The sequence below is a fragment of the Moschus berezovskii genome, chromosome 3 (assembly GCF_049115385.1).
Source record: "Moschus berezovskii isolate FMDL1 chromosome 3, NW_MosBer_1.0, whole genome shotgun sequence".
Taxonomy (NCBI): domain Eukaryota; kingdom Metazoa; phylum Chordata; class Mammalia; order Artiodactyla; family Moschidae; genus Moschus; species Moschus berezovskii.
In genome coordinates, this window is record NC_142462.1 from 59,284,705 (window position 1) to 59,834,217 (window position 549,513).

General features: G+C 39.9%; 4 protein-coding genes and 2 pseudogenes across 10 annotated transcripts; 3 read left to right on the forward strand and 3 right to left on the reverse strand.

Moving 5' to 3' along the window:
- Positions 1-16,242: 16,242 nt before the first annotated feature.
- On the forward strand, positions 16,243-61,369 carry WNT2 (Wnt family member 2). The gene is made up of 5 exons (XM_055420810.2): positions 16,243-16,592; positions 18,700-18,926; positions 25,425-25,702; positions 42,410-42,674; positions 60,480-61,369. The coding sequence occupies exons 1-5, from the start codon at positions 16,510-16,512 to the stop codon at positions 60,707-60,709; spliced, it is 1,083 nt and encodes a 360-aa protein (XP_055276785.1). The 5' UTR covers positions 16,243-16,509; the 3' UTR covers positions 60,710-61,369.
- Positions 61,370-101,321: 39,952 nt separating this feature from the next.
- ST7 (suppression of tumorigenicity 7) lies at positions 101,322-382,330 on the reverse strand. 7 transcript variants are annotated; one of them, XM_055420813.2, is made up of 16 exons: positions 382,029-382,330; positions 232,745-232,827; positions 220,495-220,654; positions 210,248-210,302; positions 209,516-209,631; positions 208,811-208,886; positions 206,634-206,702; positions 204,578-204,732; positions 202,049-202,146; positions 167,274-167,388; positions 144,951-145,023; positions 143,373-143,475; positions 127,058-127,208; positions 115,757-115,849; positions 113,088-113,227; positions 101,322-102,455 (listed from the first exon to the last, which is right to left on the reverse strand). In XM_055420813.2, exons 1-16 carry the CDS (start codon positions 382,177-382,179, stop codon positions 102,360-102,362), a joined length of 1,734 nt encoding a protein of 577 aa, XP_055276788.1. In that variant the 5' UTR covers positions 382,180-382,330; the 3' UTR covers positions 101,322-102,359. The 7 variants fall into 7 exon arrangements, with proteins under 7 accessions (XP_055276788.1, XP_055276790.1, XP_055276787.1 ...); XM_055420812.2 differs by lacking the exons at positions 101,322-102,455; positions 382,029-382,330 and adding exons at positions 110,343-112,014; positions 331,203-333,572; XM_055420816.2 differs by lacking the exons at positions 101,322-102,455; positions 382,029-382,330 and adding exons at positions 110,344-112,014; positions 323,871-325,881.
- Positions 339,671-339,770, forward strand: LOC129552880 (U6 spliceosomal RNA; annotated as a pseudogene).
- A 32,894-nt stretch (positions 382,331-415,224) lies between the features above and the next one.
- Positions 415,225-471,184, reverse strand: CAPZA2 (capping actin protein of muscle Z-line subunit alpha 2). The gene is made up of 10 exons (XM_055420817.2): positions 471,026-471,184; positions 445,921-445,984; positions 440,732-440,783; positions 433,350-433,413; positions 428,536-428,742; positions 426,069-426,148; positions 422,714-422,792; positions 420,098-420,169; positions 417,301-417,363; positions 415,225-416,591 (listed from the first exon to the last, which is right to left on the reverse strand). Exons 1-10 carry the CDS (start codon positions 471,062-471,064, stop codon positions 416,451-416,453), a joined length of 861 nt encoding a protein of 286 aa, XP_055276792.1. The 5' UTR covers positions 471,065-471,184; the 3' UTR covers positions 415,225-416,450.
- LOC129552422 (adenylate kinase 2, mitochondrial pseudogene) lies at positions 436,196-436,895 on the forward strand (annotated as a pseudogene).
- A 12,793-nt stretch (positions 471,185-483,977) lies between the features above and the next one.
- On the reverse strand, positions 483,978-484,262 carry LOC148778334 (large ribosomal subunit protein eL38). The gene has a single exon (XM_088832277.1). It carries the CDS (start codon positions 484,246-484,248, stop codon positions 484,036-484,038), a length of 213 nt encoding a protein of 70 aa, XP_088688403.1. The 5' UTR covers positions 484,249-484,262; the 3' UTR covers positions 483,978-484,035.
- Positions 484,263-549,513: the final 65,251 nt, after the last annotated feature.

Genomic DNA, 549,513 nt, shown 5'->3' on the forward strand with positions numbered 1-549,513 from the left:
CCATGCATCTATTTGCTGCCAATATCACACTGTTTTAAGTACCAAGACTTTATAATATATCTTAATATCTAGTAGCACAACAGTAATTTACTACTCCATTTTAATTTGTTTATTGCTGGCTGAGAAACATAATTACTTCTGTGCTTGATCTTAAATCCAAATCAAGATTCTGAACTGTCTTATTCATCTTAATAATTTTGTCCACTGATTGCTTCAGGTTTTCTATATATAGATTTGCAAATAATGAAATTTAGACCTCTTTCTATTTCTTATACTTATTTCTTTACCTTAGAACATTTTAGAACCTCAGTCCCAGGGATTCAGTTCAGTTCAGTCGGTCAAAATGGATGTTTTTTTTTAATTTGGGGACTATTTCTAATACTTCCTAGTATTTCTTCCCTGTATTTATCCCATTGCAATGGGACAGCATGTAGAGTCTCTTTCATAACCCTCAGTATCCACATTGGCCATTTGATTTTTTTAGCCAATGGGACATTAGCAAAAAGGATGGAAACAAAGGCTTCAGGGTTTGCTTTAGGTGTGCCTTAGGCTTTCCACTCATTACTTTTCTGATCTTCCATCACATCCACAAGTTCAGGATAGCTTAATATGAAATAACCATGGCCCCATTATCCTTCACTCTAGCAAACTCACCGACATGACAGTGAGGCCAGCAAACGTGTGGCCGCATTTGAGCTCAGTAGAAAAAGTGCCCAGCTCAAACCTGTTTACATTTCTGCCTCACAAAATAGCTAATACATGGCTATTATTTAAAGCATCAAAATTTTGGTTGTTTTAAATTATGTGTTGCTGCTGCTGCTGCTGCTAAGTCACTTCAGTCGTGTCCGACTCTGTGTGACCCCACAGATGGAAGCCCACCAGGCTCCCCCGTCCCTGGGATTCTCCAGGCAAGAACACTGGAGTGGGTTGCCATTTCCTTCTCCAATGTGTGAAAAGTGAAAGTGAAGTCTCTCAGTCGAGTCCGACCCTTAGCGACCCCACGGACTGCAGCCTACCAGGCTCCTCCATCCATGGGATTTTCTAGGCAAGAGTACTGGAGTGGCTTGCCATTGCCTTCTCAAATTATGTGTTACATGGCAAAAAAAAAAAAAAAAAAATGATATAGTCAGTTAATTACAGCAATGGGTTGAAAATCTCTCACTAAGATTTTAAATTTAACCTAGTATTTCTGATCACATTTGCTATGAAGATTTGAGACTGTAATGTTAGGTGAATTAAACTTAAAATTATTGTTGTCTTACAGGTGGATTTTATCTTTTATCATCATATGATCAACTTTTTTTATCCCTAACTAATGTTTCTGCCTTAAAATCTATTTTTTTCTGATACTAGTAAAGGTACACTTTTTAAGAAACTATTATTTTCCTGATATGTCCTTTACTATTATTTCATTTTTTCCTGTGTCCTAAAAGGAAATAAATTTGCCAATCCCATCCTTAAAAAGAAATGGAAAGTTCAGTTAATTTACATTTTTTGTGATTATTGGTGCATTTATATTTATTTCCACCATCCCTTTGGCTTTTATTAAGCTTTTCTCCTTTCCTACTTCTCACTGATTTATGAAATTAGTGTTTTTTGTTGTTGTTCGTTTTTTGTTTATTTTGGCTGCACTGCAGGGCTTGTGGGATCTTAGTTCCTTGACCAGGGATTGAACTCAGGCCCTTGGCAGTGAAAGCACAGACTCCTAACCACTGGACCACCAGGGAATTCCCTATGGAGTTTTTTAAGTCCTCCTCTTTTTTCAACCATATTGTAAATTATATATTCTTTTTAGTGATTATCCTTAAATTTTTAACATAACAGATGGAAAGTCTAAGGGGAACCAGTAACTCTGCCTTTCTCTTAAAATTATAACCCAGAAAACTTTAACTCTGATCATTCTCCTTTTGTTTTACTTGCTCTTGTTCTTATATTTGTTAGACATTTGAGTATGTTCTTTGTGAAATCCAAACCTATCCAAGGTTTTTGCCCATTTTATAATTGGATTGTCTACCTTTTTCTTTTTGACTGTCAGGAATTCTTACAATATTCAGGAGAAAAGTCCTTTATATACGTATTGCAAATATCTTCTCTTGGCCTGAGGTTTGCTTTTCAAACTTTCTTAATGGTGTATTTTGATGAACAGAAGTTCTTAATTAAGTTCAACATGTTTCTCTTTTCCCTCACACTGCTTTTAATGTTCTGTTTAAGAAATATCTGCTCATACAAAGGTCTTTAAGGTGTTGTCCTGTGTTTTATTCTTGAAGCTTGATTGTTTAGTAGTTTAGTTTTCATATCAATATTTATGATCCATGTCATAAATATGATCCATGTTAAAAAAATACTTATTTTTGGTATTATAGGAGGTAGGGTTAAAGATCAGTTTTGCTCATTCAGCTATCCATTTGCTCTAGTGCCGAATTTTGAAAGAAGCTTTCTTTCCCATTAAATTGCTTTGCACTTTTGCTGAAAAACAAGTTGACTCTGTATGTAGAACCCCATTTAGGGACTCTGTTATTTTTAATTTGTTTCTACTTGACTATTCTTGCAATTAGCACTTGACCCTAATTATTATAGATAGTTTTTATTAAGTAAGTTTGAGAGCCCACAGCCCAACTTGGTTCTTTTTCAAAATTATTAGACTGTTCTAAGCTTGCTGCATTTTCATATACATTTTTAGAATGACTACCTGAAGAGACTTATCTGTACTACAACTAATTTAGATAACAAGGTCTTAGACTTCAAACCAATACTGTATATCAATATGACAAGAATGGGAGAGAGTGAAGGTTTTGTGCATGCAAAATAATGTGAACTATTTCTGCCAGAGAGGAGTGTGGAAGTGTATTTTTCAGAGAGCCACAATGGTATCTCCTATGTTACATGTTCTGTTTTACCTTACTACACTGAAGATGGGCCCTCAAAACATCTAGCTTTGAAAGCCAACAGGCTTGCATCCATGAGATCTACAAGACTATAGTGAATGGAGAGACAGTTCTTAACAGGCTCACACAGACTCACTGGCTTCTTCTCAGAGCATAGAGCAGAGGCAGCAGACTGAAACACCCATTCCTTCATGAAAAGAGGCTTATTTGTTTATTTTAAAACCTTCAGCCTGAGGGACAGGCTTCTTATTCATCCAGTGAGAGGAACATAAAGGGAAAAAAAGAATGAAAGAGAGTGGAGACAGCTTAAAGGACTTGTGGGACAACATCAAGAGGACCAATGTTCACATTATAGGAAACCGAGAAGGAGAAATGAGAGAGAAAGGAGCAGGATGTTTTTTTGACGAAATATTTACTGAAAATTTGCCTAACCTAGGGAAGGAAACAGACACCAAGATCAAGGAAGCCTAAGAAAGTTTCAAATGAAAGGAATCCAAAAAGACACATCAAGACACATTATAACTAAACTGTCAAAAGTTAAAAGATGAGAGATTCTTACAAGCCCCAAAGAGGGACACAGTCAAGACAACAGAGTAGAAAGACCCTGAGGCTCACGTCTCACGGGCACACCAAAATCACAAGTCTGCGTAACTACCATCAGTGAGCAAGACCAGCACGCCCAGAAAAGACCTTATGCAACTAAAGAGAAAAAGAAAGAACCGCAAAGAAATGGGTAGGAGTCTCAGGACCACAGTGCAGTTAAGACCTATACTCCCAGGTGGGTGGCACATTATCTAGAGAATCATTACAGTTGCATAGGTTCTCCCCAAGGAGTGAGAGTAACCAGCCCATATTGGGATCCTCAGATTGGAGAGCCCATACTGGGAAGACAAGCCCCCAGAATGCCTGGCTTTGAAGGCCAGTGGGACTTACTTCCAGGAGACCCACGGGGGCTGTGGGAAATAGAGACTCCACTCTTAAACAGTGCACACAGTATCTAACATGCTCTGGGACCCAGGGCAGAAGCACTAATTTGAAAGGAGCTTGGTGAAACCTGATGACTGAGAGAGTTTTCCAAAGAGACAGTAGGCCACTGAAGCTCACCTTGGGGACACAGACAGTGGCAGCAGCCATTCTGGGGGCTCATTCCACTACATGGACACTGGTGCTGGCAAACTTGGAATCCTTCCTCTAACTTATTAACCCTAGGACCCAGTCCTGCCCCACATCACCAGCCTGTAGGCACCAGTGCTAGGGTATCTCAGGCCAAACAATTAACTGGGTGAGGACACAGGCTCATCTATCAGCAGATAGGCTGCCCTACCATAGCCTGAGCTCACAGCCGACTCTGGATATGGCCCTGGCCATCAGGGGCCCAGGACCTGGCCCCACTCACCCATGCACAGGCATCAGACCTTAGACCCCAGGACCCTACAGCTGGATGGCCAACAGACACATAGGAAGAAGCTTCACATCACTACATCATAAAAATACAAATAAAACCAAATGAGGTGTCCTCTAACACCTGTCAGAATGACTATAATCGAAATACAACAAGTAATAAATGTTGGTGAGTATGGGGAGGAAAAGGAGCCCTAGGTCCCTGTTGGTAGAAATGTAAATTGGTACAGCCATTGTGGAAAGGAAATATGGGTGTTTCTCAAAAAACTAAAAAATAGAACTACCATGTGATTCAGGAATTCTAGTCTTGCATACACATCTGAAGAAAACAAAAACACTAATTTGAAAAGATTCATGTAATTCATTCAATTGTAAAACATTCAATGTTCATAGCAGCATTAGTTACAATAGCCAAAATGTGGAAGCAACCTAGCTGTGTACATTTTGAGACAAATGAAAATGGAAATATATCAAAACTTATGGGATGCAACAAAAGCAGTTCTGAGAGGGAAATTCATGATGATGATAAATGGCTACATTAAGAAACAAGAAAGATCTCAAATAATATAATTTTATACCTCAAGAAACTAGAAATAGAACAAATTAAACCCAAAGTTAGCAGAAGGAAATAACAAAGATCAAAGTGGAAATGAATTAAAGATTTAAAAGATAATAGAAAAGATCACCAAGGCAATGGACATAAACTTTGGCAAACCTTGGGAGATGGTGAGACGCCTGGTGTGCTGCAGACCATGGGGTCACAAAGAGGTGGACATGACTGAGCGACTGAACAACAAGAAAAGATCAATGAATCTAAGAAATGGTTTTTTGAAAAGATAAACAAGATTGACAAGCCTTCAGCTGGACTCACCAAAAATAAAAGAGAGAACTCAAACAAAATCAGAAATGAAAGAGGAGACAACATAATTTATACCACAGAAATACAAAAAATCGTAAAAGACTACTATGAAGAATTATACACTAAAATGGCTCAGTGGTAAAGAATCCACCTATAATGCAGGAGCTGTAGGAGACACGGGTTCAATCCCTGGGTCAGGATCCCCTGGAGAAGGGAATGGCTACCCAATCCAGTATTCTTGCCTGGAGAATCCCCATGAACAGAGAAACCCAGCAGGCTACCATCCATGGGGTCATAAAGAGTTGGAGATGACTGAAGCAACTTAGCACACATATACCAAAACATTGAACAACTTAGAAGAAATGTATAAATTCCTAAAAGCATACAACATATCAAGGCTAAACCATGAAGAAACATAAAAGATCTATTACTAGGAAGGAAATGGAATTAGTAATAAAAAAAATTTCCCAACAAACAAAAGTCAGGAAAAGATGGCTTAACTGGTCAATTCTGTGAAACATTTTAAATAGAATTAATAACAATCCCTCTCAAACTTTTCACAAAAGATAGAAGAGAGGACACTTCGAAACTCATTTTATAAGACCAGTATTACTCTGATACCTAATGTCTAAAACTAGACAAGAACATGACAAGAAAAGAAATTATAGTCCAATATTCTTGATAAACACAGAGGCAAAAATCCTCAACAAAATACTAGCTAACCAAATTCAACAACACATGATTAACCATATTATTACCATAAACTTATACCATAATCAAGTAGGATTTATTCCAGGCATGCAGTGACGGGTCAATCAGTGCCTACAAACCAATGTGGGATATACCACATTAACAAAATGAAGGATAAAATCATATGATCATCTCAACAGACACAGGAAAAGCACTTGACAAAATTTGACATCCATCCCTCATAAAAATACTCAACCAAGTGGGTTTAGAAGCAATGTATAATACCTTAACACAAGAAAGGCCATATATTATAAGCATACAGCAAACACTTTACTCAATGACTTCTTTAAAAAAAAGAAACTTTTTCTTCCAAGATCAGGAAAAAGACAAAGATTCCCACTCTCACCACTTTTATTCAACAATGGAAGTGCTAGCCAGAGTAACAGTCAAGAAGAAAAGAAAAGAATGCCATCCAAATTGAAAAGGAAGATGAAATTTGCATTTATTTGCAGATGACATATATAAAAAAAAGCTTAAAAACTCTATCAAAAGAACTATTATAACTAATAAATGAATTCCATGCACTTGAAGGATATAAAATCAATATACAAAAGTTAGTTGCATTTCTATATACTAATAATGAACTATCAAAAAGGGAAAAATAAGAAAACAGTTACATTTTAAATTGCATGAGAATAAAATACCTAGGAATAAATTTAGCCAAGGAGATGAGATACACATACACTGAAAGCTGTAAAACACTGATGAATGAATTAGAAGAAGGCATAAATAAATAGGCATTATGACTACGTTACAGTGCCTATACTACCCAAAACAGACTTCCCTGGTGGCTCAGTGGTAAGGAATACACCTGCAACGCAGTAAACACATAGAGTGGCTTCAGTCCCTGGGTCAGGAAGATCCTCTAGAGAAGGAAATGGCAACCCACTCCAGTTTTCTTGCCTGAAGAAATTCATGGACAGAGGAGCCTGGAGGACTACAGTCCATGGAGTCACAAAGAATCCGATTTAGCTGAGCAACTGAACACAACACAAACCCAAAGCAATCAATAGATTCAATGCAATCCCTATCATAATTTCAATGAAACCACTATCACATGATGTTATTATTTTTGCCTTCAACCATCAAACATATTTTAAAGAACTAGAGAGAAGCAGAAGTTTATAATATATATCCATCTATTTACCATTTCTTTGCCTTTTTTTTCATACCAGATTTTCCAGATTTCCTTCTTGGATCATTTTCCCTTTAACTTAAAAATTTCCTTTGGCCATTTCTTTTAAAAACAAGTCTGCTGACAATTTTCTGTTTTCCTTCATCTGAGAGTATCTTTATTTCATTTTCATTCATGAATATATTTTCACTGGATATAGAATTCTGGACTGAGCTCTTTTCTCTCAGAGCTTTAAAGAAGACTGTTTATTCCCTTCTGCTTTCACAATTTTTCATGAGAAATCTACAGTCATTCATATCATCATTTTCCTTTGTTCCTCATAAGTAATGTATCACTTGTCTCTATTGTCATACAAGATTTTGTCTTCCTCTTTAGGTTTTGGTAGCTTTGTTATTATGTGTCATGGCATGGATTTCTTTGGGTTTGTCCTGTTTAGGGTTTTTGAATCTCAAGGTTTATGCCTTTGACCAAATTTATGAAATTTTTAGCCATTAGTTCTGCAAATATTTTTTGTTGCAATGGACTGTTTCTCATTTCTTTCTTGAACCCATGACACATTATACCTTTTGGAATTGTTTCAGAGATTCCTGAAGTTTTGTTCATTTCTTTTCACTCTTTTTTTTTTTTTCCTTCTGTTAGGACTAGATAATCTCTACTGATATGGCTTCAAGTTCACTCACATTTTTCTGCCATCCCAATATTGCTACTGCCCTTATTCAGTGAGACATTTCACTGTCTCACTGTGGAAGACAGTACATATTTTTTCAGTTTTAAAGCTTCTGTGTGGTTCCTTTTTCCATTTTCTGTTTCTTTCCTGATGTTTCCTATTGTCCCTTTGTTTCCAAAGTATTCATGTTTACTTCTTGGAGCATTTTCATCATAGCTCCTTCAAAAGTCTATGATATCTTCAACATCTGTGTCACCTATGAAACAGTGTCTGTCCATTGTCTTTTCTAGTCAAGTTGGAATGTTACAGATTCTTTGTATGTCAAGTAATTTTTTAGCATCCTGGACATTTTGAATATAATGTTGAGACTCTCGGTCTTATTTAAATCCTATGAAGAATGTTGATATTCCTGTTGTAGCACATAATCAAGCTAGTTGGGTTCAGGCCAAAAATTCTGACCACCTTACCTTTCTTTGGGTTCTTGCTCTGGTGTTATTAACATTTCAGTTTTCAAAGTTTTGTAGTGCTATTTTCATGCCTGTTCTCCCATGTGTAAAACCCAGTGGTTTATCTGGGACCTGACGGAGGTAGAACCCATTGTTCTTTTCTCAAAGTATGATTTTTAGAGTCAGATCCACATGTGCATACCCTGGGAGGTAAGCATAGGCGTTTACATATAACTTTGTGGGATTACTTTCCCAAGCTCTTCATTCTGTATGTGATTTTCTAGTTACTTTTGGGTCCTCTGTCCAGGAAGTGTGGTTTTACCTATTTCACTCTGTCATATACTTCCTCTGACTATACCCTTCTGGAGCCACACAGCAGGAGAGAAAGAAAAAGGGGAGAAAAGCCATGAAATTTTGTCCTACCTTCTGGTACCAAGTTCTTCTCAGTGTGGAGAGGAATTTTCCCATCTCTTAAGAGTTTTAGGCACATGTGGGTCCTTGCTGCTGCTAATGCCATTACTGCCAACATCAACTTGCTAGGGCATGAGGTATGAGAGATACTGGGGGCTGGGGGAAAATGGGATTTCCCCCACTCTCTCTGAGTATGTTAGGAGTTCCTTTTAGGCGCCTTGAATCAAAATTCCAGAGATTGTCCCTGTAGATCTCTCTGCCCTACTCCAGCTTTTGGATGCTTTGGGTCCAGGCTGCGTGATACCAGAGGAGATACAAAAAGATATCATCACTTAGTCAACTTAAAATGTCAGTGTTTCTTAATCCATTCACTTTTCAAAGTGAATGCTTCACTGCTACCATTCACTTTTCAGAGTCCTCAAATAGCTTCTCTCTGCATTCCTTCCACGTTGTCTAGCAGTACTCAGTCGGAGAAACAGAGCAGATTGTACTTATTCCATCTTACCTGGAATCAGAGTCCCTTCCTGTGTTTTGTGCTAATGTTATGTATTTTCCTTCTACATGGTTTAAACCTTGTAAGATATTGTAGTTGTTTCAACAGTCAATATTATTTTATATTTTCCCACAGACTTACCCTTCCCAGGTGTTCATTCTTTTCTGCAATTTCATAATACCATCTGGTATAATTTTCCTTCAGCCTAAAGAACAGACTTAATACTTATTTTCTTAGCTTTTGTTTGAAAACATCTTTGTCTTCATTTTTGAAGGATATTTACAATGATTATAGAAATCCGGTTTGGCAGTCCTTCATCTTTCCTTTTTACGATATCATTCTACCATCTTCTGATTTCTGTTGATTTCAGTAGGTTCTGTTGAAAAGCCAGTCATATCTTAGGATTTCTCTCATGAAGCTATTGTGTCTGTCTTTTGATGCAGCTTTAATATTTCCTCCGGTCTTTGTCAGTCATTTGTGTGATTTGCTTAAATATGGTTTTCCCTGTCTTTATTCTGCTTGAAGTTTATAGATTTCTTGAATATGTGGCCTGATTTCTTTCAGCAATTTGGACAATTCTTATTTGGAAATATTTTCTTAGTCCTATTCTCTCTCTCTTCTTCTTCTAGATCTCTAATTACAACTAGGTTAGACATTCTTATGCTATATCTTATGTTCTGTATTATTATACCCTTTTAACTCTCTCTCTCTCTGTGTGCATTAACCTGAATACTTTTTATTCATTTCTCTTCTTGTTTACCAGTCCACTGTTCTGCTGGTTCTAGATAGTTCTTCAACCCATCCATTCTCAATTTCAGTCTTAACTTCCCCCCTGCCCTCAGTTCTAGGATTTTCATTTAAGTCTTCTAATATGGGTTCCAGCTCTCTGTTAAAATTATCTGTTATTTTTTGAACTTTTAAATTTTAGTTATTTTGCAGTCCCCAGATAAAACTAAATTATTTGTGGGTCTATCTCTATTTTCTGTTGATTTGCTTATGGGGTTTTTATTTTGCTGTTTGTAACTTTTAGATTCGGAGAAGGCAATGGCAAGCCACTCCAGTACTATTGCCTAGAAAATCCCATGGATGGAGGAGCCTGGTAGGCTGCAGTCCGTGGGGTCGCTAAGGGTCGGACACGACTGAGCGACTTCACTTTCACTTTTCACTTTCCACTTTCACACATTGGAGAAGGAAATGGCAACCCACTCCAGTGTTCTTGCCTGGAGAATCCCAGGGACGGGGGAGCCTGGTGGGCTTCCGTCTATGGGGTCACACAGAATCGGACACGACTGAAGTGACGCAGCAGCAGCAGCAGCAGCAACTTTTAGATTAATATAATCGATAAAAATTTATAGAGACCCAGAATGAAATTATGTTCCTCCAAGGAGGGTTGCATTTTCTTTTGGCTTAGAAATAGAGAACCCATGACTCAGTTTGATCCTGTCAAAGCTGGTTTTAGACTTCATTGGGACTGCTCTGTTTCAGTTTTGCCCTTGCTCATGAACTGTAGTCTCTTCCCAAGGTAAGGGAAAGAACAAAAGAAGACCTCCTCTTTCAATTTTGAAGGATATTTTCACTGATTATAGAACTCAATGTGAACCATTTTTTGTTTTCAGCATTTTAAAGATGTTGCTGAACTGTCTTCTGGCTTCCATTATTGTTAGTAAAAAGTCAGTTTATGACACATATTCTCGTTCCTCTATATTTAAAGCATCTTTCCCCTCTGGCTGCTTTAGAGATTTTTGTCCTCCTTTTTTGAATTTAAATTATTTGATCATGATGTACAAAAGCGTGATCTGCTTTGAATACTTATGTTGCTTGGTGTTTTGGGGTCTGTAAATTGATGTGTTTTATGATACTAGACAAATCTGGTGTAACATATCTTCAAATATTTTTGTCACATATTTTTTCTCTCCTTTCTTTCTGTAACTCCACTTGCCCAAGTATTTAGACCGCTTGGTCTTATTCCACAGATGTTTGATGTTTTATTTCTTTAATTTCCAATGTCTTTTCTTTCTGTTTTTCAGATTAGGTAACTTCTAGCAGTATTCTTTTCACTTTCATGCATTGGAGAAGGAAATGGCAACCCACTCCAGTGTTCTTGCCTGGAGAATCCCAGGGACGGGGGAGCCTGGTGGGCTGCCGTCTATGGGGTCGCACAGAGTCGGACACGACTGAAGCGACTTAGCAGCAGCAGCAGCAGCAGTATTCTTAACTGGAAAAATCCCATGGATAGAAGAGCCTGGTGGGCTACAGTCCATGTGGTAGCATAGGAGTGGGACATGACTTAGCAACTGAACAACAACCTTTCGGTTTACTGTCCCTTTGTCCTGTCGGTTCCATTCCACTGTTATGTCCATTCGGTGAATTTTTCACTTCAAATACTGTACTTTTTTGTTCTAGATTTTCATTTACTTCTAATGGCTTCCATTCCTCTACTGAGATTCTCCATTTAGATATTCATTCTGACTTTCAATACTTGAACATAGCTTTAAGAGTTACTCTAAAATTTCTTTCCTCTCAGTTTGTACAACTGGGCTATCTCAAAGGGATTTTCTTTTGACTAGTTTTTCTTAAGTATGGATCACATTTTTTCTGGTTTTTCACTTGCCTATTATTTTTTTATTGTGTTGACATTGTAAGATCACTGTTGTCTTCCTTCAGTGGGTGTTGGTGCTATCCTTGTAAATTCCCCTTGGCCTGTCTGACTTATATTCTTTGTACTGTTTGTAATACAGGGAAACAAAATTTTGAATTTTGTTCTAAAACATACTTTTTAACTAAGGTACGACCCTTAAAGGATGGTCTTTCTAGCATCTCAAGGAAGTGTTTAGTAAGTCCTCTCTACCTCACTGAGCTGGAACCCAATACCTTTCAACACTGCATGACATGCAGCAAGCAATTTCTGCTAGGCCTTGCAGCATCTTGTCACAGCTATATTCAGCTCAGCTCTTGGCCAAGGATTCGGGGTTAATTTCCATATGGACTTCTTGGGCCCTCTTTTTCACAGCTACATATATTCAGATATCTCTAGATACCTATATTCAGATATTTCAGATATTCTACCCTGCCCATTTCAGGTACATCAACAGCCCAGACCTCTAAACCCTCCCTTCTTAACTAAGACTACTGCTTTACTTGCACCACCCCTCCTCCCCCAAAAGTGTCCTTCAGCAGAAAAATCAGGATAGTTATGGGATAGTAATGGAGCACACGTCATGTGTTTTCCTTCTGTCAAAGATCATAGCTGTGTGCTGCCTATTACCCAGTGCTTGAAAAGATCTGCCTTATCATTTTGTCCAGGTCTTATAGGTTTTTTTCAGTAGGAGAACAAGTCAGGTACCTATTACTAAGTAATAGGTAAGTAATAGCAAGTCTTTGGTGCCCATTAACTTAAATGCACATTGATATTTAAATGATTGATATTAGAAATTTTCATAAAAGCAATTTCGGACAAAGAATAGGTAAAAGTGAAAGAGTTAGTCGCTCTGTCCTGTCCAACTCTTTGTGACCCCATGGTCTGGAGCTCACCATGCTCCTCTGTCCATGGATTTCTCCAGGCAAGAATACTGGAGTGGGCAGCCATTCCTTTCTCCAGGGGATCTTCCTGACCAAGGGATCAAACCCAGATCTCCTGCACTGCAGGTGGATTCTTTACCATCTAAGCCACCAGGGAAGTCCTATGAATGCAGATAGTATATCAAATAAAAACATGGGATATATATCATTAAAACTTTTTTTTTCCTGTTAAGTGTATCCATCTAAGAGAATCATATACATAAAAACAAAGGTTAAGTTTGAAATCTGAAGTGTTTTCATTGCCCTTAAGGGCTTGCTCCCTTTCCCTTTTAGTCACTCCTAAATTCTTTACTAATAAAATTTATTAATAAATTTGTTATGCATATGATTCTCTTAGATGGACAGATTTAGCAAGCAAAAAAGTTTAATGACATATATTCTGTTTTTATTTGATATATTATCTGTATCATTATATATATAATAATAATACTAGATTTAGAAAGCAAAAAAGATACAGTTTTTCTTTCCCCTCCTTGATCTGTTCTGTTAATACACAATGTTCTTTTAAGATCATTGATTCTAAGTTGGAAATACTAGACTTTTGAATCACTGGTTAGTGAGTAGCTAAATCGGGGTCACTGCCTTAGGAAGAAGCCAGTTCAGACTGAAACACAAATGACTATTTGGTTAAAGAAGTAACTGTCCATTTTTAAAGGGTGGAGATGGCTTGCTAGTAAATTAGTTTTCTCTCTGCCCTGGGAGATTAGACAAACAATGGATCTAACTAAGAAAATAGACTGACTCATTTGGCTACAATGCTATACTAAAGTTACAAGCAAAGTAACATTAATATCCAGAAAGAGAATTGGGTTCTGTATACAGTAAATGAATTTTACAATCAATGAGAAATGAAAAATGAGATATTAAATGCACAGATCTAAAGGCACTCTGAACTCTGTCTTTCCTAACTCATCATCTGCTATAGCAAGGTGGAAATCATGTGCAATTTACTTAATTCCTCCTTAGAATGGTAGTTTTTATTGGAAGAGAGGTGAAGTTTGTAATAACTTTCTTTCCTCCTAATTTTCTTGAGCATTTCCCAGCTTCTAGTAGTGAGTACTCCATCTCAGTACAGATGAGGTAGGAGGAAAGTCAGACCTGCTGGGCAGGAAGAGAATTTGTACAGGGCTAGTTGCACCCCACTCCAGTACTCTTGCCTGGAAAATCCCATGGATGGAGGAGCCTGGTGGGCTACAGTCCATGGGGTCGCTAAGAGACACGACTGAGTGACTTCACTTTCACTTTTCACTTTCATGCATTGGAGGAGGAAATGGCAACCCACTCCAGTGTTCTTGCCTGGAGAATCCCAGGGACGGGGGAGCCTGGTGGGCTGCCGTCTATGGGGTCACACAGAATCGGATACGACTGAAGCAACTTAGCAGCAGCAGCAGCAGCAGTTGATTATAAGTGAATAGGGGTGGAGAATATTAGAGACAGAATCACAGACCTGGAAGGGACAAGTCACCTGGTCGAGACTGCTTCTAGATAGGACAGGAAGACGTGTCTACCTTTCTCACATCCGGATTTAGCTTTTCTTGAACTTTTTTAGCCTTCGCCATTCACCAAGGCTGATTTCTTCTCTGCAAGTCATGAGGTACTTCTCCTGCCCCAGGATAAAGTCCTTTGGAGTGGATTTCATTAGTTTTGGGGATGGTCCTGATCTCATTCCAGGAGGTGTTTCAGGTTTAGGTCATTCCATTGGCCTCATCTACAACTGAAGGGCAGATCTCCTGGCCATTCCATAACTCCCTGGGTGGGGAGGAAAGGCCTCTAAGCTGATAGTCACACTCCATGTATTTCTAACTCCCCTCTACTGGGAGATGCGCTGAGATGGGTGGAACTTGAGTGTTTTAGGTAGTTTCAGGTCTCACTGTCCAGGAGAAAAGCATATGACTGCCTGCCTTTCCCAGTTTACATACCCACACCTCTACAGTATTCACTAGTCGCTGATAGAAGTGCAGGGACTGTGGACAAAAGAGAATGGAAGTAAATTTTAGCTTACTCTTCTGCCTCACCCAGGAAAAAGGTTTATTAGTATAAGCACAGACGTAAATGAGATATTTCTTGCTGTTTGGTGCCTATCATATCACTCCTCTTCTCCCTTTAACCGCCACCCCGCACATAGACACACACGAGCACGCACTGTGAGCAGAAACACAACCCGCTCCTCCCCTGCCCCTCCCTCCCTCCAGGCACAGACCGATCAGAACTTCCCCTGGGTCGCGGCCCAGCGATATGGAGCGGCCCTGGCACGGAGCCCTGCTCTTCCCGAGTCGTGGGTGGCGCGGTGCTTGTTTCCCTCCCCTCCCTTTCCGGACCCAAACGGGGATGTATCTGGGTCAGCCTGGGAGGGGCTGGACCTGCCAGGGACCAGCGGTTGGGGGGCGGGGGGGGGAAGGGGTGGCGATGACAGCATCTTTCAGGTTTTTGGCTTTTCTGAGATTCGACCCGTCCAGCTTCTCACCTCGTTTGCGCCGAGCGAGAGCTGATGCTCCGGCCAGTCTCGGCTCTAGGAGTAGGGTGTGGGGAGAGCCTGTCCTTCCTATCTGGACCGCAACCCCTCCATTCTCTGTGAACAATACAGCGCCCACCCAACCCCCAACACACACACACATTCCCCAAGGCATGCTCCGCGGGCGGGCGGGCGGCGGGTCCCCCCCGCCCCAGGAAAAGAGCAATGGAACAGTTCACGGCCACCGCGAGTTCCTGGTCTTCCTTCCTTTCCGGTGATAAACGGCGGGGCTACAAGCCAGTTGCTGCTCAAGATGCTCCACCCGCGGGCTCAAGCCTCTTTCTCTTGGCCCTCCGGGGGCCCAGATCAGGACCGATGGCCCCTTTACCTCCGCAAGGCGCAAAAGCTGAGCGCCCAGGCTGCAAGAGGCGCGACCAGGGCCGGGGCGCGGACCCTCGGCCGGCTCCCGCTGCCTCGCTTCCTCCCTGCATGGTCTTTTGCGCCAGGGAGGAGCTGGGTGTGCGTAAAAGCCGCATCTTCCCCAGACGCTATGGCTGAGTACGCCTGGGTGAGGTCCGGAGGGTCAGGGACCTTCCTGGCTCCCCTCCCTGCGAGCTCTGTATATAAGCCCAGCACGGAGGAATCAAGGCCACAGGTCCTCCTTTTCTTGAGGCCTGGCCCCTCCCTCCCCAACCTTGCCCTGCTTAGCTACAAATTTACAAGTGTTTGCTCTTCCTTTCGGTGTTAGGGAGAGAAGCGGAGGAACGAGTTGAAAATCAGCTGTGATTTCTGCCTCCTGTACACAGCTATCTCCGCACCCTCTCCCTCGTTTCCCCACATGGCACGCTGCGGGACTTCTGTAGCCTCGCCTATCCAGAGCGCTTGGCCCCGCAGCTGGGGACCCACTGATGCTCTTTGACCCGGAGCTTCCCGAAAGGTGGCTGCCTCCGTGGGTGCTCGAGGCCACGCAGAGGTGTTTCTTCCTCCCCACCTCACTTCACCCACAGACCTCTCTGGCCATCATTTCATCCACCCTTATATAAAACACCGCTTCCCCCACCCCCCGCCGCCTCCGCCACCCTGCCCGGCGCAGCGCCCCCTCCCTCGGCTGCGCCTGGGCGGGCAGGGAGCCGAAGGGACCGGGACGCGCGGGAGGCGCGCAGAGCTCTCCAGCAGCCCGCGCTCGCCGCGCCTGGGGAATTGGCTGTGGGCGAGGCGGCCCGCGCTGGCCTTTATCGCTCGCCCCACTGGTCGCTTGAAACTTTATCAGCGAGTCTCGCCACTCGCCGCAGACGCGAACGGGGGGCGGGGGCGCGGCGAGGCGCCGGCGGCGGCCGTGACGAGGCGCTCCCAGCGCTGAGCGCTTCTGCTCCGGGCACGCATGGCGCCCGCACACGGAGTCTGACCTGATGCGGACGCAAGGGGTTTAATATGAACGCCTGTCTCGTCGGAATCTGGCTCTGGCTCCCTCTGCTCTTTACCTGGCTCAGCCCTGAGGTCAGCTCTTCATGGTGGTAAGTCTACGCGCACGGGCACCGAGGGATTTTGGAGATGGGAATGGAGACCTCACTGGTCACATAGATCCTTCCCGGTGGCGCTTCCTCGCGGCCGTGGCAGTCACGGATTCCGACCCGATCCCAGCTGCTGCCCTGTCCTATCACCCCTTCGCTTTTCCTCGGAAGGCCGTTCGGGCTTTGACAACTCCAATCCTTCCACCACTACCCCCACCCACTACACACACGTAGCCCCTCAAACAAGAGCTCGGACGTTTGGTTTATTTGGATCCAGCTGAGTGACAGCAAAATCGGGATCTTTTAGACAAGCGCTAGCCGGGTCTCTAGCTTCACTAGCACAGACGTCTGTGTATGCGTGCGCACGCGCGCGCGTGTAAACTCACCTCCAAAACTACAATCGTCTCCCTCTGCTCCCACCCCGCAAAACCCTCAAGGTAAACCGACGGGCTAATTCAGGCAGGCGCGAGCCGTAGAACCCAACGCGTGTGATTTTGCATTATTTCTCGTCCTTCCACATTCGTAGTGCTTCATCTCAGTGGGGCGGAAGAACATTTTGCTGCCCCCAGGTAGAGACCACCGCCTTAATAGAAAACTCCAGAGGTCGGGAACTCTAAGACGTTACCCTGTTCGAAACCAGTCACCTCAAAGGATAACTTAGCTGCTGTCCCTTTAAACAGTGATCTTCTATTTTGCAGAGTGAAGGAACTTTGAAACCTAACAGGTTATCACCCTTAAATGTTACAAGGGGAGAGGCTCTCCCCACCCACAGACTCTTCTCCATCTCCTTTTGATCTTGAGAAGAGAGAGTTGAGAACTCTCTAACGTTTTTGCACCTAAAAACGTCAGAACAGATACTTAAAACTCGATTTAGAAAGATCGGTTACCTGTTATGAAGTGATTTTTTTTTTTTTTTTAAAGAATCTGGCAAAAGTAAGGCATCTTGGCCAAATGAAAGACTAGAGCAGGAAACTTTAGGAAGACATGAGCTCTCCAAAGAAGCAAGGCAAAGGGTTGATAGGAAGAGGGGTTCAATTCCATCCTAAGCTGCTTTGAACAGAAAGGCGTTTAGCCTTGACATTGCTGACACAGGATCAAAGATTGATTTATCAGAGTGACCATTTTTCAATAAAATGACTATTTCTGTTTCCATGGGTGTATAAACATTATTTACTGCCCAGGCTTTTTGTCACATTGTCTCTCAGCTGTCACTTAAATATATTTTTGGGGAGTCACAGCTGTAACGATTTTATGATCATATAAAATAATGAAAATACAAGAAAAAGACATTCTCCTTGTTTGATCGCTTCAAAAGACACCTATGGCAGCTTGGGTTATATAAAAGGTACCTTTCTAAACATTTCACAACTAATAGAGAACATCTGGGTAGAGATGATGATGTAATTTTTTGTTAAAGTTTCTTTTCAAAAGTACTTTATGAAGCTATAACAGTGTTTGATTCTTCCAAACATTTAGTATCCTTAATAACAATAGAAAGATTTTTTTCCAAGGGTTCTCTATAAAAGCCAAAAAGAGCTGGAAAATGGAAATATTTAAAGGATTCTTTAGTAGGAAAAGAATGGCATGTCCGTGCAAAGAGTGTAGTATCAGATCCCAGTAGGTGCTGATTAGACAGACAGTTTCTTTAAGACACTTAAACATCAGATCAACAAAATGGCACTGAGGAGCTTCTAAAGGTCTACTTCCTCCAAAGCCAAATCTGGACACACTGTGTATTGAGATCAGAGCCTTCTTGAGAAAAATGTCTTCCAAAAACCTGTTGGCCCTTCCCCTCTCACCCCATTCCTGGACTGCAGACCTCGCCTCTCCCACTCTGCTCAGAGCCTCATCTGGTGGCCTTGGCTTCATGGCCAAGAAACAGTCAGCACTTAGTTTTGGGGTGGCTTCTACCAGATCACTCACCATACCTGCTGTGCCACTTCTCCAGTGAACTTAAGTTTAAAAAAAACAAAACAAATTTTTCTTTCTAATATCCCCTAAAGGATAAAGAATTCATATTTGAAATGCTGTTTTGAACTTTTCCCACTCCGGGGAAACACCCTGCCAGGCCTTGCTGTTCAGTACTCTCCCCAACGTTGGTCCTTCCTAGGTACATGAGAGCTACGAGTGGCTCCTCCAGGGTGATGTGTGACAATGTGCCAGGCCTGGTGAGCCACCAACGGCAGCTGTGCCACCGACACCCGGATGTGATGCGTGCCATTGGCCTGGGCGTGACTGAGTGGACGATGGAGTGCCAGCACCAGTTCCGCCAGCACCGCTGGAACTGCAACACCCTGGACAGGGATCACAGCCTCTTCGGCAGGGTCCTGCTCCGAAGTAAGTCTCTCGCCATCACACAGCTCATGGGCTCTGCCCTCACATACACACACCCTTATTTGGTCTTCACAGCCCCTGCCCGTCTTGTCTTGCATTCTGTTCAGTCAAAAAGCTGGTTCTATTGGGTGTCGTTGGCCCTATTTTACAGATGTGGGCTCGAGAAATCAAGAAGCCTGTCTAAAGTTTTGGAGGAGGCTAGTCACGGGTCAGGATGCAGTGTCCCTTGGCTCTGTCCATCCATGTCCCGTCATAACCCTGCCTATCCCTCCAGGTTCAGAATTTGTCTCTAGGAGAAAAGGAAGCAGCAGCCACAGAGCACTCTTGACTTTTAAACTCTTCTTTCTGGGACCTGACCCTTCCAGAAGGATTTAGCAGAAGATTGGGAAAGAATGCCCACATCTTTTATTGGCCATAAATGGTCATTGTTACAATAACAAATCAGTGTGATTGAGAAGCAGAGAGAAAACTCTGCTTGTCACCTTTGACCTCCCATTCAGCTACTCAGTCTTGGGTCACTCTGTTTCTAAACTTTTTTTTTTTTCCAGTAAACTGTAAATCCTGTAAGGCAGGAACTCATTCTGCCTTCTCTGCACCTTGCTTGTATCTCATATGTTGTAGGCAGCACTTATTCGTTGAATGGTTGAATGAATGAATGGATAAACTTACAGTGAGTACCTATTCTCCAAGTACGTTTCAGGCAGAAGGATATTTATGGAAGGTAGGGTGAGAACCATGAATACATCAAGGTAGACCTTCAAGATATTGAAGGTTTGGTTCCGGATCACTAGTCACTACAGTAAAGCAAGTCACATGAATTTTTTTGGTTTCCCAATGCATATAAAAGTTATGTTTAAATTATATATATGTATATTACATTATGTATACATGTCTATTAACTATTGTAAAAGCAACGTACCTACCTTAATTTTAAAATACTTTATTCAAAAAATGCTGTCATCTGACAATGCAGGGTTGCCATAAAGCTTCAGTTTGTAAGAAAAAAAAATCACAGTATCTGTGAAGTGCAATAAAGTGCAATAAAATGGGGTACGCCTGTGGTTTCTTTACTTTCTTTAGAAAGCACATTGAAAATTATCTAATTACATAATAAACTTAAATGTTCTAAACGTGGAAAGTAGCTCACTAGCTTGTATACAAGCAGAGAAAATTAACCGAAAATCAAATCCTATTTTTTAAAAAAACCCATCCCTTAACCTGGCCTTAGCAGCTTCTTCAAGCAGCAGCACATCCAGTTTGCTACTGGGAAATCTGACTGAATACACAACAGTCTATGTGTGAATCGCAGAAACAGGAAGGTTTCCTCTTGTTTTTGCCCACCGCCCTCCCCTACCCTCTTCCTAAGAAAATCGTTGGGGCTGTGCACTTGGTAATGCTTAACAGAGGGTGTTTCTATCATGTAATCATCATAGCCCTAGGGTTTTATGAGGCCAAACGCATAACTGAATGTCTCTCAAAATCCCCCAAGGGCGTAGTGCTCTCACTTAGTGTGTCCCTAAAGTTAATTTACTGCGTTATTCTGCAATTTTATTCTCTAGTTTGAGAACTATATTCTTCTGCATTCCTTTTGGAGTTTCGATATGACATCGCAAAATTTTTGAAAGGATGATAATAATAAATTTCAGCTACATGGAATTTTAAGACTTCACCTAGATTAGTTCTCCAGTGAATCAATCAAAGTGCTGGACCTTGTCAAAGAGAGTTTGCAAATATCTGGCACAAGAAATCTTTACATATATTATGTACAGGCTCTCGGTATTTAAGATGTATTAGGAGTGTTCCTTTTCAAAGTTCTCACAACCATTTCTAATGATTACAAATTAAGAGTACCTCTCATTTATAAAATGATCACCTACAGAGTCTGTCTATGAAAATCCATTAAGATGTCTCCATAATGAAAAAAAACCCTTTAGATCACAAATTAAAGGAAGCAAGTTTGACCACTGATCCTAAAGACAGTATATCTCCCAAAGCTGGAGATTCATTCATAAAATACTTTAACTTAATATCGGCAATATTTGTTTCTTCAGAGCTGTACCATGGCTGAGAGGGAAAAGGTAATAAGTAGAGAAAGTGTAACAAGTTTGACTCAATCTAAGGCTTCAGGTAAATTAGAGATTATAACTGTATTTCCTTCAGATTTCTTTCATATGAAGCTAAATGCTCTGCCAAAGCACTCAAAACTTAGAGCGCTCACGCTACACAATTTCTTTCCAATCTTCACAGAAGGCCAGATTTCTTCCTGGACATTTATGTAAACTCCTGTGACTGTCAGTGATGATTTTGTGTTGGTTATGGGAAGGCTGAATTTGGCCTAAGGTAGCTTATCCTGGAAATAATCACGAAATTCCAATGAAGCTATCCAAAGAGTTTTACAATTAATTGCTTGGAGGAAAACTCACATCTTAGAGTTGTAAAGAACTCTCCTTCAGAAACCTAAATATTCTCATAGATGAATAGGAAAGACAAAGGGCAGTACCATATATGAGGAGAACATAAAAGTTACTAACATACCCTGTGGGCACAGAGAAATGGAGAACATTTGCCTCTTTTGCTTCAGAGAACAAGAGTAAGACCAGAACAATTTTGAGGAACTTTTGTAACTTGCTCATTGAGCTGGCTGTCCCCAGACATGGGCAGAGAAATGTAAAGACAGAACTAGGAAATTTAAAAATAATCCTACAAGAATTTGCATATACCTCCAGAATTCTAGAGTAAGCCTTAAACAGAAAAAGGTCATTAGGTAGCATCCTTGCTTTAAAAGAAAAAAAAGCAAGCATTTTAAAAATGAGCTGCACAATCCATAGCCTTCCAGAAAGCCTAGCTTCTAATGTTTTGCCCTCCCAGTCACCTATACTAGCCTATACACTGAGTAAACACTGCTTGACTTATCTCAAACCAAAAATTAGAGCAACTCAATTGTAACATAATAGGAAGTCTAAATATCACCATTCAGATTTGGATTTTGTTTAATACTGCAATGGCTTTAAGCAGAATCAGTTTTTCTAAGAGGCCTAAGATCAAAATTTATTTTGCTACAAAGCCAACTCTTGAAATGTGCTACTATTTTGCACATAGCATTTAAGTGATTCATCTAAGACACTTAACTGAAAACATCTTAAGGCTGTATCTACATGATACCAAAACATCTGGAGGTAAAATGAAAAGTCATTCCATGTGCTATTTTTTAATTTAAATAAATATCTAACTATTTAGTAATGAGTTTGAATAATAAATGACATATTCAGAAAGGTGATGGTTTTGCTTTGGAAATTATTTCTGAAATGTAGCAAATTTTGAGTGATTTTTTTTCTTTCAGCCAATAAGTCAATGTACTTGTTTGCAAGTTAAGCCAGGATGCAGTCTATGAGTAAGCAATTCATTCCTCTACCAACTTGCAGAATACTGTCTGGTCACTGACATTCTATCATCTGCATCTTCCCTAGCTTTCCCCTAAAAGACTACCTCCTAAAGTTTCTCTTCTTTCTCCTTAAAAAGTAAGATTAGTGCATAATAGATTCAGTTCAGTTCAGTTCAGTCGCTCAGTCGTGTCCGCCTCTCCGCGACCCCATGAATCACAGCACGCCAGGCCTCCCTGTCCATCACCAACTCCCGGAGTACACTCAAGCTCATGTCCACAGAGTCGGTGATGCCATCCAGCCATCTCATTCTCTGTCGTCCCCTTCTCCTCCAGCCCCCAACCTTTCCCAGCATCAGAGTCTTTTCCAGTGAGTCAACTCGTCGCATGAGGTGGCCAAAGTATTGCAGTTTCAGCTTTAGCATCAGTCCCTCCAATGAACACCCAGGATTGATCTCCTCTAGAATGGACTGGTTGGATCTCCTTGCAGTATAAGGTACTCTCAAGAGTCTTCAACACCACAGTTCAAAAGCATCGATTCTTCGGCGATCAGCTTTCTTCACAGTCCAACTCTCACATCCATACATGACCACGGGAAAAACCATAGCCTTGACTAGACGGACCTTGGTTGGCAAAGTAATGTCTCTGCTTTTTAATATACTATCAAGGTTGGTCATAACTTTCCTCCCAAGGAGCAAGCGTCTTTTAATTTCATGGCTGCAATCAGCATCCGCAGTGATTTTGGAGCCCAAAAATATAAAGTCTGACACTGTTTCCACTGTTTTTCCATCTATTTCCCATGAAGTGATGGGACCAGATGCCATGATCTTTGTTTTCTGAATGTTGAGCTTCGAGCCAACCTTTTCACTCTCCTCTTTCACTTTCATCAAGAGGCTTTTGAGTTCCTCTTCACTTTCTGCCATAAGGGTGGTGTCATCTGCATATCTGAGGTTATTGATATTTCTCCCAGCAATCTTGATTCCAGCTTGTGCTTCTTCCAGCCCAGCGTTCCTCATGATGTACTCTGCATATAAGTTAAATAAGCAAGGTGACAATATACAACCTTGACGTACACCTTTTCCTATTTGGAACCAGTCTGTTGTTCCATGTCCAGTTCTAACTGTTGCTTCCTGACCTGCATACAGGTTTCTCAAGAGGCAGGTCAGGTGGTCTGGGATTCCCATCTCTTTCAGAATGTTCCACAGTTTATTGTGATCCACACAGTCAAAGGCTTTGGCATAGTCAATGAAGCAGAAATACATGTTTTTCTGAAACTCTCTTGCTTTCTCCATGATCCAGCGGATGTTGGCAATTTGATCTCTGGTGCCTCTGCCTTTTCTAAAACCTGCTTGAACATCTGGGAGTTCACGGTTTACATACTGCTGAAGCCTGGCATTTGAAAATTTCCCCCCATGTGATACCTCTATTTGTGGGCACTGAACTCCAAATTCAAAACCAGGTTTTAGCAGACCAATGGGATGACTATGGACAAGGTATTTTCTTAAACAGTAAAAATGGGTAAGATAAAAATTGTTTTGATAAATACAATTGAAAACTACTACCAGAGATTAAGCCACATCTCCATCTATTAGTCATCATTTTTTACAGAACATCTCAATTTCACTTAGAAAATCATCTGTGATCCTTATAATATAATCTGGAATTCTAAAACAGCTCCCACAACCATCACATTTCTCTCCGGAGAGCACTACTTGCTACCTATGGCAAATATTCATATAATTGATTCTACTCAACTTCAAGGCATGATTGATTCCTTTTCTTGGTTTGTTTGATGATTAGAGGTTTCAGGGGAGATTTTTTTTGAAGGCTGAGGTAAGTGCCATTTAATATGGTGTAGATACGTTTTCCTGATTTTTAATAATGAGACTAGCAGAGCAAATATTGCAAGGGATGAATAATAAATTTTAGCATTGAATGACAAACGGAAACAAGCAGGGCTTCGATGCGAAAAGGTGGTTTGTTCTCCCAGCTGTGTGGTTCAAAAAGTCACACTCGTTTTGACATATTGAATCACCAAATGGCTCTCCATTTGCTGCCTTGCATTGGCATTAGCTTGTTCAGCTTCTATTTTGATTGTTAATATATTTGCTGCAGCAACCATTAATAAAAAGGCATGCTAATAACAATGAAATACAGCTCCACTTGAAAAATGAGGTGCACACAGACCCTAAAGAGCCTTATATCTGTCACTACACCACAACACCGTGTTATGAGTTACTACAGATTATTAAAATAATTTAATGTAGTTATTGCACTGAAATATGTACCTTTCAGTCTGTAAGTGAAAGTAGCCTGTGCTCTAATAAAGAACAATTCTAAAAAAGCACCCCAAAGGGTTCTTGCCCAGGTCTAATTATAAGCGGTAAATTTGTTTCCTTCCAGAAAAACCAAAGAAAAGCTTTTCACTGTCTTTCACCCAATACCAGTGATTAGCGCAGGTGTTCCAGAAGAAAGTAAATTCACCTTAATAGTTAGACACAGCGTGTAACTCAAGGATATTGAATATTGCCTCCAAAGCTCTCTCTCTTACTTGTGCAAGTTGATACCAAGAGGGGATGGTTACTGCCATGAACCATCTTCCCACCTCAGCCCCTAGATTACTTTTAATTCAGCATTTCAGTAATAATCATTTACATGCATACCAGTGTCCTCAATAATGCCTGGAAGGTTTTTTTCCAGGAGAGCTGTAGTGGCATGAATACCAAAATATGTTATGGAATGACAGAATTGTAAAATTCAGACTGTATGGTGTAGAAGAGGAAACGAAGGCCTAGATACATTTGTCTCCTCTCTTCTGGGACACATGAGATTCTAGGTTAAAGAAAGCACATGTATAAGACTAACGTGTGCAGGGCAGGCTCCTGGTGCATTTTCTTTTATACTCTATTTACTTTAAGGATAGTTGTTACACAGTTATCCAAATTGACAAAGGCTTGTAGTAAGTGCAGTGATTCATATTCAAGAGCGAGCCTTGGCTCTAGGAAAGAATTCTTCAAGAATACTTCGTCAGAGGCAGAACAAGGATTAAACAGCCATCATGTGAAAGTTATTCACGACGAGCCATTCCAGACTACCTTCTAAGAACAGCATTTTTGTTACAGGTAGCCGGGAATCTGCGTTTGTTTACGCCATCTCTTCAGCTGGAGTTGTATTTGCCATCACCAGGGCCTGTAGCCAAGGAGAATTAAAATCCTGTTCCTGTGACCCGAAGAAGAAGGGAACCGCCAAGGACAACAAGGGCATTTTTGACTGGGGTGGCTGCAGTGATAACATTGACTATGGGATCAAGTTTGCCAGAGCATTTGTGGACGCCAAGGAAAGGAAAGGCAAGGATGCCAGAGCCCTGATGAATCTTCACAACAACCGAGCTGGCAGGAAGGTATGGACTGCGACAGTGCTCACTGTGTAGACTGCATGGTCTTATAAATCACTTAAGCCAAGCTTATCTTAAACTTTCCGAGAGTTACAAAAGTGCTTACCATCACAGCTTCCCATTGTCCCCCAGCCCAGAGTGTTTGCTCTAAAGAATACCACCGACTGGGCTGAAATATCCCCCCTGCACTCCACCTTCCCTACCACAGCAGAGGTGAAAGAGTCTACCCACTGCTTTTGGCAGTGTGTATAGTCAAGTGTCTGTGGTCTCTCTGGATACTGTACCATGTAGTCACAAGACACCATCTGTGGCTGAGGCCAGGGCTGATTCCCACATACTGATGGGACAGTGAATGCTTGTATCTAAGGGGTGTCAAGACCAAGAATATCTTCTCTCAAATTTATCATGAAAGCAGCTCACCAAGCATGGCTTGTTCGCTTCTTCTAGATTCAGGGAGAACCAGATCCCAGTTTCACTCTTGAAAGCCCCACCTTGGGTTTTCTGGTACTGGATGAGTAAATGAACCAGGGGAAGACATGCACCTAAGAGGCACTTTGGCCCCTTAACCTCTAGTCCTGCCTAACTTTTTGGGTATCTGGTCAGTATTCATTCCCTAACCCCTATTTGTTAGATGAGGAAACAGACCCTCCAGAGTTCAAGGTCACCTGCAGAATCAGAAGAAATGTCAGGACTAGAATTCAGGTTTTACCTCCCAGCCCCAGGGTGGTTTGGCCTAGGATTAAACCATTTTAATGTCAATGATCAATCCATTGATGAGCCATGTTTGGGGATATGGTGGCGTGCCCAGAATAACTAGAGAAGCTGAATGCTGCGTGGTAGGCCTTTGTGTAAAAAAAAGCATAAACCAGTTAGGCTAATCAAACAGTCAGAACCACTCTAAAATAACCTAATTGCCAATGAGAAGAGATAACCATAATTTGTCTTTTATCAACACAAAATAAAAATGTTCTTGATATTAATGTGTAAAGAAAGATCAGCATAAAATTGAAAAGTCCCCAGGGGGCTTTAATAGGAAAAAGAATAGAAAAGAATGCAGATCTGTTTGGATGAAAACCCTTTTACTAGGCTCACAGAGGGAACAGATCTCATTTAAAGGAAGTTGGAAGGAAAGAAGTCTTGCTTAGCACATGGAATAAGATGAGTGAGACCTGAACTGTTTACAAATAGTACCTTCTTGAACTTCGAAAATCAACATTCTTTATTTTCATGAGTTTATGAACATACAGTGACTACTGCCAAGAATATAGACTACGGTTGTGCAATCCTACAACTATTGGTAATTACTGTTTATGCAATGGCTCAGATAAGGAAAAATTTACATTGACCTTTGTTTTGACATTGATGCCACATGTATAGGTTATAAAGTGTGGTGTCTTTGATAGGAGAATGCTGCTCAATTATTCAAGCACAATATACAGATCTCTCAGACTATCTGTACAGATAAGAGCATACAGTTATACACTGCATCCAAAATAACTTTGACTCATCAAAATAAATGTTAATTTTGCTTAGTAGGTCATTAGATATTGAATGTTTCCATTCTTCAAGACAACAGATCTCAGCTCTTATACTGTAGGCTCTGAATCAATATGACTTTTAATGTAAATCACATGATTCCTCACTGGGTAGAGGTGAACAGCTGTCAGGCCTCAGATATTCTCCTGCCTACTCTGCAAAACTTAGGAGGCTACTTTTGATTGGAATAAAGTGCACACACTGACTTTTTAAAATGTGGCTTTAATTAATGGTGGGTGGGCAGACTTTTTCAAGGAGATGCATGATGTCAGTGAATATGAACTTTAATGAGAGTAAATGTATTGAGATAAACATGCGTCTCTAATTCTCTTCTTGCGGTCATTAGACCCCCAGCCTCTGCTCCCCCTTCTTACCAGCAGAAGGTCTGTGGAATCAAAATGAGAACAGGCTGGGCTGTGTTTGAAGGCAAACCTCCTGAGCTAAGCCTCCAACTGGCCTGGCTCTAGTAAACCCCAGCCTCCAAAGCTGACAACAACACTGATTCGTTTTATTCTTCTTTGCTTTTCAGTATTTCCCAAATTGTTCAATATGAACATTTTCTACTTTTTAAAATGGGGGTGGGGGAGGAGTAGGGCCAATACATTTTAAAAGAAAAGCCATCTATTCCAAGATTGTTCTGTTTAGCCGATGCTACACATGAGCATTCAACACTGCCATCACAACAGGCCTTAACTTTCCCCTAATATTTGAGCAGTTTAATTCCTTTATTATAGCAGCTGGTTAGAGCACCCTCATGTGTCTCCATACTGTAATATCATTTTAGATCTTCTGTGCTGTGATATCATTTTATTTTCATCACAGCTTCAACAGAATTTGTAATGATGTTTTCCTGAATCTCCTCTTGAGTCTAGTTTTTTACCTCCAAATAGGGCTATTAATAAGTCTTGAAAAGATAAATCTACCTTGTTCAAAACAAACATTTTATGGGAAAAGACATTCCATAGCTTCTCTCAGCAGTTCTTTTTAGATCTAAAGAAGCCATGCTATGAAAGCTTGTAAACTGCATTGGAAGACAGGTTAAGGTAGATGACAAGCAAAAGGTACTTGGTTGATATCCACCACTTGTTTCCTCTCAGGATCCAGAAAATGGCTTTTAAATTAATCCACTCTTTCTACATGAAGTAATCCCAACTTCTTTTATGTTTCCTGAGAGAATCTATCTCAAAATAGTCCATGTACCCAATCAAATACTGCCCTTCAATCACTGGACATTTCCATAATAAGAGAGGAATACCATAAAGATATTTTCCCACAAAAGTATTTCTTACCATAGTGAAGATGGAACATAGGATGTGAAGCAAGACCTACCTTCATTTTAACCCTGCAATACCAGTGCCTTAGATCACTGAATTCAGCTCTCACAGATGTAAAAGGGATTACAGAATGCTATGGGAAGACAAGGGAAGTGAACAGAAGAGAACTTGGCACATAGTAGGTGTTTAGTAAAAGTTAGCCCCCCTTCTTCCTCCCTTAGTGATGTGAAGGTTATCTGTAATTTGGGGTACAGAATCAGGCACAAATCCAGTTTGAGCTGGTATTTAGGATTTAATCTGATCTCTGCAAGTACCCAGAGACTCATCTTCAAATACAGTCTGACATACTAATAAAAAATAGGCATAAACAATAGTATTCCCTAGTGTACCAAAGACCATCAAAATCCTTTGTAATTTGATTTCTAAAAACCCCTATAGGAATAAAAAATAGTATTTTTAATACTATTTTTTAATACTATTTCAAATAAGGAAACTGGGTCTCAGAGGGATCAAGCGACTAACACACAGGGGCACACAATCGTGAAGTGCTGGGCTCAGGGGTTCAACCCTCTGCTTTCACCCTTTGTCTTTATCTACCTTTCCATGTAGTCCCTTGAGAAAGATAAACACACAGTATTTCTGTATTTAAAACAATTAAAAACAAAAAACAGCAGCAGCTGCTGCCCTTGGAAGGTAGTTTACTGATGATTGTTCCCCTTTGTGTGTTGTCTTTAATTTCACAAGTCTTCTAAAGTGAATATGTATTATTATTTTTAATAAAAGGGAAAACTTTGTTTTAAATGCCAAAAACATAACTTCTAGTCACCATGAGCATTCCTAAAGCAATTCAGCCTTATTTGGTGGGATTCCCAAAATTTCAACTCAAGGTACAGCAAGTATGTGCTGTTGGGTTAAATTTGGGGAAAGCACTGTTTCTGGTACTATGTCATATGGAGAAAAGAACAAAACAGAGTTCTGACTACAAGAAACCAAATCTGAGTCAGGGAGACAAGTGAAATACAATTGCAAGGAAGCCCTGTACTATATGGTATAGTAGAAAAATCACCCAACAGAGCCAGTCAATTGAGAGAAAGGCTATGTCATAAAAGAACTGGAAGTTGGTGATAAAGGTCTCCCATGACTGAGATAGGGCAAACGCTTTCCAGGATGAAGGGCCTCCAAGTCACAGAAAGATATGAAAGCGGATAAAAACATCAAAAGTGAGGAATGACAAGCGTCCCAGGGGAGCTCATGACTGAGAATTAATGCGCCCTGAGGCTTCAAATCCGAGTCTTGGCCAGCTGTGGAGAGCCTCAAATGCCATGCTGAGATATTCAGATGCCACTGTGAAGCAACAGGAAAGTACTGAACAAGATGGTACTGAACAGGAAGGTACTGAGCAAGGCACTGGGGGAGATGTTAAATACTTAAGTTCTATTTCTATGCATTGTTAATTTCTCTAGAGTCCACTTTAAAAGAATGATAGATTTCAAAATTCAAACCTTCTGGTTTGAATGAACAGCTTTAAAAAATGGACTCACTAGGAAATTTATGAGAAATTTTTACCTCCCTGAATTTTATTTTCAGCCTTACCTATACATATAAAGACTGATACAAATAGTAAGCTTCCTGATGAGTAGTAATTAAAAATTAGCACATGGCAACTGATGTTGCTATTGCTATTTATATTTTTAATATAATGTTTACATTGTTATTGGCATTTCTCTTATAGCTCAGGGAGTGAAGAATTTACCTGCAATCTGCCTGCAATGCAGGGGATACAGGAGACACGGGTTCAGTCCTTAGGTTGGGAAGATCCCCTGGAGAAGGAAATGGCAACCCACTAGAGTAGTCTTCCCTGAAGAATCCCATGGATTCTGCCAGAGGAGCCTGGCAGGCTACAATCCATGGTGTCACAGAGAGTGGGACACAACTGAGCACGCTCATGGACGGACTTACAGTTATTAGCTGATTAGGGGTTCTCAGCTATTGACATCATGTTGACTAAGGCAACATGGAGGCTGGGACTCTGAAATTAGAACACTGGTTCTAAAACTTGAGCACAATCTTGGACCTAACAAGGGTTGCTACATAAAATATATATACATGTGCACCAGGTTTTAAGCAAGCCTAGAAGATAGGTATCATTATTATCCATATTTCGCATATGAAGAGACTAATTTCAGTTAGGGAATAAGTTCAACTTGTTTCCTAATTCCTACCAGAATTGAATTTATTCCCTAGCTGAAATTCAAACTTAACCTGCTGCTGCTGCTGCTGCTAAGTCGCTTCAGTTGTGTCTGACTCTATGCGACCCCATAGCTGGCAGCCCCCAGGCTCCGCCGTCCCTGGGATTCTCCAGGCAAGAACAGTGGAGTGGGTTGCCATTTCCTTCTCCAATGCATGAAAGTGAAAAGTGAAAGTGAAGTCTCTCAGTTATATCCGACTCAGCGACTCCATGAACTACAGCCTACCAGGCTCCTCCATCCATGGGATTTTCCAGGAAAGAGTACTAGAGTGGGGTGCCACTGCCTTCTGTGCAAACTTAACCTAGCCTCCTGTAATTTTTATTTATATATTTTGATAGCCTGTATTTTATATGTTAGAAGTTTGGAGGGGGGAGATCCAAAGTTTTAGTTCTCTGCCCTGCCCAGGTCAGCACCAAGCAAGGTCAGTGCTGCGGAGCACTGGGCCTGCCCCTGAGCTTACCCCACTGGGGCGCGGCACAAAACAGATACTTCCCAGTTCTGACTACAGGAAATGCCTCCAAAGTCAACACAAATGGATACTGTACAAGATGTAAGCACAGCTTTACAGGCAAGTAAATCATGGACCTAATAAAGCCATCCAAGAATAGATCCTATGATGCCACCGAAGATAAAAAATGGTTCTGAACCAAGAGAACTGGGCATGATGAAAAAGAAATCCCTTTCTAAAATAAGTAATGTCAGTAGAAAGAAAGTGATAAAACTGAAGTGAATTAGAGCCAAACTGCTTCAACCTCCTATATATCCTCATCTTCCCTTCATGTTGAGCATCTTCATGAAGCCCAACTTTCACTTAGCACAGACTTATTTTCTGATTGGTTTTCTCCATTCATAAAATTAAAAAATTTTGAAAAATTAGATCAGTTCTCCCTGCCTCATCTCTGTCTTATTGGACCCCAAATAGTATGTTCTTGATATTGTTGATCTTTTATTGTGTATGAATCAAAAACTAACCAAAATTAAAGCCCTGAAGCAAAGAATAACTCTTAACAAAATTGTTACAGTTCCAGGTAAAGTTCTATTATTCATATAAAATATTCTTTTAGACTAGCTTCATTAATCAGTAAGGACTATTATATATATGGTTAGTCAACGATAATGTTCTTGAATTCCACAAATATAAATTCCACACCTTATATTTCCCAGTTAAGCCCACCCACAGGCACTGTTTTTAAAAAATGACAGTGCTCAAGAAATCACAATGTCTTATTTAATAAATGATTGCATAAGCAAATCAACTGCACAGTTTGCTAATAAATATTCCTAGTCTTCCTAGTTCCAGAGCATGTATGTTCGAAAGATATGTTGGTCTGGTTTTCACTCTCAGAGATGTGGACCTGTCAAAAGGATTTAATTGTTAATAAATGTACTTGGCTTTCAGCCAGTATCTGAAAATTAAATAATATGATTTTAATGTGTGTTTCCCTCAGGAAAATTGATATAGGACCAGAAATATGGTGGTTTTGTGGCAAACACCCAACTAAAAAGTGACGTGCTAACACTTCTTCAAATGCTCAAGTTAAACTAAATAATTCAGTTGAAACATACAGCATATATCAAACTAAAATAAATCCTAAGTAGGCTTTCTAAGGCAAGGTCAGTAGTTAAGTTTGCACAGATTTCACATGGTATGAGGTGGACTGCCCTTTATCTGATAGGGAGAGAATCAATACGGCATGACACAAGGGTCATAAACTTAGCAAAATTCAGGCACTTAGAAAAAAGACAACTCTCATGATCTACAAAGAAGTCTTATAAAGACACCCCAGAATTGCTTGAGTTCTGTCTTCAAAAAGGCTGAGTTAAGAGACTAAAATTTCACTCTCCTTGGGAGAAGTTTTTCTTTAAAACTGTCAAAACAATTCTTTGTGGACTAATTTAATGCGAAAACACTAAATGTAAAAACTTTTGCAGAACCCACCACTGAAACCAGAGTAAATGAACCCCTCAGGACTTCGAACGGCTGGCAGAGTGATTTCAGGTGTCAATCTGGTATCAGACAGGCTTGGGGTGCATCCTGCCTCAACCATATTGCCTGTAAGACCTATGACAAGGTCCTCAGCATCTAGATATCTCAATAGCCTCATCTGTAAAATGGGGATGAAAACAGTATATGCCTTATATGCTTATGTGGATTAAACAGAAGTGCTTAAATCAAGCACTTAGCATAGCTTAACATATGCCAAGAACCTAATGAATGTTATGCCTCGTTATTATGCTCTGACCTTTAATTGGGACAGATAAATATAAAATAGAATTATTCTATGTTGCACAATGCATGTAGTTCCTTCTTCTATACCTGTTTTTAAAGAACCATTCAGACTTCTGTTTCTGCGGTAGAGAATACTAATTTTTATAAATTTCTTAAATTCTAAGAGTAGAACATAACTTCTGTAGACCTGAAGGCTTAAAATGCGGAGAGTCAAAGATTTAAGGGCCATCCACAATCTACTACGTAGAATTTTAGCAATAATGGAATGATGAGCTTATTGAAGATTTTGTATTGGGAAAAGTTATATATTAAGCTAAAATGGTTTCTACAAGGCTAAATGCCAAGAGTAATGCTGTCCTCAGCAGTCATATTTATTCGTCTTTTTAAAAGTTGTCATGTCAAATGAGGTTCAGTGATGAGATGCCACAGAGCAAACAGTGATGGGACTAAACGAATGGCGACAGAGGGGGCTGATGGGCTGTGGGTATATAAAAAGCTGTAAGGGCCACGAGATTGCCAAAAGAGGAGCCTAAGGAGGCAGAAAATGGAACTTTGACAGTGGCCCATGTCAAGAATCAGAGAAAGAGGTGGTAGAAGAAACCCTTTAGAAAAGACTCAAGACCAAATAGGAAACGGGACCTGAATGTGCCATGGGGTGTGGCCTACGTTTCTGAGAGAAGTCTTCAGTATCACACACTGCAGACAGACAGCGAGTCCCTGTAATCGATTCTGTATCGTGTTCCTTCTGTTATAAAAGCAATACTCACACAAGCAAAAGTAACAAACTGAGAAGAGCAGGAGTGTGTATCATCAAGTGAGAACATTTCCTCCCCTCACAATCCTTGTCTCTTTCCAGAACATTTCAAAGTGCAATCAGACGCAAGGCTGTGGATAGAACATATACTTTTTCACTTCTTTCTCCCTCAGATCTCATTAAAATCATAGTAATAGAATAAACGTGGCTTAAACCAACAATAAAGAGAATGGTCAAAGAAATGAGAAAACTCAACAAATTTCTGGAAAGTGGAAAGGGAATGAAGAAATTGTAACTGATAAAGCAGGATGGAGAAGCCTCAGTCTAGCAGAATAAAAGTAGATGAGGATGGGGGGGAAAAAGCAGATGAGGAACATGGAAACCAAGATGCCCTGAGAAAATTTCAGATACAAACGAGCACTGGAGAGAAGCACAGGCCTGAAAATTGGGATTAACTGAAAAACCCACTGGTGGCATAAAGAACCCCATCTCCTCCCCTTTACACCTAGCAGAACTCCTGGAAGTCTAGCATCAAATCTTCTAGGCTTTTTGGAGTTACAGTCCCCCAAACAAACAGTGTCCTACCTAGTCACTAGAAACCAAGCCTCAGGTCCACAAGCCCTACCATATAACCAGATTCCTAAATATCATTTTATGACTTCACTCTTAAATACAAAGAGAATGTCCAAGAATTACTATATACTTGATTAAATTCAGAAGCATAAAAGAAAAAACAAAACAAAAAAGCTGTAAGTCAGGGATGAGAAGAGAAATTTTTAAAAACCAAGAAGATCCAAGAAGGTATTTATATCCATGAACAATAAGAATGGATGCTTTCAAAAAGTGACAATTAGAAAACAAGAGAGAACTTGGAAGAGAAAATCAAAGAAATCTCCCAGAAAGTAAAACAAAAAGCCCAAAGGACAAATAGAGTCATAACATCACCCTTCTTTCCCACTTGAGTTTGAAACCAGCTGAAAAGTGGACACGCGAGGTAGATGTTAGGAGTAACAGCAGCTGCTGCAGGATGGAAAAATAAAAAGAAAGGCAGCCCTGGAGAATGCAGCTTTGAAGCTTCGATTCCACTCCAGAGCTGGGCAGACTTACTCACCCTGTCCCAGGCTGCGTACCCAGGCTCTGCAGGGAACCCCTTGCTGGAGGGCAGGAGCTGATCATAACTCATCTTCTCCACATGCTGGCAGATGCCCAAAGAGAAGGAACCCAGACACACAAGCCTTGCTCCTTCCTCTAAACTCACCAGTTGGAAAAGTCTGTTGTCCTCCCCTGGGGAGAAATTAGTAAGGGGATAGAGAGAGCCAGGAGTATTACTCTAATGGAATTTCTTCCTCAAGAAGCCAGGAGGAAAGTATTAAAACTATAAAAGAGAAAATATAAGAGACATGGAGGATTGATTCAGAAGGTTCAGCAAGTTGACTAATTAGAAAGCCATAAAGAGACTGAAAAATTGTGGCATGTTGAGGGGGTGGAATATTAAGAGAACATCTTAGCGCTGAAGTTTTCAGATTGAAAGGGCCTGAACAGGACTAAATTTTTAAAAACTTCTAAATACATCCTTGTGATATTTCAGAACACCAAGGATAAGAGCAAGTTTCTAGAGCCTTTCATGTAGGGGGTGCGGTGGGGGGGGAAGTGAAATGAAAATAAGAATCAGTTTGCAGAGAATCAGCTGCACATCAGATTTCCCATCTGTAACACTAGAAGCCAAAAACCTTGGAGCAATACCTTCAATTTTGAGGGGAAATTATTTTCAACCCAGAATTTTATCACCAGCCAAGCTATTAGTCGAGTGTGAAGACTAAATAAAGACTTCATAGTACACAAGATTCAGAAAATGCATCCTCCAGGCACCTTGAAGGAGTTACTCAAAAAGGGGCTGCAGAAAAGAGAAGGAATGAACCAAAAGAAAGAGAGAAAACATGGCATCTGACAATGCAGTGTATTCCTCTAGGAGGGCATGATCCCAGCTGTGTCCAGGTGAGACTAAGAAGATTCAGGGCCACAACTCCCCCACCCCAGGAAAGGAGGGGAAGTGATGGAACAGGTGGAATGAGCGTGAGAGTGGAAGACGTTAGGTTACAGTAAGTACACTTAGTAACAAGTAAAGTAAGAAAATGCCAAACTTCACTCTAGCAACATACTTCAGCCCAGACATTGTGCAATTGGATCAGAGATTATAAAATGCAGTTCTGGCACCGTCCTTGGTTGTGCAGTTAACTAAGGAGATCAAACTAATCATTCCTAAAGGAAATCAACCCTGAATATTCATTGGAAGGACTGATGCTGAAGCTCCAAAACTTTGGTGAAGAAATGACTCATTGGAAAAGACCCTGATGCTGGGAAAGACTGAAGGCAGGAGGGGAAGGGGACGACAGAGGATGAGATGGTTGGATGGCATCATCCACTCAATGGACATGAGTTTGAGCAAATTGTGGGAGACAGTGAAGGACAGGGAAGCCTGGAGAGCTGTAGTCCATGGGGTTGCAAAGAGTCAGATAAAACTTAGCCAAATATTGTTGAAAACAAATATTGTTTTCAGTTTTTAGATTTGATGTTTAGACATACCATGAGAGACTTAACTATGGTCACAGAACATTAACGCTCTAATCTTCGTCACCACAAAAGGACAGACCATACTGATGGAGAGTGGGAAGTAGAAGGGGAGGAGAACGGAGGGAGCTGCAAATATCCTCATCTCATAAGAGAGCGCACTGGTGACTTCTGGAACTGGAAGAGGAGTAAGGATTCTCCTTGAAGTTGGAGAAATCATCAGAACCAACCATGACAGAACCATGTGGGGAGTGGGGGGCGGGTAAAAGTAGTGCGGTATGAATCAAGTTTTCACCCTCTCCCATAAGAGGAAGTCTATCAGCGACTAGCCAACATTGACTGGAAGGTAAAGTGACTGGCAGAAATGTCACTCAGTTGTGCCAGCTGTGCGTGGCACCCCTCTCCAGAGGGCTCCATTCACTGGCATTCAGGTTTGTTTGGTTATTAAGAGAATTTTCTGGTGGATGTCCATAAAATCCATTGAGGATGGGATTCTGTTTTTCACAAAGCTGGAGGAAAACTAGTACAGACCTTGTTCTACAGGCAGGTAATGAACCACCACAAGGGCACAATGTATTAAAAATGACCGCTCTGGGGCTGTGCCAAGCAGAGGGGAGGGGAGAGGTGGAGCGGGTACAGTAGAGTTACTGCTTTTTATTCTCTTTTCTGGACTCCAATTTTTTTTAAAATCATGTGTACATGCTGTTGCTGCTCCTGCTGTTTAGTCGCTCAGTTGTGTCCAACTCTTTGTAAGCCCATTGACTGCAGCCTGCCAGGCTCCTCTGTGCATGGGATTTCCCAGGACAACCATTGGGTTGCCATTTTCTTCTCCAGGGTATCTTCCCCAGCCAGGGGTTAAACCTGACTCTCCTGCTTGGCAGGTGGATTCTTTACCACCGAGCCACCTGGGAAACCCCATGTGCACTTACTTAACTTTAAAATTCAAAAGTAATATACAAAAACAAACACAAAAAGGCCCAGACTGTCTGGCAGTGCCTGGATGTCCCCAGGTCCCCTGCTTCGGTCACTCATTTCTTCACAGTGCAAATAAAAAGTCTGCTGCAGCTCCACAGCTGCCTGCGTGGGAAGCCCCCAGCCCCTCTGCTCGTGCCCCCGGAGACCCCGGAGAAGCATCCTTGTGGCAGGGCCCTGCGCCGCAGCCTGTCCCAAAGCGACGCTAACGCAAAGGGCTGTTGGCGGGAAATTTTCCCCGGAGGTCAGGACATTTTGGAGACATAGGATATGACACAACTTCTTATTCAGTCCTCAGATATCCCAGTTTCTAAAATTCACTGGCTCTGCACGTGAATGTCTTACCTGTTCTGGCCGTGGCGCGGACTTCCTTTCTACCCCGCCACCTTCCCAGGTTGGGACGTGGCTCTCGGCCTGGCTGTGTATTAGAAGCACCTGGACCGGAAGTGCCCTCAAGGTGGGCCCCACCCCCTGCCCAGGTTATGGTGTATTCCGCTCCAGGAGAGGTCGGGGTCTCTGTGATGGAGACAGTTTCCAGGTGGATTCTAATGTGTAACCGGGAAGAGACCACTGCTCTGCTCTGCTCTGCTCTGCTCTCTCTAGTTGCCAGAGAATAATCCCCAGATTCTTGGTTGGTTTGTTTTCTTTTAATTTGAGGAGCAGTTTGATTGTTTTTCCCTCTTTCGGATTATGCAGCCCCTCAGATAGCATCCAGATTATAAATGAACATTCTTCCCTTCCCTCTCTGTGTATGCACACATATTCAGGCCTTTTAAAAGTGCATCATACCACTTACATTGTTCTGCAGTTTGCTTTTCACTTGATTTCCTTTTATGCCTGTAAGAATGATATTATTAATCAAAAGCCACATCATATTCCTTTATTAAGCACATACCATTGTCTTGCTGACATCATCTTGGTTTTTCCTGATATTTTGCTATTGCTAATTATGCTGCAGTGAACATCCATATGGGTCTGTATCCTTCAAAACTTGTGCAAATATTTTCAGAGTATCACCAAAGTCAAAGGATACATTTAAAATTTTGACAAGTATTGCAAAATACTCTCTATTTTACATGACATATTGATTTAATCTATCACCAACAGTTTCTTAAAGCATCTCCTTTCCATGCTTTTACCAACACCAAATATTATAAAATCATTGATTTATTATTATTATTATTTGCTAACCTGCTAGGCAAAAGAAAAAAAAAAGTGTTACACTATTGGAGTTTGCTTTGTCTGACTCCTAGTGAAGTTGAACATCTTTTTATCTTGCTATTACTACTTTGTACTTCTCCTATGAATGAACTATTTCATAGATTTTTTTTTATGACAATTAGTTTGGAAGATGCAATGTAATTCCTATTTCCCTCCTTACATCTTTTTTGCTTTAATAGGTCTATAACATTATCCATTTAATTCTTGATTTAGTCAAAAGAATAGAGGGAAGCAGAGTATGCACAATTCAAAATTTGAGAAAAACACAATTTACAGGAATATTTAAAATGTGTTTGTAGAAAGAGCACGGATCTGTGGGTGAGACATATCTGATTCACATTTTTTTAATAGTCTGCCTCTGTCTCGCAGGGTGACTCTGGGGATTTGACTTTCCTTACTGAGCCCTGGTTTCCATAACTGTAGAATGGGAATAATAATCTACTTTGCCTAATCATGGTAATTACATAAGACAATGTGTGGAGCCTGGCACATAGTGCCGTATTTATTATTATAATGTTATACCATTTGAATATTGGAATTCTTCTAAACTAGGAAACATTATTGTGAGTTTCTTACTCTTACATCAGCTACTTTCTAAATCAGGCCACCTACGCTTAGATCCCCTGCCTTCTGCCTCTCTGATGGAGTGGGAGTTTCCCTCTTCAAGGTTAAAGATTTGAATGTCAAGTCTGCAAACTCAGTCTACAGAAGAGGCAGAGGTAGCCCCCAAGTGTGACTGAGCACTGCTTGGACTACATGTTAGGGATGGGACCTGGAGATGCCAGCAAACCCAGTACCAGAGAGGGTGTCTCACTTCCCCCTTGGTTAATTGTCAGAGTCTGTGATTAAACCGCAATCAAGGATTGATCATGGTTCCAGTGGAAATACTTTCACTTATAAGTAACAGACCCCAGGGACACTAAAAGATGAGGAAAACTTAGTATCTTGGATCACGAGAAGTCTGGAAGGAGGGCAGGGCCACAGTGGGTTCATTCAAGCAGTTCAGCAACACCCTCTGTAAGCGAGTTCCTCCTGTCTTTCCAGGCTGCTGTCTACAGCCTGTTGCTTGTTCTGCATTGGCTGCTTCATGTCCCAAGGAGGCAGCTGCAGAAAACTGCATCCAAAGACAGAGAAAAGGACATTCATCTCTTTTAAAGAGTGAAGGAACCTTTCCTACAAGCCTCCCAACAGATTATTTGTAACATCATATTGGCCCAAATTGTATCACTACATACTCTATGCAAAAAAAAATAAGTGGCAGAACAGTGCGATTAGTATTAATGATTTGGGTTGTTCTGGGTCAGAAAGAGTCCAGGCCAGTTCTGAAGCACGTGGCTACCCAACACCTGAACAGAAGTTAGAAGGAAGAGAGAAGTGGCCTCAGCCACTCAACAGTGAATGACAGTGATGATCAACAGGAAGTACCACTCCTGCATGTGCTTATAAGAACTCATAAAGTGTATTTTAAATTAATATGCAAACCCTTCAGTTAATCATATAAAAATACCAAGTTCTAACTTTGTAACCTGGAAACCTAGTATTAACATTACAAAGGAGAGTAATATATCCCATTATTTTCAAAGACAGAAGTATTACTTGTGAGTAAATAAGTCAGCTTTTAAAGGAAGAAGCTTTGACGAATAAGCATTCATAGTTACTTCCCAAACTCTTGGCAAGGAGTGAGCTCTGTGTGGCTAAATCAAGATCTTCGAACAGAAAGCTCCTGGACAGGTGACCCAAGTGGGGCAGAGGAGGTAGAGTCAAGATGGCCCTCCTAGCGGTGTTTCTCTGGCAGAGGCCTGCTGTCCAGGTCACCTAATGAGTCTCATACCAAACACCTGTCATATAAAGACAGGGGGCAGAGTGGGGGGCACAAGGGAAGTGTAGTTCCAGAATAGGGGTCCATTCTGAAACATCCTTTAACGAATGCCCAGCACCCTGTGACCTGGAGGACCAAACTCAGGACATTTCTCCTTCCTTCTGTGTCCTTCCCTCCAAAGCTGGCTTATGCTGAATAGGACAGACTTCAAATGGAACAGGGCACAGTCCTCAGGTGGGACAAAGCGGGAAAGGTGTGGTGCTACGGCCTGAGCCAAGAAGGGGGTGCATAACTGCGGAGCCCCCATGCTGTCTCGGCTCCTTCTAGATTGCTTTTGTGGGACTGATCTTCTGGAATGATGAACATTGCATGCTTGGTTCTACCATAGCTTTGGATGGAAACTGAGTCTACGGAAGAGGCAAAACCTGGGTAGAGTTACCTGGGGTGAGGCCCTGGGGAGGGACAGGCGGACTGGAACACTGGTTTCTGTGAGGCGGGGTGTGGGGGTAAGCTGGGGTGCTGTGGGGAGCTCTACCCCAGTTTTGTGCTGGAGCCAACCCCATATCCCCACTCACCCTAAATAAGAACCTCAGAGAGTGGGCAGAGTTCCAACCATCAGCTCCAAGTTCCTAGAAACAGGGCTATCAATGCATTCTGTTCTGTTCTGTCCTGTTCTGTCCTGTTCAGTCGCTCAGTCATGTCTGACTCTTTGCGACCCCGTGGACTGTAGCCTACGAGGCTTCTCCGTCCATGGGATTCTCCAGGCAAGAATACTTGAGTGGGTTACCATCTCCTTCTCCAGGGGATCTTCCCGACCCAGGGATCGAACCCAGGTCTCCCACATTGGATGCAGACACTTTAACCTCTGAGCCACCAAGGAAGCCCATCAATGCATTACCCTAAGAATTTTGTTCCTAGTACCACCTCAGATAATGTCACCAAGGGGTTTCACTCCCCTTCTGCCTATGCCTCCCATCCGCAACACCCCTTGTCTTAGACACGCAAATGGAGAGGATGGAGGCACCCTCAGAAGGCAGGTTTCTCGTCCTCTGCCCTGTGCCTGAGCTGTGGACCAAAGGCTCAGACTTGGTGAGGTCTCCAAGGTCGGTCTCTCCCATAGCCTCTCGCACTCAGAAATGAGTGTCACAGTGCTCTGGGGAGCTGATGAGGGAGACCCTACTCATCCCGCTTGCCTCTATTTCCTCTCTCCAAAAGAACAGAGCAAGCTCAGCTCTCGCTGAGTTATTCAGAATAACTCAGCGAGAGCTGAGTGATAATCCCCCAAATTTAATGTCACCCTCAGGGTCACCGACTGACTTTCCAGTGTACCCCGACTCTGTCCTTACCAGCTGTGTAACCTTGGACAAGTGCTCTTACAACTCTGTAAGTCTTGCTCCTCAGTCATCTGCAAGTGAATCCTGTGACCCAGGCTTGTGAAGATCAAGGTCGTCGAGACAGAGAGCAGAAGCATCGGCACAATGCCTGGACCACGGAAAACACCTCATAAATCGGAATAATCACTGTTATCGGCTTATCGACAGAAAACGGGCTTAGCAATTATGTGTTCATTTGCGTAATAGCATACATTTTCAACACAGTAAAACTTATTTATTTAGAAAATACTCTAATTCATTCCCTCATTCTTCCAATTGGCCCCACACCCCAGTAAATTCAAATTAGTGAGGCTTTTTTTCATGCCCATAGGGAAGCAGGTTCACAGTCAGGTGTTGCCCCTCCCTACCTGCCACAGTCAGGGTCGTGTGCCCAGAGTGACCAGCAAGTGACTGCAACATTTCCCAGTCCTGAGTCCCAGGATCCTGGGTCTGCAGTTACTTCTCTTTTCCTTTCCCCACTCCTGCCTTTAAAAAAAAAAAATTATTTCATTGCAGTGTAGTTAATTTACTATGTTGTGTTAATTTCCACTGCACAGCAAAGTGATGCAGTTATACATATATATATATACCTTCTTTTTCGTATTTTCTACCATGATGGTTTATGGTCACTTCCTGATTGCTTGGAGGTAAGAAAAGTGGCAGCGTGTGTATATATTTGAATCTGCCTCCACTGAACTCACCCGTCCTTTCCCACAGGCTGTAAAGAGGTTCTTGAAACAGGAGTGCAAGTGTCATGGCGTGAGCGGTTCCTGTACCCTGAGGACCTGCTGGCTGGCCATGGCTGACTTCAGGAAAACGGGCAATTATCTCTGGAGGAAGTACAATGGGGCCATCCAAGTTGTCATGAACCAGGATGGCACTGGTTTCACTGTGGCTAACAAGAGGTTTAAAAAGCCAACGAAAAATGACCTCGTGTATTTTGAGAATTCTCCAGACTACTGTATCAGGGACCGAGATGCAGGTAAGTTCAAAACACTTTATTCCAAGTACCTAATTCTTCCGAGAATCAGCACTCCTCAATTTCAGTACAGTACTGTCTTTTCCACCTGCCAGTCCTCTAAGTACAGCCTGCTGTCTTCAGGTTCAAAGCTCAGGTTCTTTAGCATTCATATTTTGAGTGCCCAGAAAGCTCTCCTAAGCAACTGGAGAAATTCACTGATAATGTTTCAGATTCTGGATAAATGGGAACCCAACAAGAATGTACGTGGCAAAAAGTCAAAATGTGCAGATTAGCAAAAGTCTTCAGCCTGGGCAGAACTCTAATTGGTGGGTTCATGTCCACTATGTATAGAAGCCCAGCATCTTCCCTGTGATTTGACGTTCAGGGGAGGACAGCTTTGCAGTGTTTCTGCCCCTTTAAGTCCCACCTTTGTGATTATGGAAGAGGGTCCCAAGGCTTTGGAGTTAGCCTGTTCTGAAATCCTCCATACTTCACACTCCCTCGCTCTTTCCAAAATGCTCTGAAGTTGCCAAATACTTGAAAGCAGGAATTCATCCCCACTGGCTCAGCTGTCAGAGAGCAGTAGACGAGGGCTGCGTAAAAGGCACTTCGTTTATTAAAGCCACACCCTTCCCTTGCTAACGGTACCTTCCCTGTCCTGAACTCACAGAGGGCAGCTCCATCAGCCTCAGTACAGCAGTTGCCACCTGTGGGCTTTACACATGTGCTTTTCTCCACCTCTTGCCCCTCCTGGTCAGCCCTGAACTCCGGGCTTAGCACGATCCATGCAAAGACTTTGATATAGACTAAGAATGAGCACTATGTCTCAGTGGAGAGGAGGTGATGGGGAGCCCACAGCCAACTTATCTCAAGCCAACTTCTCAGACTTAGTAGAAAGCAAGGGAATTCATTACTAGGAAAAACATCCTCGAATTCAAATTCTGAATTTGTTTTTCATTCCAAAGTAATTGCAAAGGAAACAGTAAAACAGAGCGGACGTCAGCAGCTCCTATCACAGGTCTGAGGAGGATTATCAGGGGATGTCACAAAAAGTCCAGCGCCTCTTCTTTGTCCCCGAGTGGTTGAATTGCCTTCATGGTTTGATGAGCTGGTTCTTTGTAGCCCCGGAGCACGTTTGGACATGCAGCCCCTGGATTAATAACTGCTGAGCGAAAGGGCCAGATGCTGTGCCCTGCTGCATTCCTCACGTGCTTTGCGACCTCTAACAAGTCATCCTACCTGTCAGGCCAAAGTTTCCACCCAATCCCCAAGAAACCTGTGTTTTGGTACAGGAGGGTCCCAGAGGTCTGGGTTCCTTTCTGCTGTTAACTAGCTGCTTAACTTCAGACTACTCAGACAAGCATGGGGCTGATGACATCAGGATCACTTTAGGAACGATGTACTGACTCCTGTGTGCCAGGTACTGCTCTAAGGCCATTGCACACATGGTCTTATTTAATCCTTAGAGCCGCCCTATGACATCAGTGCACTGGAACTGATTATTGAAGAAAAAAGGCAAAAATGATTAAGAAGAGGGCGGCTCCTGGTTGATCAACATCAACCAGGAACCAAATTCACCTCTTATATTTTTAAGATCAGTTAAGCACCCTGGATATCACTGTCCCTATTGTACAGATGAGAAAGTGAGTAACCAGCTCAAGATCTGGCTGGTTTTGGAGAGGATGAATGTCCAGTTGTCTGACCCCATGGCCTGCACTCCTAACCCAGACATTACAACTTGCTCCTGTCTTTCTCCCAGGGCATGTATGTGAAAGGACGGGTGAAGCATGAACCTCACTTCAAACATAAGAGGACCTGCTTCCCCTGGACATCTTTTCTGGTTTTTGAATTGAAGCAGTTTGCACAGTGAAGCAGTTATGCATGATGACCATTTAACTGCTACATATAGATAGAAAGACCTTACTTTCTCTTCACAATGGGGAGATTCTGAATTCAATCCCTGCTGCCTCTTCAGGATACTAAGTTATTCTTGCACACTTTGCTTTTTATACTCCCATATATTAGAACATGATTCTGTTTCTTGATCCTAAAACAGCAAACACATTTGCAGTACCCACCACATATTAGGGCTTGATCCATATTCTCTCATTGAGTAAGGTGGGATGCTATTATCCCACTTCATGGGAGAGCAAACTGAGGCTCAGGCAGGTTACGGATTTTTCCCAAGGACTCTAATGGGTAAGAGGCAGAGCAGGGACTTGAATCCAAGTCCTTCCATCCTTGTAACTATTTCACCCTGCCTCCAAATGCACCAGCCACATGGCCTACTGCTGCAGGTCCAGACTTTCTGAGGGAGGTTATATAATTTATTCACTCTCTTAATTTATTTCCCCTGTATTTTAGGCTTATTTTAGCTTCTCTGACTTAAAAAGATGTGAATTTAGTTCTGGGTTGGTATTGATTTACCAGGAACCACCTTGTTATTTTTTTAAGTAGCCAGTTCCATTGTTTTAGATCATATTTCCACTAAGATTCCTAGATTATTCATAAATTGAACTATACTTAAGGCCTTTTTATTTTAGCTAAGCCTAGAAAAATGCCAAAGTCATCTGTGAAAACTTGCACTATTTTTTTTAGTTCTGTTGACCGTCAGATGACTGTTTTAGTGAAGATATGATTTAGGGTGTTTGATATTATGTGGAGAAATTTTGGATTGCTAACGGTATTTTTTCATTGTTCATATCTGGACAAATAACACATATATGAGATGCAGATTTTCCCTGTGACAGCCTCCTTTAACGTGAACAACTGCTGAGGGCCTTGCCCTGGTCTGTGTAGAGATGAGACTTTCTCCAGGCTACTTTCTACTAGAGACTTCTGTGGTATGTGCTCTGAAAAGTCGGTCAAAGTGTGTAGTTCTGAATCTTCCTGGAGTGGCTCCCAACTTTTGATTGTGCAGGCAGTGAAATATGACAGAGTTTGAGAACTGTGAGAAGGGGAGATTCCTGAATCTAACTCAGTGGCATTCCTTCTCTGGGCTCTCCGCCTTCATTTGGGTCAATGCTAACATTCTCTGGTAAACATTTTAAGAAGCACTCACAGTTAACGAGTCAGGACATCACTGAGAGAGTCTCTCTGTATGATTGCATGACATCAGACCTGCTTTATGGTAAATGGAACATGTTCAAAATGAGTTGCTGTTATTCAATTGCTAAGTCGTGTCTGACTCTTTGAGACCCCATGGACTACACAAACCAGCTTCCCTGTCCTTAGAAATGGGTTACCATAAGAGTTATCCAGGCTCTAAAATAAGTCAGAAGTTTTCAGTAAAATTTAAATCAAATATATTTGTGTGTGTGTGTGTGTATATATATATATATATGTATTCACTTTCTCTATTAAAATTGACACTAACTTTTCCCTTGATTTCATCACAAACTACCCACTCTGCTGTGTTGTGGTCATTTTATCTTACTTTAAAAAAAAATATCATGTATATTTAATATTCAACTGATTGGGCAACTTCCCTTTGTCAGCACTTAGAAAAGCAATGGTGGTGAGAAGATTGAATATTGTCAAGTCGTAGATATTTGGAATTGGCAGACTTTACTTATGCTAGTTAGTGGCTTCTTCCCATTCAAATCCACTCATAATCTGACTGAAGTGAGCTGGCTTGTTTTGTAGTTTCAATTTGTCAAGTGGGTAAAGTCTGTAGGTCTCATCCACTATTTTCCAAAGTGAGGACTTCTTCAGAGACCTGTTGGATCAGAATCTCAGGGGTTTTTTCATGAGATTCTGTATGCTTTTCACACTCAAGCACATCAAAGTTTGAAAAATCCATAGGATTTCCCTGGTAGCCAAGATGGTAAAGAATGTGCCTGCAATGAGGGAGACCCAGGTTTGATCCCTTAGTCGGGAAGATCCCCTGGAGAAGGGTATGGTTACCCACTCTAGTATTTGGACCTGGAGAATTCCATGGACAGAGAAGCCTGGCTGGCTACAGTCCATAAAGTTGCAAAGAGTTGGACACAACTGAGTAACTAACATTGTCGCTTCACTTTTCAGGGAATCCACAATTCCCTTATTTTCTATAAGTATCAGGTACGAAGAAATCTTACCTGAGAGATTTTTGTTATTGTTAAATATCTGATCTCTTACAAAGGAAAAAGAAGTTTTTCTATTTGAAAAGCTCTAAATAAATGTCACTCAAAAATATCCCTGCCCTGACTTACACAGTATAAGAGGGTGTTCTTTCACATTAAGGCATTTTTTGGGACCCTCTTTTACTGGGAAGAGCACTCCGAAATGATCTCATCCATCAAAGCTTCCCTTGGAATTAGCTTGACGGAGATCATCAAGTCAGCCCTTTAGTGAAGGCCTGAAACAATGGTATCAGGACTAGTGGATTTTGGTGAGAATTACAGAAGGGTAAGTCAAGACCCTAGGGTATTCCTGGGTGAAGACAGACCCAAACCTTAGGTTGGAAAGGTAATGGGAACTTTGGGTGAACTGCTACTAAGAATCAGGCCTTAGGCTGCAAGCCTTGTGTGCATTTTCTCTAAATCTTCACAGCAGTTACCTCTATTTATAGAGAAGGAAACTGGCCTCTGAAAAGTTAACTTGTCCAAGATTTTGTGGCCTGTAAGTGGTAAACAAAACAAAATAAATAAAATCATAACAAAAGTCTATACTTTTCTTACCTTACTTCCTGAAACTTGACAGCAGCGAGTGGGGGGCTGTATAATAAAAAGACAGCATGAGGACACAGAACATAATGGAATGAGGTGCCCGCAAAGCAGGGGGTGGGAGGTGGGGAAACTTCAACCTCCCTCAGCTTAGGTTGCCTAGAAGCCCCATTCAATTACAAGCCCTTTCAGATTTGGAGGCTGTTAATGTCTTCTGTTGCTCCTAAGAAATGGTAAGCTCGAAAACCTGTAAAGGAAGATTTTATTATGGCAACAATAATGACAAAAGACATTTTCTACCCCTCAGTCTTCCATTGAAGAAGCTGAGTGCTCTGATGTTCAACTATAAATACTTTCTAGAGATTCGGAGAGTGGGTACAGCTGTGTGATGCTGTGCATGTGACATTTTGCAGGCCGAACTGGAGGCCAGATCTAGGAACTGGGCTTTTGGGGATGGGTGGTTGTGTGGTTATCTCCTCTGGTTATTGCCCCTGGCATCTGTAAATCAAAGAAGCCCTTAAGTTAGAGATAGGTGCATCTCTGGCTAAGGAATGCTGCTGTCTCTCCAGAGAAGGCCTGCACCTAATCACAGGCCACTTGCCCTGGTTATTCTGTAAAAACCCTGACCTGGGCCAGAGGTCACCACGAGGTCTCCTCTCCCGCTGTAGAAAACAAGCAATCCTCCTGTCAAGTTCAGAAAGCAAATGGAGTTCACCAGTTGTTTAACTTGCTACTGAAACCCTGAGATATGTTCCCCTTGCTGTCTAGAAGAAGAACCTTCCTATAAAAACTTTCATAAGCTGAAATGGCAAAAAGTGAAAAAGTGATTACCTTAGGACACACCTTGCTAACAGATGCACAGAATCCATGGAGATAAAGCATGGACATTCACAAACTCAGTTCCAGGTGATGGCGCCTTGACACTGAGATGCTGAGTGTAGGTCCCGGGGAAGGAGCTGAATAGGGCCACTCTTGTTGTTCTGGGTGGGTGCTGCCTCTGTACCCACTTGCTCCAAAAACAAAGGCTCAGTGCTACTTTCACTTTTCGCCTTTTTTGGTAAAGCAAAAATTCTCTTGGGATTTCTTCTGGTTAGTAAAAACAGGTACTGATGTAGGACTTTCTGCAAAGTGAAATGCATTCCCTCAGAAATCAGAGGACAGCTTTACCTGCCTGACAGCTGCAGGCTGTGAACGATGTGACCTCTTGGGTATTGTGGTTCTTCCCACATAAATCATATTAGCAAACAGCTCAATACCTATGGGAATACAACCCCAACCAAGGCTTACACAGACTGGTGTTCTAGACCTACCCTGTGGTGTGACTAGCTTGCAGAACCTCTGAATGCTGTGATTATGACCTGAGAAAAAAACAAGAGAACACCATGTCAGCCAATAGCAGTGGGTGGACCTTTTTTGATCCGAAATGTACAATTCCCACCAGGATATCTGAGGTTCCTCATCTCTTCATGGAACAAATATTTATTAAGCCCCTTCTATATGCCAGACACTACGATAAGCCCCAGGAATGCAAAAATGAGGTAGTCAGAATTGGTCTTTGCCCTCATGGCTTCATAGGCCTCCCAGTCCTTGTGGATGACCCAGGTGGGTGGCAGGCAGGGGACACAGGCTAGGGGCTAGGAAACCCTGCTGCTGCTGCTGCTTAAGTCACTTCAGTCGTGTTCGACTCTGTGTGACCCCATAGACAGAAGCCCACCAGGCTCCCCCGTCCCTGGGATTCTCCAGGCAAGAACACTGGAGTGGGTTGCCATTTCCTTCTCCAATGTGTGGAAGTGAAAAGTGAAAGTGAAGCCGCTCAGTCGTGTCCGACCCTTAGCGACCCCATGGACTGCAGCCTACCAGGCTCCTCCGTCCATGGGATTTTCTAGGCAAGAGTACTGGAGTGGCTTGCCATTGCCTTCTCCGTAGGAAACCCTACCTGGGCCAAAATGTGATTTTCTTAGGTTTCAGTTCTCACTCCATTGCTCTATTATGAGGTCTTACCTTACCTTTGTCACTTTGAAAATTAAAGAATAAGTTTTTTATCCCTTTCTATGTTAAGCTTTATTGTAGAAATTTCATGATATCTAAAAAAGTGCTAAGACAGCTAGAATAGGCAAGAATGATACGAAAATATATTGTGAGGTTTTTAAGTCACCATTTTCACGGTAATTATTGATTATCTTATATAATTTATATCAATACTATTTGGTGGACCCTCAGATTCTTGGTGGCATATAATGCAGATAGCCTATCCCTCCTTCTTATAACACTATTTCCTTGACCTCTGTAACACCAGTCTCCTGATTTTCCTCCTGACCTGAAATTGGTCTTTCTCAATTTCAGTTGTTAGTGTCTCCTTGTCTACTTCTAAACCTTGAGGATCTTCAGGGCCAGATCTAGTCTCTTCTCACTGGTTCTTCTGCATTTTCCCCCGGGTGGCCTCCTCCATTGATGTGGTTCTAACTGCTATCTCAGATCGTATCTGTGTCCTCTCCTCTCTCCTCGTTCTGAATTCAACCCCCTGCTTAACAGCTCCAGCATGCTCATGTTTTTATCAACCTACTTCTGTTAGAAATAGAGCTCTAGATTTGTCCCATTCCCCAAACATGTTTTCCCCAGGTTTCCCCTTCTCAGAAAATGGCATGACTGCCCGTTCCATCGGTCAAGCCATAAACCCACACATCATTTGTTACACTGCTTTCTCACTTCCACATCTGGTCCATCACCATGTCCTCTTAAAATGTACAAAGGATCTATCACAGAAAGCCTTCTTCTTTCATTCCTAGAATGTGCCAGAAGTTTTTATTTGTTTAAATATTTGTTCACTACCTTTCTGTCCCACTGGATTCTGACTCCATGATGGCATGAACTATTAATATATCTGTGTGTTCACCACTGAATCCCTGGCACCTAGTACATAAACATGTGTTCAACTGAACTGAATGGCAAGTTATAAACAACATAAAATATGTTCATCATATTAGCTGGATACTTTTGTTGGTGCTGTGTCCAGCTTAAAGATAATTTGGTTTCTTTTTTCAGCATGTCTTCATTCATCACTGATTGTTTTATAACACACAGCCTATGAAAATTCCCATTTAAGCAAAAGTTTTTAATGGAATTTTTCCTCATATTCAAGTGCGTTAGTGGGGTATTTACAGAGGCTAAAATGCTTCTGGCTACCCATTTCCTTGGATGAGATAAAAAGTCTTATATAAATGCAGCAACAGACTCTATATGTTACTTTTAGCTGCCACCAAATACTCAGTTCTTTTACTCTTTGAGGGGTCTTTTTCATTTACTGTTATCAGTGGGATTACAAGCTAGTTCATCAGATTTCATTGTTAACATACGAAAATACCTTTTACAGCCAATGCTATTTTATAGTATAGATATGATCTGTAAATCTGTATTTCCTTTTAGAATACAGGCTTGCTAGAATTACTATATGTTTAGGATACACTAAAAAGTACCCTGATTTGACGCTGACTATTAGATTGAATTTGTGAAGTTTTTTTAAAAAGATTTTCTTATTTTAAAAAAAAAGAAAATTTAATTTTCTTATTTCTAAGTCTTTGACATAACTTAACTACTAACAACAAAGAATTTATCAAATAGATATCCTTTACTTTTTTGGAAATAGAAAAAAATTATTTCAAATTACTATATTATTGTGTGATTATTTCTAATTACTATATTAATGTGTTACAAATAAAAGAATGTTAAAGTATTTTAAAATAATGTATTTGCATACTTCTTTTAAGCTTTCCCCATGAAACTTATTTTGTGCTACTGTGGTAAATCTCTTCTTAAAATTTGCAGATTTCATATGCCTATGAATTTGCAAATTTCATATAATAAAGAGCCCTGCATTATAGATTAGGAGATGGATGCTGCCTATGATTATTTCTACTGATGACTAATTGGGTAGTCTTGGACAAATTCATTTCTCTGAGTCTCTTAAGATATGTATCTCACTTAGAAATTCCTAATGTTCCTATGACCCGATGTACAAATGAATGGGTTATTAATTAATCTTACTTGAAGTTTGCAATAATAGAACCTGAATCTGATGCCACAGACTCTCCTGTCATTTTTAATTTCTATCATTTAAAAATGTGCCACATTTCTTGTATATGGTCTCTTTATATATCAAGTGAGATATTTCAAATAAAAACCAGGCTCTCAGCTCCTCTGTCCTCACCACAGTGCCCCTGGGTGAGCCCTTCCTGGAGAAGTATGCCCCTGTTTGGCAAGGGAAGGTTGATATTAATTTGTAAGAAATTGATTTTAGTACTTAGTAAATCAGGAAGTATGTGTTTACCACCTGAGTAATATGAGACCTAATGCTGTCCTTAGGGAACAAGATGTATGAGAAATCACCAAACATTTCAAAACAGTGCATGAGCCCTACAGCCTGATGTGCTAACATTACAGGACCTAGGAAGATGGTCCAGGTGGGCTTGGAGTGGACAGAGAGTGCTTGATGAAAGGTGCTGAAGTAGGCCCTGAATCTTGAAGGGTGGGAAGACTTTCAGTCTAAAGGAGTGAGGGGAATGTCTCATACAGCAGGTGAGGGTAACTCTAAAGTCTACATGACTGTGACATCAGAAAGTCACTTCAGTAGGACAGTGAGGAGTCAGCTTGATGAGGGTGCGGGTGGAGGGTGATGGGAAATAAACTTGGCTTAGGCTAGTTAGTGCCAGATAAAGAAAACCTTGAAGAGCCTGACTCAACAATTCCAGGATAGGATTCGCTAATTTAATGGGATGCTCTTTCCTGTGCAGTCAAACCTTTCTTAGTGATTATAAGAATGCTGAATAAAATGCCTTGAGATAAGTGGAGAGACATTGTCCCGGTTGTAGCTTTACGATCCTTGATGCAAGGAAGGGGGAAGCCTTCCAAGCAGATGAATGTGCAGCCTCTAACATGTGCTCTTTAACATTCTTTTCTTCCCTCAATAAATCTGTGTTGTGAATGACAACATGTAAGTCAGCCAGAGGAGAAACAGCCTATTGGATGACGGGCTTAAGTGAATCTTGCTTTATGCCCTAATGGTCAACATATGGGCTTCTGTCAGCCTGGAGGGCAGGAATTTCCAGAGATACAGACCCATCCAGAGAGAGAGATAGAGCGCCCTTCCTCCAGGTCCCTGAGGTGTGGGTCTGGGAACTATTAGCACAAGCCCCCCCATCCTCCTCTGCTGTCAGGAAGATGCATGTCAGTGGAGACAGAAGTGTTTCTGCGCTGGGAACCCTGACTCCATTATTAATTTTATAGCTCTGGGGATGGCATGCTTAATTCTGTAATGTTCCCTCAGCCTTGCTCCACCTAAGGTGTGTTATGTGGTCCCAAACTTAAGCAATTTGGAAGCTCCAATTCTTTATCCTTTTCCATCACGGGTTTTTGAGCTCTTGTGTGGGTCAGGATGAGGACAACACCTGTGGGAGGAGAAAGGTCGATCTGGCTGGAACCTGCACTTCCCATGGTTGCAGACAGCCTGGCTCTCCCGGGCACTGACTCCAGGCAGATGGTCTGACTTCGGCATAGTGGGTCTACCGGGCCTGAGTCTGCACCACTCTGGGCACTGGGGTCTGTACCCAGCAGGCCACACATCTGGGCATATTTCACAAACCTAAAGCAAAGGGAAGTCAGGGAAAAGAGTTTCCAACTTGGCACTTCTGTTCAGTGAACTGAGTAAATCAAAGTGTAGTAAGAAATAATGCTATAAAGCAATGTAAATAATATTTTAAATAAGCATATAAAATCTGAAGCATCTAAATATATGTTTATCCTTTTAGCATATCAATTTGGGAGGCTGATATTAGGGCCATTACTCAAAAATATTTCTAAAATTTCTCCTTTGAAGGATTTTTAGAGCCAGTCACACAGGCTGTTGTAGACATTGTATGATGCAAATATGTGACCAATTTGGCATTTGGCAATGGCACAGAGAATCTCAGAATGAAGTCTGAGAAGAGGTAGGTGAGTGATCAAGTGGTGCCGTTTCATTTTTAGTGAGAAGCAAGTTGATGCTCTGTGTGCTGTCTCGTGCGCAGTCACTTCAGTCATGTCTGACTCTTTGGAGTGTAGCCCGCCAGGCTCCTTTGTCTGTGGGACTCTCCAGGCAAGAATACTGGAGTGGGTTGTCATGCGCTCCCCCAGGGGATCTTCTGGACCCAGAGATCGAACCCGTGTCTCCTGCGTCTCCTGTATCGCAGGTGGATTCTTTGCCATTGACCCACCGGGGAAGCCCAATTGATGATACAGCCTTTTCTAAACCAGAGAATTCAGCGTAGAGACGCTCCTCCCAGAGTCTCAGTCACATCAGTGACAAACATTAGAACCACCTTGAGCGCACACATGTTTTAGAGATGTATACCCTGCTATTACAAAGTAATCAGTCTGTCTAATTCCTCAAAAAGGTGACAGGAATTCAACAGGAATATTATAAAGGAAGAATGCAGTATAAGCTATAAGTACCATGCTAACCAGCCTTGTTTACTTTCTTACATAACTTATATGTCTTAATTATCAATGACATATCATGTGCTGGAGGAAAAGTTCCCCTCCAAAAGAGCTACATGTCAGGACCTTTTCAAGTTCTTCAGTTGATAAAATAATGAAGGGAGAGAGCAGAAAATAGGTAGAAGCACTGATCACATACTATTACACATGCGCCAGCTTTCTGGGGCCTATTTCCTATTTTCCGATGGGACACGAGGCCCAGTCACAAGGTCAAGACCTCCATCTCTGGGCTCGGATATGCCTTCTCCAAATTCTGACCCCGCCACCTGCTTGCCGTGTGATCACTTAACCTGCCTGACCTTCTCTTTCCTCATTTCCAAAACAGTGATGATAATAGTACCTACTTTATAAGTGCTTATGAGTATTAAATGAGATAATGCAGGCAAAGGCTTATCACAGGTCCTGGCCTATATAAGCGCTCCATAAATATTGGCCCCAATTATGAACAAAAAGAAGAGAAAGAGGATAAGAAAAAAATGTAAAGGGGGGAAAAAAAAGAAAGAAGAAGGGTAAAAGAGAGGAGAAAAGAAAGGATGGATTTCAGCTCTACCTGGCTTTGAAAATATAAAAACTGGACCTTTTGGGCTTAAATCTGGTAGTGTAGCTGGTTTTATCTGTGGCCCAGGCGGGGGTCATCAGATCATGTAATGAGTGATTCATGATTTAATAAGTTGGCAAAAGTCACATAAAACTCAGGGACTCCTTTTCATACACATGAGTTCACTCTCTCCCCCTCCCACCCACACACACATGCACAAATGCATAGTCTTGATTCTTTTGAAGGATGGTGACGGTGATGTTTTCTGTCTCGAAAGGGTAATGGAAGGTCCCAAAGACAATAGAGGCCTACTGCTGTCAATAATACTAAGTCCTTATTCTAATTTTGATACAGGAAAACAATACCAATAAGTTTTATATAGCTTCTGCACTCTGGCAAATGCTGTCTTCAGGGTTTTCATGAAATAGCTCTGTTGCTATTCAGTCACTAAGTCATGTCTGACTTTGTGACCCCATGGACTGCAGCACTCCAGGTTTCCCTGTCCTTCACTGTCTCCAGAAGTTTGCTCAAACTTATGTCCATTGAGTTGGAGATGTCCTCCAATCATATCTTCTGCCCAAATTACAGCAAGTGTCAGAACTTCCCTTCCTCCCTACAGTCTGTCTTTAGATCTAATGAGATCCAAAGCCCAAAGCAGAACCGGCTGGCAGTCTATTGCTAGGCAGCCTCAGCGTTCCTCTCAGCCGGCCCGTCCTGGTGCTGCTCATCCCCCAGAAGGGCTGTGACCGCTCCAGGCTGCAACCTCACAGCACTCTCACATCAGTGACTCTCAACCTTCTGTTCAGAGTCACAGTGTTTTCCAGCGTTCTGTAGCTGAACACTGAACTGCTGAGACTACTCAGTGCCAGAGTCCCTGTCTCTCTTTCTGAAACCACTTCCGAGTTAAGCTCTGGCCAGTGGCCATCACTCTGTCTGCTCCTCTCAGAGTCTGGATGATGTGGAGATTCCTTCACTGAGTAGCTGTCTGTCCAGATGGAGTCTAGTCCAGTTGCTGCATTTGGGGGACAAAACCCACCAGGGCCATGACTCAAGGCTGAGCTAGACCACCAGTGTAGACCTCCTTATGCTCGCAAGCCACCAGGGGACAACCACCGCGTGTGATGTCAGTAAAAGGCCACAGCCTGATTCAGGAAGGGGACATTTTGTCTCCCTGTCCTGGCCTCTGTGCTCCACAACCCCAAAGTGGGTAAAGAATTAGAACTGCATTGTAATGGATTTATATTCTGATAACAGCATATCAGCAGAAGTGAGGAATGCTTATCACTGTTCAGGGCTTATGAACAAAACACAGAAAAGATAAAAATTCTGAGTCTCCTCTGAGATGGCAGGTGAGAACACTTTTCACACCTGCTAGGGGTCTCATCCACACCCCAGGCTTCAGTTGCCATTCCGCAAAAGATGTCCTAATCCGTGTCTCCATCCTGACCTCTCTCCTGAGTCCCAAAGAGGATTTTCAGTGACCATTCCTACCTGGATGGCCCACATTCACAGCCGACTCGACATGCTGCGAACTAAGCCCATTATCTTTCCTCAAGTCCTGCCCATCCCAGGTGTCCCCCACCTCCGAGAATGTCCCCATGTACCCAAGCACTCCCGTCAGAAGCCCGGAAGCACTTCTCAGTCTTGTCCTCTTACCCGTTGGTCCAGTCAGCCAGCACATCCTGAGATGCGCCTCCTCAGCGTCTCTAGAGTCTGTTAGCCTCTCCCAGTCCCACCACCACTGTCTCCATCCAAGCCATGTCGTGTCCTGCCCAGAGTTTCATTGGTTTCTAACTTGCCTGCTGGCCTTCACCCTGGCCCCCTGCAAACCATTCACCCCTAGTGGTTCTTCTGAAATGCAAATCAGATCACGTCACCCTTTTAGGGAGCACCCCACTGCCCTTGGCTAACATGAACCTGAGACACAAGGTCTTTCCCAGGCAGCTTCTGCCCACCTGACCGTCTCATCTCCTGCCACTGCCCCATTTGATCGCTACCTTCTCACCGAAGTGAACACTTTCCTGCTCCTCACACATTTCCAAGTCTCTGCACATGTGGCCTCAGCTGCTGCTCCCTCTGTCTCCTCTTCCCCCTTCTCTTCTTTTTCTCATACAGCAAAATGCCTGCATCCCACGTGTACAGCTCAGTGAATTCTCAAAGAAGCACCTCCGGGTATTAATAACATGTGCCCAGACCAGGAACTTGAAGAGAATAGTATTCTGGAAGTCTCCTTTGCGCCTCTTTTCACTTCATCCCACCAAAAGACATCACTACCCTGACTTCTAATAGCATACTTTTCCCCATTTTTGTACTTTATATAACGAACACCTACACACAGTGCATCAGATATATCCTGTTACGCAACAAACTACCAATCAACTTAATGGCCTGAAATCACTTTGAAGTTCCATCTTCAGCCTCATCACTTCTTTTTTTATTACTATTTTTCTTTTTTTAAATGTACTCTTTGGCTGCACTGGGGCTTAGTTGTGCCATGTGGAATCTTTAGTTGTGGCACACAAGCTCTTAGTTGCAGCATGTGGGATCTAGTTCCCAGGCCCCCTGCATTGGGAGCACAGAGTCTTAGCCACTGGTCCACCAGGGAAGTCCCGGCCACATCACTCCTTTCAGCTATGCTCTTTCATTCCCTTCATCATCAAGCTTCTCAACAACTGCCTGCTCTTAGTCACCACCTGGCCTTTCCTCCTGTTCACTCTTCAGACCACTGCATCCACCCATATTGTCCCACTGAGGCTGCTCTCATTAAAGGGCACTAGTTACCTCCCTTATTGTTGAACCAAATGAACAGTTTTCAGTCTTTTCCTACTTGACACATTATCACCCCCCTACAACTCATCCTTTAATCCAGTGAGTCACAGACCTAGTGATCCTTCCTCTTTAACACCTCATGCGTTTGTCTTCTGCCTCCACTCATTATCTCTTGCCTGGACTAATCCAAAGAGTCAAGATACCACCCTGCCCCAAGCCACTCTTCCAGATTTATCATTTTGACATATTTTTCTCTGAATAAAAATCTGGACTGGCTCACTGCCCACCATGGAATAAAGTCCTAATTGCAGCAAAGCAGGAAGACTCTCTGACCTGTTGCTCCAACCTCCCTTTCCGTGCTTGTTGCCTAACACGCAGCCTCTGCCTCGGTCACGTTGAATCTACACAGTCTCTTGTGCACTTGACCTCCAAGTTTCTACTGGGAGGTTCTCTCCTGCCAGAAAGGCCTGTCACCCCATTCTCCCTTCAGCCTTCTATTCATCCTTCGTGTCTTATATCTAATGCCACCTCCTCTATAAAACCATTAACAGCTCCTTTTCTGATCCTGTTTGCTACTATTAATATTAATAAATATCATTATGATAATATGTTTTGTGCACTCTCCCTAGAACATAAACTCCTCAAAGCAGGCCGGATCTTTGTTTTGTTCATTGACACAGCTCAAGCTCCCAGAACTAGGCCTAGCACATAGTAGGCACTTTTGTTAAACACTTGTTATGTGAATGAATGAAGTGAAGTGTTAGTCACTCAGCTGTGTCTTACTCTTTGTGACCCCGTGGACTGTAGCCTGCCAGGCTTCTCTGTCTATGGGATTCTCCAGGCAAGAATACTGGAATGAGTAGGCATTCCCTTCTCCAGGGGATCTTCCCAACCCAGGGATTGAACCCAAGTCTCCTGCATTGCAGGGAATTTCTTTACCATGTGAGCCCAAGTGAATGAAAGGTTAATATTTATTGAGCACTTACTATGCCAGGCACCTCCAGGCATAATCTCATTCCATCCTCACCACAGCCCCCAAGGAAGGAACTGTTTTTATCCCAATTTTGCATGGGAGGAAACTGGAGCTTAATGAGATTAAGTAATTTATCTTACTTAATTTACCCAAGGTCACACAGTCATACATGGTAAAGCTAGGATTTGAACCCTGATCTGTCAAAGCCCTAAATAACCTCACTCTATTGCCTTGAGCATTATGGTGCTATTTTCACAAAACCCTACTGTTGGCTATAGAAAGTCTTCAGCAAATGGAGCAGTTATCTTGAACTAGTGGAAATACCTTTTTACATATTTATCTCTTCCTTGTATTATGAGTTTCCTGAGAATCAGAACTGAACTAAAATCCTAATTATTTTATTTCCTCATCATCACCACCAAAACCCCAAGTAGCCACACAATGTCTTACACATTTGCATTCACTAAATATTTACTGAATTAAATAAATGGGTATGCTGTTAAGAGGCAGCATTTGGCAGTGAGTCCTTTCTGCACAGTAATTCTGAGTACTGTCCTGATGGTTGCCCCGAATCTGGGCCCCCTGCTGTCTCTTCTAACGCTTTGCTTCTTCAGCATGATGTAGGCTCCAAGCCATCCCTGGCTGACCTACCCGCCACCCTGACCCCAGCCCTTTGCCATCCTTCCTGTCCTTATGAAATTCCCCTGCCTGTCTTCCTGCGGTCAGTGGCCTGATCACGCAGAGCAAGTCCTGCCCCTCCTACTCTCCTTCTTGACCCCACGCCCTGCTTGAACCTGGCTGCTTCCCTGGTCATTCTTGACAGCAGGGCAACATGACATTTATATAGATAATTGGAACACAGGGCGGAATGTGATAAACAGAGTCACGAGGCACCGGAGGAGTTATAAAGAGGGAGAAATTCCTAGTTAAATAATGGAGGAACAGAAAATGAAGTCACTGTCTTTTTCATCCTGATAAAAGTTTTTTTTTTTTTTTTTTTTTTTTAGTTTTTCAGTAAAGAGTTTAGCTTCTCTAGGTTTGTAGATTATTTAGGCTTGTCAATCACAAGTAATGGAAACTTGAGTGGTTTAAGCTAAAAGGGGAAATTTATTGTAAGGATACAGGGTGTCTAGGAATCCAAAGGTTGGAATGCAGCCAGACCTCAGAGAGAAATGTCCAGAAAACAGTCCAGCATCTGGGCAGCATTCTCATTCCAGGTCTTGTCCTCGCTGTCTCTGGACGTCTATCTCGTTTATGTGACGTCTTCTCATCCACAGACCACATCATGGTACAAGCTGCCAACGGCTACTGAGTTTATACTTGGAGTTTGTACTGTCCCCATCAGAAGCACAGATCCTCAGGGAAATCTACCTGAGTGGCCCAGGTCAAGTCAGTGCCCACCCCTGGCCCAGTCACCTGCTGCTAACAGAGAAGACTTGTGTTCTTCTATTGCTGCCGGGCGCCCTGCTCTGTGCACAAAGGATCACTATAAGCTGAGCAGGCCCTAAAACCATCCACTACACGTGGTTCTGCTGTCTGATAACACTCTTGTAAAAGAATTCTGAGTGCTTCCCCAGGAAAAGAACAATTAAGAGGCTTCCTATCTTTGAGATTCTTGGAGAAACAAATACGTAAATATGAATTGCCATGTAGCAAGCATCATCCTAAATAACTAAGACAATGTCCACTAGTCATTTCTAACAGGCTTTTTATACCAGTTTTGTTTATCAAAGACCTAGAATCCTGTCTTCAATCAGGCATCTCACACACATCCAATGGCCCCCTAGACCAAAGCACACAAGATAAACCAGGCTGAGCATGGCTCCCTCCTCAAGGCCTTGAACAGATGGTGCCCACACATCCCCTTCAGCAAGCAGAGCTCTCTAATCTTTCTTATAAGAAAGTGTAATCAGGTCCAGGGAGGCAGAGTCTCCTCCCTTGCAAAGGTTCCATACCCTGACAGATTCCAAGACAGTTAACTTTGGCCACTGCTTCCTTAGTGCAGTTGAAGGTCAGGAGAAGGAGAATCAGGACAGGTTCTTCTTTCATTCTGATCTGGCCTTGGCCATTCAGTGACCCCTCAGTCCAAGGCTGGGTAAGGGTAAGAAGAAAAGTTCATCCAACTTACAGTGGGAATGCTGGAGTCAGGATGCCCAGGATAGCCCCAGGGCTTCATGTCCATCCTTCCTGGATGTGGCCCTCACTGCCATTGCCCCCAAGGCTGACACGTGCGTGCTGTGTGGTCCAGCCCTGGGCTGTGGTGAGGTGGCATCAGGGCCCAGTCCTAGAAGATGATCTCAGAACCCTTCCTTCAGAAGCATGCTGTATTCCACCCACCCCAATTCAGTAATACGCCCTGACTTGTCTTCCAGGCTCCCTGGGTACAGCAGGCCGTGTGTGCAACCTGACTTCCCGGGGCATGGACAGCTGCGAAGTCATGTGCTGTGGCAGAGGCTACGACACCTCCCACGTTACCCGGAAGACCAAGTGCGAGTGTAAGTTTCACTGGTGCTGTGCCGTGCGCTGCCAGGACTGCGTGGAGGCCCTGGATGTGCACACGTGCAAGGCCCCAAAGAGCCCCGCCTGGGCGGCTCCTACATGACCCCAGCGGAGGCTACCATCCACCTGCCCTCCCGCAAGGACTCCATCGGATCTGCAAGGACGCTGGGCCTTTGGGTTCTTTCTGGGAGATACTTCCTGAGGCACAGAAGCCCCTTCCCCCTCCCAGGGGCCCAGGACTGGGGCCACACACTGCACACTAAGTCTGCCCTATTTTCTCTGACTTCTGGCATCCTGGGACATTTCTCTTCCTGGTCACAGCAGGTTGTAAGAGGAGCAGAGGGGCCAGGTCACTGTTTCCACCCTCCTAGACATTTCTTCTTTCTAGAGCAGATGGCCAGAGAGAAAAAGTGTCTCAAATGAGCTTCCTCTGTGTTTTTCAACAAATGTTCACAGTTAAGAAATTCTATACTTCTCTCTGGAGGGTAAAGTAAAGAAAGCAGGATCAATCCCTACTGATTTAACTTTAATTCTTGAAAAGACCAAGCAAGGCTTTTGCCTGATGAAGTGATTTTCACAGCCTGCTACCTCTGGGGTAATTGGTAATTGGCTGGAGAAAAATGGCTTCCAATAAACTTCAGGTTTCAAATGCATGTATTTCCAATCATTTGTTGCCATATTAAAATCTGATGTGATAAGGTGGGTCTGTTGTCCGTTGGTACAGTTTGGAATCTGTGCAATATCAAAAGCCTCAGAAAGTGACTGCTTTGCATTATTGGCCGCTCAATATAAAGAACTTTTTAGGGAATGAGATTTGAAGAGAATTAAAAAGGAGACTGATGATCTGGCAGTATTCTGTAACTACTTGGTGAAGATGGAGGAAAGTAGCGTAGAGAGTGGAAGGTTAGAAAAAGTGTCTGTACAGATAAGAGGGAAAGTGGGGAGTAAAATTTCTACTTGGTGTGATGCCTGTGGCTTATGGAATTTTGTACCTGAAATGGCTTTGAGAATGAACACTTTTGAAATGACATGACCAGGGAACCAAAATGCTGACAGAAAGGTTTCCAAAGCAAAGTCATGCCCAGACAGCCTCTACCATAAGCAGATGCCTAATAGTTGGCCACATACACAAGGCAGCATCAGTTAGTACTCATCTCCCTTCAAGCACACAGTTAAAGACCTGTCATATTTAATTGTGTTATTTGATGCTTATACAACGACAAGATACCCTAACCTAAAGCAAATGACACATAACTTTGCTTATGAAGTTGGTAACTCTAGTGTATTATATTACAAACAAATTGTAACTTGGAGACTATAGTTTAGGGACCCAGCTGTAATTATGGAAACATCAATAAGCAAACTGTGGCCGGCTTCTGCCCTAAACCAAAAATTGACATCCAGGGGAAATGGAGAGGCTGCCTGCCCTACTTAATGTATCAGATGAAAGAAAGGTGAAATACATGAAGGTACTCCTTCTGCCCTGTCCAGTTAGGTTCTAGATCTAAATGTGATCTCTTCACATAGCTACACTAACTAACAGGATGATTCCCTTCAGGCATCTTGTGTCAAATCACCGATGCTGCTCATCCTTGGATATTTTGGCTTTCGTGTTCTCGATCCTTGCTTTAGAGCAGGACATTTAGACCAAGGCTTATAGATATCAACCTTATGGAGTGCTTTCTCATAGTGATATCTGCCCCTTCAGTTTCAGTTCAGTCGCTCAGTTGTGTCCGACTTTTTGTGACCCCATGAATCACAGCACGCCAGGCCTCCCTGTCCATCACCAGCTCCCAGAATCCACCCAAACTCATGTCCATTGAGTTGGTGATGCCATCCAACCATTTCATCCTCTGTCGTCCCCTTCTCCTCCTGCCTTCAATCTTTCCCAGCATCAGGGTCCTTTCAAATGAGTCAGCTCTGCGCATCAGGTGGCCAAAATGAGTCAGCTTCAACATCAGTCCTTCCAATGAATACCCAGGACTGATCTCCTTTAGGATGGTCTGATTGGATCTCCTTGAAGTCCAAGGGACTCTCAAGAGTCTTCTCCAACACCACAGTTCAAAAGCATCGATTCTTCGGCACTCAGATTTCTTTATAGTCCAACTCTCATATCCATACATGACCACTGAAAAAACCATAGCCTTGCCTAGACTAGACCTATGCTGTCTAGGTTGGTCATAACTTTCCTTCCAAGGAGTAAGCGTCTTTTAATTTCATGGCTGCAGTCACCCTTCTCAAAAATGACAGGATTCATCTCTTTGCCCTCACTGCCAAATCCTAAAAAAAGAGTGAAGTTGCTCAGTCATGTCTGACTCTTTGTGATCCCGTGAACTGTAGCCTACCTCTGTCCATGGGATTTTCCAGGCAAGAGTACTGGAGTGGGTTGCCATTTCCTTCTGCAGAGGATTTTCCCAACCCAGGGATTGAACCCAGGTCTACCACATTGTAGGCAGATGCTTTACTGTCTAATTTTTCCAAAGTGGCTATTCCTTCTTCTATTCTATGGATTCAGAGGGAAGGAGTGGAGTGTCATGGTGGCTGCTCGGGGTCCAATATGGGCCTGAGGGTCTCGTGGGAGGCCGGGCAGTGGGACTCAGTCTTGTTACACTGATGCTTATGTGGGAAGATACAGAGTCTTTCTCAGGGGCCCCCAAACCATCAGCACCTCTCTTCCTGCTGGATAAATTGTGAAGTCATAAATCTATGGATATAGTTATACATGGAAAGGATTTTGGAAGACATTTTAGTTCCCCTCAGCCTGTATCTGGAAAAACTGAGACCAAAAGATGTAAAGGGATCCACAGAAATACCAGTCATTACCCTGATGCTCCTACAAACAGAAACACACTCAAAGTCATCAAGAAAGTTAGGCACTTTATATCTTAAGTGAAATGAGTTTGTCTCCAAATTAACTTGGTAGATTCTAAGCAATTTTAACATCTTGAGGGGATATTTATTGCTTATTTTCCATGGCATGTTTAGATCTTTGTTTTTATGATGAAATGTGTCCTTCATGATAAGGAACAAGGGGACAAGACATGTCCATGTTCCCTTGCTCATAAATTGCCTCTTGCTGCATAAATTGTCCTAATTTGTAAGAGAGACTATGGCAACCTTCTCAAGCAGCAGCAGATTAAACCACTGTGGAGGGCAAAATAAGAGAGTGAAATATTTTTACCGGCTTTTACTTATGAAAGAGAAAATCTCCATTCTTTGGGGGAAATTCTCCAAATTTTTTAAAAGGTGAAGTTAATTTCAAACTGACTTTTTCTAGAACTTGGTAAAGGATCAATGTTTCATGACTCTAAAAGATACTAAACTCTTGATTATCCAGACTTTTAAGGGAATATATGGCACGGATTACCCAAAATAAAACAATGAGAGACTCCATTCAGGTCAAATCCCCTTATGAATTCCCCTTCAATAAAAAAATCTGATTAGAAATGGAAGTTTTCTAAGCCCAAGATCATGTCTTTTCATTTGCTTTGTGGTGCCAGTTGCTCTTTGTATTCTGTGAACACCCTTTGTCAAGGTGCATTCTAGTTACAGCGTCCTGGACAGTCACTCTGAAAGCATTAACACCTTGCCTTAAGAGACCAGTTAGGGACTTCCCTGTGGCCCAGGGGCTAAGACTCTGTGCTCCCAGTGTAGGGGGCCCAGGTTCGAACTCTGGTCACGGACCTGGATCCTACATGTCACAAGTGAAGAGTTCACAGGCCACAACTAAAGATCCCACGTGCCGAAACAAAGATCCCATGTGCCACGACCTAAGACCCAGAGTGGCTAAATAAATAAATATTAAAAAGAAAAGAAAAGGAGAGACAACTTTATCCCCTTAAATGGCTTAAATTCAAGCACAAGCACCCCTGGAGCCATGATCACACTTGGCTCTGGCTCTGTGCCCCTCGGGGATGGGGACCCTGACCTGTTACTGGACCACAGTTGCTTCAGGATGGGAGGAGAGATGTACAGGTGTAGAACACTGCCTATCTGCTCTGCCTTACAATGGGTGTCACTAGATTGGACACAGCATCCCAGAAGACCCACCAAAAATGGCAATTTAATCTGCACATGACCTGATCATGGGAGAAGAAGTGAGAGGGAAAGAGCCAGGTACCTATTGCCAAGAGACAGCTGAGTTTGGCAATGGTGGAGTGTGGCTTTTTCAGCTCTGGAGGGTAACCTCCAGCCTCCTGCTGCTGCTGCGTCCCTGTCCCCTCCCAGCACTGACTTCTAAGGCATCTGGAGGCCCTGAGCCTCAGGTCATCGCTCAGCCGTCCATACCTGGTGTCCAGCTCTGCTCCAAGCTGCCAGTGTTAATTTCAAGAGATGTTTTCAACTGTCACAACCACTTGCCTTTTTATAGGAGTCATTACAAAGCTTGAAAACATCCGATAGCATATTTCTTTTTCAAAGAAGGTAGCTTTAAAGTCAGAAAAATCTAACAGCATTTCTTGGTCTTATTAACTTATTAAAGAATCTTACATTGACTCTATAAGACCTACAGCAGGCCTCTCTCTTTCTGAGACAGGCAACATGACTATACACGTGCTTGGGCTTGATGGTATTTTCAGCCCAGGATATTGTTATTACTTCGCATTTATTAAAGGCTGGCCCAGGGCTGATGTCTTGCTCAGCTAAAGAACATTCATCTCCTCTCTTGCCCACTCTCAAAATAAAGGCTGAGAGAGGTATCCAATGGACCAGAACCATTCTTTTGTCTATTTACTGTACTTCAACCTGAGTTTCCTTATCTTAAGAGCAAGAGTTGCACTGTCAACAAATAGACCTCCCAGTTCCAAAGCCGGTAAATTGCTCTTGTCAGGTCAGGTCTGCGCTGACCTTCTGCAAAGCGGTCCGCTGGTGTAAGCTGACAACTAAGGCGTGCTGATTCTAACCTCCTCCTTACCTAGGCAGAGAAAACTTTCACTCATCCGTGAGAATATTCTTTACATTTTTCTGGGGATCAGCAAGGTGACAGGTGGCTTGCAAAGCCCAACATGATTATTATTTTTCTAAATCATCATTGTTCCAGATCTAGTTTTTTTTTCCCCTGATATTCACATAGATTCTTGTTTAACCAAACCTCCCACATCCAAAAGCTAATAAAAGTGTCAGGCAGACTGTTACAAAGAACTATTGTTATTTACAAGTCTACATTTTCTGTGAAATCAAAACATATTAAAGTGAATTTTCGGTGTTGACTTTGTTATTCTAAACTCGTGATAGTCTTGCCAAACCCTCTGGTGAAAAGAAGTTATGGAAATTATTGCCTTGTCTTTTCTTGGGATCACACTTAACAACTTGATTAACAGGTGTCTTTCAATCTGTAAAGATTTTCAGGGAAGGCATACCTTACTATGATAACTAGCTTGTGAGTTCACAGGTAAGACATATTCTAGATTAAGAAATTGTTCCAGATGTTCACCTGTGTTCTCCTGGGGCTGTCATCTAAGTGTTCCCCACCTCTCAATAGCAGCATGCTTTGGGAGCATTTATCAGGTCTCTCCACAGCAGCTAGACCCCACCCCATCAACTTCTCTCTGGTGTTGTTTTCTGTATCACTGCTTGCTCTTGGCTAACATGTTGTGTTTTTTTTCCCCTCAGCTTATTTAAAAACATATAAGATCTCTAACGACTTCACTGAAATCTGTGCATCCGGATTGTGTGTGCCACTTAACATACAAGCAGCAAAAGCTCAGAAAATGGAAATAAACTCTCCCACAGCAAGGGAAATCCACCCCTCCCCGCATTTTCTGTTCCCTGATGAACTATGTTTTGGGGTGACCTAAGCAAGGTACTGAGTGTACTTCAAGCACCCCAAGGTGAGCAGCCCCTTAGTTGGGCTTTGCCTGGTCCCTCTAGAGTTCCATCATTCCTTCTAGAAACTCCCACACTTGAATGATCTGAAGAAGATGTGGCAACACAAAACATGTGTCTGTGTGTGTTTTTCAAAGGGCATTTCCCCCAAATATTTTTTGCCCAGACACTGTCAATGAAATTCCCCTTTTATCTAAGCCTTTGTACAAGAGGACTGTCCTGTACATTGTAGGATCTTTAGAAGCAACCCCGGTTTCTAATCTCTGGATGCCAGGAGCAACTCCCCTGCTCCCCCCTGTGAAAACTGGCAGGGTCTCTAAACACTGTCGGATGCCCTCGGGGGTGGGGGGAGTGAGAGGTGACAGTGAAACAGTTCCCAGTTGAGAACCAAGGATCTAGCATTAAGTCCTCTTATTAAAATGAAGTCACACATATTCCTGCCTTTGTCATGTAGAACATCTCCTTGGGAGTCTTAGCTTAATGGGATTAATGCTCAGTATTAATACAACAGACCAGCTGGGAAGGGAGATAGTCACTCAGGAAGCAACAGTCAGAACTGTACATGGAACAAAAGACTGGTTCCAAATAGGAAAAGGAGTACGTCAAGGCTGTATGTTGTCACCTTGCTTATTTAACTTATATGCAGAGTACATCATGAGGAACGCTGGGCTGGAAGAAGCACAAGCTGGAATCAAGATTGCTGGGAGAAATATCAATAACCTCAGAGATGCAGATGACATTACCCTTATGGCAGGAAGTGAAGAGGAACTAAAAAACCTCTTGATGAAAGTGAAAGAGGAGAGTGAAAAGGTTGGCTTGAAGCTCAACATTCAGAAAACAAAGATCATGGCATCTGGTCCCATCACTTCATGGGAAATAGAATGGAAAAACAGTGGAGACAGTGTCAGACTTCATTTTTTTGGGCTCCAAAATCACTGCAGATGCTGATTGCAGCCAGGAAATTAAAAGACGCTTACTCCTTGGAAGGAAAGTTATGACCAGCCTTGATAGTGTATTAAAAAGCAGAGACATTACTTAGGCAACAAAGGTCTGTCTAGTCAAGGCTATGGTTTTTCCTGTGGTCATGTATGGATGTGAGAGTTGGACTGTGAAGAAAGCTGATCGCTGAAGAATTGATGTTTTTGAACTGTGGTGTTGGAGAAGACTCTTGAGAGTCCCTTGTACTGCAAGGAGATCCAACCAGTCCATTCTAGAGGAGATCAATCCTTAGTGTTCATTGGAAGGGCTGATGCTAAAGCTGAAACCTCATATGACGAGTTGACTCACTGGAAAAGACTCTGATGCTGGGAAAGGTTGGGGGCGGGAGGAGAAGGGGACGACAGAGAATCAGATGGCTGGATGGCATCACCGACTCTGTGGACATGAGTTTTAGTGAACTCCGGGAGTTGGTGATGGACAGGGAGGCCTGGTGTGCTGTGATTCATGGGGTCGCGGAGAGTCGGATGCGACTGAGCGACTTCACTTTCACTTTTCACTTTCATACGTTGGAGAAGGAAATGGCAACCCACTCCTATGTTCTTGCTTGGAGAGTCCCAGGGACGGGGGAGCCTGGTGGGCTGCCATCTATGGGGTCACACAGAGTCGAACACGACTGAAGCGACTTAGCAGCAGCAGTAGCATAGTCACAGCACTTCCCAACACAGAGACAGAATGAGCCAGGCTGGGACCTGTGGGTCACTTAGACCTATGTTGCTGTGTCCTGGGAGGGTGGGAAGCACAGGGCTCCTGGGTTTCTGTTGACAGGAATCAAAGGCTAGGATAAAAGGTCAGCAAGGGGAAACAATAATGTGGTTTTAGAAGCTGGAAGCAGAATTTTTCCTCAGTTTCACAACACAGGAATAAAAAGCCCCAAAATATGACCTGGAAGATGGAGGAGTGAGAATGTTCTAGCTCTTCCTAAAATAGCTGAGTAATTTTGAGCTTCTCAGGACAGAGGGGGGTAATGTCCAACAAGGGGCATGGCAAGATGAAGGAAGTCTGAATTTAAAGTCAAGAGATAGTGAAAAATTTCAGTGAAAGGCCAGGGTGGGTATCAGCTGCAGGTTGTTCACAAACACATAGAACCTATTATAAAACACACAGTTGTCCTTATTACAAGTACCCTAGCCTTGCGTGGATGATATTTTAGTGAAGTGAATGCATTCAGAAAGCTCTCCAACATTTGCCAACGAAGGTGGGAAAGGGCCAACACGTGCTGGACATGAGGTGGGGCAGAGTGGAAGAAGAAAGATACTGGTTATAGACAACATGAAGCATGATCCCAGCTGACTGGAGAACTTGGATAGGATGACAGTTGGCTACAGGAAGGACATGGAAAGCCTGTTTTCTTTTACTTGACAAGTTTTCATGGGTCAAACTGGATTTACATATAGGCTACACAAAGGAGTAAAGAGCAGATGAGAACCTCTCAGATGAACAAAAGAGCTCTTCGTCTGTTCCTTCACGCTATGATCCAGTTTCAGATAATACAACACGGGTAAAATCTGACCAACACTATCAATCTACCATTTAGACTATTTTTGGACTCAACTTGATTTTGTAATTTCCAAGTACTGACTAACCCTGTGAAAGCCCCTGTAATTGAATCACAGGCTCTGGATTTCCCCAGGCAGTTCACACGATCCTATCTTAATAGCATCATAGGCTTTCCTAAGTTCTATGCATGAGAGGAATCACATTACTGCCTATAAACTCAATTCAAATGCTTCAGTGATGAAGATGCATCCAGTATCCACTGGCTGGCTTGCTCATACTGGTTACTTGGGCAGAGGCTGGGGAGTTTGGCAAACCCATCTGTAAATGTTTAGGGGCTTCATGTTACAGGTGGAGGTTGCACACCAGCCAAACCAATATCAGGAAACACAAAAAACGAAATTTGAATTGTAGTCTCCAAAGTCTACCCACCCACATAAACTTTGGCATCTGCCCCTTGAACATTTTTCTCCAATGGTAATGAAGACATCATGAAAGGCCTTGAACTCTAAGTCGTATTGTTGAATTGTGCTTAATCAAGACAAATATTCCCAGCCTAAGAGGACAGCTAGAAGAAGAAAGGAGTAGAGATTTAATTTTCTTATATATTGCCGTAACTATAAACAATGCCTTATCTTCTCAACAACTCTCATGAAATAATAAGCACTCGTGTTTTTTAAAGTATTTACACCAGCCCTTAGAGATTTTATTAGACTCATGATTCACAGATGAGAAATTTTCCTCCTCTACAGTGTTTAGTAACTGGAGTAAGGATTACTCAGTAGACTGTCTATACAGACAAATGAATCTGAATATGTCGTCTAGCTATTAACCCATCATTCACTGGTGATTTTCATTTATCAAAGTTTTTCTGAGCTGACTGATTTTTCTGAGGGAATCAATGATCCCTCTGGTTTGAATACTGTAGATATAGAATTAACCAGTTTCTGAAAATTATGTTTCTCTGTCAAATGGATATAGGATTTCAGCAGAGCAGTACGGATCCTCCTAGATCCTCCTAAAATTCACGGAATCACAGAATGCCACAGTTGGAAGAAACGATGCACATAATTTATTCCCAACTCCTCACTTTATTCATGGGAAAACAAAAGAAATGTCACAGTTTTGAACTGTGATGTAAGCAGGACACTGAATCATCTTCAGGGAAGAACAGCTATTATTCATTCCATCAGTCTGTGCTGAGCATCTCCGGTGAGTCAACCACTATGCTGCATACTGGAAACACAGCAATGACTAAGAGACACGCATGTGCCCAGAGGCTTCTGGGGGCTACACGGACATGTATATTTCACTTCTTACTTTACAAGCTCTTTCACATGCGTGGTTGGATTTGGTTCTTTGAACCACCCTTAGATATAGATATGATTATCCTCTTTTTTATTTTAGGTAAATTTCAAAGAGACTTAGTAATCTGCTCAAGATCATAAAAAGGTTTATGAGAGAGAGAACCTGGACCCAAAATTCATTTGCAAGTCTCACTCCAGTGATCTCTCTAGTATGCCAGTTCCTTAATTAAAACTCAAGGAGCTAGTATATATATGTTAATGCTACTTTCTCACTTTATCCTACCTTCTCCTTCCCCTGCTGTGTCCACAAGTCTGTTCTCTATGTCTGCATCTCCAATTTTCCTTGTAAACAGTTGTTGTATGGCAGAAACCAACATAATATTGTGTAGCAATTATCCACCAATTAAAAAAAAAAAAACTCAAGAAGTATTCTGTCCAATGGGCTACTGAAAACTACTTAGTTGGTTCCATGACATATTTTTCAGTGGACATGTGGACTGCCAGAGGATTTCTGTTTCATTTATGTAGAGTTCAGTTCAGTTCAGCCACTCAGTCATGTCCGACTCTTCGCGACCCCATGGATCACAGCACACCAGGCCTCCCTGTCCATCACCAAATCCCGGAGTTCACTCAAACTCACCTCCATCGAGTCGGTGATGCCATCCAGCCATCTCATTCTCTGTCGTCCCCTTCTCCTCCTGCCCCCAATCCCTCCCAGATTCAGACTCTTTTCCAGTGAGTCAGCTCTTCGCATGAGGTGGCCAAAGTATTGGAGTTTCAGCTTTAGCATCAGTCCTTCCAATGAACACCCAGGACTGATCTCCTTTAGAATGGACTCGTTGGATCTCCTTGCAGTCCAAGGGACTCTCAAGAGTCTTCTCCAGCACCACAGTTCAAAAGCATCAATTCTTCGGCAATCAGCTTTCTTCACAGTCCAACTCTCACATCCATACATGACCACTGGAAAAACCATAGCCTTGACTAGATACCTTGGTTGGCAAAGTAATGTCTCTGCTTTTTAATATGCTATCTAGGTTGGTCATAACTTTCCTTCCAAGGAGTAAGTGTCTTTTAATTTCATGGCTGCAATCAGCATCTGCAGTGATTTTGGAGCCCCAAAAAATAGTCTGATACTGTTTCCACTGTTTCCCCATCTATTTCCCATGAAGTGATGGGACCAGATGCCATGATCTTAGTTTTCTGAACGCTGAGCTTCAAGCCAACCTTTTCACTCTCCTCTTTCACTTTCATCAAGAGGCTTTTGAATTCCTCTTCACTTTCTGCCATAAGGGTGGTGTCATCTGCATATCTGAGGTTATTGCTATTTCTCCTGGCAATCTTGATTCCAGCTTGTGCTTCATCCAGCCCAGTGTTTCTCATGATGTATTCTACATATAAGTTAAATAAGCAGGGTGACAATATACAGCCTTGATGTACTCCTTTCTCAATTTGAAACCAGTCTGTTGTTCCATGTCCAGTTCTAACTGTTGCTTCCTGACCTGCATACAGATTTCTCAAGAGGCAGGTCAGGTGGTCTGGTATTGCCATCTCTTTCAGAATTTACCACAGTTTGTTGTTACCCACACAGTCAAAGGCTTTGGCATAGTCAGTAAAGCAGAAATAGATGTTTTTCTGGAACTCTCTTGCTTTTTCCATGATCCAGTGGATGTTGGCAATTTGATCTCTGGTTCCTCTGCCTTTTCTAAAACCAGCTTGAACATCTGTACAGACCAGATGCAAATCATCTGTAGAGTCACATGTATAAAAGCTCTTCTAGAAAGTGACTATTAGTTATACATCTAACAAGGTATTTATATTTAAAATACAATGCTCTTGAGAGTCTTCTAGAAAATATAAGATTTCTGGTCATAAGAAGTCTATTTACTCTGTCAGGGGAAGATTGACTCCACAAATGAAGAGGGTTCAAAAATATTATGTATCAATTCAAACATGAAATGGATTATGATTTATTCAAGAGTTTTCATCAAATTCCTATCTAATGCTAATTCCTATCTAATCCAACTCAGGTTGGATTAACATGTCAATAATTTTAAAAATATTTTTCATAATAGTCTTGCCTTATCATCCTAAAATAGGGAGATGGTTAAAATTTTCTGAGCAACAGTACTCAAGAAAAAAATTTCAGAATTGTATTCTAATGTAAGACTGTATTTTAAAATATTTTAAAGATATAAAGTGTTTATAAATATAATATTAGCATCTAGTAGCAATAATGACATTTTTACCTTGTTTAACAAGAAGAATGGGTGGTCTTTCTCTCCATAAAGCAAACTGGGAAGATTTGTATAACCTAGAGTATTAGATAATGTTCTAGAAACAACAGATGATCTCTTCTCTACCTTCTGGTCTAGAAACAGTCCAGCAGTGCTGGGGTAATACACATTAATGGAACTGACATCTAATTCACTTCTAATCTACAATTTACTCAGTCTAGCCTTGTGGTTGGGATTACTTCCGATGGTGGCTAAATTAGCAAAAGAAGTTCTCTTCAGAATGTAAGGGAATCAAGAATAAGTCTTTACATGAATAACTGAGGAGTGTAGGGGAGTAAGAGAGAATCTTTGTCTAAATGGAATCTTAAACAATGGATTAGGGGAGAGGAGAGGGTGGAGAATTTTTATTACTTTAAAGTGTATGGAATAGATTTACACTCATGTTTATTCATGATGAAAAAAACTTGTCCCTAGATATGCATTTTAATTTGTGAGAAAACTGCTAAGAAATGTGAGATCATGGAGAAGGTGGTCCTTAAAATAAATAAGTAAATAAAATCTAGGGAAAGTAATCCTGCCTAGAATGTGATTCATTCTTTTGGAGCAATAAATAGAGTGAGATGATGTCCAAAAGCAATTTTCATATTTCTTGAACATGTAAGCATTTTTCCTTATACAACTATCGCAGAATAAGATCCCTAGGTAGATTATATAGACAATTGTGAGGGTAACAACTCACTCCTAAATGTCATTTCCTCTCATTGTCCTAGAATGGGGCCTAAATTCTCACCCTTACCAATGCTGCCTGGGGATGAAGAAACTATCTTAGGGACTTTTCCTTTAAAATGCATGAATACTATTGAGCTTTATTCCTTAATTCAACAATTATTTATTCAACAAATATCTGGCACAATTTACCATCTACCAAATGGTATTTTCCTCAGTGTTAGAGAAACAGCATTGAAAAGGTAGGTAAAATAAATCAGATTTATCTTTCAAATATTACTAATATGGCAGATGAAATAGCCCCCAAAGAAGCCTCTTGCTACAAAATGTCTAGAAATTCAGTGTAAGGTAAAATAAACATCCTCTGAAATGTGTGAGTGAATTCTCCCCACACCCACCCTCACATACAGGAAAGTTCCAAAGGCCTAAAGTAAAGAGGAAGCTGAAAACTCAAGTTTTGGTGCCTCAGTGGAAGTTCTCTGATCTCCCTCTTTATAATATTGGTCATGTCAAGTGCAGGAAACAGGTGTGGGGCCTTCTTGAAGTGAGGAATGAAAATTAGGGCACAATATCTAATCCTTCCCTACATAAAAGTCAGAACTTTCAAAGGGCTATACGGTCAATAAAGGACAATCTGACCGCTAGCACAGGGAATCAACTGGGAACCTGTTTGCTAAGTACTAAGATTTGTGAAGGGAAAGATAAATTAATCAATTAATTATGATTACCCACCTCTCCTCATCTTATTTTGAAGTTAGAATTTATACAACTTATTCTAGGAATTGCCTACCCAAGAAATTAACCTTAAAAAAATTCTAGATTGAGGTGCCTAGAGATGCAAGAACAAAACCTCTCAGCAGGTCACATTTTCCACCAGGCTTGCAGAGGATTCTCCCAGGTAAAACTTCCCCAAACTTGAGTTTAAAATCTAAATTACAAAACACTCCACAGAATAAGCCTCCAAGATTGAGAGTCACAGAAGAAATAAACCATGGACTCAGATACTAAAGAATGTCAGATAATAAAATTATCATACACAGACTATAAAACAAATCTGTGTAGAGATGATAAAAGAAAATTCAAAATGAATAATAGACATTAATAAGGCACATAATACTTAAAGGAAAAAGAAAAAGCTAAAAGAGAATTGAAAAGAATTTTAAAAACATCTAGAAACTAAAATATCACCACTGATATTAAAAACGAAGTGATTTTCTACCTGTGGCCACAGCTGAGAGGGCATTGTTACAGTCTTCCTTCTACTGCCATAATGTCTAATTGAGTCCCAAAGAGCCACATAAACTCTTGGTTAAAGGTATGAACTTCAAAAAAGAAAAAGAAAAAAAAGACAGTGAGAGACTCAGGAGCCATGGGGAACACCCACAGATTGGGTGGTAATGGAAGATCCAGACACCAAGCACTCCACAAGCTTTGAGTTCTGACATATGTCACTGTGGTGCAAGCAGATGCATCATGAATTCTAGGCCACACAGGTGGATGTAAGAGCTGTGAACCAAAGAAGGTTTTCAGAGAAGGTTTTCAAAGATTAGGTGCCCAGTTAGCTATGAAAAAGACCTTTGTCAGTAGCAACGAAGACAAGACTGAAGAACATCATGTAAGAGATTAATCTGAGCAGTATAGGGAGAATGAAATGATTGAAATCATTACTAGGGAAATGAGAAAAAAGACAGCCTTTGTGTCTGCAACCTTCAGTGACCACAACTCCATGGATAAGGCTATCATTCAGAAATGCAATCTTTTGAACAGCTGCAACAAAGGTCCGTCTAGTCAAGGCTATGGTTTTTCCAGTGGTCATGTATGGATGTGAGAATTGGACTGTGAAGAAAGCTGATCGCCGAAGAATTGATGCTTTTGAACTGTGGTGTTGAAGAAGACTCTTAAGAGTCCCTTGGACTGCAAGGAGATCCAACCAGTCCATTCTAAAGGAGATAGATCCTGGGTGTTCATTGGAAGGACAGATGTTAAAGCTGAAACTCCAATACTTTGGCCACCTCATGCGACGTGTTGACTCCCTGGAAAAGACTCTGATGCTGGGAAGGATTGGGGGCGAGAGGAGAAGGGGACGACAGAGAATGAGATGGCTGGATGGCATCACCAACTTGATGGACATGAGTTTGAGTGAACTCCGGGAGTTGGTGATGGACAGGGAGGCCTGGTGTGCTGTGATTCATGGGGTCGCAAAGAGTTGGTCACGACTGAGCAACTGAACTGAACTGAACTGAACTGAACTGTGAAATAAGGACAGCCTTGGGTAAGCAAGAGATGGACAGTTCATCATCCAATGCAAAATGGTTTGGAAGATTTTAGCAGTGGTTGAAGAGGTTGTTTTCAAGGGAATGGCAATTTTGGTCATGGAGGAAACTTCAGTGTTATGATAGCTTTGCCAGCAGCCATGTTGGTAACAGTGGATTTGGTAATAATGGAAGCAGTTTTGGTGCTGATGAAAGCTACAATGACTTTGACAGTTACACAATAGACCTTCAAATTCTAGAACCACAAAGGAAGGAAACCTGGGAGGTAGAAGCTCTGGTTCTTATAATAGTAGAGGCCAATATTCAGCCAAGCCACAAAACTAAGATGTTATGGGAGTTCCAACAACAGTTAGTTATTGTAAGAGATTTTTATTATTGTCAAGGAAAAAAAAAACTTAGCAGAAAAGGACAGCTATAGAAATGACAGAAAAGTTACAGGTTTCAATAGGTTTGTATACTCAGTTAATCACAGAGGCAGGCCCTAACTGTTAGGACCAGAAATGGAACAATGGACTGGTTCCAAACTGGGAAAGGAGTACATCAAGGCTGTATACTGATACCTTGCTTATTGAATTTATATGCAGAGTATATCATGTAAAATGCCAGACTGGATGAAGCACAAGCTCAAATCAAGATTCCAGGGAGATATATCAATATTCTCAGATATGCAAATGACACCACCATTATGGCAGAAAGTGAAGAGGAACTAAAGAGCCTCTCAATGAAAGTGAAAGAGGAGAGTGAAAAAGGTGGCTTGAAACTCAACATTCAGAAAACTAAGATCATGGCATCCAGTCCCATCACTTCATGGCAAATCGAAGGGGGGACAATGGAAACAGAGACAGACTTTATTTTCTTGGATTTCAAAATCACTGTGGATGGTAACTGCAGCCATGAAATTAAAAGACGCTTGTTCCTTGGAAGAAAAGCTATGATCAACCTAGACAGCATATTAAAAAGTAGAGACATTACTGACAAAGCAAAAGTGAAGTGCAAGTGAAAGAGTTGGACCATAAAGAAAGCTGAGTGCCAAAGAATTGATGCTTTTGAACTGTGGTGGAGAAAACTCTTGAGAGTCCATTGGACTGCAAGGAGATCAAATCAGTCAATCCTAGAGGAAATCAACCCCGAATATTCATTGGAAGGACTGATGCTGAAGCTGAAGCTCCATTTGGCCACCTGATCCAAAGAACTGACTCACTGGAAAAGACCCTGATGCTGGGAAAGATTAAAAGCAGGAGGAGAAGCAGACATCAGAGATGAGATGGTTGGATGGCATCACCGACTCAATGGACATGAGTTTGAGCATGGACAGGGAAGCCTGGCATGCTGCAGCCCCTGGGGTCACAAGAGTCAGACACAGCTGAGCAACTGGACTGAAGTATAGGAACAGAAAATCATTAAGTACCCATTAAATACTTTCTAAATGCTTCTTAAATTCAACAAAGCTCTGATTTTTATACAGTAATTTCTATAGTTTCCTATTCATTGTGTGGCTCAGGAGGTGTCTTCAAGTAAATCTTTAGGTTTATAAATACAATGATCTACTCATGAAAGCGGCAGAAATTCACACTCACATTCATTTCCGGTAGATGATCAAAAAGATCCCAAATGCCTAATGGTCCCTGAGAGCTGGTTGTCTTGAGACACAATATTAGCATGTAACTGAGAATCGTGTTCCCCCATACTCTTTATCCCTCTTCTCATCACAGATGAATAACTGGAGCTTGAAAGCTAGTGTTTCTCTTATAACCCTCCTACCTAGCTTTACATATTTCCCCCCAGTTTATCGCTTATTCATCTACGTATCCTAATTAGCAGAAATTCAGACTCTTTCTCTTGGAGTTCCCATTTCAAGTTGTCCACGAATTCTGCAGACTCACTAAGCCCATATGGGTCAGTACTTTTAAAGGAGCATAACTGGTAAGTCTCTTTGGCCTTGGCATCATTGTTTCTGCGACTTTTTCAGGTAAGGTGCTGTCACTTCACTAATCCTGGAAAGTTGAAAGGACTCTAGCTCAAGGATCAGGTAACACTCTTGCTGGACCAGATCCTGGTAGAACCCAAAGTTCACACTTGGGTTTCAAGGGATCACTCTCTTCACTTTCACCCACATGGTCCGTCATTGCCCTCAAAGACAATGGTGTATCGGTCCCGAGGTTCTTCAGGCTTGTCTACGTGTTTTGCTGGAACCCTTCTTTGAGCCTGCGTCACCTCATAAGGAATTCCCCTTTGGGCTCTTGAAGTTTTCTCATGCCAGCAGATGCCACACTCTTAGAAACAGATTTCTCTAATTTCAGCTCTCAGAAAGAAGAGCATGGGGTCCGGCATTCCTCACCTACCAGAAGCCTCTAGGGCTCTTTTTGCAAACTGATAAGCCACGGGAATTTTTAAAGGATTCTGTTACATCCTCCCTCTAGGGTGAGCAGAGTCTAGTACCTTTGCATTAGCTTAACTGAGAGTGGGTACACAAAAGCTTCCTCTCATAATGAAATTCTGCTCCACACTGATTCGCGTCTACAGTTCTATACACAGTAGTCAGAGTACTCAGATACACGAGCTTAAAAAGCCAATCTGGTAATCTCAAACTACTATTAATATACATAAAACAGACAATCAACAAGGACCTACTGTATAGCACAGGGAACACCACTCAATAATCTGTAATGACATATATGGGAAAAGAATCTGAAGAAGAATAGATATATGTACGTATATAACTAAATCACTTTGCTGTACTCCTAAAACTAACACAACATTGTAAATCAACTATACTCCAATGTAAAATAAAAATTAAAAATATAAATAACAGTGAAACAACAATAGCAACAAAAAGTAAATCTGTGCTCTCTGCTTTCAGGTAAGGTGCAGAAAGCCAGAACAGGCCAAGACTCCTACTGTGACAACTCACAGTTTTCAGGTACAAATGGCCCTTTTTAAAACACACAGCAACCACCCTTTAAGGGCTCAGGAAAGAGGCAGCAGTCTGTTTCCACACTAGAGAAGCTATGTTGAACCGTGTGAGCAGAGGTCTACCATCTTCATACACTTAGAAGGGAATTTCAAGGTTAGTTTAGATTACACTGCAGTCCAAACTGGAGCTCTACTCAGTTTGGATCACTTAAATGGACCATGCTGCCCTTCTAAGAATGGCATTAGTACATAATACCTATTCTCTCAGAGAGCCCCATTGTACCCACATAACATTAGAAAGAGTGACAGGTTCTTGCTCTCATCTAAGTCCAGTGGGAAATTTAAATAAGTTTTCATTGGTTGAGGCTATGAAAATCCAAAATGCCTACTGAGCTGTGTCTCTACTGGCAAGCAGAGATCTTTTCCTCTCTGGACTCTTCTTGCAAGGTGCGCACCACCCTCCTTACCAGTTCCAGGTGAGTTTTCTGGTGGGAAAACACTTGAGCCTGAGGTTTGCATTAGTAAACACTCTGGGGTCAACAAAGAAGGCACATGAGGGAGCACTCAGATAGTAGATAACCAAAGATGATGATACAAAAAAAAAGAAACACAGTACCAGGTCCTGGCCACGCCCTCCACCTCACCTCCTAAACCTCCGCCTCTTGGGGCCCCACCTCAAACAGGTTTTAGCCTCAGCAAAAAAATAATATCAGGTCCAAGATGAATAAAATCAGACACTCTGAAAATAAGTCTAGGTGTTGGTATTTCTTAAAAGCTCCTCAGGTGATTATGATGAATACTGAAGTCAGAGAACCAGGGCTATCCATTATCCCAATAAACGCTTCTAGTCACACTGTGAAATAACTCTGATAAAGTAAAATATGTAGCAAATAATAACAGATTGAGAGTAGAATCCAATTCTTCATCTCTAATCTCACATTTTCCCTGACTACATAGTACATAGTTACTGCTAATCTAAATTAGTAACTTTATTGATGATAACCAGGGTGAGACAGCAGAACACCAGACTCTTCTGCTCTCCATACTGTCATGGAGGTGTTGGAGGACTAGAAGGAGTGAGGCAGGCAAAGGTCATATTCTAAAAGAAAAAATTCCAGAATTCACAGAATTTCTATTTCTGAAAGCAGTGTCACTCTTGTTAGTTTTCTAGATCCCCCAACTTAAGAATTTTGAGTCCTACTTTTCATACAGTATCTATGTTCAGCCATTCTTGTTCACTCTTTCTTCCAAAAAATTTCTCCTTTCTCCTTCCTTTCTCATTGCTGCCACCCAAACCAAAATCAGCACAGTTAATTCATGATGAGGCTCCTGGCACCAGACTCCTCTCTCGCCAACCCATCTTGTAGACTCTGACCAAATAAAACATGTGGCCACCGTTTTACTGCCATTTTCCAAATTTTTCATTGGTTCCATTGCCTAAAAGGCCCAAATCCCCTACCCCTCCACAAATGAGCCTGAACTCACCTTTCCAAACGTATCCAGCAAGCATCTTTTCAGCAAACACTGGAGCCTGTGAAGGGAAGAGCTTTGCGATCACCCATGTCCAGATCCCCATTCTGCCCCTCACATGCAGGGGCGTTACTTAACCTCTCTGACTTCAATTCTTCCTTGGTCACAGGTGAATGACAGTGCTGATCGTGTCATAAGAGGCCTGAGAGGATTTATGACCGAGCAGGGTGAAACGATAGAAAGTGGATGCTTGGACACGGTAGACGTGATTACTACCTGTGTCAACTACATCCCTGGCTTGAGCTGCCCCTCTAGGACTGGTTACTAGACAGTCATTTCTCAGCTCCAAGCCAACCCTCCTGGCTGGGGCACAAGGCTGAGGCTGCAAACTACATTTCTGCTTTACAGGCTGCTCCCTGCTAGGCTCTTCCAGAAGGAGGCGCTGAGAGGGAGACTGCTCCTTTCCGTGGGATGTTCCCTTGGGTGTTACTCCAGCAGTTCTTCCTGAAGCAGCAGCTATTTCCAGTTTGCAGGTTTTCCCACACTCCAGAACCAGCCTCGCTGTGACCCTGAGCGACACTAGTCCCATCTGGGCAGGAGCCCTGCTTCAGCTCCAGGGCCTCTTCTCCAAGTTTCTAGTGATCCCAACCTTTTCCCTTTGTTCCTCTACCCCTAGCTGCTTCCTGCACTTCCTGTCTCTGTAATACCTCAGAATTTCCCTTATGTTCTCCAGAACCCACTTAGGAATTCTCTCTATTAAATTGCCTGTTAATACAACTGGGGTGGTGTGTGTTTCCTGACTGGTGTGGCTGATAGCCTTCCTGACACTTCCCCTCTTCCCAGTTGAATATACACACCTCACTGCCAGAAGCTGCATGGCCAGCCCATCCCATGAACTCTTACAGACCCCCAGACTCGCTACAGATGAGAACTGGGATGACCCTGGAAATAAATTTCTGGTATGACCTTCCTGTCTTGCAGTCAAAGAAGCTGGGGTTCAAAATGAAAGGCGCAGCCACCACCTGACTCTCTCATGTGCCTTCCACAAGGAGCCGCCCGCCTGGACTGTTCACTTCACACTCAATCACTGGAGGCCCTGCAGCATCTCATTACTTCTCAAGCACATCATTTAACAGAGACCATTTAACTTAGCTTTAGGCATCCTTATAAAACAACACTCCTGTGTGAGTCACTGGACAACAAATACTATTTGGCTCTGTATTTAGACACTGTGTGTGTGTGTGTGTATGTGGACACCTTAGGAGGACTTCAAATAAAGTTTGGTGAATAAATTATATAATTAAGCCAGGATTTTGAGCATATAGAAAGAATGTCCATACCTCTCATATTTTCTAGATAATAGCTAGCAGTGACCAACATCTGAACCTAATACCATCTGAGAAGAGTAGTGTTATGGCCTTTACATATGCTGAAAGGTCTTCTGAGTTGTCTGTTCCTTAGATGCAGCAAAACAGAAGCTTTAATAGAATTTTATAAGAATGCAGATCCCACTCATTAGAAAATTAATGTAAATTCACAGCACAGTTTTATCATGTGATGGTTCCTAACCGATGGAACTTAATACTAAAAGTTATAAATAGTCTTAAATGGTATAAACATTTTAAAGAGGTAGTCTAGTTTTCAAATTTTCTTCCATAAATTTGGCTATACTAAAATAACTTCAAGTACCCTCCTAGAGTTGGTATAGAATCTGCCTGCAATGGAGGAGACCCGGGTTTGATTCCTGGGTTGGGAAGATCCCTTGGAGAAGGAAATGGCAACCCATTCCAGTATTCTTGCCTGAAGAATCCCATGGACAGAGGAACCTGGCTGGCTACAGTCCATGGGGTCGCAAGAATCAGACATGACTTAGCAACTAAACCATCACCACCCTCCTACACTCTTGGTGGAAATGTAAATTGATACAGCCACTATGGAGGACAGTATGGAGGTTCCTTAAAAAAACTAAAAATAGAGTCACCATCTGACCCTGCAATACCACTCCTAGGCATATACCTGGAGAAAAACATAATCCTAAAGGATACATGTACCCCAATGTTCACTTTGTTTTTTACAATATTGTAATGTTGCTTACAATAGCCAAGTTATTGAAGCAACCTAAACGTCCATTGACAGACAAATGGATAAAGAAGATGTGGTATATGTATATAATGGAATATTACTCATCCATTAAAAAGAATGGAATAATGCCATTTTCAGCAACATGGATGGACCTAGAGACTGTCATACTGAGTGAAATAAGTCAGACAGAGAAGGGGAAATAATGTATGACACCTTTTATATGTGGAATCTAAAGAGAAATGATACAAATGAACTTACAAAACAGAAAGAGACCCACAGACTTGGAGAACAAACGTGGTTGCCAGGGTGAAGGATGGATGGAAGGGATAGTTAGGGACTTTGGGATGGACATGTACACACTACTGTGTTTAAAATTGATACCTGACAAGGACCTACTGTATAGCACAGGGAACTCTATTCAACTCAATGGCCATCTTTTCTGTGAAGCTTCTGGGCAGAATTGGCATTTGCTTCTCTTGTCTTCTTTCATGCATTACTGTTAGCACTTAGTTGACTCTGTCTTGAATAATGACTGGTTATTTTTATTTCTGCTACAAGTTCTTTACTGACAATCCTTTACTGTGTAACATATGTGCTTTATTCTTTCACCTCATTTGATATTTACCACAACTCTTCAAAGTGATGTGGGAATCTCTCTTTGCCAAGAAGGAAAACTGAGGTTCAGAGAGGTTCAGTTCAGTTCAGTCACTCAGTCGTGTCCGACTCTTTGCAACCCTATGGACTGCAGCATGCCAGGCCTCCCTGCCCATCACCAACTCCCGGAGGCCACCCAAACTCATGTCCATTGAGTCGGTGATGCCATCCAACCTCTGTCATCCCCTTCTCCTCCTGCCTTCAATCTTCCCAGCATCAGGGTCTTTTCAAATGAGTCAGCTCTTCGCATCAGGTGGCCAAAGTACTGGAGTTTCAGCTTCAGCATCAGTCCTTCCAATGAACATTCAGGACTGATTTCCTTTAGGATGGACTGGCTGGATTTCCTTGCAGTCCAAGGGACTCTCAAGAGTCTTCTCCAACACCACAATTTAAAAGCATCAACTCTTAGGTGCTCGGCTGTCTTTATAGTCCAATTCTCAAATACATATATGACTACTAGAAAAACCATAGCCTTGACTAGTTGGACCTTTGTTGGCAAAGTAATGTCTCTGCTTTTTAATATGCTGTCTAGGTTGGTCATACCTTTTCTTCAAAGGAGTAAGTGTCTTTTTATTTCATGACTGTGTTCATCATCTGCAATGATTTTGGAGCCCCCCAAAATAAAGACTGCCACTGTTTCTCCATCTATTTGCCATGAAGTGATGGGACTGGATGCCATGATCTTAGTTTTTTGAATGTTGAGCTTTAAGCCAACCTTTACACTCTGCTCTTTCACTTTCATCAAGAGGCTCTTCACTTCTTCTTCACTTTCTGCCATAAGGGTAGTGTTAACTGCATATCTGAGGTTATTGATATTTCTCCCAGCAATCTTGATTCCAGCTGGTGCTTCATCCAGCCCAGCGTTCCTCATGATGTACTCTGCATATAAGTTAAATAAGTAGGGTGACAATATACAGCCTTGATGTACTCCTTTACCTATTTGGAACCAGTCTGTTGTTCCATGTCCAGTTCTAACTGTTGCTTCCTGACCTGGATACAGATTTCTTAAGAGGCAGGACAGGTGAGATCTGGTATTCCCATCTCTTTCAGAATTTTCAGAGAGGTTACATTTATTTTTAAGGTCACACAGCTGGTGAGGGAAAGAACCAGAAAGTGAATGTGGGTCCGGTTTACTCCAAAGCTCAGTTTCTTTTCCCCAGACCAGTTGTTCCCAATCTTCACTGCACATGGAAATCACCTTGGAGAATCTTTAAAAATTACTGATCCACCCAGACATTCTATTGAATTGATGTGGAGTGTAACACAGGCTTTGGGATGTATTGATTTATTTGTTAAGTTGCCCAGTGATTCCAACGTGCAGCATTGTTTGGAAATGACTGTGCTAGGCCATTCGGTACTCCCCCCAGCATTAAGCACATAGTGTGTTTAATACATGTTTGCACTCAATCTTGTCTCCATGTGCTTTTCTGGTCCACTGACACTTCATCCCTAAGTTCTAAGGTTGGCACAAACTCAAAAGCAAAAACAAGCAGAAAAAGAAATTAATTATCTGGTCAATATGAGCTCCAAATTATTTTCCAGTGAAATTTCCCAAAATAATATGAAGAAGTTAGGAAGCACAGGCCAAAGTTAATTTTCCCAAATTGGTCCTCAGTTGCCTTTCTTTGGTGAGAGATGCCTGCCTCCATGCTACCCTCCCTCCTCTCCTCTTCCTCATCACTCTAGCAACTAGCCGCATGGTGACACGTTTTGCCTTTACAGACTGATGCCCAGGCAGAGCCTATCTTCATGGGAAGAGAAGCCGAGACTCTGCAGGGGAAGCATACATAGTAGGTGTGGACCATCGCAACAATCAGTCACATCCCCCCGAGTCCTTGAGGGTGTTCCCGTGGCAGGCTGTCACAGCTACACACTGTTATCAGAAATTGTCAAAAAAAAATCCTCACTGGGTCACTCATGCTGCATTCACTTTCCCCTTTTTATAATTTCAGTTTATTTTATTTATTATTTTTTTTAAAAATTTATTTTGTGCTGGAGAATAGCCTATTAGCAAACAATGTTGTGACAGGGATTGAGGGCACAGAGGGTGTGGGGAAAGCCTTGAACGCCCTTCCAGGGAGTCTGAACTTTTCTTTGCATACAAGGAGGAATCAGTGCTATCTCTGAGGTGGAAATGGTCTGATATAACCTACTATTCATTGGAAGAACTGATGCTGAAGCTCCCATACTCTGGCCACCTGATGCGAAAAGCAACTCACTGGAAAAGACCCAGATGTTGGGAAAGACTGAGGACAAAAGGAGAAGAGGTTGGCAGAGGATGAGATGGTTATATGGCATCACCAACTCAATGGACATGAATCTAAGAAAACTCTGGGAGACAGTCAAGGACAGGGAAGCCTGGCGTACTGCAGTCCATGAAGTCACAAAGAGTTGGACATGACTTAGTGACTGAATACACACACACACGCACAGATACAACCTGTGTTTCAAGCTTGAGAAGACAGAAGTTTGGAGGCAGCCAAATCAGGCAAGGGTAATAGCAACTGATTGAAGGCACAGGTATAGGCCCACCATTGCAGAACGGACCCAAAACTGTTTGGCCACCTGGCAGGATGAGCTATTGGTTAACTGTGGGAATTCACCTGCGAGGGTTTCCACATGTGTGAGTGGTTGGTGGTGTCATTTACACAAGATGGGGGATTTTTAGGGTAAAGATGGTAAGTACTGTTTGAGACATGCCAGGTTTGAAGTTAGAGGTCTTACTGGTATTTGGAAATGCAGGTCAGGAGCTCAGAAGAGATGGGGTGGAGCAGCGGTGGGTGGAGAGAGTGGGCAGCGCATGGGTGAAGCTATGCAAAGGAATAAGATGGCCCAGAAGTGAAGCAAGAAGGCCCTCCAGGACAAGAAGAGACCTTGGGGAGAGGCATGTATTTATAGAGTGGAAAGGAAAACAGATCAGAGAGCCTCAAGGAGAATCTGGAGAAGTGTCTTAAAGGTCAAAGGAGGAGAGTTCCTGGGGCTCTATGATCACATTGGAACTGGGAATTAGGCTGTCACTGTTTCCCTTTTGAAAGAGCAGATTCTGACAGAGCAAAGTTTTGAGGGTTGAAGATAGAAGATGTGAAGGGAAACCAGGGACAAAGCCCTGAGTATGAATCTCAAGAAGGGGTGGGAAGATACTGAATGACAGCTTCAGGGAGAAGCAAGATTGAAGAATGGTTGGTTTCTATAAAAATACTCGACTATTTGTTCAGATCAATGAAAAGGTGACCTGAAACAGAGACAGCAGAGGAAGAGAGAAAACCTGATGTGGGCTGTCCTGGGGGAGAGTCAGAGGCTGGGTGAGAAGGAGAATCTAGACTGGGGAAAAGAAAACAGAGGTCAGGAGTTCACGAAGAATTAATGCAATATTATTAAATGGTATTGGGGGCCCACCTGGGATGAGAGAGAAAATGAAAGAGACTGGGGAGGAGGGAGGGAGGAGGGAAAAGGGAGAGGGAGAGAGTATACGTTTGCATGAAGAGAGCTTGAGCCACAAGAGCAAGTGTTGTGATGAGCCAAGATGCACAAGGTGAGCGCAGTGGGGATGAGAGAATGAGGGAAGCTGTGGCTCGACATCCACACAGGTTGTCATGGCCAAGCGTGGGGCTGGCTGAACTGGGAAGGAAACCCCAAGGGAGCTGGGAGCCTATGAGATTAGGTAAGGAAAAAGACAGAGGGTCTTGATGAATCCTAAGGGCAGGCTTACTGGGAGAAACTAAAGGGAAAAAATAAGAGCCTAAGAAATTGTCTTCATGGAAGGAAAATCAAGACATCCAGGTTTTGGAAATGAGCCAGTTATAAAAGGATGAGTCGATGATTTGGCTTTGGGAGTGCAGTTCAAAAACCAAAACAAAGTGAGATTATGACTGGAAAAATATTTCCTAGCCTATAAAATACTAATCACTTTTTATGTATTGTTTTCATTATTTTTGGAATGGATAGGGCGAGGAATTGCAGAGCTGACCTGTTGCATGAATCGTCCATGTAGACATGGAAGTTGCCCAAGATGATGGCAAGGAAAGGAAGGGGAGGGGAAATTTCTATCTACATTTATTAGGGAACATGGAACAGTGTCCAGGGGCTTCCCTGGTGGCTCAGTTGATAGAGAATCTGCCTGCAATGCAGGAGACCCACATGATCCCTGGGTTGGGAAGATCCCCTGGAGAAGGAAATGGCAACCCACTCCAGTACTCTTACCTGGAGAATCCCATGGACAGAGGAGCCTGGTGAGCCATAGTTCATGGGGTCACGAGAGTCAGACATGACTTAGTGACTAAACCACCAAAGTGTCCAGATATCAGTGGATGACAGGAAAGAAGACAGTACATCCTTGTCTCGACATGGACCTAAAAGGAAGGATGACCAACGGCACTGTGAGGTAAGAGGGGTAGAATCCTTCTCTCAGGGTTGATATTATAGATACATCTCGACTTGACCCCTCTGTCTCCACTGGATAGATCTTGAAGGCAAAACCTTCACCAAGAATATTCAAGAAAGGCTCTTTTGGTGGCAACAAATAAAAATTCACTCAAAATGAGACACTTATTGTAAGATTATACAGATCTGAGAGAATTCCTGGACATGAAGCAAAGTGCAGTTGGGCTTTGAATGAAATAATGTTTGTTTCTAGAAAGATGTTGGGAACCAAAGTAGCTACTCTCCCCGTATCATTCATGCTAACAGCCTCTCTGAAACTCAGCTTTCTTTTCCTCTCTCTTAGCCTCTTCCTTCACTTGTTTAAATTTCACAGTCTAGCATGACAATCGACTCCAACTCTTCATCCCACATCATGCTTACCACAACTGTCTATCCTCTTCCCTAGTTCAGTGAAGGAAAGAAACTGAGCCCTCTCAGCAAGTATGTCAAGGCCCTCTTGCTCACCTCTGGGTTGGTGGCCCAGAGGTCAGTGTCCCCTCCTGGGAAGTTTGACAGGGTTTGAATCTACCTGCAATGCAGAAGACTCCAGTTCGATTCCTGGGTCAGGAAGATCTGGTGGAGAGGGATAAGCTACCCACTCCAGTATTCTTGGGCTTCCCTGGTGACTCAGATGGTAAAGAATCCTCTTGCAATGGAGGAGACTTGAGTTTGATTCCTGGGTTAGGAAGATCCCCTGGAGATGGGAATAGCAACCCACTCCAGTATTCTCGCCTGGAGAATTCCATGGACAGAGGAGCCTAGCAGGCTACAGTCCATGGGGTCACAGATTGGACACAACTGAGTGACTTTCACTTTCAAGAGAGGCTGGAGTGACGGATGGTAAATTTGGGGGAAAGCCGAGACTTCGCTGACTCCAGGGATGGAGAGGGTATGGGAAGACATGCTAGGGAGGGCTTCAGCGAAAAAGACCTAAGGGCAGGTCAGAGAGGACAGAGAGGCTGAGGAGAAGGATAAAGTATCCAGATGTTGGGGGCTACATCTTGGGTTGTCCTGGCCAATCCAGGAGGTAGGAGTTGGGACATAAGCTGGAAGGACCGGGTCAGCTGTGTGTGAGCACCGTGTGGACTGCTAGCCCATGGTAGCCCCCAGGCTCCGTTCACCATCTTGAGGAAACCAACTGGCCCCACCCCATGGCATAGTCTGGGTGAAAATTCTCTAGCTAAGCAGAAGCAAGGATGGTTGGGTTAGTTAGACCTTTCAGTTTTTCCTTCTCCAAGGATGCTAGCAAGGGAAGAACAGGCAACAACATTCAAACTTCAAAGAGTCAGGGGAATCAATCCCAGGAAAAGCTGAACTAAGATAAAATAAGAAACCAGTTGTTCTCACAGTGTAAAATGGCAGGTCAGCCCCTGGGCCTGATCCTCACTTGTGCCTGGGAACGCCTCACACGTATCAGGTATTGAAGCTCATTGAGCTACCTGCCATGAAGTCCTCAAGCCAAGTTTCTCCAACCAGGGCCAGTTGGTTGCCCAGCATGCCTGCCAACAACACACCAGCCTTTCCCAGGGTACAGGGTTGTTATCACATGGCTGCTGGTTTCACAGAGTTAGAGCTCCCAAGTATCAACAGAGAAACAGAATGGCCTATGTGGGGGCAGAGCTGGGGAGGAAGGGAGGGGAAGGCACACTGGTGGTAAAAACACGGCATGTGGAAGGAATGAAGAGAAAAGCAACAGAGAGAAACTGTCACAACAACAGTCTGGAAAACGCACAGAGCAAACACGTTTCTCGAAACGCTTTTTTTCCACTGAAAGGACCCAGAGCTCCTTTTAGGGCAAAGAAATTACAAACTAAGCTTAGAATATCTTATCTTGTGCCAGAAAGCAAGGAAGTGATCACAGAATGATGGGGACATGTCACAAAGACACAGAACCAGACTAAATGGCTCCTTCTAGCTAAACACAACACAATTTGAGGATCAAAATAAACAATAATTCTAACAGATTAAAACCTTTCAGATACAAATAAATACACTAATAAATTGAAAGTTGGGAATAGGAAATTTACACAAAGTAAAAAAATCCTTTTCACAAAATACTAATTATAAGGGGAGAGGCCTGGGAGATACACCTTAACCAAATGATCAAAATTTTCATTGCCAGTGATCATACAAATTGAAAACATAGGTAATCAGTAGGATGCAATGAGAAGAACACAGCATTACTTTGGGGGTGGTCCTGAGAAAGACATATCTCTCAATCTAATCATGAGGATATATCAGCCCAAATTGAAGAATATTCTACAAAGTAACTGACCTTCAATCTCCAGAACTGTTAAGGATTTGAAGCTCAAAAAAAGACAGGATCTGTTTCAGGTGAAGAGAAGTGAAGTGATGGGATAGCTAAATGCCACGTTTGGTTCTGAAGCAGGTCCTTTGGCTATGAAGCCAGTATTAGGACAACTGGAGGAACTTAGATGGGATGGTTGACGTGGAGAAGTGAAGTTGTTCTATGTCAGTGTCGCTTTCCTGGTTTTGACAGTCACACTGTGGTTACATAGAGGAACATCCTTGTTTATGGGAAATGCACACTGAAGTCTTTGGGGGTGATGGGGCAGCATATCAGCAACTAAATCTCAAAGGAAGGCCTTTGGACAACACTGCCAACTTTTCTGTTAATTTTTATTGGCTTCAAATTTTTTTTTTAAAATAAAGTATAAAATATATCAGTCTCTATGCTTAAAAAATTCACCTTTGTTTGAGTATGTAATGGAGTGGTAGGGCCCCCCAACAAAGGATACTCACATCCCAGAGAACCTGTAAATGTGACCTTATTTAGATGTGATTAAGGTAAGTGATCACAATAAACTGTGGAACATTCTGAAAGAGATGGGAATACCAGACCACCTGACCTGCCTCTTGAGAAACCTGTATGCAGGTCAGGAAGCAACAGTTAGAACTGGACATGGAACAACAGACTGGTTCCAAATAGGAAAAGGAGTACGTCAAGGTTGTATATTGTCACCCTGCTTATTTAACTTATATGCAGAGTACATCATGAGGAATGCTGGGCTGGAAGAAGCACAAGCTGGAATCAAGATTGCTGGGAGAAATATCAATAACCTCAGATATGCAGATGACACCACCCTTATGGCAGAAAATGAAGAGGAACTCAAAGGCCTCTTGATGAGGGTGAAAGAGGAGAGTGAAAAGTTTGGCTTGAAGCTCAACATTCAGAAAACGAAGATCATGGCATCTGGTCCCATCACTTCATGGGAAATAGATGGGGAAACAGTGGTAACAGTGTCAGACTTTATTTTTGGGGGCTCCAAAATCACTGCAGATGCTGATTGCAGCCAGGAAATTAAAAGACGCTTACTCCTTGGAAGGAAAGTGATGACCAACCTAGATAGCATGTTAAAAAGCAGAGACATTACTTTGCCAACAAAGGTCCACCTAGTCAAGGCTATGGTTTTTCCCGTGGTCATGTATGGATGTGAGATTTGGACTGTGAAGAAAGCTGATCGCCAAAGAACGGATGCTTTTGAACTGTGGTGCTGGAGAAGACTCTTGAGAGTCCCTTGGACTGCAAGGAGATCCAACCAGTCCATTCTAGAGGAGATCAATCCTGGATGTTCATTGGAGGGACTGATGCTAAAGCTGAAACTGCAATACTTTGGCCACCTCATGCGACGAGTTGACTCCCTGGAAAAGACTCTGATGCTGGGAAAGGTTGGGAGCGGGAGGAGAAGGGGACGACAGAGAATGAGATGGCTGGATGGCATACCGACTCTGTGGACATGAGTTTGAGTGTACTCCGGGAGTTGGTGATGGACAGGGAGGCCTGGCGTGCTGTGATTCATGGGGTCGCAGAGTCGGACACGACTGAGCAACTGAACTGAACTGAACTGAAGGTAAGTGACATGGGATAGGAGCATTCTGGATTAGCCTGGTGGGCCCTAAATCCAACAGCAAGTGTCCTTACAAGAGACACACAGGGAGAGATACACAGAGGGGACTACCATGAGAAGACAGAGGCCCAGGGTAGAGTGAAGCAGTCACAAGTCAAGGGAAGCCTGGAGGCTCCGGGAACAGGAAAAGACAAGGAAGGATTCTCCCCTGAAGTTTCTGGAGGGAGCACGGCTCTGCCAACACCTGAATTTCAAACTCCTGACCTCCAGAACCATGAGAGGATAAATTTTTGAGAAGGATGAGGAAGTATTCTACACACCCTTCTGGACTGGTTTTTTTCACTGTAGGAAGAACAGATAACATGAACTTTCCCCTCTTGAAAAAGTTTCTGGTATACAGTACAGTATTGTTATGAGATGGTTAGACAGCATCACAGACTTAATGGACATGAACTTGAGCAGACTCCAGCAGATAGTGGAGGACAGGGAGGCCTGGCGTCCATGGGGTTGCAAAGAGTCAGATACAACTTAGCGATTGAACAACAATAGTATTGTTAATTACAAGCACAATGCTGTTCAACAGATCTCTAGAATTTATCTATCTCGCATGACTAAACGCTATACCCACTGAACGGCAACTCCCCATTTCTCCCTCCACCATGCCCTGGCACTCACCATTCTACTTTCTGCTTCCATGAGTTTGAGTACTTTAGCTATTTCATATTAATACAATAGAATCAGGCTATGACCAGCTTATTTCACTTAGCATGATGTCCTCAAGGTTCATTCACTTTGTCACAAAGGACACAATTTCTTTCTTGTTTATGGCTGATGCCATTGTACATCTTACCACATTTTCTTTATTCATTTATTCATTGATGGACAATGTAGGTTATTTCCACCTCTTGGGTACAATGCTATGATGAACACGGGAGTGTGGCTATCTCTTCAAGCTCCTGATTTCAATTCTTTTGGATAAACATTCAGAAGTGGGATCACTGGATCATATAGTAGTACTTTAAAAGAATTATTTTGAGGAACCTCTGTGTATTGTCTTCTATAGCAGCTGTACCATTCTACATCCCCATCAACACTGTACATGGGTTTCAGTTTCTCTGTATTCTCTCCCACATTCAGTAACTTTTGTTTGTTTTTGGTAATAGCCATCCTAACAGGTTGATATAATGTTGTGGGATTTTTATGTTTTTATTTCATTGGTTTTAAATTACATTTACGTGATGATTAGTGATGCTGAACATCCTTCCATATACTTGTTGGCCAGTTGCATATCTTCTTTAAAGAAACGTCTGTCCGAGTCCTTGGTCCATTTTTAAGTCAAGTTATTAAGATTTTTTGCTGTTGACTGCATGAGTTTCTTATGTATTTCAGATATTAACCCCATTATTGGTTATGTGGTTTCCAGATATTTTCTCCTATTTCAGAGGTTGTATTTTCACTTTGTTGATTGTTTCCTTTGCAGAGCAGAAGCTTTTCCATTTGTATAGTCCTACTAGTCTATTTTTGTTTTTGTTGCTTATGCTTTTGGTATCGTATCCAAGAAATCATTGCTAAGACCAACATCATGAAATTTTACCCTGTGTTTTCTTCTAGGAATTTTGTGGTTTCAAGTTTTACTTTTAAGTCTTTAATCCACCTTGAGTTGACAATTGTGTACGGTGTAAGATAAGGGTTCAATCTAATTATTTTGCATTAGCTGTCCAGTTTTCCCAGCATCATTTGTTGAAGATACTCTCCTTTCCCCAGTGTCTATTCTTGGCACACTTGTAGATGGTCAGTGGAGTGTATATGCATGGGTTGATTTCTAGGCTCTTTATTCAGTTCAATTGGTCTATATGTCTGTCTTTATGACAGTATTTTAATTACTGTATATTTGTCATATGCTTTGATATTAGGATGTGTGATATCTCTAGCTCTATTCTCGCTCAAGAATATTTTGGCTAGTTGGGGTCCTTTGTAATTCCATATGAATTTTATTGTTTTTTCTCTTTTTGTAAAAATGTGATTGGGATTTTGTTAGGGATGCACGGAAACTGCAGATCACTTTGGGTAGTATGCACAGTTTAACAATATTAAATCTTTCAATTCATGAATATGGGTGTCTTTCTCTTTATTTGTATCTTCTTTAGCTTTTTTTATTAATGTTTTATAGTTGGCAGTCACAGCTTTATAATCTCCTTCATTAAGTTTATTCCTAAATATTTTATTGTAGTAAATGAGATTGCTTTCATAATTTCTAGTTTGAATAGTTCAGTTTAGCCTTCCAACTCCTTATATGTCTTCCAGCTCCAGAAGTCTATGGTTTATAGTAGACTGTGGATGAGCTGTGGGGATCAAGAAGAGGATCTGGGGTTTCTCAGGAGTCCCAGCCTCACACCTTTCTTTAGGCTGGTCTTGCCCTTTACTAACACGTGGAGAGAGTGATACTCTACAGATGACTCTTATAAATGGGTTCTGAACACACTTGACAGAATATTTCAATTCCAACTATCAATTTACATTGTACAAGGGGGTGCCAGTACCCCAGCCCTGAACCCTGAGATCTTAAGTTCTCACATGAGACAGCTTGGGAAGAAAACACAACTAGGATTCCAACCCCTGCCCCACTTCTGCCTCTTTTCTCTGCTCAGCATTTACTGTTCAGCAGCAATACACATACTGTGCTTAACACTGAGAATGCAAAGGTGAATAAGTTAATAATCTGACAGGAGGACAGACAGAGACATTAAATATGAAGTTCTGAGTGCAGTCATAAAAGGAAATTTTTTCAAAAAGGCTCCTATATCCGACAGGGAAAATCAAATCAGGATTCAGATATTTCATAAGAGAGATGAAGAAAGCATCCTGGAAAGTTAAAACTGAAACTAATATCTCAAAGCGTAGATCAGTCCTCACTGTGGTGGAAAGCTGACTGTGGGATATGAGAGCTCCTAATTTTGGAAAATCCAATGTGCTTTTCAAGTGTCTAGTGAGACCTTCTGAGCTAAAACACATCTAAAGATATTTTTGAAGGCAAATATACAGAAGTCCTGAAAGTCCACATATATAAAGATGTTTCCGAGAGCCAAATGGAGCTTGTTTGTGTTGCTGTAGATGCTTGGGTGGGAGGCTGTCAGTGGATATAATCACAGTGGAGCAAGACAGAGAAATGAGGCCCTGGGGCAGCTGTCATGACTCATATTCTCTGTTTTTATTTGGATCATGTTGGGAAAGCAGGTGGATTAACTGAATGATCCTTTAAGGCATTTCTGTGGCTGTGATGACCAGTGATCATTGGACAGTCTCATCTGACATTTTGATTAAAGTAGGCGATTAAAACACCTACTTACCTATAGCTTGGCTATTTTTACACTCTAACATTTTTCTGGAGTCCAAGGCCCTGTGCAAATATGGGCAAAAATGTTCAGAGGAGTTGAGGAGAGGGAAAGGGGCTTTCTGTAGGCCTTGTGTATGAGACTTCAGTAGCAATGCCATTGATACCCCTCCCGGTGACAGCTGCAGGCACATCAGAGCTGAGCCAGGGCCTGCTCAGCTAATTGAAGTGCCCCATAGGTTCTCTTTGCCCTCAAGAACCTTTCTGATAAACAGTTCTTGACCAGCTCCTTATATGGGTACAGACAGCCCCAAGAGGTTGAGATGTATTTTGGACACAATCTGATTCTCATTTCTCAAGGGTCTCAGGCCTTCGCCTTTGCAGCTGACGGAGATGGCAGTGGCCTCCAGAGGCTCTCATGCCCTGGACCCGAGGCAGTCACTCTGCCTGTAAAGATTCCTCTTATCTTGAAGAAGAGAGGTGCCTGGCGCTCATCACACTGTGCTAGGCAGTGGCTAAGATAGTTTGAAAGAAAGCATGTGGGGAAATCAGAGCTGGCAAAGTTCACAGGAGAAAAGTGGCTCTTGACTTGTTCACCTTTTGAGAGGCTTTGGGGCCCAGTGAGAGTAGTCTCCTAAGCCCCTTTGGATACGACATGCTGGCTGTTCCACCGTGTTTGTTTATTACTCAGAAAAGCTACACCCCAGAGAAAGCTTACAGGTGTCGCCTGGCATCAGGTGCCATGTGAGAACTTTCAGCCAGAGAGATGGATGGCCCAGAGGACTGTGGCCCTCATTGTGGTCACAAGCTCACCAGCATGAGCACAATGGATTTTTCTGTTGTTGTTCATTGGTGGAACTCAATGCATCACATATGCTGAAGAAAGGAGTGAATGGAGCAAAGAAAGAAGCTGGTGGCTCACTAGAACTTTGTGTTGTCATTGTGGATTTATTGACGTGATTAAAGATTCCGTCCGTCCGTTCCGTCGCTCAGTCGTGTCTGACTCTTTGCGACCCCGTGGACTGTAGCCTACCAGGCTTCTCCGTCCATGGGATTCTCCAGGCAAGAATACTGGAGTGGGTTACTGTTTTCTTCTCCAGGGGATCTTCCCAACCCAGGGATCGAACCCGGGTCTCCCGCATTGGAGGCAGACGCTTCAACCTCTGAGCCACCAGGGAAGCCCAATTAAACATTACATCCTATGAAATCCCCCAAAGTGTAAATGTCTATAAACGACACTACAATACAGACGCTTAAGAGCATGGTTGCGACAGAAGACAAAGCCTTGATGACTGTAGAGAACAAAAGCTCATTTTGATGTTATGTTGCAGAAGGAAAGATATTGTGGATTTTTGTCAATGGTCTTGATGGATTCTTCCACAACCATCTCCTGCCTCCCTTAATCAGTGCAACCACTCATGCTCCAAACTATCCAGAAGGCCACAAGCTCTCTGTCCCAAACAGCCACCACTTTCTAATCTCCTCTCTAGAAAACTCTAGATAAAAATACTTTCCACCTTCCCCAGGTATACTTTTCCTACTGGAAAGCACATCTTCCCTGAGGAGAAGAAAACTTCCAGGAAAAACAAGGAGCCAGGAATGAACAGACAACGCTCTCAGGCTCCACTACTGCAGACCATGTTTAATCCAGACCTGTAACTGTGGAGTGAGAGCTATTCAGAAGTGTATACCCAAGGGGCGTACTGAGCTGTAATATATGAACTGATTTTGGAGTCACATGTAATATGCTTAACATAACACTGTAACCAGGGGAGCCATTTTTTAGGAATAAAAAAAATGAGGGAGAATAAATACCATTAATTCAGAATGAGTGACATGGGAGTTCCCAGTGAGCAAGGGATTTTTCTCACTCTGACATCAGATTCTAATTGCAGAGGGACAATGTTAGTTGTCACTAACCAGCTTTTAAAACAAATAACGTAAAATATAATTTGTTAGATATAAGACCTATAGGCCGTGGGGTTGCTGAAAAATCGCACTTGGTGGGAACCACAAGAGTGACAGTTACTGACCGGTCACCATGGCCAAAAAACCAATTCTTAACAGGCCCTCTCACTGGGTTTTTCTCAGATAACTGGAGAGAAAACAGAACCCTTGAATTACGACACCTAACCCAGTCCTTAATCTCTCCCCTTTTTTCAGTTGTGTTGATATCCAGAGCCAGTTTAAAGGCTCCAGGACCCTCCTGGGGGCCTATGGCCAGCACCAAGGAGACTCAGGAGGGGACACGGAGCCCCTGATGCCAGTTAGGAAGCACAGCAGGGGCTCGAGGCTGCACACACCCTGAGTTCCCCTCAATTCTGTCAGGCAGGTCCCACCTGCTCAAGATGTATGACCACGTCCCACCTGAGGGGCACACGCCTTGTCGGTGGGATCCTCCTTCTGATTCAGCACTGGTCTTGTCCTGTGTTTTCCAAAATGAATATTGTGAGATGTTTATAAGTCTTCTTCATGAAAGAGGAGGGTGATCTATGATTTGATGAGCAGGAGAAGAAGTGCTGGGTTAAATGGATTTCTTCATCACGAGAATTCTCAGGGCTTATGACAGTGAATTTCCAAGAGAATGGTTAACTGTCCCATTATCACTGAGAGCATTTCACCCAACTAATGCTTCTCAAAATCCACTGTAGGTCTGTACTCATATCATCTACCTAGAAACTTTTGTTCGCTGCCTCCCATGACAACACACATGGCTGAAAAGTGAAGAATAACATGAAATCCACTTTGTCTTTAGAGACCTGTTCAGGCTCTGCCTCTTTCTGGGGTGTTTGACAGGCAGTGTCCCCCTAGCCTAAAGGCAGGGGATGAGTACTCTGCCTCTAGCTGGAAAGACCAGATGGGTGGGCAATTAGAGGCAGGAAAGCAAGTACCCTGTGGCCACATAGCATCAAGACCAGTGACCCCCAGTGCTGCGGCTCAAACCCAGCTCCTTGACTCAGCAGCTGCTCAGTGGCAGGACACCTGCATCCACTCCACACATGGTTTGGAGGACCCAAAGAGGACCTGCCTTGACATGGTATCTGACGCACCATAAAAACAAACAATGATTATTTGGGGAACACAGAGTAAGAAGTAATGTGTCCCAAAGATAATGATAAGTGGGCAAAGTTTTCACAAAAGCTCCTCATTAAGCTGCTATCCCAAGAACAGGATAAATGCATTTTAATAATCTTTTCCCTGGACTTCTATAAAAGGGTACTCACTTCTGATTTAGCATCATTCTCTCCTCTACCTTGTCTGTCCTACCTTCCTTCCAATATTTATTGAGCTTTTATATTCTAGAATACAGAATCGCCAGTTCCAGATCCCAAGTTTGTGTATAATGTAAAACTTAAGTTTCCTTTGCATGAGACAGGCAAGTAAATGTACAAATAATGCAGGGTGATCAAAGCTGCAGTTCAAAGTGCAGTGGGGAGAGCATGATTCTACCCCTGGTACACAGTAGGTCTTCATTACATTTCAGTATGGGCTTTCCTGGTAGTTCAGATGGTAGAGAATCTTCCTTCAGTGCAGGAGACCTGGGTTCAACCCCTGAGTTGGGAAGATCCCCTGGAGAAGGGAATGTCAACCCACTCTAGCATTCTTGCCTGGAGAATTCCATGGACAGAGGAGCCTGGCAGGCTATAGTCCATGGACTTGCAAGGGTCGGACATGACTGAGTGACTAACACTTTCACTTTTACTTCACATTTCAATACACTTACAGGAATGAGAGAGCAAATGAAACTAATTCATACTGGATGTGAAGGAGGTTATCTCTGATTTATGGGGAAGATTATTATTCCGATGCTAATTCATATTTTCTCCCAGCATCCTCCCTTCTGTTGTTTCAAGCAGGAGTCCAGATTTTGTAGTACTGTGCACCAGAAAACTATCAGAAAAGCAGCTGAAAGTGCCTTGACTTTGGAAGGACATGCTGCCACTGAAGAGAGTGTCTGGGTAACCTGAGGGAGAGAATGAGAGGCACCAAGGGGTGGCCGATGGGCCTGTGAACCGTACCCAGATTCAGAAAGGGGGCAGCAAAGCTCGAGTGGAGAGCTACTGGGGGGAGGCGCATCAGGTCCAACAGCCATATGCACAGAAGCTAAGAGCCACCAGACTTCAGGAACATATTACATATTCTCTAAAATCAAAACCTACTGCCCCTCCCCTGGACAAAAAGAGACCCACTTGAAGTTTGCTTGCCTAATGATGACTGTCAGTTGAGTTCAATTCCAGAGATTTTCTTCCTAAGATTGGTCACACACATGATTCAAGGCTGAGGATCCAAGGTACTATGAAATGGACTTGAACTGGTCAAAACAAGAGACAAGCTGGAGAAAGAGGGGAAGAAAACCTGCTTCCGTTCTGCCCTTTGCTCCTGCTGGAGACTCACAGTTGTTACTCTGAAGGAGACAGAAGTATGAAGATGAAGACCTGCAGGTCTTCATTCCCTGAGCACTCCAGGCATTCCTGATAGAGAGCTAATTCACCTCTGCCTGGATGTTCTCATTCCAGCCAATGCCCGTTTGATCTCAGCCATTCTTGACCCTCAAAAGCCAGAACTTCAAGACGAGTTCCTTCAAGCCCTTGTCTAGCCCCCACCACCTTCTTTTACATTTCAGTTCCTGATACAGCCTGAGTTATCATAACAGCAAAGCAGAAGACAAATATGTGATGGGAACCTGGTTTTGCTTGGTGAAGAGCATGGCCATGAGGCGGGGAGAATAAGAATAACAGAAACAGTGGAAGAGACATAAGCATCATTTAGACATTTTAATGCCACCCTGAAGGTTTACACTGAAGCAAGATGTAATTTTTAAAAGCATGTTGGAAACAGGGATCAAAGGTTTACTTAGAAGTAGTCCATGGATATGAGGTGTCAGGGTCTACTGTATTTGGGGGCAGTAGTTGAACATCTTTGATATTTTCATTAGATATTTCAAAGCAATATTAAAAATAAATCCCTTCAAGGCAGTAATAGAGAACTAATTACTAAAGAAAATGCCCCCAAAGTGACCCCTCTTGGATAAAAAAACCAAAACACAAAATTCTAGCAAAGAGTGAAGAATGCTTAATAGCAAAATCTATGGAACAAGAGAGCTACATTTAGAGGAAAAGTCATAGCCTTAAATACCTCCTTCCTAAAATAATATAAAAATGCACCAAGTACTCATCTAAGGGAATTAGGAAAATCAGGAAGAAATAATAAAGTACAAGATAAAAAGTAAGAATGCATCAACAGATCCAAAACTTTAAGATAAACTTTGAGAAGATGATTAAAGAGTGGAAAAAGAGAGAAAGAGAAAAAATACACAAAGTTAGGAATGAGAAAAGTGAAATGACCACAAATACAGGAGAGATTAAATATACAATAAAAGATATACCTGGGTAACTTCATGATAATACATCTGATGCCTAGAGAAAGCATTAATTTCCTAGCAAACATGAAATTAGGCAAACATAAAAAGTAGAATATTTGCATAGACCAATCACCATTACAGATAGTAAAAAGGTGATCAAAGATCTACCATTAACAAAGAACTAAAATTAGATGTTTCATGTCTGAGTTTTATCTAATCGGTAAAAACAGGCAATGTTGGTGTTTAATTATTCTGCGCTATATAAAAATATGGAAAGCTCCCCAATTCTTTTATAAAGACAGAATGATATTGATACTTAAATACTGATAAAAAAAAGTTCAACCTTTCCATTTGGTCACATTGTATCTTGTATATATTGCAAGATCCAATCTGCTAATATTTAGAGTGTGTGCACTTGTATTCCAAAAAACATATATAAGTTGAGTTCATGGGACACTTACTGTCCTGCTGGGAGGAAGTGTCTTATAGAGGAAAGGCCGTCGGGATGGATTTTGATGTCGCCTTAAACAGAAACAAAAGCAGAAGGCAAAAATGCAACCTGAATTCCAGTTGCCATCTTATGACGTCAGGAAAAGTGGAGCTTAGGCAAGAAATGTAAGAACTGTGTAAAATCAATCATCTTAAAAATTTCTCTGACATACTGGTTGCTCTGGTTTTGTCTCTCCACAGATTTGCATATAACCCTTAGAAAGGCCTGAATGCTTGTCCTCAGCGGCAGCAATGTAAGGCAGGTGCTGGGAATACAGCAGCCTTCCTGGTGTCCAGGCCCAGGGAGGTCAGAATGGTGAGGGTGAGTCATGGTTGCCCTGAGAGCTGAGCAGAGTACTGAAGAGAGAGGCAGAAGACAGGGATTAGCCCACAGGGTTAGCTCCTCTCCTGAGCCGTGGACTCATTCCTCCAACAATCCTCTTATCCCTCTGCAGTCTTCATTCTGTCACCATCTCTTCTCCACCTTCACCTCTCCCATTCACTCCCCTGACCCGTCGAAGTCTAACTTTGGCCTCCCCTCTCTATGGAACTGCTCTAGAGTCCTAATTATTAAATTCACAAGGTGCTTTTAAATCCTTGTGTGTTACATTTCTTTGCTGTATTTCCCTCAACTAACAACAACTCGTGTTGGGCCATTTCCACTTACCATCACCTACAGCCTCTTGAACCTTTCACTTAAGGCGTATCGCAATCTAGTCTCAACTTGAACAGGTTGAAATCTCTTTCAACCTTGGTTTCCTCATCTGCTAAATAACTGCATGAAATAATTACTACTTTTTCTTTCAGCGCCAAGTTATAATTCTAGGGCTTCCCTGGTCCTTCTCTGCTGGAACCAATCTCATTACTCTGAAAATGAATAAAAGTTTATCTGTACCTATCATATATTACATTGATTTGTCCAACAGATCATTTGAGCATCACTCCAGGTCAAGAGTTGTGCTGGGGGAAGAAGAGGCAAAGAGGCGAACCAAGCAGACACAACCCTGCCCCCAAGAGCAGTGCTATTGGTGTGGATATAGGGTTAAGTTTCTTCCAAGTAAGGGCAAGAGCCAACTACATATGCCTGCTGTGGCTTTGCACAAAGAAGGTAGAGAAAAAAGTTTGCCCGAAGCATGAAAAGGCCTGTGCACCTAAACATTACCTGCCTCTTGACTCTGCTCTTGGATGAAGACCAGGAGGTTGCAGGAAGTCCAAATACCAAGGGGGCTGTGTTGTGGTGCTTTCCCCAACTCTGCCTACTGTAACGCTCATGGGGAAAGATTTAGGATTCTAAACAAAAGGGAAAACAAACCATGTAAAGGACAGTCCTTTTTATAAAGCACTAGATCGAGATTCTGAATAGAGGTACTTATCACTTCAGAAGAGGAGTCAAGGTTATTTATTTTTCTTTTTTGCTTAAGTAAAGCCAGATGCATGCTCGGCAGGTGTGACTCATGGAGAAGGCTTTCAAAGATGGTGAAGACAAATAACCACTTTGGTTTAGATCACGAAAACACTCAAAGAACGCTCACATGCACACATCAAGAATGCAAAGATGATAAAAACAGGAATTACCCTTATGAGAAAACATTTTAAAAATGGCAATGTTGAAAAGTGGGCAGGTTCTACAATAGACTATTGGGTTAGCATCTTCTCATCAGAAGTTTTCTTCTCACAACAAATTTCAGAAAGCCAAACCAAAATGATTCCTGGAACCACAGTGCTGAGCTCTATTCTGTGAGTAGAGTCTCTGAACCAGAACAACCTGTGATGGCACATACTTTTCATTCATGCCTCCTGTCATTCATGCTGGAAGTTTCTTTTGTGTATTTGGCCTATGAGGGCACACAGTTTGGAGCTGAAAAGATGGCACTTTTTAGCCAAAGAGAGTCTATTTTCCAAGCCAAGGGGTGCCAATGGCCTGCTGAAATGAGTCCTCTCAGTTCAGAACACCATCGTGTGGTATTCAGCAGATTTGGGGACCTTAGTAAATTAAATGTAACCTATAGATTTATTTGGATACCAACAATTTTAGGGTTGGGACACACAACTGGTTGCTGCAATACACAAAAGTTTATTTTTGACTTTTTTTCTTTTCTGAAGGAAAAATATAATAGAACTGAACATCAGTGAATTTTGTACAACAAAAACAGCTTTTAATATGGAACAGACAGTTCATGAAGGTTTTAAAATCCTGGAATGGCTTCCCTTTTTCAAAGTCATGCTTTCTTGCGGTCCACGAGGAGTTGGCACAAAGAGACGGTGGCAGCCTGCTGGGCGAGGTGAGTGGAAGGACGGGTGGGCTCCCCTAGATCCGAGTCAGCTGGTGCCACAGACTGGATGGCAGGATGCTCTCCACTTTTTCCATGACAAAGTTTAAGGGGGCAAACAAAGTGCTGAGGAACTGTGAACAAACGAGAAGAGCACACAGGTCAGGAGAGATCTTTTTTTTTTTCTTTGACTACATCGGCTCTTAGTTGTGGCACGTGGGCTTAGTTGCTCCATGGCATATGGGATTTTCGTTCCATGACTAGGGACTGAACCCACATCCCCTGCATTGTAAGACAGATTCTTAACCACTGAACCACCAGGGAAGTCCCTCAGGAGAGATTTTGTTTAAGACTATAAAACAAACCTCTCCAATCCATGCTTGTGTATTAAGTCTCTGCATCAGAAAAAATCCCCAAACACTATGATTACACATTTATGTTTGTAGGAAATACTGATTGATGAACAAACCTGCATTCCAGTTTCCATCTCCCACCCCAACCCTGCCACCCCCAGCCCGAGTTCTGATGGACAAAGGGAAGAAATGTTGGCTGACAGGCCCCTCACTCCTTGGACAGCTGCCCCCAGTGCTGAGGCCTTCCAACTAGTCTTCAGGATATGAGGCTGCCCATGGAGATGACCAGTGTCATCAAAAGGGACAGAGGACAGGTGGTGAGTGAGCAGAAGAGCTAAAACATGGCGACAACTTCTCCGCATGCTTGTCTAGTTATAGAGCTTTAAGTGGAAAAAGGAAACAACAACAAAAAGTCCAATCTGCGGGATGGCTGTGAGCTGCTTTGGGATCCTATGATCTCCTGAACACCTGCAGCCCATGCTCCTTTCTGAAACAGCCGCTCAGCAGTGAGCATCATGGGGGCCTGGGTGAAGGTAGCAGGCCGGTCAGTCCATGGACCACACATCCTTGTGGAAAAGGTGCTCCTCTGAGGAGAACTTCAAAATCTCTTTCATCTGGTTACTGAATTCCTTTCTGCCTTTCATGTAGAGAATAATGTTCTTGAGAAGCGCCTTTTAAAAAGCCAGGTGCCTCATCTAAGACTCATTTAACATGATCTCAAGTCTGTTCTTATTATATTCTCATGAAGAATCAGCCTCTTTCCACAAGCCATCAGCAGCTGGCAGAGGAAGTGCCTAAACCCAGCCAGGTACAGAATGGGTATCTGGATGGATTCCTTGCTCTCTGTTCAGAACCAAGGTATCGTCTCACAAGGGTTCAATATCTGGCCCTCATACTGTGGAGTCCTTTGTCCCAGTCCCCTGTAAAGAGTATAGCACAGTCTACACCACCGAGAATTGCCCACAGAACTGCAATGTAGGACACAAGTCCACGCACAGAGCAGAAAGCACGGTTCTGAGGCCAAGCTGGTAGATATGCATTTACTCCAGTTAGAACAGGCTCCTCCACTGGTCACATGTTCTATGGATTGCAGGTCCTCAGAAAGAAGTATGGTAGGCAAGTTTCCCAAATTTACTTGACCTCAGAATCTTTTCTTCTTTTTTCAAAAAAGAACCAGTAGAATACAAACTGGGAAGGCTTGTACCACATTATGGCAGGATCACCAAGGGTGAGATTTGTGTACTGAAAACTTGAGAGTATAAGATTCAAAATCCTTCTCTGTTGCCTATTTTACAATAATTGAATATATTTACTCAGTAAGGCACTTAAGTACTGGGTGAGATATAGAAGTGTCTAGGACAAAAGTCCCACTGTCAGGAAGGTCAATGCCTAGGGGGAGGGGAAAGGGAGCTACTAAGAACTGCACTCAGCAAAGTAACAGTACCAGGTAGACCATAATGCAGCAGAAGACAGATGCACAAGCAAAGCACCAGGAAGGTCAAGAAAGGGAGAGAATCCATTCTGCTGAAAGGAACAGGATAAGCTGAAAATGAGGCGATTGAAATAGTCCCCAGTGGATGGCTGGGGTATGAAAAAAACAGAGATGGGGTAAGAATAGTAAGGACAGAAATGTGAGCAAGGCGGGGGTGGGGGTGGGGCAGTGGATCGGGTTGGGGGGCTCCAGGCTCAACAAACAGCTGGAACAGAAATGGGAAAGCAAAGCAGCTAGGAAGACCAGAAGATGATAAACAGTTCAGTTTTGCTGGAAGGAATAGAGGAAGAGCGCTCAGAAGCGAATGGAAGAGCTCTGGGGAGGGACTTCAGTGTCAGTTTGGACTTGCACTTAAGAATAAGGCGGCCTCTGGAGAGGGTGTGGAGAAAAGGGAACACTCTCACACTGCTGGTGGGAATGCAAACCAGTACAGCCACTATGGAGAACAGTGTGGAGATTCCTTCAAAAGCTGGAAACAGAACTGCCATATGACCCAGCAATCCCACTGCTGGGCACACACACCGAGGAAACCAGAATTGAAAGAGACACATGTACTCCAGTGTTCATCGCAGCACTGTTTATAATAGCTAGGACATGGAAGCAACCTAGATGTCCACCTGCAGACGAATGGATAAGAAAGCTGTGGTACATATACACAATGGAATATTACTCAGCTTTTTAAAAGAATGCATTTGAATAAGTTCTAAAGAGGTGGATGAAACTGGAGCCTATTATACAGAGTGAAGTAAGTCAGAAAGAAAAACATCAATACAGTATACTAACGCATATATATGGAATTTAGAAAGATGGTAACGATGACCCTGTATACGAGACAGCAAAAGAGACACAGATGTAAAGAACAGTCTTTTGGACTCTGTGGGAGAAGGCAAGGGTGGGATGATTTGAGAGAATAACACTGAAACATGTGCATTGACATATGTGAAATAGATCGCCGGTCCAGGTTCAATGCATGAGACAGGGCACTCAGGGCTGGTGCACTGGGACAATCCTGAGGGATGGGATGGGGAGGGAGGTGGGGGGGGGTTCAGGATGGGGAACACATGTACACCCATGGCTGATTCATGTCAATGTATGGCAAAAACCACTACAATATTGTAAAGCAATTAGCCACCAATTAAAACAAATAAATTTTTTTAAAAAAGAACATACAATGGAGAAAAGACAGTGTCTTCAATAAATGGTGCTGGGAAAACTGAACAATTACATGTAAATGAATGAAATTAGAACACGCTAACATCATACACAAAAAACAAACTCAAAATGGATTAAAGACCTAAATGTAAAAACAGATGCTATAAAAATCCTTGAGGAAAACAAAGGTGGAATACTCTTTGACATACATCCCATCAATATCCTTTTGGATCTGTCTCCTACAGTAATTAATGAAAATAAAAATAATAAAATGGGACCTGATCAAACTAAAAGCTTTTGCACAGCAAAGGAAACCATAAACAGAACAAAAATACAACCTACAGAATGGGAGAAAACATTGGCAAATGATGCAGCCAACAAGAATTAATCACCAAAATAAACAACAGTGCATAGAGCTCAAAAAAAAAGAGGGCAAAAGACCTAAATAGATGTTTCTCCAAAGAAGGCATAAAAATGGCCAAAAGGCACATGAAAAGATGCTCAACATCACTAATTATTAGAGAAATGCAAACCACAGCTCTTACGAGGTATCACTTTAAACCAGTCAGAATGGCTATCATCAAAAAGCCTACAAATAATAAATGCCAGAGAGGGTATGGAGAGATAGGACCCTTTTACACGGTTGCTGGGAAAGTCAATTGGTACAGCAGCTATGGAGAGGAATATGTGTGTGTGCGTGCTAAGTTGCTTGAGTTGTGCCCGACTCTGTGTGATTGCTGGACTGCACCCTGCCAGACTCCTCTGTCCATGGGATTCTCTAGGCAAGAATACTGGAGTTGGTAGCCATTCCCTTTTCCAGGGGATCTTCCTGACCCAGGGATCAAACCTGGGTCTCAGGCATTGCAGGCAGATTCTTTACCATCTAAGCCAGCAGGAATTATTATTATTATTATTATTATTACCTTTTCCAGAAGAGCAGTATAGAAATTTCTTAAAAATCTAAAAATAGAGGTACCATACGATCCTGCAATCCCGTTCCTAGGCATGTATTCAGAGAAAACCATAATTTGAAAAGCTATGTGCATCTCAATGTTCATTGTAACACTACTTCCAATAGCCAAGACCTGGAATCAACCTAAATTTTCATTGACAGATGAGTGGATAAAGAAGAACTGGAATAGTTACACAATGGAATATTGCTGCTGCTGCTGCTAAGTCGCTTCAGTCGTGTCCGACTCTGTGTGACCCCATAGACGGCAGCCCACCAGGCTTCCCCGTCCCTGGGATTCTCCAGGCAAGAACACTGGAGTGGGTTGCCATTTCCTTCTCCAAATGGAGCCACAAAAAGAATGAAATAATGTCATCTGCAACAACATGGATAGACCTAGCAATTATCATATTAAGTGAAGTAAGCCAGAGGAAGACAAATATCATATGATATCGCTTATATGCAGAATCTTAAAAACAAGTGCTATAAATGAACTTATATTCAAAGCAGAAGTAGCCCCACAGACATAGAAAACAAACTTATGGTTACCAAAGGGAAAGGGGGAGGATAAATTAGGAGTTTCAGATTACCACTACACACTGCTCTGTATAAAAGGGATAACCAATAAGGACTACTGCAGAGCACAGGGAACTATACTCACTATTTCATAATAACCTAGAAGGGAAAACAAACTGAAAAACTATATATATATATATGATTATCTATTTCTGCATTTTTCTCCTTCAAAAATAACTAATTTCCACCTATGCTTACGTGAACATAAATTAGTATACATCTCAAAAAAAAAAAAAACACAAGAATAAGGCAGCCTCAATAGTTCTTGAGTGAAGAAAGGATGGCTTTGTACTCCAGTAGGTGCTAACACACGGCAATGCCTGACTTTCTGAAACTATCCTTGGCTGGGCGCACAGTACCACGTGGGTTGCTCACCCTATTAACTGGATGGCCTGCACTTCTCAGTTCAGAGCTGGATGCAGTTGTGGAAGATTCTAGACCCTGGAACAAGCAATTACTGCCCACAATGCCTCTGAAAGAGACTGTAAAATCCCAGTTCTGAGGGTGTAATATGGAACAAGTCTCCTAATTCTATCAGTCCAACATAGTAACACTGCACAATTTAAAATATGCATACATAGCATTTCTTTGTAATCAGATATTGTCAAGGCTCCATAACATATATTTGCCTGTATGTGTCGGACATGACTGAGTGACTGAATTGAACTGAACTGAATAGTTCCATGAAGAGGAGCTAGGTGCTAAACTGGTCTGGATGACCCAGGCATCCTGACAAGTGATGGAAGATGGGGCCCGATGAACAAGGTGATTTTGCCGGTAAAGTTGTCATATCCTGAAAACCTGACCAAAAACAGATTTATAACCACCAAACTTGTAACTGAGGTGGGAAGGGATGACTGACGCATTAACACGAGCCAGAGTGGTGAGATGAACGGCACCACTCAAAGTCTGAGTTCTGGGTGACTTTCTACACTAACTGGGGGCGGAGGGGGACACAGGGAGCCATGGCATGGGCAGCAGAACAAATGAAGATGCCGTTACAAGGCTGGTTCAAAATAAAGGCCCGCCTGTTTATCTGCTTTGCTTTGGGCACTGACCTGACTTGGATTAAAGGGAGGCCTCTGGAAACTCAGTGGCAAGCCTTGCTCAGCTTGAGGTCTGCAAACACCCCTCCTTCCACACTGTGCCACAAGATGCAATGCACCCTGCCTGCGCTTCCCAACCAGGTTCCACAAGAGAAGCAAGTCCTGGTGCCTCCCATGTATGCGATCATTTACTGTTCTCCTTGTATCCAGGATGTTCTATCCTTGGGAGAATTGAGAAAAGAATCCTTTGAATTGTTTACTAGAGACCCTAGTTCTCTCGCATTCACCCAGTTGGGATGTGCACCCTTTGTTACTAGGTCACCTTCCTCCTTAGTCCTCTTCCCCATCCCTCACCCACAAGGAAGCAGCAGCAATGTAATAAGGTGCCTAAAACCAATAAGCTCTTTTCACTTAGTAGCTAGACAAAGGTCAGTGGCTTTCATCAGGAGGTATTACCAGAAAAAAAAAAAAGTTTGGTAGAACATGCCTTACTTCCTTGGGATGCTCATTTATATTTCTTTGCAAGTTTGAAAATCAGTCAACACTTTCTGATCCAAAACTCAACCAATGCACGTGGAGAAACAACAGTTTCACTGAGGGACTTGGGAAATGTTATTGCCTGAAAAGTTAAGTCTGAATGAGCAACACCAGGCAACCCTGCAACAGCTCATCTATCTCAATGTCCAAAACTCCTGTCCTGAGGGCAGAGATACATGGTCCAAAACCCACCATAATTTAATCAGTGTCTTGTGGTGAGAAAAAGCAACTGAACTAATAATAAAAGAGAGAGTGACACTTCAATCGCCTGATCCTCCTTTTCCCCAAACACCATTATTTAGAAGAAGGTCATGGCTCCCAACATGCTTCATTAACATTTGAAACGCCTCTGCTTATCTGAATAAGTTCCAGGTGCCCTATTGCAATCAGACAATTGACATTTCACTGTAATCAATATCAGACTTCAAAGAGGTCAAGGCCTATAAGTTGAAGATGAGAGTCAGAAGTCAGGGGGCTGGATCTCAGGGAAGGAGAGAGACCAGAGGAGTAAAGACAGAGCCCTTCAAACAGAAGAGGTCAGCACACTGACCTTCCCACATTCTGCGAGAGGCTGGGTTTGGAACGATCACTTATTTATATGAGCAACCTTATCTTGGTAACCAAACATTCTAGGAAGAGTTAGTTCTAAGTCATTGAGGTAGATTAGATTAGGCAGGGAGAGCCAGTTGAAGCCTCTCATTTTACTATTTTCCAGTGGCTCACACTTGGCTACGGGCTTCCTTACCGGCTACATATCAACATGTAAACACACTGGAGAGTTCCCAAGCTGCACGCAGCCTGGCGGGTGGCGGTGCAATCTCTCTCCATCTACTAAGAGTCATTATCCCAGGGACATTATCTCAGGCAAGGGCTGAGAAAATCATTTTCACAAGCTGCAAATGGTTGCAGGCAGCCTATAGGGCGGCTGTGATAACCTGTGGGGGGTCTTCACGAGGGGCCTGATGAAGTGACAAGAGTGAAAATGTGGCGAAGACTCGGTGGCGGGGGGCGGGGGGGAAGACGGGGCTTGTCTCCTTCAGGCTATCCATCTTGCTTCCCCACAAGGTCTCTCCAGACGTTTTGGAAACTGCTAAACCTTAATGAAGGGGGAGATGAATGTGATCCTCCAGGCAGAGGTTTAAAAGCAAATTTATCTGAACTACATTTGAAAACTGTGAGTAGCTGACCAAATTATGATACCTTGGTAGCATATAAAATAAGAGGACCATAAAGGCAAATTTATATTTTATTTAATCATTTGGTCTCTGGCTCAGAATAAAACTATGGAAACATTAGATGAGGAGAGTGGCCCTTGGTTTAGTCTGCAATGAACACATCTTCGCCTAACCTAGGGAACGCGCTGTTGTGGTCTGTGTAGTGTCCGCCATCCCCTCTAGCCCTCTCCCTGGTTAACTCAGCTTCTGGCAGTCACTGCATATAATATGGTGGTTCTCAGCCCAGGCTGCACACCCAAATCACCAAGGGGGAGCATCCGAAAACTCAGACACCCAGGCTGCACTCCAGGCCAATTAAGTCAGAGTCCCCTGGGTTGGAAGATCAGATATCAGTAAATTTTAAGCTTCCCAGACAATTTGAAGGTGCAGCCAGGGTAAAACCACTGGTTCCTAGAAAGCAGTCACCTCAATGGCTCTGACACTGCACCAGGCATCCACAGATGGCTTCTAGAAGGCTGGCTTTCGTGAGGCCAGCATTCTCTGAAGGAACAGTCCTCAACCCATCCATCTTCATAATGAGTGGTAGGCGGGGAGGGAGCTTGTTAAAAACACAGATTCCTGGGCACTAACACTCAACACTCTGAACTCCTAGTAGTGGGGCCAGGTGAATTCTGCGCGCACCAGAGGCTAAGAATCACTGTCCTGATTCCAAACTCCCACCAAGAGCTGTACATTAGTTTAAGGAAAAATACCGGGCCAATGACACTGTCTAATGTTGTAAATATACTCTTATTTTAAATTTTACTACATCATACTCTAATCTACCCAAACTTTTGGCAGCTATTTTAATTCAGGGGTTGGCTTGGGATAGAAGAAAATAATGAATAGCATAGGCTCATAAACTAGGGAGCATCCACAGTGGAAGCTTGGATGATACTGGGTTCAGGAATCATATCATGTTAAGGAACTTTAAGATATTCTTCCTGAAGAAAAGAGAAGGTATTAAGCTAGAAATAAGAGGTGGCCATGAATGTAGTAACTGCCTCAAGAATTTCAAAGAGGAAGCAGAGTTGTTCACTATAGTTTCGGAGAGTAGAATAGGAACATAAGTAGAAATTAAAGGAGGGAAGACTTGACCAATAAAAGGAAGAGTTCTGAGTGATCCAATAATGGAACGGGCTTCCATGTTGAAAAGGTGAGTGCCCATGGCTAAAAGTATTCAAGATGCATCTAGGTGATCTCCATCAAGCTACTGTGGAAAGCAATTTGTTTAAGGTCCCTTTCAACTCTTAGCATCTATGGTTATAATTATAAAAGAAGAAATGCTAAGCTGTATCTGAGTTTTTACACTGATTCTTTCTGCAGAAACCACTACCATTGATTCATTTAATAATCATTTATTGAAAACCTACTATGTGCAAGGCAAAGCTATGGGGATACAGAGATGAGGAAGACAGTTCTGCTCACAAGGAGCTCACATTCTAAAAGGGGGTCAGACAAGATTTTAACAATTATAATACAGTACAATAAATGTAATAATATAGGTATTCATGGGTGGGATCAGGGAGGAAAGGTGTCCAACTCAGCTTAGGAGGAACTTAGAAAGGAAGCCGAGTATGAAAGAATAAAGAGGCATTAGTAGACTGGACAAGTGCTGGTGGTAGTGGGGAAGGGCATTCCACACAGTGCAAACAGCACGTGCAAAAGCACTGGGGTGCACAAGAGCCTGTTGCATCTGGGAATGGTGAGAAATTCACTGTGGCCCAAGAGCAGGGCCTGGGCAAGAGTTGAGAGAGACTAGGCTGAAGAGGCAAGCAAGGGCCAGATCACAAAGGACCTTGTGTGCCATGCTAAAGATCTGTGACTTTATCCTGATGTTGGTGGGAAACCATTGGGGAAATTCAAGCACAGAAGTGACATGCTCAGATTTTCTAAAACAGATCATTCTTGGGTCAGTACAAAGGAAATACTGGCAGAGAAGACGCCTGGAAAAAAGGAGACCAGTTAAGACTCTTGCAAGAAGTCACAGAGACCTAAACTAAGAGAGAGTCATGGGGAAGAAGGAAGATACGAAGAGGTGGTTCCATCTACTGACCGCCGAGCGGCTCAGGAGGTTAGAGCCAACAGACTGTGGAAACAGAGACAGATGGGATGTAAAGGGTGAGAGAAGGAAGAGTCGGAGGGCTGCCGAGTCTCTGGCTTGAGTGACTGGGTGGATGTCAGAGCCACTGGCGGAGGTCAGGGATACGGGAGGAGGAGCAGTTTTGGTGGTGGGGGGAGGAGGGTGATGAGTTCAGTTTTGGAAATGCTGAGACTGAGGTGCCGGTGGGATTTCCAGTTCATCTTCAACACGCATGAAAATACTCCCACAATTCCAGTCCCTGAGCTCTGCCGAGCAGAAAATGTCAATCATCTGGAAAGGGATTAAATCAACCCAGCCAAGTTAGAAATCATCCTTTCTGACTCCACTTGCCTCGAAATCAGAATGGAGTTCCAGGGAAACAACTGGCATTCTTTTTCTGACTCCTTCTGTTTGAAACTCCTCTGTGGCAAAATTAGTAATCTTATCCTCACTGTGTGTGCAGGTGGAAATAGTCAGTTTTCTTCAAGGAAACAATGGTTCTTGGTTGTCAATGCAGATGACTTTTCCTACGAAAGCTCTTCTCCATAACCATCTTTTTTTTTTTTTTTAAGAAAAAAATTTTAAATAGTCATTTTATTTAACTCAATATATCTAAAAATTACCATTTTAACATAAATCCAGTATAATAACTAATGAGATATTGTATATTCTTTTCCAAGACTAGGTTTGAAATTTGGTGGATATATTACAGTCTCAGTGCATCTCTTTTTAAAAATTTTTATTGGAGTATAGTTGCTTTACAATGTTGGGTTAGTTTCTGTTGTAAGCAAAGTGAATCAGCTATATGTATACCATAACCTTCTTTAAAGAGTCTTAATGGATTCCGATACTTCTAAACATTATATTTCTATACTTACTAATACTATACACCCTTCACACCCTCTCAGTTCATTCCCCAAACAATTTAATTTGTCGACATTACAACTTTTAAAATTTAAATCAGCTTTGAAAATGTAAATTCTATCCTTCTTGAAGGAAAGACCTACAATATCTAAAGATTAGAAATAATGTCATTCAATTTATATAAAACTGAATAACCTCCCAAATATTTTTCATTTGTTAGGATTTCCTTAATTCTTCATGTAATTCTTTTAGAACTCACGCATTTTTGGGGGAACTGCTGAGAATTTTTTTGTATGTGAAATGAGGCAAGGCATGCAATAATAAACAAGCTACACTTTCTCATTTTGATTCCACTGATGATACTGAAAATTCAGTATCAGTGAGCAAAGGATCAGTACAAGCACATCCACTTTTACAGGACCCTCCCTCATTTCTCTTATGCTGCTTTTCATGACTTTTCCTGCCCCCTGCCTGAGGCCTCCCTCTTGGCAAATACTCACAGCTTTTGCAAAGACCCCCATGAGTTCCGGGAACTGATGTGTCAGGAGGGCCAGCATGGCTGTGAAGGAACACAATCCAGCAGTAAAGAGAATAAAGAAGGGAAGCTCCTTTTTGGGGTAAACTGAGACTTCATGGAAAGCTGTGGAGAAGAACAAAAGGGAAGTGTTAGGGCTGCAGTGAAATGCACGCTCAGGGAACTTCTCTAGGTGGGACGGCCTCTTCAGAGCTTTGGCTGAAGCCTTTTGGAAAGGAAAAACGTAGGGCCCTCGCAGGAATGAGCGCCAACATCTCCGCCAGCCTCTGGGGCCTAGTGCTTCTCCCAAGTCCATATTTACCCTTCAGGACTCTATCCAGGGCATGATGGGGCTAACATGGGGACGTCACACATTCATGGGCAGGGACAGTGACACTATCTACGCCTAATACACAGTATTCCTTTCTCAAAAGGAAACACAAACAAAACTTTATTCAAATTATAAAACACATGTTCACTGAACAAAACCTGTAAAATCCAAAGTCAAGTATCCTGAAATAAAAACTCTGCTCTCTAAGTTGTCATTGTCCTGTAATTTTTAAATCATTGTCATAGGGAGATACTAGTGTGTATGTGTGTATGCTAAGTCACTCAGTCATGTCTGACTCTTTGTGACCATGGACTGTAGCTTGCCAGGCTCCTCTGTCCATGAGATTCTCCAGGCAAGAATACGGGAGTGGGTAGCCGTTCCCTCCTCCAGGGGATCTTCCCAACCCAGGGATCAAACCTGCATCTCCTGTATTAGCAGGTAAGTTCTTACCTCTAGCACCAACTGGGAAGCCCAGATATTAATGTAGCTTGTATTTTTTCCTGGTACAATCTAACTATATCAGTGGAGGATACTACCCTGAGGGAGAAACATTTGGCAAGGACCATCCATCTATCAATGATGGGAGATTTTAGAGCTTTTCATAACTTTTAAATTTCAAGTGACCTGCACAGAGAGAAAAGTACCCAAGGCTGGCCCTGTGGAAGGAAGCTGTGTGGCTGTGTGTGAACAACACTGCCATTCCAACCAGAGGACCAAGGGTCTCCATCTCCCTCAGTAAGCCCAAGGCAGGTAACATGTTACGCAGCCAACATGTGAAACCACCCATCTGCCTCTCATCCTCACCCTCAGCACTCAATGATTGTGAAGGGAAATCAGACGAACCACTGCATTCAATTAAATCAACGTGAGTCATAATTTTCTACTCTAGGACCGCAAAGATTATTCCTAAACACTGTCTTTTAAGAACTACAATCTTGTGCTAATAGTGAATCGATCCCCCATGGAAACGTGTTTGAACTCAATTAAAACATTTTAAAACAATGTACTTTTTAGAAAACTGCCTTTCTTACCAGAAATCAGAAGTGCTAATAAGGATCTGAAAGGAAAGAGCTGAAGGAAAAAGCGTGGGCCCATCACAGAGCCTGCTTCTGAAACCAAATCTAAAGCAGAGTGAGGCACCCAAACCCCTTTCCACAATAAGTGCAGATGGTGAGGATCACCACACCACTAAGGCCTCCAGCGCCCGCGCGAACTCGCCGCACAGCGCAGACAGCAGACAGCTGCCCCTGCTCCTTCATCCTCAGACGGCAGCGCGTTTTGCACCCCGACCCCACCATTTTGAAGATTTACAACCATCTCAGAAAATGTGGCCACTGGACAGTTTGCAAGCACCCAGGGCTCCAAAGTTCAGCTGGTCCTCTGGGCAAAGCATCTAACTATGTTAGAGCTATGAGATGTGATAGAACTGGGGCTGGTGCAGGGTGGGAGTGGCAGGAGAGAGGACAGGAAAGAGAGAATAGTCAAAATTTGGAGCTTATTATCTGAGGGAGAAAAGTATGTCCTAAGGCAGGGCCACATGAAGGGCCTGGACACGATTCCTTATACGCAGTATAATTTGATAATAACTATTTAGCTGGAATTGTCAAAACAATGTTGGATTACAGTAAACCAAATCATACTTTTCACGTGTGGTACGGGCCCTCCGACTGCCAGCTGGTAAGGCCCTCAAGGGGAGGGTTTGCCCTCTGCCTGCTGTGGACAGAGCTGAGGCTGCACATGTGCCCTGCACACATCCCACCAGCTCACTGAATGCCATCCGAGAGACGCTCGCGGGAAATCGCGCCGCCACAGCACTGCCTCACTGCAGAGAGCATGCCCACCTGGCCCGTGGGTCTGCCTCCAGTGTCAATGCCAGCATCCTCATGCTGCCCTGCCCTCCCTGCCCAAACGCTTTTGCAGCTCCTCTGCTTCTCCTTTAGACTCCAGTGTGTGCAGACTGCCTCTGACCAGCGGGAGAGCCCAGGCCAAGCCCTGCACAGTGGATCAGCCCAGAGAGGGGCATCGGCCTCAAACTAGGGTCTCTGTGCTCAGACCAGCCAGGATATGATGCCTCTTCATCTAAACTTCAGTCACCAGGGGTCTTTCCCTTTGATGAATCTGGGAAGATGTGGAGGAGCAGGAAGCCAAGCCTACACACATAACTCACTTTAATGCTTATGCTATCAAATGAGGACAGGGTTTGGGAGAAGAGTAATAGAAGACAAGGAACATCATAAACATTCATCATTCCCACCTCTTTCTATCTCCATTGTCGGCACACCACCCTCACCAGCCCAGGAGAGGAATACGGAGGGGAAACTTACATGGAAGCAGCTCACGATCTGCTGTCTCTGTACAGATGGGGTAGGGATAAAACAGATGCCCCTTTTCCAAGGGATAAGGGATCATCCGAAAAGCTGAAAAGGAGAGACAATATGTTAGAGGCACAATACTTGTCTCATAACATCTCAGCTTCACGAAGAGCACTTTGAGCATTTTTATAATGGTGAACATTTCTACAAGTAACTTTCAGAAAGGATGCGAGACTTACCCAAATGCTGAGGCATGCGCCAGAGAAACTGTCAGAGATGCGGCGTGTTATGACAAATGACTCACACATTAACCTCACACTATATATCTGGACAAACCTCACAACACTGGGTGGGGATGGGGGTGCAGAGGAGTAGGCAAAGCCATCAATTCCAATGCCCAGGGTTTCCTCAGCTACAAAACATTATGAAAGTGTCGTGAGCACTAATTCAGTATAGCTCAACTGATAGTAATAACACAAACCTGGATTGAAATGCTTCCCCAAGAAGCAACATGGACTGACTTGTGGGAGCATGTCACAGATGCACAAATATGAAAGGCATTCTAGCATGTCTATTTTAAAAATATGTCTAGGTGGATTAGAATTCCAACCAAGATGGATAAAAACAAGAATCTAAAAGTGCATGACTTGGGAGGTATTTCTAAACTTTATGAAACTTTTAAATCTTCAACATCATGTGGGGGAAAAAATGGATCTGCAGAGATTGAGTATCTGTATTTTGAGGATGTCAGGCCACGTAAGCCCTGCTTTTGGGGCATCAGATGACATTAGGTCTCACACTGAATTATGAGTTTCCAGTCAATCCATCTCTTCCCGTTTTCACATGCATTTCTCTCACTGTTACAATGTCATCAGCACGTTAGTCTCACTGTTCCTATGAACAGTACTCGAGGAGGTAATTTTTCTTCCACAGATGTCCGGCAACTACAGCATGCCGTAGATATAAAATATTAAAAAACTAGACCCTACACTGGGAATGTCGAATTACAACCCTTGCCTTCATGTGTGTCAAAGAAGGATGGTGGCAACACAGCAAACTTTTCAGCCTTAAATGCTGCATTTCAAGGACTCCTAGCTATGTCCTCAGCTGTGTAATTACCAAAGTCTTCTCAAAATGCTGTCAATGTACATATTTGTCTTTTGCATACTTATTTCAAACAGAAATCAGAAACAAAGAATGTTCTCCCTCACGAGACATGACAAGGTTCCATTGTAACCAGCATCAGTGCACATATGGTATTTATTCTGGTGTCTGAATATTATTTAAAAGTAAAAACATTATGTATGTGATCCCAGCATTTGGAATGCAGTCAATCTGCACCACAGTGCTATCACTCTGAGGTTACAGCGCATTGCCACGGAGAATATAAATCACTGCAAACGTGGGATTAGAGCAGAGCCAGTTTGCTGGCAGTTGGCTGAGGTAAAAATGTTATCAATTTTTCTCTTGTAACAGAAACCTCTTAAACAGAGATTAAAACATTAAAAACACCCCAGTCTTTAACTCTTCTTAAAATGAAAGGCTCACCCTAGTTCAATCAGACCTTCTCTTTCATGCAAACCAATATGAATTTTGCCCATTACAACAAGCAAGAGAGGCGTTCCCTGCAAAATTTAGTTAACACACAAAGATTACTTGAAGGAACCATCTTTTCTCTCAGTAGAACTAGGCTTTCAAGAGAAGGAAAAAAATTACAAGACCGAAAAAAAGAAAAGCTCACTTAGTGCTTTATAGGATCCACTAAACTCTCTTCTGGGAAGCGGGGCATTTAAACTGCAATATGGCAGGATTTTAATACCATTTCCCATAAACGATGGCTGCTATGAAAGCATCCCAAAAATGTAGAAAAACCTATGTGGAAGGTTTTTTTTTTTTTTTTAAATCCAGATTTTCATGTGCACTAGGGCTCCAGTAATTAAGAATCTGTCTAGGTTCATATGATATAAATAAACCCTCAGTTTTCAAAGTGGCTATAAATTTGAATGCTAAATTTTATTCAAAACTGAAGTCAGTTTGCACTTCAGGGAGCAATTTTTTAAATGAAATATAGGAGTACGAGATCTTGAGAGTGTTCAACCATAGAAATCAAATGGTTGGTTGGTGTCTTTTCAATCAGATACCAAATGCTTTTTACTCCAGTATTTGGCACGCATACAAATTTGGGGCATCAAGTTACTCTTTTCCTTCTAATTAGTTCTGGTCTTTCCGGAGAGGGTGAAGACACTGACCATATATGATTCAACAAAGAATATACACACACTCTTCCTGTACCATCCTCTGCCCCCAAGCCCCGTGATAGTAAGGATGCTTATGTGCCCTTAAAACTTCTCTTTCTCATGTCAGTTGTCATTTACATCGAGTTCATAAAATAATGTTAAGACTTTTGGCTTCACTAAACAAAAGCAAACACAATTTCTGTTTGCAATTCTATCCTTTATCCACCCTGCTGGGTGGGGTCCAGAAAAGTGTGAGATAAGCACTGGAGGTCTAGAAAGAGCGGGAAGAGGCGCCACGTGAGTCGTGCCAGCCGCACCCCTGCCTCCTGGTCCTTTCACTGCAAATATGTGTAACTGGTCCACAAGGACCTTGTGGCTTTAGGTGAATAGCCAGAACGTTTGCAAGTGCAAGTAGTAACACACTGATTTAGCAGGGCAAGTCAGAATGAAAGAAAAGGTCATTGGAACTGTTTTATGAATTTGATCTACTTCATGAGTGACTAAAAACCTCCTAAAATATTTCCATCCAAAAAAAAACAAAACCATACATTTCAGAAGAAATATACGAAAATGTACATGCATTTGGTTCAGTTCAGTTCAGTCGCTCAGTCGTGTCCGACTCTCCGCAACCCCATGAATCACAGCACGCCAGGCCTCCCTCTCCATCACCAACTCCCGGAGTTCACTCAAACTCATGTCCATCGAGTCGGTGATGCCATCCAGCCATCTCATTCTCTGTCATCCCCTTCTCCTCCTGCCCCCAATCCCTCCCAGCATCAGTCTTTTCCAGTGAGTCAACTCGTCGCATGAGGTGGCCAAAGTATTGCAGTTTCAGCTTCAACATCAGTCCTTCCAATGAACACCCAGGATTGATCTCCTCTAGGATGGACTGGTTGGGTCTCCTTGCAGTCCAAGGGACTCTCAAGAGTCTTCTCCAGCACCACAGTTCAAAAGCATCAATTCTTCGGTGATCAGCTTTCTTCACAGTCCAACTCTCACATCCATACATGACCACTGGAAAAGCCACAGCCTTGACTAGACGAACCTTGTTGTCAAAGTAATGTCTCTGCTTTTTAATATGCTGTCTAGGTCGGTCAGAAAAAAAACAAACACTCTGGAATATTCAGTGTTAGCACATGGAACCAGTGGCACTTCTGCATTTTCCTTTTGTACCATCTCCTCCCCTACCTTGGTTTCTACTGTGCCTCTGTGGGAGAGGCAAAATGAAACCACTTAGTGAACACAGCAGGCCCTCCACAATAACGTGTGATACATTACACTACTGCCTTCTGGCCTCACCCAGACACATTTTCTAGACAGGTTTCAAGCCTATATCAGTGTTGTATCCATCAGAGACTTGACCAATTCTGGATAAAGAATCAAGAGAACCAAAGAATGGACACAAGGATGGATACATGAACAAGTTAACTCTTGATTTTCCCACCTGAATTCTAATGACTTTTCATCCTATCCACAATATAGGCAAGGATAGAAGGCAATGTTCGATACTTTGCCTATGTTGAATTTTCAAAGAGGATCTCAGAGAACTTTACACAGATTGTTTGCAATACTAAGAACTGAGTTTGAATCCCAGCTCTACATGGTCAAAATGTGTCTTCCTTGTATAGCAGAGACAGGAATGTGAGTTAAGCATGCACTGTTTCTGGACTGATGGAGCTGACTTCCCAGGGTGGAAAACAGATGAGACAATAATCATGAAAATAAGTGTGAAAGTTCCCCTATGACAGGGTACACTGGTGATGGACAGGGAGGCCCGGCATGCCGTGATTCATGGGGTCTCAAAGAGTCGGACACGACTGAGTGACTGAACTGAACTGAATGGGGTAGCAGTGGAGGTGACAGCTCACGACGAGCCAAACTGGACCAGGCTGACAACTGTATGACTTCAGATGGTCATTATTCTTTGTCCAGTGGGTCATTTTATGTGTCCATAAAAATGAGAACACCAAGGACCTCAAGAGGCTGTTAAAGGGACTATGCATGACGGCAGAGCTCAAGGTGTCTACACATAGTGCCTGACTGCTCAGTGAAAATTAGTTTTTGCTTTACCTTCCCTTTCCACCAACCCCAAGCTCCTACTTGCTCTATCAAGTCATACTCTAGCTTATAAGTACAAATGCTGTTTATTTGTGAACAATTAGAAGTACAAATGATAGAATAGAAAATTATCATCAAAACCCACATTTTACGTTCTACTGACTGTAACATAGGCAATGGCCATGAAGGCTCTCTGTCTTTTGTGAGGCTTTGGGGACAACAACAAAGAAAATTCAAAACTCTGGATTCTGATCTACATTTTTTCACTATCTAGTTATATGGCCTTGGAAAACCACTTTCCTTTTAGATTACAAGATGTTCTATTCCAATTTCAAAGAAAAATTCTAGAGTTTTGGAGCAGAGTCACTGACTCGTTAGTGACCTATAACACTCGAATACCCTGTTCCTGCTTCCTGATAGCTCTGCTCCTACCCACACTATATACACAAACATGTGCACGTGTGTGTGAGTGTACGTGTACACACACACACATTGTTTCTCCCAAAGCATTTCAGAGTCTCACTTATCTTGATGTCCCCAAAAGAATGCCTATAAATGTTCACTGAATAAAGGAATGAATAAATTAATGTACAGGGGGCGGGAGGAGAAGGGGACGACAGAGAATGAGATGGCTGGATGGCATCACCGACTCGATGGACATGAGTTTGAGTGAACTCCGGGAGTTGGTGATGGACAGGGAGGCCTGGCGTGCTGTGATTCACGGGGTCGCAAAGAGTCGGACACGACTGAGCGACTGAACTGAACTGATCTGAGGGAAGAGACAGAATTTTCCCTTTAAAAGCCCCAGTGGATCCAAATTATGGTCAGTTGCTCAAAACTGAATAAGTGAAAGGAGCAAGCTGGTTCTACTGGGCAGTAGGTGGGGAAGCATTGTACAATATCTGGATTCTGGCAACTAGTATAAGTTGGCTATGGCCAGGGACTTCAGCTGCCATTGTTTTCTCCCAAATTATAAAATTTAGCCTTGGATCCATGGGCTGAAGGGTGGGAGATTTCTCTTTAGGAGTCCCAAAGGTGCCAGGCTTTTGGAGGAAAGGTTTGATTAGAGGAAATGCCCCAAGGATCACATCTTACAGCCAGTAGCATTTACCATTGGGTTCAAAGAGAATAAATTAGAATCAGAATCTCATCCTTTGCTTCAACAATGGGCCATTTTCTCCTCTCAAAGGAAAGATTTGCCTTAATCCCCCTAAGAAACACCACCTTCAAATCTTATACATTATTTAGTGAATTTTTTTGGGGAAAAAAAATCTCCAAAAAGAAAATAAAGATCAAGTGAGGAAGAAAATGTAAACAAAGAAAAGCTAAGTGATTTACCCTATGGTATTCTAGTCTTCTGATACACGGAACCTGAAAATTAAATCTCCAGTTGTGGTCAGCAGACTACCTCACTTTATAAAATAAATATAGCCAAATCAGAGCCTTGAAAATATCAAGGTAGGAGGGAGATAAGGCCACATCCGAATTTAATACAGGTAAATTAGAAGATGTGCCATTTAAAACAGGGCACTATAAGATGCAATACCATTGTAACTAAAGACAGAGTTCAAACGAGCTTCCTCTTTCATGTACGTTTTTTATATTCAACATATACTTGCAATCATGTGTGTACATATTTGTGAAGATAACCAGAACCTACAGTGCTTAAAATAAATATAATTCAGATAATGTGGCAGTTGTGTAATGAACTTAGGAACATGTTTTTAAATCTTAAATAAATTAAAACTTTTCCCCTTTCTTGATTATCTTGACTTTGAGAAACACATTGTGTAATTTCAGGGGCTGGGACAGTGATGAATCAAACATTTTACAAACCTTTGAAATGCTGATGCATTTGTGGTTGAGGATTCAGGTTTTTTTTTTTTCAAACCACCATATGTTTCAAACCCAAACAATCTCTGCCATGCATCAGCTGGACTTTGGGGTTTTATCAAAAATGTTAGTAATTTCAGCCTGATTGGTGGGAGACTCACTTAATTTCACAAGATGACTAATGCTCCAACATAATAAACTCATTAAAAAGCAAAGAAAACTATACCTCATCCCTACCCCTAACCAACACTTTTGATATAAGTAAGGCTTTTAATTCTTTTTCTAAAAGATAAAGTGAATTTTTGAAAGAATAGTCACTTTTAACATGAAACATAGTGAAATTAGGTAGTTACCTTCTTCCCTGAATTCCCTTTCTAGTGAAAAAGAGGAACGGGAAGGGAGTTGGGGAACGGTCTTAAATTTCAGAATGAAGAAAAAAATGATTTAAAGGTGAAAACCTAGACTGAGACTGGAGATGTCAAAAGGCGCCACCCAGTGGTGAACTGGAGGAAGTGCAGCCTCCTGAGCTTGGGCACGGGCAGTCTAGGGGAGCCCCACTGACCTCCAGAAAGAGAAAAGGAGTGGTTCCCGTACTGTAGCAGCCCCCACAGCAACTGCCCTGAGCTCACCAAGCTCACCCAAGCTCACCTGGAATAGGGCGGTGGCATTCAATATCATCAGCACTTCACAGTTTTCAAAAAATGGGTACGTTAATATCAGTAAATGGGTAGCTGAGCCAGAATTCTAATCCAAGTCTTTTGATTTAAAATCCAGAGCTTTGATGCCTCCACTTAACTTAGAATGGACACAGATCTAGAAGTCTTGGCAAACAATCGCACACAACTGCCTGAAGTTGGAGTGGTAATTCTTTCTCCTAAATTTCAAGACAGATTTATAGCTTTGTATTTTTTAAACAAACAAAAAACTGCTTGTAATGAAAGATTATTTTATAAATACATGCATATACATATACATACATGTACAAATATACACATAAGTACTTATGCTTAAAGAAAATTTATATGGTTATTGTAGAAAGTTTGAAAAATACAAATATGAAGAAAAAAATCACTTAAAAATCTACTTAAAGGTATATTGGTATATATATATATATATATATAGTATAAAGGTATATATACTCTTGCACACCCTGAGCAAGAGTCTGCTGTCTTAACACATCCAAATACCAGGACCAGGACACTTGGAGTAGGTTATTACACTGAGTGTAGAGATATCCACCAAGTCACCACCCCTCAAGTTATAAACAGTAAATGATTTAACTAGACCCGCTACAATTCTCTGAAGAAGCATTTTCAAATCAAACAAACAAAAAAACTTTCAATCAACTGAGTACTATTTATCTCTAACCTCTTTTACCTTTTTTCATACATAGAATATACTTTTTATATAAAATTGGGCTCATTCTATATTTTAAATGTTTAAGTCAATATTTAATAACAAAATATAATTTTATATAGAATGATTAGCTTTCAAAACATTAGAAAGGGCATAGAAATACCCCAGCCTTAAGTAAGTAGTGGTATAAATTGAGGGCTTCTAAACAAATGTTTCAGAGATGGCTGCTCCTCTTCTCCTTAATCTACCCACGTAAGGCCTAAATAGCTGGTCTTACAGAAAAGAGCAGTGAAGACACAGTAAACCTGATTCTAACATCAGTGCCTGCAGGACGTTCAATAGGTTGCTTGCTTCAATGAACCTGCTTCTCTCTTGAACATCGAAGATGGCCACCTTTGTTCTGCCTGCCTCAGAACTTCATCAGGAGTCCATGAAATGATGGAAATGCAAACCCTCTGTGAATTACACGGTTACACAAACACTTTTCAAGGTTCTTGGGATCCTCTACTAAGGTCCTCAATTAACTACTAACTAAGGTAGTCAGCACCTGGCAAGCACTCTCATTGTTCTCTTTTCTAAAACTGAATGGTATGACTCTCTTTTTGAAAACTGACCAGCTGTGTAATTTCCTGGCTTGGTTCTCAATTATCTATAAGGATTAAACGCAGAGTTTGCCTTTCATATAGGTCCCTGACTACTCTGCCATACTGTTTTATGTCTAAAAACTCACCATTTCTTTTTATTCTAATAAAGTGTTCCACCCATCTAATTTGAGGTAATTACACCACCCCAATGGTACCTCACTGCTTGATGCAGGGATCACTGTGTCATTTCACATCTCTCACAATGTCACCGTCCTTCCCAGTGTTTCCAAAGCATCTCCCCATTTTTATCTGGTAATATGGGTAACTAACTTCCAAACAGAATTTTTTCATTATTTTTTATTTTTATAGTTACGCCATTCCTAACACTGTGTCTTTCTCACTTCTTGCTCCATGCCTCTTCTGACCTTTTCTATAGGACTAACTATCTTATCAATCAGATCCAATCAATCAATAAGCTTCTATTACTATATGCCCAAGATACCAATCTATACATTGAAGGTCAAGAAGCAACAGTGAGAACTGGACATGGAACAACAGACTGGTTCCAAATCGAGAAAGGAGTACGTCAAGGCTGTATGATGTCACCCTGCTTATTTAACTTATATGCAGCGTACATCATCAGAAATGCCAGGCTGGATGAAGCACAAGCTGGAATCAAGATTGCGGGGAGAAATATCAATAACGTCAGATATGCAGATACCACCACCCTTATGGCAGAAAGCAAAGAGGAACTAAGCCTCTTGATGAAAGTAAAAGAGGAGAGTGAAAAAGTTGGCTTGAAGCTCAACATTCAGAAAACTAAGATCATGGCATCTGGTCCCATCACTTCATGGGAAATAGATGGGGAAACAGTGGAAGCAGTGTCAGATTTTATTTTTGGGGGCTCCAAATTCACTGCAGATGGTGACTGCAGCCATGAATTAAAAGGCACTTGCTCCTTGGGAGAAAAATTATGACCAACCTAGACAGTATATTAAAAAGCAGAGACATTACTTTGCCAACAAAGGTCTGTCTAGTCAAAGCTTTGGTTTTTCCAGTAGTCATGTATGGATGTGAGAGTTGGACCATAAAAAAAGCTGAGAGCTGAAGAATTGATGCTTTTGAACTGGGTGTTGGAGGAGACTCTTGAGAGCACCTTGGACTGCAAGGTGATCCAACCAGTCCATCCTAAAGGAAATCAGTACTGAATAATCATTGGAAGGACTGATTTTGAAGCTGAAACTCCAATGCTCTGGCCACCTGAAGAACTGACTCATCTGAAAAGACCCTGATGCTGGGAAAGATTGAAGGTGGGAAGAGAAGTTGATGACAGAGGATGACATGGTTGGATGGTATTACCAACTCAAAGGACATGAGTTTGAGTAAGCTCCAGGAGTTGGTAATGGGCAGGGAGGCCTGGAATGCTGCAGTCCATGGGGTCGCAAAGAGGCAGACACAACTGAGCGACTGAACTGAACTGAATCTATACATATGTTCTTACTTGGTAAGCCAATTTGTCCATTTAATTTTACTATGACTAATACTAGGTAAGGCCTCTCATGTTCAATCTTGCTGGGCTTTATCTCTTTCTCATGTTTAAATAAAAATTTCTTTTGTCTCATCTGTATAGGACACCATAAATGCAACAATAAGCCCAAGCCAGAGAGAATTGTACACGTGTCCACACACACCCTGAGCAAGAGTCTGCCGTCTTAACACATCCAAATACCAGGACCAGGACACTTGGAGTAGGTTATTACACTAACAGTGAGTGTAGAGATATCCACCAAGTCACCACTCAAGTTATAAACAGTAAATGATTTAACTAGACCCACTACAATTCTCTGAAGAAGTATTTTCAAAACAACTAAACAAAAAACTTTCAATCAACTTGAGTCCTATCTCTGTCAAGTTACTTTTACTCCATCTCATTTGGCTGCTCCCCACCCCTTTCCTGTACCAGTTTAGATTCCTGCTGGGTTAGGGAAGGGCAGGAAAAGGGAAGAGTAGAAGATTGGCAAAATGAAAATGGAAGGAGCAAAAATAAACAGTGAAAGGGATTAAAAAGACATTTGCTTGTGAGGCTGATCAGAGTAGGATGAACTAAGGAAAAATTATCAGAAGACTCTAAAATTTCTTTTCCCCATGAGTGTGGGGGGAAACCCGTGCTACATGTTATGCTTGTTTTGCTTAAATTTATGATAACAGTGTCAATACACATGTTGTTCAATAATCCACAATCTTGAGTCCTTTTCATTCTCCCCAACAGCTTCCCCTCACACACTTAGCACTGTTCACAGTGTCCTTGCTTATAAAACTATCCTAGTTCTTCAAGGCTTGGTTCAAATCTCATATGACCCATAAGGTTACCCATGACTGCTCCACCTCATAGGTCTCTCCCATCTGAAAAATCACTGAGCAGCTGCTAATGCTGCTGGTTACTCCTTCCAATTGGATGAGATGCTTCTCTGGGGCTGGGAGCATGTCTCACCCACCATTATAGCCGCTTCTTCTCACACAGAATGATGGTGCCAGTAGCTGCTCAGATCAATGTATCGCCACATCCATCTAACAGGCATTTATTCCTCAACACACAAGGCTACCCCTGCCACCATACTAGGGTCCAATTGTCCTGAAGCATAACTCCTGCTCCTTTTTGTTTGGCCAACCGAGCTCTCCTGGAGGATAACTGTGGCTCTTCAGCCAATCCTCCCAGAAAGGCCACCTGGAAGTGGTCATCAGAGCCCAGCAAGGGCCCTGGCTCCATGCCAAAGACTCCCATGATGCCGAGGTGCTGTCTGGGTCTCCAAGGAGGGTTTCCAGGAGTAGAGTGCTCCTCTGATCTCTGGGTTGGGAAGATCCCCTGGAGGAGGGCATGGCAACCCAGTCCAGTATTCTTGCCTGGAGAAGTCCTATGGACAGAGGAGCCTGGCAGGTTGCAAAGAGTCGGACACGACTGAGCAACTAAGCACAGCACAACTGCTGGAACCGTCCAGATTCAACCCCCTCTGCTGTGTAAACTTGCCTTTTTGAGGTGCAGAGGCAGCATCACCAAAATAACACCCACCACCACTGGGAAACCAGAGAGCCCGAGTAATTAACCACATCTCTGTGATGGAATATCACAGAGCAGAGCTACAGATAGGTAAACTTTCATCATACGTCACAAATGCTCAGGGCAAAAACAGCTTTAGCATGTTTTCGTGCTTTTAAAAAAAAAGTTTCAAAGAAAGAAAATTACTTACTGCCTTCCCATGTACAATGGAGAAGATTCAGAGCTCCTTCTACCCTCTTCCAGTGCGCCAGATGGAAGAAGGCATATGCTATTGCTTCACTGTCCCCTCGCTTCAGGATGTGTTCTGGGGGCAGGATTAAGCTTTTCATTTCTAGTAGGTACTGAAATTTAACAAAAGGCAGGAGACAGATGCATTAATACACAGTAATTTGGAATTCAGTATTGAAAATGGAGAGGTTAATTTCCCCAAAGCCACTGTTCGTGTTTCCTCAAACCTGCAACCTCATTACCACATTTGAGGGCAATTATGGAAACATCCAGCAATCCAAAGTTTGCTGACAGTTAATTAGCCTTGTCCTAGTTTCCTACAGTAAAGATCAGAGACTTTCAGGGTAAGATATTTTAATCAAATAAATATATACATATAGATTCAAGCAGAAAAAGGAAAATTTAGAAGATACGATCATTTGGTATAATTTTGTAGCCAGAAGGAAAATACATGAAACAAACACATGAAGGTTAAGAAGTGATATGCCTAAACCAACTGCAGTAGAGAGACGGGGATGATGAGCACTGCCCATTAGTTTTTCTACACAGATCTATCAAGGAGAAGGCCAGGGTCCTGTGGAAAGGGTCACCTGTAGCTCCTCAGATGTTGGAGAACAGGTGGCAGCCTGGGCACAGGAAGGCCCAGAGGAAGGGAGCAGAAAGGACCCCAAAGCGTGCTTTTCCTTTGGCTCCTTTCAAACACTTCAGGGGCCTCAAGAGCACAGGGAGAGGATGGATATTTTTCCTGGGGGCTCACAGAAGACTGAGTTTCCGTCTGTATTCCTTTGTGTTTACTACAGAATAGAAAGGGAAGCAAATTCAGGCTGGTATTTTATATTTGCAAAAGCTCACTGGTCCTTGCTGGCTGGCCTTCCCCATGCTCCACTCCCTCACCACCTCCCCTTTGGCTCTGTCCCCAGCACACAGACACACACCCAACTGCCAACCACAGTCGCAACAACCCAGGTATCTCCTACCAAAAGGAGATTAGCAGACCATGGAGGTACGTGTCTCATGAAAACGGCACCACCAGAGCGAATGGAGGGGCTATGAGAAGAGATGTCCAACACAACTTTAATGTCAGAAACAACTGTCTGGATTCATGTGTTGGAGGAAATTTATGAGAGAGGGTGAAGAGTGGAAGAATCCAAAGACACAGAATGGAGGTTACGAGACACTCATCAACGTTTCCCTCTCATCTCGGTGTACACACTGGGCACGGGGGTGCAGTGGCCTTAAGCTTCCTTGCCTCTAGGCACGTTCAGAGTCAGGGCACACTGCCCAGCAGGAGCCGGGTGGACACATTCTGGCCTCTGGGTTCAGCAAATGAAACTTCCCTTGCTCTGGGTCTGATATCTGAAGAGAACTCTGAGCCTCAAAGCAGGAAGAGCAGGAAGTGAGAAGGCTCACCCCGAGGGCAGCAGAGAGCAGCCTGCACCTTCACCCTTGTGGAGCGAGTGGGTTTGAAGGCCCTCCTCCAGAGAAATACCTCTTCCCAGGCTGGTCCATGAAAGGTGGTCATTAGTTTGATGAGAGCTCCTTGGGCGTGAGTTCATATGCCTTTTTGAATTCTACATGTTATTGCTTTCTTCCTTCATCTTGCTTTAAAACACTGCACAACACAAATCTTTTGGGAAAGATAATGATTTTGAATTACCTACTAATCGTACTAGCACTATATCTATAATAAATATCAATCATAATATAAATACAAAGGTGAATTTTATATTCAGAGATATTTGGCTATCATCTTGTGATTTTACCTTAACAGAAGTTACACCATGTGCTGCCACTGCCCATCATGATCTTAGAAGGCCCCAAGAGTCATGACTTATAAAATGCTCTGACCTGTGTTGATTTTTTTCAGAGTTAGAGAAGGAAGACCTTTTGGTCACTCTCAATCATCATCAAGAGAGCAAAGGAAAGAGAAAATTTCTTGCTTAATGAGTGCCCTAGAATAAGATTTTGATTTCTGAGTTTCTAATAACCCTGATGCTGAGACGGATTGGGGGCAGGAGGAGAAGGGGATGACAGAGGATGAGATGGCTGGATGGCATCACTGACTTGATGCTCATGAGTTCGGTGAACTCCAGGAGTTGGTGATGGACAGAGAGGCCTGGCGTGCTGCGATTCATGGGGTCGCAAAAAGTCAGACATGACTGAGCAACTGAACTGAACTGAATAATTATTTACGGCCTACCAAATAGTCAACTTTTAAAGAAGGATAATGTTATATGACCTTTGAAACAAACTAAATATGAAAACCACTATCTCATGTATCCCAGGAAAATAGAAACCTCAAGTTCCTAAGGACTGGATGGTGGTTGAAAGAAAAGTGTAACTTACCATTCCTTTTCATTTCTATGATTAGGAAAGGCTTTCAAAATCATATCATTAAGCATCTGTGATAGAACCCTTCTCTTGGGCTAAAGAACCTTCAGGAATAGGAGCACCTAAGAAGAAGTGGGCCTGGTAGACACCCACAAGTGGGTAGAAGCCTAAACAAACCAGGAAGGGGTGTGGCAGAAGGAACTTGGGGAAGGAGGGAGGACTTTTAGAAAATTATCTACAAAGGGATACATTAGATCTGTGTTGTCCAACATGGTATCCTCTATTTAATGTGTATCTATTTATCAATTAAAATTAACTTAAATTAAAAATTCAGTTCCTCAGTTCCCACTAGCCATACTTCAAGTCCTCAAGTGCTGTATGGAGTTAATGACTACACTACTGGACAAGGCAGAGACATTTCCCTGATCACAGGAAGTCCTAGTGGACAGCATTGATTCAAAGAATGGAAGTTTCTAATCTTCAAGTAATTGAAACCATTTATAACATGAAAAAACTTCATTTTTCATCTGACACACAGATTTGTGTGTCAAATCTACTGATCAAAAATACACAATAAGGCAAAAAGTTACAATAAATAGTAATAATATAAGAATTCATTTAAAACTATTACTGGCCACCAGGGTGTCTTCATAATATCTGGAAAGCAGTAGTACACATGTGTATGAGATAGCTGGTTTACTCAGCCTGTTGACTGAATGTGGCGCATATGGCTTCAAGGACATTGTCCACAGCCCCCAGTATGGGCTGTGAGGTAATGCTCTGTTTCTCCTCTAAGCTCCCTCTGATCTCTGTGTATGTGCACTTTTCACATACCACCTTAGATTAGTTATATGTCTCAGCTCAGGCATAAGATCCCAAAGAACATGAATCTCATTTCCCAAGAAGTCTCTCAAAATGAGCATCCTTGGCCTTATCAGCCTCATGAGACAAAGCAGTGCAGCTCACCAAGAAAACTCAGCTGCCTTCCTATTGCATCCACTTTATGGCGTAAACAGGTTTTGTCTATAAAGGAGATTTATACTGCAGCATGGTTTCAAACAAAATGTTGGCTCTAACCAAATAACGAAGGCTAATAACAACAGTGTGTTATGTTTCTGGCCTGGTTTAAAATGGTTGGCAAGATTAGTTCTCAACATGTGCAACATTTAAATTAGAAAGGCATGGAACAACATTTCACATCTTACTTGTCGAGAGAAAAATAAATGGAAGAGGGCAGATCCCTATCCACAACTATGCAGAAATCAATTAGAATAACTGTAGCTTGCAAGTCAGAGAACACTCCCTGCCTGTCTGCAGCAGTTCCTTGGCTTCGATTAGCTAAGCCAGCATTCTGTGCTATCTTGCCTGCCATCCTGTCTCTGACTTCCTTCCCAGATTCTCAAATCACATTGCACTTGAAGCACATGCTTCTAAAGATTTCGGAAGCAACTTTTCAAAATCTATTTGTGTCAGAATCTGGTTCCTAAGCTCAAGATAGGAACATAACACATTAGCACAGATGAAGAGGAGCTGAGCGGTGTCTGCTTATGGAGGTCTGTGAGCAGAGGCTGGCTCACCTGTCGAGAAAGGTGTAGGAGGGAGGTGCCCTGTCATAGGCTACCCCAGGTGACTGCTCAGATCTCTTCTGTTAAGGTCTTAAAATTCTATAATAATTAGAGTGAACATGATTCCAAAGTTATCCTTTACACAGATATTAATGCCAAACAGTCCATACTCCCTTTTTGGATTTTCAACACCAGTAACAGCAGAAGTCCTATGAAAATAACCGGCAAAAACATGGGAATAAAGAAAATGAGAAAGAACAAATTAATTAGACTACAGTACATTTAGATGAAGCCTATCATGTTCCCCATCCAAAATCAGGTAGTGGAAGAGTATTTATTAGCATGAGGAAATGTTCATGATATATCACTAAATGAAGAAAGAACAGATCAAATGCACCATACAGATTGTGATTTTGGTAACACAAATGTACATGTAGTAATTAAAAGCACTGGAAGGTCACAGGTCGAATGTTAATGGCAGAAAATACTTGATCTTATGGAGATTTTTCCACTTTTTCTATGCTTTCCAAGTTTTCTGTAATAAGCATTATAATATTTTATCTCTTTCTACATACATATGTATACGTGTGTGTGTGTATATAAAAACAAAACTATTTTCTAGACTTGCATCAGAAACATAAAAAGCAAATCACACAAACAAGATAACTAGGGAGAACAATTTTTCATGTCTTCAAGGCTTTGGTGCAACTGGCTCTGAAAGAGGCTTTAAGCTTAGAAATGATGTGTTAGAAACATCAGGAAAGGGCTCAGAGAATAAACTAGTGCTACTGGGAAGCCATGCTGCTTATTCTGCGTTTCAGTGATGTCCACTCCCTGGAGTCAGTGAGACACATGCTGGGATAGAACAGAGACGCCTGAAGGGGACACGGCTTGCTCTGACCAGGCTGCAGTGGGGCCTCAGGCGCACAGTCCTCTGTCCAGTCCCACTGCTCATCTGCTCCCTGCTCCCTTAAACTGCTGCTTGAATCTTGTCTCCACTATTCTGCTAAGGGACCTCGGACAAGTTACGTAATTTTTTCAAACTCAGTTTGCTCATCTGTTAAAACAAAATAATAAAAATACCCTCTTGCTGCTTTAACTTCTGTATACTACATAGGATAATATTTGTAAAGCATTCACACAGTTCTGGGCACATGAGTATTCGCTAAATAGAAGCTATTTTTTGCTAACCAACAAACAAATGAAGTATTTAAATTACTGTGGATGGAAGTTGTTTCCTATGGATATATGTTCCACAGATAATCAAATCTGTTTCTCAGTAAAACATTTCAGCAATTTTATAGTAATAGCAGTTCAGCTAAAGAGAACTGGCTGCGAGGGGTCATCAACTGACCAGTATGAAGACAAGCACAAAGCAAAGCTGAAGTGCCAAATGCAGCCTGGTGAGCTGTGGTACCGCCCACGGGTCCGCTTCTCAAGCTCACGGCTTCCTGCTGGTTCACTTATCTATTCATTAGCAACTTTGCTTCATTCATAAAATACAGTATGTCCACAGTAGATCCCAAGAAGAATTATGGGAGTGCTGTCCCCCAAGGGCACAGATGCAGCAGTGGCCACATGTTATGCATACGTGCCCAGTCATATCTGACTCTTTGCGACCCTATGGACTGTAGCCCACCAGGTTCCTCTGTCCATGGGATTCTCCAGACCAGGAACACTGGAGTGGGTTGCCATTTCCTCCTCCAGTGGATCTTTCTGACCCAGGGATGGAACCTGGATCTCCTGCAGCTCTTGCACTGGCAAGCGGGCTCTCTGCCACCTTGGAAGCCCATAGCAGTGGCCACAGTGTTCTCCAATTACACATGTGGGAGGACCCATAGTTTACCCCAGGGGCACAGATATGGGCACATCCACAAGTCACCTCAAGTGCATGGACATGATCAGCAAGGTCCCTACCTTGGTGACCTTTAATCTTTTTAGGAGTGTGAGTGTGAGAGAGAGAGTATGTGTGTGTGTGTGTGTGTGTGTGTGTGTGTGAACATGCATGTGTGCGCACATGTACAGACAAAGAAACAATAAAATTCAACATGATGACTGTCTTAGTAAGAGGAATATACTTAGTACTAAGGAAGCAAATGAGGAACATTGTCTCTGGGACAGCTCCACAGAAAGAGGAAAATATGAGTCAGTCTTATTAAATAAACAAGAGTTTAACTGTAAAGATGAGGGGAAGTGGAAGCCACTGTAAGGCTGGGCCAAAGCATCACAGGGTATAATGGGTTTGCAGTCTTGAAGGGCGTGAGTACTAACCTGACGGGAATGGCCAACTCTGATGAAGCACTAACACATGTCAAGCATACTTATCTCAGGTACTCCTTACAACTATGTGAGGGAGCTGATATTATTATTCCTATTTTACAGATGAAAAAAAAAAGGACACTTTGGGAAGTTAAATAGCTTGTCCAGGGTTGCACAATTTGCATGTGATGGAACCTATCCTGGAACTCAGGTTTCATGCTACACTCCAGGGAATGAAGCAGGAAATGTGGATGTAAAAGGCCTTGCGTGATTTGCTCCAGAGTACAACCTTTCCTCTGAGTTATTCTGTGGTTTTCAAACTATGAGACCCTGAAAATTCTGTTTTGAAGAAAAAAAGAAATGTAACACAGAATGTGAAGTTGATGTAAAACAAAGCTGTGGAGGATCTTAAGGGAAGCACCCAAGAAGAACTGAAGACTCTAATAGCTCCTAGACAGAGTCTGAAAACCCCTGCAGTAGGCATTGGGAAGAGAGCTGGTATAGTTTGTACCAAAGTTTCTACATAAAGAAATGAGCAAGTCATGTGTAGCAGCACCAGATAGGGAACAGACTAAGGTTAGCAAAGTCTTAAAAAGCTCCTGTCCAAGTGAGGGCCAATGAGACTGAAGAGGGGGACTTCCCCTGGACTTGCCACCTGGTTGAATCTGAGGATAAGAGAAGGACTCAAGGTGATTGAGATATTTCTAGTTTAGGAAACTACCGTAATGGGAGATCATTAGTTAAGATAAAGACACCAAAGGAGGAAGAGGCTTAGTGGTGGGAAGATAACAAAAACAGTTGACATGCCTACAAAACACCTCTGGAGTGACGGCCTGAAGGGAGGAGTGAAGGCAAGCTGGTCTGGGTGTGCGGGGAGCAGAGAGGCAGAAGAAACGGGAGTACACGAGGTCTCCCAGGAGGGCTTCCAGAAGGAAAGGAGAGAACTGAGGACCAACCTGAGGGAGGGCAGGGAGGAAGTGCTGCAGGAGGAGAGCCCGGAGAGGCAGCAGTGGCACAGGGAGAAGGTGGCAGAGAGCCAAGATGACCTCGATATAGAAAGTGGTCAGCGGGACCAAAGGTTGAGGAAACATCAGACAGGATGACCTGGGGGAAGAGGGGGTTCTGGGTGGGAGTATCCTCTGTGGAAGCAGCCACACTGCTTTTTTGTAAAGAGAGAGACCTCTTAGAAACTTTCTGTTTTTGAGAAATGTGGCTAAAAACTGGTTTGTGTTCATTTTTCCCTGGGTCCTATTTCCACAATACATTCTCCTCTCTCTAATCCAAAAAAGCTTTGGAACAAAATATGACTCAAGTCATAGAAACTTATATTGAAATAATAATATTTCTGAAATGTACCATTGACATACAATATCATAGACAATCTGCCAGGGTATTCTGAGTTTCTGCTTTCACGCTTCAAGCACTTTTAAATGCTAAAACCCACAACACATTTTGTTTCCTAAATTTGATTAAAAAGCAATTTTATACTCTGTCAATCAGCTTTACTAAGATATAAAGGGAGAATTACATTAGTGTTTGCAAGAAACAGAATTTCCATCACTATAACAAGGTCCCATGGATACACCATTAGCATATACATTTACCAGGATGCTTTTCCCCACAAACCTCTAGAAATCCCCATGAAATTTTAGATTAACATGAGACCAACTTTTCTTTTAAAAAAAAATGCAAAATTTTTAATGGGAGTGCATTTCTGTCATAACATTCTTCATTCTTCCCTCTACATTTTCTTACGCCTTTCCTTCCATGCTCCTTTTATCATTTAAAAACTAGACCCTCACCTCAAAGTTCTGTGGCAGGCGCCCAGGTTGCCCTGTTGCTGACTGAGGGTCAGGAGTGTGGCGAGCCCCTTTCTGCCAGCACCCTCAGGATGCCTATGCACCCCCTGCAGGCCCCTTGGCTGTGGTGGGGGGCCAGGAAGATAAGCCTGAGATTTAGCAGTACTGGGATTTTGGGCAAGATGAAGAGGAAACAATTTTTCCCCCTTCGGTCCTGGTGATTTTTCTTGATTTTTCTCCCTCAACAGCTCCACCCACAGCACCCAAGTACTCCAACCCCCCAGGGCTCAGAATGGATGTGGGGTCTCCTGTTCTACGGGTGGGACCTCACGAGTTTGGGACTGTCTTGTGGTGATGGGGATGGCTCCCAGGCTTCTGTTATTTTTTTAAACTGTATGAAGAGGTGCCTTGGGGTTACAGGGCTACCAGCCTTCTCATCCCAGTTTCAACCAGAGTGATTCTACTTTTAATTACTTTGTTCACTGAGGTTTCACATAAGATTGCAATAGGAGGGAAAAAACTTTATTGCTTTAAAAATAATAAATCATTATTAATTAGTTTGTTGGTGTTTGGTTTGGGAATTTTTGGTGGTGGCAAGTAGGAATGACTGTGCTAGAATAAGGGTACAAGGCAGAGGTCGGAAATGGGTAACTCTTAATCAGTCACAAGTGAAGGACTTAGCCAGCAGTTACAAACTAGAAATTCATGAAGACAACAGCTGCAGCCGGAACCTGCTAGAGCCTCTTCCAGGTCTGGAGGCTGAGGAGAGCCTGCGGGCACTCCAGGTCAGGGCACTGTCGCGCCACTGTTACTCTCTCTGGCTATACTTCTTCAGACTAAGGCAGTCTGCTGCTGCTGCTAAGTCACTTCAGTCGTGTCTCATTAAAGTGCGTTTCTAAACAGCCTGGACTTGGCCAGCATGCAAGTGCAGAAACAGCTGAAGGTACAGGGAAGAGGCGATGAAAGGGCCAGCACGTACTGCACACCTACTATGTTCTGAACAAGTTACGCAGTGTAATTCCACTTACTTTTCATCAGCCTTATGAAGCCTTTATTCTTATCCCCATTTTATCAAAACAAGAAACCTGGCAGAAAGCCAATTAACTCTTCCCTCCCATACTTCCCTCTGGTCTTGTGGAGAGGAAGTGGGAGTTCTTGTTTCAAATACTTTTCAACTTCTTCAGTAATACTTGATGAGTCTGCCTACTTATGTTCATACCCCTTGCATCATAATTGTAATTAACGTTTTCCCAGTAATAACAGGAACTCCACATACTGGGCCTGACAATTCAAAGAAAAAACATACATGGCTGACAATGTTCCACGTTACTAGCAGTGGCAAAGAAATACAAACTAAAAGAACAGAATTACATCTGTCTGTACTTAATAAAAATCATAATTTCTATTTTCCTTCTGGTTTTTTTTTTTTTGGTTTTAGACAAACTGCTCCATGCTGGTGAGAGTGTGATAAAATGGAAAAGTAAGTCAACAGCTGATGCAAGTGTAAACTGCTATAGTTTTTTTGGTAAGCAATTCAGCAATAAATATTAAGAACCCTGAATGCTTCTATATGTTATTCAGTCATTCTTATTATGTAAATTTATCCTAAGATAAATTTAATAATCTTAAAGACCAAAAAAATTCTTTATGCCCAAAGACGTTTACTAGTTGAGATGACCTCAAACTGTTGCCTACAATTAGAGAACACAAAAAACAAATCATTCTCTTCAACAAATGGTGCTGGAAAACCTGGATATCCACATGCAAAATAATAAAATTGCACCTGTATTTTACACCATAGGCAAAAATCAACTCAAAATGCATTAGAACATAAACACACAGGAAAAACTTCCTAACACAGGGTCTTGGCAATGATGGGTTGGGTACGATACCAAAAGCACTGGCAACAAAAGTAAAGTAAACAAGTGGGACTACATTAAAATGAAAAGGTCTTGCATAGTCAAGGAAACAACAGAAGAGGCAACCTATGAAATGGGAGAAATATTTGTAAACCATATCTGAAAAGAAGTTAATATCCAAATAAATAATGGAACGTCAACTCAGTGAAAATGACCTGATTTAAGAGTCAGCAACAGAGAAGGCAATGGCAACCCACTCCAATACTCTTGCCTGGAGAATACCATGAACGGAGGAGCCTGGTAGGCTGCAGTCCGTGGGGTTGCCGAGAGTCAGACACGACTGAACGACTCCACTTTCACTTTTCACTTTCATGCACTGGAGAAGAAAATGGCAACCCACTCCAGTGTCCTTGCCTGGAGAATCCCAGGGATGGGGGAGCCTGGTGGGCTGCTGTGTATGGGGTCGCACAGAGTCAGACACGACTGAAGCGACTTAGCAGCAGCAGCAGCAGCAAATGACTTGAATATCCATTTCTTCAAAGAAGACATACAATGATCAACAGGTACATGAAAAGGTAACATCACAGACCATCAGGAAAATGCAAATCAAAACCACAATGAGATACCACCTCACACATATTAGATTGGCCAGTATCAAAAAATTGAATATGACAAGTGTTAGCATGGAAGTGAAGAAACTAGAATTCCTGTGCACAGTTGGGGGGCGGGATGTAAAATGAGACAGCCAATATGAAAACCTCTCAAAAAATTAAAAATATGATCCAACAATCACACTTCTGGGGATTCATCTAAAAGAACTGAAAACAGAAATGAAGAAATATTTGCACTCCCATATTCAATGCAGCATTATTCACAATAGTAATGAAGTAGAAACAATCTAATTTTCCATCAGTGAATGCATAAATAAAGAAAATGTGGTGTTTACATATAAATACACACACACACACACACCATACTGGGATATTGTTCAGTCTTAAAAAGGTAGGAAACTCTGCTTTATGCAACAAAATTCATGAACTTGGAGGACATCATGCAAAGTCAGATAAACTAGTCACAGAAGGACAAATAATGCATGATTCCACCTGTATGAGGCAGCTAACGTAGTAAAATGCATAGAAGCAGAAAGTAGAATGGTTGTTACCAGGACCTGGGAGGAAGGAAAAATGCTGAGTTGCTGTTCAGTTGGCATATAGTTCCAGTCACGAAGAAGAAAAGATTCTAGAGATATGCAGTACTACAATGGGCTTATAGTTAACAACACTATGCTTACACTTAAAAATTCGTTGAGGGTAAATTTTATGTTATATACTTTTTATAACAAAAAAGGAAGTAAAACATCCAGAAAATATTTAAAAAATTTTGAAAGCACATGGCTAAAGACTTGGACTTTACTGTGAAGCTAAAGGATAACCATTTTAAGGTCAAAGAACTCTGAAAATCTGATGATCCTCCCCAAGAAGGAGTAAACATACCTTGATTCCCAGCCATAAGATTATATTTAAGACTATTTTCTTCCTGCCTTTTTTCTATGCATTTTTTTAATACTTAGGAATCACAATCACACAGCATATTCATATTTTTAAAAATTAACATGGGACTGTTCAGTTGGAGTATATGGTTGGGAATTAGGGATATATTTACTCCTTCTAGATATGGGGGCTTCCCTGGTGGCTCAGCTGGTAAAGAATCTACCTACAATGCAGGAGACCCGGGTTCAATCCTTGGGTTGGGAAGATCCCCTGGAGAAAGAAATGTCAACCCACTTTAGTATTCTTGCCTGGAGAATCCCATGGACAGAGAAGAGCCTGGCGGGCTACAGGCCCATGGGGTCACAAGAATCAGACACGACTTAGTGACTAAACCACCACCACCATTAGATATGAAGGGATTATGAACGATTTCTTTACTCTTTTCTCAAATATATATAAAAACAATACCACTATGAAGGGAAAAACCATACCTAATGCAGCTTGTAACAAACCAATATTTAGTCATTTTTTGGACATTTGTCAAAGTGAAATTTATCTTTAGTACCCTGAAGGAGTGAATGCAACATCCTCCAAACCAAAATGTGTCTCTTCACAGGGAGAGCCTTGAGATGGAGGTGTGGCATACTAAGAGCACACAAGCACTCATTAACTTAGATCAGTATAAAGTAATGGATCACTGATAGAAATGTACCCCTTCTTGTCAGGCTGAGCAAGAGCAGGGCAGGTGGGAAAGCACATCTGTAGGGAAAGCAGAAGAAAAAAAACTGAAGCTAAAAATCCATTAAATAATAGATAGCAATACAATGTAACAATACAAGATATAGAACCGAGCTATCCCTTCATTGGTCCAGTATTACATGGTGAAGGACAGTGAAGCCTGGCATGCTGCAGTCCATGGGGTTGCAAAGTTGGACACGACTGAGCGACAGAACAACTACATGAGTGAAATTTTCTTTAAAAAATGGAGAAACTCTCTTTAAATTCAAAACTCCTATTTTAAGCACATTGAATGGGAAAGTCCTCTAATGATTTAAAGCTGTGTCTTTTTGAACTGTGTACCCAGGTCTTGAAAATCACCAGCATGATTAAGATCCTAAGACCCCTCATCAAACTCAAAAGGGGTGACCAGTAGGCACATAATCAGTGCGCTGCAGTGAGAGACCAGAGGGGAAGAATGATTCTGGGAGGGGGAGGGACATGCTTCACAGTGGTGACTTGTAATGGTGGGGGTGAAGGGTGAGGAGGATGGCCTGTTGGAAGGAACTAGGGAAAAATGAAAAGACAAGTTGGATTAGATCATAAGCTGCCTGAAGAACTATCCAAGGAGTTGATACCTTCTGCAGGGCTGGAGACACAGCTGCACTTCCTCGGGAAGGGAGTAACACAATTTGATGGCAGTTTGAGTCTATGGGGTGGCTCCTCCTTATACTCTGCTGCAATCTAAAGCTTTAGAAATCATGTTTGGAATCAAACAACTGTGAGGCTCTCCTTCAGGACAAAAATCCACAACTTTGCACTATTGTTATTTATTTCTCAGTCCTGTGGTGTGGTTAGGAACAGTACTCTCTATTCTTCACATTTGCAGGTGAAGAGAGTTCCTAGGAATAACCCTCCTGGGGTAAGTAACTAATATTTATCATTGGACGTTGAAATATTAACTATTCTTACTGAGGTTGGAACTAAACTATAAATTTATGGAAGGCAATTCACAGTTATCATAGTTGGTATTTTTTCTCCTTCCAAGCAGGCTATAATTGGGTAAAACAGCATGTATATACTGAAAATTCCAGCGGTAGGCCACTGAAAACTTCTTGTGAAAGAGGAAAAGAAACTATGGAAGTAAGTACAACACGAAACACCCTGAAGAAATCTGGATTGTCCACAGGAATCAAGTGCCTTGGGAAGGGATGTGGCTGCCATCATTTGAAGGTTTGTGCCTAAAGGCTGGTCTGCCACCTGGCGGGATCTGGGGGACAGTGGAGGGAAATGTTTAAGAGCTGGATAACCCAGAATCATTTCAGGCTCCGTCATTTACTTACGGTGTAACCAACAGCAGATTACTTAACCCCTCCAAACCTGTAGTGCTCTTTTCTATGTAGCAGGGATAACAGTATCACAGTGTTGTTATGAAAAATAAATAAGATGGCATATGTGGTTCAGTTCGCACTGTGCTTGCCACACAGTAAACATTAACAGACAATAATAATAAACATAACTTTCATAGTATCATTATGAGAGATTTAAGCTTAAAATCTTGGAGGTGTCCCATATGACATTTAAAGTCCCTTCTTACTAAAAGAATCTTGTGTTTATATCCTCCATTGATGTCTCATTAGAATTAAGGCTATTCTCTGCCTGAAAAGGCACCCATACACACACACACACACACACACACACGTGCATGCATGCATATTTGTGTGTGCATGTCTACTAAAGTATTAGGAAGCAGTCCCAATAAACAGAACATGTATAAAAGATATTACTAGCAGTCTGCATATGTACACATGTACCAGAGGTTTGTGATTAACTCTGCACATATAAGGTCAGTGATTCATGGGGCTTTTTCCCCATAGAAATGTCAATAATGAGGATCTGGAAACAAGTTTTCTCCTCAGCACAATCATCAATAAAGCAAAGTGGTGGAAAATCAGTTTATTCCCACGCCCTATTGGTTTAATGACTGGAAGCTAGAGTGAAATCAAATATTCTCAACTTGTTCTAATTATTTCCACTTTTATAAGACTTCTATTTTGCAACTAGAATACTAGTTGACTGAGTCAAATTCTTCCATGGCAGCTTTAAACTATTTCTTAGGGCTCTTACTACTCTTTTGGAGGCTCAACCATTTAAGACCATTATCTAGAATAAATGACAGCTTCAGTTAAAATGTCCAATCAACAAGCATTGTTCCAAGGATTGCTGCAGTTTTCTAGTCTGTGTCTCAGGATTACAAGGCTTAGGCTGGTATAACCGAAAAAGTTAAGACTCAGGTCCCATACTTGAAGAGTTGCCAACAAGCCAAATATCAATAATTTTAATGATTTACAAACATATGGTGCACTCAAGTATTTTCAAAGAACTTCAAATGTATTATCTCACTTGATCTTTATCACAGAACATAGGAGAGGCTTATATTTTTATCTTCACTTGGAAGACAAGGGAAAACTTTGAGTTCAGGGATGCTAAACTCAAGATCCCATGGCTAGTAAATGACAGAGCCAGAACTGGAACCCAAGTTTTTGTCTCAGAATCTAGGACTCAATTGCCCAATACTGTTTGTAAAAGAGACTTATTAAGTGTACTCATAAAATAGCTATGTAGTTAGAGAATGGCATTCAATAAATATTAATCGATGACCTAAGTTTACTGTAATTCAGGATAACATTTTCATGATTCATTTTACATTTTAATTAAATTTGATAATACATTTTTAACTTATCTGAAAAGATACTAAATAGATATATATTTTATACCACCCTATACATAATACCTAAGTCTACAAATACTACGCTGCTCATTATCCACTGCAACTACGGTGGATAAATATGTCCTTCTGCAAATGTGGCACTCTGCACCCCTCTTCAGTTTCCTGTTTGGTGAAAAGATGACCACGATCTGAGTAAAACCTTAGGTATGATAGAGATCACCTATCTCTGTCACTCTGGAGAGCAACAAAGTAAAGTAGGTGGCTCCCTAAGTCATCACACAGGCACACATACACACACCCCAAATCACCCTTTGGCTACAGTACTGCAACAAAACAAGAAAACAGCCTTATTTTGTCACTTTTCACCAACGGAAATTTTCATCAGACATTCTGCCAAGAAAATTGCCTTGTACCTGATGTGAACTACAGGAGGTTTCCTAGAGGTCAAAATGTTCTTTATAATATCCAGAAACAGAAATGGCCCTTAGCAATAAACCTATCATGGAGCGGGTACTCAAAGACAGGTAACTCATGAACACACACTCTCCTTCTGAATAAAAGATTTTAGAAATATCCTCTGCCATGATTTGACTCCCTTAAAATCAAATTGATAAAAAATACACAGGAAATACTGCATATTTATAAATTGATCAGTCTTGTGGTTAATAAGACAAATATTTCCTATTAAAATAGCACTCACAAGTCAAAAGAAAACTACTCCATACTGTGAGGTTTTCCTCATTATTTGCTGGCCAATACTGATTAATTATCATTTACTTATGGGCTTTCCTGATAGCTCAGTTGGTAAAGACTCTTCCTGTAATGCAAGAGACCCTGGTTCGATTCCTGGGTCGGGAAGATCTGCTTTGAGAAGGGTTAGGCTACCCACTCCAGTACTCTTGGGCTTCCCTTGTGGCTCAGCTGGTAGAGAATCTGCCTGCAATGCGGGAGAATTGGGTTTGACCCCTGGGTTGGGAAGATCCCCTGGAGAAGGGAAAAGCTATCACTCTAGTACTCTGACCTGGAGAATTCCATGGACCACATAGTCCATGGGGTCGCAAAGAGTCTGACACAACTGCATGACTTTTACTTCACTTCACTTCACTTATGGAGACACAGAATTTCATACTAGTAATTTTTTTTACCACTGCTATTCACAGAAAGGTTCATTTCTCAAGTTGGTTCTAAGTAAGACCATAACTGATGTACAGTTCCTATCAAATACATCAACATCCTTGGGGATCTCCATATTTAGCCAATTTCAGTCTTCCTGACCTGGCCTGCCTAAGCTAGATCTATCAATTTACCTTTATTATAAGAAGTCCAAGAATGTGCCCCAAAGCCTCTTGAATGTAGCTTTTGCTTAAAAATGAGGCTAATAAGCATAGCCTATGCAGGGCCTCAACCAAAATTCACTGGTTGCAATTCAGTCTTTTTAGAACTGGGTGTATTCGAGACATGACATTGTGGTCACCACATACTCTCTGCTCTCATAACAAGCTCCTACGGGGATTCCACAGACTCACTTTTGGCACGTGAGGATTGAATTCCACAGCTCTATGAATGGCCTCTACTGCATTCATCTCTGCTGTGCTCAGCCCCCGCCGAGAAGCAGCCTCAGGAGAGAATCTGAAAAGCAGAAAGACAAACACCATCCAGTTGGGACCACTGCTTGGGCATTAACCCGGAAAGGCATCCACACATCAAGGGCCCAGAAAAACCACAGCGAGCCAAAGGCATGAGCTCTCCAAACCTCCACTGCATCAGACCTCTGAGAGACCCTTCAGACAGAGGCCAACAAAAACCCCAGCAGAAGCAGAAAGCGTGCTTGTGTCTAATCGCGGAAGGAATTCAATTCAGCTGTCAATTCTCTCTGTCTAAATAGCTAATCTAAGTTTTCTAGGAGGTACCTGCTTAGGTCAGGGGAGGGGGGAGGACTGACAAGGGCAGACAGTGTAGGAAAAAGAGAAAACTAGGTTACAGAAGAGCGCACTTGGTTAAAAACAGAACTGGGGAGAATTTTAAAGGAGGCTCCCAACCCCATGTCAGTGCTGTGATGGAGGGTTAAGTCTTGCAGCTTCAGCAGCAGGCGAGCCTGCTGGAGGCCATTCCGGCAGGGGGCGTGTGCATGCCCAAACTGCGGGCAAGACACCTGCCCGAGTGAATGAAAAAAACCAGACCATGCAATCTCTTTCTCACCTCACACCCAGGGCTAACTCCAGAGCTGTGCTTGGCAGGCAGACACCACAGGGGAAGCTGTGACAACCCTGGCCCTGCCCTCCCAAGCTGGAGTCGCTGTGTAGGGAGAAAAGATGTTGCAGTAGGTACTGGCGATCTACAGGATAAAAAAGAATGAAAGAAAATTACTTCGGTCTTGAAGTGCACACACACTGAACAGCAAACCTGTCTGACACAGCAGAGGCTGTGTTCTTTTCCTGGTATCTGCTTTTCAATGCTCCAGAGGGAGTGGAGTGGGACATGTAAACGTTTATGAACTCAAAACCAGTTAAGCCATCTGTTCTCTTTCACCTGCCAGTCACCTGGTTTATGGAAATTCTCTATGCCATTGTCACCTGCCTGAATAAAAAGGGCCAAGGTCCCACTGAGATGGTGACTCAAGGTAAATGAACCCTGGGTGGGGAGTCAGTTTGGAATTGCTGAGATAAAGAATGGGGGATGACCATCCCCTTTTACTATATCACATCTATGTTATGACCACTACCCCATCCTAGACTGCTGGAGGAAGAGGAATACGCAAAAAAAAAAAAAAAAGTGAATCAAAGAAGGCATTTTTGCGTAAGTCTCAAGCAGACCTTTTGGTATCTGTGGTCTGGCAAAAAAAAGAAAAAAGGAAAAAAAGTCACCTCAGAGGCATGGAATTTCATACAAATCCCTCTTTAGGGACCTATTCACCATTACAACTCCTGGGGATATGCATTCCCTCCTTCTAGTAGTGAAAGGAAAGATCAGCAGGTTTTGGAAAATGCATGCTCATAAGCAGGGGTCTCATAGACTAAGGAAAACTTCCAGAGAAACCCTCAGACACAACGCGTCTCATTTAGTCCAGACCGACACCTAGTACCACCAGGTCACTATCCACTTACTTGTCAGAGACAGCTCTTGCTTTGAGCAAGGCAGCTGTGTAGCATATTGTTGCCGACTTTGGTAAGCTTATATCTGTCAGAGAGAAAAGAAAAGTAGGAGCTATTATACGTTTGTAGAAACAAAGAGCAATAAGTTTAAATACACTAGCATTTTAATCATATAAGCTTAATAAAGCATAAGTTAAGAATATGTCAGTGTATGCAGTACACAGCTGTTTCTTATGAATCTGGGTGGTATATGACAAACAAGGTAATTCATTTTTCTGTAAGTAATTCATGTTTAAAGCCACCACACTGTTTGGCAATCATCTTCTGTTTTAAAACATATTTTCATACGTTTAATTTAAGCAGAGAATAGCTATAAATACATAAAATAAATATTACATGAATAGCCTTGATATCAAGAAAGGCAAATAGGAACTCTTTGTTACTTATAAAATTTCTCAAGAGGTATATGAAATACTAAAGTGAAGAAAAAAATATTACCTGAATTTTTAAAAAATATAAGTATTTTAGTGATAAATCAATTTATTTTAAAAAATATTCTTTAAAAATTTAAATCTGGTTTAAATTTAAACCAGATTTCCTTTGCGTTAAGCTTCAAGAAATTTATATTCAGTTTTTTGTTAACTGTGAGAAGGAAAATCTTTATAAAGCTATATACATTTATATATACATATGAAATTTTTATAAAACTATACAATTTTTGTTCATTAAAAACCCATGACAAAGCCCCTTTCAAATTATGAAGCCTAATCTGTTGCCAGAAAAACAGGTCCTTTTGGTTTGTATAGATAATTTCAGATGGAGAGGTGAGGATGGGTACCAGATTCAATTTACCGGGAATAAAGCAGAGTGCAACTAAGAGTAGATAAACTCAAAGAGGGCAGTCCCTTGATGGGGGCAGATTTGTATTTAAATTATGATCTTATTTCGTACCAGAACTGTATTTCTTTAACACTCATAGTAATTTATACTACTATGACATAGAAATACTTTCTTAATTCAGACCAGGTAAGAATATGCCATTCTAAGGTGCTACAAAATTCACTCTAGGTTAGAAGAACTCTCAACACTTGGAATTCTCTTCAAGTTTCTTGTAGGGCTGTTTTCAACTTTAGAAGAATGACATTATAGTAGGAATGAAAAGGAAAGTCCAAAACTAGACAAAAGACAGCAGCAGGAGTAAATAATTTTATAAAAGAAAAACAATCTCTCATTCAATAACCAATATTTAACACCAACTTCTTCATGAGGAATTTCTCTTTGAAGGAAATTTCAATGACGTTGATAAAATACAAATAATCAGAGAAAATACCAATACAGAATTGAAAGGGTCAGATGTCTCTGCAATCCTGATCTCATAAGTTATATTTAAACAAAACTTCAGCACTGTAAGCACAGTATAAAATGTGCTTGTGACTAAGGAAAAAAAAAAAAAGGTCAGACACTCATGGATTTGTCTTGTTGTTTTCCCAATATCTAAACATATAACCACTTCCCAGTAGTGAAGGACAGAGGATCCTGGCATGCTCCAGTCCCTGGGGTCGCAAAAAGTCAGACAGGACTTAGCAACTGAATAACAACAGTACGGGAAATTAGTCCAGGCATCAATCGTCTTGTCTGCTAGGGTCCACTCATTGATTGCTATTAGAAGATAATAAAAAAAATTTCAGATAATACACATTCTACTTAAAAGTTTAAATCTTTTTTTCTTTTTTTAAGTTCAGACCTTTCATTTGAACATTATCCAAGCCCGGTTTTCAGGCTTCCCAGGTGGCACTAGTGGTAAAGAGTGAAGTGAAAGTTGCTCAGTCATGTCTGACTCTTTGTGACCCCATGGACTGTACAGTCCATGGAATTCTCCAGGCCAGAATACTGGAGTGGGTAGCCTTTCCCTTCTCCAGCGAATCTTCTCAACCCAGGGATCGAATCCAGGTCTCCCACATTGCAGGTGGATTCTTTACCAGCTGAGCCACAAGGGAAGCCCAAGAATACTGGAGTGGGTAGCCTATCCCTTCTCCAACGGATCTTCCAGACCCAGGAATCAAACCAGCGTCTCCTGCATTGCAGGTAGATTCTTTACCAACTAAGCTATGAGGGAAGCCCCATAGTTTCCCTCATGAAGAACACTCCTGCTAATGCACAAGACATAAGAGAAGTGGGTTCAATCCCTGGGTCAGTTGGGAAGATCCCCTAGAAGAGGGCATGGAAACTCACTCCAGTATTCTTGCCTGGAGAATCCCATGGACAGAGGAACCTACATTTCATAGGGTCACAAAGAGCTGGACATGACTGAGCGACTTAGCACACGCAAGCCCTGTTTTCACCCATCCTGGAGTGATCTGTGTTCCTTCTGTGTCAATCTAGCACCTTTCTATGAAACAGGAACAAAGGATTAGTCCTAGAAAGGAGCTGAAACTGAAAATAATGGTCAAAATTATTTGAAGGTGGCAGCACAAGAGGGAACCTCACTTGAAAAACTAAAGAAAACCTGTTGCTAAGGATTTAGCTTCGCAGGGAGAAGGATCAGGTTGTTCTGAAGCAAAAGAACACATTCACCTAGTTGGAAATGCAAAAGCATATATATGACTGAGGTGTTCCAGCACAATATTAGAGATACCTAATCAAAGGCAATCTTTAACCCTTTCACTCCTATAGCCAAGACATTCACAAGTCTGCAACATTACAACTACTATGGTATATTATCCCCATTTAAAAAATGTTTACCCTTATTCCTTCATTGTATGTGAAGATGTTGGTAGTATATGTGCATGATCATAATACTTAATAAAGAAAAATATATTTTAGTCAGTATCAAATGGGGGAAGAAAAAATATAAATACCACAATTCTCTACTAGTGGCAAGCGTATTTCATTTGTTATCTCTTTAGTAAACTATTTTGCTTTCACTGTTAAACAAAAATGAAAAACTAGCAAGCAACTCTTGCATAACTTACTTATATAGTTTCAATATTTTTCTTTAATTCTGTCAAAGCAAGACATCTACTTGGTAATGGCAATCTAAAGAGGGATGAATCATTATAAAGAAACTGATCCTAAATATCCCTTCAGGTAAAGCATCTTGTTCAAATAAGGCTTTCTTTTACAACATATTTTTGTAAATGACACTTATTTCTGACAATATAAATCAAATGCTTTAACATTTTGCCTACCCAGAAATTCTACATCTAAGACTTTATCTTAAGGGACGTCATCATGATTGTGCATGAAGATTTAACCTTAAGGATGTTGATCACAACATTGTTTCTAATGGTAGAAAACTGCAAACAGCCTAAATGTCCAATCATAGGAGAAAGGCTAAGGTGCTACACCATCCACAAGGTGCAATTCTGGGCAGTCATTAAGTTGTATGGTAGATAAATACTTAATGAGCTGGGAAAGTTTTGCATTATTGTGTACACATCAATAAGTAAAACAAGTTTACAAAAATTATGATTTCACATATTTTAAGAAAAGCATTTATATACAGAGAGATTAAAAAGGCTGGAATTATACATACGAAATATTAAGTTTTATTTCTGGGTGCTGGGATTATAGACAATTTTCTACTGTTTATCTGCATTTCCAAAGTTTCCTGTGATGTACATATAATAAGTGAATTTTTAAAAGATAATGATGATGCTAAATAGAAGGATTCCTTTTACTAACTGTTTGAAGCAAGTTCATGGGCAAATACATTGGTAGAGCCAGACACAGACAGCATAAACAGACAAAGGCAGAACTTACACAAAGTACTGCCAGCCCTGCAGATCTAGAAAATGTATTTACATGCCTTTAAAAAAGTTAGTGTATTCTTTTGCAGTGTGCAGCTGTTAACCATATTTTAATCTAATAACTGCCTAACATCTAAATCAGAGGCAGGAACTGCACGTTTTGGCACAGTTTTTAAGAAAAACCATATACACTATCTTTAGAAGGAAGCTAATTACTATGGGCTGCTTGCCCCATAAGCACTGCCTTTTTCATTTTGTAGGGAAAATAAAAGACTGAGACCTGCTGGTTGCTGCCTATTATGATTTTGAAAACTATTATTTTGAAATAATTATAGTGTCATAGGGAGTTGTGAATATAGTACACAGAGTTCTGTGAAGCTTCCCTCAGCTTCCCTTAAATGGTAACAACTCACAAAACTGTATAACGATATAAAAACCCAAGAGACTGACACTGGTACAGTACTATTAAGTCAATTACAGACCTTACAGTTTTCACCATTTTTAACATGCATTCCTATGAGTTTGTGGTCCTATGCAATTTCATCCCAAGGTTAGATTCATGTAACCACCACTACTATCAAAACATACAACGTTCCCAAAGGAATTTTCTTATGCTGGCTCTTTATTTGTACCCTTCTCACCCATACCTGTCCCCCAGTGACCACTAATCTGTTCTCTATCTCCATAAATTTGTCTGCCTACTATCATTTTATGCTTTTGCAATCAGGAAAATGAATATAATGATAAGGGGAACAGAGTGACTAACAGTAGTGATGAACATGGTAGTATCAGAAGTTTAAAGCAGGAAAAAACACCAAATAAGATACTTTCCTATACATCTTATAATTTATTCAGAAATTTTGAGGAAGAGACTCAAAATTATTCTAAGTCCAATTTGTATGAAGAGACTCTAACTATGCAGTGCTTTTCTGTCTTTTTAAGTGGTGTGTAGCTACCACTATTGCCAGAAAGTCTCTTTAAGGATTAGAATCCAAGGAGGAAATGAAAGGAAATAATGAGACATCACATATTTCCATTACTCATTATAGAAAGAAGGAATGCTGATGTTTCTCACTTAAGCAAAGCTGAACTGCTGGCGTTAATTTTCCTTCCACTTCTCTGCCATCTTGTGCTTCATACAGATCCTTTCATGAAAAGGGAAGAACTTTCTCTAAGCATCTTAGGCATGTAAAATCAAACAGAAATGAAAGACTTTAATTAAAAGCTACAGTCTTGAACTCCACAGAATTAGAATCATAGTGTATGCACTTTCGTGTCAGGCTTCTTTCATCCCAAATTATATCTCTGAGGTTCATCCACATTGTAGCGTACATCAGTATCTCATCCCTTTTTACTGCTGAGTAGTATTTCATTGTGTGAATACACCACAATATGTTTATTCTCTTGCTCATGGCTATTTGGATTGTTTTCCAGTTTTTCACTATTATATAGAAAGCTGTTGTTATCATTCTTGTGTATGTTTTTTCTTAATTAAAAAAAAAACTCATTTTTCTTGGATATATAACTGGAAATGGAATTTAGTCAGAAGACAGATAAATGATTGGTAGATAGTACTCCGAAGAGGTTGTATGAAGTTTTCAAAACTAATATATGGTGAGAGAAGTCAGAAAAATGGTTACAGCTGGGTTGGAGGGGCAACTTTCTGAGATGATGGAAAATTCTATGATCTTGGGTGGTGATCACAGAGATGTATACATAACTGGTGGCTCAGATGGTAAAGAGTCTGCCTGCAGAGTGGGAGACCCAGGTTTGATCCCTGAGTCAGGAAGATCCCCTGGAGAAGAAAATGGCTACCCACTCCAGTATTCTTGCCTGGAAAATCCCATGGATGGAGGAGCCTGGCAGGTTACAGTCCATGGGGTCACAGAGTCGGACACAACTGAGCAACTTCACTCACTCACTCATACATAACTGAAAAGTCATCCAGCTCTATGTTTAAGACTTGTGCATGTTATGGCACATAATTTATATCTCAATTTAAAAAACGTGAAAAAAAAAAAAAGCCAAACCTATGATCCTGAAGCTATCTTCGCTCCCTTGCCTTTCATCACTTTGGCCCCTCCATTGCCTGTATGCATCCTTATCTAAAAATTCCTTCTTAGTTTAATAAACAGAATCTGATTATTTCTCAAGTTGACCTTTCAGCTATTAAGATGGTTAAATTACCTACTCTAAACCTAATCTTTTCCAGAATAAATACTTCTAGCCCTTTAACTGAAGACACAGTATTCAGAACTTCTCACTTATTTTTATTACGGAGCCACAGGTGATTTCAAAATATGAGATTTACAACTGTAAATAATCCTCTGGATCCTGAAACCTGACCAGTACAGAGCCAGGGAAACATGCAGCCTGACAGCCCATGGCCACTGCCCCATCTGAGTACCAGCAAGGAAGGCCCTGAAGTTGAGCAGCTGAAGCACTTTGTTCCTAAGACTATGTGGTCAACAAACCTTCACTCCACATTCTATTCAAACCAGTTTCACCCAAAGCCAGGTCTTTTCTCTATTACTTCAGCCAGGAGAATTTCTGAATCTACAAGCAGGATTTCCGTATATGACTCCATTAAATTTTAAACCTTAAGATAAAATCTAAACTATTAAATAGTAATGGTTTAAGCATATCATTCCAGCCTATCACTCATAGTTGGAACTCAACCTATCACCTACAGCTTTGCTCCATATACATCATAAGTATACTTCCTTCCTATATGATCATAATCATCATCAAAATTACCGCTCCGTTCCGTTCTGTCGCTCAGTCGTGTCCGACTCTTTGCGACCCCGTGGACTGTAGCCTACCAGGCTTCTCCATCCATGGGATTCTCCAGGCAAGAATACTGGAGTGGGTTACTGTTTCCTTCTCCAGGGGATCTTCCCGACCCAGGGATCGAACCCAGGTCTCCCGCATTGGAGGCAGACGCTTTAACCTCTGAGCCAATTACCGCTAGCTAACATTTATTGAGGGCTTATTAAGTCCCAGACACTGATGTTAATCACGTACACACATTAATCCTCAGACCCGTAGGTCATATGACATAGGACCTACTGCTAGCCCTGATTTACAGATGGGGAAAGTGAGGCATAGAACAGTTAAGAAATATGACAACACGACACACCTAGAACAAATATGAGCTTCCCCCAGAGCACATGCTTGTTAACTGTGCTATGCTGTCAGCAAGGTCTGACGTAAAAACATACGGACCACAGCAATACCAAGGAGAGAGTCCAGAAATGATATTCTAGAGATCACCCTGTATTTGCAGTGGTCTACAATAATCTGTGTGCAACTATTTATTAATAGTTATGACAGGTAAAACTGTGCAACACTGAAGAGACTTTAAGGAGATACCCCATGTTCAAGGGCACAGGAGATGCCCCAGCAAGATGGTAGGAGGGGCAAAATCACATTTAGGATCAATCATACCTGCCAGAGACATTCAGAGGGCTCAAACAAACCTTGTGCACACCAGGACCCAAAGACCCCACAGAGACTGGGACGGAACTGTGTTTGAGTGTCTCCTGTGGAGGTACAGGTCAGCAGTGGACTGCCACAGGAGCAGGGGCTCAGGGTGCAGCAGACTTGGGTATGCCTGGGTGCAGCAGACTTGGCAATGGCATAAGCCCTCTTGGAGGAGGTCGCCATCAACCCCATCATATAGCTGTCAGAACTTACACAGGAATGGGGAAATAGATTCTTAGAGTGCACAAACAGAACCTTGTGTGCACCAGGACCCAGAAGAAAGGAGCAGTGACCCCACAAGAGACTGACCCAGACTTGCCTGTGAGTGTCCAGGAGTCACCAGCAGAGGCATGGGTCGGTGGTGGCTCCAGCTGCAGGTTGGGGGCACTGAGAGCAGCAGTGCCAGCATGGGACCTTTTGAAGGAGGTCACCATTATCTTCATTACCTCCACCATAGTTTAGCCCCAGGTGAATAACAGGGAGGGAATACAGGCCCACCATCAACAGAAAACTGGATGAAAGACTTACTGAGCATGGCCCCATCCATCAGAACAAGATCCAGTCTCCCCCTCAGTCAGTCTCTCCATTCAGGAAGTTTCCATAAGCCCCTTATCCTTCTCCATCAGAATACATACAGACTGAAAACCACAGTCACAGAAAACTAACCAATCTGATCACATGGACCTCAGCCTTGTCTAACTCAATGAAATTATGAGCCATGCCGTGTAGGGTCACCCAAGACTGACAGGTCATGGAGGAGAGTTCTTACAAAACGTGGTGAACTGGAGAAGGAAATGGCAAACCATTTCCGTATTCTTGCCTTGAGAACTCCATGAACAATATGAAAAGGCAAAAAGATAGGGCACAGAAAGATGAACTCCCCAGGTCGGTAGGTGCCCAATATGCTACTGGAGATCAGTGGAGAAATAACTCCAGAAAGAATGAAAAGATGGAGCCAAAGCAAAAACAACACCCAGTGTGGATGTGACTGGTGATAGAAGCAAGGTCCGATGCTGTAAACAGCAATACTGCATAGAAACCTGGAATGTCAGGTCCATGAATCAAGGCAAATTGGGAGTGGTCAAACAGGAGATGGCAAGAGTGAACATTGATATTTTAGGAATCAGTGAACTAAAATGGACTGGAATCGGTGAATTTAACTCAGATGACCATTATATCTACTACTGTGAGCAAGAATCCCTTAGAAGAAATGGAGTTGCTACCAGAGTCAACAAAAGAGTCTGAAATGCAGTACTTTAATGCAATCTCAAAAACAACAGCATGATCTCTGTTTGTTTCCAAGGCAAACTGTTCAATATCACAGAAATCCAAGTCTATGCCCTGACCAGTAATACTGAATAAGCTGAAGTTGAATGGTTCTATGAAGACCTACAAGACCTTCTAGAACTAACACCCCAAAAAGATGTCATTTTCATTATAGGGGACTGGAATGCAAAAGTTGGAAGTCAAGAGACACCTGGAGTAACAGGCAAATTTCGCCTTGGAGTACAGAATGAAGCAGGGAAAAGGCTAATAGAGTTTTGCCAAGAGAACTCAGTGGTCAGAGCAAACACCCTCTTTCAACACACAAGAGAAGAGTCTACACATGGACCTCACCAGATGATCAACACCAAAACCAGATTGATTATATTCTTTGCAGCCAAAGATGGAGAAGCTCTATACAGTCAGCTAAAACAAGACCGGGAGCTGACTGTGGCTCAGATTATGAACTCCTTATTGCCAAATTCAGACTTAAATTGAAGAAAGTAGGCAAAACCACTAGACAATTATAGTATGACCTAAATCAAATCCCTTATGATTATACAGTGGAAGTGACAAATAGATTCAAGGGATTAGATCTAATAGACAGAGTGCCTGATGAACTATGGATGGAGGTTTATGACATTGTACAGGAAGCAGGGATCAGGACCATCCCCAAGAAAAAGAAATGCAAAAAAGGCAAAATGGTTGTCTGAGGAGGCCTTACAAACAGCTGTGAATAGAATAGCCTCTTGATGAAAGTGAAAGAGGAGAGTGAAAAAGTTGGCTTAAGCTCAACATTTAGAAAACTAATATCATGGCATCCGGTCCCATCACTTCATGGGAAATAGATGGGGAAACAGTGGGAGGTGGTGATGGACAGGGAGGCCTGCCGTGCTGCAGTTCATGGGGTCGCAACCAGTCAGACACGACTGAGCAACTCAACTGAACTGAACTGAGAAGAGAAGTGAAAGGCAAAGAAGAAAAGGAAAGATACACCCATTTGAATGCAGGTTTCCAAAGAACAGCAAGAAGAGATAAGAAAGCCTTACTCAGAGATCAATGCAAAGAAATAGAGGAAAACAATAGAATGGGAAAGACCAGAGATCTCTTCAAGAAAATTAGAGGTACCAAGGGAACATTTCATGCAAAGATGGGCTCAATAAAGGACAGAAATGGTATGGACCTAACAGAAGCAGAAGATATTAAGAAGAGGTGGCAGGAATACAGAGACGAGCTATGCAAAAAAGATCTTCACGATCCAGATAATCACAATGGTATGATCACTCAACTAGAGCCAGACATCCTGGAATGCAAAGTCAAGTGGGCCTTAGGAAGCATCACTACAAACAAAGCTAGTGGAGGTGATGGAATTTCAGTTGAGCTATTTCAAATCCTAAAAGATGATGTTGTGAATGTGCTTCACTCAATATGCCAGCAAATTTGGAAAACTCAGCAGTGGCCACAGGACTGGAAAAGGTCAGTGTTCATTCAAATCCCTAGGAAAGGCAATGCCAAAGAATGCTCAAACTACCGCACAACTGCACTCATCTCACACACTAGCAAAGTAATGCTCAAAATTCTCCAAGTTAGGCTTCAATAGTACCTGAACCATGAAATTCCAGATGTTCAAGCTGGATTTAGAAATGGCAGAGGAACCAGAGATCAAATTGCCAACATCTGTTGGATCACAGAAAAAGCAAGAGTTCCAGAAAAACATCTTCTTTATTGACTATGCCAATGCCTTTGTGTGGATCACAACAAACTCTGGAAAATTCTTCAAGAGATGGGAATACCAGACCTTCTGATATACTTCTTGAGAAGTCTGTATGCAGTTCAGGAAGCAACAGTTAGAACTGGACATGGAACAACAGACTGGTTCCAAATAGGAAAGGGAGTACGAAAAGGTTGTATATTGTCACCCTGTTTATTTAACTTATATGCAGAGTACATCATGAGGAATGCTGGGCTGGAAGAAGCACAAGCTGGAATCAAGATTGCCAGGAGAAATATCAATAATCTCAGATATGCAGATGACACCACCCTTATGGCAGAAAGTGAAGAGGAACTCAAAGGCCTCTTGATGAAAGTGAAAGAGGAGAGTGAAAAGGTTGGCTTGAAGCTCAACATTCAGAAAACAAAGATCATAGCATCTGGTCCCATCACTTCATGGGAAATAGATGGGGAAACAGTGGAAACAGTGTCAGACTTTATTTTTTTGGGCTCCAAAATCACTGCAGATGCTGATTGCAGCCAGGAAATTAAAAGACGCTTACTCCTTGGAAGGAAAGTGATGACCAACCTAGATAGCATGTTAAAAAGCAGAGACATTACTTTGCCAACAAAGGTCCATCTAGTCAAGGCTATGGTTTTTCCCGTGGTCATGTATGGATGTGAGAGTTGGACTGTGATGAAAGCTGTTTGCCGAAGCATTGATGCTTTTGAACTGTTGTGCTGGAGAAGACTCTTGAGAGTCCCTTGGACTGCAAGGAGATCCAACCAGTCCATTCTAAAGGAGGTCAATCCTGGGTGTTCATTGGAAGGACTGATGCTGAAGCTGAAACTCCAATACTTTGGGCCACCTCATGCAACGAGTTGACTCACTGGAAAAGAGTCTGATGCTGGGAGGGATTGGGGGTGGGAGGAAACGGGGACAACAGAGAATGAGATGGCTGGATGATATCACCGACTTGATGGACATGAGTTTGAGTGAACTCTGGGGGTTGGTGATGGACAGGGAGGCCTGGCGTGCTGTGATTCATGGGGTCCCAAAGGGTCGGACACGACTGAGTGACTGAACTGAACTGACTGATGCTGGGAAAGATTGAAGGCAGAAGGAGAAGGGAACGGCAGAGGATGAGATGTCTGGATGGCATCATTGACTCAATGGACATGAGTTTGAGTAGGCTCCGGGAGTTGGTGATAAACAGGGAAGCCTGGCATGCTGCAGTCTATGGGGTTGCAAAAATGACTGAACGACTGAACTGAACTGAAAGTTCTTTCTTTTTGATAAGAATTAAATCCAAGGTATTAATTACTCTCAGACTTTGTCTACGTTAGTTGTAATTAAAGTGTCAGGAAGCAAGATCCACCTAAAGACCTTCCACCTCTTCCTCACATTTCACTTTTTTCCTCCTTGTGTCACTGCTCACTCAGCAGAAGTATGTAGGTATTGATGAAAGTAGGTAGGATACACGAATCCTGGCAGACTCTTAATGTGACATCTTAGTTACATTCCCCTCGAAAAACAGCTTATCTAAGGGTTTTTCTGGTCTATATAGGTCTTGACTTCTTGGAGTTAAGAAAGATCACCAGTGAGCAAATGAAATTAAGTGCTTATAGTTTAAAATAAAAGTTTTGATTATCCATGAAATAAAACTTTCTGCACTGGGATTTCCATTTGTAGTTTAAGGATGAAAAACCAAACTCTATTAATTAATAAACTCTTTCACACTTCTTGATTGGAGAACCTAGCAAATGTGTCCCTGAAGGATAGAATTCTGCTTCTTTGCAAAGTCTGAAAGTTCCACCACAGGAGTTTGGCATCCTACTCCTCCAGATCTCAGGGCTTTCACACTGTGTTCACCTCCCAACCCACCTCAAGTCAAAGCTAGGCCGAGTGTGAATTCACTGTGCCACTCTCTTCACTTTGCAGGCAGACTGAAGCCTTTCCTCTGCTGAAATTGCCTTCAAGGTCTCTCCATAGTCTTTAAAATAAAATCCAAACTAGAATCAAAGCACTTTGAGGTCTTGCTCCTGCTTAACTCACCAGTACATCTTCTGCTGCAGTCCCCCTCCAGCCCTCTGCTCTGTGGGAAACAACATTCTCCATACAAGCTGGGTCAGTCCTGCCCCAAATGTGTTTGGATGTGTTTTCTTTGCCTCCAGCACCTTCACTGTTTGGTTCACCACAGATCACACCTCCACAGGGGTGGTTTCTCTCATCACCTTGGGTGAGGTGTCCCTTCCATCTTGGGTTAAACTCTGTCAGTCTTTACACTTCACATCAACTGTCCATTCTCATTTCCCTCTCCTATTCACATGGTGTGCTTTAGGGGTTAAAGCTGTGTTTCTTCATCACTTCCTACCCACAATACAAAACAATGTTTGAAACATAGTTGGTGGTCAGTGTTTGTGGAATAAAATCCTAAATTAACATAGTAACATATTAAATCACTTTATATCACCTTCCTTCAACATACAAACATTTACTTCTAATTTAGCTTCCAGGAGCCAAAAGTCATCTGTATTGATGTGTGCTTTAAAGGGAGTCAGAAACGTGTTATTTCTCAACATGTATACTTCATTTATCTTTGTTTACAATTCCATGAACAGAGGAGCCTGGCTGGCTACAGTCCTTGGGGGTGGAAGAGTCAGATACAACAGAGCACACACGCACGCACAGCATTCCAGCAGAATGCATGACGTTGGATTGTGCTCTAAATCTAGATGTCTATTTGACAAAGCAGTATTGGGAAAGTGGGGCAGTAAGAAAGCAAGAGTAAAAGCTAAAGCAAGGTTAAACAAAAGTGAAATTTTTGTCCAGAAACAAAGAAAGCAAACCACACCTCTTCTGGCTCCCAAGCACCCTTTATGAGGATGGTGCTACTGATAAAAAAAAAAAAAAAGAGAAAGAAAGGTCATCTCAGGGAGGATGACTCTTAAGTTTTCAAAAGTCATGAATGGCTCATACTAACAAACTTGAAATTCAATGAAATAATCTTGGGACAAAGTTATGTGATTATGAGTAAAGTTGTCATTTTGATGTCTCAGAAAACCCATGGGGCAAAACCTTAGATAGGATAGAATTTTTCCAGTGATGATCTTTTTGCCTAATTCCCCTTTGTTCATGTATAATGTTAATAACAATCAAGATGTAATTTTATTTTTTTTTCCTTTAAAATTTTTTTTTATTGGAGGCTAATTATTTTACAATACTGTATTGGTTGGTTTTGCCATACATTGACATGAAAAAGTATCATTACTCTTCCTATGTATGAAATTGGTCAGTTGAGGGTCAATTTCACACTGAAACCTCTAAAACAATGTTTTCAAGGGTAGAAGCCAGTAGATAAGTAAGTTCCAAAGCACCTCACAAGTAAGCACTATTTCACAATGCAGCTCCATCTAACAAGTCAATCATTCACCACAGACACTCTGATCATCTACTGTAGTACATCAGTGTCCAAGAAGAGGACACAGGGCTTGCTCTCAAAGAGTTTCTTTCTCAGTACTTCCTCCAGCATGTTTCAAACTGATTCACTGAGCATAGATTCACCCTACCTTGATTCATTATGGGTTGCTTTTTTGTTTCTAACCTTTCTCCAAAAGACTGAAAGCTTCTTGGCAACACAGAATAAATCATATTCACCCTCAAATCTGGAAGCACCTAAAAGTATCTTCAGCATAAAGATTGCTGAATTAATTTGGAAAAATTAACCTAATTACTCCCTGTAACCAGCTAAGATTACAGAACATCAAGTATCACTTTTCTTAGTCAGACAACAAGTTGATATACTTGAAGTTTATGTAGCCTTGACAGATTCTTCTGGAGCCATGAACAGACCAACTGAACAAACAAAAGTGAAAAACAAACTAATGAAAATACAGGCCATTTCTCCTTCCTGTTCCGTTCAGTTCAGTCGCTTAGTCATGTCTGACTCTTTGCAACCCCATGAATCACAGCACGCCAGGCCTCCCTGTCCATCACCAACTCCTGGAGTTCACTCAAACTCATGTCCATCGAGTCGGTGATGCCATCCAGCCATCTCATTCTCTGTTGTCTCCTTCTCCTCCTGCCCCCATTCCCTCCCAGCATCAGGGTCTTTTCCAGTGAGTCAACTCTTTGCATGAGGTGGCCAAAGTATTGGAGTTTCAGCTTCAACATCAGTCCTTCCAATGAACAACCAGGACTGATCTCCTTTAGGATGGACTGATTGGATCTCCTTGCAGTCCAAGGGACTCTCAAGAGTCTTCTCCAGCACCACACTTCAAAAGCATCAATTCTTTGGTGATCAGCTTTCTTCACAGTCCAACTCTCACTCCTTCCTGTTAGTGGACCATAATGTATTATTACTGTACCATGATGTAATTCTATCTTCCATGTGACTGTCTTCAATAAGATTTCTCTGTTTACTCCTGTTCATGATATGATGCAAAGAAAACAACAACATATATGCATAATTGTGTTCTTAGATTTTACGGGGGATTCTAGACAGTATGAAGTTGTTTGGTCCCACCTTCAAAAAGTCAATCTAAGGTTGTCCCTTTCAACCAAAGGAGAAAGCTTCACTGAAGAAATAAAAAGGACTGATATAAACTAAAAAGAACCTCAAAAAGGTGTGCCACCTGGGAAGTCAATGATTCAATCAGGAAACACTACTGATCTTAGTAATTTAGAGTAAAGGGAGTGGCAGGCAACACGGATTCAACTACATGAAGAAATATTTATGCTACAAAGCAAACACCAGATGTTATTTGCAACTTCTGGACTGGATTATCCCAGAGGGTCTGTGTCAGAAGGCACTTCTATGGCTGGTGCCCTAGAACCAAATATGGAAGTTTATGTGATGGTGATGGCCAGCTAAAGAGAAATGTTACCTTGGTAAATTATGATAACTGGGCCATAAGGATTACTAAAGCCAGCATAAAGTTAAAGGGTTTGTTCCTATGCCAACTCTGTGAATTATAGATGTATGCATTCATAAAATGTCTTCCATCATCAGAAATCGTAGAAACTTTTCACAAATACAGTCTTTACTCTGAAATAGCATCTGTGAGAAGTCCTGTTAATTGCACATATAGCATGAAAGGCAACCACTTTGTAACTTCAAAGGCCCAGTCCTCATGACAGACCTACTTCTTGGTTTCCCAGTCAGCAGGGCACTCAGTGCAAAGCTATACAGAGCCATCACTTCTCAGTGACTTATGCTTACCAGCCTGAAGCCATAGTCCACGGTGTCAGGGCGGATAATTATTTTCTTTTTTGAAGCAGCAATGTGATTATTTGCCCATCTTTTACACAAAAATTCTCTTCAACATTTGCCTGGCATCCTTGATCTTTTCCATAAGAACCAGGCCAAGGAAGGGAGCTGGACTAGGCTTAAAGTCTGTCACTTGGGACTGACAGCACTTCAAATCCTCTTTCTTGAATGCAACCTAATTTTGCAGTGGATACATTTCTGGAGCTGCTTGTGCCTGTGGTATCAAAACTCACATCTATAGATACACTTGACTGAAAAGCACCATTTTGGAGGTCTGGACAGCCTAATCTGACAGTCTGATGATAATAGCCTCAATAAAAATTCTATTCAATGGTCCTTTTGGAATCTCAAATCCCACTTATTCCCCAAACATAAGTGAAAAACAGCCTAGCCAAAAGACAAGGTATCCAGTGACCACTTCAGAGGAACGGCGATGATCACTGAGTAACTTATTCTAGCTATAAGGCCCTGGGCAATGAACAAAGTGTACAAAATTTTTATCTATAACTACATGCTGACTCCGTAAAACAATGATCAGCAGAAAGTTTACTCTCTGAAGGGTCTCAGCATAGAGTGATTCCCTCATGTTTTCTTTAGAATTTCTTCTTTCAATCTACTGAGATGAAAGTATTCCCCCAATGTTACAAACATGTCCTATACTTAAAATTATTCCTTCAGCACATTGTGAAGTGAAGTTGCTCAGTTGTGTCTGACTCTTTGCAACACCATGGACTGCAGCCTACCAGGATCCACCATCCATGGGATTTTCCAGGCAAGAATACTGGAGTGGGTTGCCATTTCCTTCTCCAGGAGATCTTCCCGACCCAGGGATTGAACCCAGGTCTTCTGCATTGTAGGCAGACGCTTTACCGTCTGAACCACCAGGGAAACTCTTCTGCACATTACCAGATAGTAAATAAGAATGCAGATTTAAGATGGGCTTGATGGTACCAGTAAAAATGGTCTTGATATAGCTCTTGCATTTATATAACATTTGTTACTATATAAAAAGACCAGCTGTCCTTCACAGGGAAGCTTCTGACCCCAAATTTAGGGCAATCACTAGATGCCCTAATGCATTACTGCATCCAGAAGAGCTTGAATTTGTATTTCCACTGGTACAAATTGCCCCAAGACTGAAACAATCTGTCTTTATCTCATGAGTGAAAATCTTGAGCAATTTTTATTTTTCCGTTTTCCAAATGTTTAAGAATTGTTTTAGAGATAAAACTGTTTCCATTCTTATTAAATATCTACACACATGTCCTATTTTATTGTTCAGTCACTCAGTCATGTCCTACTCTTTGTGACTTCATAGACTGCAACACACCAGACTTCCCTGTCCATCACCAACTCCCAGAGTTCACTCAAATTCATGTCCATTGAGTCAGTGATGCCACCCAGCCATCTCATCCTCTATCGTCCCCTTCTCCTCCTGCCTTCAATCTTTCCCAGCAACAAGGTCTTTTCCAATGAGTCAGTTCAAATGTCCTATTAGATGTATAATTAATTTTAACAAGAGGCCATAACAGTTTTTAGAGGGACATAAGACAGGGCTATTTGCTCTCATTTTAATCGACATTTTACATATGGTTTTCCATTTGAACAAAATGGGTTGAGAACAGTGGTGAAGTTCAGGAGTGGTCATCTTGTCTCTTTATAATGGTTAATAGTTACTGAATTCTTATTGTGTGCCCCACAATTTTCTAAACACTGTTGTTTAGTTGCTAAGTCATGTTTGACTCTTGTGTGACTCCACGGACTGTAGCCCACCTGGCTCCTCTGTTCATGGGATTTCCCAAGTAAGAATACTGGAGTGGATTGCCATTTCCTTCTCCAGGGGTTCTTCCCAACCCAAGGATCGAACCAGCATCTCCTGCAGGTGGATTCTTTACTACTGAGCCACCACTGATTAACTGCTTTAATCCTCACAACAAATTACCAGCTGTGTGATCCTGGGCAAGTTGCTTAGGCTTTCTAAGTCTTGATTCCATTTCCAGAGAAAGAAATGGAAGTTTAGAAGGTTAAGTGATTTGCTTAAGTTCACTCTCACATCCATGAGATGTGAGAGTTGGACCATAAAGTAAGTTGAGTGCCTAAAAATTGATGCTTTTCAACTGTGAAGTTGGAGGAGACTTGAGAGTCCCTGGGACTACAGGGAGATCAAACCAGTCAATCCTAAAGGAGATCAACCTTGAACATTCATTGGAAGGACTGATGCTGAAGCTTAAGTTCCAATACTTTAGCCACCTGATACAAAGGGCAGACTCATTGGAAAAGACCCTGATGCTGGGAAAGATTGAAGGCAGGAGAAGGGGATAGCAGAGGACAAGATGATTGGATGGCATCACTGACTCAATGGACATGAGTTTGAGCAAGCTCCAGGAGTTGGTAATGGACAGGGAAGCCTGGCTTGCTGCAGTACATGGGGTCACAAAGAGTCAGACACAGCTGAGAGACTGAACTGAACTAAGTTCACTCAGCCAGTGGAAGGCAGAGTTGGGCTTGATCTCAGCAGGCTGGCACCAGGGCTAGTCCTCTGCCCTACCACCAGGACTGTCTTGGGTATCCTCAGGAGTTACTAACTAGAAACAGAGCTAGGTACTCCCAAAGGAAACGTTCACAAAGGAAGCACTCATATTCATATTCACTTGCTTTGTGAGATTCTTCTAAAATTCAAATGCGCAAATGATAATGAATAAGAAATGCATGAATTATTTTCCTCATTCCCACCCTAATCTTGAGACTTAAGCTTTCAAGCTAGGTGGCCTATAAACATCTTTGAAAGGCAATACAAAGCTTGTAACAACATTCTCAATGGCTTCGAATAGAAGGTTTTGATGACCTCATGATCTTAAAAACATTGTCTTTATAGCTAATGTATGACTGAAAAAAAAAAGATAAATCAAAAATTAAATGAACACCATACATCAAATACCTTTTGTGACTAATGAAATCAGGAACAAGGTGATTAGAGATGGTTTCAGAAAGATAGACAAATACAGATATGCCCAGTTCTTAAGGAATAATTTTTTAAAAATCTTAAAAGACAATTTGGCATCACTGAAATTCTGCACCATGGCTCCAGACTGCCTAATTCATTCTTTATAAGAGGAGAGAGAAAAAGAAAGTCACTTCAACGAGGCTTACGTTTATGAAAAACACATGGACTCTTAAAGCCAGCTAGACCTGAATTTGCATCTCAGTTCTGCAATTTTGCAGTTTTCAAGGAATGTGGTTTTGAAAGTTACTTAAATTCACAAGCCTCAGCTTTGCATCTGCTAAAACAGAATAACTACCTTCTTGCAAGGGCATTGTAAGGGTTATAGGTAATGTGTATAATACGCTTGACACGCGGTAGGTTCTCAATAAACTGGAACCAATGATAACAACAAGAAGAGTGTTAATAGAAACAATTAAAAATACTGCCAACAGCAGAGACAGTGGAAGTGGGATGATGATTACGAGCATGTGTTTGGGGTCAGATAATCTCAGTTTATTCTTGCTTTCCCTTCCTCGCAGAATTCACATCGTATCAAACAAAGGCTTTTCTAAGTTTCTGTCTTTGCCCTCACAACATAATATTTCCATGGCTTTGCTGTGACATCTTAGGCTGTTCACTTGAACACGTTACTTAACTCCTTTCTGTACCAGTTACCACAGCTGTAAAATGGACTAATAATAGTATTTACCTCATATGCTGTGGCGAGAATAAATGAGTCCATCCACGCCAAGCTTAGGATCATGTCTCACCGTGACACATCATAAGAACTCAGTGTTAGTTGCTGCTGTTTTTTCAGTCATTGTATGAAGGACCCTCCAAAACCAACACCAACCACCTGGATAAAAATTGCTCACCCATAATGTTGGTTAATAGATTGAAACTAGAAGACCATGAAAACTCCTGAGGATGGCAAGACAGCATTTCAGACTAATGGCTGGAATAACACAAGATCAAAGGCTATCTGAAGGGAAAAGTACAAATTAGATTGTAGTTTACAAGGAGGGGTGACCAGTTAACTGGTAATCCCTACTTGGAATCCAGGCTTGCCAAAGGGTTTCCCTATAAAGGAACTTTGTAAATGTCATTTTAAAAAGTCAAAGCAAAAAAAAATAGAAGTGAAGAAGAATAAGAATGAGGCAAAGGGAACATATGCCGTCTTCCTGCTTTCCTCAGAACATGCTGTGTTTTTTTCCCCTGTGCTTTGCCATATTTCTAAATCCTTTTTGCAAAGGTCAGAGAAGCAGCACCAATCCCATTGTGTCACTTCCCCTCATACTTCTTAAAAAAATTCAGCCACCTAGCAAATGTAATAAAGAAGGATTGCTGTACCCATAAAACATCCAAGAAACAGCTACCCAACCAGAGCATTCCGATTTGCAAAGATAACATCTAATCCTGCTGCTCTGGGTGTGGCTCAATGGTGAGGGATGGGGAGGCTTGGGTTCAAAGTGCTGTCTCCAGCATCTCACAGATTACAATGATGACATCAGAACCAGGGTGAAGAACAGGGCGCCCCAATTGCTGTCTGTACTCCAAGCCCTCTGAAGCTTCCACTTCCTCATACAGAGCAATAAAATTGGATAAGAACTGGGTCGAGGTCCTTTGGGTCTCCAGGAAAAGCTGCAGGGATGAGCCGGAAAGAGCCCATTTTCTGGTCCGGGGAGAAGAAGAAGAGGCATGTTTTTAATAGTCTGGTGTGGCTGCAGCTCATTCCTCGAGAACAGTAACTTCAGCAACCACTTCATTATATTTCTACTGTAAATGACACGGGCCTGAGACAAATCTGAGCCAAAACACCCTCCAGGATTCAGCTGGGGTTAGGTCATCTGCAGCCTATTGACCACTGCTGAACTCCAAACCCCTAACGAGGCATCTCAGCAACAGTATGTGTCCTGCCACTAATGAGGCTCTTTTTCCATGAATAATGAGAAAGAACATCATCTCTGTTGCCAGGTACAAACATAAACAAAGCTCAACACAGGGCTTTGGTATAGTGAGTTTGTCCATTTGCAACAAAGGAATTTAGCAAAGTGAGAGCCAAGTTTTAGTGGAGGGTGGGACAGGCTCTTGTAACAAATAATGTGAACATATGTTATCAGAATCTAATAAATCAGCTTTCGGTTGTTGTGGCATGGAGACTGCAATGGGATAGAGACAGACGACAGAAAGCTCCACATGAGTTCATTGCTTTATTTTACAATCAGTCTTGTAACACAAAGCTGATGATTTCTGTAATGAACTGAGATCTTCATGAAAGGAGCCTTAGGAGAGACCTGAGATCCCAAAGGCTCTATTGGCTAAACCTTTTCTCACGCCTTGATGTAGCAGGCTGAGTGCAGACTTACTCTAGGGATGAGAACACTGAAGCCTTGCCATGACACAGCTGGCTTTGAGGTAGTACGTGGAAGGCGCGTGGCCACCTGAACCCATGTGCTGGGTTTCTTAGGTACCAAAAGGCCCTCAGTGTATTCTGCCTCTAAGGTAGTCTCCTGGCTTAGACTCCCAAGGTCAGCCCAACAGTGGGATTCCAGCATACAAATAGAGAACAAAAGTGAGCTGACATGAAGGCCAAACAGTCTTTATTTTGTTTACTGTAAAGTGTGCCACATTTTGCTCTCTTTCTAAAATCAGTTCCATACTAGGTAGCATATATTTTCTTACACAGGGTGCTCATGTTTGCACAGGCCAAGCGGTGCCATCACTGGCTGAGGGCTTTTAGTTTCCATCAGTCTGAGCAAGAATTAACAATAAAACAAAATGAAAACAATCTCATGATGCCTCAGTTCCTCCAGCTGCAGGAGGTAACACCTCTAACCTATTTCAGAGATACCTTTTGAGGAACTATATATCAAAAATAAGACTCAAATAGTATAGTTTGCTCTATATGTTTGAATTGCTAGAAATTTTGATCTGAATAATTCTTTCTTTTTTCACAAAAGGGCATTTTATTTTAAATATAGCAGTGTGTACATATCAATAATTATTTAAATGCACTAAAAATGCTTACTTAATAAAGAACATTTTATAGAGTAAAAAAAAAAAATCATGTAACATACACAATCACTTCCTAACATCCATTTTATAAGCAAATATATTTCTTTTGGGGAGAAAATAAATGGAACATGGCAGAATGGTATGAAATTCTGCAGAGATTCTAGCAGCTAATTATGTAGAAAATTGTGTATAATCAAATAGTAAATTCAAAGACAATGGCAATTGAGAAGATTTTTCAAATATCTAGGTGGTATCAGCTTATTTTCCTGGTTGAGTAAGAAAAGGCAAAATAAAATAAGCTCATGGGTGAGTAAGTTAGAATGTCAAAGGGACTGCAAAGGCTCTCGTGTGAAGAAATGGGAGTTATTCTGCTAAAGAAGAGAAGACCTGGGGTGAAGGGCCATGATTTCATCTTCAAACATTACTGAACTGTCACAAGTTTTGCAGCAGAAGCTACCAGTTGTTTTTGGTGAAAGAAATGACAACTCACGTCAGTATTCCTGCCTGAGAAATACCATGAATAGAGGAGTCTGGCGGGCTACAGTCCATGAGGTTGCAAAGACTCAAACACGACTTAGCAGCTAAACAACAACAAAACCCAGCTGTTCTATTGCTTCACAGATCTACATGACGAACAGGTAGTGGTCACAGTCAACCAGTGAGGGGTCAGCGCTGTTCCTACAGGGCATGTGCTGCCTGCAGAGGTTCTGAGTGATTCCTGACCATGGAAATCAGGTGGAAATTCTCTAAGACAATAGTTATCAAAGTGCTGTGCTATTTGAAATGATCCTTCTCTTCTAATCATTGAAATACATCAAGAAAAGAGGGATACTCAAGTAGATAAAAGTTCCCAAGGACTTACCATCATACTTTGCTAAGACTGCCTGAACATCAGCATATGCTTGTAGTTCCAGGAGAGCCTCTAAAAGGTTTTCATGGATGTTGAACATGCTCAGGAGAGGGAACTCCTTCATTAACTAGGAAAGAAGAAACCAAGGGAAAATTAATATGTTTCTTATTTTATAAGGTATAACTAATACTGAGTTATTTATATACTATATATAAAAGTATAGTATAATTTTTAGAAGTACAATTAATACTAAATTACAAGCATTCACATCAATTATTATGTTCTAAACCATTAAACGCTTAAATTTTTTTGTGCTATTTTGGGAACAGCAACTTTGAATTTGTGAGAATCTGAGTCCCTTGGACTGCAAGGAGATCCAACCAGTCCATTCTAAAGGAGCTCAATCCTTTAGAATCCTGATGCTGAAGCTGAAACTCCAATATTTTGGCCACCTCATGTGAAGAGTTGACTCATTGGAAAAGACCCTGATGCTGGGAGGGATTGGGGGCAGGAGGAGAAGGGGATGACAGAGGATGAGATGGTTGGATGGCATCACCGACTCGATGGACATGAGTCTGGGTAAACTCCAGGAGCTGGTGATGGACAAGGAGGCCTGATGTGCTGCGATTCATGAGGTCGCAAAGAGTTGGACACGACTGAGCGACTGAACTGAACTGAAGGTGGGAGAAAATCCAAAAACGAGGAGTTTTATGAACACTGAGAAAGATGCTTAGAGGCAGTACTGAATGTTAAAATGTCTTTAAGGCCAAATAAGGTGAAGGTGGAAAACTATCTCCTAGGTGTTAACAGTTAGCTGTTCTGGATGGAAGCCAGAGGGTAGAAGGAGAAGCAAAAGGCATTGCTCTTTTGAGCAGCCTGATAGCCAAGTTAAAGACAAAAAGGAAAATAACTAGAAGGTGATATGTGTTGAGAAAATTTGCAGGTAGTGACAGAGAATGGTAGTAAAAGAAGATGTTAAGGAGTTTCTGCCTGTTGGTCTCAATAAAACAGGAGTCAAGATTATTTTTCGAGACTGAGGGAACAGGTGACAGGGAGGAAGTGGGAAGCTGGCGGTAAAAGTGTGGAACAATCAAGGATTACAGAGGCTGTCTTGGGACCCAAACAGACTGGAGACCACAGATTTAGAGAGTCTACAATTGGCACTGTTGTCAAGTTTCAGCTGACACGGCTCAGCAGCCCAGGGACAGTGGCAAAGATGTCAAATGATAAGGCTGAGCCTGGGAAAACTGAATTAGATTCAATGAAAAGTCAAGGAGCAAGAGAACAGGCTAGAATGGTGAAGGAATGATTAAAGGAAAGGCTCAGGTTCTAGACACCATCAGGAGGAAGAGAGGTCCAAAGGGAGTTAAAAGATATGATAATGAATTTCATTGAAAAACAAAGAGAAAGAAGAAAGGACATGACCAAGAATTTCAGAGTGAAATCTTATCCTCAGGAACAGTAAATCTCACCTTTAAGACAACCAGGTTCTTTACAAAGCAAAGTCACACACTCACACATATACATGTGTAAGTATGTAATGATGTATTCATATATGTGTGTGTGCTCAGTCTCTCAGTCATGTCCTACTCTTTGTGAGCCCATGGACTATAGCCCTCCAGGCTCCTCTGTCCATGGGGATTTTCCAGGCAAGAATACTGGAGTGGGTTGCCATACCTTCCTCCAGGGGATCTTCCCATCCCAGGGATCCAACCGAGGTCTCCTGCATTGCAGGCAGATTCTTTACTGCCTGAGCCACCAGGGAAGCCCGTATACATATATACCCTCTATTTAATTTACTAAATGGATAAGTATTTTCTATTTTAACACAGTGACCTCTAAAGAAGTAATACTTCTTTTTCTGATGTCAACACATTTAAAGCAATTGTGCTGAGAGAAATAATACCCCTCAAAATAGACAAATTTTTTATTAAACAAGAAACCAGTGGAGACACTGCATTGACTATTCACTTATCCCAAGTTAGAAATCTTTGCCATATTGTTTTGTTTTTAAAAAATCCAAGAACCATGTAGCATATCTCTAAAAACAAATAATTTACTGCAGCTTCAAGGCATCATATTACCAACAAATAACACCTATCAAAATGATTATGTCTTCAATAAGCCTGTCTAAACGCCCTAGAGACAGCCTGCAGTATTTCCACTGCTAGTAAAGGAAGTGAATGAGACTATATCACACATTGTTGATGTTCTGCAACCAATAAAAGTATTCCTTGTCTGGTTTATTCTGATTCTGGTTCACATCACTTTTTAATTTTTTTTCTCTTTCTAATTAGTGCTTGTTAGAATTAAATCTCTCTATCATTCAGCATTTGGCAATACAATAAAGACATTCTCTAAACTGCAACATTTAAACATTAACCATTTTCGATCAATTCTTTAGGTAGAGGTCAAACTTCAAGGACTCAAGCCATATTCTGTAATTTAAAAAGTGCAATTCCAAATACTAGTATGCTGAAGCTTAAAAACTGAAAGGGGAATCTAATTAAAATCTAACACATGCCTATGGCTGATTCATGCTGATGTATGGCAGAGGCGATCACAATATTGTAAAGTAACTATTCTTCAATTAATATAAATAAATACATTTAAAAGATCCAATGAAACTATGAGCAAACATGCAGGTCTGTGCTTGTTTAAATAAAACTCGAAGATGCTAGGAGTTTGGGCAGCAATGCTTTCACTGGATGCTTGGACAGAACATACCATGTCCAAAAAACAAATCACCAATAAAAGAATTTTAAACACAGCAAATAGCAAATAGCAAATAGAAATGTAGTTTTGCTTCCTGAATATAAACAAGAAGAAGCAATGAAACTTCCACTGCCCCATCTCACTCCAGTTATCACCTGACCTTCTCCAGCCTTTCACAACAGGCTTTCTTAAAGAAGAACCATGAGTATTCTACTCCCTCCATTCCCCTCACTCCTCACCGTAAGCTACAATCTGGCTTCCAGCCCCACAATTTCTCTGAATCTGCTCATCCCACATTTCCAGGTGACTTAAATTGCTCCTGTGGACACCCTCCAGTCCTTTTCTTGCTTGACCTCTGCAACATTTGACAGTTTGATGACTTCTTGAAACTCTTGTCTCTCTTGGCTTCCTCCATATCATTTTCTTCTGGTTTTCTTCATACTCATCTTATAGTTCCTTCTCTAGTTTCCCCCTTTTCTGCTACTTAGGAGCAAGCTGTCTGCCTGGGTATGTCCCAAGTATTCTTTGCATAAACACACTGATCTCTAGGACACTTTCATGTCCGGGGTCTCAACACCACCACTTTTGTGGGGATCGCTCCCACAGCCTCATATTCTGCTCTGACCTCTCTCCTAAGCCATTATATCAATTTATAAGCTCTCTCCCTGACAGTTTTACCCAATCCATCTAATACTAGGCTCATAAATTCCTCCTTCCAAAGCCAACCCTTCAAACCTGTCCGTCCCCTTGGTATTTCCTATTTTGGAAAAGAACCATTAAGCCCTGCATTAAGAATCTCTATGGCATGCCCGCTATAGCCACCTCCTTCAGTTCAGTTCAGTTCAGTTCAGTCGCTCAGTCGTGTCCGACTCTCTGTGACTCCATGAATTACAGCATGCCAGGCTTCCCTGTCCATCACCAACTCCCAGAGTTCACCCAAACTCATGTCCATAGAGTTGGTGATGCCATCCAGCCATCTCATTCTCTGTCGTCCCCTTCTCCTCCTGCCCCCAACCTTTCCCAGCATCAGAGTCTTTTCCAGTGAGTCAACTCGTCGCATAAGGTGGCCAAAGTATTGCAGTTTCAGCTTTAGCATCAGTCCCTCCAATGAACACCCAGGACTGATCTCTAGAATGGACCGGTTGGATCTCCTTGCAGTCCAAGGGACTCTCAACAGTCTTCTCCAACACCACAGTTCAAAAGCATAAATTCTTCGGCGATCAGCCTTCTTCACAGTCCAACTCTCACATCCATACATGACCACGGGAAAAACCATAGCCTTGACTAGACGGACCCTGGTTGACAAAGTAATGTCTCTGCTCTTTAATATACTATCAAGGTTGGTCATAACTTTCCTTCCAAGGAGTAAGCGTCTTTTAATTTCATGGCTGCAAATCAGCATCTGCAGTGATTTTGGAGCCCCAAATAATAAAGTCTGACACTGTTTCCACTGTTTCCCCATCTATTTCCCATGAAGTGATGGGATCAGAGGCCATGATCTTTGTTTTCTGAATGTTGAGCTTCAAGCCAACCTTTTCACTCTCCTCTTTCACTTTTATCAAGAGGCTTTTGAGTTCCTCTTCACTTTCTGCCATAAGGGTGGTGTCATCTGCATATCTGAGGTTATTGATATTTCTCCCAGCAATCTTGATTCCAGTTTGTGCTTCTTTCACCCCAGCGTTCCTCATGATGTACTCTGCATATAAGTTAAATAAGCAGGGTGACAATATACAGCCTTGACATACTCCTTTTCCTATTTGGAACCAGTCTGTTGTTCCATGTACAGTTCTGACTGTTGCTTCCTGACCTGCATACAGGTTTCTCAAGAGGCAGGTCAGGTGGTCTGGGATTCCCATCGGTCTTTAAATCCCTGAATTAAAATGTAAAAAAAATGCTGGCAGCTGTGGAACATTCTGAAAGAGATGGGAATCCCAGACCACCTGACCTGCCTCTTGAGAAACCTGTATGCAGGTCAGGAAGCAACAGTCAGAACTGTACATGGAACAACAGACTGGTTCCAAATAGGAAAAGGAGTGCGTCAAGGCTGTATATTGTCACCTTGCTTATTTAACTTATATGCAGAGTACATCATGAGGAACGCTGGGCTGGAAGAAGCACAAGCTGGAATCAAGATTGCTGGGAGAAATATCAATAACCTCAGATATGCAGATGACACCACCCTTATGGCAGAAAGTGAAGAGGAATTCAAAAGCCTCTTGATGAAAGTGAAAGAGGAGAGTGAAAAGGTTGGCTTGAAGCTCAACATTCAGAAAACTAAGATCATGGCCTCTGGTCCCATCACTTCATGGGAAATAGATGGGGAAACAGTGGAAACAGTGTCAGACTTTATTATTTGGGGCTCCAAAATCACTGCAGATGCTGACTGCAGCCATGAAATTAAAAGACGCTTACTCCTTGGAAGGAAAGTTATGACCAACCTTGATAGTATATTAAAAAGCAGAGACATTACTTTGCCAAACAAGGTCTGTCTAGTCAAGGCTATGGTTTTTCCCATGGTCATGTATGGATGTGAGAGTTGGACTGTGAAGAAAGCTGATCGCCGAAGAATTGATGCTTTTGAACTGTGGTGTTGAAGAAGACTCTTGAGAGTCCCTTGTACCGCAAGGAGATCCAACCAGTCCATTCTAAGGGAGATCGATCCTGGGTGTTCATTGGAAGGACTGATGCTAAAGCTGAAACTGCAATACTTTGGCCACCTCTTGCGATGAGTTGACTCACTGGAAAAGACTCTGATGCTGGGAAAGGTTGGGGGCGGGAGGAGAAGGGGACAACAGAGAATGAGATGCCTGGATGGCATCACTGACTCTGTGGGCATGAGTGTGAGTGAACTCTGGGAGTTGGTGATGGACAGGGAGGCCTGGCGTGCTGTGATTCATGGGGTCGCGGAGAGTCGGACACGACTGAGCGACTGAACTGAACTGAACTGAACTTCATCAAGTTCAAAGAAAATTCTGTCAAGCAAAAAAACAAACATAAAACAAACAAACACTTTAAGAAACATTACCACTTCCTCTTTTCTCTGACCTTGCTACCAATAATTTAGTTTATGCTCTTATAGTTGGCCTAAATTGCTCAAACAGCATCTTTCCTCTGCCTGCTTCTGGAATCATCTTTTTCCAACCCACTCTTCACATTACTTTCATAATAGTTTTTCAAATAAACACACTTGAGTTCATCACAACTCTACTTAAAAGGCAACCACTGGTGTGGAAACAGGCAGATGTGAATACAAATTTACAAATAAGACTGTTTTTTACATTATTTACAGTGATGAAAAATGCAAGCAACTTAAAAATATATCTATTGTGAGACATTTACATAAAATAAGATATAGTCATCTTTGGGACTATAATATATAGTCATTAGTAGTTAAATTATCAAATAATTATAAATGTCATGGCCTGGGAAATGTAGACATGTGACATTACATTAGAAAAAGCAAGATAGGAACAAAAGCTGACAATAATATCAAGCTTTTCTTTTGTATCTATGCACAGAGACATACTTAGTTAGAAATACACCAAAATGTTTTACTAGTAGTTATTTTCTGGTTAATGAGATTAAAGGTGATTTTTATTGCTTCCTTCATGTTTACCATAAGTTGTAATATTTTTCAAAGGAATATATGTACATTCTTTAGATGGGGGTGGAAAAACTCTTTTTGAGAATATTGACTTCTCTGAAAACTATAAAACATTGATAAAGGAAATTAAAGATGACTCAAAGAAATGGAAAAAAATCCCATGCTCTCAGATTAAAACATTTATATTATTAAAATGGGCATATTACCAAAGCAATCTACGGTTTTAATGCAATCCTTATCATTACCCATGAGATTCTTCAGAGAAAAAGAACAAAAATCCTAATATTTATATGGAACCACAAAAGACTCAGAACTGCTAAGGCAATCTGAGAAAGAACAAACCTGAAGGTCTAACCCTCCCAGACCTCAGACAATACTACAAGGCTACAATAACCAAAATAGCATGGTACTGGCACACAAGCAGATATATGGATCAGCAGAACACAAAAAAGAGCCCAGAAATAAATCTACCTACCTGTGATCAATTAATCTTTGACAAAGGAGGCAAAAATATACAATGGGGAAAAGACAATCTCTTTAGCAAGTGGTGTTGGGAAAGTTGGAGAGCCACATGTAAATTAATGAAGTAAGGACACTCCCTCACATCATATACAAAAATAAACTCAAAGTGGCTTAAAGATTTAAATATAGGACATGACGCAAAAAACTCCTAAAAGAAACTATGGACAGAATCTTCTCTGACATAAATTGTAGCAATGTCTTCTTAGGTCAGTATCCCAAGGCAATAGAAATAAAAGCAAAAATTTTAAAATGGGATCTTGAACATAGAAGCTTCTGAACAGCAAAGGAACTCATCAACAGAACAAAAAGACAACATATGGAATGGGAGAAAAAATATTTGCAAATGGCGCAACTGACAAGGTCGTAATTTCTAAGTTACACAATGAGCTCATACAGCTCATTATCAAAAAAATAAACAACCCAAACAAAATATGAGCAGAAGACCTAAATAGACATTTCTCCAAAGAAGACATACAGATGCCTAACAAGCACATGAAAAAATGCTCAACACTGTTATTATGAGAGAAATGCTAATCAAAACTACAATGAGATATCACCTCACACCAGTCAGAATGACCATCATCAAAACGTCTACAAATAATAAATGCTGGAGAAGGTATAGAGAAAAGGAAACCCTCCTACATCATTAGTGATAATGTAAATTGGCACAGCCACTATGGAGACTAGTATGGAGGTTCCTTCAAAAACTAAAAACAGGGTTACCAATAAGATCCAGCAATCTCATTCTTGGGCATTGATCTGGAAAAGATGAAAATGGTAATTTAAAAAAATGCATGCACCCCCATGTTCACATCCTGGTGACTCAGATGGTAAAGCATCTGCCTGAAATGTAGGAGACGTGGGTTTGATCCCTGGGTCAGGAAGATCTCCTGGAGAAGGGAACGGCAACCAGTATTCTTCCCTGCAGAATTCCATGGACCAAGGAGCCTGGTGGCTACAGTCCAGGGCGTTGCAAAGAGTCGGACATAATTGAGCAATCAACACTTTCACTTCACTTTCCATGTTCATAGCAGCACTATTTACAATGGCCAAGACATGGAAACAACTGAAGTGTCCGTCATAAGATGAGTGGATAAAGAAGATGTGGTACATATATACAATGGAACGTTACTCAGCCATAAAATAAAAATGAAATAATGTCCTTTGCAGAAACATGGACAGACCTAGAGATTAACATACTAAGAAAAACAAGTCAAATAGAGAAAGACAAATTTCATATGATATCAAGTGGAACATAAAAAATGGTACAAATGAACTTATTTACAAAACAGACTCATGTGGTTAACCAAAGGGGAAAGGAGGGAGGAGGGATAAATTAAGAGTTTGGGACCAACAGATACACACTGCTATACATGAAAGATATACAACAAGGACCTACTATAAAATAGATAATACAACAAGGACCTACTGGATAGTCTAGGGAACTATATTTAATATCTTATAATAACCTATAATGAAAGAGCCCAGAAAAGAATATGTATAAGCATATTTTCATATATATATATGTATGTATGTTCCTCTACCATTTAAAATCTTCCAATGACTGTGCATAAACTTCATCTTATAAAAGGTATAGCTAGAACTTGTATGCTTTGACTCGAGGTAAGGAAGAATTTTCTTAGAGTTGTCAGAAAATGAACAGATGGTCTATAGAAGTCTCCATCACTGAAATTTCATAGCGAGAGAGAGGCTGATCACTGGGCAGGGATGCTCAAGGTGGAGGACATTTTAAATCCTCTAATTCCAAGGGAAAATGTCCCAGCTCCAAAGCATAACTTTCAGGCTCTCCCTCAGCTCAGTGCCAGACTCTTGCCTCCCCTGTCTTCTCAGAATTAAACTCTAGCCTTGTCAGATCAGACCATTATAACCATCCCTAGAATTCTTTCTACAGTTACTAGCCACTGTGTTTTTATTCAGACTCTTCATACCACCTGGAATACCTTTTCTCTTCATTTACAAGGCAGCCTGTCAAAATCACCCCACCCTCTAAAGCCTAGATCAAATGCCACCTCCTAAAGTCACAGCATCATAGAAAGTGAGAGCCAGAAGAGCCCATGGAGATCATCCAAACACCCTCCTCAGTTTACAGACAGCTCCCGCCCGCCCTCACCCCTCCAAACAACAATGAAGGCTGAAAATTTAAGTGACTCAGCCAAGTCAGTGCGGGGACTACGATTCAAACCCAGTCATCAGTACTGATTCCAACTTTTAGTACATCAAAACCGTGTCTCTGGCCTGCCAAGTCTAGGAGAACTAAACAATTTTGCTGATGCTTCTTTGTTATAACACTTACCTATTTGCTTGGTATTGTGTTTGCATGAATATATGAAGATGGCTATATTACAGAGGAAAGAGCCCTCTATATTTGGAGTTATTCCTGAGCTTAAATCCAACTTATACCACTTACTACCTGTGTGACTTTGTACATATTACTCTCTCAGCCTCGGTTTTCTTATCTCCTGGGTCTCAGTTCAAATGGCATCTTCCCAGACTCTCTCTACCATCTATCTATTGTCACTAGCTCACTCAACTATTTTCCACTGCTGCTGTCATATTCTGAAATTATGATATTTATTTACGTAGCTGAATACTAGATAATTTAAAAAGCAAAACAACAAACAGAGTGACAGTAGGTAATACTACAATTTCAGGCGTCACCAAACCTTTTTCTGTAAAGAGCCAGACAGTAAATACTTTGGGCTTTGTGAGCCATATGGTCTCTGCTGTGACTGCTCACTCTGACATTACAGCATGAGAGCTGCCGTGGACAGTACATAAATGAACGAGTGAGGCTAGGTTTCAATAAAACAACTTACAGAAACAGGCAGATCAGATTTGGCCACAGGCCTTAAACTGCCAACCTCTGGTTAACAGGAATAAGTTTCAAAAAACAAAAGGTCTTCATAAAATGAGTATCATAGTGACATTACATATGAAAAATAGAACATCTCTTACACACAGATGGTTTGACAGACCTCAGTAAAATGGAAAAAGGCCTATTCTACAACCCAACACTTCCTCTTCCAGCTCGGTTTCCTAGAGACCATTCACACACATTTCTGAGGATTTACATACTGGGATATTCACACAGGAGAAGGAGCACTGTATAAACATGCTGAATGGATAGATCAAATGAGGCATACTCATGAGGAGATCAATCCTGGGTGTTCATTGGAGGGACTGATGCTAAAGCTGAAACTGCAATACTTTGGCCACCTCATGTGACGAGTTGACTCACTGGAAAAGATTCTGATGCTGGGAAAGGTTGGGGGCGGGAGGAGAAGGGGACGACAGAGAATGAGATGGCTGGATGGCATCACCGACTCTGTGGACATGAGTTTGGGTGAACTCCGGGAGTTGGTGATGGACAGGGAGGCCTGGCGTGCTGTGATTCATGGGGTCGCAGAGAGTCGGACACGACTGAGCAACTGAACTGAACTGAACTGAATATATCTTAATGTAGACAAACATCAAACAGTTTTGAGTTCTCTAGAAATACTCTAGGAAACAGCCTGTAGAGTAAAACAATTAAAACTTTTAATGCACACAAAATGATTCTCCATATTGTTTATGGGTATATTATATATAAACATATGAAAACTATCTGAAAAAACAAAGTTCCTGGTACCTAAGGAGAGATGGATGGTTGTGAACAGTAGTCACATGGGGGCCTATAGCTTTATATTGTTTTATGATAAAAGTTTTAATTTTTAACTTACTACTATTTATTATTAACTGTAATTCTGAGTAGTGAGGTTATTTTTCAATATATTAAACTTTTATATATAAAATTGCTTCTTCAAACATAGGAAGCTCATTAGATGTACTTTTCACTTGTAATTCCTCAAGAGTTTCATACTCCTCATTTAGACTTTAATTTGTTTTCCTATTTTCTAATTGCCTTTTGAAGCAAATTACTTCCCCCTGTTAGGGGTTTGACTATAGCTCCTTAAAACATTGCTAGCATCTAAGAAAAGGTCATTGTCTGATTAAACAACATTTAGAGAATTTCTTCAGAAAACAAACCAAAAAAATAATAATTTGAGCTAATAGATTTTAATGTACTGCACTTGACTCTGATAATAATGACAAGATAATGATAGCTAATCTCAGATGAACCACATCTTAGAGACCCAATTCTCCTCCATCTGAGTTCCAGAGAGTAGTGCCATGGACAGATGTGGTGTGAAGAACTATATGAATTATTGCTTTACCTTGAAGGACGCTTCAGAGTTAAGATGACTGTAAGTTCCTTCCCTCCCTATCCCCTTAGTCCTGGGACTGGGGTTGGAGTTGGGGTTAGACTTAGATGAGACCACCTAACAAGAAAACTCTTCTGTCATAAAATTCCTTCCTGCTTCTTCTCCAGAAACACAAAGATTCCTATGACACATTGTTTTCAAAGTAAAGGAGAAGGCACTGGACATGGTAGTGGGGCTGCTGAAAAGGACTCAAGGTAGGGGAGGTGGTACATTACAAAAGTCAAGATCACCACAGTCTTTGGAATCAGATAGACCTGGGTTCCTATACAGGGACAGTGGAGTTTCTTGGCACCAGGTGAGCTGATTTTTCTTATCTGCAAGATAAGGATAATATGTGTACTAGTTCACAGCGCACCCAGACAAAATCCAGGGCTTGAAAAGTGAGCTATTTGTTTTGCTGTGTATGACAGTTTCCTTTTGGAGTTTAACTGCACAATATAACGTATCTTGATTTATTTATTTATTTTAAAATAATGTGCAAAAAATAGCTTGGTGACATAATTAGCCTTCCTACTAAGAAACTCAAATGAAGGCATATGATAACTACAAAGGCCTGTTTTCTATAAGCTAAGTCATTCTAAATAAATGTTTAAACTCCTATCTAGTATAGTTTTGTTTATTTATTGTCAGCTATCTTCCCTGCATTGGTGATTGCTTTCTCCTGGCAGTAAGAAATTTATATGCCCTGTTTTGCCCAAATATTACAGTTCATGTACACTGAAAACATTAACCCTCCTATGACTCCTCTAATACCTAGGGGGAAGAACACGGGATGGGCCAAGGATAGAATTTCAGTTTCAATTTTACATCATCTGGCTATTGTCAGTTCAACTTTATTTCAATGAAAGAATTTGAGACACTTCTAAGGTTAACATTTATGAGCTCAAGTAGGAAAAAAAAAAGGAGAGTTAATTTACTGGATTTGAAATACTCTATGGACGTAATTTAGAACTACAATCTGTATGCTTTTTCTCAGCTGACTTACAGGATGAAAACAACAGTTTAAACTTTTCAAGTTTGATTTGTATCTATTTAAACATTTTATTAGTTTAGCTATCCACGTATTGTTCTTTGAGTGAGAAAAGCAATGTGAAAATTCTTACATATTTTAAGGCAGAGGTAATTAAAAGAGATTCTTAGCCAGATTCCTACTGAGGTCAATGCAAGCTTGGCCTAATTAAAGTTTATAGAGCTTGGCCTGTATTATATTCAAACAGCAGATACTATTTTCTTACGGTTGCAAGTTTGACATTGCTTAATTACAGTTTCAAGTAAGGACATAAACAGAAAATAGAAAATACACTCTGTGTTGCATGCCTATTATTTTGTCATTGATTTTTACTGACTCTGAGGGCCATGAAAGCAAAACAATTGTTTACTAGTGTCCTCAGAGGCCCCTGAGAATTCCAGTTACACAGACCTCTATAAAATGCAGTCCTGAGAGGTGTAAACATACATTAATAAGAAAATGTCATTTTCAGAGTGAATCTAAAAGAAAATACTAACTTGCATCTATTGCAAAGTTATATGACCAATTCATGATATTCACAGTTAGTTAAACCACTAGTTAACTAGTTCTTCACTGAACTGAGATGATGTAAAAACATTCATCACCAAGAACCAGAAAGGGAAGTGGAAGTTGTGGGGATGATGGTGAATCATCCAATGACAGCTTGGTATGACCACCCCCACCCTGTCCCTCACAAAAAATTCAGAGGGATGGAAGGTTATCTAACTACTTTTCTTGTCAGAATTATGCTCAGTTCATTACAGAGAAAGAAATTTTCCTTAAAAATTTCTAGTGAACGAGACAAGCTTTGGATTTATACAGATCCTAATAAAAATATTTTCAATATAAAACTTCCTCTTCCATTTGTTATTCAATTGGTTAAAGATAAAACAAAAGCAGCCCTGGTCATAATTTATGAATCTTCAATGAATCTCCTCCTCAACCTCTACCTTCCTTAGTGACATTCTTGTTTTTCACCTCGCTCTGGTGGCCCAGTAGGTAAAGAATCTGCCTGCCAATGGAGGAGACGCAAGAGACACAAGAGAGATGCAAGTGTGGTCCCTGGGTTGGGAAGATCCCCTGGAGGAGGAGATGGCAATCCACGCCAGTATTCTTGACTGGAAAATTCCATGGACAGAGGAGCCTGGCAGTCTACAGTCCATGGGATTGCAGAGTCGTACATGACTGAGCACACACATGCACACACACACACGCATGCACACACATGCAAGACATCTAACATTCCTTTCCAAAAGCAAGGATCTTGATAGTTCCACTGTTTCATATATGTTATAATATTTTGTCAATATACATCTAAAATGTCTCCTTACTTTAAACTCTAGGGTAAACTGCAGTTTCAGGAACCCTGAAGGTGAAGCTGCAGAAGAGGGCAGAGAAGTCAGTCTCATCCTGTCTTGGGGAAATAATAATTTATATTGATCTTCAAAACTGAGAGGGAACACATTGAGTAAAACATTTTCTTTATCATCTTCAGTTCAGTTCAGTTCAGTCTCTCAGTCGTGTCCGACTCTCCGCGACCCCATGAATCACAGCACACCAGGCCTCCCTGTCCATCACCAACTCCCGGAGTACACTCAAACTCATGTCCACAGAGTCGGCGATGCCATCCAGCCATCTCATTCTCTGTCGTCCCCTTCTCCTCCCGCCCCCAACCTTTCCCAGCATCAGAGTCTTTTCCAGTGAGTCAACTCGTCGCATGAGGTGGCCAAAGTATTGCAGTTTCAGCTTTAACATCAGTCCCTCCAATGAACATCCAGGATTGATCTCCTCTAGAATGGACTGGTTGGATCTCCTTGCAGTATAAGGGACTCTCAAGAGTCTTCTCCAACACCACAGTTCAAAAGCATCGATTCTTCGGCGATCAGCTTTCTTCACAGTCCAACTCTCACATCCATACATGACCACGGGAAAAACCATTGCCTTGACTAGACGGACCTTGGTTGGCAAAGTAACGTCTCTGCTTTTTAAAATACTATCAAGGTTGGTCATAACTTTCCTTCCAAGGAGCAAGCGTCTTTTAATTTCATGGCTGCAATCAGCATCTGCAGTGATTTTGGAGCCCAAAAAAATAAAGTCTGACACTGTTTCCACTGTTTTTCCATCTATTTCCCATGAAGTGATGGGACCAGATGCCATGATCTTTGTTTTCTGAATCATCTTAAACTGCTTCAAATAGGGCCGTGCCCTAGCCCTGAAATCATGAACAAACCTGAACAATTTGATGCCTATTTCAAATGGGTAGGACACAAGCCTGGTAACAGGAAGTAAGATGATAAACATCCTTCCATCTGTGATGACATGACGTGGCTCTCCTGTTCCAGGAGTGGCCTCAAGGAGCAGCTAAACATACTGGCCAACAGTTACTACCAGAAAGGACTTTTTATGTCAAAACCACAATAACTGTGTTTGGCAGACACCCTTCCACATCTACACAGGTAATGGTAAATAACTCTAGTCAGAAGATTAACTCATCTGCTTATCTCAGGCACAGTGAACAAATACTCATCCTGACAGGCATTTCACAACAGGGTCATGCTGAAAGTTTACAGTTATGAGAGATGCTTTTATAGCAACAGGCAGAAGATCAGTACTCCAACCTTGACAGTCATCCACACACCACTCTGTAATCCCTTGGCCTTCCAGTGTTCTTCTTCCTCCCCAAGTCTTTCCACTCTACCCTCCTGAAACCCAAGTCCATTACATACAAATTTTCCAACACATCCATTAGCCATTTACAGAACATGAGCCTTAGTTCACGGCTTCTGTCAATTTCCCAGACAAAGCTTGTGTCTACCAGCAGGATGCAGGGCTGGCTTCTTCTAGTTCCCCAAAGCACATCTATTGCTACTGCTCAGCCCTGGGGCCCATTTCCCACTCCTCTGAAGTGCACGCCATAAAGCACTAGCACCTGCCACCATCAGACTGGGTTTTCTGCCAGGTGATAGACCCTCATACACTGAAGATTCTGACACCTGTCTCCAACTCTTATTCTTAACCTCAATAGTCCTACCCTCCATATAGATGATTACAGTCCATGTAAACATCCCACCTAGTATTCAAGATCCTCAACTGTTTTACCATCTGTAAGGAAAAGACTGTCCCTCTCCTGTAGTTAAATAACCCAAGGTCATAGCCAAACTCCAGACTGACATCCAGTCCCATCTATGCAACTCTTCGACCAGAATCTACTGATCTCATTCATTTCCAAGTGCTCTTTCTCAGAAGCCACTGGATGCTTCTCCTCGACCCAACCTGTCAACGCTGGAGACCACAGAGCTCACTTCTTAACCTTCTTTCTTCTCTGTCTACATGATTTCATATAGAGATGAACCTTTGTTCATCTCTGCACACATGATTTCACACAATGCCAGGGTTTTAACTCCTACATATATGATGATAACTCCCAAATTCCTCACCCCCGAGTTCCAGACACATACCCAGTTGCCCTCCTGATATCCCTGCTGCTGCTGCTAAGTCACTTTAGTCGTGTCCGACTCTGTGTGACCCCATAGACGGAAGCCCACCAGGCTCCCCCGTCCCTGGGATTCTCCAGGCAAGAACACTGGAGTGGGTTGCCATTTCCTTCTCCAATGTGTGAAAGTTAAAAGTGAAAGTGAAGTCACTCAGTCGTGTCCGACCCTTAGCGACCCCACGGACTGCAGCCTACCAGGCTCCTCCATCCATGGGATTTTCTAGGCAATAGTACTGGAGTGGCTTGCATTGCCTTCTCCTGATATCCCTACCTGGTGGTAAAAAGACCATTTCAAATTTAATGCGGCCAAAACAGAATCCCTGCTTTCCCCTGAAACTCCGTTCCTCTCCTATTTGTCTTCCTTTCTATAAATGCTATGACCATCAAGAAGCCACTCATGCTGAAAACCTGAGGACTCCTAGATTTTCCTAATTATACAATTTCTTTCATTCCACATCCGTTCCATTCAGTGGCTCATTTTTCAACTGGTTATTGAGAGGCTCTACGTGCCAGACATTGCTCTCCTGGGGTATAGTAGTAAACATAAAAAAAAAAAACCTTCCTTCCTGAAAATGACATTTTGGTGAAGGGGGGATAGTAAATAGGCAGATAAATATATGGAGAGACTATCAGGTGGTGCACATTCTAAAGAGAATGAATGAAGCCAAGAAAGGTTTTAGGAAAGGCTGGCAAAGCAGGCAGTTCAGTTCAGTTCAGTCGCTCAGTGGTGTCCGACTCTCCGCGACCCCATGAATCACAGCACGCCAGGCCTCCCTGTCCATCACCAACTCCCGGAGTACACTCAAACTCATGTCCACAGAGTCGGTGATGCCATCCAGCCATCTCATTCTCTGTCATCCCCTTCTCCTCCCACCCCCAACCTTTCCCAGCATCAGAGTCTTTTCCAGTGAGTCAACTCGTCGCATGAGGTGGCCAAAGTATTGCAGTTTCAGCTTTAGCATCAGTCCCTCCAATGAACATCCAGGATTGATCTCCTTTAGAATGGACTGGTTGGATCTCCTTGCAGTATAAGGAACTCTCAAGAGTCTTCTCCAACACCACAGTTCAAAAGCATCGATTCTTCGGCGATCAGCTTTCTTCACAGTCCAACTCTCACATCCATACATGACCACGGGAAAAACCATTGCCTTGACTAGACGGACCTTGGTTGGCAAAGTAATGTCTCTGCTTTTTAATATACTATCAAGGTTGGTCATAACTTTCCTTCCAAGGAGCAAGCGTCTTTTAATTTCATGGCTGCAATCAGCATCCGCAGTGATTTTGGAGCCCAAAAATATAAAGTCTGACACTGTTTCCACTGTCTTTCCATCTATTTCCCATGAAGTGATGGGACCAGATGCCATGATCTTTGTTTTCTGAATGTTGAGCTTCAAGCCAACCTTTTCACTCTCCTCTTTCACTTTCATCAAGAGGCTTTTGAGCAGGCAGAGGCAGTTTAAAATACAGTAGTCAGAGAGGGAGGACAGAGAAGGTGGGATTGCGAAGGAAATGTTTAAGTAGAAGCTGAAGCAGCAAGGGAGCCAGTCATGAGACTGGAAGAGGAGAGTTCCAGGGAAGGCTTCCAGCAAGTGAAGATCCTGAAGAGGCAGTGAGTCTGGCGCATTCAGCAAACAGGAAGAAGGTTGGTGTGGCTGGAGCACAGTGAACACAGAGCAGAAAGGAGGGCTAGATAATGTTGAGTCTTCTAAGCCACTCACAGAGTTTAAGTTAAGAATAAGATGAGAGACCAGGAGAAGGTTTTAAGCCAAAGAATGACTATGTTTTAAATGGCTCATCCTAGCTTCTATATGGAGAGACTCATACCTCAGAAAGCAGCCTTGTGTACCAGTGAACTCCTGAGTCACAAAGGCAATGTCTCTAAGCCCATGGAGAGGCAGAAGGCTATGGGAGTATCTGCTCTTAGCAAGCAGGACAGACAACTGACCAGGAAGGCGATATATTCAATGCTTATGTATTGATTATTTAAAAAGGGAATACAAAAGACCCAAATCATTGGCCTCCCTGGTCATCACATGCTTTATGGTTTCTGTTCCTCCTGGCCCAGGTCAGCCAAAATGTCTTTTTTCAATAATCATCTCTCTGTTCACCCTAGAAGTCAACAGCTTCACTCATTCCTGGTGACAGAAGCAGCCTGGCCAAAAGAGCAGAGACTCAGACATCAGTTCTCCCTGTACATCTCACAGAAGGAAAAACTGTTTACAAAAGTCCCTGGTTGAGGTGTGAATGAGAGAAGGTACAAGTACAGGCTAAGATAATTATCATTTGGGAAAATGATATAGGCAATGATAAACTTAACAGCTGATCAAGAAACATAAATATAAGCATGGATCTTTAGTTAGTCGGGACCACAAGAATAATATAGTCAAAGCTATGGTTTTCCCTGTAGTCATATATGGATGTGAGAAATGGACCATAAGGAAGGCTGAGTGATGAAGAGTTGATGCTTTCAAACTGTGGTGCTGGAGAAGACTCTTGAAAGTCCCTTGGACTGCAAGGAGATCAAATCAGTCAATCCTAAAGGAAATCAATCTTGAATATTCATTGGAAAGACTGATGCTGAAATTGACGCTCCAATACTTTGGCCACCTGATGCAAAGAGTTGACATATTGGAAAAGACCCTGATTTTGGGAAAGCATGAGGTCAGGAGGAGAAAGGGCTGACAGAGGATGAGATGGTCGGATGGCATCATTGACTCAATGGACATGAGTTTGAGCAAACTTCGGGAGATAGTGAAGGACAGAGAAAGAAGCCTGGCGTGCTGCAGTCCATAGAATTGCAGAGTCGGACACGACTTAGCAACTGAACAACAAGAATAGAACAGAATTTTAAAATATTGAACCACTAGACCTATTCAATGGAAGAGAAGAAATAAACAGGCAAAGTATGATATACAGAATATGTCAGCAAAAATAACTCTAAACAGAATAATAATGATGATAAACACAAATGGGAAAAAACATACGAACAAAGATGATATTCAGCAAAACATTTTACAGCTACAAATTGTCTATCAAAAAGTTACAGAAAACTTGATTATAAAATATGTAAATACATGTATTCAGTCCAGTTCAGTCACTCAGCCGTGTCTGACTCCTTGCGACCCCATGAATCACAGCACGCCAGGCCTCCCTGTCCATCACCAACTCCCAGAGTTCACTCAAACTCATGTCCATCGAGTCAGTGATGCCATCCAGCCACCTCATTCTCTGTCGTCCCCTTCTGCTCCCTCCCCCAATCCTTCCCAGCATCAGAGTCTTTTCCAGTGAGTCAACTCGTCGCATGAGGTGGCCAAAGTATTGCAGTTTCAGCTTTAGCATCAGTCCTTCCAATGAACACCCAGGATTGATCTCCTTTAGAATGGACTGGTTGGATCTCCTTGCAGTCCAAGGGACTCTCAAGAGTCTTCTCCAGCACCACAGTTCAAAAGCATCCATTCTTCGGCAATCAGCTTTCTTCACAGTCCAACTCTCACATCCATACATGACCACGGGAAAAACCATAGCCTTGATAGACAGACCTTTGTTGGCAAAGTAATGTCTCTGCTTTTTAATATATTATCTAGGTTGGTCATAACTTTCCTTCCAAGGAGTAAGCGTCTTTTAATTTCATGGCTGCAATCAGCATCTGCAGTGATTTTGGAGCCCCCAAAAATAAAGTCTGACACTGTTTCCCCATCTATTTCCCATGAAGTGATGGGACCAGATGCCATGACCTTCGTTTTCTGAATGTTGAGCTTCAAGCCAACCTTTTCACTCTCCTCTTTCACTTTCATCAAGAGGCTTTTGACTTCCTCTTCGCTTTCTGCCATAAGGGTGGTGTCATCTGCATTTCTGAGGTTATTGATATTTCTCCCAGCAATCTTGATTCCAGCTTGTGCTTCTTCCAGCCCAGCGTTCCTCACAATGTACTATGCATACAAGTTAAATAAGCAGGGTGACCATATACAGCCCTGACGTACTCCTTTTCCTATCTGGAACCAGTCTGTTGTTCCATGGCCAGTTCTAACTGTTGCTTCCTGACCTGCATACAGGTTTCTCAAGAGGCAGGTCAGGTGGTCTGGGATTCTCATCTCTTTCAGAATTTTCCACAGTTTATTGTGATCCATACAGTCAAAGGCTTTGGCATAGTCAATGAAGCAGAAATAGATGTTTTTCTGGAACTCTCTTGCTTTCTCCATGATCCAGCAGATGTTGGCGATTTGATCTCTGGTGCCTCTGCCTTTTCTAAAACCTGCTTGAACATCCGGGAGTTCACAGTTCACATATTGCTGAAGCCTGGCTTGGAGAATTTTGAGCATGACTTTACTAGCGTGTGAGATGAGTGCAACTGTGCGGTAGTTTGAGCATTCTTTGGCATTGCCTTTCTTTGGGATTGGAATGAAGACTGACCTTTTCCAGTCCTGTGGCCACTGCTGAGTTTTCCAAATGTGCTGGCATATTGAGTGCAGCACTTTCACAGCATCATCTTTCAGGATTTGAAATAGCTCAACTGGAATTCCATCACCTCCACTAGCTTTGTTCATAGTGATGCTTTCTAAGGCCCACTGGACTTCACATTCAAAGATGTCTGGCTTAGGCAAATCCAAATCCAAATAAGCCAGAGCAGTCCATCTTAACCCAAGTTAAAAAGAAAATCAAGGCAGAAAAGTAAAAGGGACAAAGAGGGGCATCATACACTCAATAATCAGTAAGACAAGATAATTATCAACATAAATGTATTTAACAATATAGCCTCAATGTATATAGAGCAACAATTAATCAAACATGGAAAAAAGGAGGTACATAAAAAATTAGAAATGAATAATCAATTACATACCTCTCAGAAACTGATACAGCAAGCAAACAAAATACGCTCAGATACAGATTTGCAAAATCATATGATTTAAGTTCTCTAAAGACAATATAAAGAAGATTATGAATCAATGACAAGGGGCTAAAAAAAATACTATGCAGAAAAAGATGAAATTATAAAGAAATAAAGAGATACTTACGTAGAATCAAAAGGAGCTAAGTGTTTAACATAAACTAGTAAATAGCCAACAAACGGAATGGGGGAGGGGAGGAAGAGAAGCAGGAGAAACAGAAAAGTAACAAGTATGACCAGAAAAACTGGAATAAAGACAAAAAGTTGAGAAAATAAATAGAACCAAATCCTAGTTCTTTTGAAAACTTTTATAAAAAAGACACAACTCTGTCAAGACTAATAAGCAAAAATAAAAGTTAAAAAAGACAAAGAGAACACAAAATGAAAAGGGGGGAAAACTACAGACAAAATATTTTTTAATTATGAAATAACATTATAAAAAGTTATATGCAATGAATTTGAAATATATATAACATATATATAGTGCTTAAAACAGCCTAGTACTGAGATAAATGGGCGTAGTCATGTATTGCTGATGAGAATTTAAACAATCACAGGCAGCCATTCTGGGAAGTGTACTGGCAGGACATGCTAAAATCAATATTCATAAGGGTAACATCCAACAATCCACTCCTGGCTACACACCCAGTGAAGGCTTCTCACATGTCTATAAGGATGTTCACTGCAGCACTGCTGTGATAATGGGAAACTGGAGGCCATGTGGGGGCCTTCACTGGGGAAAGGATAAGTAAAATAGAGTAAGAGTTTAAGAGAGAACACAATGCAGAAGTTAGAACTTGCAAACATATACCAGAAGTATTAGAAGTAAAAATAGATAGGCCTGAAAAACAATGTTGAGTAAAACTGATTAGAAAATCTATAAAGATATAAATTAAACACATACTGCATTACATATTTTGCAAGACTGTAATGGTACTGGTCTCTCTAAATCAATTAGGTTTTACTTTCCTGGGATTTCTTAAATGAAAGGTATGACAATGGGAGTTACTCATCAGCTATATTTTAGAAGTGAAGTGAAAGTTGCTCAGTCATGTCTGATTCTTTGTGACTCCATGGACTATACAATCCATGGAATTCTCTAGGCCAGAATACTGGAGTGGGTAGCCTTTCCCTTCTCCAGGGGATCTTCCCAACCCAGGGATTGAACCCAGGTCTCCCGCATTGCAGGCAGATTCTTCCGTCAAACCCAGAGGTCCCATTATTTTTCCTCTATATTATGGTTTCCTCACCTCAGCAAAGAGAAGATTTGTTATGATTCACAAAAAGATCAAGATGCCATTATGATAAAAATGAGTAATGTGCTCTCTCAAATACAGCGTGTCCAAAACTGAACTCCTAACCTCCCCGCCACCCCCGCCACCAAACCTGCAGGTTCCCACATCTTAGCAAACAGGAACTCCTCTTCTTCCATGGGAAAATCCTTGGAAGCATCCTTGACTTCTCTCTTTTTCTCACACTGCATATTTACTGAAGGCTCAGCTAAACAGTGGATTCTACTCTCCACATGGAAAAATGTGGGTCACTTATATGAAAAACCCTGATACTGATAGATAGCTTATCAGTCATATATTTATTATGCTACAAGTAAAACTTTCATGTATATGACATGTGTAAATAAATATAACACTCTCATCTGCCTCAGGGATTATCTGCCACCAGCTCTTCACTGTGAATAGAGAGTGTAATACTGATGAAACTGCTTCATCACTACTGATGCAACAAGGTAATAACCAATAAATCTATTATTTGCTCTTATTAGTTAAATAACTTTCCTTCCTATATAATCACTAATTCTAATAATTTATTAAATAAGTTAACTCAATAAATCAGGCAAATCCAGAAAAACCAATATTGACAAAAAAGCAAAGGTCATATAAAGTTTTCAAAGTCATATAAACTCTGAAAATCATTGCGTTACTATGTTTAGCATTTGCTTTCAAAATTCACTTTTTGTTTATTTGCAAGTATAGCAAAGATAGAATCTAGAAAACATGACAACAAACACTTCAGGAACACTTACTATGAATTAACATATTTTGCTGCACACTTTGTCTTTAGTTCAATGATATATGTGGTTGTTGTAAAAGCTTGAATGGAACTGTGCTCAAGTGATACTTCGTTGCCTAAACTTATTAAAATGCTACTCCTATGCCTCCTGTCCACATAATGGTACTTGACTTCTCTCAACAATCAACATCTTCTAAATAAATTCATCAATCAAGTTATTCATAATAATCCAAGATAAATTTCAAGAAAAAAAGGTATACTCATAAGTGGAAATCATGTGACCTTAAATGCTATAGTTTTATTCCTTATAAAATTAGAGCATTTAAGAATAAGGAAAAAGAGATGAAAAAGGAATAGAGATTAACTGGTAAAACATTCATTTAAAATTTTTCTCCTGAAAAGATCTTTTTACCTGTGCAATAAAACAGAATTTCTGTTACAGAATATTCTCTAATTTTTTAAAACAATTTGAGAAGGGCATACCAGGTTTTTTTTTTTTAATCTTTAATTTCATGAAGATTTTTCTTCATGACCATAAGTAAACAAAAACACAAATCAAAAGTCTTTAATGTTCCAAAGAGTCTGGTTAGTCCCAGAGGTTTATATTTTCTAAAGTGTGCTTTCACCAGAAGTGCTTCTCTTCATAAATCATTTAAAAGGAACCCTCTTGCTATTAATACTATTAAATTAATCCCCAAAGGTCAATTGCTTACACCCTAGGATATCTCTAATGACCTAAAAGGGATTATATATAATGAACATCTTCAATAATTTTCTAAATAGAACATTAGTTTAAAAATAAACATTACCACTTCCAAGGAAGGTAGAATTAAACCATTAGCAAAGAGGTATCTTAATAAAGGATGGGAAAGAAAAGTCACAGGTGCAAAGTGCTAACTGGGAATTTGTATGCTACAGCTCCAATTCACAGACTCAAATATCTTCTTCACTGTCTGTCTACAAGACACTGTACAGTGTGCTGGGAGGGACACTTGAGAAAACGAAATACCACACCAGCACTCAAGAAGCTCAAAATCTAATGAACTTCACTTATTCCTTTTGTATGTTATTAAAATTTGGCTCCAAACACCTGTCTCTCTGTTCATTGGCCCTGATTTCTCCTTAATGAAGGGATCATCTCAATAAGTGATTTGAGATAAAAATTGAGAACAGTAAAGTACAGGGATAAAATACTTGTGAAAGAAGAGGTCAGGGGAAATGGTACTGTATTACCTCAAAACTTGCAGAGGAGACCCCTGAGGGAAGAAGCTCAGAAACTGAACACCCCCAAGAAGGCTTAATTCTTCTATGGAAACTTGGTTAAGATACAAATCAACTCTGTTCAAAATCCTTATATGATCAGATACGAATTTACAGGCACAAAGAAAAGGGGGTGAAAAGATGTACACTGACTCATGAGTGTGTTACCTCAGTGAGACAGCATAGCAGGAGTGGAGGAGAGAAAATAACATCCTTATTTCTGGACTTGTTACAGTGAGTAAAAATTATTCTTCCAATTTAATAGGACACCCATGGTATATGAATTAAATGAGATGGTATATGTAAACTTCTTAGCAAAGTGGCTGGTGCATAGTAATACTTAGTATGTGTCTTACATGAAAAAAACTGAAAACCTTCCAGTTCTCAGCTGGAAATTGTAGAAATGAGGCTGAAAATATAGGAAGGATACAACCCAGGGATGAGGTAACTGTAGCTTCCTCTCACTAATTTTTATAAAGAACCCTGACTAAGAACAAAAGAAGAATGTTTAGCAGTTATAACCCTATCGGCTAGACTGAGAAAAGGTTTAACATGGTCAAAAGCATAAAAAAACATGTCTTTAGCTAAAGGTGATATCAGTTCAGTTCAGTCACTCAGTCGTGTCCAACTCTCCGCGACCCCATGAATCACAGCATGCCAGGCCTCCCTGTCCATCACCAACTCCCGGAGTTCACTCAAACTCATGTCCACAGAGTTGGTGATGCCATCCAGCCATCTCATTCTCGGTCGTCCCCTTCTCCTCCCGCCCCCAACCTTTCCCAGCATCAGAGTCTTTTCCAGTGAGTCAACTCGTCGCATGAGGTGGCCAAAGTATTGCAGTTTCATCTTTAGCATCAGTCCCTCCAATGAACATTCAGGATTGATGTGATATAGGTGATATAGGTGGTGAAATTTTGAAAGAATGAAAGTATTGACAGAGAGCTTTGCTTTTGTATGTAACCTGGTGCTATGAATTGAATTGCATACTCTAAAAGCTATATTGAAGTCCTAACCCATGGTTCCTATGAAAGTGACCTTACTTGGAAACAGGCTCTTTGAGAACATAAATAAGTTTTAGCTTCAGAAACGATAAACATCAACAGATAAACCCACACAAATAAAAGTCTTGAGGTCCTTAGTAATTTTAAAAGGATTCTGAGACCAAAAAGCTTGAGAACTATGGGTTGATATTAGCATCTATTTTTAATTGGAAAAAAAAAAGGAATCAAACTATATCTATTATTACACCTTTCCTTATCACTTAACAGTATATCTTAGACAGTAATGGTAAGAATAGCAACACTAACTGAGTACTTATTCTTTGTGAAGTCCTGTGCCAAGTGCCTTGCAGGAATTATTCCATTTAATTCTTACACCAATCCTATGAAGTAGGTACTCAACTAGCACCCTGGCTATTACTGATGCAGGTGATTGGAAGATCACCTTCTCAGAACTATACATTAGCTATGCAACCTTGAACAAGCGACTACATCAAGGGCTGTTATGAGCATTAAGTGATTTATATTTGTAAAGCACTTAAAATAATACCTAGAACATAATAAACACTGCAGATATGTTCATCAGTATTCAAACCTCCGAGTCTAAATGTCATTTTCCAGAGTTGTAGATGGAAATCAAATAGAAGGCTTAGAACAGGCCAGGAAATACTTCAAATTTGGGAAGTTAGGAAGATGAGGAGAAACTAGCCAGGAAGACTGCAACTTCATGAGGACTGAGAAGCATGGTTTCCTAAAAGAAATAAAATGTTTTAATGAGCTTGTGATGACCTGTGTCAAATGAGAGGCCAGGATAGCGGAAGAGGTACAGCAGCAGAGACAGGACGAAACAAGAGCCAGGGATAAAACCGCAGCGGTCTGTAGAAAAGCACCGAGAGGAGGAGAAACAGGTGGTAAGTATGAGAGCCCGTGGTCAGCTTCCAAAGGAGCTATCCATTTTAGGGAAGAGGGGAAGCTGATGGCCTAGACCAAGGAAGGACCGAGGAAGACACTACCCCACATTAACCTTTATTTCGCTTCTCTCTTACCCCTCCAACTAGGTCCCCACCAAAATCTTTAAGTTCACTTACTCTTCACTCCCCAGATCCCTATTCAGTGAGTCCCATCTAAGACTCATCTCCCCAAATTAGCACAGTCCCAGGTCAGTCAAAGGTTAATTAATTAATTAACCTGATTAATCCCAGGGATGCTTTAGAGGCTTGTACCTACCACAGGGGAAACTCAGACTACAGATAAGCAGAGTAAATAAAAATTTGAGGTCTGCCCCAAAACACATCTACTCACTTCCGGATTCTCCACATCAGCGGTTCTTAATGGGGGACAAATGTCTAAAGATGGGGAAACAACAAGCGAGAGGGCAACTACTGCATCTAGTGGGCAGAGGCCAGGGATGCTGCTGACCATCCTATGGTGCACAGGATGCACACAACAAAGACAGGTGGCCCCGAATGTCGATCGTGCCAAGGCTGGGAAACCCTACCCTAGACTCAGTGGCCTGCGGCAAGATGAGCTTTAAGAAGGTACTCTTATCAGGGCACACAATCCCATCCATACTAGGGGCCAGATGGAGCATGGCTTAGGGGCCAGACCAGTCAGCCTCATGAATTCTATTTCCAGTCAACTCAAACAGGACCAGGGAAGGAGAGAGGAAAAACCTGAGGTTAGCTCATTGGTAAAAGCTAAAAAGAGAAAATAAATTGTGTTATATATCAGATGTTAACAAGAGACAAAATTCTTTTAAATGAAAACAAACAGACTTTTCTTTGATGGTGAAAATGATTCAAAATCTTGAAAGTAAAATGGAGTTACAGATAAATAACCTGGAGAAAAGGATTGAGAAGATGGAAGAAAGATTTAATAAGGACTTAGAGGAAATAAAAAAGAGTCAATATACAATGAATAATGCAATAGATGAGATCAGAAACACTCTGGAGGGAACAAACAGTAGAATAACAGAGGCAGAAGACAGGATAAGCGAACTAGAAGATAGAATTGTAGAAATAAATGAAACAGAGAGGAAAAAAGAAAAACGAATTAAAAGAAATGAGGACAATATTAGAGACCTCTGGGACAATGTTAAACGCTCCAACATTCGAATCATAGGAGTCCCAGAAGAAGAAGACAAAAAGAAAGACCATGAGAGAATACTTGAGGAGATAATAGTTGAAAACTTCCCTAAAATAGGGAAAGAAATAATCACCCAAGTCCAAGAAATCCAGAGAGTCCCCAACAGGATAAACCCAAGGCGAAATACTCCAAGACACATATTAATCAAATTAACAAAGATCAAACACAAAGAACAAATACGAAAAGCAGCAAGGGAAAAGCAGCAAATAACACTCAAGGGGATTCCCATAAGGATAACAGCTGATCTTTCAACAGAGACTCTTCAGGCCAGAAGGGAGTGGCAAGATATACTTAAAGTGATGAAAGAAAATAACCTACAGCCCAGATTACTATACCCAGCAAGGATCTCATTCAAATATGAAGGAGAAATCAAAAGCTTTACAGACAAGCAAAAGCTGAGGGAATTCAGCATCACCAAACCAGCTCTCCAACAAATGCTAAAGGATCTTCTATAGACAGGAATCACAGAAAGAGTGTATAAACTTGAACCCAAAGCAATAAAGAAAATGGCTACGGGATCATACTTATCAATAATTACCTTAAACGTAAATGGGTTGCCCCAACCAAAAGACAAAGGCTGGCTGAATGGATACAAAAACAAAACCCCCATATATGTTGTCTACAAGAGACCCACCTCAAAACGAGGGACGCATACAGACTGAAAGTGAAGGGTTGGAAAAAGATAGTCCATGCAAATAGACACCAAAAGAAAGCAGGAGTAGCAATACTCATATCAGATAAAATAGACTTTAAAACAAAGGCTGTGAAACGAGACAAAGAAGGAAACTACATAATGATCAAAGGATCAATCCAAGAAGAAGATATAACAATTATAAATATTTATGCACCTAACATAGGAGCACCGCAATATGTAAGACAATTACTAACAAGTATGAAAGGGGAAATTAACAATAACACAATAATAGTGGGAGATTTTAACACCCCACTTACATCTATGGATAGATCAACTAAACAGAAAATTAACAAGGAAACACAATCTTTAAATGATATAATAGAAGAGTTAGACCTAATAGATATCTATAGGATATTTCACCCCAAAACAATGAATTTCACCTTTTTCTCAAGCGCACAAGGAACCTTTTCCAGGATAGATCACATCCTGGGACATAAATCTAGCCTTGGTAAATTCAAAAAAATTGAAATCATTCCAAGCATCTTTTCTGACCACAATGCAGTAAGATTAGATCTCAATTACAGGAGAATAACTGTTAAAAGTGCCAACATATGGAGACTGAACAACACGCTGCTGAATAATGAACTAATCATAGAAGAAATCAAAAGAGACATCAAAATATGCATAGAAATGAATGAAAATGAAAACACAACAACCCAAAACTTCTGGGACACTGTAAAAGCAGTGCTAAGGGGGAAGTTCATAACAATACAGGCATACCTCAAGAAACAAGAAAAAAGTCAACTAAATAACCTAACTCTACATCTAAAGCAACTAGAAAAGGAAGAAATGAAGAACCCCAGGGTCAGTAGAAGGAAAGAAATCATAAAAATTAGGGCAGAGATAAATGCAAAAGAAACAAAAGAGAACATAGCAAAAATCAACAAAGCCAAAAGCTGGTTCTTTGAGAAGGTGAATAAAATTGACAAACCACTAGCCAGACTCATCAAGAAACAAAGGGAGAAGAACCAAATCAATAAAATTAGAAATGAAAATGGAGAGATCACAACTGACAACACAGAAATACAAAGGATTATTAGAGAATACTATCAGCAATTATATGGCAATAAAATGAATAACCTGGAAGAAATGGACAAATTCCTAGAAAAGTACAACTTTCCAAAACTGAACCAGGAAGAAATAGAAAATCTGAACAAACCCATCACAAGCACGGAAATTGAAACTGTAATCAAAAATCTCCCAGCAAACAAAAGCCCAGGTCCAGACGGCTTCACAGCTGAATTCTACCAAAAATTTAGAGAAGAGCTAACACCTATTCTACTCAAACTCTTCCAGAAAATTGCTGGGGAAGGGAAACTTCCAAACTCATTCTATGAGGCCACCATCACCCTAATCCCAAAACCTGGTAAAGACCCCACAAAAAAAGAAAACTATAGGCCAATATCACTGATGAACATAGATGCAAAAATCCTTAACAAAATTCTAGCAATCAGAATCCAACAACACATTAAGAAGATCATACATCATGACCAAGTGGGCTTTATCCCAGGAATGCAAGGATTCTTCAATATACGCAAATCAATCAACGTAATACACCACATTAACAAACTGAAAAATAAAAATCATATGATTATCTCAATAGATGCAGAGAAAGCCTTCGACAAAATTCAACATCCATTTTTGATAAAAACTCTCCAGAAAGTGGGAATTGAAGGGACATACCTCAACATAATAAAAGCTATATATGACAAACCCACAGCAAACATTATCCTCAATGGTGAAAAACTGAAAGCATTTCCCCTAAAGTCAGGAACAAGACAAGGGTGCCCACTCTCACCACTACTATTCAACATAGTTCTGGAAGTTTTGGCCACAGCAATCAGAGCAGAAAAACACATAAAAGGAATACAAATTGGAAAAGAAGAAGTAAAGCTTTCACTGTTCGCTGATGACATGATCCTCTACACAGAAAACCCTAAAGACTCTACCAGAAAACTACTAGAGCTAATCAATGATTACAGCAAAGTTGCAGGATATAAAATCAACACACAGAAATCCCTTGCATTCCTATACACTAATAATGAGAAAATAGAAAGAGAAATTAAGGAAACTATTCCATTCACTGTTGCAATGAAAACAATTAAATACTTAGGAATATATCTACCTAAGGAAACAAAAGACTTGTACATAGAAAACTATAAAACACTAGTGAAAGTAATCAAAGAGGACATGAATAGATGGAGAAATATACCGTGTTCATGGATTGGAAGAATAAATATTGTAAAAATGAGTATACTACCCAAAGTAATTTATACATTCAATGCAATCCCTATCAAGCTACCAACAATATTTTTCACAGAACTAGAACAAATAATCTCACAATTTGTATGGAAATACCAAAAACCTCGAATAGCCAAAGCAATCTTGAGGAAGAAGAATGGAACTGGGGGAATTAACCTGCCGGACTTCAGGCTCTATTACAAAGCCACAGTCATCAAGACAGTATGGTACTGGCATAAAGACAGAAATATAGATAAATGGAACAAAATAGAAAGCCCAGAGATAAACCCACGCTCCTATGGACACCTTATCTTCGACAAAGGAGGCAAGAATATAAAATGGAGAAAAGACAGTCTCTTTAACAAGTGGTGCTGGGAAAACTGGTCAGCCACTTGTAAAAGAATGAAACTAGAATACTTCCTAACACCATACACCAAAATAAACTCAAAATGGATTAAAGATCTAAATGTAAGACCAGAAACTATAAAACTCCTAGAGGAGAACGTAGGCAAAACACTCTCCGACATAAATCACAGCAGGATCCTCCAAGACCCACCTCCCAGAATATTGGAAATAAAAGCAAAAATAAACAAATGGGACCTAATTAAAATCAAAAGCTTCTGCACAGCAAAGGAAACTCTAAGCAAGGTGAGAAGACAGCCTTCAGAATGGGAGACAATAATAGCAAATGAAGCAACTGATAAAGGATTAATCTCCAAATTATACAAGCAGCTCCTGCAGCTTAATTCCAGAAAACTAAGTGACCCAATCAAAAAATGGGCCAAAGAACTAAACAGACATTTCTCCAAAGAAGACATAAAGATGGCTAACAAACACATGAAAAAATGCTCAACATCCCTCATCATCAGAGAAATGCAAATCAAAACCACAATGAGATACCATTTCACACCAGTCAGAATGGCTGCTATCCAAAAGTTTACATGCAATAAGTGCTGGAGAGGGTGTGGAGAGAAGGGAACCCTCTTACACTGTTGGTGGGAATGCAAACTAGTACAGCCACTATGGAGAACAGTGTGGAGATTCCTCAGAAAACTGGAAATAGAACTGCCATATGATCCAGCGATCGCACTCCTGGGCATACACACCGAGGAAACCAGAATTGAAAGAGACACATGTACTCCAATGTTCATTGCAGCACTGTTTATAATAGCCAGGACATGGAAGCAACCTAGATGTCCATCTGCAGATGAATGGATAAGAAAGCTTTGGTACATATACACAATGGAGTATTTCTCAGCCATCAAAAAGAATGCATTTGAATCAGTTTTAATGAGGTGGATGAAATTGGAGCCAATTATACAGAGTGAAGTAAGCCAGAAAGAAGAACATCAATACCGTATATTAACATCAATACCGCATATATATGGAATTTAGAAAAATGGTAACCTGAACCCTGTATAAGAGACTGCAAAAGAGACATAGGCATTTAGAACAGTCTTTAGGACTCTGTGGGAGAGGGTGAAGGTGGAATGATTGGAGAGAATGGAATTGTAGCATGTATATTATCATAAGTGACCAGTCCAGGTTCGACGCATGGATTTTCCTCTGTTCATTTCTTTGCATTTGTGCTTTTTTAATAAAATTCTTTTTTAGAAAAAAAATAAAAAAAATAAATAAATAAAAATCTGAATGGACAAAAAAAAAAAGAAAGAAAGCAGAAAATACAACTCTTTTCATTTTGAATATTAAATAAGACCTTATAGTGAAGTTCAAAAGCCACCAGGCTCTCTTAGCTCTGCTTGCTGCCAAAAACTCTTCAATAAGGAAGGTGCTCTTGTATTCTTAACTGCAAAAGGAAGCTAATTAAAGTGGGTTTTTTGAGAAAACATCCTGAGAGTTAAAAATAATTAATGTCTTCCTTTTAAAAAAGAAACCATGAATCTTGATATTAACAAGCCTATGTTTTCTTTTCTCATCAATAGTTCACTTGGAGATCAATATTTTGATCCACAACCATCGACAGTTAGCTTTCCCAGAAATACATTCACTCTCTTTCAGAGTAAATCACTAATTAACAGTTTTTAACAGTTTTCCCTTTCTTAAGAGATTTCCAGAGAAATGTTTTAAAGAGTCTGCTTTCTACATGGAAAGCATTTTCACTCTACCATTTCTGTTTCCACTTTAAAATCTGCTCTAGGAAAGTTTCAACTAATGCATATGGGGTAGGATGGCTGTGTCTTAATGAAAAATTAGGTCCTTCTGCCCTAAGGCTTTATCAGCAGGGTGCCTGGAATCCAGTGTGCTGTTTTATCAAAGGAAGCTTTCCAGCAAGATGGCTCCTGCACACGCTGTTAAAGGAGTACCCCCTCAGTGAAGTCCCTGTCTATGCATGACCCATGACCTGAGAAGAGTCAGGACCGACCAACTGTCTCCTGCAGGGCTGGGGCCAGCTGCAGCTTCAACAGAGAGGGGCCTCAATCTCCCCTCCTCTGCTGAGGGTTCCAGGAGCTTCTGAAGGAAAGAGCATTTTGGATATTTCTCTTCAAAACACATTTCTACCATGTCTGACAGAGTCCTTCACAGGACTGTTACAACACTGGGGCCAGTATCTACTGGATATTCCAGAAACCCAGTCAAAAGACAACATGCACTGGTGTTCTAATAATATGACAGATTTTTTTTAAGAAAAGTAACCCAAGAAACATATACATATAAACATAGATATACACATGTATGTGTGTGTATATATATTTATTTATACACATATGAAAAGATAAAGACTAATTGATTCATTCAAGGAAAGGAAATCAGAAATATCTCAAAATGCTCATCAGAGGAACAGTTCAGCAAATTTAAGACATAATTATTTAATGGAGAAAAAGGGCAAAAAAGGGAATCATATCTATTATACGTTAGGTGTTTTCACATTATGTCACTTCATCACTCCCTCGATGATGCTTTTAGATAAGAATCATTATCCCTGATTTACAGAAGACAAATGAAAAGCCCATGAAAGGGGAGAAAGCTGCCCTGAGTCACAAAGTTAATGAAGAGCGAAGCTGAGATTCACTTGCAGGTTTTCTTACTCTCTGCCCAGTATTTATTTTATTGGATCCCAGATTTACCCACCCCACCCCACACCCACCCAAGATCTATTTGTAGACTATGTCAATAAATGGAATTGCAAATATAAAATAATGTTAAGCAAAAATTAAACCACAGTATAGATGTATTGGTTTTAATCATGTGAAATTTTATATGTATATACTAAAAATTATAACAATCAGAATGAGGCTGATTGGAAAAAAACTGGAATTAAAATCATCTGAGTTTGTTTTTCCTATGAAGTTGCTTAAGCATATAATAAAGAAAATTACCAGAATCTATTCCTCCATGCATGCTTGTCCCAGGCTAATTAAGGTTAAGAAAAGGCAATAAATATAAAACACCTTGTTAAAGGCTAAATGTGCCAGGGCCAGTTTAATGTAGCTGGGCCACTTTCACACAGAGAAATACTCTATCCTTCATAAAATTCTCAGTTCTTTCAGGGACTGGCAGCGTTTCTTCACTCTATTAAAGGCTGGAATTTCTGCAAGTGAAAAAGCTTTGAGAGCAAGTCATGTCTCTACAGAAATCACCTTTTCTAAAATTTAGCACTTATACTATATAACAAACATTCTTTCAATTCTTCCTTCAACAAAAAGAATTTAATGCTGGGAGGTTCCCTTTGTAGTGGCTTTGCCTAAGAAACATCTATCACCTTCAGTCAAGTTGAGTTATTTTGGAATTTCCCTCCTCTGTTCCTCTGTTCAGGTCTGGTGGCTATACTGCTGTTTAGTAGAGTAGCCAGAACCCAAGCCAGAAGCATGGGTCTCACTTGTGTCATCCCATTATGCTGTAACTTGCAGAAACAACCAGGGGTGATCCTGAAGTGCAGACTCCCACTGCCAAAGAGTAACTGAGAATTTACGTGAATAATACTGGTCCAGAGACAAACTGAGAAAGAGCTCACTGGGTTTACACAGTGCTGTTCTCAACCCAAAAGCTGAGATCTGCACAAGACACCACTTTTATCTTACCCCGTGTTTCCTTTACTTTTATAATGGGCAGTTTACCTATGCCTCCTAATTAAGTAGGACAGTAAAGGAATGAAATGTTGACTAAGGCTTTCTGAGACTGTTTTTCAAAAGAAAATGGTTTATAAATACAATCCCCACTAGTGTCCGTTCCTTTATGAAAAGCATTTCAGACTATAAAAAAAGAAAAAGTGGAAGTAAAAGTTCCTCCACTGGTTTCCCTTAAAACTACTTTTTTTTATTTAAAGTTACATAATAATAACCTCCTTTGGTTTTCTTTTGTTTTAAACCTCTCACCTATTTCCTCTCTTGTTATGTTGACTACTATTAATAAAATGTCTTGATTCAAGAACCTAGGAAAATGCTTGAAATGACTCTAATAAGATTAGATCATAATGTTATTAAATTTGAGAGTAGCAATTTGAGCCATAGTTTATTCAAATCGTCCTAACAACTAAAAAAAATGTCAGTTAGCTAAAATGGCTGATCTCATTCTTGGCTTCCGGCTACAGCCCCAAAGGTCTAATAACAAGGATATTTCTTTAACAGACTAGTCATTCTATTAAAAGTTTTGCATGTATTATCTCATTTAATCTTCACCACAATCCTAAGTAGTAATCATTATTATTAGTGTGTTGCTATTGCTAAAGTTATTGTTATTCCCATTTTATGGATGAGGAAATAGGGCACAAATAAGTTGAGTAACTTGTCCAAGATCACTCACTGACTAAGTTGTGAGTTAGAAGAGAACCCCAGGCCCCATGGGAGCACCACACCATCAGTGGTACTATCTGCTATGGTCTCACTCGGTGAGCTCCTTCTTCTCTAGGTCAGGTGCATTGCTACTGCTCCCAAACGCTACTTCACACTCACATCTCTCATCATTTTCACTGCTTCTCTGGTCCTCCCGAGTCTTCTGGCACACATGGCTAGTCTTCTTTTGATGTAGACCAAGACATTGGTGTCTCGTCCTGAAGAGGGAGACATAAAACATGAAAACTTTTTTTTTTAAAAAAAAAAAAGAGCTTTCAGCTGAGCAGCAAGAAAAAATAAAAATACAGAAATACAGAGTCGTATTTTCCATGCCCTTGAAGGAAAACCTCAGAGAGAACAGTCTGCTCCTTTGACTTTTCCTTACTGGAGGAGCACTGACAACTTTGCTAATAGCAGAAGGTATACAGAGTGAAGTCAAAGTACTTAGCCTTCCAAGGTCAAAGCATGTGACTGATTATTAATCCATGCTTTTGAGTTAGGATGTTGAATATTCGATAAATAAAATCATCTGCCACAAAGTGCTGGAAAAATGGACATATCCACATTGCATGCGGTTTACAAGCAAAAATTCCACATTCTTCTAGTGTGCATGCCTTTGGCGAAGATGCAAAGAGGTGAATCTCAGGTTGCATCCTGATGAACTATTATTTCTTTCCTTCTTGACAATAAGTCTAGAGAAGCCTCATCTTGAACTTCTGTTTTATATTATTCTTTCCCTAACACTAGTGACATCATAATCATCTCCAGGTCCCCAAAGCAGTCAATTTCAGATGGCAACATAACACATTCCAGATATGACAACAGACTATGCAGCAAAATGAAAAACTACCCTGGTGTTAGAGAAAGTATTGACAAGCTAAATAGTTGTAATAATAGTCACCAAAATGGCTCTTAAAAAGCACATTAACAACTTTTCATCTTAATCTCTTTATTTAATTATGTGTCTTTTTGGATATGTTTCCAGACCAGTGAGAACATGCAAGTACTTAATCCTCAATAAAATTACCATGTTTTAGAAAAATATGACACACCTGTTATAGATTAAGTATATCTATAATACGCAGCTATTAAAAGATGTTAAGACCAAAGTCCTAACATTTCAAGTTTCAAACAATGAGAACAAGATGTGTGTTGAAAATTTGCCAGATACCTACCAATTATTTTAAAGATGTGATTATATTTTTGGATAGATTTGGGCAACAGGTTGAAAGGATTCATTTACAGAGGAAAAGAAATAAAGAAAATTTCTCAAGTTATATTACAGATGTAACTTCACGTATTAATCCTCATTTAGTTCACAAAACAGACATTTACTATATATGTCTATAAAATTCACTGTGTTATACATATTTTAAAAAAAAGCAAGAGAGACATGATGATTAGAGATTTGATTAACATATAAACTGTGCTTAGTTGCTCAGTCATGTCCAACTCTTTGCAACCCCATGGACTGTTGCCCACCAGGCTCCTGTGTCCGTGGGGATTCTCCAGGCAAGAATACTGAAGTGGGTTGCCATGCCCTCCTCCAGGGGATCTTCTCAACCCAGGAATTGAACCCAGGTCTCCCACGTTGCAGGCAGATTCTTTACCATCTGAGCCACAACATATACACTACTACAGAATAAAAATAAAAACCTGTGCATTGAGGGGTTACGTGGACACAATTATATGTACACGGGCCACAATGCAAAGATCTCACTGTACCTTAGTCATAGGGACTAATGCACTCAGTTTCTGCACCAAATTCAGGCTTAACAATAAAACTTAATTTTACAATCCCAAATATGAAGGAGATACACTCCTACTAAGATGCAGGAGGGAGAAATGAGTTAAGAGAAATATCATTTTAAAGAAACACTTCCAAGTTTGGTTAGACAATGAAAACATTCTCTCTCACAAGGATCACTAAATTTCTTCTTAAACAACCAACAAACTGACAAGTTAAGGAGCTCAAGGAATTCCAGAAATGACTTTGTTATATTGTTTTTACACCATTCCCCCCAAACATCACTGACTCTCAGTTTAGTGTACTAAAATGAAAGGTCTCATGTTAAAGAGTTGTGTTAAATATAGGAAGTCATCACTTTAAATATAAAAAAGATAAATAATTAGGAATTTAGGGTTTTTCCTCCCTAGAAACCAGCAACAGTGCTTCCTAAACAATAGCTAAATACTGACAATCACCAATCGCTGTTAAATTCTTAGCTGTCCTATTTCAATCCATGCTGTAGAAGACCCATGAGAGAAACCTCCGATAGCATCAACACTAATTTTAGTCCTGTTTGCCAACTAAGACTTAAAATTATGGGGCAGAGAAGCAACTGGTATATAGAATTGTGTAAGAATTATGAGGAGAAAAAAGGTTCACCATTAATGGTTATTATCATTTATTTCTAGAGTTAAAAATCTATGGGGCGGAAAGAAAACATGAACAATAATGAAGTTATAATTTAATTATGTACTGTGCTCTTATGGAGAAGAAAAATTAATAAAAACAAAGAAAGGCCAAAAAATACATTTATTCTAAACTCGGAGAATCATTGTATTTTGAACTGGCCTGAAAATTTGCTCTGATTAATCATGTTACAATTCTGATCCCCCAACACATCAACCTGGAGGAAATCTTACTGTGTTGGGCTTCATACTGAGATCCATGATGCTGCAGCTGCTGAGAACGCCGGTAACAGCCATCTCCAGCTTTCAGGGCCTGCTTAAACAGCTTCTCTGCTTCAGCAATGGTTGTTGCTTCTTCTTCAGCCAAGAGAATATAAGCAGTTGCACACCTGTCCATGCAGATAATAGCCGCCATCAATTACAAATCCAGGGACATTGTAATAGCTGTAGGAGTGCATGCAGAAGGGCAGGAGTTACGCCAAAACATGCAGAGTGGCCAACTGGTTCATGCACCCCTGTTTGCAGTTGTTGACATAAAATAATGGTACAAAAGAAATGTCTGTGTTTTAGCTTGAAAGGGAGGATGAGTAGTGTTAGGAGCATGGGCCTTACATATGGACTCTGCACCTTATTAGTGTGTCACTTTAGGCAAGTTATTACTCTGCCTCCCTGATGGAGAACAACATGGAATCTACTTGTTCACAGCATTGTTGTGAAGGTTAAGTAAGGTGATGCATGAAAAGTGCTCAGTACAGTAGTAGCCAGCATGTGGTACACGCTCAACAATGTCAACTAATGATGGCAATGGTAATAGCTGTTGTTAAACGTCTCCTTCTGACACTCAAAGTTAGAAATACCAGAAAGTCTACTTCTATTTACTACACCCAGATTCTCTTTAGTCTTAGGATTTATTCAGAATGAGAAATTCATTAAACCAAGTAAGTTGTTTCACAAACAGTGCTTCAGCATCTCATTACAGTTAGCACTGGCTTCCTATGTCAGAGAAGAAGCCAAGAAGAACCTACAGGTAGAGGTTATTTCAGAAGAGCTCAAAATTTGATTCAGCCTCAGTAGCAAGCAAGAGTTAAATTTCATACCTTTAACAATAATAGCTACCACCTGATGCTTAGTATATATTAAGGACTGTACCAGGCACTTAACATATATCATCTCATTTAATCCTTTCAACAACCTCTAACGTAGAAAGTCAGAAAGGATAAATAGTCAACTAATGAACAAGGGGAACTCTTGAAAATTTAAACCTTCCAAATCGTAGAAGAACAACTCAACTGCCAAAGAAAAGGAACGTGATAAGGAAATGGTGAGGCCAGAGCAGACCACACAGGTCCTGATCTGTAATATCACTTGGCTTTCTCCACTGCCTCTCGTGGTCATTTCCCTATTTACCAGAGCCTCCATCAGACCACAAGAGAGAAAAACAGAAAGGGAAACCAAATGTTACTTCTACTATTCATAAACTACAATAGCCAGCTAGGAAACGGAGGCTGAATTCATGACTAATATGAGATTTGGGGTTACTCATTAATCTCAGCCTTGAGGACGGGTCTCTTAATTCTTTAGCCAATCCCTCTAATTTCAGGCAGGATTGATCAATAGGGCTTTAAACTGAATGTGGTGAGGTAGGGAGGAAAAATGCCCAGGAAGAAAAAAGTTGTAAAACCAATTACTGTGGAAGGCAGCAGATATGACTTGGAGAGAACAATTATGATGCGGAAACTGCCCAATAATTCACTGGAGAAAATAAGTGGGTTGGGCAATCAGGAAGCAATACTTCACGCTTTAGGTGCTGACACATAAATATGGGTCCAGGGTTATAAAGTGAAAATTGAGATTATAATACTGAGTGGTAGACACAGTATCAGAGGAATTAGCTATAAGATTATAGTTGGTGGGCTGGGAACTCAAGACAGGTTGGGGCTAGCTTGCTTGTTTTGTTTATTTATATTGCGAATGGCACTCTAGGAGGAGAGGCAGAGTAGCACTACTGGCCAAGAAAACACACATCTATGTGGAGACTCATGAGTCTGGGGTAGAAACATGCTAAGAGTTCATGAGTGAAGGAGAAGGAAAGAGCAGAAGTGCTAATGGTTGGTGGGGACAGAACAGACTGCTCAGCTCAATGGAAGATAGAGATGGTGTGTCCTTGTCACAACACAATACACAAACAGAAGCAAGAAAGTATGGCGATGGGGGTGTCAACCATCCAGATGTCTGCTAGAAGACGTCTCATTTGGTTAGAAGGAGGGCACTTAACAGGTTCTTGACTTACTTTGGTAACAATTTTATCTCCCAGATGGTAGAGGAAGCAATTAGGGGAACTTCAACTCTGGACCTAATTCTGACCAAGAAGAAAAAAATAGTTGGTGAAATGAAAATTGATAGGAACATTCAGAGAGTTACTATGTCATTTCAGAGTTTAGGATAGTAAAAGAAGGTAAGGTGGACTTCAAAAAATTCAAAGGAAAGAGGCATGATTCAATGGCATGAGAAGCAGAAGGCAAATGGTTTAAGAAGGTTGGCAGCTTCCAAATGTCTAATCATAACTGCAATCCCAAATGATCCTCTCAGGAAGAAAAGAGGGGTGACAAGTAACCACTATGGCTGCACAGAGGTCGCTCACAAGATCATATTTTTAAAGGACATGTAAAAAAAGATGGAAAGAGGGGATGTGATGAAGGGCTATAAGAGAGTGAAATGAGCTTATAAGAACGTCAGGAGAGCTACAACTTCACATTAGCTGAAGCTCGCAAAACAAAATAAAGGCAAAACGAAAAATGCTAAAGACAACCATCTATTCCCTGTTTTCATATTACGTTTAAGGCCCTGTAACCACCCCAACTTCTCCAGAATCATGACAATATAAATAAGCAAAAAAGACAAACAACACAACAACGTCAAAAACAAGGAAAGTTTATAGTTAGTAGCAACAGATAATAAAGAGAAAACAAAACTCTCTAACTCCTGTTTTCTTCCTGGTTTCTCCATCAGGAAGAATGACTGTCAGTCTGACAAAGGGAGAAGAAATTAAATTCTAAAATGAATTAAAAAGATGTAAGATAGCACATAACTGATCTATGCTAAATAAATTACTATACTGGGATGGGCAAATCCCAGAAAGCCAACAGATCTTGTAGGCAGCCCATGGAATTGCTCTTTGCATATTAAAGGAATCACAAACAATGGAGAGGTACTAGAAGATGAAATGACAAATGTAGTAAAAATGTTCAAAAAGGGGAAGAAGGCAGACTTCCCAAACTACAGAATGATTTGGTTCTGATTTGGAAAGATATTCTAAAGGATTAATAAACGGATAGTTTCTAGGCATTTTAAAAAGAAAGTAGTGAATGCTGGAAGCCAGTTTAAATTCACTAAGAATAAATAAATCAGGCTGTGTTAACCTAATGTACTCTAATGGATTTACTGCACATTAAAGATCCATAGCTACAACTAGTATCTCAAAACGCAGAAATATAGGCTGAATCACGGTGTAAGTAGGTGGCTTAGTAATTGGTTGTACAATAAAACCCAAAGAATGATTCATGAAAACATGACTCTAGAGGGTGGTTTCTATATGTAGTATCACAGGGTTCTTTCCCTGGACTGCCACTTTTATCAGAAACATGGATGACACATAGAACGTAGGCATATCAAATTTGTAGATGACAAGAAACTGGAAAATAAATATGTTGCATGACAGAATCAGAAACCAAATAGATCAACAGGTTATACTGGCAGGATTTCCAACTCTCAAGTGAACCTTTTCACTAAGACCTCTGAAGATTCTGTAACCTTCTTCAGAAAAATCATAAAATAGTTTAACAATGACCACTTGGCAGGGAGAGTGCTGAGGTGATTCAAGCACCAGATGGGTGTTTGAGTTACATGACCTTTAAGGCCTCTGCCAACCCTGAGCTTTTATGACTCCAGTTTTAAGAATCTCTCATTTTCTGAGATCTCCAGACGAGAGTTTCCAGCCTTCCTTGGTGACCCACAGAATGTTTAACAACACTAAGGACATCATTTCCTCCTTGTCTTGATCTTGAAATATTTTTAAAGTGTAATTTCTTCACTCTGTGTTTTTACTATGTTTCCCCCCCCCCCCCAGCAGAAGTTCTACCGAGAAAATCTGATGGCATAAATGAGCATTGTATGTCTGGAAAAATGTCCCTGTCATAATGTGTTAGGTATGAAAGCACTGTATTTATTTTATGTCCACACAGTATTCCACGGCTAGCCCTTAAATGATTTAATTTAGGACCACAGCAAAGCCACTAAATTTTCCTCTAAAATGACTAAAACTACTTTCACATGGATGTCCTTTAAATTTTTTTTTAAATAAATTAATGCCCCCAGAATAATCCTCAAGTTCAAATATAGAGTTTAGTGTAAGTATCCCATGAATGGCAACTGAAAACATTCAGCAAAGCAAGATTTCCCCCCACTTACTCATTTATCTCTAAGGCTTCATGGGCAGCAGAAATCCTAGCTTGGGGGTTTCTCTCTCTCCAGGCTTTCTGCATTACTATTTTAGAAAAAGAGAGAAGAAGTCAATATATGATCAGGTAGATTCAGTACGAGAGCTAAATTAATAGTTTTTTTTTTTTAATTACAAAAGAAGAGTTCAGTTACCAAGTGGGTTAGCCCAAAACTCTAAAGTCACACAAATACATTCTAATTTGCTATTCCATTGTCCTTCAACAGCTGATATAAAATCTTTCTTAGGATCATAAAACTAGACCTAATATCTTATATACTAACCCATAGTCTATAAGTATAGAGACCTAATTAGGATTTCTTAATCTGGGAGACATGACCTTTCATTCTGTCTCAACCAAGGATTTAGTTAGCTTCATGTAAGATCTGTATTTCTTAATATAGAAAGTAAATTTAAAGTAAGTAAATCCAACTTTGGTATATGTTTTAAAAATAACATTTTCAATTATAATGAGGGGACTCATGTCTACAATAACACTTCATGGCAATAAAGCTTTATTTAAGTAGCAACTTTCTGGGCCTTACTGGTCAATCTCCAATTTAATATTTTATTCATCAGGGTTTTTGTAAAGCAGACATTCTAAAAGTAGTTACCTTGATCTCTAAAACAAACCAAAAGCCCTCCCACTCAGTAACTATCTAAAGGATTTTCCATACTTGCATCTGCAGGACGCAGATGGTCCGTGTCACAGGTAAAGAAGGTCTGGTGGTCCTGGGCAGAGAGATTCATGTCATAATAAGTCAGAGGCTCTCGTCCAGTCACCCAAGTGTACCTGTAAAAGAGAAGTAAGATGATCAGACACTTCTGAGAGAGGAAAGCAAGACCTACAAAATATTAAGCTGCATAGGTGTTGAACTATAACCTATTAACTAAGTATTACTGCCAATAAATTAAAAACAAAATAATCATGCTAGAAAAAGAGAAAAAAACAGAAAAAAAGTTTTAAAATTCTGCTATATTTTTGTCTTAAAATCTTAGTACAACTAGATAATGAAAACCTTCCCTAATTAGTATTATGCATAGAGATTTCCCCAAAGCTATGAAAATTCTGATTTGCCTACTTACTCTACAAAATTGAATTCTAACATTACTTCTGGGGCATCTTTATAACCATGTTCCAGGTAAGCTACAAAATATTTTGTCTTTAAAATATATAATGAAAAAATAACTGTAATAGAAAAATCTCTAAAAACAACAGGTTTGTATGTTATCCTAAGGTCAAAGCTAAAATATTTATAAAACAGAAAAATCAAAATATTTGAGCATCAAAAAATGGAAGCACTAAACAGACGGCTAAATGACCCCTAAATGAACCTGCAAAAACATCTACTGCTGTCTTTGCTCTCTGAACTAGATCCATTAATTTTCCAAGCTGTCAAAATGCTTACCGATTATATTCAGCACCCCTAAATAAATTAAGTGGATTTCGCCATACTTTGCATTCTGCAACAAAGAGAATGTGAAAATGTTACACATAAGTTCAGAGACACTACAAGCTAATTAATTCAGCAAAACACCCTTCCTGGCCATTTGATAAGATAATTTTATTCTCTATCTTCTACATGGGAAGCAATGTGGAAAAACTCTGGGTAGTTAATCAGGAAATGTAGCTCAGGAACCAGGACTTCGGAAAGTTTCACTTAATCTCTCTGGACTGAAGTTTCCTCATTTGTTAAATCAAGGCACATGCCAAAATCAGCTAGTTCATAACTTCCATAGTCACTTCAAGAGATCCAAATACATTCTATAAATTTATTTCTAAATGATAGGTAGAGGCAAAACTACTTTCTGTAACTCTAAAATATATCTTACAATGTCTACCTATGTAACAAGCTAAATTTAAGCTCCAGAGTACCATGTGCAAAGAACCTCAGGCTCTTAATTAGGGCCTATGCTAATACTGATTTTGTGATAATTCACCAGGTTGCTTTTATACTGCTGGAAAGGAGTGGCAAGAAAATTAATACTAAAGCTACCATCACTGTAGGGAGAAATGTTAGGAAAAAAATTGTTTTCAAATACTTTACCATGCTTTACTTATGCAAAAACAGGTAATTAATCATCATACTAATATCATAATAGATTATACATTTTTTTATACAAGAACCACAGGCAGAACCATAGGACTTTAATTTAGAAAAGTAAACCATTAGCTTTTTAAGACAGTTATAGTAAATGTGTGACTAACAAGGTGCAATTCTTTTAAAACAGTCTATGATTAAGACTTTCTACTGATTCAGAATGCTATTAATATTTCTTTGGATGAATAATTTTTTATTAGAAAATAAAATCAGTTAACAGTATTTAAAAATCCATGTGTGCTGTCAGCCAAAAAAACACACCCAGAGACAAAGACACACAAAAGTGAGCAATTATTGCATAAATTGAAAGAACATTAAAGGCCATGAATGATTCATTAAGACTCTACCCTCAGTCCTGTAACATTCACCATCCATCCATCCATCCATTCACCTATCCATCCGACCACTATATGAATACATTAACTGAGCACCCAGTGGGTGAAACAAATGCATAAGCCATGGGTTAAAACACAGCGTGAAAACGGAGGAAAACATAAAGCACTTCAGGAACACCATGTGGAACCTCAATACATTTTTTAAAAATAGTGAATGAAAGGTGTACACATAACAGGAAGTCATGTCCTTATTTAAAAAAAAATAAATTTATCTTTAAATTAGGGCAAGATCCCACCTGAAATTTACTTTATGTTTGGAAACAACGGTCATAAATTTTTTGTCACTTAGCTTAACTTGCCATTTAAGAAATGAACTTTGCTCAGTTAGTTTAGCATTATTGAATTTTATTCTTGAGAAACTGAAATTTGATGGCTGTCATTTCATATGACACTAATTAGAAAATTATACTCCTTTTAAGTAAATACTTTTTTTCCAGACATGAAGCTCCTTAGTGGGGTCACTAATGTACTTCAAATTATGGCTTGAAACAAATGGTGAGCCAAACAACCATGATCTCAGTACTTATGGTTTCTACAGCTCTGAGGTCCACACCCCTCCCAATCCCTCCTAAGATGATGTCTTTTAAGATTCCAAATGCTCTTCTTAAATCTTCTGAAAGTTTCATGAATGTTACAAGATTTGTATTTAACATATAATAAACAGACATACAAATCTGTATTCAATGATGGTCATTTCTAACATTATTTACAATAAATAGAGACATTTGTAGAAGCCTCTCCCCTAACAAATTTCATATGAAACATCAGTAAAATAGTTATGGCAAAAATTTTGTCTCCATCAAAGACATGATATTGCCTGGAAGGATAAGTGCTATTCAAATATCAGTTGACAAATTATAAAGAAAATTATCTTTCATTAAAATTTTAACTCTATTATACATTTGATGCAAATGAAATTATTTGTAAATAAAAATAACCCCAAAGAGAAAAGGTGTGTATGATTAAAGTTTTACTTAGCAGTATTTAAAGATGCCATCTTTATTTAGGAAGTGCCAAGATACAGCCAGCAGGGGGTGCTGCAAACATTTTGAAATATTGTTTTTATGACTTCAAGAGTACTGATCTTAAAAAAAAAATTGTTACTATTAGTGTCATACATATAGTCTGTACCCAGTTTCTTCAGCTACTTCTAAAACTTAGAAATGAGTATCTGAGCAACTGTAACAAATGTTAAATGTTCTGAATGAGGACAAACGTGATGAAGAAATACGTAAGAAATGTCTTCATGAGCTGTATCCTTCAAGTTGAGGGTGCAGAGACGGCACAATTTTCTTTGAAGAAATAAGCAATCTAGGGGTCTAATGTGAACACATGTAAAATTTCACTTCAAATTAGCTTATAGCTACATTCATTTCTTCTTTGCTGCTATGTTTCATGATTTTATCTTTACTACAAATACTCTGTCTGGAATCATTCTAGGGAATATACCCCATAAATTTCTGATGGTTTCATGATATAAACAAAGGGTGTAAATGCCAAAATTATCATAACATGAAGATTTAAGTCAAGAAGTTAAACTCAGGTCTTCAGCGGATAAAAGTTTTTCTTTACGAGACCTACTTTCTTATCTTACTTGTATCTTTGGGAAACAAATTTATTTACGTCTGAATTAAAATTTTACCTCCAAAAGGTATTTTTCATTATCCATCAATATCAACAATTTTAGTGCTCTTCAGAAGCACTAAAGGTTGACTGGGACTCATCAAGGCTTGCTAACATCATTAATAGTTAAAAATATGTCTCTGATATACTTAACCATGCCCTCTCTGGTTCCATCTGTACAAACTCACAGAGAAGTCTCCACCTACAACTGCTGACTGAAATGTTCAGACCTCACCAAGCAAGCTAGAATGCAATTCAAGAGAAAGAAAAGCACTAAATATTAGAAAAGCACTTGTTCAGTTCTCAAAATCTGGAGAAAAGATTCCATTCATCCACAGTACGATAATAAATTTCTGTGTGAGAGATAAAGAACATATAAAATAATGCCTACTACTTTCAAGGACAGGTAAAATCACGCTCAAATCTTTTTTTCAGTCTTTCCTCTCACCATTTCCTACCACAACTTTCCATCTCAGTGGGTACTTATTTCCTGTCTTTTCATATTCCCCCAGAATGAGCTCTCCGCCCCAGTTACTCACTGGACTAAGCACTGGTTTAAGCATGAATAGAAGGGCTATTATGCCTTAGTCCTTGTAGGAAGTCCTAGGTCCCCGCCCCACCCCCAACACCCCCCCACCCCCACCCCCTGCCACAAAAGATACATTTTATGACCTAGACACACTTATACATTGGTAGAAAAAGAAAAAGATATCGAACTACTACCTGGTATCCATATGAAGAAGTTCTTATAAAAGGAGTAAATATACTGAGAGGAATATAGACTTTGCCTTGATCAGTCCTCAAGTAAAAAGAGAACTTAATTCTTGGAAAAACCAAAAGACTCTAAAGTCATAGGGCTTTTAATCATCATATGGAAGAAAATATTTTTCTATATCCAATTTTTTTAACTCTGGGAACTTTTTTCTCCTAAAATCAAAAATATAGACATAGAATCCCCACTCCTAGGACTTCCAAATATATAACTAATTTATAGTCTAGGAAGATGTACTATTCTAAAATTTACCACTTCATCCCTGGATCCAAAATGTAATGATGACAGTAATACCATCATAGTACAAATAGCAGCAATAGCAACTTTGTCATAGCTACAAGCTTGATTTTCATTGAGCCTTTCTATAAAAAAGCTTAAAACTCAAGTCTTCTACATTCCTTACATAAGCTAGTGAGGGTCACAGAGTAGGCCCTTTTTATATAAGTAAAGGGTAAAGCATAGAAAAGCTACATAATTTCCCCAAGGAAAAGTAAGTGAGATTAAGGCCTGGTATCCAGCCTGCCTAACAATTACCTACAATATACAACAGACCTGTTACCCTGCAACATCATATTTTAAAAATCCTGTGACTTCATCAATTACATTTTCTACTAGAGAAACAGTTTTGGATCTCCTCTAGGGAAATATTATGCACTTGAAAATAATACTTTAAAATATTTTAGTTTCAAAGTACAACAAAGAAGGGCTCTAAATAATGTTCCATCAGATATATTATGACAATCAAGATTAACCTCAAGTTAGTCAATTTCTAACATGTGATTCTGCATTTATTTATTAGCTTTGCTATATCAGAAATGAATACTCAGTGAATACAAGTCCATCTTAAGCAATCATTGAGTAACAAAATATCCATTTTCTTAAATAATTAAGCTTTAACTGTTTTCAAAACTTTCTGAAACAATTATTTTGAAAAGATTACTAGAAGTAAAGGCAAAAAGTATTAATAATATATAGGTAGCTTTTTTTATTTAGTTTAATTGGAGGCTAATTACTTTACATTATTGTATTGGTTTTACCATACATTGACATGAATCAATTCAACAAATATATTACCCTTTCAAATTCTGTTACGGAATGAGAAAAGGTGCAAATAATTATGAGTTTTGAGATCATTTTTATTGACCTGCTTTATTCAAGACAGTGTACAACTTTCTTCAAGAATATTGCTAAAATGGCTAACCTCTGTGTCTCTCATACATTTCTCATTAGTTGGTCATTTCTGATCTAAGTCAATCAATTCTATCAAATAATATGAAGACCGTAAAATATTTATTAATTAAATATTCACCAGGGGCCAAACGTGTTTTTGAGGAATTTTCACCAGTCAACTGGAGAGCTAATCTATCCTAAAACACACATTTTTAATTGCAAAAAACTTTAAAAGATGTAATAAGCATCGCCTAAGAGAATAATTTTCAACCCTTAAATAGATTTTAGCAAGTATAAACTGAGTTTCCCCTGATTAAGGCTGCTGCTGCTGCTGCTAAGTCACTTCAGTCATGTCCGACTCTGTGCGACCCCATAGATAGAAGCCCACCAGGCTCCCCCGTCCCTGGGATTCTCCAGGCAAGAACACTGGAGTGGGTTGCCATTTCCTTCTTCAACTGATTAAGGCTATTAAATAGCAATTCTAAAGGCCCTGGACATATAGCAACTTGAAATTTTGCTAACAGATATATTTGAAATGCACTCTGAAAGGCCTGGTCTTAGGATATATATTCATAATCTATGAGTTTCTTCATCTCCATTGCTTTTCTTTAATTTGTTACCTGTATTAAACCAGTGCTTAAACTGCCTCTAGTGCTATAATGAACCTTAATTGAGAATTCCAGGTGAAATTCTTAGTAAAGTTTTATATAAAAATAGATATGATATGGGCTTCCCTAGTGGCTTAGTGGTAAAGAATCCACCTGTTAACACAAGAGGCACAGGTTCAATCCCTGGGTCGGGAAAACTCCCTGAAGAAGGAAATGGCAACCCAACCCAGTGTTCTTGTCTGGAGAATCCCATGGACAGAGGAGCCTGGCGGGTTACAGTCCATAGGGTCAAAAAAGATATGATATATATTTATCTCAAATAAAGTGAGATTAAAATGAGATGACTTACAACAGTATGCCAAATGACTATAACCAGAGTTTGTCTAAAGATCCAGTTCTATGCAAGAGGCTATTAACGTGTCTCAGAGAATTTAAACTTGACTTTGGCAAGGATAATTCTTATGTGATGGAGCACCCTGAACTTTTGCAAATATCTTGAAGAAGGTGAACACTGCAAACCTTTGTCTTTGTGGCATCTTATTTGAGAACAGGGCAAATTATCAAACAGATATTCCCATAAACCCAAATCAGAATGTTCTTAGATCCTGAGAATCCCTTCCCTTAAGATAGGGAGAAGGTGGACACATTTCAAATCCCTATGCATCATCAGTTCATAAGTTAAGCTGAATAAAGCAATGGCAGCAAGAGTAAGTGTAAATACACACTGGATGCCATTAATAATATTTATATTGATTGCATGATAAAATGAAAATATTTAGACATATCTGGTTAAAGAAAATACACATTTCACTTATATATTTTTATTATTTTCATATGATTATTAAAAATGCTAAAATTACACTCGTAGTTAGCATTATATTTCCATGAGACAGTGCTCACTTAGAGACTTAGTTGGGTAGTTTTGTGCAGCTAGGTTATTTGGAGAAAGGATGAAAGTAAACCATCTGAATTTATTCAAAAGAATAAAATCATGAAAGAGTAGGAATAAATATATTCAGCTTTCCTTTGTATAATTCTGATCACAGGTTATTAATTGTGTTATTAGATGTAATGAATTTAAAAAAAAAAAACGGCAACAGGAAACATGGTGATGTGGAAAATACATCAGCAGGGTTTATCAGAAATTGTGTATTTGTGACAAAAATAGCCATTTAGCGCCCAAATAAATTGAGACAAGTGACATGTTCACAAATGTTAACCTAAGCCAAAAATCAGAAATTTGGCTAGATTAAGAAGCTGTATTATTAATTATACATTTCTGCTCTGGTCCATAAACAAAGATCACTGCAAATTTTGAGAGGATTTGCACTTCAGCCAATTTACACAGATCCAAATGTTTAACAGCATAGCAACAGTCTGTCCTATAACAATCACTTCCCATTTCTCCACTGCAAATTATACTTAGGTAGGCCAGGTCTTTCAGCTTTTAATCAAACAAATGATTCTTTAAGGAAAGAGCTATACTATGAGTTTTCATATAGTCCAATGCTTATATAAATATCATTCTCTGTTTTAGCTTTTTCAATGATTTTTTCAAATAAGGAATACTATTTAACTGCCTTTGCCAATGTTCATGGGACTTGATTAGCCACGTTTATTTCATGTAATATTCAGCCAAGAAATGTCTTATGATGATTCTTTTATTAAAGCAATAGTAATTTTATTATTATTAAGGCACTATAAATTTTGAAACAAATTCCCCCATTTTAATAAAATATATTAATTACTCTCAGCTTTGGATCTTCTTTTTCCTTTATGCTTAGCTTAAACCAGACACTGAAGTAGACAATGATTAAGGGTAAAGATATAGAGAAACAACATACTTTCATATAATAGCATTTTTCTTATACAAAAATAAATATCATCACAAGAAAAGAGGAAGTGAGAACTGGTATTAGTCCCACGTTATCTGGCATTTCCATACCAATATACATGTGTGTTGAGCTGAGTTAGTGAAATAGTAGAAACCCAAATGTCTAGGAGAAGTGGGCTGAGGGAGCCCTAAACACACTAGGACAAAGTAATTTCTGTTTTCCTAAATGTAATTATTTGAATACTGTTATGAAATCAGATCGTAAATGCTATATCTGTCATAGGAGATGAATAGAAATATTGAATGCATTCAGTTCAGTTCAGTCGCTCAGTCGTGTCCGACTCTTTGCGACCCCATGAATCACAGCACGCCAGGCCTCCCTGTCCATCACCAACTCCCGGAGTTCACTCAAACTCATGTCCATCGAGTCGGTGATGCCATCCAGCCATCTCATTCTCTGTCGTCCCCGTCTCCTCACACCTCCAATCCCTCCCAGCATCAGACTCTTTTGTAGTAGGCATTCAGCCAATACTAGAGGAAGAGAATTAATAATAATACTCAAAAGCTCAATCTTAGTGAGGTAAAAACTCAGTACAATTAAAACTGGGAATTCCATGACCATTATTGTAGAATGTATTTTTATAAAGGACTGTAATTTTCCCTTAAAAAGCTGCTATACAAGCACTAAGAGTAGCATCAAGATGTATTAATGCATAAGGCTTGTTCAAGCCACCCACAGAGAGATAGAGCAAAGTAACAGTGACAATAAGGAGAGCATAAACTCTTCGTCACATTAAGGAATGATGTCAAGAGATTTAAATTGGGTAGAAAGAATTTTAATGAAAATAAAAACACATTCACAATAAAAACGTCCTTAAATGAGGCTGCTTTCTGTGTTCAATCTATTAATTTTCTACAATGTTCTGTGTCATCCGAAGACTACAGTAACTTGGGTCAGACACAGTACATTTAACCTGCAGGGTCTTCCAACAGATGCAAAGTGATGATGATTATCCACAAATGCTTATGTGACAATGCCTGCAGGATCAAGATTCCTCATTAGAATAATATACCACTCATGTAAGAATAGTTGGTCAACATGGTATTTTACTTTGCTCAGATCTCTTTCTGTTTTTTTCACAAAATGGATGAGTTTATAAAGTCCCAGACAATTTTGTTACCTCAGTGGTACCATCTCTCACACATGTGCCCTTTAGAATGAAATAAATGTGTACCCAAAGGTGCCCATTACCATGGCGGGCTGGCAAAGGGTATATTATTAATAAAAGAGCACTGAATCAACATCAGATATAATATATATATATATTATATATATACGTACGTGTGTGTGTGTGTGGGTGCGTGCATATGTGCTGTGTGCTCATTTGCTCATTCATGTCTGACTCTTTGTGATCTCATAAACTATAGGTCACTGGGCTCCTCTGTCCATGAGATTTCCCTGGCAAGAATAGTGGAGTGGGTTGCCATGCCCTCCTCCAGGGGATCTTCCCATCTCAGGGATCGAACTCGAGCCTCTTGCATTTCTAGCATTGGCAGGCAGGGTCTTTACCACAGAGCCACCTGGGAAGCCCACATACATATATACAAATAGTTGTTGTTTAGTTCCAACCCCCAGAACTGTAGCCCACCAGGTTCCTCTGTTCATGGGATTTTCCAGGCAAGAATATTGGAGTGGGTTGCCATCTCCTTCTCCACACACACACACACACACACACACATATACACAACGCTCATTGATGCCTATCACCTAACTAGACAGTTATGAAATACGGACTGAGTTATTTTAGGGAGGAAAGAAAAAAAGATCTAACTTAGTTCTTTTGTCTCTTCTTCACCCTTCAAGCCTCAGAACTGGTACCATCTCCTTCAAGAAGCAAACTTCTTCCCCAAGTTCGGATTGGGACCCCCTCCTTTGTACTCCATAGTGTTGCATGTTTCCCTCATATAATCATAGCACTGAACACTCTGTTTCCTTCAACAGACACAAGAGTTCGATGGAGGCAAGGACTCTCGTAATATTTTTAGACCTTAATATTCATACGAACCAGGCCAGGTTCACATTAGAGATTTGGGAAATGTTTACTGAATTGATAAAGAGACCAATCTAGGAAATTATATTCATCCCTCTTCTTTTATGAGGGGAGAAATTACAGGCCTTGTATGTCCTCATTCTTTCATCTACTGAGTTTCAATGATAAAGTAGAGACTATTCGAAATGCTAGAGATACTATGATTACGCAGTAAGGTTAAACATTTCATTATAATTTAGTAAACGTTGCTAAAAGTAAAAATATTATGAGTCAACAAAGGTGGAGAGATAGTGCACAGCCTCTAAGAGAGGGTTTCCCTGGAGGCAGCATTTGAGTTGGGTTGTGTGGCTCAGTGGTAAAGAATCTGCCTACCAATGCAGGAGACGTGGGTTCAATCCCTGGATCAGGAAGATCCCCTGGAGGAGGAAATGGCAACCCACCCCAGTATTCTTGCCTGGAGAATCCCATGGACAGAGGAGCCTGGTGGGCTACAGTCCACGGGGTCACAAAGAGTCGGAAGCGACCAAGTGCAGGCACATGTGAAAGACAGGCAAGCACAGAGAGAGGGCAAACAGACTTCCGGGCAGAGGGCTGTGAGAAAGCATGGCATGTTCAAAAAATGAAAAGGACGGGGAAAGGATGGTGACAGAATTTAAGACTGGCAATACAGAAGCAGCTTGAGTGCATGTGTGCTCAGTTGCTTTAGTTGTGTCTGACTCTAAAACCCCATGGACTGTAGCCCACCAGACTCCTCTGTTCATGGGATTCTCTCCAGGCAAGAATACAGCAGTGTGTTGCCATTTCCTTCTCCAGGGAAATCTGCCCAACCCAGGGATCGAACCCAGGTCCCCTGCATTGCAGCCAACTGAGCTACCAGGGAAGAAAAAGTCAAATTAAACAAGATACATATTTCCTTTACCTTGGATGCTTACACTCAACTTCTCTGCAAAAGCTGTCAACTCCTTGGGAAAATAAATTGTATTTTTCTTTGAAGTCTAATCCTTAAACAACAACATTCTTACTGTCTTATAGTCATAATAATGTAGTAAAATATTATATTAAAATGTAAGTAAATATTGCAAACTGAAAGACTTTCCATACCTGAGACACTTTGCCTGTTGGAATCTGAGTCCCCGTTACTGGAATTAGAATTGTTGGAGGAATTGTTGTCAACCCCTCCCAGAAGGGGGCGCAAGTGGCTTACTGAGACTTGTTCAATGAATGATGTTCCATACTTGCGAAAATACCACCATTCAAATATCTAGAATAGGAAAATAGTAAGCATGATTAAGGTCCTGTTACCAGCAATAATTTTGTACATACTCATAAAATACGTTGTATCTACTAATTACACCCACCTTAAATACTGGTTTAAACATATTCCGAAAAAATTGTTTAATTCTAAAAATTAAGAAATTTAACAAAAGTAAATTCCATTTACATTTTAACTTCTCAGTGTTGTTTTATCCACTTAATACTGGCTCTTAAGGAAAATTTATATACCCAGTCATGGTAAAAGAACATTGTTAAGAGCTGCTCATTATTACTTTCCTCCAAATTTATATAATATTGATAATAAAAATCACCACAGCTGAAAAGCAATTCCAGAAATAAAGACAAAGAAGTTAGTTTCAAAAGCATGGCTTATTAAATATTCCAATATTTTGCATTTTATATTCTGATAAAGCCATACCTGCATAAGATTTTTAAGACAGCAAAATTTCATTAAAAACAAAAAACCCAGCATCTCCTTAGAGAAATCCAGCTTTACAGGAAAAGTAATAGTTATCCCATTTCATGGTCCTCTGGCACCCAATTGCTGAAAGATTCAGTAATGTCTGCCAGCTGAGATGTGCTTTATAAACACTAGTATCTGTTGTACACCATTAACATTTCCTAGCTCACAAGCCTACCAATAATGTGCTGTTTGCAAAGAAGAAAAGAAACAACTTTCATTAAAAGAGGAAAGAGGCAATGATGCTCACATGACTAGACTGAAATCAGGAGTCTTGAGAAACCTGTATGCAGGTCAGGAAGCAACAGTTAGAACTGGACATGGAACAACAGACTGGTTCCAAATAGGAAAAGGTGTACGTCAAGGCTGTATATTGTCACCCTGCTTATTTAACTTATATGCAGAGTACATCATGAGGAACACTGGCTGGAAGAAGCACAAGCTGGAATCAAGATTGCCGGGAGAAATATCAATAACCTCAGATATGCAGATGACACCACCGTTATGGCAGAAAGTGAAGAGGAACTCAAAAGCCTCTTGATGAAAGTGAAAGAGGAGAGTGAAAAGGTTGGCTTGAAGCTCAACATTCAGAAAACAAAGATCATGGCATCTGGTCCCATCACTTCATGGGAAATAGATGGAAAAACAGTGGAAACAGTGTCAGACTTTATTTTTTGGGGCTCCAAAATCACTGCAGATACTGATTGCAGCCATGAAATTAAAAGACGCTTGCTCCTTGGAAGGAAAGTTATGACCAACCTTGATAGTATATTAAAAAGCAGAGACATTACTTTGCCAACCAAGGTCCGTCTAGTCAAGGCAATGGTTTTTCCCGTGGTCATGTATGGATGTGAGAGTTGGACTGTGAAGAAAGCTGATCGCCGAAGAATCGATGCTTTTGAACTGTGGTGTTGGAGAAGACTCTTGAGAGTCCCTTATACTGCAGGGAGATCCAACCAGTCCATTCTAAAGGAGATCAATCCTGGGTGTTCATTGGAGGGACTGATGCTGAAGCTGAAGCTGCAATACTTTGGCCACCTCATGCGGCGAGTTGACTCACTGGAAAAGACTCTGATGCTGGGAAAGGTTGGGGGCGGGAGGAGAAGGGGACGACGGAGATGAGATGGCTGGATGGCATCACCGACTCTGTGGACATGAGTTTGAGTGTACTCCAGGAGTTGGTGATGGACAGGGAGGCCTGGCGTGCTGTGATTCATGGGGTCGCAGAGAGTCGGACACGACTGAGCGACTGAACTGAACTGAACTGAACTGAAGCAAGGAGAAAGCAAGCGACCTCCCCGAATCCCTCCCACCTGCCCCACCTCCCCTGGAACACTTTCCACCACTGTCTGAAGCTGCTCTCCCCACATCTTTTCCTGGCCTCCCTGTCTGATTTTGAATCTGCTCTGTAAGCAGTCACAAATCATTACAGAGAAGAAATTTAAGAATCAACTATATCCCAGAGTCTCCTAAGAACTATACTTTTATAATATAGAATGTGGAACTATATAAAATTAATTACCTTTATCCTTACTTATTTCATAAAAACAAGATGATGCCTCTCATCCTTTCATTTCAGTCTAAATGTCACCTTCTCAGAGCTCTTTCCTAGTCACCAGATCTACAGTCAGCTTCTCTTGCCTCTCTCAAAGCACCCTGCTTTTCTTCTTGGCAGCATTTATGACATTTGTTTAATTTGTTTGTTTAAATGTCCCACTAGAGTAAGAGTTTTGAGAGAGTAGAAAACATGTTTTGTTCATGACTGTATATCGAGGATTTGATAAATAATGAATGAATGCAAAAAAACAAGTACTATATAATCAATGAAGCCAAAAGTTTGTTCTTTGAAAAGATCAACAAAAGTGACAAACCTTTAGCTAGACTGGCCTCCCAAAACAGAGGACTTAATGTTTTTAACGCATGAAAGAAGGGAAAAGTTAAGTTCTTTGTAATAAACTTTGGGCTATAATTTAAAAATTGGTATTTCTCTATTTTGTTCTACCAAAAATTCCTTTAAAAGACAGAAAGAACATCTACAAATGACCAGAAGGAACTATCAATCAAACCAAATGCTTGCAATCCTATAACAGGAGAACTTGATTTAATGCCAAGGAGTTACCCCTTCTGACTCTATGAATTTTCACATGTTAAGACATTTAAGTAATCTGACTGGGCAGACAGGGAGAATATGATGTAAAAGCTAAGAAGGGATAGGACTAGTCTATAATGTAGGAACAGGAGGAATAAGAGATGTTGTTTGAAGAAAGAACAGCATTCAAGAATGGTAAATTTATGAACCATAGATCCAGAATGGAGTTTGTAACCTCAAGTGAGTTATTTTATCTATTTTAATATCAGTTTCTTCAACTATAAAGTATAAATCACATTTGTTATTTATCCTTGAGTGTCCTTAATTTCACACTCATGTAAATCACCCAGATTCAAACCCCATGTAAAAAACTTAGTTCAGTGCTTGCTGTATAGCTGGTTCTCAAAAGTAACAGCAAAGCTGTCATTTATCACACTGATGCTGTGCATACCTCCCATAGGCAGCACAGCTCACATACTGCTATGACGCACTCCTCTTGTTACTCTACTGTTTAGGCTAATACAGCATATTGTCTGTTACTAAATGGTTGGCTGAAAGCCCTGGTAATCACTGTGAAAAAGGAGGCTGCTTACCATTTGGTCCTGACCACCCAAAAAAAAAAAAAGATTTTGGGTTTGCCTTTATTGAAGAGAAGGAAGGCTCCAAAGGACCCAGAACAATGGTCACAGAACTGGCAATGGCTCTCAATCACTTGTGGGAAAGAGCTTTCTTTGCCCTAAGACTCGGCTTTTTATATTATGCTGCTTGGGCACCTGCCAGGCCTTCATTCATTCAGTAGCACAGCACTAAACGCTCCATAACAAGCATAGGCTGTGCTCCAGGGTCACAGAGCACAGATAGGGCCCCTGACACTACCAATCCATGCCACAGGCCCACATTGCCTCTCACAGGTTGCTCCCATCACACACACACACAAAACCCCACTTTGGGACTCTTAAGGATTTCTCAGTTTATCCAGCCAAATCAGAGAACCCCAGCAATAAAAGGAGCCCTCAAGGCCCATGAACAGTTTCATTTAGAATGCATGAGGGCTACATGTTAAGGTAGTCCAGAGTCACAAAGCTAACTCAGTAGCTATTTAACCTGAAACCTCAGTTCTTGTGCCACTAATCTTACTAGCGCCCTAAAACAAGACATCTTTTTATAAATCTCTTGCTCATTTTAACAGATTTTACCTGTCATTTTCCTTTTCAAATCTTCACTTCCAAATGCCCTCCTATTCTACTGTCTCTTTGCTTTCTTAGCTATCAAACGTAATCCAGAAGTCTATCAAATGGGACTGGATAAAACATCCCAAGGTATAAATGCTTCATATTAATGGAGTATTTGCATTCTAATAGGAGACAGACCTTCCACCCAGTATTTCTAATGCAAAAATAACAGACTTTAGTGAAGTCTGGGTTATTCATGCAACTGTTTGGAAGGCAAAGGAGGATCTTCTCAAGTCTGTCCTATTAGAGCTGTAGATGTGGCTTCTTACCCAATACAGACCCTTATACTGGTATCTACAATATCATGGGACAGGACAAGTACTCCAACATGAATTAAACAAACAGCTACTAAAAGGAAGTGGGACAGGACTTAAAGCCTTCTTAAACTTCAAACCAAAACCTCTAATCTGGGGTCTTAGCACCAATGATCTGTCCCATATCCTGAAACACGGCAGGCTTGGGCCAGAACCTCACAGTATTTTTAAAAAGCTGCACAGATCCAAATGGGCAGATGGTGTTATTTAACACGCACATATTTGGAGTCACTTTGAATTATTCTCCCTGGTGCATAACCTACAATGTAAACATCAAAGCTCTCATAAACAAATTTAGATTTTAAAATTAGCCCTTAGACATGCTAGTAGCTTAATGGAATTGCCATTGTGGAACAAAACAGTTTTTAAACCTGACAAATAACCATAAAATTAAAATATAAATTTACACATTTCATACTCTTTTGAAATGCAATCTGTCTACACCAAGAATTATACAGATCAAGTAAGATGAGAACTAAAAAGCACCAATTAGATTTGTCATTTGGGAAGTCAATAAGACCCAACCATCCTGCTGAAAGGTAAAGGCCCTAATATATCGCAAGACAGCCAAATTGTGTGTCTTAGTTGGTACTCTTGATTCTCTGGGGCTCAGTAATATAATGTGTAAAATGAAGTCATTCAGTTAATGTTGGATGGATGGATGGATGGTTGAAAACTGAATGGAGAGATGGCTGAAAGGTTGAATGGACGGATGATAAGGGTTGGTCTGGTGACTTATGGGATACCGTCTAAATAAAGAGCAGGACCAATGAGAGGTTTTGTGTTCATTTTGTTAGTTATAAAAAAGAGAGATCTATATATATTTGTTGAAAAGGAAAGAATCAAGTGGAACAAGAGAAATTGAAGTGCAAAAGAGTACAAATGACCAAAAGGCAGGACACCAAGAGCCCTGCTGCTGCTGCTGCTGCTGCTGCTAAGTCACTTCAGTCGTGTCCAACTCTGTGTGACCCCATAGATGGAAGCCCACCAGGCTCCCCCGTCCCTGGGATTCTCCAAGCAAGAACACTGGAGTGGGTTGCCATTTCCTTCTCCAATGCGTGAAAGTGAAAAGTGAAAGTGAAGTCGCTCAGTCGTGTCCGACCCTTAGCGACCCCACGGACTGCAGCCTACCAGGCTCCTCCATCCATGGGATTTTCTAGGCAAGAGTACTGGAGTGGCTTGCCATTGCCTTCTCCGACCAAGAGCCCAGGAAGAACATTTACCCTGCCTCAGAAAGGTAACTTACCATCTCTTCCTCTAAGACAGGATGAATGGGAAGCATGAGTGCACAGACAAATACATTCTATTCGGGAAATAGGGTGTGAGATGAGCTGTTTCACAGGTAAGAAGGCAACAAATGGATGAAAAGTAGGTGACAGTTATCTTAGTGGAGATGCAGATAAGGGTTATCATCTGAGAATAAGGGAAGTGGGGGTGGAATTGGGAATGTGAGGATCAAAGCAATGGTTTGGATCTTTACCTTGCAGGACCGAAGGGCCATTGCTATACTCAGGACCCAGATCACACTTAAAACAAAGACTCGTTTGTCAGGAACACAGTTTTCTAGGCCTTGTAACCTTCTCCACTGGGCTTCCCTTGTAGCTCAGTCGGTAAAGAATCTGGCTGCAGTACAGGAGACCCAGGTTCAATCCCTGGGTTGGGAAGATACCGGGGAGAAGAAAATGGCAACCCACTCCAGTATCCTTGCCTGGAAAATCTCATGGACCCAGGAGCCTGGTGGGCTGAAGTCCACGGGGTCAGAAAGAGTCGGGCACGACTGAGTGACTAACACTTACTTACTACCCTTCTCCATTACTATCAGATCGAGGAGCCCTGCAGCTGCAGGCTGGGAGTGGAGATTCAGGTTTGCAGCTGGCCTAAGATGCATAAACACCTCATTTTCACCTGCAGGGAAGGAACAAAAGTCTGGCAAAGAGTAAACAAATAAGGCCCTTTCATCTGTCTTGCAGACCTAAAAGCTGAATCTTTCCTAAAAATGCCTAGATTCTTCCTATCCATTAAGAACTCCCCTTCTTGAATTGCATGTTTTGCAAATATAACACTTCTTTCTCTTCACTTATTGGGACTTTCCTATCTTACTCAAAAATGCTTCAAGATTTCCACAGAGAAGCACCATAATGATTCCACACCAATTCCATTAAATCCATGGGAAACACAAAGATGTCACAGCCTGAAATTGGCTGTGTGTTTCCCAAGGATTAAAGTAGACGATGATATCACAGGATAGATACAGCTATGGTAGAGACTGAAGAGGAAATATGAAACTCTGGCAGTCTACTCTCAAATAGAATGCTAAACTGACACCTGCTCTAAGTCTTCAGAAATACATCTGGTGGTAAACAGATTTTTGGCAAGAAGCGATCTTCTAGGCTTAAAGAAGATAAACCAAGGCAGTTGGCACAGGTTATAGTAATATCCGAAACCTTTTTAGAAGTTTCCTGCTAGAATTCTCAAGTAGATCCTTTTCTCTGTACCAATGACTCTTTCAAAGTCCCTCCCAATTCCTCATGACAATTTTCTTTCTTTCTTTTTTTTAAACACTCCTGGCTCCTTCCTATTTTGTTTAGAAGTACTGAAGAGCTATGGTACAGGACTTGGTCTCCTGCTTCCTTGACCTCAGCCAATTGCCCCACCAGCCATCTGTTCCCCTAACCAGTTGACGGGGATGTGTAAAGAACTTGTCTTCATGTCCTTCAACCTCCATTCCTAGCCACCTATAGTCAAGGCTTCAAGAAAAGAAAAAAGAGAACTGAGGTTCCCTTCAAGGTCAACAGCCGGTGATCCATCCCCACCTCAGTGTCTGCATTATAGCATTAATGACTATGACCTGGACAGGAGGATCACTGTCCTGGGGTTAAGTACCTAGCGACCACTGCCAACTGGGAGATGTGAGCCTCTGCCATGATGCCCAAAGCTCTGTCAACTAATCCTGGGGGTCAGCTTTCTTTCAGGGATTCTGACTTGGTTAGTCTGGAGTTGTATTCAGAATCCATCACTATAAACAAGCTCCCAGATAATTCCCAGACACAGCCAGTGAATTCATCTGTTCACTGAATCTATGTGCATTCAACAAATATTTAAGAATTAGCAAGACATTACACAGATATATTTTCAGCCTATGTGACGCTTCCATCACAGAGAGGACAAGACCATAAATGTCATAAGTGAAATTATAAATTGTGGTTAAGTGATGCTTTATGTTCTAGACTAACCAAATCTGACCTAAGCCACAACTGATTGGAAAAAGTTTCCTCTAGAGACGTTTATAGTCTCTCTGTCTCCCTCTTTCTTTTCTCTTCTTTTTTCTTTTCCTTTTCTTCTTTTTGCTTTCTTATCTATGTGGTCCACTTCTGTAGGTCTGTTAAAAGGAACACATCACCCACTAGACACTGCTGCAACCCATCTTCCTGGTTAACACATTTATGAGATGCACAATGATGCTGGGACAAAGCAGTGAAAATTTAAACTTTAATCTTCCTTATACTCTTACCTAGCAAGGTGACCTGACAAGTCATAGGTTTTCTGGGTGCCTATTCCTTAGGTTTTTACTGACTTAAACTGGATGACTTCTGAGGGTTCCTTTCTCTAGCCCTGCAACTGCATTATTTTCAAGTCAAGTGGAGGTCAAGATTTTAGATGAATGAAAAAGAGTTGAAAGGAGCCATAACAATCTGCTAGTCCCACTCATTTACTTTTAAACAGGAGGGGACAAAGGGCATGGTCAGACAGATCCAAATTCAAATCCCATCATGTATCTTTGGCAAGACTACGTAAATTTTGTGTCGGGTTATACTCAGCAAGCTGGCTTAAAACTCAACATTCAAAAAATGAAGATCATGGCATCCGGTCCCATCAGTTCAGTTCAGCTCAGTTCAGTCGCTCAGTCGTGTCCAACTCTTTGCAACCCCATGAATCACAGCACGCCAGGCCTCCCTGTCCATCACTAACTACCGGAGTTCACTCAAACTCATGTCCATTGAGTCGGTGATGCCATCCAGCCATCTCACTCTCTGTCATCCCCTTCTCCTCCTGGCCCCAATCCCTCCCAGCATCAGAGTCTTTTCCAGGGAGTCAACTCTTCGCATGAAGTGGCCAAAGTATTGGAGTTTCAGTTTTAGCATCAGACCTTCCAATGAACACTCAGGACTGAACTCCTTTAGAACGGACTTCATGGCAAATTGATGGGGAAACAATGGAAACAATGACAGACTTAATTTTCTTGGGCTCCAACATCACTTGTGGATGCTGACTGCAGTCATGAAATTAAAAGACACTTGCTCCTTGGAAGAAAAGCTATGACATATGTAGATAGCACATTAAAAAGCAGAGACATCACTTTGCCTACAAAGGTTTGTACAGTCAAAGCTATGGTTTTTCCAATAGTCATGTATGGATGTGAGAGCTGGACAATAAAAATGACTGAGTGCCAAAGAATTGATGCTTTTTAACTGTGGTGCTGGAGAAGACTCTTGAGAGCCCCTTGGACTACAAGAAGATCAAACCAGTCAATCCTACAGGAAATCAACCCTGAATATTCATTGAAAGGACTGATGCTGAAGCTGAAACTGCATTACTTGTGCCATCTGATGCAAAGAGTTGACGTACTGGAAAAGACCCTGATGCTGGGAAAACAGCTGGGAAGGCAGGAAGAGAAGGGGATGACAGAGGATGAGATGGCTGGATGGTATCACCAACTCAATGGACATGAGTCTGAGCAAACTCCAGGAGATGGTGAAGGACAGGGAAGCCTGGCATACTGCAGTCCATGGTGTTGCAGAATCGGACATGGATGAGTGACTGAACAACAACAAAAATACTCAATGGCATAGAGGCATTGGCTATATCAACCACTTAGAATTTCAATAAAGTTAATATTAGAATTGACTTAGAATTAAATGAAATAATATATTCAAAGTGCTTAAAACAGTACCTGGCATAGAATGGAAAACACAACAAAAGGGCCTTTATTTACAACTGATTCCTATCTAATTAGTATCTTTTCTTTCACTTTCCTGAAAACTATCTTTTTACACTGGATCCCTGAATTCACTCTTTTATTTACTATTTTAATTTTCTTTTTTATTCTTGATTCTCATTTTTAAAAATTATGCTCTGGCTGCCTTTTCCCATATCCCTCTATTGAATATATATGCATAACCCTCAGGCATAGGAGCATGTCTAACACATTAATGGGGATACAGGGGTCTATTATAAATGTCAGTATGGCAGTATTTTCTCTATTCTACCAACATTTTTAGAAATTAAGGGAGCATTTTCTCCACATATCTACCTTACCATTCTCAAAAGCAAAAATAAAACCCATAAATGTTTTCCATAGAAATAAACATCACCCACAGAGGCCACGTCAAGCAGACTGGGCCTGTCCTTCCTAGAGCAGATGAAAGACTAAATTGGTGGGTTTGGACTGTGATAACAGGTGCAGTTCCTGTGGCTGGAACTGGACTGAGATGAGAACTACTGTGACAAGTGGTAGAGGGGCAGCATGAAGTTGAGCAAGGATAGAGGTGCCTGGATTGGGTATGGGCCTGGGAACTGTAAGGGAAGAGTGAGAAGTAGGTGGTGTAACAAACTCACTGCTGGCTTTCAACCTATAAAATTAAGAGATAGCAGTGACATCTACTGAAATACATGCTGCTAAGTCCTCATTTATTTTTAAACACATTAGTGTAAGAGACAGCAACACTTGCCAAACACATTTTATTTCTATGTATGTTGTTCAGTTAATTGATTTTTCCTTCACAGGGTAAAAATAGCAGGGATTTTGTTCGTTTGTTTGTTTGTGTTTAGCTCTCTTTGCCTAAGACATCACACTGCATGATAACTTCAGCCTCCAGCATAGGAATCCTGAGGTCTCCAAACAAGAAATTTCCTCAGGGGCAGCCCTGCAGCTTCTGTGTTCACCACCTGGCTCCCTTGACATTGCTCAGGAAAGAGAAGTTAGGTAATTGTCTCTCTGGTGCCAGGAAACTGCTATGCAATTCTATGCACACAACTATTTCGCAAAGCACCTGATCCTTTATCCCAACGCTACCTCTCCCTGAAACACACTTGACAGAAAGGTACAGCAGCTGAAGAGAAACCCTCAGCCAACGGTGCAGTTCAAGGGCTAGCAAAGCTGCGTCCCCAAGAGCCGACAGCTCCAATGTCAACAATCTCTAACACAGGAGCCTAAAGCAAATGACAGTTATTCCCACACATGGTAGTGACTTTGACCTCAGTATAAACCAAGCATTTTTGAGAAGGCCTTTCAAAATCTTCCCACATCTGAGGATTTCCTTTGCACAAAGTTTTGTCAGTCAGAAGAACCCTCTACTTCCAAAGAAAGCAACAAAGCAATTATATCATAAAACACAGCAGTGATCATCAGGCATCAGCAACTGCAATTTACACACAGGGAGAAAGCGTCACCAGCCTAGGTCTGCAAAGGTGGTCATGGTCCAAAGAAATCCCTTTATTCAGAGGAGAGAAGCAGGTAGATGGTAGATGGAATGTCACCATCCCTAAGTGAGAAGAGAAAATGACTGTTGGACTTAGCTCACCAGAGTGAACCTCTGGAGAAGGAAATGACAACTCACTCCAGTATTCTTGCCTGGAGAATCCCATGCACAGAGGAGCTTGGTGGACTATAGTCAGGGGGTCACAAAGAGTCAAACATGACTGAACTAAGTACACACACACACCAGAGTGAAAGGAAACAACGTGCATTCTGGTAATTAATTTATAGGCTAGTGAACCCACACTGAGTACTACTAGAATAAAATTCAGACCTGCCATTTGTTCAGAAGCTAGAAAAACAGCTGAGAACTTAACCAGTGAAAGTGAAAGCCACTCAGTCGTGTCTGACTCTTTGCAACCCCATGGACTGTTGTCTGCCAGGCTCCTCTGTCCATGGGATTTCCCAGGCAAGAACACTGGAGTGGGTAGCTATTCCCTTCTCCGGGGGATCTTCCTGACCCAGGGATCGAACCCAGGTCTCCTGCATTGCAGGCAGATTCTTTAACGTCTGAGATACCTACTTAACCAGAGAGGTAATAAAATCAGTGATGAAAGTATAGGCTCTGGTACAAGCCAGACTGGGTTGAAACCCTGCTCCACCATTTGTCAGCTGTGTGACCTAAGGCAGGTTACTTCCTATCCAGCTTATGAATTAGTAAAATGAAAACAATACTAGTAGCTACCTCATTGTATTTTTTCTTGCCCATGTCTCTATAATTAATAGTAATCACAGCATTATGTACAAAGGGGGGGGGGATTCTAAAACCTCTTTCTCCTCAAAGATTCTTAACATAAATTTAACTATATTAGAGTGATTCCACTAGTTTAGATGGCTCCCTTTAAGGTCACTTAAAGAAAACTACTGTAAGTATTATAACTTATTACACTTCACTATTTGTTTTAGAGCATAAGGCAATGGAGCCAACGTGATAATGAAAATGATTATCATATTGCTTTTTGCCTATTTGGGATCTTTTTTCAAGGAAGCAATATTGAAATATATGTAAATTTTAGAAGAAAAGGAGTTGAAGGGAGGAAAAGCTTAGAACTGCCACATCTATGTCAATACATTTAAAGAAACTGAGCTATATTTCTCCTGATCTTGATTATGTCCAATAATCCATTTCGAAAACAGTAATGAAGGAAAAACATTTTTGTTTAACTGAGTCACACTTGGTACAGAGTATCTCAGATATTAGAATTTGACACAGAATTACATCTTCCTTTATTTTCCATTTTGCCTACACTTTGTTTTTCCGTTCAACAAAAGTAGCATACAATTTTAAAAAACTTCTTCTCAAATATATTTTAAAAACATAATCTGGACAGTGCAAGGTTTCTATCAGGTCTCCCACCCAACATACACATACATGCAATCACTGTAAGCTGCTGCTGTGTACTCTTGCAGAGTTTTTTTTTAAATAGGAAGAATTCCACCACTTACCAAAATAAGCCCTGATATTAGTGAGGAAGTTCCTGTTAGGGCCACGTAGAACTTCGGTGTTAATGTGTTCAAAAACATGCTCACTGAAAAACAAGAAAGAGGGAGAAGAACAGGGAATGCATGAGTATATCATCAGTAAAACCAACTCTCATTTTTCTTTCTGGTGAAATCATTTGTTTCTGATGACAAGAGTTATTAGAATCATAGCCAAGTGCCATTAAAATGCTTCAGCATCACACAGGCTCAGAATACTAGGTTCAAGTTATATATCCTAAAAGAAAACAACTACATACAAGAAGAAAGAGCAGTTCTGAAAATTATCGTTGTGAACAATTTTCATGAATTTATAGCCACTGAAGAATCGAATCAAAGCTGGTTACTAAACTGTTAAGAGGAATGGAAGGTGCCCTAATATAAAACATATCTGATGTGTGGGTCCCACATATCAGAATTTTTGATGAGCCAACAAATGGTAGTTTAACCTTAAAACAAGCAAAAATTAACTATATTAAAGATTTTAATACTATGATCACTCCTGAAAAAGAAATGTTAGCATATATTAGTACACTTTTTTCAACTAACTTATAAGGTTGTTAGTCTGCTCATCAAAGTAATTGGATTCAATGGAGAAAAGATGAAAACTAAATCAACAAAAATGAAAGTACAATGGTAAGACTAGCTCCTGCCACTGTTCAAATCAACACTACAGCAGATTTGCTTGCCAATTAAGTAAGGTCACTTACACATTTTATAAGTATATTTTAAGTCATTTATATCTAGAAATTGCACAAAACTTTGCAAACCAAACAACAATTGACCTAAATGGTTTTTTGCTTGCATATTCACATTTCTTAACTGAAGTGTTTGTGGAAGGGGACCATTTCCAGTCTTGTTTCAATGAAGAACATTTTAAGTAGGACTTCTATGTAATTAGGGGAAAAGGCTTTGGCATTTGTCCCAAGCTCAGCCCAGAAAGCAGTTACCAACATGAACAGAGATCCCATGTTCACTCATTCAACAAACGCTTCTCTCTGCTATGAATGAGACTGTGGACAAAGAATGGAAGCATGAATCAGACATAGCTCCCGCCGTCTAGAAGGCCAAAGTCTAGCTGGGAACAGACAAGTAAACAAACAATCACCAGACGGTTCTGATAAGTGCATAGAAGGGTCCTGTGCACAGCATTTTATGAAAACACCTAAAAGGTATGCATCTCGGTCTGGGGGGTCAGGAAGATGTCCAGGAGAGTAAGCAGGAGTTAACCACACCAAAGTGGGCAGAAGGAGGAAAGGAGTGCCATGTGAGTGAAGGACAGGGCCTGCTTTGAGGTCCTGAGGAAAGAGCACAGCCTTCCCAGATGTTTATGGACCTTCCCAAAGGCAGAGATGTAGAAGGATGCACTGATTCTGTCTTTCCTGACAATGGGCCTGGTCTCAGCAAACCCTCCTCCCCCCACACCCACTTTAATCAAACCGGTTTGAGGGACTCGTGGTCTATCATTTGCCATCACAAATCTGGACTAACAAAGTGCTCAATCAAAAGTCACAGCATGACTAAGTGGACTCTTTCAGGGAGGTAGAGGAAGGCAAAGAAGGAGGGATCAGCCTAGAGCTGTAAGGCAAGAAGAGGTGCAGTTGAAATGTGGTCCTGTACTTGGCCTACTGGAGCCCACGCTCTGGAGCCCTTCTCTGTAACAAGAGAAGCCACAGCGTAGAGAAGCCTGAGTACTGCAGCTAGAGAGTAGCCCCCGTTTGCTGCAACTAGGGAAAAACCCGCAGAGAATCAAAGACACAGTATAGCCAAAAATAAATCAATAAATAAAATTAAAAAAAAAAAAGAAAAAACAAAACTGGTTTGCCACTTCCACATAACAGCCTATATAGAAGGAGGGAGATTTCTAAAAATATTAAAAAAAAAAAGAATAGAGCAAACAATTCTAGTAACAAACCTACAGCTTGTAACTGACAGTCTGATTCTGAGGTGCCTAAAATTCCCCTCCGCACACTACGAACGATTCAACATTTCTTTTTTTTTTTTTAAGACACCAAAATAGACCATTCACTTTGTTATTCTGTAATTATGAACATTCATATCTGTTCCATACACTTTTCAGTAAGTTTCTGGGGACATAGAATTCAACGAAATCTATTTCTAAAAGAAAAAGGGAAGGCACTGCCTGAATTGTGAAGTGCTTTGGTAGTCCAGCTAAAAGCATGAAGCAATGGAGAGAAAAAGATTGGCTACTGAAAAATTACTGATCCACTAGAGATAAAAGACTGAAGAACCAATTGACAAGTGAAAAAATTATGTGAGTTTTTAAAAGAGAGAAAAATAAACATTCTATACATTCAGTTTTACTTAAAATTATACAGCAACCATCAGAAACAATTAACCCATGCTTCTCTACTACATCCAGCTATGTGTACCAGAGCTGGGAGTGGGAGAGAGAACGGTGGGCACTAAAAGAAACAGAGAATGAGAGTACAGATAGAAGCATTTATAGAGAGTGGAAGGTGTTCATCTAATAACCTACTAATTTACGGTCTTACTAGATATTCTGGGTAACATCATTAAGACATGGCATCTGGCAATTCTGGGCACAAATATCAACAATTAGTACTTGCCATTTGAATCTATCTATGTATTTAAAGTTTACAATAGCAATTTCACAGACTGGAGAACTCAATGCTCACTTCATCTCTGTGACAGCAATATTATTATTCATCTTATTTCATAGCTGGTAGGTGGGCAAAGCCCTAACCACAGTTATCCAGCCCCCAGAGCTCAGGCTCATGTTATCAAGGGTGCACAGGAGGATAAAGCTGAAAAGCCTGCAGGAACAAAACAGCGAAAGGAAAACAACGGTCTTGCATTTGAAAGGGAGAGGAAGTTCTAAAGGAGAGATACTAAAAGATGGATGATTTTACTGCTATTCTCGGGGCAGTAGGGTGGAGGTGTGGCGGGAGGAGGCTGGATGCCACCCTGAAGGGAAGCATCTAGTTAAATATTCCTCTGTTAAATGAGAGCCGCACATTGCAAACCAGACTGTCTTAAACCTAGGAATACCTTGCCTACTTTCATCAGAGTCACTGGAAATTATTTTTGAAAATATGAGGGAGGGCCTGCTGAAATACCTAAAAATTAGAAAACTTTGGGGAGTATAGTTTGAAACATAAACTGGGTATTTCCTGACAACCAGTCCATTCTAAAGGAGATCGATCCTGGGTGTTCATTGGAAGGACTGATGCTAAAGCTGAAACTCCAATACTTTGGCCACTTCATGCGACGAGTTGACTCACTGGAAAAGAGTCTGATGCTAGGAGGGATTGGGGGTGGGAGGAGACAGGGACGACAGAAAATGAGATGGCTGGATGGCATCACCGACTCAATGGACATGAGTTTGTGTGAACTCCAGGAGTTGGTGATGGACAGGGAGGCCTGGCGTGCTGTGATTCATGGGGTCGCAAAGAGTTGGACACGACTGAGCGACTGAACTGAACTGAACTGATAGACATAGGCTGAGACTCAGGCAAAACAAATGGTAAAGACTAATCTAGCTTTGGTAAGAATCAATTCATAAAATTAAAAACTTAGTAAGTCAGAAGGCTTTTCATCTGACCTTGCTGGACACACTAACAGATCACTGCTCAAAGAATATTGCATCAATTATTCAAGGGTGACTGGCCTCTGGGACTGTTTCTTCAGGCGTTCTTAAGATGCTGAACTTTAGTCGTGTCTGACTCTTAGTGACCCCATGGATGTACCCCACCAGGTTCCTCTATCCATGAGGATTCTCCAGGCAAGAATACCAGAGTGGATTGCCTTGCCCTTCTCCAGGGGATCTTCCCAACCCAAGGATCAAACCGTCTCCGGCAATGCAGGCAGACTCTACCGTCTGAGCCACCAGGGAAGTCAAAACTTGGCACAATCTGGAATTAAGTACAGGTGAGAAGAAACTAGGGAGGAGGGGTGGGTAAATGAACTGAAAACTCAGGGACCGCTCTGGATCACAGAAGAGAGGCGGTAAGAAGATAATGCAACATGTCAACTGTGGAAAGTCAAGAATCACCCCTGTGAGCTGGGAACAGAATACCAGAGGGCTTACTCAGGAGTCACGTGGGATGGCCCTGTGAGGCCCTGTCTGTGAGGAGCCAGCCCTGTTTCTGGCCCTTGTGACAGCAAGAGTCTTCCCGCATATTTTTCAGAGCACAAACAATTCCCAAATTACACTCCTGGAGAATACACTGAACACCTAACACTTAAAGAGTGTTTGACTCCTCAAGATATATTCTACTTTATACAAGCCCTTGAATGAACAGGTTAAGGCAGCATCAAAGACTAGGAGGTACTGACTAGACAGAACTGAATATGTAGTGTGATAAAGTCTACAGCACCCAAAAACATGGGTCTGCTTTGTCCCGTGTTCCATTTAATGACTTGCTAAAATAGGGCATGTGAAGTATAAAGAATTAGAGAGTTATGACAATCAGCAATCACTGAAAAGATTAGGACTAAAGTCCCTAGGAAGAAAGGTTAAAGAAACTAAATCTATTTAAGCTGTATTGGAAAAGAAAAAAGAGAGATTTTGTGTAAAAGTTTTATGCCTGGGAAAGAGAGAGGGGATAGGAGACTTGGTCTCTGAACTGAAACCAGCAGCAGTGGTGGCCCTGGGAAATTCGGACACCCTCCCAGAGCTGCTCTGAGGCTCAGACTGAAACAGGCCTTTCCTCACCCCCTCACAACCAGTTCATACTTGCCGAGTGTCACCCTGGGCAGGGTGCTGGGGATAGAGCAAGAGGCAGAGTCCCTCTAAGGGGCTTACACTCAAGGGATGAGAGAGGTAAGTAAACCACTAAAAGAACACGTGAGGGAGTTCGGAGGACACACCGCACTCAAAGGGATTAGGAGAGAAGAGAAATGTCTGCCAAATGGAAGCACCCCATCTGAGACTTGCAGGATGAATCAAGGGTTACCCAGGTGAGATTACTTGTGGCTGCATGGGCTCTTCTCAGACGAGACAAATGAAAATGAGTTCAGACTGTACGTCTCAAAATTAAAGGTGTTTACTGCTCTTTGGTATTCTCCAAAATCATTTATCAAGGACTTCTCTCCAGTGACTTTATGCAGGGAGTAGATAAAAGAATACTGAAGAAATAGGGAACTCTGAATTCTTACTTTTCTTAGAAAATAAATATAAGTAAAACTTATTTCAATACAACTTGAAAATCTATGATTCTGGAGCTGTTTCATTATCTACAACATAAGAATACTATGTGTCCTACAGGGTTGTGAGAACTCAATGTGATAGTTTAGATAAATTGTCTAACACAGTAGATGTCATCAAATAATAATATTGTTGTTTTTTATATTATTCTTCCTTTTGTGACTAGGCATCTTCTATTACTATGGCATAGAAAGCAGAGGAGACTGAGCTGAACGTATAAGTAACAGTAGGAATAGTAGTCATCTAGCATTTACTGAGCAACTCCTGCATGCCAAGCACTGTGGTACAGACCACAGCCCAAGAAACAGATCACCTGCAGTGTGATTTGTCTTTATGCGAAACACGGATGTCCTACAAAACAGAGAGTCAGTTAACAGAAGGGTCCTTTGAACTGGATTCTCACTGCATGAGACAGAAGTAAACTTGAGGGTGAGTCTGAAGGCAGCCATTATAGAAGGCAAAGAAATCCATGTGGATATCCAATAACTCTGGCTAACTGTGGTGAGCCCAGAAAGGGTGTTAAGCCAACTCTATCTGCTCCAAGAGCTTCTTTCTCAACTGTTCATAAATAAAATGCAACTTCAAACTCTGCTTCCATGAGAGCAAGCTATTCCACATGCTAATCTGTGGCTGTCTTTGTAGATCTACTGATATTAAAGTAGAAGCTCAGAGGAAATTTTTTTAAATCTGGAAACCAAGTATCTTCATTTTACCCCAGTAAATTTTTTTTAAAGGTCACATATTAAATTTACAATATTTGCATGTAATATTTGCATATTTGCATGCAAAAAAAAAATCCGTTTTACATTTGTAAAACCATGTCAGTTCAACAGAAGATTAAAAGCACTCCAGGAGCATGCTTTCTCATTTGTTGTTTCTGCTTCCCCTCTCCTTGCCCTTCACCCTGGTCTCCGAAGGCTGTGACAAGGTCTCAGGCTTTTATGTATCACAATTCCCTGGATAAATTCTGTTACATTTATCCTTGAGAGGAGAAAGACATGCAAGTATATTTTTAGACATGTTCTTATTGCAAGAAACCCTCATAAATCATTCTGTCAACTCTTCCCTCTACCCTTGACGTTGCGTTGGCAACTTTACAGGTATACTGTTTCTGCTTTATCAGGCGTCTGGCTCTACTGAGGAGTGGAGCTGAGCACATTCTTTCCTCAGTTGTGATGGAGAAACTACATTGAAACAACGCTCAATCTTCATGGCTCCTTGTCCCTTGCTGGAGGGAGTCCATTTGTCAACAACGAAGGACTGTCCAAAACCCAGTCACATATAAACCTTGGTAACCCAAAGGACCTAGAGAAGCAAAATCTCAGATTACCTCTTCCCTTTTATTTACAAGCAGGCTCATGATGAGCGACTATAGTTAAGAACACGAGAGAGGCTTGTATAAGTCTTTTACATTTTTAGCTATTTAAAACACGCTTAGATTTAGAGTCGAAGATTTATGACTCTTCTTATTTCTCATAAACTGTTTGACATAGGAAGAAAAAAAGACATAATTGCCTCAACGGGAGAAACTTCTGCAACGAGACAGAAGCCTTATGGAGACATGGTCCTCCAGGCCAGGCCTCCTCTCACCTCCAAGCAGTCACTGTGTCTCCATCCTCCAGCACCCAGCACAGAACCTGGTCCACAGGGATACTCAACATTTGATAAACACTGCAGGACAGCATAAGGGAAGAGTGGTAGGTGATAAAGTCATTAACAACCATTCCTCAGGACTTCTGATTTAAAAAAAAAAAAATTCCCAAGTCTAGAAAAATTGAAATTCTTTAGTGGCTGGGACCTGTTCTTCTGGGAGTGTGTGTGTGTATGTGTGTGTTTCTGTCCCTAGAGTAGCTGTACATTGTGAGATGCTTATTAGGGAGATTGAATGACCACTGCTCACTGCTAAATCAAGAAAGTGCAGACATACTTACACTATCCTCACACAGTAAGGCCTTGGCTATCTAGAACCCTCACTAATGAATTATTTGGGATAAAGTGAAAATGAATGTATTAGTTGCTCAGTTGTGGGTCTCTTTGCAACCCCATAGACTGTAGCCTGCCAGGCTCCTCTGTTCATGGGTTTCTGCAGGCAAAAGTACTGGAGTGGGTAGCCATTCCCTTCTCCAGGGGATCTTCCTTGGATTTTCCAGACTCAAGGAGCGAACCTGGGTCTCTTGCATTGCAGACAGATTCTTTACCATCTGAGTTACCATGAAAGCCCTAGTTAAGGACCTACCCTACTAAAAATCAGAGGTTTTCTTTTTCAAAGCAGTTTTATAAGGAAATCTTTCCAAAATGTATCATATACTTAACTGAATCTTTAAACAAAATATTCAGAAAATATTTCAATCTTTACTTGATAGCTGTAAGTCATCAAAATGAACATTAACTATAGTACTGTGCTGACCCACTCCAGTACTCTTGCCTGGAAACTCCCATGGACGGAGGAGCCTGGTGGGCTACAGTCCATGGGGTCGCTAAGAGTCAGACACGACTGAGCGAATTCACTTTTCAGTTTCATGCCTTGGAGAAGGAAATGGCAACCCACTTCAGTGTTTTTGCCTGGAGAATCCCAGGGACGGAGGAGCCTGGTGGGCTGCCATCTATGGGGTTGCACAGAGTCGGACACGACTGATGTGACTTAGCAGCAGCAGCATTCAACAATGTTTTTAGAAGCCCTTTCAGTGCCCTATGTTCTTGCCCTCCTAAATGAAGTGATCCCAGACTAATGCGTGTTTTTTCAATCTTTTTCATAATATTTTTGTCACCTGGCATACTATTATTTGTTGTCACTGTGTGCCTGCTTCAAACTGTTTTCTCTCCTTTTTAATAAGCTACTTAAAAATCTACGGTTCCTTCAAAGGCAGGTAATCAACTTTGGTCATTCAATAAATACTGATATTTAATGTATGTCAAGGGGCTTCCCAAGTGTTGCAGTGGTAAAGAATACACCTGTCAATGCAGAAGACACAGAAGACATGGTTTGGTCCCTGGGTCAGGAAGATCCCCTGGAGGAGAAAATGGCAACCCACTCCAGTATTCTTGCCTGGAAAATCCCATGGACAGAGGAGCTTGGCAGGCTACAGTCCATTGGGTCACTAAGAGTTGGACATGACTGAGCATGCAATATATGTCAAACACTGTACAATGCTGGGGATACAAAGATATATAATACATAGTTCTTATCCTCAAGGAGCTCTGCATTTTGTGGAAGAAACAGACGTGGAAACAAATTAACAGGCAATTCTTAATCTGAGTAATACTCTTGAAATAGAAAGTTGGTACTCCTAAATCAGCCTTGGGCTAGGGTGTATGTGTGCGTGCTAAGTCGCGTCAGTCATGTCCGATTCTTTGCGACCCCATGGCCTGTAGGGTAGGAGATAGAATATGCATTAATAAATGTTCCTTTGATAAGATTGTTAAGCAAAGCCAAAGGATGTGCATTGAAACTATGTAAAATAAAACCTGTGATCTCCCTTGGTAATTCTTTGATGCTCATTGTATGTGCTATATACACTAGCTTAAAAATGTGTGTATATATATATATACACACATATATAAAGCTTGGTAGCTGAGGAGTTGAAATGACTGGATGGCTGAGCTCTAGAAAGGTCCAGCGTCACTGCAGTGAGCTGTAACACACACATCATGGGCTGGCTGACATCAGTATTGTAAATAGAAGAACACTCTCGGTGGTTCTTGTGTTCACAATAACAGTGGAGTCGCTCAGTCGTGTCCGACTCTTTGCGACCCGATGGACTGTAGCCTACCAGGCTCCTCCGTTCACGGGATTTTTCTAGGCAAGAGCACTGGAGTGGGTTGCCACTTCCTTCTCCAGAGGATCTTCCTGACCCAGGGATCAAACCCGGGTCTCCCACATTGTAGGCAGACACTTTACCATCTGAGCCACCAGGGAAATCCCTGTGTTCACAATGGACGACTCCAAAAGGCTCCTTACAGAACCAGTCATGCAAAATGTGTTTGGACTTTTCCATCATCTTGATAAGAATGTGGTCATCAGCTTCTCACCCTTACTTTACTAGAAGTTATTTTTAAAAAAAGAAGCCCTAATGGTTTAAGTAGATTCATTACCTACAAAATTCATTACCTAAAGGACTAGAATAGAGATACTACCTAAAAGTGTTCAAAATATTTGTGGCAACCCAGTAGTCTGAATAGATAATTGATAAATCTAAGATGCACTGAAATAACTAAGAAAGGTAAGAAGAACATTAGCAAGAGTAAGGGAAATGCAGTCTAAAACATCTTTCAGCAAATTCTCTATTACTTATTAGCCAGTACATTTAACCAAAATGTACTTGGCTTATAAAAAGTACAAGACACTGAACTAGACACTGGGGTCGTGAAATTAAAAAATAATAAAACTGAACTAGAGAAAGGAAAATAAGATGCCTACACAAATAACACAGGATAGAATATAAAACATATCAGAAGAGAGGTGCAGACAAAACTTAGAGGAATAAAATATCACTTTCCTCTAGAAGGATGAGAGAAACTTAATGAATCAGATGGCCTTCTTTCTGGGCCTTGAAAGAAGAATAAGTTTAGAGCATGAGGTTGGAGATGAAAAAAAGATAGTGTAGGACTCCAGACAGACATGACAACACACCCAAAGGAACTGGGTTGGAGTACGAGGTAGATGAGAAGCAGTGGGTGAATGTTAACTCAAATGCCAAGCCGAGAAAATCAGACTTCACACAGAAGACAGCGAGAACACACTCACCATTCATGAACAAAGATGTGAACAAGACAGGTGTGTCTGGTAGTGATGAAGCAGTGTGTAAAATGTAGAGCTTCAGGAATTATTTCAGAAGAGAGCTCCTGTAATACCATGAGGGTGGGCAGTTGGGCATATCAGATGTTGCAGAGATAAATTCAATGGGAGTTCGCTCTTAACAATGTGACACAAAGAGTAAGAGTTTAGAGAGTGTTGGCAAAATGGAGCCAAAGTCAAATGGCAAGTGATTAAAGACAGTGAGTGAGTGGTAAGTAAATTACAGCAGCAGGCACAGGCTACTTCAACACGAAGTCTGGCAGGAAAGGAAAGAAGAGCATTTATCATTAAGTGTGACATAAGTACAGAAAACAGAAATAGCCCCCTAGGAGTTAATAAGTAAACAAGGAAGGAATAAAACTCAAAACTTTATTCTACTGCAGTGATATTAGCCCCCCTAAGAAATCCAATACTGGTTCATTCTTATACCAAGCTTTTAAAGATATATAGTTAATCATTAGAAATGTGTCTACTTTCTCTCAGATTTTTCTTTTTACATACATCTGAAAGAATAATTAAAACAGTGTGAAGTACTTTAACTGACATGATTCTGAACCTAACAATTACACTTATGTGCATTCCTGTTTTATCAGTTGGGATTAAATGACAAGACAGAAATAAATTATTTTCTATTGAATTTATTCTGACTTTTGTACTTTCTAATAATTTCCATGCTCCATTTTGAAACCCTCTGCTAACTCAAGAGTTTGCTCACATGAAGATCACAGTTTGGGCCAGAGAAGCAACTATAGGCCACAGAGTAGTAAAATTAAGTTAGGTGTTTCTTTTTACTATATGCTCCACAAATCAATGACTAATCTACTTCTCTTTTGATTGAACAGCTGCCGCACAACAGAAGATCTGCTGGAAGCGAAGTTAGGCTATTTCCTTCTCAGTGAGGACATATAATCCACAGAGTAAAGAAGCCACAGGGGAAACCACGAGACAGACCAATATTTTGGTATTCAACAGCTCCAAAGGTCCAAAATAAACCTTTGGATTCATTATTTTCAATTCCAGTAACTAGTTTCAGCTTTGTATTTGCATCAGATGACTAGCTATTATTCCAGAGGACACTTAAAATTATCTCCCCAGGTCCAGGGCTGGCAGCAAATTCTAAGCACTAAGGCTCAAACGAATCCAGCTTAAATCAACGTCTACAGGTGACAGTCAATAGAAACTGGAACATTGTCATTTTCAAATACTAGTAAGTCAGTTTTTTTTCTTAATATATTTTTAAAGATGTATCTAAATTCCAGATGCCCTATGCCGTCCCCAATGCAAATGCTCCTAGTGCCTGTTACATGGCCTTTTTTCCCTTTCAAATCTATTCTTAACTATCTCAGATAGTTTTCAGACATTGTCATCCTTCACTGTGAGTGACCCATTCATCTATAATATAAAAAGAAAGAAAGAAAGAAATTTGCATGTTTTAATTAGTATTGTCTAATGCTAAAGCTGAAACTCCAATACTTTGGCCACCTCATGCAACGAGTTGACTCACTGGAAAAGATTCTGATGCTAGGAGGGATTAGGGGTGGGAGGAGACGGGGACGACAGAGAATGAGATGGCTGGATGGCATCACCGACTCGATGGACATGAGTTTGAGTGAACTCCGGGAGTTGGTGATGGACAGGGAGGCCTGGCGTGCTGTGATTCATGGGGTCGCAAAGAGTGGGACACGACTGAGCGACTGAACTGAACTGAACTGAATGCCTCATTCCTTAGGATCCAGCATTTTACCTACAGGTGAATCAGTAGTGGTTAAAACCCAGGATTAATGAGGTCACTGTCCTGAGTCTGAAGGAGTCAGTGAATCTTATACCAAGAAATCCTGTGCCACAAACTAGAAAGCACCACTGGCCAGCTGTACTATAAATGGGTATTACCACTCAGAAGCCAAGCACACATTAGAATAAAATAACCACATTTAAAAAGAAAAAAAAAGGGGGGCTTCCCTGATGGCTCAGTGGTAAAGAATCCACCTGCCAATGCAGGAGACACAGTTTCAATCCCTGATCCAGGAAGATCCCACATGCCAAGGAGCAACTAAGCCCATGGGCCACAGCTATTGAACCTTTGCTCTAGAGACCGGGAGTCACAACTACTGAAACTCAGCCTGTGTTCTATGACAAGAGAAGCCTCCCCAGTGAGAAACCCGTGCACCACATCTAGAAAATAGCCTCCTCTCTCCACAACTAGAGAAAAGTCCGCACAGCAATGAATACCTGAGCTCAGTCACTCAGTCGAGTCTGACTCTTTGTGACCCCATGGACTATAGCCCACTAGGCTCCTCTGTCCATGGGATTCTCCAGGCAAGAATACTGGGGTGGGTTGCCATTTCTTCCTCCAGGGGATCTTTCTGACCCAGGGACTGAACCCACGTCTCCTGCATTGTAAATGAATTCTTTCCCATTGAGCCACCTGGGAAGCCCAATAAATACCCAGCACAGCCAAAATAAAATACATTTTCATTTTTTTTAAATTACCAAAGAAAATGATTAATTTTCAAGGTTATTTTTCCAAAACATTGTGAAAAACAAACAAACAAAAAATTAATCTTCCCCCTGCAAAAAAAAAGAGAGAGAGAGAGAGAAAGAAAAGAAAAACCAGCATGCACTGCTAATGATAACCTGCACAGGCCAAGTTTTTCTTCAGAATAATTGCTAACATAAAATCATGCAAACTGACAGATGTAGAGACTAAAGCACAAAGCAACATTTAACATAACTACTCAGTAAGCAAGTACAGTAAGTAATTTGCAAAAATGCCACTCTTAGTATAAATCACATCACTATCTGCAAGATGTCTAACACCATCATTATGAGGACAAAAAAGTGTCTTATCAGGTCATATTTTAAAATAGTTCAACAAAGTGTAGAGAGAAAGATTGACTAATATTTACTCAGGAGATGTACTAGGGCTACTATGTGTCAGGCACTGTTTTAGGTTAAACATTTTAAACATTTTAGATCTTTAATCACTTGATCCCCAACACAGATCCGCAAAGTACATCATTACCCCCATTCTCGTCCAAGGACATGCAGCTATGAACGATTTGAACATTACTCTGTCAGACCCCAAAGCTTGTGCTCTTTCCTCCTGGGCACATACCTTTCTTTGGGGTAGCTGATACCATATTTGGGGAGGTAAAACAGAAATGCCCAAGTTTCAGATTTGCTGTTTGAGGTTTCCAAAGTTACTGTCTCTTTTGAAATGGCACTGTGGCACTTGCTCCAGAGCCAGACCCAGAGACTGGGCTCACGGAGCCCGCTAGGACTTGAAAGCAAAGGACTGCCCCAAACCTTAGCCTCAGGGGCATGCAGGCCCTGAGGTGACATCCTGAGTTGAGGGTGAGAGTGAAAGTGGCTGATTACTGAGACATTCATTACTACACAAACCTCATGTTAAATGACTTTGACTCTCTGTCAAGACAAGACAGTGAAAGATGACATCTGCAAGTTCTGATGCATCTGTTCTGCATTCTGTTTAATTCTGTGTATTGCTCATTTAAATTACTATGTTCTTGGGAGGGGGTTTCAGGATGGGGGACACATATACACCCATGGCTGATTCATGTCAATGTATGGCAAAAACCACTACAATATTGTAATTAGCCTCCAATTAAAATAAATGAATTAATTTTAAAAAAAATAAATAAATAAATTACTATGTTCCGTGCTTAGTTGCTCAGTCATGTCAGACTCTTGCAACCCCATAGACTGTAGCCTGCCAGGCTCCTCTGTCCAAGGGATTCTCCAAGGCAAGAATACTAGAGTGGGTTGCCATTTCCTTCTCCAGAGGATCTTCCCAACCTAGGAATTGAACAGGGGTCTCCTGCATTGCAGATAGATACTTTACCAACTGAGCTATGAGGGAAGCCTAAATTACTATAGGTCAAGATAAAAATCCAGAATCAGATATTTCACAGAGAAATAGGCAGCACCATCCCACAGTCAGGACATAAACATGAACATTGGTAGATCTGGCTCCTATCTCTGATTCTTTATTAGGCACCATTCATTCTCCTTCATTTAAAATTACAGTGTAAACTTTTTCCAATCTCATTAAACATTTTTTTGAAAACATGATTTTAATAGCTGTGTAAGAGTACTTCCTCCTAAAGTATTTTTTAATAATTTATATAAACTGCTTTGTCAATGGAAATTTAGGTTGTTTCTTAAGTTTTTGATGTTACCAATGCAATTAAAATGAAAGTGACTATTGTTTTGATAGGCATCTCTAATGATTTCCTTAGAATGGATTCCTAGAAGTAGTATTAATGACCTAAAGGTGACAAGCATTTTAAAGTCTCAATTCAAGTTGTCAAATTACTTTCCAAAATGATTGTGGTGCTTTCCATTCCAGCAGTGTTTGTGAGCATCTGTCTCATCAAATTAAGCATTATGTGTTCCCAAATTAGTAGAGAGGAAAGGAGGGAGGGAGAGATGGAGGGAAGACACAGAGAAAGAAAAAGATAAAGAGAGTAAGAGACGAAGGAAGAAAGGAAGGAAGGCAGAAAGGAAGAAAAGGAGAGGTAGGGAGTTATTTCTTTGATTACTAGCTAAGCAAAATTTTTTTCATGTGTATTTTCTCTAGTTTTTAATTCTTTGGGGAGCAACACAGTCAAAACCAGATCTAAAAATGATGGGAGTATAACATGAAACAAGTCAACAGCTGCAGAAAAAAATCAAATAATTTCTCAAAACAGGGAAGCAAGGGACCTAACTGCTGAAAGGAAACAGGGGGAAAAAAATCCCACTTGCAAAGTACTGGGTTAGAAATACCTTAAACTGTCAACCTCATTTTAGTATGAGAGAGAAACGCTGTCTCTTCTTGCCACAGAGCATTACTGACTTGAAGTACTCCTTTGTTTTTCCTTTTTGGTGCTTTTCCCCTTCTTTTTCTTGTACATAATTGCTACATACTTGTCTCTTATTTCCTCTTTCTTAGGAATAACAACTACTGCCGACTCAAACATTACAAAGATGGACATACCCAAATGATAGAGAACAGGTATTTATGTTCTATAATAAAACCAGGAAGCAGAAAAAAAATGACAGTCTAAAACTGATTCACTCCTAATACATTTGATCAAACTAAAAACATAAAATTTATCTTTATTCTCAACAGATTTTTGAAAATAGAGCATGTCCCAGCTGTGGAACATTTATAAAGACTTTTATAATAATTTTTAAATGGCTAAAACTTTTCATTAGCTCTGAAACTTGACATCTAACAGAAAATATTTATGGGATCTTCACAAGACTCCCAGTTGTTGATTTTCACAATTTCGTAGGGTCTTATTATTCTACCCAATTTTACACATAACAATTACTTGACTTGCTCATCCAAAGTCACACAGCTAGAAAGTGACATACCCAAGACATAAATTCAGGCACAACTGGCTCTGAAGGCTGAGTACTTCATCACTGTTCTACTGGCATCTTCTACTGGAGGGACTGCACAGCAGCCCTCACCCAAAGTCTCTGGTCAGATCATTTCTTTCCATCTGTGCTCATTAGTTTACATATGGCCTCTGGCTGCTTTCATGCTACACTAGCAGAGCTGAACATTTGTGACAGACTCTACGACCTGCAAAGCTGAAAATTTGCACTTTTGGCCCTTGGCAGAAACAGTTTGCTGACCCCTGGCCTACATTAAATAAAAAGTGCTTCTCTGGCATTTTCTATTGATGCATGCCTTAATAGCAGAAGAAAATGAAGTGGAGTCATGAACCCCAGTTTGAGAAGCATAAATTTAAGTAACCATTTGCCCCTTTACATCCTGCTGAGGAGTTATCAGTGTTCCAACAATGCTGCCATTCCTCCAAACTTTTTAAAAATTGTAATTGTAGCCTGATGTATGTTTTTTCAACAATCTCAACTCTGGTAGATGTTAGTACTTTGAAGGTAGATTTTATCTTTCAGTTCAGATCAGTTCAGTCGCTCAGTCGTGTCCGACTCTCCGCGACCCCATGAATCACAGCACGCCAGGCCTCCCTGTCCATCACCAACTCCCGGAGTTCACTCAAACTCATGTCCACAGAGTAGGTGATGCCATCCAGCCATCTCATTCTCTGTTGTCCCCTTCTCCCGCCCCCAACCTTTCCTAGCATCAGAGTCTTTTCCAGTGAGTCAACTCATCGCATGAGGTGGCCAAAGTATTGCAGTTTCAGCTTTAGCATCAGTCCTTCCAATGAACACCCAGGATTGATCTCCTTTAGAATGGACTGGTTGGATCTCCTTGCAGTCCAAGGGACTCTCAAGAGTCTTCTCCAGCACCACAGTTCAAAAGCATCAATTCTTCGGCGATCAGCCTTCTTCACAGTCCAACTCTCACATATATACATGACCACAGGAAAAACCATAGCCTTGACTAGACGGACCTTGGTTGGCAAAGTAATGTCTCTGCTTTTTAATATGCTGTCTAGGTTGGTCATAACTTTCCTTCCAAGGAGTTCAGTTCAGTTCAGTTCAGTCGCTCAGTCGTATCCGACTCTCCGTGACCCCATGAATCACAGCACGCCAGGCCTCCCTGTCCATCACCAAGCGTCTTTTAATTTCATGGCTGCAATCAGCATCTGCAGTGATTTTGGAGCCCAAAAAAATAAAGTCTGACATTGTTTCCACTGTTTTTCCATCTATTTCCCATGAAGTGATGGGACCAGATGCCATGATCTTCGTTTTCTGAATGTTGAGCTTCAAGCCAACCTTTTTACTCTCCTCTTTCACTTTCATCAAGAGGCTTTTTAGTTTGGTAACATGTAAAATTTTGTATGGCCCAAACTAGTGCCTGAGTTAGCTAGTTAAACTGGTACACAAACTATGATTACCAGCTCATAGATGAACTATGAAGCTGGTTCTTTTATATGACCTGTGCACTGATTCAGATATCAAATATTATTTTGCTGTGTTAACTTGTCTAGGCTACAATCTCCAGTCATTTAATCAAACACTAATCTAAGTATTGATATGAAGATATTTTGTAGATGTGATTAAAGTACACAATCAGTTAACTTTAAGAAGACTGTCCTAGATAATCTAGATGGACTTGATTCAATCAGCAGGTAGAACTGAAGTCTCCCTTGACAAAGAAGAAATTCTGCCAGTGGATAGCATTTCCAGCCTGTCCTGAGGAGTTCAGACTCACCTAGACAGCCTATAATCATGTAAGCCAGCTCCCTGCTTCTCCCTTTCTCTCTCCTCACTCCCACCCCTGCATAAGTGTGTATACATACACACACACACACACACACAAACAGAGGAATCTCCCACTGGTTCTGTTTTACTAGTAGAACCCTGATATATCAAGTCTGAAAATATTTCAAAAATAATTTTAGTTCTCTCTTCATACTTACCATTTTAGACAACACCAATCCCTTGGATAAATATAGCCACCTAGAAATGAAACTCATTAATTTATAGTCACATTATTATATTATCACTCCTATTACATCTGAATTCCTCACTTCCCTCTGGCAAACCACAAATTCTAAAATAGTACAATTAAGCTAAACAAAACCTACTTGAGAGTATAAAGTACTGAATGTTCATGTAAAATATAAAAGTCTTAAATAAACTATAGCAGTAAGAAGATAGATAAAATTATTAAAACTTTTGCTACAGGTTATGCACAATCACACTTGAAACAGTTTCTATGAAAATGCCATAGTCTAAAAGAAATTTTAATTCACTGAAAGTCTAACAAACTGTAGACAGATGCCCAAACATTTCCTGCATCCAAAACACCAAAAAGATGAATAATTTGAGAAACATTCCAAACCAAAGCACTCAAGGCTGCCATATATACATCATTATTCTGGCCTTAGTGAAGATTAATAAGAGTGGCAAGAAGCTCTGAGGGCTGAGTTGGGCACTTAATCTCTACATAGTAATTATTACAGTTATTATATGAATAAATTAGTGTTATTCTAATCATATATTGATAGAAACGTATATTGATTGAGTCACCACTTGAGGAAGTACTCTTTTACATTTTTAAAGTTATGATAATTATTTTTATCTTGAAACAAACAAACAAAAAAACTCATAATTTATTTTCTGCTCCTAGAGTAAAATCTGCTAAAACAAGAAAAGAAGTTTAGAGCATCCTGGAAAATCACCATATACTTTCTCTCCAAGAAATCTTGTTATACTTATCACTGATCCAGAAAACCTATGTTTGACTGTTTTCACTTTGGATTTGGAATTTGATGTGATAGTCATAATTACATTCAAGAAATGTAAAATTCAGTTATATAAACACAAATACAAATATTAAAACACACACAATAGGCTTCCCTTGAACACATGGAGTGGTTATACAAATACAGGATGTGAATACCTAAACCCAGAATGTTTGAACCTAAAAGATTATCTACATAAACTAAAAGCCTAAAATTTGGAATTTGCAAATTTACTTGCTAAAATCATTCTAAAAATGTGAAGAGATCTTGGTTACCCTTGTCAATCCTGGAGCTTGTAATGTGAATTGAGCACATTTTTGTTATTTTTTAAATCACTATACACCTATGAGTTTATCCTAAGGAAATAATCATGGGTTTCTGCACATATTTATCTTCAAGGGTATTCAGGAAAACAAATTTGTAATATTAATTATAAAAGCAAAATCAAAACCACTAAATAGCCAACAAAAGAAATGGCTAAATATTACATATTACTGTGACAGAATAGCACACAGCCATGAAAAATCATGCTACAAAATTACATTAGGAAAAAAGATCACTACATTTTAGTTTAAAAATCATATTATATAAATTTGTATAGTTTGACACTTTTTGTAAAAAAATTCATAGATTATATATCTACTATCTTGTAGGTACATAAGTACAGTTTCTGAGCACACAAAGAAACGCTGAAGAATAGAAAGCAAACATTCCAGTGTTGCTCAAATCTGAGTGATGAAATTATGTGTGATTTTTTTTCTTCCTTCACTATAGACTGAGCGACTGAACTGAACTGAATAGACTTGAAATTTCCTACTACATGTGTTCTTTATTTAATCAGGGGAAAAAGAAATTTTCAAAGCATGACATAAAACTAAAAAACATATGGTACAGTAGTTATCTTTGGAGAGTGAGATTATGGGAACTTTCATTTTATACTTTTTACATTATCTATAGTTTTACATTTTTTACATATGCATGTATTATTCCAATAATCACTCAAATGTGTGCTTTTAACACAATCAATACATGCTACTTTTTAATTTTGACAAATAAGATATTTTCTTATTTAATGGGATTTTTTAAAGAACATGTCTATTTATTTTAGTTTAAAAGAAGATATTTCAAGATAAGTTGATAGATTAAGAGCAACAACAACATAATGCTCCTACTTTTATTAAGTTTTCAAAGAGAACTATATAGGAAAAGTTTATATGTATTTGAATTCCAGTTCTATAAAGATGAACACTGAGCAACTTTTAATGATTACAGTGCTACAGTCACAAAATCTTATATGGAATTATTTCAGTATATTTATAATTGAATGTGAACAGCACACAGATTTATTCAAGAACATGAAAGACTGTTCCTAAGCCAGAGAAGGAGAGCCATTTAGGAAGCCAGCAATTCATTTAACATGCACAGTCTGCACCGAGCAGTGCCACCCACCCAAGCACTATTGCCATCCTTCAGTGTCACAGTGGGCTGGTGACATGACTTAATTGCTGAGCTAAAGCTAATTATACAGCAAATGAAACAATAAGAGAGAATTCACTCCAACCAATTAACTAAGAATAGACATTAACTGTCTCAAAATGTCCTGCATATGCTAATTTAAACTTTATCACCCATAAAGGCATTCATACAGCCACGACATTTTTTGTTTATTCTTTATCAAACTTTACAATAGTAGGAAAGACCCTGATGCAGAGCATCTATCTTGCAGCCATGTAGCTGGCATTCAGATTTCTCCAGCTGGGCATGAATTTCTATGCTTCATCCCAGGGTTTAAGCAGTGCTGTTTAAATAATGTGAGTTACTACATGGTAATAAGCTGATAATTGCACAATAATGCCATTAAGAAAGAATAAAAGTAACAAGATAACCTGCATCCACAATACTTATAACCCAGTAAGTACAATTAATTTGTGTCCCCAGATGGCTGGATTAATTAATACATCTAATCAGGAAAAATGGGCAGAAGAACTGAATAGACATTTTTTTCCAAGGAGGAAATGCAGATGGCCGATAGGCACATGAAAAGCTCCTCAAAATCACTAATCTTCGGGGAAATGCAAATTAAAACCACAGTGAGATACCACCTCACACCCGTCAGAATGACTAGCATCAAAAAGTACATTAATAATATGTTGGCAAGGATGTGGAGAAAAGGGAACCCTCTCTACACTATTGGTGGGAATGTAAATTGGTGCAGCCACCATGGAAAACAGTATGGGGGCGGGGGTTCTCTAAAATCTAAAACTAGAGTTACCATATGATTCAGCAATGACACTCCTGGGCATAGATCTGGAAAAGATGAAAATTCTAACTTGAAACACATACCCATGTTCATAGCAGCACTATTTATAATAGTCATGATATGGAAGCAACCTAAGTGCCCATCAACAGATGAATGAATGGATCAAGAAGTGGCGTACACACATACACACACACAGGAATACTACTCAGCCATAAAACGAAAAAAATTTTGCCAAAATTTGCAAAATTAGAGGATGGACTTGGAAGGCACTACACTAAGTGAAATAAGTCAGACAGAGAAAGACAAATACTAAATGATATCACTTATATGTGGAATCTAAAAAAATACAACAAACTAGTAAATATAACAAAAAAGAAGCAGACTCAGAGATACAGGAAACAAACCAGTGGTTACCAGTGGTGGGGACAGGGGGAAGAATAGGGGTGGGAGACACAACAGATACAAAGTCAAAAGAGTCAGAGATGATTTAGTAATGAAACAACAACAATAACAACAGTGGCGCTAAGATAGGCTCAAGGATGTATTACACAACACAGAGAATAGAGCCAACACTTTGTAATGACTGAAAATTGAAAGCAACCTTTAAAAATTATACACATCTTTTTAATTTAATAAAATACTTGTAATAAGAAAAATAAAACATAACATCTAATCAGCAATGTTTCTAAAACTAAGATTATAAAAAAATGATTTTGTTTTTTGAAATCCCTGTCTTTTCTATCCTACTATTAAATTGTTGAAACACTCAGTTGCAGACTCCCTTGGTAACTCAGCAGGTAAAGAATTACCCTGCAATGCAGGAGACCAGATTCAATTCCTGGGTCAGGAAGATCTGCTGGAGAAAGGAATGGCTACCCTCTCCATTATTCTTGTCTGGAGAATCCCTGGACAGAGGAACCTGGCTGACCACAGCCCATGGGGCCACAAGGAGTGTGACATGACTTAGTGACAAAGCATTGTACACCAGTTGCACCTTCTCAACACTAAAGAACTACAAACTATGCTTTGGAGTCTGTGTCAACATTGTATAAAACTGTTACATAACCATGGCTGCAACTAAGAGTTCTTCCTTCTGTCCTTCAAGCCTTCCTTGCAAAATGGAACACCTCCTCCTAGAAAATATGGGATCAGGTTTGTTCTCTCTTGAGCCAAAACAGCTTACCGTTTGAGGGAATTTTTCTCATCTATAAATTGAGGTATTTCGACTATAAAGTCCTTTTCAACTCAAGGACAAATGACAATTCTCTACTAGCAAACCTACCACAAGATTTAAGCTACAAACCACAAACTTTGCAAGTCATATCACAAAAGGCTAATTCACTAATAAAGAGTTCCGAGGAACCAATACCTTTCACTGACTAGAATCTGACAAAAATCCAAGTTTTGTAACACGTATTTTTTTCAAATTTACTTAAAATGCAGCAATGCTAAATGCTATCTATAATAATAACAATTATTATTATTATTATTACTATATGTTCTCTAAATTGTTAACTTCCATGAAAATCTAATCTAGAGCCATTATGGCTTACCTTATAATACCCATTTAATACACATCTGCAACAGTACAAAAGCAGAGTTGTTAGATCCCGAAATGTGACTCTGGCCCTAAAGAAGTCCTTTAGAATCTTAAATAAATTGGTGTGCTAGCCATACCTAGTCATACATGTATATTTTATACTTCTACTCTTCTCCAATGATGCTATAGGAAATAATAAGGATATATTTATAAATGACTCAGAATATCCAAAACGAAATACTTCTTTTTGGGTCCCATCACTTCATGGCAAATAGATGGGGAAACAATGGAAACAGTGACAGACTTTATTTTCTTGGGTTTCAAAATCACTGCAGATGATGACTGCAGCCAGGAAATTAAAAGACACTTGTTCTTTAGAAGAAAAGCTATGACAAACCCAGACAGCATATTAAAAAGCAGAGACATTACTTCGCCAACAAAGGTCCGTCTAGTCAAAGCTATGGTTTTTCCAGTAGTCATGTATAGATGTGAGAGTTGGACTATAAAGAAAGCTGAGCACCGAAGAATTGATGCTTTTGAAGTGTGGTGTTGGAGAAGACTCTTGAGAGTCCCTTGTACTGCAAGGAGATCAAACCAGTCAATCCTATAGGAAATCAGTCCTGAATATTCATTGAAAGGACTGATGCTGAAGCTGAAACTCTAATACTTTGGCTACCTGATGCAAAGAGCTTACTCATTAGAAAAGACCCTGATGCTGGGAAAGACTGAAGGCAGGAGAAGGGGATGACAGAGGATGAGATGGTTGGATGGCATCACCAAGTCAATGGACCTGAGTCTGAGCAAGCTCCGGGAGATGGTGAAGGACAGGGAAACCTGGCATGCTGCAGTCCATGGGGTCGCAAATAGTTGGACAGCACTGAGTGACTGAATAACAACAACAAAAGGAGTTTTATGTATATGCTATGTATTCACAGACATACACACATACTGGATTAGCTAAATCCTGAATTGATAATCTGGAAGTGAAAAATCTACTTTCAGTTTTACCACAAATTTATCCAGATAGTTTCTGCATCTTGGTATAATAATTCATTTTTTAAATGGGATCTTCTGAAATTCCCTCAGTATTTCGAAGGATGATAAGGAGGAATCGGTTATAGGAATCCCCTGCAATTCATAGAGCAACTGTTCTAGAAAACTCTACAAAAGACCTGGGAGATGAGAGAAGGAATGTCCTGCTCCAGATCTCTTTTCACACTGGCTCAGGTCTCACCCCACCAGCCAGGCCTGGGTGCGGCAGACAGCACACAACAGCACACAATAGAGGGAAGCACAGAAATGCATCTTTCCTTCCCTGACTTCTTCCTGATGTCCAGGGGAGAGGACAGGGACAGCAATGGGCTGCATGGAAAGGCTCAACTTCTCAGTCTCCCCATAGTCCAGATGTCTTAATTTGGGAGCAAAGAAACACAGTCTCTACATTACCTAACTTCCACTCCAATCTATCTCCACTCACCTCCACTCTGTTATTTCTGTGAGTAGGATTTATGCCATGGAGTAAAGTAAAAATTGTCACCATGATGAGTTCAATGGGCTTATGATATATAATCAAAATTATAAATCACAAACTTTTAAACAATAGATGTTTACATAACTAAGCAGCATAAAGAATACTAGTCGTTATAAATATTAAAGGATAGAAAATATTTGAATAAATTTGCAATACATTTTACAGTAATTATTGCCATCATTTTTCTTCATAAAAATCCTCAGGAAGGGATAAGAATTATTCTAACCTATATCAGCATACCACTGGCATCACCTTCACCAAGGGATACTTTTCAAATGTCCATTTTCTAGGAATTAAGCTAGGAAGAGTGAACTATAGTTAAAATCATTAATAACCCAGATTGTTACATCAGCTTCATAGTTAAGCTGTAATATTGATTAATTTCAAGTAATTCTATCAAGTTGTACAACTGTACCAAAAAATACAAATGCAAACAGAGCATTATTCACCACAGCCTCACTACTCACTGGAAACAAACATGTCAGTTAAGTACAGCTCATTGTCTTAGGAAGAGCCAGATTTCCAAATTTGGAAAGGTCGAGTCTAGAACACCATTATTTATTACCTAGTGTTGGTTTCCTTAACTTTACTGGACAGCATTACAAAGGTTTAAGGGGGTTAATCTCTCAAAGCCTTATTAAAGCAAAAGCCCATTACTCTACCTCATTATTTGAAGTCTCAGTGTAACTAATGGCTTCTCTTTCCCATGTTAACAGTCAGGCCTGGCTATCCACAGTATACCAGCTGCATTATCTTCTGTCAGACTAGCTCACTGTGCATATAAGGAAACAGTTTCGGTGTGGTACTTTTCCTAACTGTCAAAGCACTACTCATGAGGGAACAAAGACCAGCCATCTGAACTAGATATTAGATTAATTGTATATAAGAAACACGTAACAATATCTACTTATAAAACCACTAGCGTGTAAATGCATAGAAAAACTAAAGTAACTAGTGTGATTTTTTTCTTAATTTCAGAAGGATTAAGGTAAAAATTCCAATCCAGTAATCTGCTGACAAAAATTTTAACTATATTTTCCCCACAGTGCTTTGAAACAATGCATTTTAAGAAATTTAATATCCTAAAGGAAAGATACCTACATGATAGAAAATTAAGTCTGAAGTTAGCTTCTGACTAATTTCTGAAAGCTGAGAAAGTATGTTTTTTTTTAATTTGCTTAACAGACATTTGTATAGAGCTTATTATGTGCCAGACACTGTTCTATAAATTTTACAAATATTAGCTCACTTAACATGAGTTTGAATGAACTCCAGGAGTTGGTGATGGACAGGGAGGCCTGGTGTGCTGTGATTCATGGGGTCGCGAAGAGTCGGACACGACTGAGCGACTGAACTGAACTGAATCCTCATCAGTTCCCTATAAAGTACTACCACTGTTTCCACTTTACAGATGGGGAAATGGGCACAGCTAAGTTAAATGACTCACTCAAAGTCATACAAGTAATCACTGGTAGAATCAAAATTTAAGCCCAGGTAGTCTAGATCTGGATTTTGTGCCCTAAACACTAACACACTACCCACTCCCTCCATAATATATTCCCTGTCTTCATAAGGACCAGTGAAGTTTTGCTGCTTTAGGCAGTTTTATTCAATAATTTGGACATTCTCAGGTGGGTAGAAAGATGAAAACAAAAATCAAACAACTTATCTATCCCCATAAAGTATGCATAAGGTTTTTCTATCATTCATCTAAACAGAGCTCTGCCTTACCATGTCCCAAGGTTCTTTTTGCTAGGATCGTACATTTTGCCCTCAAAATACATGTTATATAATATAACTTGTATTTTCACTTAGTTTTCCATTTCAGAACATCCAGCACTATCTCATTCATTTAAAATACTGAAATATTCAACATAATACAAGCCATTTACGACAAACCCACAGCCAACATAATACTCAACTGTGAAAAGCTGAAAGCCTTCCCCAAAATTCTGGAACAAGACAAGGATATCTACACATCAATCCTTCTATTACCTTATTCCTTTTATTCAACACAGTACTGAAAAATCCCAGCCACAGCGATAAGATAAGAAATAGAAATAAGAGGTACTCAAACTGGAAGAGAACAGGATGCAGATGACATGCTACTCTATAAGGAAAACCCTAAAGACTCCACACAAAACTATTAGAATAAATGAATTCAGAAAGGTAACAGGATACAAAATTAATATACCTATATTTGTTGCATTTCTTTACACTAAGTGAAATATCAGAAAGAGAAAGTTTTAAAAATCTCATTTAAAACTGCATCAAAAAATAAAAATACTTAGGAATAAACCTAACCAAAGAGATGAAAGACCTATATGCTGAAAACTATCTAACAGTGATAAAGGAAACTGAAGTTGATTCAAAGAAATGGAAAGATATCCCATGCTCTTGAATTGGAAGAAGCAATATTCTAATCTATGGTCACACCACCCTGAACGAGTCTGATTTTGTCTGATGTAAGAAGCATCATGAGGAATGCTGGGCTGGAAGAAGCACAAGCTGGAATCAAGATTGCCGGGAGAAATATCAATAACCTCAGATATGCAGATGACACCACCCTTATGGCAGAAAGTGAAGAGGAACTCAAAAGCCTCTTGATGAAAGTGAAAGAGGAGAGTGAAAAGTTTGACTTGAAACTCAACATTCAGAAAATGAAGATCATGGCATCTGGTCCCATCACTTCATGGGAAATAGATGGGGAAACAGTGGAAACAGTGTCAGACTTTATTTTTTTGGGCTCCAAAATCACTGCAGATGCTGATTGCAGCCATGAAATTAAAAGACGCTTGCTCCTTGGAAGGAAAGTTATGACCAACCTAGATAGCATATTAAAAAGCAGAGACATTACTTTGCCAACCAAGGTCCGTCTAGTCAAGGCTATGGTTTTTCCCGTGGTCATGTATGGATGTGAGAGTTGGACTGTGAAGAAAGCTGATCACCGAAGAATTGATGCCTTTGAACTGTGGTGCTGGAGAAGACTCTTGAGAGTCCCTTGGACTGCAAGGAGATCCAACCAGTCCATTTTAAAGGAGATCAATCCTGGGTGTTCATTGGAAGGACTGATGCTAAAGCTTAAACTCCCAATACTTTGGCCACCTCATGCGATGAGTTGACTCACTGGAAAAGAGTCTGATGATAGGAGGGATTGGGGGTAGGAGGAGACGGGGACGACAGAGAATGAGATGGCTGGATGGCATCACCGACCCGATGGACATGAGTCTGAGTGAACTCCGGGAGTTGGTGATAGACAGGGAGGCCTGGTGTACTGTGATTCATGGGGTCGCAAAGAGTCGGACACGACTGAGCGACTAAACTGAACTGAAGAAGCTAAGCAGGATCGAGCCTGGATAGTACTTGGATGGGAGAATAAATATTCTTAAAATGGCCAAACTATCCAAAGCAATCTACAGATTTAAAACCATCCTTGTTAAATTGTTGTTCAGTCACTCAGTTGTATCTGACTCTTTGCAACACCATGGACTGCAGCATGCCAGGCTTCCCTGTCCTTCAACATCTCCCAGAGCTTGCTCAATCTCACGTCCATTGAATCGTTGATGCCATCCAACCATCTTATCCTCTGTTGTCCCCTTCTCCTCCTGCCTTCTTTCTTTCCCAGCATCAGGGTCTTTTCCAGCAAATCGGCTCTTCAAATCAGGTAGCCAAAGTATTGGAGTTTCAGCTTCAGCATCAGTCATTCTAATGAATATTCAGGGTTGATTTCCTTTAGGATTGACTGATTTGATCCCCTTGCAGTCCAAGGGAATCTTTTCCAACAATATAGTTCAAAAGCATCAATTCTTCGGCGTTCAGCCTTCTTTATAGTCCAACTCTCACATCCATACATGACTACTGGGAAAACCATAGGTTTGATTATACAGACCTTTGTTGGCTAAGTAATGTCAGCAAAGCTTAATAATATGCTGTCTACATTTGTCATAGCTTTTCTTCCAAGGAGCAAGAATCTTTTAATTTCATGGCTGCAGTCACCATCCCCATTGATCTTGGAAACCAAGAAAATAAAGTCTTTCACTGTTTCCATTGTTTCCCCATCTAATTGCCATGAAGTGATGGGACCAGATACCATGATCTTAGTTTTTGAATGTTGAGTTAAATTACCCTTGACATTTTTCACATAACTAGAATAAAGAATCCTGAAACATATATGGAACCAAACCATAGAAGATTCAGAATAGCCAAAGCAATCCTGAGGAAAAAGGACAAAGATGGAGATATAACCCTCCCAGAATCCAGATAATACTACAAAGCTATAATAATCAAAGTAGCACGGCACTGACACAAAAACAGATACATCAATAGAACAGAACAGAGAGCCCAGAAATAAACCTGCACATCCATGGTTAATTAATCTTTGACAAAGGAGGCAAAAATATACAACGGAGAAAAGACTTATCTCTTTAGCAAGTGGCATTGGGAAAGCCAGACAGCTAAATGTAAACCAATGAAGTTAGAACACTCCCTCACACCAAAGACAAAAATAAACTCAAAATGACTTAACAACCTTAACAAGACAAGACATGACATCATAAAACTTCTAAAAAAGAACATAAGCAAAACATTCTGACAAGATTGTACCAATGGTTTCTTAGGTCTGTGTCCCAAGACAATAGAAATAACAGAAAAGATTAAAAAATGGGATCTAATCAAACTTAAAAACTTCTGCACACAAAGGAAACCAACAACAAAACAAAAAGACAATCTATGGCATGGGAGAAAATATTTGTAAATGATGTGACTGACAAGGGGTTAATATCCAAAATACAACAACAGCTCACATAGCTTAATATTTAGAAAAAAATCCAATCAAAAATGAGTAGAAGACCTAAACAGACATTTCTCCAAAGAAGACACACAAATGGCCAACAGGCACATGAAAAGATGCCTAACATTACTAATTATAAGAGAAAGGCAAATCAAAATCACAATGACTTATCACCTCACACTGGTCAGAATGACCATCATTAAAAAGTCTATAAATAATGAATGCTGAAGAAGATGTGGGAAAAAGGGAACTTTCCTATACTGTTGATGGAAATGTAAATTTGTCTAGCCACTACAGAAAACAGTATGGAGGTTCCTTCAAAAACTGAAAATAGAGATAACATATGATCCAGCTATCCCACTCTTGGGCACAGATCCAGGAGAGATGAAAACTAGCTTGAAAAGATATGTGCATCCAATGTTCATAGCAGCACTATTTACAAGATCAGAGATATGGAAGGAACTTAAATGTCCATCAGTGGATGAATGGATAAAGATGTGCTGTGCTGTGTGTGTGTGTGTGTGTGTGTGTATGTGTGTGTATACTCAGCCATAAAAAAGACAAATATTGCCATTTGCAGCAATACAGACAGACCTAGAGAATACCCTACTAAGTGAAGTCAGATAGAAAAATACAAATATTATATGATATCACATATATGGCATCTAAAAAGTAATATATGTGAATCTATTTACAAGACAGAAGTAGGCTCACAGAAATAGAAACACAGAAAACAAACTTACAGTTACCAAAGGGGAAAGGCAGGGAGGGATTAATTAGGAGTATGGGATTAACAGATACACACTACTACGTATAAAATAGATAAGCAACAAGGAAGTGCTGCACAGCACAGGTGTGTGTGTGTGTGTGTGTGTGTGTGTATTAATCACTCAGTCTGGTCCAACTTTTTGTGACACCATGAACTGTAGCCCACCAGGCTCTCCTGTCCATGGAATTCTCCAGGCAAGAATACTAGAGTGGGTAACCTTTCCGTTTTCCAGGGGATCTTCCTGACCCAGGGATCAAACCTGGGTCTCCAGCATTGCAGGCAGGTTTCAGGGTGTGGTTAAATATCCTATTGATTTCTCTGATTTTCATTTACTGAGTTTCTTATGCTCTTTTTCTGGGTCTTATTCCAGTAACCTCCTTAAAACCCCACTCCTTTTCAGTCCTATTCTTCAAAGACTGAGGCTCAGTCTCAATGCTCCCTGGTGGGGGGTTTCTAGCATAGTCTGCCTGGACTTCTGAGAACCGTAAGCCTGAAATTTTGAGTTACTGTGCTCCCATTTGCTTTGTCTCAAACTCCCTTTCACAGTGGCCTACCCTGTGCACTCACTGCCCGAGCACCTCTTCGGTCTCTTGATCTGACACACTTCACTTCCTTCATCCACACCTGAAGCTGGCCAGTTGCAGTGGCTGCATCTCTTTCCCCATTTTGGCACCTGTCCACCTTCCTTGCTCAGCTAGAAAGAATAGTTCTGCTTAGCCAGATGCCAAGAAGTGACAAATCAAGCTCAATCAATAGATGGTAATTAAACTTCTGCTTTAAAAGCCCAGCAGAGGTTGTCAATGGGATTTCTCAATGGATCCTTGCCGCTAAGCAAGGATGTAATTTTATATTTAGTTTTAAAACTTGAACTTTCTCCAATAGGATTCCTAGAGAAAACAATCAAGAGTGAATAAAGGCAATAGTAAGAGTTGTTTTATGGCAAAAAAAGGCAGTAAGAGAGAATTTGGCATTTCCACAATCAAAATACCTATGGTGACTAATCTTCATTACTAGCTAAGCTAAACAGAAACACTAACTAAATAGTAATATAGGCACTTTCAAATATAATCTATTTTCTTGGGTTTTCCTTCAGGCTAGGATCTTTAAGCAAGCTATTTAAAAGATATAATATTGCAGAATGATACCACTGAGGGGAATAGTGTGAAGCGTGAGAGACAAGGATGACTTCAAAGGCTTTAAGTGGGAAAGGCCTCACTGATCTATACTATATTTCTTACAAAAATGCATTAATATGAATATACTATTCTCCAGCACATCAAATCCACATCACTGCCCAAATAATTATTTCACTAGGAAATGCGAAACTGAAAACAAAATGTTTCCCATTAAGTGGGAACTGCTCTGCTAATGCCATTAGTAATATGCTCTCACTTTAAAAATAAGAGGTTGCTGAATTAATCACTTAGGCATATTGAACAAACTGTGGAAAGGTATTAACCTGCTAGAAAACCCTCACCCCTCACTCTCACATATCCACTGGAGATTTCCAGTTAGGTCTAATGACCAGTAATAACCACACCATGCAGACCATCAGGAGTTTCTGATTTACCTAAAGCAGAAAATTGTTGCCAATGAAAAGTAAATGGAACAGAGAGTATAGTATGTTCTGCCTCTAATGCCTCTTTCACAGGCTAACCTGACATCTGAAGAGCATGATATTTCATGTAGCTTGTTCAACGATAACTTTTTAAAGATTTTATTGCCAGATTATCACCCAACTGGTGTGCTGACTGGATTACAGAGCTCCTAGCCTAGAGCCACCTTGTCTGTTTACCCACATGTACCATTCAAATATCATTACATTCTGTGCTCATCACGATACAGAAAACGATGAGAAGCCCAGAATTAATCTTTGTTTTCCAGGGCTTATTTTCACGTAGTCCATATTATCATATGGTTTCTTTAAAGAATGATAACATTTTTGAGCTGGAAAAGACCTCAAATTACCTCTTCCCAAGTGGAACTTCTTCAAATATAAGTTCCATAGACTATTAAGAGATGTTAGTTTAATTGGGAAAGAGGCAATTTGAGAAACGCTGGGTTAAAGCAGAATTTTGTGCAGGATGTCACAAAAGCTTCCATATGCTGAATACCTGTAATTCTCCAGAAGAGCAGTATAATACACAATTTATCTTTATTAAAGAATGGAGTCCTAAAAATATCTTTTTTTTTCCAATTGTGGTAAGATATGCATAACAAAAATTTATCATCTTAATCATTTTTAAGGATATGTTCAATAATGTTAAGTATATGTACATTGTTGTGCAATCTCCAGAACTTTTCATCTTGCAAAACTGAAACTTTATACCCATTAAACCACAACTTTCCATTTCCCCCTCTCCTCCAGCCCTCAAAAATAATTCTGTAGAGATAAAAAGGATAAACTATTTTCCTTTTAGATCTCTAAGTTTTTAGCATTCATTCATATGCTACTGCTAACTTTCTAAGCTTTAGAAATTACTGGCATATTTTCAAATATCATAATGATGATTTCTGGCCTTTACTTTAACTGTGCCTAAACAGCTGGCTTGAAGCAGCTGGCAACCCAAGAGCGAAATAAAACAGAATGAAGCTAAGTGACTCCTTGACTAGCATCATGTGCCAGGGCAAGGTCAGCTTTGGTTCCACTTGGCCTTTACTTATCGGAGAAGGCAATGGCAAGCCACTCCAGTACTCTTGCCTAGAAAATTGCATGGACAGGGGAGCCTAGTAGGCTGCAGCCCATGGCCTTTACTTATAAACTGTCTCAAAAGAGCCCTTCTCAGAATATCTGCATCAGTATGTTCATCCTGGCACTGGGTGCTGGGTATTCATTCTTCCCCCTAGCTGCTCTCTGCTTTACATCCTCTAAAATCATGGTTCCCCATGCTAAGATGAAATGCAAAAGGGTACATTAGTCAAAGACACAGGGAATGAGTACCACGTAAGGTGAGAGGCATGTGCCATGAATATTAATGTAACCCAAGCAATTATAATCATTACAATGGGAGCTGGCACACATTAGTTACTAACTGCACAGAAGAGGCAGCAGCTAACCTCGGTGAAGGTTAGGAAGCTCTGCTTGAGTCCCTCAGAGGAAGCCTTCATTTTTTCAACTGTGTGAGTAACAGTGCTAGATTCTCAGCTCCCCAAGACAGCCAATTATTTTCAGGAGCATTGCTAAATTCTCAAAATAAATTTGAATTTGCATTAATTGATGACACGTGACATACTACAGATGGGCAGTAGTAAAGTAGGAAAACCATAGGATGAAACACTTTGTGTGATAGTTAAAATTATTCCAGCAGTTGCTGGTTGATTTATAAACAACCTACTCTAACAATATTTCAATAAGTGGGATAAAATAATAGTATTAATAAAAACAATTTAGTACTGGATTGGAGATACCACCCACTCAGAGGCAGAGAAAGAAAATGTGTTTTATAAAAGGAAAAGATCATTTAAAAAGAAAAAGAAGGAAAAAAAGATATTCATACTTAAAAAGTGTACTGGGGGAAGGAATAGCAACTTACTTAAACGAGACCAGTGTCTTAAACTGTGAAACTCATGATAATATATGATGTTGCCTTTCCCTCTTTACAGCATAAATGAGACTTCCAAAGAGGCCTAAGCTATCAGACCTCTTAAATGTTTATAAAGACAAAACAAAACCATTAATTTGTAAGAATGAAACAGAAAATAAAGCAGCTTTACCAGCTTCAAGAAAATACTCCAAAAACTGTATCCCAGCTCAGCCAACATCATGTCAATAAATATCTGTTGGTTGCTAAATGAAATGTTACTGGATAGAATTGAAGGAAATTTAAGAGAATCGATTAGAAGCCTCCTTGCTAATACAGTTGAAGAAAAGCTCCTGAAGGGTAATACTGAATCATCTATTATGAGTCTGACAAAGAGTATCTCTTTGACCAACCTAACCTTTAAACAGGCTCCTCTGAATCTTTCTCCCAACTAGGCTTTGACTCTTAGACTGGCATGTCTGTCTTTGCTTCGCCCAACTTTAAGCAAGAATCTTATTAAAAAGGTTTAGCCAGAATCTCCCACCCTTGATATCTGATCACCCTTAATATTTAACCAAATTTCTCACCTCCCCCATCCCCCAAAACAATAACTGATCACTCTGGTCAGTCTTCAGCAAGAATTCTTTTAGAATCCTTTTACAGCAGTTTAGCAAAGAACTGCCCTACCCTCTTAGTAATTTTCTACCCACCAATCCCCACCTCCACCCTGTTCCTTGACAATAAACCCCCACTTTTCGCCATTGTGATCAGAATTGATCCCAGTTCTATACTGAGATCTCTTTCTCCCTACTGCAACAGTCCCTGTTTTTACTGCTTTAACTATTGTCCAGCTCTGGTTTTCTTTGAGAGGCCTTAGTCACATTGTTCCACTCTGGAAAACAGTTTGGCAATTCTTCAAAATGTTAAACTCAGACTTACCACAAGACCTAGCAGTTCCACTCCTAGACATACACCCATAGGAACTGAAAAGATATGTCCTTGTAAAAATCTGTACATAAATGTCCACAGCAGTATTATTTTTAAAGCCAGAAACCAGAAGCAACCCACATCCCCATCCAATGGTGAATGGATAAAGAAAATGTGGTATCTCCATATAAAAGATCAATACTCAACATCAGAAAGGAACAGAGCACTGAAATATGCCACCCCACAGATGGACCTTGAAAACATTATGCAAAATGAAAGAAGCCAGTCACAAAAGACCGTTATGTTGCATGAGTCTACTTATATGAAGTTTCCAAAATAAGAAACCCCAGAGACATAAGGCAGATTAATGGTTCCCAGGGAGTGAGGGACAGGGAAACACAGAGGTTCTTTCAGAGGTGAAGAAAACATTCTAAAATCAGATGGTGATGGTGGTTGTACAATTCTAGATATACTAAAAACCACTGAATTGCATACTTTAAAAGGATACATTTTACTGTAACTACACTAAGGGACCTCCCTGTGACTCAGATGGTAAAGAATCCACCTACAATGCAGGATACCTGGGTTCAATCCCTGGGTGGGGAAGAACCCCTGGAGGAGGGCATGGCAACCCACTTCAGTATTCTTGCCTGGAGAATCCCCATGGACCCAGGAGCCTGGCCAGCTACAGTTAATAGGGTCGCAAACAGTTGGACACAACTTAGTGACTAAGCACAGCACAAAGCATCATTAAAAAAATAAACAAGTCATTTCCACAGGTTTGTCTGCTCAACAGGTGTTTGCTGAGAGCCTATTATATGCCAGGCACTGGGAAAATAATAAAACAAGACATGGTTCCTGCCATCCCAGAGCTTACAGTCTTGTGGAGGAAGGCTGGGTTTAAACCCTGGTTCACAATTTACTGTAATCTGGGAAAGTATCTTACTTCCTCATCTATAAATCGGGTAAAAGGCAAGTGCCCAGTGGCTGGCAAATTGGAAGGACTTCCTGAATGTTAGTAATTATTAAGTAACTATAAAAGCAAAGCATAAATACTGGAGACAGAAGGAATATAAATAAAACAAGAGGGCTTAGGTTGGGAAGCTGTAGAAGGTATCACTTCAGAAAATGAAATTTGGGCTAAAACGTGAAGAATCCGCTAAAGGCAGAAAGACTTAAAGAAAAACAGACAAAGGAAAATACAAGTACAAAGGTCCTGAGGCAAGGAAGAGCTTGAGGTCTTCCAAGAACTATGTGTGATCAGCTGATACTTAAGTGAGGGAGAGATAAGCAGAAGCCAGAATGAGCTAGGTCTTATAGACAAAAATAATATTTTGGATTTTATTCTATGTACAATGGAATATCAGTGAAGGCTTTCAAGCAGAAGTATGACATGATCCAAATTACATTTCCAAAGATCCCTGGCTGCTATGAGGGGAAGAAGACTACTGGTATTCTCCAGGGAAGAGATAAGGTGACCTGGATTTCACCATGGTAGAGATCCTAATAGTCTTGGCCGGAATGAGACATACAGAAATGAAACACGGATCTGCATCAGAATCCCTTCCATTCAGTGCTACCCATGCAGCCGGCACTGAACAGAACACCAAAGGAAAAGTGAACACAATGTAGAAGAAAGCACACCATCAGTTCAGTTCAGTTCAGTTGAGTTGCTCAGTCGTATCTGACTCTTTGCGATCCCATGAATCACAGCACGCCAGGCCTCCCTGTCCATCGCCAACTCCTGGAGTTCACTCAAACACATCTCCATCGAGTCGGTGATGCCATCCAGCCATCTCATTCTCTGTCGTCCCTGTCTCCTCCTAACCCCAATCCCTCCAAGCATCAGACTCTTTTCCAGTGAGTCAACTCATCGCATGAGGTGGCCAAAGTATTGGAGTTTCAATTTAGCATCAGTCCTTCCAATGAACAACCAGGATTGAGCTCCTCTAGAATGGACTGGTTGGATCTCCCTGCAGTCCAAGGGACTCTCAAGAGTCTTCTCCAGCACCACAGTTCAAAAGCATCAATTCTTCGGCGATCAGCCTTCTTCACAGTCCAACTCTCACACCCATACATGACCATGGGAAAAACCATAGCCTTGACTAGACGGACCTTGGTTGGCAAAGTAATGTCTCTGCTTTTTAATATGCTATCTAGGTTGGTCATGACTTTCCTTCCAAGGAGTAAGCGTCTTTTAATTTCATGGCTGCAATCAGCATCTGCAGTGATTTTGGAGCCCAAAAAAATAAAGTCTGACACTGTTTCCACTGTTTCCCCATCTATTTCCCATGAAGTGATGGGACCAGATGCCATGATCTTCGTTTTCTGAATGTTGAGCTTCAAGCCAAACTTTTCACTCTCCTCTTTCACTTTCATCAAGAGGTTTTTGAGTTCCTCTTCACTTTCTGCCACTTTCTGGAACTTTCTTGCTTTCTCCACGATCCAGCGGATATTGGCAATTTGATCTCTAGTGCCTCTGCCTTTTCTAAAACCTGCTTGAACATCTGGAAGTTCACAGTTCACATACTGCTAAAGCCTGCTTGGAGAATTTTGAGCATGACTTTACTAGCGTGTGAGATGAGTGCAACTGTGCGATAGTTTGAGCATTCTTTGGCATTCCCTTTCTTTGGGATTGGAATGAAGACTGACCTTTTCCAGTCCTGTGGCCATTGCTGAGTTTTCCAAATTTGCTGGCATATTGAGTGCAGCACTTTCACAGCATCATCTTTCAGGATTTGAAATAGCTCAATTGGAATTCCATCACCACCACTAGCTTTGTTCATAGTGATGCTCTCTAAGGCCCACTTGACTTCACATTCCAAGATGTCTGGCTCCAGGTGAGTGATCACGCCATCGTGATTATCTTCATCGTGAAGATCTTTTTTGTACAGTTCTTCTGTGTATTTTTGCCACCTCTTCTTAATATCTTCTGCTTCCATACCAGACTTGAACCAAAAGCCATCAAATTCCAAGTTCCACTGCCAAACAGCGATACAATCTTGGCAGACTTCCTCCTCAATTCTTTCAGTTCAGTTCAGTTCAGTCATTCAGTTGTGTCTGACTCTCTGCAATCCCATGGACTGCAGCACACCAGGCTTTCCTGTCCATCATCAACTCCCAGAGCTTACTCAAACTCATGTTCATCAAGTCAGTGATGCCATCCATCCATCTTATCCTCTGTTATCCCCTTCTTCTCTGGCCTTCAATCTTCCCATCATCAGGGTTTTTTTCTAACAAAGTCAGTTCTTCGAATCAGGAGTGGCCAAAGTAATGAAGTTTCAGCTTCAGCATCAGTCCTTCCAATGAATATTCAGGACTGATTTCCTTTAGGATTGACTGGTTTGATCTCCTTGTAGTTCAAGGGACTTTCAAGACTCTTCTCCAACACCACAGTTCAAAAGTATCAATTCTTCTGCACTCAGCTTTCTTTATGTTTCAACTCTCACATCCATACACGACTATTGGAAAAATCATAGCCTGGACTAGACAGACCTTTGTGGGCAAAGTAATGTCTCTGCTTTTTAATATGCTGTCTAGGTTTGTCATAGCTTTTGTGCCAAGGAGCAAGTGTCTTTTAATTTTGTGGCTTATCAGAATAATCAGAATAACAGTTCTACCTCACAGGTAGACTTAAAGTACTCTAAGACTTAATTGACTTACATATGAAAGTGCTGCAGAGTATCAGGCAATGATAAGTGTTAGTCAGCTTAAGAGATACACCCAAAACAAAAACAAAGTACAGATTGTGATTAGTTATTTGTTTCTCTTTAAGGTCAAGTTGTTTTTCATTTTGTTTTGTTTCAATGAGTACCTGCTAACCTTCTCCAAAATACTTGGGCTTGTAGAGAAGACAGAAGGAATCCATCTATTTGTTCCACAGCACTTCAGTCAGTTCAGTTCAGTTCAGTCGCTCAGTCGTGTCCGACTCTTTGCGACCCCAGGAATCACAGCACGCCAGGCCTCCCTGTCCATCACCACTTACTTGCTGGTAAATCCATACAGTTGTTGCAGATAAAAGTCCTTTCCCAAAGAAACAGCCTGGGGAGTGAAAGTTCTATAAAGAAAACTCTTGCCTAAAGAAGTCCAGGCCAAAGAATGCATGAACATAGAGAAAAGCAGTGAACATTTTCTATAAAACAGGTTTGCTGCTGCTGCTGCTAAGTCACTTCTCGTGTCCGACTCTGTGCGACCCCATAGATGGCAGCCCACCAGGCTCCCCCGTCCCTGGGATTCTCCAGACAAGAACACTGAAGTGGGCTGCCATTTCCTTCTCCAATGCATGAAAGTGAAAAGTGAAAGTGAAGTCGCTCAGTCGTGTCTGACTCTTCGCCACCCCATGGACTGCAGCCTGAAGCAACTAATATAATGATTGATTTTAAGAGATATGCACCAAAGTAAATAATACAATTATCCTGTTTACATGCTTAAACTTCTGCTGAAATAAATTATACCCAAATTTTACCTTTAAAACACAACACTTTGGTCTTCCTGCTGGTAAAGACACCTCTGTACACATTAGAGTCACCACTTTCTCTGAAGTATACTTGTAGTAAGGGTACACCTGGGATTTTTCTCAAGTTAATTAAACAACTGTAAAAAAAAGAAAGTAAATTCTTCTGAGACTTTTCTGGAAGCCCCTGATAGAAGCATATAGGGAAGTAGTTTTTTAATTACCTTGACAGTTCATTAATATTTTTGCTCACTTACAATTATATCACATTTCTTCCTAAAAGTCTTCCAAGAAAGCATTAATTAAAGCAAAAGCAAAGGGTTATGTGTTTATTTACCAATATGTTTAATCAGATAATGAAAAAGAGAAAAAAAGAAAAACTTTCTCATATATGTTGTCCCATAAACTTTTATCTTAAACAGGAAAAAAAGATTTTTATGTCTTAATAAAATACCATATTAAAAAGCCAAAAGTAACAAAACAAAAACCATCTTTAAATAAATGCCATATTATGTTGTCACAGCTGTATTAATTATTGAATGAATAGTAGGAAATCTAATGATTTCCAAGAATAGAGATTCAAAGTTCTGAAAATTACTGAACTTCAAATCCTCTACACAGACACTGATATAGATTAATATAAACAATGCCTGTTGGAAACAGCTATAAATTGCACACATTTGCATAAAATTATGTCAGCTGGGTAAAGGGGACACTGTGAGGATAACAGTGTCTACTAGTATTTTCTGAGTTTCTATGTTCTTTAAAATCCAGCCTCTTTCCTAGAAGCAAACAAACTATGCTCCTATAGAAAAAGAGAAGAAACCAAGAAAGCAGTAGACAAAATTATTCAAATGTAAGCATAAAAATCTTTCTCCACTATCCCTCAACTGAAGGAAACAAAATGAATAGAAACAAATATTTTATCATTCTGAAAACATTTGATCTTTGTCCTGGTTTAAGGCAAAAAAAAAGAACTGGAACTGTATTTCATCATTTACATAAAATCATCAGTCATATTATAAAAAGAACTTTACCGCTCAGATTTTCTTTCTAATTTAATTCTGCCTAGAGCCTCAAAAGAGAACTGAGTGAACTAAAAAAAGAAAGCAAACAACTAAAAACCAAACACAAGATTCTATTTTCAGTTACTTTGAATTCTGAGGGAGATATTTTTCCATGTACAGGACAATGCCCCTATCACAGTATGCTAAAAAAAAATCTGCTTCAAACTATTGTTAAATATACATGAATGAGAGAATCAGCACGTCAAAAACAGTTCAGTTTAGTCACTCAGTTGTGTCCGACTCTTTGTGACCCCATGGACTGCAGCACGCCAGGCCTCCCTGTCTATCACCAAACTCCCGGAGCTTCTCAAACTCAGGTCCATCGAGTCAGTGATGCCATCCAACCATCTCATCCTCTGTCATCCCCTTCTTCTCCCGCCCTCAATCTTTCCCAGCATCAGGGTCTTTACTAACGAGTTAATTCTTCACATCAGGTGGCCAAAGTATTGGAGTTTCAGCTTCAAATTCAGCCCTTCCAATGAACACCCAGGACTGATCTCCTTTAGAATGGACTGGTTGGATCTCCTTGCAGTCCAAGGGACTCTCAAGAGTCTTCTCCAGCACCACAGTTCAAAAGCATCAATTCTTCGGCAATCAGCTTTCTTCACAGTCCAACTCTCACATCCATACATGACCACGGGAAAAACCATAGCCTTGACTAGACGGACCTTGGTTGGCAAAGTAACGTCTCTGCTTTTTAATATGCTATCTAGGTTGGTCATGACTTTCCTTCCAAGGAGTAAGCGTCTTTTAATTTCATGGCTGCAATCAGCATCTGCAGTGATTTTGGAGCCCAAAAAAATAAAGTCTGACACTGTTTCCCCATCTACTAGCCATGAAGCGATGGGACCAGATGCCATGATCTTAGTTTTCTGAATGTTGAGCTTCAAGCCAACCTTTTCACTCTCCTCTTTCACTTTCATCAAGAGGCTTTTTAGTTCTTCATTTTCTGCCATAAGGGTGGTATCATCTGCATATCTGAGGTTATTGATATTTCTCCCGGCAATCTTGATTCCAGCTTGTGCTTCATCCAGTCCAGCGTTTCTCATGATGTACTCTGCATATAAGTTAAATAAGCAGGGTGACAATATACATCCTTGACGTACTCCTTTTCCTATTTGGAACCAGTCTGTTGTTCCATGTCCAGTTCTAACTGTTGCTTCTTGACCTGCATACAGATTTCTCAGGAGGCAGGTCAGGGGGTCTAGTATTTCCATCTCTTTCAGAATTTTCCACAGTTTGTTGTGATCCACACAGTCATAGGCTTTGGCATAGTCAATAAAGCAGAAATAGATGTTTCTCTGGAACTCTCTTGCTTTTTTGATGATCCAGCAGATGTTGGCAATTTGATCTCTGGTTCCTCTGTCTTTTCTGAACCAACTTGAACATCTGGAAGTTGCTGAAGCCTGGCTTGGAGAATTTTAAGCATTACTTTACTACCATGTGAAATGAGTGCAATTGTGCGGTATTTTGAGCATTCTTTGGCATTGCCTTTCTTTGGGATTGGAATGAAGACTGACCTTTTCCAATCCTGTGGCCACTGCTGTGTTTTCCATATTTGCTGGCATATTGAGTGCAGCACTTTCACAGCATCATCTTTCAGGATTTGAAATAGCTCAACTGGAATTCCATCACCTCCACTAGCTTTGTTCGTAGTGATGCTTTCTAAGGCCCACTTGACTTCACATTCCAGGATGTCTGGCTCTAGGTGAGTGATCACACCATCATGATCATCTGGGTCATGAAGATCTTTTTTTGTACAGTTCTTCTGTGTATTCTTGCCACCTCTTCTTAATATCTTCTGCTTCTGTTAAGTCTATACGTTTTCTGTCCTTTATTGAGCCCATCTTTGCATGAAATGTTCCCTTGGTATCTCTAATTTTCTTGAAGAGATCTCTAGTCTTTCCCATTCTATTGTTTTCCTCTATTTCTTTGCACTTATCACTGAGGAAGGCTTTCTTATCTCTCCTTGCTATTCTTTGGAGCTCTGCATTCAGACGCTTATATCTTTCCTTTTCTCCTTTGTTTTCACTTCTCTTCTTTTCACAGCTATTTGGAAGACCTCCTCAGACAGCCATTTTGGCTTTTGCATTTCTTTTTCTTGGGGATGGTCTTGGTCCCTGTCTCTTGTACAGTGTCACAAACCTCCCCCCATAGTTTATCAGGTACTCTTTCTATCAGATCTAGTCCCTTAAATCTATTTCTCACTTCTACTATATAATTGTAAAGGATTTGATTTAGGTCATACCTGAATGGTCTAATGGTTTTCCTTACTTTCTTCAATTTAAGTCTGAATTTGCCAATAAGGAGTTCATGGTCTGAGCCACAGTCAGCTCCCGGTCTTGCCGAAAGAATCAGCAAAAGTCAAAAATAAGGGATTTATTTTCTGCCTTTTGAGAGATGAAAAAACTGAAAGTTCGGAGTTTTTGCTCCACTCTATCTGATTATTTAAGTGGAGGACTGAGGCACCAATAATACTACCTGAAGTGACAGGACTAACCCATTATTTTGGCACAAAATAGATACACTAGGTTGGTCACAAGGTTGTTGGCCAAGCTCAGGATGTATGATTTCTTTCTTTATCTCTCATGCTGAAGTCTATCCAATGTTTGATGTATAGAGTACATAAACATTCACTTTTTTTCCTTCAAAGTATGCAAATTTGATTTAATCATAAACTAGTGGAATTACATCTTTTGAGGCAATCTCACAGATTAATTACATCTTAGAAAATTTAGCATATTTAAAACATGTTAGAAAAGGTAAAAAAATAAACAAGTGAACTGATCTATTGCTGCTTAGCATTCTAACAGGAGACTAACTCTTTTAAATAAATTCCAAGGACTACTATGAAAGTGTGATTGAATTTCATATCACAATGAGTACAAAATTAAAAGCTATCACTTTTAATTAATCAATAATGAGTCTAATCTCCATGGCAGTACACGTGCAATGAGCCTTCTACTTTAAGGTTAAAAAAAAATATAGGGTCCTCTTGGCAAGAGTACCATTCGCTATGGACAAAACTGTGTCCCCCTAAATTTCTATGTTGAAACTCTAACCTCCAATGTGACAGTATTTGGAGTTGGGGATTTGGAGACAATCAGGTTTAATGAGGTCATGAGAGTAGAACCTTCATGATGCTATCAGTACCCTAATAAGAAGAGACAACAGAGCGCTTTCTCTTTGGGTGTGTGTGCGCGCCTCATGCAAAGATATGCCAAAAAAGTAGTTGTCTACAAGCCAGGAAGAGAGAGAGTTCACCAGAGACAGGAAACACTAGCACTTTGATCTTGGAATTCTCACCCTCCAGACTCTGAGAAATTTCTGTTGTTTAAACCACCCAGTCTATGGTATTTTGTTATGGCAGCCCCAAATGACTAATACTCCATTAAACCAGTGGCAAACAAGGTATCCTTTAGAACAGAAGACAAACTACAAACACAATCTGAAAAATGGGCTTGGAATCTTAAGCTTTGTCCTGTATATTAATTCTCCAAGTGACAACTAGTGTAACTATTGTTTATTCTCTTTTCCTGTCATCGTGATGGCTACACGCTTCCTTTCAACGTCAACGTCACTCTCCAGTACCCACTCATATGCAAGCCTCCATCTTTGCTATACCTATGGATTCAGACCTGCCATTTACAGTACTATTTCAGCTTATATTCTTCCTCTCTGATGTAGAGAAGTAAAATTCAAACTTCCTGACTAATGTTCTCTGGAAAGTAGAGCATTTACATCTGACTTTTTCTTATCAATTAATCTGGGATTTAGATCATTTATATAATCTGTTCTTTGGTTATCTAATTATTTTACATAAATTATTTGCTTCAAATTACCTGTAAAAATCATCATAGGTTATTTCTACCTTCCCTCCTCTCACCCCCTCCACACATACATAAAAGCTGTAAAATGTTCAAATAAATTTCAGCAAGCTGGACAGTGAAAAGGCTGGGCTAATGGGCTTGAAACTTGTGAAACCTGCCCTTTTGCTTCTCCTGCTAGTGAAGGAGTCTTTAGAGCTGAATTGCATGACAAGAACTATAAGAAAAAGGCCAAATATTTGATCTATCTCATTTCCTAATGCCCACTCACCTCAGAGATCTGAAACTCTATGTCTGTCACAAGCGCGGAATTAAGATTTTCTTTTTCTACTTATTTATAGGAAAAGCAATATTACACTAAACACTATGTTAATTATTTTTAAATATCTTGTAAACTATCATTTTATTGGAATTACTTTCATTACTACCTACTAGCTTTCACACACATTTATTATTGTTGAAATCATATTATAGGTTCTATGCCATTTGACATGACACCTTAAGTTCACTTCATACTTTTCATTGTAATGATTTGATGAGATTATGTCATGATGATATAATATGTTAGTGACATAACATCACTAACATAGCATTTCTCTTCTGATGAACGTTGAGGTTACTTCCAATTATTTGCCACTGCAGGAAACAATACAGTTTGATCATGATGTGAACACATATTACTTGGGATGGATTGCTAGGGACAGAATTACTAGCCCAGAGGGTTTTAGCAATTTCTCTACTTTTCTGTGGTTTACCTTTCTTTTTATTATTATTATTCCCAGGAGGAACTGTGCCAATGACTTTATCAGCAATGAACAGTTCCTGGTTTCTTTTTAAAATAAAAACATACAAATTTTGCTGCAAATTTGCCAATATGAGATGTTCTTTTTGTGATGGAAGGGGGGAATTACCTCAATAATTTAAAAGTGTCATCTATGGTTTATAAATTTGCACAAAGTCTTTGATACAGAATTATGAAGAACATTTTTTCTTGTTCACTTTACTACTTTTATTTCCCTTTCTGTGAATTATCTGTTTTGCCCATTCATCTGTAAAAGTCTTGATGTTTGAGGGATAAAAACAAACCAATGCTTTATACACACAACCCTTCCTATCCTCAGGTTCCCCATCTGTGGATTCAACCAACCACAATTAAACACACTTAGAAGAAAGACTTCAGAAAGTTCCAAAAAGCAAAACTTGAAATTGCTGAGTATTGACACTGTATTTATAACATTGTATTAAGTAAACTAGGAACTTCTCTGGTGGCTCACATGGTATTGAATCTGCCTGAGATCCGGGAAGCCTGGGTTCAATTCCTGGGTCGGAAAGATCCCCTGGAGAAGGGAATGGCTATTCAGTCTGGTATTCATGCCTGGAGAATTCCATACACAGAGGAGCCTGGCAGATTGTTTACGGTATACAGGAGCCTACAGATTATTTACAGTATATGGGAAGATGTACATAAGTTAAATGTAAATACTATACCATTTTATACAAGGAACTTGAACATCCATAGATTTTGGTATCTGCAGGAGTCCTAGAACCAATACCCTATAGATTTCAAGGGATGACTGTGCTTTATACATATTCCTATAAGTCATATAGGTACATGTCTATTTTTCCCCTTGTTCTAAAAACTGTTATCGAATATACATTTAAAATAGTTTTCAAATCTATATTTTTCTTTGTTTCTCTATTTCTTTAAGCCCCCAAAGATATATCCTTTCACAGTTCCATTATATATATTCTCTTTCACATTATTTTTTGTTTTCTATAACATTTTTTCACTAATTTCATCAATTTTTTCATTAAGTTCACTAATTTATTTCAATTTTACATTGGTATATAGTTAAATAAGTTGATGCAAATAATTTAAAAAAAACTGCTACTCAGCTCCCCAACACAACTTTAATCTTTCTCTTTTTTTGGAACAAATTTCATTATATTGTTTATATATTGCTGAATCTATTTCTAGACTCAAGTATTGTTCCATAGATCTGTGTTTACACTTTTTTACCATTATTACTCATTGCTCTTCTATTTGGAAAGTTCCCTGGAAAGCTCCCTTATTTATTTTTCCATTAGATCATTCTTTCAAGTTCTCCCCAAAATCTCAGACTGATTTTGACTAAAATTATATTATATACATAGTTTTAAAAGGTCAGGGACTGGATTTATAAATTAAAATGCTGCGTGTACATAGAAAGAATGCTTTGGCTTTCTAATACTTGCTTTCTGTTGCTCTCAGAGTGAAGAAGCTTCATGCTTATTTCTTGAGACTGTTGTATATATCAAGGTCTCTGTGATTCTATTTCTATGCCCCAGACCTTACTTAGTTCAAAACATACTTGAAGGCCCACCATCTGTTCTAGCTGCAAAACACCTAGAAAGAGACAAGGTTTTCCACTCAGCTGGAATTGTGAAAGAGGCTAAGGAAAATTAATTCAGCACTGTAATTAGAAACCTTTCCCTTTGTACATGGTGTTACAGTCATGAATTACCTGATACTCTGCTTGCCTTGTCTACATATTCTGCTTCAACTGATTCCATAGCTTTTAGACCCATTTTGACCTTTGTGATGCACAAACTCTTCTTCGCTGACCAGCCAGTGTCTAGATTTACCCACCATTCATGTTTGGCAGACCCTTCCTTTCCTATCTATGGGGCTTGGTTACACCCCAGGCCCTCACAGCAAAAGATGCTAATGCATATGCCTTGACTAGTTATACTGATCAAATGAATATGGAATTTCAAAACTTAATTTTACAGAGCATAGTGAAGTCGCTCAGTCATGTCCAACTCTTTGCAACCCCATGGACTGTAGCCTACCAGGCTCCTCCATCCATGGGACTTTCCAGGCAAGAGTACTAGAGTGGGTTGCCATTTCCTTCTCCAGGGGATCTTCCTAACCCAGGGATCGAACCCAGGTCTCCCGCATTGTAGGCAGACGCTTTACCATCTGATCCACCAGGGATGACGGTAATATTTAATTTTAATATTTAAGCATCAAATCCTATAAACTGGTAGAAGCCTAAGACTCAAGGTCAGAAATAAATTAAAATATAACTAATAATTATTCAATACCTAAGAATTTGATCTAATATTGGTGCTCTGTGGTGACACAGATGGGTGGGATAGCCGGGATATATGTATACATATAACTGTTTCACTTCATTATACAGCAGAAACCAATAGAGAATTGTAACGCAACTATACACCCAACTTAAAAAAAAAAAGTAGTTCTATACTTCAAAGTACATTTGACGGAAGCACTACATTTATGAAATGAAGTATCTGAGAAATAACATTATTCTCAATTCTAGAATAAATCTAGATATATACATTTCAAATTAGCAGGAATTTCATATATACACCTATATGTGCCAGAAATATCACACACACATGCATATACAACGTTGCCATGATTTGTGTTATTCTAGCCTGGTGGGTTGCCATCTATGGGGTTGCACAGAGTCAGACACAACAGAAGCAACTTAGCAACAGCAGCAGCGTGTTAGACATGTAAGAAACATTTCTTAACTTAAAACATTTCTTCTCATTTCCCTTTAAAATAATTTCAACTCAAGAGCAGAAACAGTATTTCCTGTTTCTTTGATATCATCATATAGTATTTGTGTAAGTATGGCCAACAATTATAAACGCTGAGTTAAAACTTCTCTAGATTGTAATTTCTCATAAGACACAGGATAGCTATGAATACAGGATTTATAATTCAAGAGAATTTCTCTTTTTTGACACTTGGTTCTGATACTCAATTTCACCACATTGAACCATGAAATCAAAGGAAATTTAGCCTTTGAATAAAGAAGTACAATGCTCCTTCATGAAAAAGAGTTTTGCATTAATAACCAAAGGAAAGATGTACAGTAAATGGTATTGAGTAGAAGACATTTTACATTTTCCACATTAACTTTTTTATGCAAACTTATCATTAATTTCTAAACAGATAAAGCTAAAGAAAGTTTATGTTTTAGTGGGAAATAAAAACAAAATTCCACCATGCAAGTTAATGGGAAATAATTGCTCTTCTGCAAAAAGAAAATGTGTTATGGATTTGTCTGTCTTATTTAGATAGATAACCCAAGTTAAAGAATAGTCTATTCTCAAAAAGCAAAAGCAGATGTGTTTCCAGTCACTCACTCACAAGTTAGGCAACATTCCTGATACTCCTGACACTCACAAATACAATTTATAAAGAATTTCCAAATAAAAACTCCTGAAAAATGAGCGTGCTTTCCAATGACGGCTTACATAAATCCAAGAATCTGTGGCCCACACACAAGAAACAGCTGTCACCCTAAGTCAGAGGAGTCAGAGGCACTGCCTCAAACCAACTGGGGTTCTGCAAAACATCCTACTTTGATAGGATTACTGTAGCTGCCACACTCCACAGATGGTAACAGGACTTGAAAAAGAGTCCGAAGGGATCTTAATTTTTAACCCTCTTACTTGCAGAGTTCCAAAGAATAGCAAGGAGAGATAAGAAAGCCTTCTTCAGCGATCAGTGCAAAGAATTAGAGGAAAACAACAGAATAGGAAAAACAAGAGATCTTTTCAAGAAAATTAAAGATATCAAGGAAAATTTCATGCAAAGATGGGCTCGATAAAGGACAGAAATGGTATGGACCTAACAGAAGCAGAAGATATTAAGAAGAGGTGGCAAAAGAAGGTGGTACAGAAGAACTGTACAAAAAAGGTCTTCAAGACGAAGACAATCATGATGGCATGATCACTCACCTGGAACCAGACATCTTGGAATGTGAAGTCAAGTGGGCCTTAGAGAGCATCACTACAAACAAAGCTAGTGGAGGTGATGGAATTCCAGTCGAGCTATTTCAAATCCTGAAAGATGATGCTGTGAAAGTGCTGCACTCAATATACCAGCAAATTTGGAAAACTCAGCAATGGCCACAGGACTGGAAAAGGTCAGTCTTCATTCCAATCCCAAAGAAAGGGAATGCCAAAGAATGCTCAAACTACCGCACAATTGTACTCATCTCACAGGCTAGTAAAGTCATGCTCAAAATTCTCCAAGCTAGGCTACAGCAATATGTGAATCGTGAACTTCCAGATGTTCAAGCAGGTTTTAGAAAAGGCAAAGGTACCAGAGATCAAATTGCCAACATCCACTGGATCATGGAGAAAGCAAGAGAGTTCCAGAAAAACATCTATTCCTGCTTCATTGACTATGCCAAAGCCTTTGACTGTGTGGATCACAATAAACTGTGGAACATTCTGAAAGAGATGGGAATCCCAGACCACCTGACCTGCCTCTTGAGAAACCTGTATGCAGGTCAGGAAGCAACAGTTAGAACTGGACATGGAACAACAGACTGGTTCCAAATAGGAAAAGGAGTACATCAAGGCTGTATATTGTCACCCTGCTTATTTAACTTATATGCAGAGTACATCATGAGGAACGCTGGGCTGGAAGAAAAAGCTGGAATCAAGATTGCTGGCAGAAATATCAATAACCTCAGATATGCAGATGACACTACCCTTATGGCAGAAAGTGAAGAGGAACTCAAAGGCCTCTTCATGAAAGTGAAAGAGGAGAGTGAAAAGTTTGGCTTGAAGCTCAACATTCAGAAAACGAAGATCATGGCATCTGGTCCCATCACTTCATGGGAAATAGATGGGGAAACAGTGGAAACAGTGTCAGACTTTATTTTTGGGGGCTCCAGAATCACTTCGGATGCTGATTGCAGCCATGAAATTAAAAGACGCTTACTCCTTGAAAGGAAAGTGATGACCAACCTCGATAGTATATTAAAAAGCAGAGACATTGCTTTGCCAACCAAGGTCCATCTAGTCAAGGCTATGGTTTTTCCCGTGGTCATGTATGGATGTGAGAGTTGGACTGACTGTGAAGAAAGCTGATCGCCGAAGAATTGATGCTTTTGAACTGTGGTGCTGGAGAAGACTCTTGAGAGTCCCTTGGACTGCAAGGAGATCCAACCAGTCCATTCTAAAGGAGATCAATCCTGGCTGTTCATTGGAAGGACTGATGCTAAAGCTGAAACTCCAATACTTTGGCCACCTCATGTGACGAGTTCACTCACTGGAAAAGAGTCTGATGCTAGGAGGGATTGGGGGTAGGAGGAGACGGGGACGGCAGAGAATGAGATGGCTGGATGGCATCACTGACTCGATGGACATGAGTTTGAGTGAACTCCGGGAGTTGGTGATGGACAGGGAGGCCTGGTGTGCTGTGGTTCATGGGGTCGCAAAGAGTCGGACACGACTAAATGACTGAACTGTACTGAACTGAACTTTACCCTCAAGCACAAATACTTGATCCCAAGAAGTGACAGGTCACGTTCGCATATGACATAGTGACATCACATATGACATAGTGACAAAGGTCAGATCTCTCGACTCTTCTACTACACACTTCTTTTCAAAAGCATTCTGTTAAAAGGAAAAATAAGTCCCAATAAAGAAGTTCCATATACTATATTCAAATTGATTTACTATGGGTCTGAAATAACATAATAACTAGTGGATGTCAGAGGTCTTCAATTGGGCTATTATTTGCTATGTTTAGGCATCTGATGCCAAATAATCAAGCATAGATGTGTTAGTACAAAACTCAAACAGTCTATTAGGAGGAGCCCTAACTCAAAACATGTAAACAATATCTTACAACTCCCTAAGGCTTAGTACTTATTTTTTTTAAAAAATCACATCAAATCAACATTATGGAAAGAATATCAATTATATACAAAATATAATGTTGAGAACTATATGAAAAACAAAGAAGTAGAAGAAACTGTCCCTGGTCTAACGAATTTAACATTCTTGCTTTAGTTTTGTCCTACACCAGCTTTCCATCACCCCTATGGCAAAAGAAAGGCACTTTCAGATATACTAAGAATGAATGAATTTGGAAATAAACCAAATCATTATGCTATACATCTAGAACTAATACAATGTTATATGTCAATCATACCTCAATTGAAAAAATAATGAATATATAAGTATAATGAGATAAATAGTGAAATACAGCTCTAAGCATATTTATAAAAAGGTTTAAACTGGCCACAATTTACAATCACTGGATTTTAAGCTTACCTTTCAAATCATTAGAAAAAAATAAAACATAAGGAATCAATGAAAACTAAATCTATAGCTTTAGATCATCCACAAGCTGCTGATAAGCCGTATCCATTTTCTTCACTCCAGATACTGATACAGTGTTGAAATGGGCGAGATTAAAGTTAGGACCCTGCAGTATACCACCAGAATCTGCCCAAGTGACATTACTGTAAAAGACTCCCTTGCATGCTCAAAGCTATTTCCAATTTACACGTTCTTCTATTTTTATCCTATTTAATCTTGCATAACTCTCACAAGTCTGAGCAAGCAATATACTCTTCAGAAATGCACTGAAACTCTTTTTCATCTGGCACAAATCAATATTCCCATCTCACCTAGATTGTTATGCTGGAACAAAAAGTCCTACTAACAATTTGGACAAAAAGAAAGAAGAGCACCAGGAAGGTACTTGGAATTTACTAAAATATGAACATCAATTATCAGATATATAAATATTTTATCAGATAAATAAAACCCCACTACCCCACTAAGCAAAATGGGAGGTAGGTAGGTTAAGCACAGAGTAGTGGTTGGTGCATATTATAAAGACCTGATTATAAATCCCATATTCATATGACTAATAAGAGGTGTTAACACATGACCAACGTGAATTGTGTCTAGGGCTCCTTATACCACATCATCATTAAATATAAGACCTTCCTAATCCAATTGCTTTTCCTTTTAACTAGCCCATATTTCTTCATCTCTGCAAAGGAATATGAGATGGATGTACTGCTAAAATCTGCATTTATTTCTCTGCTGTCCTTCCCTGATACATCCAGTAGAGAATTCCATAGCAACTATGTCCATCAGAAATACTGTTATTTTGTTTAAACAATTAGTGTGTTGCAAAAATGATCACACAGAGCTTAGCAAGCTAAACCATCTTGTGCCTCACCCATGAAGATTTATCTGCCAAATTATCAAACAAAAAGAAAGCACAACATGTTACCCTGCCCTCAAGCACAGCACATTTATAGTACAGACTAAGTGTGACAAAGGAATGACCAGACAAAGGCAAAACTCTTTTATATTCTAGCTCATTGTTGTTTAGTCTCTAAGTCATGTCCGACTGTTTTACAACCCCATGGACTGTAGCCCAACAGGCTCCTCTGTCTATGGAATTCTCCAGGCAAGAATACTGGAGTGGGTTGCAATTTCCTCCTCCAAGGGATCTTCCTGCCTCAGGGATTGAACTCTCATCTCCTGCCTCTCCTGAACTGTCTGGCAAATTCTCTACCACTGAGCCTCTGGGGAAGCACTATGTCTTTTTAAGAAGAGATTTGCTGTTGTTTAGTAGCTAAGTCGTGTCTGACTCTTTGCAACCCCATAGACTGTAGCCCGCCAGGCTCCTCTGTCCATGGGATTCTCCAAGCAAGAATTTTGGAGTGGGTTGCTATTTCCTTCTCCAGGGGATCTTTCTGACCCAGGGATCAAACCTGAGTCTCCTGCATTGGCAGGCAGGTTCTTTACCTCTGAGCCACCAGGGAAGCCCTTAAGAAGAGGAGGGAAATGCAAAAATTATTGCCACCTTCTAGGCAGACTTCTGGAGAAGGCAATGGCACCCCACTCCAGTGTTCTTGCCTGGAGAATCCCAGGGACAGGGGGGCCTAGTGGGCTGCCATCTATGGGGTCGCACAGAGTCAGACACTACTGATGCAATTTAGCAGCAGCAGCAGGCAGACTTCAAGTCCAGCTCTACCCGTCACCACCTTTAACATGAGGCATGTGCACGTTACATGTGACACCAGTTGTTGACAGTGGGGTTTCTGATCCCTGAAGGACTGATAGCCTTGCACTATGGCACTTGAGGATCTAGCCTGACTGACAACTCCAGTAATGGAAAAGGTCAGCAGAGAGAAACAACATTACCAAGCAACGCCTCTTTTTCACTGACTGGCTTCTTTTGTCTCATTTTATAGTTTTAACAGATGCAATTCATACCTAAATGGGTACGTGCATAGGTTTTAAAATACAATATATAATAATCTATACTAGCTATAATCTATACTAGCTATGGGCTTCCCTTGTGGATAACTAGAAGGAGGCACCCTGCTGAGACTTGAGGGACTGCCCCAGGGGAGGACAGGGCTGAGGATGGAGCCATGCAAATCTAGGAGCCCAAAACTGTCCTAAGAGGGCTGTGCCTCTACCTCCCTACTTCCCACAGTGCTACCAGGCAAGATTCAGAGGTGCCAGCTACAAATGGAAATAGAGATTCTAAAGGACCAGGGCAAAGATTTCGGTGAGAAACGATGCTGAGGAGCTTGGCAAAGGGAGTCCCTGTTTATCTCTGGCACCTCCAGGACACAGGAAAGCACTGAAAGAGGAGAGCCTAGGAGATTAGGGCTTTTTACTGCTATTGGTCAGATGCCCCAAGCATTCTTCTAAAGCTGCATGGAGAAGTTTACAGTTTTACAAATTACTTTTTCTTTGAATAGAAGATTGCTTCTTTCGTTAAAACTCTGTGTTCTGTAAAAATTGTCTGACTTTTTCTCTTCATTTTAAAGTTCTCTACAAAGAACAGCAAATAATCTAAATACTCAACAAGAGGAAAATGATAGCTCCATGCTATGGAATGGTACACAGCCATTTAAGATGTTGTCTTTCAGTAATAGTTAATAAGATAAAGAAAGTCACAATAGAATGTTAGGTGGGGAAAAAAAAATGGATGATACAAAACTGCACAAAATATGAAGCATCATACCAATTAAATTTTTTTTAAAAAACTGGAAAACCCTCTTGGTATCAAAATTATAAATGACTGTATAACTTACTATACTTTCTAAATTACCTTCACTGAAGATACTTTATTTATAACAGGAAAAGTTATTTATTATTAAAAGAATAAGAACAGATAAGAATAATTACTTTCCCTGGCAATGTAACTATATTATATCCAATGTCAGGTGGAAGGTTAGAAAGTTTACCTCCAAAAGTCTTTCTGGTGATTTACATGGGAAAAAAATCAACTGAAAGCACAACATACCAATCAAGCTGTTCGGGTCCCTTTAAACAGAGTGCAGGTGTTAGTACAAAAGGTCCTGGAAGAATAATAACCTTTAGACGCACCTATGAAAAGATAAGCTACCGTAGGTAAAACTTAATTATAGCCCTTTAAATTGCGCCATACTAATAAATGATGGCATTTTCTTGTTTTTAAACCTTCCCTTTCATATCTGCCCTGTGAAATATTCTGAGAAACCAGATCAGAATCACAAGGCCTTGGACACTAGTGCGTTTACTTGAGAACACTGCATAAATTATTGATGACACACAGGTTACACTGTGTTCAAAGAGTCTACAGCAGATGAAAAGCTTTTATTTTGGTAAAGAGCAAGAGAATGGGAATAAAAACATGTGGGTGGCTAGACTCTACTAAGAGCTGCCAACCTTCATATTTCCTTTTGCCTTTGTTGTGTGTCCTTCTCTATTTCTTTCAGATAATTTTCTGTGTTGGTTAATGGCACTCCCATCCATTCAGTTCTTCTAGTGAGTAACTTGGGAGTCATCCTTGATTTCTCCATCTAACCTCACCACACCCAATTCAACAAACCCCATCAGTTCCATCCTTCAGATACATCCTGTACACACCATCTTCTCTCTCTGTCACCGCTATGACCACCTGATCCAGGCCACCACAGCTTCTTATTTTACATAACAGCCTCCTAATCGGCCTCCAACTTTCACTCCTGCTCCACTGGCCCCATTACTGCACCAGCAAGACTCAGGTTCTCTGCCCTGTCAGAGCCTTTGTACGCATTGAGCCCCTGTGCCTGAAAGGCAACTCTTCACAAGGCTAACTTCCTGGAATCCTGCACCACACCTCTCAAGTCAAGAGAAAAGCTTTCTCTGACCTCCTTATCTGTAGCAATAACCTGATTATCTTGGCACTTTGGCAAATATTTATTGTCTGCTTTATTCATCAAACTAAAAGCTTCATACAGGTCAAGAAGCAATAGTTAGAACTAGTCTTGGAACAACAGACTAGTTGTACAACAGGAAAGGAGTACTTCAAGGTTGTACATTGTCACCTGCTTATTTAACTCATAAGCAGGGTACATCAAGCGAAATGCCGGGCTGGACGAAGCACAAGCTGGAATCAAGATTGCCAGGAGACATATCAATTACCTCAGATATGCAGGTGACAAAACCCTTATGGCAGAAAGACAAGAAGAACTAAAGAGCCTCTTGATGAAACTGAAAAGAGGAGAGTGAAAAAGTTGGCTTAAAAGTTCAACATTCAGAAAACCAAGATCACAGTATCCGGTCCCATCACTTCATGGCAAATAGATGGGGAAACAGTGGAAACAGTGTCAGACTTTATTTTCTTGGGTTCCAAGATCAATGGGGACGGTGACTGCAGCCATGCAATTAAAAGACGCTTGCTCCTTGGAAGAAAAGCTATGACAAACTAGACAGCATATTAAAAAGCATTACTTTGCTAACAAAGGTCCATCTAGTCAAAGCTATGCTTTTTCCAATAGCCATGTACGGATATGAGAATTGAACCATAAAAGAAAGCTGAGCACCGAAGAATTGATGCTTTTGAACTGTGGTGTTGGAGAAGACTCTTGAGTCCCTTGGACTACAAGGAGATCCAACCAGCCCATCCTAAAGGAAATCAGTCCTGAATATTCATTGGAAGGACTGATGTTGAAGCTGAAACTCCAATACTTTGGCCACCTAATGCGAAGAACTGACTCATTTGAAAAGATCCTGATGCTGGGAAAGATTGAAAGCAGGAGGAGAAGAGGACAAAAGAGGAGGACATGGTTGGATGGCATCACTGATTCAATGGACATGAGTTTAAGCAAGCTCCGGGAGTTGGTGATGGACAGCAAAGCCTGGCGTGCTGCAGTCCATGGGGTCACAGAGTCGGACACGACTGAGCGACTGAACTGAACTGGACTGATAAATGAGGGAAGGGCTATCTCTGCCTTGTTGGATCTCTAGCAGCTAAACACAGTATGTTTTAATGAATTAAAGAATACTTTGTTTCATCTGTACTGGTGGTATCTCTGCAACTACATTAGAGTGGGACAGGGAAAATAAATTCCTGACTTCCAAAGCTGATTTCTTAAATCATTTTTTGTATCTTCATTTATTTTCTCAGCGTATTCTCTCACACCAATTTCTAGAATAAAAATTTGCCATGGAGATGTATAACCATAAAAAACATCCCTAGCCTCCAAACACCTGGTATTGAGCTGGCTAACATACCCTCAGATGTCAGACTTTGCATTACATCTATTTAATCCAAATCCTTTAATTACTGCCAGCCTAGGAAGTTTTCTGACAATGCACAGAGAGTATAAAGTACCAGACATTAGTCAATGTAAAATCATATTGCAGCTGAACATGCACATTTGCATGGTTTTAAATTTCTAATAGAATACTTTCTAAACAAAGTTCTGTCATCTGGACACCATATCACTGGGACCACCATACATTCTGGGAGAGATTCCATTCTTGCAATCAAATGCTCTACTTGGTAAAACCTCTCCCTAACCCATCTTATAAACAACACTAGGACTGTCACATGCTGTAAATGGTTCTGATGAAACATACAACTCTCAGGTTACAACTGTTTATAATAGCCGTTTCTAAATTCTCTTCACTTAAACGTTTAAAATATTCACTTTGTCACCTCAAATGAGGTCTCTATACAGAAAAAAAAGATGAGTGTCAGAAATAATTCTGAAGGATGAACACACAAAGTAACAAAAAAAGTGGGTTTTTTTGGGTAAATGACCGACGTCTTTGGTTTAGCCTTTTGCTCAATCTATTTAATGCAATTTAAATCTAAAATCATGCTGTACAAATATTAACTCCTCCAGAAGGCTTTACTGCCATTTTATTTATGTATTTAATACTGAATATATGGCAGTCCCTTTATATTCATTGCAATTAAATCTTCCCACCAACACTATAGGTAGGCACCAATATTAGTCTCCACTTCATAGACTAGGTGGAGGTTTAGAGAGATGAGGAATTCAGTGAGGTTAAGCCTGACACAAGCGGCAGGGCTAGGTGCTGAACCCTACTCTAGGGCAGTGAATAGACGAACGCTCCATCCACAGAGCATTTATGAGATGTCTTCTAGACTTTCTCAGATTACAACTGACAGTTTTCTGTTTTTATATTCAAAATCCTTAGATGTCTGCATTATCCATTATAACTCATATCATCATTAAGTGATGGAAGAAACGTTTTCTTAGTGTACTGTATATTCTGTGAATAGGCTCTGGACTAGGTATTGGCAAAGCAAAGAAGAAGAGAAGAAAGCCCCGTTCCTGGAGACTAAAGAGAACACAGTGAAAGTGTAAGTAAGTAAGCCACGTGATAGGTGGCATTCTGGGAAACAGGGTGCAGTGACCAACTGCCTCCCCAAGTGAAGCTTTAAAAGGAGAAAAAAAGGCTTCACAGAGGAAGTAACACAAGAGCTGAGATTCCAAGGACAAGCATAGATTCTCCAAGCAGAAATGGGAAGAAGCAGCATTTCAGTTAGTGAAAAACATTTTGCAGAGGTGTGACACTACAGCATGTGGCCTATTAGGTAAAGAGCAAGTTTTTAAACAGAAGCTGGAGTTGTCAGTGACCCAGAAGAGAAGGAAAACAAAGACTGGCCACAGAGGCTGAGTGCAGACTGACAGGGTCCTATAGGCCATGCTTGGGGAACGGGGCTCACCTCACAGGTGACGGGAAGCTGTCCGGGAGGCTGTGAGCAGCACAGGAAAATAAGAGACAGACAGACATGAGTCTGACTCTTTCTGGGCTTCCCAGGTGTCGCTAGTGGTAAAGAACCCGCCTGCCAATGCAGGCGATATAAGAGACATGGGTTTGATCCCTGGGTCAGGAGGATTCCCTGGAGGAGGGCATGACAACCCACTCCAGTATTCTTGCCTGGAGAGTCCCAAGGACAGAGGAGCCTGCCTGGTGGGCTACAGTCCATAGGGTCACAAACAGTCAGACACAAGTGAAGCGACTTAGCACACACACAAAAATCCTAAAAGGATGGATTAATTAAAAGTTTGAGAGCCAGGGAAGTCCTCTGTATTTCTCACTGTTAGCACTGAGCTGGACACATTTGTGAATAAATTTATTCCACACATTTTATTGATTACTAACAATGTACCAGGCCTTGAGATAATTGCTAGGCGTACAAAATGAACCAAGCAGCAGCAGCAGCAACAATGTACCAGGCCTTGAGATAATTGCTAGGCATACAAAATGAACCAAGCAAACCGAAAAAAAAAAAAGAAAAAAACCTGTCATATATGGATCTTTCAATTGAAAGAGCAGGTAGGGGAAATAGATAATACACATTAACAAGTAAATTTTATAATCTTTTCAGGAGGTTATAAGTACAGTGGAAGAAAAAGGGAATTTTATTTGAACCAAACTGAGGATTATAATGCAGGAAGTAGATTCTCAGAGAGCTCTGAGAATTATTCTACCTGTCAGAAGTCAAAGGCACACTCATATATGTTTTTCAGATGTAAGATCGTACATCAATATGACACACGGATATTTTATATAAAGTTCACCAAGGATACATAGTCCGGGTAAACATGCAAAGCAAGCAGCAAGTCACCAGGACTCCCAAAAGAGTTGGGAAAGAAAGTTATTTTTTTTTAAAGTTACTGTCACAGAAGTTCTGACACTGTAGGGTCAGAAGAAAGAGAAAAAATAGCTCTTAACTTTCAAGCCAGCATTCCCATCTTTGAGGATCGCTGGTTAATGTGTAACACAGCTACACACTGTACCTATGGAGGCCTGAACAAACACACAGAGAGAAGTTTATGTTCAGTTTTTCTTGACTTGCTTTAAAATATAAATTTTGTTTCATCAGCCTCACTGAGAAGACTGGAGGAAATGGGTGTGAGCCCTGCAGATATCTGAGGGGAGGTCATTCCAGGAAGAAGGAACACGAAGTGCAGAAACCCTACAGAAGCCTGGTGGTTCAGCGGACAGCAAGAAGGCCTGTGTGGCTAGGGCAGGTCAGCAAAGGGAACCTAAGAGGAGATCAGATCAGAGTGCTACCAAGGCCAGATCCCGTAGGGTTTTAACTCTGAGGGTGAAGGAAAGCTTCAGGAGGGTTTGAGCAGAAAAGAAGTTTGACTGAAAAGTCTCTCTCTACTGATGTGTTTAGAATATGCTTGGGAATCAAGAGTGAAAGCAGGGTCACCAGCCAGGAGACCTTTGAGTAATCCAGGCAGAAATGGTGTCTGCAATTTTGAGGATAAAGTCAACCAGACTTCTTAACAGAGTACATGTGGAGTATAAAAAATAAAGGGGTTATGGATGACTTTAGGAATTTCTGCCCTGAGCAAGTAGAAGGATGGAGCAGTCAGGATCTGAGAAGGAAATAAATGGATGAGCAGTAGGTGGATGAAGTGCTAGAAATCAGGAGTTTGATGTATTTATGGGCCGCTCAAGCAGAGATGCTGAATCAGGCCACTGGATGAACAGGTCTAGAGTTCAGAGAAAAGCTCAAGACTAGACTAAAGGTCTAGACTAAAGCAGTTCAGACTAGATCAAGAAATCTAGAAATAAAAAATTTGAGAGATGTCTGAACATGAATGGTATTTAGAAATATAAGAAATAGATGAATAAACAAACACTAACTTTACAGTCACAGAGTTCTTTCTTGATTCTTGGTTCTCACACTGTGTGACCATGGAAACTTTCTTTAAAACTTCTCTGAATTCATTTCTTCCTGTGTGAAATGGGATGATAAAAGGTACCCAATTAAATGGGGCTTCCCTGGTGGCTCAGAGGTTAAAGCGTCTGCCTCCAATGCGGGAGACCCCGGTTCGATCCCTGGGTCGGGAAGATCCCCTGGAGAAGGAAATGGTAACCCACTCCAGTATTCTTGCCTGGAGAATCCCATGGACGGAGAAGCCTGGTAGGCTACAGTCCACGGGGTCGCAAAGAGTCGGACACGACTGAGCGACAGAACGGAACGGAACGGAGGAATTAAATGGATTAAGAACACAAAGCTCCTGAATGGTGCCTGGTATATGTCAAGCTGTCAAATGGTACTGGCTTATCAGATTTTTAAGCAAATGAATGATGTTATCCAATTTGTTTTGTTAGAAAGATAATTCTTCTTTCCCTTGTTCTCCTCCCACCTCCCTCATGCTTTATGTGCTAAGTGTCCGACTCTTTGTGACCCCATGGTCTGTAGCCCACCAGGCTCCTCTGTCCACGAGATTCTCCAGGCAAGAATACTGGAGCGGGTTGCCATTTCCTTCTCCCTCTCCCCCTAAAATGAAACTTTCTATCAGATATGTGGGCTTCCCTGGTAGATCAGCAGTAAAGAATCTGACTGCAATGCAGAAGATGTGGGTTCGATCCCTGATCAGGAAGATCCCCTGGAGAGGGGAGTAGCAACCCACTCCAGTATTCTTACTTGGGAAATTTCATGGACAGAGAAGCCTGGTGGGCTACAGTCCATGAAGTTGCAAAAAGGTCGGACACAATTTAGCGACTAAACAACAACAACGAGATACCTTAATCAAAACTGTAACAATCCCTTTTCTTTTCTTTATGAAGCCAAGGTGAAAAGACATCTGAGAGAGAAGGAAATGGAAAAAGCAAGCATTAAGTATCCATCCCAGGGTCGTGCAAAATCAAAGAACAACATAGGGTGAAAACTAAATAATGACAACAAGCAGGGTAGCCCAGAGGTATAACATTTTAAACTGCTTTCCTCAGAGCTGCTAAGAATGTATTGTTTTCTATGATCCTCTCAAAACTTTTTTGACCCTGAGAAATGCAGACCATGAGAAATGTAAATGTAATTAAGGAAAACAGGCTAGAAAGTTAAACACAGACTGGTACCTTCATCCTCAGGCAAAGCAGATGCTAATACTCAATTGGAATCTCTTTCAACTGTGAATGGGAATAATATTTGCTATCTCACAGGGATGTGGTGGTGTTATTTTGCAAGTTTGGACTTAAAAATAATACCACTAATATTAAAATCTGAAAACTGAAATAATATTTATGGAATATTCTGAGGGAATTCAATAAATAACAATGTTTATGTATTATGATGGTGTAGACAATCACTTCCTCATCTTGGGAGATGAGGTAAGGCTCCCTTTTAGATCCCACTCATAACAAATCTTCGTAGATGAAAGGCAATTAAATACAAGAAACTCCCTGACCTCCTCTGAGTCCTGTTGACCTGGGAACATGAGGCAGTTACAACAGAAGTAATATAGAAGTAAAAATATTTCTTGTCGTAAAAAGTTAATTCGTCTCAAACTCATGACTTCCCCAGATACACAGATGGTACCACTTTAATAGCAAAAAGCAAAGAGGAACTAAAGAGCTTCTTGATGAAGGTGAAAGAGGAGAAGGGAATGGCAACTCACTGCAGTATTCTCGTCTGAAGAATCTCATGGACAGAGGAGCAGGGCTGGCTACAGTCCATGGGGTGGCAAAGAGCTGGGCACTACAGAGTGACTAACGCTCTGACTTCCAAACTGCTATAATCAGACATGACAAAGTAGACTTAGATAACAGAAGGTGTTCTGAAGATAGATTATGGTAGCGCGATTTATGATGTTTTAACAACTCATTGTTGAATGTCTAATTCTTTATTGATTACTATAACTTAAAAACAAAAAGGTGATTTGCCTTGTGTTGTAATTATGGTCTAAAACACTACTTACCCCACCCCTATATAATTATACTGAAACCTTCAAAAGTAAAAAAGAATTATTCATTAATTATCATCATTAATGGAAAAATATATACTGAGCAGTACCACTCTGTTAAAATATACTATATGTTTAACACAAAGATTATGCCAAATCTCATTCTAATATTTAATTTCATAAGTTTCCTAAAAAAAGAGAAAAAAAACTCTTGGTGGAACAAAGATTCTAAAGTAAAAAAAGTGTAAAAGTTCTAGAAGGAAATATGGGAGGTTTTAATAATTTTTAAAAGAACCTTATAGAAAGGAAGGTCTTTGCAGGCAAGACACAAAGAAAAAGATACGCCCACACACATATATAAACTGACTTCACAAATATTTGAAATATCTGCAGGAGAGAAGAATACCATGAATAAAGACAAAAGACAAAGGACAAACTGAAAAAAGTCACTTGAAACATAGATGGCAGAAAAGCAGTTAACCTATTTAACATAAAATAAGCTATTCAGTTCAGTTCAGTCGCTCAGTCGTGTCCGACTCTTTGCAACCCCATGAACCGCAGCACACCAGGCCTCCCTGTCCATCACCAACTCCCAGAGTCCACCCAAACCCATGTCCATTGAGTCGGTGATAGCATCCAACCATCTCATCCTCTGTCATCCTCTTCTCCTCCTGGTCTTTTCAAACAAGTAAGCTCTTCCCATCGGGTGGCCAAAGGATTGGAGTTTCAGCTTCAACATCAGTCCTTCCAATGAACACCCAGGACTGATCTCCTTTATGATGCACTGGTTGGATCTCCTTGCAGTCCAAGGGACTCTCAAGAGTCTTCTCCAGCACCACAGTTCAAAAGCATCAATTCCTCAGTGCTCAGCTTTCTTTATAGTCTAACTCTCACATCCATACATGACCACTGGAAAAACCGTAGCCTTGACCAGACAGACTTTTGTTGGCAAAGTAATGTCTCTGCTTTTTAATATGCTGTGTAGGTTGGTCATAACTTTCCTTTCAAGGAGTAAGTGTCTTTTAATTTCATGGCTGTAATCACCATCTGTAGTGATTTTGGAGCCCAGAAAAATAAAGTCAGCCACTGTTTCCGCATCTATTTGCCAGGAAGTGATGGGACCGGATGCCATGATCTTAGTTTTCTGAATGTTGAGCTTTTAGCCAACTTTTTCACTCTCCTCTTTAACTTTCACCAAGAGGCTCTTTAGTTCTTCTTCACTTTCTGCCATAAGGGTGGTGTCATTTAACAATGTTCAAACTCATTCACAATTAAAGAAACAGTTAAATGAGATATTATTTTCACTCATCAGGTTGACAAAGAGTAGCAGTAATAGCTGCAAAATGATCGTGCTTCCAATGTACTGTTATCCTCATTTTATAAGTGAGAAAACTGTGATCATCCTAACATCACAGAGCTAGGAAGTGGTAGAATTGTCATTTTTTAAAGTCTGTTCAGACAAACTTTAAGTTGATTAAAGTGGGGTGAGCAGGTATGTTTATACATCATTTTTTATGAAGTTTTATGGAAGACTCCTGGAGGAAAATGCCCTATATCCCACTGTCATGGCCCCTTCAAGGGCTACGTGATTTTTTCAGCTTATGAGGCAAACATCTTGTCTTGAAAAATTAATATGCCAAGGCCTTGTTCCCCTTCTAGAGACAGGCTGCATATTTCCAAAACAGAACTACCTCAGGAATCACGCACACTAGCTAAATACTATATGTCTACATCCATCAGTATCCCAAATAAGAGAAAAGATAAGGTTGGACATGTGACTCCAATCCTTCCCCTGCTAGAGTTGCACAGTCATCCCACAGGAACTAGGCTGTAGGACATGGGCACTCCAACTGCCGTCCCGTTCTCCTCACTACCAATGGAACCAAACCGGCTTTAAGACCCAGATCATCTGCAGAACTGAAGCCGGAAATCAGGAAAGTGTTTGACATTGTGTTTAATAGGGAATAAAAGAGTGAGAGTCTGATCTCTGCCTCTTAGTGTTTTGCACTTTCCACTTCACCACGACTAAAAAAGGCAAGGTACACTATAGCCCAGAGAGAGGCTATAAACAGAGTAGACCATGGATGGCCTTCGTGGAGAGTTAAATTGGCAATAACCATCAAAATTGTAAATTCATAAACTTATTCATCCATTCCACTTTAGGAATTTATGTTGAAAATATACTGTGTGTGTTCACAAAGACTTATGCCATTGACTGAATGTGACCCCAAATTCACAGGATGAATTTCAACTCCAAGGAGATCCCAAAGAGCTCCTCTGCTCTTCTGCACTATGAGGACATAAGAAGAAGATGGCATCTATGAACCAGGAAGCAGGCCCTGACCGGAACCCAACCGTGCTAGCACCTTGATCTCAGCACCTGGACTTCCCAACCTTCAGAACCGTGAGAAATAAATTTCTGTTGTCCCTAAGCCACCTACACTATAGTATTCTGTTATAGAAACCTCAAAAGTTTAAGACAACATGTAACAACCAAAACTGAAAATATCCTAATAGTCCATCAATAGAGGACTATTTAAATAAACTATTATTCGGTCATATAAGGGAAAACTATAGAGCTGTTTTTTTAAAAAATGGCTGGATGGCAACACTGACTCGATGGACATGAGTTTGAGTGTACTCCGGGAGTTGGTGATGGACAGGGAGGCCTGGCGTGCTGTGATTCATGGGGTCGCAAAGAGTCGGATACGACTGAGCGACTGAACTGAACTGAACTGATCTAAACAATAGTCTCTAGCCAGGCACCTCTGTCCATGGGGATTCTCCAGGCAAGAATACAAGAGTGGGTTGCCATGCTCTTCTCCAGGGGATCTTCCCAACTCAGGGATTGAAACCAGGTCCCCCGCATTGCAGGCAGATTCTTTACTGACTGAGCCACCAGAGAAGACCACATATCTTTTCAACACCTGATTTAAAAAGCAATAACTCAAGGAATATAAAAGCATAGATTAAAAAAAGTCCAGTTTGTACAAAATAAAAGGAAGGAAAAATATGCGTGCATTTGTTACACAAGAGTATTTTTTTTTTGGAAATTTACATATGGCCACCCACATTCCTGGACTCATGGTCCTCTTTCTCCAACTTCAAAGCTAGCAACAGCAGGTTGAGTTTTCACATCACATTCAGTTCAGTTCAGTCGCTCAGTCGTGTCCGACTCTTAGCGACCCCATGAACCACAGCACATTACTCTGGCCTATTCTTTTACCTCCTCTTCTACATTAAAGGATTTTTGTGAGCATACTGGGAAAAGTTAGATAATTCAGGGTAATATCTGTATTTTATAATCAGCTCATTCAGTTCAGTTCAATTCAGTCGCTCAGTCGTGTCCGACTCTTTGCGACCCCATGAATCACAGCACACCAGGCCTCCCTGTCCATCACCAACTCCCGGAGTTCACTCAAACTCATGTCCATCGAGTCGGTGATGCTATCCAGCCATCTCATCCTCTGTCATCCCCTTCTCCTCCCGCCCCCCAATCATTCCCAGCATCAGAGTCTTTTCCAGTGAGTCAACTCGTCGCATGAGGTGGCCAAAGTATTGGAGTTTCAGCTTTAGCATCAGTCCTTCCAATGAACACCCAGGATTGATCTCCTTTAGAATGGACTAGTTGGATCTCCTTGCAGTCCAAGGGACTCTCAAAACCTTAATTCCAAATGACACACTAATTTTCCATCACCATTTAATATAATAGAGCCACAGGTTCCAGGGATTATGATGGAGACTTCTTTGGAGGCCATCATTCTGCTCACCACAAGTATGAACATGCAGTTTAGGGAAAGGGACTTTAAAGTCCTATCTTTCTTTAAAACAAAATATGCTTTGCTGAAATAGCCTATACAGCTCTTTTAAGAAAACAGGAACATAGGTGTGCAGACAGAAGGGGAATATATGTGTAAGAAAAATGATCTTATTAAAAGAATACATATATGGATATGTATTAATAATGCAAGAGAAATAACAGAGAGGAAAATGTATGGAAAACAGGGAAACATTCCAGTTAGCACCAAGTGTTAATCAAGCATTAATTCTCCCAGTAACAACTCCTTTTTCAGAGCTTCACCCTTTGCTAACATCAATTCTTTAAAAGTATCTGCACAACTGTCTCACAGCTCTCGCTGGTTACCGCACCATGATTCCTCGGCACATAAACATCTCTAGGCTTCACTGGAGGAGAAAAGTAGAACGCTCCAGCAATAGCAGAATTTGCAATGAATAACCAACCTGCTCACTTACCTACCAAAATTACATTTTTTCATGAAGAAAAAATGAATATGCGGTAAAAATTCAATCCTGGATTTCAGAATCAAACATCTCTAAGCCCTTTAAATAGAAATTAGCTAGTACACATGCACAGACATCAACCAGGCTTTCTTGCTCATATTCAGAGCCTTCATACCACAAAGTAGATGCGGTCCTTACAGATTTTCCTAGAGAAAGCCTTGAATTTTCAGAAGGTATCTTTTACTGAAAGTAACCCGAACTCAATGCAGAAAAAAAGGGTGGAGAACATAGTAGAGAAAGGAGAAAAGGAAAAAAAAAAAAAAGTGAATAGTAAGATTTGATGATGTGTGTGCATCTGTGTGTATATAATTCTATGAACTAAGTTTTACAAAATAAAATAAGAAAAATACTGCTCAAGACACTAGATTAATTCAGAGTTAACTGTAGACATTTTTGCAATGATATTACTGCATGCTCCCAAGTCGCTTCAGTCGCGTCCGACTCTGTGTGACCCCATAGATGGCAGCCCATATAATAAATGTAAATATGGAAGTCTAAATATATCAGGAAAATTTTCATACCAGTGATGGCTTCCCAAAAGAAACTGGCACCTGTCAACAGTCTGTAGTGACAAACAGATAGATCCAAACACCCATTGGTAAAGAAATGAACCAGATCAGCAGATTAAGACTCCAACCTTTAAAATAAAGTTTACCTATGACCACTTCTAGAGACTTATTATGAAGCAACTTGCTCCAAGTGTGTTGCCCAGAGAGGGAGTTTACTGTGCATAGTGTAAATACTAATACATTCTTACCAACTGATAGTGTCTGAGTTTCTTAAAATGAACTGTTTTCCTGAACAAGCCCATAACTAATGAAGCTTCTTGGGCTGTCTAGGTCCCAAGGTAGATTATTTCCCTTGGGACTTTCCAGGGAATTTACAGGGCATTTATAGGATGACAAGCCAGGATAGACAACATGGTCTATCACCCCCTAACCAAGGACCCCAACGACCCCCCAGGGACCTGCACAGGGAGAAGCAATTCATTGCATCCACTTTTCTTTTACACAAAAATCATAAATTTTTAAAAATAAGATTAAAAGCTTTTTCTTATACAAAAGGAAGTAAATATTCCATAACCTTATAACTTTTGATTTTACATGAAAATATTTTAAAATATATACCAAAAGGAAAACAAATTCCCAGAGTAATCTGTAAGTGTTTGAAACTCTTGTATGCCTTTTGTCCTCCAATTTTACTTCTAGGAATTTATCCTAGAAAAAAAATCACTATGTGCCAAGATTTAACCATAAGGATGCTTACCACATATTTATAGGAGATAAGATTTTTAAAAAAGCACAGTAACAATAGTAAAGGAAGGATTAGTTTAAAAATGTTTCAACCTTTAACACAATAATCTATGGCTAGAATCTAAAAAAGATTGGATATATGTATACATATAACTATTGATTCAGTTTGCTAGACACCTGAAACTAACACAACATTGTAAATTAACTATACTCCAATAAAAATTTAATAAATAAATGTAAAAATGAATGGCTGATAAAGTTGGCATTGTGACAACATATTTATAAACTAGTGTTAAATTTTAAAAAGTAGGTGCGAAGAAGTATCTAGAAAGTTTATAGATATATCACTCATTGACTATTTTATGTTAAAGGAAATTAAGAGAAATCATCACCAAGGGAGACGATTTTGGGGATTTTATTGATAATCATAAAACCTTCCATTTACTGAGCAGGACATTCTGCTTTAAAGACAGAGCTGAAGATGTTCACTAGAATTTACACATATCACCTTTATATAGATTTATCTATAATGTAAAATTCTCAGTACACCAATCTATAAGTACTCAATACATATTTATTTGTATTTATACTTATATATGGAGAAGGCAATGGCAACCCACTCCAGTACTCTTGCCTGGAAAATCCCATGGATGGAGGAGCCTGGTAGGCTGCTGTCCATGGGTTCACTAAGAGTCCGACACGACTAAGTGACTTCACGTTCACTTGTCACTTTCATGCACTGGAGAACAACCCACTCCAGTATTCTTGCCTGGAGAATCCCAGGGACAGTGGAGCCTGGTGGAGTCTATGGGGTCGCACAGAGTAGGACACGACTGAAGTGACTTAGCAGCAGCATACTTGTATAAGTACATATTCAACACTTACTACACGTGGAGCACTCTTTTAAGCTATTTGCATTTACTATCTCATTAACCTTTCAGCATGGGCTGGGTATTGTTCTCTGTTATAAGATTACCAAAGATCACTTGCCCAGTAAAGGGTAGAACCAAGATTCAATCCCAAGTCCTCCGTGCTGCAGAGCTCAGGGCCTTCTTTTTCATCTCTCTCCCTTTTCTCATTGTTTGCATTATTTAAGATATCCACAATGAAAATGAACTTTGGTGTGCTAAGGAAATAATATGTTATTTTAGACTTTCACTTTTCACTTTCATGCATTAGAGAAGGAAATGGAAACCCATTCCAGTGTTCTTGCCTGGAGAATCCCAGGGACAGAGGAGCCTGGTGGGCTGCCGTCTATGGGGTCGCACAGAGTCAGACATGACTGACATGACTTAGCATCAGATGTATACTAAAAAGATTTAAATCGTTTTGTGTTTTTAAAATAGCTCTCACCCTAGCCTTGAGAAATAAAAATGTCATTAGGTATCAATCAATACTCACTGGGGAAAATCTTATTTATAAGAAGGACTAATCATTGGTCAATGCAGGAACCAAAGTGAACAAGCCTTTTTTAGCAGTAGGAACTGCCCAACTCTGGCCACTCACTGTGGTCTCCTTAGTAAACTGGGACTCCTTCCCCATGAGTTTAGGACTGATCACTGGCAATGAAGAGGACTCCAGGCAAATTACAGAACAGTTATCACATTAGATCTACCTAGAAGTAGCTCTTTCAAAAGTTGTCATATTCAGTTCAGTTCAGTTCAGTCTCTCAGTCGTGTCCGACTCTCTGCAACCCCATGAATCACAGCACGCCAGGCCTCACTGTCCATCACCAACTCCCGGAGCTCACTCAAACCCATGTCCACAGAGTCGGTGATGCCATCCAGCCATCTCATTCTCTGCCGTCCCCTTCTCCTCCCACCCCCAACCTTTCCCAGCATCAGAGTCTTTTCCAGTGAGTCAACCCGTCGCATGAGGTGGCCAAAGTATTGGAGTTTCAGCTTCAGCATCAGTCCCTCCAACGAACATCCAGGATTGATCTCCTTTAGAATGGACTGGTTGGATCTCCTTGCAGTAAAAGGGACTCTCAAGAGTCTTCTCCAGCACCACAGTTCAAAAGCATCAATTCTTCGGCGATCAGCTTTCTTCACAGTCCAACTCTCACATGCATACATGACCACGGGAAAAACCATAGCCTTGACTAGACGGACCATGGTTGGCAAAGTCATGTCTCTGCTTTTTAATATACTATCTAAGTTGGTCATAACTTTCCTTCCAAGGAGTAAGCGTCTTTTAATTTCATGGCTGCAATCAGCATCTGCAGTGATTTTGGAGTCCAAAAAAATAAAGTCTGACACTGTTTCCACTGTTTTTCCATCTATTTCCCATGAAGTGATGGGACCAGATGCCATGATCTTTGTTTTCTGAATGTTGAGCTTCAAGCCAACCTTTTCACTCTCCTCTTTCACTTTCATCAAGAGACTTTTGATGAAAGTCTCTTCACTTTCTGCCATAAGGGTGGTGTCATCTGCATATCTGAGGTTATTGATATTTCTCCCAGCAATCTTGATTCCAGCTTGTGCTTCTTCCAGCCCAGCGTTCCTCATGATGTACTCTGCATATAAGTTAGACTACCCTTTTAGCACTTAACATCTATCAGGTACTTTTCATTTAAGTTGTAATAGAAAATCTAGCCTCCTCCTTCCTCAATTGTCCCCCTTAAAAAACAATAGGCACTTAAGAGTTTTTATTTCAAAAACTCCCTTCAACATCTCCACATGCTGAGCACAAACATCTGAAACAACTATTTGAATGCGCCTAGGGTCACTCTCCTTTGTCACTCAGTAATGTCCAACTCTGTGACCCCATGGACAATCGCCTCCCAGGCACCTCTGTCCATGGGGATTCTCCAGGCAAAAATACTGGAGTGGGTTGCCATGCCCTCCTCCAGAGGATCATCCCAACCAAGGGATCAAACCCAGATCTCCCGCATTGTATGCCAATTCTTTACCATCTGAGCCACCAAGGAAGCCCTGTTCCTAAGCACACTATTGTGTTAGTCTCAGCTTCAGTTCAGTTCAGTTCAGTTCAGTCACTCAGTCATGTCCGACTCTTTGCAACCCCATGGACTACAGCCCTCCAGGCTCTTTTGTCCATGGAATTTTCCAAGCAAGAAAACTGGAGTGGGTAGCCGTTCCCTTCTTCAGCGGATCTTCCTGACTCAGGGATCAAACCCGGGTCTCCTGCATTGCAGGTGGATTCTTTACCATCTGAGCCACTAGGGAAGCCCCTCTATAGACTAACACTAATGTTCTCCAGAAGACTAATACAGTAAACTATTTCTCAAAACATCCATTTACCACTGTCTAGATAGTTTAAATGTTGGGAAGCAATGAGCTAAACTATAATGTCATATATTGGATTTCATCTCTATCTAAAAACAAAATTCAAGGTTATGCTATTTGTTGTGTAATCAAAACAAATCTCATTTGATCCCACCCTCATACATTTCAGAAGTATGAGCTAGTGGTAAAAACCCTTAGAGAACATGAACAATTAAAAAAAACTTTAATTAAGCGCACCACAGTATGCTGAATATGATAACAGATAATTTTAATAGTTTCATGAAAACTGAATAAAATATTCCCTCCATCTGCAACAGCAGAATTTTAAAAGATCAAAGCACTTCAATTATCTTGACTGAAAGAAACTGTCTATTGATAAATCAGGCCTAATCAATGCAAGAGGTGATGGTCAGAGGCTAGGTTCAACCTTTTTGGATCTGTGTTACCACAGGCTTGTTTGTTTTCCACTTCATTCTAATCCATTACATTTGATAGCCTTGTTCAGTTTAAATAGCATCATAAAATCTTTTCCTCTTCGGTCTTAAATTGGCTCTCCTCAGGAAGCTTTTGTGTTTGGACTGTATATTAAGGGTGTAACATAAAAACGCAATGCTGTGCATATTCACACAAAACAGAAGGTCACAGGACCTTGCTCCCAAATGCCAAATTCTAATCACCAGCATAAAGTACCAGTGTTTAAGGGGAAGGCTGCCTCACAAAACACGGCGCAGGCAATTGCACTGGTTGCCCCTGTGGCTTCCATGGCAGCTGTTCTGGGCAGAGCTGTTCGCTTTACTTGTATTGCCAGCGTTTCTAGAGCCAGAATGCTGGGTCCAACCAACAGCTTTTAAATCTGGTTATTATGAAGTCACCTGCTGACCTTTCTAGACTGAAGTGCTAGAAAAATGGCATGAAAAAATAAAAAAGTCTGACACTGTTACCAAGTCTAATGCCAACCCTAGGACAGGATTTTAAAATGAAGATTGGATTGGGAGATTCAAGCAATCGTGGTCTTTCCACTACATGCAGAACATTTTATTATTATGCAACTACTTTTTCAAAATACAAAACAGGCAGCCAAACACAGCAGTGTATGAATATGATATACGGTTGCCCCAGGAAAAGATATAATTGCTACCTAAATGCTCTGTCCCCACTTCCTTTTTCTTTTCAATAGGGTTCTTTGAAAATGCAGCTTAAATGATCATGTCTCATTTTCATAGAGACTGGTAAGGAAACTAAGAGTATAAAACCTCACACAGCTGGTATTTAGCTTTGTTTCTACTACTAATTTTCAAAAGCAAAAAATTAAATAGAAGTCGAGTCAGTTCAATGAGGAATTTCCTCTCCAGGTTCTACTGATTCATGACACATGCCATATTGTCCCTTATTCCAGACATGATGTTTTGGAGAGCCCTAACGGAGAAGGCAATGGCAAGCCACTTCAGTACTATTGCCTAGAAAATCCCATGGATAGAGAAGCCTGGTGGGCTGCAGTCCCTGGGGTCCCTGGGGGTCGGACATGACTGAGCGACTTCACTTTCACTTTTCACTTTCACACATTGGAGAGGGAAATGGCAACCCACTCCAGTGTTCGAGGGAAATGGCAACCCACTCCGTGTTCGAGGGAAATGGCAACCCACTCCAGTGTTCTTGCCTGGAGAGTCCCGGGGACGGGGGAGCCTGGTGGGCTTCCGTCTATGGGGTCACACAGAGTCAGACATGACTGAAGTGACTTAGCAGTAGCAGCAGCAACACAAAAGAAGTGATAAAACAAAATACGTTACATCACATTGCCTGACATCCAATCATTGATAATGTCTCTAGTAGGCCTCTAGTAAGGAGGTGGCTCAGTGGCACGAGAGAGAAAGCAAGAAATTTTAACACTTCAGGAGTAAGGAGTTCACATAAAATGCAGGAAAGTCAAGTTTTAATGCATGGAATGAGCCTCCCAAACCACCATAAACAATTCCCAGAGAGATTTACTAAACAGCAAGCAACTATTTTACTTGTCAGCCTGGGACCTCCACAAATGCAGTTGAGGTCAGACAAAGAAAAATTAGTACCTCTGGCTTTTAATGCCAATGTCCTAAGAAATCACCAGAATGATTTATAAAACACACATGAAGCTATATAGTTCTTTGTATGCTTCTCAAGAATTCCCAATCATCTGGTTGTTCAAATTAGCTATCAGAAAATATTTATTGATTCATATTAGATTCTGAACTAACAAATTCTTTGAGAACTGTTCTACGAAGAACTTACTCAGGCAAAGAAAAGAATAAAAAAAAAACTAGACTAATCCTAATTTTTGGAAGTTACAAATAATAGTATATTTAATGCCAAAGGAAAGGAAATATTAACTCCATAAACACAATCCACTTTTATCTACTTAAAAATGTCAGAAAAAAGTCCTGAAAATATTCATGAAAAAAAAAAAAACTGCTCTCATGCTGGCAGCAGAAGCTAGAATGGAGATATTTTCTTTATTAAAGTCTAAAAAATAACTTTAAATGATCAAGTTAATGTGAAGAGAAAGGGTCTGATAACCATAACAGTAAAGACAGCTAAAATCTCTCCTGTATGTATGTATTACTGTATATATTACTTTAAGCAAATTAGACATACTAAATAAAATTTGAATTTTCAGGCCAAGCATTTGCTTTGTAAAGAAGTGTATCCCTCCTCCCAAAAACTAAAAATAGAAAATGCTGCTTTCATTCATTTGAAATATTCTACTGACAAAAGGAATCAAGGCACAATTTCAGGAAACCCAGGCGAGGCATACTCTGTATCCCTGAGTTATTGTTCCATTCTGATACCACACACAGCTGGTGTTATGCAGACTCCAACTTCCTCAACGAGAGAGTCTGGAAAAGGTCAATTTAATATTAAAAACAAATGAATGATAGTCAGGTGGCAACTGGTGAATACCGAGCATCTGAAGACCCAAGAACTCAGGGACCTGGTTATTTATATATAAAAAAACCAACTCTGCATGAAATCAAATGTAAGCACAGATTGTATTTGCTTTATGAAAGCTTGAAGGGAAGCAAGGCATACTGCAACACCACAGTAAAAGTCTTTCATAATATGCACAAATTCTGCAGAGAGGAGTAATGCTGCTGTCTGCTCCCCTTTATGCAAACAAACAAGAACATCTTTGATACGTGCTAATATAAAACTCAATAAAATAAACCCCAAAGTAAACTTACAGGTTTTAATTTTCCTACTAGTCCTCCTTAAATAGTGATAATTATGTCCATTCTAATTAAGAATCAAGAAGAGTTTACTGAATGCCATTAACCCATTTAAATGGAGGTAAGCAATGCAAAGCATGTGTAGCATTCATATCAAAGTATCATGAAACTTTAAAAGAAAGAATTACAAACATGCACGACTTTAAGAAAATCTAAAAAAATCACAAACATATAAACTAGAAATAGTAGGGAATAAATATTTGTATTTAAAGATTGTCCTTAAATATCAAGGTTGAGATAAGACAACATACGGTACCACTACAAAGGCATGAATTTCATTCATATTTGCCTTAACAAAGAGAAGGACACTGATATTATTGTGTTTAATAAGCAAGACGCTGAAAAATGAGATGAACTAAGTACAGCTATTTGGCAAAGTAAGCATAAAATCCAGAACCACCATTGTTCTGTCTTTAAATAAATCTCCCAGGGACTTCCCTGGCAGTCCAGTGGTGAAGATTCCACACTTCCAATGCAGGGCGGCTTGGGTTCAATCCCTGATCCAAGAACTAAGATCCCACATGCTACGTGACATGACCAAAAAATTTTTTAAAAAAAGAAATAAAATTAGATTATTAAAAAAGAGAGAGAGATAAAAGAGGAGGAGTGGAGACTAGATCCTTAAGTTCTTATAGGCAAATAAATAAATAAATCTCCCAACACATCATAGACTTTTATACAAAAAACTATTAAATGGGCAAGTTACTATTATTTAGTTTGGTAGCCACTAAGATGAATACACCCAAGTCACAGGGAAAATGTAATGCAACTGGCAGTATGAAGCAATAACATAAAAGACTCCAATATGATAATACCTAGCAATAATAGGTATCACTTTTCAAGTCTTTACTAATAAGCATTTAATGACATTTAAAAATTCACAAGAGCCCATGACATAGTATACAATACATATGTCCATTTTATAGAGGAAGAAACTAGATGCAGAGAAATTAGTTAATCCACCCAGGGCCATACATTTGGCAGAATGAGAATTTCAACCCCCACAGTCAGATTCCAGAGAATGGAAACCAGGAATCATGCATCTTTCATTAAAAAGTGCAACAGGGTATTCAAAAAATGTGGGATGCATTTTGTAGGGAGCAGTGATTAGAGGGGGCAAGGGACAGGGGTAGAATGATGTTTGAAAAGTTAAGAATAATTGTTCTGTGTGCAAAAGAGGTTCCTATGATGATCTTGGGATGAGGATTTAAAAGAGAGAAAAAAGTACTTGAGAACCATCACATTAGGAGAACCAGAAAAATTCATGGAGTAACTGGTACCTGATATGAACTTCAAAGAATCCATTCAAATGATTAAGATTTGAATAGCTGGAAACAGAAGTAAGAGTCAAATAGAAGGTCTTGCATGAGAAAAGGCACTTAGGAAAAAGCAAATAATAAATGCAGAGTAGTAGTGGGAGTTAAGCCAGGAGAGGAAGGTGGCAACCATATGGTGGCTAGCTTGGACACCCAGGCAAAAAGTTTATATTTAGTTCAAAAAGCAAAGAAGAATCATTGAGAGTGTTTTGAACAGGTGTTGGGCCCTGGAAAAAATGATCAAGCTAGCTGACACAAGGGAATACAAACTGTGTAATTCCACATATACTAAGTCCAAGGCAAAACTAATCTTAAATTATAAAAATCAGAAAATGACTGCCTAGTGAAGACGGAAACCATTTGGAAAAGGCACAAGAAAACTTTCTGAGGTAATGAGAAATGCTCTGTATCTTATTTGGGTGGTGCTTATCAGTTCAGTTCAGTTGATCAGTCATGTCCGACTCTTTGCGACCCCATGAACTGCAGGACACCAGGCCTCCCTATCCATCACCAAATCCTGGAGCTTACTCAAACTCATGTCCATTGAGTCGGTGATGCCATCCAACCATCTCAATTTCTGTCATCCCCTTCTCCTCCTGCCTTCAATCTTTCCCAGCATCAGGGTCTTGTCCAGTGGGTCAGTTCTTTGCATCAGGTGGCCAAAGTATTAGAGTTTCAGCTTCAGCATCAGTCCTTCCAATGAATATTCAGGGTTGATTTCCTTTAGGATGGACTGGTTGGATCTTCTTGCAGTCCAAGGGACTCTCAAGAGTCTTCTCCAGCACCACAGTTCAAAAGCATCAATTCTTCGGTGCTCAGCTTTCTTTATGGTTCAATTCTCATATCTATACATGGCTATTGGAAAAAGCATAGCTTTGACTAGATGGACCTTTGTTAGCAAAGTAATGTCTCTGCTTTTTAAAACGCTGTCTAGGGTGGTCATAACTTTTCTTCCAAGGAACAAGCGTCTTTTAATTTCATGGCTGCAGTCACCATCTGCAGTGATTTTGGAGCCCCCCAAAAATAAAATCTGTCACTGTTTCCCCTCCCTACTTGGAACAGTGGGGATGGGATTATTTCCCCATCTATTTCCCATGAAGTGATGGGACCAGAGGCCATGATCTCAGTTTTCTGAATATTGAGTTTTAAGCCAAGTTTTTTCACTCTCCTCTTTCACTTTCATCAAGAGACTCTTTAGTTCTTCTTCACTTTCTGCCATAAGCATGGTGTCATCTGTGTATCTGAGGTTATTGATATTTCTCCCAGCAATCTTGATTCCAGCTTGTGCTTCATCCAGTCCAGCATTTCTCTTGATGTACTCTGCATATAAGTTAAATAAGCAGGGTGACAATATACAACCTTGACATACTCCTTTCTCGATTTGAAGTCAGTCTGTTGTTCCATGTCCAGTTCTAACTGTTGCTTCTTGACCTGCATACAGATTTCTCAGGAGGCAGGTCAGGGGGTCTTCATCTCTCGAAGAATTTTCCAAGTTAGTGGTGATCCACACAGTCAAAGGCTTTGGCATAGTCAATAAAGCAGAAGTAGATGTTTTTCTAGAATTCTCTCACTTTTTTGATGATCCAACAGATGTTGGGAATATGATCTCTGGTTCCTCTGCATTTTCTAAATCCAGCTTGAACATGTGGAAGTTCACAGTTCACGTACTGTTGAAGCCTGGTGGTGCTTATAGGTTCATGTAAAATTGTCAAAAACTCATTGAATAGAAGACTTAATATCTGTGTATTTTATAGTATGTTAGTTAAATGTCAATTTATTTTAAGAGTCAAAAAATTCACCTAGCATGGTAGAAGTGGAGCTAAGAAGACAAGTTAAGGTGACTATTACAGAAGTCCATGAGAAAATAAAGTATGTGTGTGTATATACATATATATATAAATTTATCTTGTTCCCTGAGAATGCAGGCTGCCAGATGACAGGGGCCAAATAATAACTTTTTCTTTTCAAGTTATTTTTTCTCATTTTTTTCAACTTAATGCATCTGATGCTACCATTTTATCCTCAATTATACTCTATCTCATAAAGTGAAGTGAAGTCGCTCAGTCACGTCTGACTCTTTGCAACCCCATGGACTATAGTCTACCAGGCTCCTCAGTCCATGGAATTTTCCAGGCAAGAGTACTGAGGTGGGTTGCCATTTCCTTTTCCAGGGCTCTATCTCATAACTTATATATATATATATATATATATATATATATATATATATATGTATATACACACACACACACACACACATAGGTATTCAGGTATGAAAAATACCTACAATTTCATAATTCTGGTATGAAAAACTTTAAAAATAATTAAACTACCGATTGCTTATGTGCTATTAAGGGTTTTTCCCCCCTACTGACCTATTTCATTACGCATTATAACAATCTCATGAGGTTTCCTATTATACCCATTTTACAGATGAACAAACTAAGGCTGAAATGATACCTATAGCAACAGAGTAAAATAGGCACCCTTATCTATATATCTCAAATCCCAGGTTCTGAAGCACTATGCTGTACACTTACACCAAAAATAATTTACGAAGTAGGGTTGCTGCTGCTGCTGCTGCTAAGTCACTTCAGTCGTGTCTGACTCTGTGTGACCCCATAGACGGAAGCCCACCAGGCTCCCCCATCCCTGGGATTCTCCAGGCAAGAACACTGGAGTGGGTTGCCATTTCCTTCTCCAATGTGTGAAAGTGCAGTCGCTCAGTCGTGTCCGACCCTTAGCAACCCCACGGACTGCAGCCTACCAGGCTCCTCCATCCATGGGATTTTCTAGGCAAGAGTACTGGAGTGGCTTGCCATTGCCTTCTCTCTATCTGGAACTAATTCAGAGAAAGGGTGAGAAAGTCAGTACAGATGAATTCATAATTCATTAAATATATTTATCCCCATAGTTTTCAAAAGACTACACTAGTTAACAAGGGGTTATTACATGACTGTTGGGTTATTTATTTTTTAATTGGAGTATAATTGCTGTGCAATGTTCTGTTAGTTTCCAATGTACAACAATGTGAATCAGCTACTGTTGTTCAGTCGCTAAGTCGTCTGACTCTTTACAACCCCACAGACTGCAGCACGCCAGGCTTCCCTGTCCTTCACTATCTCTCACAGTTAGCTCAAACGCATTTCCATTGATTTGGTGATGCCATCCAACCACCGCATCCTCTGTCATCCCCTTCTCCTCCTGCCCTCAACCCTTCCCAGCATCAGGGTCTTTTAAAATGAGTCAGCTCTTGGCATCTGGTGGCCAAAATACTGGAGCTTCAGTTTCAGCATCAGTATTTCCAATGAATATTCAGGTGATTTCTTTTAGGATCAACTGGTTTGATCTCCTTGCTGTCCATAGGACTCTCAAGAGTTCTCCAGCACCACAATTCAAAAGCATCAGTTCTTTGGCATTCAGCCTTCTTTATGGTCTAATTCTCAGATCCATACAAGACTACTGGAAAAACCACAGCTTTGACTAGATGGACTTTTGTTTGCAAAAGACATCTCTGCTTTTTAACACGCTATCTAGGTTTGTCGTAGCTTTTCTCCCAAGGAGCAAGTGTCTTTAAATGTTGTGGTTGCAGTCACCACCCGCAATGATATTGGAGCTCAAGAAAATAAAATCTGCTACTGTTTCCCTTTATCCCCACCTATTTGCCATGAAGTAATGAGACCAGATGCCATGATCTTAGTTTTTTGAATGCTGAATTTAGAGCCACCTTTTACACTCTCCTCTATCACCCTCATCAAGAGGCTCTTTAGTTCCTCTTTGCTTTCTGCTATTAAAATGGTATCATCTGCATATCTGAGGTTGTTGATATTTCTCCTGGCAATCTTAATTCTAGCTTATGAGTCATCCAGCCTGGCATTTCACATGCTGTACTCTGCATGTAAGTTAAATAAGCATGGTGACAATATACAGCCTGACGTACTCCTTTCCCAATTTTGAACCAGTCTACTGCTCCATGGTTAACTGTTGCTTCTTCACCCGCATACAGGTTTCTCAGGAGGCAGGTAAGGTGGCTCTTTAAGAATTTGCCATAGTTGTGATCCTCACAGTCAAAGGTTTTAGCTTAGTCAATGAAGCAGATGTTTTTCTGGAATTCCTTTACTTTTTCTATGATCCAATGGATGTTGGCAATTTGATTTCTGGTTCCTCTGCCTCTTCTAAATCCAGCTTGTGTACGTGGAAGTTCTCGGTTCACATACTGTTGAAGACTAGCTTGAGGAATTTTGAGCATTACCTTACTAGCATGTGAAATGAGTGCAATTGTGTGGTAGCTTAAACATTCTTTGGCATTGCCCTTCTTTGGGATTGGAAAGAAAACTGTTTCCAGTCCTGTGGCCACTGCTGAGTTTTCCAAATATTCTGACATATTGAGTGTAGCACTTTAACAACATCATCTTTTAGGATTTGAAATAGCTCAACTGGAAAACCTCTACTGGCTTTGTTCATAGTAATGCTTCCTAAGGCCCATTTGCCTTCACACTCAAGGATGTCAGGTTCTAGGTAAGTATCATACCATCATTGTTATCCAGGTCATTAAGACCATTTTTGCGTAATTCTGTGTATTTTTACCACCTATCCTTAATCTCTTCTGTTTCTGTTAGGTCCTTGCTGTTTCTGTCCTTTATTGCACCCATCTTTGCACAAAATGTTCCATTGGTATTTTCAGCTTTCTTGAATAGATCGCTAGTCTTTCCCATCCTATTGTTTTCCTCTATTTCTCTGCATTGTTCACTTTAAAGCTTTTTTATCTCTCCCTACTATCCTCTGGAATGCTGCATTCAGTTGGGTATATCTTTTCCTTTCTCTTTTGCCTTTCACTTCTTTTCTCAGCTATGTGTAAGACCTTTCAGGCAATCATTTTGCTTTCTTGCATGTTTTTTCCCTTTGGGATGACTTTGGTCACCTCCTCCTGTACAGTGTTATGAACCTCTGTCCATAGTTCTTCAGGCAGTATGTCTACCAGACCTAATCCCTTGAATTTATTTGTCACCTCTACTGTATAAACAAGGGATTTGATTTAGGTCATACCTGAAAGGTCTAGTGATTCTCCTTACTTTCTTCAATTTAAGCCTGAATTTTGCAATAAGGAGCTCATGATATGAGCCACAGTCAGCTCCAGGTCTTGTTTTTGCTAACTATATAGAGTTTATCCATCTTTGACTGCAAAGAATATAATCAATCTGGTTTCTGTATTGACCATCTTGTGATATGTATACATATATGTCCTCCCTCTTGAGCCCCCTTGTAACCCCCATCCCACAGGACCACTGTTTTATAAACTGCTTAAAACAAGGGTGGAGTTTAATGTTAGTTGCTTTAGGCATTAGATAAATGTTTATAGATTCATATTTATAATGTATATACATAATATGCTATGTCAGGTCAATTCAATCTCTACCAAATCTGGCTTCATGAAGTTTGAAGACTTACCACAACTAACATCAAATAATTAGGAAACATTCTTAATAAAATCAATTTGAATTCAGTTTAATGTTTAAAGGTGATATGCCATCCTGAATGTATTTTTAGGCTTCAATTCTCTTGAAATCATAGGGATCCATAGATTTAATAGACTCCTAAAAAGGATGGTAACTTAACAGGATTATAGGAGCAATTTCATAAGAAGAGGGATTCTATTTCTAAATATAAAAATTTATAAGTTCAGATCCTTCTAATTAAACAAAAATGAATTTTTTAGGTAAAAATGGGAGTAAAGCCACTTCTAATTATAAGAAAGTGATTTCCTAAGATAACTAACAAAAGGAAGAAAGTAGTTCATCTTGGTGAGAGAGCAAATGCTTTAAGGGCTGTAAAAATAGCATTTTACATAAACATACAACTCTGCTTATCTATTTGTTAAAACATATCTCCCAAAATACTTCTACATGGCAACAGTTGTTTAATACAGTCTCATTTTTCAGGCTACTTAAGACTTTTCACAAACCCAAGCATGTCCTTCAAATTTGAATTAATGAAATTTTACTAATACCATCAACTTACATTTTAAGATGCTTTCCCGAGAAACATATCTTCGAGATTGTTACTCTATTCCAAATAAGTATTCTTTTATAAGTGGGGAAAAAAAGACAAACCTAACCCTTGTAATTTCATAACTCATTTTATCATTGTTGAGAAAAGTTTACAAAGACTTAAATGAAAGGGCAGACATACCATGTTCATGAATTGAAGAACTAAAACTTGTTATCTTGTTAATCAACTCCCCCCAAACTGCTTTTAGATTATACACTCTCAATCAAAATGCCAGGAGGTCTTTCTGTAGAAATTGACAAGCAAATTTTAAAATTTCTGTGGGATGAAACAATCAAGTATAGCCAAAAAAATTTGGAAAAGAACAGACCTGGAGGGCTTACATTACTTGATTTCAAAAGGAATGATAAAGCTGTAGCAATCAAAACTATAATACCATGGCCTAAGGACAAACACAGAGATCTCTGGAATAAAATAGGATAGAAATACAGGGTCAGTTGATTTTTTATAAAGTTGCCAATTCAATGGGAAAAGGACTGTCTATTCAAGAAATAGTGCTGGAACAACTGAATTTTGGTGGGGGGAAAAAAAGTAAATAGCATTACCTCACACTATACACAGAAATTTACTGAAAATGGATCACAGAATATATAGAAGCACAACATATAAAACATTTGGGAGAAAATACAGGGGAAAAATTTTTATGACTTTAGGGTAAGCAAAAAATTTTATATAGGACACAAGAAATTGAGAAACTGTATGTTATCAAAATTAAAAACTTCACATCAATAAGGAAAACAAAAAGCTACAGACTATAAGAAAATACTGTCAAGATATATATCTTTAAAAAGATCATATCAAAATATATGAAGAACTCTCAAAACTCAATTATAGAGCTTCCCTGGTACTCAGTGGATAAGAATATGCTTGCCAGTGCAGTAGACACAGGGTCTGTCCCTAATCCAGGAAGATCCCACACGTTACAGAGTAACTAAGCCTGTGTGCCACAACTACCAAGCCTCCGTTCTACAGTGTGGGAGCCACAGCTACTGAGACCACATGCACAACTTCTGAAGCCCTCGTGCCCTAGAGCCTGTGCTCTGCAACAAGACAAGACACCGCAGTGAGAAGCCCAGAACAGCTCCCAATGCCACAACTAGAGAAAGAGCCTGTGCAGCAACGAAGACCCAGCACAGCCAAAAATAAATAGATCAATTAATTATTTAACTAAATTTTAAAAAATGGATTGCACAACTTTCTTGAATGCTGTGATTTTAAAAAAATATATCCAATTATAAAGCAAAGTATCAATATCTGAACAGACATTTCATCAATGAATATACATCAATGGTCAACAAGCACATGAAAAAATGTTCAACATTTTTACTGATGAGGGAAATGCAAGTTAAATTCATAATATATCACTACACACTCACTGAATGAGCTAAAATTTAAAAGACTGACAATATTAAGTATTACCAAGATATAAAGCAACTGAACTCCCACACACTGCTGTTGGGAATGCAAAAAAGTATAACCATTCTGAAAAACAGCTTGGCAATTTGTAAACAATTGCATTTCTACGTTCCTAACCAAGAAAAGTAAAAACATATGTCAACACAGAGAATTATACATGAGTAATTACATCAGCTTTGTTCATAAGAACCAAAAACAGGAAACAGTTCAGTATCATCAGGCAAATGGCTGAGCCAGTTATACATTTTTTCTACTGCTGCTGCTGCTGCTGCTAAGTCACTTCAGTCGTGTCCGACTCTGTGCGACCCCACCAGGCTCCCCCGTCCCTGGGATTCTCCAGGCAAGAACACTGGAGTGGGCTGCCATTTCCTTCTCCAATGTGTGCAAGTGAAGTCGCTCAGTCATGTCTGACCTGTAGCGACCCCAGGGACTGCAGCCTACCAGGCTCCTCCATCCATGGGATTTTCTAGGCAAGAGTACTGGAGTGGCTTGCCATTGCCTTCTCCGTTTTTTCTACTACTTGGTAATAAAAAGAGATGAAGTACAAACAGCCATAACAACATGACTGAAAACATTATGCTAAATGAAAGAAGTTATACACAAGAATAAAATATACTGTATGACCTCATCTATGTGAAAGTCTGGAAACATGGAGATTAACTAAAGTGGCACAAGGTAACTGGGAGGTGATGGATATGTTCTGTATCTTGATTACACTGATAATGATGGTTACACATAGGTATACATTTGTCAAAATTCATCAAACTGTACATTTTAAATGGATCAATTTTTTTAAACGGATCCATTTTATCATATGCATATTGTTCTCCAATAAAATTATTTCGAGAAAAAGTTGGTTTCTCTTGTCAAATTCTTTATATTATACAATGCCAATTCCAATGACATCCAATTTTTAGTTTGATTTATGGGTACCTGTGTCAAAAATAATCCAATTTACACTGATTTAACTGAAAGAGAAACATAGTTTTAATATTATAGCCCTCTCAGTTCTCTTCTCACTGTCTCACTCCACCATCTCCAGTTGAACTTTAAATTTCTTGAAAGCTTTTTTCCTCTTATCGCTTATCATAGGCAATTCCTCTACACTCCATAAATATTTGTGAAATTAAATCAAACGGAAGTTCTCCACAGTCTTTCTTTCTTAGTGTTACTCTTGAGAACAGAATAGAAATTAAGCCTTCAAATGTCCTATCATTTTGTTTTATTTTTTTTCTTTCACTCACTTTAACACAACCTTCTTTCAAACAAAGTATTATGCCAGAGTCCAATGTTAAACAGATGTACATTTATAGGCTTGAATTATAATATTTAATAATAAATTCAACCAATAAGAACCTGAGTTCATTTATCAGCAGTCCCCAATATATCAAAATCACTTATCTGTAATATGTGAATGTATCTGTTGTTCTTTCAGGTTTTTTAGCAATTAAAAATGAAATTCAAATCAAATATTAAAAGCAAGGGTCAGCAATATTAAGACCCATGGGCCAGAGCTTGCCCACCACCTGGTTTTGTACAGTTCTTGACTTAAGAATGTTTTCTTTTTTACATTTTTCAGGAGTTGGAAAAAAGGAATATTTTTGGTATGTGAAAATTATATAAAAATTCAAATTTCCACATCCAGAATAAAGTTATATTGGAACACAGCCACACTTATTTGTCTATGGCTGCTTTTGTGCTACAGTGGTAGAGTTCAGTAGTTGCAAAAGAGACTGAATGGTTCACAAACTTTAAAAATTCACTATCTGGCTCTACAGGAAAAGTCTGCAGACTCCTTGTTTAACACAAATCCTCCCAGTACCAATTTCATGAAGTAGAGTTCGGAAACTACTTATGACACAGCATATTTTGCAAGATTACCACTAAAATATTTTTCATTCTACTTGCTCTTCTACAATGCACTCTTGCCACTTCCTCACCAAGAAGAGTCTAATTCTCTTCCTTTTGAATCTGGGCTCATTTTAGTGACTTGTTCAGCCAATATAATATAGTGGAAGTGACTTCTAAGACTTCCAAGATCAGGTCATAAGAAACCTTTTAGCTTCCTCCTAGGTCTCTTGGATACTCTGCTAAAGGAAGCTTTCTCTGAGAACCTAGCATCATGATATGAGAAGCTTGAACCTCATCAAGAAGCCAAATATAGGTATTACTGCCTACAAGCGTAGCTGAGCCCCAGGTCAACAGCCAGCCTCAACTGATATCCTTGTGAGAGAGCTATTCTAAAGCTCAGATGAGCCTTTAGATAACTGCAGCCAAGAGACATCTGACTGCAACCACATCAGAGACTCTACATGAGAACCACCGCAGCTCCAATCAATCAGTCAAGCTAAATAGACTTGAATAGAATAGAACTGAATAGATTAATAAATGCTTATTTTAAGTTACAACGTTTTGGGGTAGTTTGTTGTATGGCAATATAGAATTGAAAAAATATTATATTAAAACAAATCTAGGAAAGTTTCAGGTAAGAAATTCTAGACTTCTGAGTCAAGCCCATGTTTGGACTATCCATGCATATCACCAGGCCAAACCCTACTAAAGCCTCCACTAAACCAAGGTGTTCTAGAAGTAGCCACGGATGAAGGATGTGGTAAATAATACTCTAATGGAGCCACTGTGGTTTCCCAATCTGTATGCATTCCAATCAGACTCACTGTCCCCCCAAATATGCTAATATGCCTGAATCTTATTCTGAAATTCCCACAAAGAAGTAGAAAATAATTTTTCTAATTTCTAATATTATACCAGGACTGGCAAAGAAACAATTCTCGATTTTCATGCTGTAAATGAATTGATGATTATAATTCCCCTTTATTTTTACTTGATATTAAATTGATACATGAACTTAGGTGAAATGTAGTCATTAGGTCAGTATAGAGTCAAGTATCAGTAAATGGCAATTTACTGCTGACACATCTGGGCTTAGTAATAGAAGTCCATACTGTCGCCTACTTCTGCCTGAGGGGTGACAGGTAAGAGTTGTTCACTGACAATATTTCCAATATGTGCCAGTTATGTGTGATAAACTCCTTAACCTGAAAAACTTAACTAAAGTGAATATCAATCCCCTATTAAGCCAATACATCATATTTTCAATATTCCCTTAAGCTACAGTGGATTCAAATTTCAAAGAATGAGTGCTTACTATATGTTAGGTATGCTGCTACACTCTGGAGATATGTCTTCAGCTGGTGTAAATTTCATTTAAGAGAGAAGTGGCTCTGAATTATTTGATATTCCAGAGAGTCATAATGTGACACAGAATAGTATGTTTATTTTAAACCAAAAGGGATACTACTGGAACACTTAAGATTCTTAATCTTTCTTCTTAACTCTATAACTGTTTTCAAGTTTATTTAAACATTTATTCTTGTGATTATTTTTCACACTAATGTGGAAAATACTTGCACAGACAAGTGTTTTAAGAGGAACACATTTCAATTCTTAGTGGCTTAAAGCCATCCTACAAAAGTGCTGTAACCAATTAGTGATAGCTACCGCAGCGGTGACTAGTAGTGAAAAACACTGGACATTTGTCAACCCTGACCTATTTCATCAGTTCCATGTAGTCTCTTCCCTTCAGATCTCCTACTCAGTCCCTTCAAAGATCCTCGTGATGGAACTTCCACCCAGTCTTACAAAGTGACCTTTCCCTTTCTTCAGCCAGTCTTTCCCACTGCCAGAGTCTAATCTCCACAGTGACTCTTAATAAGCCCTACCCTGGTGCGGATGTCCTGACCCAAAAAGGCAGATTCTCCTAACATTCAAGAGTTTGTCAGATAAGTCACTCTTTAGGCCCAGAGACCTTAGATGGTAGATAGCCAAACCCTGGTAGAATGTGGTACATCCATGATTTGCATCCAGGCAATCGAGCACCAAGTCTCGGCACTTAAGTCACTGCAACAGGCACATGGTTGCTGCCATTTCTACAACATGCATTAAACATACATCTTGGTCCCTCAGTTCACAATAAACTGAATCCATTACTAATAAAAGCAAAATCTCTACACAGAAAATATTACAATTTACTACTCACACAGCAAATGTGACATTACAGGACTTTTAAATAATTCAAAACTGGCATTTTCTAATTAAAGACACACTAATAAGCATGTTAATGAATGTTTTACACTTATTAGGGAAAAAATAGTGGGATATAAATATGCTTCAAAAATGTAAAAATGACCATATAATTTATTTTCTTATGTTCCATATGGTCTTGTATTGAACATGTAATAGTATTTGAACATAATTTAATGTGGTAACTACTGTTAACGTTAAAAATACACATTATCAGTGTAACTGATATGGATTCAACCCAGAATCCATAACAATTCTATTCACATCCTGTGTAACTCCATGGGGATTCTATGAGGGAAGTTTCCATATATGGTAATTTTTCCCCATAGACTCCCCACAGTTTATACAGGATATGAATCTGGTCCATTGTGACAATGAAAACAACAGATCACTGAAAACTCACATGTAATTTCTGCTGAACAAACCAGACTAACAATTAAGGAAACCAGTACTCAAGTGAAAATAAGTTCTCTGAACATTTTAAAATAACCACTGGGTATTTTCATTCCATTCCTATACTAGCAGAATCAGTATATAAATATCCAGGGGGAAAAAAAAACAAATTCCTATCTTTATTTCATTTAAAATATTCCCTTGATTCTAAAAATTACGACTCCAATTATTAACAGGCAAGAAACGCAAAAGGAAATTTCACATCAGACTTAACATTGTCAGAAGAAAAGACAATAATCTAGTAAGACAAGTCAAAAGTATTATAAGAGCTTTACTTCCCAGGCTCCTGTATGACCATGTCCCAGTGTAAATTCTAGTGATTCATAATTATTTTTCTTTATTGTGACTTTAGCCATCTATGGTTTCTATTTATCTAAAGTCATGTAATTTTTTTCTTTTATTTAATGTTCTAAGTATAGAATTAGAGGAAAGTTTTTGTGTGTATATTTAAGTATGTGCATTTTAAGTAAGATGAAATCATCTAAAATTCAATACAGCTAAATACTAACAGCTGGATTAAAGATTTGAAAAGGAAAATGACTCTTTCTGAATTACCTAGCTTCATATGACAAAAACTAATAAAGGGAGGGATATAGTACTAAAATGTCAACCATACTAACAGCAAAAACACCAGTGTCATACAATTATTTAACAAGAACTAGGGCTTATACTGCAGAACAGTCCAGTTGTGAACAGCCATTTTTGAAAGACCATAGTTGCTGTTAACATCTCAACTGATTCACAGAAATTACACCAAAACAATAGACCCAAGTTTAATCTCACGTATGACTGGTTGTCAAGAATGGCCCTGAAATACATAAAAAGGGAATGTGACTCATTTATTCTCCTATAAAAGAGTTGTCTGTTTAATTACACAGTTTCTTGGTGATCTAATATTGCTAGAGTATATTCATTTTACTATCTCTCACATAATGGCTCAAAATTTGAGATAATTGCATTGTTCTTAGAAGCATATACCATACTCACTATTAAAACTGAGAAGCTGTCAGTTCCAAATTAATGCATTCATCAGTAATGAAAATAAAAAGCAACAGCTGCCCTTTTGGTGTGCATCAAAGAAAATCATATGGGGCAACACATATACCCCAAATCCTTTCTAGCATCTAGCTGCCTACTGAAGGGGAGGTGGGCATGCAGAAAATGGCAAAGAAGATTTGCAAGACAGGCATACCACAGCAAAAGAGAACTGACAATCTGACACAGGTCCACCATATCCCCATCACCACTATACTCACAAAATACTACTGCTCTGCTGGGATTTGGTTAATTTCTCTTTCCCTTTCAAGATACAGTAGATGTTCTTTCTAATATGGTACAACTACAACAAAATGTTCAGAGGAAGGGATTAAATGATACTATTTGCCCCCAAGGGTATACTGTTTCTGAAAAGGTAGGATGTTGCTCTCTTCACTGGACTAATAAGGTAGGTGCTTTTAAAGACACATTAACTTATTAGAAAAGAGCACAATTCCCACCACGCACATCTTTAATGGTACCCTTGAGGACTAAAAAAGTTAAACATGGGAGGGGAGACAGAGGAGTACTGAGCTAGAAAAACACTAATTGAATAAATGTTCATGTATTCGAAGTACTTACTCTTTGGAGAATAACTGGCTTTATGATGAAGGATGTAACCAAATGGCAGCAGTACAAAGTCAGTGTCCCTTAGTCCACAAAAAGAAAAGATGAACTTTTTCTCTATTTACAAAATTTTAAGAGGAAAAGAAATTTTAACTTTTGTGGATTTCCATTGATTTTAATAGCAACCCACTCCACTACTCTTCCCTGGAAAATCCCATGGACAGAGGAGGCTGGTAGGCTGCAGTCCATGAGGTCGCGAAGAGTCGGACACGACTGAAGTGACTTAGCAGCATCATTATATCAAGCACTCAACATATGCATTTAAATGACCACTCCCCTCACAAAGCTTTCTTTTTAGTACTTACATCCTAAGCCTAAATTACTTTGACCAGACTAAAATTGCATTTCCTCAAAGCAGATAAACGACAGACCTACTACTCCCATTTTTAGACATGGGAAATTTCAGTAAAGGAAAAGCTCAGTGAAATACATCAAGATGGTAACAGATTACAGAAGCTATACTTCCTGCTTTGTACTAATGATTAATTTACACATAACATAGAACACTTTCATTTCAAAGTAGGCTGAAAATAGTGTCCAATTTATACAACCATGGGAGATTCAGATATACTAAGTTAGAAAAAATGAGACTCCAACACTGTTGGAGTTCTTCTGTAAAGTGAATCAAGAAGATATTCACTGAAGTGAGGTTAGACAGAGCATTTATTAATACTGTTGCCATAACTATGTAAGTTTTAACTCTGATAAACTTTTTACTCTTCCAGATAAGTTTTTTGTCATTTTTAAGGCTCTTAAAATGTGTGTGTGGGGGGAAGGGGGGTTGCTTTTGGGGCATTTACATTAAATAATACAATTTCAATGAGACTAAACATGTTATAATGTGATTCCTAGGTTACCTCAAATTCCTAACCTGAAACATGAAGTCAACTTAATCAATCCAGTACTTGAAAATGAAGGCATGGAAATTGCTATTGACATTTCTTTCTCTTATAGGCAAAGAGTTAAAAGTAGAGAAAGAAAATTTTAAAGAACCATGTACAGGTGACAATATCAACAAAATTCAGAATAGTGATCACCTTTTGGTGAGGAACAGAAGTAATATTGGGACAAGCAATATTGACTGGGAAGGGTCATCACAAAAGAACTTTCTGGAGTAAAAGCAATGTTCTGTATCTCAAACTGGGTAGCAGTTCCAAGGTATAAACAGGCAAAAATCCAATGTGTTCTACACTTTGCTTTATACATTTTATTGTATGTGAACCATACCTCAATTTAAAAGTAAAAGCATCCAATACAAGTAAGTTACTGCAACCAGAAATTAAGGATAAGAATTATGAAATCAGAATATGTTAGGAAAAAAAAAAAAGAACCTGTCCAGGATCTAGCATAGCACTGTACACAAAATAGATAGCTAAACAAGTATTTGCTGTAAAAATTTAGTAAAAATATGCCAGGTGGTTTGGAAGAGCCCTTCTGAACTAATTAGAACTTCTAATGTGACTATTTTTCTGAATATTCTTAATATAGTCTCAGTCTATAAAACAGCCTCCAAAAGATGGAAATTAAAGGCCTAGAAAAGCTATGCCTCAAAACACAAAGAAAATATACTTGTCTCAAGTCTGAGTACACATTTAAGGAATCTCCTTGTCTAAAGAAGGCAGTTCATTCTGAATATTTTGCAGCCACTGGTAGTAAAATCTATCTATGGTCTTCTAGTGACAAGCAGGAAACAAAACTTAATACTCAGTAAAGTAAAAAAAAAAACAAAAAAAACCTACAGGATGATGTTCTGTCTTCTGAATGGCATTCTATCTGTACAGTAATTTGGTAGTTATGGAGACCAAAAGCAACCAGCAGTTTTCAAACATAGATCATAGCACATGGGTGACATTATGAAAAGATGAGGTTTAACGATCAAGAAAGGCTGTCTGCTAGGTAAACCTGGCCAGACAATGTTAGAGTCCCTATGTCAAGAACCCAAAGGTTCCCACACTGAGTTTCAACTTCCATTTTCAGCTAAACAAAGTAATAAGATTAATTTTCCTTTAGGATGTAAATACTTCTATCTACTCTACCTAGGTTCCTACTTTGACAAAATTCAATGACTGAAACGAAACTGGAAGGTCTCTGCCACTAAATAATCTGTTTCTAATCCTGGGTGACAATAATTCCAAATGTATCATTTTAAATGAACTCAAAAAAATTTTTAAATTATTAAAAAAATAAAACTATCACATGCTGAATGGGACATCACATCTCATTGTTATTCTATCTTGACCTTGATAAGGCATTGTGGTAATTTCAGAAATGTGACACTTCTAGGTAAAACAACAAAAATAATCCACTCTTTAAAATAGCCAATCAAGAAACAAAAGACCTGAGGAGTATTAGCTCTCTTGAAATACTGCTATTCTGGAATAATCATCAACTATGCATAAATAATCACACTGATTAACCAAAATCAGAAAGGAGAGACTGAATTATATATTCATAAGAAATGTGTTTCTTAAATCCCTGCCCTAACCCTCTCTCCCCACAAAGCCAGTGTCTTGCCAATGTTTAAAGTCCTAGGTCAGCAGGTTGAGTCTCTTGATAAATTCTGAACTGTCACCTTTGCTTATGGATAATGACAAAATATTCTGCAGAGCCTGTATAACTGCATTGACAAGTTATACTATTCTACATCCAACATTAAATAATCCAAGTTACTTAGGATGGTCATCATTTTTCAAATACCCATTTTAGCTGTCCACAAGTGCCATCCAGCCCAGCCCCTTGTGCGGGGCCTGCTCTGCACCAAAGCAATTTCATTGTATAAGTTTTAAGACAGATATGCTGCTGCTGGACTGTGGCGCTAGCCAGCATATCAAAATTTAAGCTGTTGTGTTTAAAAAACATCAATTAAAAAAAAAGTTTAATTTTTATTCTTTATATCTACATATAATGTCTGTCCCTATGTTTCTGTAAAAATATGGGAAGAAGATATAACGACACTTCTTTCTCCTTTTAGATTAAAAAATGTAAGCCATTTTTTCTTTCTTAATAAACACTATCATCTCAGATCCTCACAGTATCTATTTTAGGGTTTAGGGACCATTATAGAACCTCAACAATAGATCAGTGACAGACTTGATCCCACCAATTAACACGTTCTGGGGAGGCTGCCTAGATTCCTGACTTCCTCCCTCCCTCTTGGAGGCCTGATTTTGACCACACTGACATCCCTGGCCTTAAGGATGAATAACCCAGTGAAGGGGAAGTCCTTTTCCTGAGACCAATTTATTTGTAATTAGAGTCAAAATAAAAAGGCTGGTAATGACCCACGGCAAAGTGATATGAACTCCAAGCCAATGAAACCATGACAGCAAGCAGATTTCTAAATAGCAAAGTGAGATCCATTTACTTACATGAAGATTCAGTGCCAAACATGGCTGGCTCCAGAGGCTGCTTTTAAAAAATTAGAAGAATGGAGGAAAGAAGGAAGGAAGAAAAAAACCGAGGAGAGTGTACGTGTGAGAGTGGAGAGATGAGCTGCTACACAGCAGAGGTCATGAAGACAGACAATGCAGTCCAAGCTGTGTCCAGCTGCCAGATTCTCCTCTTACAAGCTTCAGTGTTCTCCCGTGTGACTGAAAAGCAAGGTCTCCTACAGCACCAAAAACCGAAGAGCTGCTTTTGAAAATCCAATAGGGAAAGGCAGGCCGACGTGGCTCTTCTGGGATGCAGGGAGGCAGGACTAGGTAGCAGCGGGGGCAAGACTGGGAACAGCAGCAACAGCGGATACTGCAATCCCCAGCCCAGTTATAGCAGTAAGACAATAGCAGGGCTTATGCATACACTGGTGACGTCAGAGACACTGCACAGACCGACTGCGCTGCTTGAGCCAGAGGCTCCAGGGGCTTCAGGGGAGCAGGCAATTCAAAGGGGAATTCCTTTGTCACAAAATACCCAAGACCAAGAGCCACATACATATTCACATATATATTCACCCTCCTGACAAGATCTCCATCCTGATATACCAGGCACTAAGAGACCTCAAAGAAATTTAAATATTGGCTTTATAGCAACCAACCACAAAGATATGCAAATCAGGGTTCTTGATTTTATGCAGCAAGTAGAACTTTTCAAGGGAATTAAAAATATGAGAAATGAGAAAAATAACCTACCTTTTAAAATAACTCCAGAGTTCATTGCTTTTTCAGTAGGCTTGGGTAGACTGACAGATCAGGGGTTGTACACTCAATCACAAGTATGTGAAAATATGTACACTATTCCACACATATCCTGGCATATAAATTCACAAGCAAATGTAACAGTAAAACAACACTGTGGAAAGTGGAGTCGCTCAGTCCTGTCCGACTCTTTGTGACCCCATGGACTGTAGCCTACCAGGATCCTCTGTCCACGGGATTTTCCAGGCAATAGTACTGGAGTGGGTTGCCGTTTCCTTCTGCAGAGGATCTTCCTGACCCAGGGATCAAACCTGGGTCTCCAGAATTGTAGACAGATGCTTTACCATCTGAACCACCAGGGAAGTCAACACTACAAGGGCTTAAAACACTGTTTGACACCCAGTGAACACTCAAATGTTAATGAATACATTATTAGCTATTTTACAACTATTACTCAAATGTGAAAACCACTACTCTAGGAATATGTGTATGTACACAGATTTTTCCTATCCTATTTTTTTTTGCTTTTTCTTTATTTTGCCTTATGAGAATTCCTATCATTTTTCCAGGGTAACTCAGTAATGTTAATGCTGTGTACACACACCTGTGTACACCTGTGTGCGAGTAGGCATATATGATCAACAATCATATTTCTTTTTCATCCACCAAGACAAAGAAGATATTATTATTTTGTCTCTTGACTCTTTACCTGCATTACCTTTACTCTTAGAAATCTATTTTTTTCTACAAGCTATAAGTGCATGGACTTTTATTAGAATATCTGTCCAACACAAGCAAAGAAAGTTTGTTTCAATATTTTAAAAATATTGAGATGCACAGAAAAGTGTGGGTGTTTTTCAATAATCCCATTGTCAAAGTTATAAAAAACAAGAAGTTCAAAAGCTCAAGTTTCTTTTCCACTCATTCATCTAAGGTATATACTTTTTCTAATACTTTCTAAAGTTTATAGACATGTCTTCATATAACACAGCTTTTAAACACTAAATTCTTATATGGTTGTGGAATTGCAAATTACCATCTAAAAATATCATTAATAGTTCTTCTAGTCAGTATATGTACATCCACCTCATCTTTAAATGGTTACATAATAGTCCATCATATGGATGTGCATAAAGGTAATTTGACCTTCATCTTACCGAAAATGCTAAACCATTATGGAGAAATTGCAATGATGCTACATAAGAACAAATGTTTTATTGTAGGTAAGATAATAATGGGGCTTTCCTGGTGGCTCAGATGGTAAAGAATCTGTCTGCAATGCTGGAGCCCTGGGTTCAATCCCTGAGTCAGGAAGACCCCCTGAAGAAGGGCAAGGCAATCCACTCCAGTATTCTTGTCTGGAGAATTCCATGGACAGAGGAGCCTGGTGGGCTACAATCCATGGGGTCACAAAGAGTCAGACACAACTGAGTGACTAACACATTAACATTAACTAAGATAATAATAAGGGCTTCCCTGGTAGCTCAGTGGTAAAGAATTCTCTTGCAATGCAGGAGATGCTGAAGATGTGGATTTGATCCCTGAGATGGGAAGATCCCCTGGAGGAGGGCATTGCAACCCACTCGTCAGTATTCTTGCCTAGAGGATCCCATGGACAGAGGAGCCTGGCAGGTTACAGTCCATAGGGTCACAAAGAGTCAGACACATCTGAAGTGACCAAACAAACACACAAAAGATAATAATAACCAACTTTTACTGAATGTTTACTCTGTGCCAGGTATTATTTTGGAAACTTCACATATACCAGCTTACTTAATCTTTGTAACAATCCTACAAGGTAGATACCATTATTATCCACATTTGATAGATGGTGGTCATGCAGGTTACTAAATGATAAGCTGGGATTCAAACCCAGGCACTCTGGTTTCAACACATATGCTCTTAACTACTCACCTGTACTGTCTCTTGAAAAAAAAAAAAAAACCAAAATTAATATTTTAAGAATTCAACTAAAATAAAAGGAAAATAGAAATCAATAGAAAATATGGAGAAGAAAGTTCTTAAAAGAAAAGGGTCACCAAAAACATTAAAAATGAGAGAAAATTGAAAAAAATTAAGAAAAATGCATCCCTTCCAAAATAAGCAGTCCAGGTGAACAACCAGTGGAGAACACAGTTTTACCTCAAAGATACTGTAGGCTCCGTTCCAGACCAACACAGTAAAGCAAGTCACACAACTCTCCAGTGTTCCAGTGTATATAAAAGTTATGTTAAAACTGTATAGTCTATTAAGTGTGCCACAGCATTATGTCTAAAAAAATGTCCACTTTAAAATACTTTAACTGCGAAAAAATGCTGACCGTCACCTGAGCCTTCAGTGAGTTGCAGTAATAACATCAAAGATCACTAATCACAGGTCACCATCATAACAAATGTCACAATGAAAAAGTTTGAAAAATTTGTGAGATGAAAGTTTGTGAAAATGAAAAATGAAAAGTTTGTGAGAATTACCAAAATGTGAGATAGAGAGATTTTTTCCAAATCTGTTGGAAAAAATGGTGCTGACAGACTTGCTTGGTGCAGGGTTCCCCAAAACTTTCAATTTGTAAAAAGATGCAATTTCTGCGAAGAGCAATAAAAGGAAGCTCAAGAAGACTAGGTATGCCTGTATCAATAATGGTGCTGATATATATAGCTGTAGGAAGTAGGAAAGGGCAATACACTTCAAAAGGGCTTAAACCAGAATATTATCTTACATGAGATCTGTTTTAAATTGTATACCAGATGTTGCACATGAATAGTCACACAAAAGGGGGTGGATGTGGCCACAAGAAAGGCAAAAGGAAAAGTAGAATAAGCAAAGGATCCGTGGATAACAGATATAGTTATTCCTCCGTATCAACCAGTTCCACATCTGTGGATTCAACCAACAATGGATCAAAATATTCAGGAAAAAATATTACAGTTGTGTCAAAAATGCTATTTTTGACTTAGCATTTGCATTGCATTTACATTGTACTTACAACTTACATAGCATTTATCTCATATTAGGTATTATAAGTAACCTTGAGATGATTCAAAATATGCAGAGGGGATGTGTGTAGGTTATATGCAAACACTACACAATTTTTATATAAGGTATTTGAGCATCTACAGATTTGGGGCTGGGGGTAGTCTGAAACCATCCCCTGCAGATACTGAGTGACAAATGTACTTTCCATAGTCTAATATATACAACAACTTCTTGCCAATTTATTGATGGAGCTCCTCTCTTCAGCTCATATGTGAAGATGTCTATATGCATATGTAAATACATTTTCTGAGTGCCTATATTTATTTCTTAGCACAGACTTCTAACAGTAAGTTAAAGGCTGCATTATTTTTCAAAACATCTACTTTTTAGATAACTATAGCAGGATCAGGCTTCCCTAGGGCTCAGTTGGTAAAGAATCTGCCTCCAATGTGGGAGACCTGGATTCAATACCTGGGTTGGGAAGATCCCCTAGAGGTGGGCATGGCAACCCACTCCAGTATTGTTGCTTGGAGAATCCCCATGGGCAGAGGAGCCTGGTGGGCTACAGTCCATGGGGTCGAAAAGAGTTGGACACGACTGAGCAACTAAGCACAGCATAGCAGGATCAGTATGTTAAAAAATATTAGGTCTCACTTGCCTCAAAACTGGACACATATGACAGCCTCTAATTCCTGTTAAGGTCTCTATAACCTTCAGATGTCAGAGGTATTTCTAAACACCTCTGGAAGGTTGGGATCCGTATGGCTGAAGACCTATCTTTGAAAATACAGATTTTGAAATTTTAGTTTGCTCCCATTCTCTCCTCTGGGCAGCTAGCATGAGCTCAGAGAACGAAGACAAATTTTAATATGCTACCTAAGGAAAATGTAAAGAAAGGAAATGAAGGAAGAATAAAACTGACTAATGTCCTCCACACTCCTTCATAAAATCACATAATATACTCTAAAACCAAAGTGATCTTTGGATTATCAATTATGTACAATTATGCCTGCCTGTGACCTTGCCTGCCTCCCACCCTGTCCTTCTATTAGTAAAGTGAGTACTGTTAATTTCAGGATAAAATTAGTAATGAAAGAAGAGATCAACATTCAAAATAATTTAGTGGTCAAAATAATTATTGTTAAACTAGAATGTTGTGAGAAAAACAATAGTATAATATTAAAGTAAGTCAACAGTAATTTTTAGAAGAAACCTGATTCATAAATTGACTCAACTATTTCCTGAAAGCCTACTGTTCTTGTACTCTAAGGGTACAGCCATTAACAAACTCCTTCCTCTATGGAGCTTATATTCCAGAGGGTGAGGCAGACAAACAAATATGTATTGTATTCAGTGGCAGTATATGTTATACAGAAAGATAAGAGGAATTAAAGGATGAGGAGTGATTGATTGGGAGGGTTATTTTAGGTAAAACTGTCAAGTAATGTCATCCTAAAAAGATGACTTTTCAACAGAGACCTGAAAAACTGAGAGGAAACCACATGGCTAACATGGAAACTACACAGGGAAAAGAACTTTCTAGAAAAACAAAATAAATCTATCCTTAAATAATCAAGACTCAATTTTCTATTGGAAGATAACCCCTCTAGTGCTGTGATGCTGTCATTAGTATTAATACAAAAGTGGTTGTGCTGAACTGTGCTGACAGCAAAATAAATTCTATTTTCGAATGCAAAAGAATTCACTCTCCCATGAGCTGAAAACACATGTTGTTCTCATCAAAGTTTAATATACCAAGTATACTTATTTTTGCAAATATGGAAATATTTTTTAAAATCACTATAGAAGACAACACTCAAAATATCTTCCCACCACATCAGACAACTAATTTAATTAATTTAATTATCTCTATTTTTTTGGTAAGAATTTAAACCTCATTTTCTCTTGAGTATATGCAGCAATTTTAAAAGTGTCATATCTGGAGATCCTCTAGAGCTGTATCCTTTGCTCACATTAAAATTTTATTTTCTTAGTATTCCTCTTGATGTTTATTTAGCATGTTAAAGTGGTGTGTCTTTTAAAATACCATCTATGAAAAAAAATACCATGTATGGGTTATTACTTAAAAACAACAGAGAAGTGTTTTAATGGCAATATATAAACTACAGAAAAATTTTAAAAATCAGTGATTCTGTCCTTTGGGGAAAAAACTGTACAAATTTATAATTAAAAATATATGTATAGTGAAGCTCCCTGGTAGGACTTCAGAAATTTTATTTCTTTATGTCTATAAAGTGTATTCCTTCCTGCTTCAACAAAGAAACAGACATAGAGCCTACTAACATATATGTAAGCCTTCTAACAACTAAGTAGATTCTATTTCAGAGTCCTGGCACAAAATTCTGGTACACTAAAGTCAAAAAGGAAAAGAATTCCAAAATCCAGAGAGAGAGAAGAGTTACTATTATTGTATTTGCTTTAAAGAACTTTAAAATAGGAAATATGGATTTATAGAAAAAAATGTATCTGGGTATTTGGAATAATTAATTACTTCTAAATGTTTTAGCTTCAAAAAATATTCACCACAAAAGTCCTTTACATCGCAAGTGCCTAAAATTTGCATTTTATTAACAATTTCACAATAATTTGATTTTCAACATAATTAGCTATCTTGTCAAAGATCTATCCATAAAGCAAAAGGGATCATTTACAAAGAACATGTAAGTGCTTAATTTAAATACACACCAGGATTTGTCATTATTCGGGGTACAGAAAATAGGTCTCTGCCCTGGTAGAAAAATTTTCTAAAGTTTTTGTTGCTTAGTTTATAAGGAATATGTCAGAAAAGTGTCACCATAACCCAAAAGTTCAAATTTAGGGAAATATAATTTTGAACTAGTTGCACAAATTTTGAGCAAAGATCCATGCCCTTATCTCCTATCGCCACCTCACCTTTTAACCCCACTTTCACCCCATCCAATCTAAGGGATTCCCTTACTTACTCATCAAGAACTACCACCCATGGTTAACTTAACCTTAACTTTACTCTTGTACCAACTTACCACTCAGTGAAACTAGAAACTAAGAACAAGGTTACCAGTTTTAAAAAAGAAGAGGCTAGTTACACTTAGAAATTTAGGATAAAAACTGAAATTCTCCAATTCACTTCACTATGTCAACTCCATCTAAAAGATGGGGCCACACACATGTACAAAACCACCACCACAATGTCAAAAATGTTCCACAGTCTCTGGAGACTGTGTGTATATTTTATTCTCTCTGTGGCACAGTCTGAACTCAGATGTTGGTACTCTAAAGCTTCTTGACCAGAGGGTCGAAATGTGAGTTAAATATGAGTTGCCATTTATTTTAAGTCTGTTTGAGTATGGCTCAAACTAAAATACAAGAAACAACAAGCATATGTCTGACAAATTCCCTTAAGTATATATGTATGTTAAATTAATCATGATTTGTATACAACAAAGTAATACATACAACAGGAGTAAACTCATGCATAATAATTTTTAACATACCTTCATTTACAAACACAACCAATGTAATTTTAAAATAATTCAAAATAGTATATTTTAAGTAATTCTACATGGCTGGAAAATATTTTAAATTTAATTTTACCTGTATAATCCATAGAGAAGCAGTAGGCAGGGACTGGGTATTTTCCAAAGTAAAACTCTATCAGACTCAAAATGAAACAGCTCCCTGGACAGGCAAACCGCTCTGGGGACAGCCTCCTGCCATGTGACATCGAGCACACACACACTTCTGCTTATCTCTATTCAAGTTGCAACGGTCATGGCTCTGCTCTCCTTTGCCTGTTTTTTTAAAGTCATCCTTAGAAAAGTCTTTCTTAGAAAAGAAGTATAATCTCTTCCCATTTCATTCCTGTATTATTAGTTTAAAACTAGGGAAAAAATAAATTTTCTTCTTTCTCTGAGGGAAAAGAACTCAACATAAATATACTTCATCCTAGGACTCAACATTACCAAGCAGTATAACCTGAAAGGAGTCAGCAAGCAAATTTTTAGGAAAAATAGTCTTTGGTCATTATGTTCATTCCTTTGATAGTATGCACATGTGATCTATTTGAAACACATTTGATTTGTAAACAAACCTAATACAGGTGATAAAAGAACAATCCTTTAAAGCATATCTAAAACCTTTAACTCATTTGTCTGAGTCCTGAAACAGACATTAGATGAAAAGGACATATGGTCATCCCTGTAACAGATTGTATCTGATGTAATCTTTTATGTCACATTGCCACACGCACTGAGCCATCTTTTCCTTCATTACCAATTGTTTTCATCTTGAATATGTCCTGGCTAAAGAAACCTTAAGAATGGTTACTTCATCTTGACACAACAATTCTTTAGACCTTGCCCAGAGACAAGATACAAATTTTTTAAAAATTTTTTATCAGCTGTCTTTTTTTCCCAGCAACCTGAATGGTTGGATAATTTCCAGTTTATAAATACAGTAATACTCTCCCATATTGATGTTTTGAGTGGTCTTATTGGAGTAGTGGGATATTTTGCTACTTTTCTTTCCATGGAATAGGTTTCTCCATAAGATAATTACAAAGTTGACAATACTAAACAATATGATTCTAATTTTCAATATAACATCAGAAGTATAAATAGGACAGAAATCTAAACATTTTGAGCCCAACATCATCTATAATTCTATGAAATGAATGAGAAAGCATCATTACATTCAACCATCTAGGTGATGCTTCATTACCATTAGCGGATCCCACTACACCACCATTCTGCTAACAGTCAAAAGCTGTTAATTCCCATCAACTTCACCTGTCACGGTTGCTAAGCAGCCCTGTCTTACTTCTGGGGCTTTAATTCTCTTTATCTCAATCTAGGGTACTGACGGGAGCTTTCCATGAGCCATAAAAATTTGATATACTTTTTTCCTGGTAATTAAAATGTGCAAATGGCTAAAACATTATGATTGTTTTAAAATTGTAAGCTAAAAATTCCTAATAATATCTGTCTTAATTTCCATACAACTTACAAGTATGTGGAAATACTGATAGCCATTATCAGATGTCACATGAAATGATGTTTTAAGCGTTTCACAACTTAGTACTGTCAGCATGGACTTGAACACCATTATTTTAAGAATAATTGTTTTATTTTTACCCTTTTTATTTTATAACTCTTAAATCACAGATATTTTAAGGAAACGCATTTTATTCACAAATAAGAACATAATGAAAAATCCAGATGAGAAAGTAGCAGACAGACAGACGGACAGATGGCTCTAAAACCTACAGTCCACAGTTAAGTGATTCACCACACCTCAGAAAGCCAGCAGAGTGGTTAGGAGCCAGGCTTTGTGCCAGACAGACAAGGTTTAAGTCATTCCTTAACTGGAAGACCTTAAGCAAGTTTTTAAATCTCTCTGATTGCAACTAAGTGACAAAGGGCCTAGATCAACATCTGGTTTGTGGCAACAGCTAGTATGTAAACAGCACTTAATGTGGTCCCAGCATTGTTCTAAATCACGCATTAATAACTTACTTAACGCATACGATAACCCTGTGAGGTATTATCCTCATGTTATAGGTGAGGAAACTGGGGTGTGGAGGGTATGTAACTTGACTGAGGTCACACACCATACATAACAAAGCTGGGATTCAAGCCAAGTAGCCTCACTTAGATTTCTTGTGCTTAACCACTACACATACCACCTCCACAGATAATGATCAATAAATGGAAGCAGAACAAGAAAGATAATTTCCAAAAACTAGGTTCATTCTTTCCAATAAAACCAGTCCTGCAGTTTGCCAAATATTTTAGTTCAGAGTTTACAAAAACTCTTTTTATAGTCTGTTCAATCCCAATACACAGAAAAATTAAACAGATAAACAGAATGAAAGGGATAATGTCTAAAGTCATTGTGATAGCTTAAAATGAGAGTTGCACTAGCCAGTTAAGCAGAAATAAGTACTCAAGTGCATAAAGTTATAACCGTAAAAGGATTTGTACTGTGTACTACCCCACTCTCCCAGCAACCACTAAGTCCCTCCTTCCCCTCTCTACTTTTCAGTTTCCAAATGTCACAGAAGATACAACTTATCTGGCCTCCAAAGAGGCTGAGCAGTTTCCTCTGACTGTAACTTCAAAGCTTACTCAGGAGGACAGCACCTTCAGCTAGATCCCCCTGCCTTCCTCCCCAAGAGTCTTCTCTAGCCTCATCTCACCCTCAGCACAGAAGACTCACTAGTATGCCTAGATGCACCCCTCAGACACAGAAACAATTACATCACAGTCCTCCCCAAAACATACTTACAAGTCACGGGAGTCACAGGTTCTTTGCAAGTCATCTGTTCCCAGTCTACAGCCAAGGAACAAATGTCCTAAGTGCAACTGCCTGACTCAGGAGTTGCCCACACTGCATCCCCAAACCCCATCCCAGATTTGGGCTATAATCTGTCCCTTCATGGTCCAAGCTGGAAGAAGTAAAATTACTGAACCAGACCTGTTGAATCAACACTGCTACTCATTACCTCTCTGGTTTGGAAAAGTTCTGGAATACTTATAGATGTGTGTCACCTATTTCCTTATAGGTAAAATGAGGAGGTTGAACTGAATGATTCCTAAAACGCTGTGCAACTCTAACGATACAGGATTCTACTTTAAGCCAATTATAGCTGGATGAGAAAACTGAAGTGACTCCCAGCAGGGAGCTCTTCCTTTTCCTCCAGCCCACATCACCCTCTCCTCCATCGTGCTAGGATGTTGGGAATAGCCCCAACTCAAGGGTGGGAAACCAGCAACCCAGCAGGTATTGTCGAAATCTAGTGCATTTACATTGACTGTCTAAATTCTCCAAACGTTCAGACGCTATTCCTCTCTAGACAAGCCCTAGTAACTCAGCATCGGGGTAAGCAGACAAATAGAAACATTCCCGAAACACAATAGAAACAACTGGTTGGAGGCCCTCCTTATGGGTGAGTTCATGGTCTGGTGGATCATACCTCTTAGAATAACAAGGTCTGGGTACCAGCAATAAAGCTTCTGAACGTGACCCCCACCTTCCAAAACACGACTGAGACAGACTGAACAGGGATAGCAAGTTTTCTACAGATAACAGCTCAGGGTTGAAACACAGATCTCCTCGTTTTCCTCGTCATGGCTTTCCTATCTGGAGTAGTTCCTTCTATGTGAGCCCATAGTCCTTCGCCTCCTTAGAGAAAGAGAATGAACAGAGCTCCCACTTTACACTTTCCTCTTAAACCTAAATACCATTTACCATAATTGTACCATAATATCTTACATCATATTTCCAACCGATAGAATAACTCACTTTATCACACATTTTAAAACCCCATGCCCAGGGCTGGATTATTAATGCTCACTCTGTTATTCCAGAAATGAAAAGAAAGGGTTTTCCCTCCTGTCTCTATTCTCATCCTCCTCACCAACAAGTCACTTAAGTGAAAATGCCTTAATGGTATGCCTCATTCCAATTTCCATTTACTCTAAGGGAGAACAAAGGTTACCTAAGAAGTCACTGCTTATCCATGCTTCCTACCAGCACACTCCAGCCTGCATCAGCCTCAGTATTTCCTTTTCATGTTGTCATCCTTCATTGCTTACAGGTCTGCATGATTATCGCATGATCCCTTCCATATATGAGAAGACTCCACAAAACAGGACAGGAACTGTTCAACTCAATACCGTGGACCAAGACTAGTGCTATGTATTCTTCAAGAAAGTTAACAATCATCCTCACCAACCACAAAAGCACAATTATGACCAAAGGCAAGGTGAAACCTGACAGAACATCTACTTTACCCAACTCCAAACCCTGAGATAGGGATTATTTCCAGATAGACAACTTCTCTGCTATATTTGAAAAGAATAAGGTCAACGGTGGCAGGATCCAAAGCTCTCAGTAGCTGCAAAACTCAGACCTCTTATGAAGTAGGAGGGTCACTCTCTGCTTTCATGAGCTCCAAAAAAAGTGATATCAAGTAACCACAGCTGGAGAGAGGAGGAAAATAACTTTTATAAGAGGTGGAATGCCATTGATGTTTTTATTCTGTCAGAACAGTATTGTAAAAAGAGACATCAGTTTAAATGTTTAAAGTTAACCAGTGAGAAATCCATCAACTAACCTGACATAGAGTTAAGAGTCATGAGAAACATAACTAACATTAATAAAATGCCTGTTAAGGGGGGTAGGAAATGCAGGGTGAAAAAAAAAATGGCTGGTAAAACATGAAAGAGTAAGATCTTCTTCCCATTAATATGGATCTAAGAATAAATGCATTTGTTCATTTTATACTTTGAAAGTGAGGGTCATTTTATATATGCTTGAATCAAAGCTCTAGTGGAAAGATCACAAGCAAATCCAGATTTCTACAACAAACAGAGAGGTACCCAAGCCAAACACATCCTTCTGTAGAAAACTTTTTTAGCAAAACCACAGACCTGTGTGGTTTCAGTCTGTTCACCTGGCTGGCAAAAGGAACCACTGGAAAATAAGCAAAGGAAGTCATGAAAAATAGTCATGAATGGATTATTGTGGGTTGTCCCAGAGACAAAAAAAAAACAGTGGAGAATCCTTCAAGAAATGTAGCAGTATTCAGCTGTAGTATTTGGTAAGCAAAGAAAGTCACAAATTTCCAAATGTACTCCAAAACATAAACTAACCTTGATGTTTTAACAGGGGCCAGCACTCTTTCTACAAAGAACCAAACAGTAAATATTTTAGATTCCATGGGACTGTCCAGTCTCTCACAGCTACTCAATTCTGCCATTTTAGTGCAGAAGTAATCATAAACAACACATAAACAAACGGGTATATGTAGTGTGTTCCAATAAAACTTTATTTACAGACTGGAACTAAATTTTTTATAATTTTTATGTATCATGAAATATTTTTCTTCTTTTGTTTTTTAACCACTTAAAATATTTTTTTAAAATACTGTTAGCTTGAAGAAATAGGTGGCCCTCGGACTATAGTCTGCCAGCCCTGTTCTATAATTTTTACTATCGTAAATTTGACCTTGCTTTGAAAGAACTGATTTTCAGTTAGGTCTCTGTCATTAACAAAATTCACAAAGGTAATGGATTTCGTCAACAACAGCTTGATGGATCAGGGTGGGAAATTCAAGAAAACTTCTATTCCAATTCCCTGCACTTTAATGATATAAGCGACACCTAGTCTTGACAGTCCACACTACATGTTCACTGTCCAGCAAGTTAGAATTAGTGATAAATGCTGAATTAACTTGTAAGAAGTGAACTACTTTCACAGTGTAACAAGAACATTTCCAACCCACGTTCGTCTATAGCCCTCAAAAATTATATAAAAATGGAAATCATTAAGATCTCCAAATCACCTCAATTATACTATAAGTCAGGAAACTTTGTACAAAGTACACTCAGAATATAAAATACAAATAACAGCTAGTTTGGCATGGAAAAATTCACCAACAGTAGCTGAAAGAGAATTCTTGAGAAATAAGAAACTTAGATTTCAAGACTAAGTGCAAATTCAACTACTTTGGGTAGCTATTTCACAACAGCACCTCATTTTTATGAAATTAACAAGTAGGTTTAAATTATTTGGGTACTTTTCTAGCTCTAAAATTTTTAGAGCTACATTATTTACATTAATTATGTAATTACATAATTATGATATCTGATGTACATTAACTATAATATCTGGTGTAACTCACTGAGAGTTTCAGCAATTTTCACTTTTCATTATCCTACAGACAAGAAGCAGATAATTTTCTCTCTGCTCTTTTATTTCTGGCTTTTCGAAAGGTCACTGAAAATACACTTCTGATTAGCATAGTTGCTGCCTCCTTAGAAGTACCCATTCTTAACACAGATATAAGTGATTTAAGAGAAAATGTAACGCAGTATAATACTTGGAAGATGCTTCCAGAGACACATATTTGTGTCTGCTGCAACTATAAAATCCACGTTCCATTAACAAAAGCACACATCAGGTCCTTTAGCTACCACAGAAATTTGTCTTTAAAACTGCTTCATTTTTCTACAATAATCACATCCTTTATCTATACAAACCATGCTTCAACTGCCTCTAGAATCAAGCAAAAGTGAATTTAGTCCCTGCCATTGCTACTTGTAAACTGAAAGGTACTCACTCACCTCCAAGTCTTATTTTCCCTATCAGTGGAACAGGAACACCGTTCTTGGTAGCAATGGAAATGATACATACACAATGGTATATAAATACTGATGTTCTTGAGAAGATACCTGCAGTATGTTGTTAGGCTTAAAAAATAGGAATAATATGCTAATACTTTGGTTTTTTGTTTTTTTTTTAAAGCATACAGTGAGAAAAAGGAAGGAAATTCTGACACATGCTACAATATGGATGAATCTTGAGGACATTATCTAACAAGTGAAATAAGTCAGTCATGGAAAGACATACTATTGCATCATTCCACTTACAAGGGATATCTATAGTAGATAAAGTCATAGATAAAGTAGAAGGGTCATTGCAGAGGCTGGTAGGAGGGGAGAGAAGAATTGCAATGGACATAGCACTTCAGTCAGATAAGAAAAAGTTCTGAAGATTGGTTACATAATAATGTGAATGTACTTCACACCACTGAACTGTACACTTAAAAACTAGTCAAGAAGGTAAATTTAACATCATGTAAATTTTTCCACAATTTAAAATTTTCAGTAAATTTTTAAATAAAATAAAATTTAAGACATTTTAAAAAAGCCTACAATGAAAAAAAAACACATACGATGGATTCCTTTGGCAGTATAACTACTGAAGATTTTCACTTTCTACTTTATATGATTTGTCACTGCTGCAAAAGTAGAATGAGTTCATGGAAAACATTCAATCCAGGGGGGAAAAAATCATTTTCATTTTTATATGTAAAGTAAGCCTAAAAGCCTGAAAACTGTAAAAATCTACCAGTTAAAGGTCCAATTAGTCTTTTTCTTTATTTGTTTTGAATTTTTTAAAATTAATTTATTTTACTTTACAATATTGTATTGGTTTTGCCGTACATTGACTTGAATCAACCATGAGTGTACATGTGTTCCCCATCCTGAACCCCCCTCCCACCTCCCTCCCCATCCCATCCCTCTCTGGGTCATCCCAGTGCACCAGTCCTGAGCATTCTGTATCATGGATCGAACCTGGACTGGCGATTCATTTCACATATGACACTATACATGTTTCAATACCATTCTCCCATATCATCCCGCCTTCGCCCTCTCCCACAGAGTCCAAAAGACTGTTCAATACATCTGTGTCTCTTTTGCTGTCTCGCATACAGGGTTATTGTTACCTTCTTTCTAAATTCCATATATATGCGTTAGTATACTGTATTGGTATTTTTCCTTCTGGCTTACTTCACTCTGTATAATAGGCTCCAGTTTCATCCACTTATTAGAACTGATTCAAATGTATTCTTTTTAATGGCTGAGTAATATTCCATTGTGTATATGTACCACAGCTTTCTTATCCATTTATATGCTGATGGACATCTAGATTACTTCCATGTCCTGGGTATTATAAACAGTGCTGCAACAAACACTGGGGTACACATGACTCTTTTGATTCTGGTTTCCTCGGTGTGTATGCCCAGCAGTGGGATTGCTGGGTCATATGGCAGTTCTATGTCCAGTTTTTTAAGGAATCTCCACAATGTTCTCCATAGTGGCTGTACTAGTTTGCATTCCCACCAACAGTGTAAGAGGGTTCCCTTTTCTCCACACCCTCTCCAGCATTTATTACTTGTAGACTTTTGGATAGCAGCCATTCTGACTGGTGTGAAATGGTATCTCATTGTGGTTTTGATTTGCATTTATTTCTCTGATAATGAGCACGTTGAGCATCTTTTCATGTGTTTGTTAGCCATCTGTATGTCTTCTTTGGAGAAATGTCTGTTTAGTTCTTTGGCCCACTTTTTGATTGGGTCTTTTATTTTTCTGGAATTGAGCTGCAGGAGTTGCTTGTATATTTTTGAGATTAATTCTTTGTCCATTGCTTCGTTTGCTATTATTTTTTCTCATTCTGAAGCCTGTCTTTTCACCTAGCTTATAGTTTCCTTTGTTGTGCAGAAGCACATATACTAAAACTGGAACAATACAGCGAAGATTAGCATTGCCCCTGCACAAGGATGACATGCAAATTCGTGAAGCATTCCATACTTTTTCCACGCACCTACGGACACCTTATCTTTGACAAAGGAGGCAATATTCAATGGAGAAAAGACAATCTCTTTAACAAGTAGTGCTGGGAAAACTGGTCAACCACTTGTAAAAGAATGAAACTAGAATTTCTAACACCATACACAAAAATAAACTCAAAATGGATTAAAGATCTAAACATAAGACCAGAAACTATTAAACTCCTAGAGGAAAACATAGGCAAAACACTCTCCAACATAAACCACAGCAGAATCCTCTATGACCCACCTCCCAGAATATTGGAAATAAAAGCAAAAACAAACAAATGGGACCTAATTAAAATTAAAAGTCTTTTTTTAATTGAAGTATAGTTGATTTACAATGTTTTGGGAACTTCAGGTGTACACCAAAGTGATTTGGTTTTTAACATACATATATTCTTTTTCAGATTCTCGTCCATTATAGTTATTACAAGATAAAAAAAAATTACAGGCCAATATCACTGATGAACACAGAGGTAAAAATCCTCAACAATATACTAGCAAACTGAATCCAACAATACAGTAAATGGATCATACATCATGATCAAGTTTATCACATTTATCCCACAGATATAAGGATTTTTCAATATCCACGAATCAATCAACGTGATTGATTTGATATGGTTTAACAATGTGATACACCATATTAACAAACTGAAGAATAAAAAACAAATGATCTTCTGAATAGGGGCAGAAAAAGCTTTTGATAAAATTCAACATCTATTTATGACTTAAAAAACTCCAAAAAGTGGGCAAAGAGGGAACATACCTCAAATAATAAAGGCCATACAGGACAAAGCCACAGCTAACACACTCAATGGTGAAAAGCTGAAAGCATTTCCTCTAAGATCAGGAACAAGACAAGGATTCCATTCTCAGGACTTTAATTCAACATAGTATTGGAAGTCCTAACCAGCACAATCAGAAAAAGAAATAAAAGGAATCCCAATTGGAAAGGAAGAAGTAAAACTCACTGTTTGCATATGACATGATACTACATATAAGAAAACCCTAAAGATGCCACAAGAAAACTACTAGAGCTTATCAATGAATTTGGGAAAGCTGCAGGATACAAAACTAATACACAGAAATCTGCTATGTTTCCATATGCTAACGATTATCAGAAAGAGAATTTAAGGGCACAATCTCATTCACCATGGCATCAAAAAGAATAAAGTATCTAGAAATAAACTTAAGCAAGAAGGCAAGAGATCTCAGAAAACTGTAAGATGCTGAGGAAAGAAACTTAAGATGACACAAGCAGATGGAAAGATATACCATGTATATCTTGTACTGGTAGAACCAATATGTTAAAATGACCATACTATCCAAGGCAATCTATAGATTCAAAACAATCCTTATTAAACTATCAGTGGCAATTTTCACAAAGTAGAACAAAAAAATTTTCAACTTGTATAGAAACACATCCTCCATCCATGGGATTCTCCAGGCAAGAATACTGGAGTGGGTTGCCATTTCCTTCTCCAGGGGATCTCCCTCACCCAGGTATCAAACCCAGATCTCCTGCATTGCAGGCAGACCCTTTAACCTCTCAGCCACCAGGGAAGCCCAACCATAGAAACACAAAAACACAAAACACTCCAAACAGCCAAAATAATCTTGATAAAGAACAGAGCTGGAGAAACCACACTCTCTGACTTCAGATTATACTCAAAGCTACAGCAATCAAAACAGTATAGTACCAGCACAAACACATACACAAAACAGACACATAGATCAATGGAACAAGATAGAAAGCTTAGATATAAACCCATGCACTTATGACCAATTAATAAATAACAAAGGAGGCAAGAATATACAATGGAGAAAAGACAGTCTCTTCAATAAGTGGTGCTAGGAAAACTGGAAAGCTATGTGTAAAAGAATGAAAGTAAAACACTCTTTAATACCATATACAAAAATAAACTCAAAATTAATTACAGACCTAAATGTAAGAATGGTTATTCTAAAACTCCTAGAATAAAACATAAGCAGAACACTCTTTGACATAAATCACAGCAAGATTTTTTTTTATCTGTCTCCTAGAATTATGGAGAAGGCAATGGCAAGCCACTCCAGTACTCTTGCCTGGAAAATCCCATGGATGGAGGAGCCTGGTAGGCTGCAGTCCATGGGGTCGCAAAGAGTCAGATACGACTGAGCTACTTCACTTTCACTTTTCACTTTCATACACTGGAGAAGGAAATGGCAGCCCACTCCAGTGTTCTTGCCTGGAGAATCCCAGGGATGGCGGAGCCTGATGGGCTGCCGTCTATGGGGTCACACAGAGTCGGACATGACTGAAGCAACTTAGCAGCAGCAGCAGAATTATGGAAACAAAACCAAAAATATATGAATGGGACTTAATTAAACTTAAAAGTTTTTGCATAGCCCAGGAAATCATGAACAAAATGAAGAAAACCTACAGAACGGGAGAAAATATATGCAAATGATGCAACTGACAAGGGTTTAATTTTTTAAATCTACAAACATCTTATATAGCTCAGTAGCAAAAGAAATAACCCAATGAAAAAATGAGCAGAAGTCCTAAACATACATTTCTCCAAAGAAGACATACAGATGGTGAACAGGCACATGAAAAGATGCTCAATATCAATTATTACAGAAAGGCAAACCAAAACTATAATGAGGTATCACCTTATACCAGTCATAATGGTCATCATTAAAAGTCTACAAAAAATAAATTCTGGAGAGGGTGTGGAGAGAAAGGAACTCTCCTACACTCTTGGTGGGAATGTAACCTGGTGCAGTTACTGTGGAGAACAACACAGAGGTTCCTTAAAAAACTTAAAATAGAGTTACCATATGATCCAGCAATCCCACTTCTGGGCATATATCTGGAGAAAACTATAATTTGAAAAGATACATGTACCCCCATGTTTACAATACACTATACACGATAGCCAAGATGTGGAAGCAACCTAAATGCCCATCAGCAGATGAATAAATAAAGAAGATGTGAGATCTATCTATCTATATGACTATTACTCAGCCATAAAAAGGGATGAAATAATGCCATTGCAGCAACATGGATGGACCTAGAGATTATCAGATTAAGTGAAGTCAGACAGAAAAAGGTAAACATTATATGATATTACTTATATGTGGAATCCTAAAAAATGATACAAGTGAATTTATTTACAAAACAGACATAGATAACAAACTTATGGTTACCAAAGGGAAAAGGGTGAAAGGGATAAATTAGGAGTTTGGGAGTAACAGATATACTATCATATATAAAATAAACAAAAGAATCTACTGGATAGCACAGGGAGCTATATTCAATGTTTTGTAATAACCTATAAGGGAAAATAATCTGAAAAAAAATATATATAAGCACATGAAACTATATTCATCTAGTTGAAATACATTAAGATTAAATGCAGGAACTATACATATAATTAAAATCAGAATGGCTGACTAAAAGGATGATAAAGGATTGGTGAAAATAAATATATTTGTATTATTAAATTTGGAGGGAAATACTTTAAATGGAATTTATTCAAAATTTGTTTAAATTTTAAATTTGAATGAAACAGCATATAAAGAATAAAAATTTCATTCTTAACTCCTGTGCCTAGCAATGCTCAATGTCCACTTGAGTGAATAAGTGGACAAACTTGAATAAACAGCAACTCCTTGAATCTCAGTAAATTTACACAGCATTCAGAATATATAATTATATTACACTGCTACCAACTGGTGGCAGCATCCCTAAAACAAGGACAAAAAAATAGGAAAGGAATGAGTCCACTCTGAAACTTTAAAAGATGTAAATAAAAGGATGACAGACTTGTAACAACTTTTCTCCTTTGAAAACTTTCAGTTCAGTTCAGTTCAGTTCAGTTGCTCAGTCGTGTCCGACTCTCCGCGACCCCATGAATCACAGCACGCCAGGCCTCCCTGTCCATCACCAACTCCCGGAGTTCACTCAAACTCATGTCCATCGAGTTGGTGATGCCATCCAGCCATCTCATTCTCGGTCGTCCCCTTCTCCTCCAGCCCCCAACTTTTCCCAGCATCAGAGTCTTTTCCAGTGAGTCAACTCGTCGCATGAGGTGGCCAAAGTATTGCAGTTTCAGTTTTAGCATCAGTCCTTCCAATGAACACCCAGGATTGATCTCCTTTAGAATGGACTGGTTGGATCTCCTTGCAGTCCAAGGGACTCTCAAGAGTCTTCTCCAACACCACAGTTCAAAAGCATCAATTCTTCGGCGATCAGCTTTCTTCACAGTCCAACTCTCACATTCATACATGACCACGGGAAAAACCATAGCCTTGACTAGACGGACCTTGGTTGGCAAAGTAATGTCTCTGCTTTTTAATATACTATCTAGGTTGGTCATAACTTTTCTTCCAAGGAGTAAGTGTCTTTTAATTTCATGGCTGCAATCCATAAAATATGGACTGTGCTGTGCTTAGTTGCTCAGTCACGTCCAACTCTTTACAACCCAAGGCTCCTCTGTCCATGGGAATTCTACAGGCAAGAATACTGGAGTGGGTTGCCATGCCCTCCTCCAGGGGATCTTCCCAACCCAGGGATTGAACCCAGGTCTCCTGCATTGCAGATGGATTCTTTACCCTCTGAGCCACTAGAGAAGCCCAAATATGGACACTGTCCTTTAAAAAGGCACTGTCCTTATTTTATTGGATGCTGCTATAAATAGCATCAACTCTGATATAAATCAACTATGAAAAAGACATGAGTTGGAAAAATTACTTGGAATTAGAGCAAGATCCAATTTTGAATTCTACTTTTTAGGCAACAATGTACCTCAAATTTTCTCAGATATGAAGTGTATGTGCCTCTCAGCAATCTATTATCCATATTTCATATGTGAGACCATTCTATAAATGGTAAAATGTCAGGAATTAGTATTCTTTTTTCTTTTTTTTTAATGGCCAGGCTGTGCAGCATGCAAGATCTTAGTTACCTGACTAGGGATTAAACCTGTGTCCCCTGCATTGGGAAAGCAGAGTTTTTGAACCACTGCATCACCAAGAAAGTCCTTTATTTATTATTACTAATTAAATTAATCGTGTATGCTTGCATGCTAAGTTGCTTCAGTCGTGTCTGACTGTTTGCGACCCTATGAGTCCATCAGGCTCTGCCTATGGGGATTCTCCAGGCAAGAGTACTGGAGTCCCTCTCCTCCAAGGGATTTTCTGGACCCAGGGATCAAATTTGCATCTCTTATGTCTCCTACATTGGCAGGTGAGTTCTTTACCACTAGTGCCACCTGGGAAACATGTCTGAAACATTTCTATTTATGATCTATGCATTTGTTCATACACCAGCTTTTTGAATATGTTAAATGCCTAAAGATTAAAAATATATATCTATCTATCTGTCCTTTGAATCATTCTTTACTTGGTACTCCATCTCCTTGATTCAACTCAGATTTTTTCCCCAGGACCTTTTTTTTAGCAGAAACATGCCTTACATACTTTTCATGAATATAATTTATTTTTAAATTTATGTCTGGGAATTCAGCATACTGTATCTTAAAACAGTGCTTCATGTTAGTCACTGTTTCCACAGCCCATCAGCACTTAGGCAGGAAATATAATATGCAAAGAACGAACTGAATCTTATGGGATCTATCAGTAATGTTCTATAGCATTTCACAAAAATTTGATACACATAACTAATCATGAAAACTGGAAATGTTTTTATATTAATGATAACAGCCAATGCAGAGACAAAGAGGAGAACCAAGGACTATGTATGACTCATCACCACAGGAGATAACTGAAGGTAAAGTAGATGGAAAACTGAGACTAGACTTAGAATCAACAGATTTTAGATTTTCCATTCTGTACAACGTTAAAATAATATTACATTTTATATTTATAGAATAAAAATTACTAACATAAACATCTGCCATCATAATGAATAATAGTGATCAAACAAAATGGGAGAAAGTTCAAGCTATTTTGTCAATATTATAGTGTATCAACAAACACCTACTGCTTCACTGAAATTAGATTCAGCAGAACTGTGTGGTGGCATTTCATTGAGAATCTAGACTCTAGGAATGTGTGTATGTTTCTTTAAAAAATATATATACTGAGGATAGATGGTATAACAATGAACAAAATACAAGTGTCATTGAATTCCAGGCATTATACCATAGCAAAACACTTAAACATAGCCATGTTTCAAAAATATCTGAGGAAATTAAAAATATATTCCGTTCCGTCGCTCAGTCGTGTCCGACTCTTTGCGACCCCGTGGACTGTAGCCTACCAGGCTTCTCCGTCCATGGGATTCTCCAGGCAAGAATACTGGAGTGGGTTACCGTTTCCTTCTCCAGGTGATCTTCCCGACCCAGGGATCGAACCCGGGTCTCCAGCATTGGAGGCAGATGCTTTAACCTCTGAGCCACCAAGGAAGCCCAAAAATATATTAGGTTCCCACAACTACTTACCTAAAATATTCCTAATTATACTTAAATTGTGTCTTCATAGAAATATAAAGTATCATAAATGTTTTCTTCTATTCAAAATAGTTCATGAAAAATGTCATATTTTTAATTATTTATACTAACTTACACATTTCTAAAAATCAAGTACTCTTTTTAAGTTACTGTAAAGCACTTATTGCTAAAGCATTACAAGATAAAAATACAGGCTCATAGACAGTTTTTAATACCAGACATAAACATAAGCACGCTGCTGCTACTGCTGCTAAGTCGCTTCAGTCGTGTCCGACTCTGTGCGACCCCATAGACGGCAGCCCACCAGGCTCCCCCGTCCCTGGGATTCTCCAGGCAAGAACACTGGAGTGGGTTGCCATTTCCTTCTCCAAATGCATAAAAAAGAAAAATGTTTTATTTCTATAATCAAAAGTCTATTTTCAGATACTCATCAACTAGAATCAATGCCTATTCAAAGACAGATTTCTTAAAGGTGAATAGATTATTTAGGTCATTTGGGAGACAGTGCAATTATTACTTCTACATTTTTCTCCCTGAGCACAGAGCAGGACTTGGTTACACAGTCCTCCAAACCCACTCAAAGAATTAGGGGGAAGCATCCATTCTAAAGGAGATCAATCCTGGGTGTTCATTGGAAGGACTGATGCTAAAGCTGAAACTCCAATACTTTGGCCACCTCATGCGACGAGTTGACTCACTGGAAAAGACTCTGATGCTGGGAAAGGTTTGGGGCGGGAGGAGAAGGGGACGACAGAGAATGAGATGGCTGGATGGCATCACCAACTCTGTGGACATGAGTTTGAGTGAACTCCGGGAGTTGGTGATGGACAGGGAGGCCTGGCGTGCTGTGATTCATGGGGTCACCGAGAGTCGGACACGACTGAGCAACTGAACTGAACTGAACTACTAAGGAGGCATGCTACTTTTGAATTTTGAGTTAATGTCTGAGGACTGAGGCTTTTTTCCCTTTTTTTGGCAGAATACAAATGTATTTGTCTGAATTGTGACAAAAAATATAACTTTAGAAATTATATAATATTGTCCAAAAATATGATTGTTTTACATTTCAACAAAAGAAAGAAAAAACAAGACAACAACTTACATTTATTGAGTTCTTTAGTATGTGTATCAGAGACATTGAAACACTATGATAGAAGCTGTCATATATTATCACAGTCATCGTCTCCATCTTGCTATAAAATCATAATAGACTCTTTTAAAGGGCATAAAAAAGGCCCAATCAAAAGCTCTAACTCTTACCAGAGTTTTAAGAATGTCTATACACTGTTCATTTCTTTTCAACATATTTCTGAATTAAGAGATTCAATAAGTTGAATATTTCATCGTTTCTCTTCAGGGAACATGGACAACATGACAAAATGGTAAAATTCTGAGCCAAATGGATAATACAAAAACAAGGTCAAATAATCCTTTAACTATCTCCCTAGATCTCTGATTATCACTGTCCAAGAGATTATTTTCAGGACACTGGGTTTTTCTCTCCTTAATTAAATAATTTTCTTACTATATATCCAATATAACCATTTTCCACCCGAATCACGCTATTCTGTCAAAGAAATACGATGCATACTATTCAACATTCATCCACATGAATGTTAAGAAAGTTTGAGAACAAAGAACCTAAACATTATTTAAAATAGGATACCATAAAAGTCAATTTTCTCAATTTTAAAAACAGACAAATACATAATGATGTATATCATTTTGAGAGACCCTCACCTTAAATTTGCAAAAACCACTGAAAATGAAAGTGAGGTCTCTAAAGATTGTAGTCACCCTGCAAAGACACTCTCCATGTGTCTTGAATCAATACAGCAGCAATTTATGAGTGATAGCCAACCCATTTAGAACCCCTTCCAAAGAAACATTTTTAAAAGCACATTCTAAAAAAACTAATTCAGTAAATTAATCTGCCATTGTAGAAAAAAGAGTAGGATTTTGTTATTATTGATTTGCATAATTTTTTCATTGAAGGGATTCTACCTTTAACACACACACACACACACAGACTGCAACCCTTAGGAAAATAGCAGAAATTCTATGTACCTAATCAGTTTGAAATAGGCTGCATTAATAATGCTTATCAACTGAAGGTAATTAAGAAGCTTGTAAGCATAACCAAATACTGTATAAAAACAACAATATTGCATTAGAACTTTGAAATCTCCTCCCAAAAATATTCTTTCTTGTTGACCTTCAGCAAAAATTACTTAGTGCAACTTCAATATTTAAGAAAGTATGTTTATAAAACATGACATCTTTTCAGGTTTCCATATGTTTTTAATTATATTTTGCCTTTGCTGCTGCTGCTAAGTCGCTTCAGTCATGTCTGACTCTGTGTGACCCCATGAACTGCAGCCCACCAGGCTTCTCCATCCATGGGATTTTCCAGGCAAGAGTACTGGAGTGGGGTGCCATTGCCTTCTCCGATATTTTGCCTTTAAGCATGATTAAATCAGATTATGTTCTGCTAGAATAAGACAAGGATTCTGCCATTTCTATGGCACTGAGGGGAAAAATAAGGAAAAGTCAATATACCCCCCAAACTGACAGTAATATAGTTATGAATCTACCACCCATAGTTACAAGAAATGGGGGGAAAAAGCAATGTAACACAAGAAACAAGAATGTATCAGAAATGGTCTCTGGCTACTATGACAGTTATATATGACACACCTTTTCCCAAGCTTGCCCCAGAAACAGTCTTGAAGGTTTGTTCAGTTCAGTTCAGTTCAGTCGCTCAGTCGTGTCCGACTCTCCGCGACCCCATGAATCACAGCACGCCAGGCCTCCCTGTCCATCACCAACTCCCGGAGTACACTCAAACTCATGTCCACAGAGTCGGTGATGCCATCCAGCCATCTCATTCTCCGCCGTCCCCTTCTCCTCCCGCCCCCAACCTTTCCCAGCATCAGAGTCTTTTCCAGTGAGTCAACTCGCCGCATGAGGTGGCCAAAGTATTGCAGTTTCAGCTTTAGCATCAGTCCCTCTAATGAACATCCAGGATTGATCTCCTTTAGAATGGACTGGTTGGATCTCCTTGCAGTATAAGGGACTCTCAAGAGTCTTCTCCAACACCACAGTTCAAAAGCATCGATTCTTCGGCAATCAGCTTTCTTCACAGTCCAACTCTCACATCCATACATGACCACAGGAAAAACTATAGCCTTGACTAGACGGACCTTGGTTGGCAAAGTAATGTCTCTGCTTTTTAATATACTATCTAGGTTGGTCATAACTTTCCTTCCAAGGAGCAAGCGTCTTTTAATTTCATGGCTGCAATCAGCGTAGGCTCTGTTAATAGCCTACATGGATTGCTTCTGAAGGCATCATTTCCTGATCCCTTCAATTTTATCACCTTTACTAACCACTAGTCCTTTCTGTAACTCACACTGATATTAAAAGCCTCTCTTTCCAGCTATCAAGTGAAAGGTTCCTTCCCAGGAAAACAGACACCTGAGCTCCAGGGACCATAACAGAAAACAGCAGTAAAACCATTCAACTGCACTTAGCATTGGAAGTTTTCTACTTTGTTCTTACAGGAAGAAAGTGGCCTTTAAATCTGGAAATATATTCTGTAAATACATGCATGTCTCCACATACTACTACAAGTAGTGTGACTGACAGGTCTTTTAAAGCAGAGTGGGGTGCGCTGTTTGGGTGAGGACTCAGTTGACACTGACCAGACCTCCTGTTGCTTCCATTCATTTGCAGCAGAGCAGTTTTTTCAATCCGCCCTGTGGATTTTTATGCACACTGGATAAGGTTCCAGTTTCACTGCTTCTGCGCTAAGCAAGTGACAAAAAGGTTCTTCAGTGTTTTCCAACATCAACATCTAAATGTTCTATTAATTGGTTGGTGCTGAAAAGAACTCCTAGATTCACAACACCTACACAATAGGCTACAGAAGAGAAAAAAATCTCATAGCCAGAAACTTTAGAGAATGTCTTCCAAATTTTTAAGAGAAAAATTATCTGAATTTTTCAGAGAAGAGATAAGCCTTTGGACACTAGGATTTCTCAATTGTAATATAACTCTTACCATCAAAAAGATCCAACAGTACTTCTCAGTGAGGGCACTATGGGTATTTTAAGCAGGATAACACTACAGTTAACATCCCTGGCCCCAGGCATTAAAGGCCAGCCTTGACCAGTCACTGTGACAACACAAAGCCCACACACACATTTCTACATGGCTGCTAGTGGGATAGCACTGCCCTCCCAACCTTAATACTGTATTTCCCTACCATCTTAAATTTGAAGTTGCACAAAGCTCAGAATAAGCTTTTCTTAATAACTTTATTATTTTGATAGGCTACAGAACTAAATGGAAATACAAATGAAAATGATATTGGATAGAGAACTAAGCCCTAAAAGAATGTTTAACATGCAGCTTGAAAAAGTCCCAAAGGTCACTTTGTTTCTTGGTCACTTATGAAAATACTAATATTAAAGTTACCTCTGAAGCCCTCCTATCCAACATAGTAGCCACTAGCTAACTATGACTCAGTTCAGTTCAGTTCAGTTCAGTCGCTCAGTCGTGTCCGACTCTTTGAGACCCCATGAATCACAGCACGCCAGGCCTCCCTGTCCATCACCAACTCCTGGAGTTCACTCAAACTCATGTCCATCAAGTCGGTGATGCCATCCAGCCATCTCATTCTCGGTCGTCCCCTTCTCCTCCCACCTATTTAAATTTAAAATTCAGTTCCTCAGTAATACCAGTCACATATGTTCAACAGAAGCTTTATTTTAGATCGTCTCCACTGTCACAGAAAGTTCTATTGGGAAGCACTGCTCTGAAGCTTCCTAAGCATATGAGAGGGTATCTCATTGCCATTCTGAAGGGAATTCACAGCAAAGGCATAGAATTCTTCAGTGGCAGTGATAGAAAACACTTATGTAATCATAGTTCAAATTCAAACTCTTTTTAACAGTTAAGCCTTTGGAACAAAATTCTAGACATGGGCAACATTAAAAACAGAAACTTCAATATTAGACCAAGTTGATTAGTAGCTACGGAATGGTTCAGCTTTCTTAAAATATTCACAAACAAATTGTTCTATGAGATGACACTAATCAGTGGAATAATACTAGGAAGGCATCTAATCTTTCTTTTCCAAATTATCATCTACTAAGGGGCACAACTTTGTTTTATTAACACAACTGTCTGGTGGCTAGTATGCCCTCCACAAGGCTCTGTGTAGCCCTTTGGAACCACAGAGGCATAGATTTGCTCCTATTTTTCCCTTCCAAATTCAAAGGTGGTTCATCTTCTCTGCTATCTGTCCCTGGGTGCTCTTGCTCACAGGGTTTGTGGTTCGCACACTTACCACACTTGGCATTATGTCCAAGGAGGAGCCTGGGAGGCTACACTACAACTATACAGAATGTTTAGTATGCAAATTCCTGAAAAAGCATGTGGTAAGACTGTAAATATATTTTTCTACCTCTCCACTATTGGAAACTCTAAGATTAGGGCAGTAATTCTATTGCAATTCTATAAACAAGTTTTCCAAAACTTCCGGTGTACTGAAGTTTATTAATACCGCCACCATTAAAAGGCAGAAGAGGGGACACTTCAAAGTAATTTGGAAGGCAGTGTAGCAATGGCATGCCTGATTTCCATCCCTGATCCTCTACAAACTGACAGGCTCTGAGACTTTATGCAGCAGATTGCTTGGCAAACAGGTAAAAGTGAAGAGGAAAAAGAGCCTCTTGCTGAGGGTGAAAGAGGAGAATGAAAAAGCTGGCTTGAAACTCAACATTCAAAAAACTAAGAGCATGGCCTCTGGTCCCAGCACTTCATGGCAAATAGAAGGGGAAAAAGTGGAAGCACTGATAGATTTTATTTTCTTGGGCTCCAAAATCACTGAAGGTGGTAGCAGCAGACATGAAATTAAAAGATGCTTGCTCCTTGGAAGGAAAGTCATGACAAACCTACACAGCACATTACTACTCCTAACCTGTCAAAAGGTAAATGAGATTATAGTAGTAGTAGTGTAGTCGCTCAGTCGTGCCCCACTCTTTGCGACCCCATGGACTGTAGCCTGCCAGGCTTCTCTGTCGATGGAATTCTCCAGGCAAGAATATTGGAGTGGGTTGCCATTCCCTTCTCCAGGGGATCTTCCTGACCCAGGGATTGTACACAGGTCTCCCACATTGCAGGCAGATTCTTTATCATCTTAGCCACCAGGCAAGCCCAAAAGAGATGATAGTTTCTCACAAGTCAAGGCAGGACCAGGGCTAATATCCAGGTCTCCTGGGCTGGTGGTTCTTTCCTCTCTTCCAACTACCCACTAAATTCCATTATGTATATTAGGCAGGGCCCTGGTAGGAAGAAGATACCACACCAAGATCAGAATACTTTCAGTTCAGTTCAGTTCAGTCGCTCAGTCGTGTCCGACTCTTTGCGACCCCATGAATCACAGCATGCCAGGCCTCCCTGTCCATCACCAACTCCCAGAGTTCACTCAAACTCATATCCATCGAGTCGGTGATGCCATCCAGCCATCTCATTCTCTGTCATCCCCTTCTCCTCCTGCCCCCAATGGCAGAGATTGATAAAGAACTATTTCCAATGATGTGGAAAGGGCATTGAATTATCATAAGGAATAGTGCCATTCTCTAGAACCATTACCATCAACAAGATGGAAAGAGCCAAGAAGAAACTACCAAAACCAGGAAAACGAAAACCATATAGACAGTGAAATTCATATAGAGGTAATGCAACTTTCACAGAGGGGCACAGCCAGTTAACTCACTCTCCCTAGGTCATCCAGTTCCCTACCAGGCTTTTTCCCACTGACTAAACCCAACCAATGGAGAAGGCAAAGGTAAGCCACTCCAGTACTCTTGCCTAGAAAATCCCATGGAGGGAGGAGCCTGGTAGGCTGTAGTCCATGGGGTCGCTACAAGTCAGACATGACTGAGAGACTTCCCTTTCACTTTTCACTTTCACACATTGGAGAAGGAAATGGCAGCCCACTCCAGTGTTCCTGCCTGGAGAATCCCAGGGACGGGGGAGCCTGGTGGGCTGCCGTCTATGGGGTCACACAGAGTTGGACACGACTGAAGTGACTTAGCAGCAGCAGCAGCAAACCCAACCAGAAACCAAACATCTGACTAGAAAAGTCTACATTAATCACCTCCTAGGATAGAAGGTAAGGGTAAAAAAATGACTGTGAAGGAGAAAACAGAAGATGACCGGTACATTATGCTATCTACAATTATTTATCTAAAAGGAGAAAAGATATCACATATATTTCCAGCATCAGTTTCTTTATACAACTATTGTTAGCACTTCATGCTCAAGAACTATATATTTATTTCTCTTTTTTATGATGGTCACTAAATCAGATTTCCTTCATGTCAAAGTACTCCTTCTAGTGCCTTAATGAATTTGTGTTTAATAGTTTTTGGTATAAAAATATCACCAAGGATTTTCTCCTAATCTAAAAACACTGTGTCCACCGGTTTCTCCTTGTTTGGAAGTAAATATATCTTCTCGTTTAGGAAATTCTACTATACAAATCAGAATATCTTTATTATAGTTACTTCCTTTAGTCAATGATTCTATTACTTATTATGTACAAAAATCACTGATCAATTAGACATTATATTTTTTGGCAATTATATGTTTAAGCTTCCTTCAAACTTTTGGAAAGAAGTATTAACTTCTAGAAAGTTAAGTATATTTATTAATCAAGTGCAAAACATCCTTCTTTTATCAACTGAAGTATTAGTTTCAACTAAGTATATTATTAGTTTCAGGTGTATAGCAAAATCATTCAGTTATATATATTCTTTTACACATTCTTTTCCATTATAGTTTATTACAGACTGAATATAGTTTCCTGTGCTATACAGTAAATCCCTGTTCTTTATCTATTTTATATATAGTAGGATGTATCTGTTAATCCCACACTCCTAATTTATCCCTCCCTTCCTTTCCCCTTTGGTAACCATAAACTTGTTTTCTAAGGCTGTGAGTCTGTTTCTGTTTTGTAAATAAGTTCATCTGTATTAATTCCACGTATAAGTGATATCATATAGTATTTGTCTTTCTCTATGTGACTTATCTCACTTAATATAATATTCTCGAGTTCTAGCTGTGTTGTTGCAAATGACAATATTTCATTCTTTTTTATGGCTGAGTAATAGTCCATTGTGTGTGTGTGTGTGTGTGTGTGTGTGTGTGTGTGTATACACACAACATCTTTATCTATTCATCTGTTGATGAACACTTAAGCTGCTTCTATATCTTGGCTATTGCAAATAGTGCTTTTATAAACATTGGGGTGTATGTATCTTTTCAAGCTAGGGTTTTCATTTTTTCTGGGTATATGACCAGGAGTGGGATTGCTGAACATCCTCATATCTGTTTGCTTCAAAAGATAATTTAGAACCTTGAAGACAGTATGCTAAGTGAAATAAACCAGTCACGAAGGGACAAATATTGTATGATTCCCTTAATATTACATTCTTCAAGTAGTCAAATTCATAGAGGCAGAAAGTAGAATGGGCATGTAGACAGGTAAAGTAAGGGATTTACCATTTTCAAGAGTCAAGGAAGACTGAACTGAAAAGGTGATATTTGAATAGAAACCTCAGAAAGGGAGGGTGTGAACCATGCAGCCATCTAAGGGACTGTACCTAGAACACATAGTTCAACCTGTGCTTATAAACTGCAATTTATGTGACACAGAAAACTGTCCACCTATTTTCTACCTTCCTTCCTTATTTTAGTGCAATAATAACAACCTGGATAATTATAATTTTTTTAAAAGGCTGTTTCCCCATATGTGAACACAACAGGACAAAACAAGTCTGACTCCTTAGAAAAAAGGGATTCTTAAGCACAAACACTGCTAGCATGCTAATCAAAAGTCAAAGTTAAAAACCCAGACCAGAAAGAAAGTTGTCCGAACTGGAGATAAAAGAAAGTAAAAGGAGAAATTACTCATTTCACTCACTGATTGACCTTTACAGTGAAGTCAACGTTAAACAATCACCAATTTCCCCACTCCTGAAAACATCACTCACACACACACACACACACACAGCTTTCTATCAGTCACATATTACCAGATGTGTGAAGAGAATTTCTAACAGAAAAAAACAGTGATAAAAACAACAAAATCACTTCTTTTTAAAAGGCAAATGAAGAAATAGACAATAAAAACAAATTTCTTCATTTCTTGGTTTTAAAAATCTCTGTGATAATAGCTATTCAAATAATTGAGACTAGTGAGTAAAATGATCATTGGATTCTAACAGTGTATGAGAGGAAAAAATTTGATCTATAAAGTATACCAAAAATCCTTTAAAATAACCAAAAGACAAAAACTGAAAATTCTCATTTTTTAAAGTCTGCCCTCTAGCACTGATAATAGTATTAGAATAAATACATTTGTCCAGAGGGATCAAGTTGCTTTACAAAAAAAATTAAAATAAATTTAACCATGAAATCTGTACATGGAAATATGCTGAAAGACTGAGAAAAAACATAGTAAAAATTTAATTGCTGTGAATAGCTAAAATATGGGCCTCAAACAAACCAATTTAATTAAAGTATAAGAGAAAATATTCTTCAATATTATTTTTTAAAATATCAATAAATACTCAATTTTATTCCAGTCGGCAAACTTGCAATCTAATCTTCCCACCAACATCACCCCAAATATACCCAAATAAACACTCTATTAGATTTATCAAAGTAAGCAATGAAGTTAAGAAATGAGCTGATTCAGGAAAGTACTTAGGAATCCTTTTAAAGAATTATAAAAATGCCTCAAGCACTTTGAATTTTTAAGGTCAGAACAAGGGCTAAATAGCCAGTACTCCTAAAGCAGCAAAGGGATAATGTTTAGTAAGAGGACTAGCTCTGGAATTTTGGAAAATAAGAAAAGAGGAGTGTGGTCATGATGGGTGAGTCCCAATACTAGATGGAAACTGACTCCAGATGTGGGAACAAGAGAAGCCCCTGGGTGACAGGCTTCCTGTGAGGTCTGTCTGAGTAACTAGTAAGGTCAGTAATGAATCTGCAGGATTGAGTGCCAAGAGCAATCTTATGGGAAATAATACATACAAAATTCAAGGGGGTGGTGTAGAGTCAAGAACCAAAGCAGGGGCCAGTTTTCAGGAACAAGAATGTGAGACAAGGCATAGAAAATCCAAGTTGGAGCAGTTTTCTTGCTACAGTCTTGAGCAGCCAGGCCAGTGATGCTACAGCAAGCCCAAAGGTCTGAGGAGAATGCATGGTCCCAGTGAGGCACTTCTGCCCATGGTTTCCTTCCTTCAGTCATGTCCTGGCTTCAGGGGGACTTCCCCAGAACCACTAAGATGCATACAGATGAAAAACACTAAGCCCATTTAGACAGCTCTACATAACCCACTAGCACTCATTCACAATTTACAGACCTTTGGAGTGATAGTCCTTTGAGGATAAGGAAGAAGAGAGATGCTTTGGGCAGGCAGAACTTCAAATAACACATCTGTAAGAAGAGAAGGCTGAGGCTCAGAATCTACATAAATTTCTGGACACTGGCTAATGTCCTGCTGGATGATCAAGGACTTGAAAGGAGTAATACTAAACATTGGTGGCTAGGAATTTAGAGATGAGGGAATGTGGACTATTCAAAAGGGCTCAGTGGATGAAAACATGCACGTGAATTCTCAGTAAAAGACCCAGCTGCAAGAGAAGACCTTAAACTTTCTTCTTGATCACCCTTGCTGGTTCCTCATTTTCTTTCCAATCTCTGAGAATTGAAAAGCTCCAGGAATCAGTCTAGAGCTTTTTCTCTTCTCTATACTCATTCTTTCAACAATATTATCTAACGTCATGGTTTTAAATACTACCTATAAACTGTGTCCGAAACCTCTATATTCAGACTCAAATATCCAACTCCCTACCTTATAGTTCCCATTTGAATGTCTGAATATTTCCAAGTTAACATATCCCAAACAAGTCTTCCCCCCAAACCTGCTCCTTCTTCCACTCAAACTAGCCTTCCCCATTTAATTTGGTGCCGAGTGGGATGGCTACATGGATAATCTCTCCAAGCAATCTGATATTTAGCAGTATTTTTTAGAAACAAAAACAAAAAACTGAAGTAGCTGATGTTCATTCATTCAACAGTGGCATATAAGATAACTATCCATTAGTTCCTGATACGTAGATCCCTGGAGATGTGCTCTATTTTGTCCTTTCTGAAATCTAATTCCTCAGCTTTTCATTAGATTATGAACATTTTCACTTTCCCTTAAATTGGTCAGGCTGCTTCTGCTGCTTGCAACTAAAACCCCTTTCTGAGTATAGCCACCAGCTCTCAGTTCACTGACTTGGCTTTACCACCACCAACTCCCAATCTGTCACCAAACTCTGTCCTCTCTGCTCCACTCTGTGTACAGGTACGATGAAAAAGCAAAGTTATCCCACTTTCAATTATAACAGACTCTAACCACACATGCCCAGAACTGTTCTCTACGTTATCTGAGAAATTCTAAAAGTTAAAATTATCTTTCACTGATGTAAATATTGATTCCCAAACTGGTTATGTCCAGCTATCCATGGAAAACACAATGAATAGGAAATCTCTAACAGGATTCCCCCTGCGGTTCATCTAAAAATGTCCTATACCACAAATTCTGATAATCCCTGCCTCTGATCCCACACAATCTCTATTAAAGCAGCTAACCTCGGCCAAACATAATTAATTATTCATGACTTCATGAGAGGAAAGAGGCACGGATCTTCCCATTTCTATATCCCCATGAGAGGCAGGCTTGATAAATGTTGAATTTTATCACAAAGCAATACAGAAAATGCTTCACATTTGTAAAACAATCACCAACCTTCAAAGGACAAGTATTCTGAGCTGAATATGTTGCTAATTATCTGCTACTAATACATCTGAGGATGAACTGTTTCCTCAGTCTTTTTGATCATACTGAAAAATCAAGAGAATTATACGTAAGCCTACAAAGTACTTATTACTTTGATATTTATAACTAATTCATGAATTAGCCTAGGTCAAAGTTTATGTACATCTCAAAAATAAGAATACATTTACTCACCTAATTCCTCTCATCTCGTTATTTAATAAATGTCGTATGTTTAAATTCGGGAATTATATAAACAAATAGAATAAACTAAAGGAACTTTTATGGAGAAGGAAATGGCAACCCACTCCAGTGTTCTTGCCTGGAGAATCCCAGGGATGGCGGAGCCTGGTGGGCTGCCATCTATGGGGTCGCAGAGAGTCGGACATGACTAAAGCAACTTAGCAGCAGCAGCAACAGCAAAGGAACTTTTAAGTTCTCAGTAATTTTTGCCCCAACCTCTAGTTTAACTCTAAAATATTTAATCAACAGGTTGAACATGAGTATCAATATCACATACACAAGTCTCAAAAGTAACAAGATGTTTTTTCCCCCAAATAAAATAACTTTATATAGTAAAGCCTCACAAATGTATGGACAAGCACCATCTAGTGGCAAAAAGAATTACTCCAGATAAAGAGATCATTGATGGTAGATCTAAAGAGAGCTTCCCAGGTGGCACAGTGCTTAAGAATCTGCCTGCCAATGCAGGAGATGCAGCTTCGATCCCTGGGTAGAGAAAATTCCCTGGAGGATGAAATGACAACCCACCCAGTATTCTTGCTTGGAAAATTCATGGACAGAGGAGCCTGGCAGGCTACAGTCCAAGAGGTCACAAAAAGATGGACACAACTGACTATGCATACACAGATCTAAATGAAATTACTACCCAAAATCTAAATCTTAGATATTCGTTGTTTAGGACCCAGTTTTGTTAAAATGTTTAATAACCATGTGGCTCTTAAACAAGAGTAGTACCAGTTTAAAGAACAAAGATAAAAAACTAAATGGTCATTCAGACAGTCCAGGTTCAGCCATTTTAACACTCTTGAATGACCTTCTTCAATCTGAAGTGGAAGGAAGCGAACCAACATCTGCGTTGAGCCCCCACTCTGCGATGTGTTGGGCATATTTACATTTGTTACATCTCATTTAACCCCCACAACAGCCCAGTAAGGAAGTTATTAAAGTCTCCCCTGTGCAAATGAGGAAGCTGAACCTCATATATTAAAGAACTTCTTAAGTCCTACAGACAGAAGTGATGAAGTCACCTTCCCATCCACTGCTCCTCTAACTATAACTGGATCCTTGGGAGGAAAATTAAAGCAACACAATAGATGAAGTGTATACAAATTCACTGAGCACTAGTTTAGGCCACATGTAACTGACTCCAACACAGAAAAGACAGACATGCTATGGGATGACAGGTAATCCCTCAGTCTTTGAGATTAATCAGACTGCTATCTCAAAGAGGACAAAACCCATCTTAGTCCTGAACACAGTGAAGTGTAGTGGAAAGTTCATGGACTTTGGTGTCAGGCCTAAGTAAAACCAGTGTTACAAACTAATATTAACAGAATGCCTCCCACGCAGCAGACCACAGCCCTGGGGACACAAAAGTTTCTAGGCAGATAAAACCTGCTCTCAAAGAGCCTACAGTCCTGACCCTGAAAAAATCATAGTCTAGAAGAGAAAGTGACAGACCAGTGGGTCCTTTTGGCACAGTTGAAGAGGCTACTTAATCCATAACCTGGTTTGGGGCGAAAAGGAGGAGTTTCTCAGAATTTCATTTTTCTTGCATAAAAACTGGATCCTTCACAAGAGAGGCTTTCATATGTTATTCATCACAACTTTCAAAACGTTCTTCTCTCTCTTTCTTCTCTCTTCTCTCCTCTCCCTTCTCCCCTTTCTCTTTCACACACACGAATATGTACAAACTAGGGTTTGAATTCAAACTTCTGCTTTCCAGCAGACATACCCTTTGCAACAAAGTTCAGTTCTCCAGGGCCTTACATCTTCACAGATTTAGATCAATAACATTTTAAAAATTGAAAAGATAGAAAAAATAGATGATGGTGTTTGAGAGAAGAGGATAAAACTTTGGAACCAGGCCTACTGAAATGCCAGGTCTGCCATAATTAACAGATTATTTGAATTGCTTGAAAAATAAAAATGAAAGGGGGGGTAAATAATGTTAAAGATGATTGTACCTCTTCTCTTTCTCTTCCTAAATAATTTCATCCTAAACTCACAGGAAACAGTGGCAGATTATATTTTCTTGGGCCGCAAAATCACTGCAGATGGTGACTGTAGCCACAAAATTAAAAGACATTTGCTCCTGGGAAGAAAAGCTATGACAAACCTAGACATCATATTAAAAAGCAGAGACATCACTTTTGTCAACAAAGATTCATATACTCCAAGCTATAGTTTTTCCAGTAGTCATGTATGGATGTGAAAGCTGGACCATAAAGAAGGCTGAGCACCGAAGAACTGAAGCTTTTGAACTTTGGTGCTGAATAAGACTCTTGAGAGTCCCTTGGACAGCAAAGAGATCAAACCAGTCAATCAAATCCTAAAGGAAATCAACCCTGAATAGTCATTGGAAGGACTGATGCTGAAACTGAAGCTGCAGTACTTCAGCTGCCTGATGGGAAGAGCCGACTCACGGGAACAGAACCTGATGCTGAGAAAGACTAAGGCAGGAGGAGAAAGGAGTGACAGAGGATGAGATGGCTGGATGCATCATCAACTCAACGGACAAGAGTTTGAATAAACTCCAGGAGATAGTGAAGGACAGGGAAGCCTGGTGTCCTGCAGTCCATGGGGTTGCAAGGAGTTGGACACAACTGAGCCACTGAAAAATAACAGCAAAACTCATAGCAGGTGCAAAGCAAGGTAGGCCTCTCTGCTGGGGTGGCAACACACAATGATGGGTGGCCCGGAGCAGAGTGAGGAGAGCATCCATACATGGTAGCACCTCCGCTCAGCGTGTCAGAGCCCAAGCAGAGTAAGAGCAGGCACAATAGGGAGTGGCCCAAATATGGGGTCAGAGCTGAACAGTGAAAGGAACACACTGTCCTGGGCAGGGTGGGGAGGAATGTAGAGGGATTGGGAGTTAAAATCCAATCAAGCGACCTGGGCCTGGGAGGACTGTTCAGCATGTAGTTTCAGAAGTAAGTATGTCAGAGTCAGAGGAAGGTGAGGAGGAATGTTAAGAGATGCAAGTACATACAGATATACTGAGCAAACAGTAAGTATATTGAGGATACTGGGGCTCCAGTTCCTCACTGTCAGTGAAGAAACAAATACAAAAAGAAAACTGGAATGAATCCTGTAGGGATGAGAAAGAGGTATCAATGTGAACTTGATATTTCAAGAGAGATACGGAATAAACAGATATAAAGAAATACACATGCAAATGTGCCTGTCTCTATGTATGCATATATACATATATTCCCCTGCTCCACCATCTGAGAGGACTGGGAGCAGTAAAACCATAGCAACAATAAGCACATGTTGGGCCCAGATCTTGGCTTCTAAACACTTTTCTCCACTAAAAGGAAAAGAGGATTCTTAGAAAAACTGCTGATTCCAAGGCTAGAGCAGGTAAAGTACAAGTTGAGACTGGAACATCTTAGAAAGTAATCAAGTTCTCAAGGAATGACAGGGACATGTCAAAAGGATACAGAACAGCTTGAAGGGGCTCCCAGTTTGAGTATCAAAATAATAATAGTGATAATAACAAATTATAACCCACTGAAAAACACAGGGAACCAGGAGTCTATACTGTCATAAGGAACTAAATGCACACACTGAAAGTCTGAGGAAGAATTTATATATTTTCAAAGCTCTTCTCCACAAAATACTAACTACAGAAGAAGTAAGAATAACCTTACAGCAGCAAATCCTTGCGGAGAAGGCAATGGCAACCCACTCCAGTACTCTTGCCTGGAGAATCCCATGGACGGAGGAGCCTGGTAGACTACAGTCCATGGGGTCACTAAGAGTCGGAGATGACTGGCGCGACTTAGCAGCAGCAGCAAATCCTTGCAGACACAAGGATTCAGATTACCAAAATGAGCACCATCGGTAAGAGGGCAAATAAAAATCATGAGCTACCAGACAGAACAAAGTGAAAAAACACAGTATTGCCACTGTGAACTTCTGGTCAAGGTACATACATCACTTGAATTTAATCAATCTGGGCAAACCCAGATTGAAGCACATTCTACCAAATAACCAGCATGTATTCATCAAAACGATCCAGGTCCCAATAGTCAAGAAAAAACTGAGGAACTGTTCAAGACTAAAGAAGCCGAAAGAGACACAGCAATTAAAATGCAATTGCAAACTATCGTTTTGCTATAAACATTATTGGAACCACTGGTGAGACTCAAATAGGGCCTGAGAACTAGACAGCAGTACTGTGCCAATTTCTAATTAAATTGATTAGTTAGCAGAATCTATTTTGATGGATTTGCTATGGTTTCCCTTGTTTGTAGGGAATACTAAGGAAAGTAAGGAATCACATCAGCAATGTCCTCTCTGGTGACTGTGGAAGAAAAAAAAAAACTGTACTGACTTTCAACTTCTCTGTAAATTTGAGACTTTTTTAAAATAAAAATTTTAATTTAAAAAAAGTGAACCAGGAGTGCTAGTGAATCATACTGACTGTCAGTTGTGCCTTGTGAACAACACCAAATAGAAGGGCTCAGCTTCTAGAAGAATATGCACTGTGGGGGAGAGGACCGAAGGCCCCAGAGTTTAGGCGCTGACAGGCCTGGATGTACCACAAGCAGCAGTGAGACTCTGAAAGGAAGGATCAAGGTCCTCAGGAAACACAGGGCAAGGAGGTTAAACAGCCAATGGGATATATAGGTTTTAGGGGGCACTTAGAATTGGTGATTTGGGGAACTATTTAGAATTAGGTAAACTTACAGGTGTCATCTGGTCTTCATGATGAAAAAAAAGTGAGGAATTTTTTAAGTAATTAATAAATGAGCATAATGAAAATGATGATGATACATGAAACATATTTTGAGTGGAGCATGTAATATGAAGGATAGTAGTGAGTATCTAACCAGAAAGGTTCACTGGGGTTCATGGAAGAAGTCCTAGAATATTAGGTTTAGGTGTCTCCATTCTATTTACTAGACAACAGAAAGACATTAAAGGATTTGAAAGCAAAATCCCAGTATGCAGGATAGATTAGGAGAGATTAGAGGCAGGAAGATCAGTTGGGAGATTATCGTAATAAGATTATAAAGGCTGAAATAAAGACAGAAGTAGGAACTGAAGAGCATTCATGAGGCACTAAAATTTGACAGCATTTGTCAACTAAACACATGTAAAGGAAAGAATATTAATAGATAAAGATAATTATGAGTCTTGAAAGTGAGAAAGAGAAACTGAGCTCTGTAGTGAGGAAGAGAACAAAACTAGTGATCTGTATCTCAGTGAAAATATCCAACAGGCCACTGAAAATGCAAACCTAGAAGCTGAGACAGGGTCTGAAAAGAAATAAGACATTTGAGTTTCACGTACAGGAAATTACTGAAGGGGACAGCATAAGAAGAGATGACTAAAAATAGAATCTTGAGAAATGCCTCTTGTGAGGAAAAAGAAACCCTTTTTAAAAAATGGTCCAAGGAGATAGAGCAAAGTACCTTCTGTCAGACATTTTCCATCTGCCCATCTCCCACTTCCCACCTTCTCTACCCTACCCTCTGCCTTCTAGTTGATTCATCTAATGGGAGACCCCAAAAGGGATTAAGAGGGTGGGCAGGGAAGAGGGGAGGACATTCTTTCCTGGCTCCCAATATACAGCTTCACCTCAGAGTCACAGAGTGGCCCCTGCTCTCTAGAGAGACCTCAGCCTTCTGTACAGCCATCTCTCCAGGCTCCAATATCTTCTACTTCCTGCAGACCTGCAGATGGCAGTGGCTCCCGGCTGCTGCCAGCTCCAAAGTAGTGCACTATCTCTCATTATTGATAAATTTTCCTTTATTATTTTCCTGCCCACAAATTTATTAAATTCTTCTCAATTAACAATTTAAGTATATGATATGTTTCCTGCTGAGACCTTCATTAAGATAGTAACCTTGGGGTTTCCCTTGGGGCTCAGTGGCATTGGCTCTGCCTGTCAATGCAGGAGACACCAGTTTGATCCCTGGTTCAGGAAGATCCCACAGGCCTTGGCGAAACTAAGCCTGTGCACCACAACTACTGAGCCTATGTTCTAGAGCCCAGGAACCACAACTACTGAAGTGCAAATGCCCTGGAGCCCATGCTCCACAGCAAGAGAAGCTACCCCAGTGAGAGGGCTGTGCAATGCAACTGCAGAGTAGCCCCCACTCACTGCAACTAGAGAAAAGCCCACACAGCAACAAAGACCCAGCACAGCCACAAATCAACAAATACATAAAAAGACAGGGCCCTTATCTTTGCCAGCAATAATTATGCACATAATATATATCAAAGTATTTAACTTCCCCCACTCAAAATCCTACACAACATTCTAGTCTAGGATCTAGTCTGGCTAATTGGTCTATCTCGGGTCTCCTCTGATGCCTTTGAAAATGTTGGATTCTAAGACATCAGAATGGGGATTCATTCTCACTAGCCCCTGCGGAAGCTGAGCCTCCAAGAAAAAGCAGATCTGAAGACATCAGAAAAGTTCACACCTACAGATCAGGGAGCAGCCTTTCCCCTCCCGGGCAAAAAATGTGTTGTTCCACATACAGTGGCCCAGCCTTCCTGACCTACTGTTCTTCTCTTTAAAGATGGCCAGTGGCCGGGAAGCATACCTATCTTACCAAAGGATGTGAGGATGGCCAGAAGAGGCCAAGAAATGACTCAGCTAAGCCCTTGGCACCAAAAATTAACCTTTCCCGGCTTACCTAACATAAGTGATGCTGAAGAATGTAGCAAGTCACCAACCACTAGCCTGTCAAAGAGAATTCTGGCACCGCCAGCCCATTGTGGGCTGAAATTGTGGCCTCGAGATTAAGATCTCATTACCATTCAGGATTTAGTGCCCCAGTCAGCTACACCCCAGATTAAAATCAGCCCTCTAGGACCAAGCTAGGCAGGCACATTGGCCCCGATTTTGCTGCAGTGATGACAACTGTCCAAAGCTATTTAAAGAGTAGGATATGGGTGGGGGAAGGGGGGACTGGGTTAGGGATGAACCAAAACAAAGCCATGGGATTTCTAAAAATCACACTGAAAAGTGAAAGAATTGCACGGAAAAGAACTGAACATTTGAGTATCAGGTCACATAAGAATGTGCTATGCTGGGGATTTCCCTAGTGGTCCAGTGCTTCTACCACAGGGAGCACAAGTTCAATTCCTAGTCAGGGAATTAAGATCCCAATGTTGTATGGTGCAGTCAAAAAAAAAAAAAAGGAATGTGCTATTCCTGCAGGAAAGAAGAAACATAGTCCATATACTGTTGTAGAACAGACCTGGTTTGGCAATACCAAGACTTTTCAGTCCCAGAGAAACCAGGAGTGCCTCAATGGCTGTCTCTTTGAAGGCCTTGCCTCCTTTCCGTGTTCTTTCTAAACAGGGCAACAGGAAGAACTGGACATTCCAGAGCTCCAAACCAGCCTTCCCTTCCTTGTGTGACAGTACAAAGGCACTAACAGTGGCCTGTGCATAGGTGTCCTCCTGCTGTCCACAGCCTGCCAAAGAGAATCCAATCCAATACTCTACTCAACTACTCACTCCACCAGCCTCACAATCCAAAGTCTCTCCTCGTCCACAGTCCCCAGGCTTTCTGTGATGCAGAGTAAAAAGGGGCACAGAAGCACTAGACCTAAGAGTAAGATGGGACCTGAGAGGGGAGAAGGAGAGAAAAGGCTTATTGAAGAGTCGATCTCTGCAATAAAATACTGAGGCTGAAGAGAGTAAGGAGGGCAAAAGGCCTGACTGACTAGGAACAGGAGAGAACAAAGGAGCGGGTGAAATATGAGGAAGAGCAGCCAAAGGGGATGCCAGAAATGTGCTGGGATTATGAACTGCATCTCCACTAAGAATGACAGTGTAGAATGAAATTCTTTTCCACTCATTTTTGTTATTGTTGGTGGTGTTCTCTAAAAACACCACCATCCTGGAACTAATCTGTCTGATCTGGCATAAACGGGATTAGATATACCGGGCAGAAAGTCTGTGGGTACCTTTCTTCCTCCCCACCCATCTCACCTGAATGGAGCCCATCTGTAAGCACTGTCTCAGATGGAGCAGTGACAATAAGCCATCTTCCCAGAGAAATGCCCCGTAAAACCGTTTATTCAAACTCACAACATCAGCATATTCTGTAATACTTGTCACATCTTCAAAGGAGTAATTTGCAATACATAGCCTATGTGCTAAGTTACTTCAGTCATCTCCAACTCTTTGCCACCCCAAAGACTGTCGCCCATCAGGCTCTTCTGTCTATGGGATTCTCCAGGCAAGAATCCTGGAGTGGGTTGCCATGCTCTCCTCTAGGGGATCTTCCTGACCCAGGGATCAAACCTGTGTCTCTCATGTCTCCTCTATTGGCAGGCAGGTTCTTTACCATGAGCGCCAACTGGAAAGCCCTGAACAAATAGCTTTTACTTGTTCTCTTTTAGGTGGTCTCCGTTTATTTTCACAAGGGAAAGCAAAACTCTTCACTGTAGAAGTATGGGCTGGGCAAAGTGACTTCTGTTTTAAGAGTATGGGATTTGAAGGAGAGAAGGGAGTCACTTCACAGTGCAGAACTCAAGAAACACTGAACCACCTCAGCCAGGTGAGAAAGGTTAACATCAACAGTGATAAATTAATAGCATGTATCCTTGATATGTGAAGAAAGTGGCACTTCACTTCTGTGGTTCTCCCTCCGCAAATCCATGATCCCAGAAAAATCATGAGACACATACTTGACATATCCCAGTTGGGGGACAGCCTACAAAATTCCTAACCAATGCCTCTCAAAACTATCAAGATTATCAAAACAAAAGCATGAAACGCTGTCATAGCCAAAGAGTCTAAGGAGACATGACAACACTGTAGTGTGGTATACTGGATGGGATCCTGGAACACAGTAAAGGAACATTTGGTAAAAACTAAGGAAATTTAAGTATGTGAAGTACAGACTTCGGTTAAAAATGATATGTCACAAATGGACTTATCTATGAAAATGAAACAGACTCCCAGACATAGAGAACAAACCATCAGGAAGTGGGGAGTGGGGAAGGGGTGCATTGGGAGTTGGGGATTAGCAAATGCAAACTACTGTATATATACATACACACAGCCTGCCTGATCAAGGCCACTCTTTAATGTCCTCAACAATGGGTACCAGGGAGAAGGAAGAAGGGACAGTAGTCCTGAACACCAGGTAACAACACTCGTGGGCAGGAGTGGGCATTAACAGCAGCCATGAGGGGCACAGGGGCCCTGGTGGACCCTGTGGGCTCAAAATTGTTACTACTTATTCATTCTAACATATCCTCAGTCTGACATTTGTAGGCAAGTATAACCTGAAACATTTAGATTTGAGTTACTTTGTAATCAGGAGCAAGCTAACCTATAAGTAGCAAAGTGAATCCCTTGATATTTTGCAACACTTTATCACATCATAGGTGGCTTGATTTACCAAGACTCATCCTATTTCTAATAGTAATATATGCTACATTAATTTCTCATTAATTTGAGAACTTTACCATCTCATTTTGGATAATCTGCTGCATCCTGAGGTAAGAAAACTAGGACAGGTTAAATGTGGGCACACAACGTTGTGTTGCAAACAATTGTTACTTCTCTGGTGCCTCTAAGGAAAGAGGTGAAAGCAATGTGCCAAGATTGGGAGACTGCAGTTTTCATCTAAAATCCAAAGTGGAAATAATGTCATTTCACAAAGACAAATGGACTTCCTGCCTAGGAGTGCATGTGAACTATAACTCAACTATTTAAAACAAAAGCAACTTGAAAGAACTAAAACAGTCTAGCTGCCACTGCTGCTGTGCTGCTGCTAAGTCGCTTCAGTCGTGTCTGACTCTGCGACCCCATAGACGGCAGCTCACCAGGCTCCGCCATCCCTGGGACTAGTCAGTGTTAAAAAGAGATTTCTGTAAGCCAAGTATCAAGAGCATTCACATATCAATAGCATATTTTTAATGAAATATAACATTGCATCCAAATAATAAATGATTATAACAAAGGCAGGTAATGTATTAATAAAATACTGTCTTAATGTCTAAATATTTTTATACCTTCTTTGGTTTTTGCAGGTGTTACAAACAGAATTATATACATTAAAAAGCATTTTATATTTTACTTCTAGCTCATGTTTGTTCACTAGAAAGTGAGCTAGACATGAGACAGTAGATGGTCATAATGCTCAAGACATGGTAGAGAAAAGTCCTTGCTTGTGACCACGACTACAACTCCATCCCCCAGCTAGTCCCAGCCTGCAATCACTGTACTCACTAATATTATTAATATCATTTACATTTTCTCTTTGGACTAAACAAATCTTTATTTTTTTCTTAGAAGTTGATCGGTTTTCACACAAGCTTTGAATTTCGATCCTCATCAGCCTGAAGAGTAACATGTTCCTTTATTTTTAAAATATTTGAATTACTCTTCTCCATCACATATATTCTCAAGGTTAAAACTATAAGTAATTATTTTAAAGAATTATAGTTCCTTTAATTAAAATCTACCAGAAATTGCTGCATTTTCTGTAAGTAAGCAATAAAAAAAATTTTTTTAACTGTTGGTGTAAAAACCATTTTTAGGAATACTTTTTGGACATCAATCCTGGGTGTTCATTGGAAGGACTGATGCTAAAGCTGAAACTCCAATACTTTGGCCACCTCATGCAATGAGTTGACTCACTGGAAAAGACTCTGATGCTGGGAAGGATTGGGGGCGGGAGGAGAAGGGGACGACAGAGAATGAGATGGCTGGATGGCATCACCGACTCGATGGACATGAGTTTGAGTGAATTCCGGGAGTTGGTGATGGACAGGGAGGCCTGGCAGGCTGTGATTCATGGGGTCACAAAGAGTCGGACACGACTGAGCGACTGAACTGAACTTATAGCTAAAACTAATTTATATCTGCATATATTTGCTCAGACTTAATTGATACTATGTTGTCCTCATTAACGTACTTTCCCTTGAAAAAACTGATTGTTCAAATTATGTAAAAGAAAGCAAATGAATTATTCTTAAGATAATGACTTTCTTCAATTGATTAGATTTGCAATAGATTTTTTCTTTACAGTTCAGGCTTTTACTGAATGATAATGCAAATACAACTTTCAGTGTGGAGAAAAAACAACTGAGAAGCAAGTCTCTAATATTTAAAAACTGTAGTTTAACCTCTCATACTTCATCTCCCAAATGTAAAGGTGCAATAAAAAACATTCTCTTTGCTAAAAGAGCCAAAGAGCTATGGTTTTGCTAAAGAGCTATGGATTTTCTCTAAACCATAATGTCAAGTACTCTGAGTCTGAACTGAGAAAAGTATAATTTGCTTTATTTTAAATAAAATAAGTCAATGATAGAAGACAGTATTTCTCTTTCCCTTACAGCAATGTCCAGGGGGAAAGTACAAACTAGATCGCACCAGTTCTTACTATGTGACACTACAGGAAATTTAAGTGTATGTCACCAATTGAGTCAAGTGGGTGTAATAAATTGCAAAACACCCCAAGAGCATTATTTTTTAGGTTCTACTAATAATGCCCATTAAACAGCACCCATCAAATAAATGAAAAGATCAGTTTGGTAAGGAAGTAAATTTCATTCTCTTATCTCCAAGAGAAGGAGACGAGAAACTGGAAAAGCTTAACATAGGGAAGAACTGTAAGCGTTCTCCCATTATCTGCTGCCGATGGAATGACCGGAGAAGGAGTGGCAGCCACTGCAGCATTCCTGCCTGGGAAACCCCACAGACAGAAGTTAGATGCGCTACAGTTCATGAGGTCACAAAAGAGACGCACACAACTTAGCAACTAAAAAACAAAATGAAACAGCATTTTAGAATGGTATTATAGCTGACTTTGAAATAAAAGCCCAGTTCTAGATCATATGTAGATTCAGATTCAAATTGCTTATTTTTTAAAAAGCCATTTCTTTTTTTTTAAGGATTTTTCTGCCTCAGAGTTTGTCAATTGTTTTTACTATTTTAAATTAAGCTTTCTTATTAAAAAGAAAAAAAAGCCTTACTCACTGACCTAAAGATTCCTTTAAAGTTATCTATAGGCTTCCTCAAAATTTCAGTAAGACTAACACTTAACCAAGATCCCTTATTAGATTTGGAAGTCAACTTACGGAACCAACTTAGGGTTCCACATGAAGTATATTTGTTACTAGAACACCTTCAAATTCTCAAAATTTAGAGGAAAAAACAAATATTCCCACAGATAAATTTTGCTTTATTTTGCTGAGAGATTTAGTAACTACAATTAAACAATGACTCTCTGGCCCCAGCCACAGCTAATATGACATACTGCTAGAGCTAGATGACCCTGTCAGCTTCTTATTTTAGCACAGCAGATAGTTCAGGAAAGCTTGCCATAGGTGAATGACTACTAACAATAATGCATGAGTAACTGCCCTGCTCCACTGTAACAAAAAATGAATTTTATTATATATTCCCTTTCTACCAGGAAACTCAAAACGCTTTATAGATAACTTTACAATGACATCTCAAATACAATTAACAACAAACAGATATTCAATAGTGTGGCTATAAACAATACAATAATAATTCATTATTCTGCTTAGTGCAATTCTTTGGCATTCTTTCCATTTATATTTTAAATAATTTATTTATAATACAATTTTAACAGGTTACTTTCCATTTACATTACAAAATATTGGCTACATCCCCACTGTTAAGTGATACATCCTTGCACCTACCTAACACCCAAAAACTTGTGCCTCCCACTCTCCCACCCTTATATTGCCCTTCCCCCCTCCCTCTGGTAACCACTAGTTTGTTCTCTGTATGAGCCTGCTTCTTTATTAAAATCACTAGTTTGCTGTATTTTTTTACATTCCACATATAAGTGATATAATACAGTATATTTCTTTTCTGACTTATTTCACTTAGCATATTACCTTCCAAGTCCACCCATGCTGTTGCAAATGGCAAAATTTCATTCTCTGTATGGCGGAGTAGTACTATATTGTATATATATACAGCTTCTCTTTATCCATTCATCTGTTGATGGACACTTAGGTTGCTTCCATAACTTAGCAATTGTAAATAATGCTCCTATGAACATTGGGGTACATTATCTTTTTTAAATTTTTATTATTTGAATTGGAGGTTAATTACTTTACAATATTGTGGTAGTTTCTGCCATATACTGACATGAATCAGCCACGGGTGCACATGGACAGACCCAGGAGTGGAACTGCTGGGTCACATGGTGGTTCTATTTTTCATTCTTTGAGAAGCCTCCATACTGTTTTCCACAAGGGCTGCACCAACTTACATTCCCACCAACAATGCAGGAGGGTTACCGTTTCTCCATGTCCTCACCAACATTTTTTATGTTCTTTTTGATGATAGCCATCCTGGCAGGTGTGAGATGATACCTTATTGTGGCTTTCACTTCCATTTTCCTGATGATTAGTGATGTTGAGCATCTTTTCATGTGCCTGTTGGCCATCTGCATTTCCTCTTTGGAAAAATGTCTAACTTATTATTCTCTAGAAAGAATATCCAGGATAAAAAGAGATCCCACTATATATCTTAACCTGTCATTTCACTGTGAGAGACAAAGCCTAGAGAATAGAAACTTCTAAAGAAACAACCTACTACTAACGCCTTGGACTATAGTAGTTCACAGTCTACAGAGCACTTTCTCATTCATTTTACCATCTCATATGAAGTTGCCTTCCCATTCTGCACCAAGCTGGAAAGCCAAATGCAGCTATCTAAGCCACACAAACATTCATAGAATGCCCAGGGTTGTGCCACTTACAGTGTATTTAAAAAGAATAAACACAACTTAACGTGACATTTGGCTAGGTACACACTTTTTGTCAATCCCATTCCAGCCCCACATCTAGACAATCACCAAGCTATCCTAACCAAACTTATACCACACTAACCCTTCTTTCCTTTAGTGGACTGCTGCTCTGAATTTTTCCATTACTTCCACTTCAGGCATTCCCCTTTTCTGAATACACAAGAACACTCATTTCCCTCCTGTGTCTTCAAACCCTTGATGCAGTTGCTGCTGCTGCTGCTGAGTCACTTCAGTCGTGTCCGACTCTATGTGACCCCATAGACGGAAGCCCACCCGGCTCCCCCGTCCCTGGGACTCTCCAGGCAAGAACACTGGAGTGGGCTGCCATTTCCTTCATGCAGTTACCTCATAAGAATACTTCTATCTCTGAGTTTCATCTGTGAGCCAAATAACAAATCCAGTCTTGAGTGCTGAGTATTAGCAATACGCCCGTGAACCAAGATAAAGAAAACTTTAGGTGGTAAAATGAACTAAAAAAAGGACCACTGGTGCCATCAATCTTGGAAAGCCTTAAAAACACCCACAATCATTCATGCATTCATCTTTCCATGTATCAGCGTGAACAATGACCATATGATGGAAATATAAAGATGAAAAACTCATAATTCCCTTTCTCAAGCTCTCCTGAGTATACTCCAGAAACAGGCCCTTTCAAAAGTTTCTACCAAGTTCTCATCCTCATTCATAAAGGGGCTTTCCCATCAAAACACATTTTTTAATGGGTTTATCTGTGTTGCTTCCCTTAAGGAGACAACTCGTATTATAGCAATACTTGTTCTGTTTGAACATTTTTCATTTCACATGTACAAAAAGAATATCAACTATATAGCTATTTATATGGGATATATATAGCCAGACTCGTTGTCAAGCCCAGGGAACATAAAACCCATAACAAAGCAAGCAGCATAGAGCCTGGCTCATGTAAGGACTCAATAAAGGTTAGTTCCTAACTCCTTCCTAGTTTCACCCAGCAGATTTTCAATCCTATTTTTAAGATGTGACTTCTACCATGCAGCATTCTTAATCATAGGGAACAAAATATATGTAGAAGCACAAGTGAATAAGGCAGTATATTAGAGGATTTTCATTGTTCAGCACAGAAAATAACTGCAAAAGCTAGTATAAATGACATGAGACTGTGTGTCCAAATAATAATTAATAAGAATAACATAACTTCAATTTCACAGGCATCTGCTGCTCAAAGTGAATAAATAAACAAACTAGTGGATGAATGAATTAACCAATGAATGAACACAGTTCAGAATCAATGAAATGGACTGAGAACAGGTTTATGTCTGCTAATATTTTTATGTGCTATGCCCAAGGCTCAATGCTAAAGATCTCATTTAGAGTTCAAAATAAAACTATGAAATAGAGATTATTCTCTATTCTGTTCTCATATTACAAGTGAGGAAAGAGTCTTACAAAGTAATTTGTCCAAGTTTCCCAACAATTGGCAACCTGGAATTTGAACTCAAATCTTCTAAATCCAAAATTCCTTTCATCTTATCAGAGCTGATATCTCTCTTTCAGATATACAATACTTCATGGAGAAAAAAGTATTTCACTAAAATTGGCAATAAGGCAAATTTCTGTAATGCTAACACTATGTTTACTCTGGCTATCATATAAACTTAGAAATATTTTCTATGGTTCAGTTCAGTCACTCAGTTGTGTCCGACTCTTTGCGACCCAATGAATCACAGCACGCCAGGCCTCCCTGTCCATCACCAACTCCCGGAGTTCACTCAAACTCCTGTCCATCGAGTCGGTGATGCCATCCAGCCATCTCATTCTCTGTCGTCCCCATCTCCTCCCACCCCCAATCCCTCCCAGCATCAGAGTCTTTTCCAGTGAGTCAGCTCGTCGCATGAGGTGGCCAAAGTATTGCAGTTTCAGCTTTAGCATCAGTCCTTCTAATGAACACCCAAGATTGATCTCCTTTAGAATGGACTGGTTGGATCTCCTTGCAGTCTTCTCCAGCACCACAGTTCAAAAGCATCAATTCTTCGGCGATCAGCTTTCTTCACAGTCCAACTCTCACATCCATACATGACCACGGGAAAAACCATAGCCTTGACTAGACGGACCTTGGTTGGCAAAGTAATGTCTCTGCTTTTTAATATGCTGTCTAGGTTGGTCATAACTTTCCTTCCAAGGAGGAAGCGTCTTTTAATTTCATGGCTGCAATCAGCATCCGCAGTGATTTTGGAGCCCAAAAAAATAAAGTCTGACACTGTTTCCACTGTTTCCCCATCTATTTCCCATGAAGTGATGGGACCAGATGCCATGATCTTTGTTTTCTGAATATTGAGCTTCAAGCCAACCTTTTCCCTCTCCTCTTTCACTTTCATCAAGAGGCTTTTGAGTTCCTCTTCACTTTCTGCCATAAGGGTGGTGTCATCTGCATATCTGAGGTTATTGATATTTCTCCTGGCAATCTTGATTCCAGCTTGTGCTTATTCCAGCCCAGCATTCCTCATGATGTACTCTGCATAGAAGTTAAATAAGCAGGGTGACAATATACAACCTTGACGTACTCCTTTTCCTATTTGGAACCAGTCTGTTGTTCCATGGCCAGTTCTAACTGTTGCTTCCTGACCTGCATACAGGTTTCTCAAGAGGCAGGTCAGGTGGTCTGGGATTCCCATCTCTTTCAGAATGTTCCACAGTTTATTGAGATCCACACAGTCAAAGGCTTTGGCATAGTCAATGAAGCAGGAATAGATGTTTTTCTGGAAGTCTCTTGCTTTCTCCATGATCCAGCGGATGTTGGCAATTTGATCTCAGGTTCCTCTGCCTTTTTTAAAACCTGCTTGAACATCTGGAAGTTCACGGTTCACATATTGCTGAAGCCTGGCTTGGAGAATTTTGAGCATGACTTTACTAGCCTGTGAGATGAGTACAGTTGTGCGGTAGTTTGAGCATTCTTTGGCATTGCCTTTCTTTGGGATTGGAATGAAGACTGACCTTTTCCAGTCCTGTGGCCACTGCTGAGTTTTCCAAATTTGCTGGTATATTGAGTGCAGCACTTTCACAGCATCATCTTTCAGGATTTGAAATAGCTCAACTGGAATTTCATCACCTCCACTAGCTTTGTTCGTAGTGATGCTCTCTAAGGCCCACTTGACTTCACATTCTTTCTATGGTTAATATATGAACTAAATTAATTATGCTTAATTATTTCTAATCACTTCAAATTATGTTTCTATGAAGTTTCATAATGCCTGAAAATATTGTTCTTAAGAGTGTCCCAATCAAATAATTCTTCTATTATTCTACCCTTCCATACAGACAAGTATTTTTTCCATGTAGAACCCCAAGTTCCATCCTTATAGATAATCTGAGGCACTTAGCTCAGCAAATTCCTTTGTTTTAAGTTTCAAGTTATGTTACAAAAATTGGCTTCCAAAGCCGTCAATTTTTGGACTCTTAACATTCTTTGTACAAATTTACTTTCCAATAGGACTTCACAGGTGGTCCAGCAGTTAAGACTCTGCGCTCCCACTGCAGTGGGCACAGGTTTGATGCCTGGTCAAGGAAGTTCTGTATGCTGCACATCACAGCAATACTTTACAATATGGACCAGAATAACCTTATTTAAACTCTGCCCCTAAGAAAATGGATCAAAATGAATTAAAATGTTGGAACTTCAGTAAATACTTCAAGGTAATCTTTATAACTTAGAGTCAGTAAACACAATTCTAAATCTTATAAGAAATTACCACATATATTCCAAAATCATTTCCTAAAGGACAGTGTTACTTCTGAGTCACCACAACTAATTGCCATTGATTTTCATCCATTCAGCAAATACATACTAAGTATATGTTAGGTCCAAAAACTCACTGTTCAAGATCCTGAGGACCCACAAGAAGGCAGACAAATCATAACAACAAATGAGGTCCTTATTCTCACAGAGTTTACAATCACATGGAGGAAAACTATGAGAATGCAATAACAAATAAGAACTATTGCAAACAGGACTAAGTGATATACAGAGAATCCAAATCCAGTGACATTTATAGTGACTGGTCATTGTGGATTGGATAATCAGGGAAAACCTCTCAAAAGTGAATTTAAGCAGAGATGTGAATGGTATAAACATGACTTGCATAAAAATCAAGTAGGAAAACATTCCAGGTTGAGGACACAGCTAGTGCAAAAGAAGGCTACAAGGCAAGAACAAGCAAAGCAGGTTTAAGAATGAGAAAATATCACAACCATCTGGAAGACAGTGACCTCAAGAAAGTGGCAAAGTTTACACAGGAGGGGTAGGAAGGGGTCATGTCATCAGATTTTGTAGGCCAGGATAACATATTTTGATTTTAAGTGAAATGGAAAGTCACTGAAGGAAGCCACATAAAATCTGGACTTGTATCTACTAAGAATTAGAATTCCCTGGTAGCTCAAATGGTAAAGAATCTGCCTGCAATACAGGAGCTGCTGCTGCTGCTAAGTTGCTTCAGTCATGTCTGACCCTGTGCTACCCCATAGATGGCAGCCCACCAGGCTCCCCCATCCCTGGGATTCTCCAGGCAAGAACACTGGAGTGGGTTGCCATTTCCTTTTCCAATGCATGAAAGTGAAAAGTGAAAGTGAAGTCACTCAGTCATGTCCAACTCTTAGCAACCCCACGGACTGCAGCCTACCAGACTCCTCCATCCATGGGATTTTCCAGGCAAGAGTACTGGGGTGGGTTGCCATTGCTTTCTCCAGCAATAAGGGAGACCCAGGTTCAATCCCTAGGTTGGGAAGATCCCCTGCAGAAGGGCATGGCTACCCACTCCAGTATTCTTGCCTGGAGAATCCCATGGACAGAGGAGACTGGCAGGCTACAGTCCATGGATCAAAAAGAGTTGGACACGACTGAATGACTAACTCTTTCTTTCAAGTCCATGTATTTGCTTGGTTATAGACTCTGCACTCAATGAAATTTATCCCAAGGCACTGAAGCAGAATTCTGGAGCTAGAAAGGATCTTAAGGAATATAAAGCTATCATTAAACATGTACAGAAACTCAGGGTTAGAAAAAGAAAAAGAAAAGCGTCATTCAAATTGCTTCATTACAGTGGAGAGAAAAGTCTCCAAAAGTAAGTAAAGGCAACTAAGATGTCTGGGATCTATCCTCAACTCAAAGCTGACAACCATAAAATTGTCCTTTTATGTGTTCATAAATTGGACCACCATGGATTAGATACGTATGACTCACCATGGAATTTCTTAAATTTTTGTGACAGTTTCTGACTTCTATCTAAAGCTGAAAATTTAAATAAGGCACATAGCCAGTAATGCGTTTGATCAATTTCATTGTTCTAATCCCAACTCACTGAGTACACCACAACTTGGAGACTGATTCATGCGATGAATGGTAAGGAACCACTATGTGCAAGGAAGTATAGCAGAAAGTGAAGAACCAGAGTCTAGTGGTCGAGTATGTATACAGAAAGAGAGACACATATACACAAACACTGAAACATACTGGATTGGCCAAAAAGTTTGTTTGGGTACCTTATGGAAAAACCTGAAAGAAATATTTGGCCAACAAAATATATGAAACATACACAACCACAATTAATGCAAGGTAAAAACTGTCAACATGCCTCTCAAATAATGTACAGTGAAAACTGGAGGAAATATCACATTCAGTTGAGAGAATCAGAAGGCACCATTCAAGCTAGTCCTTGAAACATGGATGGGATTTACAGGTGGAAAAAAACATTTTAGACAATAGGTACATCAGGGGCAAAAAACCTAAGTTAAATACAACAAGGCCCTCATGACAAGAAATCCAGAGCGTTAATTAAGTTTACAGCAACTATTTCCAATATGAAAATATGTAAATCTGAACTGCAACTAAAGTTATACATATTTCCACTTAGGAATGTAAGAGTTTTGCATCTGTATTTATCATCTTAATTAACACCAAAAAAAGAGTTCTATAACAAAAACAATCAAACTTAGGTTCAGTTCAGTTCAGTTCAGTCGCTCAGTCGTGTCCGACTCTCTGCGACCCCATGAACCACAGCACGTCAGGCCTCCCTGTCCATCACCAACTCCCGGAGTTCACTCAAACTCATGTCCACAGAGTCGGTGATGCCATCCAGCCATCTCATTCTCTGTCGTCCCCTTCTCCTCCCGCCCCCAACCTTTCCCAGCATCAGTCTTTTCCAGTGAGTCAACTCGTCGCATGTTAGACTATTATATTTGCTTTCCAAAAAGAATACAATAGGATTTAAAAGATCTTTGAAAACTTGTTTTCCAGGAAACAGAAAAAGAGCTGGAAAATCACTTAAGCTTCTTAGTACAAAAATGTCAAAAGGTATACATTTAAGAAAGGGGCAAAGTGTTTCAAATTCAGCATCTAAAAACCTCAGAACATAGGGAAGATGAGAATGTGCTATCAACACCACAATAAAAAGCAAGTTACAGTGCTATTTTTTAAACATGAATCTATGCTACTGCTTTTTCTCAAATAACATCCTGCATGACTGCTCCTAACTACAATTAATGTTCTGCCCTTTTGGAAAAGCATTGCTTTAGGAAAATTAATTCACTTGAAAACTGACAAGCAACAATATAATTTGGGGTTTTCAAAAATCTTATTAAAAGTTCATTATACTTTCAATAAATCATAAAACTACTTTAACATTCTTCTATCCAACTCAAGGCAGAACATCACAAATGAATTTCAAAGCTAACCACTGTGTTCCTAATATGTTTGTTTTCTCCTTTGTCTTTCCTAGAATTCATTTTTCATTATATGATTTAAATTTAAAAACTCCAAGCAAACAAAAGTCAGGACCACATGACTTCACAGGTTAATTCAATCAAACATTTAGAGAAGAGTTAACACCTGTTTTCATCAAACTCTTCCAAAAAAACTGCAGAGTAAGGAACACTTCCAAACTCATTCTATGAGGCCAACATCACCCTGACACCAAAACCATACAAAGATATCACAAAAAAAGGAAATTACAGGCCAATATCACAGATGAATATACACACAAAAATCCTGAACAAAATACTAACAAACTGAATCCAACAATACATTAAAAGGATCACACACCATGATCAAGTGGAATTTATCCCACAGATCCTAGGATTTTTCAACATCTACAAATCAACCAACGGTGTCAGCTTGCCTAAGGAAGGAGGCCTGGGCCACCCACAGCTTCCTAAAAGCAGCTTTAGCTTCTGCTGCCTCTTCAGGGACACGTACCTTCATCATCACAAGGAAAACAAACACCACAGGGCCTAGAACAGCAAAATGAGTCCTTTTAGAATCCATTTAGATCTCCCTGGGAGGACAAGTTCCACATAGGAGGGGACTTCTCCCTTCACCTTCTCACAGAAGTAGCAGAGAGAGATAAGTCTCTGTGTGCTTCTCTTTTACCTTCCTTTATCACTAAAACTACATAAAACTACAATGAAAACAGAAGTCCAGCATCACTGGGATAAACGGTCTCAGGTTCCATCATGTGTCTAATGAGATTCAGCTCAGATGGCCTTTTCATCTTCATATTTTCTCTATCTCTTATAAGCCAATGCTAATACAAATTAACAAAGCAGTTTGAGAAAAAGATTTAAAGTTGTTGGGAGAGGACCTAACAATTTTATTCCTTAAAATTTTTGCATTTTCCCACTTTTGCTCCTTGCCTGTTGTGTATAAAACATTGGTTTGCAGCACTTATGGGCACATGCACACAAATACACTCACAAACTACTTTGTAACAAATACAAACTACTTTAAGAAAAAGGCAAAGGAAGAAGGGGCAGTAGAAGATGAGATGATTAGATAGCATCACCAACTCAATGGACATGATTTGAGTGAACTCTGGGAGATAGTGGAGGACAGAGGAGCCTGGCATGCTAAAGTCTATGGGGTCTCAACTTAGTGACTGAACAACAACAAAGAAAATGTAGTATTACAAATGTGTATTACAAAGTATTACAAAGACCCTGATGCTTGGGAAGACTGAAGGCAGGAGGACAAGGGGACGACAGAGGATGAGATGGTTGGATAGCATCACAGACTTGACAGATGAGTTTAAGCAGGCTCCAGGAGTTGGAGATGGACAGGGAAGCCTGGCGCGCTGCAGTCCATGGGGTTGCAAAGAGTTGGACAGACTGAGTAAGTGAACAAATGTGTGTTCTGAAACAAAACATTTAAATGTGCATTAAATGAGAAAGGTTCACATTTTTTAAGCCTCAAAATGAATTCTTTGGGAGAAAAAAATCAAACCACTTACCAACAAATATAAGATTTCATTGCCATATATATTCAAGCAACTTCTTAAAATAACAAAACTTTGGGACTGGAAGTTATCTTAGAGATATATTTGCCACAAGCAAGGAGACAGTATTGTGATAAGCAGCTACTCATAATAGATGAAAAGCCAGAAAGCCATTATCACTAGGATAACTTAATCCAAGGGCTGAACAGCTCCAAGATGATTCTAAGATGCAGAATTCATCTGCATCCCAGGAATAACATCCCAAGGGATATTACAAAACAAATATTAATATGAACATGAGTTCAAGTTAAAGTAATCAAGATTTCCACTTAAAAGCACAAGTACCTAACAAAATGTGTACATTACCTCGTGTTCTAAAAATTATTTTAGTGTAGCTAACAACTAAAACTATTTTAGTGTAGCTAACAGGAAAATGCATTTCAAGACTCTGACTCTCTGATTATGTAAATCACACGCTAAGCAGAATGCATATATATTCAGTTAAGACTGAAAGGATTTCCCAAATTACTAACTTTAAAAAAAGAAGAGAGTTTCCTAACGATTCCCACAAGTATTTCCAGACTTCAAGAACTATAGCCCTTCCTGCAAAATGTACTTTGTGTTCTTGATTTGTCTCTGGGGTGTTACTGCTGGTGTGTGTTTTCTTTGTGGTTGTTTTTTTAACGATTCAGTTGGCTGGTTGCAGGTTTAAGATCCTGTTCTAATTACCTTCGGCACTTACGACCGTGGATACAAGACCTGCGGGGCTCCCTTCTTAGCATGTAGAGCTTTATCTAAGATCCTGAACACGACTAGTTACCAAAGCCTTATGCAAACGGGGACAAGCAGAGAGAGAAGGGCTGAGACCATTAAAAATCATCATAAATTCCAGATTTCCTGTCTCTCCTTTTGTCCCTGTGCCATTCCCTCCGGTAACCTGACACGTCATCTACAGCCCTGATGGCACCTTCGAGAATCTCTCTCCCCTCTATGAGTGACGCCGCTACCCCCGCAACTCGCAACTCTGGGCGTGGGTGGGGGGCTCAAATCTCCGCAGTCCCGGCCCCAGGTGCGGGGTCGGCCCCTTCGCGGGGCTTCGCCGATGGTAGCACCCTCACGGGGGCGCCCGCGACCGGCGGAGTCGCGCGGGTGTCGGGAGGGACGCCTCGTCCGACTACACTTCGGACGTTCGGCACAGGCGGCCGGCAGCGTGCGAGGAAGGACTGAGTCCAACTCTGCGGAGCCCACGGCGTCCACGCGCAGACAGCCGAGGCGCGTCGGCGGGGACTCCGTCGCCTCAGCCGCCCGCCGACACGCACCGCAGGCGGAGGAGCGGCAACCTCCCGGCGCGGCGCCTCCTCCGCAGGGTCACTGGGCCGCGGGGCCGGCCAGGCCGCCCGCCGCCCTCGCACGTCCCGTCGACCCCGCCGCCCGGCCGCGCAGGCCGGGGCGCCGAGTCCTCGCCCGCCGGCCGCGGGCGTCCGGGGCGCGGGCGCCGGCGCGTCCCCGAGCGCGCGCCCCGCCGCCCCCGCCAGCCGCGGCCCCGCGCGAGTTGCACTAACTTTCCGGGGCGGGGGAAGGGCGAGCGCCGCGGGCCCGGCTGCCCGGGCCTTACCTGTGCTCAAGTTGTCGTTGATTTTCAAGGGCACCCGCAGGATGTAGACCAGGAAGAGGACGATGAAGAACCATACGGTCCAGAGATAAGTCCAAGACCAAACTATGCAGGACTTGAGCTGCTCCAGAAAGCCCGTGCCCGCTTCAGCCATTTTTCGGCGCTGCTCTCTGCTGCCGCGGCTCTCGGTGTCTGCCGGGATGATTCACCGGCCCGGAGGCGCCGCTCGCGCCGCCGCCGCCGCGGCCCGGCGCCCCCGGAGGCCGCCCGGGACGCGGGCGCGGCGGGAACTCGCGCGCGGGCCGCGGGCGCGCTGGCCTTTCTCTCCCAGCTTTATTGCTAACTCTCTGAAGGCCCCTGCGAGTGGCTTTCGTGGAAGGATCACGTGGCTCCTGCCCCTCACGTTCTGATGCCATTTATATTATGCTAATATTTAGAAAGAAAAGCCAAGTGGCGTACTGAGGGAAACCCTTGACATGTTCGTGGTAACTGACTTATGTTGAGGGCTTCCTATTGTGTTTGTGCAATCTCACCTAATCCTTCAACAACCCCCATTATATGGATAAGGGAAACTGAGGCACCCAGTGGTTGAGCAATTTACCTTCAGCTGCAGCCAGAGTTCATTTGCAGCATGATGAATGGTAGCGCCCGAGGTCTGAAAACCAACGCTCTACTCCTTCCTTTCAGAATTTAGATTCAGAGGGATGAATAAACCCGGAGCAGTCAGAAAAAAAATAGATGTAGTCCTGTCACCGATTAATAGGCCTGAAAATAAATCATTCTGTTAAACGAGATTTGGTTTGCACGCTATTTACGTTTGTTTTGCCTTCCCTAAAGCCATACCGGGGGTTTTGAAAGAAATCTTCACAAGAAGAGTGTTTATCTTCCAGTTTGGGGGCGATGACCTTTCAAAAAACTCTCAACCTGTTTTTAATATAAACAGTTCTCTGGGTAATTTTGGCTTACTCTGAATTGGCAACTTTAAACAATAATTATAAACTTTTTTTTTTTTCTGTACGGAGTACAACGTTGTCTTCACCAAATAAAATTTTCTTCTTTTTCTGTCCATAAATAACTTCACTTTCTATGTATCAGATGGTAATGATGCAGTTGCAGGTAATCCACAGCCAAGACATTTTTGGAATTCTGAGCATTCAGCAGATTTTATTATAAATTTTGTCTTGCTTACTTGTCATTTCCTCCATAATGAAACAAGCTTCTTTAACTTTTTGCATGTATTTTACATATTATGGCTTACATAATAGAACTACTTTTACATTTTCACTAATTCCAAGCCTCACTTCCACCTACTGGTATCTCCGATACATTTGATCTACTAAAGCAGTGAGATACTGGAAAGGATAAGAGAAAATGATACACCCGTACCTTTTTATAGATATTTATTTCATCATTTCGGAGAAGGCAATGGCACCCCACTCCAGTACTCTTGCCTGGAAAATCCCATGGATGGAGGAGCCTGGTGGGCTACAGTCCATGGGGTCGCTAAGAGTAGGACACGACTGAGTGACTTCTCTTTCACTTTTCACTTTCATGCATTGGAGAAGGAAATGGCAACCCACTCCATTGTTCTTGCCTGGAGAATCCCAGGGATGGGGGAGCCTGGTGGGCTGCCATCTATGGGGTCGCACTGAGTCAGACACGACTGAAGTAATTTGGCAGCAGCAGCAACATTTACAAAACAATTTTTTATCTAACAATGGTGCCTGGATTCCCAGTAGAATAAAACAACATGAGAGCATGAAACATCTATTTTATGTGATGATTAAGTAACCCACCAGATTCCCTGCAATAGGATTATTTAATTTAAGTGAATATCCTGGAGTCTGGCTTTTTGCTGTTAGTGAACCTCAAGGAATGGACATAAACATGACTCAGTTGAACCAGTTTTTTGACTCTCTGCTAGGCACTCCTGGAGGGTCAGTCTGTCTTACTCATTGCCTCTCCCTGGTGTGCAGCCAGAGATGGGGATTGGAGTTGGAGACGTGTCTTTATGGTTGGATGCAGAATTGACTGAGAACAAGATCTCTTGGGAACTGCAGCTGCTTCAGTATGGCTAGAATGCAGGCTTTACACAGAGCAGTGTCAAAATGGATAAAGCTGGAGAGTGTCTGAATGTGAAGGGCCTTGTAGAAATGCTAAGGTGTTCACAGTTATTTGGCATTGCACACACTAATCCAAATGACCAAGATTTATGTAAATGGAAATTTACATACCAAGGAGGTAGAGTTGACATAACTTGGTTACTGATAGGATAGGCAGGGAAAGAATAAACAGTGAAGGGTGGCTATTGAGTGGGATTGTTCATGAAATAGTGACACCCCAGATATGTCCCTTAGTTGGCTGAGCATTCCTCAGTGGGCTGGCACACAGTCACCCCAATTCATCATATCCAAAAGTGCACTAATTACTTCCTCACCATCAACTGCTCTTCTAAAGTTCCATCAGGGAATGGGTGTCACCCTCCCAGCTCACTAATTCAGGAATCTGAGGATCACATCATCTAGACTCCTCCGCCTCCCTCACCTCCTTTCCTCTTCACATTCAACTGGGGGCATCCATACTTCAAGGTATTTGTCAGATGTGTCATTTTTCTCTCTTCCTCTTCAATAGCTTTTAGTTTCTCCAGTCTGATCATCTCTCACAGAGAACAAGTCAGTTGGGCTCCTTGACTCCAGTTTCCCCACCACCAGAACCACCACCACCACCTGCCCTCACCACCCCCTGAATCCACCTTCTTTCACATTTCTTTAACAGTTACCTCTGAATCACAAACCTGAGGCTCCTTCCGCTCCAGTCCTAGAGGATAAACTGTAGATAGTCCACAAGGCCTTTTGTAGATCACTCCTATCAACCTATTTAGCCTCATATCCCACACTAAACACTTCTTACCACCAGCATCTTGGAAAAACATGCTATTCTCTTTGCAGCTGCTCCATAGGACCTGCCTGTAGCATACTTATTTGTGAGCATACTTATTTATGCTATCCTTCCCACCGCAAGCTTCTCTCTTTGCCACAACTTAGAGATGCACTTAAAATATTACCTCCTGTGTGACACCAGCTCCCTCCCCACCCTAGAGTTCTCTCTTCCCTGAGTTTGCAGCACCACAAAGCTTATGGTGGGCTCTAAATGCACAGGCTTAAAGCCCTGCAATGACAGGCTTTACTCCTGGTTCTGCGAATAATAGGGTGCTCTTCACAAGTTAGTAACTTTCCCCTAGTCACTTTCTTCACCTGCACAGAGGGTTATACTTGTATCTGTTACATTTGTTGTCCTGTAGTTGCTAAGTTGTATCCAACTCTTTGCAACCCCATGGACTGTAGCCTACCAGGTTCCTCTCCTCTGTCCATGGGATTTCCCAGGCAAGAGTACTGGAATGGGTTGCCATTTCCTTCTCCAAGGGATCTTCCTCACCCAGGGATCGAACCCACATCTCCTGCTTGGCAAAAGGATTCTTGACCACTGAGCCACCTGCGAAGCCCCCTGTTGCATATGTCCCAATGAGATGCCTACCAGAAATGCTTAGCACAAAGCCTAGTTGATATCCTTCCTCTCTGCAAACTGAGGCCTTTAGAGTTAAGTATGGCATCACCGACTCTGTGGACATGAGTTTGAGTGAACTCCGGGAGTTGGTGATGGACAGGGAGGCCTGGCGTGCTGTGAATCATGGGGTCGCGGAGAGTCGGACACGACTGAGCGACTGAACTGAACTGAACTGAATTTGTTGTTTTATTTTAGACCTCTCTACCTCTTAGTACAAATAGTGCTGTATCTGGCACACAGTACCTGCTCAATAAATATTAATATTTATAGAATATTGTATGAAGGAATAAAAAATCAATTACATCAAAAGAAATTCCATAACTTACAAAGAATATTATACTTGGATTTACTTCAGGGATGAGAGTTAAGACTTGGTCTTCCACCATATGGTGAGCTTCCTTGGAAGTTTGTTTCTGAAGGTGTAACCACCTGTGGGTTATATAATAGAATTTAAATGACAATTTATGGGAATTATGCTATAACAACATATTAGTCAGAGAAGGCAGTGGCAACCCACTCCAGTACTCTTGCCTGGAAAATCCCAAGGATGGAGGAGCCTGCTAGGCTGCAGTCCATGGGGTCGCGAAGAGTCGGACACCACTGAGCAACTTCACTTTCACTTTTCACTTTCATGCATTGGAGGAAATGGCAACCCACTCCAGTGTTCTTGCCTGGAGAATCCCAGGGACGGAGCCTGATGGGATGCCGTCTGTGGGGTCTCAGAGAGTCAGACATGACTGAAGCGACTTAGCAGCAGCAGCAGCAGCAACATATTACTAAATTCCTTTAAATTGGTTTATATATTTTGATCATGGCATCTGATCCCATCACTTCATGGAAAACAGATGAAGAAACAGTGGAAACAGTGTCAGACTTTATTTTTTTGGGTTCCAAAATCACTGTGGATGCTGATTGCAGCCATGAAATTAAAAGACGCTTACTCCTTGGAAGGAAAGTTATGACCAACCTAGATAGCATATTAAAAAGCAGAGACATTACTTTGCAAACAAAGGTCCGTCTAGTCAAGGCTATGGTTTTTCCCATGGTCATGTATGGATGTGAGAGTTGGACTGTGAAGAAAGCTGAGCACCGAAGAATTGATGCTTTTGAACTGTGGTGCTGGAGAAGACTCTTGAGAGTTCCTTGGACTGCAAGGAGATCCAACCAGTCCATTTTAAAGGAGATCAGTCCTGGGTGTTCATTGGAAGGACTGATGCTAAAGCTGAAACTCCAACACTTTGGCCACCTCATGCAACGAGTTGACTCACTGGGAAAGACTCTGATGCTGGGAGGGATTGGGGGCAGGAGAAGAAGGGGACGACAGAGAATGTGATGGCTGGATGGCATCACCGACTCGATGGACATGAGTTTGAGTGAACTCCGGGAGTTGGTGATGGACAGGGAGGCCTGGTGTGCTGTGATTCATGGGGTCGCAAAGTCGGACACGACTAAGCAACAGAACTGAACTGAACTGAAACTATCTGAATTGAGTAAGAAACCAAGGAAAGGAAACCAAGAAACCAAGTTAAGAAAGAACTTAAAATTACTTCTCTGTTAGAAGGGGAAATATTGTATGATATTGCTTATATGTGGTATCTAAAAAGAAATGATACAAATGAACTTACAAAGCAGTGACTCACAGACTTGGAGAATCAACTTATGGTTTTGGTGGGGCAGGTGGGGGGATTGGGGAAAGAGATAGTTGGGGAGTTTGGGATGGACATGTACACACTGCTATGTCTAAACTGGATAGCTGACAAGGACTTACTGTATAGCACATGGGACTCTGCTCAATGATTTATGGCTGCCTGGACAGGAGGGGAGTTTTGGAGGAGAATGGATACAAACGTATGTATGACTGTGTCCCTTCCCAGTTCACCTGAAACTATCACAAGATTGTTTGATAATTGGTTATAACAATAAAAAAAGTTTTTTTAAAAAAATTACTTCTCTGTTGCTTCTTATATTGTTTTGTAAGTGGTGTTTGGAAATATATATGCAAATGTTGGCTGTCATAATTTTATGCTTTGTTATAAGTTTAATATATCTTTGTAAATGATTTTCAAAGTTTATCTGAGGTTTAAATGCAAGAAATAACTTCTGATTTGGCGGGGGCAGGTGTTTAAAATAAACAAAAAAATCTCACCCATGTTCATTGGTTGAATTTATGAATTAGTCAATATTCTATGTTCATGAATATCATCCTAAGTGGTTATTCTTACTTAGCTATTTACCTAGAACTGAGTAAAGCAAATTCAACTTAGTTTAGTTTTGAGAGACAGTCAAACAGACATACAGATTTAGAGGGAATTTGTCATTTCTACCTTTTAAGACAACATAATTTCTCATAGAGTACTGAAGAGATAAAATTTCAAAAATCCTTGTACAGTTGAAAAAGAATTCTTCAGCTCTCCCCAAGATGTAATACTGCATATTTAAGGAAGGATGCACTTCCATAAAATTTATACACACACATGATTATCTTACAGTGAAAAGTTCACAATGACTAGACCTAGATATTATGTGATGAATTACAATTGCTCCCTGATTCCTTAAAAATAAGATATATTAGTTTCTATGCAAAACCTCCTATTTGATGACTCCCAATTTGCCTTGATTCACGGACCTATCATTCCAGATTCCTATGCAACATTGCTGTTTACAGCATCGAACTTTACTTCCATCACCAGTCACATCCACAACTGGGTGTTCTTTTTGCTTTGGCTCATCTCTTCTTTCTTTCAGGAGTTATTTCTCCACTGATCTCCAGTAGTGTATTGGGCACCTATAGACCTGGGGAGTTCATCTTTCAGTGGTGATATACAGGGAAGCCTAGCATGCTGCAGTCTATGGGGTCACAAAGAGTTGGACATGACTGAATGACTGAATTGAACTGACTGATGTAAAACCTTTTACAGACATGTCAATACTCAGTGACATTCCTTAACCTTCCTGATTTATTCTAAAAATCAAGCTTATTTTAATAAGAGAGTGAAAGTGAAAGTTGCTCGATCGTGTCCGACTCTTTGTGACCCATACACTGTAGTCCATGGAATTCTCCAGGCCAGAATACTAGAGCGGTTAGCCTTTCCCTTCTCCAGGGAATCTTCCTGACCCAGGGATCAAACCCAGGTCTCCCATATTGCAGGTGGATTCTTTACCAGCTGAGTCACAAGGGAAACCCAAGAACACAGGAGTGGGTAGCCTATCCCTTCTCCAGCAAATCTTTTCAACCCAGGAATGGAACTGGGTCTCCTGCATTGCGGGTAGATTCTTTACCAGCTGAGCTATCAGGGAAGCTCTTTTAATAAGATGAGTTTTGTTGATATACAGAATAATTCTGATAACAAGAATACAAAATAGAACAGAGTCTTATATAAAGAACCTCAGTTCAGTTCAGTTCAGTTCAGTCGCTCAGTCGTGTCCGACTCTCTGCGACCCCATGAATCACAGCACGCCAGGCACCAACTCCCTGAGTACACTCAAACTCATGTCCACAGAGTCGGTGATGCCATCCAGCCATCTCATTCTCCGTCGTCCCCTTCTCCTCCTGCCCCCAACCTTTCCCAGCATCAGAGTCTTTTCCAGTGAGTCAACTCGTCGCATGAGGTGGCCAAAGTATTGCAGTTTCAGCTTTAGCATCAGTCCCTCCAATGAACATCCAGGATTGATCTCCCTTAGAATGGACTGGTTGGATCTCCTTGCAGTATAAGGGACTCTCAAGAGTCTTCTCCAACACTACAGTTCAAAAGCATCGATAAAGAATCTGAAGACAGTCTATTCCTATCTTCAACTTAAAAATCTGCTCTAGCCAGTGGAGAATGGCCCCATGTTTTCAAAGAAAAACAGAAAATAAAATTCCTTTGGAAAGAAGTAGAGAACCACTACAGTCTTTGTTGGTGCTCAGTTGTCACTCTCACGCACTGCAGCACGCCAGGCTTCCTTGTCCCTCACCATCTCCTGGAGCTTACTCCTTTACACTGTTGAAATATAATCAGGAGAGGAGACCAGAAAAAGATAACTGAGATTCAAAAAAAATTCTGAGAGATAATAGAGGTCAGATATAGTCAAGAAAAATGAGATAGAAACATACATTAAGGAATCCTCTGAAGTTGTCTGATCCTTTGTTTCCTAGACTAACCAATCATAAGAGGTAACATTACCTACTCTATTTAGTCTGTGACTATTTTTACTGTTTTACTTTTATTCCAGTTTTAATTGAGATATAACTGATATAAAAGTGCTATATAAATTTAAGGTGTATAGCATAAAGATTTAACTTACACACATCTTGAAATGCTATCATAAAGTATAGTGAACATCCATCATTTCATATAGATATAAAATTAAAGAAATGGAAAAAAAATTGTGTGTGATGATAATTCTTAGGATTTATTTTCTTAACAACTTTTGTATCTAATAAACAGCAGTGTTAATTATAATTATCATGTTGTACATTATACTCCTAGTTCTTATTTATCTTAATACTCTATTCTTTACAATGCTACTCAATATCTTTACTCTTGGGAAGATACTATAAGATGGGCTGGTTTTTCAGTTGCACTTTAAATAGTGCAGAAATGATAGCAATATATTTTCTTTTTAATCTTGATATTCAAACTCAAGAAGGTTTTTTTTAAAAAAAATAACACTTTTAATCAAAATAAAAATCCATTGTCTGAATTTTTTATATGTAAAATATCATTGGTTATCCCAATTTTATTACTTTTATTATTTGAAACTGAATATTTTTGGCCCCTGACTGGCTAGAATTTCAGGAACCAGAGTCATATCTACATATCTCTTTGCTAAAAGTTACAGGTTTTCAAAAATACCCAGAACTAGTGACAGCCATCATGTAAAGTAATTTCAAGAGAAGTACAAAAACAATATGCTATTTACTGGCTAAGTGCACGGCATGTTACTTTGTGATTTTGACTTCAGATTTCAAGTTCATGCATAAACCTCCAAAGCAACTGACTCTTCAGTTAAACAACCTATTGCATTCAGAAAAATCTAGAAACTGGGTTAAACTAATGTTATAGAATTACTGGTAGAATTAAGAAAAATATGATAGTCATGGAATTAGCTTAAATTTATTTTTACTGACACAGAGCATTTATTCTTTAATTTTTGATAATCAATTCCATTCTTTAACCAAGAGGTATTCCCTTACAATTTGTCAGTTACATTGCATTTTGTTCTCATTTCTAATGTGAAACTAAGGCATGCAAATTAAAGTGAAAATTTCACAATCATCTGGTGCATTTGGCCTGTGTAGAAACCTAATCTAAAAAGAGGAGAAAGAAAATTCAGACTATCTTTATCTAAAAGCACATTTCAGGCTGGTATTAAGTAATGCACTTGCCTGCTCCAGAGAAATTAATTGTATTTCTAATATTAATTCTAAGCTCTCTTCTTTGTCTTGAAAACATTATTCCAGGCTTCCCTTTTATTCCAGGCTTCCCTTTTATTCTGAGTTACAATGCTATTGCACAGTTGCTAAATTTAGCACCTTATACACATTTAATTATAACAGGATTTATCTCCTTGTTAATAATGACAGTTAATGAATATGGGTTATAATTGAAACTGTGGCTTCCCTTGAGTTTTTCCTCCCCTTCAAAATTATCTTTATAATATTATTTTTATAGTATAATTTTTTCTCTTTGATCAAAGTTTGTCATTCACCCTTTGAAGTAAAGATGTACAAATAATTAAACCAATCTGAATTAACTTGTCAAGTGTGACTGATTGACACACTGTAGGAAATAACTTGATAATGACCTAGATTTAATTATCTGCATTTGGATTTCTCATATACACATATTACACTTTTATTCCAACAGAGGCTCTATCTTGGGCTATCATGTTTAGATTCATTTAACCAAGTATTCTTTATAGACTTATTCATCAGTCTTTCTTCTTTTATCAGATACCCTCCAGAGTCTAACACAGACCTTGAATGCTAAATTGAATTGAAATGATTATGTATATTGAGCTGAAGAGTGAGGGGCTAAGGTTATTTGATTTTTGACTTCTCAAATTGGTTTTCTAGACTTTAAAAATTTAAGTGCTGTGTGATTTTCATATAAGAAAACAGCAAGGCATGTAAATGATGGGAAAATACTCCTGTTTGAGGAGGAAGCCTCCAACAGACCAGTTAGCTGGCTTCCCATCACTGAGACCACCACATTTTGGCTGACAGCAACCTCATCTGTAAAGTGGGAACAATGGTAGCTTTTGTTTGTCATGTAGGAAGGTATCCTTGCAGAAGGTGGGAGGTTGCACGAGGTTTGCTGGGACTTTCCCAGTTTTAAAACTGAAAGTCCTATGTCCTGGGAACCCCCTCAGTCACAGCTGGGCGAAATGACCTCTGAGTTTTCTTTCAAGTCATAAGATTCTAAGATGCAGGGCCTACCCCAGGCAAACCGGGAGGTAGAAGGATGTTTATTTTCCACACCTCCTAGCAGGCCTTCTCTCTTCCTCAGCTGCCTAGTGCCTTCATTTTCTTCTCTTGTCTTTTCTCAAAATCTGCTCTCCTACTGATTCATTTACATGTAAATAAATTTTATGTCAACTGAAAAAGTTACTCTTCCAAGTGCTATTAAAAGATACCAGACATCAAAGTTGTGAAATAAAATGATGCTTCTCAATGTCTTCAGGCAACAGCATATCTTGGGAATCTAGTGCCTTAAAGAACCTTATTATATGCTGATAAGTTTAATTCCAGCATACAAAGTAAGAATAAATAAATATATGTGTATATTATACATTTGCAATGAAAAAAATCATAGCTAAGAGCATGTATACATTAAAAAAACAAGCAGTCAACCCAAAAAACATCTTTACCTTACTGTTTCTTTTGGCTAACTTTTTTTTCATCTGTTTTATTGTTTACTAGGACTGGAAAACAAATAACAGCAATAGGCAAAGGTTTAATAAAAATACACTGGAAAGACACTTAAATTTGAGAAACTGTCTATTCTCTCCTCTGCAAATTAAGATTGTCATTTTAGTCTAGTTCACAAGACACCTGAATTCCAAGAAATAGATGGATAAACCTGAAGTAAATGAAACTCCAAATACAGATATGCAGCAGCTATATTTGGATCTGAATCATGATAAAGTAGAAGCAACATGAAATTTAGTACATGAATATGTAGGTTTAGAGAAATGGTTTCCAAACTTTGGCCAACAGTTAAAAAAAAAAATTAACTTCCTTCTTTCATCTTAAGATACTACCTGGTTGCTAGAATGTTGAAGCTATAAGGAAATGAAGGGGGAAGACCTATGGCTTACATGTGACTATTCACAGCAATTGTTATCAACAACAAAAACATCCAGGGCACATGCTCAAACTGGCTTTCGTCAACTTGAGCCAGAACAATCAAGTAACATTCAGAAATAAAGAAAATTAGACAAAAGTGATGAAGAAGCATGACCCTATACACCTTCTGTTAGTAAACTTTCTAGCATACTTCCTTCAGTTAGTTTTTCCATGCATACTGTTTACATTATTCTAATGAGCTTCTAAGTTTATTGTTGCAGACTACTCTTCCATATTATTATTAAAAGATTTCTACATGTTATTAGTCTTCAAAAGCATATTTTTAATGATTGCATAATATTCCATATGACAAAGAATCTTTAAACCATTCCATGACTAAACTTACTCATATTTTGCTATTTTGAGTAATTCCATGATGAATATCACTGTATTTATAACTTTTAATTTTTTAATTTAGAGTTATTTTACTGGGATAGATATGCAGAGGTGGATTCAGTTGTCAAAGTTAAGAACATGTTGTTGATATGTGCTGCCCAGTTTCCCTTCAAAAGCAGTTCATAAAAACTCCACTCATCCTGACTGTATGAAATCCTAAACGACCATAGCTTTAACTATATAGCATGGTTTAAAATGATTGTACAACATACATGCTGAGTTCTGCCCTGTGATTCAAATAAATCTTATCTGAGGCATAAGGAGTATTACTGGTCAGATAGTTCCCTAAACTTCATCGTAATTAGACTTTCATTTCCATTTATTTACTCAAAGTTATGTAACAGACATTGTGGGGGAAAACTGGGGAAATATGACTGTGGACTTGATAAGAAGAACACGTTTCCATCCTAAATTTCTCATAAACTGTAACAGAAAATAATTTAATGCTCAGAGAACAACAGTTTCCATCAGTCCATTAGATAAATCCCCAAATTTGCAAACTTAAGTCACTGTGCACTGCAGGCAGTACTTAACTCTGCATCTTCAGAATGACACCTCATCCCTTGGAAATCACATTTTACTCTCAAGAGCTTGCATTTATTCACTGGCCAGGAAAGAGTCAACAAAACTCCCTCTGAGAAGCAACCTTCCACAGAAACAAGTTTTACTGGTTAAACTACACCCTATGTGTATTAATTTTCTAAGGTTGCTGCAACAAATGACCACAAACTTTGTGGGTTTAAACCAACACAGTATTGCCCTCTCACAGTTCTCGTGGCCAGAAGCCTGAAATCAGGCATCAGTAGGGCTCTGCTCTTTCTGAAGGCTCTAGGGGAGAATCCTTTCTTGCCTTTTCCAGCTCCCGTTAGCTCTCGATGGTCTGTGGCAGTATAACTCCATCTGTCCCCATCTTTTCATTACCTTCTTCTCTGTCTTCTGTTTCGTCTGTGCTAAATCCCCTTTGCCTTTGTCCTATAAGCTTATGTGTTACTGGGTTTAGGATATACTCAGTTAACCCAAGAGGATATCCGTAGTTCGAGATCTTTATCTTAATTTACCTGCAAAGACTATTTTTCCAAATAAGTTAATACCCACAGATTCTAGGAATTTGACGTGGACACATCTTTTGGCGGGGGGAGGGGGCAGCCACCATCCAACCTCCATTACATTCACCCTGCAGACTCCTGTTCTCCCTTTGTGAATCGTGAACAACAGTCTGAAGGTGTGAAATCTGTTTACAATAATTAAGAGCTATTTAAACAACAAGATGCTACTGTTTAGCACAGGAAAGTATATTCAATATCCTATGATAAACCATAATAGAAAAGAATATTAAAAATAATGTATATACACACACATATGCGTATATATATATATAACTGATCACTCTGCTATATAGCAGAAATTAATACAACATTGTAAAACAACTATATTTCACTTAAAAAAAAGATGAATAAAAAGAGCTATTATCCTTGGTTTCGCCTTATGGCTACAAAAGAAATTAGGTTATTCTAACCAAGACCCAATTTAGATTTTTTTTTCACATTGGTCCTTTAAAAAGCTCTTCAAGTCGTTAGCAATCATAGAGCATTTCAAATTAACAGAGAAATATGATGTAATGCTATTTACTGTTTAATCATTTTCATTCCATTAATCCTGAAATTTCCTTCGAGTTTTCCTTTTAAGAGAAAATCTGCTTTCAAAAAATATTTTGCCTTTCTTGAATATGGTAACTCTCTTTGTGATATTATTAAGTTGCTAAAAAAAAGTGTGTATGTATAAAATTAGAGAATTCCTAAACATTTCTAAATATCTTATATTTCACTTTATAAAGGAATATATAAGCCATTTGAAGTAATTACACATAAAGGAATATATAAGCCATTTGAAGTAATTACACATAATAGACAAAATTTAGAAAACTCCACTTTAAAATATTGCCTTTGGTTTTTCATCTTATCTAAAAGGTACAAGGATTATTTAAGGAGGTAAAACTCTATCCTTTATGTAATATTGGACAAGATACTTTACTTTTCTGAATCCCCATTATTTCATCAGTCAAGTTGGAACAATGCATCACTCATAGGATTAAGTGAGTTCCTCTGTGTGGCCTCTGGATGTGGGTTAAGTGTTAGTTTCCTCTTCCTTCCTGAGGAGCTGGTTATATGGGTCCTTAGGAGTTAGCTAATTTTTTTTTCTTTAATGACTTCTTTCTGCTATTTTTCCTATTTTCACAGTTTTAGATTTTGGGTTTGCCAGGACCACTGGTAATGCAGTTTGCTGCTGCTGCTATTGCTAAGTCGCTTCAGTCGTGTCCGACTCTGTGCGACGCCATAGACGGCAGCCGACCAGGCTCCGCCGTCCCTGGGATTCTCCAGGCAAGAACACTGGAGTGGGTTGCCATTTCCTTCTCCAATGTGTGAAAGTGAAAAGTGAAAGTGAAGTCGCTCAGTCGTGTCCGACATGACCCCATTAGCCTAAGGGAAAGTAGCAGACCCAGATAAGCAAACAAGTGGGTTCACTGGCTCGAAGAGGGGCTTATTGAAAATAGCTTTCCCAGTAACTCTCCTCAGACCAGGAAAGCCCCATCTTTCACGTAGTCAGCTCTTCTCCCTGCCATTCACTCACCTAGAAGACAAACAGAAATTGAGGAATCTCCTCTGCAAAGGACAATTCACTGTGTGGTAGCTTATTTTATACCACATAATCTTGAAAGACAAATAATTAAGATCCAAAGATAAAGTTCATAGCAAACACCCTCTTCCAACAACACAAGAGAAGACTCTACACATGGACATCACCAGATGGTCAACACCGAAATCAGATTGATTATATTCTTTGAAGCCAAAGATGGAGAAGCTCTATACAGTTAGCAAAAACAAGACCAGGAGCTGACTGTGGCTCAGATCATGAACTCCTTATTGCCAAATTCAGACTTAAATTGAAGAAAGTAGGGAAAAACACTAGACCATTCAGATATGACCTAAATCAAATCCCTTATGATTATACAGTGGAAGTGAGAAATAGATTTAAGGGACCAGATCTGATAGACAGAGTGCCTGATGAACTATGGACAGAGGTTCATGACATTGTACAGGAGACAGGGACCAAGACCATCCCCATGGAAAAAAAATGCAAAAAAGCAAAATGGCTGTGTGAGGAGGCCTTACAAATAGCTGTGAAAAGAAGAGAAGCGAAAAGCAAAGGAGAAAAGGAAAGATATAAGCATCTGAATGCAGAGTTCCAAAGAATAGCAAGGAGAGATAAGAAAGCCTTCCTCAGCGATCACTGCAAAGAAACAGATGAAAACAACAGAATAGGAAAACCAAGAGATCTCTTCAAGAAAATTAGAGATTCCAAGGGAACATTTAATGCAAAGATGGGCTTGATAAAGGACAGAAATGGTATGGACCTAACAGAAGCAGAAGATATTAAGAAGAGGTGGCAAGAATACATGGAAGAACTGTACAAAAAAAGATCTTCATGACCCAGATAATCATGATGGTGTGATCACTCACCTAGAGCCAGATCTTGGAATGTGAAGTCAAGTGGGCCTTAGAAAGCATCACTATGAACAAAGCTAGTGGAGCTGATGGAATTCCAGTTGAGCTATTTCAAATCCTGAAAGATGATGCTGTGAAAGTGATGCACTCAATATGCCAGCAAATTTGGAAAACTCAGCAGTGGCCACAGGACTGGAAAAGGTCAGTCTTCAGTCCAATCCCAAAGAAAGGCAATGCCAAAGAATGCTCAAACTACTACACAATTTCACTCATCTCACAGGCTAGTAAAGTCATGCTCAAAATTCTCCAAGCCAGGCTTCAGCAATATGTGAACCGTGAACTTCCAGATGTTCAAGCAGGTTTTAGAAAAGGCAGAGGCACCAGAGATCAAATTGCCAACATCCACTGGATCATGGAAAAAGCAAGAGAGTTCCAGGAAAACATCTATTTCTGCTTCATTGACTATGCCAAAGCCTTTGACTGTGTCGATCACAATAAACTGTGGAACATTCTGAAAGAGATGGGAATCCCAGACCACCTGACCTGCCTCTTGAGAAACCTGTATGCAGGTCAGGAAGCAACAGTTAGAACTGGCCATGGAACAACAGACTGGTTCCAAATAGGAAAAGGAGTACGTCAAGGTTGTATATTGTTACTCTGCTTATTTAACTTATTGCAGAGTACATCGTGAGGAATGCTGGGCTGGAAGAAGCACAAGCTGGAATCAAGATTGCCGGGAGAAATATCAATATGCAGATGACATATGATATCTGATATGCAGATGATACCACCCTTATGGCAGAAAGTGAAGAGGAACTCAAAAGCCTCTTGATGAAGGTGAAAGAGGAGAGTGAAAAGGTTGGCTCGAAGCTCAACATTCAGAAAACAAAGATCATGGCATCTGGTCCCATCACTTCATGGGAAATAGATGGAAAAACAGTGGAAACAGTGTCAGACTTTATTTTTTGGGGCTCCAAAATCACTGCAGATGCTGATTGCAGCCATGAAATTAAAAGACGCTTACTCCTTGGAAGTAAAGTTATGACCAACCTAGATAGCATATTAAAAAGCAGAGACATTACTTTGCCAACCAAGGTCTGTCTAGTCAAGGATATGGTTTTTCCAATGGTTATGTATGGATGTGAGAGTTGGACTATAAAGAAAGCTCATCGCCGAAGAATTGATGCTTTTGAACTGTGGTGCTGGAGAAGACACTTGAGAGTCCCTTGGACTGCAAGGAGATCCAACCAGTCCATTCTAGAGGAGATCAGTCCTGGGTGTTCATTGGAAGGACTTGTGCTAAAGCTGAAACTCCAATACTTTGGCCACCTCATGCGACGAGTTGACTCACTGGAAAAGACTCTGATGCTGGGAGGGATTGGGGGTAGGAGGAGAAGGGGACGACAGAGAATGAGATGGCTGGATGGCATCACCGACTCAATGGACATGAGTTTGAGTGAACTCCGGTAGGTGGTGATGGACAGGTAGGCCTGGCATGCTGCGATTCATGGGGTTGCAAAGAGTCGGACAGGACTGAGCGACTGAACTGAACTGAACTGAACTGAAAGATGAAGGGATCATACTCTAACAGGAAAGATACTACTGGTACAAAGACATTTATAAAATATAGGAATCTTAGAATAGTACATATTTTTCTTCTGTATTCATGCTACTGACATATTTCACTTCGTATATGTTACAAATTTGTCATGATAAACCCACCACACTACATCATTTTTGCCTAAATAGTCAGCTATCTTTTAAAGAGATTTAAATAATAGGACAAAACCCTCAAATCCTTGTGTGTTGATCCATCTGGCCTCCACTTCCAGTGCTATTCATCCCTTTGTATAGATATACATTTTCAACTGGTATCATTTTCCTTCTGCCTGAAGAAAGTCCTTTAACATTTCTTGTAGTGTATGCTGGCTTGTGATAAATTGCTTTGACTTTTTACATCTGAAAAAAATTATTATTTTTTCTTCATTTCTGAAAGATGTTTGCATTGGATATAGAATCACAGGTTGATAAGCTTTTCTTTCGGTATTTTAAAGATGTTTCTCTACTGACTTCTCACTGCACTGCTTTTAATGAGAAACCGAATGTCATCCTTAACTTTGTTTTTACCATACTTAACACTGTCTTTTCTTTGGCTGCTTTTAAAATTTTCTCTTTCTCGCTGGTTTTAAGTAACTTGGTTACAATGTGCTCTGGTGTCATTTTCTTCATGTTTCTTAGGTTTAGGGTTCATTGAGGTTTTTGTATCTACAGGTTTACAGTTTTCATCAAATTTGGAATATGTTTGGCCATTACTTCCTCAAATATTGCTATTGTTCTCCCTCTCTTCTCTCTTTTGGCCACTTGAAGTTATTCCATAGCTCACTGAGGCTCTGTTACTTTTTCTCACTTTAGTTCCATTTTGGGTATTTTCTATTGCTATGCCTTCGAGTCCACTGAGTGCAAATTCAGTGTATTTTTCATTCTAGACAATACAGTTTCCATCCCTAAAAGTTTGAGTCCACTGTTTATCAAATCTTCTGTGTCTTTAATTTGCCTTTTCATATGGAGTACAGTTAAAACAACTGTTTTAAAGTCCTTGTCTGCTCCTCTAATATAAGAGTCAGTCTCTGATGTCTTAATGATTGATTTTAATCCTCACTATGGGTCATTTTTCCTGCTTCTTTGCATGCCTCGTAAGTTTTCACTGGATGCCAGACGTTGTGAACTTACTTTTACTGTGTTCTTAAGGTTTGTTCTGGGATACAGTTAAGCTATTTAAAAACAACTTGACCCTTTAGGGTCATGATTCTAACATTTGTTCAGTGGGACCAGAGCTGTGCTTAGTTGAGAGCTAGTTATATCCCAGTACTGAAGAAGGACTCTGGTGAGTAGTCTAGCCAATGTTCTGGAAGTTCTGAGGTCCTCCAATTTGGCTGAGGGGAATAGGCAGTATTGCAGCCTCATGTCAGCACTGGGTACTGGCTTCTCTAATGCTTAGTTTAGGGTTCTCCGCTCCCCACACATGCACTGAACAGTACTCGGCTAAATATTTGCAGGGACCCCTCTGCAGATCTCCAGGGTTTTCTTTTTGTGTAGCTCTCTCCTCTCTAGCACTATTCCCTGTGACATTTAGCTATCCTGGTCTCCCCAAACTCTCAGCAATGTCACCTCAATTCAGGAGGTCTGCCAGGCTCTGCACTGGTGACCTGGGAACTTTCTGAAGAAAAGTTCACAGACTGGGGTCATTTGTTTTTCAACCATTGAGGGATCACTGTCCATTATTGCCTTGAGTTCTTAGATCTTGAAAATTGTTATATCATATGTTTTGTCCCTTTTGTTTTTGTTGCTTCAGGTCTGATGGTAAATAGAGTCATAGTTCATTAAAATCTTCCCAAAAATATTATAATAGGATGAATCTTTTAAGACAAGTACAAATCAAATGCTATAAGAATTCAAAAAAGGAGAGAGATTAGTTTGCAGGCTTTTTTGGAGGGAATAGCCTTTGCATCAGGCCTGAAGGTTTGGGTTGACTTGTAGAAAGGGCATACAGGTAGAAATACAGGGGCAATTCAGCAAAGGGCTAAGTATGGCATGAAACTGAGCTATACAGTATGTGCAGTTTTGTGAAAATGTTTCCAGGAATAATTCTGCATATTTTGAAAGTTATCATAAGATATATTCAGTTCTGTGGATGAAATAGTCTATTACATTTCAAACAACAGTCCGTTATAGACTGTTGTCTCCACAGTATGCAGTTATGCTGCCTTCCGTCCAGTTTGTTCATTCATCATGAAGGGGTCATTGAATGCTGGTCAATGTTGTAGGTGCGTGGGATACATTGGTGAACAAAACAAAGATCTCTGCCCTTCTGGAGCTTGCATCCTAGAAATTACATCCTGTAGGAGTGGGAAGAAACAGACAATAATCTCTTTCCATACACCTTAATAGTTTTATTTTGCTTAATTCCATAAGGTAATGATATACCTTGTGAGTGACTTGAGTACTATTCCTTGCAAATATTCATAGGTGCCCTGAGGAGGTGGAAAGAATTGCTTTTAAAGAATATCTAATAAAAATAAACTGTATACTTGTAGGTCTATATTTAGAATTCAAAAATAGCTTTATGTTTTACTGCAGATGAATAGGGCTTTATGAGTGAATAAATAGACTGTGCTAATTGTCAGGTAGCTATGACTGAAAGAAGAGTATAGTTCTATCCTGTGCACTAAACTGTGCTGACTAAGAAATTCCAAGTTGCTAAGACATTTAGACGCTTACTCCTTGGAAGAAAAGTTATGGCCAACCTCAGTTCAGTTTCAGTTCAGTCGCTCAGTCATGTCCGACTCTTTGCGACCCCATGAATCACAGCACGCCAGGCCTCCCTGTCCATCACCAACTCCCGGAGTTCACTCAAACTCATGTCCATCGAGTCGGTGATGCCATCCAGCTATCTCATTCTCTGTCGTCCTCGTCTCCTCCCACCCCCAATTCTTCCTAGCATCAGACTCTTTTCCAGTGAGTCAACCTAGACAGCATATTAAAAAGCAGAGACATTACTTTGCCAACAAAGGTCCATCTAGTCAAGGCTATGGTTTTCCCAGTGGTCATGTATCAATGTGAGAGTTGGACTATAAAGAAATCTGAGCACCGAAGAATTGATGCTTTTGAACTGTGGTGTTGGAGAAGACTCTTGAGAGTCCCTTGGACTGCAAGGAGATCCAACCAGTCCATTCTAAAGGAGATGATTCCTGGGTGTTCATTGGAAGAACTGATGTTGAAGCTGAAACTCCAATACTTTGGCCACCTCATGAGAAGAGCTGACTCATTTGAAAAGACCCTGAGGCTGTGAGATTGAGGGCAGGAGGAGAAGGGGACAACAGAGGATGAGATGGTTGGATGGTATCACCAACTCAATGGACATGGGTTTGAGTAAACTCCAGGAGTTGGTGATGGACAGGGAGGCCTGGCATGCTGCAGTTCACGGGGTTGCAAAGAGTCGGACACGACTGAGCGACTGAACTGAACTGAAGACATTTAGTAAGGGCAGGCACATGTGGGCATGCTTTTTTTCTTTCTTCTGTCTCTTGAAATTACAAAACTAGAAGACAGCAAATCATGCTCATGGCTACCAATCAGTTCAGTTCAGTCACTCAGTCATATCCAACTCTTTCCGATCCCATAGGCTGCAGCATGCCAGGCCTCCCTGTCCATCACCAACTCCCAGAACATGCTCAAACTCACATCCATTGAGTGGGTGATGAAATCCAACGATCTCATCCTCTGTCGTCCCCTTCTCCTTCCGCTTTCAATCTTTCTCAGCATCAGGGTCTTTTCCAATGAGTCAGTTCTTCGCATCAGGTGGCCAAAGTATTGGAGTTTCAGCTTTAACATCAGTCCTTCCAATGAATATTCAGGACTTATTTCCTTTAGGATGGACTGATTGGATATCCTTGCAGTCCAAGGGACTCTCAAGAGTCTTCTCCAACACAACAGTTCAAAAGCATCAATTCTTCGGTGCTCAGCTTTCTTTATAGTCCAACTCTCACATCCATACATGACTACTGGAAAAACCAAAGCTTTGACTAGACTGACCTTTGTTCCAAAGTAATGTCTCTGCTTTTTAATATGCTGTCTAGGTTGGTCATAACTTTCCTTCCAAGGAGCAGGTATCTTTTAATTTCATGGCTGCACTCACCAACTGCAGGGGTTTTGAAGCCCAAAAAACATGAATCTGTTACTGTTTCCATTGTCTCCCCATCTATTTGCCATGAAGTGATGGGACCAGATGCCATGATCTTAGTTTTCGGAATGTTGAGCTTTAAGCCGCTTTTTCACTCTTCTCTTTCACTTTCATCAAGAGTCTCTTTGGTTCTTCTTCGCTTTCTGCCATAAAGTGGTGTCATCTGCATATCTGAGGTTATTGATATTTCTCCCAGCAATCTTGATTACAGCTTGTGCTTCATCCAGCCCAGCATTTCTCATGATGTACTCTGCATATAAGTTAAATAATCAGGGTGACAATATACAGCCTGTACATACTCCTTTCCCAATTTGGAACCAGTCTGTTTCATGTCTGGTTCTAACTGTTGCTTCTTGACCTGCATACAGATTTCTCAGGAGGCCGGTCAGGTGGTCTGGTATTCCCATCTCTTTCAGAATTTTCCACAGTTTGTTGTGATCCACACAGTCAAAGACTTTGGTATAGTCAATAAAGCAGAAATAGATGCTTTTCTGGAACTCTCTTGCTTTTTCCATGATCCAGCAGATGTTGGCAATTTGATCTCTGGTTCCTACGTCTTTTCTAAATCCAGCTTGAACATCTGGAAGTTCATGGTTCATGTACTGTTGAAGCCTACCTTGCAGAATTTTGAGCATTACTTTGCTAGCATGTGAGATGAGTGCAACTGTACAGTAGTTTGAGCATTCTTTGGCACTGCCTTTCTTTGGGATTGGATGAAAACTGACCTTTTCCAGTCCTGTGGCCACTGCTGAGTTTTCCAAATGTGCTAGCATATTGAGTGCAGCACTTTCACAGCATCATCTTTCAAGATTTGAAATAGCTCAACTGGAATTCCATCACCTCCACTAGCTTTGTTCGCAGTGATGATTCCTAAGGCCCACTTGACTTGGCATTCCAGGATGTCTGGCTCTAGGTGAGTGATTACACCATTGTGATTATCTGGGTCATGAAGATCTGTTTTGTATAGTTCTTTCATGTGTTCTTGCGTCCTCTTCTTAACATCTTCTGCTTCTGTTAGGTCCATACCATTTCTTTATTGTGTCCTTTATTGTGCCCATCTTTGCATGAATCTTCCCTTGGTATCTGTAATTTTCTTGAAGAGATCTCCAGTCTTTCCCATTCTATTGTTTTCCTCTGTTTCTTTGCACTGATCACTGATCATAGCTACCAATAAAATATGCTATAAAGGGGCACCCACCTTTCATGGGTTATGTGACCTCCTCTTTGTGACTGATCTCAGGGCTACAGTGACCTTTTGGACATTTGCTCTCAGACTGGGATATTCTTGGAGGTTTTTAAAGAACTTTGCAAGAGCTTTTAAATGAAGTCTATTCATTTATATGACAATCATGAAAAGCTGATTTATGTTCATGTGGGGTGATCTGGTCAGTGCCCTCTACTGCGTAATTCCTGGGGCAGCATCCACACTGTGTTGATGCGGCTTCAGGAGAGCTGTTCACAAGGATATGAAGGGGCCTGCAGACTGGCGTCATCCCGTTACTACCTTACAGCTCTCTACTGCGTGAGGTTTTAGTGCTGCATGTACATTTGACTCACTCATTCTACAAATGACTACTGAGAACCCTCTATGGTGGTCCCATTCTAGTAGCTAGGGATTTAGGTTTGTTCTCATTAAGACTGTTCAGCTGATATAACAGACAATCTAACAAAGTGGTTTAACCGAACAGGGGGATTCTTTTTCTCACACAGCACGCAGTTCAGAGTCTAGGGCTTATGAAGCTGCTCCAGGAAGTCATCAAAGTCCTGTTCCTTCTGCAGGTCTGCTGTGTTTCCAGTACAGAGTGTAGCTTTTACTCCCATCACTGCAAGACAGTGGCAGCATCTCCAGGAAACAGGTCCACATTTCAGGGAGAAGGGCAGAGGGCAAAAGGCCAAAGAGAGGGAATCAGAAGAATTATTTCCTTTAAAGAACTTTTCCTGAAGCCCTGTCCAGCTACTTCTCTTCACGTCTCATCATTTGTCCATCCCTGATTGCAAAGGAAGCTAGGCAAATACGTATGTTAACAAGGCATATTGCCACCCTCAACATACTCTGAGGTCTATTAATTTAAAAAAAAAAAGGGGGGGGGAGAGGGAAAAAATAAGGGAAGAAGGGAGGAAGGAAGAAAGAAAAGAGGGTACAGAGGGACAGAAGAAGGAAAAAGGGGAAAGAGAAAGGCAACTGAGTAAGTACCCAGAAGTATTTGCCACAATGTTGAAGAAGATCAATGAGAAATAAGAGAAGCAAAAACCCATAGACTGCTCCCACAGTCTAGATGGTTTCTGTGAGGGTGATGATACTGGGAGTAGAAGTGAACTTACTAAGATACGTTTTGTTTTCTTTACATACTTATCACTAACTGGTACTTTCTTATTCACTTGTTTAGTGCCCATCTCTCCACTAATAAGGACTTCACTGTTTAATTGACCGCCACACTGGCAAATACCTAAACAGTGTTGGGCACTAGGAGGAGTTGAAGAAAATTTTGTTAAATGAATGAATTACGATTTAAAATAATTTTAACTTAAATAAATTAAAAATAATTTAACCCCCTCCCAAATAATAATTTAACTCCAATAGTGGAGTTTTACAAAATACTTTTCCTACAAAATATGTTGGAATAGTACTCAGATCAGGAAATACTAGTTTACCAGGACCATGAACTCCTTTAAATTGTATAGTATGAAGTGTATATATATGCTGAAAGAGAGCCACGAGAGAGAGAAAGAAGTATGAATGTGAAGACACACATGCACTTTTCTGAGAAAGGTATCTGAGTTTCCTTCATTTTCAAAGCAGTCCTTAACTTTAAAATCAGTTAGGAAATGCTGTACTCTGCCTTGAAGCATTAGTGGGCAAAACTCTTATTTATTGCTAAACATTTCCACATCATAAATGCCCTTGCCTCAGATGCTAACTGAAATATTTCTTTCCTAGAACAAGCAGTGTTCTTCCACTGAGTAACAGCCAAGTCATGACAAGTCCCTGACTCCACGTGGTCAAGCACATGGTGGCCTAATTTCTGTCAATAGCTTTTTCCTTTGCCTGAAATGGGAACAGTGACACCTACTGGTTTCCCTTGGGAACTGCGAGCATAACCACTCCTGGTGAAAATTTCAGCAACATCCCACTCAAACGTTAAGCTCAGAAAACCCAAAGTGTTTTCCCTTTCAAGCAAATCGGGTCCATGTGTGCCTGGATCTATTTTAACCTGATGGCCCAAAATGGAGGCAGTGAAGTTTCAACAACAGGAAAAGGGAAACATGTAGGGAGCATACAGGTTCAGACCGCTAGGGAAGTTCCCAAAAGTTACCCTACAAAAAGTTTAACACTTGTTTTTCCAGGTAGCCAGCATTTAGGCACACAGCTCTTAGGAAAGCTGAGAAAAGTAGTCTTTATCTTGCAAGAGCAGCTGAGCCACTAAAATGATTAGGGAACAACTAGCTTTTTCTGCTACAGATTATCCCTTCAACCAATGCAAACACAAGCTTTTTAAAGCTTAAACTGCAATACTTTGGACATCTCATGCGACGAGTTGACTCACTGGAAAAGACTCTGATGCTGGGAAAGGTTGGGGGCGGGAAGAGAAGGGGATGACATAGAATGAGATGGCTGGATGGCATCACCGACTCTGTGGACATGAGTTTGAGTGAACTCCGGGAGTTGGTGATGGACAGAGAGGCCTGGTGTGCTGTGATTGATGGGGTCGTGGAGAGTCGGACATGACTGAGCGACTGAACTGAACTGAACTGAACAGTATATTCATCACTCCCCAAGGGAGACTCCCCAAATAACCATCCCATTACTGCAGTGAGGTAAAAGTCCAAGACATCTGGGTCTACAGTTCTCCTTATCAGAAACAAATGTATCTCCTCACTGTCCAGCAAACCATAAAGATGTTATCTGCCCAAACACTCCCACTGTAAAATTGATGTACCAGAACCAAATAATCGCAATTCAAATATGGAACAAAATGGCAGTCACTTATTGTCACTGTGTATCAGATACTATGGATTGTGAGAGTTGGACTATGAAGAAGGCTGATCGCCAAAGAATTGATGCTTTTGAACTGTGGTGCTGGAGAAGACTCTTGAGAGTCCCTTGTACTGCAAGATCCAACCAGTCCATTCTAGAGGAAATCAATTCTGGGTGTTCATTGGAGGGACTGATGCTAAAGCTGAAACTGCAATACTTTGGCCACCTCATGCGACAAGTTGACTCACTGGAAAAGACTCTGATGCTGGGAAAGGTTGGGGGCAGGAGGAGAAGGGGATGACAGAGAATAAGGTGGCTGGATGGCATCACTGACTCTGTGGACATGAGTTTGAGTGAACTCCGGGAGTTGGTGATGGACAGGGAGGCCTGGCGTGCTGTGATTCATGGGGTCGTGGAGAGTCGGACACAACTGAGCGACTGAACTGAACTGAACTTGTGATAATCTGTTACACAGCAATAGAAAACCAAACACCTTCTCAAACAATAAGCTTGGGCAGAAGGCAATAAAAAACCTTAATTTTTTTATCTGCCTTCAACCTTATCTGGTTGATGTCATCACTTTGGACTACAATCTGTAAATTACAAGTGAGAGAATGAATGATCCTGACAATCAGATTCAGTGGACTTGGCAACATTTTGGGGTCAGTAATTCAGTCAAGTTCAGTCGCTCAGTCGTGTCCGACTCTCCGCGACCCCATCAATCACAGCACACCAGGCTTCTCTGTCCATCACCAACTCCCGGAGTTCACTCAAACTTATGTCCACAGAGTCGGTGATGCCATCCAGCCATCTCATTCTCGGTTGTCCTCTTCTCCTCCCGCCCCCAACCCAGCATCAGAGTCTTTTCCAGTGAGTCAACTCGTCGCATGAGGTGGCCAAAGTATTGCAGTTTCAGCTTTAGCATCGGTCCTTCCAATGAACAGCCAGGATTGATCTCCTTTAGAATGGACTGGTTGGATCTCCTTGCAGTCCAAGGGACTCTCAAGAGTCTTCTCCAACACCACAGTTCAAAAGCATCAATTCTTCGGGATCAGCTTTCTTCATAGTCCAACTCTCACATCCATACATGACCACGGGAAAAACCATAGCCTTGACTAGATGGACCTTGGTTGGCAAAGCAATGTCTCTGCTTTTTAATTTGCTATCTAGGTTGGTCATAACTTTCAAGGAGTAAGCATCTTTTAATTTCATGGCTGCAATCAGCATCTGCAGTGATTTTGGAGCCCCCCAAAATAAAGTCTGACACTGTTTCCACTGTTTCTCCATCTATTTCCCATGAAGTGATGGGACCAGACGCCATGATCTTTGTTTTCTGAATGTTGAGCTTCAAGCCAACCTTTTCACTCTCCTCTTTCACTTTCATCAAGAGGCTTTTGAGTTCCTCTTCACTTTCTGCCATAAGGGTAGTGTCATCTGCATATCTGAGGTTACTGATATTTCTCCCAGCAATCTTGATTCCAGCTTGTGCTTCTTCCAGCCCAACGTTCCTCATGATGTGCTCTGCATATAAGTTAAATAAGCAAGGTGACAATATACAACCTTGACGTACTCCTTTTCCTATTTGGAACCAGTCTGTTGTTCCATGTACAGTTCTGACTGTTGCTTCAGTAATTAGTACATGGCAATTCTTGCAAGATTGAATGTTGCAAAAAATTCAACTGGGCTTGGCTCTACTAACATCTCAGAAGATGAAGGAGAGATTAAGTAAGTACAGCTCTTAACCTCTTCCTTCTTTCAATCCAGCTTATAGAGGAGCTATCTTCAACTGAGGGCACAGGTCACCATTCATAACTTCTCTGTCACCTTGCCTATTATTAAAGCCAAGTCATTCTACCTTCCAAGGTATTCACAGGCAAGAATTTCAATATTTTGTCATGGTCTAACAAGGGTCATCAGCTTTCTAGTTTGCAGTATCTGTGCCCTACAGAATCCCCCTAGCCAGGGGAACCACCTCCTTCTTCTAGGGAGCCATTTTTGACTAAGATTAGAAGATGTCACTGGCACTTGGTGCCTGCAGGCAGAGGTGAAAAATGCACGATAGAGTACAGTGTGCACAGTGCACTGTATTCAAACATCAGTAGAACCCTGTTGACGTACGCTGCCTCTAACCAATGCCATGTCTTAGGATCCCACTTCTGGTAACAAATTCTGTGTACAATGAGAAACACAAGTGACTTTTAAAAATGTCTCAAACAGCAGTGGCTTAAGGAAGCTACCATCTTTCTCAGTAAATTCCAATTAAGCTGACCAAGACTGCTAAGGGTCTCTGTCAGGGACTGACTTCAGAGGATCTGCTTTTCAACATTCTGTAACAGGAGGGAAAGGGACAGGGCACAACTTTTGAAAGAATGATATAGCCCAAGGATGCAACATAAACTGATTAGAATCAAATGGGACCAAGGTGGCAGACAAGACTACACCTTGATTCTGAATTAGCAAGTGAAATGACACACCCAGAGGGGCCAAGGCACTGTTCAGACCAAGGAATGGGCGGTGGCCCAAATCCAGGAAATCTCTGCCCCTTCCCCAAAACAGCTGGAACAGTCCTCCAACTCCTGAGCATATGACCTTACCCGGCCTGTAAAAACTATGCCGAATTTTACCACCACCACGTTCACCCTCTGCAATGGCCCACACTCTGTGGGGTGTGCTTCTCCCTGTAGCTGAATAAATCCACTTCTAACCTATCACTCTGTCTTCTCACTGAACTCTTTCTGCGATGAGAAATCAAGAATGTGAGCTTCATTAGGTCCTGAAACCAGGTACTGTGGGTTTTGGCTGGGTTCAAGTTCCAAGCTGGGTTTTGGCTGGGTTTGAGTCCTAGCCACGTAGGTTCAAGACCCAAGCAGGGTTTTGGCTGGGTTTGAGTCCCAGCCACATGGGTTTAAGTCTGAGACTGGGTTTTGGCTGGGTACAAGTTCCAGACATGTGGGTTAGAGTCCCAATCTGAGGTAAATGGTTTCAATTCTACTGGACTCTTTTAATTATTGTGTTGCATATACTCATTAGACATTAGGAAAAGTAACCATCTGTCAAATAAATTGCAGATATTGTTTCTCCTGTGGGTAGTTTGTCTTTTGACTTTGCTTAAAGCATTTCAAGTTTACAGAAAAATCTTTTTTTTTAAATAAAATCAAATACATTGATTATGGGGATTCTGAAGGTTTTATCTGTCTTCTAATACTCTGTTATTCCTAGTTAAAAATTGGTTACCATGATTTATTCAAGAACTTTAATGACAATTTATCAATAAATCTTTGACCCAGTTTTAACTTGGTATAACTTGTTGGGGTGTGGATATAACTCAACTTTTTTTCCAGCTTTCCATCCCATTGTTCCAATAAAATTCATCTTTACCTCAATGATTCAAAATGCTGTCTTTAAAATCAGGACTGGGTTTAAAAATTTTTGTTTTACTGAAAGAATTATGTGTGTCATCTGCTTTAATATACTAATGTAGAGAGCTACATTACTAAATTTGCTATCAAGAAACACTGCATTCCAGTGATAAGTCCTCAGTTCAGTTCAGTTCAGTTCAGTCGCTCAGTCGTGTCCGACTCTCCGCGACCCCATGAATCACAGCACGCCAGGCCTCCCTGTCCATCACCAACTTCCGGAGTACACTCAAACTCATGTCCACAGAGTCGGTGATGCCATCTACCTACTTGGTCATAATGTAGTATGCTTTTATTATTGTCTTAAAGAATTTTGCTTTTAACTTTACAGGGAAACAAGGAAGTTTCATCAATGTTTCTGGTGCTTTTTTATTTAAAGGTATGCCAGGCTCATAAAATAAGAGTTCCATCTACTTCTAAAACACAGAAATAATCTGAATATAGAAAGCTTGATAAAATTCACTATAAAACAATATGGATTCAATGACTTTTAAAAGAGGTATTAATAAACTTCCTATACAATTGATTCCATGGTTATGACCTTTGCCATTTTATTACCTTTAAACTGAGTCATTTCCTAAAGTTTCAAATGTGTCAATGTAAGTTGTATAGTATTTTAAATTAGAAAAATGTATCAGACAAAAAAACCCCAAAACCAAACCCATGTCATGCTGTAATGAGGACGTGTATACCTATCACTCCGTTTTGGGAAATAAATCTTACAGCTAACAACTCAACCTCTCTCTACTGTTTCCCAACTCCATTCTCCTATGTTCCTCTCCACACATATACTATCCTGATTTAGCTTTTTACTGTATACATAACACATACACACATATATGTTTTAGAGTTTTCAATTTACACTCAAATCTGTACTTACCTTTTGGAACTTGCTTTTTTCCTCTCAGTATTTATTTTGTTGCATATGAAATTCTGGCTAGTAAGTTTTAAAAAGCTGTATGCTATCTCAGTGTTAACAATCCACAGCATCTATAATCATTCTCTGTTACTGGATATTTACACTGGCATAAGATTTTGCCAAAGCAAGTCTCTGTTATCTTTTCTTTCTCCTTCATAAAGGCCCCCCAAAAGGGAAATTGGTGCACATAAGCCAGATTCTTTTCCTTTTCTCCCCTTAATTTTTCATTTTCCTCATTTGAGATACTTCGTGTCCTGAATACTGATCTATTATTTTCTTGTGCATTCTAAAAGAACTGAAGTCTCAGTGTCAACTGTCTCTAAGAGATCTGTAGTTCCTTCGTATTTCTCTTCAACATTCTTTGCGAAAACAAGGGGCAAGGCCTCATTCTCAGGTAGAAATTTGGAAGAGACCTGCATCAGGGTTCAGATTTGGCTAAGTTAGCAGCACAAAACTTGAAGCCACTGAGGAAGGCAGTGATTTACTGTTGAGTCAGTAAGGCTTCCAGGGTATCTTCTAGTTAGAGAATTCCTTGAATATTTGTTTGGTTTAACAACTGAGCATTTTATAAATTTCCTGAAGAAATCATCTCCTCAAACATACCAACCAACTTTGTTTCCTTAACAGGCTTCTATTAATTAGCTAGCTTTAAGTTCATGTAGTGAATATCTGTTATTAGAACGAATGGCTGGTTTGACATTTTTTGGGACCAAAAAAAAAAAAGTTCTCCAATAGTCACACTACAGAAAGGAAAAAAAAAAAAAAGAAAATTCATGTTTTTAATGCTACATATTACAATTAACATTAAACTAGTACAATTTTCTTATACCAAAACTAGAGACAAAAATGCTTTAGTATCTTACTAGTCATGCTCTAATTTTATAAGAACACATTAAAAATTTTATCCTTTATGCTGTCTTCATTTTGTATTGTGAAATTTATTTTTTATAAAAAGTTAGATTTCATTTTCAACTGGGTAACGCTATTTGACCCAAAATATACCAGTGAGACTGATATGCTGTTATCTGTATTTTGATAATTCGATGAGATACAAGAGGATTTCCTGCCTACCAGTCACATGCACACTTAACCAAAATATTGTGCTGAAGTAGTTTCAACTCATCCTTCCTAGGACAACTTCCTTGGCCTGACATCCCTTTAAAAGCTACCCTTGGTAAGTTAGGCTTGAAGTTTATCTTGTAAACAATCTTCAAGTATTTCACACATATTCCTACATAGGCTCAAAGTGTACAAAGATTCTGATCCCCACAACCCTTAGGACAGCTGGCAAGCAGTCTCATCCACTTCTCCCAGAATGCCTTAAAAATACCACCATTTTCCATTCTGGTTATGATGTGAAAAAGTTAGAAAACATGGCTATAGTCCCATGACTACCTTGTAGACTCCTTTACGGAAGAGTTCCATATTCTCCTGACTCTGCACTGCCTAGAACAGTCCTCTGAACACAGTATGATTAATCTTGAAAGTGAAAATCGCTCAGTCATGTCCAATTCTTTGCAACCCCATGGACTATACAGTCCATGGAATTCTCCAGGCCAGAATACTGGAATGGGTAGCCGTTCCCTTCTCCAGGGGATCTTCCCAACCCAGGGATCAAACTCAGGTCTCCTGCATTGCAGGTGGATTCTTTATCAGCTGAACCACAAGGGAAGCCCAAGAATACTGGAGTGGGTAAGGAGTGACTGATATTAATTTCTAACACCAGTAAGGCCTTTTAGAAGCTTAACTGGCTATTTTAATTGGTGAATATTTTGCATATTCTCTAACAGCTAGCACTACTAGCCAATCCTAAAATAAAGCTTTTGCAAAATATGCAGAAAGTCAAAAAAGATCCTTATACAAAAAGCCTTGCCTTTAAAAATTTTAAGTTTGGTTAAGCTGTTCCAAAACACAATTGACAAACAACACGGACATTGTGATTCTGCTTTTAAATAATCTGTAGAGAAGTGAATAGAAATACAGATTCTTAGGAAATTTAGGAGCACACATGCATTACCAAACTCCTGTGTTTGGCAAGGTACATCTTTATATTTTATAACCAATACCTGGCAAAGATATAAACTGATGATCAGTATGGAAGTTCTTTTCAAAGGATCTTGGATTATCCCCAAGCCTTCTGGTGTGATTAAAAGTCAAAAATGATTTTAATCACAGGAAGGGCCAAGGAAATGCTATACAATTATCTATGTGCATGAGTGCCCAGTCGCTTCAGTTGTGTCCAACTCTTTGTGATGCTACAGACTGTAGCCCACCAGGCTCCTCTGTCCATGGGATTCTTCATGCAAGAATACAGGATTGGGTTGCCATGCCCTTCTCCAGGGGATCTTCCCCACTCTGGATTGAAACTACCTCTCCTGTTGACTCCTGCTTTACAAGCAGTTTCTTTACCTGCTGAGCCACCTGGGAAACCCATAAATATCTATAATTGTCCATAATTATTATCCTAAAAATTTCACTTTCCAAGAACATTTATAATGAACCAGAACTTCCAGGATAACTTTGAATGTTTTTGTCCCCATTTTAGTTTCCAAAATCCCAAATGAGGAAACAGCTTATAGTTATCTATCAAATGTATTATAAATGTACATCCAGATAGTCTGAGAAAACAGCACTCACGTCATAACACCTAATTCTACTGTAATTCTTGGCTGTAATATCCCCAGCAAGCAGGGACTTCAGGGCTCCTGAATTCCTCTCGTCTCACCTCAGTGACAGATCGATCATACTTGTCCTAACAGATTAACTGTAACTCCTCAAATTCTCAACTTTAAGCACATCATGCTAACTTCCACTTCCTACATTTCCAGACTGTTCTTTCTAAACTGACTTACAGTCCACTGATGGTGCCACATTTTCCTTCTCCTCCTCTCATGTCTGGACTTCCTCGTTTACCTAGCTAAAGTTCCCAGGCTATCACTACATTACGGACCCTCTGCATTGGGTCAGTAAGACTCCTGTGGCAACCTCTGTTAAATCCAATTCACCTACTCTAGGCCTGCACTCATGTTGCTTTACATGGCCGAAGATAAAACACTGCTTTACTTGTAGTCTTCTTATAAATTAACGGTCACTAACCTTGAGTAGTCTTCCATTTTGCCCAGCTATCAACTATGTTTCCCAGGTCTGTCAGCTCTCCTATTCCTCTGGTCTAGAGCATTTGTCTACCTCCTACCTCTAGTATCTAACTGCTACAAGGTACTTCCCCCTTGAAAACCAAGCTCCCAGCTCCCAGCCCTCCCCGGCCCCAAATCTGTAGTTTCTCAAACCCCGAGTGTCCTTTCCATCTCCCTTTATCTCACATTCTACAACCAATCCTGGCAAATCCAAAAGGTTTTATCTTTAACATATATCCAGAAATCAGTACCTCTGGCTCAGAGGTTAAAGCGTCTGCCTGCAATGCAGGAGACCTGGGTTTGATCCCTGGGTTGGGAAGATCCCCTGGAGAAGGAAATGGCAACCCACTCCAGTATTCTTGCCTGGAAAATCTCATGGAGGGACAAGCCTCGTAGGCTACAGTCCATGGGGTCGCAAAGAGTCAGACACGACTGAGCTACTTCACTTCACTTCACAGTCTACAGCTACCACCTTAGGCCAAGCCAGCTTTCTCCATCCACCACATGACTGCATAATTGTTCTAGTTTTGCCTTTACCTCCACACTTTGGCCTATTCAACAAAGCAGACATTCAGTTCAGTTCAGTCACTCAGTTATGACTCCTACTAAAAAGACAACCCTGAGTTTTACGATACTGTGTTTCTAGTCTTTTTCTACTTTAATAAAATGCAAATCTTAGACTATGAAAGACTAAGTCTATCACACAACTATTATTTCAGACTGCACTCTATTTTGATAAATATGACCTTTTACATGCACATCACCTCAGAAACAATTACATATATTTTTAACATAGCATTCTAGGCCATAAAACAGAGTCAAAATAATTAACCTTCAGAGCATGACAAACCCATAATAGCCCAGTTGATGTAATTAAGCTAATCAATTAAAGACTCACCTAATGCTTAGTTCAGAATCATTATTAGACTTTTGAAAATGTGTTTTAAAAAAGGGAATAGATAATTAACACTATTAATTCATTTTCTTCTGGAACCTCAATATGAGAAAACTTGTATTTTAAAGCTAGAAAAAATAATCTAACCAAAAGTGTCATAATTTTATGTATGTTTGTACTCTCAATGCTTTCAAAGCCCAACTGAGATTTTTTAAAAAAGAAATTAAACAACATGTTTCATTGAGAGAATTTTTAAAATCTATACAATTCAAGCTAATGATATATTTTATTGTACATAATAAAAGTGGGTTTTTTTTTTTTTTAAAAAAAAAAAACATTTCCAGGCCCAGACATCCACAGGAATATGTGAGGAAAGGATTCCACTGGAGTATAATAAGCAATAACTCAACTGAATGAAACCACAAATCCACCCTCCCTATAGTAAATACTAACATTCACCACAGGCTTGGAGTTCCTGTAGCATCAGTAAATGTATTTTTTAAAATATTACAAACATGCTTATGATGCAGAGGACGGTGGAAAACTTCAGACTTCACTGCACACCATATGTATTCCCAGCTTCTCTAATTTACAACCAGAAAGAATCACAAACATCCAAAGAACGTATTTTAAAATAGTATATGATTCACAGGTAAGTGATTTTTATACTCAAATAAATAGGAAAATTTTCATTTTAATGTCACATTGAATTTCAGTACTTTTTACTCCAAGAAAAAAATAAACTGAGACATGGTCATGAGTTTAGGATTATATATATTACAATTTGCCTTATAATACATTTGTGGCTTTATGATAAAAATAACTCAGGGACATATGGAATCCAAGCTAATTTGCATAACTGTCACAAGAAAAAAAAAGCATTAAATGCATTTCTGAAATAAGAATTTTCATTTAATTCAGAATCTCAAAACAGCATTAGACCGTGGCCTTGTTTAAAAAAAGTTCAGTTAAACACTAAGCTAGCTAAATAACCTTCTTGAAAGGTTTAAACACAATTGATATAGAAAATGCTTTCCCTCTAATCTCAATCTTACATAAATGAAAGAGGTGAGGGGGGAAAGGCAGACAATTTCTTTAGCAGCATATATGACTAAATCCATCAACCACCTTATACTAGAATGTCCATTATTGACCCCATTAAAAAGGACTGGGCAAAGAGCAACGGTTACCCACTTCATAGACCAAAAGACAACAACTTTAGGGTTACGGTAAGTAAAACATTTTTTAAACACTTCAAAAACTTTTGACATTAAACTAGAGGAATCATGTCTTCATTGTAAGAAAGAAAGACATAACAGAAAGTAAAAGACATTTAAACTAAACTGATTTTCAATCTTCTCTGAATAAAAGAAATTAAAAAAAAAAAGGTTGATTAGCTAAGCTTTGTGCTCTAACCAAACTAATTAATTACAGTGATTTTAAATGGCAACAGCCTTCTGACTGGGTAGAGCTTGACAATTTTGAATACTTTTGCAATGATTTTTTTTTTAACGCAAAGACACTAAAATGATCCGATCATGCAATGTTCATCTTATGCATTCTGCATCTCTTTTCCAATCTTGTAACTAAGGATCTTGTTCCAATCAATCTTGGTGCGTGTAACTGGCAACTGCCGACGTAAGGCTTTGAAAGTAGTGTCTGACATCGTCTGGTAATTCTCACTGATGGCAGTCTAGGGAAAACAGCAGTTAAAAGTTTAAAGAAAGAAAAAGAATAGAACAATGTATAAAACACATAGATATTTTAGGGAACACTTTTATTTAAGCAGCCTGTTTCATTGTTTTTAAGAAGTCAAGTAAAAATCCCAAAATGGTTTTAAAAGCTATTTAAAAGCAGCTAAAAGAAAAAGCTTATAATCATTTTGAATAATTAGATTTAATAAAATGAAATTATAAATTAGATTTATTTTCTGTGTGTTCTCGTTTTGGATCTATTTTACTATTTCTCTCAGAACAATTTCACAAATTACTATTTGCAAGGAGTGGAAACATGTCCAATACATAAATGTTTAAATTCAAGAATGCAGTTTAGAAGCTGATAAAGAATGTATTATAAAAAGCAGAGTATAAAATGAACTATGATCTAAGCAGATCACATATAATCTAACTGTTCTGGGAAACACCTCCTATATTAGAATTTCTAGTCAGAAACAAAATAGTCATGTAAAATCTTGGTCTACCTTGACCAGTATTCAGAAATTACAGTTGGCTAAAACTGAGTTTTTGCTACATTTTCACAAGTCTGCCCTTGATTTAAAATGAAAAAAGACTATCTTATTAAAGTGAAATGATGAAAAAGTTCAAGTTTATGACTGAAATTAAAATTTCAGTGCCAATATTTATAAACAAACAGAGATTATATAATATTTTTGAAACTCATACCTGGTATTCATTTTCTGCAGCCTCTACAATCTTTATAAATTCTTTTGCTGTTTGCACCTCATTCTGAATGAAAAACAAAATCGAAAGAAAATAAAATAGCAACTTAAAACTACATTACTATTACTTTTAAATAGCTATGTCAATGGATGTCCAGTTAATGATTTGTTATAATTTAAATAACACAGGTGGAAATTATGACAAAGGGAAAATACTGTAAGATCAACTATTCTAAATTCCAGGGGAACAAGGCAAAAACCTTTTAAGTCTATAGAATGAGTGTGTTTAGTGTTCCCTGGTTAAAGAAAGTGAAATCTTAGTAATACATTTTTTTGCTGATGAAAAATTCAATACTTACAAATATGTCAATAGATAATCGTTACAGATAAGTTAGTCACAGATTTCTAATTAATGACTATATGCCAAATACTCACTGAACAATATTCACCACCATAATGATACATTTTAAAAATATTACCAATTAGAAAAACCATATTTTAAAGTTTAAGGTGAATTTCTAGTGTTTAAATATTTTCTGGAAATTTTTTTAAACATTTCAATATAATGTGTCCTTGCATTTTTCCTAATAGTAAATGCTAATGGAAAGTGAGACTTTTTTTTATAAATAAATGTTAACAAAATTATCTAATATCTTCTTTATATATATTATTTATATATTTACACATATATAATGGGGACATTTTTTTTCTATCCAAAAACAATTAAACAACAAATGAAAATCCTCTAAGATGAAGTGAAAAGGTAATTCCTAAAATAAGCAGCACAAACTGGCATACTAGTCAAGCTTAATTATTACAACCAGATCTTGCACAACTCCAGTCTATAATTTTGCAGACAAATCTCTCTCAGGAAGAATTTTTACTCAATGTCAAATTACTCAAAGAAGACAGTACGAAGTACCTTGCTACAAAAGTAACTTTACATATATACTCATGACACAGAACTATATTGAGACTGCCTTATAGAAAATCAGACATCAGTAATTATCTTTCCTGGCAAATTTTGAAAGAATACTATTTAGCAAGAAATCAGAAATCACCTGAGTGCTAATGAAAAACTGAAAGAAACAAAAACAAAGAAAAAAGAAAGAAAACCCCCAATCCCACAGTTTTCATTTCTTTTCAGGTAGAATCTGGCCTAATACAGTCTCACATGTTTCTTAATATTAAATGCTTTCTTAAAATTAAACTTAAAAAAATTTGTAAATTTTTGAGTATCAGTAGTTGATGTTTATAATATACTAATGGTTTTAGGTATACAACACAAATGTTTATCAGAAATGTTATTATTAATGTATTATATTATTAATACCCTTGGGAGAAAAAAATTCCACAAAGACATAGTTGTATCTGCAATGAAAAGAATGTGTGAAAGAACTTTGCAAGAAAAACAAAAGTTCAAAATTTCTAGAATTTGAAAGCTGAACTTTAGAAAAACTCCATTAAATCATAATCCAAATAGAGGAGAAAAAAAATACAAAAGGGCTTAAAAGTTAAGTACAGGATCACAGACCTTAGTTTAAGAGCTAAAACCAGAATATCTTAGAAGAAAACACTGGAGTAAATCTTCATGATCCTGGGTCAGGTGATAGTTTCTATTAATATTCCAAAAGCACAAGTAACAAAAGAAAAAAAAAAACCGAACCACATCAAAATCTTCATGATCCTGGGTTAGGTGATGGTTTCTATTAATATTCCAAAAGCACAAGTAACAAAAGAAAAAAAAAACCGAACCACGTCAAAACCAGTTACTTCTGTTCTGCAAATGATACTACCAAGAAAGTGAAAAGACAGACAAAATTTGTATCTGTAAATCATATATCTGACACACGACTTGTATCAGGATACATAAGCAACAATTACAACAACAAAAAATACAAATAGCTAATCAAAAAATAGACAAAATATCCGAAAAGACATTTTTCCAAAGAAGCTATTCAAACGACCAAGAAATACACAAAAATAGGCCCAATACCATTATCCATCAGGAAAATATAAGTAAAAATCATAATAAGGTACGATCAATACTAACGAGGATGGCTATAATAAAACAGGTAGACAAGTTTTGGTGAGGACGTGGAGAAACTACAACTGATAGGAAGTAAAACAGTTCAGCCACTTTGGAAGCAGTCTCGCAGTTCTTCAGAAGGCTTGACCAACCTAAAGCCACCACCCTGCATACACTGAAGAGAAATTAAAACAATTTCTACACAAAAAATGGTACGTGAAGGTTCACAGCACAAAAAGTGAAAAATAAGATACATGTCCATCAACTGATAAATATATAATGGTATATGGGTTATTATTTGGCAATAAAAAGGACAGAAATACTCGCAAAAAAACATATTGTAGGATTCCATTTATATAAAATGTCCAGAATAGGAAAATCTAGAGTCAGAAAGTAGATTCACTGTGGCTTAGGGTTGAGAGGAGCTTGGGGGAAGGCCTGGTAGGAGGGAATAGGAACGACTATTAATGGGTACACTGGGTTTTTGGAGGATGAAAATGTTGTAAATAAGATTGTGGTGACTGTTATACAACCCTGTTAACATACGACAAATAAATAAATTTTATACTTTAAATGGGTGAACTGAATGGTGAAATATATTTCTTTAAACAAAGCTGCTTAAAAAAAAGTTAGGTACCAATTTCCAAGTACTTACCATCTTTCCTCTATCTGAAAACACTTAAATTTGAAGCAGAAATACTACTTTAAATGTTAATTCCAAAACTGTTATGGTTTGATAGAATTAACTTTTATTTTGGAATTAATTACTTACAGACACTGTTAGGGAATCTTGTATATCTTTATGACTCACTAGTTGAACATTACCATCTTCATAATAATGAACCTATTAGAAAAAAAAATTACAGAGACCACATTTCAGGAGTTATCAAGATCCGCATGGCTTCAACAATCACACCAACGCAGATGACTACCGATTTCGGCTCTAACCCAGTCTTCTCTGCTGAGCTCCTGACCTTTTAAACTTCAGTGAGCGTCTTCCCGCCTTCAGGCTAGTGAGGAACTAGGCAGCAAGTCCTTCAGTTACTCAGGCAAGCCCTCCACTGACTGGACTGCGGGACATCTTTACCTCACAGATGCTCTACCAGTATCTAAACGCAAGATTTCCAAAATTGAACTCACAGTGTTATCTCCCAACACCAGTTATCTTCTGTGTATTTCCACTAAGGCACTGGCACCCCACTCCAGTACTCTTGCCTGGAAAATCCCATGGACGGAGGAGCGTAGGCTGCAGTCCTTGGGGTTGCTAAGAGTTGGACACGTCTGAGCAACTTCACTTTCACTTTTCACTTTCATGCATTGGAGAAAGAAATGGCAACCCACTCCAGTGTTACTGCCTGGAGAATCCCAGGGACAGGGGAGCCTGGTGGGCTGCCGTCTATGGGGTGACACAGAGTCGGACACAACTGAAGCGACTTACCAGCAGCAGCAGCAGCATTTAACTCCTCAAGTCCAAAGACATGAATTTATTCAATAAACATTAATTAAATATAGACGACTGCTACTACAGGAGGTTACAGAAACATAAAGCTTTTTAAAAGACAATTCCTGACCTCGTATTTCAACACAACACAGTAAGAGGTACGTACAAAATACATTAGCAATACTCCAAATTCTCTCTGAAACTTAAAAAAAGGACTTCAGAAAAGAGGTGACATTGTTCTTGGGTTTAGTTAAATGAGTATAACGGACTAGGGAAGATGAAGCAACTAAGCTTAGAGAAGAGTATACTTTAGAAAGGTCTACAGGTACCTAGGACTGGCATGTGTGAGCTTGAGGAGGAAGAGGAGTGGCTGACAGAATACACAGTTAGGGGACAAGTCAACAGTAGGCCTTGTATGCTATGCAGTATTGTCTGGAATATCTAATAGGTGAATGTACCACTAAAATGGTTTCAAGTGGCAAATAACATATCCAGATTTAAATTTAAAAAAATCATCTTTCTGATGGCAATGTAAAAAAATAGATTGTGTGCATTAATTTTTCAGTCGTGTCTGACTCTGTGACCCCATGGACTACAGCCCGCCAAGCTCCTCCGTCCACGGTATTCTCCAGGCAAGGATACTGGAGTGGGTTGCCATTCCCTTCTCCAGGCGATCTTTCCAATCCAGTGATTGAACCCAGGTCTCCTGCATTGCAGGCAGATTCCTTACCATCTGAGCCACCAGGGAAGTTCTAAAATGGATTAGGAGATGACAAAGGCTCCAGCAAATCAACAAAATAATGTAAACATTATATGCTAGGCATCATGTTAAGTGCTGAAGATAGAACCAGACAATCCTTATTCTTACCAAGCTTTAGCCCAACAGGGGCACCATCTCAGATATTATGCAGGTGAGAGCTACTGAGGTCTGACTGAAGGACAAAATAATGTCAACAGTAACAGGTAACATTCATTAACACTTTATGTCTGGCTCTGTTCTAACCATTTTGCCCATATTAACTCATTTTCAAACAACTGTGTGAGCTATTCCATTAATGCTATTTTTCTTCCTATTTTTTTCTTAGCTGATGAGGAAATAAAAGCTTAAATGACTTCCTGATGTTACTCAACTGATAGAGCTGGGATTCAAACTCAGGCAATCTGGTTTCAGAATCCATGTTCATAACTTATTCTCTAGCTCTTAAAGGACAGTCACATCAAGACATAAAAGTAATAGGATATAAGACTAGAAATAATATATTCTGAAGTCAAATGACAGAGCAGTGTGTTTGATCCAACTTTATTCCTTTATGGCTCTTAGCACAATATCTTTCATGATAGTTTCGTGATATAATAAATGTTACCAAATAAATAAGTGAACCAAGAAGAGACCAGTAGTATTTCTCTGTAACTTATTTAATAATATTCATATTCAAATCTTCTTAGTTATCAGATTTCTTCTACATAAACATTTAGCTTACACTGAATCAGTTCTAGTGGGTTTCACATAAGCAAAATATGAGTACAGAAGATACTTAAGATAAATGTAACATGTACAAGCATTAATATATATATTTATACATCTACACACACACATATATTAATATTATACTTCATTCAACTCCACCCTAATTTAAAAGAACAGCACAGCTCAATCCAGAAGATGCTTGGATGAACAAATTGCATGAAGAGCAGACCAAATGATAGCATCTAATTTTAGCTATGTTTTTAGACTCTGTCAACTACCCCTGCAGATTTTTGATGACTAGGGAATGAACTGCAAGGTTATTTAAAAGATAAAATCAGCACTACTTTTTTTCCCCATTACCTCTCAACAAAGATCTGGGAAAGAAATAGCTACTCAGTACTATGAAAATATAAACATACGAATTAGTTGTTTCTCTGCTCAGAATCATCTAGACATCAGTGAACTAATATAGTTCATACCTGAATTTTCAAGATGCCAACCACCTGAGTGGTTGAAGGAGTGATTGTAAACTTCCACTCTGACCTCCAACGACCATTCCTTAAAAATAAAAACAGCAGCTGTAAATAAGGTAGGGAAAATAATTTGAATAAATTTTAAATTATTTAAATTCCAGACTTAAATTTACGCTACATAATGACAGAGTGTGGGGGATGGATGATGTATATTCATTTTTTTAATCACTGAAATATTCAAAAGAATCAAGAGGTTAAGTTTAGTTATGAGCTACATTTAATTTAATCTTCACTTGACTGATAAGGATCTACATAATGGATGCAATTTCAGAATTCTAAGGCTTAAAATACAGTTCAAAACTACATCAATTTTCTCACTTATGCCTTAATTAAGAAAAAACTGAATAAATATTCAGATTATCAAGGGCTTTCACAAGTTTACCATCCACTGAATAATACTAAGTACCATACTTTTTAAAGAATGGATGGCCGTTCAACATTCTTAGGGAGATTTTGCTATTTGGAAAGAGAAGGGTTATAAGCATCAGATTTTTTTTCTTTTCTAATTTTAGATTTAGTTTCCACATAAAAAGTACAACATCCTCCTCCTAGATTTCAAAATGATTTTTGGTATAAAAATTGGTACAGATTAATGGTAGGAAACTGCGACATTACAAACAAGCAACAAGCATGTTATTTATTTTTGTCTCTCAGATAACGGATTTTATTTTTTCCTGACAGCTTTTTCATAGCAACTTCTTTGCTTTCAACTTCTATTTGCTCTTTGCATGCTAAAGACGTATCCTGATATGTAAACTTATCAGTTTTGTTTTTTTAAACAATATGTAAATAGTCACAGAGTTAATGGGTCACTATACTGGCTTTGCTACAGAATTATTTCTGGGTTCCCTTCAATAGTCTTGCAATCTAACCAATCACCGAAACCTACAGTATGATAGTACTCTCAAACCTAAAAGCAACACTTATTTGAGAAGTACTACAATTAGAACAAAGCATATGTTCTACAAAATAAAAGACAACTTTGTAACATGTTCTGATTTTGAGTGACTCAATTCAGTCATTTTAGAAACAGAACTTAGATCTATTCATTTTTATTTCACAATTCCAAAAGAGGTTATTCCTTTTATCTAGGTATTAGTGTATCAACAACTAGTGACGTCTAAGCATACACAATTCTGATTTATAATGGCAATATGCACATAGCACCACTGATTGTGAAAAGAAAAATAAAAAGGAATTCCAAAGCAAGCAATGGTACCACTTTGAGAGCTGTTTCAAAAGATCCTTCTAAAGGCATTACTATACAGTAACAGTATATTGCACTGTGTAGACAGTACCCTTTCATCAACAGAGTAAACAGTCAAGATTTCTTAGCCTTTGATTATATTCTTTCCTTCTCTTCTATTAATGCTTTAATTACAAATGTGAATTTATTCAACAACCATTTATTAAGACCCCAATACTGCTGCACGTTAGCAAAACAGTAGAGACCAAGAAAAGAATGTCTCTAGTAAAATGTAAGAAATGTCCATGACTAGAATCTTCTGATTTTTATCCTATCTGTATCTGAGGTGAACTGGAGTAATTTCATTGTACCAAAATATTTAGATTTTAGTGAGGATATTGCAATATGTAATGTCTAGTACTTTGGAATGTCATATAAAATTATCTTTTCCAAAAAGTGGAAGTGATTTTAGCTTCAATAATATGATGTTCACAGTAGTTTAGAAAAAAATTTAGATATGTGAAGTGAAACAGACTAGAAAATTTAAGGACATCATTTTCATTTTATATATGCTGACACAAACTGTATTTCTGAAAACTAGTAGATTTACTATATTTATAAACTAGTAACTTTACTATAACATCTCTCAATATATTTTAAATGAAAACTGAGTAGAATCCAAATCTCAACAAGGTTGATTTCATTATAAGTATCCTGGCACACACAGCATAAATTAATAACAATTTTGTGAAGATTTATTTCTTAAGATACTGGTAAATCAATGTGACAAGTTTTTAGGCCTAAAATGGACAAAATACATTTATATTAAGGCCATACAAGTAAGTTAACACAACAGAACTTTTAGGAAACTTCCGCTTGTCAAGGTCAAGAAGGCCTATGTCTACGAACTGAATTGATTTTCCTTCAGTGATAACGGATCTGCTTACCTCCAAATGTTCCTGTAACCTTACATTTACTTCTGTGATGGTTAAGCAGTAGAGCAATCTTGGACCATAGATAATACTGGTCCACAGGGGTTACTGATACATGCTACTGTACCCTTAACACACTACCAACCAACACGGCTAACAAGTCAAAGACTAAAATACTTCAGTTAAATATAACAATACTTACTCTGAAGGGCTTAGCATGTATTATCAAAAAATGGGGATAAAAGTAAAGATTTCATTCAATTCTGAACTTACAAAGTCTTGGAGAGGCACAGAATTTTATAATAGGAGAGATCCCAGAAACAGGATTGTCTAAGAATAAAAAGGCCCAACAACTTGATTAATAAAGGTCTAATACGAATAGGACTTCCTGGTGGCCCAGACGGTAAAGCGTCTGCCTATAATGTGGGAGACCCGAGTTCGATCCCTGGGTAGGGAAGATCCTCTGAAGGAAATGGCAACCCACTCCAGTATTCTTGCCTGGGAAATCCCATGGACGGAGGTGCCTGGTAGGCTACAGTCCATGGAGTCACGAAGAGTCGGAAATGACTGAGTAACTTCACTTTCACTTTCAAGATGAGTAGGGAAAACCAGTATTTTGGAGAGCTGGACTTTTACAAGGCATAATCAAATGATTTGTACAAAAATTATAAGCATGATTGTAATCTGCCTCACTGCACAAAACATGTCATTATTTCCTCATATTGGCCAACCAGACATAAAGCAATCCATATGAAAACATCTACTTCAGAGTCATTAAAGTTCACACACAAAAATGATCATCCTTCACTTTATTAAGTATTTTTGTCTTCCTCCCCCATGTTAAGTCTCATTCAGGAACAACCCCTTCTCAGAATGAACATATGGGCCTGCCAACTGGTCTGCTCATAGGCACACATGTTCCCTTAGAATGCTGCTTGCTAGTCTAAAAAACACCCCTCCTTCTCCTACCTTTTTTTCACTGAATGTCAACAGATTTACTGCTACCTTTAAATGATTGGGTGGATTATAGAACAGGTATTTCTCTCATATCAAAAGGCTGAAGTTTTATACTGTACTGTTCTTAGTCAATCATACAAAAACAAGGTATAGGTCCAATCAATAAAGCAAGAACTACAAAGAATATAAGCAATGTCATAATTTCCCAAAACAAAATTTAACTTACCAAAAGTTTTTTGCTTGAAACTGATGGCTTTCTATGCATGCAATAATGGTTTGCTGTCCATCTATTTTTTTACCATATACCTTATTGGTAAAGAAAATAAACACAAGAGTGAATTTAGGGCCACAGAATGTCCAACTTTAAACATCTATAAAATATTGAAAACTGTATAGAATTGTGGCAAGAACATATAAAAGAATACAAAGTAGGTCATCACTCCAACATAGTAGCTAGGAAAACAAGTACTTATACATCGAATCACAGATTCTTCAGTTCAGTTCAGTCGCTCAGTCATGTCCGACTCTGTGACCCCATGAATCACAGCATGCCAGGCCTCCCTGTCCATCACCAACTCCCAGAGTTCACTCAAACTCATGTCCATCGAGTCGGTGATGCCATCCAGCCATCTCATTCTCTGTCATCCCCTTCTCCTCCTGCCCCCACTCCTTCCCAGCATCAGTCTTTTCTAGTGAGTCAACTCGTCGCATGAGGTGGTCACAGATTCTTAGTGAATCATAAAATAGCTCACAATTGATGAAGTACAACTTATTGGGAAAAAACTAACTGTACTCTCATATGTTCAAAAACATTTCACAATCTCAGGGGCTGTCATTTCTCTAGACATTTAAAATAAAAAAGTACTGAGACAAAAGTGAGAAAGTTAATTTACTCATACCTGAGAAAGTTCACTAAGAGAATGCCTGTAATGGGTTGATGATGTTTCAATATTTCATCTCTTGCCAACTGTTTTAAAAGTAATGAATAATTTGTGTCTTTCAATCCCCTGGGGACAAGTGAGGACTCTAACTCAACCATACCACCTTATCCTTGAGTTATTCTTCCAAAAGAATCCTAGTCAACACACTTATAACTGAAATAATCTGTATGGTACTTCAGGTCATGGTGCTATACTTTTCAAATAATTACTTAGAGTTAGATACTTAAGGGAACCATATGAATTTCTGTCCTAACCAGGCATCTTCTAAGAGTGAAATGGGGTGGCTATTGGTAATAATAACAAAGTTGGGACAGAAGGTATAAACCAAGATGTACAGTCTTCTTAGATTGGTAGTCAGAGGCCAGGTTCACAAGGCCTTGAAAGCCATGTCCAGAAGTCTGGACTCTTTCCGAAGTGCAATGCAAAATCTTTGAAGAATTTTAAGCGGATTTTCATAATACGATTTGCATTTCAGAAGATCACTGGTTATGGAGATCATGGAAGCGCAAATGTAGGGGACTAAAAAGCATACTGCTAAGTCACTTCAGTCGTGTCCGACTCTGTGTGACCCCACAGACGGAAGCCCACTGGGCTCCCCCTTCCCTGGGATTCTCCAGGCAAGAACACTGGAGTGGGTTGCCATTTCCTTCTCCAATGTGTGAAAGTGAAAAGTGAAAGTGAAGTCGCTCAGTCGTGTCCGACCCTTAGCGACCCCATGGACTGCAGCCTACCAGGCTCCTCCATCCATGGGATTTTCTAGGCAAGAGTACTGGAGTGGCTTGCCATTGCCTTCTCCTAAAAAGCATACTAGGTACAATTTTATGAAAGAAAAAAAAAGTATTCCTATTTTCTATCATATTTTATCCTGAAAATAAAAAGTAGGTTAAATCTATTAAAAAACCACATTAAAAATAAAAGAAATTTGGTTATAAAACACACAAGGAAAAGATTTCACTTCCAATAATTTTATTTAAGATCTTGTAATTTAATGAAAAGAAGTTTGCTGTAAACTGATGGAGATAGTCATGAACATGAGATTAAAGAATCTCATCATATCCAGAAAGAAAAACACCAATACAGTATACTAACGCATATATATGGAATTTAGAAAGATGCAAATGATAACCCTGTATACAAGACAGCAAAAGAGACACAGATGTATAGAACAGTCTTTGGGACTCTGTGGGAGAGGGTGAGGGTGGGATGATTTGGGAGAATGGCATTGAAACACGTATGTTGTCATATGTGAACCGAATCACTAGTTCAGGGTCAATGCATGTTATAGGATGCTCGGGGCTGGCATGCGGGGATGACCCAGAGGGAGGATAAAGGGAGGAGGGAGGTGGGAGGGGAGTTCAGGAGGGGGAACTTATGTAAACCGGGGCGAATTCATGTCAATGTATGGCAAAACCAACCAATATAATATTGTAAAATAATTTGCCTCCAATAAAAAATAAATTAATTACCAAAAAAAAAAAAAAAGAATCTCATCATATCATGTTCCTCTAACCAACGTTTGAGAATTACTACTTGGATTTAATTCATTTTTCCATTTTTTAATGATTACAACAGATTTACTATTTAAAGTTTCTTGAAAAAACTGGTGAACATTCTCAGAAGTATTTACTGCAAAAAAAGAAATATCGTTACTAAATGTCTATTCTGTAAGTTACTATAAATTTCAAGATATTATAAAAACCTTTGTCATATTTACATAGGACAAAAGAAAAAAGTGCACATTGGATGACTCACAGTGCAGACTCCATTCGGATAATGTTCTTTTACATAAGCTCGTAGGGCAGTTTCTACTGAAGTTCTCCATGATTCAATTGCATTTTCTGCTTCATATGGTCTTGGATCGGTTGCTTCCTTTCTTAAGTGATCAAATTTGAAAGAGATTCTGTTTTTTGGATCCAAAAACTTTCCATTTCCCAGGTCACCATGTTCTGTTATCAGTACCTTTGATGATGCAAAGAATTTTGAAAAAAAAAATAAAAAAATTTTTTTTAAGTAGTACTTAAATACTGTCATACTAATATACATTCCTTAAGCTTTTTCTTTAAAACTATAAAATAATTCTACTCCAAGCAATTGATCAACCATATGGCATAACTAAAATACTTCAAATGATTAGACTATAAAGATAGTGAGGGTGGTCTTATTCAGTTTACATCAGTGGATCTCATTTTCTCCCAGTATAACATCCAGCTACCCAGTTGGGGGAAAAATTCATCTTCTAGACGCTTGTTCCTTGGAAGGAAAGTTATGACCAACCTTGATAGTATATTAAAAAGCAGTGACATTACTTTGCCAACCAAAGTCCGTCTAGTCAAGGCTATGGTTTTTCCCGTGGTCATGTATGGATGTGAGAGTTGGACTGTGAAGAAGGCTGATCGCCGAAGAATCGATGCTTTTGAACTGTGGTGTTGGAGAAGACTCTTGAGAATCCCTTATACTGCAAGGAGATCCAACCAGTCCATTCTAAAGGAGATCAATCCTGGATGTTCATTGGAGGGACTGATGCTAAAGATGAAACTCCAATACTTTGGCCACCTCATGCGACGAGCTGACTCACTGGAAAAGACTCTGATGCTGGGAGGGATTGGGGGCAGGAGGAGACGGGGATGACAGAGAATGAGATGGCTGGATGGCATCACCAACTCTGTGGACAGGAGTTTGAGTGTACTCCAGGAGTTGGTGATGGACAGGGAGGCCTGGCGTGCTGTGATTCATGGGGTCGCGGAGAGTCGGACATGACTGAGCGACTGAACTGAACTGAATATCCTGCTGGAGTCAGGTTTGGTTTGGTTTTGGAGACCTATGAACAGGTTACTATTTTTACAGTTCCTCAAAACTAAGGAACTGGTAATAACCTTTAATGAGGCTACAAAGGAATGATTTTAATCCAGTTAGAATCCTCTTCAGTGGCTCCTACATTACTCCTGGGGCCACAATTTCACCTACTGTTAAGTGCCTGCTGCTTGTTTTTAGTAAGCTAATCATTGACAGTTGTTTTCAATTGACTTCTGAATTTCAAAAAAAAGTAATTTCTTCATTTATGTATATATTTCTTTATATATGCATAAATTGATATTTTATGCTTTGTTTTTAAAAATTTCACTTTCTTTTCCATGCAACTCTCCCAATATTTGACTCCATACCTATATCAGGACTCCCCCATCCCTCTGAAGTAAACATGCAAACATAGGAGGTACCCTTTTAATTTTTTTCCAGTCATGTTATTCTACAGATACAGATAAATACATACACATACACACATCGAGGGGTTTTATTTGGTCACTGTTCTATGAAAATGGAATGAAAATGCACACATACTTTTCTGCATGCAGTTCTTTTCAACATCAATGCCTTATAGAAATCTTTCAAAGTCAACTGGTAAACCACTCACCATTCTTTTAAATGGTTGCATACTATCCCTTGATTCGGATACAACATAATTTATTATACCATTCCACTATGTTGGACCATCTCTTTATTTCCAGGTTGTTTTTTTGTAGGGAGGATCAAGCACATTAAAAATGTTGAAGTATTATTGTATATATATTCTAACATGCTAATGTTTCTATTTCCATTGGATGCTTCTATTTCTCTTAGATTCTCAGCAGTGAGAACAGCAGGTAAAGTTTGTGTATTTTTAATTTTTAACACATAATTAGATTGCTTTCTGAAAATGTCTGTGATAATCTACATTTCTAAGAACAATAAATGAGATGTTTCCCTTCATATTCTCACCATCAACAAGCACAGAGTTCTTGTTTTCAGTCTGATAAGCATAAAATATATATCATTACTTTAATTATATTTCTCTGGCTGAGTCTAAATATCTCCAAGTTTGTGGAGAAATTTTTCTTTTGTGAGTAAATACCTTTTAAGATTTTTCATCTGAGTGATATTTCCTTATTAACTTGTAGGGTTCCTTTATTTACAGTTATTTGTTTTATTCTACAGTTAAAATAATGCAGCAAAATGCCCATCTTTTCTTTTACAGTTTCTGGGTTTCAGTCTTAAGATGGTTTCCCTTGCCCTTAAACTACACATGTAGATGCTTTCCTCTGAAAATTCTAGTCATTTTACAAATTTTTAATCCACTTGATGTTCATTTCTATACATTGTATGTGACAGAGGACTGGCTTAACTACATGGTATACATAGTTGATAGAAATCAGTTGTACCAATACCCTTTATTATATACCTGTCCAAATTATAACCTTGTCATGTATAAAAATATTCATATAATTCTGAACTTGAATCGCTGCTCTCCTGATCTATTTATTTGTCTGCACAATACCACTCTGATATGACTTTACACTGGCTGTAAAGCATCTGCTATTAAGCAATACGATGGTCTCTCACCACTTTTAAAAAACATTTTTCTAAGTGTTTTTTCAAGCATGATTTTCATATAAATTTTATGAAAATTTTGACCAATTAAAAAAACTATCAGGATTCTAATCAAATCACATTAAATTCATATTTTAGTTTTTATATAATTTAACCTTCTACTTTAAAATGGAATTCACTATGCTCTTCCATTTGCTCAGAAACTATTTTATGTTTTTCAAGAAGATATCCATCACTTTCTTGACAATCCCATGCACTTCCTGTTAAGGTTTATGTTCAATATTTGTTGTTTGGTCACTTAGTCATGTCTGACTCTTTGCAACCCCATGGACTGTAGCCCACAAGGCCTCTCTATCCATGGGTCTCCTCAGTCAAGAATACTGGAGTGGGTTATTTCCTTCTCCAGGGGATCTTCCCAACCCAGGGATCAAACCCATGTCTCCTGAATTGGTAGGCAGATTCCTTACTGCTGAGCCACCAGTGCAGCCCCATGTTCAGTATTATACCACTATTTAAAATGAAACCTCTCCCCCTCCAATTATTTCCCGTGTAAAGTCCCTACTTGCCACAATAGAGGAAAGTTAATGCATTTTGTATACTTACCTTAAATTCAGCCATCTCACAAAATTCTTTTAAGTCTAATAGGTTCTTTTAGTTGGGAGGTTAATTTATGGGAGTTTCTCACTACTTCTAAATATAAAAATCATGTCACCTAAGAGTTCTCTCTGCTTCAAAAGCTTTAAGAGTTCTCATTCTCTTGTCTTATTTGCAACCCTCCCATTTATGATACATAATGATGGCGACAAGTTGACATATCTAGATAGCTTTCTATTTTAACTAAAATCACATTAGTGTTTGTAATTTACTACTGTTTTTTGTTAGTCTATTATATTTAAGAGGTTCTCTTCTACCTCTGTTTTACATAGGGTTTTTGTAATGAGGATTAGCTGCTGGATTTTTCAAACCCCTTTTCACTGTCCTTTGATATATCATAAGACTTGTTGGCTAATTGATAGAGCCATATACTGTCTTGGAACCACTCCTACTTTCCATAATAAATTCCATTTCGTCTTGGCATATCATTCTTCTGCTACACTTCTGGATTCTATTTGTCAATATTTAAAGTTCTGAAATCTACAGTCATATGAAAGATTAGTGTAGTGTGCTTTGTTTTATATTTATTAGGTTTAAGTATTAAAAATATGATAGGTTCATAAAATGAATCTGGGAGCTACCCAACATTTTAAAAAGATGCACTCCCTGGATCTAGAAAATCTTTTAGGGATTTACCTCAACAAAACGATGGTCCGTGTGCTCAGAGGTTCAGCACAGTATTGTTTATAATAGTTAAAAGAAAAAGCAAACCCAAAATCTCCCAAGGGGAAAAAAAAATTAACAGCTTTATAAAATGAAACCCACTATAAGCCTCTATATATACACGTGTGTATTTACACACATGCATAAATCTATTTGTCTTCCTATCTACCTATCCAGATTTACTTTTTCCCTTCAGTTATAAGTCATCTTCTGTTTAGTCTCTCTTTTTCCCCTGTAACTAGATAACTAGGGGACCACATATTACATAATGCTAAATCCAAGCTTTAATTAGCCACTGAGACTGTTACTACTTTCTGTTGTGTTTTATCTATGAGTTCTTTCTTCATATATAAATTGTACCTCATGTAAGCATAATATGAATACAACTACTGTTCAATTATTAGTAACTTTAAACCAAAAAATAAAAAATAAGAATGCTAGTGCTTTTCTTTGCTTAGCAATTTCAACTTGCACTTTGGAAAGAAAAGATTTTATAATTACTAAATGCTAAGTTACATGAACAACTGCAGAATTCCAGAGTAACCAAATTATGACATAAATCTTACTAATATATATTCTAGATTTTGGATTAACAAAGAATTGATTTTTTTCCCTATAAAAAACAATAAGGTATATTTAAAGCAATTATCTTATAAAAGCTTAAAATAATTACATTTGAGTATTTCTAGAAGGAACTTTTTGCTAATAGAATGATTGGTCTCAACGAAAGAAACTATATTTTCAATTATTTTGCTCCTAATTGGCTATGGTTAAAATAAACACTTAAAAAAATGTTTTTTAAACATACACAATTCTTGCAGGATACATTAACCATTATAAGTGAAATAAAGAATAGCAGATCCTGTGTTTATATGAAATGTACATACCTGATCTTCATAACCTTCAATTTTAACCGGGGTAAACTGGTCCAAGTTATACTGTGCAAATGCACTAAAGAAGAAAAAGGTCAGTTATTTAAAATTACATATTTATGCTCTTAAAAAACTCACAAACAATTCACTTGTCAGTAAAAGTCTCCTGCACTGCACATGACAAGTGAAATAAAACTGTAATTCTCCACTATTGATCTTATATTAGGTATATATTATATAGACATGGCTTTATAAAAACTGATGAATGACATCCAGCTTTCAGTATTTAGCTAGTATAGGCCTCACTTATCACATCCACAAAAAGAGGGGTTTGAACTGGACAACTTCCAAAGTTCCTTCTAGTTCAGAAAACACTCCATTTACCCATTCATCATCCATTTACCTACCTCTTCATCCATGCAAATATTTAGGTGTTAAGCACTCTGTTAGACACAGTGAAACCAATCATTTCTCTGCCCTGACAGCCCAATCACCCATTTCTAAGTCACCTGTTCCTGTACTTAAGATATTTTTATGCCCTTTACTATGAGTCACTTACATCTTTTACTTTTCACCATGTATTTCCACTAATTTCTCTTATCTATTATTCAAATTCTGTTCATTATTTAAACTCAGCTCAAAAATCATGTCTAAATAGAAATTTTAAATTTCTTCCTTTGGGCTCCAAAGGTCTTTGATATTGGGCTCCAATATGCCTCTAAACTTTCTTCAGTTGGCTAGAAGCTGAACATGTCTGACTCCCCACTGGGAAATCCCTAAGAGGTTTATTTGTCTCATCATCACAGTAAAGTCTGGTATTCATACATCCGTTAGATAAAAGGCTATTTCTGGATATTTCAAAGTTTTCCAGATTTAGGAGTACCAAGTCTTCAGTATGCCTAATTTTACTATGAAATATACTGAATTTATGCCTTTTAACAAAGATGTCCAATTAAAACCACTTTTTAAGAAAACCCATGTTTTTTTCCCCTTACAAAAAGACAGGAATTTCTCAAAACTAAATTGAAAAAAAAAATTAAAAGAGTTAAAGCAATAGGAAAAAGACAGAAGGTGGAAAAGAAGTACAGAGAAAGAGACTGCTTGATATTAAAGAAATTCAATATCAAAAACTGAAATTGAAGCAGCAACAGGACTATGGTTATGCACTTAACTCTGATGAAACACCGCTGACTACATTCTAAATGTTTTTATAATGCTTTCCAAACTTACGTTCTATAGCTCTGGACAGTCTCAAGGAGAGGTGATACATTAACTTTTGAGGATGAAACCAGGTTTGGAGATACTTCAAAAGTAATTCAGAATCAAGGGAACAATGAGGTGGTGGTAACACGATGTTTGTTTGAAAATTATTTCATAGAGAGGACAGTATAAATCGGAGTAATATAGTTCTAAAGTCAATCAATGATTTAAGGTGTATTTCTGTACTTTACAGATAACCTCAGAAATCTGCAAAATGAATTTGAATAAGAGCTTTGAGAAATTTCTCAATTTGAGAAATTACAACTGAAGTCAACAAAAAGAATCAATACTTTCTCTCCTTATTCATCTAGCTAGCAATTATTTATTGCAACTAAAACCACATGCAAGAAAAACTGACATTTCTACTCAAAATTTTGATGTTTTTTGAAGTCATACTTATAAACATCTTGTTTTTATCACTAGGTACTGATTTCCTCAAAGACCAATCTTAAAAGATTAGAATATCAGGCAGTTAATGTATATACCTCTTAAAACATGGACCAGGACTGTCCCTGAAATTTGGTTTATAACAAAAGAGAAATATAGCTTACATTCCAAGGAAATTCAATTTATTTAAAAGTAACAAGCATCAGATAAATACTCCTTTGAATAAATAAAATTTCAATGCTTTCATCATACTTTATTCAAATGTATGACTATTTCATACCACTTATATAATTATGAATATTTTTGTGACCTTCATTAAACTTTATACTGCATAGGAAAAAGCTTCTTTCAACAAATCAAGTTTCTTATTTCCTTAACTTAAAAAAAAAAATCACTAATTTTTGCACCTACGTGAAGCAATCCACATTTATTTACCACAGAGAACTCAAGAGGAAACAATCACTCTGAAAATTACTGTTGTTAAAAGGTCATGAACAATGTATATTTCCTTTACTTTTGTAAGACTTTTGTCAACATGCTATATGCTATAAGAAAGGAAATAAATTTTACTTGGATATATAATTTAAAAGGTTTAAAAAACTTAGGAATAGGAGGCCATTCATTCAGAAACTAATAACTGAAGTCAAAGATACCAAGTGAACTGATTTCTATTAAGCACATCAATCATTAACAGGGGTGGAAGCAACCCAAATGTCCACTGACAGGTGAATGGAAAAACAAAATGTTTATCCATTTTTTATCCACAACACATACACACACCCCAAGTGTTAAAAAGGAAGGAAATTCTAACATTCTCCAACACAGGAGAACTTTGAAGACATTCTGTTAACTAGAATAAACCAGTTACAAAAGGACAAATACTGTATGATTCCAGTTATAAGAAGTACCTGGGGAAGTCAAATTTATACAGAAAATAGAATATAATTCCAAGGGGTTAAGAGGAAGGGAGAATGGGAAATTGTAGAGTTTCAGTTTGGGAAAATTAAAGAAAAGTTCTGGAAATGGATGGTGGTGATGGTTATACAAAACATGTATGTACTTAATGCCAAAGAACTGTGTGCTTAAAAAACATTAAAAAGTTCAACTTTATATTAGGTATATTTTTCCCACAATAAAAAATAATATATAAACACTGCTATTAAAAGATAACAGGGCGGTGCGGGTAGGTTGAGCAGTGAGAGATTTTGGCAGCCATGGCTTCCAATATGCCTGCGGCCAAACCAGTCCCAGAGTCTCCTAAAGGCATCCGGGCCGCCCAGAGCCGGCAAGGGTACCCAGGCACCCAAATTGGCTGAAAACTTCTGTGTCTGCCATTTGGCTACTGATAGACAGGCTGAAGGCCATGGTGGCTTCTGGCTCAGAGCTGGGAAAGAAGCTGAAGGCGACTATGGATGCCGGGAAGCTGGTGAGTGATGAAATGGTCGTGGAGCACATTGAAAAGAATTTGGAGACCCCTCCATGCAAAAATGGTTTTCTTCTAGATGGCTTCCTTCGGACCGTGAGGCAGGCAGAAATGCTTGATGACCTCATGGAGAAGAGGAAAGAGAAGCTTGATTTCGTGATTGAATTCAGCATCCCAGACTCTCTGCTCATCTGGAGAATCACAGGAAGACTGATTCACCCCCAGAGTGGCTGCTCCTACCACAAGGAGTTCAACCCCCAAAAGGAACCTATGAAAGATGATATCACTGGGGAATCCTTGATCTGCTGATCAGATGATAATGAGAAGGCCTTGAAAATCCGCCTGGAGGGCTACACACTCAAACCACCCTGCTGGTGGAGTACTACAGTAAATGGGGGATCCACTCCGCCATCGATGCATCCCAGACCCCTGACGTCGTGTTTGCAAGCATCCTAGCAGCCTTCTTCAAAGCCACATCCTAGTAACAGAAGGCCAGGTGAGACTGCACCACTACTCATCACCCCACAGCATGATCCCTGCTCTTAGGTGCTGGGCAGAAGGAGGGGCGGTCAGGGTAAGGATGGGGAGGGAGAAGCAGTGAGGGCCCAAGAGGGGGAGAGGAGTTGTGTTGTGGTGAAGCAATTTCTTTTACGTGGAGTAGGACTCTTAAAAGTATAAGCAAAAGGAAAAATTAATTTAAAAAAAAACTTGATTGGAGGGTATAAATAGAAACAAGGAGATGCAGTATTATTTCTAAGGAATCATATTTTCATTTACTTTGGACTGGTGACAACTGGACAGGTCTCAGTGCCCTGAGACCTCGGTTTTTATCAGAACCTCATGCCAGCCCAGGAATGCAGGAAATCACACTGTCCTATCTGTCCCGTAGCTTGGAAAAGGGCGGAAGTTGATTACTAATCCTGGTCACCCATACCATGAAATCGAAACGTCATCTCCATACGTGAAAGAGACATGGAGTGTGTTCCTGGGGGCAGGGGTCTCAAAAAATCAGGCTTACTGAATCATGGGGCAGGCTGGTGTCCTTCCCTTCCATACTCACCACTGAGCCCACCTGCCCTCATGGGTGAGCCCTCGGCAGCCACCCAGCATACGCCACAGTCCTGCACTCTTGCCTTCCTCCATCCACATCATGTGAAAGGACTCTTTTTAATGAATGAGCAAGTGTCCTAAGCAACATTCCTTTCCATCCTCAAATCCTATGACTGGGATCACTCTACAACACTGTGATGTATTATTTTCAATGAGGTGCCTTTCCTAACTGTCCAAATGCTGCCTTGTTTGGCCCAAAATTAAAGTGTGTTAAAAGTTTGTAAAAAAAAAATAAATAAATAAAAATAACAGGGCATAAAAGATCCCTAACAGCTTGTACAAACTTGAGAATGAAGAACAGAGCTGGAAGAATCATGCTTTCCTATTTCAGAGTTATACTACCGGGTTGGTCAAAAGGTTTGTTTGGGTTTTTCCGTAAGATGTTAAGGAAAAACACAAATGAACCTTTGGGCCAATCTAATTCAAAGCTACAGTAATCAAAACAGTATGGTGCTGACACAAAAACAGACATACAGATCAATGGAACAGAGTAGAGAACCCGGAAATAAATCCACATACTTATGTTCAATTACTCTATGACAAAGAAAGCAAGAAATTCAATGGAGAAAAGACATTCTCTTCAGTAAGTGGTGCGGGAAAACTGGACAGCAACATGGAAAACAATAAAATCTGAACATTCTCTAATACCGTATATGAAAATAAACTCTAAAGCCCCAACTGTAAGACTGGAAATCATAAAACGCCTAGAGGAAAACATAGACAACACTCTTAGATATAAATCACAACTAGTTTTATTAGATTCATATCCTAAAGCAAAGTAAATAAAAGGAAGCTAATTAAACTTAAAACCTTTTGCACAACACAGGAAACCATCAACAAAACAAAAAGACAAAATAATGAACAGGAAAAAATATTTGCAAATGATATATAACTGATAAAGAATTAATATCCAGAATATATAAAAAGTTGATACAAATCACAATCAAAAACACAAACCATCTGATTAAAAAATAGGCAGAAGAACTGACTAGACCTTCTTCCAAAGAGGACATACAGATGATCAACAGGCATATGAAAAAATGTTCAACATTACTAATCATTAGGGAAATGTGAATCAAAACCACAGTGAGATATCACTTCATACCTGTCAGAATGGCTAGTATTCAAAAGAACATAAATAACAAATGCTGGAAAGGTTGTGGAGGAAAGGGAACCCCCCTACACTGTTAGTGGGAATGTAAATTGGTGTAACCACCATGAAAAACAATATGGAACTTTCCCAAAAAACTAAAAACAGAAATGCTTTATGACCCAGCAATTCCACTCCTTGGTTTATATTGGAAGAAAACAAAAAAACTACTTCAAAAGGATACCTGCACCTCAATGCTCATAGCAGAATTATTTACAATTGCCAAGATATGGAAGCAACCTAAGTGTCCACCAACAGATGAATGGATAAAGAAGTAGTAAATATGTACTATGGGATACTACTCAGCCATAAAAAATAATGAATTGTTGCCATTTGCAACAACACTGGTGGACATGGAGAGCATTTATGCTAAGTGAAATAAGTCAAAGGAAGACAAGTATTGTATGGTATCGCTTATACGTATAATCTAAAAATAGGACAAACTAGTCGGAGAAGGCAATGGCAAGCCACTCCAGTACTCTTGCCTAGAAAATCCCATGGACGGAGGAGCCTGGTAGGCTGTAGTCCATGCGGTCGCTACGAGTCAGACATGACTGAGCGACTTCACTTTCCCTTTTCACTTTCACACATTGGAGAAGGAAATGGCAACCCACTCCAGTGTTCTTGCCTGGAGAATCCCAGGGACGGGGGAGCCTGATGGGCTGCCGTCTATGGGGTCACACAGAGTCGGACACGACTGAAGTGACTTAGCAGCAGCAGCAGCAGGACAAACTAGTAAATATAACAAAAAAGAAAGAGACTCACAGATATGGAGAACAAACTAGTGGTTATCAGTGGGGAGAGGAAAAGGGGGTAAGGCAAGAAAACGGTAGGGGATTAAAAGGCACAAACTATTATGTATAAAATAAATAAGCTACAAGGATGTATTGTACAACAGGGAATATAGTCAGCATTTTGTAGTAATCACTCATTGAATATAGTTTTAGAAAGCTGTGACTCATTATGCTGTACACCTATAACATATGTAATACTGTATATCAACTATACTTCAATTTTAAAAATGGGGAAAAGATAATAGGAATTTAAATCAGAAATGTCTAAAAGTCTGTTGAAACTCCACCTTCATTAGAATTAACTCTAAAAAACAAATTTATTTGATAAAGCCTTCAAACATTACAAAAAAAGAATTAGAGCAAATTTTCCCCATTAGTCAAGATTTCACATTCTGGTAGTATTCTAAGGTGAAAGTAGGAGGCTGTATGGATACTGAACACTCTTTGTAAGGCACCTTAAAGTTTAATTTCATCATTTTCAAATGAGTAAAGAAGTCAGTTAAAATATGGGTCCACAGGCCTTATTCAAGGAGGTGGGAGAGGGAAAGAAAACAAATTATTTCTCTGAAATCTTAAGATAGTTGTGGCAAGTCATGATTGTGGTCATTGGTCCAAAAATGACATACTAAGATTTAGAACTGCTTAGTGAGTCTTTGAATCACTCACAAATCTAGTAAATACTTATTAAGTAAGCATTTGTTAGATACTATGTTAGGTATTTACGGACAAATAAGTTCCTAACCTGCAAAAATCTAGTTTTTAAATTGAAGTACAGTTGATCTGTAATATTTCAGGTGTACAGCAAAGTGATTCAGTAATACAAACATATACATTCTTTTTCAGATTCTCTTCCACTACAGGTTATGACAAGATATTGACTATAGATCCCTGTGCTATACAGTAGTTGGTCCTTCTCAAATATCTATCAGGACCAAGCATTTAATAGAAAGTTAAGTTTGCATAAAATTGAAAGCATCACAATTTCAAAACTCAAAGTTTCTAAAATACTTTGATCTAACTGTGCAAATGTCAAAATGTAGTATTAAGTGTAAGTATTAATAGTAAGTATATAAGCCACATACAATGAATACAGAGTTTCATGTTATAGTTGTGTCTCTATATCCCTCTGTGGTCAAAATATTTCTCTTCGAATCTAGTACATATATATGAATTTGATGTACATGTATCTGTTTCATGGATTAGTACCTAAAAACCCCTTTAAAAGTTTTTCCCATGTCACTTTAATTATGTTAATATAATACATAATACTTACTGGGCTGCTCCTTCCCTGAGAAGATTATCATTATTAAGTAGTAACCGAACATCTGCAAAACAAACATTATGTTTTCAGTATTACTATTTTCCTATATTTGAAATTTCTATGGACTGAATTTAGGTTATTTTAGTCATGTATTAGCCTCCGACCCGCCCCCCAAAATATGTACAAAAGATCAAAATATTACTGTGATGACCAAAATAACCACAGAAACACATCATGGTATTAATAAGAAAAGAAAAGATTTTGGAAAGGAAACAGGAGATGGAATGAAATAAAAATGTGTTATTTCAAATGCAGGCAGACTGAGACTGTAACCACCTATAACGTGTAACTTTCTTGTGTCTCCAAAGAATAAAGTGAAGATAAGCTACACCAAAAAGATGATGTGAACACATCTGCAAAAGATTGAGGACTATGCCTCTTAGTGTGGTAATACTATCATGAGCAAATGAATTTGCTTTATGGAAAAAGTGATTAAAACAAGAAACAGCTTGTGAACACAGTACAGATATGGGCATTTTGTTTCTCAGACATCTCATGTTCAACAACAGATGAATGTGTTTAGTTGGATATGGATAACTACTTCACTTGATTGAGTAATCTCATTTTGGTTGTTGATTCTCAACTTTGTCCTAAGAAATGGCAACCCACTCCAGTGTTCTTGCCTGGAGAATCCCAGGGACAGAGGAGCCTGGTGGGCTTCCGTCTATGGGGTTGCACAGAGTTGCACACGACTGAAGAGACTTAGCAGCAGCAGCATGCAGACATGTATCTATTAATCATTAAAACAAAACTAAAACTACAACTTTTAGCTGTGAAAAAAAAATCACAAAATTTCACCAGAAACCAAACAAAATTCTACTCTAGTCTTGGTGTATTTTCTTTCATTATTTTCCCTACACACTTGACTATTGTACATAATTGCTATCATAAAATATACATGTAACAAAGTATCCTAATTTTTTCATTAAATGAAAATAACACAAATAACTTAAGAAATTGGTTAAATATAACACAGACAATAGTTCTTATAAATAGTGTAAAACTGGGCTTCTAGTAGATATAATGCATTTATCAACACGGAAATAAATATATAATAAACAGGAAGGAGAAAACTCATCATGTATAGTACTACACTTATGTAATGTTATATACATGAGTATAAACTGAGAAATCTTTTAAGTATTTTATTCAAACAGTGGAGAAGAGAGGGTAGAATTCTGTGATTCTAGATTCTCTTCTGCACTTTAGAAATGTTAGAATGACTATGAATCAATACAAATATAAAGTTATTCCAAAGGAAAAAATATTGCCTATTCACATACCTCTTTTCAGCAGTAGGTCACAATTTAAAAAAAAAATCTCCTTGACTAACCATTAATGTAACTCCAATTTAATTTCTAAATTAACTGATTTTAAACAATGGAAGCTTCTGCCTGAAAAACTAAAACAAAGATATTTACAATTATAGGTATTCCTATCTCACAAAGTAAACTGGCAATTCTACTTGACACATATGATTCCTGTATCTTCAGTATTGCACAGTAGTGTCTCTTCTCCCATTTAAATGGGAAAATAATTTAAAAGCAGAATCTATTGATCCTGTTATCTTTACTCTGGAAAAAAAAAAGTTCAAACTTTTATCATATGTAGAATACAATGAAAGAAACAGAGAAGAATTTAAATAAAGTAAAAACTACTTTTAAGGGATGTGGTTTCAAGTCAGACCACACATTAGAACAATGGGTGATGAGTGGGAATCTAAAAAAAAACAAAGAACAGTATATATTTCAGAGCTCCTGCCCAGATAACACATCAGTTCCTGAAAACTAAGACCAAAAATCTATGTTCTAACGATTCTAACACAGTCAATCTGGGGAACAGCATTTGGGAAGCACTAATTTGACAAGATTATGACTCTGCATTCCTAACCTTTGTGGTTTCTATGAATTATTCTGATGTTAATGTTACCAACAAAAAATAGCATAATCAAATGCATATGAGATTTTTTTTGCTTCAAATATTTAATTCCTTTTTAACACTAATATACTCCTTCAGTTAAAACCTACGTAATATCTTATATCCCCCACTTCCAGTCCACAGCCCCAGCCCAGGCCTACTGAATGGCTTATCCTGAATGCCCAAATCTACTGGACCTCAACACAGAATGTATCAACTCAACACTAATTTCCAGTGAGACTTACAAAAGCTATTTCTAGGACTCATATATTCTTCAAGGGTCTTTCTGATGAATACATTTGTAAGGTGTTTAACTCAAAACAGTAAGTGAAAAACTTCTCTCAGAATTATATTCTTGGCTCTGTAAATTGTACAGGAGTTAGGAGCCACTGACTTTAGTGCAATTTCCCCATTATCAATATAAGTTAAATGCCAATTTTGACCCAAGGGAGAAGAGACTCTGTCTTCTTTAATGTCCCAAACATCAAACACATTAACGTGTATTTAGATTAAAAAGGCTAAATATTAAACAGAATTTAAGCCCTACAGGAAACAGAAGTATTTCTGAATTCTCCCCAACTTCCCAACTTATTGCTTCAGATTTTATAGTTATCTTGAAAGGGAGAATATTTTAACTTTCAGATTTTTCACAATATAGACTACCATTCTTCCTGAGTGTAGCTCAGTGGTTAAATTTTTAAATGTGTAACAATTGCCATATGTAACTCTGTGTACTAAATCATACATTAATACAGTTTGTGGATAATTTAGGGGATTTTCCTAGGTTATTTTAGGATTTGAAATAGCTGAGCTATTTCAAATTCTAAAAGATGATGCTGTTAAAAGGCTGCATTCAATACGTCAGCAAATTTGGAAAAATCAGCAGTGGCCACAAGACTGGAAAAGGTCAGTTTTCATTCCAATCTCAAAGAAGGGCAATGCCAAAAAATGTTCTAACTACCACACAATTGCACTCATTTCGCATGCCAGCAAGGTCATGCTCAAAATCCTCCAAGCTAGAGTTCAACAGGACGTGAACTGAGAACTTCCAGATATATGAGCTGGATTTAGAAAAAGCAGAGGAACCAGAGAACAAATTGTCAACATCTGCTGGATCACAGAAAAAGCAAGGGAATTCCAGAGAAACATCAATCTACTTCTGTTTCACTGACTAAGCTAACGCCTTTGACTGTGTGGATCACAACAAACTGAAAAATTCTTAAAGATATGGGAGTACCAGATCATGTGAAGCCTGTATGCGGGACAAGAAGCAACAGTTAGAACCGGACATGAATAATGGACTGGTTCAAAATTGGGAAAGGAGTATATAACGGCTATATATTGTCACCCTGTTTGCAGAGTACATCATGTGAAAGGCCGGCTTGGATGAAGCACAAGCTGGAATCAAGCCTGCCAAGAGAAGTATCAATAACCTCAGATATGCAAATGACACTACCCTTATGGCAGAAAGCAAAGAGGAACTAAAGAGCCTCTTGATGAAGGTGAAAGAGGAGACTGAAAAAGCTGACTTAAAACTCAACATTCAAAAAATGAAGATCATGGCATCTGGTCCCATCACTTCATGGCAAATAGATGGGCAAACAATGGAAACAGTGACAGACTTTATTTTCTTGGGCTCCAAAATCACCACAGATGGTGACTGCAGCCATGAAATTAAAAGACGCCTGGTTTCATGGAAGAAAACCTATGAAAAACATAATACAGCATATTAAAAAGCAGAGACACCACTTTGCTGACAAAGGTCTATATAGTCAAAGCTATGGTTTTTCCAGCAGACATGAATGGATGTGAGAGTTACACCATAAAGAAGGTGGTGTTGATGCTTTCGAATTGTGGTGTTTGAGAAGACTCTTCAGAGTCCCGAGGACTGCAAGGATATCAAAGCAGTCAATCCTAAAGGAAATCAATCCTGAATATTCATTAGAGGGACTGATGCTGAAGTTGAAGCTCCAATACTTTGACCACTGATGTGAAGACCTGACTCACTAGAAAAGACCTTGATGCTAGGAAAGATTGAGGGCAGGAGGAGAAGGGGATGACAGAGCACAAGTTGGTTGGATGGCATCACCAACTCAATGGACATGAGTTTGAGCAATCTCCAGGAGATGGTGAAGGAAAATGGAAGCCTGGCGTGCTGTAGTCCATGGGGATGCAAAGAGCTGAACACAACTGATTGACTGCTACAACAGCAACAATTTTTGCCTCATTTTTTGACTTTCAAAACTAATCTTTTCTGAGGTAAGATTCCATTATATCTTATACTATGAAAATGAATGATTAAACTTCTTAAAAAACAGGTTAAAATAGCTTACTCTGGAGTACAATGTTTAAAAAATGAAACTGAATACCCATTTAAGACATAGTAAAACCCACTCCAGTGTTCTTGCCTGGAGAATCCCAGGGACGGCAGAGCCTGGTCGGCTGTCGTCTATGGGGTCGCACAGAGTCGGACACGACTGAAGCGACTTAGCAGCAGCAGCAGCAAAGGCCAAATATATATGAAGTAGAAGTAACACATTTTTAAAAGTACTTATGGTAGCTTATTCTCAAAACTGTTTTTAAAAAGTTTTGTATAAAGATCACTACAAGCCATTTTCTGCATGATTGTTTCAATGTTTGAACCACATTGTTTTTACCATTAAAAAGGAAGTATTTTAGAGTTTTTACAGCAACCAGGTGACTATGTTATATTTAAATTTCTCATCTATGGGTGAACAATTATAAAACTGTTTGCCATATAGTGTGAGGTTTAAAGAAAGGCATACTGTTAACTGATTTATGAGCTATAACTTAAACAACAAATTTTTTTACATGTGATGTCATTTTCTAAGCAGGTGAAACAGGCATAGTGAAACAGTGTTTCTCCATTTCTTGGCTGTTCTTATTAAGCTTTTCTTTAAAAGAAATACAAAAAATGCATCTCACAATTCCAAAGAATAGTTAAAATTAAAATTTTCTTGTCTTTTTAAATGATTTAATGTTATTTTTTTTAGAGGATTAAAATTTATCAGGTACAATAATCGTATGTCATAAATATATTGTAGACCTTACATAATGCAGATTGACAAAAATTTTCATTGCAATTCAGAAAATACAGATTTTTCTACCCATTCTCTTTAGCTTAGTTACTAGCAATATAATTTATTCTTTAAAGAATGAGTCCTGGATACATCAAGCCTTACTGTTATGAATTAAACACTCACCATTAAACACTTCATTAAATTCTCCAGGAGGAGCATGAATGATGAACTTGGCTGCTATACGCACCTGAAACAGAAATGAAGATATAAATGTTCCATAGCATAGACCTCTGCTAAAACAACCTAAGAACCATGCGGAATTATACTGCTTCAAAATTCTATTGAAAATGGCCTAAGATTTTAAAGACTGACTTTTTTTTCATTCAAACACCCTAAAGTTATTACTCTTTTAATTATTTAATATAATCACAATGCATAAGCTGAATGCAGATAAAATATACATATAACTAATGCACTTAAGGATTCAAAGCTGCCTACATAGAAAGATTTTCTTATAAGCAAATTTTTCTTTTCAACTAAAATGGAAAAATATGACCCATCAAGAATATTTATATGTATGAAGAATTAAGAAACATTTAGGTACAACAACAAAAATATATGTATGTGTCTATACAGTCACAGATGTGCTTATCTATAAAGTCACAAATTAGTAAAAAGAAAAATGTAGAGAGGAAGAAAGCATAAATTAAAAATGTTTTGAACATGACACCTGACTGAATCTTGGGAAATTTTAGCTCAAAAATAAGTGAGAGACAAATATCAATAGGTATGAAACTGAAATTTGAAACCGTTAGTCACTTGGTTGTGTCTGACTCTTTGTGAACCCCTGGACTATATAGCCTGCTAGGTTCCTCTTGTCTGTGGAATTCTCCAGGCAAGAATACTGGAGTGGGTTGCCACTCCCTTCTCCAGGGGACTGAACCCAGGTCTCCCGCATTGCAGGCAGATTCTTTTCCGTCTGAGCTACCAGGTAAGTTCCATCAACAGCTATACTGATAGACATATTTCAAGAGAATAAGGGCTATATTACAGAGATTAATACTAATTAACACACACACACATATATATATACATTGAAAGGTTAGATAGCAAGACCAGTATTATCATTTAGTGAAGAAATTATAAGTAATTATAATAATTTCCCAACCACTATACAATAACCTTCAACTAAGCTGATCAGTGATCTTGTCAGATACGTACATTCATGAGCCCGACCCAACCAACTGAATTAGATTCTGGAAATGAGGCCCAGAAAACGCTATTGAGAGAAGCTTTCCAGGTGATTTTTAAAATACATACTCAAGTAGTCACTGAATTAAGGGATCACACTTGGCAAAAACAAAGCCTTATTTCATATTGTCCACTTGTCACTGCTCTGATGTGGAAACTAAAAATAATGGAAAAGGAAACAGTCCTAGATCTAGTAAAGAAATCAAATTTATTGTTAAAAGGATTTCAACAAATAAAAACTTCAGGTTTTCTTCTAACAGGTATTTAAGGAAGAAATATCAATTCTATATTAATTATTTCAGAAAACAGAAGGGAAAACAACTTCCAACTTTTTAAAAAAGAACAGCATTATCTTATACCAAAGACTAAAATACTATAAGAAACACAACTCAAAGACCAAAATCCTCCTGAAGGTAGATGCAAAAATCCTCTCAATAAAATATTAGCAAATTTAATCCAATTATATATAGAAAGGATAACACATCACAACCAAGTAGAGTTTACCCTGGAAATGTAGGGCTGTTTCAACATTTGAAAATAAATGATAGTAATTCATGATATCAACTTATTTAAGATGAAAAGCCACAACTACCTCAATAGAAGCAGAAAATTATTTAATAACATTCAACAACCAATAACGATAAAAATTATTAGCAAACTAAAAAGACACTGTCTTTAATCTGATAAAAGATATTTTCAAAAAAGTCTATCGTTAACATCATCCTTAGTGTTCAAAGACTGAAAGCTCCCCACTAAAATCAGGAACAAGACAAGAATGTCTGTTCTCATCCCTCCTATTTAACATCATACTGAGATCTTAGTACAATAATTTAAGAAAAAGGAATGAAAGGCAATTTCATAAATAAAACTTTTTACTTTCAAACATGATTCTTTCCAATGAAAAATCCCAAGGAGTCTTAAACAAATAAAGAAAAATACTCAATAACCTAAAAAACTTTCTTGGAGTAGGAAATGTAAAACCCACTTCAGTATTCTTGCCTGGAAAATTCCATGGACAGAGGAGCCTGGCAATCTACAGTCCATGGGGCTGAAAAGAGCTGGACAAGACTAATAAGCAAGAGGAGCTAGCAAGAACCTATAACTTAGGTAAAAATCTAACAAAATACATGCAAGACTAATATTCTGAGAACTACACAAAACTAATCAAAGAAATCAAAGAAGCTCTAAATAAAGAGATATGCTGGGTTCATGGCTTGGAAGTCTCCTTATTGTAAAATAACAATTTTCCCCAAACTATTCTATAGATTCAATGAATGCCCAATCAAAATCCAAGAAGAATTTCTTTGATACGTATCAACAAGCTGATTCTAACACCGATGCTTCCTATACTACTATTTTTCTGTTTTAAGAATCCAATGAGTGCAGGTTATTTTGGCTATGTATTAATACTCCCTCCCTTAAATGCAAGCAAGATCAAGAAATCACTCTGATGCCCAGAACAACCATAAACACCACCAAAGTATTAAAAAAAAAACAAAGATTTTGGCTAGAAAATTAGAGGGAATAAATATTATTCACACCCTCAGTAGTAAATGAGGCTTGTGGCCCAGCTGGTAAAGAATCTGTCTGCAATGTGGGAGACCTGGGTTTGACCCCTGGGTTGGGAAGATCCCCTGGAGAAGGGAAAGGGTACCCACTCCAGTATTCTGGCCTGGAGAATTCCATAGACTGTACAGTCCATGGGGTTGCAAAGAGTTGGACACCACTGAGCAGCTTTCACTTTCAGTAGTAAACACAAAGTAGTAATGGCAAATGAAATAGAATAGCCAAAACAATTTTGAAAAAGAACAAAGTTGGAAAGTTCACATCACCTAATGAGGAACGCTGGGCTGGAAGAAGCACAAGCTGGAATCAAGATTGCTGGGAAAAATATCAATAACCTCAGATATGCAGATGACACCACCCTTATGGCAGAAAGTGAAGAGGAACTCAAAAGCCTCTTGATGAAAGTGAAAGAGGAGAGTGAAAAAGTTGGCTTGAAGCTCAACATTCAGAAAACTAAGATAATAGCATCTGGTCCCATCACTTCATGGGAAATAGATGGGGAAACAGTGGAAACAGTGTCAGACTTTATTTTTTGGGGCTCCAAAATCACTGCAGATGCTGATTGCAGCCATGAAATTTAAAGACGCTTACTCCTTGGAAGGAAAGTTATGACCAACCTAGACAGCATATTAAAAAGCAGACATTACTTTGCCAACCAAGGTCCGTCTAGTCAAGGCAATGGTTTTTCCCGTGGTCATGTATGGATGTGAGAGTTGGACTGTGAAGAAAGCTGATCGCCAAAGAATTGATGCTTTTGAACTGTGGTGCTGGAGAAGACTCTTGAGAGTCCCTTGGACTGCAAGGAGATCCAACCAGTCCATTCTAAAGGAGATCAGTCCTGGGTGTTCATTGGAAGGACTGATGCTAAAGCTGAAACTCCAATACTTTGGCCACCTCATGCGACAAGTTGACTCACTGGAAAAGACTCTGATGCTGGGAGGGATTGGGGGTAGGAGGAGAAGGGGACGACAGAGAGTGAGATGGCTGGATGGCATCACCGACTCGATGGACTTGAGTTTGAGTGAACTCCGGGAGTTGGTGATGGACAGGGAGGCCTGGCGTGCTGTGATTCATGGGGTCACAAAGAGTCGGACACGACTGAGCGACTGAACTGAACTGAAGCTACAGTCATATATGGATCATAATGGAATAGAATACAAAGCCCAAAAATAAACCCATATACCTCAGTCAATTAATCTTTGACAAAGGAGGCAAGAATATACAATGGAGAAAAGACAGTCTCTTCAGCAAATGATGTTAGTAAAGCCACATGTAAATCAATGAAGTTAGAACACTGGCTCACATCAAAACACAAAATGGCTTAAATATTTAAATATAAGACATGATATCATAAAACTCCTAGAAGAGAACATAGGCAAAACATTCTCTAACCTAAATCTTACCAACATTTTCCTGGATCAGTCTCCCAAGACAAGAGAAATAAAAGCAAAAATAAAAAATGGGACCCAATCAAACTTTTATGCTTTTGCACAGCAAAGAAAACCATAAATAAAATGAAAAAACACATCCTATTTGGGAAAAAATATTTGCAAATGATGTGACCAATAAGGGCTTCATTTCCAAAATATATACAGACATCTTATACAACTCAACAACAACACAACTGAATAAAAAAATGGGCAGAAAACCTAAATAGACATTTATCCAAGAAAGACATTCAGTTCAGTTCAGTCGCTCAGTCGTGTCCGACTCTTTGTGACCCCATGAATCACAGCACTCCAGGCCTCCCTGTCCATCACCAAAAAAATTATTTATTCTAGCCCACTTCCAAATCCAAGAAAGAAAAGAAAGTCACACAAGTTAACAAGAAGAGGTCTCAAGAGCAGAATTAAAGTCTGAAAATAATCAAACACAAACTTCCTCAAAGTCTCTCTAACACACATGGAGCTGTACTCAATCCACACCTGTGAGTATTACAGTTTTTCTGGACAAGCCCTGATATACTCCAAGGCCCACAGCAAAATTTCCTACATTAACCATCACCTTCTTCCACATGATATTATTCAAAGTCAGTTCAGTTCAGTCATTTAGTCGTGTCCAACTCTTTGCGACCCCACGGATGGCAGCACGAGGCTTCCCTGTCCATCACCAACTCCCGGACCTTGCTCAAATTCATGTCCATCAAGTGCGATATGCCATCCAACCATCTCATCCTCTGTTGTCCCCTTCTCCTCCATCTTTCCAGCATCAGGGTCTTTTCCAATGAGTCAGTACTTTGCATCAGGTGGCCAAAGTACTGGAGCTTCAGGAGCTTCAGCTTCAGCATCAGTCCTTCCAATGAACATTCAGGACTGATTTCCTTTAGGATGGACTGGTTGGATCTCCTTGCAGTCCAAGGGACTCTCAAGAGTCTCCTCCAATACCACAGTTCAAAAGCGTCAATTCTTTGGCCCTTGGCATTCTTTATGGTCCAACTTTCACATCCATACATGACTGCTGGAAAACCACAGCTTTAGTCAAACTTTTGTTGGCAAAGTAACATCTCTGTTTTTTAATATGTTGTCTAGGTTGGTCACAGTTTTTCTTTCAAGGAACAAGCGTCTTTTAATTTCATGGCTGCAGTCACCATCAGCGGTGATTTTGAGTCCCCAAAAATAAAGTCTCTCACTGTTTCCATTGTTTTCCCATCTATTTGCCCTGAAGTGATGGGACCAGATGCCATGATCTTAGTTTTCGGAATGTTGAGTTTTAAGCCAACTTTTTCACTCTCCTCTTTTACTTTCAAGAGGCTCTTTAGTTCTTCTTCGCTTTCTGCCATAAAGGTGGTATCATTTGCATATCTGAGATTATTGATATTTCTTTTGGCAATCTTGATTCCAGCTTGTGCTTCATCCAGCCCAGCATTTCTCATGACGTACTCTGCATATAAGTTAAATAAACAGGGTGACATTATACAGCCCTGACATATTCTTTCCTGATTTGGAACCAGACTGTTTTTCCATGTCCAATTCTAACTGTTGCTTCTTGCCCTGCATACAGATTTCTCAGGAGGCAGGTCAGGTAGTCTGGTATTCCCATATATTTAGAAATTTTCAGTTTGTTGTGATCTACACAGTCAAAGGCTTTGGTGTGGTCAATAAAGCAGAAGTAGATGTTTTTCTGGAACTCTCTTGCTTTTTTGATGATCCATCAGATGTTAGCAATTTGATCTCTGGTTCAAGTCCTAAACTGGAGTAGGATTCAGGAAAGAGTTAGTACTTTTACTATATTTTTAAACTGTAATTCTAGGTTGGGAAGGGAGAATGCCTTGGTTTTGTTGGGAAGGTTTGGCTGGATGGGAGATTCTCTCTTATCGACGTTAGTGACTGGCAGCTGACAGGTATACCTCATAACAATCACATCGAGAACAGTTTTAAAAAGTTAATACAGAGCTAAAAGCTAGAAGAACTATATTTTTATTTGCTTTCTCTAGGATCCAAACATTATTTTGTATAAAATATACAAAAATATAAACATAACATAAATGGTATGTTCCACTCTTGTGCTTCTTGGAAAAAAAGCAAATACTAAAACGCTACTTATTGTTGTTTAGTTGCTAAGTCATGTCCGACTCTGTGAAGTCAAGGACTGTAGCACCCCAGGCTTCTCTGTCCATGAGACTTCCCAGACAAGAATACTGGAGTGAGCTGTCATTTCCTTCTACAGGGAATCTTCCTGACAGAGAGATCGAAACCGTGTCTCCTGCATTGGCAGGCAGATTTTTTACCAGTGAGCCACCAGGGTAAGCACAAGACAGAGTAGTATATTCAAAACAGCACCCAAAATGTTAGTACACATTGAGTTCAGTTCAGTCGCTCAGTCGTGCCCGACTCTTTGCGACCCCATGAATCACAGCACGCCAGGCCTCCCTGTCCATCACCAACTCCCAGAGTTCACTCAAACACACCTCCATTGAGTCGGTGATGCCATCCAGCCATCTCAGTCTCTGTCGTCCCCTTCTCCTCCCACCCCCAATACCTCCCAGCATCAGAGTCTTTTCCAGTGAGTCAACTTGTCGCATGAGGTGGCCAAAGTATTGGAGTTTCAGCTTTAGCATCAGTCCTTCCAATGAACATCCAGGATTGATCTCCTTTAGAATGGACTGGTTGGATCTCCTTGCAGTCCAAGGGACTCTCAAGAGTCTTCTCCAGCACCACAGTTCAAAAGCATCAATTCTTCGGCGATCAGCTTTCTTCACAGTCCAACTCTCACATCCATACATGACCACGGGAAAAACCATTGCCTTGACTAGACGGACCTTGGTTGGCAAAGTAATGTCTCTGCTTTTTAATATGCTATCAAGGTTGGTCATAACTTTCCTTCCAAGGAGTAAGCGTCTTTTAACTTCATGGCTGCAATCAGCATCTGCAGTGATTTTGGAGCCCCAAAAAATAAAGTCTGACACTGTTTCCACTGTTTTTCCATCTATTTCCCATGAAGTGATGGGACCAGATGCCATGATCTTTGTTTTCTGAATGCTGAGCTTCAAACCAACCTTTTCACTCTCCTCTTTCACTTTCATCAAGAGGCTTTTTAGTTCCTCTTCACTTTCTGCCATAAGAGTGGTGTCATCTGCATATCTGAGGTTACTGATATTTCTCCCAGCAATCTTGATTCCAACTTGTGCTTCTTTCAGCCCAGCGTTCCTCATGATGTACTCTGCATATAAGTTAAATAAGCAGGGTGACAATATACAACCTTGACGTACTCCTTTTCCTATTTGGAACCAGTCTGTTGTTCCATGTCCAGTTCTAACTGTTGCTTCCTGACGAGAAAAAAACAATTTCTGCCCATCAACTGTTAAACACAAAAGTACTATTAAACTTTTTTGTAGTTTGCTTTTCTTATGGGCTACAATTCAAGCAACCAATCATGACAGAAACCCACCAAATAAAGTAAGAATTCTTGTGTCCATACTGACGTTAAGAAATGGATAAACAAATGGAGGGAAGCTCTTCATTATAGCAGAATTTCAATTAATAAATGCAGAAGTAATGACTGAATTAGAAAATCACCTGGGGTGACCAACAACAATAATTGCTGCAGGCAACTATCATCCACAGATGCTAAAATTAGTTGGTAACAGTCTAAAAGGATAATTTATAAAATGTGAGCAAATCTTCCTACACAATACTTAACTAGGAAGGGATAAACAGTAACTTTGCATTGAAGAAACTTGCTACACACCACCTTTACCAAATGATTTAAGTTATCTTAAGACTAAAAACTGATATTCTGTGCCTCCCAGTAAGATGCAGAGGACACACTATCACTTCTGTTATGTTCCTGCCAAAAATTCATTGGCAGATCTAATCATGAGGAAACATTAAATAAACTGAAATCAAGGTAGAGTCCACAAAGTAACTATTTTGCACTCTTCCAACGTGGTAAGTTCACGAAGGACAAAAAATGCTGAGAAACTGTTACAGATTAAAGACCAGAGGGACACTACAACAAAATTCAACATGATCCTGGATTAGATCCTGGACCAGATCCTGGACCAGGGATTGGTGATATCTGAATAGGGTCTGCCGATGAGACAGTTTAATGCTGTATCAATATGAAATTTCTTGATTTTGATCACTGCACAGCCCTAAACATAGTGAAGTATTTAGAAAGTGGGGGGGGGGGGGAATTCCTTCTCTAAAATTGCAGGGATTTCCTCTAATATTTTTTGTTAACATTAAAGTTTTGCTCTTTACATTTAGGCCATTAATTCACCTGAGATTGACTTTTGTATATAGTGTGGGATGGAGATTCATTTTTTATTACACTGTCGTAAGGATAAATAAACAATCCTACTGCTGTTTTTTTAAATGGACTTCTCTTCCCCACTGGACCAAATAAATAAAAGAAAGAAGAAAAGTAACTCTTTTGATTACTATTTTTTTCAATGTGCGTTACTTCTTTTTTTTTTCCCCATCTGGGATATGAAAAACACATCATAATTTTTAATAAATTCCAAAGGTCTTTCTGAAAAGTGTCTGATAAATTTAGTAGTCAGCATTCAGGTAGTAACTGCAAAAATGTAACTTCCTCGAGAATGTCTCAATATTTAAAAATATCAGCAGGCAACACTACATTGGTAGTTACTACATGAGGAATAAATCTATAAGCAAGAATAAACTTTCATTTGTTTAGGATGGTGAGGGAATGTAGTATTTCAGTCAAATGAGCATTCTGTGAGTTATTGCTAATGCAGTTCTGTAATGTGGACAGTTAATTTTCAAATAACATACATTCAAAACCATAAAAACTTACACTAATACAAGAAGTAGTACAGCATATGATCTTTGGAGTCAGACTGAATGAGTTGGATTTTCATTTCTACTACTCATTAGCCACGTAAACTTGGGTGAATAAATAATAATATTAGTATTAGCGGTGCAGAGAGTAATTACATTTGCATTAGTATAGTTCAATATTCTTAAAATTAGCTCTGCAATACAGGCGTTTTCACATTGCATGTGAAATGCTTCTCTGTCCCCAAAGTGGTACAACGGTGGCTTATGCCCATGCATTTCCGTTTTCTGCAATACATTCACTTTCACACACCAACATTCTTTCTCTTCCCCTGGAATTCATCCCTCCCCTTTCTACTCTGCTCACCTCAAAAAGCAGCGCAACAGGAAGAAAAAGCTAGCTCCTAGTTCTGTGACAGCAATGTACAGTTAACCCGCGGGTTTTCATCTAAGCTAAGACAAATGATTTTTGTCTGCACCCAGGTTTTGATTTAACTTCTGTAAATCTCCATTTCTCATAGGCAAATTAAGGGAGATGGCATACATCATTATTTCTTAACCTTTTAAAACCCTTGTGTCTGTAAGAGAAAATTAAATATCTACAGTTACCTTCTGAGAAAACTGGTACTACCTTTAATTCATAAAAAAAACAAAACAAAAAAAAACCAGAGATTCAGAACTGGGATCTGAATGAATTCTTCAGAGGAAGTCTAAGGCTTTTAGGAGCTGCCTCCCAAAACAGGATAATCTCCCTATGATGGATCAGAAGAAACACCCCAAATATCTGGACACTCTCTTCTACTTCCACTACTTCGATTATCACACATAAGAGCTGTAAAACCTATATACCTATTACAAGCTCTTTCAAGATCAAGATCCACTTTTCTAAATACGACTCAGTTATTAGAAATCTCCACTAAGTGCCTCAAAGATATCTCAGACTTGTCTCACCCAAAGCTACTCCCTCTGTTCTTCATAAAACTTATTGGCACCACTCAGATACCATGCCACACTTTTCCTTTTCTCCCACAATCAGCCACACGATTGAGTGTCTCTCTGTCTCTCTCAAATCTCATCTTCTTTTCTTTGATTCCATTTCATTCGGACCCAGTCACTTTCTGGATTGTTCCAACTGCCCTGCCTCCAAAAGTCATTTTCCACTCTGCCACCAGATTGGTATTTTTCAATGAAAATTCCTATCACTTTTTTTCCTGTTTAAATCATCTAATGGTTGCCCATTGCCAACAAGGTAAAGTCTAAAGTCTTCAGCACGACATATAAGGCCTTTCTAAATCTGAAGGCTGTAAAATGTACTGTTAACAGCATAAACCCTAAATAAGACTGTATGTACGCAGACTACAGCTCCACTGACTCTTACTTACATGACCAAAAACATATTAAACTCAGTTCCCTCACTTGCAGTGAGATAATGCATTTAGAAAAGCACTTGGCACAAAGTATGCACTCAATTAACAGCTGTTACCTTTTAATGCTACTTCCTAGCTCCTACAACATCCCACATATACACAGTATTGAAGTCTCACTACTTCATTCTCTCTTTCAGATGAGAACTCTCGTCTCTCATGCCTCCACATCACTGCATATATGTTTTGGTCACCTTTTATCTACTATGATTAAATTGTACACAGCAGCAGAATATCTTAAACCTTGCAAATTATCAGAAGAAAAGGTCACATACAAAGAAAAACTCAAAGATCAAATTATGCTTTTAAAACATCTTGACTTATTTAGTACAGCAATCATTAGCATATACTTTTGATAAAGCATTAGCACTACTACTGAGAACTGCAGTATAAAGGCTAAAATTAAAGCCCAGTTTTATGTGTGCTGTGACATTAGGAGAAAAATGGGAGGACCTTGAATAGCCTGACCCCAAGTTCCCATGCTCAATCTGCTCCTGCAGATAAGGTTTCTAGCCAGACGACCCTCTATCACAGAGAACAGACACAGTTCCTGCTTATCACTAAGTAGTGGGCTTCAGTTCCCTGCCAGCCTGCAGAATTATTCAAATTAGTGAATCACACCCTCCTGCTGGAACCAGGGATCACTCTAGCCTCTTGATACTGCAAAGTTTGCCTCCATGGCCTCTGCTTATTCACTCTGTTCCCTCAACTATGTCCCCATCTCCTGGGCTGTTGAGTATATGTATTAATAGACTGCTACCAATCTCATCTCTCCAACGTCAGGGGTTATATGTTCAGCCATCCCTATAGGCCTAATAGCAGGAACCCCTCCCTCATCAAAGGAGTCAAGATGAGGCTGATAAACAGAATCTCACTTCTCTAGGAAGCTTGAATTTCAGATGTTAATTGGGAACTGAGAAGCAAGGAATTCAGTCATTTAAAATATATTGGACTAGCCCAAAAGTTTATTCAGGTTTTTCCATAACGTCATAAGGAAAAACCCAAATGAACTTTTTGGCCAACCCAATATTTTAAACAAGCAAATAAGCTGACATACACTTCCAACATTAGAAGGGCATGAGATTCTTCATATAGCTTCTCTATTTTTATTTGAGACATAAATTCACAACCATGCTCATCTAGTTTTCCATCCTTCATGGATCTGAAGGAAGGGTTTTTGACAGTTATACTTACAATATTAAAAGCAGGCTGACAATGGCTGCAGAAAACAAAGTTCTTTTATAGGAATAAAAAATAATACAAATCAAATCTCTTGAAAGAAGAGCTCCGAAATTCCTAGGACATGCATTTCTATTTAAGAATAACTACAAGCTTACATCAATAAACTTCTCAGTTCAGTTCAGTTGCTCAGTCATGTCCAACTCTTGCAACCCCATGGACTGCAGCATGCCAGGCCTTCCCTGTCCATCACCAACTCCCGGAGTTTACTCAAACTCATGTCCATTGAGTCGGTGATGCCATCCAACCAGCATCCTCTGTTGTCCCCTTCTCCTCCTGCCTTCAATCCTTCCCAGCATCAGGGTCTTTTCCAATGAGTCAGTTCTTCGCATGAGGTGGCCAAAGTACTGGAGTTTCAGCTTCAACATCAGTCCTTCCAATGAACACTCAGGAGTGATCTCCTTTAGGATGGAATGGTTTGATCTCCTTGCAGACCAAGGGACTTTCAAGAGTCTTCTAAAACAGCACAATTCAAAAGCATCAATTCTTTGGCCCTGAGCTTTCCTTATAGTCCAACTCTCACATTCATACATGACTACTGGAAAAAGCATATCTTTGACTAGACAGACCTTTGCTGGCAAAGTAATGGCTCTGCTTTTTAATATGCTGTCTAGGTTGGTCATAGCTTTTCTTCCGAGGAGCAAGAGTCTTTCAATTTCATGGCTGCATGGCTTCTCAGATAAAAATAAAGATCAGAATTTTTCATTATTGGATGATGTAGATTAAACATTTCAAAATCTCCGGAATTACTGTAACCCTACTGGGTGACTGAGTAACTGGGAAAAGTCTTGTGTATGTGGCCAGCGGAGTTCAAGATGAATTACAGGCTCTGGTAGCTCAGACAGTAAAGCGTCTGCCTACAATGCGGGAGACCTGGGTTCAATCCCTGGGTCGGGAAGATCCCCTGGAGAAGGAAGTGGCAAAGCACACCAGTATGGACCAAGGAGCTGGTGGGCTACAGTCCATGGGGTCGCAAAGAGTTGGACACGACTGAGCGACTTCACTTCACAATTTTAGGCAACCTCGTCCAATCTTCTCTACTCCTTGACCTACAGAAAACTATTTGCTAGTTCAGAAATAAGAAGATAAGGTTAGTTTATTAAATAATGAGAAATAAGGCTTCCCTGGTGGCTTGATGGTAAAGAATCCTCCTGCCAATGAAGGTAACATGGGTTCTATCCCTGGTCTGGGAAGATCACACGTGCCATGGGGCAACTAAAGCCTGTGCTCCACAACTACTGAAGCCAGGGCACCCTAGAGCCCATGCTGCGCAGCAAGAGAAGCCACCAAAATGAGGATCCTGCACACTGCAACTAGCGAGTAGCCTCCACTTGCCACTAGAGAAAAGCCCATGCAGCAATGCAGACCCAGCACAGTCCAAGATAAATAAATAAACAAACAGTGAGTAATTGTCTTCAACAGAGCAAATTAGAAGGCCTGAAAGTAAAATGAATTTCCTCAAAAATGAACACTGTACCATCTGCTCAAACTTCTTCAGACCATAATCCTCACAAATATCTGAAGAAAATGGACAGAGTTTGGTTGTAAAGTATTGAATCATTCAGACAAGGGAAAGGTAAGGATATTCATCTTTCAATATCAAATAAAGCAGATTCCACTATTCTTAGAATTTACCAAAGCCTTTCCCTAGAAAGGAGGGAATGCTATCTTTTCCACTGAGTAAAAATACTGTTCATTCTGATAAATCTTATAGGAAATTGTCTCCTACTCTCCACCACCCCTTGCTTTCTTTTTGTGAATGTCAGCAGACAGTCACCTAGGACCAGAGGGGTCTCACAGTGGAAGAAGTGCTATGTCAATGTTGGGAAGCTGCCTGCACTAATCGTTCCTCATGTGCTACAGGCAAGAGAGAGGAGCTAAAGCCCCTCATATTGTGCAGTGCATTCCACAACTTGAGCCTACAGTCAGAAATCAGTTTCTCTGAACATTTTTCAATTTGACTGAGAGACTATGTGATGAGCGAAACAAGTAATACTGATGAATTATGTGGCACCTGCACATTATGTTGGACCAGTATGTGTAGAAGCCAAAGTGCCACAGTGATGGAAAGAGATCAGTCACAACATCGAGAAAGAGGACTACTTCTGGATAAACCCATGGAGCAAGGATGGCTTATTTTTCTAAAGGAATTACTAATTCCTTGGTACTTTCAATGCTGCAACAGATACAAATGGACAATAAGCACATTTGGTACAGGAAGCTGTGATCAAAACCCTTGGCAACAGTACGGCATAGAGATTAATGATCTAGACAAATATCAACAGAATACTGACTTGCTGTCTTGGGTGATCTCTAAGAACACACTGAGTATAGTACAATGAGTACAGTACAACACATTGAGTGTTACCTGGACTAAAGTTTTAGGACTATACTCTTAAAACCTACCATCTTATCTATACTGCTGAATAAGCCTGAAAAAATTCTCAGGGAAGGAGAAGAAAGGTTAAGTGGGCTGATAAACTCCGTACGTAGCTTTCTGCTTTGCAGTCCTTGACTCTGTCAGTCTATTAGTGTATAGGAAGCACCCTTCTCAAATGAAGCCAAGCTTCATGGTGAAATGTCATGGATAGAGGAGAAGGCAATGGCAACCCACTCCAGTACTCTTGCCTGGAAAAGTCCATGGACAGAGGAGCCTGGTAGGCTGCAGACCGGGCTTCAGTCCATGGGGTTGCGAAGAGTTGGACAAGACTGAGCAACTTCACTTTCACTTTTCACCTTCACGCACTGGAGAAGGAAATGGCAACCCACTCCAGTGTTCTTGCCTGGAGAATACCAGGGACAGCGGAGCCTGGTGGGCTGCTGTCTATGGGGTCGCACAGAGTCAGATGCGACTTAGCAGCAGCTGCAGCCATGGACAGAAGTGATTAGATCCCCTAGGCCTACACCGCCTCTTTAAGATACATCTATTACTGGAAGAGGTGAGCATCTGGCAGCGCTACTCCAACTCTGTGATTACCAGCTAGAACAGGAAAGTACAATAGAGTGGGGAATTTACCACGGGTTGTCAATCAACTATTGGTACAATTTATAAAAGCTGTTGGCAAAATTGATGTTAACTTGTGTCTATGAGTTCTCCAGATTTTTCTGATGCTTCTGCTGGGCACTGTGAATTGGCAAAATCTTTACAAAGGCAAAATCCAGGAGACTTTTGACTATCTGAGGAAAACATTAATTCTTAAGTAAGAAATGGAGTCTTCCATTTATATCTGTTTCTAAAACAGATATATTAAGCTGACAAAAATTTTAAAAAGATTTAAGTAATTGAGAAAAAGGAGATAAAAATTATAAAAAGCAGACAGTGCACGTGCACGAAAGCATATGCGCACCACAAAAAATAGCTATCTAGAACCATTAAATTTAGAGGCAAACAGCCTCTAGAGTGCAGACTCTATAGGAGCTCCAAAGTAAACTGGATAGGAAATACTTATACAAAAAATTACCTTAAATTCAACTTAACTAGGCACCCTGTATTTTATCTGAGAACCCTACATCAACCCCTCTAAGTTCTGTATGTTGGACATTTCCCCACATACCCATTTCCTCTTTGATCAAGCCAAGAGACACTAGGGTGGAGATTTCCCAAATCTAGATGCCTAGTAGAGTTGCTGGCAAAGTTTCTGAAAAAATACAGATTTCCATGTTCCATTCCCAGGTAGCACAGTGGTCAAGAATCCGCCTGCCAATGCAGGAGACTGTAAGAGATGAGGGCTGAATCCCTGGGTTGGGAAGATTCCCTGGAGAAGGAAATGGAAACTAGCTCCAGTATTCTTGCCCGGAAAATTCCAGAGGAGCCTGGTGAGACAAAGTCCACGGAATGGCAAAGAGTTGGACATGACCAAGCAAAAGAGCTCTAACGTTCCATTCCAGACCCACTGAATCAATCTCCAGAGGACTGAGACCTAGAGATCTTATTTCTGAAAATCTCCCCAAGTGACTGTGGCTGGCTGCCAGATATTGTACCCACTGACCTGTAAGGGGCTGTATATGCAAAATTTGAGGCATTCAGTCTTCTGAAGAAAAGAATCATAGGTTTCTCCTAATTCTCAAGGAATGTGATCCCCAAAAGGGTCACTGCCTTAGAGACCAGCAGTAAAATTTTAAAAAGCTATTATGAATTTTTCTACTTCAACTATAAGAATTACTTGACATTATATCCCATAACTCTCTAAAAACCTCCTATGCCTTTTTGAGAGTTAAAAGTAAAAGTAGAAAAACATAGTTTCTAAAAAACTCTATTATTTAAATAGTTCATGATCAAGTGATCATCAATTGCATGTCTGTGTTATAGACTCATTTATACATAAGAGGTAATTTGTTTTGATAAATTTTCCTTTTGTGTTCTTTTTGTTTATAATTAATCATTTTGAATGGTTATTAAAAAGAGGGCCTATATTACTTAATCTACAACTAGGTCATCCACTGAATTCAACATCCAGTTCTTTTACCATGTTTTTACCACTTATTTAAAATATTAAGAAACCTGTGAATCCAAAGTAGGTATTATCATGAACTGAGAAAGTTATACAAACTATTATTTATCTTATATCTTCAATTTTTCTCTCCTTTGAATCATTCCTCAGCCCACAAACACTCCTAAATCTTTTCTATCTTAAAAAAAAAAAGTATCCCTAAAATGAAATAGCCGAAAAAATGAAGTACTATCTATTCTTTCTTCTTCCTCTTGGGTTTCTCTACTGAATATTTTTCAAAAATGATATACAATTAAATGGAGAAGGAGATTAAAGATGTACAAACTTCCAGTTGTAAAATAAGTGAGTTACATGGATATAATATGCAGCATAGGAAATATAGTGAATAATATTGTAATAACTGTGTGTGGTGACAAGACTTATCATGGTGACAAAAATACTGTATCGCTACATGGCATACCCCAAACTAATAAAATATTATAAATTATATGTCAATTTTTAAAAGCTTAAAAATTAATCAAAAGACAAACATAGGAGGAAAAAAGAGTAATTTATACTTACTGTCTCCACTTCTCATCCTTTAGTCAACATTTGCTGAGCACCTAATACAGTGAAATTCAATCCTGGTGACATCTTCAAATCATCTGGGAAGCTCTTTTTGAAAAAAAATACAGATGCTCAGGTCTCACTCATGAGTGAAGTCTGTGCATTCATCTTCGTTTATAAATTCTCCAGATGATTCTAATGTGCAGCCAGAGTTGACATCACTGATCTAATATATGCCATACACTTTACTGCCACTACCAAGATGCATAAGACACAAGGCCTGCACCTGAAGAACATAGCAAATAAGAATATCAGGACACTTATTAACATTGGCAAATGTTACAACAAAGGTATGTACGAAGTGCTAAGGGAACAGAGATAGGCCAGGGTATGCAAAGAGGAGGGATGTCTTTGAGTCTGGTCATTGAAGTACAACGTAGACAAGACAAGAATGCTATTAAACTGCTTTCTTAAAGGTCACTGATGATCTCACGCCTACCACTTAAAACAGTCCACCTCATCTGCACCAGCTTTACCATAGGCAAGGTAGAGATAATAACACGGTTGCTCTGACAAGCAATTCAGTAATTAACACAGTAGATACTGGGACATAATAGATACTGTTTGTGTCTCATCCCTTTCTCTTAAAGCCAAAGGCTCTTCTCAATCCTGTATTCCTTTTTAATCCCTTTGCAATACTGCACTACTCCTTCTAGAAATTCCCCTCAGGTTCTGTGAGATGAGCACCTACCCTGTGCTACTTCAAAGGTCACTCCTCACCTTCTAGCTTCTCTCCTCTTTATGACTTAACATGAAAGTATCCAAAAGTACATGCTTTCTGTCCTCTCCTCTGCTATGTCAGAACTTGTTCTAAAAGGTTTACTCTCATCTCTCTTGAACCCACAAAATGAGGATCTCCAAATCTACATAAAATCTCTGGGCTTGATCTCCTGTCCAAACTCCACTCCTACATTTCCATAGCTGCTAGGTATGTTTACAGAGACATTCTGCTAGCACCTCAAACTCAGTAGATCCCAAACAAAATTCACTACTACTCCCCCAAGCGGTGCATCTTCTCTCCTGTTTTCTTTAGCTGTTAGTGGTAGTTCCGCTTCTCAATCAACCAAATTTTAATGTTCACAGTTAGCACTGATTCTTCCCTTTCTCCACACTCACTATGTCATGTTGATTCCAACCCTGAGATGTTAGCAATCATTTTCTTTTTTTCCCTCTGTGCCTTGTGAAAACAACTTTAAATCACATCCTAACACTTAAGTCAGTTTCCCAACTGGTCTCAATAGCTAGCTCCAATCTGTCAAGACCCATGGTTCTCAAACAGGGGCGATTTCATACTACAGGAAACATTTGTGACCACACGGGCCAAGGATGCCCAAACATCCTAAAATGCACAGGACAGTCCCATAACAAAGAGTTAGCTGGCCCAAAAGTGAATAGTGCTGAGGTTGAGAAAATCCATGCTGTTTAACAGCACAGCTCGTCTTTTCATCTCTTACTTAAAAATGTACATAAGATATAAGTCATACTTCCTGCTCAATCCCACTTTTCCGTTTTTCTTCCTATGTTGAGCTCTCTGGCATGAACTTGTATCCTAACTGATGCCTACCATCTTCCAAGGCAGAAATAACTTCCATCTTCTGAATTTCCAAGAACTGACTGCTTTCTGACTCTGTGTAGTATGTATGGTATATACGTCTGATTCACCGCTGAATCTATCTGTAGTCTTACACTGTGTCTACCAAACAGGAAACCACATCACCAGCCTTCAGTGAATATAAGACTTAATCTATGGTTTCATTTATTCACAAATACTGCATCTCTCCTCTTCTTCCCTGCTCCCTCTGAAATCAGGTTTATAGATATAACTTGCTTCAGAAAATGGAAATCTGAGCAGAAATGCAGTGAGTCTCTTAAGAGAAGAGGGGACAGGAGAGGGGGAAGAGACCTTTAAAAGCCAGTATGGTATTCACTGCATTTCTTTCCCACTGCTATGGGGACAGTGGTTAAAAAAAAGTTTAAGACTTTTTTTTGAGGGGAGGGGTAAATTTCACATGCTCTATTTTGTAGATTTAGGCTGTACAGCTTGTTACTTGGATATATTTATATACTGTACCTTGACTTCCACTGAAGAAATATTCATTCACATTATTTTAGTACAACGGTGTCTATATTCATTATATTAAGGATCAAGTCACTATGGTTTATTTACTACTCATAAGTTTGTACCCTTATCTTACTCCCCCACCCTACATTCCCTGATAACCACTTTTTACTGTTTTAACAGGTTTGACTTTTTTTAGATTCCACATGAGTGATAATGTACAGTCCTTGTCTTTATCTACACTTATCTCACTTAGCACAAGGTGCTCAACATCCATCCCTGTTGTCACGATAGTAGGCTATCCTCCTTTCTCATGGCTAAATAATATTCCATTGTGTGTAGGAACCATATCAGAAAGCCTACATTTAGATCAAAATTCTCCAAGAGCCTGAAACTACATGACTTCACTGATCATGGCTCTTCTGCTGCTGACCCACACTAGATATACAGAGAATGGGTGAGGCCAAGCAAAGCCTCCACCACCAATGCCTTCATGTTTAGATTTCAGTGTTTCTTACAGCATTATATCCCTGCTTCACTAATTCACAATCAATGTAAGATGCATAATTTCATGGATCACTAAAAAAGGAAAAATGCTACCAGTCTCACAAACCATGATTGTACAATGCAACCTGATTTCAGAGATTTTAAAATATGGAAAATGATGAGTTGTGAAACCAATGAAATATGGTATTACTATATTTGATAAATGAGTGTTTCCATTCACTCTCAGTAGAAACATTGTACAACATCTGTGAACTAAAAGGAGCACGAAAAGTTCTCATACACAGGTTCACAGTAGAACATGTGTCTTAAAAGAAAGTATATGAAAACTGTAGCTCTATCTTTCAAAATAAAACTTATGAAATTCTTTTTTTGACAACTGTAAGTGGTTCTATGAAACCCCTATTTTCTTTGATATATGTGAGTCTCTTGCAATAAATTACTGCTTCAGGCAATTAAGCTTTTAGGTCAGAACATAGAACCACAAGCCAAATTTTCCCATCATACTTTTCAACCTTAAAATCTACTCGGTAGTCTCCAAGTGTTTTTATGTACTGTGTTCTTACACCAAAACTCAACGCGCGACTTCCCCAGTGGTCCAGCTGTTAAAACCCCATGCTTCCACTGCAAGGGCTTGGATTCAATCCTCGCTTGAGGAACTAAGATCCTATATGCCACACAGTGCGGCCACAAAGTAAACAAGTAACATTACAATTTTTTCAAAAATCCTTATAAAACGCAATGCTCTATGTACATGACTACTCTAATATGACTACCCTCTACGTATATGACTCTCCTACCTCTACATATATGTAGGAATGATTCCCCAATGTACGGAGAAGTACTACAAATTTGCTTTATGTGCAAAGTCTGAAAAACTCCACGAATGTTATAGCAACTATCAAGTTTCTGCTTGCTGTAGGAATTTTTACATTTTATTGGTGCAATAACAGGATTCATTCACCTACAAAATGGAATTAAGAATGTATAATTTCTACATTAATAGCTTATTGGCTGATTTACTTTTTTAGTTAATAAGAATACTGACTTTACATGAATTATGACAAAATATGTGGCTTCCCCGATGTATTAGCAGTAAAGAATTCACTTGCAACACAGGAGATGCAGGTTGGACCCTTGGGTGGGGTAGATTCCCCGGAGAAGGGCATGGCAACCCACTCGTTTTCTTGCCTGGAGAATACCATGGACAGAGCAGCCTGGCGGGCCACAGTCCATGAGGTCACAAAGAGTCAGAGATGACTGAGAGACTGAGTCCAGCATGATGAGATATACTAGCAGCTTACCTTGTTTTTACATACAAACAAAACTTCTGAAGCCAAATTATGATTGATTATGATTGTGTATGAGGGAGAAATATACAAACTGCATATTAATATTTAGCATGTGTAAATGATTTAAACTGTAGCCAATATCACCACCTGTACCTCAAAGAGCACCAGGAATTTCATTTAACTATATGAATCTTTAAAATCTATAACAATATTTAGAAATGAAAAATGTGGGCATACTAGATTTTCCCTCTAAAACCTGACTTTATATGCTGCTACTTTTCATAATAATGTTTTTTTCCTTAATTCTGTGAACTCGTGACTCCTTTGTTCATTCGCTCACTGAACCCCTGCACTCATCACATATATTGTACATATGCTAAAGATGGCATTATTTCTGCACTAAGGAATTCCAATAGAATATAAGGGGAAAAACCAAGTAAACAAATAACTATGCAAAACTATATTTAATACTAATGACGTGTTACAGGGTTCAGAAGAAAGAGAAAACAGCTTTCAGGAGAAAGAAAACTAGTCAACTGAGCTGAACTAAATCTTGAAGGATGAGTAATATTTTCATTTTTCAAAAAAGGGGAGGAATTGGGGAGCAGTACCAATTCTCAAAGCAGGTAAGTCAGGAGCAGAGAAAAAGAACTGAAATATATTGTGTTTACATGCAAGACATCAGTCACACTTACAGAAAGTTAATGGAGAATATACCTTCTATTATATTCCCACATTTTAGAGGAAACAGAGGCTACTGAGCAATGAACAGGTGCTACATGTGGATTAGCATGTCACAGCATGATTAAATAACAACATATATTTGAAATGTCAGAACTATTTAGGTTAGAATGGAATACAAGGGCACGAACACCATTTTCAAGAGTTGGGCCTCCTTGGAAAAGCAATGAAGGAATACAGCAACTAAAAGTTGGGGAGTTGAAAAATGGCAGAAAGATAGAGGGAGCTGTCTAGAAAGTTTATAACAGAAGTCCAGCAGTGGCAAATAAAACAGACATGAGACATTCTTCTCTTTTTCTTCCCTCAGATTTCTTCAACTGTGTAGTCACAGAACAATCAATTTGCATTTTGTTCATACAATAAAAATTTGTTACTAAACAACAGTAGTTCATAAATTGTTAATGGTCTGGTCAACTGAGGTTATAAATAAAATATTAATATAAGTGAATTAATTTTTTCAAGCAAGAAATAATTAGAATAAAACATATTCTGATGGAAAAGACAAGGTTTGAAAACTGATTGTTAGGTTCAGAGAGCAAAAGAAGGAAAAAAGTTCAACCTGAAGTTAAAAACCTGGGACTTGAACAATGAGACAATCATAAAGAGAAAAATGAGCAGGAAGAGATGGGTATCTGCCCTCTTTGGGTAAGGGAAGAGAGAGGGGAGTTTATAAATTTATTTTTAGACAGGTTCCATCTGAGCATCTCTGTAACTGTGAGCATTTCTACTGTGAGTAGGACCAGCAGATAAAAATGTGTGACCAGGGCTAAGGAGAGAAGCAGGGCTGAGCTTATGTACCTGAGACACATCTAGAAAGTTACAAAAGTTGAAGCTATGACAGTGGATCGCTCTACTCACTGGGGGAAGGTAGAGAGGTTAGGGGCCACAGATCCTTTCCAGTCAATAACTAAGGTGTCTTCCAAAGCCTGGAGTGACTTTCAGGATTTCTCATTTAGAGAGCAGTTTGGAAGTAGTTCTTTTCATTTGAGCCTTATACCACAATTTCACATAATTCCAATCACAAAGAATGCTTTTCTGTACAATGCAGCTGACCAAGGAATGGAAACATGGAACTGTTCCTGCCTAGGGCTTCTTTAACTATGTAAAAAGGTCTATAGCACACACCACAGCAAATAACTTTAAAGAACTTCACTGTGCTTCTTCAAGTAATTTTCTTCCGTATTAACCTAGTGGCCAAAGGAGAAAAAGTCATTAATTTCATAGCATCCTCAAGAAAAAACTGTACATGATTGAAAAAGCAAAGATATTACTCTAGATTAATTTCTAAAATGCTTCCTACCACAAGGTATATATGAAACTATACTAGTGGCATAAAACTTTTAAATATGTCAAAGAAAAATAAACTGTTCTAAAATGATCAAAACACCAATTAAAACCCAACACTATTTAACATTTAGTTATTTACAATTTCTATTAAAACCAAACAGAACTACTGTTTCTCCTTTTTCAAATTAAGCTGTCAAACTAAAAACAAACTTATAAGTCCAGATTCTATGGTCAATTGTTAAGGAAGCCTAATGTCACAAGAGCATCAACTTTTGATTCAGACAAACTAAGGTTTAAATACCGCGTTTGTACTACCTACTTAAGTCTCCTGTGAATAACGTACAGCTTTTCAAAACTTATTTTAATTATTTTGTGAAATAGTAGTAATAAAACCTAGTTCAAACTTAAAAGTATTTTCTGAGTTAGGCATATACAAAGCATGGTACTGCATGTCTTAACAGTTGCCCTTCCTTATATCTGCAATCAGTAATGGAAATTCCAAGAGCACTGAAGTATTAAAAACTTATTCTTGAAAATTACAAACAAGGTGGCAAAAAAAGTAAAATAATTCAAATATAGTTTAAAAAAATCACCTTTAAATCTATTTCAGATTCTATGTGAAAGGTCCTTCTCCAACAGATTAAAAAGAACATTTAAACAAAGTAACAAGACTGTTAGAATTTCACTTAACCAGTTACTTGAATTTAATCCCACGGTTAATATTTTTCCTAAATCACGAAAAAAAGTAATCAGAAATTTATCGGTAAAATATCTTCAGAATAGTTTTACAAAACTCTAAGTAAAAACAAACCCATGAAATTCCTTCAAATGAGTTTTCATTCATTTACTCTTAAAACATGGTGTTGGGGAAGCATAAAGAATAAGACTACCCCCATCTCATTCCCGCAACTTTATGGAATTTAGCGCCGGATAATAAGAAATCGTGTCATCTCATTTTGAAAAAAACTTCGCTATTTTAGGCGTTTACAACACATGACAGGTCTATATTAATTCCCACACTGAGTACTCTCTCCTCGGCTAGATTTCTAGTCACTTGAGCTACTAATTATCACTTACCAACAGCAGAACGAAAAACATGACAATTCCTTTGCAAAAAACTTTTCAGCACTACTTAATATTAAACGTGTATGCACACCTGCTTACATTTTCAGTGACCAATTTATGGTTATTTACCAATATTGCACATGTGAACGCAGCAACTTTTATGTACATAAGGATCTGCCTAACAGGCTTGTGAATTATGGAGAACCTTGTTGCTCTCCCCACTTTGTAGTTTTATTATCACTTTCACCAAAGAGCAGAGAGGTTAAAAAAAACAACTTTTTTTCCGAAACTAAAGATGAGGCTGACTGCTACATCTTTACAACGGGAGGAAGACAGAACATGACATTTCGGTACAAGAACACAGGATATAAAAACACTTGGAGCAGAACGTTCCAACCGAAAATATCCTTAGGCTTACACCAGGATTTTTTAAACACCAGTATGTGTGTGTGTTTCATATATGACAGTACTGCTTTGAAGCTTAAGAAAATGAGTCCTACTAAATTAAGAGTGGACACTTCGAAAACTGTAACTATCTTATTCAAAGTTATGTCAGTTACTTCTGAGTTTGAGAAACATTAAGGATTTTCCCAGGAAATACTCAAAATTAGTAGAGTACTCCTGTCCCTCAAAACACAGACTGGGGAGTGGGACCTCACAGGGACCAAATAAAACCTCGAGAGAACCAGTTCAATGATCAGATTTCCTCAAATGCCTGAGAACTTAAGTAGTTCATCTGGTTCCAATGCTGTCACAGCATCTAAGATACAGTAAAAGGAGTTGCACAATCTCCCGTTTTCCGAAGAAGTCTAGCAGCAGTACAATGGGGCGCCACCAAATCGGCCCCCAGGAGGGCTGCTGCCAACACGGGTAGCAAACAACTGGGGGAGGGGGGCGTCATTTTGTGAGCAACTTCATTGCCTCCAGGGGAACATGGGAACTGCAGAGCCTACAGCTGAAGACGAAAAAGAAAAGAAAAGAAAAAAAAAAAAAGACTTCCACGGGTAAAGGGGAAAAAAAGAACCAGAGAACCTAGAAAAGGAAGCATTTTGCTAGTGGGAGGAGGGAGTGGAAGAGAGAAGTGAAGGTCTGCTTCCTAAGCGATTTTTCCCCCTTAGCCCTCACCCCGGCCAGGCCTTCGGGCTGCGTACTGTCCTTGGGCCGCTTCCAGGCCGGGACCCAGACCCTTCTGCAGCTCCCGACCCGGACACAGGGCCCCGCGGCCAAGGGGCCAGGAGAGGGTCCCCGGCGGCCGCCGCCCTCCGCGCCCCCCGCCCCCGCCCCCGCCCGTCGCGGCAAGCGCCGCCGCCCAGCTCGCGCTTCCTATTTTCGGAGCACACACCCTACAAGGAGCGGAGCGAGCAGGCCCGGCGGAGACCTGCCCCCGCGCGGCCTCGGGTGACTGACAGGGGCAGGCACTCGGGCGCCGCGAGGAGAAGCGAAGGAAGGGCAGCCGAGGGCACCGACCAATGCCCTTCTCCGGCGGCCAGACTCCGGGCCGATACAGCGGGGCTCTACTGGCTCCCCGAACGACTAGCTCCGCCGCCCCCGAGGCTCTTACCTTCTCTTCATCAGACAACTGCTCCTCCAGATCCGCCATTTTTCTTCTGGCGACAAACCGCGGTAGCGGCAGCGGCGGCGGCGGTGGCGGGCACCTGACTTCCCCCTTTCCGTGCGGTCCTCCTCGCTGCGCGCCCCCGCCAAGGGAGGGGCTCACGGCCCAGGCCGCCCGCGCACGCGCCCTGGGAGCCCCGCCTCCCGCCACCAGGCCCACGGGCCCGAAGGACGGCTGTGCGCGTGCGCGGGTGTCTCCGCGGCCAGGAGTGGGGAGGCGTTGCCTGCCGCCGTCTGCTGGGGGCTTGTCAGCATCCTGAGTTTAGAATTCTTTCCCCACTGTTGACCATATGGACCCAGTCTGCGACGAGTACATTTTGAGCCCTTGATTATGTTCCCATCAAGTCCTGATCTCTGCCAGCTAAAATGTGAACAAGTGCACAAATAGCTTTTAAACACTTTTTTTTTAGTGACGACAAAAATATTCGACGTTTAAATATGCACTTACAACCCAGTACATAATTGGAAGGTGTTCGGATATAGTCATTAAAGAAATAACTGTTGGTCCTTTATTGTGTGTGTGTGTGTGTGTGTGTGTGTGTGTGTGTGTGTGTGAGCGCAAGCGCGCGCATTGGGGCGGGGGCGGGGGTGGATGGCGGGTACTGCGGTCTCTGGAGATGTACAATGTTAAGTAAAACCCAAAGAAACCTCAGTTTTGAAGAAATTTGTTGTCTCTTCGTTAAATGAACGTAATACACAGTTACGTTAACATAGATCCTACCCTTCTGAATAGGGAATTCCTGATTAAATATGCGAAAGCTCAGTAAAAAATTGAATTTCAGATAAACGATGAATATAATTTATAGTATTACATATAATTTAAGTATTCTCCCGTGAAACATTTGGGCAACATCAAAAAATTACTTATGTTTTCAAATTTTATTGGATGTCTGTCAATTTATTAGTTACTTCTGAATCTTCAGGTTTGGAAAAAGATGAAGATGTAGTTAAAGCTGTGTATATAAACTGGCTAGGAATTTTATGAAGTTTAGTTGCTGATTCAGTAGGTCTGGGATAGGGCTGCAGGCTCTGTATTCCTAACAAGCTCCCAGGTATTGTCAATGCTATCCATCTAGAGACCACAGATTGAGTAGCAAGACCTTAAAGTTTAGATAGGAATTATTACTTTAATCATTATGTTCCGTTCCGTCGCTCAGTCGTGTCCGACTCTTTGCGACCCCGTGGACTGTAGCCTACCAGGCTTCTCTGTCCATGGGATTCTCCAGGCAAGAATACTGGAGTGGGTTACCGTTTCCTTCTCCAGGGGATCTTCCCGACCCAGGGATCGAACCCGGGTCTCCCTCATTGGAGGCAGACGCTTTAACCTCTGAGCCACCAGGGAAGCCCCATAATCATTATGTAGTACACCTAAAACTAACACAATGTTACAAGTCAATTATATCTCAATAAAAAAATATATTCAATGCACACTGGGAGAAAATATTTGCAAATTACGCAACTGACAAGGGCTTAATTTCCAAAACATACAAACAGGGCATACAACACAATAACAAGAAACCAAACAACCCAATCAATAAATGAAATGTATGTCATTGCTGCAATGAAGACATACACATGGCCAATAGGCACATAAAAAGATGCTCAACATCACTAATTATTGAGAAATGCAAATCAAAACTACAATGAGGTATAACTCACACTGGTCAGAATGGTTGTCACTTGAAAGTCTACAAATAACAAATGCTAGAGAGGATGTGGGGAACAGGGAACTCCCTACACTGTTAAAGGTAATGGAAATTGGTGTAGCAATTATGGAAAACAGTATGGAGGACCCTCAAAAAATTAAAAATAGAGTTGCCCCAGCAATACCACTCCTGGGCATCCAGAGAAACCTCTAATTCAAAAAGATGCATGTACACCAATGTTCATAGCAGAATCATTTACAATAGCCAAAATATGGAAGCAAACTATATGTCCATTGACATATAAACGGATAAACCAGATGTGGTACATGTATACAATGGAATATTATTCAAACATAAAAGAGAATGAAATAGTGCCATCTACGGCAACATAGATGGACCTAGAGATTATCATACCAAGTGAAGGAAGTCAGAAAGAGAAATACAAATACCATATAATCAATCATATGTGGAATCTGGAATGCAAAAGTAGGAAGTCAAGAGATACCCGGAGTAACAGGCAAGTTAGGCCTTGGAGTACAAAGGAAGCAGGGCAAAGGCTAATGGAGTTTTGCCAAAAGAACTCACTGGTCATAGCAAAAACCTACTTCCAACAACACAAGAGACAACTCTACACATGGACATCACCAGACGGTCAATACCGAAATCAGATGGATTATATTCTTTGTAGCCGAAGATGGAGAAACTCTATACAATCAGAAAAAACAAGACCTGGAGCTAACTGTGGCTCAGATCATGAGCTCCTTATTGCAAAATTCAGACTTACATTGAAGAAAGTACAGAAGACCAGTAGGCCATTCAGGTATGACCTAAATCAAATCCCTTATGATTATACAGTTGAAGTGACAAATAGATTCAAGGGATTAGATCTGATAGAGTGCCTGAAGAACTCTGGATGGAAGTTCATAACATTGTACAGGAGGTGGTGACCAAAACTATCCCCAAGAAAAAGAAATGGAACAAGGCAAAATAGTTGTCTGAGGAGGCCTTACAAATAGCTGAGAGAAAAGAGAAAGAAAAAGGAGAAAGGAAAGATATATTCATCTGAATGCAGAATTCCCAAGAATAGCAAGGAGAGATAAGAAACTTTCCTAAGTGAACAATGCAGAGAAATAGAGGGAAAAAATAGAATGGGAAAGACTAGAGATCTCTTCAACAAATTAGAGATGCCAAGGGAACATTTCATGCAAAGATGGGCACAATAAAGGACAGAAACGGTATGGACCTAATAGAAGCAAAAGATGTTAACAAGAGGTGGCAAGAATACACAGAAGAACCGTACAAAAAAGGTCTTAATAACCCAGATAACCCCAATGGTGTGGTCACTCACCTAGAGCCAGACGTTCTGGAGTGTGAAGTCGAGTGGGCCTTAGGAAGTATTACTATGAACAAAGGTAGTGGAGCTAATAGAATTCCAGCTGTGCTATTTCAAATTCTAAAAGATGAAGCTGTTAAAGTACTGCACTCAATATACCAGCAAATTTGGGAAACTCAGCAGTGGCCACAGGACTGGAAAAAGTCCGTTTTCATTCCAGTCCCAAAGAAAGGCTATGCCAAAGAATGATCAAACTATCACACAATTGAGCTCATTTCATATGCTAGCAAGGTAAAGCTCAAAATCCTTCAAGCTAGGCTTCAACAGTATGTGAACAGAGAAATTTCAGATGTACAAGCTGGATTTAGAAAAGGAGAAGAACAGAGATCAAATTGCAAACATCCATTTGATCACAGAAAAAGCAAGAGAATTCCAGAAAACCTTTTACTTTTGTTTCATTTACTACGCTAAAGCCTTTGACTGTATGGATCACAACAAACTGTGGAAAATTCTCAAAGAGATAGGAATACCGGACCACTTGACCTGCCTCCTGAGAAACCTGTATGCAGATCAAGCAGCAACAGTTAGAACTGGACATGGAACAACACACTGGTTCAAAATTGGGAAAGGAGTACATCAAAGCTGTATATTGTCACCCTGCTTATTTAACTTATATGCAGAGTACATCATGAGAAATGCTGGGCTGGATGATTCATAAGCTGGAATCAAGATTTCCAGGAGAAATATCAATAATCTCAGATCTGCTGATGATATACCCTAATGGCAGAAAGCGAAGAGGAACTAAAGAGCCTCTTGATAAAAGTGAAAGAGGAAAGTGAAAAGCTGGTTTAAAACTCAACATTCAAAAAACTGAGATCATGGCACCTAGTCCCATCACTACATGGCAAATAGATGGGGAAAAAAATGGAAACAGTGACACCTTTTATTTCTCAGGCTCCAAAATCACTGTGGATGGTGACTGCAGTCATGAAGTTAAGAGGTGACTGCAGTCATGAAGTTAAGAGATGCCTGCTTCGTGAAAGAAAAGCTATGACAAACCTAAAACACCGTATTAAAAAGCAGAGACATAACTTTGTCGACAAAGATCCATAGAGTCAAAGCTATGGTTTTTCCGTTCGTCACATATAGACGTCAGAGTTGACCCATAAAGAAGTCTGAATGCCAAGGAATTGATTCTTTCGAACTGTAGTGCTGGAGAGGACTCCTGAGAGTCCCTTGGACAGCAAGGAGATCAAACCAGTCAATCCTAAAGGAAATCATCCTTGAATATTCACTGGAAGGACTGACTGAAGTTGAAGCTCCAATACTTTGGCCACCTGATGTGAAGACTGGACTCATTGGGAAAGATCCTGATGCTGAGAAAGACTGAGGGCAGACGGGGGTGACAGAGGATGTGATGGTTGGATGGCATCATTGACTTAATGGATATGAGTTTCAGCAAACTCCGGTTGATAGTGAAGGACTGGAAAGTCTGGCGTGCCGCAGTCCATGGGGTCACAAAGAGTCGGACATGACTTAATGACTGAACAACCACAGCAATATGTGGAATCTAAACTATGACACAAATGAACTTATTAACAAAACAGAAACAAACTCACAGACATAGAGAACAAACTTATGGTTACCAGGGGATAAGGGGGGAACGGATAAACAGGGCAATTGGGATTGACATATACACACTACTATATATAAAATAGATAACTAATAATAGCTGCTGTATAGCACAGGGAACTCTACTCAGTACTCTGTAATGGCCTCCATGAGCAAAGAATCTAAAAAAAAAAACCAGAGTGGATGTAAATCAACTATGCTTCAATAAAAAAAAAAAACAAACTTATGGTTACCAAAGGGAAAGTGGTGGGGGAGGAATAAATTAGGAGTCTGGGATTAGTAGATAAATACAAACCACTGTATATAAAATAAATAAGCAACAAGGTCTTACTGAATAGCACAGGAACTATATTCAATATCTTATAATAAACCATAATGGAAAAGAATATATATACACACATATATGTGTGTGTAACTGAATCACTTCACAATACACCAGAAACTAATGCAACATAGTAGATTCACTATACTTCAATTTTTAAAAGTATATTTTAAAAAAACACATTATTGAGTGGAAAATAAGACACTTGGCAACTTTTGAAGTGACATGCCATCATCAGAAATATGTCTAGCAAGATGAATCTGACAGTTGCATGTGAATGACACGTGAGAATATCTTAAAGAGCTCAAATAATTGTTCCTATGTAAAACTTAAGTATTAAGTAATTTCATGGGGGCTTCCCTAGTGGCCCAGCAGGTAAAGAATCTGCCTGCAATTCAGGAGTTGTAGAAGACATCAGTTCGACCCCTGGGTGGGGAAGATCCCCTGGAGGAGGGCATGACAACCCACTCTAGTATTCTTGCCTGGAGAATCCCATGGACTGAGGAGCCTGGTGGGCTATAGTCCATAGGGTCGCAAAAAGTTAGACATGACCAAAGTGACTGAGCATGTATGCACACACAATTTACTGAATGGTCATGGTATGCCAATCATCGTTTCTTGTGGATGGAAAGCAAACAGAAGGTATGCTACTAAAAAGCTCATAGTTCATTTGGGGAGAGAACAGGAAGGGAAACCTTGCTGACACATGCGGGAAAAATCAGGTGCCCTGTTGAGGGTAAATGGTGAAGAGAAGACATGGTAAAGAATATACCACACAGCTTGGTCAAGGACTTACTGGATGTAAATAAAGAATATGTTTACTTCTTACAATTTACAAATCATTTCTTCACGTTTTCTCACTGCAGCCCCCTGAAGGAAGGCATGTATCAGCATTACACCCCATTTTGCTGCTGCTGCTGCTAAGTCGCTTCAGTTGTGTCCGACTCTGTGCGACCCCATAGAGGGCAGCCCACCAGGCTCCCCCATCCCTGGGATTCTCCAGGCAAGAACACTGGAGTGGGCTGCCATTTCCTTCTCCAATGTGTGAAAGTGAAAAGTAAAAGTGAAGTCGCTCAGTCGTGTCCGACTCTTAGCAACCCCATGGACTGCAGCCTACCAGGCTCCTCCGTCCATGGGATTTTCCAGGCAAGAGTACTAGAGTGGGGTGCCATTGCCTTCTCCACACCCCATTTTACAGGAGAAAAAAACTGAGAAAAATTACTCGCCCAAGGTTGCACCTAAGTGACTAAATTGAGATTAGATTCTAACATCATAGTATGTCTCCCACGTTCTTTCCACCTTGAGATCCTTCTTCCTCTCTAAAGCTGAGGCACTCTCCATCAAATAAAACTTACTGCAGGCTGATTCGGAGAAGGCAATGGCAAGTCACTCCAGTACTCTTGCCTAGAAAATCCCATGGATGGAGGAGCCTGGTAGGCTGCAGTCCGTGGGGTCACTAAGGGTCGGACACGACTGAGCGACTTCACTTTCACTTTTCACTTTCACACATTGGAGAAGGAAATGGCAACCCACTCCAGTGTTCTTGCCTGGAGAATCCCAGGGACAGGGGAGCCTGGTGGGCTTCCATCTATGGGATCACACAGAGTTGGACACGACTGAAGTGACGCAGCAGCAGCAGCAGCAGCAGCAGCAGGCTGATTACTCTACCACCACTGTATTCACCACAGCCTCCTTCATCAACAGTATTTCTGTTTTCTTCTTTTTTTTTTTTTTTGGTTTCTGTTCATTCAGCAACACCTAACATCAATAATTTGTCAGGTACTCAGTAAGTGTGTTGCTTGACTAATTGACTGCTCTCTTCTGGAAACCTTTCCCAAATCTGGTAATGTTTTGTAATAATTTGTAATAATTTTTGTAATAAAATGTTTTGTAATTTGCCATGCCTGGAGGAGGGCATGGCAACTCACTCCAGTGTTCTTGGCTGGAGAATCCCATGGACAGAGGAGCCTGGTGGGCTATAGTCCACAGGGTTACAAAGTCAGACGTGACTGAAGCGACTTAGCACACACACACGCATGTTGATGATTGTAACCTCAGTGATACTTTAAATGCGGTTTCCTACAGTGACACAACCAGTAATTATGTATAGTTTCTGATAATCCTTTCAAAAACCTCCCCCATTATCACCCACTTGATACAATTAGAAGTAATTATAAAATTCATACACTCTAGTAATTCTGGGAAGATTTCAAGCCATCACACAAAATAGGTGTATATATGGAATGACCATTACATAGCTGCAAGTAGAAATGCTCTGATATTCTTGATAATCAGTTATTTTATGATGAACAGAAAAGAAAAAAATATTCTTCCCATACACCCTTCTCTCATTTAATTCCTAAACTCACATTTCTTCTACTCGTCAGTGTAGAAGAAATCTTTCCAATTAACTGAACCAGAAACTGATCTTTTAAATATTTCTTCCGTTTTTAGTGTTTGTTTTTAAATTGCTTGTATGCTTATTAATCTATTTTCCTGTGGATGTGCTCTATATCCTCAACTAATTTTAAGCTTGTCAAGGTCAGAGGTTACCTAATTTCATAGAATCAGCCTTAGGATACATCTCATGCAAATCTTTCATTTTACGTTAAGTTGAGCGGTAGACAAATTAAGTGAATTGATGAGGATTGCAATCTAGATGATACTATTTTAGAATCCATGTGTCCTGATGGTCAAGCTCATGTTCTTAGCTTAATATGATGTGTGTGTGTGACTTACTCTGTTGTGTCTGACTCTTTGTGACTCCATGTGCTGTAGCTCACCAGGCTCCTCTGTCCATGGAATTCTCCAAGCAAGAATAATGGAGTCATTTGCCATTCTCTTCTCCAGGGAATCTTCCCAACCCAGGGAATGAACCTGGTCTCTGGCACTGCAGGCAGATTCTTTACCATCTGAGTGACCAAGGAAGCCCATAATATTATCAGTTCAGTTCAGTTGCTCAGTCATGTCTGACTCTTTGTGATCCCATGGACAGCAGCATGCCAGGCTTTCCTGTGCATCACCAACTTCTGGACCTTGCTCAAACTCATGTCCATCGAGTTGGTGATGCCATTCAACCATCTCATCTTCTGGTTGTCCCCTTCTCCTCTTGCCTTCAATCTTTCCCAGCATCAGGGTCTTTTCCAATGAGTCCACTCTTCGAATCAGGTGGCCAAATTATTGGAGCTTCAGCTTCAGCATCAGTCCTTCTAATCAACATTCAGGACTGATTTCCTTTAGGATGGACTGATTGGATCTCCTTGCAACCCAAGGGACTCACAAGAGTCTTCTCCAACACCACAGTTCAAAAGCATCAATTCTTCAGCACTCAGCTTTCTTTATGGTCCAACTCTGACAACTATACATGACTACTGGTAAAACCATAGCTTTGACTAGACAGATCTTTGTCAGCAAGGTAATGTCTCCACTATTTAATATGCTGTCTAGGTTGGTCATAGCTTTTCTTCCAAGGAGCAAATGTCTTTTAATTTCATGACTTCTGTCACTGTTCACAGTAGTTTTGGAGCCGAAGAAAATAAAGTCTGTCTCTCTTTCCATTGTTTCCACATCTATTTGCCATGAAGTGATGGGACCAGAAATCCCTTGGACAAAGGAGATAATATTATATATAATATTATATTATATATACAATTATATGTATTATATATATATATACTCACATAAATATGATAGGATATCAAAATAGGATAAACATCCAGTAAGTATTAATTATGAACTACTAAGTACTTGCACCAGATACAGACTCATGTAACACCATACTGGGGCTTCCCTGGTGGCTCAGATGGTAAAGAATCTGCCAGCAATGCAAGAGACCTGAGTTTGATCCCTGGGTCAGGAATTTCCCCTGGAAAAGGGAATGGCTACTCACCAGTATTCTTAGTTAATCTCTGCACTGAAAAACTAATATCCATAGTGTAAAAATACGGCTTACCTCACTTCTGAGAAAAACTGCCAGTGCTCATGTTATTTGGTTGTTAGTCTCTCATGATCAACAAAACTGGTCTTAAATAATATCCTTTATGGCAGTAGAAAAATGTTAGAAATCATGTATATTTTCAAAGTAATTACTTTCTAAGTCAAATAGTTGTCTAAACTATTGGTTACTTGTAGTTTAGTTGTCTAAACTGTTGGTTACTTTAATATTTGAAAGTGGAAGTGTCAGTTGTGTCTGACTGTGACCCCATGGACTGTAGCCCCCCAGGCTCCACTGTTCACGGGACTCTTCAGGCAAGAATATTGGAATGGGTTGGCATTTCCTACTCCAGGGGATCTTCCCAACCCAAGTATTGAACCCGGGTCTCCTGCTTTGCAGGCAGATTCTTTCCAGTCTGAGGCATCAGGTAAGTCCACTTTAGTATTTAGAAAATACTAAAGCTTTTATTTATTTACATTTACTTGTTATTAAGATGTCAGATATATATAAAAAAACGTTTTACCCCTTCTAGATCCCATCCTGTTTCTACTTCCCATGGGTAACCACTAACCTGAATCTAGTGTTCATCATTCCCATGCTTTTTTTTTTTCCAACATAGGATTGTTTCTTTTTTATCTTTTTATTTTTATTTATTCATTTTTAAAATTTTTTATTGGAGGCTAATTATTTTACAATATTATATTGGTTGGTTTTGCCATACATTGACATGAATCCTCCCCGGGTGTACATGAGTTCCCCTTCCTGAATCCCCCTCCCACCTCCCTCCTCCCCTTATCCTCCCTCTGGGTCATCCCTGTGCACCAGCCCCGAGCATCCTGTATCATGCGTCTAACCTGGACTGGTGATTTGTTTCACATATGATAATATACATGTTTCAATGCCATTCTCCCAAATCATCCCACCCTCGCCCTCTCCCACAGAGTCCCAAAAACTGTTCTATACACCTGTGTCTCTTTTGCTGTCTCGTATACAGGGTTATCATTTCCATCTTTCTAAATTCCATATATATGTGTTAGTATACTGTATTGGTGTTTTTCTTTCTGGCTTACTTCATTCTGTATAATAGGCTCCAGTTTCATCCACCTTATTAGAACTGATTCAAATGCATTCTTTTTAATGGCTGAGTAATACTCCATTGTGTATATGTACCAAAGCTTTCTTATCCATTCATCTGCAGATGGATATCTAGGTTGCTTCCATGTCCTGGCTATTATAAACAGTGCTGCAATGAACATTGGGGTACATGTGTCTCTTTCAATTCTGGTTTCCTCGGTGTGTATGCCCAGGAGTGCGATTGCTGGATCATATGGCAGTTCTATGTCCAGTTTTTTAACGAATCTCCACACTGTTCTCCATAGTGGCTGTACTAGTTTGCTTTCCCACCAACAGTGTAAGAGGGTTCCCTTCTCTCTACACCCTCTCCAGCATTTGTTGCATGTAGACTTTTGGATAGCAGCCATTCTGACTGGTGTGAAATGGTATCTCATTGTGGTTTTGATTTGCATTTCTCTGATTATGAGGGATGTTGAGCATTTTTTCATGTGTTTGTTAGCCATCTGTATGTCTTCTTTGGAGAAATGTCTGTTTAGTTCTTTGGCCCATTTTTTGATTGGGTCATTTATTTTTCTGGAGTTGAGCTGAAGGAGCTGCTTGTATATTTTGGAGATTAATTCTTTGTCAGTTGTTTCATTTGCTATTCTCTCCCATTCTGAAGGCTGTCTTTTCACCTTGCTTATAGTTTCCTTTGCTGTGCAGAAGCTTTTAATATTAATTAGGTCCCATTTGTTTATTTTTGTTTTTATTTCCAATATTCTGGGAGGTGGGTCATGGAGGATCCTGCTGTGATTTATGTCGGAGAGTGTTTTGCCTATGTTCTCCTCTAGGAGTTTTATAGTTTCTGGTCTTACATTTAGATCTTTAATCCATTTTGAGTTTACTTTTGTGTATGGTGTTAGGGGGGGTTCTAGTTTCATTCTTTTACAAGTGGCTGACCAGTTTTCCCAGCACCACTTGTTAAAGAGACTGTCTTTTCTCCATTTTATATTCTTGCCTTCTTTGTCAAAGATAAGTTGTCTATAAGTGCATGGATTTATCTCTGGGCTTTCTATTTTGTTCCACTGATCTACATTTCTGTCTTTATGCCAGGACCATACTGTTTTGATGACTGTGGCTTTGTAGTAGAGCCTGAAGTCCGGCAGGTTAATTCCCCCAGTTGCATTCTTCTTCCTCAAGATTGCTTTGGCTATTCAAGGTTTTTTGTATTTCCATACAAATTGTGAGATTATTTGTTCTAGCTCTGTGAAAAATATTGTTGGTAGCTTGATAGGGATTGCATTGAATGTATAAATTACTTTGGGTAGTATACTCATTTTGACAATATTTATTCTTCCAATCCACGAACATGGTATATTTCTCCATCTATTAGTGTCCTCTTTGATTACTTTCACCAGTGTTTTATAGTTTTCTATGTACCGGTCTTTTGTTTCTTTAGGTAGATATACTCCTAAGTATTTTATTCTTTTCATTGCAACAGTGAATGGAATAGTTTCCTTAATTTATTTTCTCATTATTAGTGTATAGGAATGCAAGGGATTTCTGTGTGTTGATTTTATATCCTGCAACTTTACTGTATTCATTGATTAACTCTAGTAGTCTTCTGGTAGAGTCTTTAGGGTTTTCTGTGTAGAGGATCATGTCATCAGCGAACAGTGAAAGTTTTACTTCTTCTTTTCCAATTTGGATTCCTTTTATGTCTTTTTCTGCTCTGATTGCTGTGGCCAAAACTTCCAGAACTATGTTGAATAGTAGTGGTGAGAGTGGGCACCCTTGTCTTGTTCCTGACTTTAGGGGAAATGCTTTCAGTTTTTCACCATTGAGGATAATGTTTGCTGTGGGTTTGTCATATATAGCTTTTATCATGTTGAGGTATGTTCCTTCTAATCCCACCTTCTGGAGGGTTTTTTATCATAAATGGATGTTGACTTTTGTCGAAGGCTTTCTCTGCATCTATTGAGATAATCATATGATTTTTATTTTTCAGTTTGTTAATGTGGTGTATTACATTGATTGATTTGCGGATATTGAAGAATCCTTGCATTCCTGGGATAAAGCCCACTTGGTCATGATGTATGATCTTCTTAATGTGTTGTTGGATTCTGATTGCTAGAATTTTGTTAAGGATCTTTGCATCTATGCTCGTCAGTGATATTGGCCTGTAGTTTTCTTTTTTTGTGGGATCTTTACCAGGTTTTGGGATTAGGGTGATGGTGGCCTTATAGAATGAGTTTGGAAGTTTCCCTTCCCCAGCAATTTTCTGGAAGAGTTTGAGTAGAATAGGTGTTAGCTCTTCTCTAAATTTTTGGTAGAATTCAGCTGTGAAGCCGTCTGGACCTGGGCTTTTGTTTGCTGGAAGATTTCTGATTGCAGCCTCTAGTTCCGTGCTTGTGATGGGTCTGTTCAGATTTTCTATTTCTTCCTGGTTCAGTTTTGGAAAGTTGTACTTTTCTAAGAATTTGTCCATTTCTTCCAAATTGTCCATTTTATTGCCATATAATTGCTGATAGTCGGAGAAAGCAATGGCAAGCCACTCCAGTACTCTTGCCTAGAAAATCCCATGGATGGAGGAGCCTGGTGGGCTGCAGTCCGTGGGGTCGCTGGGGGTCGGACATGACTGAGCGACTTCACTTTCACTTTTCACTTTCACACATTGGAGAAGGAAATGGCAACACACTCCAGTGTTCTTGCCTGGAGAGTCCCAGGGAGGGGGTAGCCTGGTGGGCTTCTGTCTAGGGGTCACACAGAGTCGGACACGACTGGAGTGTCTTAGCAGTAGCAATTGCTGATAGTATTCTCTAATAATCCTTTGTATTTCTGTGATGTCGGTTGTGATCTCTCCATTTTCATTTCTAATTTTATTGATTTGATTCTTCTCCCTTTGTTTCTTGATGAGTCTGGCTAGTGGTTTGTCAATTTTATTTACCCTTTCAAAGAACCAGCTTTTGGCTTTGTTGATTTTTTTTTTTTTGAGAATTTAAAAAATTTTAATACAGTTCAAAGCAGCGTATGTGGTTCATTTCAGCTCCTTCACGGCCAAACCTGGGGGCAGGGACTGCTTCAGCTTCTCTGCCTTCTCTTTGTCTGTGATGACCAAGGTGTAAAGGTATCTGCTGCATCGAACTTTAAACTTCACATTATCCTTATTTTTCTTGATCTTGACGGACTTGGCGTCCTTGCGCCGCGCTGTGAGCAAGAAGGCCTTGATTTCCTCAATTTTGCGAGGCATATCGATGAGGCGAAGCGTGCACGGCCGGAACAGCACTGGAGACCTTTTTTATCTTTTTAATGCACTTAATATGGTAGCTAATTCAAACAGCATTTATGGAACAAATTAATGTCTGATTTCTTGCATGATTTTGAAAACAACATGAATAAGGAATATTCGACTAATTTCCCACTTAAAAAATTCTCCTATTTGGCAAGTGTAAATTATGGGGCATGAGTAAAAATTAAGTCAGACTCTTGACCTGGAAAATGAAGCAACACAATGAATAGATTTGCTAGTAGCAAGTAAAAGGATAGGTCCAACATGTTTGATTTTTTTCCCCTTAATGTCTGATAATATTTTTAACCTTTATTTGGACTCAGTAATAGCAGAATAACAGTATCAGTTCAGTTCAGTCGCTCAGTCGTGTCTGACTCTTTGCAACCCCATGAATCACAGCACGCCAGGCCTCCCTGTCCATCATCAACTCCCGGAGTTCACTCAAATTCATGTCCATCGAGTCGGTGATGCCATCCAGCCATCTCATTCTCTGTTGTCCCCTTCTCCTCCCACCCCCAATCCTTCCCAGCATCAGACTCTTTTCCAGTGAGTCAACTCTTTGCATGAGGTGGCCAAAGTATTGGAGTTTCAGCTTTAGCATCAGTCCTTCCAATGAACACCCAGGATTGATCTCCTTTAGAATGGACTGGTTGGATCTCCTTGCAGTCCAAGGGACTCTCAAGAGTCTTCTCCAGCACCACAGTTCAAATAGCAGAGAAAAAAACTTGTCATTTGTGTTTTCTGAAGCCACACCAAGTTACAATAATATTGTACTCTGTGGTAGTGGTGGTTTAGTCATGTCCAACTCTTGTGACCCCAAGGACTGTAGCCCAGCAAGCTCCTCTGTCCATGGTATTTCCCTGGCACGATTACTGGAGTAGTTTTTCATTTCCTTCTCTAGGGGATCTTTCCAACCCAGGGACGAACTCGTGTCCCCTGCATTGCAGTAGATTCTTTATGAACTGAGCCACCAGGGAAGCCTCCAAGGAACTGCAGGAGTACTTGCCCAAACTCCTGGTTCTTCTGAAGTTCCACAGTGGTTCATGTCTATTCAGAAATATTGACACTGAGGTCTTCCTCTGTCTTTTGACATTGGCTATTATCACCTCTGATGCTCTCTATCTCATCAGAACTCTCCAATTGCTGCAGCTCTGGCATCTTTCCTGATGCTCCCTCATGGGACAGATGGCCCAGTGTTCATGCCAACTGGCTTTTTTCTCCTGTGACTTTAGCTGCATCCATTGCAGGTGGGTGTTGGGTGATCCCCAGCCACTGCTACAGGCTGTTGGGCACTCAGCTTTCTGCACTTTTCTCTACTGAGCTGCTTCTGATGGTTAGAGCTGTGGCAGGCATTGGAAGTACCCCTCGGATCACTTTGACTATGTCTATGCTCCAATGTTTTTTCACCTCTGCTTCACAGAACCTAACATTCCCTGGAGAATGACTCTTGGGCTACCATGGCTGCCGTGAAGCGGCTCTTAACCAATGGCTCTCAGATGATGCCATATGAAAACCCAGCTCCCAAGCCTCAGGTCAGAACTTCTCTGAGGTATAATTTACAATCCAGATTCCTCCTGAGGGAGAAAACCCATCTCAACTTGCCTTTCCTGCCTTTCCTGGGAGTGACTGAGGTATTATGGAAAGCTTTCTGATTAGGAATAGGAGAACAGCAATAGAATAGAAGGTGAGTTTTGCATACAAAGGCACTTTGAAGCTCAAGACTGAGGGGTGGGAGGCCAGTTATCAAACTTAGAGTACCTCACCAAGGTTGGAAACGGTTGAATATGAACACCAAAATATTGATTTGGAAAGACTTTATTTGATTCTTGCCTCAGGAAGATTAGCCAAGGTAAATCAGTTCAGTTCAGTTCAGTTCAGTCGCTCAGTCGTGTCCGACTCTCCGCGACCCCATGAATCACAGCACGCCAGGCCTCCCTGTCCAACTCCCTGAGTTCACTCAAACTCATGTCCACAGAGTCGGTGATGCCATCCAGCCATCTCATTCTCTGTCGTCCCCGTCTCCTCCCGCCCCCAACCGTTCCCAGCATCAGAGTCTTTTCCAGTGAGTCAACTCGTCGCATGAGGTGGCCAAAGTATTGCAGCTTCAGCTTTAGCTCAGTCCTTCCAATGAACACCCAGGACTGATCTCCTTTAGAATGGACTGGTTGGATCTCCTTGCAGTCCAAGGGACTCTCAAGAGTCTTCTCCAGCACCACAGTTCAAAAGCATCGATTCTTCGGCGATCAGCTTTCTTCACAGTCCAACTCTCACATCCATACATGACCACGGGAAAAACCATAGCCTTGACTAGACGGACCTTGGTTGGCAAAGTAATGTCTCTGCTTTTTAATACACTATCAAGGTTGGTCATAACTTTCCTTCCAAGGAGCAAGCGTCTGAGCTAATTTTGCAGGTGACTTTAAATATGGAGAGAAATAGAGCAAAGACAGGAACTCACCTGACTTGGGTCAGACACTGTACAAAACAAAGGGGTGGAGTCAAGAGAGAATTTTATATTATAGAACATAATCCGTATCCTAAAGTAACTTACATTCTGGTTTTGAAATCTAGACTTACAAAATTATGAGCCTACAATACAATCTGATGAGTGCAAAATAACTGGCATGAATGAGAAATGTTTTCCTATATGTGTAAGATTGGATGTAAAACATATTAAAGCAATGGAAGAAAGGAGGAAATAGAGACTACTACTCTACACTTTTTTAATCTGCTACACTGCCTATCTTATGGCTAGAGTGTGAATATAAGGGATATTACAATGTTAAGCTATTAATATTTATTTTTAATCTAAAACTTAGTGCTTCCAGAGAAAATCTATACTCTAAAGATGTATACATGTGATTGCTTCTATGATTTTATACTAACCACTTCTTAGATGAGTTGACTTAGAAAAGTTTCCTAATTTCACAATATTTGACAGAGTAGCCAAAGTAAGAGGTTAATGTATAGCAGAGTATATTAGAATATGTAAACTACTCAAAACTGCTTTGAGTAGTATTGCAGAAAGGGATGTCTACATCTTGGGAGAGTAATTTCTTTCTATGAGCAAGCTTCATATTTTCAGTCTAATATTTCTGTATTTAATTTATAGGACAAATAGTTCTGTGATTTCTGCCAATTAGTGAAATAATTCTAAAAGCCTCAATTTTATCACCTTTTAAAAGGGAAACAAAAGTGATATTTACCTCATTGCGTTTTGTGATAAAAATATGTATGTGTTGTACACTTTGTGCATGTTCAGTCGCTCAGTTGTCCGACTCTTTGTGACTTTAAGGACTATAGCCTGCCAGGCTCCTCTGTCCATGGGATTTTTCAGACAAGAACACTGGGGTGGATTGCCATTTCTTCCTCCAGGGGATCTTCCCAACCCAGGGGCTGAACCCGCATCTCCTGTGTCTTCTGCACTGCCAGGCAGATTCGCTACCACTGAGCCACCTGGGAAGACCATTGTATACTTTATAAACATATAAATCATTACTATTTGTAATTCATAGTCTTACGGAAACAATTGTATTCACTCATAGTCCCTGTGATAAGCATAATAAATATCTAAAATATTGCCATGAATGTTTAGCTTTTCTTTTAAACAAAATATTAAAAAGATATTTCCCTCCAGACTTCCCTGGCAGTCCAGTGGTTAAGACTTTGCTTTCTAAAGCAGCGGCTGCTGATTTGATCACTGGTTGGGGAGCTAAAATCCCACATGCCTCATGGCCAAAAAACCAAAACATAAAACTGATGCAATATTGTAATAAATTAATAAAAACTTTAAAAATGGTCTACATGAAAAACATTTTTAAGAAAAGAAAAGGAAAAAAAAAAGATATTTTCTTCAGTTTGCTTTGACATTGTCCTACCCTGTAATTATCGTGGACAAAAAGGCCTTATGAACTATAAGAAAGAGTATTAGTTTAGAATACCCATGTTTCAGCCCTGTTTTTTGTTTTTGTTCTTTTCAGTTAAAAAGTCCAGTGATCTTGTATGAATCTCTTAATATCTTCATCTAATTCAAAGATTTATTGTAAAACAATAAAATAATGTGTAAAAGGTACTTTGTAAGATAAAAAGTGATGGATGAATATAAAGAATTATCATTAAAGTACATTATACCTTGTGACATGAGTAACCTGTCATTAATATTCTGGTCTTGTCTTTATTGTATTCAAGTCTGATAATGCACAAATTCTTAAAAACTTTTTCATTGTACTTCTATTATATATCAGCACTTACTAGTTACTGGAGATGGAACAATGATCAAAACAGAAATGTCCCTGACTTCATAGAACTTACTGAGAGGATCACCTCCACATTTAGCCCTCAGGTTACAGTAGGCATTTTTACCTTGATGGCTCTCTCAACATGCCCCATTTCTTGAGGCACACTGTGCTCCAATCTGGATATATGCCCCTCTTTTTCCAGTGCTTAGGTAACATTTTGGTGTCTCCCTTTTTCCTTTTCCTGAGACTCCTTTAGTACTGTGTGTTGAATCTGTTAGACATCTGTGTCAGCTTTCTTATTTTCTGTATCCAATAATTTTTCTTTTTTGATTTATTTTCATATTTGTAGAACATATCGTCCAGAAGCTTCCTAAGCAAAGGGATATAGAAGTATAGACCACATGTGAGGTAAAGTTTTACACCTGAAAACATCATTATTCTGACCCTGATGTTTGAGTGACAGTTTAATTCTGTACAGAATCCTAGATTGGAATTCATTTTCATTCAGATTTTTGGAGGTATTGCTCTGTTGTCTCTAGATTTTTTTTCTTCCAGTTTATGATCTTTTCTTTGTGCTCAGCATTCTGAAATTTCACAACACAGTGACTTTTGTGGATCTATTTTCATCTATTTTATTCTGGCTTTGTGGGTCCTTTCAATCTGGAAAGTCATATCCTTCAGTTCTGAGAAACTATTAAAATTATTTCATTGATGATTTTCATTCTTCCACTTTCCCTGCAACTCTAGTTATTTGAATAGTCTACTTCCTGGATTGGTGTTCTGTTTTTGTTCAGTCTTATCTTTTCTTTTTCACCCTACTTTTTCAAGTAACAGTCCTGACTAACCTGACTACCAGGTTTCTCTTTCATTTGTTATCAGCTTATGTTAACTAGTTTAGTTTCATTTTAAGAATATCTGATTGGGCTGTTCTGTAATGATCTTCTTGTTTTGGTCAGAATCCCCAGAACAGACTCTTCTAATCTTCTGCCAGAGCGGAAAGGCCTGGCTTATAGTATTCCAGAAGCCAAGTAGAGGGCAAAGACTGGGTGTTTTGCCATCTGGAAGTTCCTTTAATTCCTAATTTTGGCATAATATCTTAACCTTTAACTATGTTTGGTATCCACCAGTCCAGAATCCCTTTAATCTACCCTCTCCAGAGAATAAATTTTCAGACTTCTGCCAGGGTGGGGAAGGGGCAGTGGCTGAGCAATACAGAGTAGGAGAGGGGACCCAAGGATCTACCTGATTCTTATATAGTCTTCAGCTAGTCCTGATTTTCAGAAGGGCTTGGAGCTATCAAAGTCACAGACCCTTGAGGATTTTGTGGGTACAAATGAGGTTCATTCTTGGTTTTTGCCATCACTAGTTTAGGATTTGGCTTTTTGAGGTCTTTAAATCTGTTGCAATTGTCCTTATGTTTTCCAGCCTCAAAATTCCTGGCCTTTATATCCTTTCCTTTTTTTCCTCCACATTGTTGTATGTTTATTAATTTTAAAAATTTCTTTTAGTGAGGTTTTGTCAGGGAGGAAGAACTAGATTAATATGTGAACTTTACCAACACACCTAGAACTTTCAATCCACTCACTACACTGCAGCTGGAAAGAGCATCTTGTTTTGATTTCAGGGGAGTAATATCTTACCACATGAGGATATTATCCAGTTTTGGTTTTGATTTCTTTCTTAGTTTTGCAAAACACTGCATTTTGCAAAATACAAATCTGTTAGAAGCAAGGTTTATAGTCTTCATTTTCTCATAGGTTCTGCTCCTCCCTCTTGCAATTTCACATTATCTGCCCAGTCCCTGAGTGGCAGAGTCATCTGCCTCTGCCTTGCATGCTTTGACATCTCTAGCTCATGTCTTACTATAGTTCCCTCCTTTCAGCTTCACCACACTGGCTTTCTTTTGGTTCTTTGTAAGTCCCACAGTTACTCTTCTACTGGGCCTCTCTGCATGTGTAACTTACTCTTCTTGTAGCCCCTCCCCTTTTTTCCTTTAATGATATCCTTCTTCAGATTTCTACTCAGTTGTTTTTTCTGTCTTCTGACATTTCTGACGAGGTCAAATCCCTCATTACAGGATCTCTTAGCACCATGGAGCTATTTTACATTTCTCTGGATGCTAGTTGTTGGTGCCCACTTTCCTCACCTAAATTATAAGCTTTGTGGAATAGGAGCCAGGTCTGTCTTGCCTTCTATTGCATTCACAATGCCTAGCACAGAACATGGGTCAGAGTAGATACTTTGATTTATTGAATTATTGATTCAATAAAACTGATACCTTAAGAGTAAAGAGGAATGATAAGATAAGAACTGATGAAAGAATCTCCAGGCCAAGAAAACACACATTGGATATGTTTGGTGGGTTTGAGGAACTGAAAGACAAGGGCTGTGTGTCTAGAGCCATGTAAACTAGGGGAAATGGTGCTGAATGAAGCTAGAGGGATGAACAAGGGCCAGATCACAGAGGGCCTTTTAAGCAATGAAAAGAACTTGTGGACTTTCTCTAAGGGCAATGAAAATTTTAGTAGGGGAGCTACCTACTCCAGATACTATGTGGAGCATGGGTTGGAAATGGCAAAAGTGGATGAGGGGAGGCCAGTTAAAAGGTTATCATTCAAGTCCAGGAAAGACCTAAAGTCTTAGGGGGGAAAAGGGGAAAAGGTAGTAAAGATGGAGAGATATAGATCAAATGATATTTTAGAGGACACAACATTTGATGATGAATTAAAGTTGGGGAGTGAAGAAAGAGAATTGTCAAAAGTAATATTGAGGTTTCTGGTCTGATCAACTAGGTGAACAAGGGTACTATTCATTAAGATAGGAAAGATTATTTAGCCATATGCCTTCCCACCCTAGGTGTCTGAAAAAGCAAAAAAAAAAAAAAAAAAGCCAGAGGGGATGTATTTGGAAGATAAGTGCCACTTACCTGTCTCCACTTCCCTGAGGGGTTTCTGGTTACACAAAGATTTTGCTCCCTCACACAATTCCATTGGTTAATACTCTTTGTGTCTCCAGTTCAAGCTTGCAAGGAGTACCTGTCATCTCTTCTGGGGAAAAGATCTCATTCTATGTTGTTGTAGCCACGCGTTCCGGGAAGGACAATGCAGATAGTGGAGTGCAGTTTATTACACCAGCGGGCCCAAGGCAGAGTCTCCTCTTAGCCTAGGACCCCAACCAACATTTGTGAAAATCTTTTATACACCCATGCGTACGTGTCTGAACCCACCACTTCAAATTCCTTGAGACTTACATAAACCAAGGAAAATACAACCCCAGTAACCCCATCATTCACGTGCTATGTGCTCACGTGCTCAAACAGTCAAATAGCCAATAATCAATAAGCCTGAGGTTACACTCCGATAGATACAGAAAAATTTACGGCCTGTCTGGAGGAAGGGGTGATTAGTGTATGTTTTCTCTTAGGCGATGAGTAACCTAGATACGATCTTCAAGGTTCCCCTGTCTGGAGGGGGACTTATCCTTCTGTTGTCGTTTTCATAGGCAGTAAACACAGAGTTCAGAGTCCATTGGAAATGTGGCTGAGCATGATCAGCATGAGCAGGCCTAAGATGGAGTCCAGGCCCTATGAATTCCTTCTTCATTGCCCCCTCTTGACGCTCTTAACTCATATTATGAGCATCATTTATAGGGATTTATTGCATCCTGGCTCTCCGACCGCCAATTTGGGAGTAATGACATCAACCTTCCGGTTACAAAGTTCATAATACACTGTAAAATTCAGGGTCCACAAAGCAGAACTATCAAGGCAACTATAACAGTGGTAAATATAGTTTTCCACCAATTGCCCTTCACCCAAGATAGTACCAAAATCCAGAAAGGAATGTTTTCATTTGACATTGCTTTTACCTGGTTTTTCATGTCATCTAAAGCAGTCAATACATTGCCAGATAAGTCAGGATGTATACACAACATTCAACCTTAATTATAGCACAGGTCCCTCTTTGAGCAGCTGTGAGTACATCCAAAGCCATTCTATTATGAATGACCGCTTTTTTCATTTGGATTTACTCTTCATTTAAGGCTTGGATGGCTTTTGTTCTATCTAGGAGGGCCTGTTTTGTGAAATTAGTCAAGCTCTCTACTTTAATCATGATACCTGTTGTCCCTATAGAGGGTACGATTAAGGCAGCAATATATTCATACCTTTGAAACACAGAGCTTGTCCACCTAGCATGTAAATAAAGTAGATTTACTGGGGCTTGTTGTAGGTTAGGCTCTTGTTACACTGGCATTTATATCAAATGTAACCCCATGACCCGAGTCTATTGACTGTAGGTCTTACATCAAGAGGGCAAGGAGAGGTTATGATTGACAAGAGAGAGGAAAGTCTCTTTTTGTCATTCCAGAAAAGATCAGAGTGGTTTAACATCTCTTTGGCAGAGCGGTGACACCCACCAAGGAAGTCCATCTATCACTGACAGAGGCATAGCCCCACATACCCAGCAGTTGGAAGTGTTGTGGAAGTCTGTGTGGGAAATGTGCCCCGTGAGATGAAAACATTGTCCTGAGTTGAAACGGATGTCAAATTCAAAATCACATTGATGAGGCCAAGCAGCAGGAGTTGATTGTGTGGCTTCATCCTGAAGGCGCTCTTCCAGCATCTTCTTTTCCTTCTTCTTAAGGATGATCTTAGTCTCTCGAAGGTCAGCGGGGTCCCTCTGTGTAGTCCACTCAGCAGTTTTTGGGTCTGCGTGGTATGTTCTTTTCACCCCTGTATGATGGATCCAAGGGACAATACCTGCAACTTTGACTGCAATAGGGGTAGTTAGAATAACATAAGGGCCCTTTCACCAAGGGGCTAGCAAATCATGTTTCCAATCTTTGACCCATACTGGGTCACCAAGCGTAAACTCATGAATCTGTACCCCAAGGGGGAACGGCACCCTTTCTTGTACAAAGTTAGTTACCTGATTTACTACCTTACCCAGTTCCATCTGCTGTGAAATCCTATCCCCCCTTACCTGAGGCAAATTTGTTGACACCTGTTTTATTATGGGAGGGGGCCTCCCATACACAATTTCGTATGGAGAATAGCCTTGGGACCGTGGGGTCACTCTGAGTCTGAGCAGAGTCGTCGGAAGCAAGTTCACCCAGGAGCAGTCAGTCTCTATGATCCACTTGGAGAGTCTCTTTAATGTCCGATTGGTTCATTCCACCATCTCAGAACTCTGGGCCTATATGCAGTGTGCAGTTTCCATTTGATATTTAAAGTTTTGCTTACTTGTTGTACTAAATCAGCTATAAAAGCTGGGTCACTGTCTGAACCAATGCTGGTGGGAAGTCAAAATCTGGGAACTATTTCCCTAAGCAGGCACTGGGCTACTTCTGATGCTCTTTTAGTCCAGGTAGGAAAAGCTTCTACAAATCCCGAGAACGTACATACCATGACCAGCAGGTAACGGTAGTGTTGGTGAGGTTTCATTTCAGTAAAGTCCACTCCCAGGTGTTCAAAGGGCAGCGTGCCTTTCAGCTAAATACCTGGAGGTTTCTGTCTGAATACCTGAGAGACAGCATTAATCTGTGAGCAGGCACCATGGCCTAGGTGGGTCGCTTGGTGTGTTTGGCTTACCAGATTGTGTGCCAGCTCCTCCGGTACCAATAATTTGCCACTTGACAATTCCCACCATCTCTTTTCAGTCTTGATGGCCCCTTCCACTTTGGTTAACCTGACAGCCGTTGTCCTTGTTTTATCAGGCTAGTGCCATCAGTATATAGGACCCAACTAGGGTCTGGAACCTTGTGTCTTTCTTTAGAACAAACCCCAGATACCTTACCTCCTCCTTGCAGATCTGTGCCTTCTTCTTCGACACCTGGTAACCTGCTTCCATCAGCAGCCGGAGCAGTGCTTTTGTCCCTTTCCAGCATTTTTTCTTTGTTTCGGCAGCCAGCAGCAACAGGTCATCCCCATATTGTAGGAGCCAATATCCATACTCTTCCGGATGAAATGAGTTCAGGTCAGAAGCCAAGGCTTCCCCAAGGATGGCTGGGGAGTTCTTAAACCCTTGTGGGGGAGTCCAGATGAGCTGTTGTTTGTTGCCCCCGGCTGGAGCTTCCCATTCAAAGGCAAAGATGGGCTGTGATGCTGGGGCAAAGCATACGCAGAAGAAGGCATCCTTGAGATCTAGGCGAGTATAAACTTTAGTCCTCGGCAGGAGGAGGCTGAGTAAGGTATAGGGGTTTGGAAAAGTGGGGTGTAAAGTCACAGTAACCTGGTTGACTAGCCTGAGATCTTGTACAGGCCTATAGTCTTGTCCACCTTCCTTTTTGACTGGCAGGATCAGCATATTCCAAGCCGACTGGCACTCTACTAGAATGCCGGCTTGTTTCAATCTATTGATGTGGGGCACTATGCCAGCCCAGGCCTCTATCGGTAGCGGGTACTTGTGCTTTCTAACTGGGATGGTGCCTGGTTTGAGTTCTATTATCACTGGGGCTTGATGTTTAGCCAGCCTGGGGGGTGGGGGGGTTGTCTCCCGCCCAGACCTCAGGGAATAATTGAGTTAGCTCTCTCTCATGCTCTTCTGGCCCACCTGGTTCTTCCTTCGGAGGGTCATGCAACCTCCACTCATCTTGGGGTGGTACTGAGAGAGCAAATAAGTCATAGTGCCCATCCAGAAGGTAGGCCTCTCTTCAGGGGAGAAAGTCACTTGTGCTCTTAGTTTGGAGAGCAAGTCTTTTCCCAACAGAGGTACTGGGCACTCAGGAATGTAGAGGAATTCATGAATCACTTAGTGCCCCGCCATCTGACATTTTCTGGACTGGCAAAACGATTTAATCGTCTCTTCTCCCGATACCCCAGTTACAGCGGTAGTCTTTTTGGAGAGTGGTGCCACAGGTTTTGTTACTACTGACAGTTCTGCTCCTGTATCCACCATGAAGTCAGTGTTTTGGTCCCCCACTTTGAAGGTTACCGTGGGCTCTAGGGGACCTGATATCTTTGAGCCCCGAAAGCCCTGTTTAATTTCCTAGTCAGCAAGCCCCATCACTGTGGGAGCTTCCTCTTCCTTCCTTTCCTTAGGACATTCATTCTTCCAGTGGCCAAAAGCTCAGCACCGGGCACACTGGTTTGGCTGTAACAGGGCCCTGGGCCTCCATTCGGACCGGTAGACAGGACCAGTCCTGTCCCTGGGGCAGATGAGGTTTTCCGGAGGGCCCGAGATAGACTTTCCCAGAGCAGCAGCCAGCATTGTAAATCTCTTGTCTGTTGTCTTTCGTTCCCTCCGGCTCTCAGGCAGAATGCAGTCTCTGCTTAATTCCAACGTCTCCCTCCTCTTCTTGTCAGTACTCACTGGGAGAGGCGGGTATAGCTTGGGCCGTTCGGCTGGAGCCGGATCCTGGAAGTGTTGGCCAGAGGCTTCTGTCACTGGGATCGGAGCCTGCCGAGGTGGTGGCTCTCCGACCTCGGGGAGAGCTGGTGGAGGAGCAGCGGCTGCTGCAGGACTTCACCTGGCCCTGCATCGGGCATTAAGGCGGCCTCTGGTCCTGGTGGAGCACTGGGAGGCAGGCGCGTCATTATCCAGTATGGGGGAGGGGTCATGTCATCTCCATCCAAATCCTGTAGAATTTCCTCTTTTATCATCAGTTGATTTTTGTTCCATTAATATTTTTCCCTTTCCCTCCTGGATACAGAACCTTGTCTGAGTAGGAGGATCTTGAGCTAACCCTAGCCATGAGTCAATATATGGATATTGATCCAGGTGTCCTGGCTCTCCTGTGACTACTGTATAGACTGCTTCCACTATTTTTAAGTTCATGGTGTTCTCTGGTGGCCATCCTACTCCCACAGGGGGCCATTCGACCTCACAGAGTCTGTGGAGGCGGTTAGGCTTCATCTTCACCCCATAGTCTCCTTCAAATCCCTTCTTTAAATTTTTAATCATGCACTCCAATACAGTTGCCTTAGATTCACTTCCCCCCATCTTGCTTACCTTCTCGGACCTTCTTCTACTTTTCTTTTTCATTCTGTCTACGAAGTTCTCAGTACCCCATGTACTGCTGATGTTTCCACTCAATGAAACACTTAAATTGCCGTTCCTCTCCCTTCCTAATTGGGGTGAGAAGAACCTTACCTGCCAGATCCCAGAGGGAGAAGGGGGATCGGCATGTCTTCACCTGCCGGTCAGCACGGCCAAACCAGAACACCACATGGTCCAAGACTATTTCTCCCTTAACTTTCAAACTCTGTTCTCCTTTGGTGGACTTCATCAGGTGCAGATGAAAACACAGATGGGTTAAATATCCCAAGTCCTAGACCATCTCCGGAAAAGCCAATTCGTACTCACTTATGTATTCCCCTCCTTCTAGCCTGACAATTCCGAGGGGGTCAAGAAGTTCACAGCAGATGGGACACCTTCTGGGGGAGGGCAGAATACGATCACACAGGGACCAAGTTTCTTCTCCTAAAAATCCCCTGGCGATTGCTTGGTAATAATTTTCCCCAAGATGGCGTGGAAACCACCTCCTAAATGACCTTCACAAATTTCCTTCCTAAGCCCTAACACGCTCGTTGACCTATGTACCAAGCAACTGCCGCCTGTCTATTCCAGGCTCCTGTGGGTCCCCGCTGCTTTTAGTCCCTCCCAGGGCTGTGATCAGGACCCTCTTCAACCCTGACGGGTGGGTTCCTCCTCACCTGAGCCCTCAGTTCCCCTGCTGCCGTCCACTACCTGCCAAAGCGAAGAAACCAGGCGTTGAAAGGCTGAATTCTTCCAAAGGGGTGAGGCGCCTTCCCCCCTCTAGGAGATTCAAGCCACAAAGCCTCAGGGTGGCCTCAGATGAGACCTGTCTCCTCAAAGTGAGGAGTTTCCCAGCCAATGCACCAAATGGTGTAGCCATGCGTTCCAGGAAACAAACTCACTCAGAAGGACAATGCAGATAGTGGAGTGCAGTTTATTACACTGGCGGGCCCAAGGCAGAGTCTCCTTTTAGCCTAGGACCCCAGCCAACATTTGTGAAAATCTTTTATACCCCATGTGTACGTGTCTGAACTCACCACTCCAAATTCCTTGAGACTTACATAAACCAAGGAAAATACAACCCCAGTAACCCCATCATTCACGTGCTATGTGCTCACGTGCTCAAACAGTCAAACAGTTAGCCAATAATCAATAAGCCCGAGGTTACACTCCGATAGATACAGAAAAATTTACGGCCTGTCTGGAGGAAGGGGTGATTAGTGTATGTTTTCTCTTAGGCGATGAGTAACCTAGATACGATCTTCAAGGTTCCCCTGTCTGGAGGGGGACTTATCCTTCTGTTGTCGTTTTCATAGGCAGTAAACACAGAGTTCAGAGTCCATTGGAAATGTGGCTGAGCATGATCAGCATGAGCAGGCTTAAGATGGAGTCCAGGCCCTATGAATTCCTTCTTCAATGTGGCCTCGCTGTCTACTCTCAGGATGCTTTTTCTGGCCAGATAGCTGATAAAAATTGTTTCTGGGTATGTCTGTGAAGTATCTCTGGAAGACATTAGCATTTGAATCAGTAGAATGAGTAAAAATTCCCCTTTCCAGTGCAGGCAGACATCATCTAATTCACTGAGGAATTGAACAGAACAAAAAGGTAGAAGAAGGGCAAATTCATTTCTCCGATTAAGCTGAGACATCCACTGTCAGGAAACATCTAACAGGAGGCTTCCTCTGTGCTGTTTTGGATCTGTCAGGAATTCTCTGTTCCTTATTAATTCCTGAATATTCAGGAATTATGAGGAGAGGCAAACTTCTCCAGGGGGCTGAGGAATCCAGGCATTTCCTTCATTAGTTTTTCTATACGTGATAAGTACCCTCTTCCTTTTTATGATATGGTAAAAGTGACTATTTACAACTCTCTTTCATATGGATGACCTCATGTTTCCTTGATAACATGTAAGTTTTGATTTTTATCTCTGCTGAAATAGCTATCTTGTAAGACAGTATAAGATAGCTATTTCAGCAGAGATAAAAATCAAAACTTACAAGACAGTATAAGAGAAGGCAATGGCAAGCCACTCCAGTACTCTTGCCTAGAAAATCCCATGGATGGAGGAGCCTGGTAGGCTGCAGTCCGTGGGGTCGCTAAGGGTCGGACACGACTGAGCAACTTCACTTTCCCTTTTCACTTTCACACATTGGAGAAGGAAATGGCAACCCACTCCAGTGTTCTTGCCTGGAGAGTCCCAGGGATGGGGGAGCCTGGTGGGCTTCCGTCTATGGGGTCACACAGAGTTGGACACGACTGAAGTGACTTAGCAGCAGCAGCAGCAAGACAATATAAATACCTACACAATGTTGAATAAAACGCCTTTGCTCCATCAGAGCTTTGGTCCCCGTGTCTTGCTCTCTCTCGCTGGCTCTCGCTCTCCCTCTCTCTCTTTTTCAGGCTAATTCCTGGAGCAAAGAGGCTCTCTGTGTTCACTTTCCTGCCAGGGCTTCTGAGACCCTCTTGAGAAGGTGCTCTGTGCCTTCACCCCATTGAGAGGGCGCCTGAGGCCTTCGTGAACAGAGCAAACCCCGTGCCAGGGGCTTTATTGGCTTTCTGCGTAAACCAAGGAGTATCAGCCTCTTTCTCTCTCCTTTACTTTCTCATCGGTCGACTCCGGTCCATTGAATGACCAACAATCCATCTTTTTCTGCCCTTAGACATTGGTGCTCCTGATGTGTGGACATTCAGACTCAGAGACTTAATCATTGCCTCTTCCCCTTCTCAGGCATGCAGGCTGAATAACTACACCATCGGCTTTACTGGTTCCCTGGCTTACGCCTGGCAGATCAGCTGATTGTGAGACTTCTTGGCCTCCATAACCACAGAAACCAACTGGCATGATAAATAGAATGAATGGAATACATATATTATATATATATATATACATATATATATAATATATATACATATATATAATATATATACATATATATATAATATATATTTTAGGAACTCTATTATGATCACATCTAAAAATTTCCTTTCACTGATAAATGATAACAATGATTTTCATCTTGGATAATAATCAACTACACAGTCCTTTTCTGGTTAGCAGTGGCTTTTTAAAGTTATAGACAAGGCCTATTCTTCAAAATGTAGTAGTATGTCTTTTATTGTAGAGTACAATTCTGCTAAAGCAATTCATACAATGAGTTTCATGATTAAATCCAGTACTCGTGGGAGGTAAAGACTGCCCAAAGAATTTACAAAATTGCAAGGCACATTTTAATCAAGTTACCCCTAGCCATCCTATCTTAGAACCAAAGAGAGCCCTTGAGGTTCACATTTACTTCTCTTGAGGAGATGGTGATGACTGGAAAAGAAAGAAAAACGTACTTGAGTACTTACATAACTGCTGCTGCTGCTGCTGCTAAGTCACTTCAGTCGTGTCCGACTCTGTGTGACCCCATAGACGGCAGTCCACCAGGCTCCCCCATCCCTGGGATTCTCCAGGCAAGAACACTGGAGTGGGTTGCCATTTCCTTCTCCAATGTGTGAAAGTGAAAAGTGAAAGTGAAGTCGCTCAGTCGTGTCTGACTCGTAGCGACCCCACGGACTGCAGCCTACCAGGCTCCTCCCTCCATGGGATTTTCTAGGCAAGAGTACTGGAGTGGCTTGCCATTGCCTTCTCCGACTTACATAACTAGAGATGTGGAAACCCTGGAATGTTCCAATCTTTTACTTAAGCAAAATACTCAATTTATTTTTGTTAATTTTTAGTGAAGTAAGACTTTGCCAACAAAGGTCCATCTAATCAAGGCTATGGTTTTACCAGTAGTCATGTATGGATGTGAGAGTTGGACTATAAAGAAAGCTGAGTGCAGAAGAATTGATGCTTTTGAACTGTGGTGCTGGAGAAGACTCTGGAGAGTCCCTTGGATTGCAAGGAGATCCAACCAGTCCATCCTAAAGGAGATCAGTCCTGGGTGTTCACTGGAAGGACTGATGTTGAAGCTGAAACCCCAATATTGTGGCCACCTGATTCGAAGAGTTGACTCATTGGAAAAGACCCTGATGCGGGAAAGACTGAAGGCGGGAGGAGAAGGGGATGATTGAGGATGAGATGGTTGAATGGCATCACTGACTCAATGGACATGAGTTTGAGTAAACTCTGGAAGTTGGGAGGCCTGGCGTGCTGCGGTTCAAGGGGTTGCAAAGAGTCCGATGCAACTGAGCGACTGAACTGAACTGAGTGAAGTAAGAACATATTAAAAAGTTATGAAACTCATACTGATGCCAGACTAAACATTATAAATCAAGGCAATAGCTCCACTGAGGTGAAGTATCTTGCAGTTTGGATGTGTAGTGGGTACTGATCCGGGGACCAAGCCAGTGGTTTGCTTGGACAGGCTTGGAAGAATTTACTGCAACTCAATTTTGTATTTAAATCAAGCAGGCAAACTCAGTGGATCTGAGATGGGAACACAAGATTGTGTTTCTACCCTTAAAAATCACAAATAAGGCTATATTTCATAAGAATTATTCTGCATTTTATATACAGTTATATTATTCATATATATATAATATATATTTTATTATATTTTATATATAAGGTGCTTATCCTTATATATAAAATCTGATTGTGAGGTAAACAGAGAAGTTTGAGGAAGCTGGGATTCTGTGTACTCAGAACTTCTCTTTCTCTCTCTCTATATATATATATATAATTACAAATTCAGAATTGTTTTCACTAGAGTCCAGAGCCTACTGGGAGACAAGAAAGGCCTCCTGAGGCTTTCTTTGACTGGGTAGGAGGAGGCTAGAGCCTGGGGTATGAGACACTGTGGCTACAGAGGGGAAAGAAGATCGAATGGAAAGAGGAAAAGGCAGAGTTTTTTTCCCCTCTGTGGCTCACAGAAAAGGGAGACTGAAGGCAAACCATAATCTCTGTAGTTATAGGAAACTAGTGCAGTCAAAGTATCAGCAGCCTGAAAGGTCTTTAACCCTAGCTTGACACAAATCCCAGAGACCCAGAAATCCATGCCCAAGTCTAGGTGGGAAAGGTACACAAATCCAAGGTGCAGAGTGAAGGGTGGTGGTGGGGGCATTGGCAGCAAGATGATGACTAAAATGAAGGATTTGGTCAAGCATTTAAGAGAATACCCAGTTGTATTTTGGAGTCTATTTTTAAAAATAATTTTCTCTAAGAGTGCCATAAAGGAAAATAAGCAGTGGAACAAGACGTAACTAGAAGACTCCACACAGGTGACCCATTCCTTAACTGCTCTGAGGAATGGCTTTTGAGCTGAGGTCTGATGGTTGAAAAGGAGCCAGCCAAGTGGATGGCGAGCAGGAAGAGAGGAAGAAATACAAAGGGAAGAAATGGGTCACTTCTGGCTTATTCTCTAATAGTTTTAAGCAACTCTCTCTCATAGCTTTCTGTAAAAGAGGAAGTGTGAGCAGATATGAGTGTTGGAGACATTTCTGACAACTTTTTCTTCTTCCAAATTCTCCTTTCCCAAACATTTTATTTTGTCTTATAAGAAGCCTTAGAATTCATCTAGACCAACTGTTTCCAAAGCTGACTTCAATTTAGAATTACCTGAGGAAGCCTGTTAAAGACAGGTCCTGAGCAGAGTGCAGGCATCTGCCTTCAGAAGCACCTCACTGACTCTGATGCAGGTCTAGTACCCTAATCTTGATCAGTGATTTCCAAGTGATTCAGCAAAACCTTGGTTCCAGGAGATGTTATCAGTGCTCCAAGAATAAAGAATTCTCTCATCAGATAAACTTGAGAAACAGATTCTTCTTCTAGCATTTACAAACCACCCTAGGACAAAGGCTCTGGAACACACCGAAGTGTCAAGCAAATAAACAATAGAATCATATTAGATATTTTTTCTTAACTTCACCCAGAGTAGTTCTTTGTAAACAAAAGTGTGAAACCGATTGATCTAGAAAAAGTCTTACTTGATTTCCACAAATAAATGTATGTGTATTTGTTATATTATAAATTTGATTAAGTGTAACTGGGAAAACATTCCTTCATTTAGGCAAACAGTCCCAAGGAAGTCATCTAGTCCCAGTTGCAAGTAAGGTTCTGACCATCCCCTTAGCCAGTCCTGAATGCCTTCCCTATACCTCTGGTCTAGTTCCTTTTTCCAGGCTGTATGTAAAACTCCTGTGCTGTCTCTCAAATTTATATTTCCACCTATTTATAAAGCACTTCCTCCTGGATATCCTAGACTTACTCTCCATGATTCTGACAACCAATTCCATTGACTGAGTTATTTCTCTACACTAGTAAATTCTTCAATGGCTGGGTGTCCCACCATTTAACTCAGTTCTAACGCTACCTACTGAAACTCCAATACTTTGGCCACCTCATGTGAAGAGTTGACTCACTAGAAAAGACTCTGATGCTGGGAGGGCTTGGGGGCAGGAGGAGAAGGGGACGACAGAGAATGAGATGGCTGGATGGCATTACCGACTCGATGGACGTGAGTTTGAGTGAACTCCGGGAGTTGGTGATGGACAGGGAGCCTGGTGTGCTGTGATTCAAGGGTCACAAAGAGTCGGACACTATTGAGTGACTGATCTGACCTGACCCAGAGATTGCATCAGATTCCATAGGTTAAGGACTCAGTCTACCCTGGCACTTCAGATGCCAATCACAACTTGAGGTTTTTATTTGTGGTTTTGACTCACTGGCTATAAATTAGAGGTTACCATGACCCTCTCCTGGGGTTCGACTAATTTGTAGAATAACTCAGGAAACCATTGTATTTATTAGATTACTGATTAATTACAAAGGGTATTAAAGAATACAAATCAACAGCCAGGCTGAGGTCCCAACAAAGGAGCTCTGTTCCTGTGGGGTTTGGGAGCTGGCACCAAGGCCTGTGGTTGTGTTCTGGTGCACCAGAACAAGCGCTCCAAACACAGACATTATTTTGGATTTTTAATGGAGGTTTCCATACTTAGGCATGACTGATTAAATCATTGGTCAATGGTGACCGAACTCAATCTCCAGCCCTGCCAGAGGTAGGGCTGAACGTTCCAACTCCCCAGTCACAAGGTTGGTTATCCTGGTAGACAATTGTTTAGTCACTGAGAAACCTGCATGCAGGTCAAGAAGCAACAGTTAGAACTGGACATGGAATAACAGACTGGTTCAAAGTTGGGAAAGGAGTACATCAAGGCTGTGTATTGTCACCCTGCTTATTTAACTTTAATCAAGAAAAATGCCAGGCTGGATGAAGCTCAAGCTCGAATCAAGATTGCTGGGAGAAATATCACTAACCTCAGATATGCAGATGATAACACCATAATGGCAGAAAGCAAAGAACTAAAGAGCCTCCTGATGAAAGTGAAAGAGGAGAGTGAAAAACTGGCTTAAAACTCAACATTCAAAAAACTAAGATCATGGCATCTGGTCCCATCACTTCATGGCAAATAGATGGGGAAAAAATGGAAACGGTGACAGATTATATTTTCTTGGGCTCCAAAATCATGGAGGATGGTGACTGCAGCCACGAAATTAAAAGATGCTTGCTCCTTGGAAGAAAACCTGTGACAAACCTAAGACAGCATATTAAAAAGCAGAGACATAACTTTTGCTGACAAAGGTCTGTATAGCCAAAAGCTATGGTTTTTCCAGTAGTCATGTACGAATGTGAGAGTTGGACCACAAAGAAGGCTGAGAGCTGAAGAACTGATACTTTCAAACTGTGGTGTTGGAGAAGACTCTTCAGAGTCCCTTGGACTGCAAGGAGGTCAAACCAATCAATCCTAAAGGAAATCAACCCTGAATGTTTATTGGAAGACTGTTGCTGAAGCTGAGGCTCTAATACTTTGGCCACCTGATGCAAAGAGCTGAATCATTAGAAAAGACCTTGATGCTGGGAAGATTGAGGGCAAGAGGAGAAGGGAGCAACAGAGGATGAGATGATTGGATGGCACCTTTGACTCAATGGACATGAGTTTAAACAAACTCTGGAAGACAGTGGACAGGGAAGCCTAGCATGCTGCAGTCCATGGGGTCGCAAAGAGTCGGACCCGACTTAGTGACTAAACAACAACAATTATAAAGTATGAAGTCACATGCTCCAGAACAGAAAAAAAAAAAGTTCCTTCCCAGTTGCTCAATAAGGTTTCTTGTTTCAAAGTTTCCAGTGGTGGCAGTGACTGCCACTGTCCTAAAGGTGTAAATCTTGAAACCAGTGTACAGTGGTAGCCTTTGTTTCTTCACTCTGTTGGAAATTCAAATTCTGTTGTCCATCATCCTTGAGTCCCCTGTGTCATTTCTTCCTTCCCATTTTTACTGTTAATGATTGTGCTTTTTGGCTTCCCCGGTGGCTCAGTGGTAAATAATCTGCCTGCAATGCAGGAGATGTAGGAGACTTGGGTTCAATCCCAGGGTCAGGATCTCCCCTGGAGGAGGAAATGGCAACCCACTCCAGTCTTCTTGCCTGGAAAATCCCATGGAGAAGAGGAGCCTGGCGGGTTATAGTCCATAGGGTTGCAAAAGAGTCAGACATGACTTAGCAACAACAAATTCCATTTTATCAACATACCACGATTTATTTACTCATACTTTATGGAGGTACATTTGTAGTTATTAGATATATTCATCACTAATATCTCCATCAGTCTGGCTTATCTGTGGCTGAGAGTATTATTTTATGTTTTAATGATTAGAAAGTCTTAATTTTAATGAAGCCCAAATTATTTTTTCTTTTATGGTAAGTTTTCAAGGGGTAGTGACTTACTTATCTTTGTTTATACACCCCAGCACCCACTTCCTGACACAGGCTGTGTTTGATAAACACCTGATCACACTTGATGAATTTAATCCATCTTTCCCAGATCATTTCAAATTCTATTTTCTTTATGAAATCTTTTCTCACAATCTTCTTCCCAATAGCATTGTCTTTCTCAGACTCTTTTGTCCTATAAGTGTTTCTCAATCATTTTATTTATATCTTCTGACCGTAAACAGTTTGCAAAGCTGTTAATACAGAGAACGTTTAGGGGGAAAATTTTTTCTCTCTTCTTCCTGTTTCTGTGAAGAGATTAGCCTCCAATCTCAGGAAAAAATAGTTTTGGAGTACAGTAAGTCCTCTAAACAGGAACTTTCAAATTGTGAATGTTCAAAGATGCAAATGTGTATTTGCATGTCCCATAGATTACATGTCCCACGTGACATGGAACATGTCACATTAGTTGACGTGTCTGGCATACATTGTCACATGTGTGAATCCTTTACAGGAGGCTGTGCTTTTGTATACTTCACTGTACAGTGCTCTAGACTACAGTAGTACAGTATCTTTATTTCAAGCCCAGGATGTCCGGAAGCAAGAGGGTAGATAGAAATGAATCCAGGAAGAAATCAGAACCTGTGCCATCAACATAAAGCACGAGTGAAATTGCAGCTTGTCATCCACCTCCCACTGCTGATGATCCTACAGCTGTACCATCTCCCACATCCTCTCCCAATCAGCAACTCTCCTTGTCTGTTCACTCAGTGCCAGCCCCTGTCTGCCAACCGTTGTACTGTACTACTGTACTTTTCAAGGTACTGTACAGTAAGATTAAAAACATTTTATTTTTGTGTTTGTCTTTTATGTATTATTTGTGTGAAAAGTATTATGAATCTACTATAATCCAGTACTATATAGCCGATTGTGTTAGTTGGGTACCTAGACTAACTTTGTTGGCCTTATGAACAATCTGGAATTATGAACAGGCTCTCAGAATGGAACTGGCTCCAATCTATGGGACCTACTGTACTATTTCTGCCTCCCCTCTTCATCCTCTCATTTTCCCTCTTTTCTGTGCTCATTCACCTGAGAAGTAACTAAGTTTTGGTGAAATAGAAACAGTTCAGAGGACAGCTTACTCTGGACAGCTTTACAGTAAAAACCAAGTTTTCATTCTCTTCCTCTAGCTGATACACACATTGGTAACAATGCTAGGGTCTGCTACAGCTTTTTTGTCTATGTAGTTAGCTGACTAAACTTCTCTACCTACAACTGGTTGGGGACATTGCATTCTTACAAATTCTTACATTCAAGGTGTCAAAGGCTGATGTGACTCTCCTTCAATAATTGTAATAAAACAATAAAAATGAACTGATTGCTAATCCTAGTAAAGGAGGACAGTCTCTCCCAGCCGACTGCTGGTGTTTTACACAGTAAGTGCAGAGTTCAGGGACTGGTGGCTTTGCAGAAGTTTAGAGTGAAGACATTGTGGAAGTCTGGTTACTTGGTTGCGGCTGTTAATTGGCTGCTGCTGTGGGGTATTTACTGAGGTGAACCTGTGATTGGCTGACTTTCGATAAAGGGATTAAAACCGATTGGCTGATTTCTAAAAGTCGTTAACGGAGGTGAGTTGATGGCTTGAATAGGTTTGGAGTGCCACTTATAGGAGTATGGAAATTTGTTTTTATTTCCCTATTCAGCATTACCAGTGATAAAATTTGTATTGTCCTTTTGTTATCTTAAGGCTCCCTGTGTATATTTTTTTCAACTGGTCAGCTGGTAAAGAATCCGCCTGCAGTGCGGGAGACCTGGGTTCGATCCCTGGGTTGGGAAGATACCCTGGAAAAGGGAAAGGCTACACACTCCGGTATTCTGGCTTAGAGAATTTCACTATCCCTTGAAAACTTGTCCACAAAGAGTCGGACACAACTGGGTGACTTTAACTTTCACTTTCAGAAGCTGGAGAGCAGAAAGCGGTGACTAGTGCTCCTTCCAGTCAGAGGGGAGTAGAGATGGAAAAGGCCACGTTATAGCTGGAGGGAATTTGAGTTCATTCCCTTTAGAAAGCTTTCGAGCATTTTAAAACAATGTAACCATTTCTTCAAGAAGAAAACTTAGATGAAACCTAATATAACCTACGGGCTAGTGTCTACCTCCCCTTTGTCTAGGTTGCAGTGGGAAAACAGACGTTTTGGTCTTACATCCCTGTTAAGATGGTTCAGTTCAGTTCAGTTCGGTCGCTCAGTCGTGTCCGACTCTTTGCGACCCTATGAACCACAGCATGCCAGGCCTCCCTGTCCATCACCAACTCCCGGAGCTCACTCAAACTCATGTCCGAGTCGGTGATGCCATCCAGCCATCTCATTCTCTGTCGTCCCCTTCTCCTCCCGCCCCCAATCTCTCCCAGCATCAGAGTCTTTTCCAGTGAGTCAACGCGTCCAACGCGTCGCATGAGGTGGCCAAAGTATTGGAGTTTCAGCTTTAGCATCAGTCCTTCCAATGAACACCCAGGACTGATCTCCCTTAGAATGGACTGGTTGGATCTCCTTGCAGTCCAAGGGACTCTCAAGAGTCTTCTCCAGCACCACAGTTCAAAAGCATCAATTCTTCGGCGATCAGCTTTCTTCACAATCCAACTCTCACATCCATACATGACCACTGGAAAAACCATAGTCTTGACTAGATGGACCTTGGTTGGCAAAGTAATGTCTCTGCTTTTTAATATGCTATCTAGGTTGGTCATAACTTTCCTTCCAAGATGTAAGCGTCTTTTAATTTCATGGCTTCAATCAGCATCTGCAGTGATTTTGGAGCCCAGAAAAATAAAGTCTGACACTGTTTCCACTGTTTCCCCATCTATTTCCCATGAAGGGGGAAGCTGTTCTTTGGTGCCTCTTGATCTTTTGTCTGGATTCTGACTCCACCTGAATCACAGCTCCCTTTCCTACTGGTCACCCTCAGGGAGCCCTGGGCACAGGCCCTGGTGAGATGTGGCGCCCTCTCCCGGGCCCAGGTCAACCAGGAGAAGGCGGTGAAGGTAACTGTTGATTCTACCGTGCTTTGCCTTCAGCCTCTGAAGCTCCGACATGCTGGGTGGTCAGGTGTTCTGACTTTTCACACAGACAGAAGAAGTTAAAGAGCCTTTTCCAGAGTCCAGAGGGGAAAGCACGATAAAGGCAAAACCTCTCTGAAAGATGCCCTTGAATTCCACTCCCTTTCCTGCCTGGCTCCCCTGCCCTCAGAATTACCTCTACCTGTGCCACTCCTTTCCTACTAAGGAAATCTCTGGTGATTCTCAGACATTCATCTCGCTCCAGGATGAGACTTTTCTCTCTGAATTTCTCTGTTCCCTATAATTGAATCATCTGGGCTTGTCCTGTGCTTCAAAAATTTCAATGTGTTTTTAACTCACTCACAATGTTGTGAAGATGCAGGTTCTGATGCACTCTGTCTTGGTATGGACTTGAGAGTTTTTGTTTCTCACAAGTCCCCAGGTGATGGTATTCCTGTTGATTTCCCACTCCTGTTTGAATAGGAAGTTCTCATAACATGCTAGGCAAGGGATTCATCAGAACAAACAGGGAAGACTGCCACTATGATCAATTTCCATGACAAAGGGATCTAGCCCTTCAAGCGGACTCTGGGCTGGGCTGAGGCTCTGCATATCTTGTCCTCCTTGTGACCTGATACTCTGAGCTATAGGCATCAGGGCTGCATTGTGATATTAATGGGCTGCGCGCATGTCTGCTTTGTGGACACTTTCCTCAATAAAAATGTTGTCATTTTATGATTGGTACAAAGATGAATATTGTCTAGGCTAAATTTACATTGCTGCTGCTGCCTGCTGCCAAGTCGCTTCCGTCGTGTCTGACTCTGCGCGACCCCACAGACAGAAGCCCACCAGGCTCCGCCGTCCCTGGGATTCTCCAGGCAAATTTACATTCAGTTCAGTTCAGTCGCTCAGTCGTGTCCGACTCTTTGCGACCCCATGAATCACAGCACGCCAGGCCTCCCTGTCCGGCACCAACTCCCGGAGTTCACTCAAACTCCTGCCCATCGAGTCGGTGATGCCATCCAGCCATCTCATTCTCTGTCGTCCCCTTCTCCTTCCGCCCCCAATCCTTCCCAGCATCAGAGACTCTTTCAGTGAGTCAACTCGTCGCATGAGGTGTGTAAAATGAATAAGCCGAAACCTCAAATACTGTTGAGAAACCAGAAGGGGGAGCTCTCACACCCTTGACACCGCTGAGTCCAGGAAGAAGAAAGCCCCCTCTTTGTTTCTGGGAAGGACTCAGCCAATGAAAAGCTGGGGATCCTTTGTTTCCTCTAGCCTTCCCAGCTCCCTTTTCCTGTCTACAAAGCATTTTCTTTCCCTTGCGTTTTGGAAACTGGCATGTTACTCACCAAACTGCAATTCTCTGCTGATTCTGAATAAACCCATCTTTACTGGAAAAATACTTGGCAGTCTACTTGTGTAAGATCAACAATAATAATGTACATATATTTTTCTATTGATTTTGAAAGAAAAGAAAATGAGGACTTTCCTGGTGGTCCAGTGGTTAAGAATCTGCCTGTTAATGCAGGGGACCTGGTTCAATCCCTGGTCCTGGAAGATTCCACATGCCACAGGGTAACTAAGCCTGAGCGCTACAACTACTGAGCCTGCAAGCTGCAACTACTGAAGCCTGCCCACTCTAGAGCCTGTGCTCCTCGACAAGAGAAGCCACTGCAATGAGAAGCCTGAGCACCGCAGCTAGAAAGTATTCTCCACTTGCCACAACTAGGGAAAGACCTCACACGGCGAAGAAGAATCACAACCAAACACAAATAAATATTTCTTTTTAAAAAAGAGAGATGAAAATGAAAACATTTCGATGAGGCCCTAAAAGTGCAATGGGCCCTAGGCATTGTGCCTACTGTGTCTAATGTGTAAGTCTTCCCTTGTGGGCCTGCCTCTTGGACCAACCACACACATCTGCCATGAGAAAAGTACTCAGACACGGAGCTGTCAAAATTCCTAAGAAGGATAAAAGTATTTTCCAACTGCCTTGAATTTGTAAAGCATCTCCCTTTCTGTGGCACTATGTTAATATTCTTCCTTGAACAGCAAGGGGATCAAACCAGATAATCTAAAGGGAGATCAACCTTGAATATTTCATTGGAAGGACTGATGCTGAAGTTGAAACTCCAGTACTTTGGTCATCTGATTAGAAGAGACGACTCATTGGAAAAGTCCTTGATTTCCTGCTGGGTAAGATCAATGGCAGAAGAAGAGGACATCAGAGGATGAGATGGCTGGACATCACTGATGTAATGAACATGAATTTGGGCCAACTCTGGGAGATGGTGAGGGACAGGGATGCCTGGCCTGCTGCAGTCCATGGGGTCTCAAAGAGTTGTACATGACTAGGTGACTGAACAACAACAACATGAACATTCAGCACAGGAATTAATTCGGTTTCATTTCCCTCCCTGCTGCTTTCCAAATTATGCTCATTTGGATTTGTTATGAATTAAAGAAAAGAGTATAATATTTTAATGGCTGCTCCCTTAATTACAAAAAAAAAGAGGTTTGAAGCTCTTATTCTTGGAAGAACTTGATTATATTTTTAGTCAAGGGACTGTGGTTCTACAGGTGTTTTGTTCTTAGAGTTATAATCATATGTAAAACAGATGCAAGTGGAGTTGCTCTCACTGATGTAGGAGCTAGGGTCTCATCTGCACAGCTCATACCACCCTAGAGGCCTCTGACACCTCTGAGGAATACCACAACGAGTCTGCTGAAGCCAATTTGGGAGCTACCAATTTAGTCCACGAGCCCCACCTCACTTCACATATAAGGAACCAGAGGGCCAAAGAATATGATTGTGTCTTCTGTTTTTTAAATTATAAACTTTGATGTGTTTCCAGGTATTAGAACTAGCCTGATGATTCTAGAATTAGAATAGAAATAGCCTGCCTTTTACCTTGGATACTTGCCTTCCTTCCAGACAGAATGGTTACTCACTTTGTTACTCTGAATGGTTTTGATCCCAGAACCACACCCTGATTTCCTGCAGAAAAAAAGACCGGAATGGAATTGTCAAGGCAAACAATGCCCTGCTACCCAGGAAGAGATAATAATAGCACATAGGTACTTAGAACAGCTCGGCTCAAGCTCAGTTCTAAACACTCGACCCGGGTTAACTCTATAAGCTTTTCATGGTGGTGCTGTGAGGTGGGTGCCATCTTTTCCATGCTTCAAGCACAGAGAGTTTCAGGATCTTGCTCAGGGTCCCTGGTTACTCAGTTGTGGAGTTAGGCCATGGACCCAGCCAGTCTGCCTCTAGAGTCTGGTTCTTAAACTTTCTGTTATGGGGATAGCTCAAAAAGTTCCTATTCCAGTATTGACATTTTCTGACTCAGAGAACAGATTTTCTTCCCCTTTCTTTTTTAGTTTCTGCTGCCTCTCCAAGAAACTGAGAAATCTTCAAAACATTCTTTCCTGTCCACTGATACTCTATGACTTAGTCTCTCAAAATCCATTTTCAGATAAGAACTTCAGGTTATGATCCTAATTATTTCTTATTTTTGTGCTCACGGGAGCAGAACATAGCAGGGTTTGTGGCTTAGGGTGGAGCTCCTGGAGGCTCCTATGGCTTCAGAGTGAGAGCCAGGGTTAGGCTGCCTCTGGCCCTCAAAGTCCTTGCTGTAGTTGTGTCTGACTCTGTGACTCCATGGACTGTAACCTGCCAGGCTCCTCTGTCCCTGTAATTTTCCAGGCAAGAATACTGGAGTGGGTTGCATTTCCTATTTCAGGGATCTCCTCAACCCAGGGGTCAAACCCATGTCTCTTTTGTCTCCTGCATTGGCAGGTAGATTCTTTACCACTGCACCCCCTGGGAAGCCTGAGTACTCTTTCTTTTAAATTTATTTTTAATTTGAGGATAATTGTTTTACAATGTTGTGTTGGTTTCTGCCATACATCAACATAAATCAGTCATAGTATATACATGTCCTCTCCCTCTTGAACCTCTCTCCCACCTCCTACCCCATCCCACCCCTCTAGGTTATCACAGAGCACCAGGCTGAGCTTCCTACACTATACTGCATCTTCCCATTAGCTATCTGTTTTACACATGGTAATGTATGTATTTCAAAGCTACTCTCTCAATTCATCCCAACCTCTCCTTCCCCTGTTGTGTCCCTAAGTCTGTTCCCTATGTCTGAGTCTCTATTCCTGCCCTGCAAGTAGGTTCATCAGTACTGAGTCCTCTTATGTGCAGACTATATCATGCGAAATGCTGGGCTGGGTGAATCACAAGCTGGAATCAATACTGATGAAAGAAATATCAATATCAGATATGCAGATGTTACCACTCTGTTGGCAGCAACTGAAGAGGAACTAAAGAGCCTCTTGATGAGGGCGAAAGAAGAGAGTGAAAAAGCTGGTTTAAAACTCAACATTAAACAAAGATCATGGCATCTGGTCTGATCACTTCATGGCAAATAGGAGAAAAAGTGGAAGAAGAGACAGATTTTATTTTCGTGGGCTCCAAAATCACTGTGGACGGTGACTGCAGCCATAAAATTAAAAGACACTTGCTCAGAAATGTATGACAAATCTAGACAGCATATTAAAAAGCAGAGACACCACTTAGCTGGCAAAGGTCTGTATAGCAAAGCTACGGTTTTTCCAGTAGTTATGTACGGATGTGAGAGTTGGACTATAAAGAAGGCGTAGCATCAAAGAATTGATGCTTTTGAATTGTGGTGCTTCTCAGAGAAGACTCTTGAGATTCCCTTGGACTGCAAGGAGATCAAACCAGTCAATCTTAAAGGAAATCAGTCCTGAATATTCATTGGAAGTACTGATAATGAAGTTGAAGCTCCAATACTTTGGCCAGTGATGCGAAGAGTGGAATCATTGGAAAAGACCCTGATGCTGGGAAAGATTGAAGGCAAAAGGAGAAGGGAGTGGCAGAAGATGAGTTAGATAGCATCACCAACTCGATGGACATGAATTTGCGTAAACTCTAGGAGATAGTGGAGGACACAGGAGCCTGGCAAGCTGTAGTCCATGGGGCTGTAAACAGTCAGACATGACTTAGCAACTGAACAACAAACAGCACCACCTATGTTGATGTCTTCCCATCTCCGGGAAGTAGTTGCATGTTCAGACAGAAGACAGTCTCTGGGGCCAAGCTGCTTAAATTTAATAATCATCCTATTACACCCTTGGAGACACTAAGTGATTAGTTTTCTTATCAATCAAATGAAAATAATTGTAGCACCTACCCACTTATCTGTTGTGTGGAATGAATGATGCAATGTTCATAAAGCACTTTAAAATGGTATCTGGTTCATAGTGATGGGACTAATAAATAGCATCTATTGTGACAGGATGATTGGCAGTAGAAGACAAAGTGATTTCTTGTTATCATATGAGCCTTATTTCAAAACTAGAATCCTTGACATATCTATCACTACTATATTGAATCCCTTTCTGTTGTATAATCAAAGGAATACAGATCTTCTTGGACACAGAATAAAAGTTCTCATCCACATTTGTCCCTTGCAGTTCATGGGGACAAAGCAGAAGCCAAATTTGCAACATTAGCTTCCTGGGAATTGTCAATCTAGCTCACTGCTCACTCCACTGTTTGTTAATCATGGTAGTCTGGGTAATGTTACCCAGTCACATCTGATTCACTTGTTTTGCCTCTACCTGTGGAAAACTCACTTATTACTCTATGGATGGACACTCCTAACTCAGTGTTCAGTTTTCTTCCACATTCTGCCTCATCATATTAGGTTCCAGACTTTGTCCTATCTAGTCCAAGATTCTGCAACACTCCTAAATGACTCCCTTTTACAGCCTAGCCTTCCTACTTTGCCAATTTTCTTTTAAGATTTTTTTTTTTTTTTACTGTGAAAAGTACCACACATAAACCATGTTGTGGGAGACACTGTGATGTGCTGCCTGGTCCCTTTCAGGAATAAAGGATCTAGTCCCAGGTGCTAGGAGCATGGTCAGTAAAAAGCCCTTCGATTTTGCTGCCCGCCCCGCCCCCCCCACCTCCAGTGGATGGCCTCAGCAGAAGAGAGCTGCTTTGCTCTCAGGGTCAAGACCTTCTCCCAAGGGTGGCTTGCATCCAACGACTACTCAGTGTAGCTACAGAAAGACCTGCTCCCTCCCTCCTAAGTCAGGACAACTCTGGAGGGACATTTCTGTTTCAAAACTCCCTGGATGGTTGGCTGAGACCTCCACTAAGACTGCACTGCAGATCAACTTCTTCCCCTGTCCACCCTGCTTCCTTCAATTCCCTTCCACAGTTGTTTGTTCCAAGGACACTGCCAAATAAATCTCTGGCATGATAATCTCCATCTCAGGCTATTTCCCAGGGATCCCAATTTGTGACATATGTGCAGTGATTTATACACATTTATAAAGCATTGTACACATGTCACATTCCAAACTGTACCCTTTGAAAGGAAGTCATGATGCTCTGAACACACACAGGGAGTAGGTAGTTATTTTCCACCTTGTCAAGGGAGGAGTAGTTATATAATTATTGGGAATTCTTCTGCATGAGAGATTTGTCTTTTCTCCTCCAGTTTCTTTATTGATTAAATCAATTATTTATGTTAGTACCAATCTATAGATTAGAAAATACTCTGGATTATAATCAATACCACTTTATTTTATTGCTCAGATTGTTTCAGCTTTGTTCATTGGGAAATCTTTCAGTTCACTCCCTTATTCCTCCTTACTGTGTTCTGGGCTGTGCATGTGTGCATGTTTTGGTGTTTTCTTGCTTTCTATCACTAGAAGATGCTCCAGCTTCATCTTGTATATTTCCTGCCCCAGTCCCAGACTCAGCCATTTCTCTAAGAGATCTAGTTCTTTTTTCTTAAATTGAAGAGTGGTACTGGAAAACAAGATCTGGGGGCTGGGTATGCAGATAGATCTTTTTTTTTTTTTATTACTGTTTTCTCCATTTTATGTTGGCTGAATCCTACGGTCAGTGCTGGCTTTTCCTAGCTAGCAGTTAAGCCAAAGTTGTTCATCACAAGAAAATGAATTCTGTGAAACAATTGGGGTATCATATTGATTGGTTGTACTTCTATTGGAATGTAGGATGGAATAGAAAATAAGTGAAATTGTAAAGAGTTTTGAATTCTGCAGTTTCTCTTCTTTCCATAGAAATAAATATTCTTGTTGACCAGTGGTCTTCAGTGTTGGTTACACAATAAAATAACTTGGGAAGAAATACCTATCTCTACTCTCAGAAATTCTGCATTATTTGATTTTAGGGGAAATAACTAATTTTTAAATGTTCAGTGTGCAGACAGAATTGAAAATCACTGTTGTACATCATGTGCCAATTTTTTATGTCAAAATGATTATGATTTTACTTAGCATAAAGTGGCTTTATTTTTAATGATTATTCTATGTTTATAAAGATAAGTCAAGATCAAGAAAGCACAGGTAACAGCAATGAAAATAATAAGGCATGTAATAAGACATGTCTTTTCTCAGTTGCTTCTCTTCACTAAGAAGTTACCTCACCCAAAGATCCTGAAAGTGAATCAGTCATTTCCTCAGTGGGTCTATGTGCTCTTCTCAGTTCATCTCTTCTATTCTATAGCTTGCGCTACTTATTAGCATTCTATGTTCAATAATAATATGTTCAAGATCGAGCAAATTATTCATATTTAGGATGTCTTGGGGCTTCCTTCGTGGCTCAGATGGTAGAGAATTCGCTTGCAAGGCAGAAGACCCGGATTCAATCCCTGGGTGGGGAAGGGAATGGCAACCCACTCCAGTACTCTTACGTGGAGAATTCCATGGACAGGGGTCCCTGGCGGGCTACAGTTCATGGGGTCGCAAAGAGTCAGACATGACTGAGCAACTAACACACATAGAATGTCTTGTCTGGTTTTTGTTTTTTTCACTGAATTGGGAGTATATTTTAGTGGTAACAGGGACACTGATCATCTCATATTCATCTGAAAAAAAGAAAAAAAAAACAACCAAAGCCAGGGACTTCCCCAGTGGTCCAATGGCTAAGACTGTGCTCCCAATGCAGGGGGCCTGGGTACTATTACTGGTAAGGGCACTAGATCCCACATACCACAACTAAGTGTTTGTATGCCACACTAAAGATCCTGCATGCTGCAACTAAGACCTGCTGCAGGCAAACACATAAATACATATTAAAAAGAAAAACAAAAACCCCAAAGCCAAAAATCTTCCTAGGCTGCCTGCATAGGTGGTAACCAGTAATGCAAGTCTCCCCTAGCTTGGTTATGGCTTAAAGTTTGATCTACTTAACCCCTACTCTCCTACAAATCAAACCACCCAACAAATTGCACAGACTGGATGAATCATTTCCAGGCTGGTGGAGCCCTATGATAATCCTCAAAATTACCGTAACAAAGGCCAGAAAAGTGACTAATGGTTAATTACTAGGTGAGTAGAATCTTTCAGAAAGTAATGGACAATTCATTATAGTGATGTTTTCTTGAAAATTTTGGCTCCAAGTATTTGGGTATCAAAAGGAAAAGTATTACTAATTCAAAAAGAGAAACTATCCTTGATGAAGAGCATGAAGAACATGTAACAGTTTTCAGAGCGTTTTTACACAAGTAAAAATGTGTATATTTGTCCAAATGCATTCTGTTATATAATATGTCATTCAAACATCTTTAAGACTGTGGGCTTTGAATTCACACTGCCTGGATTCAGATATTTGGCTCTATCACTTATTTCAGGCAAATTCCTTAATCTTCACAAATCTCAGTCTACTCAACTGTAAAATGGGGTAATAGTATTAATCTAAAATATGAAATTGTCATTTTTATAGGTTATAGGCAGTCAAATATCAGCAATTTTCTATGGTAAACTTAATTCCTACTTCAAAAGGTTCTTGAGAGAATTACCTGAGATAATAACAGTCAAATGCTTGGAACATTCTTGATACTTAGGAAGTTTCAATATATACCAGCCATGATGAATAGATACTGTTTTATTCTCTGCAAGTCTTGAACATGTAATATAACAATTCAAAAATAATACTGTTGGTGCTTCCCTCCTGGTTCAGTGGTAAAGAATTCACCTGCCAATGCAGGACACATAGAATCGATCCCTGGTCAGGGAAGATCCCACATACTGCAGGGCAACTAAGCTCATGAACCACAGCTACAGAGCCTGTGCTCTAGAGCCTGAAAGCTGCGACTACTGAACTCATGTGCCACAACTACTGAAGCCCACCTGCCCTAGAGCCCATGCTCTGCAGCAAGAGAAGCCAACACAAAGAGAAGCCCCTGCACTGCAACTAGAGAGCATTCCCTGCTTGCTGCCACTAGCAAAAAGCCTGTGCAGCAATGAAGACCCAGCATAGCCAAGATAAATAGATAAATTTTTTTTTTATTAAAAAAAAAAAAAACAAGAAACAATGAAAGTTCTTGACTTATAATTCTTATTTTACTAATAACTGCTAGCTATGGCTATATTATTTTCTATGTCACTTGTTTCACTGAGCCTGTGATATAATGCTGCACTGACAGTTCCATATGAGATCAATAATTGTAATAATGTGACTCTGGGTATGGGAAAAAGCAACAAGAGGAAATATTTTCCTGGACCAGGAGGCTAGTAAGACAGTGGTCCAGAGACTTTTGCTAGTTGAAAGGCCTGGTCCAATTTTAGCACACTGAGTGGCCCATCACTTCCCTAGACCTGGGAATGAGCCTTCCCAGCACCGCGGGACACAATGGCCATGAAATGGTGTCACATGGTCAGATATGTGGCTATGAAGGGACCCTGCTGACTGGAAGTTGGTACTTGCCAGCTGCCTCTACAAAGATTACATCATGACCATTGCAAGCTGCTGACCTTCAATACCCCCTGAAAGAAGTTCAGGGTGAAACTCAGGAACGAGGCACTCTGTGCTCTGAAAAAAAAAAAAACAAACAAACTGGCAGAACAGGCATTCAGATAGTTAGATCTTTTCAGAAAAAGGTTTTATGAGTTCCAATTCTTGCATCTTCTCATACCTAGAAAAACACTGACGTCATTAATGGTGAAATCTGCTTTGGCTATTAAAAAAAATTTTTTTTTTTTTTTTTTACAATTAAAAGTCAAAATAGAGTAGCTATGGTTCAGACATCCTGGGAAATAACTATTTCCCAGATATCCTGAAAAATGATATTATGGGTGTGATTTCAGATTAGACGCTGTGACCTAATGTAGAACTTAATGCTCCTGTAATGCATTTTTGCTTCTGTACTTTGCTTGCTGCTCATAAAACCAAAGTTACTCCATTTTAAGATAAGGTTGTTTTTAAGTAAAGATTCCTAAAATTGTTTTTTAAAAAATAAAAAAATAAAAATTAAAAAAAAAATGTAAAAAAAAAACAAACTCAGATGAGGGTCTGTCTGTCTTTTTAAAAAAAACATATACTGCTGTTATCATGATTAGACACCTGGATAGTAGGCCCACTTCTTACTAGGCATATATATGATAAGTTTAACTTAGTCCTGCCTAAAGTCAAGGGAACAATCAAGTCAAGGCCTGGAATGGAGGTAGAATAGCACAATGCTTTATGGCAGGATTGGAGGAACACCAAAAATTGCACTCACTAAAAAGATCTCCCTGATCATCTCAACCATTTAAATATCCTCAACATTTATTCTTCTAGGCATTTACCAGAGTCCACTTAAACAATTCAAATATCTTAATTACATTAACATATATACACAACAAGAGATCTGGTGGGAAATTCATGAAAAAAAGAGAGTGAGGTAAAAATGACAAAGGTTTTAAAGACCAAAGTGAACTTCTCACTTGTCAAGATTCATCAAGCCAGCTCTTGGCAGAAAGAGTCTCAGAAGCTCTTCTGTCTTAAGATATTTTGAATTCATTGTATAAACAAATTTCTTTGAAAAGAAAGGAATAAAAGAAGAACAGACAAACAGAAAGCAAAACAAAAAATTACACCTGAAATGAAATTTTTAGTAAGGGTTACAGAGTGGTATTTGATTCCATCCCTCTTGACTTTATGCAGCAAATATTAATAGCATTTTTAACATTATCATATGTAAAGTGATTCTGAAAAGGAAGCCATATATCAGTAAATGCATATATATATTTTTTGTATTCAAACAGAAAGTAAAAGTAGTCTTACTGACCAGAATGAGGGCAGACTGACATACTTTAAATGACTGATTTACAAAAATTACCATCAGGATCTGCTGTATTTTTAATAACAAAAAAACAAACACTAACAAATATTTTTCTCTTCCAAAGAGAATGCAGGGCAGTACATATAATCTATAGCCTTATGCTTACAACAGAAAACTGTTTGGTTTATATGTTTGGAATTTACATGTCATTGTTTACTTTCTGGAAATCTGACAAACACAGCCAGCAGAATAATGAGAGTAAATTTTTACATGGGAGAAACCTTTCTAGGTTCTTTTAACAGGAACTTTATAAAGATTTTCATTTTACCTCATTCCCTCTCCTTTCTGGGCTTCCTTGGTGGCTCATCTGGTAAAGAATCCACCTGCAACGTGGGAGACCTGGGTTTGATCCGTGGGTTGGGAAGATCCCCTGGAGAAGGAACAGCTACCTACTCCAGTAGTTTGGCTTGGGGAATTCCATGAACTGTATAGTCCATGGGGTTGCAAAGAGTCAGACACGACTGAGCGAGTTTCACTCCTCTCTCCTTTCCACTTTCTGTAGCACTAACATTATTTTAAACTTAGTATTTTTATTTTCACTCTTTCCCCACCTCTCTCCTCATTATTATGTATTGGCTCACTCATGACATTTTTAGGGAAATTAGCTTCTAAATTAATCCTCAGAAATAAAAGTGAACTGCTAATGCAAGAGACAGGGTTTTGATCCCTGGGTTGGGAAGATCCCCTGGAGAAGGGAATGGCAATCCACTCCAGTATTCTTGCCTGGAAAATCCCATGGACAGAAGAGCCTGGCAGGCTACAGTCCATGGGTTTGCAAAGAGTCGGGTATGACTGAGCAACTAAAGAACAACAACAAAAACAAATAGGAAACAGTTCATCTAATTGGGAAAAGAGCAAATTAGAGTTGTCTGGAAGAAAAGCACGACCTAAGAGGTCCCTCATTTTTCTTCCTCTCTCAACTTAATTTTGCACAAGCACAGCTTTCCTGCTTAACCAGGAGGTTGTCAACTACTCTATAACCTACAGCCAATACAATACTACTTATTTTTTCTTCCTATACATACAACTTTTCTTTATAACACAACATATTACCTGGTTCCTAGCTACCAACCACTTGTGGGCGAAGTTAGGTAAGAGCCTCCTGGAGTCCTCTGTGTCCTCAAGCAGATAAAGCTTTCTTGGCCACCATGACATCTGGTGCTCCACCACTTACTGCTGTGTGATCTTGGGTGAGTTACTTAAAATCCTTGAACTTTAGTTTTCCTTGTCTGTAAATTAAATTATGATGATAAAGTACCTGTCTTACAGGGCTTTTGGTGAGAAAATACTTGTTAAGCACTTTGTAAATGATGACAGCAATGAGTATGATAACGATGACAATGAAGAAAATATTCCTGGACCACTTAAGCAGATTTTCAACTATATCTCTTAATTTGTCTGGGCCACAGGAGTGTTAGTGGAGAGAACTTGGCCGTATTTGGTGTTTAGTCATACAGAGAAATGTTTGATGTATTCATGAGAGAACAGGTTTAGGGAAATCAGATTAAAAGGAGGGCAATGGAATTTTTGAAATAAAAATCTTTATAAGGGAGTAGAAGGGTTATTTGGAGAAGGCAATGGCACCCCACTCCAGTACTCTTGTCTGGAAAATTCCATGGATGGAGGAACCTGGTAGGCTGCAATCCATGGGGTCGCTAAGAGTTGGACACTGAGCGGCTTCACTTTCAGTTTTCACTTTCATGCATTGGAGAAGGAAATGGGAACCCACTCCAGTGTTCTTGCCTGGAGAATACCAGGGACGGCGGAGCCTGGTGGGCTGCCGTCTATAGGGTCGCACAGAGTCGGACACGACTGAAGCGACTTAGCAGCAGCAGCAGCAGCAAGGGAACTATAGGTGGAGCAAAAGAAACATGAATGCATAAAGTGCTAATCTATTTACATTATATGTAAATCAAAGGTAAAGGTATTTTACAAACAGAGCCCATATGATTAGTTTCATAAGATTACCAAAAGAATATTGGTTATGGTGAAAGACAGATGTCAGGTCTCATCTGGAATTAGTGAGCTTGGAATATTTATTTTAGAGGGTGGGACAATTTTATTTTAGGACTTAACCTACTTTAGATTATCACCGGAAGCTGGATCAAGGGAAAGGATCCTGGGTCTTGTGGGCTGAATTGTGTCCCTCAAAAAGATATGTGGAAGTTCCACCCCCAGCACCTGTAAATGTGACTTTGTTTGGAAATAAGGTCTTTGTATATGTAATCAAGTTAAGATAAAGCAATTAGGATAGGTACTAATCCAATATGATTGCTGTATTTGGAAGAGAAGGAAAACATCACATGAAGAGACACATAGGGTGAATGCCGTATGATGACAGAGGCAGAGATTGTAGTGATGAAGCTGTAAACCAAGGAACACCAGGGATTTATGGCCACCACTAGAAGCCAGAGAGAGGTGAGAAAGGCTTCTACTCAGCCTTAGGGCATAGCCCTGGCTACACATGATTTTGGACTTCTAGCTGTCTGACTGTGAGAGAATAAATTTCTGTTGTTTTAAGCCATCTAGTTTGTGGTACTTTGTTATGGCAGCCTTAGAAAATGAATATACTCAGGTATGCTCTAGGCAATAAGTATTGTCACCATCAATTCACTATTAAAGATTTACTATTACTGTTCTTTTTAGGAGGCTAGCTATAGCTTTTGAAAGTCATTTTTAAAACCTTGAATGTGCCCTTATAAATACATTTCAGTTAACAGCTGATCCTGATAACCAAGTTAATAGTTGCTCTATTCCGTGTCTGTAAAGAGACTTTATTTACTATAATAATTTTTCACTGGTCTGCCTATAATCTCTCCACTTCCAGCTTCTACACTGCCACTCATTTCTACCTCAGGGATGTTTGATATTCAGTTTTCGCATCCCTTCTAATGTACCTACCATTTTAAATCTGTAATCTGTTACGTGTGCGGTTTACTGACCCTGATGTACTAAGTACAGGCAGTTTAGTATATCATGTTGTTTCTTAAACTCCCACAAGCAAAACATTTCATTATTGAGGGTTTCCCTCCTGGTTCTGACATTTTAGACGGAGTTCTTGTTTTTTTAATGTTTTCTCACACTTTTAATGAAAATGCAAATGTAAAGTGATCTTATTCAATCAGGTCCCATGTAAGGCATTTTAATGAAGCCCACTCCAAGCTAGGAACTCTATATTTGCTTTTAATCTCTGATGTTTATACAAGTCATTAAAACTTAAGAGTTCTGTCTTTCTCACTTCAAGATTAGCACAAAACGAAGAATGATTTTCTTTGGAGACAGAGAATCATCTTGAGCTTAATCTGTAAAAAGGAATTAAGAGAAACCTCAGTTAAATACAGTTGGGCAACCAGAAGGGGGAGTTCCCATGCCCTGCAACAACAGCAGGGCCCAGCAAGCCCAAAGAAGAAAGACTTCTCTTCTGGCAAGGACTCAGTCAATGGAAAACCATGGACTCTTTGTTTACTACACACCTTCCTAATGCCTTTTCCCTCTATAAAAGATTTCTTTTTCCTTTGCCCTGTGGGAGCCTGCCTGTGGTTCGCCATGGTTGCAGAACTGTAATTCTCTACTGATGCCATTGGAAGAACTGATACTGAAGCTGAAGCTCCAATACTTTGGCCACCTGATGCTAAGAGCCAACTCACTGGAAAAGACCCTGATGCTGGGAAATATTGAAGGCAGGAGGAGAAGGGGGTGACAGAGGATGAGATGGTTGGATGGCATCACCAATTCAATAGACATGAGTTTGAGCAAACTCTGGGAAATAGTGAAGGACAGGGAAGCCTGGCTTGCTGCAGTCCACAGGGTTGCAAGGAGTCAGAGATGACTGAGCAACTGAACAACTGATGCCAAATAAACTCCTCTTTGCTGAGAAATATCTGGCAGTCTGTTTCAGGTCAACAGATCCTAACTCTTATCACATTGGAAAGCCACTGCTATGGTTCCTTTATATGCAGGTTTTCATCACCACATCTGTTATGTAAAAGTTGAAGCCTGCTTTAGTCAAAAGTAGATTGAATTTTGCATCCAGTTCTGTTCCTCCCTTTTCAGAATTCTTTTTCTGTCAATAGCTTCCTGTTTCTTACTCTTTTTACTTCTTGGGAACTGCTTTCTCTTTGAAAATCTGACAGACTAATACAGTCAACAGAGTAATGAGAATTTCTGCACAGAAGAAACCTTAACAGGTGCTTTAAAAATTTTTTTAAATTTTTATTGTTTAATTTATTTTTTATTGAAGGATCATTGCTTTACAGAATTTTGTTGTTTTCTGTCAAATCTCAACATGAATCAGCCATAGGTATACATATATCCCCTCCCTTTTGAACCTCCCTCCCATCTCCCTCCCAATCCCACCCCCTAGGTTGATACAAGCCCCTGTTTGAGTTTCCTGAACCATACAGCAAATTCCCGTTGGCTATCTATTTTACACACGATAATATAATTTTCCATGTTATTCTTTCTATACATCTTGCTCTCTCCTTCCTTCTCCCCATGTCCATAAGTCTATTCTCTATGTCTCCTTTCTCAACTGCTGCCCTGCAAATAAATTCTTCAGAACCAGCAGAATTTCTGCTAAAAGATCAGCCGTTAAGTATATGGGGTTTCCGTTGTATGTTACTTGTTTCTTGTCCCTTGCTGCTTTCAATATTTTCTTTGTTAGTTTCATTAGTATGTGTCTTGGCATGTTTCTCCTTCGGTTTATCCTGTATGGGACTCTGTGCCTCTTGTACTTGATTGACTATTTTCTTTTCCATGTTGGGGAAAATTTCAACTATAATCTCTTCAAAAATTTTCTTTTGCCCTTTCTTTTTCTCTTCTTCTTCTGGGACCCCTAATTCGAATGTTAGTTTATAACAACAATAAAAAGTGTGACTGAATATACACATGTACATATACACACATAAGCAAATTCAAAACAGTCCAACAAAAATAAAGTACAAGAGATTGACCTGGCGAACAAAGGGAACCAAAAATTATGTCTACCAGAACAAAATTAACTAAAGCACAAACTGGAAAACAAAACTAAAGCAAGGTACCAATTGGGGTATAATGCAATGAAAAAACTAACAAATATATTGAGACTAAAGGAAAGAAAGAAAAGAAAGATAGATATGCAGTTAAATAGAGGTAGATAAAGAAGATTTTATATATATTCAAGATTAGCTACAAAGGGAAAAGAACAGCAGAAAAAGCAAACAAAGGAATAAATGTAGAAAAGATAATAATAATGGGTATAAAAAATTAAAATTAAAAAAAAGGAAAAAAAAAAAAAACTCTCCAGAACTGCAAAAGCCCAACATAGAGGCAGAGGTTTATAAAAAATGTGACTGAGAAAAAAAAGAAAAAAAAAAGGTCAAAAGCTTAGATTTCATAGTGCTAATAAAATCGACAACTATAACAGAGAGGGGAAAAAGGAGAAAAAGAGAAAAAAATCCAAACGAATCTACAGAACAAGTCAAAACATAAGAATAATACATGTTTTTCTTGAGTCACGGCTGTTAGAGTCCTTTCCCTCGCTGGGAGTCACTGTCCACCTCACCTCCCCAGGATGCCCTCCAACACTGTGCTGATCTCTGCTGTGGGGGCAGCTCAGATTCCAATCTGCTCTGTGTTCTTGCCTCCAATGTCCACAGCTCTCAGAACTAGTGGGTTTTCTTTTGTGGGAGCTCTCAGTGACGTTTTATATATTCCATGGACGCAGAGTCGGCCTAGTTGATAGTGTGGATTTAATCTGCAGCTTGTACACCTGGTGGGAGGGTTTTGGGTCTCCTTCCTTTAGTCACACTGCCCCTGGGTTTCAATTGTGGTTTTCTTTCCACCTCTGGATATGGGTTGTCTATTGGGGTTTGCTCCTGAGGCTGCCTGGAGGACTTGGGTTTGCCCCTGTGTGGAGGTAGTGCAGCTGTTTGGGTCGCAGGGGTTCTGGCAGCACCAGGTACTCAGGGGAGTTGGCGGCTAAGACAGCAGGAAATATAGTGCTCTAGAAGAGTATGTCAACCAGTATTGGCCCATACACTCCAGTATTCTTGCCTGGAGAACCCCCTCCCTGACAGAGAAGCATGGCAGGCCACAGTCCACAGGGTTGCAAAGAGTTGGACACTACCCAAGACCTTGCATATAGGTGCAAGACTTATTTTGGCTGTGGCAGCTCTGCCCCAGTGAGAGCTGAGCGTGAAGGTAGCGCTGCTGCTTGGCTTGTGGCGACCCTGGCGGCACCAAGTGTTCAGGGACACGGATTGCCTCTGCTGCAGAAGTTATGACCCTATCAGAGTCTTTTTTCAAAGCTCTTGTAGCTGGCGATCAGAAGGCCTCTTTGGCCAGTCTTTCTCCATAGCTCCGCCAGTTCAGGCACTTAGAGGGCTTCCTTGCCTGGAATCCTTCTCTGTTGTTCCATGCATCAGGCACATAGAGGGGCCCGCTGCCTGCGGTCCTATTCTGTATTTCAGTACCTCAGGCATTTGATGGGCCAGCCTCTCTATTGTTTAGCTGCCAATGCTGGCTTGTGTGTGGTTATGGGGAGAGGCTATGGTGCTGGCTCCACCCCCTACACGTGACTCAGCACTATCTCCTTGCTTCCATGGCTGCCGGCCTTTCCGCCACAGACTTTTCCCACCACAGTCTCCTCCCTCACATCCCCTCCATCCGTCTTTCTGCAGTCAACAGCAGCCCTCGCCCTGGGATTGCTCCACAATCCCTAAACTCCAGCTCCCAACCGCTGCGTCGTCTGTGGTATGTATGACTGAGGCAAGGACTGTCTGATTCTCATTCCATTTAGGCTGCCACAGATCAGCTATTTCCCTCTCAGCCGTAAATGCTTCTCCTCTGATTCAGACAGTTTCCCCGATGTGGGGGTCAGACCCCTGCTTCAGGTCCCCCACCTGCTGAGGGCAGGTCCAGGCCTTCCAACACTCCCGTTTTTACCCCTAGTTCCTTCTTCCTACTGAGTTTTACGTGGGTCAGTATATTCTTTTCCACTGGTCAGGTACTCCTGTCCACTCTCAGCTGGCATTCTGCATGCACTTCTGTGTCTGAGGGTGTATTTCTGATGTATCAGTGGAGAGAGATGTATTCCATGTCCACCTACTCCTCCGCCATCTTCAATAGGTGCTTTTTAACAGGGATTTTAAAAAATATAATATCCTAACTTTAGTAGTAAGAAGGACAGGCCGTGAGAAGTGGGGAAGACTGTTTTCTGTTTTGTGCAGGATAGATCTCACGGTATAGTTGAGATGTACATCCTATTGTAGATTTTTCAGATATTTTTAGGGAATAACAGTGGGGAAAAAAAAAAGCTTTATATTTTTAGTGCAGTTCTCCAGTTAACACTGACTCTGCAGTGCAATGGTTCCAGCATTTTTGAGTGTTCCTAGCATTTTCAGGCTCCAACAAAAGAACATCAAGCATCTCCCTTCCTTTTAGCAGTTGCTTGGTTGCTCTGTATTTCCAACGACTGTTAGAAGAACCGATTTGTGCATTTAATTCAGGAATTCCAAAACAACCTAGATGGCTCATAATAAGCAGCCTACTGGCTATTCATTTAATCAAAGCAACTATAAGATGCATGCAAAATAAAGATTTTGTTACCTGACTTTTTTCAAAATGGCAAATGGAGAGGAGAGGCACTGCAATGACAAACGGTTCTCAAGACTGTGTGATTTCCAAGTCTTTGAGCTTTGATCATTAAGCAGATTTTCAGAAAATGCAACTTCTATCTTCCCATCATTCCTTACTGGTAAATACTGAAGAGTAATAATATATGACATCTTTCACTGATACCTTCTAAATGGTGATTTAGAAACACAACTTGCTGCTGTTGCTGCTCCTGCTAAGTCGCTTCAGTTGTGTCTGACTCTGTGACCCCATAGATGGAAGCCCACCAGGCTCCCCCGTCCCTGGGATTCTCCAGGCAAGAACACTGGAGTGGGTTGCCATTACAACTTATTTTTCATAATTCATGTTTGTTGGGTTGCTGAATGCATTTATCTTTAGATTCTTTGTTTTTCTCTAAGCAAATTTTTATCAATGACATTTTATAATATCTCAGGATGAGTGCTAGAGATGCCAAGATAAAACATAGTGTCTAGTATCACAGAGCTCACTACGTGATACCAAGCTAGTAAATAACTGTCATATAGTTGCTGCTGCTAAGTCAGTTCAGTTGTGTCCGACTCTGTGTGACCCCATAGACGGCAGCCCACCAGGCTCCCCCATCCCTGGGATTCTCCAGGCAGGAGTACTAGAGCGGGTTGCCATTGCCTTACCCGTCATATAGCTAGAAAAGTAAAATAACAAGAGTATGTTAAAGAGGCCACACAGGCAAAAAAGACTACGTGGATTTGGTAGACTGGAGAAGATTCTGCAAAACGGGAGGTCCTTAAATTGGTTAGTAAAGGCAGATTATGAGTTTAACATACAGCTGGGAAGGGTATAGGCTGGTAGAAGGGCATTTCCAGAAGGAGGAATAGAAGGAAGAATAGCAAAAAAGTAGAATTTGGAAGCCATTTGAAAGTCATTTTGGAATGGCTGGAGCATAGGGGAATTTGTGAACTGAGATGTTCACTGAAGGCAGGGGCCCAATTACAGAGGACCTTACCCAGGAACCTAAGAAAAAGTGGGGATTTTATTTGAAAAATTCAATATTAGATTTAATAATGAAGCTGGAGGGGGATAGAACAATTAAGAGGCTACAACGTTAAGGTAAATGATGACGAGATCCTGAGGTTAAGCAGTAGACACGGTGGGAGAGGACAGGAGAGAAACAGATGGTTGACAGAATTTAATAACTAGTTGGGCCTTGGGGAAGAGAAGAAAAAGCATTTGGGTAAAGCAGAAAAAATGGGTCAAGTGACAGAAATTGGGCCAGGTAGAGGATGATACTCCACAGCATCTGCGCCTCAGGTGTACAAGGGTAGAGCAGTAACAACTACTGTTCACTCATTCACTCACTCATCTGATACACATATTTGGGAGTCTGTTGTGTATCAGCTTCCATCTAGGTTCTCAAGGGTACAGAGATGAAAAAGAGAGATCTGTCTCTGCTTTCTTGGAGTCCATAAACTCGTGGAGGGGAGACAGATAATACAGAAGTAAACACAGAGATAAACAAGGAAATTTCAAATAGCTGTAAAAAAATGAAAATAAGGCAGGGTTATGCAGAGCATGACTGAGGGGAGTGGGTGCTATTTTAGACTGGATAATCAGGAAGGCCTCTTTGAGAACGATGAGAAAGGACCCAACATGACAAGATCTGGAGCAGAGAGTTTTAGCCAGAGAAAACAAGTAGGGCAAGACCCTGATGGGAAAATAAGCTCAGAAGAAAGAAAGAAGGCCAGTGAGGTCAGAGAGTAGGGTGAATGAGAGGGATTGGAAAGGAAGCTGAGGCTCAATCATGTAAGCTCTCACAAACCAGGGTAAACAACTTGGACTTCATTCTAAGAAATCCAATTAAAGATTTAAGATGTGAAAGTGACATGACCTGATTTATATCTTCAAAAGTTCATTTTGGCTACTATGGAAGAATGGGTTGTAGTGGAATCTTGGAGACCATTTGAGCAATAATTTAGGTAAGAAGCACCGAGGACAGGGTCTTGGGAGTTGGCAGTACGGATGAAGCAGTCTGTGGATATGCTTTAGAAGTAGAGTTTAGAATGTGTGCTGATGGGTAGGATTTTGGTAGAGTACCACTAGGTGGATTATGACACCATCTTATTAAGATGGCAGAAGACTTGAGTGGGGTCGTTAAGGAATTCTGTTTTTTATCTGTTAAACTTGATGGGCTTATCATATGAAGATGCCAAGGAGGTGCTGAATGTATGAATTTGGAGTTCAGGGGAAGATGGAAATTTGGGAGTGTATAGATGTATTTAAAAATGATAGGACTGGATAACATTACTTTGGAGAGAGCGAGGCCACAGAAGAAAAGGATCTCTAGCACTGAACTTGAGACACTGAGTCTGAGTTGGGAAATGATCCAGCAAAGGAGACTGAGACAGAGTTTTCTGTGATACAGGCAGGAAACCAGAACGGTATGGTGTCATTGAAGCTAAGAAGGGTAATCAACAAGGGAGAAGTGATCACCTGGGTCAAAATGCCTTGGAGAAGGGGTGCAAAACTGAGGACAAATTTGACACCACTGGTGATCTGACCAGAGGCAATCCTGTGGAGTTGGAGGGATGGGGAACTTAATTGGAGTGAAGGGGAGAAAGAGGTATGAAATTAGAGGTGGTGTCTTTCAAGATATCTTATGATGTAGGGAAGAAGTGGAATTTAATGTTGCTACTATTTGATGGCTCAGAGGTTAAAGCATCTGCCTGTAATGTGGGAGACTCAAGTTCGATCCCTGGGTTAGGAAGATCCCCTGGAGAAGGAAATGGCAACCCACTCCAGTATTCTTGCCTGGGAAATCCCATGGATGGAGGAGCCTGGTAGGCTACAGTCCACGGGGTTGCAAAGAGTCAGACACAACTGAGCGACTTCACTTCACTTCACTATATGCTGAACACCATCCTGTGCTAGGCATTTTTTGCATATATTATTTGTAATTTTCACAACAAATCTACAAGGTAGGCATTTTAAGTTTTGTTGTTTAGGTAATTAAACAGAAGATGAAAAGGACAAGAAACTTCCTTAAAGCCACATAAGTTCACGATGAGACAACTGGAATTTAAACCCAGGTCCGTCTTGGTCCAAGTTTGATCTCATTCCAGTTCATCATGTCCCAACCAGAATGGCAGATCACTCCATAGGCATAACTTTCCAGAGTCTAAGAAATCTGTTTCAATTTCTGGCCCAAAATATTTTTCCTGAGGAATATAGTGTTCTCGAAATTTCACTAATAGGGATTAAAAAACTCCATTCTTGATAGTTTCCAGACTTCTGTTATTGATTAATACATCAATAACCAAGGGAAAAGTAATATTCAACAGCTTAATATAGATCCCCATAGTTTTCAGTACTGTCAAGACATCCTTCCCCCTAAAAAAGACATCCAAGTTTTTCCCCTTCAGTCTAGAACTTGTCTTTGTGCTCTGGGTTCACACTTTCTACTTGACATTTTATTAGCTTAAAGACTTTTAAAAATCACCATATCCTAAATGGTACTCCTGACTTCCACAACCACTCTTCCAACATCTCACATATGAACAAGTAAATAGTGACACAGTTCTTTCAATTGTCTATTGCAGAAGACTCATCAGTTTAGTTCAGTTGCTCAGTCGTGTCTGACTCTTTGCGACCCCATGAATCACAGCATGCCAGGCCTCCCTGTCCATCACCAACTCCCGGAGTTCACTCAAACTCATGTCCATCGAGTCGGTGATGCCATCCAGCCATCTCATTCTCTGTCATCCCCTTCTCCTCCTGCCCCCAATCCCTCCCAGGATCCGAGTCTTTTCCAGTGAGTCAACTCTTCGCATGAGGTGGCCAAAGTATTGGAGTTTCAGCTTCAGCATCAGTCCTTCCAATGAACACCCAGGATTGATCTCCCCTAGAATGGACTGGTTGGATCTCCTTGCAGTCCAAGGGACTCTCAAGAGTCTTCTCCAGCACCACAGTTCCAAAGTATCAATTCTTCGGCGATCAGCTTTCTTCACAGTCCAACTCTCACATCCATACATGACCACGGGAAAAACCATAGCCTTGACTAGGCGGACCTTGGTTGGCAAAGTAATGTCTCTGCTTTTTAATATGGTATCTAGGTTGGTCATAACTTTCCTTCCAAGGAGTAAGCGTCTTTTAATTTCATGGCTGCAATCAGCATCCGCAGTGATTTTGGAGCCCCCAAAAATAAAGTCTGTTTCCACTGTGTCAGACTCACAGTCATCTTCTAATTCTCTTTCCTTATATCTGTCAACAGATCCATCAAGTTACACTGGTTCTGCCTTTAAAGTGTTAGTTGTTCAATCATGTCTGAGTCTGCGATCCCATGGACTGTAGCCTACCAGGATCCTCTATCCATGGAATTCTCCAGCAAGAATACTGGAGTGGGTTGACATTCCCTTCTCCAGGGGATCTTCCCAACCCAGGAACCAAACCTGGGTCTCCTGCATTGCAGGTGGTTTCTCTAGAACTTAAATCTCTCTTCCCTTGTCCTTCTTCACGATGCCATCTTTGCTTCTACTACCCTATCCCAAGTGGGTCTCTCCCAATCCATCTTCTTACCTATGGTTTTTACTTTCCTTCTAGCACTTAGGCCATGCTCTTATCACTTGGTTTAATTTTGTGTGTATTCGTTTATCTTTTGTTCATGTCTCTCCTCTAGAATGTAAGGGCTTCCTGGTGGCTCAGCAGTAAAGACTCCACCTGCAATGCAGGAGACTTGCAGGAGTCGCAGATTCGATACCTGGGTCGGGAAGAACCCTGAAGGAGCGAATTGCAACCCACTCGTCTTCTTGCCTGGGAAATTCCATGGACAGAGGAGTCTGGAGGGCTGCAGTCCATGGCATTGCAAAGAGTTGCCTACAACTAAGTGACTAAACAACTAGAATGTAAATTCCATAAGGACAGGGACTTTATTTCGATTACATTGTATTCTGTTTATTACGAATGCCACAATGCTAGACATATGGCAGATGCTCAACAAATATATTGGTACTTGAATGAAAAAATAATTTCCATGTGATTGGCAGAGAATCAAGGCAATAGCCTCAGCCAACTGTGGTTGGCAAAATAAAATATGACAAAAGCCACAGTCATCAAACTCAGGCTCTCCCTGTGTCACACAGCAAATTCCCACTGGCTACCTATTTTACATATGGTAATGAACATGTTTGCACGCTATTCTCCCCATTCGCCCCGCCCTCTCCTTCCCCCACTGTGTCTCCAGTGTTTTTGAGCCACTGAGGCAATTGGGGTTGACTCCCTGCTAGTGGCACCCTTTCCTTCTTCTTCTCCTGAGTGAGCTACATGTACATTACTCTTCCCTGACATGGCAGTAATACAAACAACAGCTTATAGTTTGGTAGTTTACAAAGCACATGCAGGTATGCTACTTTCATTACCTGTGAGGTAGGAACTATGTTTTACAGCTGGGAAGTTTGAAGAATAAGAGAGTATGTCACAAAGTTGGTAAGAGCTGAAACCAGTGTTGGGTCTGAATCTCTGATTCTACATCTCCTAAGCATTCCACAAGCTACACTTATATTTTGTATCTAAAGGTCAATATCCCCACTTTTAAAGTACAGTTATCTTATAAGGTCAATGCCAGGTGGATTTTATCTAACTATAAACACTTCTGTTGAAAAGATACATCTACTTTGGAATTTAACCTAGGATGCATCTGACTCGGGCTTCCCTGGTGGCTCAGTGGTAAAGAACCCACCTGTCAATGCAGGAGACATGGGTTTGATGCACAGGTTGGGAAGATCCCCTGGGGAAGGAAATGTTAACCCACTGCAGTATTCTTGCCTGGAGAATTCCATGGATAGCGGAGTCTGGTGAGCTATGGTCCATGGGGTTACAAAAGAGGTGGACATGGCTAAACATCAGCAGCAGCAGCATCCTTCTCATTTCTGAAAACCAGAAAAGAATTTGAAAACTGTAATGATTTATAACTTACTGAGACTTTTACATACAATGATCTCACTCCTCAAAATGACCTAGGGATATAGGTAGAATAGGTTTATTACCCTCATGTTCCAGATAAGTTATCTAAGTCCTAGGAAGGAAAGGGCTGAAGGTTACCCACTTACAGAACATTGATTAAAAGCATGGATTCTTGGAGTAACACTGCCTGTGTTTGATTCCTAGTTTAACCATTTATTACCTATGCAATCCTGGGCAAGTTCTTTAACTCTCTGTGCTCCAGTTTCCTCATCTATAAAGTGAGGATAATGCTAGTATGTACCTCATCAAGTTACTGTGAAGAGTGCATCTGTTAATCCATGTAAAGCATTATGTGTTATGTCTGGCACATAGTAAGTTCTCAATACTCTGGCTATTAAAAAGTGACCCAGCCAGGCCTTCGACCTAATTCTTTGACTCCAAGTCTAGCGGTCTTCCTATCATTCAAGTTAGTCCTCTTCTTAGAAAAACAAGTTGAAATAAATTTTGTTTGAAATGCTCTTTTCAGGAGTAGCTGAGCCAAGGACATTTTGTTTAGATTTTTACTTAACTCATAACGGGATTACAGAGCAGTGATAAGAACTTAATGTTGTTACATCTTATGAAATCACTTCATAGAATGTAATTTGGGAGATAGTACATTGAGGATCCTAATATCAACATAAAGAGTTGTTGTTTTCCATTTTAAATGTTTTCTCCAGAACTTCAGATCTAGAGCAAATGTGTCATGTCTTTTTGTTATGAAACATGCACAGATTTATTGTGCGTCAAAAGAGAAAACTTCTCTTTCAACTGCAAATATTTTACATGATATTAGAGGCTGCCCAAACTATTTATTACTTTTTTGTATCTTTAGGGCTGTATCCTAGAAGGATAAAAAGGCTGGTGTATTAGATTATGTGTGAGATTTTTTTTTGCATTATTGTTTATAATGCTAAATAAAGCAAAAAACCTGGAAACAACCTGAATGCTTAGGAAGAAGTGTGTGATTAAGTGATTTTGCAAACACCCATTCTAAAAAATATCAGGCAATGAAAAAGACTGAGCTATATGCCAGAAGAATACCTGTGTTATACTGCTAAGTGAAAAAAGATTATGCTGCAGATTATGTACATAGCATAATCCTATTTTTATTTAAAAGCTCTAAAATCAACACATATGTTTCTATGAAAGGCATGAAAATATGGAAGTGAGAGCATCTATTGGAACAGGGTAGCACTGGAGAGGATTGCTAGAATCCGCAAGAATGCTACCTTTTAAAAAATTACATCTTGAGATTATTTTACACACAGAAAGCCTACATTACTTATGTAATAAATGTTGAATTAAAACAAATTAAAAAAAATGTTTTTCTTTAGAAGTGGGCAACTTACACATTCACTGTCCCAAAGCCCACTGAGGAGACACTGATAAGATGCCTGGAGGGACCCATCTTTGAAACTGTCTATTTTGTTTAGAAATCAAACTTCTGACTTTGGTTGCAAGAGCAAAAAGCTCCAAATGAATTAAAACCCTCAGTTTACAAATAATCAGCAAACTCAGAGTCTGTTTGCAAATTGTATAAATACACACTGAAACAGGATCACACACCTTCTTAATTAAGCATGATTCAATTATTTGTTAGCCTTTCAATTCATAAATGTTATGATAATCAAATTTCAATATAAAGTGAAGTTAGCACTGTAAAATCTCAACCTCAGGTATAATAAATGTAATTGCCCTTTTTCCACTGATTTACCGGTATTCTTTAAAATTTGTGTTTGATGTCATCCAAGCCATATCTGCTATTGTCACAACCGCCTATAGGTTTCAAATTAGTAAAGGCTTTGAAATATGACTCTGCTCAGCAGAAAGGAATCTGCAGCACTTGGCATAAAGATTATAATCTTTGGCCTTTCTGTGGCAAGATTTACAACTGTGACCTTGGGCTCTATTTCACTTGGAGTGTAGTCACTTTAAGTTACCAGTGATGATTGCTTTGAGTTACTAGGTCAGTGTGAATTGCCTAATATAATGTCAGATTCGTGCTTCCCAAGGGCTGGGCAGTATTAGGGACACGAAACAAAGTGAATTTTAATGTCTGCAAAAGGCAGTGCTCTGATATATGAGCCACCTCAGTAACAATGAATTTCCACGGCAGGAGATTTTAACACCAGTTCTTAACCTCTTCCATACTATTCATCCTCTAATTCATGAAATATTATGAGTTCACTTTTAATTAGGTGAAATAGTCTGAAACTAGTTAAAGATACATGGTTTTAAACTAGTCTGAAACTGGTTAAAAGATAAAAATAAAGGGTGAAAATCTAGCTCCATCTTAGGGCCAACTTTTTCCTAGAAAGATAAAAAGAGAGTTGTATGAAGGATGATACAAAGCTGCAAACAGTGCCCTCCAGTTCTATTAACACACCACTCCCTGGAAGCTGAACTGAGGCCTTTGTCACAACGAAGTTCCAAAATAAGTATCTGTTTAAAATCGAGAACTGTATTCAGATGACAAGCAGTAAAGGCAGTGGAAGAATTTGCTCTTTTAATAGTCAGACATTTGTTGATGTTTGGCAGAAACCAACACAATATTGTAAAGCAATTAAAAAAAAGTCAGAGGTTGCCTAGTTTCTAATAGAAAGAAGCTGCACACCGTATCTGAAACCAGACCTTTCTTTGACTCACTGTACTTAAATATATTGTGAACACTAGATGGCACTCTAGGGTCGCGTTTCATCTTCCACTAGCAGGAAGGTGCTTCAGTCTCTCCTTTAAATAGAGCAAATGTGCTATTTAAACAAAGGTCCCTCTAGTTGCTCTGTAGTTCTGTTTTTATATTTATAGTCATGTAATCAATATGTTGGAAGAGTAATTAATTTTTAACCTCAGTCCATGGGGAGATCAAATGTTAGTGGAGTTAATGGATTGAACAGGCTTCATTATTCTAAAGTAACACTAATGATAAGGCAGGGAAGAAAGCAGAGGGTTGTAAACAATTGTGCCATCAAACACCGTCACAGAGCAACAGTGCAATGTGATCATGGGCTGCTGACCTGTTGTCACTCTCCTTCAGTACCGCTCTAGCTTCTGCTTTAGTTAACTAGACAAAATGGAGTCTCTTAACAGAGTGTTTGAAACATTTCCTTTTCGAGTCAATGCTGTTGGAATTATTATTCCAAGTAACAGTCCTGATTGTGTTGCCCCTCTGTTTTGAAAGCCTTTTGTCACTCCCCATTTCTTAACATCTTTAGGTGACATTAAAGGCCTTTGATGATTTGAGTCCTCTCTGGAGGAGGCACCTTAGCTTCATGAGAGTCATGTGAGTCTTCATTCACAATATGTTTGCAATCCTATGTGCCTGACTGTGTACGGTGTTCTTCCAAGCGAGATAACCACCGAGAGCAGCTTCTGTACTACATCATATCTATGGGCATTGAGGGTTCTGGATGGGCTCATTCCCAGGACAGGAGTTGTGGGGGGGCATGGCCAGAGGTGAGGGGCTGGAAGCCAAAAAGGACAAAGGATGCCCCACTCCTCTTTCATCTTGATTGTATCCTCCCATCACCCAACCCCATCTTGCAATTTCCAAACACTTCCCAGAATCATGAGAGAATAAGAATGTTGAAGGCAGGGAGGCTCACAGTAGATCACACACCAAGGCTTATTATTAACAGACATAGTAATATGTCTTGTACAAATACTATTATGTTCAAATTAATCTCCCTTGTTCCTTAACCATTCTTGTACTTTACTGACATGACTGTCTCCCTTTGAAATATCCTTTTCCTGTCCATCCATCTGGGCCCAATTCATATGTATCTTTTACTAAATCTTCTTTAAAGCCTTCTAGAATAATGAATCTCATTATGTGCTGAACTCCCAGATTTCTTAATTTATATGCCTATTATAGTAATCTATTGCAGTTAGGATTTCTGTCCTTATTTTTCTTTTCTAATAAAATTGTAAATTAGGTGAGGATTTGTAAATCTTTGGATCTCTTACTTTCCTTAAGCAAATGCCTGATGGTCCATAAATGTTGAATTTACTGAAATTGGTAGAATAAAACTTGATCAAAGGACCCAGAGTGGATGGCTGTGTCAGGGATAGATCTTTTTATTGGATTAATCATTAAAAGAGAAAGATGAAATGGTTTATTCCATAAAAAACACTAGTTGATACTGGTCTTATAAGCACATTGTGTAGAGACTATTAGTGGCCTATCAACATCCATTCACTCCTTATTCTTTAACAGAACCCTGTTTTTTAGCTGGGTATACTGGGGGCAAAAAATTAAAGACTACATTTCCCAGTCCTTGCATCTAGCTGTGACTCTAAGACTACATAATGACTGAATTTAGCAGGTGAACAGGTTTGCAGGCCTTTAAGGAAGGTTCTCAAACGTTGATTCACAGGGACATAGAAAACAGACTGGTAGTTGCCAAGGGGGAGTGGGAGGTTGGGGTTAGCAGAGGTAAGCTTTTATATATAGAATGGAAAAGCAACAAGGTCCTACTACATAGCACAGAGAAGTATATTCAGTATCCTATGCTAAACCATAATGAAAAAGAATATTAAAAAAAGAGTTAGATATATGTATAACTGAATCACTTTGCTGTATAGCAATAATTAATACAATACTGTATGTTAATTTTAAAAATGCTGATTCAGCTTTTCCTCCTTCTTCCTGAAACTCAGGAAGCCATCTGAACCACAAAGGTGACCTTGAGGAGAGGAGCTGTGCAGGGGATGGCAGAGCAGATAGATGGGAGTCTGGGTCCCTGACAACATCTTGCAGCCTCCATCCCAGGCCCCACACTACCTGTCTCCCAACCTGTTTTGTGTAAAAGAAGGAAATTCTTTTCTCATTTAAGCCAAATTGTTTTGTGGTTTTCTGAACCTAATCCTGATGCACAGAATCTAGATTAATTGTGGACCATTACTTTTTTTCTTTTTGTTTCTGGGGATTTTCTCTAAGTATGATAATGATCGTGTAAACTTGTCATCTAAGGAAGAGCAGGAGTTGAGGTGTTCAAGATGAACAGGTGGTGCAGGATGCACAATTTCCCATTTCAAAATGAAAGAAGAGAAGCTTGGATATAATTTGTTAATTATATCTGAATGGTGGGAGTCATTGAATAGGGAGAGGATTTAAAAAATTGGAGAAATTACAACTACTGAGTGTCTTTATCAGGCAGTAACAAAACGTACAAATTTTTACTTAATCTTTCTAGATGATAACTTTGCATTTTATAATGAGGTAAGTAACTCTTTCTCAATCTCAGCTTTCTCACCTTTAAACACTGTGGTGTCCTGAGGTTCCATCCGTGGCCCTCTCTAGCTTCCATCCCTAGATGATCTCATCTGGTTCCATAGCTTTATACCACCAAAGATTGATGTTTTTGCCTCTCCATGATTTAGACTTACATCTTCAAATGTCTACTTGGCATTTCCACTTTTTTTGGTCTAAAACTCACCTAAAATTGACATGTCCAAAGTAGGACTCCTGATCTGACCTGTGACTATCCCAGCTTTCTCTCTTAGTAAGTAGGGAAACTAACCATCTAGTTGCCTAAGCCAAAAACCCAGGAATCATCTTTTGATCCTTCCCTTCCCCTCCTTACCCACATACAACTCAGGACCACGGTGCATTAATTTTTCCTTAAAACTCATCTCAAATCTATCCACTTAGCTCTACTTCTAGTCCCTCCATGCAACTTCAAGCCTGCCTTGTTTCACGCCTGGAGTTATTCAATAGCCTCCCTGCTTCTTCTCTTGCATTGCTATATTTTCACTCTGTGGCCAGACTAAACTATTAAAAACAAATCATGTCCTCTCTTACTTAACACCCTTCAGTAACTTCCCACTGCTGTCAGCATAGAAGTCTAACTGGCTCTTGCTTTCATTTCTAACTTTGCCTCACACCTTGCTTCTCCTTTAACATACTACTACAGTGAAGGTTGTTTTACTGGGTCTCAAAAGACAAAGCCCATTCCTACCTCCAGAAGCAGGCTTTGCACTTTGTGTTCTCCCTGCCTTGACTGTTCCGTACCAGCTCTTCACACTGTGGGGTCCTCCTCATCTTCAGGTCTTAGTTCAAGTTTTGCTTACTTACAGAGGCCTTTCCTGATCACTCTGTCCAAACAGTCATTTAACCTTAATAGTTATTATCCTATTTGTTTCTTTTGTAGTATTTATAACAATTTGAAATTAACTTTCATATAGCTAGCTCTTCTGTGTATCTATCAGCTACACACCCATACACCATCTATTTATCTGTAGCTATCATCTTTCTCTCTACTTTGGGATTAATACAGTCCTGTCTAGTACATTGGTTGCTGTATTTTCCCTTCTTATAACAGTGTGTGTTATGTAGAAGGGTCTTAGTAACATTTTAACATGGACTAAATGGACAACCATATTTGTTTATGGGCAAATAGTGAGTAGATGGCAGAGATGGGATGAAAACATGACCCTTTCTTGCTTTAAACACTTAATTCATTCATTGTAAGATCTCCCTATCAGTCAACTAGGACTTAAAGAGTTCTTCTCTGAGCAAGACAATTTTATTAAAGCAAGGACTATTTTAACTAAGTATACTGAAGAAATGCAGTAATAATTTGGTTAACTTGTGTTACCTCTAAATGATTTTACCTAAATTCCACTGGTGCTTTAATCACACATATTTTATTTGAATTATTTAAATAATTGCCTCAACTCTCACTTTTTTGGGGTTATCATTTATTATTCTTTCTATGTATGAAGAACCATTTCCTTTTAAAAATAATGTTGTCCATACCCTTGTGAACTGGTTAATTTTCTTTCCAACATTTTCTTTTGGGCTGTGTAGATATGACCGAACAGTCACCACAATAATGCTGTTGTTTCAAAGGGTAAAGACTTTTTTCTTATAAAAAATTGAATGTGAAAAAAAAAATCCACCTCATATAGTGTGAGAATGCCTGTTTTTCTTGGTCATATTTCATTTCCTTAGCAAGACTATTTTCTTCTGCTTTCCATTGTCAGCAGACAAAAAAGATACAATTAAATCAAGGAAACCTGGCAGAGCCGATTTTGGAAAATAAAGTGAATTCAGTTTCTGACTTGAACAAAGAGTAATTTATTATGTTGGAAAAATACTGCTGTGATGAGATTCAAACTCATTCTGTCTCATGTTAGCTCAGGACACCACTTTAGATCTGCCTTTGTATTATCTTTGAGAAAGGGCAGTGATTTCACCCCCAAACTTTAAACTCTGAATAGGACGTGGAGTTGTTTAAGGGTCAGGAAGCAATTAGCACCCAGAACCTCTGTGTGGAGGCTGGGACCAGATTTGCAGACTTTTCCAGTCCTGAATGCTTTGATTCTAAGTACAGATGTCTGCAAACAACTCCAGACATTCCATTGGAGCAAATGAAGAACTAGAGTGGGTTAGAGGGAATTTTATAAATCAGATGAATTCCAAGATATATTTAAAATTAAAAATATATATTGATGAATCTAATAACCATAATAATACCTTATAAAACATATTATATCATTTAATTTTTACATAAAAACATATTTAATATTTACAACCAGCATTGTGAGGTATAATTATTCTCATTCTTTATAGACAGGAAAAGTTCAACTTGAAAAATTAAGTGACATTGAGAGTCACACAGGTAGTAAAGTCAGCCAGGACTAGGCTAGGACCCTGTTCTGGTATTACTAAAAAGATGAAGAAAACCAGTGTCAGTTTTCCTGAATTTTTCCTTCACATATTTCTAGATTGTGCCAAAATTTTGACCTGTTTGGTAGTAATTTTATCCTAGCATTTTCCACACAGAATGTTTTTGTGGGACAAGGCAGGTAATTAAGTTAATTATAGTAAAAATCAAGGTCCCCAGAAATATTACTGCCACTTATTGAAAGTTTCATCTAATCCTCACATAGTCTTATAAGGAAGCCGCTATTTGTATTTTCATTTTACAAATGTGTAAAATGAGGCTTAGGAGAGTTACAACTAGTCCAAAATCTCACCACTGTAAAGTGGTAGAAATGATTTAAAACCTAGAGTATCTGATTCCAAAGTGTGTCCATCCAAACTTTATACCATAGTACTTCTATGCAGAATAAGACGGGGGAGGCTGTGCCTGCCAGGTCACTGGACCCTGAATTATGACTGGATTAAGTCAGTAATATGATGTCAGCTGATTCAGGTTTCCACATGTGGCTCCTTATGTAATGGACAAAATTAGGCTGGGTAAGCTTCTGTGAGTGTTTACCACACGTATACAGAGTTCCAATCAGTTAAAAGTTGTGCCCTGAAATTCTGAAATAATCTCTCACAGAATGCTTCTTATCAGGAATGGGTGGTTTGTTTCTTTTTAGTTTGGGGGGATGTTTGTTTTTATTACCTAAGTTTAAAACTCTTATAATTTTCAAGCAATCTAGTTTGAAATACTGAGAGAACTAGAATTTTAGAAAAATACAGTATTTTGTTGATCTTTTTAGTGCATTGATTCTGCTTTGTTAAATGGAAATAAGTAAATTTGTTCTTTAATTTTTTTTATTATGAGAAAATCATTTAAATCTCTTCTCTATTTAAATAAAAATTGAGAAAATATTTAAAGAATATCAGTTTGAAGGGACACCAAATTAGAAGCCAGCTACGGAGTAGGGGGAGGGTGTCCCCAAGAGCACAGTGTAGGCCCTCTTTACATCAGAAAGAGGATACAGTTAGCAGAATTTCAGTCACAGAGGTTGAAAGACAGCCTCCTTGACTGAGGAGATTATGCTGAGTAGTAGTTTGGTCAGTAAGTGTCAGTCGCTCAGTCGTCAGTCGTGTCTGACTCTTTGCGACCCCATAGACTGTAGCCCGCCAGGCTCCTCTGTCCATGGGGATTTTCCAGGCAAGAACACTGGAGTGGGCTGCTGTGTCCTCCTTCAGGGAATTCTCTTGACCCAAGATTGAATCCGGATCTCCTACATTGCAGGCAGATTCTTCACCATCTGAGCCAGGAGGCAAGCCTCAATAAGATGGGGACTTTTGAAGGATGTTCTGAAGTGTTTGGCTTAGTTGAGAACTAATGCAGGGTGGAAATTTCTGGAAGACTATACAAGAAAGTGTTAACATTGATTACACTTAGGAAGTGAGAATGGAGAATTGGGAAGGTGGTCAGAGGATATTTCCTGTCTACTGTGTATTTTTTGGTCTAAGTAAAATTTTTTTTGACGATAATATATTTTGTAATTAAAAACAAAACAAAACATAACAACAAAAAGAATTGATGCAGAGACCATCTAGGAATGGGCACAGGTTTTCAAGCAGGAAGATGACAAAGTCAGATATATAATTTTGGCAGATGATTTTAGACTAGTGTCTCAGATGATAAAGCTTCTGCCTACAATGTGGGAGACCTGGGTTTGATCCCTGGGTTGGGAAGATCCCCTGGAGAAGGAAATGGCACCCCACTCCAGGACTCTTGCTTGGAAAATCCCATGGATGGAGGAGCCTGGTAGGCTAGAATCCACAGGGTTGCGAAGAGTCGGACTGAATGACTTCACTTTTTTTCACTTTCATACGAGTCAATAGAGAGAGAGCAGAATCAGGAGGTCAGTTGTTAGAATAATCTTGGAATTAGATGTTCAGTAATAACTTCTAGGCCAACTATACTTTGGAAGCAATACTCTAAAGCCCACGTGGAGCATCCATTTTCTTCACGTCAGAATACTTAAAATGGTTCAAAGTAATCATAATTTAAAGTTTGATATGTCTGCACCTGAGGGAGTTACATTTTTATTAACAGCTTAAATCTCTGTCAGTATAACAATCCTTAAGTAAACATGTCCTCAGAGTAAAAGTAGGAGATAGATGTATGAAAGAAAAAAAAACAAAGGATATATTACAATGAACAGAAAAAATGAATAAGAGCAGCACATGACACATTAACATTTTTTTCCCCTGTGTATCAGGCAGGCTCGATGGTGGCAGCTCTGGTTTTTTACTTTCTGTCATTATAAGCATCCGTTTACTAAACTAACAGCATTTCATTAAGCAAGACTAATTCCTGAGAGCATTACCTTAGCCCATTAGCTTCCAGACAGTCATTAATTCCTCTGACATGTCTTGGGATGAGATCATTATTATTATCATTATTGTTTTTATCAATTAAGTTCATTTGCAAAAAAAAAGTATCTATGTAGTTTTAACAGTGGGTATTTTCCTTCTGAAACATGTTTTTAATGTTTTATTTTTTAAAATTAATATTGGAGGCTAATTACTTTACAATATTGTAGTGGTTTTTGCCATACATTGACATGAATCAGCCATGGGTGTGTATGTGTTCCTGATCCTGAACCCCCCTCCTACCTCCCTCCCCAACTCATCCCTCAGGGTCATCCCAGTGCACCCACCCTGAGCACCCTGTCTCATGCATCGAACCTGGGCTGGCGATCTGTTTCACATATGGTAATATGAATATTTCAATGCTATTCTCTCAAATCATCCCACCGTCACCCTCTCCCACAGAGTCCAAAAGTCTGTTCTTTATATCTGTGTCTCTTCTGCTGTCTCTCATATAGGGTCATCGTTACCATCTTTCTAAATTCCATATATATGTGTTAATACACTGTATTGGTGTTTTTCTTTCTGACTTACTTCACTCTGTATAATAGGCTCCAGTTTCATCCACTTCATTAGAACTGATTCAAATGCATTCTTTTTAATAGATGAGTAATATGGACAGGGAGGCCTGGCGTGCTGTGATTCATGGGGTCGCGGAGAGTCGGACATGACTGAGCGACTGAACTGAACTGAATATTCCATTGTGTATATGCTGAAACATGTTTTAAAGTATCTTTTTGATAGTGATTTTTTGCTTTACCCATGTATTTCCATAGATCTTTTGGCTACCACTGAACATGGAACAACAGACTGGTTCCAAATAGGAAAAGGAGTACGTCAAGGCTATATGTTGTCACCCTGCTTATTTAACTTATATGCAGAGTACATCATGAGAAACGCTGGGCTGGAAGAAGCACAAGCTGGAATCAAGATTGCCGGGAGAAATATCAATAACCTCAGATATGCAGATGACACCACCCTTATGGCAGAAAACGAAGAAGAACTTTTTAGCTTCTTGATGAAAGTGAAAGAGGAGAGTGAAAAAGTTGGCTTAAAGCTCAACATTCAGAAAACTAAGATCATGGCATCTGGTCCCATCACTTCATGGGAAATAGATGGGGAAACAGTGGAAACAGTGACTGATTTTATTTTTGGGGGCTCCAAAATCACTGCAGATGGTGATTGCAGCCATGAAATTAAAAGACGCTTGCTCCTTAGAAGGAAAGTTATGACCAACCTAGACAGCATATTAAAAAGCACAGACATTAATTTGCCAACAAAGGTCTGTCTAGTCAAGGCTATGGTTTTTCCCGTGGTCATGTATGGATGTGAGAGTTGGGACTATAAAGAAAGCTGAGTGCAGAAGAATTGATGCTTTTGAACTGTGGTGTTGGAGAAGACTCTTGAGAGTCCCTTGGACTGCAAGGTGATCCAACCAGTCCATCCTAAAGGAGACCAGTCCTGGGTGTTCATTGGAAAGACTGATGCTGAGGTTGAAACTCCAATACTTTGGCCACCTCATGCGAAGAGTTGACTCATTTGAAAAGACTCTGATGCTGGGAGGGATTGGGGTCAGGAGGAGAAGGGGATGACAGAGGATGAGATGGCTGGATGGCATCACTGACTCAATGCACATGAGTTTGGGTGAACTCTGGGAGTTAGTAATGGACAGGGAGGCCTGGCGTGCTGCGATTCATGGGGTAGCAAAGGGTCGGACATGACTGAGCAACTGAACTGAACTGAACTGAATTGAAGATAGTTCAAAATTTTTATGTTTAATTCTCATAGTCTAACAAAAAATCAGAAACAGCTTTTCAAAAGTGTCCCAACAAGATATTTTGATTCCTCTATAATTTTTCTTTATTGGTACTTCTGAAAGAATCTCTAAAGGTGATCATGTGCCTGACATTAGAAGTGAGAAGCAAGATTTCACAAGGGTTCTGAATTTGAATTTCTTGTTCACAAGAATTGTTGCCTCTGATGCATGTGGTGGTTACTGAGCCACAGTTCCATGGAGGGGGAGGCCCAGCTTGACTGTAATGGAAAGAGCAGATGTCACCGGAACACACTGGCAAACGTCAAAGTAACCACTTGGGCTGGCAGACAGTAGTCTGTCCGTTACCACTTTCCAACACTTCCAGAATTAGGGACAGAAAGAAAACTCATAAAACAACTGGGGAAAGTATGAACAACCAAGAAAGGTAAGGGAAAATGAGTTGAAGCAGACTGTTTAAAAATTCTAGGCTGCCCAATAAAAGTAGGAACAGACATTGATGCCATGGACCATAGTGGGGAACACAAATGGGGAGTCAGTGAAAAACAGTTCTGACATGTTTGGATGCCAAAGATTTTTAAAGTTGATCTCTTTTGGCCTGGGAAGATTTTATGCATTTTTATCGTTCCAGTCCAGAGGTCTAAGGATTAGTGGATGTTTCTGCCAGCCTGGAACTCATGTGGTGAAAAGAACGTATGCATGTGACAGTGAAAGGGTGAATACATAAAGACAAAGGGCTTCTTTTCAAGAAAAGGATAAAAAATTAATTATCACTGTAATCTGGGACCAGTGCTTCAAAATAATGTTAAATTAGTACTTTATTTAAAACTTTCCATTTATATATCCTAAATATGGCCATTTTCATCTCAGTTGAGTTTTTTTTTTTTAATGCTAACTAGCTTTCAGAATTGGAGAAGGCAATGGCAAGCCACTCCAGTACTATTGCCTAGAAAATCCCATGGATGGAGGAGCCTGATAGGCTGCAGTCCGTGGAGTTGCTAAGGGTCGGACATGACTGAGCAACTTCACTTTCACTTTTCACTTTCACACATTGGAGAAGGAAATGGCAACCCACTCCAGTGTTCTTGCCTGGAGAATCCCAGGCACGGGGGAGCCTGGTGGGCTTCCGTCTATGGGGTCACACAGAGTCGGACACGACTGAAGTGACTTAGCAGCAGCAGCTTTCAGAATCTCCAGTACTCTTGCCTGGAAAATCCCATGGATGGAGGAGCCTGGTAGGCTGCAGTCCATGAGGTCGCAAACAGTCGGACACGACTGAGTGACTTTCATTCATTGGAGAAGGAAATGGCAACCCACTCCAGTGTTCTTGCCTGGAGAATCCCAGGGATTGGGGAGCCTGGTGGGCTGCCGTCTATGGGGTTGCACAGAGTCGGACACGACTGAAGCGACTTAGCAGCAGCAGCTTTCAGAATGCTTAACCAGGTAGGGTTTAACTGCCCAGAAGAGTGGAACTTGAGCCCTATTCTAAATTAATCTATTTGGGGAACTAGCTCTTCATTAAAAAAAAAAATTAAAAAGGATTAGAAACAATTTGGATATCTGACACTAATTTTATATGGAACTAATGAACAAACTAATTCATATAAGTTTTTAAATAAATCTATAATTTCATTGATAAGAAGGAAAACATGTTTATCAGAATAGCTCAGAAGCATGCAATGAAAATAAGTGTGAACACAAAAGTACTTTCTGTTTTTAGCATTAGTTAAATATTTGCATTGAAGCAAACACAATACTAGTTGGATGACAGGATAGTAAGTTCTATTAATGATGGACTTTTCATTATCATAGATATGCTTTTGCAATTTTCCTAGATTTCTTCTCCAGGGTCACATGGTAAGTCAATAGTAGTTATAAACCTCTCAGCATTGTGATCAATACCTTTGGCTGATGTAATCTAGACCTCTGGTGTAATTTACAACAAAGGACAGTTTGGGCAAGCCTTTGTTTTATTACCCTCAATTCACCAACTGAAATATTTCACTGCTTTATGACTGAAGTTATTTCCAATTTTTCATAGATAGGGAATTGAGATAGTCTTGAAGAAAAATGTCAAGTATGAAATGGAAAAACACTTTATGGAATTAAAAGCAATAAGCATTTCTTCCTTTGGGGCATAGTGTCTGCATACCTATCTCCTGAAACTGTCTAAAGCACCACAGGAGTTCATCCTACCGTGTCTGTGAAGTCAGCCATGTATGTCTAGTCATCCAGATGGATTAGAATATTAATGAAGTATTCCTTATCTTCCAAACACACCCCACATAACATAAAACACCATATAACAATAGTGCACATAGTCTACTTTTCCTGAGTCTGAATAATCATTAACCATCCATTTGAGCAAAGTAAGGAACAGTCATACTCTCAAGACATGAATGCTGAGAATTGGGATTCCTGCAATTTGTACCTTCCTGCAACCTTCCTGTAATTTAGACAGGTTGTTTTTTTTCATGTCTGTTGTTAATTCGAGATCTGAAGGCTAAACAAGAAAACAAGGAAACTAGTCATTGAAGATGTAATTAAAGAGTAGGGAGTCTGGAGAAACAAGAAGGAACAGAGGTGGTCTTTGGGTGAACCGTACTAAGAGGAGAGACGCCACCATCTTGTCACTGTTTGTCACGCTTCTCAACCCCCACCTGTACTGCAGGATCAATACTCAAGGACGAGGCAGAACCACAGCTTTATTTCTACTATATAAAACTGGTACGAGGTGATGGATGGGGTAAGAATTTGTATTTAAGCATCTATAAGGTTCTTTCAGGCTTAGTTTCCTTTTTATCAACTACAGGCTACATTTACATGGGCTTTTATTGAAGATAATAATAATAATATCACAATTATCGAGCAACTATGGTATCTAGGTGAACTTTACACACTATTTTTAGTCTTTATACAACTTGCACAGTAAGTAGGATTAACCTATATGACAGACGAAGAAGCTTAGATTGACAGAGGTTCAGTATTTTCTCAAAATAAGTCAGAGCTTGATCATTTTGCTATACGAACAAGCTTCAGTTGGTATGTCTAATCTGTGATGCCCTCCCTGATTTCAAACTGATTTACAAAGCTATAGTAATCAAAGAAATATGGTATTGGCATTAAAACTAGACACATAGATCAATGGAACTGAATAAGAAATCCCAAAAATAAACCCACACATATGTGGTTGGTTAATTTTCAACAAAGACACCAGAATATTCATGGAGAAGGGACAATCTTCTCAATAACTGGTGTTGGGAAAATTGGACAGACATATACAAAAGAATGAAACTGGATCACTATGTTATACCATTCACTAAAATCAACTCAAAATGGATTTAAGACTTGAATGTAAGACCTGAAAAAATAAAACTCCTAGAAGAAAACATAGGTAGTAAGCTCCTTGACGTAAATCTTGGCATAACTGTTTGAGTCTGACACCAAAAGCGAAGGCAACAAAAGCAGAAATAAACAAGTGGGACTATATAAAATTTAAAAGTTTCTGCACAACAAAGGACACCATCAACAAAAGGGAAAGTCAAACTACTGAATGGGGGAAAATAGCTGCAAATCCAAAATATATAAAGAACCCACCCAACTCAGCAAAATAACAATCTAATTAAAAATTAGGCAGAATATCTGAACAGACATTTTTCCAAAGATTATATATAGATGGTCAACACGTACATGAAAATATACTCAACACCACAAATCATTAGGGAAATGCAAATCAAAACCCCAATGACATGTCAGCTCACACCTGTTAGGATGGCTATTTTTCAAAAAGACAAGAGGGGGAAAAGGCAAGAGAAAACAAATGCTGATGAGGATGTTGAGAACAAGGAACCCTTGTGCCCTACTGGGAATGTAAATTGATGCAGCCACTATGGAGAATAGTATGGGAGTTCCTAAAAAAAATTAAAAAGATAAAACTTGCATACAATCCAACAACTCCACTTTTGGACATTTATCTGAAGAAAAAGAAAATTCTAACTCAAAAAAGATACACGCACTCTCACATTCACTGCAGTATTATTTATAATAGCCAAGACATGGAAACAACCTAAATATCTATTGGTGGGATGAATGGACAAAGAAAATTATATATATATATATATATATATATATAGTGTTACATGTTAGTCACTCAGTCGTGTTTGATGCTTTGTGACTTATGAACTGTAGCCTGCCAGGCTCCTCTGTCCATGGAATTCTCTAGGCAAGAATACTGGAGTGGGTTGCCATTTCCTTCTCCAGGGAATCTTCGAGAACCAGTGATTGAACCTGGGTCTCCTGCATTGCAGGCAGATTCTTAAAGAAGGAAATCTTGCCATTTGCTACAACCTGTATGGACCTTGATGACATTGTGCTAAGTAAAATAAGTCAGACTCACTTATATGTGAAATCTAATAGGAACAAACCATCAAAACACCCAAAACCAAATCACAAGATAACCCCACAAAAAATGCTCATAGATACAGAAAACAGATTGGTGATAGCCAGAGGGGATAAGACGATGAGAGAAATAGGCCAAGGGGTCAAAAGGTACAAACTCCCAGTTATACACTATGAAGCCTCTTCAAGATGGTTTACAGATCTAAGAAAATGTAATCCTAATATTCACTAACTGTGTAATACTGTCTCTTCA

What these genes read in the sequence shown, in the direction of transcription:
- WNT2 (XM_055420810.2), top strand. Translation starts at nt 16,510, where the DNA reads ATGAACGCCTGTCTCGTCGGAATCTGGCTCTGGCTCCCTCTGCTCTTT. An exon ending in GAGGTCAGCTCTTCATGGTG is followed by an intron (nt 16,593 to 18,699) that starts GTAAGTCTACGC and finishes GGTCCTTCCTAG; the next exon opens with GTACATGAGAGCTACGAGTG. An exon ending in ACAACCGAGCTGGCAGGAAG is followed by an intron (nt 25,703 to 42,409) that starts GTATGGACTGCG and finishes CCTTTCCCACAG; the next exon opens with GCTGTAAAGAGGTTCTTGAA.
- ST7 (XM_055420811.2), bottom strand. Translation starts at nt 382,179, where the DNA reads ATGGCTGAAGCGGGCACGGGCTTTCTGGAGCAGCTCAAGTCCTGCATA. An exon ending in CAACGACAACTTGAGCACAG is followed by an intron (nt 232,828 to 382,028) that starts GTAAGGCCCGGG and finishes CTTGTTTTTCAG; the next exon opens with TGAGCATGTTTTTGAACACA. An exon ending in CAACAGGCAAAGTGTCTCAG is followed by an intron (nt 210,303 to 220,494) that starts GTATGGAAAGTC and finishes TCTTTGTTGCAG; the next exon opens with AATGCAAAGTATGGCGAAAT.
- CAPZA2 (XM_055420817.2), bottom strand. Translation starts at nt 471,064, where the DNA reads ATGGCGGATCTGGAGGAGCAGTTGTCTGATGAAGAGAAG. An exon ending in ATCCGAATGGAGTCTGCACT is followed by an intron (nt 426,149 to 428,535) that starts GTGAGTCATCCA and finishes TTTACCAATAAG; the next exon opens with GTATATGGTAAAAAAATAGA. An exon ending in TTTCAAGCAAAAAACTTTTG is followed by an intron (nt 422,793 to 426,068) that starts GTAAGTTAAATT and finishes TTTATTTTTAAG; the next exon opens with GAATGGTCGTTGGAGGTCAG.
- LOC148778334 (XM_088832277.1), bottom strand. Translation starts at nt 484,248, where the DNA reads ATGCCTCGCAAAATTGAGGAAATCAAGGCCTTCTTGCTCACAGCGCGG.